This window comes from Eulemur rufifrons, chromosome 7, assembly GCF_041146395.1.
Source record: "Eulemur rufifrons isolate Redbay chromosome 7, OSU_ERuf_1, whole genome shotgun sequence".
Lineage (NCBI taxonomy): Eukaryota > Metazoa > Chordata > Mammalia > Primates > Lemuridae > Eulemur > Eulemur rufifrons.
In genome coordinates, this window is record NC_090989.1 from 17,780,269 (window position 1) to 18,356,984 (window position 576,716).

At 38.4% G+C, this 576,716-nt stretch overlaps 5 protein-coding genes and 1 non-coding gene across 22 annotated transcripts; 4 read left to right on the plus strand and 2 right to left on the minus strand.

Annotated features, from left to right (window-relative positions):
* The first annotated feature begins 20,663 nt into the window (after positions 1-20,663).
* On the plus strand, positions 20,664-265,415 carry APP (amyloid beta precursor protein). 9 transcript variants are annotated; one of them, XM_069475007.1, is made up of 18 exons: positions 20,664-20,880; positions 74,503-74,670; positions 93,911-94,040; positions 120,504-120,616; positions 122,783-122,976; positions 151,393-151,592; positions 168,726-168,893; positions 171,181-171,237; positions 183,742-183,875; positions 189,869-189,943; positions 190,670-190,828; positions 206,458-206,586; positions 207,429-207,528; positions 238,527-238,748; positions 245,131-245,184; positions 251,570-251,670; positions 255,455-255,601; positions 264,198-265,415. In XM_069475007.1, the coding sequence occupies exons 1-18, from the start codon at positions 20,824-20,826 to the stop codon at positions 264,297-264,299; spliced, it is 2,310 nt and encodes a 769-aa protein (XP_069331108.1). In that variant the 5' UTR covers positions 20,664-20,823; the 3' UTR covers positions 264,300-265,415. The 9 variants fall into 9 exon arrangements, with proteins under 9 accessions (XP_069331108.1, XP_069331109.1, XP_069331110.1 ...); XM_069475008.1 differs by lacking the exon at positions 245,131-245,184; XM_069475009.1 differs by lacking the exon at positions 171,181-171,237.
* Positions 217,460-217,561, plus strand: LOC138388871 (U6 spliceosomal RNA). Its single transcript, XR_011234345.1, has one exon. It is a non-coding gene; the product is annotated as a U6 spliceosomal RNA (small nuclear RNA).
* Positions 265,416-350,649: 85,234 nt separating the features above from the next.
* On the minus strand, positions 350,650-385,287 carry GABPA (GA binding protein transcription factor subunit alpha). 2 transcript variants are annotated; one of them, XM_069472416.1, is made up of 10 exons: positions 385,248-385,287; positions 378,662-378,764; positions 375,207-375,351; positions 371,280-371,364; positions 368,806-369,051; positions 361,133-361,327; positions 357,027-357,080; positions 355,135-355,275; positions 354,712-354,904; positions 350,650-351,467 (listed from the first exon to the last, which is right to left on the minus strand). In XM_069472416.1, exons 2-10 carry the CDS (start codon positions 378,736-378,738, stop codon positions 351,239-351,241), a joined length of 1,365 nt encoding a protein of 454 aa, XP_069328517.1. In that variant the 5' UTR covers positions 378,739-378,764; positions 385,248-385,287; the 3' UTR covers positions 350,650-351,238. The 2 variants fall into 2 exon arrangements, with proteins under 2 accessions (XP_069328517.1, XP_069328516.1); XM_069472415.1 differs by lacking the exon at positions 385,248-385,287 and adding an exon at positions 384,707-384,756.
* On the plus strand, positions 384,622-394,501 carry ATP5PF (ATP synthase peripheral stalk subunit F6). 8 transcript variants are annotated; one of them, XM_069472423.1, is made up of 4 exons: positions 384,622-384,798; positions 389,283-389,453; positions 393,643-393,767; positions 394,324-394,501. In XM_069472423.1, exons 2-4 carry the CDS (start codon positions 389,290-389,292, stop codon positions 394,359-394,361), a joined length of 327 nt encoding a protein of 108 aa, XP_069328524.1. In that variant the 5' UTR covers positions 384,622-384,798; positions 389,283-389,289; the 3' UTR covers positions 394,362-394,501. The 8 variants fall into 8 exon arrangements, with proteins under 8 accessions (XP_069328524.1, XP_069328522.1, XP_069328518.1 ...); XM_069472421.1 differs by having other exon boundaries at positions 384,625-384,798; positions 389,275-389,453; positions 394,324-394,500; XM_069472417.1 differs by lacking the exon at positions 384,622-384,798 and adding an exon at positions 385,207-385,343.
* An 8,070-nt stretch (positions 394,502-402,571) lies between these two features.
* Positions 402,572-468,075, minus strand: JAM2 (junctional adhesion molecule 2). Its single transcript, XM_069472426.1, has 10 exons — positions 467,831-468,075; positions 425,057-425,119; positions 419,528-419,635; positions 417,518-417,670; positions 414,475-414,677; positions 411,706-411,805; positions 409,599-409,706; positions 407,483-407,498; positions 405,092-405,134; positions 402,572-402,653 (listed from the first exon to the last, which is right to left on the minus strand). The coding sequence occupies exons 1-10, from the start codon at positions 467,895-467,897 to the stop codon at positions 402,621-402,623; spliced, it is 894 nt and encodes a 297-aa protein (XP_069328527.1). The 5' UTR covers positions 467,898-468,075; the 3' UTR covers positions 402,572-402,620.
* A 23,791-nt stretch (positions 468,076-491,866) lies between these two features.
* MRPL39 (mitochondrial ribosomal protein L39) lies at positions 491,867-512,517 on the plus strand. The gene is made up of 10 exons (XM_069472427.1): positions 491,867-491,945; positions 492,778-492,984; positions 495,334-495,473; positions 497,468-497,567; positions 498,876-498,943; positions 500,825-500,937; positions 503,733-503,798; positions 504,716-504,869; positions 509,380-509,427; positions 512,415-512,517. Exons 1-10 carry the CDS (start codon positions 491,873-491,875, stop codon positions 512,460-512,462), a joined length of 1,017 nt encoding a protein of 338 aa, XP_069328528.1. The 5' UTR covers positions 491,867-491,872; the 3' UTR covers positions 512,463-512,517.
* Positions 512,518-576,716: the final 64,199 nt, after the last annotated feature.

Genomic DNA, 576,716 nt, shown 5'->3' on the forward strand with positions numbered 1-576,716 from the left:
CACAGGTCCACTTATATGTGAACTTTTTTTTCAATAAAAGTTACACTGAATGTACCTGCCTCTCCTGCCTCCCTTTTCACCTTCTCCTTCTCTTCAGCCTCTGCCACCCTGAGGCAGTAAGACCTACCTTAGCCTACTCAATGTGAAGACGACAAGGATGATGACCTTTATGATGATCCACTTCCACTTAATGAATAGTAAATATATTTTCTCTTCCTTAAGATTTTCTTAAAAACATTTTCTTTTCTCTAGATTACTTTATTTCAAGACTATAATATATAATACATATAACATACAAAATATGTGTTAATCTACTGTTGTGTTATCCATAAGGCTTCTGCTCAACGATAGGCTATTAGTAGTTAAGTTTTGGGGAGTCAATAGTTATATGAGAATATTCAACTGCATGGGGACTTGACACCCCTAACACCTGCATTGTTCAAGGGTCAAGTGTATTTATTGGTGCTCATAATAAAAACTTAAATTCCAAACACAGTCTTATCCTATGAATTCAATTCTGGAAATTACATTCCAACAATGATGGCCACTGTGCAAATTTCAGTAGCTATTGTAAGTTTCAAATTTTTATGTCACAAATGTTAGTAATTTAGGCAACTTCTTTATCACTTAAAGCAACAGCAGAGTTACCAGCAAAGGTGGAAGTTTAACTCTCACCAGGGTAAGGTGTCCCTTCACTAATGGCCGTGGGCCAGCTTTAGCAATGTCCCTTCTCAAGGAGCATTGTAATGGAGAATGCACTACAACTATATGATCTTAGAGCAACTTGGGAACATAGATTTTTGGTTACTTAATTTAAACTTCTTCTCCAATATTATAGTGTGCCTCCATTTTTATTTTCTATTCCATTCTATGTATATTCTATTACATTTAGTGTCCTCTTAGTGTCTTATAGGTTCTACCGTGTCTTCTTTCCTGCATATTTTACAGGCCATGGATTTTTTTTTTTTTTTTTTTTTGCTCTTTCACGGGGATGATTATTAGAGAAGCAAGACAACCTTACAGGTGGATCAAGTGGATGGAAGAATCAGAAACAACCCTGTCTCTTTCCTTCCCACACTTGTGTACATTTATGACTGAGCCCATCACTTAGGGACAGTTATGCACGAGCATCAAGGCAACCTCCTAGTCTTCCTTGTTGCTTTATCAATATGGGGTCGTGGATGAGAGCAAACATTCTGGAGGCTGGAGTATGCCCAACTTAAAGGGTTACTGTGGTACCTGGAGTATCATGCTCCTTGGTTTGCTTCTGTATGGCTGCCACGAGCTAGGCGCAGTAAATGTAGATCAAAGTTAAAGATGTATAGCTTTCAAAATGGAAGAAAGGAACTTGTGGCTACTGCTGGCATACATCTAAGAATAAAATGTGACGTAGCCCCTGATGGAGCTTTCTCTATGATCTTAAAGACCTGGAAATATCCAAATTTTATCAGAGTACACAGCAACCACATTATCTGTGAAGAAATGGGGACTACTGGCTAGCTGCATGGGCTCGGAACATTATGCACCATCTGCAATCTTCAGAGATACACCGAATGTTCCAAAACAACTATGTTGAGAGGATTTAAGTTTAGATAGAAGGTGTGCCCGTTTCATGAGTCATGGAGGGTGGAGTTGGGGAAGGATAAGTGCGGACTTGAACTTGGGGTTTGGAAATTTTCTTCTCTAGGTTGTGGCATGAGTGGGATAGCATCACAGAGGCACCAGTCTCCAGCCAGTTTGAAATTCCTCTGCTTCCTTTTTTTTTTTTTTCCCCAGAATTCTTTTTTTTTTTTTGAGACAGAGTCTCGCTCTGTTGCCCGGGCTAGAGTGAGTGCCGTGGCGTCAGCCTAGCTCACAGGAACCTCAAACTCCTGGGCTCAAGCGATCCTACTGCCTCAGTCTCTCGAGTAGCTGGGACTACAGGCATGCACCACCATGCCTGGCTAATTTTTTCTATATATATATTTTAGTTGGCCAGATAATTTCTTTCTATTTTTAGTATAGATGGGGTCTCGCTCTTGCTCAGGCTGGTCTGGAACTCCTGACCTTGAGCCATCCACCCGCCTTGGCCTCCCAGAGTGCTAGGATTATAGGTGTGAGCCACCGCCCGGCCTTTCCCAGAATTCTTTACTTCAATCTATTTAATCTGGAATCTAATCTATGACATACCTCCTTTACGTAGTTTTATCTGCACAAGCTTTGGCTATATTGGGGACAATATTATAAAGTTCTTTAGGGCTTAAATTTTTTTTAGCAATTCATGTTCACTTTAGAAAAGAGATATTCATGACGTTTAATTCCCACAGAACATTGGATGACAAATGAGTCACAGAGAGGTTAATGGCTTGCCTGATGTCACACAGCTATCTAGTAGGCAGTTATAAATCATTGCATAATCTTTCTTCACGTATTCATTAGTTCCAAGTGGTGGGCTGTATATTAAGCAATTATATTTCCCCTTTAAAGATTCTTTATCCCAGAAGCCTTCATGATCCAGCAACACTAAATTACTTGTACCACATATTTCTTATAAAAGCTCTGTCTTTGTTTACACTTCTCCCTGTGCCTGGAAAGCCTCCCAGCCCCACCCCAAACCCTCTACATCTCCACTTGCTACTCATTTCTACCTTTCAGGTAGCCTTGCTCAGTGTCTCCAAGATGGGTTGGGAACATCTCAGCAATACTGTATTGTATTATAACAACCAAGTCGTATCATAATACAACAAAGCTGTTGTAATACAACAAACAGGTAGCCTACGTTTTATCCTTAGATGCATGCCAGCAGTGGCCACGAGTTCCTGTCTTCCTTTTTGGAAGCTATACGTCTTTATCTTTGATCTGTATTTACCGCCACTAGCTCTTGGCAGCCACACACAAGCAAAGAGAAAGAGCACGATACTCCCAGTACCACAGCAACAGTTTAATTTGGGCATACCAGATGTTTCCATAAAGTAGCCCATAATTATGTCTGCTGCAAATAAAAGTAATTACCTTGCCATTAGGCTCCATCTAGACTTGGAGAGACTGGAACCCCTCGTGCCCACCCACACTGCCCAGTGCCTAGAACAGCACCTGATATGCTGTCAGTGCTCAGGGATTTTTCACTGAGTGACAATTCTCACAGGGAAGTGCTTGGGGGAGGAAAGGGTAGAATCACTGACTCTTGACCTTCCCAGTGATAGGAGAATCAAGAGAAAGCTGAAAGCATTCATTCTAAGGCATGTGCTCTAGAGAAATTTTTTTTTTTTTAAATAGTCACACAAAAACTTGTGCACAATGTTCCCAGCAGCATTATTCGTAACAGCCAAAAGGTGGAAACAACCCAGATGTCCATCTGTGATGAGTGGACAAATGAAATAGGGTATCCCATGCAGTGGAATTGCATTTGGGCATAGAAAGGAATGAAGTACTGACGCATCGACAGCATGGATGAACCTTGCTCATAATGTCATGCTAAGTGAAGGAAGCCAGTCACAAAGACACATAATGCGTAATTCTATTCATATGAAACGTCCAAAACAGGGAAATCTATAGAGATAGAAAGTAAATTAAGTGGTTACTTAGGGCTGGGGAGAGGGAGAGGCAGGGGGATTTCTTCTCGAGGTGAGGAAATGTTCTAAAATTGACTGTGGTAATGACTGTGCGTATCTGTGAATATAGTAAAAACCATTGAACTGTACACTTTAAATGACTGATTTGTATGGTATGTGAATTATCCCAATACAGCTGTTAGAGAAAGAGAAAGAGGGAGAGAGGACAGAGAGAGAGAAGAGGGTGGGGAGAGAAGGCTGAATCGTCTCAGACTAAAGGCCACCGGTCAGAATCCTCCCAGCACCTTAACAAGAATCACGTCAGGCATTTGCTGAAGATGTTCCAGCCTGAGCCCTCATTTCTCCCTTGCCTATTTCTAAGGCCTGGAGCAGAGTTCAGTTCAGACTCAGACTGTTTTGGGCAATTATCTCATTGTGATCTCTTCTTTTTTGTTGTGTATAATAACCAGCTGAACAAAATGAAAAGCTGTCCGAGCCAAGTCCATAGTTTCCATACCAAACTAGCATTTATTGAATGTCCATTATGTGCCAAGCACTTTGCAGATGTCACCTCTGAGCCCCATAACAACCCCAGGGAATATGTTTCGTTATCCTCATTTTGCAGAGGAAGAGAGAGACCAAGCTTAGCTCGTCAGCATGGTGGTCACCATGTGGGACCTGGATAGACACAGACTTAACATGTATGTGTTTGATTCACAGAATCTGTTCTTTATTCACAAATTATGTACCCAAAGTCTAGCATGATAGCCAGAAATGCATAAAATCAATACAAGAGAGGAAATCAAGAGAATTTGGAATGTTTGATAAAGACAAATAACCTGATTTAGTGTTCTAACACAGAATGGTGATATGAGAATCCTGTTTCAAAATCTTTCCCTAATGCTTTGTACAATTACGAAGAGTTCTCCTGGGTCTGGGGCTACTGAAGACGTCTGTTTGAAGAGGGAGCTTTTAAATCTTGTTTCAGCTGAGCAAGCAACAGCATATTCCCAGCTCAGTTTCTTTTCAAAAAGACCTACACTTTGGTTCCTTAATTCTAGTTGTCAGTCCTATTCCACCAACACTTGGTGTCATCTATGAACTGATATCTACTTCCTTGTGTTAAAATATCGGATTGCTTATTTCCTACTCCGTGAGCACTGGTACATAGACATTGGAGACATCCACACAAGCTTATTCCCCAGTCTGCGTCCTGTTATTTTTCTGCGAGGATGTCTGAGAGTACTCTTTTCTCTGTTGCTTCTCTCTTCGTCACACCCTTTCCTTCATCTTCCTTGGTGCCCTTTTATCTAGACATTGTCCTCCACTCTCCCCCACTGACCTTGACAATTTAAGTTCAAGTCATTTTGATAGCAGATTGGCCAATTTCTTGTCATGTGACCTTCCACAAAATGCAAGCTCCTTCTTGCTTATAATATTCTGGAACCCTAATTTCAGGCCCAATAAATCAAATCCAGTTTTGCCACCACTTACATGGTAAGTGGGTGTTCACTTTCCCATCTTCCTTTCTCCTCCAAAGTCAGTAACGTCAACTGTCAGAAAATAAGAAAAGATCACTTCCACACAAATGAGAGTAAGCATGCAGATGAGACTATTAAAAGCCTGGCATGAGAACACATAGAAAAAAGAAACAGGAACCTCTGGAAGCTGACGCCGGCACAGATTCACCAGGAAATGCGTGCCAGAACAACCTCTATTAGATAAATGTTGCCGATGTGGCATTTTTGGACTTCAGCAGAGCATATGACTAAGAATCTCGTGATACTTTTCTGGACAAGCTATATTGGATTGAATAAGAAGATAATTATATACAATCATACCTGGCTGATTTAAGATTGAATGAGTTATAGTATGTTTGTATTCTGAATGGAATGTTCCATAGAAATCAGCCAACATGTATGGCCTCATCACCACCACCTACCTGCACTATCCACTGCATATGTGGCTACTGAGCACTTGAAATGTGTCTGCTCTGAAATGAGATGTGCTTTAATTGTAAAATGTGCACCAAACTTGGAAGACTAAGCATCAAAAAAAGGATGTCAAATATCTCAAGAACTTTCATGCTGATTACATGTGGAAATAATATTTCACATATGTTGGGTAACCAAATATATTATTAAATTAAGTTTATTTGTTTCTTTTCTTTTTTAACGAGATTATTTAAAAGTTTAAAATTATCTATGTGATTTTCATTACATTTCTGTCGACTGTGCTGATTTTAGACCAGCATGACCAATCTCAATGTCCCCTTTGCCTGGTATGTAATTGTCACCCAAGAAGCCCTAGATTCCCAGCTCATCCCTCATCACCCATCAGCCTTGAACACTTCCCAGTTGGATCCCATCCCCTGTCTCTCCACAATTCCTGAATCCCTTTCTTTGTCCCCGGTGGAACCCAGTGGCACAGTTCCTCTACCCCTCGCCTCTTCCTTGCACACTCCCTTTACATTCTTGTTCTAACTCAGTGGTTCTCAAACATATATCTGTGTTAGAATCACTTTGGGAGCTCTAAATAGATCAACATTCAGGCCCCTTTTCAGAATGTTCAATCAGAACCTGTGGGGATAGGCTTCTGACTTTTTTTAACAGCTCGCTCAGGTGATTCTAACGCGCAGCCAGTATTGAGAACCACCCCAGCTCTCTGTCTACGCCAACACTACATCCTTGCTAGTGAACACAGCTGGAGAAAAGCACACAGCATCCTGACTGGTTTCCCAAAATTAGAGACCACTAACCTAAAGCGGATCTTTAAAGTTATCTAGCAATCCCACCATGTTCCCCTTGTCTGCTTACCATCTCTATCTTCTAGAGAAATATTCTTTTTTTTTTTTTTTTTTTGAGACAGAGTCTCACTCTGTTGCCCGGGCTAGAGTGAGTGCCGTGGCGTCAGCCTAGCTCACAGCAACCTCAAACTCCTGGGCTCAAGCGATCCTCCTGTCTCAGCCTCCCGAGTAGCTGGGACTACAGGCATGCACCACCATGCCCGGCTAATTTTTTCTATATATATTTTTAGCTGTCCATATAATTCTTTCTATTTTTAGTAGAGATGGGGTCTCGCTCTTGCTCAGGCTGGTCTCGAACTCCTGAGCTCAAACGATCCGCCCACCTCGGCCTCCCAGAGAGCTAGGATTACAGGCGTGAGCCACCGCGCCCGGCCGAGAAATATTCTGCACCTTTTCCTGAAAGCTCCAACTCCTCCATCCTCACTCTCAGCCCATGCCCTTGCTTCCTATTTAAGTGAGAAAATAGAAGAAATCAGGAAAGACCTTCCACAAGCTTCCACCTCCACATCTGCCCACCTGTCTGCACATGAGTTCATATATATGTCTGCCTTCTCTCATGACTGAGCTCAGCCCTGCCCAATGGAACTTTCTGCGATGATCAAAATATTCTTTGTTGGTGCTGTCTAGCACTGTAGTTACTAGCCACATGTGGCTATTAAACACTTGAAATAGGGCTAGTGCAACTGAGGAGTTGAATGTTAAATTGTCTCCCTTTTTAATCAAACTTAAATAGCCATATGTCGCTAACGTACAAGACAACATATCTATAGAAGTTGGTTCCTATCTTAGACCAACTCCTCCACTTGTATTCTGTGTGCCCTTCCTTCTTATACTCTAGAACATTGTTCCAACAGTTGTCCCCTCTCCTGCTTTGTCAAGTTTCCCTTGTTACAGAATCATTCCCCTCTGCATACAAATATACTGCAATATCTCCTGTTTAAAAATAACTCTCTCTTGGTATTCCCCTTTAGCCAACATACATTTTTTTTTTGCCCCCTTTACAGCAAAAGTCCTCCAAAAGAATATTTTTATAATTGCTGACTCAAATTCCTCTCCCCGACTCTCTCTTGAACCCACTCCATTCATACCTCTGTTCCTGCCACTCCCTGAACTGGCTCTTGTCAATGTCACCGGTGAGCGCTCTATCACTAGATCCCCTGGATCCAGTGGGGTCCTTATCTTATTTGATGTACAGTGTCTGAAGCATTTACTCCAGGAATCATTCTGTCCTCAGGAAACACATTCTTGATTTGGCTTCTTGGAAACCACTCTCTCATTCTCTTCCTACTTCACTTGCTGCTTCTTTGCTTGCTTTGCTAGTTCCTGCTCATCTTAACCTCAAAATTTCCGAGTACACTAGGCAATCCCAAGTCATCTCTTTTTGTCCTCATTACACGCTAAGTTACCTCATCCAGTACGATCTCTATGTTTACCTGACTGCTCCTCTGAATTCATACATCCAACAGCCTAGTCAGCATTTCAAACTCTAGATGAGTAGGCATCTTAATCTTAATGTGTCCAGACTAAACTCCTGATCCTCCCCATGAAAACCTGCTGCTCCTGCAGTCTTTCCCATCATGGTGAGTGTTAACTCCATTCTTCCAGTTGCTATGGCCAAAAGCCTTGGGTCATCCTTCAGTCCTTTCTTTCTCTCACATCACACTTCTAATTCATCAGAAAATCCTTTTGGCTCTACCTCCAAAATATATTCCCAAGCCTCCCTCTTCTCACCATCCTCCCACCCTCTTAAGAGTTTCTGCAATAGCCTCCTCCTGGTTTTCCCTCCTATGTCCTTGCCTCCCTCCAGACTACTTTCAATATGGAAGCTGGTGTGATCTCTTTAAATTATAAGTCAAATCATGACCTTAGTCTGCTCAAACCCCTCACTGGCTCCCATTCTGCTCAAAGTACTTAAAATGGCTTTCAAGGAACTACACTACCCAGCCCTTTTCACCTCTGTGTTAGTTTGCTACGGCTACCATAACAAAGTACCACAGACTGGGTGGCTTAAACAACAGAAATATATTTTCCCACCATTTGGGAGGCAAGATATCTCAGATTCAGGTGTCAGCAGGGTTGTTTCTTTTGGGTCCTCTCTCCGTGGCTTGCTGATGGCCATCTTCTCCCTGTGTCTTCACGTGGTCTTCACTCTGTGCCTGACTGTGTCCTAATTTCCTCTTCCTTTGAGGACACCAGTCATATCGGATCAGGGCCCACCCTAATGACCTCATTTTAACTTCATTACCTCTTTAAAGACCCTACCTCCAAACAAGTGACATTCTAAGGTACTGGGGGTTACAGCGACAGTGTATGACTTCTGGGGTAACACAATGCAGCCCATACAACCTCCTTGACCTCGTCTCCTACCACTACCCCCCTCATTCCCTCCACTGGAGCCTCCAGGGTCGTATCACTGTTCTTTAAGCATGTCAGACTTATTCCCGCCTCAGGAGCTATCCTCTATGCCCAAATCATCTGTTCCCAAACAGTTTTAACTCCTCCTACTTCATTTCCTGTACATGTTTGCTTGAAGGTCACTTCATAGGTGAGGCCTTTTCTGATCACTGTGAGCCTAACAGCAAGCCTCCTAACCATACACAAAATTTCTGTCAACTTCCTAGGTGTTTATTAAAATATTTGTTGAATGAGTGGATAAATAGAATATAGTCAATTGCAGACAGGAGAACATCCAAAGTTCAGCACCATGAGGGGTCCAGCAACTATATCCTTCTTTAAGGCACAGTTTGGAAAAGTCAGATGTTTAGCTCTGAGAAAAGAGACCTGAGGGGATGTTGGATAACCATTTTGACTCTTCTGACAGAGTGTCCTGTGGATGAAAGCAGAGACAATCTTTGCATTTGGCATGACTCCACGGGACAGCATGGGGACCCAAGGATAGAAGTGAAGGGAAGGTAAATTTTAGGTCAGTTTAACAACACAAAAATTCTAGTGCAATATTTTGTTTCCTGAAGCTGGCTCCCAATAATAGAAAATAAGGAGGCAGAAGCCAGATGATTGTGTCAAGAAACTTGCAGGAGAGACATATGCCTTTGTGGGAGGATCAAACAGGTGATTTCTGAGTTGGTTTCCAACTCTTAGATTCTAGAAAGATAACCCGACTTTAGATAAGAAAAAAATGTCACCACTTCGTACAGTATGGCTGGTTTTAGTGCTCCACTGTGTTCATGACTCAGGTCTGGTGAGATTGCCAGATCCAGAAAGCGCCACAAGATGAAATGAGATCGGGAAGTCAGGGGAACTAGGGCCAAGCTTTGCCAATAAATATTCCTATGACCGTATACGAACTACTCCACTCCTCTGGGTCTCCAGTAAGTCCTCATCAGATTAAAGTCTTGGCCTTAATGAGCACTCCATTGCCTTTAGTTCTAAACATTGTAATTCTAGATTATTTTTTACTCACAGGAACTGGAAGAGAGTTGTTAAAGAATGGGTTCAGGCCGGGCGCGGTGGCTCACGCCTGTAATCCTAGCACTCTGGGAGGCCGAGGTGGGCGGATCGTTTGAGCTCAGGAGTTCGAGACCAGCCTGAGCAAGAGCGAGACCCCATCTCTACTAAAAATAGAAAGAAATTATATGGACAGCTAAAAAATATATATATATAGAAAAAATTAGCCGGGCATGGTGGTGCATGCCTGTAGTCCCAGCTACTCGGTAGGCTGAGACAGGAGGATCGCTTGAGCTCAGGAGTTTGAGGTTGCTGTGAGCTAGGCTGACGCCACGGCACTCACTCTAGCCTGGGCAACAGAGTGAGACTCTGTCTCAAAAAAAAAAAAAAAAAAAAAAAAAAGAATGGGTTCAGATAGCTACAGTGTGTGTATGGGGTGGAAAAGGAGGTGAATTGGCACGTTCAGATTGGAGGAGAATCATGTTGAAGCACATGCTTCCTTATCAGAGAAGTGCGGATATGAGAGGGAAAAGTTCTCTGGGCCCGTTGTCCAATGTGTTGTCTTCAAGTATGTGAAAGATCAGAGAGCTCTGAGCTTGGAAAATCAGAATGAAACTGCTTATTCAGAGACACATTACAGCAACTGCCTCTCACTCTCAAGGGACCAGTAAAGCTCTAAGTTGTGCTGTGCTTTGGTTCATGGAGACTAAATCTTATACTAAATGATTATCACTGAAGACCAATTCCAAAAACAAGCAGGTCTATAAGGGAACACACATCACAGTGCTTGACTGAGCTTCTTTGTTTTGATAAAATATCTTTCATGGATGTTTCCTAGATGTTGAATTAATGAGACTAATAAGACAGCATTAAAGACTTGAGTTATTTTAGCTTGGTTTCTAATATCACCGTGTGCCTTTTCCTAGGCTTTTGGGGTGGTTTAGAGATTTTGGTGGAAAAGCACCAATCTTGGCAGAATCTGATTTAAAAACAAAATTCCCAGTAGCTCCCAAGTAGTTGAGGCAGAAATGGTACAAATTGGCTTTAAGAAAATTTTCATTCATGTAGGTCAAAAATTAGTATAAATTTGATATTTTTCAGGATTTAAGCCAGGGTAGATGCTAGAGCTCTGGGATTATCTGAAAACCAAGATTTGTGTTTTCACTATTGTTCCTGTTTATTCCCATCTCATTTTACTCTTCCTCTGAGAAAGGAAATGGGCCTGTTAGTCATTGTCTCGTACCAGGCTTGCAAACTCACCAGAACAAGGTGATTATTTGGACCCTTGGCTCTGCGAGATTTCAATAACAAATCTGTTTTCACTGATAATAGGGAAACAGAAATGACAACATTCCTTTTTATATTTGGCTTCCTAAACCTTTTCCTTATTTTTCTTTTTGGTACAATAATGAGGGCTGGCAGGTCTGCTTGACACCATTAGTGGTAAATGAATTTTTCAGTAAGAACTAACAGAGAAAAACTATGGAAATTCTGATTTATTTTTTGACCCAGAGAGTGCTCTATCTCCTTATGTCCTTGCTCTCCATGTATACTTTATGAGACGTTTCAGCAAAGGCATCTCTCAAAATTAATCCAGTCGTTGTCTCCTTCAATTCTCCTCCCTGGAACTCTTCACCCATCTTCATAGGGGTCCTGGCCATTTCTTGAGTGCTGGATGATTAAAGGCAATACAGTGAACTCAGGTGTTATCCTGAGGCTTATCTTTGTAAACCTAGCGAGACTTCTTCCTTTTCATATATGAAAATTTAAAGAGAAGTAGTCTAAAATATGAATTGAATTCTGTCCCATTTCTCCCCACAACTGGGAAGAAGCTGGTCATATACTTGCACATTTGTATAATAAATATTCAAAGATTCTAATCCGGTATCTCCCATACAACACACATTTTAACTCCTACTTTAAACTTTCAAAATGCTTTTTAATGGCATCTTATGCCCTACTTTAAAATGTCTGTCAGCCTAGTATTTCTACTTTTTTCTTCTATTAATTTATTTTCAAGGGCATTCGTGGAAACATCCTTCAGTGGAAAGAATCCCATCTGCTTTGACAAAAATGTACACTCTAAACCTTCATTTCTACAAGGGGCTAAAAAATTCCAAGAGTCCAGTTAGAAAGCTTCCAAAGCAGAGTTCCCTAAAGCTTGTGTAACACTAGTTTCAGAAGTTGATGCAGTAAATAAAAACAGAAAACAGGGAGAAGGTGGGATGCTACTGATTAGAGCTACCTTTTTTAAAATTCAAAATGCACATTAGCATCTTAAAGAGTTGTAGGCATTCAAAAGTAAAGATATTTGTTTAATTTTATTTAACCCCTTATTTCTCAAACTTATTTGATTATAGAATTTTTTAGGGATGCATGCAACACATAATAACATATTGCTGAGCTAGGGTTCCAGGCACACAGTTTGGAAACTGTGCTAGAAAATGTTATTCTTTGTTTCTCAAAAATTATTATCCTAATGCATCTACATATTGGGAAATAACCTTGATATGGAAATGGAACTCAGTTCTTTCTCACATGGTTTTTATAGAGTGTGATGGTTAGTTTTACACATCAGGTTGAGTGGGTTAAAGATTGCCCAGTTAGCTAGTAAAACATTTCTGCGTGAGTCTGTGAGGGTGTTTCTGGAAGAGATTAGTATTTGAATCAGTAGACTTGAATAAAGATCCACCCTCATTAATGAGGGCAGGTGTCATTCAAGCCATCGAGAGAGGAAATGAACAAAAAGTCCGAGGAAGCGCAAATCTGCTGTCTGTTCTGGAGCTGGGACATCCATCGCTCCTGCCCTTAGACTTCAGAGCTCTTCTAGGTTCGCAAGTCTTCAATATCAGCAGCTGCTCGGTTCTCAAGCCTTCGGCCTCAGACTCAGCATTATACCAGCTTTCCTGGTTTTCCAGCTTGCATATGGCAGATCTTGGGATTTATTGGCCTCCATAATCTTGGGAGCCAGCTCCCATAAGACGTGCCCTCATGTACCTGTATATATCTTATTGGCTCTGTTTTCCTGGAGAACCCTAATACATAGGAGTAGTTATAGTTCATCTTCCAAATACTAACTAAATATCCAAGTCACTACTGGGCTCTTATAAGTAAACACAAAACACAGCTGCTTATTTGTAATATCACATTGTTAACTTCATCTAAACAGTTTTTGGCATATCTGTTGGGGACAAATCATCAATTATGATGGACAACGCCCATGGTTACATCTCCAACCTGCATCTGTCACCTTCCCTTCAAACTTTATTCATCATATTCAAGTTACTTCCTATCGTAACTTGAATCCCTACTTCTGATCCCTACATGGAAACAAATTGAAAATTGAATTTATTATTTCCCTTATTTAACAAAAAGTTTTCAAATCACTGTTTCTTCTTTGCAGTTCAGCATCATAATTAAAGGTGTCCAGGTGAGAAACAATCAGGTACAAATCCTCCCTCCTCTCCCCCTTATTCTCGCACATCATCATGGGTGACATGAACGTTAGCCCAACATAACTCATGAGTATTCAGTGAGATCCTGCCCGGAAGTCCTCAGCTTGACTCACAGTAATCCTCTGGCATCATACATAATAAGGTATGCTTCTATCATTTTTTCGCAAACTTTCCACAGATTCCCATCTGAGGTCAGACCTGGAATCTCTGGCACATTCTTCTTCCTATTCTTCCCAATCCCAATTTTTTCATCCTCCAAATCTTCCTATACCTTCCCCACTGACAAACTTTTCTCTAGAAATGATGCAACATGTCTGATTGCAGTTGGAAGACCTGTAGAGACCAGGTACCTACTGCCGCCTTTTCCAACTGACCTAAATTCCTCAGCTCCCCTAACACTAAGACCTCTTCCATAGCTAACATCCATGTACCATCCCCATCATGAACGCTCTTGATGTGTTACGTGGGTAATACATCAGAACACCCCCGTTTTCTTCTTTCTTTACGGTTCCTATCACATCCTCTGCAAAATAAACCTCCTCCAGATGACCCTCATTCACCCTTCCCAATGCTACAGGTTAGTAACTCCAATTTTCTTCTGATTAATTTACATATACATGCACAAATGCAATGCTTTACACTAACTTGTACTCACTAATGTACTTTTTAACTATGCCTTTTTAAAATTTTAATTATTTTTATTTTTTTAGAGATTAAGTCTGTTATGTTGCCCAGGCTGGACTTGAACTCCTGGGCTCAGGCGGTCCTCCCACTTCAGCCTCCAGAGTAGCTGGGACTACTGGTGCATGCCACCATGCCCAGCTCTGCTTTTTTTTTTTTTTTTTTTTTGTCCCCAGATATTTTTTCTCACATAAACTTAAGCTCTTCAAGGGGACACAATACAGCAGGTTGTTTTTTTTTCATCCCACGCACAGTGGAAGTATACAAAATTCTGATGGATCCACCAATGCTAAAAGCACTTTCATTTCTAAAGTTATATTTACTTTAACCAGAATAAATTACACATGGGACAGAAAATGTTAATTGAGGGATATATTAAAGTTGGGTGTTTGCTCAGGTACAAATGATTATGGTGCTTTTGTTTAATTGTTGGTTGGTTGGTTGGTTTTGTCATTCAGATATGTCCTGAATGCTCAAGGCTTCTCTGCCTGTAACCTTCCCATTCATTCATTTTAGGTTTGTGTTAACATTTCTCTGGATACAGCCTTCACTTAAATTTTGAAAGTTGAGTTACTCATCAAAGTCTCCAGGTATGCTGTCTCCTTAAAGAGAACATGAAAGACAATCGCCAGGTATGGTTTGTCTAGTGATAAAGAGATCTAGTTACCTTGGAGCATAATATCCCCTCAGCATCAATGTCCAGTCACCAGTGTTGAGCGTTGGCAGTGGCCCCAGGCCACAGCAATTCCTGGCTAGAGCTGTGGCTTCCTGCAGCTGCTCTGGGGAGTGACTGTCCTTGACCACGTGATGTGGTCCTTCATTATGCAGGACCAGCTCCATTATCTCAGCACCTCTGGCAAGCAGCCTCTCCAAGCACCGTGCCATCTGCAAACAGGATGCATAGCTTTCCCGCACCTGGCACACACCCTGGAGAGTGGTGGGGGTTTTGCCTAATTCTCAGCAGATGAGCTACAGCTCCATTCCTTTCTCTCCCGCTCAAGAGAGCATAGTGGGATACAAGGTGAAAGTAGCCTCCTGGGAGGGTAACTTTGAGTCTGCTCTCGTTTATATTAAAATAAAAAGGGTAAATCACTTACAAATTTGGAAATTTTATTAGCAAAACATTACTTAGAGACCCACCTAAATAACACTGGGTTAAGAGCCACGGTGCTAACTGGAAGCCCCTGGCAAAAGCTGATGTAATGTCACAACAAGGACCATGCTGGTCACTTGAGTGACAGTTATCATGAACTGCTGTTCTCTCAAGAAGAGAGAACTGATTTCCAGGGTAAACCAGGCACTGGGCTGGGTGCTTTCTCCATTCATCACTGCACCACCTGAGGAGGGGAGCATTTTTCAGAAACTGAGGCTCTGGTAGGTTCCATAGCTAATAGGTAGTGGTCAGGCTTTCTCAAAGACCGAGTTCTTTCCCACCACAGCACATAGCTCCACTATTATCCAAAGTTCTCTAAGGAAGAGAAATGTAGGGCCCACCTGGCTCCATTAATCTTCCTGGTACCTGATTGATTTTCTTACTTCTTACCTCTGGGATTGGCATGTACTGTCTATTTTTTTTTTTAATCTTCTCTTGTTCTTCCTTTTTATTCCATAAAATATAGGAATATTCTCTTACATTAGTCCTTGCAGCAACCTTGGAATTACCATCATTCCTCAAACAAGTTACATAAGCCAGCTGCCAATAGTGGTCCCTGGTTAAACATTTAATTTTGTTGTTCCATAGAGTCACTACTGAAATACCTAAGCCCATTTGTAAAATATCGTCTAGTTGATCTGAAGGCTGTCTCCAAAGCAGTTTTGTGTAGCAATTGCAGAGAAGGACTAATTTAAAGAGTATTGTATTATTTGAAAATATATGAACACTTCATAGAGGCACCAGTGAAGTAAAGACCTGTAAATACAGTAGTAACTTCAAAAAAGGGCAAGTAAAATGTCACATTCTTTGTCTACATGCAGGCCTGTTATATACGTGTAGTTAAACATAGGTATGTTAATTGCTAATTATTAATGTAAGCATTTCTTTAGGTCTGCTCATTGAAAAGAAAGAAAAAAATCTTACTGTGCAAAAAACTGCCTATCATTGGGAGAAGGGATTTATTATTAAAAACTTCAGTGTTATTTACATCTTAGACTTCTGTAGATACTGAAAGCTACAGTCAAGATAAAGAAATTGTTATTTATTTTTTAATATTTTTGAGACAAGATGTCATTCCGATCATACTGCCTCAGCCTTCCACAAAGCTGGGACTACAGATGTGCACCACCATGCCTGCTTAATTTTTTTATTTTTATTTTTTGTAGAGATAGGATCTCACTATGTTGCTCAGGCTGGTCTCGAATTCCTGGCCTCAAGAAATCATCCCACCTCAGCCTCCCAAAGTGCTCAGATTACAGGCATGAGCCACTGTGCCTGGTGTAGATAACGGAATTAATAATGCCCTTCTATCTTAAAGAAGGTAGAAAGAGATGAGAGACGATCAACTTGGATCTACTTCTGGTCTTCAAAGAGGAATCTGCATAAGGTTCTGGAAGGAAAGACAGGTTAAAAAGTGTCTGAAACTCGCATACGTCACTGTGCCTGCCATCACAGACAATGCCCAGCAATATAGAGTTTTCATTGAAAATATGGTAATTCCCAATACTATCATAAGTCTGGAGTGGCCAAGTAATCCAAATATTCAACCAGAAAGCAGCTAAAGAAACTGCCCTGGTAATCTACAACACATACTGATTTCAAAAGGACACTAATAAAAAGTGGAAAGAATCCACTTCTAGGGAAGGATATGAAGGTCACTTAAAACGTAGGAATAATCTTAGGGTTTCTGTTATGGACTGCATTGTGTTCCCTCAAAATTCATATGTTGAAGCTCTAGCCCCAGTACCTCAGAATGTGACTGTATTTGGATAGGCCTTTAAAAAGATAAAATGAGGCCATTAGGGTGGGCCCTAATCTAATCTGACAGGCATCTTCATAAAAAGAGGAGATTGGGACATACAGAAAGAGACACCACGGGTGTGTGCACAGAAGAAAGAGCCTGTGAGGACACAGCAACGGGGCAGCCCAGGAGACAGGCCTCGGAGGAATCCAACCCTGCCTACACCTTGGTGTTAGACTTTCCTGGAACTGTGAGAAAATAAGTTTCTGTTGTTTAAGCCACCCAGTCTGCGCTATTTTGTTACGGCAGCTCTAGCAAACTAATACAGATTTTAGATTTCAATAAATGTCAGTGTTTAAGCTTTGATAAAACTTCCTAAGGAAAAGTGTAAAAGGCCATTTTGTTTATTTTCAGAGTGTGACGAGCATGGGAGGGGTAAGCCAGCTGCTCGGGATCATGTGACAGAGAGAAAGTACAGCTCTTCAGTCCCTATCTTTTTCTGTTGAGTTGAATGATCTTCAAACTGAAAAGGGCAGCAGAATGATTGGTCACTTGTAATAAAGGTCAACAACTAGTGACAGGATTACAGAACAAGTCCTAGCTGTTCTAAATTGAGGGCCTGGTATGTCCTCCCACTCCCAAATTCATAAATTGAAGTCCTAACCCACCAGTACCTCAGAATGTGACTGTATTTGGAGATAGCATCAAAGAGGTAATCAAGATTAAATAAGGTCATCAGGGTGGATCCTAATCCAATATGACCAATGTCCTTATGAGAAGAGGAGGGGGAGACGACGTGAGGACACACAGAAGATGGACATCTGTAAGCCGAGGAATGATGCCTCTGAAGAGGCTGAGCCTGCTGACACCTTGATCTCAGACTTCTAGCCTCCCAAAATGTGAGGAAATAAATTTCCGATGTTTAATCCACCTAGTCTGTGGTATTTTGTGATGGCAGCCACAGGAGACTAATGCAGGGCTCATCTTCTGGCTCAGACTTACAGCTGCTTTTGGTGATATTTATGGGGCACGCAGAACAACCTAAACACAAGATGACAGTAATGTGACTCAATAGCACTATGCATTAAGTAGAATTGGGAGATTTGGTAGTGAGCATGACTAAGCTGAGACCACAGCGGGATGTAGTTATTAAATTAAAAAAGTCAAATGCAATGTCAGACTGCAGACTGAGATAGGCAACAGGCTATTACACACTGCAATGGTCAGCACACTCTTGGAGTATGGTAAAAAGACACAGACAAACCAGAATACATCTAGAGGAGACTGGCCAAGGGTGTGGAAGGAAACAGAAACCATGCCATTTACACAGCTACTGAAGGAGGTGCCTGTTTTACCTTGTGAAGAGAAGACTCTGGAGGCAGAAGCAGCATGACAACTGCTGGGAAATACGTAGAGATTTGCAGTGTGGAAAAGAATTGCTCTGCTTGGTCACTGGGGATACAACAAGGGTATCTGAGTGGCAGTTTAAAGGCAAGGGATGTGGGCCTTAAATGGGGTAAGAACTTTCCAGTAACCAGAGCAGCCCAGAGATAGAGTGCGCTGCCTAAAGAGCTAGTGGACATGTCACAAATGGAGGCATTTAAGCCCAGAATGAGGATTTACTGTAGGATTCCAGCAGACAGGTGATTTGTTCCTTCCCCAACTTTGTAGGCTTCTAACTAGGAATGTTCTTGTGTTTCCTGCTCAGGGGATCTGGAAGATACCCCAGGGCAGGAAATGGCATTAAATGCAGAACAAAGGTAGTGGCTGAGAAGTAAAAAGCCATCAGGATCTCTGAGTAATGAAGGAACAGGAGATCTTGGAGGAAATGTCCATGATTCTGACACAATCAGCAGCTAATCATCTTCCCCCTGGAAAATCTTGACCAGGGAACATTGAGTGTGGTGAATTTCAAGAGTGGAAAGAGAAATTGCTAAGTCTAAGAACTTTTATTTTTATAGATTATAACCTCATCTCTATATTTTTGAATTTCGTGCTCAGTAAAAATCTCTTACTCTTAAAAAAACCAAAAAAGCAAAAAAAAAAAAAAAAAAAAAAAAAAAAATACTGTTTCCTCCTTCCCAGGACTGGCTTCATGGGCATACAGCCTACGCAGCCTCATAGGCCCTGTGCTCGTTTAATGTTCTGCCATTGCCATCTTAAAATTCTTAATTTTGGAACAAAGGGTCCCGTATTTTCATTTTGCACTGGACCCTGCAAAATTTGTAGCTGGTCCTGCTCCCTCTCCATCTTTTGAGTCACCCTCCTCTTTGCATTCAGTGCCTTCTTTTTTGCTTTCTTTGCTCATACAGACCTGGGACAAATAGGGAATTGTGGTGGTGGAAAAATATGTTTGTGAAGCAGTATGGAGCGGAAGGTTGCCAACTGGGTTTTTCCTTTCCCCTTAGGCTTTTCCCTGCAGTCCCAACTTCCTGTCACTTGCTTGCTGTCAGACTTGGGAGAAGTTCCTTAGCTTCAGTTTCCTGACTTATCAATGGAAATAAAAATAGTAATGGCCTCTTCGGCTTTTGTAGGAAGTTAAATGACATAAAGCATGTAAGCAACTATTGCATGCTAACAAATATTTGTCACTGTTTGTTGAGGACATTCAGGGGAAAAAAATAATCCAAAGGTCAGGACAGAATGCCTAGAGCAGGGAAAGAGAGATGACAACATTTAGGGGAGCTGGTACAGAAATGCTGACTTCTCAGGAAGGAAGTCGGCATGCCCCTGGCTGAGTCATCACTCCACAGCCTGGGCATCCTTGGTCGGTGCAGTGAGCAGGGGAGAGAAAAGGCAGGCTGCACTGCAGCCCTAGGAAGGGTCAGAGCCCTCCCACTGGCCCCATGTGGGCTACGGCAGGTGACAGATGCTACTTCGGGTCAAGAGCAGTGCATACATCTGGGCAGTTCTAGATCGTTCTAGACTAACAGGACAGGGGCCATTGAACAGTTTGTGTTTAATCTAGGAGAACGTGCCTTCGCAGAAGGTTTATGTCTGTAATTCAGGACAGACACAATGAAGAACAAGGACAGAGTTTGAGGTCAGAAATCCTTAGTGATGGGGGTTGAATAAGAATCATTTCTCAAGATCTCTTCCCTCCTTTTACTCCATCCCCATCTCAGATGGATGCTACACCCGTCTGATCAAAAAAAATTCCCTCTTTCTCTAAAAAGTGAGAACAAAACAGTATATTAAAAAAAAAAAAAAAAACGCAACCAAAATCACCCCCAAAACAAAAGCCTTCCTTTCAAAAATAAGTAAATGGATCGCCCGCTTCTTTGCCAGGTCCCACTCCTTTCTCCTTTTGCTCGTTCTAAAGATAGAAATTCCAGGTTGCTCGTGGCTGCTTCTGACGGAAAGAAATGAGGCTTTTGCCCTCTCAACAAGCAGAGAAACCCTTTTTCCTTTAAGCCTCGCTCGCCCCCATTCTCTTCCAGAACCGCCTGCCCCACCTCTCCAAGCCCAGACAAAAACCGAGCTGCGGATAAAAACGCACCCCAGCAGCAGCCCTTTATATGACATCCCCGAGAGGCCTGCGGGGTCGGATGATTCAAGCTCACGGGGACGAGCGGCGAGCGCTCACGACTTTTCTAGAGCCCCAACGTCCTACGACTCACCTTTCCCTGATCCTGCACCGTCCCTCTCCCAGCCCCAGACTCTCCCTCCTGCTGTTCCCGCAGCCCAGCTGGGCCGCCGGCCGCGGGGCGCGCGGGGCGCAGGCGGCGCCGAGGGCGCTGCACCTGTGGGCGCGGGGCGAGCGGGCCCCTCCCGGCGCGCGCGGGCGCAGCTCCCCGGCGGCGCCGCTAGGGGTCGCTCTCGGGTGCGGAGCGGGGTGGGCCAGATCAGCTGACTCGCCGGGCTCCGAGCCCCGCCGCCGCGCTCCAGCTCCGTCAGTTTCCTCGGCAGCTGTAGGCGAGAGCACCGGGAGCAGCGCGAGCGCGGGGCCCCCGGAGACGGCGGCGGCGGCGGCGGCGGCGGCGCGGGCAGAGCAAGGGCGCGGCGGATCCTACTCGCACAGCAGCGCACTCGGTGCCCCGCGCAGGGTCGCGATGCTGCCGGGTTTGGCACTGCTCCTGCTGGCCGCCTGGACGGCTCGGGCGCTGGAGGTGGGTGCCGTGACTGTGAAGGCGGGGGGAGGCGGGCATGATGCGGACCCGATCCCCCTCCTTAATCCAGAGAAGCAGGGGGCTGTCAAGGGGACCCTTCGCCCCTCCGCCCCCGCTTGCGGGCGCCCTGCGCATCCCCGCCGCCGGCCCAGCCCTGCCCCGGGGACGCGCGCCCCGGCCCGCGATGAGAGAGCGGGCGAGGCGCTGGGCTCTCCGGGTCCGCGCCAGCCTGGGGCAAGAAGGGGAGGGGGCGACCGAGAGCTCAGACCCTGACTCAGTCCCTGCCTCGGGAGTGGGGGCCAGGGAGCCAAGAGACATCCAGAGGGGGAAATGGGGAGGGAGCACGTGGAGAAAACCGAAAATGCAGCGACCCTGGCTCTTAAATCGCCCTTTCCTTTCTCTGGGGCCCTGGGGAGGAGGACTCGGGACAGCTCGGGAAGCCGGGATCCCCTCGCTTCTCTTTTCCTTCTCCGTCCCGTTTCACCCCCCTTCTCACCCCCACCCCCCTTCCTCACCCGAACCTCCTCTCCTTTCCCGTTCCCAGCTGCTGCCAGCGGCAGCCTGGGTGCGACCCCAGCCGGCACCGGGGTCGCCTACCGCCTTCCGCAGGCAAACTTTGTGCAATTCCGTGTTTCCCTTTTGTGTAAGTTGCAAGAGATGGGAGGGGTCGGAAACCCACAGCCACCCCGTACCTTCCCCGAGCCTGGTTGTCCCGGGCGTTCTCTGGCACCTTCACTTTCTCCCAGAGAGGGAGAAGGTCCCCGGGAACAAAAGCCGCGACACCCCGCCCTCGCCGGCCCGGGGCGCGGTGGATGAGCCCCGGTAGAGTCTGTGCGCCGCCGAGGCTCCCGCCCGACTCCTTCCCGGCGCTGCGCGTCTGTCCCGGAGGGGGCTGGGACCCTGCTGGGGCCTCTGGTGGAGCCTCGGGGCTCCTCTGCTTCCCACCCCCGGATCACCCTCGGAGGCTTATTAATTCTGAGCTGGGCTCTAAAGTCCTTGGGGGAAAATACGCGGAGAGTGGGGTGTGCGTCTGCAAAGGGCAGTGGCGGGTGGAGGGAAGGCACGCGCTCTCCCCTCCTGCGCATCCAAGCAGGCGTTTGTCTGATTAAGGCGCGGCCTCTTCCCTGGCAGCTCTGGGGACTCTAGTTTAGTCCCCCTGGGGGCGCAGGATGCAGGGGAGGGTCCGCAGGGTCTTTTTTGGGGAGTGCGGATAAAAGGATTGAATTGAGTGAAGATTAAGACGGAGAAGATGGCGCCTCTGCAGTGCAGCAAAGAAAAGCTCTGTGGAGGCTGCAGCCTGGTGAAATCCACCCACCACTAGGTGTATAACAAGTCTTCCCCATTCATCCAACTCTGGAACATTCAGCTAACGCCTGTGTGCAATGACTATTTTTCTTTTTATCTAAAGATGCTTAGAAGTTGTTTGCGTGACAGTTGGGGCAGAGGAGGTTGTATTTCGCTTCGATTGGGTTCCGGTTTGGTATCTTAACCACATCCAACCTTCCCTCCCCATTTTTCCCCCTCCTTTTCCCCCTACCTCATAGTAATTTTCCAAAAAAGCAATTTCCGTAATTCTACTGAGGTTGTACAATCGCACCATTACGGTTTTTTAGTCCCGAATTCGCAAGGTCATTGAACTTTTTCCCTTCTGATTTTTACCCACAAGTGGCTCAGGGATGACCTTAGGGCTAGTTAAGACAGGTTGTTTTAAGAGTCCAAGAATTTGCTTTTCCTTGTTTGTTTAAAAATGCACTTAATTAAAGGAATTCTGATTTCTTCGATAATTATTTCAGTTTTCTTGAATGGTCTTAATATAAATTAAAAATACAAATTAAGTAATTAAAGACATATCATAACCTTCATTTTTGAAGCTTTTGTCAAAACTTAAATATTTAAGTTTCTTGAGCAATATTTTTTTCTGTATAAAAAGAGGTAGCATGTAGGCAGATAGGATTTGGACTTATTTTTTGGCCTGTTTAATTGCATTTCTTTGCTCTTTCTGCCATCTTTTTGGACATTTTCATCAGCTATAGTTACCTCCTTTAAAGGGTGGAGGTGAGAATCACATTAGTCCATTTTGCAAAGTGTTGATAGAAGGGTAGGTAAATTCACTCTAATGAGGTTTGAGGGGGATTTATCCAGCTCTGTCTGTGTCCACTGAAAAGATGTAATTACATGTTGACTGTCTTATAGGGCTTAGAAAATAGGTCTGCTGCAGGTGGCTCTAAAAAAGAAATGAATAAGGGCAATAATAATGGGGCCTTGGCTTGCAAGAAAGCATCCTTATTTGGTGGTGTTGATGATTTTGCCTGGTGTAGTGATAGAGGTATGAGTTTAACAACTCTGACATTTATTTATTTATTTCAACTTGCTTCCTCTTAATTTTATTTTCATGTATTGAGGGCTTAATCTAATGACAATTATCTTGCCTTGGTGGTGGTGCTAATTCACAGATTATAGAAACCTACTGCTAGTGACTAGTACTGCCATAACACTCCGGATGGTGAAGCTCAGATTTGATGGTGATCTGTGAATATAAGGAGGCACTGTTTTCTTGCTAGTCAGTGGGAAACCGTGATAACAGGCAGGCTGCAAAAGCTTCTCTCTTGTCACCATAACCAGCAGAGGTTCCTGAATGGCACTTGCAAGGCTATTAGTACTGCAGAGAAGTTACTAGATGGAATAATAATTCCTGTTCCTGACTGAGGAAAGGAAAAGGAACATGCAAGATCACAAGATTATATTAGGAATGACAATTTAAAAAAATTAAAAAGTGAATAATGTGATCAATTGAATTGTGTATTAATTTACAGGAAAAGGGAGAGGTTATCTGTATGGTTAAGGCTTTCTCCTGTTGCCAGAGGATCTCTATGTTGCTGTGAATGATATGCTAGAGACTTCTATGCAATTACTTGTATGAGTGTTGTCAGTCATTCTAGAAATCAGCATAGCTATTATTTGCCTTTCATGTGACCACTGAACTATTACTGAAGAAGTAGATTAAATTCAATGGAAATGTATATTCTGTTTCTGCAAATTTTATTACCTTAAGAGATTTACAAAGCATCTTTCATAAATACATTTCTTTTAAAATCTCTACCTTATTATATCAATTGCAAAGGTAAAGATAAATTTATGCAAATGTACTTTAAATGTAAAGCTTCTAGTATGTAAGGTTTAGTTTGACTGCATACCTCAGTACATCCCTTCCCTCCTCCCCTGACTCGAGGAAGTTTAAAGGGTAAATAAAATGTGCACATGATTATAAAAGAAAGTAGAATGTGCTAAGTACTGAAAGGAGCAAACAGATTAGATGGTATATACTGAGTAAAAATGTTACAGAGTCAACTTCCTGTGTTTAAAAAGCAAAGGAACAATGGGATGACATAATCCTGGAGCATTTCCTAGTAGTAAATTTCCAGCCAGGTTTGTATCCTAGGTCTGGGGATGGAGGCGAAAAGTGTTTGCATGTACAGTGTTTGTTTACATGCCTCTTTCCACCTCTCCCCTCCCAGGGGTATGCGCATGCTCCATCCATTCCCCCCCCACCCCCACTCCAACACACACACACACACACACACACACACACTCTCAAGAGCCCAAGTGTGTGGGTAGGGAGTTTGTCTTCACCTTTCTATTCCAAGTGCCTGGTTTAGAGCCAGGCGCAGGTGAGGTTCTTAATGAAAGATTAAGCAAGTGTGGGATTTGATTAATCTTTCTGTGTATTCATTAGGGAAATTTTTATTGATTCTCTTTTTGGGCCAAGCCCTGTCCCTCATCTCTGAACATAGTGAACATCATAGTGAGCAAAACAAGTCTTTTCTTATTCTTTTTTTTTTTTTTTTTTTTTTGCTGCCGGTAGGAAAGAGGCAAAAACAAGTCTTTTCTTTCATGAAGGTTCCAGTCTTGTGGGGAAGACAGACAATAAACAAATCTTTATAAATATAGGCTTATGAACTGTGGCAGATGCTAGTGCAGGGTACTCTCTGGAGAGGAGTAGGGAATTAGAAATAAGGAGTTGAAGGCATCTGAGAGCTCAGCTCTATCTTCAGTAGCATCATGATGGAGGGGAGTGTATGATGAAAAAAGTGGTTTGCTGGGCAGCAAGAAGGGTGGGAAAAATTGAATTTTTTTGTTTTTGTTTTTGGTGGTGGTTTTCTGTCTCACTATGCTTGATTATGAAATTCTTTCCCTTTTTTTTTTTTTTTAAACTTTACGGATCTCAATTGGCTTTGTTTGATTCTAGATTCGGGCAACAATTTATTCCACAAAACAGAATAAGTTTTCCAATGAGTCGAGCAGAGGAGTTTGGCTTTATAGACAGAAAAGGACTCAAGAAAGCAGGAAAAAAAATCTTTTGCTTTTCATAGTGGGATCCCAGCTACAAATATATGAAGTGGGGTTTGATGCTAAATGCCATCTTCTGCATATTCTTGGGAATGCTGTCACCCTGAGAGTCTCACAGCCAGTATGGAGATACAGCCCCCTGAGTGGGTGGGGGAATCTAAGGGAAAGGAATGAGCTCACTCTTGAATGAATAGCAAGTTTAAGCAATAAAATGTATATTTCTTAGTTTTTTGTTGTTATAAAAAGAACAGGAGACAGTACCCAAACCCTTAGACTGATTTTGCAAATGAAAACCTTAGTGAAGAGGAACATGTTATGTAACTGTTTCTTCAGTTTAATGGAGATAGCTTAAGAAATAACCGTTTCTATGAGGACACTAGTATTTTTCTTACAAAAAAAGGTCTGATAAATTTTCCTCTTCAGATTGATCTTAGTTAATAGATACACTTTACTAGTACCTCCTTAGAAGTAGAAATCCATGAAAAACTGTATTAGAATGATTGGTCTAGGAATAAAGTCATTTATTAAAAGACAAAAGTCTGAACATGTTTATCAGTTAGCAGTTTTATGAAAAAATAATGCTTACTAGATTAGCTAGTTCAGAGAAGGCTACAGAAGACTCAGGTTCGCATGAATTAAATCTTAGCTGCAGTAGGGAGCTAAGAGGCCATTTTATTTAGATTTATTTTATGTGGCTACATTTTGCAGTACAGATTTAGCTTGAATGTTTCTAGGGTTATAATTTAGGAAAGAAGATAGTTGAAACGGGGAAGATGAAAGATTTTTAGAACCCTAGCTCTATGGAAAGAACTGGAATTGTTCTTGCGTTTATAATGTTGATTTCCATGCCAGGCATGAAGTTAGACGAGTAACACTGAGTCATTCTCAGGTGTGTCAAGAAGACAGCATTGTTCACTAATCAAGAGGTGGACCAGGGCAAGAAGATGCATGGACCTAAATCCTGGCACCGTCCCTTTTGAGCTGTTGAGCATGGGCAAGCTTCTGTGCCTCACTTTTTTTCTTTGGAAAATGAAGTATAGTCTTTCTAGTTATTGAGGATTGAATTAATATATATGTAAAATCTTGAAACAGTATATGAATTAATATATGTGTACCCTGATGGCACAGTATAGGCACTATGCAAGCCTTGGTTACTACTACTAGATATGAAGATGATGATGATGTGAAATGGACATATTTAAGTCTCACACATAGTAGAAAGTTAAAAAAAACCTATCTAATGTTTCACTTACTGACAAGTGAGTTTACTTATTGGTCAGTTAAGACTATTGCAGGAAATAGGCAGTTTGTTCTTCATGACAATGAATGAATTTGATTTAAATTTGAAAAGCACATATCTCAGATAAAATTTTCAGAATACATGTTGTAAAATTTCATCTATTAAATATGTATATTTCATATTTCAGTGGCTTTTTGAAAAATATTAAAATAATTCATGATCATTTAAAAATTTAAAACAGTACAGAAGTGTACAAAAGCATAAGCAGTTTTTACACAGTGGGAAAGACCTCTTTTTAAGGTTGCGCACGCTGGCATCGTGCCACACGTCTTATATTGAGCAAGTTTATACACTGGCTTGATTATTAACGCAACTATTAGTTGGCTATCAGCTGTGTGCAGGGAGCTGTGAACAAGCTTGGTTTAGTTTTCAGCAAGACCTTTTCCAGAAAAATGAATAAACAGTCTTTGCCAATCTGGGCAGAAATGGAAGATTTCAAATGCCAGCAAAAGAATTTTGGTCCTAGAATGTGAAGCTTGAAGTGATGTTCACCCAAGGACAAGTAAATCAAAAAGCAGACTGCTTGAGAATGCAACATTTCTCTAAGAAGTCAGTTTCAAAATAAAATGGATTTATATAACCAGCCATATTGTGGCTATCACATCTTTAAGACTTTATAGTGATGTACTGCTTAATTAAACCATACATTTTTAAAAAATCAGCATATTTTGCTCATAAAAGGTTTTCAGTCTCAATTTCAAAATTAAGCTTAAGGGTATTTGAAAGCTTTGAGTACATGAAACTGAGGATACTGGGATTAAATTATGATTAACTCATTGAAGGATCAAGAAGCAAAGTCTCAAGGAATCTGCTGATTTTTGTTAACCAGCTCATGTATTTATGATTGTCCTAATCAACCAAAAGAAAACAAAAAGGGGGTTTAGGTAGGAAGATGTAACTACAGAAGCCATATTTGTAATAAACTTCCTGCTCAGAGCTTGTACAGTGAGGAGTGAATGAGATGGTCCCAGAACCACGTGTGGAGGGTCTGTGAGCAGGGATAGGGAATAAATAAGATAAACATTTCCGCAAAGGGAAAAGAACGAGCCTGTTTTGTAAGTGAACAGATCCTGATGAACAAAGTGCAGTGATTTCTTAAGGTCATGTTAGTGATGGACCCAAAACAATGTTTGAATCTCCTAATTTCCGGGTGATCCCTCTCTTTTTCCCCCCCAAGTTCAGAAGATTTTCAGGTGAGAAATTTGATTCAACAAGAAAAATTGTTACTTGTTTTGGTTTTTTGGTGATTTGGTTGATAGGAATTGTTCTTTGCCTGACTCTTTCTCTAGGAGAATCTAATAATTTGTTCTGGGCTCTCAATTAGCTTCCAGAGAAAGCCACATACTATTTTCATTGAAAAACATAAGGCATCCTAGGTGATAGACACTGAAATGTTACTTTTCAGCCTTAAAGTATATGTATGAGAATAAGAGACCTGTTGGTGAAGAAATGCATTAGTACTCTTATTGCTTCGATAAATTTCAAAACTTCTATGACTGTAATATATTTTGACCCCATGGACACATTTCGCAGGAAGAAAAACAAGAGATTTAATCCTACTGTTGAGATACATTTGGGTGTTTTAGACATGCACTCTCACCCCCAGTTACCACAAAATCGTTTGTTCAGTTTTTCCTTGCCTGTGCATGTTTGGTTGTTATTTTACAGAAAAATTAGTGAGGCAACACATTTTTTTTTAATAGAAAATAAAGAAAATGGTATTATCCATTAAGGTTCGATTAACCAAAAAAAAGATTTTTTATGTCTTGCTACTATTGGATGAATTTTCAAAAGCTTACTTGCATTGTTTTTATAAATATTACTCAGTTATTTTGTTTGTAATTGAATTGAGAGGCACACATGATAGAGACAGCACTATTTCTTAACCATATTTATTGATTTTTTTTCCATCTTTCAAAAAAAATCCTTATCTACTTTGAAGGTTGAACGTTTAAAACTGTTGCAAAGTTTTTGAAATCTTAGCTTCAGTCTTCAGAGACTAACATTAAAACCCATCCATCACGTGAAAAGTTCTGTTTGATTGCAAATACTCCCCATCTTGGTGCACTTAATTGCTTATTATAGTTCGTTTAAAACAAATACAGTTTTGTCATTGCAGTCTGTTAGTTTGAGGATCTAAGAGTTCCTAAGAAACTCCCATAGAAATGTGAAAATATGCACACTACGTTCTAAGAATAATTTATTCACAGATACATATTAATTAGCAATTTAAAATTAAAATCAAATTTCTGTGGAAAAGTTACTAGCTTATTTTCATACACTGTGAAACCTAGATTCTTATAGGCACACCCAGATAAAGAAAATTCACTCTTTCATTTCACAAATATTTTTGAGGTTCTTGCCCCTGGTGGGTAGACAAATAAATACAAGATAGTAGGTGAACTTGGAAAAAATTAAGTTGGGTAAGGGATGTAGACGAACACCATTTGGAAGGCAGTATATTGTGGGTGTGATAGTTTATGTAGTGTTATCAAAGAAGGTCTCTCATCTGTTCACTACCCAAAGGTAAACTTAGATATCTGGGGGAAAGAACTATATTATATATTTGATGTTAAAGAATAATTGGGCCGGGCGTGGTGGCTCACGCCTGTAATCCTAGCACTCTGGGAGGCTGAGGTGGGCGGATCGTTTGAGCTCAGGAGTTCGAGACCAGCCTGAGCAAAAGCGAGACCCCATCTCTACTAAAAAAATAGAAAGAAATTATATGGACAGCTAAAAATATATATAGAAAAAATTAGCCGGGCATGGTGGTGCATGCCTGTAGTCCCAGCTACTCGGGAGGCTGAGACAGGAGGATCCCTTGAGCTCAGGAGTTTGAGGTTGCTGTGAGCTAGGCTGACGCCATGGCACTCACTTTAGCCTGGGCAACAGAGTGAGACTCTGTCTCAAAAAAAAAAAAAAAAAAGAATAATTGGAGACAGAGGATCTGCTTTGGGTAGTTAAATATTAAAAACAAGTGGTAAGGGAGAGAAGTTAATATTGTTTATGAGTCAGTAATTTAATAATGTTCAGTCATTTGCAACTCTATTTTAGAAATTCAGATGGCTGAGCAAAAATGCCTCATCCTTCAAATGTTTCATGCCATGATTGATTGGGATATTTTCAATTGAGGGTGCTTAGAAATGATTTTGTGTGAATAAGACAGAGGAGTTTTAAAAGGAAATATCTATTGGAATTAAATTGAGTGGCCATCAATATGAAAATTTCATTGTCATTGTTTTTTTTTCTGTTTGCTGCTTGCTTGTTTTGCCATTTTACAGCTAATATTTACTCTTTGTTTTACTGTGAAGAGGATAAAAATTGACCCTTTTAAAAAATATCGAATTCTGTTACCTCCGTTCTCTAAAAGAATTGTACTTTTCAAGTTCAAGTGCTTGAAGCCATCGCCACTATATACCATTAACTTGACAGGCATTGAAAATCTAATTGATGTCATTACTATTAGCCTTGCTAGTGTTTTCTCAGTCTTGTTTTTAATGTTTTATGTCAAGTGTTAAATCTTCTTACACCACAGACTCTAGGAAATTTAAACCCAATAAAAGTAAACCAAAATTTAAAATCCTGTAGTTGTAGTTGTTTTGTTCGGGGAGTGGGGGTGGGGGGTAGGGGTGGTACTTGGCTAACCCACAAGATGTTTGCATGTGAAGGCAGTTTACAGCTTACGTGTTGGTGCTCCTTGAGGAATTGTGAAGGGTTCTCCTTTTAAGAGTACATTTGTGACAAAATTGCAATTTTGGAATCTCTATCTGCTTGTTCAGTGAAACAGGAGAGAAGGAAATCCCTGAAGGATGCTGGAAGATTTCCAGGTGATGACAGGGTGGCCATGTGACTGTTTGGCTGAAACTGAGTGGAAGCCAAGGCTGTTGGGTAGAGATGGCCTTAAGACTATGTAATTTATCAACATGGCCATTAGAGCTGTCCAGGAGGAAGATAATGAACATTGTGGTGGCAGAGAGGGTATACTTAAGTAAACAAGATAGGAGACAGACCTACCTTGTTTCTAGGCAGTTCCTTTCTTTGTCTTTATTTACTATTTGAATATTTCACTTCACTTATGAGAGCTGGTTTCAAAGGTTAAATTTATGTCATTATGAATTTTCTGCATCATGGTGTAAGGCATAGACGGGAAGTGTTCAGTTTGTTGGGAGTGCTTCTTATATGCATGTGTTTTTAGTTTTATTATTTTAATAAATAGCCCATGAGGAGATGAGAAAAAAATTAATAGAATTAATACATAAAATATAATATTAATATTAAAATAATTAATAGCAATTGTTTAGACTTATGAAAAAATCTGACATGTTGACTTCATTGCTCATTTACTCATTCATATCAGAGGTTGAACACATGAAAGCCAAACCCAAGCCCAAACCTATGCTGCTTCTGTTAGCAGACCAGGGGAAGTTTTAATGCAGGATATTTAATTGGATATTTGGATTATGCATTCATCTGTTCTGTCTCCACTCCAAATTTTCTCAGGGCTTTTGTGATTGTCTTCTGTGATGTTGACACTGATTTGGAGTTATGATTTTTTAGTTACTATTACTTTACTATCTCACTATTTCTGTCTCTCATCTTGAATTTTTAAAATCATCATTCATTTTATGGACATCCTTGATGGGTTATGTTGCAATTATGACAGGAGCCCTAGACCCTGGGTGGGACTCTGAGTAAACAGGTAACTCAGTCTGTGCCTTGAGGAGTTTCACAGCCTAATGTAATGGGGGGAAAAAGAGATGCAGAAATAATTGGATGTAGGATACTTGTGTAGAGGCTGTAGTCTTTATAGAGAGAAGGCAGGCAGCACTTGAACTGAGTTTCAAGGATGAGTAGAGGTGAACTGGGGCATGGAAGGGCTTTTCAGACAAAGAACAGCAAGGGTGTAGAGGTTCAAAAGAAGAAACCATGGGTTTGTGGGTGAAAGAGATGGTAGGAGATTACAGGTTTTGGATGCCCTCGATGAATTTGAACTTGATTTTATTAGCAATGGGATGCTTTCAAATGTTCCTAAAATGGAGGTTGCCATTGATGACTATGGTTCTGTTAGGTTTAGGGGCTTTTGCAGAAGTCCTTGTCAATGTCGTGCTTAATCTCATTGGCCAGATGGTGACACCTAGCTGCAAGGGAGGCTGGTAAATGTGCTCTATTAGCTGGGAGCCATTGCCACCAGGAATACATTCCAGGTTCTCTTCTTAAAGGAGTGGCAGGATATTGGGTGACAACTGGCCTTCTGGGATGTAGAGGAAAATGGGTAGACTAACATTTTGAACCAAAGCAAACATTTTTTTGTGAGCCATTAGAGTAGGTTTTTGGGATTTGCCCACTTTTCCTTATCTGTTAGCTATAGGAAGTAAATCCTTGTGGAGTGATAGAGGAGGAGGTAGGAAATGTTTTTTCATTTTTATGATAGGAACACTGAAGGGCTGAGCCTCCACTCTGGCTGATAGAACCTAAGATGGTTTAGATTTGCTTTCCTGGGAAATCCTTCCAGCCATAATGATGGAACAAAGTGATAATTCCAGTGGCTGTGTGGATAGTAATGGTAGTGTCAGTTTACTCTCCCTGTTGGTAAACTATCTTTCATTTGATCTAGAGACTTCCCCAAAGCAATTTTGTTATTGAGCTTGTTCTTTGAAAGGAATAGCAGACAAAACAAGCATTGAGGTTTTTAGAAAAGAGCATGATACTGAGAACCTCTTTTGAGCTAGATCTGCCTGTCATGTTGAACCTCTTTTCTGTTGCTACACAGCTTTTCAGATCTATTTATGTTTACCAGTATTACTGAAACAGAATGAGAAGATCTATGGAAAAGAGAAAAATTAACCTTAATGTATTTACATCATTAAAAATGGGACTTTCATTTAAAAATTTATTTAAATTACTTATTTTCTTACTCATTTCAGTTATTCTAGAAGTGACCAAATGAAGAAGATATATACCAGAAAATACGTGGGGAAATACAGACATGGGAAAAACTATACTTCTTAGCAGCCTTGGTGTAATCATCATTGTGAGGAAGTATTTGGAGGTTTTGTAGTAGGCATTTTATCTGCACTTAAAAGACTTATTTGAAATATGTCTCAATAGTTTGACATATTACAGGATTCTATCTTAAGGTAATGTCCAGAATATCAACATTCCTCAAAAGCTGCTCTTGTTTTTATTTTATAACTTTTTTTTTTTTTTAACCCTTGGTTACCTTTAAGAGTAATCAAAAGGGTAAGTCAAGCTTGATAGTTTTAAATTTTGGCATTTCTTTTTTTAAAATTTTGAGATATCTATCAAGAAAACGTTTTATCTTAGCACTTCTACATACTGCCTTCGGAAAAAACACATGACAACTTGTGCAGGTCTTAAATAGTGTTGATTGATGAAAATCAGAAAGACTAGTTATAATATATGTTTGAATATATGTTCTCTCATGCCAGTCATATTTTAAAATTATACTTTTTCTCCCATAAAGAGAGAGTGGGTGGTAATTTACATTATGTGGGTTTGAAAATTTGTTTTAAATATATTAGAATTTGAAAATTTAAGAAATCTTTAATTCCCATGTATGTTTCTGATGGTTACACAGTTTATGCAATTAGAGAAGCTTTATTTAAAAAAATTTTCTCCATAAGAACATATATTTTATTCTCAGTTCTGTTTCTGCTTTTGTATATCAGAAAATATTTAAGCCATCAAAACTGGTCATGCTTCAAGCCCAATCTGAAATGAGTGGCCTTTGTTGACTCTGGATTGCAGAGTTAGATTTTTGCTTGCTTTATGTGACTTTACATAATCAGTAGTTGATTTTGCAGGCAGTTAGATGTATGCCTTTGTTTAACATCATCAAAATGAAAAAATTGGTAGTCCAAGAGTATGTTCTGAGACAAATACTTGGGTACTCACTCTCGATTCACCTGAATCTTACTAGTATTTTATTGACTTTGTTCATAGTCTATTGTATTTCTAAGTAAACAAACTCTCTAGGAGCTATCTCTGCTTCTATGATTATTTAAAACACATTAAAGTGATACAGATTACAAAAATTACTTGAAAAGTTCCTAGCTAGATATCAATGAAATAAAAATAAAAATGCAATCCATCCATACAAGTTCATTTTAGTTGTTTCTACTAAATTAAAATGTGAGTTTTTAAAAATAGAATATTTTAATTATCTTTTGAAGGAAACTAAATTATTACTTTAAATATATATTCAATTCAAAGGAAACTGAAAACAGGCTATAGGTGCCTGCATGAAAGCTCATCCATTTAGGATTATCCTTAAGACCTGCAGTTGATAATTAAGTTTCAGCTCTAGAGTAAATGAAATGAAATTGATTATTTTTAGGCCAGTGGTATTTGCTATTGATTTATTGTTGGTGTGCAAAATAAGAAAACAAAAGCATGGCTTTAAAACAGCTGTTTATATGTGTAGTATGGAAATGGTAAGCTCCAAGTCCTAAAGATAAAGAGCTGGAGAATGGCAGTGTTCCATTCAGATGCTCTCCTGAGCTACCCAGTAGAAGTATAATAATGGGACCATTAGATCTAATTTGAAATTTTCAAGTAGCCACATAAAAAAGTAAAATAAACAGATGAAATTAATTCTAATGTGAATAAGTCCAAAATATTATGTCAACATGTGATCAATATAAAAGCTATTCATGAAATATATTACATTCTTTGTTTCCTATTATGTCTTCAATATCTTTATGCAGAGCATATTTTAATTCAGACCAGCCACATGTCAAGTACTCAGTAGTCACATGTGGCTAGTGGCTACCATCTTGGACAGTGTAGCTCCGTAAGGGTCAACTCAACCTACTGCTGTCTAGGAAGAGAGTCAGGTTTTGGAGCAGGTATTATAGAACCCGTAAGACCTCAATTCTAAGATCCTTCATTTGTCAGATGAAGAAAGTAGGATCTGGAGATGTTGAGTTGCTCAAAATCACACAAATATTAAGGTTCAAAAGCCGAATCCTTGTCCTCGGACTTCTAGTCTCTTTATCACTTTGATTCATCCTTTTTTTGTTCCATGTTGCTGTGTTTGGTTTAATGTGTACTAATGCTAGGTTGATACTATTAGGCAATACTGAGCCAAGAGCCTTAAGAAAAATCTGGCCCACTTGAGGAAGGCATAGCCTTATTTGACAAAACTCTGTTTTGGGGCAGGGTAAGTAGAATTACCAGGCACCATCTATAATCTCTCTGTGGAATGGTAATATGAGATGATAGAGGGTCCAGTGATCAATTTGTCTTTTTGTGTTGAGCACTGTTGTAATAGGAATTGGGGGACCCTTTGGAACCCAAGGTATGTGACTCTGAACATTGTGTGAAGTGTCAGCTGCCCACTAAAAGGAAGGGAGGTAGACATGCCATTGCCATACGTATTTTATTGTGCATATGGGTATGTAGGCATGTACATTTTATAAGGAATTGTACTTTGTTTCTGGGTTGCTGGAAATGCTGGGGTTAAGCTTTCATTTTTTACCCCTTGTTTTGGAAGGCTGCTGGTGTGTATGCTCATACTTCTTACCCAGTTACACTTGAAGTATGATATTTTTTGACAACTTAAGCCCAGTGCACTCCTGGCACGTAAAGTAGTTATTTTCAGAATGTAAGCAAATGTGGAAAGCTTATGGTCTGGCATGGTGGGTTGTAGAAGGGGGGATTGGTATGTTTCTGTTGTGAACTCATTTTTGTAAGGTATTTGTTTTACCGTATGAAAACTTGCATGATGGATGAACTTTTAGTATGGGAAGTTGTTTTTCATTTCATTCCTAAAACATTTATCAGCATGGATGTAGATGTCTAAGACTGCTTTGAACAGAGGTTAAGTTTATTCATATGACTTAGGTTTAATGATATTAGATTAAGTGTTAAACTAAAATTTTCCTGTTTGACCTTAAGACTGCTCATCTGTGGCTAGGCTTTACCCAAAAAGGAAATATTGACCCTTAAGTTATGCATGTCCTGTATTTTCTTTATATTCTGATGAAAATTATTGGATTTTGCCAATGCTGATGTATGGGACAATACTTAGAGAATTCACAGGTTGTAGGAGTGAGTTAAAAGTACAGGGATATCTGTATTTTCTTTGGCAGTTGTCCGTAAACCTTATTAAAGCTTTTTAAAGCTTAAAAATCTAAAGCTTAAAAAAATTCACCATTTTAAAAAGTTTCCTCTGTATTTTTTGTCATAAATATAACCAATAGGAACAGAGTTTAGGGCTTTAAACGGGCTTTAAAGTTTGGAGGAGTCATTTTTAAAATTATGTTTAAGTTAGATTTTGAATTGGGGAAGAATTACAAATTCATTATAGGAGACTTAGAAAATATATAAAAACATGCATAATCCTACCACCCACAAATGTCTGTTTTATGATGTCATTTTTAAAAGCATTTTTGAGGTTATACTGTAGATTACATTTTATAGCCTGCATTTTATTCCTTAATGTTAAATCTCATGCCATTGTAAGTTCTTTGTACATGTAATGTTTAATGGATGTATAAATCTGTTTAAGGCAACTGGAGCTATGTAATTGTGGATGTATGCTTTTTTATTTGGCATTTCCAGCCGTAATTTAGGCTGGAAGTAGTGATGTATAGAGAAGGATTGTGTGTCAGATATCTGATAATATTTTAATTATTTGTGGAATTATCTAAATTGCTACCCTTAAGTAGTGTTCAACATGGTTGTCTTTCAACTATATAGTACTTAAAGAAAATGAAATTAAGAGACACCATAGAGCTTAACAAAAATAAATAAGGAAAACCTGACCTAGAAATTCAGATACTCATTCCTCTTATTTAATGGTTCTTTGGTCGCTTGTATAGGCAGAAGTTTAACTGCAAGAAGTTGTTACGTTTCACAGGCAAATATAGCTGGGGCTAGAACATAGACAGACATCAGTGAAATCATGATTTCAGTTTACTGGAGCCATTCATTGGGAGCATTAGTTTGGTTGTGTGATTGGACAGATATAAATAAAGCATCCTCCTTCCAAATTCCCTACTGTTAAAGTTTCTTCTGCTCTTATGTGGTTAAAAAACAAGTCAAAGACATTAATTCTATAAAGTTTCCAAAGATAAGACTCATTGGCCATAAAAGAGACCATATTGGTCTTTAAATTTCACGTGTTATGAAATGCTGCCTCCGTGGAACCTTATGTAGGGTTGTGGAGCTCATTCAGCTAGACCCATGTAATTTTTGAGTATTAATTTCTGTTTGCACGGTCAGTTAGCCAGTTTAATATTGCTATATTTCATACTGTGGTTTTTAGAACAAGTAACTGTGTTATTTATTGTTTACTTTTGAAATAAATATAATACTATAACTATATAGTGAATAAATGCTGGTACTATTAAAAAATAGCAGCTAATAAAAACAAATGTTTATACCATCAACATCACAGGAATTCTGGTTGTAAGAATACATTGATGTAACATGGAAACTCATTCATTTATCAGGACATTTATTGGGCACCGACTCTATGCCAAGCACTGAGATATAATCATGAAAAAGGACGACTCCCTGACCTCACAGAGCTTACACTCTGCTGGGCAGAGAGCAAATCAATATGGATAACAATCAGTATATTCTGTGTCAGTTGGTAGTCAGTGCTATGAAGAAAAATTAAGCAACTGAGGGCTGGAGAGAGAGGCAAAGTCTGTAAGGGCATGAAGGGGTTTAGAATATGCCACCCCAAAATATGACATTTTCTTGTAAGTATTATTTTGAGCTGAAGGCAATTGAGAAATAGACTCAAGAGAAGCTTTCTACCTACTCCCTTTCTGCCTAAATACAGGGTATAAATTTCTCTCTGTGAGGGTATCCTTCCTCCCCTCTCCCGTACCAGGAGTCATCACTGGAGAGACCACTAGAGACCACCACTGACATCTGCATAAACAAACCTTACTGAGATTACCTTGACTTTCTATTAGTTTCCCCCGTATATTTACCTTTCCATAATTTACTGCCCCTAGAAGCCCAAACCCCCTTTCCTTTGTCTTGTGACATGTCCACAATTTATTGTTCTTTGTTGAAATAGTATATAAGCTCTCAGGCCTAATTGCATCTTTGGGGTTTTCGCTTTCTGTGGAGTTCCCTTCCCTGCCATGTAAATTATTAACATTAAATAAAATTTGTCTTTTTCCTATTAATCTTTCTTTTGTCAGTTTAATTAATATGCAGGGCCCCAGGTACTGAACCTAAGAGGATAGAGGGAAAATTTTTTTCCCACCACTAAAAGTATTGAAGATAAAGTGTTCAAGATAAAAGGGAACAGTAAATTCAAAGACTGAGGTGGGAGCCATGCCGGGGAGTCTGAGGAAACACATGAATTGTTACAAACATCTCCCCTATTGCGTGTACATAATTTTTCAGTGATGATTCACATTGATGAATCATTTATAAAAACCAGGGGTAAGGGTCTTTTTTACTGAATTACTCAGTTCTTGGAGAAGAGTGTACATTCAAATCAAGAGGATTTCATGAAATTCTGTAGTCTAAACATTTTTTTTAGGGTACATAACAATTCATCTTTGCCTCTTATTTTAAAAGTTAAGACAGGGAGAGATACAGTTTTATAGTTCAGGTTTGATCGTTTTGTTTTGTTTTTTGGTTCCAATGGAAAGAACCTGCGTTAGAAACTTGGCAGCCAATCGTGTAATATTGTTTGTGATTTATTAGTTGTGGAATAAACACCTGTATTTCTGGCATACGTAAAAATAGTTTGCTGAGAGGAGGCTTCCTTAGCCATGGCAATAAAAATAATAATTAGCAGGTACTGCATATAGCTCATTCTGTGAGCCAGGCACTGTTGGAAAGTGCTTCTCCTGTCGTCCTTAACAGCATCTGTGAGGTAGTCCCTGTTGTCCCCAGCTGGGAGGGAGAGGGCCGGTGGCCCAGGTTCAAACTCTGTTATCATGTCTGTACTGTTGACCACTTATCTCATCTGCCTCCGGCAAAATAGACCAATGGGTGGAGCTCAGTCAATATTTCCTCTTGGACTAGGCAGTTAGCTCCTTGAGGAAGCAACAAAAGAAATCTGTTAGGCCTTAAATTCCTGGCTGCTGTCCTCTCTTTCACCCTCAGCTGCAGGAAGTTCTAAGGGCTGCTGTCTCTACTCGGTGTCTTCTCGTCCCCTTCTATTAATACAACAACTCCCTTCATCCCAGTCCCATTCCTTCCCTTTTTCTCAACCCCAAGTAAGGGAGTCCTGAGTATAGATGTTGGAGTCATTTACACTTTGGATATGAGTCAGCAACTCTTTCAATTTACTAGAAATATGACTGCAGGAAAATGACTTAACTTCCCTAAACCTAAATCTCCACATCTACAAAGTATCTGTAAATAGGTTGAGCAGGAGAAAAATTGAGTTAAGAAGAAGGTACAAGGCACAGAACCTGGCCAGTTGCAGGCAGGAGATGAATGAGAAAAAAATGGCTCTGCTTTTGATTTTTAAGACTCTGTAACATTTCTTGGACCCTTCAGAGCAGTCCTTGATGTTCAAGTCAGCCACCCTTTGTCCCTCTGGAAACGCTGAGGGCAGGGAAGAGGCCAGTTGCCTGCGGCACTGTGTAGTTTCACATTTCAGTGCTATCAGATACACAGACACACGGAGGGCTTTAGCTTCTCAACTTTCATTGATAACAACTTTGATGCCTGAAAACAGAATAACTTATTTGTAATTATGCATAGAGTTAGTGTGTGGCCAAGTTGTTAGTTTGAAATGAGCCCCATTTTTTTGATTTTTGTCCCTCCCCACCTGACCTGCCTCTTCTCAGTGAACCCAGAAGAAAAACCACTTGCAAAGGAATCTAAAGAATGCAGGTCCAGGGTGCCACTCTCCTCTCCGTCCACTCTCCCTCTTGGTGTTCTCTGCAGTGACCCAGAGCGTGCCAGGGACAGCTCTGGCTGCCTGGACCAGCTGGAGACAGCCACGAAGTGCCCGGCTGCTGTCTTTTAAAGATCTCTGCTAATCCCTTTGAAAACAAAGGATAGTTCGCCACATATCAAAGGGGACTGGGATGGGGGTCACTGAGAGATCTTTCTGAAGGGACTTGTGCCTTCTGGCACCTGCAGAGCCTTCTGGAAATAGCGGGTAATGCTCATGCCTAAGGTAGAATCTGCCTGTCTCTCCTGGAACCTGCTCACAGGTCGCTTTGACTAAGTATTAGAAATGTGCGTTTTTCTTCATATTTCATCAGTGTATTTCTTTACTCATGTCATTCAGACATTAGATTCAGGAGAAAATCACCATGTACCTTTAAATTTCATTAATTCACAAAATCTGAATTGAATGGAGCAGTCTGTTTTTGTTTGGGGAGTTTTTTTTGTTTTTTGTTTTTTTCTTTTTTCTTTCTTTTTCTTTTCTTTTCTTTTTTCTTTTTTTTTTTTTTTGTAGGGTGGGGAGTTAACCTGGGTTGGGGAGGGATTACATTTTTCAAGACAAATCCGAGAGACTGCAGGAGTTTTTGATGTTTTGCTTCCAGAAGGATTGTTCTGACAGGACATGTGGAAGGCCCTATCAGGTGTTAGTCTGTGTGATCCTATTACACTCACATCCTGTAGCTGCATCCAAGTGCTTTGAGGCCGACTTAACAGGATTAATTTAACAGTTGCTCTGTTAAAACAGATGCTTTTCACTGCTTATTTCTAATAAATTGATCAAGCCATTTATAAGATTTTTTTTTTCTTTTAAGAAGTCACATCTTCCTGTGAGGCTGTAGAGCAGAAAAGCAAAACTAAAATACTTAATGCCTAAATTTAGTGTCTTATATTTAAAACACTTGGCCTCAGACTGATTAAATCATGCTCCTTTACTGACTTTCTAGTCAGATGCTTATTCATAAAAATAAAGCATATATAAATGGCCGTGTTCAAATGTTACACCAGTTAGTTTTGGCAGTTTGACCTTTCACAGCAGCTAAATAAATATTTTTCACACTAAGAAAGGAATTATTTAACCCTGTTGCGCTATCGGTATGTCAAATGAATTCAGAGTCTGAATACAACAGAAACATGAAAACATACCAATGTGAAAGAAAAAAATCAAGCTATCTGTCCTTGGGAAGCAGTTCTGCAGGGAGGGGTGTTTATAAATATGGTAGACACTTATGAGAATTAATTCAATTATTTTAAAAGTTAGCCTGGAAAATCATTAGGTAAGAGTAGCATAAAAAAACTGACAAAAAATGTGAAGATATAGAAATGAAAGCTTCATGGCACATGCATAGATAAATCAATGGGACAAAATGGAAGTCTAGAAATAAACTTATACATATATTGGAAACTGGTGCAGAATAACGGTGTCTTTTCACATCAGAGGGAGAAAGATGGATTATCCAGTAAATGGTGTTGGGATAGCTGACTGTCCGTAGATAGAAGCTGGGTAATAGTTTACCCAGTAACAATGCTGGGTCACCCAGTACAGTTTGCCTGGAACAAAAGGCCAACTTCTTTATCCCACCAAGTGTTCTTACAAGTCAATAAGAAATACTAAACCTGAGTATCTTAAGAGAAAAAGAAACATTTTTGAAAACTTATGAAAAAAATTAAAACATATACAAGAAAGAATGGTGTGTTAAATTCTTAAGTATGTATTATCCAGTCCTCAGCAATGATCAACTCTTACTCAGTCTTGTTTTATCTGTACCTCCCTTCTCCTACCTGACAATTCTCCTTATCCCTGCTGGGTTATTTTGAAATAATTTCAGTCATATAATGTTATCCATAAATATTTCAGTATGAATATCTAATAGAATCTCAAAGAAATGGACCTTAGGCAAAGAATTTTATAGTCTGCAGAAAAAAATACACATAGCTAATAGACCTATGAAGATATGCTCCATCTCATTACTAATCAGGGAAATGCGAATTAAAACAGTGAGATAACATTATTATTTTTTTAACCGTCTGATTGACAAAGACTAAAAAACCTTGTCAGAGATGGCATTTTCCTCTGCTGTCAATTGGTACAAAAACTTTCAAGAGCAGTCATTCAAAACATTATGTACATACCCTTTGGCTTAGCAATTCTAGGAATTAATTAGTACCATAGTATATTGCATAAGTACACACAGATGAGGATTATATTAGAGGATTATTAATATCAATTAAACAATGATTTTTTTAAAACTATGTTGTACCACACAGTGCAATATTATTCTATGGCACATTAAAAGTAGGCATAACCATACTGATGTAGAGAAATAGTTAAAATACACTTTGAGATGAAAAAAGGAATTTGCAGAAAGCAGGCATAATCGCTTATGTTAAGGAATAATTTATATATATATATAATGTAGAAAATTTATGTGCATAGAACTGCTGTGAAAGATTTAAGTGAATCTGACAAAATTGGTTCTGGATGGTGAGATGTTGGAGTGAAAGGGAAAGTCATACATATTTACTTTATATATTATCACCTTCTGTATTATTTGAATCTTTAACTGTAAGCAGACACTTGAGAAGTTGCTCCCTCATGGAACATCTTGGATGTAGGACTCCCTGGTTCTGTCATTCCTGGTAGGGGTCAACCAGCTGCTAACAGTTGTTCCCAGAAACTTCTTCCCACAGGCAAGCCATCCCATTCCGTTTAAAACATCTCTGATGTTAGGAAGGCATATATTTTGATGTGATACTAGAACTCTCCCAGTTGTTCTTCGAAGAAACATTACCTTTTATAAAGTTGAAAATAGCAAGTTTTATTGTATGATAAAACTAGGTTATTTCAGGGATTTCATCTGTTTATTTTCATGGATAACTGATTCTTATATCAAAACTTGCTTTGGAAAGTATTAGAAGCATAAATTATTACTTCAGGCCCATTTGCCCTACTTCGTTCAGCACATTGAACACCAAGAAGTAACTCCCTCAATCTAAAATTTCTAGTGTTGGTGCTTGTAATGTTGTATCTCAAGTTGACACTGATGCTAACTGTGGAATTCTCATGTTAAATCAGAATAAAACGGTTTAATGGAGCTATTCTCTCTCCCACTGAATTTTATACAGAGATTTGCTATATTTTCTGCTTTTTAACTCAGAAAGCTATTGAAAAGAATTGACCATGCATGATAAGACATTTATCTGTAGATTACTTTATATTTTCTTTACAAATGGAAATTGCAACTGACTTTTAAATTTAAGGTTGTGTGTAGCCTCTCCTAGACGAGTAACTAATGTTTTGATAACTATTTGGATATGGGAGATTATAATAAAATGCACACTGATTAAGATAGAAAATATTTGTGCAGTAACATGATGAATTAAAACAATAAATTGAAATTGTAAGAGGAATAATATAAACCAAATGTAAAATAAGGAGAGCAATTTTTCCAATTTATAAAGATGTGTGTAGTATAAAGATCTAGGTATTCACTTGATATTCCTCATAGGTTTGTAAGAAAGAGCAAATACTATCTCAGAGTGAAATATGAACAAAATTAGGCTCAGTGAGGCTACATAATTTGCCCAAGTATGAGTAAACAATAGGGCTGAGGTTGGAATCCAGGTTCCTGATACTTATGGCCTTAAGCTAAGTGAAATAAACCAGACACAGAATGACAGATACTGCATGATCTCACTTACATGTGGAATCTAAAAAAGTCAGACTCAGAAACAGAGTAGAAGGGTGGTTACCAGGGGTTGGGGGTTGGGGAAAACAGAGAGATGTTGGTCAAAGGGTACAAATTTGCAGTTATGAGTTGAATAAGTTCTGGATACGTAACATACAGCATCAGTGACTGTTGTTAATAATAGTGTATTGTATAGTTGAAATTTGCTGGGAGAGTAGATTTTAAATATTTCTAACATATACACCAAAAAAGATAACTGTGTAAGGTGATGGATATGTTAATTAGCTTGATTATAGTAATCATTTCACAATGTACACATATATCAAAACATCACGGTGTATACCTTGAATATACAATTTTTATTTGTCAATAAAATAAATAATAATACATAAATGGATAAAATTCCCTCAGTTAAGCTAGGGAAAAATAAAAGAAGTAACTTAACCAGAACACCTCTGTGTAGCTCTATGGTAAAGCCAAAAAGGATAGTAACTTTTGAGTTTAAAAACTTCATTATTTTTGAAGGCATCTTCAATATTTACATTTCTCTATTTGGTTTAAATAGTTAATATTAAATGTTTAAGCATTTTTATAACCTTAGAATTGATTTTCCCACTCATTTTATGGATCAAAATTATTATCAGAATCCATTCCCTTTCTACCGCATTGGTTATAAAAATTGGAGGTTATGGAAAGTAAAGTAATATTGAATTTTTCTAAAGCTGTCTTTGACCTTGAATAAAGATTATAAAATTTCTTACAACTCGAATGTTTTTTTAAAAAACTTGACCTCTATTTATAAATATCTAATTTTGACTCTTTTAACGTAAATCTTGCCTATCCCTGAAGTATAGGCAGACTTACTTTTTATTACTTTTCTTAAGTGATGCCAAGTGACACAATCTTAATTTTGAACAGGGGAGCATCTAACAGTATTGAAATAGTCCAGCAGAGCAGTGGACGTGAGGCTTGGTGAAAATAAGTACAAGATACATCATCTTAGAGCAGTGTTAGTTCCTACAATAAATCAGCAGCAACATTCTTAGCAGAGCCCGTAGAGAGATCAGGCTAGGGCTGTGTGCTGGTGCAGCCTTTTAACTTTCTCTGATTCCTCAACATGCTCAGCTTGGTGGCTTTAATATTTTGCCTGTCCAGGATGGGTTGTGCCAGGTTTAGGGAAGTCCCAGTTGATATTTACCAAGTCTCCTATAATCTCCAACATGTCACCATGAGACACCAGCATAATCACCTTAAATGGTTGCAAAAACTCCCATCACTGGGACCTGACACATGGATTCTGGATACCATTTCTTTCTTTCTTTATTTTTTTAAATTATTATTCTTTCTTTTAAAGATGAGGTCTCACTATGTTGCCCAGGCTGGACTTGAACTCCTGGGCTCAAGCAATCCTCCTGCCTCAGCCTCCCGAGTAGCTAGGACTACAGGTGCAAGCCAGTGTGCCCAGCATGGGTACCATTTTTATCCTTCCTTCTTGCTGCATTGTCACACATGTCCTGGTTCCATGCAGTCATACAGAGGTGACCTAACTGGGCATAATTGGTTATCTACAAATAGTTGGCTCCTTGGCCAAATTGAGAACCTTCCACAGGTCCAGCAAAACAATTCATTGCCTTTCTGAATTCTGAATGGTTCATTTATGAAACTCTTCTTGTAATGATGGTTTATCTTGTTTCATTTTGAAAGCTCACCTTCCTCTTACTTTCCTTATCTGTAAGGTGGCACTAATAGAAAAGTACCTCACTTCTAGGGCTGTTGTAAAGATTGAAAGAAATAATATAGCCTGTAGAACATATAGTATATGCTTAATAATTATTATTATTATTATTACTATAAGCCAGCATTGGTGATTGGCTCATAGCATCTTTTCCAGAGGTTTCAGCCATCTCTGTTCATGTTCATACCTGTGTTTGTAAGTGACAGAATACAACTTTCTTAATCCTTTGTCTTTCCTTTCAGCATCAGCTCTTGTCTCCAAAGCAGAACTCAAAAATCATCTACAACCCTGTCTTGCAGATCTGTTTTTCAAAATCGGACATAGAAAATTAAATAATCTAAGGAAAGTCTTTCCTTTGGTTTTGTTACTTTCTTTCCTCTTGGAATGTGGCTTTACCCAAAATGTAGAGGAAAGTCAAGAAATTGTAAAATGTATTGTCAGGTTATTCATACTAAATGGAAAACATTAAGTAATATTTGAATTAATTTGCAGCTTGTGTAAGCTGCAGAAACTGACATGGAATTTCTGAAAGTTTTAATGAGACTCTGTGTTGTTGGTATTTGCAACTTCACATTTACCTGTCATCATTAGCATCCCTACTTTTTGAGTGTTTACTGTGTGCCAGGCATAGGCTTGTGCAATTCACATGCTTTTTTAATTCTCACACTGACCCCGTGAGATAAGTATCCCATTTTACAGTTGAGGACCCCAAATCATAACCTTTTCCCCAGAATGACAGTTAGTGTTACAATGTAAGCCTACACAGTCTGATTCCAAATCCTATCTTTACTCCTTCAAAGTGCTATATTAAATGAATTGTTTCTTAGAATTAGACAGTGTTAAAGTTGGAAAGGAACTTGAGAACTTTTATGCCAACCACCCCACGATTGGCAGTACTTGTTGACATCCTTTCAATAGATACTATGATTTGTTTGAGTTTAATGGAAAAATCTATGAATTGACACCAGCACCAAAACCCCCATGAGACGGTGATGTAGACAACTCTTTTTTTAAACCAGAATTTTTAAAGCTATCTTCTGCCTAACAGGTTTCCTGTATTGATGACTTAAATAGTTCTAATCCTGGTGCAGATATGACAGACTTTGAATTTGGTTGAAAATCCAAATTGTCCTCTTGATTCCAGCTGTTTCATCAGAGGCCTGATGTGGGGGAAGGGCTTGGTGGGGATTAAATCACTGGTCAACCTCAGGTAGTTCCTCCTCCCACCCGGACACTGGGCTTTGTTTAAGAAAATCCTACAAAAGGAAGTTGTGTGTTGATAGTAAATCAACACCGGGGACAGAGTTCCTGAGGCTTGGTTGTCCATTGTTGTCTCAGAAGTTGGCGCAGGGTGCGTGTGATCTATGCCTAAATAGCACGGCCTTGCTGTGCCTGGTGGAAGTGGGGTGAGTTTTGACACGCTGTTGACTCACCCTCCCAAGGATGGAAGTTCTGGCCTGGGTCAAGTTGTGGTCACAGCCAGTAACAGTTTGTTGATGTCAGTGAGCATTCCACAGCTGCTGATGTAATTGAAAATGACTGGAGCCAACTCTTCCCCCAGATTCAAACGGACCAATGAGAGGACTTGTTGGTATTCAGTTTATCAACTGTATAAGTGAGTAGTGTGAAGTAGGCATTGTTTTAAGTCTGTGTTTGGGTAAGGTGAAACTCTGTTCTCAGACATTAGTATCTTTTTGTAAGGCACAACATTATTTATAACGACCAATGTAGGGATGAGGTGTACAAATTATTTGGTGTACCTATTTAATCTGGTAATCCATGCAACGCAATTCTCTAACCAGGGAGATAGTTCTCTTTGTAAGACAATTTGGTCTGCCTGGAAATTCTTCTTAATAAGATATTTCTCATAAGATGTGTACTGAGTTTTTAAAAATCACAACTGCTTTCAAAATCAGATAATTTGCAAGAATTGACTATTGCATAAACACATAGTTTTCAAGCTGTGGTCTGGGAGTGGGCCCAGCGATCTATTTGAACAAGCCTCCAGTTGAATCTGGTTCAGGCTAAAGTTTTGAGAACCACTAATGTAAACTTACATATAAAGTCACAAAATGTTACCACACTTTGAGTTTCTGGGAGAGACAACCCTTTCTGTCCTTCACAAAGTAAAGGGTGGCTTTATGCACAATTATTTGATAGTGAGCTTATATTTGAGATTAAGCTATCCCCACATGATAAAGTGCATTCTTCTTCAAGTTCAAAGGGATGCATCTTTGACTCTTCTGTCCTTTTATTTGGTGCATTAACAAGCCTTTTTTCCCTTACTTATTTCTAATTCCTTACTTACCATTGCATCATCGTTTCTTGTAGCCCCTGCAGTTCAAGGTATTAATCAGCCTTTTCTAATGCATTGAAATATACTGACTCCATCTAAAATAAATCAGAGTAATATGATATATACAGATGTGTAAGAGTGTCATATTTTTTCCCCAATCTACATTAAACTGCAAACACTTTATTGCTTGCCAAGAAAGTAGGCAATAATGTTGAAAAAAGCCCTCTTTTTAAACTTTTCTTTGCCCAACATTGGAGCAGTTCCAGACATATATTGTTTGCTTTGAGTTCCTTAGACTTCCATTTTGTATTCGCAGTTGATAAATACTGAGTAACAGATACTGTATTGTATCCATTGAAAACTATCCACCAACAGAGTATTTGTGAGAGAATGATGTTCTACAAATACTTTTAATCCTTAGATTTAATCCTCTGTTTTGATCCTCTAACACGTACAATATTTGTGTGTAGTTTATATAACCTGCTAACTTTCCAAACAGATTTTTGAAAACTTTTTATTATGTTAAATTTCAAACATGGGCTTCATTCAGCTTCAGCAGTTGAGTACATTTTGCTGTTCTTGTTTCAGCACAGCGCGCCCCCCCCACGCATTGTTTTGTTTTCAGAAGTATTTTAAAGTCAATGTCAGGCATTATATATCATTTTGGTTATAAATACTTCTGTCCATAGGTTTCCAAAAGGACTTGATGCAGAATGTTATAATTAGACCAGTACAGACAGGGAAACGGCCACTGGATATTAGTACAGGTTTGGGTATTAATTTAGCCAATCCTTGCAGAGAATGTTAAAGCCCTTACAGTTTTCTAAATATTAAAACCACAAAAGATACTATCAGGACTGCAGTGGAAGATGAGTTTCCTAGGGCAGCCCTTTGTTTATAGAACAAATAGTATTTTGTTTCATCAGTAAAATCATTGGGACAGCCATGACTCAGATCCACTAAATGAAGGAACAGAAATAGGATCCCCCTTGGTTTTTTTTTTTTTTTTTTTTAATAATTTCTGGGATGGGTGACCAGAATAATTTTATGTTGTTGCTAAATTGGGGTTTTTTTTTTTTTTTAACTCTTACATTATTTGAATTTTAGAACTGTATTACCTTTTTTTTTTTTTTCTTCTTTTTAATTCTTTCCGGAGTTTCTAAATCAGAGGTTGTAGCTCCTAAATCCTTTCTTGGTTTTAGTGTCTTGGTTTCTGGGCTTGCCTTCTGGCTGTGGTCTGTGATAACTCCCAGCAGGGAAGGATCCCTGCTGTTCTGGTTTTTTTTGTTATGAGGAACAAACCCACCCTTCCTCTACACACTTCTCACTTATTCATACTTAAAACAATTTGAGATTACAACATTTTTAGTCAAAGTATAGGGCATGGATTTTCACTTAGATTAAAAAAACAGATAACATATCCCATTTTTTTAAAAGCAAAATATAGATTGGCTAGAACTTCCATCTATAAAATAAAATTTAAAACCCCATTTGCTTTCATTGAAATTTTAGCCTATTCCCTTATTTGGCCTCCCCTCAAATACTGGGGCACCGCTAAGGAAACTTGGCTTTGAAAATTAGTAGTCTGCGGAGCCTAGTTTGTGGTTTCTCGGTGGAGAAGGCCAGTCTCTTTCTTTCTTTTTTTTTTTTTTTTTTGAGCCAGGGTCTCCCTCTGTTGCCCAGGCTGGAGGTGCAGTGGCACAGTCACTGCTACCGCCCACTCTGGGGCTCATGCCATCCTCCCACATCAGCCTCCCAAAGTGCTGGGATTACAGGCATGAGCCACTCTCAGAACATTCTACTCTCTTTACAGATCTGGCAGCTGAACTAGAGGGATAAACTGGCTTGCCTTGGAGTCAGTCAGGGCCAAGATGTAAACTTAGCTTAAAAGCCAGCTTAATTTTTTCAGAAAACACCCACCCTGTATTTTAGATCTAATATCTGCCTTATAAGTGGCTCAAAGCTCAGATACAAGGAAGTAATCAGCACACATTTTTATGATTGCATTCTTGGAAAAAATATAGATTAGGTGGACTAAGGTAAACAAACTGCTCTTTAAAAATCCATATTTTGAAATTATTTAGAAATCAAATTGGTGCAGATGCCCAAGAGCAATTTGTAGAGGTCAGACTCCCGTCTTTTACTTCAAATTTCAATTTTTCTGAGGGGCAAAACATTGCAGTAACCTTACTGAGAGCCTAACCAAGGCTGTACAAATTTAGAAAATGACACTCACTAGAGCCTGATGTCTCCAGGAGGGAAGAGAATCATCAGATCATATGTTTATTTTTTAAAGATTTATATGATTGCTCAGTGGTTGCATGTTACCCTGTGTGTGTGTGTGTGTGTGTGTGTGTGTGTAGTGTGCTTTCAGAGAGGCACTGGGGAACAGGATGAGAGGATCACGGATGTGTATGTGACAAAACTGTTTCTCAAAGACAAGTCTAGATATTCCTGCTAAGAGGTCTCTGGTAGGGTATGTCCTTTTGAGTAATATGCAAAACACTCCTGAGTGGTAAAGAGGGGGGAGATGGAAGTCTGGGATAAGCAAGAGAGAACTAGGTAGATAGGGGGTGGCTCACACCTGTAATCCTAGCACTCTGGGAGGCAGAGGAGGGAGGATCCCTTCAGGTCAGGAGTTTGAGACCAGCCTGAGCAAGAGCCAGACCCTGTCTCTACTAAAAAATAGAAAAATTAGCCAGGTGTGGTGGCGCGCACCTGTAATCCCAGCTACTTGGGACGCTGAGGCAGGAGGATCACTTGAGCCCAGGAATTTGAGGTTGCTGTGAGTGAGGCTGATGCCATGACACTGTAGCCCAGGCAACAGAGCGAGACTCTGTCTCAAAAAAAAAAAAAAAAAGAACTAGGCAGGTAGGGCTCATGCACTTCTGGTAACTTCCAGCTAAGGCTTACATTTAACCTCTGATGAAGGACTCACCATCGAGGCAAATGAACATATATACTTACTTAGGAATGAGTTTAAAATAATAAGGTTAAATGTGTTGCCTTCTCTAAATGGTTTGTATTTGTCCTCATATATGACTAAGGAAATTGCAAATGAAAATTTGAGTGGTTAAAATGAAAGAGGACTATAAAAAGTAATTGGATTGATTTTTGTATTGAGTTACAGAGAAAAGTCGTCTGTATTTTTGCATGTTTTGTTATGGTTCTGTGGTTACTAGTTAGGAAGTAGTATAAAATTAAATGATTTGTGTTTAATATGAACTTCAATGTCTTTAAATTACAGAAGCCATGCATGTAATGTGGCTGTTTTCAACTCCTGTAAGCTTTCTGATAGGTTGGGGAGGCCTTGAATTTCTGAGTGAGAAGATCTGGGGCTGCTATGTAAGTAATCACATTAGCCAGCTTTACCTAATTGATAAGCTCTAAGTTTAAGAAAGTAGTTCTAATCCTGGCTTTATCTTTGGCTTGCTGTCTGATTATGCACAGAGCATAATTGTAAGAAGGGATAATATATCTTGCTGTCTGTTCACAAGGAATAGTGTATAGAGAAATTTGATGAAATGTTAAAATACTGGATTATTTTGAATGTGAATTTTGCTGAAAGTAGAGTGATGAAAATTTTAGTTTTTACATTGCTTGGGTACTTAGACATTTGGAAACATTCAAGTTTTAAGGAATATCAACTATCTTGACTCCAAGAAAACGTTCATGTGTTATTATGGAATATATATTTGGTTTTCCTGATACACACACACACACACACACACACACACATATATTTATATTTTTTTGGACATAGCTCCTAAAATCCATGGAATTTCTGGAGTGATAATAATGTCTTATATGCTAATGAGATGACTGGTGGCCAGGTAAACAACCCTTTGATTAGAGGCTCCAAACTTGGGATGATAAAATAATGACCAGTGATGCCTATATAATGAAGCTTCCATAAAAATCCCAAAGGATTGAGTTCTGGGGACTTCCGGATAACTGAACCTGTGGAGATTTCCAGAATGTGGCGTGCCAGGAGAGGGCATGGACACTCCTCTCCTTACCCTACACCTTGCCCTATGCATTTCTTCCATCTGGCTGTTTATCTGTGTCATTTGGAATATCTTTTATAATAAATGAGTAAATGTAAGCAAGTGTTTTCCTGAGTTCTATGAGGCGATCTAGCAAATTAATCAAACCTAAGGAGGGAGTTGTGGGAACCCTGATTTATAGCTGGTGGGTCAGAAGCGTGGGCCACAACGTGGGGCTTGGGATTGGCATCTGAGGTGGAGGGCAGTCTTGTGGGACTGAGCCCTCAACCTGTGGGGTTTCACACTGTCTCCATGTATAGTGTCACAACTGAATTGAGTTAGAGGACACCCACAGCCGGTGTCTGCTGGAGAATTATCTGCAGAATTGCCTGGTGTGTGGGGGAAAAACTCCCACATATCTGGGGTTATATATAGGAGACACTGAATTTATTTCTTCCTATACCCTTACAGTCAACAGTGGTTTGGGGGGAACTTTTTGGGAATCTTGGGTCATAAATATAAGTCTGATTCTGAATTTTGACTTGTTTGGAATGGATTTTACGTGGTTATGGAAAGTTATTGTTTTCACTGTTCTGGGGTGAGAGAGAGGGGACTAAAGGGAAGGAATGGGTGATTCTGCACTTTCCCAAGAATCGTGCATAGAAGATCTGTGAAAAGCAGATTGTTTTAAGTAAGAAAATCATTCACACTTTGTGTTAACTAACAGGGGCTGAAAATTCCCATAGAAACAATTGCAGGAGTGGATGAAAAATTTTTAAAAATTCTGCTTCAGAAAATGGCATTTACCTTATTTACCTATTTAAAATATGTTATTGGATTAAATTATGTGTGCTTTTAAGCTGACTTTTTAATTGATTTGCAGCCAAGGCTATTTTATTGCAGATATTAATAATAGTGGTGGTTTCATATTTATTATTGTCCGTTTTCTTTAAGAGTGTATGTTAGGTTGATGCTTCTTAGAGTGGGTAAAATATGTGCTAGAAATTGAAGCAAATACATAAATAATCATACACAGGCAAATGTTGCCTCCCCTCTAAGTGCTATACTTCTTCAACGTCTTTGGAAATTCCCACAAAGGAATTCCAACATCAGAGAAATCAATGGGTTATACAAGATTGAATGCCATTTTGTAAATGTCTGAAAACAAAGTCATAACCAAGGTAAGTTCCAGATGAGGGCCAGGAAGAGAAATTTATTACCTAGTCAACCTTACCAAATCTCGAATTGCTATTTTGATGGAGGAAAATTTTCTTATATTGGTTCTGATTGGTTTGATGTGGAAAGGGGAAAGTTTTTCCTTATTCTAATTGTTAATCAGTTAACATAGCCAAAAGATGTGGAACAAGATTGTACACCTAATTCATGGTTCAGTAATTTGTTTCCCTAGTAATTGTAATGAATAATTAAGACGTTCAAAATTAATCTAGATGTAGAATCGCACAAACATTAAGCCAGTCCTAAAATCAAGATATTGGCAAGTGTGTTAATAAGAATTGCCTATGCAATATTAATAGGTTCCTTCCTTAGGCTGCTGATTACTCAGGAACTATGAGATTTTTAATCTTATCTTTGACATTGAGTTTTAGCAATGAAGTACAGATAGTGAACTTTTAGTGTAGAATACAATGAACCAGGAAGACCACTTATCTATCCATATATTCACATTCTTATATCTAATAAAGCCAATTCTTAATTCATTTTGACCCTTGGGTCTTTGCGCCAACACTTAGAATTTAAAGTAGGAACTAAAGGAGGGCGCTGTTGTGATTGTTTTCCTTAGAAACGATTTAAAACTCAAAATACTATATTCTATAACAATTTACTGTTTTTATATTTTCTAACTAAGTTGAAACAATCAAATATTTATGTGTTCTTTGGTCAAGGCACTATGTCAAAGGATTGAGGACTTACGGAGCTAAATATATATTGTGAGCATAAGCAAATATCTAGATAATAAAGCAGAAATTATATCCTGCACAATGGAAATATAAAATTCCTATGGTAGTTTAGGAGTAGGAGAGAGAGTTTCTTAAAATGTAGGGGAGAACTATAATTAATTTCTTAAAGAGTGACAATTTTATTCAGTGCATTGAGACACTGTTCTTTTTTTACATTTTGGCTTGAATGAGCTATGAGCTTCAGTTAGCTGAAATGTCTAATGAGGGCAAGGTACAGATTTAATTATAAGGCTGAGCTAAAATCAGAATGCAAGCATATGGCATATATAATATCAGTTTAATCTTTTCTCCTTAAATTGAGTCATTTCTGATGAGCCTCAAACACCATATTTGGGGCATAACTTCTTCTTTTAAAAATTTTTTTATTTTTAGTTTTTAGAGACAGCATCTAGCTCGGTTGCCCAGGCTGGAGTACAGTGGTGCCATCATAGCTTACTGCAGCCTGAACTCCTCAAGTGATCCCCACCGCCTCAGCCCTTTGAGTAGCTAGAACTACTTCTTATATGCCAAAGCAACTTTTTCTTGAGTTGTTTTTGTTTTTGTTTCTTTAACCATCCCTATTTACAAGATTAGTCCTTCAACTAATGATAGACCTAGATTGTATCACATTTGTCATCTAAAGATTAGATGAGCAATGTGTTTATTTTCAGCTGTTTAATAAGGTAAGGAGTTTGTTGTTTGTTTTTTCCTTGTTAAAGAAAACAAGATCTGCGTGGGGCAGGGGGAGGACCTTAATTAACTGTCACTGTTCCAGTACGAAGTACACAGACGCCCGTCGGTATACATTGGGTGTCAAATCTGAGTTTCATGTCTTATCAGTCTGAAGATTTGAGAGTCCAGATTTGGCTATGTTTTAGTCATATCATAACAGAGATAACGTAACATCTTTCACTGATGAGAGCAAGCAGTTGGAACTCTCAGGTGAATTGAATTAGGTACTGGTTCAAGTTGCTTGTCAATAAATTCTCAGTTCAGAAAAGCTTGTTATGATTGGGTATTTTTCTCACCTATTACTGTGTTGCCTATTTTGGCTATAAGATATTGTCCTTCAATGCCTGAATTTCACGTAGTGTAATAGACATTTTCTTACTTCCCTGACTGTTTAAGCATGCCTTCATTACACCATCCATGTCTAGAACAAGAGTTTGATGATATTTGTTTTGGGCTTAGTAGAAAGAGCCAACAAATATTTTGAGTGACTAAGTGTGTTCAGCTCTGCACTCAATTGTCTTTAAGGAAAAAAGTTTATAGAATCACTGTGAACTATAAAATGGTTACATTTTACTAGAAAATCTTGGTACTCCTTGAGTAAATAACTTTTATTTTATGGGCCTTTTCACTACTTCATTGATAACATAAATTTATATTACCCAGGAATAGGTATATTCAAAGGTAAATAATGGAATTTATTCTTAGTAGTGAGCCCTCTGGCTCCTAAGGCAAAAATTTTTTTGCTGCTTTGTTCTTTTCTGGGGTAGGGAGGAAGGAAGGAAAGAAAGACTATTACTAAAAATATGAATTGCTAAATAGAAGTCTCTGGATGTTGAAGCTCACATATTTGTGCTGTCCAGACCTGACACATTTAGAAACAGGAATTTGCCTTTAGCATAATCTTAGCCAAACAGTTGAGTCATTTCTAAGTATTTTAATGTTATAGAATGCCTTATGAAATATTATGAATATCTAAAACAGGTTTTCTTGAGAATTTCATTAGTTTTATAAAACAGAGAGAGGAACTTGAATCTTAGAGCTGGTCCCTAAAATTCAAAGACATTAGTTGTGTGTGTGCTTTAAGCAGTGTTGTCATGGTTAAGTGTGTCTCCTTATGGAGAGAAATCTTGTTCTTTTCTGCAGAACTTTTCTTGTCCTTTGAAAGTCTATGCAATGCTACCTGCAGAGAAGCACTAAGAATCTTGGTAATCTTCAAACAAGAACTTAAAATGAAGTTTTCCTACACAGATGTTTTAAAACTTTTGGCTAAATAAAATGTATGCATAGCTGTGAGAACCTAATTATAGCAATTTTTTTTTTAAATAACAGTACACTTTCTACTGTGTCTTAAACATGGCAGAATGGTGGTGTGTGTCCAGTGTTTGTAAATTCCTTTCTACTTGGAAAGTTAACCAGTCTGCTCTTGTGTGCTGTTCAATGCTTTATATAGTAACAATTCATATAACATTTCAGTGTAATAATTGATGAAAACATTATTTAAGACATACTGAGGTTGTCTGGGTATTATATTATTTTTTACTTACCTGTGATTTTTTATTTATCACCATAGATGAGTGAGCTACTTAATACTACAAGGCATGTATAATACTACTCTTTTTTTAAGAGGCCTTCCTTTTATAGAAAGGAAAATTTAATTCTGCAGTTGGGCTCACCTCTCTCACCGGTGTGAAAATGGGAAAAGTCAGAAGTAATTTGTATTCTCTGTTGTGAAATCAGTAGTAACCTGTGCTCTGTATTGTGGAAAAAAAGCCCTAATTTTTTCCTCTCCTCAGGTATATACTTCAGATCAGATTATGATATCCATGTCTGCTGCCTTTTCTGTTCATAGTTCTTATTCACCCATCGTCTTTATTGAGTATCACTTTATTGAATGTTACAAATGTGATTTAGGAATCCAGGGATGTGATTTAAGTATGTACACCTACTTCTTGTCAGCCATCTCAATTTATCTCACTAAATGAAAATCTAACTATTCTTTTAAAAAACGATGCAATGATGCCACTGTACTCTGTCTCAAAAAAAAAAAAAAAACCCACAAAATCAGAAAAACCAAAAACACTCCCCACCTTGATTCAGTTTACATGTGTAGTTTAAAGGGCAAAATACCCTGAAATTTGCACCTTATGTATTGCACTTTTTGTATTAGGGCCTTATGAAAGTTCTTGAGTTTGACTTTTCTGCATGTTCTGAATGCTCATGATTTGCTTCTGAAATATTTTGGGCCTTTGGAAACATGCCTTCATTCTAATCATCTCTTTTCTTGCTCTGCATTCTGCATGTCATATAACTATTTTGCTTGGAGCCAAATCTGATGCTTTATTATACTTGGTGACACTCCCTGCTCTTGTTCCCTTTAAGGCTTCTTTTGGTTTTGTTTATTTTGTTTTACTCAAAGTGGTCTGGTTAAGTTTTGCTTGATCATCCATTTAAATCTCTTAGAACATTTTCCAAATTCTGTTTTAAATATGCTTAATGTGCCACAATGGAAGAGTCCTATAGCTAAATACATTTGGGAAAAATTTGTCTAAAAAAAGTTAAACTAATTTCATTATTAAGGGATATTTTTCAAAGCCTCCAATATCTACCTTGAAGGATCCATTTCCTATATGTGTTTTACAACAGAATTCTGCACCCTCCCAGGCAGTAATTGTTAACATCTATTGAAAACTATTTTCCAGAACACTGATGTAGCTATTAAGTGAGGCATTTATTCTTACTTTGAAAACAGTATCTTAAACATCACTGGGCCATTTTCAGTATATGTTACCTAGTGATACGTTTAATAACTTAGTGGTATGAGCTTGTAATAAAAGTTTTATTACATAAGAGAAGCTCCACAGGAAAACAAATTTGATACTGTGAGCGTACCAAAAAATTCTTAACATCTTGAAATTTGCTCCTTAACCCTGTTTAGACATTTCGAAAAAAGCTAAAATTACCATTATACTGCATGAATTAAAATATCTCAGATGGTTTAAAAATACCACGTAGACTTGGCGAGTCAGATCTGCCACATGGAGCTTGTAGCTGGAAATGACGACACGAGGGTTGCAGTGTCATTACTAGTTTGTCTCTTGGAGACAACTTGGCAGGCAGACGTCTTGTAGATAAACGAGGAAAGATTGTCTATTTCAAGTGGCATTTCTTTCAACCAATGTGTCGTATCTGGTTATACAGTCAGCGTTTTCTTTAGAGCAGAAAATCCTCTGTTAGGATTCTTGAATAAACAGCAGACACCTTTTTAGGGATAGCTTGCAGATTTCAAGTGCTCTGTATTCATTAGTTCGGTCTCCCCACATGTCTCAGGAAGTTTCTCATATTGGTGTTTTTTTCTTTTCCCTCTTCCTGCTAGATACAAGTTGAGTCAATGTGGTTAATTGTTAAAATAGAGTGCTTACTATGCATTTTATGTATATTTTAAATTTTAATCCTTATAATAACCTGTGAGGTAGGGTAGGGTGTTATTATATCCATTTTAGAGGTAAAGGAGGTCAAGAGTTAAAGTTAAGAGGCTTCTCTCAAACAGCTGGCAAATGCTAGATATGGAATTTGACCTTTTCCATTTGATTCCGAAGATAATATTGATACCTTCACATGTGGGTTCCCTCAGCCAGTTCCTACAGGGCCCCTGAACCAGCTATCAGTACCCTGAGATCTCTGAAGATGCAGACAGTAATGGATCAGACGCCATTCATAGTTGCAGATACCAGACAGAGAAGTTTTTGGAAATAAGTTTTTAGTCAAATATTTTCATAGAGCTTTTGATTCATGCAACCTATTAGCATACACTTGTTATTCCAGTAGAGTTAATATATTATGCAAAGGGATTCCAGTAGTTTAGGCCTCTTTCCATTTGTCTGAGTTGTTCATTACAAAATGATTGGCTAGAATTAGAAAGTTTTTCCTACAGATAAAAGATTCTGACTGGCTTCCTTGGTTTTGGAACCCTAGTTATGAGTGTGTGATCCTCCTTTCTTGTGAACTCTGAAGAGTTCTGTTAGCTCAGAAGCATTTACTACCCCATTTTTTTTTTTAATGTAGGTTGGATAATCAACCCTCAAGACTTCTTAATAGATTACTGTTATAGATTGACCCACAGGGAGTTGGTACAATAAAAGTATTTTTGATCATTGTATACATTATGGGCCAATCTTGTGTGATCTTGAGTTGAAGGGGGTTATCTTGTTTGATGTTAATAAATTCTGATATCCCAGCTACCTTTCAAAAATTAACATAGGTTTTTTTTTTTTTTTTTTTTGCATCTGTGGCAGCAAGCTATATTTTATAGGATTTACATAGTTATTATTTTACATTTTATCAGTTGGATTAATTCAATATGTTCTGGGAGGAAAATCTTATTTGGTTCAGCCAGTGTTTGAGTGCCAGTTTTGTTATGAGTATTATCCTAGTGACTCTTTTCCCCCTAAGGAAAAAACTTAGGTCAAAGTTTTCAACCTAGACACTGTTGACATTTTGGGCCAAATAATTCTCTTTATGTGTGAGGGAGGTTGTCTGTGCATTTTAGGATGTTTAGTAGCATCCCTGGCTTGTTACCTACCAGATGCCAGTAGCACCACTCAAATGGTGACAATCAGCTTTGCCAAGAACTTTGAGACACCACCTAGAAGCAATTCATGGGGCTCAAAAGGCAAGGTGGCTTAGCAGGCTTTCCCTGGTTGAGAACCACTGCATAGCTAAACGACGTGGTCCAGACTAGTCCCACAGCAAAGCAACTCTTGACTGAAGATTGACCGTGCATATAAAAGAAAGCAAGTACATGTGGATATTTGAGAATTTACTTTCATTAGGCCAGGATTAGTTAGTGTTAGGTGTACACCCATGCCATTCCCTCTTTATTATAGAAACAGCCATGCATGTTAAAACATCTTTTAGCAAATCTGAAAAGGTGCCTCTTTTCTAATTACTTACAATTCTTATTAGAATTATGAATTACTGCTATGAGTAACAGTAAAGCAGGAAGTCAGAATTCACATGCAGGTGTTTTTGTTTGTTTTTTGTGATCATAGCCATGACTTCTCTTGGTTTATTTAAATACATTTGTTAAAAAATATTTGCTTATGTAAACGCTCTCAGGTTAGATTTCTTGGTAGAATTTAAATCTTTCCAACACAGTGTTACACCCTCTTACCCAAGGGCAGGCTATAGATTGTGCTGCATGTTATTTCTCTATTTTAAGACTTATTCCTCAGTAAACATGTCAGAAAGACATCCCTGGGGATCAGGAATGTGTTAGTGTGATTCAGGATGATAATCTGCCTGGTGAGAGTCCAGATAATTTTTACCCCAGGTCAGATAGACAGCCCTGTACAGGTCTGTTAACCATCTGCTGGTTCTGAAAATCAAAATAATTTCCCATCACTCAAGGCTATGAAATGCAGATGGGTACCAGCTTGACTGCAAGAACTCCTGACGTGATGTGGGGCCCACATCGGTAGAGGCCAGAATAGGATGTTTGCTAATAAATCAGGGAAGTGGTAACTGTTTTCTTTCCTTCTCTCTTCTACCCGCATGGGACATAAATCACATTCTCTAGCTTGGTGCACTCTGATGCCTGTTGACCTTAGCCGTGAAGGCTACAGACTCATTCCCTACCCCGTGTTCTCATCCTCGAAATTTACAAGCGTCAGAATCGTCTCCACCTCTGTTCTCATGTTCTGCTCTCACTGCCGCAGCTCTCCTGGTGCTAAAGCTCCTGCTATAGCCTTGGCTGTGCTCATCCTCCCTTTCCCGGGCACTGTAGGGCTGACTTCTCGGTTATGCACTATTCCCACAATACCTTTAGGGGTCCACAAAAATGTTTTCATTTTAACTTCTTTTAAAACCAGAAGTTAAAATAGTGAATATAATAATAATCATGAATACACACTAATGAATCCAGCCTGAATTAGAGCTGTCTTTATACCAACACAGCCCTAATATAAGTTTTTAATGTTTTTTTTTTTTTTTTTAAACCAAGGAAGGGGTTCATGAAAGTCATCCTGTGGCCCCTGCATCCTCCTCATGCTCCAATGGGATGTTGCTCCTGCTTTCTGTGGAATGTGCCAGCAGCTCCCTGTGGCTTCAGATATTTATTACAAATTCAAGGTCGTTCCTGTGCTAGCCCTGTGCTAGCTTTCATGCCTCCTCCCTCCACACTTAGCCTGTGGCCTCCCTAGCACTCCTTCCTGAGAGCTCTTTGACACACCATTGCCACACCTCTGCTGTATCATGCCATGCCAGCACCTTTTGTTAGCCAGTTTGGCCTCATTTGTGTGGCCACCGTTAGATTGTATGTCCATTGAGGTCAAGAATGTTCAGGTCACTCCCACTGTCCCCAGCCTCAAATATGCTCAGTGCCTGGGAAATGTTTACCTGAATATAAGGCATGAAGCCAGAGCTTTCCTGAAACTTAAGCTAAGACTCAAACAACTCTGAAAGCTCGTCTGTTTGAAGAGGGAAGGACAAGTGTTTGATAACCATCAGCCTATGCTCTTTTGCTTAGCTGTCAACAGTTTCTATGCTTTCAGGTGTATTTTTGTATAAAGGCTTTCATTTTAAGTATTAGGTTACACTAAAATCTCTGAGAATCAGTTCTGTGCTGCTGAAGGCTTTTAGCTGCAGGAGTTTATTTTTTTCAAATAGTTGATTGCATGCTCGAAGTCTTGCTGCCTACGCTGTTTGTGCAACTCTTGGAGTCTAGTGAGATAATCTGATTTTTTAATGCTGTCTGAATTGCAAAATGATGCTCCTCTCAGGAATGTGTTATCAAAGAATCAGGAAATTACCACTGTAGCTTATTGAGTAATACAGCTCATAAGCCACCTTGCTTGTCGAGCACTGTTTTCTAGGAGGAGTCTGAGGTCCGTGGACAAGCTGAGCTGTAACTGGTATTTAAGAATTGGTAAAGACAGAGGTGTGGGTGCTGTATTTTCTTTTCTCTACATTAGGAAATTACTCTCCCGGTGCCACAATAAAAAAGTCTCACGTGTAACTAAGTTGGAATTTATTTTAAATTGTTCTTTGCCTTTATCAATAATTACATTTTCTACATTCTAGTTTATTACTGTTATTATTTTTCATGCCAGGCATTCCTTAATTCCTTCCATAAATATTTATTGCGTGCATGTATGTGGGAGTGAGAAGGGAAGGCAAGTGGTAAGATCTCATAGACAGTGAAGTAACTTTTATTTTATCTTGTTTGCATTAACAAAAAAAAATAAGACTAGGAATCCTTGTACTCTACACTTGAAATGTTTAGATGTTATCTTCTATTCTAACAGATAAAACTTAGATAAATTCTTATAGGCCCTATGATCAACTGCATCCTCATAATAATGGCATCCACATAATTTTACCCTTGTCCCTGTCAAGTTGCCTTCATGAAGATCATAGCTGGGCCCCCAAACAGGCGTCTGTGTTCTGTCCTCACTTACAGATAAAGAAGCTGAGACTCAGAGGTTGTGTCACTGGAACTGACATTAAAATTAAGTCTTAAGAGTAAGACTTCAGTCTGATTTTTGGTTCCTGGTCTTCTATTTTCTCCAACATTTTTTTTTTTTTTAATGTAGCCTAGAAAATAGAAATAGGCTTCACTGTTACCTCCCCTTCAGAATTATTTTCTCCTTGCATTGTAGTTGCTGATAGTATTTATTCTGATAGGAACAGCAATTTGAAAAATTCTTGCTGAGAGTCTGAGGGCTCTAGAAAGGGAGAGCTTCTTTGGTAATGCCATTGTGTAAGTTATTTAAGACGGATAATCTACCCGTGCTTATCAAGCAAATGGCTTGAAATTTGAACCTTGAGTATTCTTCAGTGTTATGACCCTGGAGAAGAAATAATCTTGGCTTACACTAAAAGTGATAAATTAACAGAATACAATTTGAACAATGAACAAGAATGCTGTTTTGAAAGTTACCCTGGTTTTTTTTTACATCCACTTACTATTCTCACTGAATTTCTATTATGTTTGCACAGCAGTTTTCTTCTGCACCAAAAATCCTAGTAATAAAAACACAATAGTATGAGAGTTATGAGCAGACAGTAAAGGCAGATAAATAAATATTAGGGAACTTTGAAAGGAGATAAGCCAAAGGATATAATGTAAATATCCATTCTGCCTATGAAAAATAAATTACTTCATGTTCCGTTCCTGAAATATTTCTGTAACTGTGCTAAAAATAGAAAGGTAAAGTTCTGAGACCATAAATTCTTTGATATCCTTCCCTTAAAGACATGTGGACTCTTATCCCATATGATATACTTGTTTATAATCTCTCTTGTTCTGACTGCAGGTGGCCTTTTATTATCTTTACATAAGTAGGAATGTACGTGCTGCTGTGTGTATGCGCAAAGATATAAGAACAAAAGTAAATGATAAATATCTGAATTCCTGTGTCTTGGTGGAGCACATTCTTTCATTTTCTTTTTCCCTTCCCACTTGCCTTCTGACGTGACTTTCTTAAGACCTTTTAGAAACCATTTAATAAAATTTGTTTTCATTTCTCCATTTATGATCTTCCTCATATTATTAATTGAAAACAATCTACTAAACGGTGAGGACCGGTAAGTACGATTTTATGAAATCACAAGCTCATGGGCTCATGCTAAAACATCCAAGTGCCTTATGTTTGGCATTGATGATGGCATGCCACCTGACTTGACAAACGTTCTGAACTGTTGTGCCTCATGCTAGTGGGAAACTAGGTGGAAATGACTTCCTAGGCAGTTTAGCCAGGCTCTGAGCTTAATGTGTCTTCACTCTCCTTATCCCTTGAGAGCTGCTCTGAGATTTTAATGCGCACTGAAGGACAATATGATAATGTACCTGGAAAATTAGCATTTTTGTGAGAGTCTTCACCCTCATTAGTATTTTCATACCGTTTTGGTACTAGAATTTGTAAAGATATTAAAGGACATGGCCAATGTGGAATGTATATGGCAGGCCCAGATATGTAGGCTGGCTCCCTCGCTGCAGCCCAGACTAGGAATTCCACTAATTACCTCTCAGCATCCCAGCCCTAATTGCCTCTCCACCTACATTTGTTTCACAATGGCCTGAAACCTGGTAGAAGTTGTAAAGGAAAACCAGGTCTGAGATGAATACCTGGGCTGACAAAGAATAGAGAAATATGCCTCCTTTTTTCCCCTTGTCCAGATAGTATGGGCAACTCTAACACATAGTTGTGTGGACATGTTCTAATTAGATGATAATTACCTCTGCCTCTTCTGGAAGATTTTTTTCCCATTATTTTCCTACCTGTAGCTTTTTGAAGACTTCTTGTTCTCTAATGATCTCTTGGTGCTCTGTTTTGTCTATGCTCTACATTATGAGTAGGTCAACATTGCAGTGAGTAAATGAGAAGAAAATAAGAACCGAAAAACTTTTAAGTTTGCACTTATTTGTACGTTAAGCATATTGGTGTAAGCTTTAAGCTCTAGAAAATTCCTTGCAGTGCTGAGGGACTATTGTTAAAGTAAAAGTCCATTTTAGTACTGTCATTACACAGTGATGATTATGTTGAATAAAAAATGAGGATCAGTGCATCTGTGAGGTGATGAGTGAGATATCACAAATACCATGGCACCATCCTAAGGGTCCAGGGATGAGAAAGGACCCCAGAAATAGTCATAGCAATGTAACTTGCAAAGTGTGTGGGGATAGTCTATTCCAAGGCAATAAAATAAGTTATATCTAGGGCTTTATAACTCTTACACATTACCTGGCTTAGGTCTAGGCACTAAACCCCAGGTGATATTGAGGTTTTTAACTTTGCGATTTGTTTGGTGCTAAGTCTGCCACAATCAGAAATCTGGTGCAAGTATCATGATTGGTCTGGTTGGCCTAGCATTCCAGAAATCCATTTCTCACGCCACCCTCCTCTCTGCACACATACCTACTACCTCCCATTGACGGCTGGGCCGGAGCTGTGTGTGGCAAGAAAACCTGACTGCTTGTGTTACACAGATTTCAACACATACGGCTTGATAGACTGTGATCACAGTAGCATGAGTGTTTCTTGATGAAATTTGCATGTCTTTTGCGGGAGAAGTGTAATTAGGATAAGATTTTAAATTCACACAGCCACAAGTAAAATGTGAGCAGGAACATGGTCTATTTAATAGCATTAGGTTGTTTTCAGATTTGAAATATATCCTATTAGAAATATATTGAGTGTAAACAGAATACATTTAACTAAAAAAATTGTGCATTTGAACAAATTTTTCATCATTTACAGAGGTCTAAAAAAAAATAAATTAGCAGAAAAGCAAAGAAGCCACAAAATCAATCAAGGATTGCAACAATTGATTGCCATCTTCTCAAAAGCTTCAGTGCCTGTGTTTGGAGTATCATTCTGTTAATATTTGCCCCAACTCAGAGTCTCTGTTTCCAGTTCTAGTAGCAAGAATCAAGAGACTATGGCTCATATGCCATGGCTCTCCTACCTCATATAATACATGAAATATTAAATATTCATGAAGTTTCTGGCTAGAAATGTGCTGGTCTATGCCAGCTGAAGGACTTGAAATCCTCACTTTCCAAGAGCTTATAAAAAAGGCTGAGAGGAGACGGCATGTACTCAGTAAGATTAATAAGGACAAATGTATAATATATTGTCATGAACATAATTTATTATTGTGTTGTATATTTTGTACTGGTTTATTTCTGGCATGTTTAGGGCAGCACTATTTCATAGAAATGTAATGCAAGCTACTTACAGGATTTTAAAGTTTTTATTGGTCACATTTAAAAAGCAGTTGGTATTAATTTTAGGAATATATTTTATTTAACTCAAGTATGACCATTTTAAATCCAGTCAATATAAAAATATTAATGAGATCTTTTATATTATAGTTTCTATACTAAGTGTTTGAAATCCTGTGTATATTTTACACTTAAAACACATCTTGGCTGGGTGTGGTTGGCCCATGCCTGTAATCTTAGCATTTTATGAAGATCGATAGAGACCAACCTGGGCAACATGGCGAGAGCCCATCGTTACAAAAAAAATAAACAAATTAACCAGGTGTGGTAGTGTGTACCTGTAGTCCCAGCTACTTAGGAGGCTGAGGCAGGAGGACTGCTTGAGCCCAGGAGTTTGAGGTTGCAGTGAGCTGCGATGATGTCACTGCACTCTAGCATGGGCAACAGAGTAAGACATGGTCTCAAAAAAGGAAAAAAAAAACAAACAAAACTGACATCTGCATTAGAACACTAAACTTACATCAGGAAAACTTATTTGGGTTCTTAAAATTTACAATCAAAAAAGGTAGATTCACTTGCCCAAATTCTAAACATACTTAAACATTTTTCAGTAATGGGATAAAGTAACAGTTTTTAAGTTTAAGTTTACATGGATTATAATTAAATAACATGAACAACCAGTTCCTCAGTCTTCCTAGAAGCAATCGAAGTGCTCAAAAACCACATGCAGCTAGTGCTTTTACCCTATTAGACAGTACATGTTTAGGGTATTCAACCAGTCTACAGTTGACCCTTGAACAATGCAGGGGTTAGGGGTGCTGATCCCCCTCCCACATTGCAGCTGACAATCCATGTATAACCTTTTTTTTTTTTTTTTTTTTTTTTGAGACAGTCTCTCACTTTGTCTCCCCGGCTAGAGTGCCGTGACATCATCACAGCTCACTGCAACCTCGAACTCCTGGGCTCTGGTGATCCTCCTGCCACAGCCTCCCAAGTAGCTGGAACTACAGGAGAGCCACGATGCCTGGCTAATTTTCTTAATAGAGCTGGGGTCTGGCTCTTGCTCAGGCTGGTCTCGAACTCCTGATCTCAAAGGATCCTCCCGCTTAGGCCTCTCAGAGTGCCAGGATTACAGGCATGAGCCACTGTGCCCAGCCACACAGATTTTATTTAAGCACAAGATTCTACTGTTTAAAAACTTAGGAAAACTGCCAATCTCTAACTTTCGCCCCAATGCAAAAATCTCTTCTGAAATGCTGATGGATGGTTGTCCATCTGTTTAAGTGGATCACTGGTAAGGTGCTTATCGTCTCAGGAAATTCCTTCCCAACCCACAATCTTTCTTCCTCACTGTTGTTCATATCAGTTGGTGCTTCCTGTGATTTTCCTTCAGATGTTGTCTTCCACCCTCCTTTTTTCAGATGAGCTGGGTCTACTTCCTTTTAAAATTTTCTTTCCCTCCAAGGTGTATTTCTTTAATTTTTTAGTGTTTTTCTGAAAACGTGAATACATCCTTCTAGATGTGATTTGATGCAGCAAGATTTCTCATGGCTGTCTGGTCCTGTCTATTGCTGAAGCTTAAGAGTGCATGAGCTGTTTTTTTTTTCATCTTCATCTCTGAAAATTATGCCTTTCCTGCTGTCCTCTACTGCTTTAAAGAATTATTTGAATTAAAATATAGGATCTTGTATATACTTAAAAAAAAAATTTGAGAATGTTTTTACCTTCTGAAATAATATTGAGCCCTGATTCAAGCACTTAGTATTTTAGTTACTTATGCGTGTATTAGTTTCTCTTGCCCCAGTGATGCTGCAAAGCCACAATCCAGCCCCAAATTTAATGGCTTAAAACAATAACCATTTATTATAGCCCACAACCTTGATCTTGGCTGAACTTGGCCTGATTTGATAGAAAACAGTAAAACTTTAGAAATTGAACATGTATAGAATATCTCTTGTACCTAAAATGAAGGGGAGTAATAGATTTTTATTTTTCTATATTGCGTTATGTGCCGAATGCTAATCTGTCCTAGTTGTCAGAATCCGTGGAAATCATGCTGGGAATTCCTTCATTTATTACTATCATATTTCTTTACAGTGAATGCCATTCAAACCAGTATCTTTGAGGAGCCAAATTTTTAAGTCTTCTAGCTTGTTAGCAACATGGATTTAAATGTGATAAGTCTACAATGAAATTGATCTCTAATTATAACTAGAGATTAGTGTGTGTGTGTGTGTATGTGTGTATGTGGTATATTTTCTACTACTGCCACTACATACTATACCGATAGTGATACAGTAGGTATATATACAGATATATACATAAGTGGGTATATGCCAACTGGTGAAACAGATAACACACATTAAGTAAGGTAAGGGTTGATAAACATGCATTAACAATTGGGATGTTCCGGGATTTGAACTCCTAGTTTGCAGTCAATTGGCTGCGTTTGATTTAAGGAAAGAACTAATTTAGGAACAAGTTACATGATTGCATACCAGGAATGCCAACTGGCTTATAAAAGCAAGCATGGGCTTTGGAATAACAGTCTTGATATTAGACTCCCAGGCAGGTTTTGAGCCTTTCTCATTATCTAACTAGATGTGGAAGTGATTTAAATTGGTTTTTCTGAGAGTCAAATGAAGGTTTGGTTTTTGCTCCTAACCCTTTTCCTATCTCCATGTTCACAAGGTCAAGGCTGATGAGATTTAGCAATATTGAGAAAGTCAGAATAGGATAAAGATCTCAGTACTGTATCTTTTTGTTTGGTGACTCTATGAAATATGTCAGTAAAACTTTAAAGACAAAATTAAATAGATAAACTATTTTTACATCAAAATGACCTTGAAAAGAGTTTAACTCTTACCAAGGTAAGAGCACATTAGACCCAAGTATACATGACATAGTATGTGTATGGTTTTATATGTTGTATGTATGCAGTGAAAATAAAACATTCACCTTTTAGGGCTAAATGGGCATTAATTGTATTATAAACTATTTTTGAGGCTAATCATTTGGTTGCCATGCATAAAGCTCTCTTTTTTAAATCTATCTGTTTATATCGGTTCTAGCAGTGGACACCACTCTTTCTTGGCCTGCCTAAAATGCATGCTGTAAATGTTGGTTATTAATTTCACGTGTGTGGAATAACAAAGGTTTCTGTTGAGAGACCTCTCGATTTCCTACTGGGCACCAGCAGCAAGCATGATTTACCAGCCTTGTTATGAGATGGTAGGAGTTTTGGGTCAACTTGAGAACATCCATCCTTTGAATGGAAAGAAAAGCTTGGTATCACCAGAGGTCACGAATAGCATCAGGGAATGAAAGCTGGTCATGTGAAGCCAGATCAACAGTGCCCCCCAAAGAATGTCAAGTTTCCAGGAGTGAAATATGTAGATTAGTTCTTTGAAAAGGATTTTTTTTTCTCTCTCGACTCTCTTTTGTGGCCAGTCATTTTTAGGCTGAAACTCAAGCTCTGAAATAATCGCGCAGCAAATAGTTGATGTGAATAGATGTGGCCACTCTCCATGTGGGTAAACTGAAACCGTGTGGAGTTTCAGTAATCACATTTTCCTGTATGCCTTGACTAGCTTCTCTATTCTTCCTTACCACAAATACACAACACACACACAGGGGCAAAGCCTTGGAAAATTGCAATTTTCCGTTTTAATTAGAGAGTCAGCCTGGTCATGTCAACAGAACCCTTCACGGAGTGGGTCCACCTCCCTTCTCTGCCTCTATAACTGTGGCCTGTGACAAATCCTTACCGAGGCCTCTTCCTCTTCCTTAGAGTCCACTTCTCTGATTCTAATTTTAACTTCAGTTTCCCTCTGTTAGTGATGCAGTGAGCAATTGCAGATGTTCTGCTTCCACTGAAAATACATTTTTTAACATTTAAAGGAAAACCTTACACATAAGTTACCCCCTTCAAATGGGTTCACTCTCAAATTTTCTAGATTGTGATTCTAGAGAATAGTTATTTACATTTGAAAATGGAAAATTTAAATGTTTTAACATTACACTTTAAAGAATTTTTGTGGAGTATAGTTGAATTATGCCAGGTTAAGGGAACACTTGTATTTATGGGAGGAAACTGCAAATGTGATAGAAATAATATCACTATCCTGTGCTTTGAAAAACAAGATATTAAACAAGAATACAACTCGAAGAAGTTGTGAACTGATTAAAAAGTACCAAATATTTCATTATATGAGGCCAGCTATTCAAACCAGTGAGAAGCCGGTTCAAATGCAGAAAACAGACGGTTTTCATTAGCCAGAAACCTTAAAATTACATAAGTCCACGAATGCAACTAAGCTATGGATCTGCGCCCTCCCTTGCCAAGCAGGACTTTTCAGCCAGCAAAACAGAGAGCTCCTTGTTCCTTTTCCCTCCTTGTTGGAACTCTGTGGGGAGGAATGCTGCCAAGCCTGCTGTATAAGGAATTTTGATCTCCTTGATGATGATAAAGAGAAACTTTCTGGAGAAAGGGAACACCCAGTATGAAAGACAGCTGGGTAACTTGTTCATGAAGCCGACTTTGCATTTAATTGTAAATTGCAGCGATTGTAGGTGTAGGTTTCTGAGTTCACCTTTGCAGATTGGTCCAGATTAGGTATATATGTTTATATTTGTTTACGTTAACTTCCCCTTAAGGCATTTTAAAGCCATTTTCTAGCCAAATTCTTTGGAAAGTCCATTTCACTTCAGTACTCTATATATTGTGGCTCGAAAATACTTTTTTCTGTTAGCAAAGGACTGTTCTTAAAAGACTTGCAGCATTTTTAAGGGTAATATTTTACAGCTCTGTAGTTTCGAGCATCCCCTAAACAGCCTCTTGCTTTTGAGGCAATGTGAACGCTCCATTGTTTTAGCCAGTTATTTTGTTCATTGTCAGGAACACTGTTTTCCCATGGGAAAGCATCTCCAGTTTTATGATGTCAGTGGAAAGTCATTCCGTTTACAAGAATTGCCTTCATATTCAGTCTCTCAGAAATGCATAGACCACTACCAGGGTTCTAATCTTTCAGATACTGTCTTAAAATTTCTGCAAAGTAACCGTAAGTTTTCTTAGTGTTAAGACGTAAACAGAATTTAAATGTAGTAGTGATTTAAGCAGTTATATTTCCCATCTACTCAGTTATTGATTTTTCTATTAAAGAAGAGAAATGTTAAAACAGGAATAACTATATTTAGGATTACTTTGAAAGAGCATGCATTTTTACTGGCAGCAAATAACTTACTCGAGAACCTCAAGATTTCAATTTTAAGAATGTCCATGTTAGCAACTCCAGAATAGGACCCTGTGTATGACTTATTAAGCTATTTCCTTAGTTTTCATTCAGGAAAAGTGTTTTCAGTAAACCTCTTGGGCCCTTGGGCTGCAAAGTGTTATCCTGTGTGTGGCCACTTTGCCTGGTGAGGGTGCTTTCTTTCTGGCTGAATGCCAGGAAATGGCTGCTCCTAGCAACCAGGCTTTGTTTTTTAAATGGATTATTTGGTGCAGGTGAGGATGCTGTGGGTTGTTTGCCTTGTCTTAATTAACTGGGACAGGGATATGTACTTAAAACCTGGAATTCTTAGCAGGTGGGCTTCAGTAAGAATAGAAAGGCTTCTGGTTCAATTCAGTATCTCCAAGCTAATTGCTCTGATTTTCATGTGCACACCTGGTGTTGGTTTGTGTAAGAATTTTGCCTGAGAAACATGGCTTTGTGATTTAAGTGTTTGTTTGTGAAGGGTCTCTTGTAATATCACATGTAACAAGATGTATACATACAACCAATTTTACAATATCTAGTTTAATAATTTCTCCTAATTATTGAGGAATCAAAGTTTCAGTTATTAAACTGTCTCCATTTTAAGAAAATAGGGCATGTTAACTATGATTCTCCATACATTTATTTTTACAGTTAATATTAAATCTCAGCTGGTTGCAGTGGCTCATGCCTTTACTCCCAGTACTTTGGTGGGAGGATTGCTTGAGACCAGAAGTTCAAGACCAGCCTGGGCAACATAGCAAGACCCCAGCTCTACAAAAACAAACAAGCAAGCAAATAAATAAATAAAGTTAATATTAAATCTCATTTGGTGGAAAACGCGAAAGGAACTGAAGCATATATTTTCTAGTCTAAGCACTCATCGTTGAAGTGAAGAGATCATAAAATCATTACAGGGCCATAGTCAATTTATTTGAAGAGCTATAAAAAGATTAACACCACTGGGTAGTCAGCATATACACATATGCAAGCAGGTGGCATTAAAATAACTGTAAAGTCAGGCAGAGGGAAAGATAACAAAGTGAAGAATGGAAGAAATAAAAGGAAATTAAGAAGTCAAGGTGGGAAAAAAAGGAAAAAGCATTTATTTGTTAGGTGTGTCAAATAGGGTGACCCGTTGTCCCATTTTGCCAAGGACTTTCCTGGTTTTAGCATGGAAAATCTCATGTGCCGAAAACCCCTCAGTCCTGGGCGGACTGGGGTGGTTGATCATCCTGTTGTCAGGGCAAGGACTTTGCCTCAAAACTGCCTCAGCGCCTAGCGTTGTTCTGTTGGCATTGCCTCTCTGCAGTTAGGATCGGAAAGAGGAAGATCACCAAGACTTTTTAAAGTAGGTGAAAGAGAAGCAAGGCCCAATCTTTAGGAGTTTCTTATGCTGTGGAATTGGAAGACTGTGAGTCAGTAAAGGGAGAGTAGAAGGGCTAGGATAATTCATTGCCATAGAAGCCAAGGCAAAAGGCTTCAGAGGGAGAATTCGTGTGGGCACAGGTGAAAGGTGGCATCTATTAGGGGAAAAGTCCTTTTGCTTCCTTACATAACAGGTCATATGTAACTTTGGAGAAAGCAGTCTGAGCTGAGTGGTGAGAATGTAAACCAGATTACAGGGGGTTTAAGAAGCAGGTGGGAACGTCCTGACAGTGAATGTTGAAATCATCAGGTGATTTAAAATTTGTGGTCAGTGAAAGACATGGCAGAAGATGTTTGCTCTAGAGCAGGAATCTGCAAACTGGCCCACTGGCTAAATCTGGCCCATTGTCTTTTTTGTAAATAAAGTTTTATTGAACAACAGCCATATCCATTTGTTTTCACAGTGTCTAAGGCTGCTTTTGTGCTACACAATGCAAGTTGTGTAGTCACAAAAGATACTGTATGGGCCAGAAAACCTTTTATCTGGCTTCTTACAGAAAAAGTTTGCTGACCTGCTGCTCTTGAGGGTAATAGAGTAGAGGAAAATGTTTTGGGTTTATAGTTTGTCTTTTTCAATAGGAGGAGATCAGAGGCTATTTGTGGATGTGATAAGGAGCTAGAGAATAGGGTGAGTGTATTATTAGGTATCTATTTTTCTCTAATAGGTTACCCCTAAACTTAGTGGTTTAAGATGACAGTCATTCTCTCACAGTGTCCGTGGGTCAGGAATTTGGGAGTATCTCCTGAGGAGTTCTGGCCCCGAGTCTCTCTTGAGGTTGCAGTCATGGTGTCCGCCAGAACTGCAATCACATAAAGGTTTCACTGAGGCTGTAGGTTGTTTTCAAGCTCACTTACATAGCCATGGACAGGAGATCTTAGTTCTTCACCACCTGGGCCTCTCCTCACTGCTTGGGTGTCCTCACAACATGGCGGCTGACCTCCCTCCCAGTGAGTGATCCCAGAGAGCAATGAAGAACCATGATGCCCTTTGTGACCTTGTTTTGGAAGTCACACATCATCGTTTCTGCTGTATTCTGTTGCACAAACCCCTGATACCTTGTAGGAGGGGACTGCCTTCGGTCACGAATATCAGGAGGATCATGGGTGGCCTTCTTGGGGGCTGGCTACCATGGGGGGAGAAATTGTCAATTCCATGCTCCTTGAGGGGATGACATGGCATCAAGGGCATCTGTGCTGACAAGGAGGTAGAACACTTTCCTTAGACACTGTAGTGAAGAGATGGTGGAGAAACAGAGGTACAGAGAAATACTGAGGTTGAGAGGACGACATTCATTCAGCAAAATATTTATCGACTATGGTAAAAGGCTCATTAGTCTCTCTCTTCAGTTAGGGATCATGTTCCAAGATAGGATTTTGGGGCAGGAATGAGTTTTTTTTTTTTGAAGGGTAAGCAGAATAAAATACCATGGGGAATACAAAGGTGATTCCATTAGTGGACTGTAAATTCCTTAAGGACAAGGGCCCTCCATAGCATCTAACGTAAGGCTTTATCTACAGGTATGTGATTATTATTTGACTTTCTTTAACTTTCTTGCAATGTTATTGTCTGTACTACTGATTTCAATAAGAATAGCAACATTTGTATTCTGATTTTTAGGATCAAGGCATTGAATTTTCTCTTAATCCCTCAGGAAAGCTGTGGAATTTGAATTTATAGAGCATTCTACTCAAGCTGCTTAGAGTATCTGTTGGAAAATGAGACTCTCATTGAAATATTAGAGGTGGCAAGGGGCTCAGGTGGAAGAGGTGAGGGATCCCAGCTATTTCTGCTGACGATCTAGACATACTGGCTTCAGTTGCTGTTACTTAAACATCTGGTAATGTAGAGGCAGAATTTTGTTATTTATAGAAAAATTACCTAAAAATATGGTTTTAGGGATTTTGCCAGCAGCTTTTACACTCATGATGGGCTTCAGTGTAATACCTGTTTTTTTTTGTTTTTTTTTTTTAAAGGACATTAATCCTCTGTTACGGTTGGATAAAATATATGTAAAGATAACTAGGGGCAGATGTATCCTATTTTACATTTCTGTGGGAAGAAATGTTTGGAAACTATTTCATTTCTTAAACTGAAATCTCTTAGTGCAATTTTAGCATTGTTCGGTTTTCTTCTCCTGTGAACAATTTTTAGGAATGATCACAAGTTATTATGGAATTGCCCCATTCTTGACTGCACGAATGAATGGCTTCTGTTGGAAGTTAATTCTCCTGGCGTGCATGTCTCAGATTTCCTCAGCAGGTGGATTTAACAAGGGAGGAATTATCACGATTAATGTGTCTTTTGATTCCTTGGTTTCAAAAAACACTTTTACTTCTGTGGGTTTATTTTTCATCTCTTGCTGAATTTTTTTTTTCTTTTTGAGATACCAGAACCTATTAATTGAGACAGTATAGGTATTTCAGGACTTACATTTTCCCTTTTTAAAATACTTATATGAAGGTAATACCTGTACACCGAAGGGTTTGAAAATACAGAAGGCATCCTTTTCAAAGTTATTTTCATAAAGTGGTGGATTGCCTGCAATGGTAATAGCTGAGATCTGTTACCTACTACACACACAGCAGGTGCAGTGTGGTCGGGGACATAGGACACCAGTACCCTTCACATAATTTAAAGAGCTGAGAGATTAGTAACCACAGAATGTTTTGGGGAAAGCCAGGAGGAATGGCCAACATATTCAGTTACATTTGTAGATGGTGAATTCGACTGTAAATTTTTCTGTTGCAAATCATAATGCAGCCACGCGCTAACTAATAATGCGCACTAATACTGTCATGCTCAGTGCCGGATGGTGGCACACAGCGTTACTTTCAGGCCCTTTCGTCAGGCAGGGACTGGCATTGTGCTCTGTGTGAGTCAGTTGGAAGTTATTATGAGAATGTGGTTTCCTCAACAGTGATTGTATTTATTTTAGAGAAAACATCTTTTTATCGTCAGAACCTTTTAGCAGGTTACTGCAAAATCTCCTATGGGGAAATATATACATTTTTCAATGCATAAATTCCTTTCACTATTGTTAATTTCTTTCTTTATCTCGGTGTGAAAGAAAGCACTGTTTTATAGGTGGTTGGAAATGTCTGTAGCATATATAATACTTAACCCGAAGGAGGGCTGAAGGCAGGGTTGATTCATAATTGAAAATTAGCAAGAATAGAATTGTTTTTGATATTGTCGTTCAGTTCCCGTTCCTCTCCACAGCCTGTACCTCGGAGCTATGGATTCGATAACTAACTGAAACTTGTTTTTTTCAGGTGCCCACTGACGGCAATGCCGGCCTGCTGGCTGAACCCCAGATCGCCATGTTCTGTGGCAAACTGAACATGCACATGAACGTGCAGAATGGGAAGTGGGAGTCGGATCCATCGGGGACCAAAACCTGCATTGGTACCAAGGAGGGCATCCTGCAGTATTGCCAAGAAGTAAGCCCCGTCTGGCCGCCAACTTGCATGCATTTTTATAAAAATTTAACTTTATACATTGTGTTTTTTTATATTTTATCTTTTTTTCTTACAGTAAAAATATTGGTTTCTAATGATTCACCATATCACTAATATATTTTTGTGTGTTACCCTACAATATACATAAATATTTTTTAAAATTATGATGTCATTTTATGATCATCAATAAACTGAGTAGTTTAAGATTCCTTAGCACTTCTTTTTATCCTTAGAATATATCCCACTATGGCTGTACAGTCAAGGTATTGTGGCTAAAAGTGCTGGAATTAATTTTTTTCTGTTACCAACTTGATATATTTGAATTCAGCTTGTATTCAATTTTAGCTTTTTCCTCCCACTTTTACTTTTTGATCACACAGTTCACTCTATGAAAAAAAAGTTATACTCAGAAAACTCACTTGCCCCACCCATTCTGTATTGATAAACATTTTCCTTGTTCCTGATTTGTTCTTCTTGCAAAAGAGAATGTCTATTTTTCCCTTTTTTTTCTTATACAAAAGAAATACAAAATGTACTGTTCTGCGCTTTGCTTTTTTACTTAATTTTATGTCCTGGAAATCACACCCTCTCAATTTATAGAGATCTTCATTCTTTGTGTAATTCTTCCTACTCTCTTCAGTGTTGTTATTGTACAGGGTACTCCCTCCTTATTAATTCAATTTCAAATAGCTGGAGTCCCAGGCATTTTAACTCACAATTCTTAAACAACTATCCTTCTAGGACATGTGGTTTATATTAAATTTTAAGAACATTTATAGGAATTAATCTTAAGCCTCTTGGCAAAGCAAAATTCTTTACACTCAGTATAAACAGCAGATAGCCTGGCAACATTTTCCTTGTTATAAACTTTTATGTACTAGGAATTTTCCTTTAACATTCTTGGATTCAAAAGGAAACATTATTGTTATTAAAATATTTTTCTTTTTATTTATAACCATTAAAATTGTTATTCAGATGTTTAATTTTTTTGGAAAGCAGTCTGTTTCATAAAGGACAGCCTCTAATTCTTAACTTATGTTTTAAGACGCAAAAAAAGCACCATATTATCACAATATGTTCCATATTAGGTAATTTTTATCTTGAAAAGAATATGAACCATGATGTGAAAAGAGAATTCTTCATGTTTAAGTGGGAATCACTAGTACTTAAGTACTTTATATATATATATATATACACACACACACACAAACACACATATAAATATTTTAAAAATTCTACCTGCTTATTAAGTAGGGGTTATTAAATTAACTTTTGCCCAAATGTGATTTTTATGAAGTATCCATTTTAGAAATACTATTCATATTCTGCTGATTTGTTCTGAGTTCCTCTAGTACAATTTTGTAGATAAATTATGAATTTGGTAAATTAGAACTCTGTGCATGCTTATGTGTTTTTGATACCATTTCACTTTTTTGTATATAACATACAGATTATCTATTGGGTGTCAAATAGAATTTTTTTTTTAAAGCATAGAATTCATATTTAGTTAATGATATTGACCAAATTGTCCTTTTCTAGTAAGTGACTATTTTGATGTGTGTGTTATAGCTTGCATCCAAGTTTTTTGTTCTCTTAGTTTTACTTAGGAATAACCAGATGTTTTTACATTTGTATGGTGGCCGTACAGAAATTACTTTTGTTGACTCTGGGAACACCCCTTGTTTCCCACGAATGTCTAGGAAGCTTTACTTTCTGTTTTACTCTGTTGTTTGTCCCAGGGCTAATCCACAAGAGTGGTTCTTCCCAGTTTCAGACTTTGCTAGGTTGTTGGTGGCCACAGGGTGGAAGGGAAGAGAATAAGTCCCTTGGCTGCCTGCTTCCTCTTGTAATTCTGGTATTACCTGTCCTTCTCTGCTCACTGTCTACCCATGGAGGTCTTGTAGGATGATACATGGCAGCCAGATTCTTAGACAAACACTAGGCTGGATAAGTTAGAAAGGGCCAAGACAGCAGGCTTTGCTACCCATTTTAGTGAATTTGCTCTGTATTCTATAGCAAGGGAAGTCATTAAAGGCATTTATTTTTTTTTAAAGAAGGGGAGTGACTGTAGATTTGCATTTTAAAAAGTCACCCTCTTGCTATGTCACTATGACCCATTCTCAGTTCCCTCAGAGCCTGCCCCGAGGAGCCTCTGGCCACACATGGCTGTCGAGCCCTTGAAGTGTGGCTAGTCCAAACTGATGTGTGTTGTAAGGGTAAAATAAATACCATATTTCAAAGATTTATTATGAAAAAGCATGTCAAATCATATTAATAATTTAAAATCATTTCATATTGAACTGATTATAAGATATATTGTTAAATACAACATAAATATTATTAAATACCTATAGCTATGATTCAAACTGATTTTTACCTGTTTCTTTTTACCCTTCCATGTGGCTACTAGGAAATTTGAAATTACATGGGCAGTTTGCATTCTATTTCTGTTGAACAGTGCTGCTCTCCCCATGGTCCCATGCCACCAGTGACCTGGGCTACAAAGGTCTGAGGATCTCATGATCTGGCAAGTGAGAGAGGGTAGAATTGGGGGTCCCCCCAGACCTTCCAACAGAACTTTACTGGTGGTTTGTAGTAAGGGAGGAAGGCTTGTTTTGAGTCCTTTTAAATATAGCTTTCATTAAAGATATTTTAATGTGAGATGATTATATGACTACTATAAGATTCATATATACATATATTCATATATATACACACATAATATTTTCTTCCTCCTTCAGATGTATAACTCTGGGTGCTAAGGGTACAATGATGAATAGAACATAGGACCTGTTCTTTAAAGGGGAAGAAAGGCTTGTAAAGTCATGATTTTAGCAATCTAAAAACTGACATGTGACAATGATGAGGATGCTAGTACTATCTAACCTTTATTGAGCATTAACAAAGTGCCAGCTACAGTGACAAGTCCTTGCATTCATTTTACCCACTTGATGTTGATGACACCTCTGGAAAACAACCCAGGAATGAACCTTGGGGAATTGCGACATTCAAGGGGAACAAAGAGAAACAATGCTATCATTGGAGGATGAGCAATGTCCGGAGGGATAGATAAGAAGTAGGAAGTGTTACCTGCTAGAAGTCAACCTGGGTTAATTTCTAAATGGGAAATGATGAGAGCGCAAGTATGATGCAAACTGAAAGTGGTTGAAGTGTAATTTTTGACAAGGTAGAATCATGTTTCTCATGCAAAATGAACACATGTCAAAGATTTTATTCAATTAATGAGGTAAACTGTAAGGTGCTAAAACTAGTCCATTTTGACTTAGAAAGATTTAAATTCTTTTCCCAGCATACTTCATTTTTATGGCTATGAACAGGAATGATCTGGAATTATCTGGAATATCATGGAATTATTTCCACGGGACAGAGAATACTTGCACTCCTATCATTTCTCTATAGTGTCTACCCGTGCAGAGTTATAAAACAGCCTCCTCTGTAGCAAGTCAACCCGAGGAATACACCCTGTAGAATCAGATAATCCTTTTCCCTACCACCCTCAAGGTTCGGAAGACAACACCCACATTCCACTATTAAGATACCCAGGAATCTCTTTTGCTCATATCTGTGTCTTGGACACCTTTTTTGGTGACAAAACATTGTTATCACTTGGCAAATAAAAGGTCATTGTTGACCCCCAGGGGATAGTAATTTCTGTGGAATGGGGTGGGGTGAGGTCTAATGGATGTAGTTGCAGGAAGAATACTTAAGTGGTGAGGTCTGCCTGGACTCTGAGGAAAGACCTAAAGGTGAACAGCTTAAGGGCGATTCAAGGCAAAGAAAAGGCTTTGTTCTTTGTGGTGTGTTCTGTTTTTTAAATGGAAGGGACTTAGGCTAGAGGAAGCTGACTGTGGGAAAGACACACTAGGCTCAGGTATCTCTGAGATCTAAGTTCTGTCACAACTAGGGAGAAAGGGAGACTGATTGGCTGAGTCTTGGACAGGAAAGGGAACATCTTTTTTGAGACAGGGAAATGAGGAAATAATAAGGGTGGGTTACTTAGGTCTTTTGTCACCCTTCTCTTACCAGGTGACAAAAACCCACTAAACAATTTGTTGGTCTGGAGGATATTTCTGTCATTGATGGGAAGGATCCTGATGGGGTGGGGGTAGCTTACGCCTGTGGTCCCCAACCCTCGGGCCAGGACGGGTACTGGTCTGTGGCCTGTTTGGAACTGAGCAGCACAGCAGGAGGTGAGCCACCTGGGAAAGTGAAGGAAGCTCCATCTGTATTTACAGCCACTCCCCTTTGCTCAATTCACTGCTTGAGCTCCGCCTCCTGTCAGATCAGTACTGGGGAGCAGCTGCAAATGTGGTAACTGTAATGTGCTTGAATCATCCCTAAACCATCCCCCCATTGTCCGTCCGTGGAAAAATTGTCTTTCATAGAACTGGTCCCTGGTGACAAAAAGGTTGGGGACCGCTGGCTTACACAATTTAAAAAAAATGCACAGAAACAGGGTCCTGAGACTCAGTGCTGCCTAGAATTTCTCCATTAGGGTTTCCCTTGTGTTCTGCTTACCGTTCTTTTTTTATGTTCACCCATTTTCTCCTGGTAAGATGGACTTACTGTAGTGGACAGGGAAGATGGCAGCCAGTAGCTCTGAGAGTGTATAGTCCCAGCTTAGTGTCCCAGTGTTCTGCCTATGTGTATTGTAATTCCAGGGAGGGTTTCTGTTTCGCCCTTCTTTTGGTCACACACCCACCCTTGGACCAGACACTGTATCTATTTGTACCCGTTACCTGGAATAGCCCACCTTGGGCGTGGCCATGTGTTGTGGGGAGAGGAGCTGTTACCAGAGAAGGAATGGAGAATGGCTTGGGCGGATTAGAATAACAACCACAGTGTTGCATCACGGTGGGTATGGATGGGAAAAGTTTCATGGGTTGGAGAGAGGAAGCTGAGGGAACTGATCTTGCATCATGACTTTAACTAGCTTTTAGCGGGGAGTATTGGGAGGCAGTGTGGAGAGATGTTCTCTCGGAACTTTTAAACAATGCTTGACATTTTCTATCAAATTGTGCATCTTGAACTATGTAGAATATTCTTTATTGATATTTTAGGGTCTTCCTGTCACTTTCCACATTGTGGCTATTCTGGTATTTTTCTTTTATAATTAGAAATAATGAATAGTTTTCGTTGGTAGGTTAGAATTTTTTTGTGTGTTGCTGGAAAATGTTTATTTTGCCTTACTCTTTTTTTAACTTCATGTTTTTATTTTAGACGGTATTGATTGATTCATTGCTAGGAATGACAAGGGAAATAATACACTTACAATTTTTTCTACCTCTCCTTCTCACAGGTTTTGTAAGTTATGCTATTTTTCTATTTTCTTTTTTTTCCTTCAGAAAGACATATCTCTTGATATTTTTTTGTATTTTCCAAGTTACAATCTTACCATCTCTTTTAGTACCGTAATTCTCACCATCATAGGTTCTGCCTTTAACTGGATTCATTGTTTACAGACAGTCCTTGTACCAAAGTGTCTCAATCCCTGTATTATTTACTTTGATTCCTTCTTTTGTTGGATGACTTTCATTTTAGTTATTTCCAGAAGTTGTTACAGAATAATTACTGAACAATAGCTTAATGAGGTGTAGAATTCCAGGTTGTTGGGTATTTTGTTCAGCACCATGAAGATACTTAATCTACTGGATTCTGGCATCTGTCCTTGGGCAATTCCTTTTTTTTTTTTTTTTAATACACAGAAACCATTACTATTAGTTACCATTAAAAGGATTATTCATTTTATGATTTTTTGCCCCTCCCAATAGGGAGTGATTTTTTTTTCTTAATGTGCTCACTTGATTTCTCATGACCAAAACCCAGATGTAAAGACAGCTGGCTGAGTCAGAGAGGCAGCTGTTAGCAGTCTGTGGTCCTAGAACACAAGGAAACCAACTGAACTCATGACTATGACCTCGTTTTGACCTTTTGCTAACCATTTTAACTCACTTGTTAAATTTGTTTTTCCAAAGGATTGCTTTGCATTATAGATACTGGTGCTTAGCTTCATATGATGTGTTAAATAATAATATGCACTTCGATGATGAATTACGTAGTCTGTGACTAGTCTCATGTTCCTCTGAATTTGTATTCGCTGCTATTGGGTTGTTTTGCTGTTATTACTAATAGTGTCATTTTTATCCCTGATTTCTTTGGTCCTGTTCTTGGTCAAGGGCAAAATTTGGAATAAAAAGTAAAAATTGAGTCTTTTATCTTTGCTCCTGATTATAAGCCCTTATAAAGTTTGATTGAGAAGATAGGTTGAAATTTATGGTTTAAGTTGAGAATTTGTTTAATCTATGCATTTTATCCTAAATCCTCCAAATTCCTGGTGCCTTTATATTCCTTCCTCTTCCCTAATCATAATAGTTTTGCTTCTGCCCAGTCATCTTTCAAGCACTGGCCTTTTTTTGCATTAAAAAAAATTTTTTTATTAGCACCATTTAAGATTTTTCTTTCTTTTATTCATCAAGTATTTATTGAGGACTGTTAGACACTGAATGTTTGTGTCCTCTCAACCCTCAAAATTCACATGTTGAGACTCTAACCCCCAGTGTGATGGTATTTGGCCTTGCGATGTTGGGAGCTGATTAGTGTTAGCTGAGGTCACGAGGGTGGGGCCCTCATGATGGGATTAGTGCCCTTATAAGAAAAGACACCAAAGAGCTTGCTCTCTTTCTCCCTGCTCACACAAAGAATAGGTCGTGTGAGAACACAGTGAGAAGGTGGCTGTGTCTACCAACCAGGAGGAGAGCCCTCACCAGAACCCAGCCATGCTGGCACCTTGATCTCAGACTTCCAGCTTCACTGTTGTTTAAGTTACCCAGAGTATGGTAATTTACGATAGCATCCCAAGCTAAGACAGGACCTGCTGTGGCTCTATTACCAAAAACTCGGCACCTGTCCACAAGGCTGCAGAAGAATAATGACAAGCAGTTTGAGGAAGAAGGAAAGAGAATTTACTTTGCCAGCAGCGGAGGAAAAATGGTAGACCTTCACGTCTCAAAATCCCAAATTTCCTGAATATTCACAGAAATACAGAGCTTTTAAAGGATGGGTTCTCAGCTTCAGGCAATTACAGTTGATAATTCTGATCATCCCATCTCCGTTGAAGACAATCTCGTGTCCTTTGCCCAGAATCTCCCTTTACCAGGTCAGGCTGGGCCATCTCCTGTTGCACAAATAAGCAAAAGACTTACCCTGCCCCTTCCAACCACTGGCCTGAAGCAGGGATGCAGGTTTTAGAGACAGAAAGTATTTTTTGCCATTTTTTCCAGCTCCTATAGGTAAAACAGACCCCAAGTGTTGCTGAGAATTAACATTTCTAGAGATCATGTCTCACAAAGCATTTTATCCAACACTTAGTTCTGACCCAGAGCATCCTATTCATCATCTAGTAAGTGCATGTGGATTCCTGTTGTTGACATGTGGGTTGGAGCCATAGGAGCAGGTGCTCTTTGTCCGAGACAGCCTCCCCTAAAGTGGAACCAGTGCTTTCCTTTTGCAGAGACCATTTCTTTCCATTGATAAGAATTCTAAAGAGATTTTTAGGCAAGAGTTGGGGAACTGTTGGCCCATAGTCCAGATTTGCCCTCAGTTTATTTTCACCCAGTTAAGATGCAAGTGCCAAGATATACATTCAGTGGTAGAGTGGTAAGTCCCGAGTATGACTTTAAATACTTAGTTGTAATATCCCAAATGATCACTAAGTATGCTTCCTAAAAACATTAAGCAAGCCAAATCCCTTGATTGTTCTGTTTCTTGTTTACGTTTGTTGTTTGAAGTTTTAGGGTAGTTTGTATGTATAATAACAGATGACCACAATAGAGCCTCAGTTATTTTCCTCTGTGGTTCCTTGATAGAAGAAAGAGCCTTTCCTCTTTTCTATACTACTTGAAAAAATTCATATTGTTTCCAATTTAATTTTACCTCTAGTATAGCATCATGGAAACAACTTGAGTATAACTATATAAATTATTGATCATTTAACAGCATAAAGTGGCCACTTGCCTTAATGAACTGTTACAGTACCCAAACTTTGGCCTGAGGAGTTGATAAATATAAATAGAACAAAACTAGGATCATATTCCTCTTGAAAATATACCAAACCCTGGAAACAAAAATTAGAATTGTTAGATTTTATTGTCCTCTTTCTTTGGGATGAAAAGAGATTTTTAAAAAAACATTCTTTTATTTAAACTGAAGGCTTTGGGATTCGAGAATAATAAAGGAAGTGTACTTCAATTTTACATCTCAAGAATCTATTTCTTTTCTCTTTTTTTTTGGAGATGGTCTTGTTCTGTTGCCAGAGCTAGAGTGCCGTGGTGTCATCTTAGCTCACTGCAATCTCAAACTCCTGGGCTCAAGTGATCCTCCTGCCTCAGCCTCCCAAGTAGCTGACAGGCGGAAGCCACCGCACCCGGCTAATTCTTCTGTTTTTAGTAGAGAGGGGGTCTCGCTCTTGCTAAGGCTGATCTTGAACTCCTGACCTTAAGCGATCCTCCTGCCTTGACCTGCCACAATGCTAGGATTACATGCGTGAGCCACCAAGCCCAGCCTTCAAGAATCTGTTTGTTCTCAAGTTTAATACAGGCAGATGTAGTCAGTATTTACTGGGGGCTGTGGAGGATTTTGTGTCAGGTGCTGTTGAGTGGCAGGATACCCTTCTCGACTCATAAGGAAGAGAATTTAGAAAAATCAAAAGGGTGGAATGAAGCTGTAAAGGGTCTTAGCTGTAAATCTGGGGATTTGGGATCTAATTCTGGAGATAAGCGGGAGCTATGGGAGAATCTTAGCATGAGTATTTGCTAGTCAAGATGTTTTTAGAAAAATTAGCTTGTTTCCAAGGGTAGGTTAGGTTGGGGAGAGAAGGGGCTTAAAATCACAAAATATTGCACAGAGGGATGTGGAAGATCATCCTGCCTGTCCCCCTCATTTTGTAGATGAGCCCATGACACCCCATAGTGCCATGGTAAGGGCATCATTGCTCTTTGACACCTGAGCAGTCCAGGAAGGCTGCTTATTCAGTCTTAGGCCATGTCCTCGCTTTATGGTAGGAACAGACAGGCATGTGTTGTAAAAGGTAAATATTGTCAGTTAAATAAGAAATTGTGTAAGTCCCAGCACTGTACTTCTTTTAAGGAAAGAACTTGAAACACAGGTCCTGCCGCCCCATATTGCTAATATGCAGAGCACCTCCCACAAGGTTGAGCCTTCCGGAAGGTGTGGCCGGCTCTGGTAACTTCCACAGGGAGCAGGTGCGTGGAGGGAGCTTTGAGCAGAGTAAGCCTCAGGCACAAAGATTTCCAGCTGGGAAAGTTAGACAGGTGAATTTGGCTTTGTTTGTAATCTCTTTTACTAGCTTATGGGTGTAAGCTCTTTTATTTCCTAAGTGTTTTCTTTTCCACAGTTAACAGTATCTGTTCTGTTTCTTTAACCTTCTGGCTCTAAATGAACAGTTGTTTTGTCTATAGCTTAACTGGATCAGCGAACAAACCACACCAGTACCTGAACAAAACAAAAACTGCCTGTTCGATGAGTTGAACAAAACTATTTCCTTTGCCCAACTTTCTACTTTACAATATATAACTGAACATGGGATTCCCAGACAAGAATTGTTTCTCAACCTTTCTGTTTGCATTCTACCGTAATATGAAATTAAAATTAAAAGCAAACAACAGATACGATCTTTTCCACGTAACCAACTCTGAGGGCACACTGTGTACGCTGTGTTAGAAGCCATGGGACATTCTTGGCCGTCATTACTTCCCATGTGTACCCTCCACCTTTGTAGGCTTAAAATGGACTGAGAAATCATAGGCACATGTACATTGTGGGTTTGGTATTTGAAAGAGCCAAAAATTTATGTTAAGTTAAACAATTTTTGAATAGAGGTATTGGGTAACCCAAATGTGAGTATGTATATGATTTATACATTAATGGTCTGTAGTCTGTATAAATACAAGGATTGCTTGCCCTCACCCCTCCACCCCACACGCCCAATTGGGTTTTTACATCTAGCGCTTTGGAATTAGAATGACTTATTAATCGAACAAGGTTCATTGACAGTATTTTCCAACTCTGGGTATGAATGTGTGGATATAACAATGTATTTATATATACTGTCAGTAGCAGAATTGGGCCAGATTACTGGGGAATATGCTAGCACCCTGCAGCATTTTACCACTTTTGCTTTTACATAAGGCCATCGTCGTGAAAAGCAGCGCTGCTTATACTTGCCATTATTGCAGTAGTGTTTCATCAGCTGCGTATTGTGTCTCAGCACCTCATTAAGATGCACTCGAGGAAGGTTTTCAGTTTCCGGTTCTCTTTCTCAATTAAACTACATATTCTGTTTTCAGTATCCCCCATTATTAACAGAATTTATGTTGAGAACAGTTTAAGATGTGACTTTTCTTTGTATTCCAGAAAACTTACAGTATGTCATTTAAATATAGAAACAGAAATACACTGTCTAGCACATACTTGGTTTATACACTCAAATTTAAGTAGTTTAAAACTTAGAATTAATTAGTGTACTCTTTGCTTGGAAATGACACCTATTTTAGTTCTAGTTTCGTCTTCTGTAAAATGGAGCAATTACTAACTCATAGAGGATTCTGTGACATGCTACAGATAAACCATTTTGCCGTGATGTCTGGCACTTAGTAAACCCTCGTTTATTATATATGTTTCTTGTTCTTCTCTTGGATATGTTCTTTGAAAAAGGAATTGGTATATAAAAGCTTTCAGAAGGTAAAAATATCCATGATTAGGTTACTCCTGAAACATATTTTATAGAGCTTTTTATTCTTTGTTTTATGCATTTATTCATATATACCAGCTGCAATCAAGCAGATACAATTTGTATCTTGGGTTTTGCTTTTTTACACGCAATGTAAATTTAGAAAACTGTCTGTCTCCTCTGGACTAGATTTTTTTTTTTAACTTTTTATTCCTTTAAATACAAAATTTCAGGCAAATAAAAATCTGAAAGAACAGTAAAATAACCCCCCATGTACCTATCACTCACCTTCAGAAATTATCAAACCTAATCACTCCTGCTCCTGGGTAAGTCTGGAATACAAGTTTTTTATCTTAACTATTCAGGGTCTCTGTCAATTCTGGCAAGACACTGTACAGATTTGTTGTTCATTCCTTTTACTGACCTATAAATTAAGGAGTGCTAAAGCATCACATGTTACTCATTGATTTTTGACTCACGTATTTAAAACATCATCATTTTACTGGTATCACGTAATTCCTAGCATTTTTCAAAAATAAATGTCTTTAAATATAGTTAGATAGAATGAATAATATCTATAACACAACAAAGTGACTATAATCAACAATAAGTCAGGATATACTTTAAAATAACTAAAACAGTGGAACCTGGAATGTTCCCAACAAAGAAATGTTAAATGCCTGTGATGGATGCCCCAATTACCCTGATTTGATTAATTTCACATTGTATACCTGTATCCAAACATCACATGTATCCTATAAATATATGCAACTATTATGTATCCATAATAATTAAAAATTAAAAAATAAAAGGAAAGAAATGTCTTTGAGAATTTGGTTAAAGATGATGTTAAAAATTGGATGACTAAAAAGAAAAGTAGGCAAATTATTTTCAGAATTAGTAGCAGTTTCTAATTTCCATTTACTATGTCCATTAACGTTGTTTTAGCCTTTTATTAGCCACATTTGATTGTATATTCTTGAAATACTCTTGGACATTGGGAATTAACTGTATATAAATAGGACTTTTGGTATTAATCACTTGTCCTAGATGGCCGGTTTGCAAAAGGGACTTCTAAGTTCCCTTATTTGCCCTAATGTTGGGCATAGAAAAGAGTTTCTGTAGGACTCTGACAACATGTGTCTTAAAGAAACATTTTTATATTTCTGTGCATATATAACTACATGTTTTTGGCTTTCTTAAATATCATCAATGTCTTTTCTTACATTGCTTATTTAGCAACTTACATGCCATCTTGTCCAAGATCAGTGTATTTCCAACTTGGAGAGACAGAGAGAGAAAAGAAAGATTATAGTTTTTTAAATTTAGAACAAAATTGTTCTAGTGGTGACCAAGTTTTAAGGTATTTCTGCAGTGGACAAAACCACTTAGGCTACCAATGATAACTTTTTAATATGGATCTAAGATTGTTTCTACTCTACCTCTTTCCTGGCTGTTACTATTTGAAATTTCTTCACCTCTCCTGCAAAAAACGTATTTTGTGTACTGACACATTAGCCTTTAGAGATAAAACATGGTTCTTTGGCCAGATAGGTAGGCTGCTGTCCAGGTCTCTGCACCAGCTCAATGGCCCCTTTAAGCCTAAGTGAGAGCCTGGCTTTTAATTTCTTCCTGAGCGTTTTCCTCAGCTGTGTGTTTATTCGTATTAATCTACTGCTTCTTATAAAAGATGCTGTATTATTTGTATGAGTTGCCACGTGTACTTGGAAGAACAATATTGAAAGTCATTGAGAAGCTCATTTTCCTCAAAAACTCATAATCTAATAACTATTTGTAATATCTTATTTAAAAGATACACTTAAAATATCCAATGGAAGCTTAATGTATACTGAATTTCCCTAAATGAGTGGATTCTGACCTGAGCCAGAAATACTCGTTAACTATTAATCAGACATTTACTGTGCAATCACAGGGTTGGCGACTGTAATAATTATATAATTCAGTATAAAATGAATTCTATTGCCCTTGCCTTCAGGGAGCGTGTACTCTCATAGGGCAAGATGGCTCATAGACGGAATGGTGGTAGGAAGTGCTCAGCGATCAGATAAAGTGATGAGAGGAAGTGGAAGAGGAACTGAAAGGGCGTTGTCTGGGCACAGACAGAGATCGAGGGGCTCATGCAAGGGGTGTCAGTGAACCAGCATTTGAGCCGGGCCTTTTACTTGGGTTTTGTTCAGTTGGAAGGAACATAAAGCCACTAAAGTAGCTTGTGTTTAGAAATGGGGCTTCCTGAAGAGGACAGAATCCAAATGCACAAGCTGTGACTCACAGGAGCTAAAGGTCACCAGGCAGCCCCTGTTGGATCCTGCCTCATCAGTCTGTCTCTCATCTTTGCTTCTCTCTCTGCACGTTTCCCTACTTTCCTCCCCAGACCGGATGCTTCTTCGGGCACTTAGTTCACGTTGGCCAGCAGGTTCTGACGTGCTCCACCTCTGGCTCTGACTTATCCTCACTTCCAGTCAAGCATCCTCATCTAGCAGGAGCCTGTGTGTGTTCTCTTGAGGGAGAGAGTGCGATTGACAGTTTGCTTTCCACTGGCTGGCTGTCATCAGCTATAGGGATGGAGCTACGGGGTTGAGATACGGTCACTAACGAGTCCTCCTTCACAGGGCTGAGGCTTGGAACACCACAAAGACGGGTGGGGGGCTGGCAGCCTCCTGATAGCCTTAAAACCCAAGATAATGCATGTGGGGCACCATAGGGAGGCTACAGAGAGCCAAATTGCATTTCCTGGCCTTCAGGAAAGGGCCTTTTCACTGGGCAGGCAGTGCAGATATGTACTTAACGCAAATGTGAGGCACACTGTGATAAATACCATAAAGCATTCCCTAAGAAGGCTTGGCATTATATTACACTGAGCGGGGGAGGTCTGTCCACGCGGGGGGACCCTAGGGGGCTTGGGCATTTGAAGTATGGTGTAAGGGATCTTAGGTAGAGAGTGTTTGGAACACAGAGTGCATTTATACAGCAAGTGCTCTTCGTAGCTGCAATTTAGGAAGATATGTAGGAATTGAGGACACATTATTTTTCTAGTAGCTGACACAGGCTGGTAATTGCTTCTGCTTTATTTTAAGCATATATTAATATAGCTTTATCTCAAGTCCTTTTTTTAATAATCAAGAAAATACTCATAATTGAGTTTCACATAAGAATTATTTTAGAAAAGAAGGAGGGCATGAGAGTTGGGATTTGCTAATGTTTGTTGTGTTAGCAAATTATTAGCACTGCTTGTTGTGTTAGCAATACACATATGTGTTAGAAAATGCATGCAAATTAAATAGCTTAAGGAGCTCACATCTTTATATTATATGTTAAGATTTGAGTTGCTGCAAAGAAAATATTAAACATTGAGCTGATGCTTGTAATTGCAGTAATTCCCACTTATTCGCAGCGGATATGTTGTAAGACCCTACACTAGGGTGTAGCGGTCCCCAACCTTTTTGTACCAGGGACTGGTTTCATGGAAAACAGTTTTTCCATGGGGGGTGAGGGGGAAGGGGAGGATGGTTTCGGGATGATTCAAGCCTATTTATTGTGCAGTCAAACCTCTCTGCTAATGATAATCTGTATTTGCAGCCGCTCCCCAGTGCTAGCACCACTGCCTCAGCTCCATCTCAGATCATTAGGCATTAGATTCTACTAAGGAGCACGTAACCTAGATCCTTTGCATGCACACTTTACAGTAGGATTTGCGCCCCTATGAGGATCTAATGCTGCAACTGATCTGACAGGAGGCAGAGCTTATGTGGTGATGTGAGGAGTGACTGTAAATACAGATGAAGTTTAACTGGCTCCCCCCCCAACCCCCGCATGCTGTGCAGCCTGATTCCTAACAGGCCACCTTAGTACCTGCCACTGGCCCGGAGGTTGGGGACTGCAGCCCTAGTGGATGCCTGAAACCACAGATAGTATCGAACCTTATATATACTATGTTTTTTCCTATACTTCCATACCTATGATAAATTTATGAATTAGGCACAGCAAAGGATTAACAACAATAACTATTAATAAGATAGAGCAATTATAACAATATGTCATCATTACTATTATTGTGTCTTGGAGCCATTATTAAGTGAAATAAAGGTGACTTTTGAACATAAGCACCACGATACAAGTCTACCTGATAACCGAGACTAAGTAACTAACAGGCAGGTATACAGTGTGGATAAAGGATAATTCATGTCCTGGGTGAAATGGAGCCAGTATGGCATGAGATTTCATCACGCTACTCAGAATGGCACATGATTTAAAACTTATGAATTGTTTACTTTTGGAGCTTTCCATATAATATTTTTAGACCACAGTTGTCTGCAGGTAACTGAAACTGTGGAAAGCAAAACTGTGGGTTAGGGGAGACTGCTATAATTGTGGTGAAAAGTCAGGAACTTATCTAGCTACAGTGACACTTGTGTGTCTAATTATTTTAATTTTAATTTTTTAATTATTTTTAAGTAATTAAAAATTATTTAATTTTTATGAACTGAACTCTTTTTTTCAACCTAAAAATGCTTATGTGCATATATACTGGAGTTATTTAATAAAAATCTAGGCATAACATTGGGAATTTTTGTCAGAATTTTAATGTTTGTTTCGTTTTACTTTGGTGCTTGCTTTCTGAGTTGGGAGTGAGTTGTGCATGTGGCCAAAGGGCCTTGCAGTGCTTCAGAAGAAATTGTATTACCTTGATTGTTGCTATTCCTTTCCCTTTAAATACACCTCCTGATTTTAGAACAGCAAAATTATATTATCTTGGGCAAATCCAAATGTATAACTCCTTATCTCTGAGTAAAAGTAACTGAATCAGGTTGAAGTGACTGCTTCCATTTTAATGGGGCAGTAGGCAAAATATGCATAGACTTTTAAGTGGTTCAGATTTTATAATCTCCACATCCATCTGCATATTAACACCTGTCATTGTCAGTGTTATTGAGGGTGAAAATGAAGCATAGGAAATAACACGTAAAGTATGCCCTAGATTTCATGGTGGGAACTGGAAGTAAATTCTGTGTTTGACTGATCACTATATGAAGCTCTAGTAATCATTAGAGAGGAGCCCCATCTTCATGGATTTTAACACGTCAATTTGCAATTCTACCTGCTTGAAAATTGTGAAGGTAATAAGTCACTGCTCTGTTGCGCCAGGTATTACCATAGGAATCTGAAGAAGGTGTGCAACCAACAGGCAAGAGTTCCTTTTCTCCTACTAATCAGTTTGTATCCTGCAAACAATGTGTTGGTTTCAAATTGAAAAGAAGGAACCGTGATGTGAATGTGTCTCCTTACAGGGTTTATAGAAAACTGACAACTCCTGAGGAAATTCTCAGCAGGGTAATATTTCTGAGAAGTGGCAGCTAGAACCCCTTTACAAAAATGCAGTAACTCACACTTTACTGCACATAAAGTCATGTCCCTTGGAGCAAACTCTCTAGTGTCATAGAGTTTATGATTCATGAGTGCTGTACTTTCGTGATATAATAAACAAGTGAAGGTGGTGGGAAAATTATATTCTAGTACAAAAAGCCACTTCACTTTTCATTATATAGAAAAAAAGCTGTGGGAATAATAAATTTTTAGTGGCATTTTTAAGTAGAGCATTTTCTGTGACCCGAAATGCATGTATTGAGGTGTTAAGATACTGTTAAAAACAAAATGAAATAAAGGCAGAGTAGCTATCTCCCTTTGGAGCTTGGTTACTGACAGTGTTTTCAAGAATAACTTTCTCCACACTCACCCCAGGATTCTGATTTAGAGACCGTTTTTTGTGTGTGTTCTCCTAGCGTATACCTCCACCATCAGATTTATGCCACACTGCTATGCTGATTGATGCCTTATTTTTTTTTTTTATTTTTATTTTTAAATAGACTTTATATTTTAGAGCAGTTTTAGGTACACAGAGAAAGTGAGAGGAAGGGTACAGAGATTTCCCATATACTCCTCCCCAACCCCATTGTCCACATCCCCCACTGGAGTGGCACATTTATTACAATTGATGAACCTACATTGACACATAATAATCACCCAAAGTCCACAGTTTACATTAGGGTTCGCTCTTGGTGTTACACATTCTTTGGGTTTGGACAAATGTATGACACGTATCCACCACAGTAATTATCACACAGAATAGTTACGCTGCCCCCCAAATCCTCTGTGCTCAGCCCATTCATCACTACCCCCCACCCCTGGCACCCCACTGATCTTTGTACTGGCTCTATAGATTTGCCTTTTCCAGAATGTCCTATGGTGGGAATCATACAGTATGGAGCCTTTTCGGATTGGCTTCTTTTACTTAGCAATGTCCATTTAAGTTCCTCCATGTCTTTTCATGGCTTAATAGCCCATGTCTTTTTAGCATTGAATCCATTGTCTGGATGTACCCCATATTTATCTCTTCTCGGTGCCTTACTTTTTAACTGATTTTTCTTGGGGCCAGGACTAAGGTGAGGTGAGTGAGGCACTCAGGAATCGAGATAAAAAGTACTTTAGTGCAATATTTTAGAAAATCAAAATAAATGTAAAAACATCCATGATAAAAATATCAACATTGTAAGTAAAGACAGGATCACACGGAGCTTTCTCAGTGCCACTGACAATCATAATCAAAACCCCCTATATCCTGTAACACTGTGCATACTTTCTTCTTGCTCAGAAACCTGATTCTCCCCCAAAGGAAGGCACTGCGTCCCCTGTAGCCTTCTCAGGTGGAAGTGCTTTTCTCTCAGTCCTCATAGTGTTGTGCCTCGAGGTGGGGATGGCCTCCTCCTTCCTCATTTTCACTTCCAAAACACTCTTCCCCTCTCCTCCCTAAAATACCCCTCCCAGCGCCAGCTTTCACACTGGATCACCACCCTCCTCTGCCCGTTGGTGTCGTCTCTAGACCTCTTTCCCCCTCAGTGACAGTCATCCCCAAGCTTTGAAGATTTCAGCTCCTGGCTTCCTGTCGTCCAATACAACTGCTCCCTTCCTGATTCTTCAGTGATTTTACTGTCTGCCTCAGTGATCTTCCCAGTATTACAGTTTCTCAGTCGGTTCCCAGATTCTCCTCCCTCCCGTGACTGTGCCTTCCTCATTCTGTGTCACCTGTTCCCTCCAGTGGTCATGTGATACTCCTGGCAACGACCAATAACCGCAACTCCTCCAAAATCTTAATTTTAATTCTCTGATTGTCCACGTGCTACTTCTTACCACCTTGCTTTCTCTGGGGCCTTTATGCCAAAAACACTCCAGCCCACACCGGGATTCACACTCCATTGATCCACCCACTTTAACTGTGTGCAACTCCCTCATGTTCTCATTTGCGCCACTGTAGATTTTATGGCCCGTTATAGCCATTCCCTTGCTTGTGCCCCCAGCTCTCTCTTTTCATTGTTATTTTTCTGGCAAAACAGCAACTCTATTAATAAAATGCAAGATTTATGTAAGGGAATGCCATTTTAGAAATAGATTTTTGTATTTCTAGTTTTCTTTTAAATCTCTACTCATAAATAGAAGTGCCTAGACCGGGCAACAGAGTGAGACTCTGTCTCCAAAAAAAATAAAATAAAATAAAATAAATAAATAGAAGTGGTTTGATATTTCACAAATATATTTTGATTGATCAAGTTTCACATTTCAAGTGCTCAGTAAACACCATGATTTATTCAGAACAGTGATAAAAGCAAAGGGCTGTAGTTAGTTATAGAGGGAGGAGAGTTCCTGAATACAGTTCTTTATGTAGATGACACCCTTAAGCCAGCTGTGGTGGTGGGACCTGTAGCCCCAGCTGCTAGGGAGGCTAAGGCAGGAGGATTGCTTGAGTCCAGGAGTTTGAGGCTGTAGAGCGTTATGATCATGCCTGTGACTGGCCATGGCACTCCAGCCTGGGCGATGTACTTAGACTCCATCTCTAAAAAAACAAAAAATAAAATATAAATAAAAAATGAAAGAAATTAGTAAATGACACCCTTGATAATTTTTCGATAAATTATTTTCATATAAATTACTTGGAATAAAGAGAAGGATTTTTATATAGAAAGCTTTCTGTGTTTCATATCCTGGATGTAAAATGTTTGTCTAATCAGTGAGATGTAGGGGGGAGGTTGAATTTAAGTAAAGATAATATTCCGAGGCATATCTACTATAACATTTATTTACGACATCATCATCCCCACACAGGTTTATTTTGCTTTGAAAACAACCCCATGCTTGTTAGACCTCTCTTTCCCCCTCTTGTTTCCATTTTGTATCCCCTTGAAAAGTGGTATTTTAAGTCTGAATGCATGCAATAAAATAAATGTCACAGTGCTTGATGTTTTCAATGGAATGACTAGGTACTTGTCACTTTTATCTTTTTAGGGAATAGTAATTCCTTGTAATAATGGTGGAGGCTTATCAGGTGCTTGTGCATTCCCACCCCTGCCTCAAGTAACAATTTACTTTTTTTGTGTGCTCTTCCAGGTCTACCCTGAACTGCAGATCACCAATGTGGTAGAAGCCAACCAACCAGTGACCATCCAGAACTGGTGCAAGCGGGGCCGCAAGCAGTGCAAGACCCATGCCCACATCGTCATTCCCTACCGCTGCTTAGGTGAGCCAGCAGCTGGGGAGCCAGCGTTGATTGGTGGCCTAGTCTTTGGGGATGAAAAAGAGGATGCTCTTACTAGGTCCCAGGCACAGACTTGTCCAGCAGCATGTTGCCACTCCGTGTTGTACTATGCGTTTTGGACTCCTACAGTAATGTTCTGTGCTCTGACAGTACAGGAGCAGTATTTTTGAGTTCCTTGCTTCAGATTGAATTTACCCAGGGTGTTTATTGAAAGTACAAATTCCTGGGTTAGTCCCAGGACTGCTGAATGAAACATGCCTGGTGGTGAAGCCCAGGAATCCTTATTTTCCCAAATTCCATAGATGATTCTCATGTATACTAATTGTCTAGACTTGTAGAATCAGAGCCTGTGTGTTTCTTCACGTAGACTTCATAGGAGAAAGAATCTGTATGAGACTTCAGCATTTTGCTGATTTCTTAAAAAACTCTCCTACAGCACCCAACTAAGTATTCTTCCTGTTTGGTGGTATTTGGTGAAGGGGAGTTGAGAATTTTTTTTTTTTTTTCCTGTTTACATCAAACTAGAGGAAACAGTTTGATCCCTAAGGTTTAATGTGTGTTTCTCTCTCCAACCTCAAATTTACTTTAACTTTTTGTCTTTAAAATTGAATAGTTTTGTGTGATATCATACTTTTTTCGTCTGGAAGCACTGTCATACTTTATCTTTAATCTGACTTGGTTGTTAGCCTGTTCCTAGTTGATATTTTTATGTGACCAGGCATTGCAGAAATCAACAGTCTTTGAACTGATAGCTTGCATCTAGATGTTTTTCTCAAGTTTATTCCTCAGTAGGAAGATGGTAAACAAGGATACAGAGATCTGTAGATGGAAACAGTGGACACCTACTGATACACATTCCAGTGACTTCTTGTAAAGGTTAAAAGGACTTTTTAAAAGAAAGTCCCAAGAGCAAACTTAGAAAATAAGGATAATTACTGAAGATTTGGAGATCTGTATAATATTTGTTAAAAAATGAATGTCATAAGAGCATACTGATTACTGTTCATTCATGTGCATAATTTGAGATACAAATAGAAAACACTGGGCATTATTAGAATGGAGATTTCATCTGGTGGATTTACTACTCACAATGTAATTGATGAAGAAGGTGTGGAAAACCAGATTCTTAAACATTTGATAATTCAGGAGTTTCCTCATTCCTCTTTATTCCTTGTTCCTAGTGCTTTACCAAGACCTCTAGCCCTTTTCTGTCTGACTGGTCAAGAAGTGAAGCTTTAATAAGATGAAAATAAGTATTAATAGCACTGAAATACTAGATACAGAACTCCTACCTCAAGAAAATGTGTAGAGGTCATTTGTCTCTAGGAACTGTCTATTTCAAATTAACTTGGTATACCAAGAAAAAAGCACAGAGATCATGCAGTTTAATGTAAGTTAGGAAGTAGATCATGAATCAGTTAATTAGGTGGGCCAGACCTTGTTAGTGATTTGTTTCTTTTGGTTCTCAGGTGCCTGTTCTATGAAATACATTTTCACTAGAACGTAAGCTCACTGAGAACAGGTAGTAGGTGTTTAGATGAGCATTACTGCGTATTATGCCTGATATGACACTCAAAACTGCGTCATCTTTCAGGAGGGAACTTACGTTTGAATTATCATTTTACGTAGATCTTTCTGCTATATAACTCTATTTAGAATTGTTTGTATTAGAATGGAGTAAAAGATGAAATCCACATTAAGACTGTAATTTACTACCTACTGCCAGTAGTTGTGGTGGATATCCTTTGACCCAAAATTGATTGTATCTTCTGCCAACCACTTCCTCTGCCCCTGTTCTCTGAACCTCCTCATCTCTAAAAAGCTCTCCTCTTACGCAAGAGTGAATTGAAACTCCGAGTGAACAAACACTGCAGCAAGGCATAAAAAGATGTAAAAAAGGTTCTTAGATCTAAATACAAATTAAAAAGATTTCATGATAATATGATTACATAGATACTGTTAATAATAATTTTATTGTGATCTAACTGCATTATTCCCTATTCAGGGAACTACAGCCTAAGTAATGTGATTTATAATAATTAATCTCATCTAGCAAACACTTGTTTGATAGTAAAGTTAAAAACCTATCCTCGCCTTGTATTTTTAACCACTAAGGAAAGAGAACCACTTCAAAATGTATCATTCCACTGACAAATACTTGCAGACCCCTGATGCACAGGGTGGGGAGGGTTTCAAAAGGAGGAATGGAGAGAAGCCCATAAAGTACTTCTTTCTCTGGGGAGGAGTTGGTTCCTCCCAGGGCTCTGCCATCAGCAAGCCCCAGCTTTCTTTTTCATCTTGGCAACAGATTCTGGGCTCCTTTGATGTGAACGTATATAAATCAAGAAGACAGGTAGTTTGTGACATGTTAAGCACATTTCCTAGTTCTGGTTTAGTATCTGATATGAAATGAGCATGTTGACACTAACTCTTCTTGACTGCTAATGGGATTAGATAATTATTAGATATTTCCAATAGGTATTGGCCTGTTTGAATCATTTATCATACTTTCTCATTGTATGAATCCCTGCTTTTTTCCCCAATGGTCCTGAAATTAGACCATAATATGACAAGTGGAGTATACATTGTCTCCTACTTTGCTATTGGGCTTAGATTAGAATTAAAGTAATGTGGGAACTGCCTGATTCTTAGGTAGTGGCAAATTTTCTGAAAGTCTCAAACCAGAAACGTTATACAAAGTGTATAAAATAGCCTCAGTGGATACGCATAGTGTGTCTTGTATTTCAGGAAATGGAATTAAAAAACATGGATGTATTAAATATAACTCATGTACATGTTGTTTGCACTAATACAGCCTGGTCCCAGTAATTTTAACATTGATTGTCCTACTTTCTGACTTTCCTTTTCCCTTTCCTTTTTGTTTCTTCCTTCTTTCCTCCATTCTTTGTCTTTCTTTTCCCCTTGATTTCTTAATCTCTTACCCAGAGTGATATTAAGCACTTAGTAATTGCATAGGGCATGCATTGAAATACTTCCTCTGTGAGGGGGACAGTGTTGGTTCTATTAGTCTCACTTCATAGGCTCTCTCTCTATATATATATGTATCATAGAGAGAAAGCGAGAGAGCGAAGGAGAGAATCAGAGAGGTTAGATCTCTTGTAGTAACTCACCCAGCTAATAAGTGGTAGAGTAAGCACCAGAGCTTAAGATCTTTTGCTTCTTTTTGAGACTGAATGTTTCTCTGTCACCTGGTCTAGAGTACAGTGGCGTCATCATAGATCATTGCAACCTCAAGCTCCTGGGCTTAAGCAATCCTCCTGCCCCAGCCTTCCAAGCAGCTGAGACCATAGGCACGTACTACCAACCCAGTTAATTTTTCTATTTTTTGTAGAGACGGGGTCTCACTCTTGCTCAGGCTGGTCTCAAACTCCTGGACTCAAGTGATCTTCCTGCCTTGGCCTCCCAGAGTGCTAGGATTATAGGTGTGAGCCACTGTGCCTGGCAACAGTACATTTCTAATGACATCAGTGAAATGAAACCTAACTTTCTCATACATGGCACTGTATGAGACTTCACTCCAGGTCTTTTGATTCTTAGTCCAGTGTTCCTTAGAGTCTGTTACAAAATTTGTATTAGAGCAAATACTCACCTGATTTCAAAATTGAACCATAGAGGAAAGGCTGTGAATTAGAGGCAATAAATAATACTTTTTAAAATACTCACAACGTATGTTGTGCTGATAAAGGAGACCACCATGACCCCTGGCACAGGATAAATCTCGACATGATAATATTTTCTACCTTACAGAGGTAATAGGTTACATTCTTTCACATTACTTATTGCTTGAACAAAGGATTACCGTTCAGTATTAACATAAGTACTCTCTGAAATCTCTGAACTGCATCCAAATATATCTTTTAGACGAAAGAGATTATTTTTACTGACCTAGAAAACAAAATAAGGTTGTCCTAAACATTAAGCATATTAAAATTCAAAGCAAAACTTGAAGAGAGAAAAATGCCCATTATGTCTGGCATGCAACCTTCCTAACCTCTCTATCAGATGAAGGATTACACTGGGTTATTTTCTCTAAATGGTGTGTTTGCCTTGGACATAGTTGCTCTAGAGTATCTTGCATTTCTTGTCTGGATGGGGAATGTGTATGAGGTTGCTTTTGCCACTTTCTTCCCATGGAGTGGAAGATTTCCCTTGAGAGAGAGTTGGCTTTCTCATTTCACCCTTTGCTTTTGTTAGTACCTGTGGGACCAGAGTGTAAGATCTGTCTTAATCATACGAACATTTTATTAATTATCTCATGTAGGATTCAAGGACATCATTATTATTGCTTAAGGAGAATATTTTCTTTGCAAAGCTTTCAATTCCTTTCCGTTTGAATGACTACTCTTCATGTTGTAATAGAGCCACTGTTGACATTGCACGTTTCTGCTCACCTCTGGCCGGCAAAGGCAAGATAAATTACTGTCGAATTATGAGGGCAAAGTCAAGTTAATAGCTTAATCCAAAAGAAGAATGAGAAGTTAGAGAAGTCCTTCCTTAAATGCTGTTCTATTTCATTTTGTAATCAAGACTTTCCAAACAGGTAAGTAGTAATCTAGGAATCTATTCCTAGATTCCTATAGACCAGGAATCTATTCAGGTATGGTCAGATGAGAAATTAAAGATGTTCAGTTCTTCTTAATTTTGTTTTAATGTTTTAGTAAGGACAAGTATGCCTTGTGTTCTAGGTTTCTTGGCTGCCTTTGTGTGAATCACCTACGCCTATCTTAATCTTCTTTAATGTGAAAAGGACGTGTTTGGGTACTCTGACAGTGTACAAGGGTAGTTCTTTGGATCTGTGATAAACAGCAATTCTCTTGAGACATATCACACAACACAATACTCAAGAATGTTTCATGAGACTTTGCCAAACTTTAAGAATGGGGGTGGGGATGGAAGAACATCTTTATTGTAGACTCTCAGCATCTTGTAAACACCCAGATGTCCCAGCGTAGTAATGCGGTGTGATAGGGAGTCCGTGCCCGTGGCTCTTCTAGTCCGTACTGGGCTGCACTGTGTAGATCCTTCCAGTTACGATGTCCTGCCAGGTGCATGTGCTGAGGCTGTACATACAGTACGATGAGAGTGGTACTTAATGAGCATTAACAGGCATTTCCTCATCAGGAGAGGCTAATCAGCCATCCTTGGAGAGACATCAGACTCCTTTCTATGTGGTCTTCCACATAAAAAGAAGACCTTTGAATGCTCCAAGTTTATCATGCTTCAGAACCGGTATATAAAGTCTGATTCTCAACTAAATAAAAGAAAATATACACAGAAAAGAAATCTTACCAGTGTTTATCGCCAAACAGTAGTATTACAGGTGATTTTGATTTTAGTGAAGCCTTTTTCTATTAATTTTTGTAATAAATCAATAGCTTTATTATCAGCAAAAGATTAATGAAATCAGTACATAAAATTTTGTATCTACCACCAAAGGTAATGGTGGAAAAAAGTCAAAGGACTTGAAAGAACATGCAGAATGGTCATTAATTTGTTTTACCTATTGGTAGTGGAGCTTTACACAGTATTAACTTCTTATGGGAAAATATACTGTATTTTTAAAAATACCATGCTGCCAAAGTAAAAGAAAATGCCTCCGTTCTTATCTTCAACCAAATTTAAGCAGCATTAATTGTCACTAATTCCTTGGGCAGATCTTTGATCTTGTTTAATTTTTTTCTTCCCAATAATTGCATGTGAGAGCTGATGAATGGGAAGAACTTACATTATCTGGTAAATTCAACTGGGTCAGGAAGGACTTGGGGCCCCTCCCATTTGATTAAGCAGCAAAACCTATAAAAATAGTTTTCTTCAAGGCTGGTTTTTATACTTCCTTTCTCCTGTCTCAGCTTCCAGTTAGCCCCAAGTATTTTGGCTCTAGCTTGATTTCTTTTCTAAAGCTTGTGATGGGGATTAGTTGAGAACATTGACTTTTTTTTTAAATCAAATTTTGAAAAGAAAAAAAGCATAGTTATTTTTGTTGGCTCCATTTCCAGTTTAGTTTCTTCTCATTTTAATTATCGTACCTGCTATTAAGTCTTCTTTCTGGGACTTTTAACAACTCATGTTTTTGTCTGATAAGAGCTCTTACAGCATGGGTGATTTACTTAGTTTTAAATCTTTAATTTTTGTCCTTTACTGGAGTTATATTCAGGTGTCATAAAGTAACAGGAGTCATTAAAAAGAAAAACAACTTTGGAAAATTTGTTGTAATGCCCCATGAGTGTATTTTGTTGGTGTTTTCTTAAAACGTAGAATTCATCTATCTGTGAAGGTCCTAGGTGATAACATGAAAAAAAGAAACCCGAATTTATTTGATATGGTACCATTCCAAGGCTTCTTAGTAATTGCTTTGAAAAGTGAACAGTGAGGTTAATGGACATCCCATTTGTAATGCATGCTAAGAATTGCAAATGTGTACTTGGAATACATTTCTCTGATTACAAAAGTGATACGTGTTTATTGTATAGAGGTTTAGAAAACCACCGTCTAGAAATAATCAAAACCATTTGGTTTCCTTTCAGTCTACATTTTTTTATATATATTTTGTTTTTGTTGATTTTAACAGTTGTATAAATATTCCCTGTTGTGTGACCTGCTTTTTTCACCTAACATTTTTATACTACTTTATGAAATTAAATATTCTTGAAGAGCACATTTTTTAATGTAGCACCATGCCAGGCACTATGATGTGTTTACCCTTCATTTGTGATCATTTAGGTGGTTTTCTTTATTTTTTTGTGGTGATTGTTATAAATGATGCTCTGATAAACATCCTGGTAGATACATTTGTGTTCAGTTGATTTTTATAAAGTTATTGGCTGAATGCCTTACAAATCTTATTGTTGCTTTAATAAGATACATGTGCTATTTAACTGTTTATGAAAATATGGAGGAAAATTTTAATACTGATTTATGATCCTGAGTTTAAAATAAGTATAGGTACACCTACATTTAGCTATGAGTTTTTAATTGACAATGAGTAAAAAGCGCCATTAATTTCTGTTTAAAGCCATTTAAAATTTTTTTTTTTTTTTTTTTTTTTTTTGAGACAGAGTGTCGCTTTGTTGCCCAGGCTAGAGTGAGTGCCGTGGCATCAGCTTAGCTCACAGCAACCTCAGACTCCTCGGCTTAAGCGATCCTACTGCCTCAGCCTCCCTAGTAGCTGGGACTACAGGCATGCGCCACTATGCCCGGCTAATTTTTCTATATATATTTTTAGTTGTCCGTATAATTTCTTTCTATTTTTAGTAGAGACGGGGGTCTCGCTCTTGCTCAGGCTGGTCTCGAACTCCTGACCTTGAGCGATCCACCCGCCTCGGCCTCCCAGAGTGCTAGGATTACAGGCGTGAGCCACCGCGCCCGGCCAAAATTTTTAGTTACTTAAATCTATTAAGCCATTTTAACTTTTTCTCCAAATTTCCAATTAGAAAACATTTAATTGACTATTCACAGAGAAATAAGTCCTACAAAAGTGACTAATATAGTCATTGTATAAATATTTGTTGATTGCCTACAATGTATGAGCCCTGGAGATGGTGAAATGTGGTTCCTCCTCCTGCAGAGTTTATGGTGTTTGCATGGATGTAGGGGATTCTAGCTGAGAAATTTAAGGAACACTTGGCAGGAAGTAGCATTTGAGCCAAGACTGTAAGGATGGAGGAAAGGTAGATTTTACGTATTTAGACAAAGGGTAGGCAAAGTTCTCAAGGTAGGAACTGAAAGGATATATGGAGAAGAACATGGTTCACTGTTTTCAGGAGGAAGTAGTAACTGGTCATGATAAGGGTAGTACTTTTTAAAAAGTATTATTGTTTCATTTATTTATAGTAGATAGTATTTTAATATTTAATTTAAATTTATATCCAAATTATTTTTAAGCTGATATTGAATATATACCTCGTTTATGTGTATGCATTGTACTTTTTGCTTTTTGGCAAGTAAGTTTAGAATTTCTAAGGGTAGGAAACTTTTTTAAAGCTTTAATTCAGTCATTTAAGAAAATGAGCAAAACATTAGATATCACCTGCTGCTTCAACTATTCATGTTTGCCACTTTTATGTGAAATACCAGTGCTATTAAGTTGGACCACTAATTGTATACGTGTATTGTAGGTTTCTCCAAGGGATACTGTAATAGGAAAATCAAAAATTTGAGATGATTATAGGTTATCTATACAAGTGAGTTGTAGCCCTGTAGTTTACAGTTTGCTTTAATATAATGAACAGTAAAGCACATTTTGTGTTTGATTTCTTTTAGATACTGCTTTTAGATTGTTTCCATATGTGGTATATATAAGGAAAAAGAGAGACAGACACTGGCATCCACAGAAGTAAAGTCATGCATAACTTAAATTTCAAATGCTCCTGGTTATATTTTCAGTTGTTTTCACCTACTTTATATTGAAAAGAAAAATACCCTAGGTTCAATAATATCAACTGAACACAGTGGATTTCTGTTGAGTTCTTTTGTTTCTCTCTGTATTAGGGATTGGCATGGTCATACCATGTCTCGTGGTCTGAAACACCAACTTTCCTGGGCCAACCAGTGAACAGCTGCTTTACATCTGCATAATTCAGTCTTGGAAACCATTAGATAATTCCCACAACATTTCAGCTTGCTGTTTTAACATCAATTTAATATGGAAACCAATGTTTCCAGCTAACCTCAAGCTGCATCTTTTGCCTTGGAATTTTCTCTTTTATCCTGAGGTAAACCATCACAAATGATTATAGTGGGGAATCAAGGAAGAAAATGGACTTTCATCAATGTTCTCTTTTTACTCTGGCAACTTCTGAGCACCTTTCTCTGGTGGTTTGTGGCTTCTCTTCCCTAACTAGCCCCAACAGAGAAAGAAAGCATTTTCCCTTTTGTCTTTAGAACCCACTCCTCATCATGTTATTTCCCAAAACAAATAACAAACTCAAGATCCTGTCTTGATTTAAAATTTTTTTGACGAGTCAAACCAGTAAATAACTTTCGAAATGGTGTAGTAGAAAATACAATTTGTGTATGACAAAACCAACGCAAGATTGTGGGATTTAGGGCTCCATGTTTTGTGTCATGTGAATAATTATAACTCGATGAAGAGGATGAAATGTAAGGAAACGTTTCGAGTGGTACAGGCAGCTATTATTATGATTTCTGGGGTAGGAAAGTGGCTTAAATCCAACATAAAAAAATGGCATTAACTGAATTAATTTGGGCTCTTGCCGTGAAACTCAAGTTTCCATTATGTTTTAAATAATAAACTACGCTAAAATTAATTGTATAAATAATATATAAAACATGTTAGACACAGACTTATTACTATAACAAATTTTAGGGAACTTACGATGTATTTCTTCTCTGGGAAAAGAACTAAGAAATGCTTTTTTGTGGACTTAAAATTTTTTAGTTTTAATATTGTGATTTAGGTACAGCATATCTTTATAATAATTCCAAATAGTATCCATTAAACCATAACTGTTTATTTACTTACTATGAAAGAAAGAGTTAATTATGTCGAGAATACTGAGATGAAATTAGGGAAAATATTTTTTAAGTATTTTCAAGTATTTTAATACATTTTGAAAACGTTATTTGATATTTGTACTTAGATAAGAATCGACTATAAAGCATTGAGGAAAAAAGTATGATTTTTTTGCAGTTACACACAGAAAGCATCCTGAATGTAAGAAATGACATAAAGATGAATCTTAAGCCTGATTCAAGATGTACTTTAATTTCAATATCAAAGGTTGTTAGGAAACGTTCAAATTTTAGTACTTGACAAAGAAAGCTCTCAATATTTATTTTACTATACAGCCTAGAGATAAATTCTGTTATCTTTGTTTTTTTTTTTTTTTCACGGTAGTCACTTAGTGGCTTCATTAAACTTTCTCTGTCTATATCCCTTGATAAATTTCAGCCCTTGCTGGCAATGCATCCCAGGAGTGTCTGTCTAGTTTTTTGTCTCTTGTCAGTGAGTCTCAGGCTTTGGCTTTGGTTTTGAAACCCTCTGGTGATGGGAAGTGTCAGGGCAACAACTGTGCTGAAGTCTGGAGAGCAGCTAGTCTATCTAGATTGGAGGAGAAGAATGGGGCGGGTGCCAGGAGGGAGGCCTGCAGGAAGAAATGATGCATTACCTGCCTTATAGGGCTCACCTGTACTTAGCGTGGTTTCAGGGTTGTGTGGGAGAGTTTGGGAAAGATGTAGGACTGATGGGTGCATAAAAAAATGAAGCAAATTTTAAAATGGGGCAAATATTAACTTTAGACAAAGAAAAATCAAAAGTTAAAAAAACCCAAGAAGTTGTAAGATATAAAGATAAAAATACAGCATTGTCCAGAAATGAGTAATTTTGGAATAGTTGTAAAACAAATGGCATATACATGATAGACGAAATGGTGGGAAGGGAATGGAATGGGCCCAAGGGTGAAACTTTATATTCCCTGGTGAGAAGACCTACAGTGGAAAAATCAAGAAAATAGCTATTTAAGCACAGAGTTTAGAAATATGGGGTAGCAGAAGAGACCACTAAATGATATGGCAGAGAATGATTCTTATGACTTCCCTTAGCTATGGGTAATTGATCAAGTAGGCCTATATTGGATGGTAAGAAGAAGTTGAGTTTAAGACTTCCAGGAATTTTTTTTTTTTTAATCTAGAAAGTTTGTTTTTTTCCCCAGTAAAATATATTGAGTTTATTATTTATTTTACATATTTGCATATGAAGGGTACAATCTTCTGTTCAAGAGGATGAATTTTTATTCATTTAACCCATTTCCCTCTTTCTAACATATATGTTATTGTTATTATTTCCATAGATATGGAGGGTACAAGTGTTTTTTGTTATATGGATGAATTATATATAGGGATGATGTTGGGGCTTCTCTTGTACCCACCACGAGGATAGTGCACATTGTGCCCAATAGGTAACGTTTGATTAGAAAATTTCTTTTAAGATTAAAAGTTAAAAGATGTCCTAAATTAGTTATCTAACTTTGGGCTGGATAAAGCTAAACTGTGATTTAGTAGAGCTGAGTTTTTCCATACTATATATCAACTTTATAAGATGTTTGCTTTTCCTTGGGTATAACTTATATCTATATAAAATTACCTTTATGCCCATTTGGTAGGATTTAGTGCAGAATTTCCCTATTTAAGATGTTGTAGAGGTTTGTAATTGTAATCGTTTTTACTCTGAAAACATGTTGATCTCTACTAACTTAGCAACAGGTGTTTGTTCAGAGACTTCAGACTCAACATGATCAAAACTAGATTCATCTTCCCCCAAATGTTCTCCCCTGACCAAAAATCTCTTCAAACTCCCAATCCTAATTACTAGTCCACTTTACGACCAGATGCTGTGAATTTTTTTAGGTACATAAGATGGGGGCTTGCTATAAGAACAGGAGGAAGGAGGAGATGGTAGTATGAGCTGGAGGGTATGACAAAAGATTCTTGATATGGATCCTGAGGGCTATGTAGAGAAAAGGAAGACATGTGAGTTAAAAACAGGTGTGGTGAGTTTCCAAGGGCAATAATTTTTGTTGGTAGTATTGGAAAATAATGGTGGAAAATTACAATAGAACTAAGATAGTTGATTATTTATATTTGGAACAGAAATTACATATTTAATTTGGAAAGACATTTATTCTTTTGATTATTTCTTTTATCTGATGTCCAAAAAAATATCTGAACATTGAATATGATTTCATTTATATTGTACATGTCATTAATGTGCTAAAATCACCTCTAACATACCCTCTTTCTTAGTCCTTGTTACCATGTATTCAGGATGAATCTTTTTTATTATGTCAATTCTTTTAATAGATGGTGCAACTGGATTTGAGAAAAAACTGATCATCCTCTAGAGCAATATTTTCGTATCCTGTAGTATCCTGCAATATAGCTCCTCCTCATCTTTGAATTTTAATAGCAAACTTATGAGAGGGTAATAGGTTGGGAGAAAGTATTAGAATCAGTGGATTTGAGGACTTGATGGGGAGAAAGAATAATCGTAGATCTAAATTGGGAATAAGTGGTGCTGAAGATTAAGAATGCTTTCCTACATTGCTCATAAATTTGGAAATAATTGTTTTTTGTTCAAAATGTACGCTCTTCAATAATTGGGACTTTTGTTCATTCACTGAAATATCCCCAGAGCTTCAAAGTTGTCTTGGTACATAGTACACATTTAGTAAGTATATAGCAAATGAATGGAGGATTTAGCTGAATATTGAGAAAGGGAAGGAAAGAGGGAAAAAAGGGGGTAACCCATACATTAGGAAGGCAGCAATTTCACATGCCTGGAAGAATTTCTAAGATTATGATAAATGTCATTTACTTCACTTATGCCAGTGCTGACCAACAGAGAAAGGACAGATTTTATTTAACAACCAAGAATTAACAGGCATCTCAGATTAGGAATAAATCTCATGTCTTGGGATCTTGATAAAAGAACCTTGAACTCTAGGAAATAGGGTCAAACCTGTCCGACACATGAAAAGTCATTGTATACCAGAGTCATCTGTGTGTAGAGATAAAACATATTGTTAGATTAGTTTATGATAGTTTCATTGTCCCTAACTTTTAAATCTAACGATAAAGGATAGTTTTAACAGAAATCCACTTCTAATTATTGTTCACAATAGTATTGCATTCTTGAAGCTTCGGATTCTTATGTTTAACTTTAAGGGTTGGATACTATTTATGGATGTTAAACATTAACTCGTATCATCATATTTACATGCCTTTATTAAATGATTAGATGAATGTGATGTTTTAGTAGGTGTTCCATGTAGATATAGATATCTCCCTTCTAGAGGTTTAAATCTTTTCATGCCATTAAAAATTTGGGATATTTTGTTGATTTATTGATAAGGTACATGTATTTTCAAGAATATTGCCCAGCTTGAGTTCTCCTAAATCTTTCCCTTAATGTTTACTAGTCTCCCAGAATATGGTATAACCTTATTAAATTCATTTTTTAAAGGTTTGGATGTTATCCTCTTTATTTGTTGGATGGCATCTTTACCAGCTAGGAAGATAATTAGTTTCTCAGGGTTGCTGTATTCCTATGAATAGGTCCTGTAACTCTTGTTTTATTGAAAGCTTAGAACCCATCATGAGTCAGGGACTCATGCTATTCTCTAAGCATATTTAATATTAATAGTCTCATGTTCAGTGTGCCAAGAAGTTATCCTCTGTTTTACCACTTAAATAATTTGAGCTTAGTTTTCTTTTTCCACCTTTGTCCCAAATTCTTGGTTGAATCTAAATTCACAGGTACCAACGCACATAGTTTCTTTAGTAGTTTCTTTACCTCATTGTATCTGATCTTTGACTTCATAAAGACCTTTGGCTTGCTGACCCTTTATGTAATTTCACATATCAGTAGTGTTTAGCCTTCTCATATTCTCCTCTTCAGAGCTCCCTTGGCTCTTACTCCCGTCTTGACTCCATATGTTCCTTTAAGTTCTACCCTTGCCCTGTCTGTTCACAGCCATGCTTCTTGATATGGTAACCAGAAGGTCCTTGTGATCTTCCTGATCTCCACCTCTCTCCTCTACTGGCTGTTATCAGGCATCAGCTCCTTGCTGTCACTCACATTGTCAGACCTGTCTGGTGGGTGCTGTTCTGTCCTCTGCCACCTCTTGGTGGTAACTGACCCTGTTGCCCTCTTTCCAGACCATTGTCATGCTGTTCCTTCTGTTTTTCTCTCTGCTGTCCCCCATTCTCCTTTTGGGCTCATTTTTTTTGCAGCCCACTTGAGAAATTCTAACTATCAGTGTTTTAAAGGGTCCTTCTGGGTTGTTCATTTTCTCATAATACGTGAACTTGCTAGGAGATCTCATCAGTGCTTTCCCAGAGGCCAGCGTTGATGATTCCCGCGTCACCATGTCTAGGCCGAGCCTCAGACATAGTATTTACTGGTCCTCTTCCTGTGGATACTCCACCACTCCACCAAGAATTCAGGCCCCATGCGACCCCCAGAGTATTGGCTCTTAGTTTACTTGCACATTTTATCTCAGATGTGTGCCAGTTCCTTATCAATAAATGGCAAATTCAGTTCAGGCTTCTTAGGTTAAACAGAGAATACATGAGCATGGGATATGCTTGTTATTCCATTTTTCTCTGTCGGTTTATTGTTGAGTATCATTTGGGATAAAAATCTGTTTTAACCAAAGGATAAGATTGTTTTCAGCTTTTATTAAAGTCTCTTGGACCCTTAATTTCATGCATAGAATTAATTAAATTTGAATTAGCTTAATACAGAAACCGTACTATTGATGCAGAAATAGACCCCATACTGGGCTATTACCAGAATCTAGTATTTTTGTTGTTGTTGCTTTTGTTTTGTGTTTTGGTTTTGCTTTCTCTGCTGGTTAATGATAATTAGTATGCAAGAATAAAATGAATCAAGCTAAATCCCTAGGGAACATTTATGTATTCTTTTAAAACATTTTTTAAAGAAGTGAAGATATGTAATAAAGCATAATCCTTTCAAAAATTTGCCTTTAAAAAGCATTTTAGATAGTTATTAAATATAAGATTTCTCACAGAATATCTCGTTTTACACAGATGTGGTCTTATAGTTGGAATTATCCTCTTATGCTGTTAGGAGACCTTACACTTGTACTAAAATTTGTAAGTGGGAAGAAGAGATTAAATTATCTGGAAGCAAACGTGGGAACCCCGAAAACTGTCCTAATGTAGGAATGCCAGTTAAACAGCTGCCTAAATGAATATAGAATGATAATATGGTCTTCTCAGGTGTATAGAATCCAGAAAAACACAAAAATTACCTATTATTTATTGTTGTAGTTGATGAATGTTCACCTGCACATAAGAACTGTTATCAAAGATGTCTTTTATACTTCCTTTGTGTAACAGTTGGCTTTTCAATCTATCCAGCTCTGTTTTCTGAAAGAGATGGCCTAACTTATACACATCGTCCAAGGATTTATATATAGCTAACTCCCTGTCATAGAAACTTAAAAGCTAAGGCTTTGAACTATCCAGACAGTTTGAACATAAACAAAAAATGAAGTGAACATCTAGAATTACCATGTGATGGCATGAGTGGGAATGAGTCAGGCCAACAGAGGGAACCAATTTTTTGCATCTTTTTTCTTCCTTGCGGGTGACCTTGAGTACACACTTCATTTAACCATGAAATGGGTCACCTTAAGTTTAGATAATGAAGATCCTACCGCCTGTTAACTTGATTGGTGTTAGAAAGTCTGCCTTTAGTCCCCAAATGATAAATCCACTTACACTTTTCTTAGACGGTTCTGCTATCCAGATATTCTTCCCTAAATCAAAGTCTTTCCTCAGCATCTTTCCAAAACCACAACACTAGGTTAAAACAACTCAGGTCTTAACTATAATTTTCCTTTAATGTATGTTTTAGTCATCTTTATATTTTTTAAATGAGACAGGACCTTTATTGTTTGTAATGAGGGACACCGTCTCTGATTATAAGCCTTAATCACACACAGTTCCCTCAATACTAAATGCTAAATATAAAATGGGAGATTTGCCTTCTTCAGACACTCTGTGTGTGCCTTCAATGTGCGACAGGGCCTTACTTGGAAAGACTATTTAAGGCTTAATTTGATGTAAAGGCTGAGTTTCTGCCTGCTAGAATGCTTGCTCTTCAAAATATTTGCTCCCTGGAGAGGTAAATTGAAGATGGAGTTTTCATGTGACTTTGGATTGTTGACCTGGAAGATGTTTGGGGCAAAGGGTTGGGTTGGGCACAGTTCCACTGCTTTCTGGTTGAGTAGGGCCGGGAAAGGAAGGTGGGCCTTGCTGTGTGCAGACGGCAAGACACAGTCTCAAGATATTTGAAGCCTGAATGCACCTTCATTTGACGCCCTGCTTTATTGCTTACGAGAATTTTAGAGTGCTGCATCCGTAAATGTGCTGCAGCCTGTATTGACGCTTATCTAAATGATTTTGCATCTAAACAAATGCATTCACTCTTTGCCTGGTGTGTAAAATTTGAATGACACTTGTGCTCCGTCTGAAAGGAACAGACGTTTTCATTATAAAATTCAGTCAAGCAGAAAAGTAGCAAAGGAAGCAGAAATTTCCATTTACATCGATGATTGAAGTTGTAGTGATAAAAGAAAATGACTAGGTTGAAGGATAGCTTTGTTCTCATTCTGCTATATGCCATGGGATTTTGTCAGTTTGGCATTAGTTTTTACACCTATGTTATTGAGGAAGTCTCTGATCAAAAGCCTCAAATTATATGTATCCTTCAACTTTAGATTTTTCTAGATGTTTATTTTTTTCTGTCTTTTAGTTATCTATAAACAGATTCCAGTATCCCTTTTTCTCTTAAAATCCATTATTTATTAGTTATGAAGACCTAAGTGTTAGCTTTATGCTCTGTTATCACTAGAGATTCATAGTACTTCTTAGCTTTTACTTGTGGGTATCAGCAGGTATAGACAGGTAACTCAGTTGCCACTGATAACATCCAGTTGCCACTGGATTAGAAACATGGATCAGAATTCTCCAGGGGCATTTTCTGCTTGAGTAGTTGGCGGTCTACCTTTTGGAAGCCTTCAGTTAGTTAAACCCTCTTCCTTAGAAGTCCAGAAATTCAATTATTTCAACTCTCTGAGGAGCGATAAGGCTTGGCAAATTGATTTACAGTAATGAAACTAAGCCTTGTTTACGTATCTGAGTGGCAATTTCTAAGTCCACAGTGGAGTGGTAGCAGAAAGAGAGATGCTAATTTATCTGGGGATCTACCCACATTGAAAAGATTGTATAATTTTTAAAACATGACTCAAAAGGGATATGGGTAATTTCTAAAGTATATTTTTATTGAAGAGATTGCTGAATCATGTATACTTATGTATTGGTTATTCTGTTAGATATTGTCTTCCTCATCCCTAGATATTGTTGCCAGTACAATGACAGCATTCTAATCCTTCTATTTCTCTCTGCTTTAACAGAGGTTTGGAAACTTACAGCAATGTTCTGATACCTGGTAAAAGGTGTTGCCAGTTTCAAGTACTGTATCCTCATTACTTCCTGGCTAGCTCTTTTATTAAATGCAGTGACCTCATCTTTTCTTTTTCATTCTCTTCTTTACTTTATCTACTTATTTTTGCCTTAAGTAGTTCTGCATCTTTTAGGATATAAATTTTGTTTTCTGGGAGATTTTGAGTTGGAAAACCCTTGAAATACAGAGCAACATTTCTCTGATCGTTAAATCACATTGTCTCCAACAGGTTTTGAGCCTAGGCTATGCCCAGGAGAATCTAGAAGGGGCAGTTAATAGGCACAGTGGGGTGGTTGGGTAGTAGGAGTCTCACACTTAGGCGAGAGGTAGGCTGGACAGAATGTGGTTATGACATGAGCATGGGGAGGTAGTTGGCGACAAGAACCATGATGAATGTACATGCTGAGGGGCCTAGGTCAGACTGGCAGGGAAATGAAATGAAGGTAGTGAAACCTCCTCTGATAACCAGAGAGAGTTTTGAAGTGTCCAAGAACCATTGTAGTAGATGAAAGAGAGAGGGAAAGTACTAGAAGGATGCGTTTCTGGTTAGAAAGTGCTTTGCTATAGTGCAGTATATGATTGTGACTTGATCTGACATCCAGCTTTGGGAGTACGGATAGTTTGAGTGGAGCAGAGGTTCAGTCCCGTCGCCTTCTGATTCATGGGGCATTCATCAGTGGTAAATGTCTGTTAGAGAGTAGAAGCATAGCATTGAGGGAAATGGGTCCAGGGTTCTACAACCAAATAGAATTTGTTCAGCAGAAGCCAATGTTTTGGGCTTCCCAAAATGTTCAGTGTTGGTTCTCTTCCCTTCTCTTGCTTCCACATAAGAAGGATTTTGACCGAATAAGGAACTCATTGTTCTTTGGGTACAATTCTGGGATTTGATAGTCAGTTGGGCCTTTGGTTCTAGTACACTTGCTAAGAGCAGAACCTTCCGAGTGGAGGTGTGCAGCAAGCGGATAAAAATGTCAAGTGGAAGGTCAGAACTGAAAGATTAAAGGAGGTTGTTGAATCCTTAGGTGTGGGTGATGTGTCTGAGTGAGAAAGTAAGAAGAGCAGAGAGTAGAAGACAGTCTTACTTTTTTATGAAGGAGATGATTAAAAGATGAGTCAGTGAGAGGGAAAGGACGATTAGCTGGAGACAGGAGATGGAGAACGAGTGCTTCTGGATTGGAGAAAGCCGGAGAAGAAGATTGAATTTAAGGAAGAAAGTAAGGTGGTAGAGTGGTCAGGGAACTTGAGGGCTGAGAAGAGACGAATGCCTTGTTGCTGTTGACCTTGAAAGATGAGTTGCAGATTGCACACTGTTGGAGCAAGGCCAGGTCATAGGTTGGAAAAAGAAGCCAGGGGCGTGAGAGTGAGAGTCCATAGCTCCGCTGAGAAGTTATCTGCGAAAGTACCTCTTGTCTTGGTCATAGCCTACCTCACACATGGCTTTCCGAGGACGGTGTATGGAAAAAACATGCTGTGTATTTTTACCTCTCCGTATGATTTAAGGTTTTGGTAATGACTGGTGGTTCTCTTTTCTCATCATACATCAGCTTAGTTGGTATTTTGTGAGTAATTATGTGGCCTTTTAAAAGCCTCATCTATAAGCCTAATTAATTGCATCTCTCAACTCTATCAGGCTTTTAGATTTTTGGTAAGGCAGAAAGAAAGGAAAATGTTAGGAGAAAGCAGCCACAGAAGGGAAACTTATATTTTCAAGAAACAAAGCAGAGAATTTAGGAGGATATCCCATCTCTACAGGGTCTGCTTTTTCAGCTCATCTGTCGGGTTGTAGAGGACTGAACTAAGCTAAAGTAGGTTCAAGTCTAAAAGAAACCTTACTTCCATTTCCACATCCAAATTGATCACATACTTACTCATAAAGACGAATTATAATATGAGAACGGCAAAAAGAGAAATGAGGGAAGATGGGCAGTTTGCTGGTAAATGGGGTTAATGGTAGTAACAAATGGCATTCAGTGGTATAGCTCTCAATGACTAAAATGTGTGTGGTATTAGGATAGAATACAGAAGAAAACTGTGCATACGATCTCTGCATATTCAATTTGTGGTTTCTCTGCCTGGGTCTATCTATATCTTTCTTTGCCTTCAGATTTTCTCCCATAACCTCAGCCTGTCCACAGTCAACTCCCCACCGCTTGAAAGATATTTCTGATCTCTAAAATCTGACGCTAAGTCTGTACTGCCCAATGGTGGCCACATGTGCCTATTGAGAGCTTGAAATGTGGCTCATCCAAACAGTGCTGTAAGTGTAAAATGCACACATGATAGATAGTCTGGGTGAAAAAAAATATATAGAATGTCTTAGTAATAATTATTTACATTGATTACATGTTGAAATGATGAAATTTAGGATATGCAGCATTAAATAAATTATATTACTAAAATTAATTTTGCCAGTTTCTTTTTATTTTTTTCGCATGGCTATTAGAAGTTTAAAGTTACATACGTGGCCTGCAGTCTGTTTTTGTTGGACAAAGCTGCTCTAAGCGCTTTTGGTGCAGGATTATGTCAGTGCTTTCATATTCTGTATGGAACTGAGTGCAGAGTGGTAATACTCAGTGGTAGCAGAGATAATCTCTTAAAAAAATTAATCCAAATTGTGTTAGGTTTAATTTTTATTCTTGTCCCTCATCCTATTTGAACCTTTCTGGCATTTATAACATCACTTTTTAATAGATGTAAATCACTACATCCGCCTGAGTCATTGTGTTGGTTTCAAATCTGGAACTCTTTCTACCATATTTTGTAACTTCTATAATAATAGAAAAGGCAAACGAGGAGCAACGTGGCTCTTAGGGATGTGTAAAAAAGGCACTCAGTCCTTAAGATGGTGCCAAAGAGACAAATCTATGGGACAGGACACAGGCTTAGGAACAGAAAGCATGAAAGATTTTTTATTTTTACTTTTTAAAAGGACAAACCAAGCCAGTCAACTAAAAGTCAGTCAACTAAAAGTCAACAAAAAGACAACTACTACATGATTTCACTTATGAGTGGGGAAATCAATGTGGTGGGCCTTGACCAACTTTTTATTCAAATAGAATAAAATAAAATAGAAAATATAATATCAGAGTTTATCATATGTAATAAGAATATTGTATTGGTCCCTCGAGACAGAAAGCAAATTGGTGGTTGCCAGGGGCTGGAAGGAATGGGGAGTGACTACTTAATGTGTATGGGGTTTCCTTTTAGGGTAATGAAATTTGCAAGAACTAAATAGAGGTGGTGGTTGCACAACCTTGTGAATGTACTGAATGCCACTGAATTGCACACTTTGAAATGGCTAAATTTGTGTTATGTGAATTTCAGCTCCATAAAAAAAGTATTTAGTGGTAGGAAAAAAAATAACAAATATGATTTCACTTATGTGATACCTACAATAGTCAAATTCAAAAATACAGAAAACAGAATAATGATTACCAGGGGCTGGAGGGATGGGGGATAGAGAGGAGTTGTTTAATGGTGTTCAGAGTTTCAGTTTTGCGAGATGAAGCATTCTGGAGATGCAAGGTGGTGATGGTTGTACAACAGTGTCAACGTACTTCGCTCTACTGAACTGTACAATTAGAGGTCGTTAAGTAAAAGGTATCTTATAATGCAATAACCTGTAACCTAAAAATAAAAACCTTAATGAGGTTAGTTATAATGGATAATCTTAAGTAGACCCTTGCTACCTGAAGGAGCAGCTGAATCTCATCACTTGGGAGCTTGTTAGACAAGCAGATCGTTCCCACCCTAGACGTCTCCAGTCAGAACCTGCATTTTAACAAGATCCCCAGGTGATTTGTATGCACAGGAAAGGTCGAGAAGCCCTGCTCTAAACATCGTGTCTCAAAGTGTGGTCCAGGAGCCACCTGAATCAGACACACTCTGGGGAGGTCTGTTTTCAGGCCCATCCCAGAACACGTAATCAGATCCAGGCTGTGGGGCTGGGAGAGGATGAACTCCAGTCTGACCCAGGTCCCTGGTCATTCTGAAGCACATTAGAGTTTGAGAACCCCTGATCTCGAAAGATTTAACAACCATTATGTTCACAATTCCATCTTTTAACAGACGTTGGAATTATTACAAAAATGAGTACCCAAAAAGGCCCATTATTGATAAAATCAAGAATATGTATAATAATTAACGCAGTCAAAAAGAGGCAACAGAAAAAGCAGGTATAACTTATCTTGGATTGGTTGGTGAGGAAGCTATTTTTCAGGGTTAGTAAAATATTTTAACACTCTGTGAACACTGGAGTGAGAGTCAGGGTTCAGAGTAAGCCTGCTTTTATTATTGGCTTTGCTGAAACCTGTCAGGACTGAGATTCCTCATTTGTAAAAGGGGAATTGAATTCTATGAGCAGTTAGTTTACATTCCTAAGACAAGGTTAAGTTCGGAAAGCAAAGAGTTCCCTTTGCTGTTGATACATAGGTTATTATTCTGAAATTCTTGAACTATGTAAAATAATTTTGATGCCACATGTTACTGGCTCATTATTTTTGCTAAGAAAATCTCAAACCAAGCTCTGACTAGTTGTTAATAGATGCTATGGATGAGAAGCCTGAGTTAGTAAGATCTTTTTAACTCTAGTTTTTTCAACTACAGTAATTTCATAGACATTCTTTTGAAGGCTAGAATGTTGATACGGAACCCAATAGGTATGTCTCTATTATATGAAATTTTATATTAATTATAAAATTTTGTTTTAAATAGACTTTATATTTTATGACAGTTTACAGATTTACAGAAAAATTGAGAGGATTGTGTGGAGAGTTCCCATATACTTGGCACCTAGTTTTCCCTGTTATTAACATCTTATATTAATAGGGTACATTTGTTAAAATTTACAAACCAATTTTGATATATTAGCATTAACTAAAATCCATATTTTATTCAGATTTCCTTAGTTTTTATCTAATGTCCTTCATTCCAGGACCTTACCCAGGAAAGCTCGTCACATTTAGTTGTCAGGTCTCCTTACCCTCCTCTTGGCTGTGACAGTTTTTTATACTTTCCTTATTTTTATTTTATTTAATTTATTTATTTTTTTCAGCTCATTATGGGGGTACAAAAGTTCAGGTTATATATATTGCCCATGCCCCCCCCATCCCCCCGAGTCTGAGCTTCAAGTGTGTCCATTCCCCAGACAGTGCACATCGCACTCATCAAGTACACCCATCCCTTCCACCCAGCCCCCACCTCTGTCTCATACTTCCCTTATTTTTAATGACCTTGACAGATTTGAGACGTACTGATCAGGCATTTTGTAGGATTCCTCTGTACTGGAGTTTTCTTATGCTTTGGCTGGGGTTATTGGTTTTAAAAAGGAAGATCACAGAGGTAAAGTGCCCACTTCTTCACGTCATGTCCAGGGTACGTGTTATCAACATGATATATCACTGTAGTGTTTGTCAAGTGTCTCCACTTTAAAGTTACTCTTTTTCCCCACTTTGTGTACTTTACTCTTTGGAAGGAGGTCACTTTGCACAGCTCACGACTAAGGAGTGGAGAGTTACGCTTCACCCTCTCAAAGACAGAGTATCTACGTAAATTATTTGGAATTCTTCTGCATAAATTTGTCTCTTTTCTCCCATTTATTTATTCATTCATTCATTCATTCAATCATTTGGACTCATGGAGATTTATATTGTACTTTGATTTAAAATCCAGGACTCCTTTATATTTATTGTTGCTCAAATTATTCCTGCTTTTAGCTATTGGGAGATTTTTTCAGATGGCTCCTGTGATCATTTGATGTAGCCTCTTCCCCCTACTCCCCCTTACAAGATGCTCCAGGCTTATCTTGTATATTTTCTACCCAGCGAGCCCTTGTTCCTTTTATTGGAGAACAGTATTAAAACCTGAATGTAGGCTTGTTGCTACTAGAGTGTCTTTGCTTTTAAGACTGCTCAGCTGACAGAGAAAGGCAGTATATTTGTCTCTATTTGCTTTTATATTATGCATATCTGTAAATATTTCTATAGCTAACTATATTAAACTATAATATTCATTTCTATATTAAGCTAAATACAAGTTCATTCTGATGTCTCCAACTCTGATATATCACCACATGACATTCTACTTTTCCCCTTGCTTACCTGTAAATTCTCACTCCATCCATCGTCCGTTTACTTAATTGTTCAATTTCAGTATACATGCATAGCAGTGTCAGAATTGTTAACCCGTATCTATGTGAGGATTTTGAAAAGCTCAAAATTGCTAACAAATTTTTGTTTTGTTCCCATCTTTTAAAAAATATATGTCCTTTGAACTATTTTCATTATTTTAAGACCAGTGTTTATTCAGAGCCCGGGTCAAACACCATTTCCATCGCACACTCACCCTGCCATTTATGTATGTACGTGGTTAGGTATAGGAGGCTGGAGTCCATTCACCTGAGTAAATAGGAGAGAGGATTTAGGTGAAACTTTTAGTGTTCATTTCTTTTGCCTTTAGCTAATCTTGATCCATTTAGTTTCTGCCATCTGGCAAATAGTTCTCATCTGAAGAATCCCATCTGTCAGTTCTCACCATTATCCGGTAATAGTTACAGTGAAATGTTGGTGACGGCAACAGTCACTTTTTAAAAGGATGTGTAATTCACCCTCATGTCCTCTTTAAGAATCCAGTAACTGCCCACACTCTGAAGCAAAACCCATAATGGTTTTATCCCATGGAAAGTTTGTTGAGAAGTATTTTGGCTGCTTCTGTTTTCTTCCCATCTCTTGAGTATAAATGCTTCCCAGAAAAATTTTCCCGGCCTATTTGTTAAAACGTGAAAGTTAAAAATGTCAGTACATGATGAGCAAATTAAAAAAAAAATGTTTGTGGCCTAAGAGTCTGAAATGGTAAAATCAAAAATCCCTTGGGGAGACATTTGTCCACAGTTATTTTGATACACACATATCGAAGTGTGCAGTAGTATAGGTGGTAAGTACATTAAGTATGGAGTGTTCTGCTTCTCTGCACGTGCATGAGGAAAAATGAAGAAAGTCTGGTCCAATCTTTTCTGTCATCTTCAGTGTAAAATATCTCCCAGTTACTGGAATCGGAACAAGCCAGGTCCTTGACTTTTCTCTGTTTGGTTCTTTAAATTTGATGTTTAACTGACATCCAGAATCTTAGGACTACTCCCTGTTTCTCCTGCTCTCGTCCTGGTCCAAGCCATTGCCATCTCCCACAGGGATTATTACAGCAACCCCCTATCTTGTTACTTCTAATCTTGACTCTGAGGGTAAGAATAATGAGTGAAAATCACAATAGATACTTCTCATATTACTCAAGAGTACTGGCCAGTGTGTTGACAGTGTTGAAGGCCTCACTCGCCTACCTCCCACTTACTCACTCATCAGTGTCCTCTCCATCGGTCCCTCTGATAGCTCTGGTCTCCTGGCTCTTCTGGGAGCTCACCAGGCTTGCATCTGCCTCAGGACCTTTGCACTTGTTGCTTCCTCTGGCTTGAATATTCTTTCCTCTGATTTCAGATAGTTCGTTCCCTCACTTCCTCAAGTCTTCGCTGAAATGTCATATTTTCAAGTTGACTATCCTTCACTACCCTATTTAAAATCCACCCCCTGGAAAAAAATCCCTATGCCCTTTCTCTGCTTTATCTCTGTAAGATTTATTAGGATCTAACAGATACTCTATTTTATCAGTTCTCTTTATTGTTTGCCACTGGAATCTTAGTTCCACCTCTTGTGTTCACAGCTGTATACTCTGCACTAAGGAAAAATAGAAAGTCCGAAGTGAAGAGTTAAGGACGAAGGTCCGTGGCTGCCGGAGGGGATTCAGGAAACCCCTGCTCACAGCCAGGACGGACTCCCCGTGCGGAAGTCCAGAGGGTCGATCTCTCTGATTCTCCACTTCTGCAATCGTAGGGACTCCGTGCCGCCGTGTTGACAGCTGTTATTCATCATCATATCATAAGCAGTACTCAGATGTAAAACACCACCATTTCATCTGTGGGGCCACAACTGGGTCGTGATAATGTAATGAAAACAAAACCCCGTTGCCATCAGCAAGGGCAAGATAGATGATTAGTAAATGATGAAGAATAGCTGTTGCTCTTTTTATTACTGTGATTATTATTCATATGATAAACAGTGGTGGTTGATGAAATACTGAGGAAAAGTATAATTTATTGAGCACCTCTGTTCTGGGTGCCTTATGGATATTAACTCATTTAATTCTCCCAGCTGTGCCATTTACTACACGTGTGACCTGGGCTGTTATATGGCCTCTCCGTCTCACCTTCTTCTCTTATCAAGTGAGATAATTGTAGCTGCCTTAGAGGATGGTTCTGAGGAAGATGGGAGAAGGTGCACATGGAGTATTAATATTTAGGGCAGTGTCAGACACATAATTTAGAGTTACTGAAAGTACCTACATTTTACTTTCACAAGCTGGATCTGGGCCCATAGCACAAGGAAATGGAGGATTTGCCATTTTCAGTAATTTTATCACTGGAACATTCCACCCTCCTTCTCCCCACCCCCACCCTTTTCCTGAATCATTTTTACGTCTTGAGAAACAAGGAAGGGAGGATACAACTTGGGCATAAATCCAAAGGCTTCAGACATTTTTGGCCCTTTTATTCCCATGATTCTCAAAGACCATGGACCCTTAAATCAATCTTTTCAGTCCCACTGTGACTCTCAAAACTTGAGCAGTCTCAGTATTTTTTTTTTTTTAATTTTTAAAGAGATGGGGTCTTGCTATATTGCCCAGGCTGGCGTCAAACTCCTGGGCTCAAGTAATCCTCCTGCCTTGACCTCCCATAGTGCTGCGATCATAGGCCACCACTCCTGGCCAAGTCTGTCTTTTGAAAAGGCAACATAATTTGCATGATATGCATTTTCTTTAAAAGTACAACAAAGGTCTGTGGAGCAGTTTTCATAATTTAATTGACTTAAGCTCTCTCTTGTGTGTGTATTCTCTAAATATATATATGTATATAATGCACATGTGCATATATAGTTTTTTTTTTTGCTTAGGAAATAGAAAAATGCTACAATTTTTATTAGTTTACAAGCAGATTAAAATGTCTAAGAAAGAGGAGTAGAAGATGATTTGTATTGTCTACTCAAATGATTACCTAGACAATGTCAATCTTTGTGTTTTACCTCCCTGTTGTAATTGAATGGTAATTGATTCTCTATTTAACCAGCTTATATAGGATTAACTTTGAAGCAAGAAATTCAGATAAATCAAAGAAAGATTTCACTTAAAATATGTAGGAAATATTTTAACCATTAAGGTCAATGTGACAAGGAACTGGGTAGCTAAGAGGTTGGATCCAACATTCTGAAGGTTCTAGAGTCTTGATTGGATGGCTCAGGCATCAAAGAGCTGTGTGACTTCTCTGAAATCCACTTAAGAGACAGAATGACAAGAATGGTTTTCCTTTCTTTCAGTTGGTGAGTTTGTAAGCGATGCCCTTCTCGTTCCTGACAAGTGCAAATTCTTACACCAGGAGAGGATGGATGTTTGCGAAACCCACCTTCACTGGCACACCGTCGCCAAAGAGGTAACCAGCCCATAAATCCCTTGTTGTACAGTGAAGATTTCCTTGGGCCACACCTAATGACATTTTAGAGGGTATTTTGAAATAACAACTATCTCGATAAATATGTTCTTTAAAAACATCACTACTGCAAAATGCAGTAGTTTCCCCTTATCATTCCAAGACCCCCGTGGGGTGCCTGAAACTGCAAAAGTATTGAATCCTACATATACTGTATTTTTTCCTATGCATACCTGGGATAACGTTTAATTTATAAATTAGGCACAATAAAACATTAACAATAACTGATAGAACAATTATAATACACTGTAATAAAAGTTATGGGAATGTGAAAAAAATAAAAATAAAAAAATCACCACTACTCATAACCTTTTTTTTAGTAGATTTTATTTTTTAGAGCAATTTTATGTTCACAACGAAATTGAACAGAATGTACAGAGCATTTCCATACACCCCATGTCCCCACACAGGCACAGCCTCCCCTATTCGTGAATACTTTTAAATAGTCAAAAACAGGGCCAGTTTAATTAGATTCATTATGTGTCTATGCCATGTTTTATAACTTAAAATAAAACTGTAATCTTTAATAGCTAAGACTTTAAGATTTGCCTTTCAAATGAGTTTTTATTCACCTATCGTTTTTATTTGTCATATACAAACTTTTTATAATTTAACCTTTTCCCTTCCTGCCTCTTGCTGAATACAGTGCTAGACCAGGGTAGTAAGCACATGAAAGCTCCTGCAAAAATTCTGTTTCTCAGTTAAGCCAATTTTGTATTCACCAGCCCATGCTACCACGTTTATTTTCCCACAGTGGGTAAATCTGTACCTCGCCCTTTGCCAACATCTGCTTTTTCCTAACTCAGTAGAAGACATAAGACAACTAGCATGAAAATGTCACTTTGTGGTATGACTGCCTTCAAAACTGCTTTGTCCTTTTGATGTATTACGCTTTTCTAATACATTTATGTAGGTTGTTTGTGGTGAGATCAGTCTACTAGAATTAGATGCCTTTATCTAGTCAGTAGTTCCCCACTGGGGTCAATTTTGCTCCTCTATTCCTCCCCAGGAACATGTCTGGAGACATTTTTGGTCCTCACAGCTAGAGGGGTTGGTGTTAGGCCAAGGATTCTGCTGAACATGTGACAGTAAACAGGATAACACCCCCTTTCCCCCCCAGCAAGAATTACCAGTCCAAAACGTCAGCAGTGCTGAAGTTGAGAACTGTGAGCTGGCTCAACTTAACCATTCTCTCATAGCCTTAAAGCTGTTAGGCAGAAGATGCCATTAGTTTTGTCTTTTATAAAATAATGTGTTCTGATTCACTGTCAAGTAAAAATTTCTTTATGTAAAAATATGTTTTAGAAGTTTAAGAGCTTGCTGAGCTTAAGAAAACAAACCAAATACTTTGGAGCCCAGCTACCCATCGCATAACCTCATTTTTCATTTCTTCTGAGTTTTCAGAAGAAATAATCTTTGTTGTTACTAAGAAACAAAGTGACTCCTGTAAGGTCAAAATACATTTTGTAATAGTTTCATTGTTTACCTATATGTGTTGAATTATTCATCTTTCCTTTGTCTCCAGTGGATGCTTTCAGAATTTAATGTTCATCTAGATTTGTGCAAATTTAGCAAATCCCAGGAAAGCAAAACGATGTTGAAGGAGAAATCTCTAATGACTACACGTTCTGATTCATAGTGGCTGCCCAGAGGGTAATTTCTTCTCCTCCCTGGAAGTCAACCAAGAGAGTTAGAATTTCTAGAATAAGGCAGGTCCAAGGGAGAAAAACTTCCATCTGTGATGAAGGTGGGAGTGAGTCAGGATGTACCCAGAACCCTCGTAATTTCCTGATATGCTAATAAAGCCAGAAAGCAGTGGTTCTCTGGTATCTATTCCCCAGTGCGGGCTCCTTCTACGTCCCATTGGTTTCTATTCCCATTGTTTTTATAAACCTCTATTGTATAATATTGTGTTCTTATTAACTAAATAATAAAATTAAAAAAAAATAAGTACCAAAGTAACCTGTGCTAAAGAAACCCCATTGTAAATCCACCCAAAAAAACAAATGGTCGTTTCGTCTATAAAATTAGTTCCTAATGTATTGCGTCGGTGTGTTGATTGTTATATTTGGGATACCACCCTCTCTGTTTTCTCCTTACCCTTTTTAGACATGCAGTGAGAAGAGTACCAACTTGCACGACTATGGCATGTTGCTGCCCTGCGGAATCGACAAGTTCCGAGGCGTAGAGTTTGTGTGTTGCCCGCTGGCCGAGGAAAGTGACAATATCGATTCTGCTGATGCAGAGGAGGATGACTCCGATGTCTGGTGGGGCGGAGCAGACACAGACTATGCAGATGGGAGGTAAGGTGGCTTTTGTGTTGGGTCTCATAGATGCCGAAACATCTTGCATATAGTTTCTATATTCTTCTATAAATTTATCTTTCTATTGATCTCTGCCTACTTGGATCAGAGTTTGCTGTTATGGAAAAACATCTAACCCTAAAGTCTTGTTATGATTATGACATACTGTTTAATTAATATAATTGATCAACCATCACCGAGTTAAAATTTTAACTATTTTATTTTAATCTTAAGAGTTGGGATCAAAATCCCACTGATAATTACAGTAGGTTATTGGTAGTTCTAACAGGGAGTTGAAATCTGTAGTGCATGATGTGGCATTCTGTTTTAATCTTAAATGTAGAATTAAAAAATTTTTTTTTTGTTTATAGATTTAGAGGGTACAAGTGCAGTTTCGTTACATGGATATATGGCATAGTGGCGAAGTCTGGGGCTTTTAGTGTAACTGTCACCTGATTAGTGTACATTGTACCCACTGAGGAATTTCTCATCCCTCATCCTTCCCCCACCCTTCCAGGTCCCCAGTGTCTGTTATTCCACCCTCTGTGTCCATGTGTACACACTATGTAGCTCCCAGTTAGAAGTGAGAAATATTCTTAAACACTATCTTAGATTATCAATCATTAGCTCAATGTGAATTTTTGTTAAGAAAGGTTTGGCTTTGGGTTTTTGTTTTGTGTGTGTAGGTGGTTTTGTTTGTTTGTTTGTTTGTTTGCCTTTTATCATCTTCTTTTCCTTCAAGACTGAAGTCAGAGATATTCATAAATGGTTGTTTTTTTTTTTTTTCAGGATCTTAATCCCATAACTTATCTGATTCCCATTCTTAATTGAAAACAAACATCTAGATATCTTTAGGTTAGAAATGCCATCTGGCTCAGTCATCAATTTCATGCTGTATCATCCCCCAGAAGGTGATGATTGTATCATTTCTCTCCTTCCTTCAGTAGTCTCTCAGATGTTCCCAAGTGTTACAGATTTCCAATTAGAACATTAAATAGGAATTTCAAGACTCGTTAATATAAAGTTTCCTAACTTTGGGGGATGGATTTTCTGCATGAGTCTGTAATACGTTTTGTAAAAATTTAAAAATAATTTTACAAATCTATAAGAATTTATGTGCACTCAATTATGTGCATAGCTGCCTTATCAGTTAAGAAAACTAGCCTTTTTTTTAGTGACTATGATCTAATTTTATCAGGGCTCTCCTTTTATTAGCTGTGCTCCTTTGTGTTCTGCCTTAACCAGGTTTAAAAAAAAATTGTATGCAGTGTAGCTGGACATAAAGCTTAACAAACAAACTAATTTCAAAGGATGAGAAAGAGAAATAAGCAAAAAGGGAACTGCGTGCTTGCTATTATTTGTATATGCTTGTAAAAGTTGAGAGTTAAATGGTATACACCCTCCCAGGGCAGGAAGCATCAGGGATGCAGGATTTGCTGATAGGAAAGCTTTTGAGCTTTTTTCCATGGAATTAATTAGTGGGGTTCTGAGCTGTGGCTGGTTCCCACACCTGTACTCCATGTGGCAGATGGAACACGGAACTCCCTCGATTTGGGTTTAATTGCTGCTTTGTCTAAAAGTGGAATTGCCTAGTTTTCTTTGTTTTTTTTTTTTTTTTTTTTGTGTGTGTGTGTGTGTGTGTGTGTGTGTCGGGGGTCTTCTTTATATTCTTCCTCAGTCATTTCTAGGTTTGAAAATTTCAGAATGACTTTCTGAAAAAAATTCTTGGCACCGGGACTCTGACCGCATGTTGCCAATCTAGTACTAAAAAGGGCGATTTCAAGTTGGACAGCCATTTTCTGTGTTAGGTACTTGATTTGATAACTTCTCATTGCTGAGTTGACTGTGTACTTAGTAAACAGTGCACATGATGGCCGGTAAACCAAGACAGCTCCAGGGCTGGTGTTAAAAAACTGAGGAGCTAGATGTGTACTCGTAGTCTTGTATCAATGTTGGTGACCTTCCATTCATATACAAGGGACTTTTGGAATTAAAAATGGGTATTTTTGCTTTATTCTGAGAGTGCAGGCCTTTGCAAGGACCCCAATTAACACATTTTATGTGTCTTGTAATAGCTCCATTTTATTGTGAATACATTACAATGTGTCTTGATAGTTTTCTCTTACACTCCTTCCAATTTAGTTGAAAGCATTACCAACATTGTGTCCTAGGGCATCCCGTTCATCATGGCCCTTTCTTTTCCTACATCCCTTCTCTGGTGCCAGCCTTGAGCGCCTTGTTTATTTATTACTGATTTTCAGTACCTTCTTTGACACTCATCTCTCTGATTATACCACTCCTCTCTGTCCTTATTGTTATAATCACCAAACTGCAGGATGCTGGATTTTTTTTTTTTTTCTTTTAACTTATGTATTACCTTATACTAGGGCAAACATACAACTTATTATCCAAACTGGAGAACACTAGGACCACAGTCATAGACTGAAGGACCCAGGCAAACTGGGTCATGTGACCACCCTATCCATTACCGTCTTCAGTGATAACACCATCCAAGCTGGTATCCACTTGAAATGCTAGCCAGCTCCTTCCTAGTTATCTTCATCTATATCCCATTTCAGCTACCTGCAACAGAGCCATCTCTTAGACTCTTTTTGTCCCTTAGAAATATCGCACCCATAGGGTTTGTAGCTTTGACATTCCTCTCTGATCATGACCTTCCCTCATAAATCCCTCCCCAGCTCAGGCTTTTAGTTCATAATCCTTCCCCCAACCCCCAGTCTTTCTAACCAGGATGGAATCAATGGATAACCATGCTTACCTATTCCATTAGACATCCTGGACTTGCTAGTACTCTTCACATTTTCTTAACATTTTGTCAATTCTCCATATTTAGGAAAAATTAAATTCTTCCTTTAGTTGCTTCTGGGGATTTCTAAGGTATCAAGTCATATAACCTTACCAGTTAATTCCATTTCTTATTCATGCTGTAACATCAGCTGGGATCTTAATGTTACTAGATGCTCCTAATTATCCCTGTTAGACGACCTATCATCTTCCACATAGCAGTTGATCCAAGCCGACTCCATTCCCCTTGGTTCCCAGCGTAACCCTCCCTCCTGCTCTGCAGATGACCCCTGCACAGTCATCCATTGTGAATTTCTGCAACATGGTACCTGGCATTTGGTGGGGGCTCAGTACGTGTTTGTTGAATAAGTTAATGAATTTTACCCTCTTCCTCAACATCTCTCGTGCCTTCTTCCATCCCTTGTTCTTGCCTTCCCTTTTATGATTATGTTACGATTACCTGGACTCTTCAGCACCTCCTCTCCCTTTCTTGCATTTTCAATCTTCCTTATCCTTGGCTCCACCTCTGCCTGCAAACCTGCCATTTCCTGAATTCAGGTCATCGTTTATCTCCTCCTAGACTACCTTCTTTGATTACCCCTTGCTACATCAATGCCTCCCTTTCTTCTGTTATCCTTGTACTTTTTTGTGTTCTTATGATGATATTCATTCATACCTTGACTTTTATTCTCATTACTTGGAATTAATGCTAGTCCTGCCTTCTTCCCCCAGCCTTCATCCACTCTCTTCCCAGATAATTCTTTTCCATGCCTTAGTAGTCTTCCTACTATGCGTTTCCAATCGTGTTGACACTTGATAGGAAATATTTGGTGATTTCTTCTATCTGTAGAAAAGTCCAAATTCTCCAACAGGGCATTCATAACTCTTCATTGCTTGGGCTGAGCCTGCATTTTCATCTTTACCACATGTACGTTACTCTATCTACTGACATTTTCTATTGAAAAAGGAAATTTTTTTTCCTTTTTCACCAAATGGGGTAAATGTACAACAAATATATTTGTCACCTCTAAAGTGCTATGTGTTATCATGACCTGTCAAAATCCTATATATTTTTTAATGTTCACCTGAAAAGATGCCTCCTTTACAGGTCTTTACAAATGCCTTGCTCTCCTATGCTTTTATTGCTTTGCCTCTGTATTCTTTTAAGACTCATTAATACCGTAACTTATCTTCCAATTACTTGTAGTCATATCTCTTTTTATCTGCTAGAATCCAGACTACAGTTTATATGCCTGATACGTGTTGCACATAGGTCCTCAGTAAACACTAGCCAAGTTGAATTGTGTATTTTTAAATTTTTTTTTTTGCAGCTTTTGGTAAGGACTTTGTGATCCATAATTTGATATTAAAGAATCTCCTGTGAGCTGTCGAATGGAAATATACTATGAGCCACATAGAGCCTTTTTCATTTTCTAATAGTCTCTTTTAAAATAGTAAAAAGAGACAGGTGAATTTAGTTTTAACAACATATTTTATTTCATCCAGTATATTCCAAATACTGATTCAACATGTGACCAACATGAAAAAGTTAATAAGATAGTTCACTTTGTTTTTTTGTTTATTTGTTTCATACTAAATCTTCAAGATCCAGCACATATCTTAACACAGCATATTTCAATTGTAACTAGCCACATTTCAAGTACTCGCCACAGTCACATGTGCTAGAGGCTACTGTATTTGGACAGTGTAGTTCTAGATGACTTGAAATTTCTTATCACTTTTTATTTCCCGTGAAGACATATGGTTTATATAACCCAGTAATATAGTTTAAGGTTAAGCCACTGAATTTTTTTCAACTGTGTTTTTAAGATTAAAAAAAAATTGGTTTGGAATTAATGTAATTAGGACATCAGGTCACTTGCATCCTTTCATTTTCAAAAGCGTTTTTCTGCAGCCCTGTAGGCAGGTGTGGCTTCTTCCTCACCCGGCAAAGGCAGTAGGTAAAGCAAGAGGGGTGTTTGCGTCACTGACCCACACAGGAGCTGGCCTCCTACCAGCTGGCAGCCTCCTGCTTCCAGGAACCACCCCTCCTTTTGACACTTGAAATGTGAAATCATCGTAGGAATTAACACACCTGACTTAAAACACCTTCAGGGGACTCTATATGACAATTCTTGAAGAGGGAGAAAAGACAAGGGACTCCCATCTTCCTGAAACAAAATTTGATCCACACTTTATAATATTTTGTTGGTTTTGGGTGATGAGACTTGTTTTGGTAGAAGACAAGTGTTTTTCTATTGCCAATAAGGCATTTAGAGAAACAACTTGGTGGGATTAGCCCTATTTTATGACCTCATTGCAAAACAGATATTGTTTCAAAAATTTATTTGTAAATAACTCAGTGTACTATTTCTCTAGCGTGGTAATAATTAAGTTCTCAGACCACATCAAAATATCTATTTATGAATCGGTAACATAGCATATGTAATAGTACACAGATTGCAGCCATCATGGGTAAGAATGTTTTCCATGGGAAAATTCATTTGGAGAACTAACCTGTGACTTGGCCACATAGCCAGTCTGGCCTGGGAGTGAGGATCTGGAGGCTGAGCTTCCCTTCTCCGGGAATTGTGGAATCCAGGTGGACCCATGTGGTCCAGGCCCTCTAATTTTTTATATAAGCAGTTTTCCTCTTGGGGAGTAAGTCCTCACATTTTTTAAAAAACAGAATCTTGAATGATATATTTATTGTCTTATTTTCAGGGTTGCAGACATTAGTGAGAATGTGCTAAGAAGTAACCTGATATGTCTTCCTGGATAATTAGAAAATATTTTTTCCATTTCCTTTTATTTTTTTCTAGGAATCTTGTGACATAGACTCCATTTGCTTTTAAAATTAAAAAAGACTGCTTAAGATAGATCTGGATGAGTGATTATTTCTGACTGAATGTCATCATTCCCCTCTTTGTGGCTGTATGTTGTATGTAGCTCAGGATAGTCTTTAGTTCTTCTCTGTGTGTGTGGGGGGGTGTATATATGTGTGCATGTACTGGAATGCACAATACCTTACCGCACCCAGTTAACTGAATCAATTCGGGGGATTGCTGGAGGGTCAGCTATGGCAAAGGTCACCTTGCCCTTCACTATACTAGGAAACCAGATCAGCACCACTGACTATCCAGATATGGTGGGCCCTGTATATTATCATTATTATTACTACTATTATTATTTATATTTTAAAATTATTTTACAGTTTACAAAACTGAGAATAATGGGACAGTGAAAAATAACTTTATTAGAAATGTTAATAAAAACACATTGCCAGGTGCAGTGGCTCACGCCTGTAATCCTAGCACTCTGGGAGGCCAAGGAGGAAGAATTGTTCCAGTCCAGGAGTTTGAGACCAGCCTGAGCAAGAGCAAGACCCTGCCTCTACAAAAAATAGAAAAAATCAGCCAGATGTGGTGGCTCAGGCCTGTGGTCCCTGCTACTTGGGAGGCTGAGGCAGGGTCACTTGAGCCCAGGAGTTGGAGGTTGTAGTGAGCTGTGATGATACTACTGTACTCTAGCTGGGGCGACAGAGTGAGACCCTGTCTTAAAAAAAAAAAAAGAATAACATAGTAAATATTTTTTTAAATTTTAATGAGAGTTTAAATATGGTAAACCCAGATTTTTATTCCAAATTTTCCTGGTTTTGAAGGTATGGATTTCTGAAATGGGCAGTGTTCTTTAGAATGCAGCTAGCTGCTGATCACCTTCCATGCGTGAACCTGGAGTGCACCCATTTTACAAATACTGATTCCAGATTTCAGTTATATCTCTATGAGGTTGTTGCTTATCATATTTCTTTGTCTTTGTCTTGCACTTAAGATTTCACTTAATTATTGTAAAAATTGGATACATTTAAAACTTAGACAGCTCATAATTTTATTGAAGAGAATACAGCTGTCTTCTCTTTATAATTTATGAATGTTTGGATTTATAAACACCTATTAAAATGATCAGTACAGTCTTTTTTTTTCTTTTTTATTCCTACATTATCTGTTTCCTTCTATTAATAATTACCTTTATAGAAATTCCTTGTGCATTTATCCACTTCCAAACTGTATCAAATAAATTTTGTTGCACAAACCCCATCATAATATTTGTTGCATAAGTATTAGAGGAAAGAATACAGTCACATCGTTTTAGTAATGGTGATTCAGGTTTTTGTTGCAAAATATTAAGTGGTAATATCCTTCCTATTGAATGACTAAGTGGATGAAAATACCATATTTTCCTTTTTGTTCTTAGAAATACATGCTTATTTGTCACCTCTTGAAAATGAGAAAATTCATCTAGGGTATTATCATCTGAAGACTCATGGTCTAAGGTTTCACTTACATGATCAATTTCATTTATCTTCTGATTTGTCTAACAATTGGCAAAATGTCCCCTTCTGTCAATTTTTTCCTATTTGCCAAGATGTGGAAAATGGCATATTCTGATCTTCAACTGTATTCAATGAAGTCATCAGACTTCTTTTATACCTTCTTGAAAGGGGATGCAGTACTTCAGGAGCACAGTAATAAAAATATGATAATTTCCCTATTATTGCATCATCATCCTAAATCTAAGCAATTCCATCAGACTTTCATTTTCATATTATTTGGTATTCTTTAGCACAGTTGAAAAATAGTTGATGACTACTGATAATAATATATTCTTGGGATTTTGAAAATGTTGTGAAATATAGGAAAAATAAGACCAAGATTCATAATGTATCTTAGATTTAAAAAAGTTCTGGTGGACTCATATGGTAATGACAAGCTATTAATAGAATGAGTTTTATTCAAATAAAAATTTTTTTTTTCCTCTAAGAAAAGATAAAAGTCAGAAATATCAATCCTTACAAGTAGTTAGAACTTCTCAGAAAGAAACACAAAATATAAAATTGTGCCCAGTGGACCCTGGTGGTATTTTAGGGGTTAATAGCCCATCTGACTCAGCAGGAGTTTATATTTATTATGAGGCCCATGTGACTTGGTACACAAAAACACTTGGCATAATTCTCTACAAGTTAGGTTCTCAACAAATATTTGAGTTAAATTACATTGGCATTCATATCAAATACATGCACAGACATAATCATGGTAACTCAAGGTTAACATATGTAATCAAAACTAATTGGTCTTAAGAAAAAAAAACCTAACGAATATCATTCCAAACATGCAATAACTCAGTGAAATTGCATCAGGAGTCTTTAAAGCTAGAAATATTGAAAAAGATGTTGGAGCCACAGGAAAATTTATAAAGCTTCTTAGCACCTTTGCTGTAGCTAACTACTTGAATATTTTTTCATTGCTTCAAAAAATGAAATAGAATAAAATAAAATGAAATCAGAGTTACAAATGAAGGTAGGATTCATCTCTGTTTGGGCTTTTGGATGAAAGTCCATTCTTATAGTGACTTTCTTATTTGAACCAGCAAGTCTCTTTTGTTCTTTAGTGTCAAGTTGGAGCTCTTTAATAAAAATAGCAGTAGGCAAAAATTTCAGAAAATACAAGTTACGGTCACAAGACAAGGTAACTCCATTAACTGTTGGCAGGCATTCTGTGATTTCATAAATGAATAAAGAAACATCAGTTTAGAGCAGTAGTTCTCAACTGGGAGCAATTTCTGCTCAAGGGACCTTTGGAAATGTCTGCAGACAGTTTTATTTGTTACAACGTGTGAGGTGGCGTGGCGGGGGGCGGCGGTTCTAGTGGCATCTAGTGAGTAAAGAGCAGGCATCCTACAATGCCCAGGGCAGCCCCACAACAATGTTGGTAGTGCTCAGGTCGAGAAACTCTGGTTTACAGATTGCTTCAGCGTTGGAAACCTAGAGAAATTATTTCTTTTTTTTTTTCTTTAATCTTCCATCCAAGCTTTTGCCTTACCCAGATCTCCTGTGGACAGAAAAGAACACTCCAGGAGTATGCCTCTTGAATGCAGCTTTTGTTGAGATGAAAGTATGAGATCAAAACAAACCTTCCTAACTGCATTTATGACCAAAAATGCCATCATCAAAATGTGCTGAAATATAGTGACTGTCTAAAGGCTTCTTATTTGTACCTAATTGCTTTATTTGTGCTAATCATTATGTCAAATATTTTCCCTCCTAGTAGTATCACCACTGTCTATTTTGACTACCATAAATGCCAGTATATTTTCTGGGACAAATTGATCATGTTTTGAAATACTTGGTGCATTTAGAGGTATGGGAGACTATCTTTACTCCACATTGGTTTTTATTATATGTAATTTGAAAAATATATAAATTATGACAGTTTTTCAGAAGGTTTCAGGTCAGAGGAAATCACCTATAATTTGACCTAATTTTAAGTTTTGTTTTTCTATTTGATCCCTTTTTTGTATGTATATATGTTTGTTCCATTGTATAGTTAACATCTAGAATTTTTTTTTTTTATTTTACTGCTATTGTCATGTATTTTCCTTTTTTTTTTTGAGACAGAGTCTCACTCTGTTGTCTGGGCTAGAGTGCCGTGGCATCAGCCTAGCTCACTGCAATCTCAAACTCTTGGGCTCAAGTGATCCTCCTGCCTCAGCCTCTCGAGTAGCTGGGACTACAGGCATGTGCCACAATGCCCGGCTAATTTTTTCCATATGTTTTTAGTTGTCCGGTTAATTTCTTTCTATTTTTAGTAGAGACGGGATCTTGCTCTTGCTCAGGCTGGTCTTGAACTCCTGACCTTGAGTGATCCTCCCGCCTCCACCTCCCAGAGTGCTAGGATTACAGGCGTGAGCCACCGTGCCCGGTCTCATTTCTTCATTTTTATCTCTTTAGTTATATATTGTATGTCTTCGGAGTTAGTTCATTCTTGTCACCATTTTCAGACATTTCACCCGATGCTGTTGCTCGCATAAGGGGTGAAATCTTGATCACAATCATCAATGCAGTTAACGTAAAAGGCTCTTGTAAGGCTCAATTTGTAGGTGGCACAGTGCTGCGTATAGGTGAAAGCCAATTTAATGCGGTGTCTGTATTATAAGAACTTTTCTCAGAAAATAATAACCAGATGGTATTATAGAGGGTGCACTTCACAAATACATTATTTGTAGTTTGTGAAAACTTGTCATTTAGTCACATGGTAAGTTATGCACATCTTGTCATCTAGTTAGCCAGCGATGATGAAACATTGATAGCCTTACCTTACCTGATCAGCTTAGGCTGTCATGAGAATTTATGGCTACTAGTAGGTCAGTACTTTCACTGTCTTTAAAATTGGATGAGAGAGAAACAAAGAGAGGCTCTATTTGACTGTATATCTTCTTCTTTGAATCTCTGGAGTTAAAATTCTTTGAATACATAATCTTTCAGCTGCCTTTCTGCCTTGCATTTTAAGACAGTGGTATTAAATGCTCAAGGAGGAAAAAAACTAACAACTTTGAAGGGTCACAAAGTGAATCATACAAAAGATAAATTAAAGCTTTAAATCTTTGCCAGTGGATGAGTCAAGTAAGAATGGATTTGATGAAACAGCTTATGGCTTTCAGAAGCAACAGTTATAAGGCAGGATTGGCCACCTCTGGCACTGTTCGAAGCTGTCTGACTTTTATACGGAGATAAGGGGACTAATTTGAAAATGATGAATAGGAGAAAAGCAGAAGTTTGCATTTTTCTCTTGAGGGAACTGGCTGCCAGTTCCGAAGTCTTATTAGAAATGCTGAATCTCTCCGTTTAATAAACTTGGACTACATGTATGTCAAGAAGAAAATCAAAACACTTGTATAGCCTTCACCAGATTACAGATGTGTGGGCAAACCAGTGGGGTTTGTTTTGGTTTCCAGGCAGGTGATGGCTGGGGGAAGAGATGCCTTTGCAGTGCAGGGTTTGGGTTGCTGCCACCTGAGCTACATCTGGCCATGAAACTGTGCTGAGACCTAATGCACAGGCTGCCGCAGTAACAGGATATTGCTGAATAAGAAGCACTGAAGCATGATTTCGTTTGTAAGAGTTATTTGGAGGGTTGGATTATTCAGTGCTCAGGATTTTGAGCCATTGATACATTGACTCCCCCCCTTTACTGTCTTTTTTACAAGATAATAGGAAAAGAGGAAGAAAATATAGATTCTTATGATTTTAACTGGTTTCTGGCAATAGTACCCCCAAACATTAATTTCTTGTTGAAACCAACATCTGGATATTTTTATCTTCAATGTAAAACCCCTAGTTTAGAGGGTATTCACCACTGTTACACAGAAAAGCAACCCTAAAATTAAGCTTCAGCATCAAAATTCACGTATTAGCAGATCAAGCCAAAAACTGTTTGCTTTACTTGGGAACCATGTAGCTTAAACTAGTACCAGTGATTTACCACAAGGAACTCAGCAAAATTGTAATAAGCCTATGTTTGTTTTGGAAGGAAGTCAGTCATTAAGATAATAATTTAGAGATATGCAAAGTTACTTCCTTTGACTAGGAGGAAGAGAGTAAACAGAATTTTTCCCAAATAGAAGCTCTTTTTTGTCCTCTGTGTTTGCAAAGTAATCTTTTTAGTTTACAAAGTAATGTTTTCAGTGTTCCCCGTGTTTAACGGTAAAATTGTAGTTTGTGGACTTATCCCACTTAGCTGAAACCATGGCCACTTGAATTTATACATACATATATGTTTTTCCACGTCTTCAAGATCTATTGATGCTTCATTTGTTTTGAAGTGGTCCTGTTTTTCTGTACCTAAGTATCCTTTCCTCCCTTCAAACATAGGCTTAATTATCTTAAAATAGAATTGTTTCCTCATTTAACGTGTAGCAAATTTCCTCTATGGAGTGAGACATTAGGCCAATCATCTCCATTAGTTAAAACTCTGGAATGTATAATATTTTTAAAGAAATATAGTTTATTACTATCAAGTACAGAGTGAGCATTCCTAATCTAAAATCTGAAACTTTTTGAGCACCAACATGATGCTAAAAATGGAAAATTCTATACCTGACCTCATATGTTCTGTGCACAAACTTTGTTTCATGTATAAATTATTAAAAATATTATATAAAATTACTTGAAATTATGTGTATAAGATGTACATGAAACATAAATGAATTTCATGTTTAGACTTGGGTCCCATCCCCAAGATATCTCATTATATATATGCACATGTTTCAAAATTCAAAGGATTGTGAAATCCAAAACACTTCTGGTTTCAAGCATTTTGGATAAGGGCTCCTAACCTGTACATACATATAGTAGTTCAAACTGATTTTGTAAAGTATTCAAGTTAGTAGTATAGTAGTATTTTTATTTGTACTATTATTTTAATATAGGTATGTTTATTTTATATTCTATATGTTTATTTATATGAATAAATTATTGCAATTGAGCAAATGAAAAATTAAATGATGCCTTCAACTCTACATTTTATTATTCTCTATTCACTTGTTATCAATTTAATAAATAAGTAATGGACCCACAGAACATCTGGTTACGTTATCAACAGACTTTCGAAAGTGCAGCTGATGGATGTTCATTGGTGTAATTTATGTTGTGTCATGTAAATTGCTCTTTATAATATTCTATAAATGCTTGTGTATTGACTGCATTGTTTTAGGAAACTATAATGTGAAATTCTGGAAAAGATTTGCTGAATGATATTCAAAAGTATGATTCAATATTTCAAGTGACTTGACGATATGTTCATAGGATGGCACCATTTTCTGTCAGTTGCTTCAGTGCCAGTAGTCATGAGGTTAATGTTGTTGGATACTGAAATGTTAATACATGTTAGCTAACAAACCAGAAAAGAGATGACCATCATGAAGGAAAAGGCAATATTGCATTTATGGTGATTTAATGATGGTAGAACTAATCTGCATAAAAAGACACAAGATGAGGAAACAGAAGTCACTTGCAATAGATATAACCAAATAGGTAAAGAAATAAAAGACTTGTTAGTAAATGGGATGATCTTTTCTTCAAAAATACCTTCAGAGGTTTAAAATATGCTTTACCTTCATATAATATTTTTGAGTCTCTTTACCTCCAACGTGGGAAAAATTGCAATAACCTACATCATAGTATTTGCTTTCAGAACTACTAAATAATAGATGGGGATGAAGTTGAACTGGTAAAATGTACAGAGGACTTGTTCATAATGCATAGGTTGGAATTGTAATTGGGGGCAGCCAGTGTGGGGTGATGTTTTCTAAGTCAAATCACTCTCCTACCCGTTACCTCCCACTGCCAAATAGAAAAGCTCTGCTTAGGGTCCTGGGAGTAATCTCCCACCTCTGGTTTGATAATCATGGCTGTTGTAACATGTTCCCTTTTTAATTAGGTCTTTTAAAAGTATTGTAGGTTTTAGAATTATTATAATCAATAATAACAGATAATGGCTTCTTAAGCACTTTCTGTCCCAGATGAGGTTGAGAAGATTATGAAAATAGGTTTTGGTAGTAATCAAGTAATGATATTCTTATTTTGTGAATTTAAATATGTAGGAGGCTTTTTTTTATTTTAGGGAAAAAAACTACTAGAATATATGATTTCCTGTGATTGGAAAATGGCTATAAAAATGGATATGGAATTGATTTGGGCTCTTCTGGACATTTTAAATAGAAATTCGGTAGCTATTCAAATAGCAGTAAAGTCATTCTACTTTAAAGCTTCTATATATATTTTTTACTACTTTCAATTTTATATTTAAATTATATTTCAGAAATGATTTTCGAAGAATTATTATATCTTAAACTCTAACTACTAATAAGTAAGGGAAGATATATCAAAGTTTTAATCTTTTACTTCCTGGAATACGCTGTTCATTTGTTTCCCATCGTACATCCTTTGAATGTTAATTGGTTAGCCTCAAGTGGTTCTCAAGAGAATTTTATAGCTACTATTATTGGAAAATTGGAGCCAAGGAGTCATACACATATCAAAAGTGGTAATGAAGCACTTTGGTTTTATGAAAATGTATTTACAAGGTAGGCACAGGATGGCAACATTGGTTTCAATGTGATTTAATGATGGCAGAACTAATTGCAGTGGAACAGGATGTTAAGACCACAGTTACAACATCTCTGGGCAACTAGTCCAGTTACAGTCTGATCTCATACACGACTAATATTGGTGCTGAAACATACTTAGCAACACTTAGGCATAGACCATGTTTAAGGACATGGCTTCCTCCTGTCCCTGGTTTGTTTTTTTTTTTTTTTTTTTGAGTCAGTGTCTTCCTCTGTCACCCAGGCTGGAGTGCAGTGGTCCTGTCATAGCTTACCATATCCTTGGACTCCTAGGCTCAAGCAATCCTCCTGCTTCAGCCTCCCCAAGTGCTGGGATTACAGGTCTGAGCCACCACACCCAGCCAAGATAGCTTTCTAAATTTTTTTTTAAGTTGACACATAATAATTTTACATATTTATGGGGCACATAGTGATGTTTGAAAACATACAATGTATGGTGATCAGATCAGGGTAATTAGCATATCCATCATCTCAAACATTTATCATTTGTTTGTGTTGGGAACATCCCATATTCTCCTTCTAGCTATTTGAAACTATACATTATTGTTAACTATAGTCATCTTACAGTGCAATAGAACACTAAAAGTATTCCTCCTATCTAGCTATAATTTTGTATCCTTTAACAAACCTCTCTCTATCCCTTCCTTCCCCCCTAACCTTACCAGCCTGTAGTATCTTCTGTTCTACTTTTTATTTCTATGAGATCAACTTTTTTTTAGTTTCTGCACATAAGTGAGAGTATGTGGTGTTTAACTTTCTGTTCCTGGCTTTTTTCACTTAACATAATGTCCTCCAGTTCCATCCACGTTGCCATGAATGATAGGATTTCATTCCTTTTTATAGCTGAATAATATTCCATTGTGTGTACATACGGCATTTTCTCTACCCATTCATCTGTGTTGGACACTTGGGTTGATTCCGTATCTTGGCTATTGTGAATAGTGCTGCATTAAACATGAGGGTACAGATGTCTCTTCCATTTCCTGATTTCCCTTCCTTTGGATAAGCACCCAGTAGAGGGATTGCTGGATCATATGGTAATTCTATTTGTAGTTTTTTGAGGAACCTCTGTACTGTTTTCCATAGTGGCTATATTAAAAGATAGCTTTTCTAACTTCCTTCCATATGGGAATCTTTTTATTCAACATGCACATTGGTAAATTGGCTTTATGTGTCCCATCTTTCTGTCTCAGATACTATATTTAGGACATCTGTGGTCTTTGGCCATGACTGTGACTCCTAAACTGAATGATGCTTTTGCTTTGTCATCAGTCTTAGTTGACAAGCAAAGTAGTACTTTTCCTCATACCTCCTTTATCTGCCCAATCAGAGTGCCTGTACAAACGGACCTAGACATCTCTGGACGCAGACAGCCAAACATTTACAGGACGGAAATTTCCTATAAAGTGCCTTAAGGTTATTAAGTTCTTGGAATCAATTGTCTTTGCCGTTTCTCAGAAGCCCTTTTTCTTATGTAACTTGTCTGTCATTGTTTCCAACTTATCTTTCCTACACATTCTTTACACAAGACTTTGGGAGTTTTTATTTTTAACTATCAAGTCATTACTGTTTTTGTTTTCTTTTGTTAAATTTTGCCCATTAAATTCCTGACCCTGGTTGTTTCTTTCAATTATTATAGTATTTTCCTTCCTGGCTCTCTCTTCCTGGTTGCTGTAATCCATGCCCTTGACTCTAAATGCCAGTTGTAAGTTGAATAGGCCAAGGTTTATTTCTCCAGCCCAGCCTCTACCTAGTTATTTTGTAGGCATGTGAATCCTAACACGTCCAAAAGAGATTCTTAATTCCCCCACCACGCACTCCCCAACTTGATTCTCTCAAATCTGTCCTGTCTCAGTAATGGTCCCACACCCCCTTCTAGGAATTTTCGCTAAGAACCTGGGACTCATCGTCCCTTCTGCAAATCTCGTCAGTTCTGGATTCATCCACCTCTCTCCATCTTTTCTAAACCTAGTCCTAGTCCTAGTCTAAACCTCTCATTATTTCTTGCTGGAGTTACTGCTGTAATTATCTCCCAGTCATACCCACCCCTTCCACACTCCCTACACTCCAAGCCATTCTCTGTACAGCAGCCAGAATGTAGAGAGTGAATATATATAAAGCTGATCATGGATCTCCCCAGATTAAGATGTGTCAGTGGCTTTCCAGTGCTGTACACTTAAAAACCAAGTGCACAGAGAGAAAACGATGAAGCCTTGCTTTGGGATGCTGAGGATGATAGTAACAGGTAACAATTACTGAGCATGTCGTTTGTACCAGGGTCTTGTTTAACCCACATTCTGTACAGGTGTTAATGAATTTCACCCTCCCTCCCTCTTCAGTGCCACACAAGTCAACATGCCAACCTTTCCCACCACGGCTGACAAGCCTCACTGTCTATAATGTTTTCCCTAGGATCCTGGTGGGTTTATTTCCATCTTCAGCCTCAGGTTTGCTGTCTTGTTCTCAGAATGAGTGCCCCTGATCATTTGTTTCAAAAGAAAATACCCCTTCTCCATTATTCTCAATCTTAGCAGCCTATTTATTTCCATCTGACACGAATCACATTTTAGTATTTTATTTTCTCGTCGTCTTCCTCTCCCCCAGTGGAAATGTAAGCTCCCTGAGGACAGGGAGCTTATCTTTCTCCCTTTCGGACCCTCGGATCTAGCAGGATTCGTGACACATGGTCATATCCACTAGCAGTTGTTGAATGAATGACTTTTCTTATCCTGATTAGGCTCTTTAATTGATACTAGAAAATGTCTTAGGAAATTTCTCACAAAGATCTCTGAATTGGAAAGCAGTTTCAAATTATGCTGGGGAGGGAGAGAAAGGAAGGAGGAATGGTATACTTAGACATCAGAAGGCTAGATTTTGTTTCTTATATATGGTATCATAATGGCACATATTACGATGCAGAAAGTGTGGCCATCTAATCTATTATCTGTGGTGTTTCAGGAGTGATAGCCCTTCCGTTTTACAACAAAAAGGTACAGCAGTGTTTATTTAATGGAAATAAAAAAACATGCCTCCCAGATCTGTGTATTTGTGGCCTACGTTTCTAGTCCTTAATTTCCAGCTGTGTACTGGATGCCTCTCCAACAGTGTCTTAGAGAATCTCAAATCCATCACAATCAAAACTGACCCCCTTAACTTCCGTTTCTAGCTGTCCATTCTTCTGCCTCATCCTCTGTTACCATTAGTAACGTCTCCATCCATCCCTCCATCCTAAAGCACTAGATTCATCTTCTCACCTGCCCCCTTTCTCCAGACTGTCCCCAGTTCTGTGCTGTCATTGTCTCAGCGCTCTCATTATGATTCGCGAGAGCCTTATCCACATCCTGCCTGTCCCTCCTCCACCTGTCTGGGCTCACGCATCTGCCAGCTTGTGCTTGTTGAAATGCAACTGCTAATCTTGCCACTCTTCTGCTTAAAGCTTTCCTACCAGGCTCTGTATGGCTAGTGGATTAAGATCCAGACTTTTCAGCCTATAAACAAAGTCCTTCATAATAGAGCAGAGCCTTGGTCACTTTGTGCTGCTCACTCCCATCCTCTGCCATCCTGAGTGTTGGCAATGCCTGTAGACCCTTCATCCAGTTACAGTGCTGTTCCCTTTTTCTGCAGGGCCCTTTTGCAATATTCTGTGTTGATTTCTATCCAGTCATCATTTCCCAGTTCATCTATTACCTCTTCATCAGAGTAACATTATTCCTCAATTCGTCCCTCCCAGAGCCTGTCAATAAATGTTCTTTGTTCAATCTGTTACCGCTAACATGCACATCACTCACAACACCGTATTATGCTTGTTTAACACCTTTATCTGCAGGACTGTGAGCCTGTGGTTAGCAGTCAGGAATTTACTAGGTACAGTGCCCAATAAAAAATAGGTCATAATAGATTTTTTTCCTTAAATAATAAACCCCAAGGCTAACGTGGTGTATGAAAAACAAATTATACTTTTATCGATACCATTTTCAAAACCTAAGAGCAATAAGAGGGAAAAATATCATAAATATAAATTTAAGCTGTAGTCTAATAGCAGCAAATAGGTACAGTATTTAGCTCTTACCGTGTGTTTTTCTAAGTGTTTTAGTTACATTAACTGTTCACAGCATCCTCTAAGGTAAGTAATGTTACCATCCCATAATAAAAAATGAAGAAACTGAGTCACAGCAGGGTAAGTATCTTGCCCACAGTTGCACCAGAGATTCAAACCCATATAGTCTGGCTCTGGAAAATGAGCCTTTAATCACCACACTAGGACCCCTTTCTAGGATCCAGATAACTAGATAATCTTTCCTTGAGAAGGGGTAAAGAATTCACAAAAGCAGCTGTTGTCAGGGATTTAACCAAAAAAGTAATACATGGCCACGGTTAGTTTCATCGCCCTGTACCTTCTCTGTTTGTTGCATTGTGCAAGGAACGTCCACATTTGAAATTTTGACTCTATAAATTTCTCAGGTGTCATCTACAGACACTTTTAAAAAATATACTTACCGAGATAATGAAATGAGCTTGTTGGGAGAGGAAAGAAGTTGGTTGACTAATGGAAAATGAACTAAAAATTTTACTACTTTAGAACATGCTTTGCCCTAAATATTCTGGCTAACCAAGAGGCGACATTTATCTTTACCTTTACTATATAATTTAAAGTACTTTTCTACTTATTTCAAGCCCTTCAGACAACGAGGCAAGGGAGGCCTTGGTCTGTAGACCCTGCGTTCTGAGCTATGGGGCTTCTTTTCTTTCACAGATAAATGTCACAATGTGCCACCCAAGGCTCAGTGGTGCAGATGTATCATGTATCTATTTCCTCTTAGGAATGGGACCCCACTTAGGAATCTGGGGTAGGACAAGGTATTGCTTGAGTTTTTGTAGTGTTCTAGAAGAAGGAGCAGAGGTGGTGGTGGTTGTTGCTGCTTCCCAAATACAACCACTCATTTCTTCACAGGAGACATGAGAGAAAACCCCACAGAAAAGCAGGCAGCTTCTCTTCTTTGTAAGGAATAAGCCCTTCACAAGGTGTCCCCAAAAGAAAAAGGTTAGGCTGAGCTTCTGCTTTGTGAATTTTCTAGAGGGCTTTGTGGGCATTTTGTACCCAGGCCATCTATAGCTTTATATTAGTTCTCATGTATTATACACACAGTGGGAAGGGCTGCCAGGCACACAGTTTTTGCTGAAATGACACCTTTTTGGGGCATCTTGCTGCCTTCTGTAAAATTTACCACAGTCCTATCAACCAACCACCCCGGCCTGCCCTACCTAGCTTTGCTTCTTTCCTTTTCCCCATAGCACGTGTTACCTTGTAAAACGCTAGCATAACATCTTTGCTTTGTTTTTCTTCTGTCCTTCTTTTCCTATAGAATGTACATGCCAAGAGGGTAGGGAATTTTGTCCATTTTATTTCCTGCAGTATCCCCAGAGTCTGCAGTAGACCCTAGAACCTAGTATGCATTCAAATATTTATTAAATGGCTAAAGATCACATATTCCCAGCTCTCCACCCAAAATACATATGAATTACTCAATACTTATCAGCAGTTAAAAGTTTTCTGGCATAGCATCTGAGTAACCAAAATTTTGTTTCACATATCAAGAATTTAAAATGACTCTGAGACTTTTTATCGCCTTAGGTCCTTCTCCTTAATTCTAGTTGGTTCATAAAGCTGTCAGAACAATAATCTGCTTTTGATTATATATGGCTTTTCTTGCCTCCAAGATAGTCCTTAAAGAAAAAAAAAAGCAATTTAGCCTTTTACTATAATTATATTCCAAATTTAAATGTCTTACCAGAATATCATTTTCCCCCTTTTATCATGCTTTTTATGATTTTAAAGAAAAGTTCAGATAGTAAGTGTATTAAATATGTCAGTGTGTATCTCTAAAATCTAAGAACATTTTTCTACAGAACCCAAGTGATAACATCTCACCCACAAAATTAACAATAATTCTTTAATGCCATCAGATACCAAATCCATAGTCAGATTTTCCTTGAGTCCTGGAAATGTCCTTCACAGTTTTTCCATATCAGATCCTATCCAGCACACATCTTAAGTCTAACTCTTAGGGTTCAGAACAGTGCTTTTTATATCATGACACTGACTTGCTGAAGAAGCTGTACCAGTTGTCCTATAAACCGTCCAATCCTTGGATTTGTTTTATCATGTCCTAGCGGAATTATTCAGATTGTTTCTCTATTGCTGAAATAGTCATCTTACCCTGAGATGGTGGAGAACAGAGAAATTGTGTTTTAAATATTCTACCCATGTGCTGCTATTTTACATAAAAACTCGGCTTGGATACTTCTCTTAATCCTTTGCTTGTTTCACTCCAATTTCTTAGAAGTTCACTAAAATAAATGGGGCAGAGTTTACAAGAGCATGTATTAAGAGAAGTTGATTTTACATTAAACTGTCATTTTTATAATCTTCCTTAAATTTTCTTTCATGCCTAACACCTTTTAGTAAATATAGTTAGTTTTATTCTTGGGATTGGTGAGATCCTTTGTAGTCCAAAACTACATGAATTCAATACTGGATTCTCTAGTATAATATTAATATCACTGTGCCATGTGGTACTAGAATTTTGAAAATATAATCTGCAGCATAACTTTTTTTTAACCTTAAAGATTAATTTTGTATTCTTTCTTAAGCTCTTTCCTAGGACTGTTTAACATATGACTCTTTTATATCTGCTAATAAAGAAGAAATTCAAACTGGATATGTGATTGTCCTAGGGTACATCCATTCTGAGCATTCTGGAGAAATATAGCTTAGTGATGGTTAGTTATGCCACCATTCATCCATTTAACACATGTGTTTTAAGCATCTATTCTGTGCCAGGCACTATTCCAAACACCGTGTCTGTGGCCTTTGCTTTCTCTTACATGGCACCATACCTGCTGTGGGTCAGGTGCTGTCCTAAGTGCTTTCCAAATATTAACCCATTTGTTCCTCCCAGTACCCCTATGAACCTATAAGTGTGCCATTTCACAGATGAGGCTAAGGAGACACAGAAAGGTTAAGTAACTTGCTCAAGGTCACAGAGCCAGGATTCAGATGCAAGTAGGCTGGCCCCAGAGTTCACACTTTTAAGGACTCCGCAGGCTGCAAAATCCCTGCCTCCGTGAAGCCAGCATCCTGCCTGCTCTGAAGGAGGCAAGAAACAGAGATCACTGTTGTTTCTGCAGGAGAATTTTAGAATTTGGACCTTCAAGAGTCCATGAGGACTTTCACTTTGTCTCATTGTATCTCCTTTGTTTGAAATCAGGAAACGGCACAGTCTCACAGTCTTGCAGTGCTCTCCCCACCCCAGCCACGCTCCATGCCAGGAGTCCGCAAACTTTCTGTAAAGGGCCAGGGAGTAAAATATTTTAGGTTTGACAGGACACACATAGTCTCTGTCACATATTTTTCTATTTTTTCCCACAACCCTTTTAAAAATGCAAAGACCTTCCTTAGCTCACAGGATGTGCAAGAACAGGTCACATGCCATAGTCTCCCAACACCTGCTCTGCGCCACTGCACCTTTTGCTCTTCTTCAAGCTGTCTTTGCGTTCTTGTCTGCTGATTGCCTTTAAGGCGCTCAGATTTTCCTGTCTCCTACCACAGAGCCTTTGCACGTGCTCTACCCACTGTCTGCTGGAGAGCTGTCTTCAGCCCCTGGACTTTATTAACTTTGGGCCTTTTTAGGTCACATTTCAGTTATCTTTTCCTCATGGATGCCTCACTGGACACCTGAAATCTGGTCGGAGCTCACTCTTTTGGCTCTCCGAGCCGTACGTAATTGTTATCACGGCAGTAATTTTACAGTTATGTGGGTGATGATGTTGATGTCTATCCCTTTGGTTATTTGCCCTATGAGCTTTCTAGTATATCCCTAGCTCCCAGCACAGTGTCTAGCCTCCCTGCTTCCACTCTTGTCCCCCAAATCCACTTTCCACCCAGCAGCCGGAGACATCATTAAAACTTAAATCTGAATAAGTCATGCCAGTTGCACATAATAAACATGGCCTCACTGGGTGACACTGTGCCTGTCTGTCTCCACCACTGGGTCTTATCTTTCTCCCCTCATTCACTACTCCCTAATCTCACTAGCCCTCTGCTGGTGTTTTCTGTGAACTTACTAAGCTCTTCCTCATGCCGGGGACTTCTTACCCTTGCCTTCGCCATTCACCCCACCCTTGTTTTTTCAGTGTCTGACTTCAGCATTCCTGGCCTCAGTTCATATGACTGTTCCTTGGGGCCCTTCCTGGACCATCCTATTAGAAATGCTACTCCTGTCTCACTCATCAACATATCAGCCCTATTTCCTTTCTCTACAGTACTTTTGAATAATTTCCTTTCTTATTTGCTTATATCGTGCCTCCCCCACTAATATATACATTCAAGGAAAGTGGGGGTTTTCTCTTTTTCAGTTGTGTACCCCCATCCCCACCCCCATGCCTGGAATAGTACTAGACTTGGTAAAAGCACAATAAATGTTGTGGATTGAATGACCAGTAGTTGGCTTAGAGAAGCACTTAATAGAATGCTTCGGTGGATGGATGAAGTTTAATGCATTGCTACTTTTTTGCTCATTATCAATCTGTGCAAACCTCTTTCAACTCTAATATTTACTATCTGTTGACTAAAGAAAAAAGACCTAATACTCAGGTCTCTGCAGTATAGCCTCCTCACTGGTCAGACTTATTTACTTATTATTCCTGATCCTGCATTATATGGATATTCTTGCCTCATCTTTCCACTCACCTTTCGCATTCTACCAGCTCAGACACCAGAATCACTTCTCTTTTGAAATCTGAAGCATTTACTATGTAGCAGGTCTGTTACTATTAATAATACAGCAATTAGGATAGATTGTCTCACCTGGAATGGGCATTCATTAAATGTGTGAGAATGATGACACGGCGGCCTAATTGCAGATTAAGGTTGTGACCTACAATTTGCCTTTAATTGCCTGAGTCATGAATTTTTGGTATCTTAATCTTCTGGCTATCTTCTTAAAACTGGACTCCTTAATATGGGGCCCCAGATGGGCTCGTGAACCCTCTGCAAGAAATGCCTTTAACTGCAAATGACAGAAAACCCTTTGAAACCTTTTTACTGAACTGTAATGTACATAAAGAAAAGTGCCCACAACACAGGTGATACAGGCTCGGTGAGTTGTCAAAACAACACAACCAGGTGGCCAGCACACAAACCGGGGCACAGAGCCTTGCCTGTCCCCAGAATCCCCTCTCTGAGTTCTACCAGCCTGGAGGTTTGCTTGTTTTCTTAGTTTATCTAAGTGGCATCAGATGGCGTGTCTTCCTCTGTTGGGCTTCTGACAGTTCCTTTAGGTGGGAGAGAGACTGGCTGCTTCTTACTTTGCCCCTTTCTCCCTTGAAACAGTTACGTAAATCAAAGAGAACAAGCTTCTTTTCTTTTACATTTTCTTCAGTTTTCTGCAACTTCTGATTTTTCTAATCTAACAGCAGAAATTTCAGAAACTGCTTGCCTTTGGGACAAACTGACTTATCCAGCCATTGTGCCTTCCAGTTTAAAGACTCTGGCAGCACTGAGAACGGAGGTGGGGGGTGGAGGGGCTGGGGGTGGGTGGCGGGGGGCGAGGGGGGACCATCTGCTTATCTTCTTGAAATGCTTATTTTATTTTTTTCTCTATTCTCTACTCTGGGAGACTCTGGGACAGTCTCTCTTTCTTTCTCCAGGTCCACATATGCGGGTCTGAGGCTCTTCCTGTGGGGACTTGCCCCTCTGGCCGTTCCCCTGGTTGGTGGTTGCATTTTGGGCACTGACATTGGTTGTTTTCACTCTTCACTCACGACTGCAGATGTTTAGATCTCGTGATTGTCCACATTCAAATGACCATGAAAATCAGAGCTTTTTCTCTTATCATTTCCTCTCCTTTGTTTGTTCTACAACAGGAGGAAAAAAGTCAGTCTTGACAGAGACTATGAAAGAATAAATATAGCTTTTTAAAAATTTTATTGAATTTTTTAAAAGACTATTGTTTTAGAGCAATTTTAAGTTCGGAGCAAATCTGGCCAGAAGCTACAGAGATTTCCCTTCTATTCCGGCCTCCACACATGCACAGCCTCCCCCATCGTCAACGTCCCCCACCAGAGTGGTACGTGTGTTACACTCAGTGAACCTAATTGACACACGTTGTCGCCCAAGGTCCATTGTTTACATTAGGGCTCACTCTTGGCCTTGTACATCTGTGGGTATGGACAGCTGTATAAATAACGACACATATCCACTGTTTAGTATCAGACAGAGTCCTTTCACTGCCCCCAAAAATCTGCGTTTGAGGATGTTTTTTGGTCTGTTCAACTCTCCCTCCACCTTAACCCCTGGCAGCCACTGATACTTTTACAGTCTGTAATTTTGCCATTTCCAGAATGTCCTATGGCATTTTGAGATAATGTAAATGGTGAGTTGTTTTGCATGTTTCTTTAATTAAAGAAATTAAAAGTGGTGTGTGAGTCCACATCGTTCACTCCCTAACAGGACTGTCAGCCAGCAGCCGCACGTGGCGCGATATCAAGGTCAGCCTTTATTTAGAAATAGGAGGAGAGTCACCTTTGTGGTGTACTCACCAAAGTAAAATCTTGTATGCTGACACATAAAACTTTATCATCAGTGATTTATTTCCTTGTAGTAATGTCTCTTTGACCTTCTTAATAAATTCGGATACTCCTGGGACAGTCAGCATTTTCAGAGTTTCCTCATTCTGTAGAAGTATTTCTCATTGTTAGTGTTTAAAAGCTGTAAAAGCCATCTAGTATAAATGGACAGCCGTTAAAGTTTGTGAGTGTGGTGTGAATCTTCCACCATTTTACCAAGTGATTATTTTATTGTGAGTTCTTATTGGATTGTTTATAAGGAAATTGTGTTCTGATGCTCAGTCTCTTTCCATAAACTGCTCCCTCCTTGCGTTTTTTTACTCTGTGATCAGCTTTTCAAAACTCACGGAACAACTTTTCTGGCATTTGAAGAACTAATTGGAAAAGTAATTTTTTTTTTCCTTTCAATGTTTCTCCTGCTATTCCTGAAAACCACAGTTAGAAAGAAGTTGTAATGCTGGCGTGTTTGGCATTCTTTGGGAAGAGCCAACATCATTGGTATACAACTGTGTGCTACTGTTTTAAATAGTGTCCAAAAGGATAATTGAATTCATGGGCATCTAAATTTAATTTCAGAAATCTAAGCTATGGTAATAAGAACTTGGACCCAAGTTCTCTTAGGCCAAGTAATTTAATTCCTTAGCCAGTTGAATTATTATATGTCTCTGTTCCTTGTTATTATGCCAGTAAATTGCTCAGGCAGATGCAATGATGGATGGTGGCCATATAATTCACTCCTTTTCATGGCTAGACACATACCAGAATGCAGATCACATTAAACAGCTGTTTTCATAAGCATGTTTTCAGTTAGGAGCTTTAAGAGCAGCATTCCATTAATAACAGAGAAGGCTGGAGGAGGCACCAGGTGTGCCCAGGCTTGTGTTTTCATCATCCCACCTGGAACTACGGTACTGTCTTAACCCTGGATCATACGCTTGGACATTGTCACTCCAGTTGTGGTTCAAGGTTATGTGTACATTTCATGGTTTAAGGAGAATACTGCTTTGATATGATTTTTCTCCCTGGCTTTCCCTGAATTTTCCACTTAAATTGGAGAACAGAATTGATGCCTGTGATTTGAGTGAATAAAGAAGTGATCTCAAACATACTAAATTAACTGTTGATATGTATCAGGTCATCTTTGTTTCTTCACTAGTGGTACAACATTGAGAGCCTATAGAAAAATGCAGGGAGTATACCTGATCAAGTTTAAGGCAGCTGAGCAACTGTTAAGTTTAGGATTGTTTTGGAATATTGTTTCAAGTAATGGACTTTTGTGGAGAGATTCAGGCATCAAAAAATCAATTATTCCACCTCATTTATCTCTAAGCAGAGGAAGACTTGTACTATCTGATTATCAGTACCGATGTTTTCACTTTGTCTTTTCCCCTGTTTATTTCTTCATGGTCTTGTGGATATGTTAAAGGAACTGATCAGGGGCTTCTCTGTATGAGCACATCATTTATTAACACGTGAATAAGTTATTATTAATCAGTTATTCTGCTTAATATGTTTCTCTTTATTCTTTAGCCACATGCTTCCAACTTCTTTGGACATGTTCGTTTATTATCCCCTTGTCATATTTAATCAGAGTTAGATGTTCCACTAGAGAATCATACACATTTTTGTAGAACTTTCATAAAAGTCCTTTATGCTGTTCTTGCATCATACGTGATCACAGGTGTTCCCTGGGGGCCATACACATGTTGATAGGACTTGTATAAAACGTCCTTTAAATTCTGAGTCAATCGGAGAATTCCCGCTAGTGCTGTATTCATCTATCTTTCCCTTTCACTATCAGCAAAGTTATTTGTGGCTGTCTTGTCAGACTTTGAATTTTGAATGCCTTTCAGTTTCCTTGAGCCATCTTCCTTGCTGTTGTCCTAGATCGTAGAATCATACTGTTCTCTTTCTCTAACATGTTTGAAATCAGATTTCCTACATACTGATGTACTCACACTCCCATTCCAAGGCTTCATGTTGTGGCTGACACAGATGCCCCAGGTTCCTGTGACTTTTCCCAACAATGAGCTCCTTGTTGGCCGAAGTCAGCTCGGGAGCAAGAATTCCCCTCTGCTTTCCCTTTTTTTCTGGGGACATTTCAGTGTCAACATAGCAGCTCTTAAACCTTTGACTGTGATGCTGCTTCTTAGATAGACACGTCTAGATCTTTTTCCCATATTGGTTTTGTGATCGGATCAAGGACATCTATTTCTCCTGTCCAGTCGGGTGGTATGTGATAGACTTTTCCTACTTGACACTTACATTCTCATTTATCTTTTTCAAATGCTCTCAGCAGTGCCTGCATTGGCAAGTACCTGATTTCGGATTTCCTAATAGGTCTTCTAAATTTTGTTCTATACGTGTCCTCCTTTTGCCATCCAAATGTGCAGATTTATTAGTTACCATTGTGCATCAGCATGTAGATATTTAATGCCGTAAATATTATTTCTGACCCTCTTCCCAATTGTACTGGAGGTCAGTACAATCGTCTGTTGCCACTGTTCTCAGCATTGCATATTTCAGTGGATATTGTCCGCTGACCACCAGTATCAATGTCACCTGGGAACTTGTTAGAAATGCAAATTCTCAGGGCCCATTCCAGACATACTGATTCAGAAACTCTGGGGCTATATTAGAAACACTACAGGTGGTACCTGGCGATCTGTGTTTTAATAAGCCTGCTAAGTGATTGTGATCCTCACTGAAATTTGAGAACTGCCGAAATATTTGATATTCTACAAAACAGAAGCAATTAGCAAAAGTACGGAGCTCAACTAAATAGCTTCAGGAGGCATCCCTGACCACAGCGTATTACAGATTTATTTAAGCCAGTTAGTTCTTTCTTTCCTCTCTGTGTCCAGTTTAAACTTTCATTACCGGTTTTTAAACCAGTTTCCACCTACACTTGAATATCTGCCACTGTGCAGGTGGCTGTGTGGTTTTTGCATATTCATTATAAGAAGGAATCCTCATAACACAGTAAACTCAGTTTTCGTCTCTCCCACTCCCTTTTAAATAGACTTTATATTTTGGAGCATCTTCAGGTTTACAGAGGATTTGAATGGAAAGTACAGAGTTCCCCTCTCCCCGTCTAAGCTCCCCTTCCTTCCCCCACAGTTTCCCCTACGATTAACATTTTGCTGTAGTATGATACAATTAAACCAGTATTGATACATCATCATTTACCAATGTTCCTATTTTACATTAGAATTCACTTTTTGTGTTGTACATTCTTTGGGTTTTGACACCTGTGTAATGCCATGTATCCACTATTACAGCATCACACAGAGTGGTGTGACTACCCTAAAAATCATCTGTGGCCGGGCGCAGTGGCTCACGCCTGTAATCCCAGCACTCTGGGAGGCCGAGGTGGGCGGATCCTTTGAGCTCAGGAGTTCGTGACTAGCCTGAGCAAGAGCGAGACCCCATCTCTACTAAAAATAGAAAGAAATTATATGGACAGCTAAAAATATATATAGGAAAAAAAAAAAATTAGCCGGGCATGGTGGCACATGCCTGTAGTCCCAGCTACTCGGGAGGCTGAGGCAGTAGGATCGCTTAAGCCCAGGAGTTTGAGGTTGCTGTGAGCTAGGCTGACTCCACGGCAGTCACTCTAGCCCGGGCAACAAAGCAAGACTCTGTCTCAAAAAAAAAAAAAAAAAAAAAATCATCTGTGCTCCATCTGTCCATCCCTTCCTCCCTCCCTCTGAATCCCTTGGTAGGCACTGGTCTTTTCTGTCTTCATAATTTTGCTTTTTCCTGAATGTCATTTATTGGAATCATGTCATATACTTATAGCAACTGTGTAAACTAAGAAGAGCTGTGGCCAAGGATGAGGAGTTTCGCAGACCTGCCGAGCTGGGATTCATCTTAGACCTGCTAGCTTTAAGCTTTGTGTGTGTTTTTTCTTCCGTGTCACATTCCCTCTCAAATTACCAAAATTCCTTCTTGATGATTTTCCTTTCCTTTCCTGCAGTTTGTGTAATTGACTATGACTGTTACTTCTGTTTTCTGGTACAGTGAAGACAAAGTTGTAGAAGTAGCAGAAGAGGAAGAAGTGGCTGAGGTTGAGGAAGAAGCTGAAGATGACGAGGATGATGAGGATGGTGACGAGGCAGAGGAAGAGGCCGAGGAACCCTATGAAGAGGCTACAGAGAGAACCACCAGCATCGCCGCCACCACCACCACCACCACGGAGTCTGTGGAAGAGGTGGTTCGAGGTAATCCACTATTTGCTTGGGTCTTTCCCCGTCCCCCAAGGAAAAGACAGCATAATTCCAGAGTTTGGCATTTCTATCCGCCCTACCACCATTGTCTTCCCCAACTCCCCCCAAAATTTTTATGTTCCAAATACAAGGCTTCTTATGCTTCTTAAAACCTTTTTGGTTTAACAAGCAATCTAACAGCTAATTTCAAATACTGTGAAATCCTAATCGTACAGTTTGTCTTGTACCTTGTGTAGGTATGGTACTTGGCAAATCCCAAATTGTTCTAGGAGACTCCGCCTAACCAGGAGTCATCTCATTTGGCAGACACTGAGTGAGGTGACTCCTTGGTGTTCCCCTGGCAGTGAGTGTTTGGTACTGGGTTTTGTCTGCTGCCTCTTTGGCCACTCACACCGTGAGCCCCGTGAGAGTAAGGACTGGATTTTACTCAGTGTCATTCAGAGTTGCCTGGCTCATAGACAGTTTCCGGTAAATCTTAGTTGAGTGAGTAGTTGCGGTTAGATTGCATTAAAGAAGGAGATTTGGTAAGTACCACATTATTTTGTGCTACAAAATTTAACTTAGATGATTTGTGTTACATTTAAATTATTTTACTGGGGAGTATGACAATGCCTGCTGCAAGAAGATGATGTATTGCTGATATCTTAGGCTTTCTTTTTCTGTTGAATTAATGTTGCTGTTGAGAATGTTGTGAACTGAATGAACTAAAAGACTTTTTTGTCTCCATGAAATAAAAGCAAGCATTCAGTTTCTATTAGGCAGCCAAATGTTACAACAACTAGTAACTAGCTGGATCAAGTTTCTTAAAGGGTATGTATTTGTTTTGCAGATAGTAAAAGATGCTTCTAGAACTAGATTGAGTGAATATAGACTTAACCGAATTTTAATGTATTGCAAGTACTTTTAAAGCTCATCCACCAATGGTACAATATTGTAAGGTTTCCACTCACTTTTTATTATGGTATAATGATTTCAGTTCTATTATTGTATTGGAACTTAAAATAGGCTGCTTTTTCTGCCTGGGATACATTCCTAATTATCATTGTAATATATCCTTCCCTTTGTTGCATGTTTTTACAACTTTTAATTTACATCAGATTCACTGATTTTTTAAGTATATAACTCAGTGGCTTTAATAAATTTACCGGATTGTGCAACCATCGCCATAATCTAATCATCACCCTAATAAAATCCTTCATACCTATTCACAGTTGATCCATGTACTTACCTCTAGCCCCAAGCAACAATTAATCTACCTTCTGTCTCTGTAGAGAACAGGAAATTAGGTTGGGACCAAAATAGGGAGACCTTCAATTTCAGGCTGGCAGATAGGGGCATTAACTGTGGGTGATTAATTCAACAAATATTAATTCAGGACCTACTAATTACTGCAGATTTTTCCAGTAGACAATGAAGAGATTTTGCTTTGACGTTGTTGTTGAGGTGACAGGCAAACAAGGAGTGACAAAATTTATGCAGTACGAGAGGATACCACATAAAGTTATGCCCATACTCCAGACTGAGACAGGATTCTCTTGTTACCTTCTGCATTAGTCCAGTTCTTTTAGCTTAATTTTACATGTAGTATTATTAAATATTAAGATGGAACATAGAGGGACATACATGTTATAGTATTGCCTATAGAAAGGCAAAGGCAGTTATAAGATTCTTTTTTTTAAATCTCCAGGCTAGAGGTAAAAAAGAAACTAACCTTAAAAAATAACAAATTAATAATTTTGATGGCAAGAAGAGCAATAAAAGTAACTTTCTAAAAGCAAATACCTGGTTAGTTAGAGGTACCAACTGTTAATGCCAGAAATAGAAGAACCTTTAATGGGAATCCATCTATTCCATCTCAAACTCCCGAAGTGGATGAAAGCTGTAACAGAGACAAGTCTTGATGGGAATGGGGACCTACCAGAAACATGTTATGGTATATTGTGTCCTTGTAAGTTAGTTTTTTGTATTCCTAAAGAAGTAGAAGTTTTAGATACTAATATTCAAGAGATCAGCTACAAAGAACTCTTTCTTTTTCCATCGTTGGTGTAGAAGGTGAGTTGTGTTTCTCCCCCAGTTGAGAGACAATGACAATGCCATAGGTGGTTGCTCACTTCATAAAACTCTCATTACAAGTAGCTTGCTTCTGTGCTGAAAATAAAAATTAGAAGTGACTTGCTAAGAAGAGATAGTGAAGGGAGGCTTACCATCTCATTTTCAGTGTTAATGTTTCAGCACCCGAAAGAAAATGTCATTTACAACCATACTTAGAAAGAAAATTGTTTCATCATTCCCAACATATTGCTGCTGATACCAGTCCTTAATGTGCTTTGTAAAAAACTCAATACTTTTGTAACCCGTCAAAATTTGAAAGAAATAGACAGGGGGAAGAAAATAGAAGACAATTTGAGCATGGTCATGAAATTTTCTGCCGTGTTGTGTTAGAATCGATGATACCAAAGTGAGAGATATCTGTTCTCTGTTACTGATTCCAGAGGAAAAAGGTATTGGTTCAAAGTGAGCACACTATTGCAAAATCTGCCTGGTTTGGGGGTTTATTGTTGTCTCTGGTAGTTAAGAAAAACTTAGATATTGATGTAGTGGAATAAATTGTTATCAATTTGAGTAAAATTATAGTATATTTAGACACTTGCTTCTAGTTTTCAGTTCTTCAAGAAGGGATTACACTTCATAAACTCAAGATGTCAGGGTAATTTCTGATTGAGCCATGAATTGTTTTTTTGTTTTTTTTTTTTTTTTTTTGAGACAGAGTCTTGCTTTGTTGCCCAGCCTAGAGTGAGTGCCGTGGCGTCAGCCTAGCTCACAGCAACCTCAAACTCCTGGGCTTAAGCGATCCTCCTGCCTCAGCCTCCCAAGTAGCTGGGACTACAGGCATGCGCCACTATGCCCGGCTAATTTTTTTCTATATATATTTTAGTTGTCCATATAATTTCTTTCTATTTTTAGTAGAGACGGGGTCTCGCTCTTGCTCAGGCTGGTCTCGAACTCCTGACCTTGAGCGATCCACCCGCCTCGGCCTCCCAGAGTGCTAGGATTACAGGCGTGAGCCACCGCGCCCGGCCGAGCCATGAATTGTAAACTCTGATTAAACATATGCATTGAATAAATGACATAATCTTTGATTTAATCTAGCCAGTTTTGCCTGTCCAAGATAACTGGTTTTTTCCCTTATGTTCATTTATTGAGCAAATATTCATTTTGCCCCTGCTCGTTGCCAGGTACTTTGCTACCGTAGAAGGTGTCACAGGGGCAGAGCAGACATGGTTTCCCCTGATAGAAGATTGTGGCAGGTCCCAGATGAAATCCTTTGTTACAGGTATAGGTTTTCAGGATCACCACTTCCTTTGCCCTTTGAGGCAGGGATTCTGTCTTTTAGTCCTTGTAAATATGAGGTGGGAATTTTACTTCCCCATGTAAAGCTAAGAGAACAAAGGCCTAGAGAAATTTTTTTTTAAATTGCTCATGGTCATAACTGGTATGTGGTAAAGCCAGCATTTGGACCCAGATTTGCCAGGATATTTCTGCTATACTCATGTCAGAATTATACTTTTACTTTTCTTTATAAATCCAAACTAATTCTTTTAACCTGTGTTCCCTTGTAAATTTATAATCCTTTGCTATAGGTAGGTATCCATTTCACTATTATTTTACACTGTGCATTTCTGAAATTTTAAAATTCTTATTTATGAGTTTTTTGTTGTTTTTGGTTTTTTTGTTGTTTGTTTGTTTGTTTTTTGAGACAGGGTCTTGCTCTGTCACCCCAGGCCAGAGTGCAGTGGCGTCATCATAGCTCATTGCAAACTCCAGCTCCTGGGCTCAAGTGATCCTCCTGCCTCGGCCTCCTAAGTAGCTGAGACTACAGGCACATGCTACCATGCCTGTCTAATTTTTTTCTATTTTTTGTAGGAACAGGATCTGGCTCTTGCTCAGGTTAGCATTATTATTTAAATCAAAGTAGTGGTCAGGCGTCTGCAAATAATAGTAATGATCTGTGGTCAACAAACTATGGGCCAAAAATGGCCTGTTGTCTGTTTTCTCAACAAAAGGTTTTATTAGGGTACATCCAATCCTATTTGTTTACATACTGTCTGTGGCTGCTTTCCTGCTGCAGAAGCAGAGTTAAGCAATTGCAAAAGGGACCGTGTGGCCTATAAAGCTGAAAATGCTTACTATCTGGTCTTTATAGAAAAGTTTGCTGACCCCTGATAGTGACTATAGGGACATGACTATGAAGTTCTTTATATTTCAGATAAGACCATATCATGGCCGGGCGCGGTGGCTCACGCCTGTAATCCTAGCACTCTGGGAGGCCGAGGTGGGCGGATCGTTTGAGCTCAGGAGTTCGAGACCAGCCTGAGCAAGAGCGAGACCCCATCTCTACTAAAAAAATAGAAAGAAATTATATGGACAGCTAAAAATATATATAGAAAAAATTAGCCGGGCATGGTGGTGCATGCCTGTAGTCCCAGCTACTCGGGAGGCTGAGACAGGAGGATCCTTTGAGCTCAGGAGTTTGAGGTTGCTGTGAGCTAGGCTGACGCCACGGCACTCACTCTAGCCTGGGCAACAGAGTGAGACGCTGTCTCAAAAAAAAAAAAAAAAAAGACCATATCATGTTAATTTCTTCAAGGTAGTTTTCTTACAGTTAGAGCAGACTAGTATAGTGTTTAAGAGAGAATTTTTAATAATTTTATGGCCTTGAAACAGTTAAGTAACCTATTTTTCATGTGTGCAGTGTAGGTGATAATGTTACCTTGCATGCTTATGGAGAGAATGACTTTAAATAATCAGTGTTAAGCACTTACCATAATTCCTGGTAAGCATTCAATTTTCAAATTGGTTTACAAGCACAGGCTGCCCAGATTGGAATTTTTTCTCCACGGCCTACTGACAGTGTAAATTTGTGCAAATTAAATAACCTTTAATTTTCATTGCTTCCTTTTATAAAATGGGGATTAATAATACCCACCTAATATTTATTCTGTGAGAATTAGATTAAGGAAGTCATAGGAAACACTTAGCATAGTTTTTGGTATACAGTAAGTGCTCACTTAACTGTAGCTCGTCTCTTGCTTGTGGTTATAATCATCATTCCTATCCTCCATTGTATTCTGAACATTAGAGAACTAATGTTTACTGCTAATCAAGAATGCCAAAGGTGAGCCCGCACATTGACTTTTAATTATAAAAAACATAAATGTGACCAATCTATATCTACCAGTATAATAGAGCTCATTTTTTTGAATTTTTAATTATTATGGGTATATAATAGTTGTATATCTTTATAGGGTACACATGATGTTTTGATACAGGCATACAGTGTGAATTAATCAAATCAGAGTAATTGGGGTATCCATCACCCCAGGCATTTATCATTTCTTTGTATTAGGAACATTCCAGTTTCACTCATTTAGTTATTTTTAATAGGGCTGATATTTATAGACATTATATTATGATAAAAAACAGCTTAAACTCTCTTTCTTGCTTAAAATGTTTTTGTGAGTATATATTGTATATTAAAGTATCTGCAGTTAAATTTTATGTCCAGCTAAAAAGTTGAACAAGATCGTATTAAATGCCTCTTCATTTCAAGATAAGAGTTTCATTTCTCGTGGGTATTTTAAACCTCTTGGAAGTTCTTCTATTGAATAGACAGAGGTACTGATACAGGTGGCTCTTATACCACCTCATAGGATGATGAAAGCTAAAAAATGTAATCTGAATGTTGCTTGCCTTGGGTTAAATGACTGACCTTGGCAGAATTAAATTATTATTGCTCTCCTTCTGGTGACCGTTAATCTGGGAGAAGCACCATTTGATGTACTGATGTACATTTTACCAACATCAACAAGGCATTTCAAGGTACTGGCCATTGCATTGGTTGTTGGGGGCACAAGGATATGAATAAGGTGGCTTGCTCAGGATGCTGCTAGCCTTACCTGCGCAGTCCTTGAGAGGGCTGAGTCTCTCGGAGCTGGCTGAGAAGGAACTTTGGCAGCATGGAGGAAAAAGGAAGTGCCCAGCCTGGAGACAGAAGTTTTCACCTAAGGCATCATGGAGAAGGTGGCATTTGGGTGATTATAAAGGAAGAACAGGGATTTACCAGGTGATAGAACACCAAATAGAATGAATCTAATAAGTATTTCAAATAAATCAGAATAGCTTGTATTGATCTCAAGGGTAGAAGAAACACACCTTAGCTTGAATTCTCATGTCTCCGTTGTTACTTGTTTGTAGTGAACATGACACAGATTCGCCTGTAATTCACCAACAGGATTCTTGCATATCATTCATATTTAACTTTTCATAAAATTTGGGGTAAACTGTGAGTTTGACTGGCTGTAAACATGAAGATGAGCTCACTTGAGACTTCAGTAGTAGTAAGCTACCCAAAAATGAAAATAAAGCTGCAGGGAGTTTGGGAACAGGTCAGAGGGACAGTGGCTCCTCCTTTTAGAGCAAGCCTTAGGCCTTTTCCTCTGTATTTTTATTTGCTTGTTTGATTATTTATTTATTATTATTATTAGTTTAGAGAAAAGGACTTGCTCTGTTGCCCAAGCTGGAGTGCAGTGGTGCGATCATAGCTCTCTATAACCTTGAACATCTGGGCTCAAGCAATCCTCCTGCCTCAGCCACCAAGTAGTTGGGACTATACAGGTGTGCACCACCACGCCCAGGTAATTTTTAAAAAATTTTTTTGAGAGATGGGATCTTGCTATGTTGCCCAGGCTGATCTCAAACTCCTGGCTTCAAGCAGTCCTCCCTTCTTGGCCTCCCATAGTGCTGGGATTACAGGCATGAGCCACTCCACCCAGTCCTCCATATTTTGAGTAAAGTGGATAGGATTTAATCCTACCCCTGGCCCAGGTTGTAGCATACCTTCTGATGACATTGAGAGAACTGGTGTCAGCACTAACCATAGATGTGACAGGCGGCAGCCTGCTATCGAGTGCCCCATAGCATGGCAGCCATTGATCTCAAGATGTTTGATGCACGTCTTTATAGAGGCAGAATGAAGCAAGGCATTGATATGTGTCTTTCCATATAGTTTAATGGTCTCAACGTAGAAAGCCCACTCTGATCATTAGGTTGCTTAAAACGTGAGGCTAAGGAGGAGAGCCATATAGATGTGTGTGTGTGCACACACATGTACATCATTTTTTATTTTTTAGTATCAAGTTTATTGAGATATAATTTGCATACCATAAAGTATGGAATCCAATGGTTTAATATATTCACAAAAATCTGTATTGCCATTTGGAAAATTACGTTTTGAACTTGGTTTTGCTTGCAGCTTTACATGGCTACGAGTGCTTAGTTATTTTTCACCTTCCATTTCTACACTGTTTTACTCATGTCAAGTTTCTGTAATTTACGTTAGAATAACCGAAGTAATCAGCTAATGATACAATTATATCTAAATTTTTAAAAAATAAAAAACATTTTCTATCCAATTGAATTAAAAGCCAAAAACCAGATTTTTAAAGAATACTTGTCTTTCTCATGTTTTTCTCCAAATCAATTGCTTTTAAAAAAAAATTACTATGCAAATGCCTCAGGCACAACAATTGTACATCTACTCAACTCGAGTTTGCAATTAAGAAAAAAATTAAATCTAAAAAAAGAAAATCTAGCCAATTAGGGAACAGTTCATTTAAATCTGCATACATTTTCATGGGCGCACCTTGTTAGCCAAGATCAAGTAGCTGCAATTAAGTAGAGGCTTAGATTCCTTGGACAGGTAGCAAAGCTGTGGGTTTTAATGGAAACCTTTAATTCCCTTGTAGAAAATAAGTTGTTTCTGGAGTTTTTAAAAGCAGAGTAGATTAAAGCCTAAACATCTGCTTCTCTCTGTCTTGGACCCTTTTGCCCTTTTGAAAATTCATCTTTGGTTTCCAGCCACCTCTTCCAATGTGTCTGACCTTTGTGATTCTGCTAGAAGAGTGAAAAGTCAAGGGCAGGCATGACTGAATGAATCTCCTATAAAAATGATGTTTGGAAAAACTCCTCAGTCTTCAAGGCAGCAGCCTACATTTTAAAAATAAAGGGATTCTCCTAAGGTAAAAAAGGAGTTTAGGGCAGAAGAAAAGTTAAAGGTGTGCGCTGTGTTTAGATTATAATGGTAAGACTGTTCAGGTGTTTTAATTCTGAGTTAGGGTTATCTCTGTCTTGAATTTATGTATGTTCTTATTTGGTATAATTTCTGAGACAGACTATGAAAATATCACAACTTGGGTGGAAATTTCATGTTGCTTCCATGTAGCTTTTACGGTCTTGATGTCTCATGGTAGACGCAAAGAAAAGGTCTTGCTCGCCAATTCTCATGATTCTGTCTATTTTGAAAATGTACTAGCTTTTGTTACCCAGGAGTTCTGAGGTGTTGGTGACTGCTACACAGTAGCCTTGGTGGGCAGAATTACTAAACTGCAACACGAATCCTTCCGGGTTTGCTTGGGCTATGGCAGTGTTTCTCAACTGCAGTTCTATTTATGTTTTGGGCCAGATAATTCTTTGCCGTTGGGGACTGTTCTGTCCATTGCAGGATGCTTAACAGCATCCCAGACCTCTACCCACTAGATGCCAGTAGTTTTGATGACCAGAAAGGTCCCTGGGAGGGGCTAGGAGTTGTAAAACACTGAGTCTGGTGTTGAGATCTACAGTGATGACCAGCTTTAAATACATGAGCAGACTAATACCTGTACAATACTCTGTCTCATCTTAATGTCAGTTGGAACTCCTAACTCAGTGCTTTGCACATTGCAGGTAGCCAGTGAACATTTTTTATTGGACAAAAATAAGTAAAATAAACAAAAATATGCTAAAACAAGGTAAGTACACATTTAATAAGGTAAAAGCAGGTATTTGATAAGATTGTGTTATGTAGCCTAGTAGCTTTATTTAGGGACAGAAAATGTTGACTTAAAATATTGCATACGCATATTTGCCACATAGACAGTGAGCTATGGAGGTAAGCCGCCTTCCTAGTTTTGTTTTTTATTTTTCCAAAAGAAATTCACTCTCCTCTGGTACATCGTTATAAAGTAGCAAATAGTGTTTAGCATCCATATTGTGACCAGGGACACTGCTGTTCTCAGCTGGAGTCTGCCTGTTCTTTCCTGCTGGGGATTGTGACAGGAAGCCAGTTAACATGGAGAGGTGGACACGCTCAGTCACCCCCAGAAGAGGACATGGAACAGCAAGACCATCCTTCCAACCTCTGACTTAAATCTAGAAGCATCCTTTTTTTGCAAGAACAGAAATGCCATCAAATCCTTTATTTACAGAAAAATAGTACAAAAAAGTACATTCTAAGCCCTTGATTTTATCTCAGCTTTTCTTCATTATTTTTTCCAAATAAAAATAAAAGCTTTGGTATTTCTAATGTTCTGGCATGTTGTAGGAATGATATCACTTGAATTCAGACTTCTGAGAAGTCTGATGTTTTCATAGACTTAATATGAGTAAGAGAATTATTATCCTGGTATTGAATTTAAGGCAGAAGTGATAAAGCTGTTTTAATGTTGTTTAAGACAGGACGGAACTTCAAATTAAAATAAATCAGTCTAGATAATCTGTTCACATTAACTTTTTAGATGTATAATTTAGTCTGTAGACTTTACTAGTTTATGTTGTATCTCTCTTTTCTCAAATATATGTGGACTTCTTTTAATAAGCCAAAACCAGTGCAACTTTTACTAATTCTTACCCTCTGGTCCTTTTGGAAAGTGATTGAATCTTGTGTCTCTAGTTTTGACATTTCAACTGCATTTAAAAGATATGGTTGATCATGTTGCTTCTCAATGTGATCCATTCAAGTCACCCAACGCTCTTGCTAAACATAAATCCTGAGTCCATAGGTGTAGAGTGGGGCTTGAGTCCTGGGTGATGCTGACCCTGCTGGTCCAGGGGCTGTACTTTGAGGAGTAGACTTTAGCAGCATCTCCTGCCCTCCGTATGGTATAGATTTGGGGCATTGAGACAAGGAATAAGAAACTGAAAAGGAAAACCATCCTTATATATGGTGTGATTGTTCTTAGTATATCAGCAAATGTCACCAAGCATGAGAGAATCCTGAAATGTCTACCCACTGATCCTTTTTTTTTTTTAATAAAAACCCCAAGACCAAGGAAATTAAAAAACTCTCACAATCTCCCTACATATATAATTGCTACTAGTTTCACTTGTCTCCCTGTTTCTCTCATTGGCATGGTGGTGTAGCCAACTCCTACTAGCCTGTAAAAGCTAAGTATTACAGTATTGAGGAATTTTATGAGCCACAACCACTGGTAGTTTGCAACACCAGTGCTGGGAGTATTTACACCATGGGAATTGGCATGCACTGTAGCTCTGAATGTTCTGTTTTTTGTTTTTCTGGAGAAAGCTAATTTCCCAGGATACTCCTGCCTCTTAGCCAATAAGAAAAATCACTTTTACTTATTTTCCTGTACAGGACATATCTTATTCAGAGTTTTGAGCTTCTGGTTAATACTCTGTTGCACTTCACACTAAACACGCAGCTCAGTGAAGAGCAAGTTTATTCCCATAACAAGCAGGAAACAAAGGCTGAGGAAAAATCAGTGATACCGTTCTGTGAATGCTCACTAACAGCACCAACGTGGGAGTACTGATTAGTCTAAATACTTTACAAGTAAATCTCCTTCAGGTGGCATTTTATAAATAATCTTTCATCATGGAAGAGACGTGAGAATTGGGTCAGGTATAATTAGAATGACAGATGTATTGGCTAGCCTTAGAGAATTAACACAATTCAGTAAAAAGGCTAGGCAATTGCAGATATCTTCTAGAGACTTCCGTGACAAATTACCACCCATCATCTCGTTTCATTACCATGCACAGCTGTTTGCATCATTTGTTTGTATTTCAATCCGTATTTGGAGCTTAAGTGAGATTTGTCATAAGACTTCAGTTCAAGCTCGCTTGCCTAATTTTACATGCTTCTGTTTAGTAAAATATGATTACTAGGTCATAAATATTTCATCATTTATTGCCCTGATCAGAGTTTTCTAAACATGTTTTTTGATGACTACTTGCTAATATGTGCAAGCACGTGATAAATGCTCTTTTCTATTAAAAGTACATAATTCTAGCATCGGGAAAAACTCATTCTTAAAAAATAACCAGTTTTTTTAGTATGTCAACTGTTAAGTTTTTTCATCTATAAGAATAAAACACAAATTTGTCTGCTTATTTCTTCAACAAGTTTGGTTCTAATGACTTAGGTTCATAAAAGTGTCACCATATAGTAACATTTAGAATTGCAGCAATAACTTTATCAAGCATAAAAATGAATTTGTTTTAAGTATAGTGAGTTCAGCCTTTTTCATTATTAGCAGATTGAATGACTAGACAGATAAATCAAAATTTATTAGAAATATTGAAGATAAGTATACTTAGTGGATTTCAATACTTATGTCCTTATTTTCACTTTATTTCAGTGTTATATTAAGCAGGTAATTTATTACAAAGACAAACAATATTTGTCATATTACATTTGCCCTCTTACTCTACTTTAAAATTGGAGGAAAAGAGTACAAGATATATAATTTTTAACTCAAGGAAAGGAGAAATATTCATTATATGTATGAAGTTTAATTGAGTATATATTCTTTTAGAATACGGAGAAAATCATGCCACATAATGTTCTGGGGTTTTTTACAGCTTCAGAATATATAATTTCTAGCTTTCTTAATATAAATATAGTTTAGTTATTTAGTTTGATTATTCAAGTGGTTGTTTTCTCAAAATTTCTAAATTCAAACTTACCGATTACATGCAATACAACTTTATTTCACATAAGCTGAGAATAATTGAAACTCAATTATTAAAAGTGAGATCATAATAAAAAGCTTAACATTCTAAAATTCATCTTTAGTGCTTTATTTAAAGCTAATTATTCTACATGATGAGTGCATTGCATACCATCTGGGGAATGGTCACGCTTGAAGTTCTGACTCGGGGGGTTGGGGGTGACATGGGCAGTGTATGTGGCCTAAACTTTTGTACCCTCATGATGATAAGGTGAAATTAAAAAAAATAAATAAATAAAGGTAATTATTTGCTAACCTATTAACTTTGCTTTGTAAGAAGGCATTAGAATTACCATACATATCAAAGTGGAGATTTTCTCCCCATCCTAGTTGCTGTATTCATGCCAAATTTGTTACAAAGTGTAAAATTAGCTTTCAAACTTTGGTCATCCACAAAAAATTTTGCTCCAATTTGAAATTCCTATTCAGAGTTAATTTTTTGTGGTTGAGCATTATTTTTTTGAACAGCAAGTTTATATAATGCAGGAAGCTCTGGCTTCGCTTCTGTATTGTATTTTGTATTATATTGATTTTTAGAAAATGGACTGTAGTGTTGAAACCAGCACAGATCTCAGCAAGGTTTCCCTAACAAAGATTCAAAATGCATGGAGTTTGGTCACCAGCACATAAGTTTGCTTTCTGTTTTGTGTACACCAGCATTTCAATTTATAAAATGGTATTTTTGGCTTGGAGAGTGAATATAGTTGTTGTATAAGAAAAGATAATCCTTCCTTGCCAGCAGAATTCGGCTACGAGAATATTAGAAAACATATTTGTGATCTTAAAAGTTTAAGAAGTTAAACATGAATAAGCAAAGATTGTCATTCCCTAGATGTTCATATAAGTTTGTGTAACAAATGTTTCTGTATAACCTTTCTCTTTGAGAAATACTACTGCTTCTATTTTTCTGGGCAAATTTTCTCCATTGTTATCTGTAATAGTTACTTTGAATGGAAATGAAGAATTCACAAAATGTTTAACAGATGATTTTAAAATCTTACTGTTTTCATTTATTAATTTTAGATTTTAAGAAGAAAATAAAGATGAGAAAAGGAAGACAAAGTTTTTTGTTTTTTCTTAAATTTATTTTTTTCAATTTTATTTTTAATTGACAAATAATTGTATGTATTATATATCTGGAAGATGCGGTTTTAATTTTCAGATGGGGGTTAGTTATATAATCTCTAATGAGGCATGCTCTATATTTAGTAGATGACATCGTAAATAATTTTCTACTGAGTGATAATATATGAAACAGGATTTTTACTGAATTTTTTTTAGCAGTTTCTATAATTAGGAAAGAAAAAATTACCCTATTGAGAAAAATTATTCCCATTGAGAAAAATAGAAAATCATGTGAACACAAGCATTTGAAATCTCTCTTGATTTTTTTTTTCCTCTGAATCTAGTCATGCAGCTTATAAATGATATATTTCAGGTCTCATTGCTTTAAATCTCTTCTACTTGGTTAGAATCTTGAATCGTTAGATTCCCTGGTTATTTCCCATTGCTAGAAAGGAGTTTAAAAGAAATTTTCTCAAACTGAGAATTGTAGTCCTTTGGGGGACTTAATTTTAAGTGATAAGAGAATCAAGGAAGGAGACAAGATTAAAATTCTAAGGCAAACTGAGCTACCAATGTTCCTCTTCCTTTTTTTTTTTTTATGTGAGTTTTCTTTCTTTTTTTTTTACTTTTTTCATATAATTGTAGATTCATGCAGTTAAAAAAATTAATATAAAGACACCTTGCATGTTCTTCACCCAGTACAACATCACAGCTACAGAGTTGATATTAATCCCTTAACTCTTCTTTAACTCAAGTATGTGCTCCTTCATCTACATGTTCTCTTCGGAGTCTCTCTGACCATTTCTTACATGCTTATTAATACTTTGTGTAAAAGCATTAGCATCATACTTCCCTAGGGCAGACCCTAGCTGTACCGCAGCTTCTTTCAGACCAAGGAGCAGTTCTCTTTTCTACTATATGGACAATTGTTCTTGAAAGATAAAGGGTTAGAGACAAGGTCAGAAAGACCACACAGTTGAGTGCCCTACAGTAGAGTAGGAATATAATGATGAGTGAGGGAGGATAAGTAATCCATTTCTCTGAGTCCTCTCTGAAATCAGCTTCTCTCCTCTAAAAAGTTGATGTTCTAGTCACAGCCTTGAGGGAAAGTGATGGGAAGTGCCAGATGGTTAATCAGTGATGCTGGTAATGGAGGGGATTAGAATGAGAAACTCTCTTTCACCAGGACAGGGGTTGCATGTTAGAGAGGCCCGTCTGGGCCCTGTCTAGTACTGGTGGGCTGTGCTCCTCCGTGGCAGCAGCTGAGAGCCAGGTGGATGAGGTGGCTGTCTTTTAGAGATTGAAAAATGACAAATAGACACCCTTAGTCCTGTTCTTCCAGGCTCACATACATTGAATCCTCCTCAGTACGTTATGTAGTTGGCGTTAGATTAATGCAGTGTTATACCCACCCAGGGCCACATTTTCTCAGCTGTCCTTTGGTATGTGAGTACTTGTAGGAGTGCACGCTATTGCCCACCATGCCCACCCAGACTCCACCAAGGTCGTGACACTCTTTGGGACCATTCAAAGTCAAGAATGCCAACAGCCCTAACGAGGTCAGGAGAGCCAACCCAACACTCCCCAAATGGAGATGATCTCACTCTTTTCTTGGCCTTTTCAGAAAGAGGGAATCAAGATTTTTCTTACAGCTGGAGACTACAGTAAGAGTTGTGTGTTCATCGTGTAGTTTATTCTGTTTACTTAGTTGACAATAAATGGATTGGCCTGGTTTCTACAAATTAGCTGTAATAAAAGGTTTCAGAGCTATTTCAGAATGAGGCAGAAGTAAAATAAAAGTGAATGTGTCATTGTGTTTCACTAGCGGTAGAGGAAAATGATAACACATTATAATGCCATTTGGGTTCTGGACTGGGAGATTTTGCCTTTATTAGATGTAAGAAATTGTTACCAGGTCACATGCATGGGCAAATATCTATTATCTCCTTTGAGCATCATTTTTTTTATTTCATTACTTAACTTGCACCACCCAAGATTCTACCACTTTTCTTTAACACATAAAAAAGCTCATAAAGATGTGTTTCCTACACCTGTCGAGATGTGATGTCCACGATGGGGCCTGTGGCAGAGAAAGATCAGAAGACACATACTTGGTGCCAAGTATGAGGATTGGCATCAATTGTTAAGGCATGGTCAATGGTGTTGCCAACACTTCTATGAATATGGGACAGAGGGATTCCCTTCCTCCACTGGTAGCAGTGGCCACAGTGCTTGCCGTCCCAGTGCCAATTCCAACCACAGCGCAGGCTCAGCAACCACTGTGGCCTTGTAGTCTTATTGGAATTAGCACTGCCTCAGGAAGAGATTAAATAATGAGTATTACCATGTCTTAGAAACATGAAAGAGCATATGACATGAACACGTACAGATGAGTGAAGGAGATACAGAGGAGGGAAAAGCCAACCTGCAAATGTTGTTTACAGCTGAGGGAGAAGATACGGTCCAGGAGCAGAGACTGCTGATGGCTGTGGTTGGCAGGGCTCCCACATCTGGAGCATGGCTTTTAGTTCTGCAGTCCAGAAACTGCTCTGTCAGTAACATAGAGGGAATACGGCTCCCAAAACCAATTCACCCTTTATAAGTTAGGATGCCAGTCTTTTAATTTTGGAGGATAAATAAAATTGCCAAGTGGATAGGATACTTGTATCATCAGGCTTGCTGATTTTCATCCTCAGGAGAATTCTATCCAGAAAGCCAGTTCAAAAGATGGGTTTGCAGAATGGGGACTTTCAAAGCATCAGTACTGAATGGGATGGCCTTAACGATGGATGATCGTGAGCTTGATGCTCCAGAAGCCAGATGTTTCCATTTGGAAACCATCCCAGGAGAGCCAGATCACCTTAGATATCTGTTACATGAGACATTTCTCCCGCAGAGTATTTGACACTCACCTTCTGGGCTCAGTGCTGACTACTCCTCCTCTGTTGACAACATTGTGATGGTGGTGACTTCTGGTTGCCATCTTCTATAAACAAGAGCAATGTGTGTAGGGAGGTAGCATGTTAGCCCCATTTATTTGACACTGTGAGTCTTTGTCTTTGATGGGTTGATTAGAATCAATCTGTTGAATATTACTAACTTGGAAGCTCTGGATCATGTATGGCTTTTACCTTTTAGAAAGGTGTTTTTCCCTTGGCATGATAGTAAAACGAAGAGTAAACAAGACATCAGTGTGTTCTAAGGTGTCAGCCTAGCAAGGGCAGGACACAAACCCAGAGGGAGAATTGGAGCTGTTGTTTCGCTTCCAACAAAAGTGGGATGTACATGGGAGGTAGAGTTCTAATTCTACTCGTGATTAACTTTATGAATGGAATTGGATGGGTTACTACACTTTGAGTCAATCAGGGATTATGAAACTGGTCTTGGGGAGGGTGGCAAGATGTGTTTGCAGGTAAGATGTGTTTTAATGTAAAACAGTGCATGGTGTGTATTAACAAATTAGAGTTGGTGGACTATGTTTTATTGTCTGGAATGTGACTGTCCAAGGTTCACATAAATATGTAAAATATACAAATAATACATATTTTACTATATCTGTAGTATATATGTATTAAAACATAAGAATGTTATATTTAAAACATATTTTAATGTACAAATAAAATGGTCTTAGAGTTAATGTCATCTACTGTAAGTCTTATTTACAAATATTACAGGTTTTCAGATACATAGTCAGTAGACAGGCTGTCTCTCCCCAAAACTGGAGAACACTAAAAATATGTGTAATTAATTTTATAGTCAAATGAAGGCAATTATTAAGGAAAACAATCTGTTGCATGTGAGAACTTAAACTTTTGCATCATAACCAAAACAGTCCCACAGAGTTGACTTTTTAAGAGAGAAGTTTCTTTTTTATAATGGAGAATTGTTTTGATGTGCAAACACCTTCCGTCATTTAATATTCATCCATCTAAAAGCAGCCAAATGATCTTTTCACTTCCAGCCAAAATCTTTTTATTACTACTGAGCACCACGCTCATAAAACCAGTTGAGAATGCCCTGCTTTGTTTCAGAGGTACCTCTCAAGCCCTGGTGGGTAATGAAATTTCTCAGTCAATGTTGGGTAGTTGCTGCCTAATAAACCCAGTCCAAGTTACCACTGAGGGGATTAGTAGGTAGGACAAGAAACGTGTGTACGTGAACAGCGAGACAGTGCCTTTTCATGCTAAATGTGGTTCCCCACATCTCCTCTGATTAGAGGTGTGCTCTGAACAAGCCGAGACGGGGCCATGCCGAGCAATGATCTCCCGCTGGTACTTTGATGTGACTGAAGGGAAGTGTGCCCCGTTCTTTTACGGCGGATGTGGCGGCAACCGGAACAACTTTGACACAGAAGAGTACTGCATGGCCGTGTGTGGCAGCGTCAGTAAGTGGACCCTTCTTCGAGCCTGGCCACCTTTCGTCTTTCTTGCCACTGACTCTGCTCTTTGTAACAGATTGATTTTCCTGGTTCTTGGGAATGAGCCTGTTGCTACCACTAACCACATTTCTATCGACTTCTCTAATTGCCCAAAGTCTCCGCAGTATGTTCAATCGTGAGCACACCTCTCCATCTTTCTCTAATAAAGCATGGCCATGGATGTGTTCCTCTACTAGCCGTGGTAGATACGTCTTGCAATCTGTAGGGACTTTGGAGTGCTTCTCTTTAAAACAAAGCTGGAGTGGCTGTTTCTGTCATCTGCAGCCGTGTCTGCAAATGCATACTTAATGTGTTTGTCTGTGTACATACGTGTTCGTGTTTGTGCATGTGCACTACTTGTGCAAATACGGTCTACCACTGGAAGCCTGGCTGGCGAAGCTTCGGTTGCACTGACAAAGGTGTATGGCTGTGATGAATATCTTTCGGTTTTTTTATAACGTGTGTCTTTTAATGTGATGATGAGGGAATGGGATTGAATTGAGCTCAAGACCTCACGTGCCAGAGAGTAGAAATGCCCACGGATGCCCTTGAGCTCAGCACACAGACATGTGCAATGTCAAGTTTCCATGTCCTCTTTTGACAGTAGAAGAGAACTCTTAACATTAGAAACTTTCCATGACTTAAGGCTCCGGGAATATAATTTTCAAACTCTTTTTCTTGGATGTTAAACTTTTCATAATTCTGGGGGATAAATATATGACGTCATGGAGACTTAAATGCAAGGTGAAACCTTCCCCTGAACAGGTAAATTCTCAGGAGGTAACATACCCAATATATGAGACTTCTGCTATTGTTAGCAGCCTTCCACAGTTAAATCCCCAATTTTATTTATTTATTTATTTATTTATTTTTATTCGTGAATAGGAAGTTTGGATTACTCAAGAAGTAATTGCTCAACTCGATTAACTAAAGATGAAACTCGGTAGTTGTGCATTTCTTCTTTGAGAGACTCCTGCCTTTTCTGTCTTGTGTTGCAAAGGTGGCAGCTACCATTTCCTGCCTGGCATTCTGGGGATTATATAAATTGTTTTCCAGCTGGATCATAGGATTAAGCAAAACAACAGAAGGACCTGCACCATTAAGACCTTCCATTGTGAAGGAGCCCAATATCTAAGTGGAATCTAATGGAAAAGTTCCTGTTGGTCTCCCGCCATCACCTGTGAATGAGATGACTCTACTCCAGTCCTGTGTGTGAACAGGTGTAGGAACTGGTAACCCCAAGGTCTTTTTTTTTTTTTTTTTTTTCCTGGCTGTGATTGGATGATTGCAGCTTCTAGCTCAAATGACTCCCTTCTTCAGTTTCAAACAAAGAAGTCAATTAGGTCAGGTAATGTGAACACAATGGGGGGATTCTGTGGACGACAGCCCTGAGAACAAAGGGCTCTTATTACAGTGATTCTAGCTGGTTTAGTGGCTCAGGGCGATTTCCTGGCAGATTGCCAACATTTTTCTCCCTTTCTCAGAGTGGATTTGTTTTCTAGACTATCACATATTTTGGTAATAAGAAGGAGGTTTGTTTGCTTTTAATTATGAGCAGTGATGAACTTGCCTCAAGAGTTAGAAGCTATTATCCCCTTACTTCATCCCAGCACCGCCCTCCTCCTCCCTTTCCCCGTCTCTTTTTGATCAGTTTGAGCTGGGAGCAAGCAGCGGGCAGCACAGGTCTGGTGGACATGCACATGCTTTGCTGAAAGATTTGCAAAAGGTAGATGCTTCCAACAGGGATGCATTAGATAAGGCTGTTCAGTTTTAGAGGGGGTAGGTTACAGAATAATAGATCAAGAAAGTGAAGGCAAGAGGCTGAAGGTCAGTTAGGTGGGTGGAAAAGTATGAGAGATGCCTCCACAAATAGCCTGAGACCAGATCCAGAAGCTGCACCATGAATGGGTGAGCTCTGAGGGAATAGAAGGGAACTGGTGGTGTTTGACACAACAGAGAGAGAATAGGAGCAAGAATCCTCTTAACAGGTTACTTGGATGTACCATCAGAGACAAAATATCTCGCATTCTAAGATGTTAACCTCTTGTGAAAATAGATCTTGTGTTTATATATTTACTTTGGTTCTATGGAGGGACCAAAGCTCAAGATATTTTAGTTTGTTTTTTTTTTTTAATTCAATGATTTTTTTGTTTGTTTTTATTTGGTTTTTGGTTAGTGGAATTGTGTGAATTTCAGCCATCCTTCCCATGTTTCTGTTTTCGTTTTTAGTTATGTTCTCTTATTTTCTCCATAGTGTCCCAAAGTTTACTCAAGACCACCCAGGAACCTCTTCCCCAAGATCCTGTTAAACGTATGTTGTCATTCACCTGGGGGAAGGGAGGAAGGGAGGAGGATGTCGCACGGCTGGGTTATAACTCCAGCGTCATCACCTGCTTTGCATGGTTTTGTGTTTCTTGAACACCTGTCTGTTAATAAAATGTTTCTTCCCATTGCCTTGATTGTAATTATATCTAATTTTGCCAGACAACTTGAGATGTCAGGCTAAGACCAGTGACTGAGAATCTTCTATTTTTGATCAATTTCTTTTTTAGTTAGTATATTTATTAAATATTGTGTATACAACATTATTATCTTTTATATGGCATCATTGTTTTATTTCCTCAAGGCCACCAAGGTGCCATGATTTAACAAGAGACTTTATACATAAGCAACTTGTTTCCTTAGAAAAATATATAATATTCATGCATTTTAGTAAACAGACTAATTCCTGTGCACAGGTTGCAGATACGTGTGTCGTAAGACCAATGTTTCAACTTTAAAAGTGGAAGATCACTTTTAGACTTTAGGACCACCTCTTCCTCTTTTCTCAGAATGCACAAGAGTGGGTGACAGGTGCCCAACTTCTGATTTTATTAAGGAGGAGAGAGTGAGCTTCCTATAAAAAAATATATCAACCAACTACTGCAGGTCTTACAGTGTCTTATGTTTTGTGATATTATTTCAGTTGTCATATCAGACTAGCTTGGTTTAAAAATGTGGTTTCAATACTCATATTTGGCTTTGGATTATGTCCAGAAATAGGTTTAATAGGTTTAGGTTAAGGGTGATATATACTCCTGATGCCTGTGATTGCTAAAGGAAGAGATACAATTTTATTTGTAGCTTAGATATTTTATAATTAAAATTAGCATTTATATACACTATCCTGAAAAACTGGTCTCAAAATTGATGAAACCAGTTATCTTTTTTAAAAAATAATAAATTGCAGATGGAGAATTATGTACTTTACAAAAGATTTCATCCTAAACCATTAGAGTTTTTAATGGCCTCCGTAAAGTGTTCAGATTAATTCAAATTATGTGTAACTTTTGAAGGATGTGGTTTTTACTGCCACAATAAACACATTTTCTGCTATTGTGAAAAAGCATTTTTCTCCAGAAACCTTGAAAGTATGGCAAGAGGGTAAACACAGAAGGACTAGAGAAAAGCAGATACCACACTGTGGTATTGATGATACATTAATGTGCATGGCGTGTTGCATTGTTCTAAGCTTTTTCACTGATCGTTTATTTTTCTGTAGAATACTTTCTGGACACTTTCTTCATTCCTTTTGTATATATGAGAAAACAAGGCTTCAAGAGCTTAGTGACTTGTACCAAGCCATGGAACATGGCAGGACCAGGTTTGAAACCCAAATGACATTTTGGCTATGCTCCGCACCAAATGGCTAAGCATTTGGTTCTTACGTTGTTTTCTGTGTTAGCAAAATTACATTTGAGGTTCAGAAGCACATTTTAAGAATACAGAAAGTAATGGAAAAAGGATGAACAATATTAACATTTTTCCCTAAATGTCATGAGTATAGCACATCAATAAATTAAATGTCTTCCCACCTTTTTACAAAATGATGATTGTTTTTTCTTTAAGTTTAATTTTACATCATTTTAGCATATCAAAGAATTATATTTTTTCATTTTTTATTAATTGATGGAAAGAAACATCGTTTGATAAATTTATGCTCATGACATACACATAACTACTTTTGGCATCATCTACTTTTCCAAACAGATATTGAAAGTCGTTTTGTAATTTTCTCTTTCTCAGTAATTTTTTCCATCTACTTGCAGTGTGTTTGGGATCCTGATACCTTTCCACTAGGAGGATGAAGTGATTTGGGCAGCTATATTTTCTTGTCTACCTACAGAGACTATTCAATCACAGCAAGTGAAGGGTTTTGCAGTGCTAGTACAAACAGACAGAGAAAGCATATAATTTCTTGTTATTTATAGCCTGTGTAGCTATGCAATCTTATTTATAGCAAAGCTGCACATTTGAATTGAAAAAGTCATGGTCATCTGGAGGTCAAATGCAGATAGCAGACTTGATTCAGAGAAAATGAGCCAAACTAGAAGGCAAACAAGCCTGTTTGATTGGACAACTTGGGCTTACTCTTTACTCCCTCACCAACCTAGAGCTAATTGGATGATATCTCTTTGCACAAAGGTGGTTGGTTTTATAAACAGCTTGCTCATTCAGAGCCTCTTCTAGTCAAACAATGAATGTGAAATGAGATAGAAAAAGCTCTTCAGCTGAACTGATACAGGATTACACTTATGAAGAAAATATATAATGGTCTGCATTATAAATACAATGATTTTCCTGTCAAGACTTATTATTAAAATCAAGCATTTCTAGGTTTCAAATTTTTGTCGTAAAAATCAGTTTTGAACATTGCAGGTTTAGGGACACAGATTTTGTTGTTGTTCTTACTGTTATCATAAATAAGAATCTAAGCCACAGATGAGGGATAGAGACATGAGGCTGAGAGCTTTCATTTTATTCATAAAGAGTAAATTCAAAGGATTTGAATCCTTTAAAAAAATTCTTTCCTGTTTGGGATAAAGTATATTATGAGATTAGTTGTATCTGACATTAATTTTGCATCTGCATGTTTGGGTTTAGGACAATGCAAAAGTTTGACATTCAGTCTGCACAGTGCAGTATTTGTAAACAGTAAAATTATTATATAAATATTTGTTGATCAGTTTATATTTCAAAAGTATGATCTTTTTTTCTAGTGTTGTCCCCGTCAAAGGGGACATTGCATGTCAAAAGGCAGATAGTTGAACTCCTTGATGGCATTTAATCTCACAAAGAGTATCATGCCAATTTTTAGTTAGCAGATTGCACCATGGGATCTGGCCAAAGAGTGACCCATCTCTGGCTCCTTCCCTTGCACAGTGTTGTGCAATCTGTGCAAAGACCAGCTAGACCAAGGGTTCTCCACCTCGACACTGCTGACATTTTGGTCTGGATAATTAATTGTTGTGGGCATCTTCCCTATGCCTAGGGTATTTAGCAGCATCCCCGGCCCCTGCCCACTAAATGCCATTGGCACAACTCCAGCTGTGATAACTAAAAAGGTCTCCAGACTTTGCTAAGTGTGCCCTGGAGGGCAAAATCACCCCTGGTTGAGAACCACTGTTCTGAACTAGTAATTTCCCCACGTCTGACTGAGAGATATAACTAGGCTGGTGTAAACAGTTATACTTTCCACTAACTTGAAGGCAAGTTGAAGTGTTAGAATGTCAGTAGCCTCCAGTGCTCAACAGATGTTTACGAAATTGATGTTTACTGTGCTAGCTCTCAATATTTGTGAGATAAGATAGAAGTTGCTGTTGCTGTTCTGACTATAGTATTAGAGGTCTCAGTTTTTCTACTCTAATGTAAGCTACTATGGAAGCAGTGAATAAGAGTAAACTCCTGGATTGGAAGCATGTGGTTCACACATGCGCCACCCCTTCCTCTTCTGTTTCATCTTAGTTTCCTAGAATCCCTAGAGAACAACCATCTGTAGAGATGCCCTATAGCCTTGCTACACAGGTTACTTGTACCTTGGGATTATGTTTATGGATTTAGGGTCTGTGCAGTGTTATAGGTCTGGCCCCAATGCAGGATTGAAGGAGCGAAAAAGATTGATTTATAGGCACATCCAAATGGCCCAGATATCATGAATAGACTAGTACACCTCCAGAGAATATAAAAAGAATTGGAACCTATCAAATCAGGCCAAATCACCACCCCCGAATTCTAAGTTTGTTGCCTCAGAAGCTCACAATTTGCAAACTGTAGGTAACTCACCATACAGCCTTTAAGCAGAAAGTGCCACCTTAACCCCAGGGTGGTCACAAGGACAGGAGTCATAAAACAGAAGTCTTAGTGTCCAGGCCATTTAGTCTTTGGCCAAATTTGAACTGTTGTTCTTAATCACACTATTCTTTTTCTTCCAATTATTAAATAGCAAATATTGGTTCCCATTAGCACATTCTGTGATACTACTGGAACTATGATATTTTTATAAAACTGCCCAAGCATCATGAAAAATAAGTAAAAGCCTAAAAGATGTGATGGTGAATTAAATTACATGTCACATCAGTGCCAGTAAAATCCACCAGATTGACAAGTATGAAAAGCCAAATCTTTGGTATCCAGAAATACTTAGAGAAGAAGAATGGCTTTCTCCTCAAAGCTGTTAAGAGTGACTCTGACTGAAAAGAATTCAATTACTTAGCAAACCAGCCATTTTTAAAAGGGGGACCATTAACTCTGAATGCAGGTTGAAATGCTTGAGTCCAGAAGTGTTTCAGATTTTGGATTTTTTCAGATTTTAGAGTATTTGCATATTCATGATCAGCTATCTTGAAGGTGGGACCCAAGTTTAAACATGCAATTCAAATTCATTTGTGTTTCATATTCACCTTATGCAAAAGCCTGAGAGTAATTTGATATAGTATTTTTAATAATTCTGTGCATGAAACAAAGGTTGTGTACATGGAATCATCAGACAGCAAAGTGTCATTATCTCAGCCACCATGTGGTATCATGTCAGCACACAAAAAGTTTAGGATTTTAGAGCATTTCAGATTTTCAGATTAGAGACGTTTAACCTGTAGTAAGAGAATGCTCATTATATATGTGCTTTATTTAGCTACTTGCCAAAGAAGAGTAAGTGGATCGTTTGATAAAGGGGTCAGCAAATATTTTCCAGTAAAGGCCAGATCATAAATATTTTAGGCCTTGTAAGTCATACAGTCTCTGTCATAACTACTCAACTCAGAAGTTGTAGCATGAAAGCAGCCATACACAGTTAAGTAAACAAAGAGACATGGCTATGTTCCAATTAAACATTAATTTTAAAAAAGTAGCCAGAAGGCCAACCTCTGGTTTAATACAGCAATTACTTTGGAGGCCAGGATGTGCTAGGCTGTGTATTTTGAGGGACACCAGCAAAGTAATAGGATTACCTTGCTTTCAATAACTTGATAGGTTTATTGATGAAATGAGGCTGAAGTGTGTCCTAGACTTGAATGACAGTATAAAGGAAAATATGCAAGTGTAGGAAGAGATTGTGTAGGAAGGAAGAGGCCAGGGTAAAATGATACTGGCTTTATTCTTAAGACTTCCATAGAGGTTAACAGTTCCATCTGCGTTTACTGCCACAATTTCTATGAAAATGGACAGTATTGAAGATTTTGACTTTTTGAACTCATCTATCGAGTGTTGAGCAGCTATGATGGGTCATCTCTTTATGAGTCTCCATTAATGACGTCAAGAACAGCTTTTGACACATTGACAAAAACAATAACCTAAGGTTAACACATTCTAGATGCCAGTTATTATTACTGCAGTTGCTGCACGTAAGTTTCTCAGATTCAGCCTTGAGGTTGCTTTTAAATTTTGGTGCGTTGTGCTAAATAGAGAATATAGATTTTAATAAAAATAATGCCAACATTCATTCTTTCACATCCATTTCACATATATGGCAACATTCCCACGTCAGTATGTGTCCATGGACATAAAAAAGAAATGTAGCTTGAGTGAAGTAGAGCAAACACAACATAGATTACATTTTTATTACCTTATGTCCACACGATGCATTGGTAGGGTTCTCAGCCAACTGTGATTGCACTGACTATAAAATAAGCGTGATATAGGGGCCTATGGGGGGAAGTGCCTTTGTTCTTTTTTTAGAGAATCTAGTATTACATTGAAAGATCATCAACTTCATCCTCTATCTTGGACTTGGTGGGGATGATAAATGTTTGAATTTAGAATGTGTTAGTTTTAGCTATTTTGGAATCAGAGAAATGGAGAGACTTAAAAAAAAATTTTTTTTAAGTTGGACTGGCAGTCTGAAAGTTCTGCCATGTTTCGAGATTAAATTTTCACATAAAATCTTTTTAAAGGTTTATATTTCACCTATATATATATATATATATATATATATCTCCTCATTGCCATCTCATAAATTATAGCCATTTCAAGTGACAACATTGCTAGTTGTGTATCAAATAGCGTTTTCACTGATAAGGCAATGACTTATAGAGATCTTAATTTACTTTCATCTTCTGTTGTCAGTGCTATAGAGATAAATTGCTTTTCTGCAGACGAAAGGAGATGAACCAAATTTTCTTGTTATAATTTAATGTTAGTATTTTGACTAAATGCCATTCATGGGCCTCTGTTTAGGGAAATACTTGGCCTTGTGGCCTATTGTAAGTGGTTGTGGTCATTACCATTTGAAGGTGGAGTTATTTCTCCTTTTTGCGTCCTGAGCCCATTATGACTATAAAATTATGTGTCACCCTAGAGATTAAGGAAACAAATGAATATCAAAATAATAGAGGCAATTTTTCATAGTGTCTTTAATTTGGACCCCACGTTCTTTTAGTATGAATATGAAACAGTGTTATGCAGTGATTATAAAATCAGAACTGAGATAAAGGAAATTGGTGCATGGACACAGTTGGGTTTGATGGGTTATCTCCTGTGGAGTTCTCCAGATGGGCAAAAGGAGTGATTTCTACTGCATCCTGAAGATTTTAGCAGCTTTCACCTTGTTTTGAAATCACTTCCCTTCAAATGCTACAGTTTTCTTGGGGGAACCACAGGTGCGGAATTGTCTCACTGGCGTCTTGGCCCCAGTGATGGAGGTGTATTTTATAACACGAACATTGGGTGCAGCATCAGGGTTCATTAATAAATTGAAAGCAAACCTGTTCCCCTCCCCCCGCCCCAGAAAATAGAGCTCTGGCAGGTATTGTGAGCAGAGTACAGTGTGAAGTGGAAGTGTTGTGACAAGCATCCGTGTATCATTATTAAAATTGAAATGAGCCCTCACACACACGTAAAAGCAGTTTCTCCCGTAGTATTCAGTTGTGTGGTAACAGCATCTTGGCGTGAGAGAAAGAAGCGAGTCTGATCCTTCCCATGTAGGGAGGGGGGCTGAGGGGGGACCCTCCCTTGAGAGCCACCCCAGTGCAAGCCACCCTCATCTTTGTCTTCTACTCCTAAAGAACCTTTCACCTGCAGTTGTCCCATAGCAGCCAGAGTGATCCTTTTACAACAGGTCACGTCACATAGTCCTCACTGTGGCTTCAAGGCCCTACGTATCTGTCCCCCACGTCCTCTCTGCCCCTCCCGCTACTTTCTCTCTTGCTGCTTCTGCTCTGGCCACCCGCTCTCTTCACTCGCCCTGGAATTTTCCGGGCACCCTCACCTCGCAGGGCCTCATGCTCACTTCATCTGCCTGCCATGTTCTTTGCAGCTCACTGGGAAGCATCTGAATGTCACCTTCTTAGTGAAGACCCTGCCTGGCCTGGCCGCCTACTTACTGCTGCGATCAAACTCCCCTCCCTCCCCGACTCTCCCAGTCCTTCTTAACTCTGCTCTGTTTTTCTTTTTTTGCTCCATAATAGAAATCACATGCTAACAATATGATTTCTTGTCTTTTTTTTTTTAATTTTATGTCTGTGGTGATTGTTTCTCTCACTAGAATGTAAAGCCACCAGGACCAGGGTCTTTGTCTGTTCTGCTCACTGGTTGCTCTCAGCCTCGAGTATAACAGGGGCGCTGACATTGTCGGGCTGCAGGAAGCAAGGAAAGAACGGGCGCACTCAAGGCAGCACGGTCTGTCTACATCACAGCTGCTGCCTCAGCTTCTCAGACACCTCTGAGCCCCCAGGGTTGCAGAGAACAAGGACGAGGCCTGCGTAGCAGGTGTTAGTCATCCGGAATGCCACTGCACACTTAGAAGCAGAACGTTCACCTTGAAGCAGTAATGCGCTGTGAATTGGAACTGCTTTCCTGTTGGATTTTTTCATTTGTCATGAGTATTTTGATACACATTCTTGCTATTGTAAAGAAAGGGAGCTAACACCCTGTACATCTTACCGTGAGCTACAAGGCTGTTAGGGGAGTAAAATAAGAAAATAAATAGGAAGGTCATTTAAAAAGTTTAAAGCCTGTGGGTGGGAGTAAAATAAGAAAATAAATAGGAAGGTCATTTAAAAAGTTCAAAGCCCGTGCGTGTGACATGGGCAGTGCTGCTAACGATTAGGCACCTAGAGGTCAGAGTCCAGAGCTAAAGATGTTTACCCATGAGTCTTATCTAGTTTTTTGTGGAAAGTGAACATATCCATCCAGCTTGCCTGCGGAAGGCATAAGGGAGCCCGTCTGAGGAGGGCCCACGGCTAAAAAGTCATTCGGATTCTGGCTCTGTGGGATCTTTCCCATGCCCTCTGTTTTATAACCTGCTTCTGTTGGAGGTCATTTACCAGAATAGCATTCAGGCCAGGAACGTCTGTTTGACTGAAAATAGGCCAACAGATATCATAACAAACCATATTTTTTTTGCCAGGTTATAGTGTTCATTAACAAAATAAAACAACAAAAACCCTTTCTAGTGCCCCGACATGTGGATGGATTAGCCCTTTATTGCTCTAAAAATTAGCTTTATGCGATTTTTATAGCTCACCTAGTCCTAAATTCAGACTTTGTGTGTGTTTGGGGATGTGAAGGAGTATGTTAAATGATAGTGTTTCCCCTCTACGCAATAAAATAGGGTAGTTTGGGTTTTTTTTCTTCCCACATTTTAAATGAGAACACGTGGTTCCTAGCACAGTAGATGCTAATGAAAAGAGGCTATTATGATTTGGTCAGCATAGAAATCTGAACCCTTTTCATAGCTTCTAAGGAACCTCAGAGGTCTCTGAAGAGGGTAAACTGCTTTGTGGTAGTTTAAAAACCAAAACAAAAATAAACCCTCCTAACGCCAGTTTGTCCCCACTTCGGTGACCTGTGTTTTAAGTGACCTGCTAATAAACAACTTCCTTTTCCTTGGGACCCTGGGACATCCCCTGACATGCCCTGAACCCCACTCCCTTCTTGAAAGGAAGCGCCTTGAAAGGGTAGGGCTAGGGCACCGGTTTAGTTGCCGGTGCTCTCTACCTGTGTCGTCGCGTCTCTGGCCGGCCATGGATTTTATCACAAAGTGGTGGCCAGTCCTGGTAACATAATCCCTGTAGGATGTAAGGATATGAGAGAAGTAGAAGCTGAGCTCTCTGCACATACTCCTCCTTAAAAACTGCTCTCCCCTTCCTCCTGACCAGCAGCAGGGTGGTGATAATAAAATACCAAATTCATGTTAAAATACCAATATATGCTTCTCTCCTTGACTAGACAGTGATCTGGTCTGCTAGTTGGTATGAATACAGCATAATTTCACTCACGTCAACTAATTGAGATGGAGGGTTTGTGTGAATGGCTAAAAAAGTTTGACTTAAAAATGAAAAGAGAGACAGCTTTCTCTTAAAGTAACTGGGACCGTGGACAAAGATTTACTTGAAGAGAATTGTACTACTCAGGGTTCTGCAGAGAAACAAAAGCAGTGAAAATATTTATTATGAGGAATTGACTCACAGGGTGATTATGGAAGCTAATAAATCCCACAGTCTGTCTTCTGCAGGTGGAGACCCGGGAACGCTGCTGGTATAATTTAGTCTGAGTCCAAAGGCCTGGGAACCAGGGGAGCTGAGTGAATGGTGTAATTCCCATTCAAGATTAGGAGAAGACTGCATCCCAGCTCAGGCAGGCGGGAAAGAAAATGGCAAATTTCTTCTTTCTCCTCCCTTTTATTTTCAGGCCCCCAACAGACGGAATGGTGCCCACTCTCAGAGGGGAGGGCAGCCCAGGTTACTGCGTCCACTGGGTCAATTCTAATCTCATCCAGAAACACCCCACAGGCACACCCAGAAATAATGTTTAATCTGGGCACCTTGTGGCCCAGTCAAGTTGGCACCTAAAATTAACCATCACAGAAATATTTCTTGATTAAATGGAATAAATGGGTAATTACAGTGTTTGTATTTATTTCCATATACCTAAAAGGAAGGTTGAATACTTAAAATATTCTTAATCCTGCTAAATGTACCTCATGCTTATTTTTTGAGTATATTTTATTCTTGTATTACAAAGCTACATTTCAGTTCAGGCCAGTTCAATTATATGATTCAGATTATAGTGTTTTATCTCCTTTCCATTTTACAGTAGACAATATTTGCACACGTAAGAGCTGGGAAAACTTCCTACTTATATAGTAAGCTTTATGATTCCAGTTTTCCAAAAGGGTGCTTATGCTGTGGTTATGATAGATACAGCCAGATGGCTATCTTCATCAGTAATATAACCCCACTCACTTATACATTCTCATTTAAACACGGTTTGCCTAATCATGTCATTCTGCCAGATTATACTATGCCAAAAGAGTATTACTGTTATTTTCTGTTTTTACTTTAACTTGTTCTCATTTGAGCTCTAGCACTTGAGATGGATGAGAAAATGATTAAAACCAGGGGAAACAAATTTAAAATGCTAAATACCACATCCATTTCAAGTTGGGAAAATGATTAAGTTAAAAATACTTGCATATTTGATTTGCTTGAGGTTATGCTAAAAGAAACATTTACCTTTGATTCAATTTTTTTGACAAAAGGATGTAATATCAAAAATTATTTTTTTGATCTTACAGATCAAGACTTTACTTATTTGCAATACTTTCAGCCTTTTTTTGTGGGTTATACCTAAGATTTTTTTTTTTTAGAAAAATACGTCATACTTTTCTTATAGATGACACGTCACAGTCCTGTGTGTAATTCATTTTCAGTGGATTAGAAATAAAAGTGCTGATTTTTCCCATGGTTAACATAAGCTCTAAGATCTGAATAAAACATAATACACAGAGGTGGAGGAAGGCAGCTTACACGTATGAAGTACCCTGTGTGCCACGCCCTCTCCCCAGGTGACTTACACATGGTGTGGAGTCTCATTTTCCCAGCATTCCTGTTATGTCCTCCGGCATGTTATCACCACTTGATAAAGAAATTGGACTGTGGAGCGCCGGAGTTTCTTGCTCGAGTTCCCAGCTGACCTGACTCACATTCAGATGTGCCTACTTGCAAAGCCCCCACTTTTTCCTTCCTTCTCCCCTTTGCTGCTGCTGTAAGAAAGAATACCACTCCCTCATTTGCTATGCAGAACATAGGGACAGCTGCATACAGGTTCCGGGAACATGCCCTTCCTCCTTCCTTCTGCTTTGAAGCAACATCTGCATAGATAATGTCAGAAGTTTCTATTTGTTAAAAAAATAATTATCAATCAAGGCTGAAGTAGAGGGGAAAAAAATCAGAATGGATGTTTCTCTTTAAAGTGAAAGATATTATTTATTTAACAAAAAAAGCCTTTTGATTTTAGTTAAAATCTTGAAGCCTTTGGATTGTCAAGACTCCAGACATTTTCTTGAAGCATGTATAAAACACATTTAACTTAGAGTTTAGTTTCAAAATGACGTAGCCATAAATTCTTCTTGTTCAAGTCCACTTTGGGATATTATATCCCAAATGTAATACTCAAGTAATTAGATAAGAATACATGCATCCTTGATGATATTTGAATAATCTTTTGAATAAAACACTTAAGTTGATTTGACCTGAAAACACAGTGAAAATACCTCTTTTCCTTTTTTAGGTTGAACGTACTTTCTTCGTTAAGTGAAAATCTCTTTTTCTTTTCCTTTTTTTCTTAAGCTCATAAATAATCTGAATTCTCACTAGTCATTACAAATCTTTCCGAAAACTGCTTGTGTAAGTGTTATAAATCACTTGGCTTATGAGTTAGGACATTTTTGTTTTATAGTTACTCTTCAATTTTATGGGTATTTATGTTTCCACATAATATAGCAGTATATATTGCAACTCACCATTGCTTAGCAGTATTAGTTGAATTTAAAATAGAAATTACTTTCTTTTTGACAACTAGTGTAATGAATTCATTGACTATTGCCAAATTTGTGAAGGCAGAAAGGTCCTTCTGTTATTTAAAAAATGCATTTATTGATACTTACATTTATTTTTATAGTGTTTCAAATACTGTCCCATGACAGATGTCTTTGTAATTAAGCTATCTAAAATACATCGTAGAGCTTACCTTTTCTCTGAGGTATAGTTATTCTGCAACAGGCTAATTTTCTGGTTTCTTTGGTTTCTGCAGGCATCTTAACATGTGATATTGATACTGCCATCATTTACTTTCAAGATTGCAAAAAATTAATCTAGCAAAGTATGGGGATTTGGGAAAACATTTCTGTAGTAAGCACCGTTTTTGCTCTGTGCACGCTTATTTTGTAAAGGACTCTACATACAATACTATAATCACAAAATGGACTATTTTAAAGATTTTCCTTCACCATATACTTGAAAGTATTGAAACACATCCTTACTGTGCTGCGAAGTGTCCCACGGTGTTCTCTTAAGCAGCATTAACATCTTGTACGTGCTTCCTTACTAAATTCTCTGTTCTGGGAAATAACTGAAAATACAGCTTTCTTTTAAGTGATTGGATATTCTGTTTTTCTTCTCAAACTTGCTTTTTTTTTTTTATTTCAGCTTATTATGGGGGTACAAAAGTTTAGGTTATGTATATTGCCCATGCTCAAACTTGCTTGTCTTCTGCTTTATAGTTCCTACAACCGCAGCCAGCACCCCTGACGCCGTTGACAAGTATCTTGAGACACCTGGAGACGAGAATGAACACGCCCATTTCCAGAAAGCGAAAGAGAGGCTTGAGGCTAAACACCGAGAAAGAATGTCCCAGGTAAATCTGCCTCTTCCATCCTTGGGCCCTACAATCGCAGGAAATCTGAGCTTGCCTCTGCCTCCGTCTCCACAGGGACCCGGTGACTTTATTCAGATCTTTAAAGATGTAAAGTTCTCATTTTAAATGTTTGCTATGAGGGCAGCTGTTGTGGGTTTTTTGCATTCTCCTTGAACATGCTATCTAGAAAAACTCCAGGTGTGGTAGGTATAGCAGGATTTTGTAAGCACAAATTAAATCATGTCAACAACATTCTCTCTGGCGAAGAAAGGTACTTGTTTGGTTTTATTACCGTGTGTATATGTAGTACCTGTAACTACCATGTTGTAAATTAACATCTATTACAGTGTTCTTTTATTTAGTAAAGGTGAATGCTTTTATGTTAAGTACCAAATTATTACAACTTTGAATTTACCATTTCTTACAAAGTTAATTCTTACAAAGTTAATTCATACGACCATAGAAATTTAAAACTAAATTGAACCCTAATGATCATTTCACCTAGTCTCCTAAGTGATAGGTAAGGGAATAAGGGTTTAAGAGAGTGACTTCCCATTTTAACACAAAGCAATATAAGTGGCCCAGGGAAACATAAGTGAATGGATAAAGATTTTGGGTTAAAGTCAACTATTCATTTTTTTGGTGTTAGTATTCTGTGATACATACCAGATTTGACTAATTTTTGTCATACTTAACACAAATACTTAAAAGGTCTCTTGATAAACATTAAACACAATTCATGAATTATGCTGTCATATATTTTCTAAGCTCATAAGACATCATTAGTAGACGATTAATCTCGATTTTGTTCTCTGTATTTTCTGATCTGGGGCCTCACCTCCCCTGCGGGAGCTCCCTGTCCCAGGGCTAACCAGTCCCTGGAGATAGCAAATGAGTGGCCTGTGAGCATGTTTTCTCATGCAAGCCAAGCAATCCAAAGCCGTAACCCCCAACTGCCTTCTTTCTCTGGCTCTTACACTCTGGGCCACTGTCCATCTGTTCTAATCACCCCAGGGCCATGTCCTAAACAACTAGGGATGACCCTCATTCCCCAGAGCCTCTGGAAATTATTCAAGCTAATCAGTCCTAAACCTGTTTAGCCTGCCTCCCCCATTTCTTTCCACGAAGACCACAAGGAAAGCTCTTGTCCATGTTTGCCCCTCACTCCCTGTATCTCCCGACTGATGCTGGTGCCTCCCAGGTGGCCCTACATGTTATGACGTGCACCCTCCTCTTGGGACTGTGAGTAACAAACTGTCTTTTCAGTGCTAGTTGTCCCTGATCTGTTGTCCTCACCGTGCCCGAATAATAATAAAACCTACATTTTAAAACATAGAACTAAAAACGCATCTAGAAAGGCATAACACAGTTACCTTTTATTTTCCCTAAGATAATTAACCACAATATACGGATCTACTTTGGTATAATAACACAAACAGGAAAAAAACCTTATTATTATCACAATGCTTTTGGTTCTGGAATATAATGAACAGTTCTAATGGTTGCCTGTGTTCATATGAAAACCTAAAAATGAGTTGAACTAGAGAGTTAGCTACAGTGGAATAGTGAGGTTTCACGTGAAGCTAATTCTTTGAAAAAGTAGGATTTTTCATTAGGAAAGACACAGACAGATAGTCATTGTAAAGAAAGCATAGGAGGACTATGAGTCATAGCTATTATCAGTGACACGTTCTCCTTTAAACTTAAATCTCGTATCTTGTTTCTTTTTCCTGAAGCTTTCAGAGGCTTCCTGCTAACCTCAGAAATCCAATTCTGGGGATATGAAGTCTAAAAAAAGGAGAACAATAATAAAAATAAACACTGAATGCTCCGCTTGTCATTTCCAGCACCAACCATTGCACCCTGACTCTAGTCTTCCTGCCACCTCTTCGTCTCAGCTGCTACCCTCATCTCCCCTGCTGTGTTAAACTGCTGTCTGGTTAGGCCGCCCTGCCCAGCACTGGCTCACCTCATTCATCGTGGGCTTCCCTGTGCTCTCAGCAGTGACTTCTGGAAATGCCCTCAAACTCTTCTTTGACAAATCTCACTCATTCCTTATGCCCCATGTGATACCCAAAATGGGGACAGGTAATCATTGCTCTACCTTTCATTTAATTCTCAGTATTTACTCTTCCATTTTTTTAGTGATTTTTGCATATATATGTCTTACCTCTCCAGTTGGATTAATACTCCTTTTAGTACCCAGAAGTTTATATAAGCCTTACTAACCCTGCATTTTGTTCTTGAACCCACTTAGTCATTATTGGAAAAAAAAAAAACAAACTTTTTTTTAAATCTCATATTTTTCCTCATAGTATATCTTGGTCATTTTGATCTTGTTAAGAAAACTGACTTCAAATACTCTGTTAGCTTCAAATATGATAATCTCTGCTAGAATAATAATCCGGCTTTCTTTTAGCACATCTGTTTAACCTACGACATAGTTCATTTAAATTTTGATAGATATTCTTCATTTTTTGTCATCTGATATATCTGAGATAAAGTAAGAGATGTTCTTCTAGAGCAGAGAATTCTGTCTAGTAGATTCCAGTGGTCACAAGAAAGTGAGACACCTGAGACATTTATCTTCATAATCTATGATGCTAAATTCTAGCGACTTTCTGACTTTGAACTTGCCTGCCTCTTAAATCTCTGCTGAGTAGTAGTCATTTTCTCCACATGGAACAGCCAAGTCTTTGAAGATCCATAAATCCGGATGAAATTGATACCTTTGTGCATGCAATGGAAAATTGCTTTATAAGAATATGTAGAACAACCACAAGGTTCAGATCTTGAGAATTTTAAATTTAAAAAATTGTGAGGTTTTAATTGATTTTTATTATATTTTTTGTTATATGTTTTCTTACAAACACAGAGGATTTTGGACCTTTTGGTATTTTGCTTTGTTGTTGGGGATAACTCTAAATCTGTAGATTTTTGTTGCTATATGTTATGACCAGCATTTACCAAGTATAAATAAGCATCTGAACATAGTATGAGGGCTTTTATTACTTAGGAACTTAGCAGTTTTAGTATGTCCTTAAAATGAAATCCTTCCAAATGAAAGTTGACCAGAGTCAAGGTTTTTTTGTTTGTTTGTTTTAAAGACAAGCAGCAACATCTCAGAAGGAGCCCTTTCTCCTGTCACTAAGTATAAATAAACTTAGCTCACCTGGTGGATTTTGCATTTTCTAATAGCAAATTGGGCTACAGGGTACAAAGGCATGGTCTTTAGAGCCACAGAGATCTTGGCTGATATGCTTCCTTCTTTATTTGTTACCTGCATACCCTTGAGCAGGTACCTGGCCCATAAGGTGGAGATGGCCATGCCTGATCTCACAGGCTATTGTTAGGAATCAGTTAAATGAGACAGACTGTAAAGCACATAGACAGGGCCAGCAGTAATGTTATCTGTCATCACTGGGGGGATGTCCAGCCTACAGTGTGTATTCATTTGCAGTAAGTAGTCTTGAGGGGACGGTATAGGTGATTTGTTTAATTGTGGGGGTGTAGGATATTGTTAAATTGCTCTAAAAATCAGAATTTGAGTTCATTTCTATAGTAATGCTTATTTTCAACTCATTTGCTATGTATATCTCTTTAGTTATTCCACAAATCTTCCAGCTAAAAGTTCAGGTTCTGATGGTACAAGGTGAAATGGTAAAAATGTAAATGTAATGGGGAAATTCAGTTTTTCACATTCCAATAAAACATCGGCCTCTATCTCAAACTAATTTTGAGATGCCTTGCCTGAAGAATTCTTGGTAGAGTACCGCCACTGTGAACATTCTCGAAGCAGGAAATTGAAATATTTTTATTGCAAGGCTTATCTCATCTATGAAGTGAAGATAGTCCTCAATATCCCCTTGCCCACAGGTGCCCTTTATTAACTTCACAGAGGCACCAAAGCAACTGGGACAGTATGTTTCTTTTCTCCTGTGTTCTTTTATTGTTCATCACAGCAGGGTGTTTGTCCCAATTTTGCTGCGAACCTTGAGGTTATTTTTGATATGTTCTTCAAGTGTAATGGAATATGTATTCCATTCTGTTTTCTCCATAATTTCATTAAAACAAAGGGAAGCTAGTCTTGTATCTTGTACAAAGAATGAATGCTAATGGACAATAAAATAGCTAATTAGAAACCCACATGGTGATGTTTCATGCAATTTTTAATTATTATTTTTTTAGACAGGGTCTCACTCTTTTCCCCAGGTTGGAGTGCAGTGGCGCAATCATAGTTCACTGCAGACTTGAATTCCTGGGCTCAAGCGATCCTCCCACCTCAGCCCTCTAAGTAGCTGGGACTACAGGTGCAAGCCACCATGCTAAGCTAATTTTTAAAAATTTTTTTAGAGAAATAGGGTCTCGCTATGTTGCCCAGGCTGGTCTTGAACTCCTGGCATCAAGCAGTCCTCCCTCCTCAGCCTTCTGAGTTGCTAGGATTCCAGGCATGAGCCACCACGCTCAGCCCCTACATGGTGATTTGATGTCACATCGAAGTTTTCTATCGATAGTTGTTTATTCCAAGCCTTTCTTCCTTGCCATCTTGAAAGACGTCAGAAAAATTAATTCCTTAGGGATAAATACTTATAAATAACAGGCTCTTATAGTGCAGTAATCAAGTTTTGTCACGCCTCAGAAGTACACAATGTATGCAAATACACATCTGGCAGCAGGCCAGTATTTTGCTTCCTTAATCCTTCTTTCTTCATTTTACCTAGTTCAGGTTTGAGTTGCACTTAAACAAACTCTACTTGACAGCAGGTTGTGTACTTGAAAAGGAAAAGGTAACCATAGGTGGTAAGAAGTTAATAGCATTTTCATTCAACAACGTACACAGGTGCAGACTTTTACTTTTTGCATTCAGATCAATGAGTGGACTTTTCTCAGGGAAATCCAGGTGAACATTATTGCTGAAAGCAGGGAGCATCATTTTCCAACAAAACAGATACACCTGGTGTCTTAGTTCGTTTTGTGTTGCTGTAACAGACTACCACAGGCTGGGTAATTTATAAAGAAAAACAGTTACTTGACTTGCAGTTCTTGAGTCTGGGAAGTCCAAGAGCATGGCGCCAATGTCTGGTGAAGGCCTTGGTGCTGTGCCATCCAGGGAGGAAGTCAGAAGGGAAAGAGAGGGCCAAAATCTCTTTTATTATATAACAACCCACTCTTCACAATAATGAACACATTTTCTCAATAATGATATTAATCCATCAGCTCTTAAAGTCCTTACTTCTCAACAGTGTTGCATGGGGGATTAAGTTTCCAAAACATGCATTTTAGAGGACATATTCAAACCATAGCACCTAGTTACTAAATGTTACTTGTCAAAAATATTTTTTTGCTACATTCAGAATATTATAATGTGTATTTTTCTCAGAAATTCTGGAGGGATTCTTGCTATTCATGACTCAGAAGGCCCTGATTCCCATTGATTCTTTAAGGGGCTAGTTTAGGATCCGTGACAACAGAAGCCTTCTTTCCCTCCCCCCATTATGTACTCTTTTTGGCATTATATTCATCATACATACACGTAAAATGTCATATCTGCCTTTTGCCCTATAGTTAAAATAAACAGTTTAAATGTTTTAACTTGCTTTCATAAGAGATTAAAATTTACTCTGTGTTCAGTTTAATAGTGGAAGGACCTTGTTCAGTTAGCATGTGTCTTTTATGGATAGTTGGTATTTGTTCACATAAAATAAAATGACTTTCACCCACTTCTTGGGAGGTGGGGGGAGGAGACCAGCCTTGTTTCTAAAGATGATATTCCTGCAATAAATGTGAACATTTATGTTTAATATGCTGCTACGATAAATTATTTATGTCCTCGTAGGAGGTCGAATATTATTCACATAGGAATGAGTATGTGATACATTTTCTAACGTGTAAAATGACAAAAATAGAAGAAAAATACAGTAATTCACTCAGTTAAATCTGTATGTAAAGGAAAAGCTGAAGATTTTGAATTCAAATGTGTTTTTATTTTATAGGTGATGAGAGAATGGGAAGAGGCAGAACGTCAGGCAAAGAACTTGCCAAAAGCTGATAAGAAGGCAGTTATCCAGGTAAAACCTGTGCCTGCTCCCTCCCGAGCAGGACACACAGCAGCTGTTTATCAAGTGACTGCAGGTCTGCTGCTACCTCCTGCGTGATTGTTCATATTCCCATGAACGTGGACTATTCCTAATTACTGCCTAGTCATTGAGTCGTTTCAGCCCTGCCTTTTGTTTGCTCGCAGTTATTTCCAGTTGTGATGCATTGCCATAAAACTCATATTGCTACTTAAGTCCACTTTCTATTAATAATGTATCTCTTTCATTGCCATAAACTTCTGCTACTTCTCTCCCTGGCAAAAAAAATGATACGTGAATTTGAATTTTTGACTGCAATCAGTCTCAAAATTACCTTAATTAAACAGAGAGGTTATCACGGTCAATTACTTTCAAAGTTCTTTCAGTAAGAGAGGAATTTTTAAAAGTATATATAATATGAGCATTTCAAGAGTACATAAATTTATCTAACATTATCATTGGTCAACTCAGTCTTCACGGACCCTCCAAAATACTGATTTCCAATGAGAAATTAGGTCTATTAGGGAGTGGAGCGGGCAGGAAAGGGAAGTTAACTATAAAACGTGCAGAGTTAGTCAAGATGTTGGGATGACTATGCACCCTTTAGAAGAGTTTTTATCACTTGAAAAAATGGAAAATGATGTTCCTTCCAAAGGACTTTAACTTGCTGTTCCATCCTACTGGTACAGTCCTGATAGACGTGTGTGTTTCTGATGGCAGCATTTCCAGGAGAAAGTGGAATCTCTGGAACAGGAAGCAGCCAACGAGAGACAGCAGCTGGTGGAGACACACATGGCCCGAGTGGAAGCCATGCTCAATGACCGCCGCCGCCTGGCCCTGGAGAACTACATCACTGCCCTGCAGGCCGTTCCTCCTCGGGTAGGTCTCGCCTCGCTTCAGGGCACAGCACAGGCAGTAGGGCTGGGGGCCCAGGGAGTGGAAGCCATGCAAAAGAAATTAGGAGAAATGCCAGGAGCCCCGTTATTCCCAGGTTCAACCTCTTGTCCATTTCATCTTGAAGGTCAAGGGGTCACAGGGCATCTGCCTCCACAGGGCCATCTCAGTACGATAGACGCTGGCTCTTCTCCACAGAGCAGTTAGTCAGGCTTCCCGGGGACTCACACTGCAAGACCCGACTTAATATTCCTGAGGGAGTAGCACTGATGCTATAATTGAAATGCAAAGCACAAAAGCTGGAAGGATGTCTTAGTCCCTTCAGGCTATATCACAGAATACCATGGAGAGGGTGGCTTGTGAGCAAAAGAAATTTATTCCCAATGTTCCGGAGGCTGAAAAGTCCAAGATCAAGGCACTGGCAGGTTTGGTGTCTGGTGAGGGCCTGTTGCCTGGTTCACAGGCCCTTTTTACAGTCTTTTACTGTGTTCTCCTCTGGTGGACAGAGCAAGGCAGCTCTCTGGGGCCTCTTTATAAGGATACTAATCCCATTCGTGAGAGTTCTGCCTTCTTGATGTAATCACTTCCCAAAGGCTCCACCTCTAATACCATCATGTGGTGGGTTAAGTTTCAACATAGGAATTGGCGGGGAGGGGACGCAAACATTCAGTCCACAGCAAAGGATCTTAGAAGTAACCCAGCTCAGTCCCCTCATCCCATTAAGTTACGTAAAAGAGGTCAAGGAAAGTTGAGCCTTGGCTGAGTTTGAGTTGTAAGAACTTCTGGTGGACTGGTAAGAACTGGAACTCAAATTTCTGGCTCAGAACAGTTGCCATATTCTCGGTGGGATGCTGGTTCATCATGACATCAGCCGTGACAAGGCTTATTGGTGGCTTTCAGTGATCATTGCCCAAAAAGCCTTATCAAGTGGTGCAGACATAGGTTTCTTCACTGACACTCAATGGGAGAGTTTACTTTGAAGATAAGGAATGTTCTGAGCATACGTGTGCTTTATGTCTACTTGTTCTATCCATCACTGAGCAAGGGATATTGAAACCTCTGACTGTAATTGTGAACTGATGTATTTCTCCTAGCAATGCTATCAGTTTTCCTTTGTGTCTTTTGAGGCTTTGTTTTTAGGTGTGTAAATGTTCAGGGTTGTTATGCCCTCTTTGAGCCCCTTCTCATGAAATGACCTGTTTGTCCCTAATAATATGTTTTGCTATGAAATCTACTTTGTCTAATATTAGTAAATCTACTCCACCTTTCTTTTGATTAATGTTAGAATAGTGTATTTTTCCATCCCTTTACTTTTATTTAAACTGTCTTTATATTTGAAGTGCATTTCTTATAGAGAGCATATAGTTGGGTCTTGTCTTTTAATTGGAAGACCATGCACATTAAATGAGGTCATTAATACGGTTATATCTCAATCTATCATCTTGCTATTTGTTTTCTATTTGTCCAATCTGTTCTTGGTTTCTTTTCCTTTTCTGGGGGCAGGGGAATTAATTGAATTTTTTTCATGATTTCTCTTTTGTCTCCTTTGTTGGCTTGTAAATTCTATTTGTTATTTTAGTCATAGAATTTAGGTTTATAGAAAACATTTTTAATTTATCACAATGATACTATACCAGTTCAAATAATATTTTACTACTTCATAGGTAGCATAAGAGCGTTACAATAAAGTACTTCCATTTTTCCTCTCTTACTCTTTGAGCTGTTGTCATACTTTTTCTATACTATACTGTTGTTGTTTTTCTTTAAATAGTCACCTTTGAAGAGTTTTTAAATAATAAGAAAAAAATAACACATACGTTTACCTATGCAGTTACCATTTCTGGTACTATTAATCCTTTGTGCAGATCTAACTGGTATTTTTATTCTGCCTGAAAGATGTGCTTTGAAATGTCTTGGATTGTGTGTAGGTTGGTGGTGAATTCTTTTGCTTGGCTAGGTCTGAAAATGTCTTTATTTCACCTTTGGTTTTGAGAGTTTTGTTGTTTTGTTTTTCTGTTTGTTTTTTTGTTTGTTTGTTTGTTTGTTTTTGCTGAGTATAGAATTCTAGATTGAAGATTTTTCTTCTACTACTTTAAAAATGATGCTCCATTGTCTGCTTATTTGCATTGTATACAACAGGAAATCTGCTGTCTTTATCTTTATGTTTCTATAAATAATGTCTTATTTTCAATCTGACTGCTTTTGCAGTTTTGCCTTTATCACTAGTTTTGAGCGATTTAATTATGATGGCCACGGTGTAGTTCAGTCTCCCCTTAATTCTGCCAGGCCATATTTCATCTCATCATCTCACATACTATCGTTTTCTAGAATATCTAGGAATTCACTGTTTCCCTTTTTTCCCCTCCCTAATATCTTCCATGTTAATTTTTAAACCTGTGGAGTATAGTTATAAAAACTGTTTAAATATCCACTTTTGCTAATTATAACATGTCAGTCAACTTGGAGCCAATTTTGACTGGTTTATTGCATCATTTCATGCCTCATAATTTTGTATTAGATGTTAGACACTGATTTTTACTTTGCTGAGTGCTGGGTGTTTTTGTAATATTCTTGAGCTTTGTTCTGGAGTGTAGTTAAGTTAGTTGGAAATAGTTTGATCATTTTGGATTTTGCTCTTTTTAGATTTGTTAGGTGGGATTGGAGCAGTTACCTGCCTATAGCTAAGTATTCCCCATGAGTGAGGCAGGACCCTTCTGAGTAATCTACCGTGAATGTTAGGTTTTCCCATCTGTGTGGTAGAAACAAGTACTGTTTCATTTCTCTGTGAACTTCTGGCACTGTTGTTACCTCTGATACTTTTGGCTGATTTTTTCCCCTGGTCTCTGTTTCTTTCACATGCGTGCGCTGATCATCACTTGGCCCCATTCTCAAGGATCACCCTTAATAAATCTCTAGATTGTCCTTCAGAGCAAGTCCCTCCTCACCCATACTCTGTCCTGTGAATTTTAGCCACCTTGCTCTCTCCTGGCTCTGACGTCATGTCCGTGACCCTGGGAGTCCTCCTGGCTCTGCCTGGCTTCCCCGTTCTTGAGCCGTGGCCTGGAGACGCAGGGCAGTAGGTTCGGCAGCTGCAGGACCTCATGTGTTCCCCTTTCCCAGAGATCACCGTCCTTCACCTGGTGTCTGATACCTTGCCGAGACATTGTTCCATATGTTTTGTCCATTCGTTGGTTGTTTCAGACGGGAGGATAAATCCCGTTCCTTTTTCTCAATCTTGGCTGGAAATAGAACTCTTTGTGTATTTTTTTAATTAAACCAAAATGCCATTTGCACTGGTTTTCTTCACCATTTTAATTTTGCTTTCTGTGTGTAAAGTTATAGTGCCCTGAAAGCCATGAGGAGCCCTGGCAGAGCTCCTGGCATTGTTCCAGGTGTAAGATAGTGTGGACCCTGTTCTGTCCATGCCCTCACTCCAGTCTCCGGAGATGGAGATGGAGTGGCTGGTTCAGGGTGACACCACTGGTAAGGTGCAGGGTAGAGCCATGAATCACCACCGCCCACTGCAGTGCCTTCTCGCAAAACCAGACTTCCTCTCTGAACAAAGAGCTTTTGAAAAAGAACATTCACATTAGCGTTTTCATTTTCTGTTGGCAAAATAATCTCTGGCCTAGCAAGGCACGACTCGGTAAAATTCTGTTTATGTCTCTCTGCAGATCAGAAATTCCTTGGTTCCTCTCTTTTTTGGAGGAACTCCCTTTCAGGGGAGGAGGTGTGGGGACCATTCGCCAGAGCAGGGCAGGGGCTGGGTGTTGAGACCAGAGCCTTAATAGCACACACGATGTGAAGTGGCCCAGCGGAAAGTCCAGATCTCTGAAGTCAGATCTTTGCTAAATGGTCACTGATAGGGCTAAAAATAAAGACTGAGTGGAGTCCTTAACAAACGCACATTTAAACTTTTTCAGTTTAGTCTCATCAGCCGTCCCAGGAAAGGCACTGGCAAGAAGAATGTTTGTCAGAGGTTCAGATTTTATCAACGGGGACAGTTGTACTATTTTTTGTTTGTTTAGCCACTCCAGCATTCTTCTGAGGGGATAATTTTAGATTAATTTTAATAGTTCTTGTTGTGAGCCTGATGTTCACCTCATACGAAATTAGATAGCATGTTTATTTGACATAAAAAACTGGATTAGGAAAAACTATTTTACTGTTTAAAAAAAAATCAGATTGCTATTGATTGATCCAAGGATTCCTGTTAAATTCGTACCTCAGAAATGCACAAATCTCTTCTTCATAATAAAAAGTGGGGCTGGGTAGTCACAGGCCTGAAATCTTGGGGCATTACCTGCCATTTTTGTTAAGTTACCATCTTTGAGTGTTCATTTAAATTTTAATGTATGGTTTGACACGGCACTTACTTCTGCACCTTGGAAAGCTGAAAAAAATTTTAAATTCCTTCTTGAGGACTTTTATACATTGCTCTTGAAAGTATACATCAAGACCTTGCCAGTGATTGTCTGAGGAAGGCCACATCTTTGGAGCCATACATAAATATTTCTAAGATTTCCCTCATCCTTAACACAGTGGCTAAAAAATACAAAATACTGTATTCAGTACATGTCATTTCAATGTAAGTAAATAAATTAGTGAAAATGTTTTCCCGTAGATTCTATAGATGTTATCCCTTTTAGAATTATTATCTCTTTAACTCTTACCAAACTCTATCATGTATTCCCAGACTTGCAAATATGGGGTTTTCAAACAACATGGATTATTTTCAATCTTTTTGAAGCTCAGGTTTAATTGATACTTTTATTCATATTTTTAAATCTAAACTTGGAACTACTATGAAATGATGTTCTTGTGCAGCTAGAATTCCTGTTCTATGAATTTCATTTTGTAAGTTCCCATGTCTATGTATACTTTATGTTCCAATTTCCTGTTTAATTAATTATGTACCTATACACTGATACACTGAATAACCAACCTAAAAATGCACTATTTGCTTCATTTTTAGAATCATATATATTATATTTAAAATAAATACTTCAAATATTAAAATAATTAAAAGTTTCTTTTTTCTTTCTTTTTTTTTTTTCTGAGACAGGGTCTCACTCTGTTGCCCAGGCTAGAGTCCCAGTAGCTGGGACTATAGGCATGCACCACCATGCTCAGCTAATTTTTCTATTTTTTGTAGAGACAGGGTCTCACTGTTACCTATGTTGCCCAAGCTAGTCTTGAACTCCTGGCCTCAAGCAATCCTCCTGCCTCAGCCTCCCAAAGTGCTAGAATTACGGGTGTGAGCCACTGTGCCTGGCCTAAAACAGTTTCATTTTTTCCAGACCAAAAAAAAAAAAAAAAAAATAGAACAAAGCTGTGTCTTTGCATTCAGGATAACGCAAAGGCTTTTGAGGCCTAGTGACTCTTCTAAGGACTTGGAACCCCTGGGAACCCTCAACCCCTTGGAAAATCAAGGACTTACACTTTATTTCCCCCTAGAAAAGTTACATTCCTCTCCAAAGTTGCATCGCACATGTTTAACTTCCATTCCCTTTGGTGGAGGCCTCTGAGCTACCAAACTTAAGTACTGCTTAAAGCCAAACTCATCATTCATTAACCAGCTAGCTCTACAGTCCTGTGCTTCCTGCTTCTTGCTTTCTTGGGGCTCATACTCAGGCTACTCATAGCTTCACGAAATAGGAGCTAAATCCTGTCTGAGCCTTCTCTCTTACAACTGTTAGGGTACTGCTTCTTCACAGATGTGAAGAAGATGATGCTGTTTCCTGACTGTTGAACATTCTCTGTAATCTGAAGAGAAATTAGACTTGCTATGGGCACCTGTACAGTTAAACCAAAGGCTGGATAGGGCTTTTCTTTTTATTGTTTGTTTTTTTTTTTTTTTTTTTTCTGAGACAGAGTCTCACTCTGTTGCCTAGGCTAGAGTGCCATAGCATCAGCGTAGCTCACAGCAACCTCAAACTCCTGGGCTCAAGCGATTCTCCTGCCTCAGCCTCCCGAGTAGCTGGGACTACAGGCATGCACCACCATGCCCGGCTAATTTTTTCTATATATATTTTTAGTTGTCCACATAATTTCTTTCTATTTTTTTAGTAGAGACGAGGTCTCACTCTTGCTCAGGCTGGTCTCGAACTCCTGAGCTCAAACGATCCACCCGCCTCGGCCTCCCAGAGTGCTAGGATTACAGGCGTGAGCCACCACACCCTACCATATTTTTTTTTTTTTAAATAAACTTTCTATTGTAAGCCTAGGTCTGGGAAAACCAAGCAGCCTCTAATTAGTAAGAATTAAACTGTTTAAAAGATAAATAACCAAACCTTTCTTTGTAATTCCGAGATTTTTGATGTTTTTACTTTTAAGCATTTTCTAAGTGGAAGTGAGAGTTAGGAAACGTTTTCATGTACATCAGTCTATTTGTGCCAGTTGTGTTGTTTTGGTTTTTCCGGTGTCTCTCAAGTGCAGCCATCTTATCCATACTAAATTTTATTTCATGCTTATGTTCACTGCTTCACACTCAGACTCTCTATTTGAGTAAAAATTTTTTGGCAGTTTCTATAACACCAGCATCCTTTCTTTTCTCGTTTCTGAGTATTTGAGCCAAACGTTACATTTTCTTGAGATCCCTAAAAACTTCTTTATACAATCCTGTGGTAGAATATGAATATTGTGAGACTCTTCATTAAAGAGCAGGGTTTTGTCGCTAAATGGAGATTTTGCTTAATGCTTTTTGGTGAATTCTAGTGACAGGGCAATAAATGTTCAATGAGAAGCAGCAATCATTGGTGACAAAAAGGACAGGAATTCATGGCTGCTTTGTAGCAGGTGATGCCATGGGGAGGTTCCAGCTAATCAATATTTAGTCACAATGGGATGCTGATTCCAATTAAGTCAGTCTTTGGCCAATATGAGAGTTGGTGTAACTATAAGTTTTCTAAAGCAAAAAATAAATTGCAGTGCCGTTAGTTTTTACTAATCATCCTTCTCCCTACAACCTGTCATTTTCTACCCATTCCTTTTGGTCGCAAAGCAAATATCACGCATTTTATAAAATGTATGTATATAGCATACATCTACAAGGTAAACATGGGACATTGATACCTCAATGTAATAGATGATAAATGAGTTAATAATCATTGGTAAGTTCTTAATGTGTGGAGAAATGAATACTTCCATGTTTAAGGCATTCTACCAGCAAGTTTTGAATGTAGTCAAAATTTTGAAAAGCATATCAGAATGTGCTTAAACGTTACAAGACTGGTAGGTTAAAAATCATCTTTTAGAAAGTCAATAATTAACCCTTATACCATTTCTTATTTACTCAATCGCCATTCATTTATTTTTAGTAGAGATTTGTATAAATCGGTAAGCCCAAGGGGGCTGGTTAACTTGAGACAAGCTTTTCATTGCAAACTCAGTAACAAACAGTGGGTGGTAAGAAAAATGAGAGAATTAGCATTTATTGAACCAAATCCTATAAACTATGCTGAGTGGTGTGCATGCTATTTCAGTAAAGCCTCTCAGTATTAACTCCTTCCCTTTGAATGTTTACCAAGCTCAATAGACAGATCTTGCTGCAGACCAACGGGACGTATGTAACCAGAGACACTAGTGTTTTCTGGTTTTAATTAAGTTAAATAGAAAATTAAGAAGTATGTTGGAAAGGCATTAGCTTGAAAGCTATCCTGTGCCTCTGAGACTGTATTCTTCACCCAGATTCCCTCAACAGCAGAGCCTCACTCAGTCACTGCCTTGGAAATGCAAATAGATTTTCATCAGATGCTGTTAAAAACTATAGCACCAAGACGCTATGCTTTCTTCCTGTAAACATACATATTTATATGTGAATACCTATTTGCATTTCATCCTTGAAAATGAAAACCTATTATGAAAATAGAAATATTTAGTTTTGTAGACAAGTACACGGCCCATTATTTAAAGATCTATTAATTATTTACCTGCCTGGCATTAATGATATTTGCCCTGAAGAACAGATGGGCAGCAAGGGGTCCTCACCCTAGAAACATGTGACACCCAAGCACACATACACGATTTCACATGTATTTCAAGGGGTTCATTCATTCTGTGAAGCTTAATCATGGATCCCAGTTTAAAGATACAAGGCGATATGGATCTTCAGAAGCTTTATCTTCAATTTTCTTATATAAATGTTTCTAAATCAACAAAAACCCATGGAATTTCTGGTAGGTCAAAACACTAGCTAGGTGTGAAAGGAGGAGAGGGTAAAATTAAAAGAAATACAAATGCACTTATCTTTGAACATTTTACCCAGTTAGAGGATCTATGAAGTAAGAATGCCAAAGTTTAAGTATGAATATGCAAAATTAAAGCAGATTGCTATAAATCTCAAAAAGTCAAGAATTTGTCACAGTTGGCATTTGTTGGATGATCAGACCATTTGACAATCTTCAAGGGTCTGTGTTCGTTTAAAACATCTTTTGTTTACAATTTCTCTGCAACTCTCTGAGATTTGCCTTCTGGGTTGCATTAATAATCTGTTCATCGTTAAGAGCTTCAGCATGTCTTACTGCTTAACAAGACTTGAATACGTACAAGTTCAAACAATTTCTAGCCCTTTTGTGCTCACAGGTCAGAAGATCTTAGCTCTATATCCATTGTATGCTAAAGTGTGTCTAAAAGCATAAATCACAGGGTTGGTCTGGTGCTAAATTTCAGTTCTATATGCTGTTTTCACTGATTTATAGCTGTGGTGGTCTATGTAACCAAAATAAATCATTCCTGAGAACTAGCAAAATATCTTGGAAAAAAATTATGATTTTTTTTTCTTGTCAAATACGAGATTTGACAAAAGGTCACCGATTTGTGAGAAGACAGGATTAAAACCGCTCTTATTTTCTACCTTTTGTATTTCATATTATAAATACCTATCTTTAATTCCCAAGTCTGCCATCTGTATAACCTATAACTAGGAAAAAGTAACTAAAAAAAAGCTTCTTCCTACTTCATCTGCAAATTGAGGTTAATTTTTCTACTGTTTTTGCAATTAACTTTGTTCTAGCTTTCGTTAGCCATAATTTGAAAAGCAAAAGGATTAACTGAAGGTTGAGACAAGATTGTGAAATAGGAAAATGCGGCACCCCCCCCCCCCAAAAAGGAGAATGATTGTTAGGGGAAGACACATGAAGGCTTTGGTGGCAGGTCCCAATTAGGAAGTGATCTGCTTTCATGTGAAGGAGGGGACAGATGGGAGATGACTTTCTGGACGCTGCTGTGTCCTGTTATAGCACAAAAATCAGAGCCAAAGCAGTAAACTGGATATCTGAGAGGGCATGTTGGGTGTAACTTCTTAGCCATGTGCAGAGGTTTCACTCTGGCAACGTAAACTAAGTGGATTAATAAAAGTTAGTTATCCAGTATCTTTTCATCTAAGGTGTCCATATTATTGAAACTTGAGAAACACCAAATGGGGAAGGGTGTTAGAATCTACTGCCATTTTCTCTGCTGCTTCATGAAGACTTCTGTCCTCAGCTTGGCATGGAATTGTCATTTGCCCTCTTATTCTTATTTTAAACTACAGAAATTGTTTGTGTGCTTTTATGGAAAAAAAAAGGAAGGTGGATAAATTTTGCAGTGGACTTTAAAAATTTAACTCAACTCTTAGCTTTAAAGACAAAAAAGATTGTGATCCAGAGGTTCCCACGGCAGCTCCCCAAATATTATTACTATTATTTTCAGATTTTTCTTGCAACGGTGAGAGTGCTTTTGACATTTTGAGGGCAAAAGTGGAAAAATAAACTCAACAAAGACCATGTCAAGCACAGAGAAGTTTAACTTTCTTAAGTGTGATTTTAAACCTGCACACAGATTTTGTACATTTTATATTATATGCTCAAGATCTCTTGAAATCTAAGGTATAAAACTGTGAAAATAATGGCCCTGAACCTATTTGTGAAAGCAAGAGAGAATTGCTTTGTTCTTGTTAGGTGATTAACTTCTCCAGTCACAGTTTGGAAACCACCAGGGTGCAATTTAATGCTCCAGGAGAGGGTTTTCTGAATAAGTCCCTTGTGACCTGGAAAGGTTAGGGTGCATCTCATAGAGTGAGTCATTTACTTCCTTCTTGGCAGGATTACGCCTAGGGCTTTTAAAAGCTCTTGACAGTTCACTCCCTTCCATCAGGAAATGGTACAAGGCACAAGTGTCTATTGTGATAAGATGCCAGATTTCTAGATCAAGCATAAAGCTACAGAGTGGGACAACAGAGCTGAATAATCATGTTTTAATATACCTCCCCTGTGAACTGTCCAATAATAAGCTACGTATTCAGATGTGATTGGCATTGAGTTGTCCTGGCTGTCATCAGGCAAACATATATGATTGATCCCAACTCCCAGCAATGCCAGCTATGAGGGACTGTATAAAAGAACCAAGTGAAAAAGACAATAGGTCTGAGAAGTGGGGAAGTTAATACAAAACATCAAAATATGAGAAGACAATATATGAGATCTTTCGAAATTAAAGAAATGAATCTTCTGGTTGAGACTAGTTTGTATTAATATATGTTGTGGGGTCCATTAAGTATTTTCTGGGAAGAGTTCCCAGTTAAAAACAACTTATTAAAGGACGCCAGCACACTGGTTAGATAGAAAAAATGGGTTTGTAATAGTATATCAGCATTTCCATGAAAATTGGAAATGCTACTCAGAGAGATGCTTATTTGCCACTTGGATACCAGGAAAGATATTCTATACTTCTGGATCTACTTCTGAAATTATATTTACCTCTAGGTTATTCATTAATTTAATTAACAAACATTTATTAGCAGCCAAATTGTGCCAGGAGCCATGCTAGCAGGTAGAATTATGTAATGCTTTTGTTTTGTTCCTAGAGGTGAAAATGATTAATGCCTCAAAATGTAAATTTTCTGTTTCTCTTTCTTCTCATTGTAGGTCATGGGTAATCTATTTTATTAATAGTAATGTCTATTCTTAATCTTTTAAGAATTTCTTTTTAAATGATTTTTTAAAAAGCAGTGTGATTATGAAGTAAATTTGGTACAAATTGAAACGTGCCACATCAGTTACAGATACCATGTAACTATGGGCTAAACATTTTCAAAAACAGTAGTGACAATAAAAAGGATTGGATATAATTAGTCTCCCTGGGACAGATCTTTTCCATATATTTTCTCTATTCTTTGCTGTAAATTTTAATAAGATTAGCCATCCAATGCCAATATAACCAGATTGTAGTATTAATGTAGAGTATTTCTTAACTCTGAGATAGGAGGAATTTACTAGAAAAATTATTTACTAATTACAGAAGATTTAAAATCTTGTGACTAAAATTATATCCATGCAGGTTAAAAGTTTCTTAAACTCTACCAATTAATATCTTCGTCATAAGCCACTGAATTCTTATGTTTTTATAATTATATGAATAACCCACTTTAAATGTGAATATTGTAACAATTATATTAGCAGTTACTTTAGGAGAATATGTTTCTATAGAGATAACAGGTATTTTTTTTCTACCATTTCTGTAAGAATGTTTCTGTGTTTTTAATTAAAATTTTAAGAAATTCATCTTTGCCCTAGCATAATAAAATAAACATCCCTAGACAATCAAGACACCTTGTTATTCTGAGATACATGATATAGCTCTACAAATAGCTGATGTTAAGCCTTGAAGATTTATATTTTGGCTAAAAGTTGTAAGTGTAATTATTTCTTTATTTGAATGAAACATGTATGAATCATATTCTAAAAGGAGGGCTCTTTTTTTTTTTTTAACCCAAAGTAAATAGAAATGTGAAAATACAGAGAGAAATCTTATCTGTTTTTCTTTCTTAACTAAAAATAGTGTTTGTTTCTGGGGTGCACAGACAACAACCATTTTATCTGGTATGATTTATCTACCTACTCTCCAACGTAGGAGCTAATCTGATTGTTTTTTCATTTGTGAGCATGATTCCTAGAAATGTGTTTACATGGCCAGATCAGCCAAGCAGAACCCTGTAATTCATTTATTGAGGGATATTCTGAATTATCTTGATGTCCTCGGGTTTTGCTTGTCAAATAGGCCTTAGGAAGGAACGAGGATTGTGTTTATATAGGTGCACACACGGTGTGTATCTGGCTCACATAAACAATGATGAGGTCAGAGCTTACTGTGGGCTCCTAGGGTTCATCGTCTCTGGAGGAGCTAAAGCCTGGGGAATCCTGAGAGCCTGGTGTGCTGCTGTGTCGCTATCAAGCTCTAGGGATTTTCAGGGTAACTTAGGAATATATTTCTGAATATATTTTGAAGCCGTATGGCGGTATTAAATGAGATCAGCAATTGAAAACATGTGAACACATTCACCATTTCATTATCCACTTTAATAGAAGATAAGGATGAATTTAGCACTAGAATCCATGAATGTCACAAAAGCCTAACTTTTGACTAATACCTTGAATCATTTTCCAGTAGTCCTAAGCCTCTGTCCACATGGACAGAGGACGTTCCTATCTTGCTATTTCCCCTCCTTCCACATTAGTTTAATAATTGGCTAAATAATTCTATGAGTTACCTAAAGAATGATGGAATGCCAAAAACCTCGGCTAGTAATTGAGAGACTGAACAAGTTAAATTGGAATCTTCAGCACAATGAAAAGAGCTGATATTAACATGCTCCAAAAGAATATGACCTGAGCTTATGGGAACTAGAAATTCAGGCAAGGATTCCTGGAACATACTCTGTTTTCTAACTATTCAGTTATTTCTTTGTTTTCAACTCTGTAAGTCACTTTGTATGTAGAACTGGTCTTTAGTGTGGTCCATTTTAGATCCTCCTGGAAAGGCAGGATCACTTAGTAATTGGGAGAAGGGGCTCTGGAGCCTGGCAGCTGGGCTAGACTGCTCTTGCTTAACCCTGGCTAGCTCTGTGACCCTCGGCCGGCAGTGTAGCCTGTGTAACCTCAACCTTTATGCCTCCTGCCTCATCTGTAAGATGGAGAGAGCCCCTGTACCTGTGTCCTGTGTCAGAGATGAAGATGTGTTAAGTTACCGTGCATAAAGATTTAAAACACTGTCTCATTCACTGAGATTCAAAGATTTAAAACACTGTCCCATGTAAGCAGTCAGCACATGTTGAACTCTTACTGCTTAGAGGAAAGAAAGGGGTGGCGGAGTTGGAGGTGAGGACTAGGTAGAAGAAATACATGTGTGCCGAGTACCTGCAATGGACTACGCATTGTGCTGGGTAACTAACACAGGACATTCTTAACCCTCAAACACTCCAAAAGATACTGCTCTCTAAATTGCACAGATGGGAAATTTGTGGCTTTCGTATTTCTTTACAAATGGATGTTAGCGTTAATAATTAGCAAGCGGGAACGCATGCTGTTTGTGGCCACAGTGGAAGGAAAGGGGGAGACCCAGATGTTAGTTATCAGAAATGACTTCTGCATTCTCTAAACTGAAATTTCGCTGACAACAGTAATGCCGAGGCCAGCGTAGAGCACAGCATCCTAGCGCACGCGCTTGTTGGTGACAATCCTTTGAGGACAAAATGCCTTAAAGGAACATTCATAGGTGACTGACTGAAAAAGCGAAAAATGTTACAATGAAAATGGATTCTTAAGTTTTTAATTGAAGTGTTTTTTTCTTATTTGAACCCTTTAACGGAAAAAAAAAAATTCCATTTCCTTCAAAACAATAAATCCTTTTCAAGAGAGAAAAATGAAATAGAGCAAGTAGGAAAGTACATAAAGCCAGTCAGCTGCGTCAGTGCGGGGCCGGCATGAACGTTGTGGATAAATGCACTTAGCTGAAACCTTTTCTGTCTGCATCCTTGGAGGTATAATGGTAATTAGAACTAGAGGGATTTCTTAGGCCTTGGTGCTTAATAACGAGCAAGCGTCAAGGGTGTGCAATATCCTGATCTCACAGTCCTGCATATATAATATCCTTCACAATCAACGATAGCCTTCACTCTCTGGTGTTTTAAAATGTTCTTTTTATTTTTTTTAAACTAGCGTGTATAAACCTATCATCTTTTAAATATGAATAGATATAGCTTATCAATTATTATCTCTCTTACTACTTTCCTTCTTGTAAAATTTAAAAGGTCATTCTCTGATTCGTAGATTCAACCAGATTTCACAGTACAAATGAGAGTTTTAATGACAGGTTGCAAAAAGCTGTGTTTCAAGCTGTGGTGTCTGCCTTTCTTGGAATTATGGGGAAGTACATTTCTTCTAGGAAAAAAAAATGAAGAAGGCAGATGAGGGCAGGTTTATTTTATTTTTATTGTGTGTACTTGTTTTCTTGAGTATAGGAACATGGCCTCTGGCGGGATTCATTAAGCAAGCACAGAGCACCCTCTTAGGGCCAGGCACTGTGTGACTGGGGTCCCCAGTAAAGAGAAAGAGTAAGAGCAGATATGGTCTTACAGATCTCACATTAAAGAGGGAAGTCGGAAACATAGAAAATTTAATAAGTTGTGTTACGTAAATTAACGGGGACTTGCACAGCTTTTCACGGGAGCACAGAAAATGGGCACCAGATTCCGCCTGGGATGGCAGGTTGATGGCACCTCGGCTAACTAAGCAAAAGGGGAAAGAGAGGCACCTCCCACAGAACATGGGTAACACAAGAAAAGCGTTGTAACTCTCTGTCACGCCAGCGCTACCACCACACACCCCGTCTCTGGGAATGAATTTCATATTTCCAACCTGTTTTCAAGGTGCCCCTCTCACATAGATTAATAATAACTAGGTTTGCCCACATGGCCAAAATTGTATTCCTGACATGAATTTTATAGCTAGATTTTTTGTTTTAGTGAAGAAGATAATGTATATCTTTGGAAATCATTTTCCAAAATCACATAGTAGAATGCATACAGCAATGGAATTGCTGAAGACAAAGAAGCCTTTGTTCTTTTTTTAAAAAATTAGGATGGATTTTTTCATGTAAAACTGGAATAAAAATGAAATGGAACCAATTACAAAAAAATAGAAGCACTTAAGAAGAAACATAATTGTTGCTGAAAGAGAATCCAATGGCTCAGAAAGGACTTAATTAAATTTCAAATAAAATAAATACAGTTTAGCAATGGCCTTTCTCCTAGAAAAATAAAATGTCTCTTAGAGCTTATCACTCATTTCTTGGCCTACAAATTAATAGTGGTTAAATTGCCTATTATTTCTCTCATTTCAATTCTTGTACTATCATATATTACTGATGATGGGATATTTGTGCAATATTACTTCTGGTTTTCAGACTGTATATATAGAAATGTAGTCTCATATATGCTCCTGTATATTTGGGTGGGAGAAGAGAAGGACCTAACTTAAATCTGACAGATCCAAAATCTGTTTTTCTTCCGTAGCAGATGCTCCTGTTTAAAAGGAAAATGTTAGTTAAGGTGAACATTCATCATATATGTTGAAAATGCACAGTGCTCTTGTAGAAATGAAGAGTGCCCCATCTCAATAATTACTCATGAAGAAAGAAGTGGGAGAAATGTTTAGAAAGGAGAATGGCAAAAAGATGACTCGTGTTGCTTTCACATCACAGGATGAGTGAGTGGGACCTCTGGATGCAACGCCAATAGAATAAGCAATATTTTGCACAAACCTGAAAACTTTTTTTTTTTTTCATTTTCTCTCCTACAGCCTCGTCATGTGTTCAACATGCTAAAGAAGTATGTCCGTGCAGAACAGAAAGACAGACAGCACACCCTAAAGCATTTTGAACACGTGCGCATGGTGGATCCCAAGAAAGCAGCCCAGATCCGGTCCCAGGTAAGCGCTGAATGTCGTACCCATCTGCAGCTTTCACAAGCCAGTGTTCTTGCTCCTTGGGCTGGTGACAGGATTCCAGGCATTTCAAGAGCACCTCTAGGTGTTGTGTGCTCAGTGGCGAGAGCTCCTAATTCCCTGGTAAATTCTAAAGGTTGCTGTGCAAACTGTGTGTGCTTTGGCATTTTCTGAGCGTCTACTGCTATTGATTCTTAAGGAACCATTTAAAACTCTTGACAACAAAAATGAAGAAAAGGAAAGTTATGTGAACTAAAACCTTGAAAATCGATTCAACTAAATTATGGCAGGCAGTCATAAACTTCATTGCTACCACAACGTTTAGATTTAATGTGAGCCTAAATGAAGCCCTGTATTAGTATGTGTTATACTCCCCTGTTCCCAAAGGTTGAAAACCGGGACCTACTACAGGAAATTGAAAATTTTATATTTCCTTGAATGGAAGAATTTTTTTAAATAATATATTTAGCGTGAAATAGCCAGTCAAATTGAAATATGTCCTTTTCCGTTCAAAAATTTGCAAAGAAGTATATGTAGTACATCAGGACTATTCAGGGAGCCTTAGTGTTAGGAAAGTTGGCAGAGGTGGTCTTTCTAATTGGCTGCTATAAGCGTACACAGTAGAGTGGTCGGTTTAAAGATAAGTCTTGAAGCCGAGCTCAGAAGGTAAAAAACAAAAAAATAGGAGAACAAGAAAAATAAGGTTGCCCTATGAGATAAACATTCCAGCAGTGTTTGTCATTTATACTGGAAGTGGTGCGTGGTAAGAAAAATAACTGTTGCTACCCCGGGCATTGTTTACCTGGAGTTGTCATCCTTTGGTGCAGGTTATGACACATCTCCGTGTGATTTATGAGCGCATGAATCAGTCTCTCTCCCTGCTGTACAACGTGCCTGCAGTGGCCGAGGAGATTCAGGATGAAGTTGGTAAGCAAGCTGTTCTTTGATGTCGTGCATTTCAATATATCCCCCACCCCGCCCCTGAGGAAAATCGGGGAAGTGAGTTATCAGTATCAGGAATGTGGAAGTTAAAAGAGCAGATTACGCTTTGCAGTGAAACTCTTGGAGAATGGCACTAGCTCTCTTGCCTTAGCAATTGCATCAGGTTCTTATCTCTTCATACTTACAAGACTGGAGGAATGTAACCTGACTGATGGTATATTTGTGTGATAATGAATGAGCCCCTTGTTACTGAATTATACTTGGTAGCAATTTTTTTCTAATTTGTCCAGTCTTCAGGGTCTTGCTTTATGCTGCTTTGGTACTTAATTAAGGGGGAAGAAACTCTGTTTTCATCTCGTAAGTCACACGACAGCACCATTTTACAAATGAAAAAGCTCAAACTTAGAATTTAAGTGACTCGCTTGCCCATGTCACATGCATCCTAAGTAGCACAACCAAAACACACAGCTGTGACTTCTGACTTTGAGGTGATTGTTACATTAAGACACTACTCTCTTTGATGGAAAATGGTTCTCTGAACCACATTGTTGTTTAAACTTAAAAGGTAGGTTGCTATTATTAATCATTGAAATACTCTCACAAGAACTTGAAAAAATCATACAGAGAGGTCCTATGCATCCGTCACCCAGTTTCCTCAATGGGAGACATCTGACATATCTACAGTACATTATCAAGACCAGGAAATTGACACTTCATGTCCACTGTCCTTTATGTCCCTAGTTTTCTTAGCAACATATTTAATATTTCACATGAGTTAAGTTCTCCCATTTCTGTTTTTCTTACAAAAGGGAGTAAAGTATTACATAATATGATTCTACGTAAATCTCCAAAATGCCCGCATTTGTCTAACTTTACCTTGCAGTGGTACGTAGATGACGATTATGATGGTGCATATTTCAGCATACAGCAAATGTGTGTACACTGGAGATTCAGCGCATATCAGCAAATAAGCTGTATGTGTCTGGCATATTCTTCTCCATGAAGAACCCTGGCGTTTGTTAATTGCATTGGAACCAGATACAAATTATCATCTGAAATCCGAGCACCCAGGATGTTGTAGGTGGATGCACCCATTACAGTAGCTCCCACTTTGAAGTGCCTGAAATACCGCTCAAGAGAGCAGATGACTTGCTTTTTGCATTTCATGCCAATGCTATTCTGCTTTCTTTTCTGACTTAATACTGCCTTGTAAATGTTTATATTACTATCAAGTATTTGGCATGTGTCAGGTGATGGTGGTCTGTTTGGTGCTACGTATTAATGGATAGAATCAACTGTACTTCCAGCTACTTGCAAAAGAAACTTCATAATGTGTCGTCCAAGCTTTTGTTCAGAAGAGGGGACTCAATGTTGAGCAAGAGCTTATGAAGATAGTGGAATTTCAGTCTACTCCAGGGATTGAAAACATACACTTCCAATTAATTTTTCACTCTATTAAGTTTCTTTAGGAAATGAATATACTTTTTTGATGTATTTGGAGGATAGAAATCAGTAAGAAACTTCTCAAATACTGTTATTAAATAAGTATAAGAAAGTTCTCCAAATAGTTGTAGGAGGGGCAAAACCAAATAATTTATCACATTCGTAATGAACTGAAGCTAAAATCTTCTAGGTCATATAGTTTTGCCTCTTAGCTATCTTAAGCCTGTTTTCATATGTGACTTTAATGGCGTAGGCAATACCACACTCTGGGGAAATAAGCCATGACAAAGGTCTACAAAGTTTATGACCAATATTCCACTCTCACCCCGTAATTATGGTTGACTCTTTCTAATTAAATTATTAGAACTTTTTATTCAGCAATATGCTACTGAAAACAGCCACTAATGAGTCACACTTCCACAGAACAGATGGTGATTCAGATATCGTGAGTGTTGCAAAATGCCCAAGAATAGGGTAACACGGTAAACTTCAAATCTCAGTGACATGGAGGATATTTAGATAATTAGAATTATGGAATTTTTTTTCTTTAAAAAAAAATGAGAAAACCTCTCAGCCATTAGGTTGGATTAAGAACATGTTATTCTAAAAATATATATTTTTTTCATTCTAAACATGTTACATACCAAATTCTGAAAGATAATCTTTTTAAAAACCTTTCATTTGGAATCCTAGGTGTTTCCATTTTTAAATGGCTGTTTCCTATAGAAAGACAAACTTGTAGTAATAAACTTCAGTTAACTAGACCTGTGCACCATTTGCACTCCTAATACCAAAGCAACAGAAAGGGCTTGCTGGGAAAAATGTCAAATTTTCTGGGTTGAGATTAGTTGTCTTCTATAATCCTTTTCTGTTTAAAGGAACACTTTAGAATAACTCACTTTCCAGTAGGAATATAGATGAAACAAGATTGGCTGTGGGTGCCAATTGCTTAAGCTGCATGGTATTGAGGGTTCCTTATATTATTCTCTTTATTTTTGTACGTGTTTGGGATTTTCTATAATAAAAATTGTTGTTTTTAGCTTACTTTCTAAATAGGATCTTCACAGATTTCTCCCAGTCTATGTCTTGTTCTCTGTTAGTCTCTGGTTAACTGCTTTGTCATTTGTCTGATACGCATTTATCTGCCACTTCTGTATACAATCAAACTTTAGATTTGGAGTCAGTTCTGTGCCAGTACGGACGATACAAAAATTCCAAGCTGCTGGCAAAATGACAAGATGTGAAAGTACCTACAAATGCATGCCTTTTGTATAAAAGTGTACGCTTATAAATGCAGGCAATTAGGATATGTTTAATGCAGTCAGATATCTGGGGAGAGATACAATAGTTTAATTAGTAATGATAGCAAGTGCTTTCTGGAAAGTATCTTTAGTGACAGGTATGTTCGCTTCCATGAATTACGCTCCAATTAGAATTCACTATTACGGGTGAAAATGAGGAAGAAGGAGCCCAGCTAGAAAGAAGGAATGCCACGGGTGAAGGTGGAAATTGGTATCAGATTTGTAAGAACAGCAAATTGTGCCTAGGGACTAGAGTTCATAGTGACAGTGAGTTCTGGCTGTGGTCCTGTTTTTTTTTCTTTTGTGCTTCTCTGACACATCCCGTCTGTTTATGCTACTTTCTTACTAACTCCAGTGAACCCCAAATCCATAGGTCTGGCAGCAGCCCATTAACCGAATCCCTGTGCCATATTCCAGACTATTGGAGCCTCCAATCACTGTGTGTAAAAGAGAACTTGTTGTGTCCCTCTGGAAGTTTACTTGTTTTATACTCTTAATTACGGGTTCTCTTGGTCGGCCTAAGCTTATCCGTGACACCTTCCTCTCCCTCACCCATGATTTCTTATCAATTTCAAGTTCTGTTTATTCTTCCTCCTACATCCATGAGGAATACCTATTCTGCATAGCTACTACCTTAGCTCAGATCCTGTCCTCTCACCAGTTTTGCTAGACTCCCAGCTACTCACCCTACCTCATGTCTCACAGTGGTCCCCTCCTTCCCAAATCCCTCCTCTTCAGGTTCCCTGCTAAAATACGAACAACAGCTGCATGTGGTTCTTCCTTGCTTGAAAAGTTGCATCCTTCAACATTCAACTGAAATATCCATGCCCCTATGCACCCTTACTAATTTACATAGAGAGCAAGAGAGAAGAGCTAGCATGTGAGTGACAGCCACATACCCAGCTAATGTGGCTGTCACTCAGTGATAATGTCAAGGGCCCAAGTTCTTCATCAAAGTTCACCCTTGAGGCACAGGACCACCGGCAGATGGTTTAGGGTAAGAGTGGGGACTAGCATTTATTCTACATCCCATTCATTCATGGAGCCGAGCCCTCTGGCATTGGGTGTGTGCGCTAGAAATGAGGCTTTCTTGTATTTCACACAGATGCAACATATGAGCTAGTTACGACACTGGAGAATTCAGTGATAGCATTCCCAGTTTACAACTGAAGAAACAACTTTAGAGAGGTCACTAACTCGCCCAGCCCAGATAGCAAGGTGGTGAAAGTGGGAGAATGAAGCCAAGGTCCACCAAAAGTCCAAAATCCATGTTCTGTCTGCTACCTGTCCTCCTCTCTCAGGTAGAATGTTCCTCTCCTTAACCTCAGTGTCTAAAGCACTGGGTATCCACCTCTAATACCACACTCCAATTCGTATTAAATTATTTGGTTTTATCTCCACCAGCCCCCCATCCTGGGAGCTCTTCCAGACAATATCTTGGTCATCTTTTCCTCCTCAGGATCCAGCAGGGGGCCTGGTACTTTGTAGGTATAGACATAAAGTTGAAGCAAATCCCTAGGATACAAGGTAGATGCTTCTTGACTTAGACTGATCAGGTAGGCTCCTCCATAACCCTAAAGACCCACCACCCTAAGCTCCTTCCTTGCTTGGTACCTAGCACAAGTGTTGCACAGAACAAATTTCTTTCCTAGGCCACAGTCTTCTCTAAAGCTGTAGTTGATCAAGCCAACCAAATGGATGCAGTTGACAAAGGTATCAAAGGACTGTTCTTAATAAAATTTTATAACATGGTCTTATTAATATATTGGACCATGACCCTCTATTTGGTAATCTGCCCAATTCTCATACCTTGACACTTGATTTAATTATGTTGTGCTGTTTGACTGTATCTGTCAACCATAGTCTGAGGCTGTTGATTTCACCAATAAGTATGAATTTTCAAAAATACCTGATTAGTTGTTTTATAAAAGGCTTACCTTTTCTTATTTTATACTAATTTTTTCAGTTCAGTTTGAATTATTCTGAGCAAGTTCCCTGGGAACAGACATTCATTACTTAGTATTTTTCTTTTTTAAAAAAAAAAAAGTTATTTCCATGCAAATTATGAAACTTTCTTGCAAAGAATGATTTAAGGCATTGTTTGTAGAAGTAAAAAAAAAATCCTTTAATCTATTTTAAATAGCTATGTAGGACTTTATTTTTTTTCCTTCAACAAATGGTAGAATCATTATTTTAATGAAAATATGGCTCCTTGTTAATGTCCACATTCTACTTTAATCATTGTTTAAGCAAAACATTCAAAAAGGCAGAATTCCTTCATCCCTTCAACCTTTGCTTTATCAAATCATTATTTTAAAATGATTGGGTTTTTTTGCCCTTTGTAATCTTCTTTAAATCTGTGCTAAAAGGATTCTTTTCCACTCTTTGCCTTGGCACTGAGGTTATTTATCAAAGTGCTTCATTTTGCAGCTACCTCAAGGTTAAAAATGTTGTAGCTCTCAGTTCAGAGATGGCTGTTTTACGAAATGCTATAATGACCAATTTATGAGAAAGGCAATAGGAAGGAAGAGGGGAAGGAAGACATAATTGTTTCATACCCTGCTTTTTTTTTTCTTCTAGCATTCAAAATTAATAAAAACATGAATTATTATAAACCAGATGTGGGAAAGATCTCTGGCTGAATAAATCCATAGTGAATTGGGATTGGATGGAAAGATACTGCAGGGGATCAAGATTCTTCCGATAATGAAAGAATACTTAATTTTTATTACAATTTTATTTTTTATTATAATTTTACTGTGGCCTCTTGATAAAATTCTCTACTCTTCAGGAAAAATGCAGCATACTTATTTCAAAGACAATGTTTCCATTCTTTGTTTCTAATAAACCTATTGATTGGGGGGTTTAATGAGTCCAAAGTAGACTAGGTTTAAAATAGAATATTTACAGCACTTCCCAGTCCAACAAAATAGAACATTTAATACTATCCAGAATTTTAAGTATTCTTATGTGTAATTGTTAGTCAAAGAAGAGCATAAAGGAGAAGAAAATCAACAAATTCAATAAAGTAAGATAGAGTTGTCAGCTTAGTCTGTTCATATTATTTGTTTTTCATAAGAAGTGACTTTTAAATGTATGTAGATTTTATGTTTTACAGCTGACTTAAGTATTTGGAAATAAGAACATTTATTCATTTCATAAACAACCAAAGACATATCCCCCCATTCGTTTTATAATAGTCTCAGAACATCTTGGTCATATTTTCCCTAGTCTCGTTAACTGAGTAACAGGCAAAACCCGTATTTAGCTGCCTATGTCTAAATGTATATCCTTGAACCCCCTGAGCAAGGCAATTACTCCTCCAAAATAGAAGCAATAATTTATAAATGAAAAAATGAAAATGCATTGTCAAATGAATGCACCTACATATAAAGCATGTTTTAAACTTCAAGATGGGAAAATACAGTATGCTATTACAATAGCATCCCAGTTTTCTGACAGTTGGACTGCAATGTTGAAAGGGGTCTAAACAGCAAGATACAGATGTGTGACTGCCAGTGCAGTTCATACCTCAGGTCCCCAACTGGTCTCTTAGGAGTTTACCGGCATAAAGTGTTGAACTCCTCCATGGTGGCTAGTGAAGTGCTTCATATTCATTTAGCTCTCTTGTCTTTTTTGCATGTGATACTATGTAAGTTCTCTTTTTCTTGCTTTAGAGTTTAATTATGGAATCTAAAAAGATAGTATATGTATCACCTAGTTGATCCGCAGAAGTGATTGATAAAGACCTTTAAAGTAATACATCAGTTTTCCTGAATAATTTTTATAGTTTACCTTTTCGCTCTTCTTTTATGTGTTTTTATTCCATAATTTTAGAGGGAAAGCCAATCCTTTTAGCTACATTAAAAAGACTATACTTTCCAGGAAGAATGAAGGTCAAAAACTTTTTCTTTAAAAAAAAAGGCACTACTTCTACCATTCTGACAAATTGTTGACATTAATATGTATAATTCAGTGCAGTTTATTGATCTTGTTTATTGTGCTCTAGATGGACGCTTGGGCAGTCATTAGATGAATTAAACATAAACCACAGGGTCCTCTTCATGCCATTGCAGTAGCTCACTATGGGCAATTTGTTCAGTCCAAATAAACAAATAAGTGATATCTGTTCAAATTTTTTGCTCATTTTTTAATTGAATTGTTTGCCTTTTTATTGTTGAGTTGTAAGAGTTCTTTATATATTTGAGATACCAGATTCTTATGAAATGCATGATTTGCAGATATTTTACCCATTTTGTGGGTTATCTTTTCACTTTCTTGAAAGTATCCTTTTGATATGCAAATGTTTTTAATTTTGAAGTCCAATTTGTCAGTTTTTTGTTTTGTTGCAGTTGCTTTGGTATTATATCTAAGAAACCATTACCCAGTCCAAGGTCACAATGATTTATACCTATGTTTCCTTCTAAGAGTTTTATAGTTTTAGCTCTTACAGATTCATTTTGAGTTTTATAGTTTTAGCTCTTATAGATGTTTGATTCATTTTGAGTGAATTTTTATATATGATGTGAGGTAAGGGTTCAACTTCATTCTTTTTCGTGTGAATATCCAGTATCTCAGCACCATTTGTTGAAAAAGAGTATTCTTCCCCCCATTGAATGGTATCGGTACCCTTGTCCAAAACCAGTTGTCTATAGATAATATGGGTTTACTTCTTGACTCTCAACTCCATTCCTTTGATTTATATGCCTCTTACTGCAGTACCACACTATTTTGATACTGTAGATTTGTAGTAAGTTTTGAAATCAGCAAGTGTTGAGTTCTCCACCTTTGTTCTTTTTCGAGATTGCCTTGACTATTCAAGGTCCTTTGCATTACCATATGAATTTTAAGGTCTTTTTTCTCCCATTTCTGCAAAAAGAAAAAAAAATGGTAGGGATTGCATTGGATCTGTAGATCAATTTTGGGAGTATTGCTATTATAATTTTTGAAATGAGGTTCAAACAACACTATAACTACTGGCACAGACACCCCGATGAGATGATTGTACCTTGAGCCCCATTAAGGAAAGTTAATATTTAGAAGTAGCACGAGAATTGATTTGGCACACTGTCATCTTTTGCTCTAAATTTTGGTGAGATTCCACAGAATTTACTTGTGAGCTTTTCCTTAAAGCTGTGATGACTGTGACATGCCAATAGTTTTTGTCTGTTTATATGTCATTCTCTTATTTTTATGTGTTTATGGGCACCTCCACCAAGTGGATAAAGCCTGAGGCAGGGTCACCCACACCAAGCTCTGCTGATTCCCATGATGATCCAGTGCAGTCGTATAGTTATTTTCTCAACTCTCCAGCTCATATGTATGGCCCTGTTATTTGAAACAAAATCTAAAAAGAAATCCCCACTAAGATGACTGGGGAGTGAAGTCAGACCACAGTGGTGGCTGCAGGACTGCTTCCTGGCATGGAACACTGGAGCAGATGTGTCCTCGTTTTTTGTAGAGTCTTGGGAACAACCAATGGTTTCAGGCTGAAACAAGGGCTGGTTATTCTGTTTTTCACAGGCAGCTGCCTTCAAGGTTCATTTTTCTTTAAAAAAGGAGAAAAAAGTCAATGATGTTTGCCACCCTGAATATGGAGATGAATCCAAATTGAGATTAATTTTGAAATATGTTTCCACAAACACTAACTGGGAATGAGATGAATTTGTTTGCATGTGAGACTGAGCTTGGAAGGAATGTTAATTTGCCTCTTGCCGTTCAAATCAGAAACACATTTTGCAGTGTATTCTCTGTTCCATTATTCTTTGTTAACAGTCCCCCTGTGCTACACACTATGGGCTGCTTTAGAAAGTAAATCATAAAAGGTGAAATACAATATCTCATCAAAAAGGGTGGATCCATCTATTAACCTCTCCTAAATTACGAGACATGTGTCCAAAGGAATGTTGACTTGGTATGCATCAAAACACTATTCATCAAGAGTATTTTAGACTTGGAGCATGAAACAGGTGGTCAGAGGGCCAAGGCCACGGTGTTACTTAATTTTACCTCCTGTGGACAGATTTCATTGACCTCAGACAGTAGATTTAAAATCACCTGTCTAATGTGTTTATCTTTTTATAATTATTATTCATTTATATGTGTTCATAAAAGCATGAGATAAATCTTATTTCTTTGAAACAGCACCTGGCAGCTACTTGTATTGTCTTGTACATGTCTCTGTATCTTTGCTTTTGGTTTGGGTGGCTGAGTCTACACATATCCAGGTGTGGATCTATGTCTTCAGCATCTTCTATGGCATTGAACTTGATGTAGCTGCTCGTTAAACCAGTGGAGACCAGAGACACGCTCATCTTAGAGAAGGAAAGAGGTGCAGCTGCAGGTTTCAAGCTTCTCAGGCAGTGGCCTGAGACAGCCTGGCCTTGGCAAACTGCTCATTTCTTCTCTTTCAGAGGCTGTAACAGTGAAATGACATGCCGAGGCTATGGCAAGTTCCTTCTGAAGTTTTGCCAAGTTATGAAGGAACTTCCTGGGGCATAAGCAATGGAGACCTGGGAAGTGGAAAAGGGAGCATAGCATATTAATATGGTGATTCTTATTTTCGTTGCATATTCTTCATTTAGGAAACTCTGGAAGCAGACCACGTTTCACATTCTAAGGAATGTGGGGTTATTTTTGAGAGACAGATTATTGTTTGAAATTTTAAATTAATGGTTCTTTTCCAAAAACCTACCTTTATTTTATTGATGACTACTGAGCCCTGAAAGAATTAAAATAGGTTTATTCTCAAATGATAGTTAATATATGTGATAGAAAAAAGTTGCTACACATGTCCTTTCTGATGTGGTGTGCACTCTGAAAGAAGTTCTAGTTATTCTTGAATGCATTAATCACTCATAATGTGACCTTTCTACAGTAAATCTTTTTTCTTACCTAATGACAATAACCAAATAACATGTGTTTCTTGCTATTTATAAGTTTGCAATGATGCCAGTAAACAGTTATCTAAAATTTTTATATGTGAGACTTTAATTGTTAATACAGATAATTTATGAGTATAGTTTTCAAATATCAAAGAGCTTTTTTCAAATAAAAAGAAAACTAACTTTATCATTGCCACTGAGATATCACTAGGTATACAACTTCATTCTCAGTCATCACTCTAATTTATATGGGAGTCCTAGAGGGTTTCCAGCGTGTGTATATGGTACTTGCTGCAGCAGCATGTACACTAAAATTGGAATGATAAAGAGAAGACTAGCATGTCCCCATGCAAGGATGACATGCAAATTGATAAAGTGTTCTATACCTTTGGTTCCACTTACAGGAAGTAACTAGAATAGTAAATTCATAGAGGCTGAAAGTAGAATACTGGGGGCTGGGGGCTGGGGGCAGGAGGGAATGTGGAGTTCCTGTTTGATGGGTACAGAGTTTGAGTTTGGGAAGATGAGAAAGTTCAGTTGGCAGGATAGATGGTGGTGATGGTTGCACAACAGTGTGAACGTACTTAATGCCACTGAACTTTACGCTTAAAATGGTTAAAATAGTAAGGTTTATGTTATGTCTATTTTACCACCATAAAAAATGTATGTGTATGTATATTTATATTATTTGCCATTTTGAAGAGCAAGGAGATTTAAGAATTAATCAAGGGCATAGGATCTTCAGTAAATATTTATTAAATGCCTCCCATGTTCCAGATTCTTTGCTTGGCGCCAGATATGCCACGGGGATAGGGCACAATCTTTGCAACTCAAATAACAGAATAGTTTAGAATTCGCTGGGGGAGACTTTGGATAAACAGTTGAGGAGGCTGCTCTCGCCAGGGATGATGCTGACGGCCGTGTCTCATAGCATTAGCTAGCCTCGTTTCACAGCCATTCTTACTCCTACCAGCACTCACTGAAGGTCATCCGTGAAGGAAGGAACCTTGATTGTCAACTGGTTCAGTCACATCATTTTGTAGGCTCAAAGGAACTATGTTATATGCCCAAGGTCAGACATGTGGTGAATAAGACTAAAGACTGAATCTACTGCAGTGCTTCTATATCCAGTGGTATTTACTTACTGTTGCTGCCAAGGTAAACAAAATTGGGTTTATGGAGGTATTTATCCAGCTTCAGCATCTTTTCATTGAAAGTGTTATAGGTGGAAAAATATCCCTATTTTAGCATTTATGACTCAAGGTCTTTCCTAAGCCCAAAGACTCAACATCCTTGAATATGTAAGTCAGTGTCAAGGTATTTAAGAGGACATAAATACCAGCTGCATTGTGCATTTTGCAGGATTTTTATGTTATACTGGTATTCTCTATTTGCTTAGAAATCATATGCTAGTACGTGAAACACGCCAGCAAATATACCTTCTCCATGTGATTATTGCAGTTAGATTTTTTCTGTGCAGGGCAAGCAAAAGTTCCTCTGAGATCATAAGGTTATGCTCTGCAGGCAGGTCTGAAGGGATCTTTGCAAGGGATCAGGCAATACAGGGTTTGGCTCTGTGAATGTTAATGACTGGGGCGCCCGTTAGCAGAGGGCATGTTCATGACGTGTTGCTGCCAGCTGCTAAGTCCTGCTCATCATGAGGTCATCTCCCAAACCAGAAGATTTTGTGTCTGTTTTTTCTGAGTTTATATTGTTACTCTGTTTTCTTCTTGATCACAGACTTTGCTTTTTTCCCCCATAAATTTTACTTGATCCTCAAAAGAACCCAGGACAGACAAAGCAGATAGTTTTTCTCTGTATTCTCCTTCATGAATTGACTGGGAATCTGACTTCCCGGGAAGTCTAATCTTATATCCACAACCCTAGATGCATTTTTTTATGTTTCCACCTGCCTGCAATGCCTGTCCCCAATGTTGGCCTATTGAGATTCTGTTCATCTTTCAAAACCCCAATTCTTATGTTACCTTCCCCGTTAAATCTTTGATGAACACAAACTATCTTTCCTCTGTTCCTGTAGTTCGTGTATTACGTGTCCAGTATTGCTTTGATGTGTGCACGTCACTAATTATAAGTAAGCTTTTTGAGAGTATGTATCAAATCTCACGTGCATTTGTGTCTCAAAACAAATTTTTAGGTTTAGGGTAAGTTTTGCAAATACCTATGCCCAAGGAATATTTCAGAGCAATGTTCTCAAAGTGTGGTCCTTGACCAGCAGCCTCAGCACCTCCTGGGAACTTGTTAGACATAGAAATGCACACCCTCTGGTCCCATCCTGAATCAGCAGAGCTAGGGGTGGGGCTCAGCAGTCTGTGTCTTAACAAGCTGACCAGGTGACTCTTACATATGCTAAACTTTGAGAATTACTGATTTAGAAAATAATCAACTTACGAAAGAGTTAATAAATAGGTGGGATTCATTCTAGCACCCAAGTAAGCCAATTGGATTTACCCATGCTATTATCTTCTAAATTCCATATGATACCAGGTATATGCCACTAAAAGGTTTAAGGTGAAAACCCAAATGAATTGATATATTCGACTAATGCATAAAATGCAGCAGCTCCAATTCACAAGAATAAAGTATACATATATATGGTGAATAGTCATAGATAAAAAGATGCACAGCTTCTCATTAAATAATACATATCAAAACAATTTTTTTAAATTATCAAATTGGTAATTTTTTAGAATATGTCATACCTTGTCATAGATGAAAAGGAAGTTTCACAAACTATTGGTCAGTAAATGAATGGAACATATTAGACTATTTGGCTCTACCTAATAAAATGTGTAGTCTTTTCTAAGTTAGCACCATATTACTGTGGATACACGCTGGCACACCTGTGGACAGCGGCACTTCTGCTTGTCACTTGCTATCCCAGTTTTTTGTTTGTTTTTTTTTTTTTTTTGAGACACAGTCTCACTCTGTTGTCCAGGCTAGAGTGCAGTGGTGTTATTGTTAATATCCTGAAAACAATTAAATTTGGTTAGCTTGCTCCAAGCATTCTCAGTATTGAAAAAAAAAAAAAAAATTTACTGAAGAATTTCTAAAACTTGTTTTGACTGACATCACTCAGTTGCTCACTGCAAACTCAAATTCCTGGGCTCAAGTGATCCTCCTGTCTCGGCCTCCAGTGTAGCCGAGACTACAGGTGCGCACTGCCACACTCAGCTAATTTTTTTATTTTTGGCAGAGATGAGGTCTCACTCTTCTTGCTTAGGCTTGTTCTCGAACTTCTGGCCTCAAGCAATCCTCCCACCTCCGCCTCCCAAAATGCTAGGATTACAAGTGTGAGCCACCATGCCCAGCCTGTATTTTTTTTAAGAAGCATTATTACCTTTAAAATAACTATAAAGAGAGGACAAGTGGTATGAAGCAGACTCAGTTTCCCCATTTCCCCTTTAGTTTCACTCTCTCTCCCTCCCTTCCTCCCCCTTCCTCCCCTCCTCCCTCCACTTGGGGGTTCAACATCCTTAAGATTATGAAGAAATTGCAAAATATAATGTTGGCTGAAAATGCTAAATTTCAAGGAACTTGGGTAGAAATGGTTGAAGCCATTAACCTAAATGATCAATGAAAGTATTAGTCTCTGTTTTCTTCTTCCAAAATTTTATACTCTCCTGTAGCCTTAGAGCTAACAATTTACATATAGTTCTGATAAAAAGAAAGGAGATGCTTCCTAATACACTATTGCTGTGCTCTCCTCCTATTTATTAGGGTAATTAATGTTAGTCAAAACAAGTTTTGAAAATTCTTCAGCAATTTTTTTTTAAATGCTGAGAATGCTTGGAGCAAGGTAAACAGATTTAAGTGTTTTGAGGATGTTAACAATAACAATAGCCCCTCAATTTTCTGCTAAGAATCAACCCAAAGAATTTCCAAACTGCTGCCACCAATGTTCGTTATCATGAGAAAAACTGAAGAAAATAAGGTGTTTCAAGAAAGGAGGAAGAGGTGGTGGCTGGGGGAAGGATCTTTGTAATCCAGTAGATGGGCCCTGCCAGAATGTATTTAGAGTTGACAGGCTAAGTCTCTGCTTCATTTTTCTTACCTTCCTTTTGGCAGAAAACCAGTATTTTGATACTTGAGTGCCTTCTTTCCATCTTAAGGGAGAAGCCTTTTTATACTTGAAGTATGGGGTAGCTCCTTTAGGTATAGGATGAAAAATAAAGGGGAGACCATCTGTGGATTACTAAATCACAGTCTTTAAGGGGGAAAAGGTTCTAATCAGCCTCTCTCTTGATTAACATGGCACCCATATGTAAGTCACATATTGTCTGCAGATGTAACAGAGGTCGTGCTCTCTAGATCTCTTTGATAGAAGATGAAGAGCTGGCTTCCTGCCCACGCTCAGTGTGGACATGCCTGCATTCTGCTGCCAACAGCTTGTCACGAGAACATGGAAATGGAATTATACCCTCTCAGTTTTCAGATTTCAGGATCCTAGGTGATTAAGTGGCTTGACCAAAATCAAAAACTGTGAATGTGCTAAAAATTGTCAGGACCCAAAGGGGTTCCTCGTGTCTTGCCAAAAAGCCCTTCAGAAATCGAAGCAGGTCTTTAAATTCCTGGGGTGTGGAGAAAAAATGCTTTTTCTTTAAAGAAAAATAGGCACATTCGAGCAGAATTGGAGCCCTGTGTGGAAGTCTTGATTGAGTCTGGGTGTTCACTGTAATATAAGGCCTCGACACCCTCTCCTGGGGAAGGCTAGTGTCGAGTTTGAGCTTTCTTCACTGCCCTGCATGATTTCTGTGCTTTTGGGCCATCACCTAGTGGAGAAGAGTATCTGGCATTTGTTGGTGTCATTGCTTTGGTCGCTGTAAATTCTTGGATGTGAAAGATTCAATTTGTTATCCTGGAAGTCAATGTTTCTTGATGTGTACTTGGGGCCCAGTGAGGCACGTGGGCGCCACCTCAGACCTACGGAGGTCTGCATTTTTCTTATCTCCCCAGGTGATTCTTAAACATGGAGAGGTATTAAAACATATGCTTATACACAGTAACAAAAATGTAAGGATTGTTAGAAACTTAGATTATTTTTATATTTGTCTTGAACATAAAAGAATGGCAGATATTGTAATTGAAAGTTAACGTATCCTGGTAAATTGGCATGCGACTTTCTAGCAGTGTTCGTTTCCAAAGTGGTCATTGTATAAAATGTTACAATGACGCAATATTAACCTCAAGAAGTTCAAATGCATGAAGAGTTTGTTTAGGTGAGACAGCACTGATGGCTGTTTTATTTATGCAAGTTAAGGCTTCTTACTATGAAAAGGGATTGGCATAAACGGCTTATTAACTTCGATTAACTGTATCTAAAGGGAAGCACAGGGCCAGCTTCAGTGACAAAATGCCACCGTTCATAATTTCTCCCCATTTGCTGTTTGACTTGCTCTGTCAAAAATGGTGAACCTACTTCTCTACGTACAGAACCTTTATGTCCCTGTTTAGATTCTTTACTTTTTATCACAGATACTGTCATTTGACTTAAAGAAATTACCCATTTCAGCTCTCTTCAAATCAAGAGTGACATTATTTTAATAAGGGCTGAAAGAGAAAATTGAAATATATGCCTGGAGTTGTCAGCATTGTAAATGACAGATGAGTAAAAGTTTTATCTTGGAGGATTGTCAGAGAGCCTAATCTCAGCTCAAGGAATATGTACCTTTTTAGAGAATTGGCCCCAAAAGAAAAAAAATTATAAAGAAAAGATGTGCTGAGTACCAATTCCGGGTGCCAATCCTGAGAGGCAACTCACTCTGTTACACAATAGTGTATACATTTTGCGGGTTATACAAGATAGCAGATTAAACTCCTTTACTTCTTAAAGTATCTCCTTTAGTGACTTGTGGCAGAAATCATATGCCTTCTCCTCTTTTGTTCCTCCCAAAATGAATAGACCATATAGTTTACCTAATTGGAAATGTCCCAGCATATGGGGAAGTCGATGTTTGGATTTTTCCCTTGGTCTGTTGTGACACAAGATAGCAAGGAAAGCACTGGAGGACTTTCTTGCCAAATGGTCATAAAAAGTAAAGAAAAAGAAAAGTCCCAAAGGTCAAATACGCTTGCAAGTCCTGAACTAAGTCAAATCTGAAGTAGATCACTCCTTGTCATTTCTGTGAAAGGGGCAGTACAAGAAATTCCTTGCACATCCCTGGTGAACCATTGTAACATACATGGTTCGTCTCATCTTTAGCTATCACCTTTTCAAAAAAAAGAGAGAGAGAAGAAAAAGAAATAAAATATAATGCCCTAAAGAAAGCTGTTCTGACCTTTGCTCTTTTTTGTCTGGTATGACTAGGCGAGTGCATTAGTCTGGTAGGCCTGCCATAACAAAATACCAAAAGTACTATAGACTGAATGGCTTAAGCAACAAAAATTTATTTTCCCCAGTTCTGGAGGCTGGAAGTCCAAGATCAAGGTGCCAGCAGGTCAAGGTGTCTTCTGGGGAGACCTCTCTCCTTGGTTTACAAATGGGCACCTATTCACTGTGTCTTCACATGGCCTTTCTCAGGGAAAGAGAGATCTCAGTTGTCTCTTCCTCTTCGTACTAGGACACCTGTCCTGTTGGATTAGGGCCCCACCCTTATGACCTCATTTAATCTTATACCTCCTTAAAGACCCTATCTCCAAATACATTGAGGGTTAGGGCTTCAACATATGAATTTTGAGGGAGACAATTCAGTCCTTAACAGTTAATAACTAAATCATGCATTTGGATAGATGCAAGGTACCCCCTCTTCATCATTCCGCAACCACTATCTAGTGCACGTGGCTTCTTTATCCTAAAACAAGTCATAGGAGATATAAACAATGTTTTTCTTGCTGTTGCACCCTAAGGTATTGAAACCAGGCTTTGCTTTGGCCACCTTCACTCTGCCTTTATGAACTTCAAATCCAAGACCTCCTTGATTACGTAAAGAGCCTGTATTTGGCATAGAGAGATTTGACTCTTGTCTCTTAGTGACTAAAGCCAGGCATTCACAGTGTTAAAACAGGAGGACATGCTAAATAGTATAACAAAAGTATAACGTGCCATTCCATAACCGAGTATTGTTAGCCATGTTTTCTCATTCTGGAGCCAAAGGGTCACAAATAACCTAGATATTGTTACTAAACACTCATTCCATAAAATATTCCATTTTTATGTCATTATGTCATTCAGATTTCATACAAGAATAAAAGAAAAACTTTTAGACTACTGGCGAATTTTTTGTGTTAAGACCCAATTTGTCAAAGACACCTGTACCTGAATGTTTATAGCAGCACAATTCACAATTGCAAAGATGTGGAAACAACCCAAATGCCCATCAATTCATGAGTGGATTAGTAAATTGTGGTATATATATACCATGGAGTATTACTCGGCTATAAGAAATAACGGTGATATGGCATCTCTTTGGTTCTCCTGGAGAGAGTTGGAACCCCACTCTATTAAGTGAAGTATCCCAAGAATGGAAAAACAAGCACCACATGTACTCACCAGCAAATTGGTTTCCCTGATCACCTAAATGCACATTTGGGAATGACACCAATTGGGTATCAGACTGAGGTGGGGGTGGGGGGAGGGGATGGGTGTATGCCTACATGATGAGTGTGTTGCGCACTGTCTGGGGAATGGACACGCTTGAATGTGCTGACTCGGGGACATGGGGGTGGGGGGAGGGGATGGGAGTATAACTACATGATGAGTGCAATGCTCACTGTCTGAAGCTCTGACTCAGGGGGATGGGCGGTACATGGGCAATATATATAACCTGAACTTTTATACCCCCATAATAAGCTGAAATTTAAAAAAAAAGCCCCAATTTGTCGAATATGGACCCTAAGTTAAAATAGATGTGCTAAATTTTATAGATTACCCCAGCTGTCCCGACTTCGCTAAATTTAGTTGCCACTCATAGGTAGGACAGCAGACTTCGTTCTGGCATTAGAGATGGTGATGTTTTCATCACCCTGGGGTTTGCAAAACCTGAAACCCGCCAGGCATTTGCCATGCATTTTGCTGCCAGGGACAGCTCAGCTTCTGGCTTCTCAGAGAGGAAATGACATAACCCCTGTGTTTATAAGGTGTTTGAAACTGAAGCCCTTCCACTTCCTTGCTGAGTTTGAGGATTAACCTGGCATCTAAAATTATTCCTGTGGTTTTATCAGGATAAGATGGGCAGCCATTAATGGTCAAAAAGGGAAGTGGATATCTCTCCACGGAGGGGCGTTGGAGGAGAGGAATGGAGCTAAAACGCTCTCAGGTGTTTGGAGGGAAAACATCTCTGCACTAACAGGGTTAGAGCATTAGATCATAGAGCTCCTTATTCTTCTCCTTAATCTACCTCATCCCCGCCTTGAATAAAGGACTCACTACAAACCCACATTTCACTCCAGCGATTCTATTATCGCCAGAAATGCTTGTCTTATCAGCACACAGTCATTATAATAGTCATTTACATGGGCAGTATGTTAGTTTCCTAGGGCTGCTGGAACCAATTATCACAAACCATGTGGCCTAAACCAACACAAATATATTCTCTCGTTATTCTGGAGGCTGGAAGTCTAAAGGTGCTGGCAGGGCCACACTCCCTCTGAATGCTCACGGGGAGATTCTCTTCCACGCCCTTCATCTGCTTCTGGTGCTGCTGACAATCCTTGGCCATACTGGGTTTATAGATGCACCCTTCCAACCTCCACCTCCGTCTTCACAGGGTAATACTTTCCCATGTCTCTGTTTCTGTGTATGTCTTCTCTGTTGTGATTAAGGACCATCCTACTCCTGTTGGATTAAGGGTCCATCCTACTCCAGTATGACCTCATCTTAACTTGATGACATTGACAAAGACCCTATTTCCAAGTTAGGTCATATTCTCAGGTCTCTAGGGTTAGGACTTCAGTATATTTTGGGGGGGACAGTTCAACCCATAACAGGCGGTTTTATTTTTTTTCTTACCCTTGACTTCTAAAATCTGAAATATTATCTAAGATTCTTTCTCAAACACTATCAAGTTTAAATCTAAGAACTACATGACTTAAATTTATGACCTCTTCATTAAAAAAATTAATTAACATATTTAATTGGTACCAAATTGTGGAAGGTTTTAAATGCTTTGCATTTGCTTGAAGCTGATTAATGAGTAAATTTGTAAACCATGGCTGTTTTAATTAGCCAGGGTTAATTAATGTTTACCACACTTGGAAGATGAAAAGACATGTATAAATGCACTATAATGTGAATCATTTTTTAATTTGTTGTTGAAGCTTATAGTGTATTCAAATAAGGATTGCTTACATCACACTTTAAAAAGAGGTTAATTGATGGGTACAAATACACAGTTTGATAGAAGAAATAAGACCTAGATCAGATCAGTAGGGTGACTATAGTTTACAATAATCTAGTGTAAATTTCAAAATAGCTAGAAGAGAATAATTCAAATGTTTCTAGTATAAAGGAAAGACAAACATTTAAGCGATGGATATCCCAATTACACTGATTTGATCTTTGCAAGTTATATGAATTATTAAATTATCACCTGTAACCTGAAAATATGTACATCTATTATGTATCAATAAAAAATTAAATTTTAAAAAAGGATGTTGGAGCACTATGGTAAGCACTCTAAATTTTGAGATGCATTAATTACATGTTATGAAGATTTTAATACTGTACATTTAGAAGAAACCTTTTTAAATCTGAGTGTGTAAGAAGGAAAGAGTAGAAATCTCTGAGACCAACGTCAGTAACTATTTAGTGTATCATAATTTGAAATGAAATTCTTTTATTTATTTTTTTTTTGTTTCAAGTTGAAACTTTTTTCAGAGCAGGGTGAAGGTGAGGAAAAGCTAACTGTGCTGAGATTAAAATAACATTTTTAAAAGAAAAATTACTAGAATTTTATGTAAATTTTCAACAAAGCCTCAGGAACATGGAGGAAGTCTTGTGCTAGGACTGGGAAGTGTGGAGACGAGAAGCAGTTTGAGGGACTGGAGTGAGATCTCCCCTGTGGGGGCCATAGCTGTGCATCTCTGGAAAGCAGCTGCCCCAGGCAGCAGAACTTGTATCCATTCTTGGTGAAGGAGTGGCCAGCTGGGTAATTTTCCATCACGTTGACTGGATTTCTGCTTCTCCAGGTTATTAAGGCAGAGCTGGCCTCCCTGATCCCACCTTCGCTTCATTATTGTCTGCGTGGAGGGTGTAACTAAAACAAAATTAGCAAAAAGGTTGGATCTACTTTACTTTTCATCTCCTACACAATTTTCTCCTTTGTTCTTTGCAGAAAAAAAAAAAATGAAGTTTTGAAGTTGCTTTTTATTATCTTATGGATGCTAATATTCAAATGATTTAATTTAAAAAATCACTTTTTATTTGGATAAAACGTACTTTGTTCTCTACAGTTCTTAACAATAACCGCCAACCTGATTTTATTGTGTTAAGCACTGCAGGTAGACATGATAAAGAATTTTCAGCGAGGATATGGCATTTCGTTGTGGGTGGAACTGTTCACTGTCTAGCAGAATTCAATATAAGATAAATAAATCCCTTTTGAGGAATCTAATATGGAATTTTTTTCCAAGACACCTGCTAGTATCAGGAAAGCTCCCATTTTCATTCTCATGCTGCCCTGTGGGCTGTTTAAGCACAGACAGGAACTCTCTGGACCTATTTCCAATGGCCAAGAATTCGAGTTTTGCCCACCTCCCTGATAGCATCTCTGCCCTATCCCAGTCCCAACCTTCCCCCACTGCCACCACCAAAATACCCTGCTTTGTGCTTATGCCACTTCCTGAAGTACCTGTCTGGCTTCATCACTCTCACGTGCATCCTCACCTGCTATGCTCTTGGCCGTTCTTTAATGTTGACATGTCTGTTAAGTCTCTTATCGTCTCCAGGCTTCCCCTTCATCCCTTTCTTTTCTCTACAGTTTGCCTGCTAAGGAAGCAAAGGTCATTTGACTGTAGAATTCCCATAGTCTGGGACTTTCCTAATTGTATCCTCTTGGTACAGGTCACTAGATTTCTCCCACAGACTGGAAGCCCCAGCCGTGTCTGAGCTGCTTCCCTTTTCACTTCACTTCTACCCCAGCAGCCAGAAGGGTCGCAGCTCCTGGGCAGCCGGTCCTCTGTGCCTTGGCACATGCACCTGAATCCGTTAGGACAGAGGTCTCTTCCCTGGGGCCCTGCTGTAACTTCACTACCCCTAGCCTCAAAACCCAAGCTTGTTTCTTTCTCACCCTGTCCGTATCCCTACAGTAGCACTTGTGTGGGAATTATTTGCATCCTCATCTTTTTCTCTGAACCATGATGAGCCCTTTGAGTGAAAAGAAATTGGCGTAGTTTATTTCGGGCACTGGCCAGAAAGATGACAGGATTGTGGAACGGATGAAGGGACGAATGCATGTGTGCATGAATGAGTGAACTGACTCGTTAATGATAAAGTGGCCTGATTTTTCTTGGTTCCAGATTATTTTCTTTCAAGCGAGCCCTTCCAGCTTCTCTCAGTCCCGTGCATTGTGAATGCTTTCCTGAAGACGACACTTCGTATTCACTCCCCAGCCCCAACTGCCAAGCACCTTCCGTTGCTGGGCTTGGTTTCCCTATACATTGTTAAAGGAGCACGTGACGCTGGAAGGCAAATTTTCGGTTAAAGAAAACATAAATAGGCTACTCTGCAGAAGTACACAGAGAGTTTGTGTGCTTTTTAAAAATCTGCATAAATAAACTTCCAAATGAGCTATTATGCATACAAGGATGATGTGCTGTCTTTAGGAACAGGCGCCCATCCTCCGCTGTGATGATATGTATATATTTATGCTAATCTTACATACTTGCCTGTTCCCCTTATAATTATCTGCATAACTCTTTCAGGCTCTTTGAATGAAATTAACTATGTATGGCTGTTGAAAATTTTCCTTCCTACCATGAGCTCACCAGACTTGCTATCCAATTCTTTACATCCTTCTAAGTATAAAATTCCATCATTTCAGCACTCATCAACATGAATCAATTAGAATGCGCTTTCTTCGCAGCATAGCAGAGTTTTTGCTAGCTGATGGGAGGGGTGCTGGTTCTCATTTCATTCATTTGCTTTGGTTCGCCCCAGGATCTCTCTTACGCTGGTCAGACAGGACAGGGAGCCGTTGGAGTACCACTCACCAAGACTGCCAAAGAGACTTGTGCCCACAGCCTGCAAGCTGTCAACCGCGGTGCTGTGAGCGTGTCTAGCTTAGGCCTGGTCCCCTTCCCTTGCCTTGTGCAGCTGAAGGTACAAGTTAGAGTTAAAATCTGGTCCACACGCAGCTAGACAAGACATGAGCCCTGGATGCAACTCACTCCCCAAAGAAAGCACGTGGCCCTCATCAGAAGTAAAGGTGATGTTTTAATCTCTGCCTGCTCTCTCCTACTGGTTCAGAGCTCAGGTAGAGAAAAGGGAACACTGTGGACTGATTCCCAGAAAACCTCAACACCAGCAATGAAGGCCCCAGGAGACTATGAACTCAGATTATATATAGTCACCAGAATGACTCTGCCTTTATAAAAATGTATGCAAGAGCATGAAAACTATCATTTGAGGACATTTTTGTCCTCACTCTACTTTCTTGTCCTCACTGAAAGCATTAGCAGTTTTAAAAAATGAAATGTCCTGATATAGCAAACCTCATGTTTCATTTTCCCAATTTACTCCGTATCTAAGAACTTACTTCAAAGTAAAAACAAACAAACAGAAAAAGACTGTACCAATTTATATAGAACAACCTCCCAGAAAATTGAAAAATAAGTACTGGAGAATGAAACTAGGGAAGGATCCTTCCTCAGGATTCTTCTGTGTCCTCAAACCTAATAATCCTAATTTCAAGCACTGTCCATGTGCCTCAGTAACCTCGAAAAATTTATTCTCATTGGCCATAGTCATAAAAATTATATAATAAAGTGATGTGGAAAAAATGAAGTAATCAGTACTGTAAAGAATAAAACTTAAAAATAAAACGTTACTCTTGGTTATCTCTGGTGGTGGTATTGCAAATGAATTATTCCTTTTGTCTGCATTTTTGGCACTGAATTTGTATTACTCTTAAAATTAATACCAACTGATTACATTTTTTTCCATAAAGGAAGAATCACAGTGAAGTCATAGCTTATGCTGCGGGGGTTAGGCCCTTAAAGACTGGTTTCAAAACAGAATTCCACATGATTACCTTGAAAATCCTTTAGCTCAGCCGTAAAAACATAGATCTCTCAGTTAGCCTAAGACAGCCAGTTTTTCCTCTAGCAATGTGAATAGACAGCTGTTTCTTGAGTTGAAGACCATATGCAAAAATTGACTCATGTTTAGAAGATGTGCGGCATCAAAATCACATTCATTTTTATTTTTGTTTGCAGAGAATGTGTAGTTTGTATCTGCTTTGTATCGGTCATATGATGTAATTTCACTATAAATGGATCAGAGGAAGACATCTGGATATGTGTAGATTAAAGCTGACAATGCCTACAGTACTACACTTTTTGTTTCAATATAATTTAAGACTTGGAGAAAAGTCCCAAGAATATATTACATAAAATTTCATTTTTTGAAAGTAAGTTGTAGACGTAATGGCCCTTTACACCTAAATTCTTCTTTGTGGGTTTACTGGAAACAAGGACATGTATTTTTACATATACGAATTATTGCCTCAACATAGCATACTTTTAGAGATTATTTCTACAGTGTCTAAACTTGTTTTTTAGTCAATACGTTAGGTTTCTAACAACCCAGGCAAGACCAAGACCCCCTAATGTTGTTGGAAATAAGATCAGGACATTGGCGCAAGTTCCACAAGTAAATGTGAAAAAGGAGCCCTTTAATCTGCTTTTAGATGCCTAGGAGTCTGACTGGCTTTTATCTTGATTTCTGACTGATGCCACTGGTAGGTCTAAGTTGTTTGATCTATTGAAAGGAAAAGGAAATGTGTCGTAAATGAAAAGGGACTTCTATACCCTCAGTCTAAGCCGGACAAGTAATATTTCAGGAAAATGTCACTTGCAATAAGGAATATTTTCACAAGTGATGTGTAGCCTTGTTTGTGTCTCCTCCAGGGAAAGTTTGTTACCATAAGTGGCCAAAGCATGCCTCATTTAAAAGTCTATGGCCAGGAAACTACTAAACAAAAATAAACCCAGATTTAGACATGGAGTATGGAGTCTGAATTTTCACTCTGGGAGATTTTCAAGATTGATAGTGTAGCTAATAATTAACCGGCTGACCTCATTTTCTGGAGGTCAAGATAAAAACTAGATTTGTGGGACAACATTTATTTTGTGATAATATGGCTATAAATTTTTCCCCAAGTTGGAAAATGTGGCCATGTCATACAGGGATGTATCACTCTCAGCCACTGAGTGTCCTAGTCACTGCATTACATCGTGGAGGCAAAAAGATATTTGGGTTGACCGAGTCTACAGAATCAATCCACTGTTCAACACTTGGAACAGCTCAAAACCAAAAGGAGTCTAAATTATTTTAGATTTGACTCAGAGTTGGTGAAGTCTTCTGACTGCTCATGTAACTATCCTGTTCATCCTGAGAAAGGGAAATCTAAGGAAGTGGGGGGAGGGGATGTGCAAAGGGGAACACGCTCTTGAGGATGGGCTGTCAAAATGAAAGTCCTCACTTGGCTTGAGAAGGGAGCGTTTCCCCTCTGCTCCACCGTCTAGAAGCTCTATGATCTTGGACCTCTTTTACTTTGGTTTCTTCATAAGAAAAAAAAAAAAATAGCATTGAATTCCTTCCTTTCCCAATCTATCAAAAATATCAAATGTATGAAAAACAGGGTGCTTGTGATGATAGATGGATTTACGCTTCTTTAATGTTAGTTCCCAATCGAAGTTTAAATAGCCATGTCCTCTATAAAATGGAATTTGTTGTGGAATAGTAAGAAGGTTGCACTAGGAATTGGAATACTTAGGTTCGGATCCCAGTTCTGCCACTTGCTAGGTTTAAATATACTTATCAGGATGGGTGTCAGTTTGTTCAGCCATCAATGGGGAGATAGTGATCCCACTGTAAAGATTGTTGTGGGTATCAAATGAAAAGGCCACCGAGATAGAAGGTGTCATGAGTGCAGTTGATCTCATGCTATTAAGGTATCATAGCCTGGCTCAGTCCCATCACGTTACGGCTCTGGAATCACAGGTGTCTGTAGTATGTAACTAATCAGAACATCCCAGTCATGCACCATAATCACTTGAAGACCACATAGGTTCTCCCCCATGTCAGCATTGCAAACAGCTGCTCCACTGACCCTACAGAGAAGTCCATGCTTAGAAGTAGACTGACACACCAGCTAGGGTTGGTCTTGCTAAAAGCATCTTCAGTAGAAAAGAGCTGTTCTTTTCTAGGAAGCCCAACAATGAAGTGTGCCCCTTGGCGCTCTCTATGCTTTGAAGTACATTCTTTTCTTCAAAGTCTGCATAACACTGACCTGTTTCCTGAACACTTCCCTGTTCTTGCTGGTGTGTGACTTCCTGCCTAAAAAATGGGCCAGTGAAGAAGGAAATCCATGACCAGTCTTTCCTTTCCTGTGGCTGGTTCAGAAATGTGAACATGAGTGATCACTTCAAGGCCACAGAGTGTGTTGGGTTCTGAGAACGTGACTTTCAGGTGTTTTGGAGTAAAGTTTCCTCTGGCAATTTGGTTTCTTGGCCATACTCATCTTTCATACCTTGTTCTGTTTTTGTGCTTTGTTTTGAGGCTTTTCTTTCATGAAGGGATAACTGAGGATGTTGTGTAATGGTGCCTTTGTGCAGCTCCCGGCTGTGGTCAGCATGGTAAAGAGTGGGTCCTCTCAGACTGTAACATGCATGAGGGTCACCTGAGCATCATGTTAATGTGCAGATGCTTCTTCCCTAGCTCGGGGTGGGACCTGAGATTCTGCATTTCTAAGGAGTTCCCAGAGGACACCCATGTAGTGAGAGTACAAGTAAAAGGATTGGAAGTAAAGAAACTGCAAACACCATCCAACCAACCTCTTGTGATTTTAGGGATGAAAAACACAAGCCTTAAGGAGTTTGAGAGGCCATGGAGAGATTAAGTATAATAAACAGCATCACAGTTATGTGCTGAGCCAAGAATCAGACATGCACAGAACTGTGATTAGAAAATTAAATCTGATCTCACAGTCCTGGTGTGGGCAGAATGCCTAGATTGGATGACAGCTGATTTATAGTGGAGCTTCCTGATAGGGAAAAATTAGTACATCCCATTTACAGATACTTCCAGTGCAGCTGTGTCAGGGCAAGGAGAAAGGGGGTCATTGTGTAGCTGTAGGGGTGTGATCCTCAGGCCCTCAGGCAGATAGATGCAGAAGTAAATATTTATTTAAAAGATAAAAGTTGGCTATATGTTAGAGGAGATTGAAAAGAAATTTCCTTTTGGGGAAGAAGCTACAGATAAATATTTTTCTACCAGGAACCAGAAGCATCAGAAAATAGGAAAAATAATAATGGCAATGGTGATTCTGTCCTAGACAAAAGGAAAAACATCAAACCGAGGGACTTCGTGTTCTCACCAGTGCCCAAATCAGACCTTGGACAGCCACGTTTTACAGGCTGAGACGGTACCTCCATTATGTGAAGAAAATGTGCCTGTCCACCCAACAAGTGTGCAGTGTGTAGAAGAGGGCATTCGGTAATTGTAACTGCAGCTTGTAAAAGAGAATCGATTGGTTTGACATCTCTAAACTTTATTTTCTTGAAACCTAAGGTATGGCCATTAAATTTTTAGGAGGAGTTTGGCTAGTGGATTAATAACTAAAAGAAGAATATTAGATGAATTCCTGTTTTCCATTCAATGGTCCTTTTATTTTTGAGGCCATTTCTCTCAAAATGAACAATCATGGTCTATTGCTTCTACAAAAGCTAAATATTTTAGCCATTCAAAGATAAAATTACTATTGTCTCTTGATGTTGCTTTCTTTAAAATAATTTCAATGATAGCTAAGTGCTAGAGGTGGGTTTTTTGTTTGTTTTTGTTTTGTTTTTAACTGTTTACTTACTCCTTAGTAGCCTTTATATACATATCCTCCAAGCATTTTTTAAAAAGCCAGGTTACAGGGTTCATTGTGTGTTTACTGTTTGAAATTAAATACCTCTTATCGCTTAAGCCATAGGTTAAATATTATCATCATTGAACTCAGTTAAATATTTCCACTTTTAACTGCAAGGCTCAAGTGCCTCGGTATTATAAAAGATGTTTGACTCCAGAGGTAACTGCTGCAGTTTGGGGCAATAGCAAATAGTTTTGAGGGGGAAAAATATCTTAGGGGGAAAATAAGCATAGTCTCTTAGTTTAACACAGCAGTTGGCAATTGTAGATGCTTAAAAGCTTTGAAAATCCCTAATGTAGGCCATCAAAGCATTGTAATAAAATATTAAGTTAATTCGGGTAAAAGGATTCTCCATCAGGGCCACGAATGTAGTAGAAGTGTGGTTTCCATATGAGTAGTCTCGCCACAGAAGTCAAAGAGAAGGTCCCACTCAGAATGAACAATGAAATAATCATATTTGACTCTGGATATTTTGTCATAGGCACAGTTGCCCGGTGTCAGTGTGTTAAGACATTGGCAACACCCTGGGCCTTTCATAACGTCTTGAGCTAGCTGGCTGCCTTGGACGTTTTATGATCATGAAATTGAATCCTCCTTTTGGCGATGGCAATTCATCACGTCCACCTCTTTTTTTCCCCTTAAAACCACACTGACTTCATTGTTCCAAATAACACAGCTAGGGGAGGTTATTTCTAAATGTCCTACGTGAAATTAAGATAGTAACATGGATTTCTCCTATTTTGAACAACAAAAAAGCTAAGTGCTTATCACGCTGCCAAAAACATAATTTTTCTTGAATCTTTCATTCCTTCACTCATTTTCTGAAAATGAATATAATAAATAAGCCACTGTGGGGCTTAACATTCTGGTGGCCATTTGGAGGAAATTTACTGCCGACAGTGTAAGAGATAAAAGAGGAAAAGGGGTGCCCCAATCTATCTCAACCGGAAATGCCCTGGACATTCTATGAAGTACGAATGTAATATTTTCCACTGTGACAATCTCCTACTCTACCTTTTTACTGCTAAGGGCTAAGATGCATACAGGACCCACTCCAGCTGCCCATACCTGGGAAATGCCTATTTGGGGGACAAAAGCAATAACTGTGCCATAGTGCTGGTGGTGATTAAGTCACTTTACAATCCCATAAGAGTGGAAGATATTACTGAAGACACTGGACCGGTGTTATGCTTATAATGCCTGATTTCTACATTTACTCTGTAAATGAGCAGTCCACTAATGGGACTGGGAGTGAGCCCCTTTTCTGACACTGTGAGAGGCTAAAATAGATGAGGACAAATGCAGGGAGGTTAGTGTTATGCAACCCAACACTTGGATTTCTGCACTGGTGCTTACTGGCCATTGGATCTCCCATCCAACTACTAACCAGGCCCAACCCTGCTTAGGTTCCGAGATCATACGAGATCGGGCCTGTTCAGGGTGATATGGCCATAGACAGGATCTTGAAAAGATTACTTCATCTCTCCCAGCCTCAGTTTCCGATCCCATCAGGATAACAATGCCTGCCCTGAAAGGAGAGTCATAGGGGAGGGGGGCATTTTATCTGAGCATTTTAAAGAATTCATATAATTTAGATAAGCAGAGATAGGCTTCTCAGGTAGCAGGAACAGAGAACAAAGGTGTCATAGTAGGAATACATGATCCCTTGTGGGGATAACCCAAGCTGTTTAGCCCGAGAGAGGTGTGGTGTAGACAGCAAGGAGCTGTGAGCTTCACGGCCTTCAGCATCTGGCAAAGGAGTTAAGATTAATTCAGTGGAAGATGAGGACCCACTGAAATGCGAGGGGCCAGGGGTAGCCATTCCTTAGTATCAGGAAAAGATCTAGGAAACAGAGAAGAATAAAAATCAGTAAGGAGACCAATGTCTTAGTCAGTTTGTGCTGCTATCACAATACCCAAGACTGGGTAATGTATAAACAATAGCCTTGCTCACAGTTCTGGAGGCTGGGAAGTCCAGGATCAAGGCACCAGCAGGTTTGGTGTGTGTTGAAGGGCTGGTCTCTCTGCTTCCAAAATGGCACCTTGTTGCTGCATCCCCCAGAGAGAGCAAACCTTGTGTCTTCACATGGCAAAAGAGCAAAAAGGGCCTGAGCTAGTGCGCTCTAGCCCTTTTCTAAGGCACTAATCCATTCCTGAGTGTGGATCCCTCATGACTTACTCCTCAAAAAGCCCCACCACAATGAAGATGAAGTTTCAATACATGAAATTGGGGGACCCTATTCAGACCATAGCAAGCAATGAAGAGACCATCCAAAGAATCCAGGCAGAGAGTAATGACGTTCCAAGGGGCATGCAAAAGTGAGTGAGAAATGGATGAGAAAATTCACAGATGCAACTTAAATGGATTTGTCAGTAGTGTAAGAAATACAGAGTCATGGATGGTTCTGAAGGCGTCAAGCCTGTGACTAGGAGAATGTTTCTGCCAAGATTAGAAAACAGGAAAGCAGGAAGGAGCACCAAGGGGCCCTGAGTATAGTTTGTGCCTACTAAGTTCACAGGATCAGGAGGGAGCTCTAAGTTCATATCTCCACCAAACTGTTGGAAAGATATAAATTTGAGCGGGAAGGAGAAGTCAAAGCTGGGGAAATACACTTCAAATTCATCCAAAGGTAGGAGATCTTTAGTGTTTCAAGAGTGGGTAGGATTCCCAAAGGGGAGAATTGTAGAAAGAGATGGAAAGAGATATAAGAAGAAAATAAGAGGGAAAAGGAAGCAAGAACATTATTCAGAGATGTCGTGGGGAAGAAGCTCAGTACTGTGTACGCAAAACAGGAAACATTTCCAGATGTAGAAGGAGGGTAAGTGATAGTAAACCCCACAAAACATCAAGAACAGCATGGCCCCAGGAGAGGCCGAGAGCTCTCTCATTGGGGAAGGTTCTTCCCTCTCAAGAGAAATGTGTAAGCACCAATCATCATTCCAGAATATCCTCTCTTTAGTATAGGAAGTGCTTAACAGTCATAAGCACAAGATTTATATAAAAGAAATGTCCATTTAATTTATTAAATCAGACATTGGCTACATTATTAGCCTCTACCTAGGACTCTGTAAGACATGAAAAAGTTACAAGAAATCTAACGGGGGCCTTTTATCTGTAAGGGAAAGGTCATTGCAAGCATCAAATATTGAATTTTAGAATGGTGCCACAGCTAATAGCGATATATTATGACTCCAATTAGACTTCAAAAGGACTGATTTGCTTGGGATTCCATCATTTACAATCTCTCGCAATAAAACTGACTTCATGGAAAGTTATTAATCGCGTGTATTAATGCTATTCCATCAGATTGTTTTAATAGGTATATTTGAACAGAATGTAAATTTTTCAGAAAATTTTTTTGCCAATTTAAGAGAGAATTTGACGGATGGTAGTAAAATGTTATAAATCAAATTTAAATCTTGATTTTATTTTCTTCATTTTCTCCAGCAATAATACTAACCAGTGACGTGTCTGAAATGTTATACAGTATAATAAACTCTTGACAGGGGTATGATTTGAAAATGAGATATTCTGGTTGATCCAATATTGTCATTAATAGCACAAATGCTCTCTATGGATCGCTAATTTAAAACAATATATAACACAGAGAAAAACCTGGTAAATCCTGGGTAACATTATAAGAGATTCACAAATTTTGAGACCTTGGGTCAATTTTTAAAACAGTAATTGCACTTGATACAAGGTTATGTTCTAATAATCTCTTTTTTCCCAGTAAAAATGCATTTCAGGGCTGGGCGTGGTGGCTCACGCCTGTAATCCTAGCACTCTGGTATTCTGAGGTCGGCAGATCCTTTGACCTCAGGAGTTCAAGACGAGACTGAGCAAGAGCGAGACCCTGTCTCTACTAAAAAAATAGAAAGAGATTAGCTGGACAACTAAAAATTTATAGAAAAAAATTAGCCAGGCATGGTGGCACATGCCTGTAGTCCCAGCTACTCGGGAGGCTGAGGCAGGAGGACTGCTTGAGCCCAGGAGTTTGAGGTTGCTATGAGCTAGGCTGACACCATGGCACTCTAGCCCAGGCAATAGAGTGAGACTCTGTCTCAAAAAAAAAAAAAAAAAAAATGCATTTCGGTAATCCAATGTGTGATTTGAGGATTTTCACTAGACTACCAGAACTTTGGATAGGTCAACGATGCAAGATCATGCATGTAAAAGCAGTTGAAGTTACCCGATTGTCAGTAAATGGTAGCTGCTGCTGCTGTGATCGCTGTTACTAAGGAGACGGTTTGGTTTTGTTTAGATGAGCTGCTTCAGAAAGAGCAAAACTACTCGGACGATGTCTTGGCCAACATGATCAGTGAACCAAGAATCAGCTATGGGAACGACGCCCTCATGCCATCTTTGACCGAGACGAAAACCACCGTGGAGCTTCTTCCCGTCAATGGCGAGTTCAGCCTGGACGAGCTCCAGCCGTGGCATTCTTTTGGGGCCGACTCTGTGCCAGCCAACACAGAAAACGAAGGTAAGAGTCCCCTGAGGGAGCAAGATTGTTCTGGTAGCTACACATGTACGTGTGTCAGAGAGAGGGAAAGAGAGATCTTTTCTTTTTGTTCTCGTGTGATTTTTTTTTCTCTGATTGTAGTAATAAAATATTTCATTTCAGTTTCACTTCAAGAAGGAAGTATGAGCAGTTACTATGTAGCCATTAAAATACTATTATATCCGTGTGAATTAGTCTTTACCTTTTTTCATGCTACAAAGCAAGTAAACTGAAATTTTTTGGAAAAGATAACAGCCCCATTGTATAGGTGGTAAAATCACGATGGTATTGATTACCCAGAACACTTTCAAGTAAAAGGCCTCTCCTCTCCCAAAGATCCAAGTTGGCATTTGGGGCAACGTCACCTTTTGGAGTTCCCAGTCCCATACAGAGGTGGTGACCCACAGTATATTATTCCAGAGGCAATTCTGCACATGAAAAATGTGTGGCAATAACATTTTTCTAATTTTTATTTTCCCTTTCTTTCCGTAATATAAAATGATATAATAATAAAAGCAGATACATAAAGAGCACGTACTGTATGCCATGTATTATTTTTATGACTATTTTTCAAATGAGAAAATGGAGGCACCAGGAGACTAATTTCTTTAGTAGTGATTTTTGGTAGGAATTTTTTTTTTAAATGGTTTCTCACTGAGAGGTATATTGTTGCTTCTGGAATGAAAGCACAAACTTCAACTGATGTTTACGAGATAGAGGCCTAGAATGCCAGCTTCAGAGAAAACAGATATAGGTAATGAAATCAAGGAAATTACAGCTCACCAGCAGAGAGAAAAGATTCTATAGGGTCTGCATAAGTGGACATTTGACAGGTACCAAAATAGTCTTCATTGGCTACTCATTTGTACATGAAATTTCAGGTTCCATTAAATGTTAAAGGCAAAGATAGAGTACAATGTATAAATAAATTTAATTTTGCTTGAGATTTAAAGTTTTTTGTTTAGAAAGTTAAATTTAAGGCAGCTGTCAAAACTAAGGAGCACATTGCTGTACATGTTTTTTCCTATGACAGTTCAGAGAAGTAAGATTTTTCTATGTAAACAAATTTGTGCAATAAATGATGTACTTTTTCCCAGGGATTTCTTAGCACAAATATCTGTTTAGCAGAGAGCATCTTTTAGTATGTTTTATCATTTTTACAGGTTCAGAAGTATAAAATTACAAATGCATAAACACCTTGATGTCTAGATACTAATAACATGTTTTTCAAGAATACAACAGGATTTTACCTGTGATTTTCTTTCTTAAAGTAGCAAATTTTAATGGTTGTTTATATTTGTCATACACCTCATAAAGTGCAGTCAGTGTACTTTTCAGACTAAATCTAAAGTTCAATATTAGACCTTATTTGCATTGGACAAGTCTCTTTTTAAGAGAACCATTGCAGAAAATCATTATATAGACTATTTTCACAATGGGAGTAATCACCCCAAATTGTTTCCTTAATTTGAAAAAGAGCACCTTATAGTAATATCAGCAGATACAAACAGCAATGTTATTGATGATGTAATAATAATTAAAACTTTACCATTTATGAAAATAATTATTCACATAGAGAAAAAAACATGTTAAGGACATTTAGTTATCAAAGACCTAAGTAACATCCTTATTAAATTGTATTATAACTAGAGTGCTGATTGTGTCACTTTTTTATGGTTAGATTTATTTTGGCCATTTAAAATCTTCCTTTAGCCTCTAATGAGAATTTTTTGGGGAAAATGTCCAATCTTATTTTGCAAATTGAATGCATACTAGATTTGCTCTTTTCCTAACAGCACACATTGTAGCATTAGCTGTGAGAAACAGTCTGTACATACACACACACATACACACACACACACACACACACACACACACAGGGTATGGCCAAGATGCCCAGTTAGCCAAAGGCCTTGAGTTTGTATCACTGGATCCTTGGTGAAGATGCAGTAATTACATTGCCTAGCCTTCATCAAAAGAGCTGATATTCTTGTTAAAAAAAGCTTTTGTTTAAATAAGCAAAATCTTATATAACAAAATTGGAAGGCAATGGTGCTTAAGATCTCAGAGTCTTGAGTAATGTTTCTCATCATTATCAGACCCAATATTCTTTTTGTAACTATTTTAAAAAGCCTCCTCAATGACCAATTTGTAAAAAAAATTGGCAACGTTTGGGGGGAAATCAATATAATGGAGATAATTGATAAAATATGTTCCAACATGTAAGTGCTCAGGCCAACGACTACTGAAAACAGTGTCATAGTCAGGTGCCTGGGCCCACAGGGATGTGGCAGAGTCAGGCAGGCTGATACAGGGGGCTGTTTCGATTTAGGTTTTACAAGCAGCATAAGCATTAGTGATGTCATTTTCCAAATTAAAAACTACAGAAATGCTTTGCGTTTATATATAAAATTTGATTAGGTTCTGGGTTCACATTGTCATAAACACCTGTGTATCCAGTGAGAAATTAGAAAACCATGTAGAGTGCAGGGCAATTTTTATTTGTTGGGGTTGCCCTGTGCACAGCATCTGACATCTCTGGTACCCCTCCACTAAAAGCCTTTAGGATCCTCCCTCCCACTCCATTCCCCCTAGTGACAACCAAAACCACTTCCACATTCCCCACCATCTTGTAGGGTATGAAGTACTGCCCACACTCCTAAATGATACGGATCTGAATTTAAATTCCAGCTCTGCCTTGTGCTTATGAGCAAATTACTTAGCTTCTCTGGCTATCTGATGATCTATAAAGTAAGGTTGATAATAATTCCTAACTCAGAGATATGGTATGAGCATTAAATAAGAAGGCATGAAAAAGCTCTTAGCAAAGTGCCTGGAACACGGTAAATGGTCAGTGGTAGCTTTTTTTTATTTTAATGGAACCAGGATCATCTTAGAGAGATTTTATCAGCCTGTCTCAAGATGAATCGCCATATGGCCTAAACAATGTATCTTTAAAATAATGAATATAACAAGCCGTATAATGAGATACAGTCCTACAGTGATCCCTCGTCTCTCCTCTCCATAAACTTGTTCCTTCTTAGTCCTTCTTTGTACAGACATTTGCACATACATAGAGCTATTAAAAAATATCTAAAATTCTCAAAGGATTTCCTTTCATTGTTCATGCTGTCCTTATCATCATAGCTTCAAATGCTTACCAAAAAATTTGTTGATCTTCTCAATAATAATTAGTCAAGTCCAGAGGAAGGTCTGATGCCCAGGCATTCTTTTAATTTACATTGAAAAAAATAAGCATATCACGGTTTGCCAATATTATAGGCTGTGGAATAGCTACAATTTGCCTTAAGGAATGTTTGGTCTTTGGTTTCCAGATCCATAAAATCTAAAGGAATGGGAAAACTCAAATGAAACTGTTGTTATAGAACTGTTCTCACGGATCACAAAGTGAAAGAGTATGTATATTTTGCAGAGTGAAGCCGCCCTCTGGTATATTTTTAATTGGCCATAAAGAAGCAATGAGGAAGCCAATTTAAATGGTGAAATCAAGGTTAAATAATGTCTTTCATTAAACCTACAACCAGTCCTTTTTAGGCCTCTCTTATCTATATATAAAACTGGTTTCCTGCTGGTTTCTTATTACCTAAGGCCTGGTGAAAACATTGTACAAGGCAGTACTAGCTTGGGTCTATTACAAGGAACATCAGAACTAACGAAGTCAAAAATCCCAGAGTCCCTATCATTCTGTTCCTCCTCTTACAAGGAAGGATTTGATTCAAAGCTGCTGAGAGCAAGAGAATAACAATTTGTGCCTAAATTTTATCTTAACTCTTTAAGATAATCTATTTCTTATTTTTAACTTACTAAAAAGCCAGTGTAAAATGTTTTGAATGCTCTATATTGATGAAGTCACTTTCTGGTTCAGTAAGTAAAGATCCATTTGAAAAATTAGAAAGTATTTGCAATGGATTGGGAAATAATGCACTACTTTGTCTTTTCGATGTGTGTTCTTTTGTTGCAATAATGTCATAATTGCCTTTAAAAGAAAAAAACCTTTTTTGATATATGCTCCCCGAACTCAAGAGCTACTTATTTTTTGAGCATTAACGCATGCTAAATCAGCTTCGAACTGTTAAAGCAGATGACTGTTTAAATCACTGAAACTATTACTGTTTGATCTTCCTAAAATATAGAAAAGGTCTCATTACTGTTCTCAAGTATTACGTACCCAGTAAAAAAAAAAAAAAAAAGGAAGAGAAATTTATAGGAATAATCTCCTCACTCAGAGATAACTAACGTACCATTTTGTGGTAATGACTTTTAGACTTTCTTCTATGCACATTTGATGCTTTTCAATATTCCCTCAGTAATTGTAGTATAGTGCTTTATTATTGGTAAGTTTCTCTCACATAAGTATGTACCAGCGAACCCTGGAAAAACCCTGTTTACATGTGATAAAACTGAGGTTCAGAAACAACGTCATTTCCCCTAAATCACAGAGAAAATAATAGTAGCATTAGCAGTGGACCCTGGGACTACCAGCTCTTCAGCCTGCATTTAAACCACAGGTACAACTGCTTCCCCTGAGTCAAAGATACATTTTCTAATGACTTCACTGTAGATATATGTGATCAGCACCACTTCTGGGTGCTTGTTGGCCCTCCTGCATGTGGTTTGGTGTGTTCTTACCTGCAACTAAAGCACCATTTGGGGCCCTCGTCACTGGGAACTTCTGAAAAAGTACAATAATCCTTCGACTCACTCCATTTTATGAAGAGTAATAAAGTTATTTACTACAGGTTGTTGCAGATGGGAAAAAGATGAAATACAGAGAAACTGAACTTCATTGTCGAAATGTATTTGTGAGTTGCAGAAGGAAGTGTGCCTTCTTCCAATGCACTAAAGTGTCCTAGAGGGTAGTCATCCTCGCAGCACTAGTCATTATAGAATAATAATGGGAGACTTACTAAGTGCAGTTTTATAGTATTTCGGAGTTTCTGAAACAAGCTTAAAAAGTTATTTGTTCTCACTACACTTAAAAGATAAAGATGTTATTATTTCTGTTTTCCATATGGAGAAACAGCCTCAGAACTGGCCACTTGCCCAAGGTCATGGACACTGTAAACGCTGGGCCTGGGTTTAGGTGCCTCTGCTCTCCTTTCTAGTCCACCACGCCACCAGTCTATGTGAGAAAGGACCGAACCACTTTTCTCTTTTATGTCGCCTAAGTGGCTTCCCAGAAATATTTTCTTATATTTTTGAATACTTGGCTTATTGCCACTTTTTCCAGGCCGCCCCCCCCCCACCCCGTCCCTGTCAACATGTGGCATCCAAAATCCATTTGGACCTAAATCTCACCTTCCAGTGCCCGGCCTGTGTGCATCAGTACACTGGGTGGTTCCACTGAAGTTGCCAAAAGCCGCCCCATCCAGCACACCTGGTCTCCATCCACACCTGTGCTCGCTTCTTGTCCCCTTACTTTTACATGTGCCTGGCCTTTCCCGAGGGGCTTTTTCTCCTCCCTCAGCTTCATTTGCTCCTTCACCATTTATTAATCTTCAAAGTCGTGCTTCTTTCTCTCTGCCTGGTTCCTTCAAAGACAGACATAAGTGCAAGGAAATACCTTCTGAGCGTCAGAAGCACTTTGGAAATGCGGGGGTGGTGAGCAGCGGTGAAGGATCCCGAGCCGCCCACGGCTTGCCTTGGGCCGGACCCAGAACGCATACAAAGGGAAAATCGTGAATGCTGACAAATCTAAAACGAAACAGCCTCATTTCACACATTTCAGCTGTATGTCAGCTATCAAATGGAAACCAGCTTTCTGACAAAAAAGAGAAAGACTGCGGTTTATCTCTAATATCCTCAAACTAAGGACAAATTAGATTCGCTAAATGGCAGATTAGGTGGTGAAACTTTGCTCTCCCGGTAAATTCATATTTGCATTTCTCCCGGAAATTTCACAAAGTCCTTTTGTAGTTAATTAACTGTAAAATAAGATAAGATTGAACAGTCGTAAAAGGAGGTATCTTGAAGGTTTTCCGCTGGGCAGGGTATAATATATTTTACTTCTAATCAAAAGCCAAGAAACTATCTCTCAACTAGTTCAGGGGAAAATCCAGCCTCCGCGTCCACTCTTCTTTGATGTCGCTGCGTACCCTGGTGAGTGCTTTTATTAGAAAACCAAGGCGCGGGGTTGGCACGTCAATCACGATAAGCCTTTTGAGGAGGTGCCCCTCCCGTTCCGTGATGCTTGGGACTAACTCAGCGGTTCTTTTCCAGCTGCTCCTTTTTTATAACTTGTTTATCGCACATGCTTTTTTCCCTGCTCTGTGTTCAGGAGCCACAACTTACCGTCTTGATTTGTCTCATTTGCTTTTCCGTGTCTCTCGCTTCCTGTGCCCAGTTGAGCCCGTTGACGCCCGCCCCGCCGCCGACCGAGGACTGACCACGCGACCAGGTACCCGGCCCGCCTGGCCGCGCCGCTCCTTGCGCTTGCGCTTGCGCTTGCGCAGACGTCGTCTCCTCGCTCCACTCTGAGCGTCTCGCGGCAGAGTAGAATTCCAAGTGACCGTAGAAACCAAACTTTTTTAAATTCTTCCTTTCTTTTCCTTACACTTCATCTCCCAAGTTGCTAATGAAGTGACCTGTTTTTTGTTTCTGAGCTTTCCCAGGAAACCTAAAAGAGAGCCTTTTGTGGGTTTTTTTCTTTTTTTTATTTTTTTTAAGGGGAGAAGATTATATAGAGCCTGTCCTCAAAAACAGAAGCCCAGACAGATGCAGACTATCTGGCGGTGACCTGGTTACTGCTGGGAACATCTCTCCTTTCCTTTCCTGTTTGGTGTCCAGATGGGGCCTTTTCTAACCAAACTGGGCTCCAACTTCAATCAGTTACTGAAGTAGACATGATTTCCTGAAAATACCAGATTTGGTGTATCTCCAGAGCCAGAAATACTTACTTTTTCTGTTTTGTGGGTTGTATATACTTATTCTCAATGAGTGGCTAAAGTAACACAACAGATGTATGTGCATAATTTTGCACATACGCCCTTTATTTTTTATATTACTTACAAATCCCATTAACACTGAAGTAGACGCTTCCTTTTTACAGTTTCCCAAGCCTTAAGAAGAAACACATTTTCACCCTTTGTTCTGTATTTAGCCTGTTCAACTTAGTCTTGTGAATATTGTTGCGGCACAACAGAAGCGCGTCCACACCTGGTCTCTACTCCCTGCACAGCCTCACGCAACTGGTAGTAGCCAATGTGTTCAGCGAATCAGGAACAAGAGGGAAGTTATGGAGTTGACAAATCTATATATTCTAGGAAGATCTTCTTCCTAAATAGCACATACCTTCCCATATTTCTTTTCTTCTTTATTCTCATAATGTCCCCATGCAATAGTCAAGGAACAGGAAATTAATGTTCTTTGAAGATATTAATAACACACAGAGGTCAGCCTTTGCTCCCTGATTCAGATACAGTCGGCAGCGGGGCCAGAAGGAGACCTTGTCCCTCTCTCTCTCGCTGCCAACGCAGGCTCCAGCCATGTCTGCCTCCTGCCACAGTCACTGATAAAGACTCAGAGTCCACCTTGTGGCATCTTCGTGACCTAGTGCTGTGATGAACAGTGGCAGCAGAGACAGGAGAGTGACACGTCTTGACAGCTGATTCTGTTAGTTTTATGCATCTCTGTCTGTAGGGCTTTTCTGGGGAACTTAAATTACAGTGAGTCAGAGACAGTTTCCATTCTCCTAATGTCCTCCTTATTGTCAGTGTCATGTAAGTGAATTTCAAGGAGCCAGCGGTTGACATTCCTATTCTGCTCAGCCAACTGGTGCGGCCTTAGATCAGTTCAGATCTAATTGCAACCAAAACCGGCTCAGGTTGGTCATTTGCCTTGGGACTTTTTTTTCAAGATGCTTCCCACTTATTTTTAAAAGAAGACTTGCTTTTCATCTCCAAGTATCTAATGTGATTTAGAAGCCCTCAAAGTTCCTACATTGGCAAGCTGGGTCTATGTGTTCCTTCTGAAATATCCAGAAAGGGGTAACACCACCAGTTGATTTGCTTTTTCCTTTTTCTCTTTTTCCTAATCTAATGTGAAAAGCACATTTCCATACATTGTCAAACAAAAATAATCTATTTTGAAGGAAGAACTAGAGAATAGTTAGTAGTAGTATACAGGTGGAAGGGAGAAAGTCATCCAAAATCTTTCTTGTAACCATAACGACGTTATCTCATTTTGATATTTCACAAAGATCGAAGCACTAAATTCTGTGGAGGGGCAAAAGAAATTAAATGGGAAGCTCCCTGCCCTCCAGATCTTGAAGTAAAATAGAAGGAACACCTTGCATATTTGGAAAGATAGATGGAATTTGGAAGGCAAGAAAACACAAAGCAACCTAAGTGCCGACAAGAATGTTCTGTGATGTGAGCAAATGGAGCACAACCAGGGGACTTGCTGGAGATGGGCTTCCAGAGAGGCTGTGAAAGATTTGAGGCACCTGGATTGACAGAAAACAAGGGAACAGCCTATATAGACAAGAGGGCAGCCTAGGCCAAGCTTCCTTTCTTACACTACGAAAGGTTTGGGTTGCACAGTGTGATAGCCACAGATGAGAAAGAATACTCAGGAAGTGAGGAAGATTCTAGTTAAGGCATGAACAGTTGTGAGTAGCAATATTTGCTGGATATATATTAAGACATGCATGTGCTCTATATTTTTGTGCTTGCAGTGAGTCTATAAAGCACTTGGACTAATTTCCCCCCCATATTTTATAGCACAGTTTTGGTTCTTTATCATCACATTTTTGAGACCACGCACTTGAGTCTAATGTGCCAAATTATATCTTTTGACTTTTACAAACTTAGAAAACCCTCCTGAGTTGTCATACGTCAATTCAAGTAGTGGCATTGTTTTTGAATAATCACCGTTGTCACTCAGAAACAAGTCGAGAAAGGGTTTTGGTTTTTGTTTTCGCCCACCCAGTGCTATATAATCATGACTGAGGTAAATGACCTCTCCTTGACTTCCCATATTTGAAAAAACCAGGAGACTTTAACTTCTAGAAGGTAATGTTAAGTAGGGACTACAGTAGTAACAGTGGTCATTTCTGGGCATAACAGCCATTATACCTATTCCTCCTGGCTTATTTCCAAAGAAAAATAGGCTCTGAAGGAATAATTATACAATCAGCAGAATAAAAAAGAAAGATACATTAGTAGGCTCTTCACATGGAGTGGAAAGCTACCCTTCCCATTATAATGTATTACTGCCCTTCTCTAGTTCAGGTAAAGGAAAACCAGGTCTTTGACCCCAAGCCAAGTAAGAGGTGTCATGAAGAACATACCTCCCTTAGCCCCCAGATGCACGACAGTGTCCCCCACTCTTCAGGACTTAGAGGAAGAGAAAGAGAGAGCTGGAGTCACCAGGGCTTAGGATGGAGTCACACAACTCGGGCCTCTTGTAAGCCGATAAACCAAGGCCCCTGCCATTTATTTAAAACTACTTATACCCATCACGTTTCATTACATGCAATACTAACTTATTATTAGTGACATTTCCCTATGTATGGGCTTATTAATTTTTTTCTCTTCTAGTGAGATTTGATTAATGTATGAAAAGTCTTTACTAAATGACTATCCGTGCTAAATAGAAATGAACTAGCAGGAGCTCTTTCTGCTAAGAGCCTCTCAAACTATTAAGCTATAAGCATTCATTATTTGTTGTTATGCAGACTTATTACATGAATTTGAATTTTTTTTTTTGAAGACAAGGTCTCACTCCATTGCCCAAGCTAGAGTACAGTGGCATCATCATAACTCACTGTGTCCTCAATTTCCTGGGCTCAAGCAATCCTCCTGCCTCAGCCTCCTGCAACTACAGGCACATACCACCACACCCAGCTAATTGTTCTACTTTTTGTAGAGACAGGGTCTCACTCTTGCTCAGGCTGGTCTTGAACTCCTGACCTCAAGCAATTCTCCCACCTTGGCCTCCCAAAATGCTAGGATTACAGGCATGAGCCACCACGCCTGGCCTGATTTTTTTGTTTGTTTGTTTGTTTTTGGGTTTTTTTCTTAACTACCAAAAGTATTGTCAGTATCCTTTCAGAAATAGTGTGGGCTTACAAAATTCTGAGTAGAGAGCTCATTCTTTATTTATTTTTTAGTGTAATTATTTCTCCCCCCCTCCAAATCTAAAAGGGAAGACTATTTAAGACAGTTTTCTTAAAAATCTCAGAAATACAGTTTCAACTGTCAGATTGCTAGATCTCGATGACAGAAAAAGAGTGTGCTATAAAGAAATGGGTTTATATAAGGATCTCAGATTTTAAAGAGCTTATAGAAAGATAAAAATATGCAACCACTGAGAATTAAAAGAATGTTAGCATCACTGCCCTATAAAAATAAGGGTCAGGAAGGTTAGAGGACAGAATGAGTTGAAACTTATGAAAAATGTTAATAATTTTAAAGTAAGAAAATACATAAGAACAGAGAGCTTTGCAGGTCTCACAGTGGGAAAGGGGCCAGCGGATGGGCATTAGGTCAGTGAGAGGCCCAGAGTTAAAGAGATCAGAAAGAAAGGGAAACTGTCCACTTTGATAGTGTCTTTTTTTATCTATATTTGAACTTGTGATAAAAGGAAATTAAAGCCCAAGATAGATCAAGATGAAAAAAGAAAGTACTGCCTCTTATGTTAGTTATCTATTGCTGTGTAACAAATAACCCCAGAAATTAGCAGCTTAAAACAGCAAGCATTAGTTTCTTACAGTGTTTATAGGTCAGGATTTGGGGTATGGTTTAGCTGAGTGGTTCTGATGCAGGGTCTTATGTGAGGCTGCAATCAAGAGATTGCGCGAGCTGTAGTCATCTGAAGGCTCGACTGAGGCGGGTGAGTCTGTTTCCAGCTCACACGGCTATTCGCAGGATACCTCTGCACCTTACCGTGCAACTCTCTGTAAGTCTGCTTGTGTAGCCCCACTACACGGCAGCTGGCTTCTCCCACACCAGGTGGTCCAAGAGAGAGAACAAGACGGAAGCTTCGGTGCCTTGTATAACTTAGTCTCAGAAGTCATACACCATCAACTCTGCCATCTTCTGTTCATTAGAAGCAAGTCACTACTTCCAGGCCATACCCAAGGGAAGGGAATTAAGTTCTACCTCCTGAAGGGAGGAGCATCAACAAGTTTGTGAATATGTTTTAAAACCACCACATCTCTACCCCAGTCCAAGTCCTTATGACTCAGACAAATAGCAAGCTAAGAGAACTGGAACGTGAAACAGAGCCACTGTCCATAGTTTTTGTGGAACTCTGGAGAAAAGGAGAAGAGCTGGGAAGGTAAGGGTAGGAAAATGTAGTTCTGAAAAGCAGAAGGGAGGGATGACAACTTCACAATGTTCAAGCCAGGTGTACATTGACATTGACCATGAGTCTGTTTTCGGATAGATAATTAAACGGAAGCTTTTCCAACAGTTGGACAAGGAAACTGAGCTATGTCACAAGCAGTGTGGATTCCCTAAGTGTTGTCAGATTTTCCTCACCTTCTTTTTGTGCAGACTCTGCCATTAGACTGGCACATCATGTGCTGTGGACATTGTGCATTTCAGTGTCAGCAAGTTACATGGCAGGTTTCACAGCATCTTGTAGACAAGATTGAAAGAATGATTAGACCAAGAGCAAGAAATTAGTTCCCATGGGAGCTGGAGGAACTGGGAATGTGTAGCCCAAGTAAGACAAGAATCGACAGGAACATGTTTCCTCTCTTTTGGTGTCTAATACCTGTTGAAGGTTATAATGAGAAAGGGAAGGTGAGGTTTGCTCCGAGTTTAACCAGGATCAAATGCAGGAAGTTATAGGAACACTGATGTTGGCTTAATAGAAAAAAGGCCGTTCTAGTAGGCAAATCTCCCTGAAAATGGAGGCAATCTGATATACTCCCCTGTGTTCAAGCAGGAGCTGAGAATCTGCCCCTGGGTGGGAACACTGTACACGAGATGATTGGAAAAGCCCTTCTCATCCTAAAATTCTGATTTTTGACCATTAAATGCTACATCGTGGAAACTGATATTTGTACTTTTTACTTTCATTTTTGTGTTTAAAATGACTTTGCATTTTGTTTTTAAGCTTCAGATTATTTGGTTAATGAAATTCATTGTAACAATTAATGTGAAGAATCAAATAGCAATTCATAGAGAAGGAAGAGTTAGTAGGTTATAAATTCTGTTAGTCTCAAAGAAGCATTTTAAATATTATGTGCTGCAGCTCTTTATTCAGCAGATGAACCAATTATAATCTGTATCTATAACTGGAACACTTAGCTAAATAAATTACATAATTTTTAGAATGCTTCACTGCATAGATACATGAACATAATTTATTTGTAATTGGAGCCAAGCCCCAAAGTAGCAGTTTTGTTCTACCAGGTAATTAATGCTCATTTTTAAAGACTTTTATTATTTTTTCTGAAGTAATGAATGCACATGGAAAAAGACTCATAATAGGCTAAACAATAGCCCCATATTCTAGGAACAAATCTTTGCCAGCCTCCCAACCAGCATTTAACTTCTGCTTTTCCCCTTTTCAAAAATTATACCTTGTATTTAAAGGCAGTAGAAGCCTTAAGTTTAGATTTCTTTAATCTTTAATTTCTTTTTGTTTGAAAATAGGCAGTGGTTTAGGATTTAAATACAGGGTGCCATTTTTCTTAAAGAGAGTCATTCATCAATTTTCCTCACACTTCAGGCCTAGAAAGAATTTTTTGGTAGCCTTTGTCTCATGTTATTACTATTCATAGGTAAAACTGATTGGTTGTCCCATATTTTGATTATCGTATAATGCAGGTTCTGGGTTGACAAACATCAAGACGGAGGAGATCTCTGAAGTGAAGATGGACGCAGAGTTCCGGCATGATTCGGGGTATGAAGTTCATCATCAAAAATTGGTACGTAAAAATAATTTACCTCTTCCTGCTACTCGGTTTGTCTTGTCAGATGACCTATTAACTAACTCTTGGTTCAGCCTGTGCCAGAAATCAAACTATGGAAAAGGTGAAAACAAAAATAAAATGCTTGCCTATAGGCTTACCACAAAAACATGAAGAAAATGAAAAAAGCCTCTGTATATAGTTCTTTCTGACTACAAGTCAGCTACGCCAGGCAGGATTTAAAGTGGAATTCATTTCAATACAGCAGCCACTTTAACTTCCACTCTATTTTCTAGGGAAATAGGTTTATAATAGGTTTATTTGAAGGAGCAGAGTCTCCAATAAACACCTGCAAACACGACTTGGTTTTACAGAACACTTTTTATAGCCGTTAGCCCAAGTTCACGTCTGTAACTGTCTACCTTTGTGTGTTCGTCTCCCTCTCACCCTTCCTTCTCCTTCCCTCCCATGATTAATTTCCCTTGCACGGATAAGATCATGGGGTGAGCAGGACCCCGTGATATTCCCAGTAGTATTATGCATCAAAAAGTTTGAGCAAGGAAGACAGCAGTTTACTTTTTAGATAAAATCACTTTTTTTCTGCCCAATGTCAGAATTGGAATAAGTCAAAAAGTAACCATCTCCTTTGCAGGCAGCTCCAGTAGTTATATAAAATCCTTTACCAAAAGCTTAGAAATTCACATAAAGCAAATCCCAGATTATGATAGGGTTCCTTCCACCTTATCAGTAAGCGCAGTCAGGAGGTTAAATTAATAAAAAAGACAGTTTTATCACACATTCGTCAGTGAGCAAAAAATGGTAATAAAATTCTCACAGGAATAATATTTGAAAAGTATTCTCACTTCTTTTTTTGTGTGTGTGTGTATATGTGTGTATGTGTTTCAAGCAGAAAATATCTTTCCAATGTTCATACATAAAGTCAATAAATCCTAGTATTAATATCCAAAAGAAAATGCCTTAAAAGTAATATTTATGCCTCCCTTCACTCTAAATAATTGAAGCATATTAAAAACTGACTTGGGATTTGGATTTGCATTTTTAACTCCTGTAATTTTTTTGTAAAAAGACATTTAGCTTTTTGAAGCATAGTTTTCACTGGCAGGATAATCCAGTATCAATTATTGTAAAATCAGGAGCACTCTTGATTGGGTTAGTACTGAAGAGTTTAAAAAAAAAAACGGAGGAACTGCTGAAGAGTTGGGAATTGCTGGGGCAGAAAGCTGGAGATTAATGTGCAGATTTGCATTTTCTGGTGCCTGTGTCATATAAGCCCATCTCCACAATCCGCACTAACTCCTGTAACGCGACAGTGACTAATGGCAGCAGCAGCAATTAGGAGAATTAGCTCCCTCTACTGAACTAGTTGATAAGATAATGTACTATAATTAGTGCAATGAATATTACGAAATTACAGTATTTTCTTAAAGACACAGGAATATGTCCAGACTTGCATTTATTCCTGATTACCTCACCCTAGTATCATTAGCTAAATAATGATTTGCTTTTTATCAAAATGTTGAGCTAGCATATTTGTTTAGTAAGGGGAATAATTATGGACGGCTTCTGATTTTCTGAGCTATACCATGAATAATACCCCCATTTAGAAATTTGCTTTGTTTGCTATATCTTATATTGCTTTTTCGGATTGCTAGGATGTTAGTTTTAGCTGTGAGAATTGGTCATTTTACTATCTCGAGGCTACAGTGAAAGAATTATTTAGGAAGCTACGGGCACACCTCAGAGATTCCAGGACACCACAATAAAGTGAATATCACAATAAAGCAAGTTACACAAATTTTTTTTATTTCCCAGTGTATATAAAAGTTATATTTATACTACAGTCTATTAAGTGTGCAGTAGCATTATGTCTAAAATAGCAGTGTACATACCTTAATTTAAAAATACTTTATTGCCATAAAAGTTCTAACAATTGCCTGAGCCTTCAGTGAGTCGTGTTCTCTTGGCTGGCGGAGGGTCTTGCCTTGGGGTTGGTGGCTGCTCACTGACTGGGATGGTGACTGCTGAAGGCTGGGGTGACTGCGGCAATTTTTGGAAATAAGACAACAATGAAGTTTGCTGTATTGATCGACTCCTCCTTTCATGAAAGATTTCTCTATGGCATATGAGTATAGTATAGTATCTTTACCAGAAGTAGGTTCCATCTAAAGAAACCACTTTCTTTGCTCATCTGTAGAAGCAGCTCCTCATCCATTCAGATTTTACCATGAGATTGCAACAATTCGGGCCCATCTTTAGGCTCCATATCTAATTTTAGTTCTCTTGCTATTTCCACCGCATCTGCAGCTTTTGATATCAAGTGAGAGGCATGCGACTCTTCCTTTCACTCGAACACTAGAAGCCATTGTAGGGTGATTAATTGGCCCAATTTTAATATTTTTGTGTCTCAGTGAATCGGGAGGAGGGGGAGGGAGACAGGAACAGCTGGTGAGTGGAGCAGTCAGAACTCACACATGTATCGATTAAGTTCACTGTTTTACATGAGTGTGTTTCATGGCACCACAAAACAATTAAAAAGATAACATCAAAGATCAGTGATTACAGATCACCATAACAGATATAATAATAAAGCTTAGGCGAGTGGATCGCTTGAGGTCAGGAGTTTGAGACCAGCCTGAGCAAGAGCGAGACCCCGTCTCTACTAAAAATAGAAAGAAATTATATGGACAACTAAAAATATATATAGAAAAAATTAGGCGGGCATGGTGGTGCATGCCTGTAGTCCCAGCTACTTGGGAGGCTGAGGCAGGAGGATTGCTTGAGCTCAGGAGTTTGAGGTTGCTGTGAGCTAGGCTGACGCCACGGCACTCTAGCCCAGGCAACAGAGCGAGACTCTGTCTCAAAAATAAATAAATAAATAAATAAATAAAGCTTGAAATGTTGTGAGAATTACCAAAATGTGATATAGACTTGAAGTGAACACATACTGTTTTATAAACGGTTAGAAATGTAGTGCCATAAATATAGCATACTGAATACATTTCTTCTTTACAATGTTCTCCAAATTCTTTTTATGTTTAAGTCAAATAAACAGCTAGAATAAAGCAACATTTTAAATTTTGGTTTCTGGGCACAGTAGTAAGAAAGCATGAGTTAAGAATGACTTAAAATTCTAGTTGCCTATACTTCCCTTTGAAATAACATTACACTTTAAAAAGCATTATGCTGCACAAGGTTAATTAGAGTCCTACTGAATTACTAGAATAGATAACAAGATGTCTTTTTCTTTTTGTTTAACTCCTTTGCTTCAGAACATTTATTCCTATGTGTTAAAAATGTCCCTCCATGGAAATTGGGACATCTGCAGGTTTGAAAAGCACCTAAGGCACAGTCACTTAGAGTCATGTATCGGGTCTCCCTGCCATGGCTGGGAAAATGCTGACCTCCTTTCATCATCGTGATCCGTGCCTTTCTAGCTTTTGATAGATCCAGGAGCTACCTTCACACTGCTCACCAAATGTTCCACCTGTCAAAGGGTTTCAGGTTTCTGCAGGCTTCTGTTTTGACATGTGAGGAGAAGGTAGACTTCTTCTAACTGGGGAAGCCACATGTTGTACCTCATTCTATAGACGGTGGTTGTCATTCTTAAGAAGTAGAAAATGTGATTTTTTTTTTTTTTTCAAGTAAGCACCAAATACATGACCAACCAACTCAAATTTACAGCGAAAGATTGTGTTAGGGCAGAGGATATGCTGAAACTTTTCACATACCTCATCCAAATGTCTCCTACAATGACAGTCCTTTTTCTTGATTTGTTTTCAAGGTGTTCTTTGCAGAAGATGTGGGCTCAAACAAAGGTGCAATCATTGGACTCATGGTGGGTGGTGTTGTCATAGCAACCGTGATTGTCATCACCTTGGTGATGCTGAAGAAGAAACAGTACACATCCATCCATCATGGGGTAGTGGAGGTAGGTAAACTTGGCTACATGTTTGCAAGTGGAAATTAAAGGAAGACTAACTATGAGGGATTTATGCTTGGCATAAGGCTGAGAATTATCTAAGTATCTCTCCTTTGGGGAAAAAAAAATGATTCCTCCATGATGTTCAAGTTATAGCTGTTCTTTTCTTGCTTTGGTTTTCATTCATTCTAACTTACTGTGAATATATGATCGAGGCATTGAGATTGTGTGTCATTATCCTAACTTACAATTTGTATTGAAATTATGAAAAGAATATAAATGATAATGCATGGCATAAAAAATTATGATGACCATTATAAACACTTTTTTAAAAAACAATAAAAGCAGTTGTCAGAAGTTAGAAATAAAAAACAGAAGTGGGAGGTTATTTTTTCCCAAAAAAAACTAAATACATTTATTCCTGGATTTCTTTTGTCTTAAATAGTCTGGCCTCTAAGTAAAACCAGGTAGCAGTAAATGATACTGATTTTCAGTATGGATTCAAGCCTCATAGGAAATCACATTGTACCAAACAGCTCACCAAAACATGCGTGATTGTCATTTAATATGTTCTTCAACCTCCTACCCTGCACTTCCACCTGATATATCTTAGTTTCAAGGTGTTGGAAGGAAGGAGATTTACAGATAAGTTCTTTTTATGCCTTTAAAATTCTGTTTTGTGGGGAGAAAATAAAAAATCTCACAGTATGTGTAACTTTTTAGGAAACTGTCTTAGACAAAGTATGAATTGATACATTTTGAGAGTTATAGAATTATTAGAACCAAAAGAGATCTCAGTGATCAAATTGATCTTCTCATTTTGTAGATGGGGAAACTGAGGCCCAAACAGACGTGTTTGCCCAATGTCAAACTAAGTAGGGTCAAGGTCAGAGTTCACATTTCTCTACATAATACCCATTGCCTTTTCATCAGAGAAAAGTCTATATATTTACGGGGCAGAAATAATTCAAATAAATTAAATTTGTGGCAAAGCCAGGAATCGCATTTTATTTAGCACTTAAATGTCCACAGACTACTTGGTTACAGGAGCTGCTGATGGAAATTGGTTATGAGTCTTACTTCCCTTGGCCCTACTGGTGTGTATGTGCTAAAGAGCAGTGAGATAAATGATACCCAGGAAACAACAGGTAGCAGGATGGAAAAGAACTGAGTGGTTCACAAACTAGAGTGTGAGCACATCCAAAAAAATCAATGAGCATATCATCAAGTTTGGGGCATTGCTCTTTTTGTGGTAGTATCTCTAAGCTTATGTCCCTTGAAACAGCGTAAGATGTATTTTCATTAGTGTCAGTTTAATTCCATGTTTGGGCAAATGAAAAGGTTTTCATACTTGAGTAATTTAAAAGCCCCTTTTAATTTCTTTAATATAATTGTATCTTTTAATGGCCTTGAACTGACAAATCTGCCCACGAAGCAGCTGCCTATCTGCAGAATTTCTATCAGTTAAAGTGCCTGTGCTTGATGCCAAAGGCCAAAGAGCCCATCTAGGACTGTCATAACGCAGAACTACAGACTGCGAGGATGAAGCAACAGAAATTTATTCCCTCACAGTTCTGGAGGCGAAAAGTCAGAGATCAGGATGTCAGCAGGATTGGTTTCTTCTGAGGCCGCTCCCTGTGGCTTGCGGAGTGCTGTGTGCACAGGGCCTTCCCTCTGTGTTTTACTGTGTCCTGGTTTCTCCTTACAGGGACGCCAGTCATATCGGATTGGGGTGCCCCCTGATGACCTTATTTAACCTTAATTACCTCTTTGACTCTATCTCCAAACACAGCCACATTCTGGGGTACTGGCAGGTTAGGGCTTCAATGTCGGAATTTGAGGGGGACACGATTCCGCCTGTAACAGAGCCCAGTGATGAGACTGAAAAGCAAGGCCTCTACCAGGGGACCCCCTGGCTGTGTGTGAGACTTACCAGGTACTTTTCTAAAAGCGCACATCCCCAGGTCCTGCCCCAGACCTAAGGAAACAGAAGTCCCAAATAGGAAGCTGGGAATCTGAGTGTTAAAAATTTCTGCAGCTAACTGAGACGTCCACTCCGGTTGGAGAGTGACGGACACGAAGTATTAATCCTCCTTGTTTTAGTTCTCTGAGCAAACCTCAGGGAGTAGAAAGTGGTATCTCTTGTCTTCCAGATAACTAGTTGCCTTTTAAGTGCTCTTCCAGTTGCCTGAGTTAAATGTTTCTTTTTGGTCAGTTGCCAAGAAATGTCTCCTTGGACTTAGAATGTCAGAGGAGAAGAAAGTGATGCTTTGACCCAGATTCTGGAAAAAAAAATAATAATAATAATTTTTAAGCCAGGAGTTATCCTTGCAGGAGCAAAATTTGGGAAAGGACAGTGGTTCAGCTCTGTTTATAGACACTCATTTTACTGTCTACTTGAGAGCAACTAGAAACCTTTGTAGATTGAGCACCCCACCTAGTTTTGTGTTTCATTTTGTTTATTTCCTCTCACCTCCTTCTTTCTTAAAGAAGGATGTTGTCAAGAGCCTGGAAACCGTCCCCTTTCCTTTGTGTCTGTCCATTCTGTAAGCCTCGCTTTGTTCAGCTCCATGTTGAACCTGCACAGCAGTGTTCGAATGGAATTTCGTGTAAGGTGCTGTTCCTCCTTCCTGTCCTCAAAAAGGTGCAGTCTAGCTGGGGTGGTAGAATTTGGACACCAAGAGCTGTGCCCCAGCCCCAGCATGTTCTGTGGCGGGAGAGAGCGCGGTGGTGTCTGAGAGCACCGTTTCTCAAACCGTGTTGGCATCTACACTGAATGGAAGGGACCCTTCTGCAAATATCCTCTGCCTACCCTAAAAGGCCCTCTCATACTCAAGTGCATGGAGATACCTTTATCTCCAGCTCTGGTTAACCTTCTTCATGAATGAGTAACCCCACTTTACTAAGAACAAAAATGAGTAAATGAGTATTTCCAGTTGGACTGGCCTCAGGACAGAATCCCATCCGTGTGTGAAGATGTCATGATGGAAGCATTAGTCTCTGAGAAATCTTTCATTTTTAGAGCGAACGATTCCTGCAGAAGATCACAGAGATAGGAACCCTAGGGGGAAAAAATGTAGAAATGAAAATGAGCTTAGTACAGCCATGTATCACTCACTGACGGAGATGCATTCTGAGAAATGCATCAGTGGGCAGTTTTATCACCTAATATTCAAACATCATAGAGTGTCCTCACACAAACCTAGATTGTGTAGCCTACAACACACCTCAAAGGAATAGACCTGGGCTACATGGTATCACCTAGTGCTCCTAGGCTACAAATCTGTACAGCATGTTTCTGTACTAAATACTGTAGGCAGTGTAACACAATGGTAAGGATTTGTGACTCTAAACATAGACAAGGTACAGTCAAAATAGGGTATACAAGATAAAAAATGGTACACCTGTATAGGGCACTTGCCATAAATGGAGTTTGTAGGACTGGACATGGCTATGGGTCAGTCAGTGTGTGAGTGGTGAGTGAATGTGGAGGTCAAGGACATTACTGTACAGTCCTGTAGACTTTATAACACTGTGTACTTAGGCTACATTAAATTTATTTTTAAAATATTTTTCTTTCTTCAATAACAAATTAACCTTGGCTTAGTATAGCATTTTTCCTTCATAAACTTATTTTTTGACTTTTGTAATAACACTTAGCCTAAAACACTATCATATTGTACAGCTGTACAATACATGCTTATTCTGTAAGCTTTATTCTATTTAAAAAAAAATAACTTTTTCCTTTTACAAAACTTCAACATTTTTGTTAAAAAGTAAGACACAGACACACACATTAGCCTAGTCCTGCTTAGGGCCAGGATCACCAAGACATCCTAGATAATGGGAATTTTTTAGCTCCCTTATAACCTGTGGGACCACCGTTGTAGATGGGGTCTTTCACTGGATGACTGAAACATCGCTATGCAGCGCATGACTGTATTTTTAGTGGTAGAGTTGTTAGCCATTTGGAAATGAACAGTTGCTCCTTTTTGTTTTTAAAAAATAAGCAATAAATATCGATTTAATGATTTGCTTAGCCGTAAGGCCAGAGATGCATTCTGTAAGCCATTAGCCACGCTTTCTCGAGGAGATGAGAGTGCTCTGTTTGTGCGTCAAGCAGTGAAGCAGTAGCCCTTTGTTATGCGCTTCCCAAATGTGCCCCCACGTCAGAGTATCCCTGTGGTGGCTGAAAATCTTAGTGCCAGCTGAATTATCCACCACTGCTCCTGATTCAGTGTGGTCCTGCAAAGCCCACGGCTCCCTGGTTCTGTTTAGTAGGAGATGATGCTTTTTGTACATGGACACCGGATATTTAAAAATATATATAGTACCTCTTTCCACTACTCCTCCCAGATGGAGACATCACCTTTTATAAGAAGATGGGAGCACAAATTCTCCGTATTGTAGGGTGTGAGCAAGTTTTCCTTTCACAGATCTGATAACTGGAACAGCAGAAGTCTCCCCACCTCCAGCCCCGGTCATCTCAGTGGTGACCTAAATAAGAAGAGAGTTGCTTATTTAGCTTTTATGGAGTTAGGGCATATGACTTTTCCTGAAGAATACGCTGTCGTTCTGGTGACTTGATAAAGCCCTTAGAGGTCCTTTCTTCTTTCAAGAAGTTGACCCACCAGAAGAGAGGCCCCTGGCAGCCACTGGCGTGGGTGTTGGGGGGCAGTTGGAGAGACTGGTCAGGTTGAATGGGAAGCAAAGGTAAGGAAAAGTTGAGGGTGCGGGGCAGATCCACAGGTGGTTTACAGTGAACAGCAGGAGAAATGGGAAGCTCTAAGGAAAGTATTAAGAATGATTACAAAGGGCCAGAAAAGGAGTTCCTGAGCCTGCCTGAAGAATTGCTTGATGTTGGCAATAAACAGAATTAACTACTCTACAGTTATATAAATATAAAGAGATGGCATCATAATTAAGAAAATGAATGTATATACAGTTAAGCAGAAAACCAATACTGACAAGTTACTAGGTGGGGATTTTAAATCACTAGCTTGAAAAGTTCCTTGCTGTTTGCTTTGCTTTTCTTTTCCTTCCCACATTCCTGGCTCCTTTAATGTTGTGAGGCTCTGTTGCGATGATGTGTGCTTTAGTTATCTGATCTGTCTTTGCTTATCTGGTCCACCTCGATGACTCAAAATGGAGCATCTTGGGGTCCAGGATCCTGTGGTTTGGCCTAACTCAGTGCTCTTAAAAAGGGACATCTGTCAGTACACGTCCTGCTGGTTACTAGACATAAACATTTAAATGTGGTGTTTGCTGCTCCTCCAAGTAAATACCCCAGAGGTTATATGATGGGGAGACCTAGAAACTAAGGGCACCCAAATCGAATTTTATCTCCGCGATCTGATAGTTGAGCTATAAATTCCTCTGGACACAATAAAGAACTAAATGGTGCCAAAAAATCAAGTTCAGGGAGAAAGGAGTAGGCAGGGAGGGGCGGGGATGCATAAGGCTAAGAGCATTCAGAAGTTCTACTCAAAGGTACTTAGGACAAGGCGGATCTGTCTGTCTGGGCTCAGCTCTTTCCAGGGTGTCGGCTGCAGACGCCAGGGGAAGTGCAGCCGGACGGCAGCTTTATTTAGCTGCACCGAAAGCTAAATAAAGACCTCAGGTCAGTCACTGCTGCCGTCTTATCCGGGCAATCAGGGAGAGGATGTTTAGAGGTAGTATGCGTGTGTGTGTGTTTCCATCTCAGCAAATGACAGACGTTCCTGCCTGGTGGGAGGATGGAGATTCAGTGTCTGACTTTGTCGTTTTATCATTTCCTTCCAGAACAAGCACCACTGGCTGCAGCCTCCCCCAGCTCTGCCTTACAGGAAATGGTATCTCGGTGCTCATGCAGAGGCCGGGTCTACGTGGGGTCATATGGGGCTGGCCTTCATTCGCATGGTGGCGAACGTGTACTGCTGTAGCCTAGCTGTGAGGAGGGCGTGGATGAGCCTGCTGGAGAGGAAGGTTGCCATTCCCTGGTGCTCTGCCTTTAGTGAAAGGTTTATCCATGGACAGGAGTATTCAGTTTTTCACTTCTAGCTTTCAGGGGGTTGGAGATTAAAAGACCCAATCCAAACTCCTTGGGTGCCATTTTGTAAAGATAATCCCTTCTAAAGCTCCTGAGCCCTGGGGTCTGAGGCCGCACTGCCCCATGGCAGGAATGGCACAATGTAGCTGCCCCCTCAACAGCAAAGGGTACCGAGGATTTGCAAGTAGAACAGAGGCTAAGAAAAGACAGGAGAGTTAGAGGCCTGGAGTGCACACCAGCCTCTGAGCTTCGCATCTCTGGCAGGGCTCCCTTAAGTGTTGGGCTTTGGAGTTTGAAGAGGAGAAAAAAACTATCAAATTGCCAGGTGTTCCCCTGCCCTTAATGAATGCAGATGATTGTTGACAGCCTGTATGAAGGTTGATGTGCCTCCCGGAGGAGATAAAAGTATAATATTCCAACTATCCAGCAGCACTATGGTTTTTTCTACACTCAGAAACACTCAGTTTATGCTTGATCTCCTAAACGAGATAATTTTTTTTTTTTTTAACCCCAGCGTTCTTTGAAATCTCGCTTACGAATTTGTGCAGAGCAAAAAAGATGCCCAGGTTCAAATGGCAGACTGCTACAGACAGGCCCGTTTCCTGGCAAGCGGATGTGGAGAGTGAATGAAATCTCTCATTATTGCTGCTAATCTTTAGTGATGGGGTTTTAACTCCCAGGCCTGTGGCTAATGACACAACTGCCGATTAAAGCCAGGTGACCTCATTTGTTGACAACTGTGCAGATCAAAGGAAAGAGGAAAGGATGGGGAAAACATCTGTGAATTACTCCCACAAGGACGGTGATGCTGACCCTCTGTTTGCGCAGTGCCCTCTGAGTACTGGCCTTGGTTAGAGCTTGTTGGTGGCATTGTTCTAAGGGGAGATGCTGAGGCCTGTCTTAGAAATAGCCTGAGGAGGTGGCTGCAGGAGAACTCAGGCAGACCGCACAGGGTGGCAGACAGACAGGATTCACAGCGGCAGGCCGTCTTGTCCACGAATGGGAACTTAAGACTCAGGGCACGTGATGGAGGGAACACTCTGTCCCAGGGGATGAGGGGGCTGCACATCCCTATTCCAGCTGCCTTGAAATCAGCCAGGGTCGTAATTGTACCTCATGCCCAAGCCAAAAAGTGTCAACCTGTCCATGAAGTGGGGTCATACAAAGTGACCGTGGGGAAACCTGGTTATTTAATACATTGACAGATCTTTTAGTCTGATTACTCATTAGCCAGTGTGGTCTATTCATGACATACCCACCTCCGTCCCCAGACCTGGTGTCAGCGCTGACACCAAGTGCTCTCTGGTGTTTTTCCTCCATCGGGTTCAGGGGTCGACGCTGTGTGGGGTCAGAACCATTCCAGACTGGCTGTGTCAGGGGAAAAAGCTGCAGAAGGGGCTGAATGTCACTTGGCAACACTCAGCGATGGAGAATAGGCCTGCAGTGTTCTCCTAGAACTGATGTGGCAGCCCAGTTCGATTGTACGCAGAATAGGAAATATCCCTTTGGGGGAAAATCTTCTGTACGGTACAGCCTGACTTTTTTTCTGCAAAACATGCTGCTTCATTCTGATTACATTTGTGTTTATTCTCTTCATCTTCCCGTGGTTTTGCAGAAGAGAAATTTGAAAAGACAAACAAAAACTAAGTTTTATTTGTTCAGTAAAGTACCTCCTCTCTTCTGTGCACCGGGACAGGTATAGCAAATACATTAGAAACAAAACAGCCACTGACCCACACGTCAGGGGTAAGTAAAGTACCCTGCCCCATAGCAGAGAGTAAATGCCCCACACAGCTCTGTGTAACCGTGACGTGGGGAGGGAGAAGTTTATAATCACTGGCCTGACCTCAGAGGTAAACCACCATATTGACAGAGAGGATCTTTTAAACCTTTCCCTGAACATATTCTATAGTATATTAGTGCTCGGTTTAAAAAAAAAAAACTATAATCTAGATTTTTTCTTTTTTCCTATGCCAAATAGCCCCTTTGGTATACATAACAACATTATTTTAACTAAATGATTCTCAGACCTCTGTTTAACATTTTAACACACATAAAATCTGATGAAAACGGGGACAGTTAAAATGAGCATGGGAAGAAACTCAGCAGTCCAGGAAGTTGCATATTTTTCTGCATAGATCGAGTCACCCAAGATACAGTCTACTTTGCTGAATCTCTCTCTCCACGATACCCTTACCACCATTTCCAAGTAAAACAGGCTTCCTTCGAGGCTGTTTGTCCTTTATTAAGCCAACAGGGAAGAAAAAAGTACGTAACCGCGCTAGATTTACCCAGTCTCTGTTGGTTGGGGAATAAAAGCCACCAATGAGCTCTTGGCAAGCCTGAGCCGGCGCGGCACGGTTTTCAGCGCCACCTGGTGGCCGGATGGAGCATCTGCGCACCTGGTGGGCAAAGGCGTTCTGCTCCCAGACGTCGAAGTGAGAAAGAGGAGACAATCCTGTGTGCTCCACAATCGTGGCAAAGAAGAGTACTGTGCTCTTCACCTTTTTACTGCATCCACATGCGCACTCTTAAAGGATTTTTTTTAACTCAGTCCTCCTCTGCCTTGCTTTTCAGGTGGACGCCGCCGTGACCCCAGAGGAGCGCCACCTATCCAAGATGCAGCAGAACGGCTACGAAAATCCAACCTACAAGTTCTTCGAGCAGATGCAGAACTAGACCCCCGCCACAGCAGCCTCTGAAGTTGGACAGCAAAACCATTGCTTCACTACCCATCGGTGTTCATTTCTAGAATAACGTGGAAAGAAACAAACCCCTGTTTTATTATTTACTCATTACCGCCTTTTGACAGCTGTGCTGTAACACAAGTAGATGCCTGAACTTGAATTAATACACAAATCAGTAATGTATTCTCTCTCTTTACATTTTGGTCTCTACACTACATTATTAATGGGTTTTGTGTACTGTAAAGAATTTAGCTGTATCAAACTCTAGTGCATGAATAGATTCTCTCCTGATTATTTATCACATAGCCCCTTAGCCAGTTGTATATTATTCTTGTGGTTTGTGACCCAATTAAGTCCTACTTGAAATATGCTTTAAGAATCGATGGGGGATGCTTCCTGTGAACGTGGGAGTTTAGCTGCTTCTCTTGCCTAAGTATTCTGTTCCTGATCACTATGCATTTGAAAGTTAAACATTTTTAAGTATTCCAAATGCTTTAGAGGATTTTTTTTTTGTCCATGATTGCATTTTACTGTACAGATTGCTGCTTCTGCTATATTTGTGATATAGGAATTAAGAGGATACACATTTGTTTCTTTGTGCCTGTTTTATGTGCACACATTAGGCATTGAGAATTTGAACTTTTTTTGTCCACATATCTTTGGATCTTTGATAAAGAATCCCTGTTCATTGTAAGCACTTTTACGGGTGGGAGGGGGGAACGCTCGGCTGGTCTTAACTTACCAAGAAATTCTCCCAAAAAATTTTCTGCAGAATGATTGTACAGAATCATTGCTTATGACATGATAGCTTTCTACACTGTATTACATAAATAAATTAAATAAAATAACCCTGGGTGAGACTTTTCTTTGAAGGATAAACTATGAACATTAAGTAGTCTTAAGTAATTTGGGGTGTGGGGAAAAAGAGGCAGATTCGATTTCCTTTAACCAGTCTCCAACTTTATTTATGATATCCAAAGAAGATGAAAATGGAAGGGACAAATAAGGGAATGGGGAAGGCATGTCCGGACAAACACTTCTTTAAGATTTGTCTTCAATTTGTATAAAATGGTGTTTTCATGTAAATAAATACATTCTTAGAGGAGCACCAATGTGCCGATGTGAATGATTCCATGGTCACAATCTTGGGTATTTAGTGATCTAAAGACTAGTAAGAAATCCTATGTTGAGTATCCACACCTATTGTGGATGAACTTGAATTGGTGCCTGAACTTGGATTAATTCTTAGTTGCAAGTCTGAGAAGGAAATTGGGGCTTTTATTTACCAGCATCTCCCAGTGCTGGTAAAATAGTTCACGGACCTAATTAACAGTTTCGACCTGGACTAAAATATTGTGCTGCCGTATCTTGGTCCTCAAGTTTGTCCCAAGTGAAAGACAAAAGAAAAAAGTTGCAGGGAAATGAAAATTAAGACCAGCTGATAAACAATTATCTTTAAAGCAGGGTTTCTTAAGCTGGGCACTATTAACATTTTGTAGGGAATAATTCCTTGTTGTAGGATGCTGTCCTGAGTGCTGTCAGCTGTTTACTCAGCAGCATCTGCCCACCAGCAATCAAAAGTGTCTCCAGACATTGCCAAATGTCCCTTGGGGCGGGGGGGAAGTCACCCCCATTCGAAAACCACTGCTCTATAGTTTAAAATGTTGTTGTGGGTACATAATTTTTAATTAGGAAAGCTTATCTATTTTGTGTATAGTTCAGGCTGCTGTAACAGAATACCATAGACTGGGTGGCTTAAACAACAAACATTGATTTCTCGCAGTTCCGGAGGCTGGAAGTACAGGAGCAGGTCCTCTTCCTGGTTCACAGATGGCTGCCTCCTTGCTGTGTCCTCACAGGACGGAGAGAAAAAGCTCCGTTCCCCTCATGTGTCCTCATGACCTAAGCTAACCCTGATTTCCTCCTGAAGTTCCCACGTCCGCATCCTATCACTGGGGATTAGGGTTTCAACATAGGAATTGGGGGAGGGGGGACACAAACATTCAGTTCACAGCAATATCTGCTCTTTCAAACGTCCGAGAACACATTGACCCTGTTTTTGTTGTATTGGTCTCAGGTGAACACGAGAGTCAACCCAGTGCATTTTTGTTTTAGATTGCAACCCTTAAAACTAAAACACTACACTAGAAAATTAATCAAAATCATTTCATCCTGTCACTCTGCAGTATGAACAAACTCATTTAAAACTCATCTAAGTGTATCCTATTTTCGTGAGAATAAAACGGTCATATCACTTGCCCTGTTACGGACAATTAGACTTAATTGCTATAAGACGATAGTACAGGCCGGGGCGGGCTCACGCCTGTAATCCTAGCACTCTGGGAGGCCGAGGTGGGTGGATCGCTCAAGGTCAGGAGTTCGAGACCAGCCTGAGCAAGAGCGAGACCCCCCCCCCCCATCTCTACTAAAAATAGAAAGAAATTATCTGGCCAACTAAAAATATATATAGAAAACATTAGCCGGGCCTCGTGGCGCATGCCTGTAGTCCCAGCTACTCGGGGGGCTGAGGCAGGAGGATTGCTTGAGCCCAGGAGTTTGAAGTTGCTGTGAGCTAGACTGACGCCACGGCACTCACTCTAGCCTGGGCAACAAAGCAAAACTCTGTCTCAAAAAAAAAAAAAGAAGATAGTACATATGACAGTTTATATGTATAAGCTACAGTTCCATTTTGCCTGACCCAAAGAGAAGTAGCTAGCTAGTTTGGGGTGGGGGTAGAGGGGATAAACCCTAATATAACAAGTATTTTTTTTTGAGACAGAGTCTCACTGTTGCCCTGGGTAGAGTACAGTGGCATCATCATAGCTCACTGTAACCTCAAACTCCTGGGCTCCAGTGATCCTCCTGCCTCAACCTCACGAGTAGCTACAACTACCTGCGCACACTACCAAGCCCAGCTAATTTTTCTGTATTTAGAAGAGATGGTCTAGAACTCTTGCCCTTGCTCAGGCTGGTCTTGAACTCCTGAACTAAAGCAGTTCTCTTGCCTTGGCCTCCCAGAGTGCTAGGATTACAGGCCTGAGCTGCCGTGTTCAACAACAGTACATTTCTAATGACATCAGTGAAATGAAGCGTAACTTTCTCATGCATGGCACCGTATGAGACTTCACTCCCAGGACAACCTTCAATCGCAGTAATCACAAGCTTCAGCTAATGAAAAAAGCTTGGAAGCCAAATAAATATATATGTGTAAATAAACATAGATACATAGTAGATGTATATACACATCTTAGAATTAGGAAAAGATTATGCTGTATAATCTTGGCTTTTAAATTGAGGTACATTAATAGGATTCTCCAGGTGGTTTGAGGCTTAATCAAAAGGTAATTCAGACAAAACTGAATGCTGCCACGTAGGATTATAGTAGTAGTTTCCCAGGCCAAACATCAATGAGATCCGGAGGGCTTGTGTGTGGCTAATCTGATGGGTAAGGAATGGCATCGCAGCCATTTGTATTTATCTTAGTAATGTTGGATATTCTTTCATATGCTCAAGGGCCATGTTGCAGCTCTAAATTTTCTGTTTATGTTTTTCGTTTTGGGCCTGAAGTCTACTTTGGCATCAGGATTGCAACGCCTGCTGTCTTACTGTTTCCATTTGCCTGGTAAATCTTCATTTGCCCCTTTTACTTTTAGCTTTTTCAAAAATGGCCACATCGTAAGTGTGTCCCTTGTGTACAGCACACGGTTGGGTTTTTGCTCTATGAGCCAATCTGAAAATCTTTTAATAGGCAAGTTAGGCCCATCCAGTTTTATTGATATAACTGCTAAGTTTGCTCTCAATCCTGTCATATCTTACATTGTAATTGCTGAATGTATTATATTTTCTGTCTTTCTATGGCAGAGAGGTCCTCATGGCTTAAAGCAAGCTTTGTATTTTTACTCCAGTGGTTCCTTTTATACTAATACTTTTTGTAGTGGTCATAGTCCCATTTTTTTCTTTCTCAACCTGATCCTATCTGTCTTTCCTAACTGATCCTGAGTCTCACGTATTGCCTGTACAACAATCGCACTCTACTTTCCTCCTTTTCTCCCTTCTCCCATCTTTTCAGTTGCACTTGATCTACTTTGTCAATATATAATGTTTACATCTTTTATCAACCCATGATCCAACCTTTATTTTAGTCTTAGCTCTATAATTAAATATGTGAAATGCTTTCTGTCAGTCCTTTTGTTCCCAAAATCTTTTGGCTAGGTGAAACTGACCCTCCAATACATTCCTCAGCAAGCGCACGTGTCCAGTATTCCCGAAATTCCGGCACATTCAAAACTGATTTTCTATGACCTTGAAACTTGAAGGGCAGCTTGTTTTTCCTTAGCTTTCTTTAAAATGGTTCTACTGTTTCCTCGCTTTGCATGTTATTTTTAAGGCCAATCTAATTCTCTCTCCTTTGTAAATTATAATTATTTTTTTGCCTGGAGACTCTGAGGATTTTTTATTTTTTAAATCTTTAAAGTCTAATAATTTTACAAGCCGTGTTTCAGAGCTGATAATTTGTGGTCAATTTTCCTAGGTACCCCCTGGGCCCTTTCAATGTGTAGATTCAGTTCTTTTATCTCTGGAACTTTTTCTTGGATTAGAGTTTTAAATATTCTGTTCCATTATTTTGTTTTTTCTTCTCAGTTACACCAATAATTGTAGTATTTGGCCTGTTTTGCCATTTCCATTTCAACCTCCTTCTCTCTGATCCTTTCTGTTATCTTTGTCTCATTTTCTTTCTCTTGGTTGTTTTCCTTCTTGTACTCAGTATCCTTCATTAAGTTTTTATTTGAACCCATTCTCTTTCGGGCGCCTTATAACCTGTTCTTTATTACTGATAGGCTTTTCTTCTGTCTTCCTGAGTTTCATTAGCTCTCGTTTCATTGCTTCCTGGTTTTTGCTGGTTTCTCTGCCTAGTTTTTGTATTCCTGATTCAGCATATTTTCCATATCCCCAGATGCATGTCAGACAATATTGAATTAACATTGAGTGTTGTGTTAGAGTTTTTGTCAATGCCATGGTTGTTGTATAGAGAAGACCACAGCTATCTGTGGCCATACCACCCTGAGTGTGCCCGATCTCATCTCAGAAGCTAAGCAGGGTTGGGCCTGGTTAGTACTTGGATGGGAGAAGACCACAGCAGAGAAACTTTGAATGATAACTTCTGACTTTCAGCAGTCTTTCATTTGGAAGTGGCCTACTTTTTCCTGTTCGTTCCATGGGCAGGTGCCTCGTTGAGAGCAGATTCTTCTGTCACTTCGGCTCTTTTCTGTGCGGTTTCTATCATGCATGATGTTGGAGGGGCAGGGCAAAGAGAGAAAGAGTCCTTATGTCTCGCTCCTGTTTTCTGCAAGATCCTTGATTTTGTTATTTTATTTCCTCTTTCCCTGCACTGCCTGTCTCCCAGGAGTACCCCCTCCTCTCCACGTACCTGAGCTTCCCAGGAGCTCAGCTTCTCCACGTCTGCCCACTGCTCTGCACACTCGCAGGCCCGAACCTGGAGCCAGGGCTGTGGGCCGCTGAGTCCCCATCAGTGTTCATTCGGGTTATAAATAATGCTTCACTTTCTCTTTGGAGGTGGCCTTGACTTTTTTTCTAAGTCCTCTGCTCCCCTCCACCCTTTTCCCCAATCTTTTGGAACTCTTCTCCCCTGATTCTGCACCCACTGGTTTGTGCCGGCTGCTGCAGGCCTGTGGTGGGCACTCTGTTGGAATTTTTGTTTTCCCTCTATGTATACTTAATTGGAAAATTGCAGTTCCTCTCTCTCTTAGTAATGCTGAAGTTGGAGATTTACCACCATTATGAGGATATCTTGAAAGCCCCCCAGGTGATTCTAACATGCAGCCAGGGTGGAGAACTTCTTGTTACACCACAATATGCTTTTAATATGTCTTACGTATATTTTCTCAAAGGACCCTTGTCTTCCCGGCCGTGACTATGTTGTTTCTCTCCTACCTGAGTCCTGTTATATTACAGGGCACTGTTCTTCAGATCTGTGTCTCAAAGGGCTCTCTCATTCACCTGCATCAGAATCACCTGTGAGCCTCGCCAAAAAAAAAAAAAATTAATTCCCAGATCCCATCCTGGGCCCACAGAGATAATCTCTGGAGATCTAGGACTCTGCATTTTGAATAATTGGGCATGTGTGGGCACGCACGCATACACACACACACACACACATACTCCCACACGTGCCTGTGATTGATTAATTCACAAAGGGTTATAAGAATTATTGGATGCTGGTGGACCCTGAGTTTCTGCTCTCACTCTTCTACACACTGTCTAATCTCAGCCACATGGAAAGTATTTGTTATAACTTATATATGCAAAGCAATAGCTTAAACCTAGACCTTTTCCCTGAGTTATGAGACCCTGATTCCTGTTTTTGTTTTAACAACATGCTTTGTGATTATAAATGCAATACATGTTAATTGTAGAAAATACACAGTGTAGGAAGGAAAAGGATTTACTCATAATCCTACCACCCAGAGATAAGTATTGTTAATACTTTTGCATGTATACCGTCTTAATTTGTTCAGGCGACTATAACAAAATACTATAAGCGGGTGGCTTAAAAGCAACAGAAATTTATTTCTCACAGTTCTGGAAGCTGGAAAATCCGAGATCAAGATGCCAACAGCTTTGGTGTCTGGTGAGAGCCTGTTTTCTGGTTCATAGATGGCAACTTCTCGCATGTTCTCACAGGATAGCAGGGCGAAGGGTCTCTCTCGACTCTCATTTATAAGGGCACTGATCGCCTTCACGAGGGCTCCACCCCCATGACCTAATCCCTTCCCAGATGGAAGTGGGCCCCCTAATACCATCACCTGGGGAGTTAGGATTTCACCATATGAATTTGAGGGGGACACAAGCATCCAGACCACAGCATATACTGTTCAATATTTTTAAATCATGCATTTACCTCATTTGCCATTTTTTTTCTTATCTTGTATCCCATGTCCTGCTTTTCTACTTGCTTTAACCATTTTCAATATAACCTTTTTTTTTTTTTTTTTTTTTGAGACTGAGTCTTGCTCTGTTGCCCGGGGTAGCATACAGTGGAGTCATCATAACTCACTGCAACCTCCAACTCCTGGGCTGAAGTGATCCTCCTGCCTCAGTCTCCCAGGTAGCTGGAACTACAGGCACATGCCACAACACCCAGCTATTTTTAGTAAAGACAGAGTATCACTCTTGCTCAGGCTGGTCTCAAACTCCTGAGCTCAAGCAATCCTCCTGCCTCAGCCTCCCAGAGTGCTAGGATTACAGGCGTGAGCCACCGCACCCAGCCAATAACCATTTTTTAAAATAACCATTTTTAAATAACCATTTATAATGATGGAAGAAGGATATTTATCTTCTTTTGGAAATTTTTCATTATTATAAATAACATTTGAACCAATGTCTTTGACTACAGATCATTATTTTGTTTTGTTTTTGATTTTAATGAAAGGCAGCTTAGCATTGCTTCAACAATGCAGAATTTTGATCCATGCTCTGCCTCAGTTGGGTCTGGGTTTCCTCATTTGCATAATAAAATAATAGTACTTCATAAGATGGTCATGAAGATTAAATTTATTAATGTATATAGGTTTAGAACAGTGCCTGATATGGAATAAATGATGTTTATGTGTTAGCTACTCAAGAGAGTGTCCAAGAAGTAGAGAGGTATTTTTAATTTTTATCTCTTTATTCATAATACCAACTTGATTTCCAAAAAAGGAAGTTCCACTCACATCAGTAGTGAATATGAGCGCCCCCGCAAAGTATCACCAGGACTAAGAGGGACTTGGGTAATGTCGTGTATCACCAAGTTGAAATGAAAAAAAAGAGACAAATTTTGGCCTGACTATGCACACCATTTTCCTATTAGGCTGATCACTCAGGGATGATTCTCTTCTAGAGGATTCTTGAAATGTCCCTGAGTCTGTTCACTTTTATTCCCCCTCCCCTACCCACAAATATCTTCAGGGCCTACAGTGATAAGATTTTCTGCATATAGGAAAAATTGGTGTGCAAATCATTTATATAATCTTCTTGCTTTCATTATATATTTACTTTGCTGAATACATTCACAGATCAAACCAGAATATGAAGCACTGCTGTGGCTACTAAACCAACAAAAGCTATCCTCCAGCAACGAACCAACTCTGAGGCTAACGAGCAGAGACCGCATCTTATTTCTAACATTGCTCTATTTCGAAAGGTTTTAGAATAATCTCCAAATTAAATCACTTTCATTGCCCCTAATACTTCTTGGATAACCAAGTTTTCTTGGACAACCTGTTTTAACATGTTCAAAGCATACGATTTTTAACTATCCTGAACTGAGTTCTCCCTAAGCTGAAGATATATTCCCCCAAACTAAGAACCTTTCTTAGTGCTCCCAAACTTCTCTTCTTCAGTTTTTAAGATGGTCACAACTGCTTCATCTTGGTTTATTCATTTTAGGCAGCGATTGAGTGCCTACTGTATGCCCTCAGACAATGCAAGGTACTGGGAATACAATGGTTTAAAAAGGAAAAAAAAAGACACTCCTACTCTCAAGATCTTACAAGTTAAGTCTCCAGATTATCCTTACCACCTCAAACAGTGGTTTATACAGGGAAAATGTTACTTTGCCACCAACTTGTGATTTGGGTAGGGCTCGGTGGGCAACGCTCATGTCTGCTCCACGCAGCATCAACAGATGCATCTCAAGTGAAGGATGGGAGATCTGTTTCCAAGATGGCGCACCATTTGGCTGGCAAGTTGGTGTGGGTTGTCAACACGGGAGTCTGGCTGGGGGGTTCAGTTTCCCTCCTCATGGGGCATGTGCCTCGTCATGTGGCCTGGACTTCCTCCTAGCATAGTGGCTGGGTTCCAAGGTTGACCACCCCAAAGAGAGAGGCAGAAATTTATATTGCCTTTTATGGCCTAGCCTCAGCAGTTCCATAACATCACCTCTGTGACACCCCTTTGATTAAAGTAGCCACAGAGCCCTGCCCCAGGCCAAGGGGAGGGGACATAGACTCCATCTTCCGATGGGAAGAATGGCAAAGAACTTGTGGACACGTTCTGAAACCACCACATTAGGGCACATTTACATATTCTACTAGGGATAAGTAAGGATAATGCCCATTTCCCTCTCTTGATCTGCTCAGCTTAATTAACTAGTAATGAAAGACTGGGGCATACAGGATGTGGATTAATTCTCTTGGGGAGTGAAATTTCTTTTTATATTTTCCATTCTGAACTCCAGATTCCCAGTTGCCTTCTAACATCGCCACTGGAATATTTAACAGGCATCTCATGCTTAACACATCTAACATCAGACGCCGGATGTCTTGTTCCTCCCTTAGCCTTTTTCTTCTCAATAAATGACAACTCCATTCTTCCAGTCATTTAGGCCAAAAATCACAGTCTGCTGGTTATCCGTTTGCCTTATTCCCTTGGCTCCTTACGTCTTTGATCAACTGTCATCATTCTGATGATGCTTTTCCTGACCATGCTTGTTAAAACTAAACTCTCTCCCTGCACCCAGCATTTTCTATACCTCTTCCCTCCATTGTTTTTCTCCTGGGCACCATTTGGCATGTATTTTACTCTTCTGTTGGCTTATTGCCCTCCTCTCACTACGATGTAAACTTCATAAAAGCAAGATTTTTTGTCTGTCTTGTTCACATGTGAATCCTTAGTGCTTAGACTAGTGCCTTGTAGGTAATGATTGCTCAGTGAGTATTTGTTGAATAAATGAATGCATTCAAGTTGGCACACTTTGGCAACGAGCATCAGGGAAGTAGAGAAATGAGAGGAAGGGGAATGATTTACTCAAATATTAAATAGAAACTAAAAAGAACCAACATGGTTGTATGTATTGTTTTGCTTTCTCAAGATCCATTCAATGGCTAAATATTAATAGTTTTAAATAATTCTTGATAGTATGTCGACTGGGCCTATATAAAATGTCTATGCTAATGGCAGTTTCCTGGGGTAGTTTCCTCCCAGTAGGCACGGAGGAAATGGACTGGGAGGTCCGGGCAAAGAAAATAGGCTTCTGATCAACTGCCTCTGTCATTTTTACTCATCTTTGCAAACCAAAGGGTTTTAGCTGTGGACAGCTTCCCTTTCGCATTAAGCAATTGAGTCCCAACAATAAAAAAAAGAAAGCAATCGTTTGATGAAAATTACACCTATTACTGAAGAATCTTACTTCAGCTTGGAAATTATGATAAAAGCTTTGGTGAATTGCACAGAACCCTGAAATAGAGATGCTTAAAAGGAGAGAGAAAAATTATAAACTCAGAGACATAGAAACAACTCAGGAGTATCCAGCCAAAGATACATACAGTACAGAATGTTTAATAAGTTTCAAGAATTAAGAAAACAAAACTCTCTACAAGGAGAAGGACCTAAGAGAGAAGAGTTCCTGCAGACTCCACCTTGCCAATGTCAATGTGTATTTATAATCATGTGTCTGATCCCTCCTGGTTCATTTTAAACTTTGGCTCCTCCACAGAGCTCTGCATGCATGGAAAAGGCAGATTCTTCTACAAACAGAAAGATAATCCAAAAAACACTTGACTCCCAGGAGACAGCCTCAGCACTGCCCTCCCAGAGCACTCCCTGGCAGAGTTCAATGGGTACACAGGGCCTGGCCCAGTGACTCCTCCAACAAGAGTCTCTGACAATGCTAAAAGTGAAAGGATACTAGACACCAGTTAGACGGATCGCTTTATTTTACTGAGTAGAAAACTAAGGCCCAGGCCGGGCACGGTGGCTCAAGCCTGTAATCCTGGCACTCTTGGAGACCGAGGCAGGCAGATCGTTTGAGCTCAGGAGTTCAAAACCAGCCTGAGCAAGAGCGAGACCCCATCTCTACTAAAAACAATAGAAAGAAATTGTCTGGCCAACTAAAAATATATAGAAAAAATTAGCCAGGCATGGTGGTGCATGCCTGTAGTCGCAGCTACTCGGGAGGCTGAGGCAGGAGGATTGCTTGAGCCCAGGAGTTTGAGGTCGCTGTGAGCTAGGCTGATGCCACAGCACTCTAGCCCGGGCAACAGAGTGAGACTGTGTCTCAAAAAAGAAAAGAAAAAACTAAGGCCCAGCCATGGGAGGTAACAGAACTACAGCTCACGGTGGATGTGAACAGCATTGATCGGTTCCTCACCCCTCTCATCACCAGTTGTCATTGACACCGACTTCTTTCCCTTTTACAGCTTCACATTAGAGTGTACAACACCTTCCCTTAAAACAAAGTCTTGGCTCCACTGAAACTCTTCTGTGTCTCCTCCATGCGGGTCCCAGCTCCTGCCTCCCAGCCTCGCCCAGGGCTTCCCTGTGGAACGACCCTCAGTGGGATTAGGGAACGTTGCCAATAGCTTTTAGTGTAGGAGAGCAGGACACATATGGGAAAAGGAGCTAAAAAGTATCATTTGCTTTTCCTCCCAGACACCACGTGGGATAAGGCACTTGCTCCTTTCAGCAATGGTACAAGTTGGACTGCCAAGGCCAAATTCATCTTCAACGCCGCAAAGTGGGTAAATTCATTATATATTGCTTTCAAACTATGTCCGAGAAAGACTAAATTCAAGGTGCTAATAAGGTAAAATAGAAAGGGACCTCTCAATAGGTCACACAGAAGGGAACTAAGATAATCATCCCACATCTCCATCCCCAGTGGAGTTAACCAAGTAAATGTGATTTCTCTGGGCCAAGAGGATGAGCTTATGTTTCCAGTCTTCACTGTGATGTGTAGCAAAGCATGAATATTGAGAGGGCCAAGGAGGTGAGCTTGGGACTGAGAATTTTTAATTTACTAGAAGGAATAATACTAACAATAAATTCTGTGATTTTAATGATTTTATTGTCTAAAGGGTAAAAATTCAGGAACAAAGAAGGAAGGAAGGGAAAATGCATATATTATGGTAGTGTTCTCCCATGCTTCTTTCCAGAAGAAAGTTAAAGGGAGAATTTTAGTTGTCTCGGTTAAAATAAAGCTGCAGGTGCACCATGGGTCTCAGCTGTGGTGGCCAGAATAATGCCTTGGTCACCCTTTCCCTGCTGAGAGAGGTGCTTACAGTCTTCGTTTTGCCTTTTGAGTGTCAAGAGTAGAGGGAACCTTTCTCAGCAGTCACCTAGAAGGGTGGAGGCAAAAGCTCAGCATATACCTCCTACCGCTTCTGTTCAACGATCATTTTCATGGAAGCATGTGCTTTTTGTAAGAGAAGTAATTCGAATTCTCTCATTCCCTCAAAAGAATTTTTTTTCTTTTTCCTGTCCTAAACAGTAGACAAAATTCCAAATTCTAACATCAGAAAACTTTGGGAAAAACAAAAAAAAAAAAAACCAGAAAAAAAGTAACAGGACACAGATGTTTTCTTTTAAAATAGCCATGTAGGAAATAAAACCAGAATTAAAGTCCAAGACAGTTCAGTCTATTATGATGCAAACCGCTCTGAAACGGACATCCTCATTATATTTGCATTTTACCAAAGCAATTTCAATGCTATCACTGTGTAGTCTGACCACTCATTTTTTACTGTTTATGCTAATGGCTTTTGTGGGTGGTGGATTAGTTGCATTTTAATGCCTAGAGGCAAAAAGATGAAAATATTCAGATGACAGTAATGGATGAAAAAGCACTTTGCTGCTGGCAGTTTCAGAGACAGAATTACATGACTCTTTTTTCAAATGTATGTTGCCTTCACTGGTTGAACCATTTTGACAATAACAGCCTCTCAATTCCACAGTGGCTTTCCCCACACAATCCAATGTTTCCTGCGTAATATTTTCCTCTATACCATCCTCTAAATCATTCCTAAAATTACAGATACTTCTGACAAATGTATATGGTTCACGACACATAAATTTATTTAATTTCCATATATAGGACTGGATTTATTTAAGAGAAAGAAAATGGCATGACAGTAATTAAAAAATAATTCTTGGTTAAAGGTGGCGAAAGGTTCAAGAATAAAGGAAAAGATTCCAGGCTTACAGACCAGCCAAGACTTGGAGAATTTTCACTCTGGACTGCCCAGTGGGTGAGCTTCTCTGTCTTAGCATGATAAAATACTGGATCTTACCCACAACCAAGGCAATGTTTACTGTCATGGAAAGAAAAGAAAACTTGGCAGGCATGAATGTCCTTGTTAGATCTTGTCTTTTCTCTCTCTGTAGCAGAAAGCAACATAAATGCCACAGACACTCCAAAAGTTAATGAAGTAATTATCTGTTTTCAACGACTGGTATGGAGCCATTTTAGATTAAAGTCGGGTGGGCCAGAAGCTACACTGCCCTGTTGATACACAGCCCAGTGATTTCTAATCATTTCAAGGGCAGTGGAGCTTAGATAGATGTTTCAACAGCCTTAAGAACACACCAAAATGGGTTTCTCTCTGTTTTTTGGACAGGGGAGGGAATGGTAGGGTATGGTAGAAAGATCTTTCAGATGCCACAGTGATTCTTGTAAATTACTCTTCTCTAATCTGAATAGCAAACTCAAACTCATCCTTGGAATTTTTCACAATGTTTGCCTTTTTCCTTCATTTCTCTAATCAAGACAACCAAGGCACTTCCTGCTAACAAACTTCTGTAAAGCAAGCAAGGTCAACATGAAACTTCTAATGGATTTTTCTTGTACTTCCCAAAGAACATCCCAGGAGGGATTTTTCTAGTGTTGTAGAGAACATGAAGCCACTCTTCTGTCTGTCATTGATCCGCATGACAGCGGAGACGGCAGTGACCCCAAACCAACAGCTCCCGATAAGATGCCGGACGGTTCCCAAAACGACGCACGCACACCCCTCACGCGAGAAGACTGGAGAAGTACACTGACAAGAAAGCATGAGCTAAAAATGTGACCTTTCAAATGAATCTTCTTTTTTTTTTTTTTTAATTTTTATAAAGAAAAATCAGGGGTTGGGAGACACAGGAGGAGGAAATCTTGAGATGTCGGTGAAAGGATACAAAGTAACAGATAAAAAGGATGAACAAGCCTACGGATCTACCACACAACATGAGGACTATAATTAATAAAATCATATTGTATTAGGGGAAAAAATTACGCCATTTGCCACGTTGCATTGTCATTATCTGCTTACTTGTTTGTCAGCCTCACTGGACTGTGAACACACACGGGGCAGAGCCTGGGTCTTAGAAATCTCTGCAGTGCCAGACACATGGAAGCCAAAGAATTAAACTTTCTTCTTATGATAGCAATTAAAAAAAGAAAAAAAATTTTTTAATTTTTATTAAGAAATACTTATATTCTTCCTTGCCTTCAGTTTGAAATGGTTACCATATCTAAGCATTACGAAAATCACTAAAGGGTTTGGAAATACCCAGAAATAAATGTTCAAGCTGAACATTTTAATTCTTTGAATGTATATATACGTATATGGCTTTTATTGTGAAGGAATGGCATTAGCCCAAAGGAGGGAAAGCCCCTTATTAAGTAGACAGTATGTTCTAGCATGAGATGGAGATTGAGGTTATTAATATGAGCCCTGGCAAGAAGGGTCTCAGAGGTCTTAATACAGGAATAACAAGCCAGTGTTCTGAGCCCCAGGTGAAAATGATGGCATTGGCATCACAGTGAAATGAAGCTCAATGCTGTTGAAAAAGGACAACGCAGCTTTAAGAACATGAGGGTAGAAAAATCACTCCATTTTCTAGGTCTGCCTGTTACGAGTGAATCTTTCTCTAGGATTCAATTTCACCCTTTCTGAAGTGGAAAAGCAACCAAGATTTAAAGAGATGGGAAAGAAAAGTATAGCAAGAACACCACCAGCTAGAGCACACTATTTGCACTTTGAAACAGTACATTATTCCTGGTTTTGATAATTGTGCTATGGTTACGTAGGGGAAGATGGATGAAGGGTATATGCAGTACTCTGTTCTATTTTTGCACCTTTTTTAAAGTCTAAAATTACTTCAAAATAAAAGATTAAAAACAGTATTGTATAGTACAAAACTTTAAAAAGGAACTAACAGAGATGTATAGACAGGGTCTGTGTGAAATAATCTCTCTTTTCAAGGTAATCCTTGTGGCCACTGTCATTATGTATAAATAGTTAAATACATTAGTTTCTCCTTATTCACAGTTTCACCTTCCCCAGTTTCAGTTCCCCATGTTCAACCATGGTCCAAAAATATTAAATGGAAAATTCCAGAAATAAACAATTCTTAAGTTTTAAATTGAATGCTGCTGAGTAGCATGATGAAATCTTGTGATGTCCTGCCCAGGACTGATATCATCCCTTGGTCCAGCAGACCCACACTGTGGACACTCCCTACCGGTTAGTTATCAACATCGTCCACTCCTGACATCCAACCGTCAACATTGTTAACCTAAAAAAAAGATACTAGAGAAAATTATCTCCAAATATTTACTTGAGAATGAGAAATAAGGATTGTAATCTGGACTGCATGGAATGGCAAGCCACCAGTGCATCCAGTGGGGGAAGGGTAAAGGAAACCTTTTATTAGCAAAAAGGGAGAAGTGGTCCTAAGTTGCTTAGAAACAGAGTTCATTGGTTCCAGAGGCTCAAAGCCAGAATCGTCATCAGTTCATTGGTGGAGATGCCATCACTGAACAAGTATTCCCAGAGCATCTTACCTGAATCACTGCAGTTCTGAAGAATGACTAGTGATAAACCTTGTCAAAGCAGAGATGTATGAAAGGGCATGAAAGAATTTCTTGTATGGTTTTTAGAAAGTCCTTGGAAACAATTCTTATCTCAGACATGTAAGCATGAGCCTCCTCTCCTTTGTGCCTTCTTGGCCCTATTTTGTCTGGGTCTGACAAAAGTGATTTTGTTGTGGTATCTTCACCTTTCACAACACTGTCATGGCTCAATGACCCAGAATCACCTGAAGAAGATGATCCTCCTCCATATTGTCAGAAGGTCAGTAGTATCCTCACACTTTGTCATAATGCCTGCACCATTCACCTCACTTTATCTCATTGCGTAGGCATTTTACTGTCTCACATTATCACAAGAAGGGTCAGTACAATACAATAAGATATATTTAGAAAGAAAGAGACCACATTCACATAACTTTTGTTAAAGCTTGCTGTTATAATTGTTCTATTTTATTATTATTCATTGGTATTAATCTTACTGTACCTAATTTATAAATTAAACTTTATCATATTATCAACCTAAATAACAGAGAGAGGCTCTCTAAAAGAAAAGATGTTTATTTGGGAATAGAACATTTCAATAGGAACATGCATGCTATAGTACACTGTGTGTATTCAGGAAGGTAAAATAAGACAAAGATTTTTAAAGGAAAAATGAGGAGGGTTACATAATTGTTTTGAAATAGTTATCTTTGGCTATAAAGATCAATAATAAATGTGAAGCCAGTTCAAGATTGGACAGGCAGTCGCTGGGCAGACTCTCTTTCAGAAGTATTTTTGGGGTAAGGTTTTGATGGCCTTTGTGCAAGGTTGTGGTTTTTGTAAAGTCTTTTCCATAACCAGACATACAAGCATGAGAACCCTCTCTTCACGGCCTTTCCCAACTCTATTTGTCAGGGTTTTCTTAACATTGGTGACTCCATTTTGAGTCTGACAACTTTCAAAATAGGTATGTAGAGGAAAAAACATAGCATCTATGGGGTTTGGTACTATTTGAGGTTTCAGGCCACCACTGGGCATCTTGGAACGTGTCCCCCTCAGATAAGGGGGAACTACTGTACCCTTATAAGACTGAGGAAGGGGCCGGGCGCGGTGGCTCACGCCTGTAATCCTAGCACTCTGGGAGGCCGAGGCGGGTGGATCGCTCGAGGTCAGGAGTTCGAGACCAGCCTGAGCAAGAGCGAGACCCCGTCTCTACTAAAAATAGAAAGACATTATATGAACAACTAAAAATCTATATAGAAAAAATTAGCCGGGCATAGTGGCGCATGCCTGTAGTCCCAGCTACTCGGGAGGCTGAGGCAGTAGGATCGCTTAAGCCGAGGAGTCTGAGGTTGCTGTGAGCTAAGCTGACGCCACGGCACTCACCCTAGCCTGGGCAACAAAGTGAGACTCTGTCTCAACAAAAAAAAAAAAAAAAAAAAAAAAAAAAAAAAAAAAAAAAAAAAAAAAAAAAGACTGAGGAAGAAAAGTTAAATTGACTGTAAGCATGCATTTTATTAACAGTCTTTTAGGGGGTAATCAATTTGGCCAAAAATGGAAGGAATTTGATATCTTTGGGTCCCATGCAATTTTCATGGTCTTTGTAATTGGTTTTCTGGCCAGTTTGCTTACTTTTAACCATCCCCGTTGTCCCCTTCATGCACTGATTTTGAACTTTCATTAATGTTTACCAGCTCTGTAACATGCAATATTGTTAAATAATTTGCACAGAGTACTTTAACATATAATTTTTAATCTTCTATACTATTAAATTATCAACCCCCCAAATCATTTGATTTGTGTTAAGAAAACAAAGACACTCTATTCTAAATACTCTTACACAGATATACCATGTAGTAGTTCCTCAGCATTCTTAATTTTCTAATTATTAAAAGTTTATCCCCAATGCTAAATGCATGTTCTGTTGCCCCAAAGTGTGGCACCCCATGTCACCTGGGAACAGGACTAGAAGTCAGTATGGAGGCTGGAGAACAAAACCCAAAATTTTCTTTTATAACATTTTCCAAACCCTTGAACAACAGAAGTATCATTACATTACTGTTGAAACATATGCTGGCAATAAATAAATGGATGGAGGAAGGAAATTCAAAAGACTTGCTGGGGTTACAGTGCCTACTGTTTGCCACAAGGGGTACTCTGAGGGTAACAGGAAGAGGAAGGACTGAGCTAATTAGTCTCCTCCACACTTGCAGAAAATTGACAAATGAGCAGATAAATCAAAGAAGATAGCGCAAGAACCACAAGTCTCGTTAAGCAGCATGAGCCAATAGATGAAATTAAAAGTAGAGAAACTGCCAATCTGTGAAATAGTTGCAAAATTAGGATTCTCAGTTGTAATAGGCTGAAATGTTATGACCCCTCCCAAAATTCATATATTAAAGTTCTAACCCCAAAGGTGGTAGTATTGGAGGTGGTGCCTTTCGGAGGTGGCGTCTTTTGGGAGGCCCACCCTTATGAATGGAATTAGGGGCCAAGAGGCTCCCTTCTGCTGCAGGAGGACACAGTGAGAAGACAGCCATCTGTGAACCAAGAAACAGGCCCTCACTAGACACTGAATTTGCTGGTGCCTTGATCTTGGACTTCCCAGCCTCCAGAACTATGAGAAACAAGTTTTTGTTGTTATAAGTTACTCAGTTTATGGTATTTTGTTATAGCAGCCAGAATGGACTAAGATATTAGTTTATTTGAATATTCTGCCTAACAACCTTAAATCACATTTGGATCACCAGTTTTCAAAAAAGAAAAATAGAAACCAAGACTATTTAATTTTTATTGAATAAAATTTGAACTGTTTAGCTATTTAATAGAATACTGAGATCTTATAATACATTTATGTGACTTTCCCTTCATTCAACAAATATTTATGGAGTATCTACTGTGTTCCAGGTACTGGAGATAGAGCAGTGAACAAACAGACAAAATTTACTGGTGGAATTTACATTCTAGTGTTATTATGGTAAATATCAGTTATCGTGCAGATTTTCAGAGGTAGTTCTTAATTTCTTTTAGTATTGGATCAGTTAATATGTTGAAAACTGTGGGTCTTATCCTTTTTGGAAAAACAAATAAATAAATATAAAGAAAAATTTATAAACATATACATACAATTTGTTATATCTCAATATCAGCTGTGACTGTTGTTGCCATGCTCTCTGACATTTCAGAGCTTTTGCTCTGCTTTGGGAGCCCTGAACCTATAATTTGTAGATTTATTGGAACAAGATGTGCACAGATAAAAAATTGGGCCACATGTGCTAATTCCAGATTATTTCAAAGAACCACTGAGCTGTTTCCTGGAATACTAACATTTATGTATAATATATAATGAGAGTAACCACTGGTATTTTTAAAAATTTGAGTCTTATGTTGAATCATTGGTTATGTTCCATTGATTGCACCTTCGCATACTAGACTTTGTTAAATCTTATTCTAATACACACAGTCATGCTTTTTAACAGAAAGCAAATTATTAATTGTGTCAAAAAAACACTGACTTTAGCCAAAAAAATGCATCATTAAGTTATTTAGCTTTTAAAAGAGCCATGTTTAGAAGGTATGTCTTTGGGTTACTAAACGGTGTCACTTTTAGTATAAGAAGTTAGGCCAGGCAGCATTCAGATGAAAGGATAATTAAGAAGTATACTTGACTGCTGAGTTGTTTTAGGCACTCAGATTTCCATAACCCAGGGGGAAAAAATTATTTACTACTAAATCAAATTTATTCACCATTAAAAAGTTATTACATTTTAAAGTGATATAAAGAAAAACTGGCATCTTTCCATAGACTGTGTAATCTAATCCTGAGTCATGTTCCCCAGATGAGAATACAAGTCTTAACCTCAGAAATAACAAGCACAGGTAAGGGCAAAGGGGCAGGTGAAGATCACGAAGGACTAAGATACGGAATTTTAAACTAGTCTGAAAAACACCTTTTACTGTGGTGATGGGTAAAACCATTTGCAAGCAAGTATTTTGTCATGCCTAGCACAAAATGGCACCCCTCAATGGTTAACCACCTCGCTCTCCGTTTCTCAGTGGGGCCACTAACATAAAAGCTACCTGCTACCTGGGTCAAGTTTTGCACAGAGTAAGACCGGCCTTGGGAAATGTGACTACTCTAAATATGTCTTTGACGCCAAATATTGTCTGAACTGAGTCGGTCAAAATAATAAAGGGAAAAAAAGAAAGGAAGACAAGAAAGGAAGACAAGAAAGGAAGAAAGGAGGTAGTGAGGTATGCAGTAGGGGAGGAAGGATACTTTCTGATCTACATATACTGTAAATTATTGCTTTTTCCTTCCTGAATAAGAAAAGGAAGTGGATGGCCTGGATTATTAGCCTAGTAAAATTTTCTGAGTTGGCAATTCCATTACATTTATAAAAGTTGTCACCTTAATTTATGATCCCTATAACTAAAACCAAGCCTTTCATATCATTTTTTAGAAACTTTCTAGCGGTTGATCTATTACATTCCTCATTAGACTTCTTGACCCTTATTTTTGCAGACCAGTTTCTTTGTCTTGGATGGATGATTGGACTCTTAGGATGTTCCTAACAGTTGCAATGCCAAACCCTTTCCTTAATCAAATTGTGATGAGTTAATGACTTCACAAAAATTTATTCTGATCCAAATCTTCCTGGGTACACAGATTTTTTAAACAAATAATGTTTTCATATTCAAAGAGGAATAACAACAGCAAGGCTTAAGATATTACATTTCCTTCCTTGTCATCCTAGCTGAAAACTCTCTTTCATTCTCCATGAGGTTTTCAAGGAAATAAGCAAGTATAAATCACCTGCCTGGCTAAACTTAACCTTTGCACATTTAGTGGACTACAGATGATGGTCTTTTCTGATTTATATTGTACATTTCCCCTGAAGGGACTGGTGAATAATGAGCACAGAGAGGAGAGGCAGAAAGCCCGTGTGAAGCCCTGCTGGTGACCTTGACTAAGCCTTCACCTTGTGGGTCGGGTTCTCTGTCTCTGAAGCGTGGATACTAAACTCCCAGGACTGTTCTGAGAGAGGCGAGAGGTGAAGGGGCAGATGCATGGAATGCCTGCCGAGGCCATTAGAGGCAAGAAGTTGAAGATCAAAAGAGGTTTCCTGCTCATAAGCTGGAGTCAGGCAGAACTACTGGGAAACAGAAATATTCGCTCTTTCCCAGCATCTAATGTGATAAAAAGTGAAAGACTGTTAGGAGGGAAAAGAACGTTCTGTAGTCAAGACAAATGTAAAATGCCAATTATGGCTTATTGCTGATGTGAAATGTAAGCTATAAACTCAGCAATTACAGCGTTGTTTTTCCAAATAGTTGTCCATCTTGATTACAAATCGGGGAAAAAATGAGTTGTTATGGTTATGTTGGTTAAAAACAGGGTTTCTCAAACTCAGCACTACTAACATTTGGAGCCAGATAATTCTTTCCTGGGATACTGTCCTGTGCACTGTAGGACGCTTAGCAGCATCTCTGGCCTCTACCCACTAGATACGAATAGCACCCCCTCCCTAGTCCTGACATGTGACAGTGAAAAATGTCTCTGCACATTGGCAAATGTCCCCTGGGGGCAAAATCACCCCTGGTTGAAACCACTGGTTTAAAATAGGTTGGGGGCAGAGCAGGAAGTAGCTGCTTATGATACTTTAAAAGCACCTTTGGTTTTTGCATCAAACTCCCAGGTACAAATATCTGAGGCTTTGGCCTCGCTCATTGAGAACATTTAAAGCTTCTCATTTGAGGGACTATCACTTTTAGAAAACCTTCCAAATATCCAGAAATATGTTCATTGCACTAGGCTTGAGTGTTTGAAGTGGCAAGGCTATTCCTGGGGACAGTGATTATGCATTTCCTATTTATACTGCACACCAGCTCCTAGCATGGTGTGGGCACAGAGAATGCTCTCAGTAAGTGAGCAAATGAATGAGAAGGTAAAATAGGAAACAAATCGACCGAGGGTGATAAGGATTTTCTTCCCTTTGGTTATCTCTAGGACTGAGTCTCCCTTTACCTACACTTGGGTACTGCAAGGAGCATCCTAGTGATCAAGAAGAGTTCACGTGTCTGGCTCTAAAAGAAAACCCCACTGAGCTTCTAAAACGGTACTTAAAGGACCAGGAATTCAATGTGGTACTTTGGGTTTTTCATCCATTTTTCTGTGATAAATAATCCCACTAGGTTGAGAATGAAACCAACCTTGGCCCTAGTCTGGGGATGTGAAGCTCACCAGGAGGCACATAAATACACCAAGATGTGAGTGTCTCTAGTACGACCTGTGTCACCCTGTTCCTTCTCTACAGTTTGGGGACAAGGAACTTAAAGTGGGTCAGCAGTCAGTGTTATAAAGATGCGAGCTTCTCAGAAAAAGCTCTCGGCTCAGATTGCACTCAAGGTTCAGGGCTGCCTGAGGTCTACAAACGCAAATCCTTTTTCCAGAGCAGTAATTTAATATGCCATCTTCTATTGTGGTTGGCAAGGTTTGCCTAAATTACCCCTTCTGTGACATTGAAACGTGACCTCGTAGATTTGTTTTTGGAAAATTCTTTTCCTAGTCTGCAATCAGCTGGCTTCCAGTTTGAAAATATCTTCTTCATGCTATATAAATAAACAAACTTCTGACAAAATACCCCCAGTCTCAGTAGGCCCTGACTTTTCTAAAAGAACACAGTTGGGGCTGGTGGGAGGCTAGGGATGGGCAGTTCCTACTGTTTTGATTTGGGGGGCCATGTTTGGATTGCTATGGAAATAAGCAGGGTACCTCCACTGGTTCCCATCACCATGGCCCCTTCATCAAAGGGTCCTATCAGAACTTCAGCTCTTCTGTGAGGAAAATGGCTTGTTCACAAAGCCATTCACAGCAGGGCTATTTAACTCCTACTGACCAACAACCCACAGGGACCTTCTGCTCCCTGGAAATCATTGTCTTTCTAACCCAAGGGAGAGATTGCTCTGGACCGTTTTAAACACCACCCTGTGCTCAGCAGGCTTAGCAAAGAAGAGGAGTTAATCATTCCTTTCAAGGAGCACAACTGAGCACTGAGGCAGAGATGGCAAAAAAGGAAGCAAGCTTTGGGAGCACTGGGAATGTGAAGAATACCAACTTAAACATCTCATGGCATTGCTTCCCACCAATGTGCAGAAGCCCAGCATTTGGTAACCCAGCTGTGTCCCCAGTTCTCTCTGCTCATGCTGCCCCAAAGCTGTGGACCTCACCAAACAGGAAATGTTCATGAGAAAGACCAGAAGGAGATCAGTCCTTGATCCTCAAAGATTTAAAACCCAGATGGGAGGTGGCAGAAAAATAAGAAATGTGCAAAGATAACAACAAAAACAAGGCAGATTATGATGGTATGAATCCCAAGACAGCTCTAAGATCCCATGAAATTAACGTAGGGATAAGGCAGAAAAGGAAGTGCAGCCATTTTGACTGACATCAGACCCTAACCACCCTGAACAAGGAGATCACCAGCAAGTCGCTGGCCAGGGACCACCGAAGCATGGGTGAATCACTGAGCCGGATGCCTTACAAACTGTTAGAGCTCACCTTTCTGGGAAAGTGGTTTATGATTAACCTTTATGGCCTGACCTCAAAACAATGCTGGTCACCTAGTGCTGTTTCCTAATGGGGTTTTTGAAGGTTTAAAAACGTTACCATTGCCCCATAGGGGTTCCCCCCACCCCGCCCCCACACCATTGCTTGGGAGAGGGCCCCTACTCTGTGTGTGGAGTAGGCTCTGTTGTCTGTCTCTGTCTCAATAATACTTTCCTGTAGCTGTTAATAGTTGGCTCGCTCACTCTTGAATTCATTCCCGCATGAAGCCAAGAACCCACTTGGGGAGTTCAGAGGGCTTTCCTCCCCTCCTTGGGACATTCCCTACATCAAAATGAGGAAACATATTCATTTTGTGCAGGATGAGGAATGATTTCGTGACATATGAAACGGATTTTGAAGAATGGATTGAATTTGAGTAGGAAGAGATGAAGGCATGTGCCAGAAAGGGGGGCCGGTATTTCAGGAGCTATAGAAAATGAGCGAAGTATAAATGCGGGGAAGCACTCAGGAGAGGGAAATGGAACAGGAATACGTCAGCTTTGGACTGGGAGGTTGTATCGTTCAGGATCCATTGACGAGTAAGAAATCACATCAGTTATTTTAACGGAGAGGAGTTAATATAAAGATTAACTACCTACAGATAAAATTGTGAACTAGATAAGTGAAAATACAGTGTGGTTCTAAGCCCTAGGGAGCCTGAGGCAAAAGGAAAAATCGTGGGCCTCAATATACATGATTTTATATATTTTTTTAAGATGATTTTTTTCCAGAACATCCACATAGTTGGAAAATATTGAAAAATTGACAAGTTGGTGTATTAAAATTCACAGTGTTATTTTAGGTTTAAATATTTTACTGATACCAAAAGCTAATTTATTATTGCTTTACATCGGCTTAAGCTAAGTAAAAATTATTCAAGCTCATCCCTTGGACAGAAGAAATTGTCAAATGTAGCAATTCTCTCAACTGAAAATGAAATTAACAACAAAGTAGATTTTGAATATATTATTGATGTGTTTGCTTCTATTATATTAAAGCCTCGGGCTCTAGTGTGGCTCAGCTGGCACTGGTCTCTATGTAAAATTTTGATATTTTGCTCATCATGGGATTTTTTTTTTTTTGCATTTAATTTTGATTTTAAAAAATATTTATTGGAATAGACAGTAATGTATCTTGATTCCTTTGTACTTTGGTGTTCCCTTAAATTTTGTGCCTGAGACAGACAGCTGCCTCCCTGACTTCATCCTCATCCCTGACCCGTGCCCTATGAAAAGATAAAAAAAAAAAAAAACCCAGACTCACAGCCTAAATAGAAACAGACAGCAGGTGAGAAACATGCAGGAAACAAACGGGAAGAGCAGGTCCCCTCTTCCTCCCTTAGCCCTGCTGTTCTCCTCTACTGCCCCCAGGAGGTGGAGTCTAAGAGTCTAACAGGGAGCCTGCAGGCAAAGCAGAAATGTAGGTTACAGAGCTCTGGCCCTGCATCAAAAAACCAACTCTAGAAGGAAAAGTTTGAAGCCAAAAAGTAATAGCCTCATAACTGGCACACAAGTGATTTTTCCTGGTGGAATCTTGAAGGATAAGTAGGAGAGTAATAATCATTTCTTGAGCACTCTTTGCAATGTTGTGCCGTTAATTCATGAAAGTGTCTGGATCCAAACCTAGTTTAATCTCACCCGAAGCCCATGCTCTCAACCACTGTGCCACAGGTTAAGCAGAGCAAAGACATTTTAGGGAAAGGAAAACAGAAGAGAGCAAGACAAAGAATTTAACGAAAACAAGCACTCCAATGTTACTATATCTAACGTTTTAGAATATCTATTACATGCCAGACACCTTATTAAATGTTCTGCTATGGTTTGAATATGCCCCCCAAAGTTCATGTGTTGGATACTGAGTCCCCAATGCAATAGTGTTGGGAAGTGGGACCTAACGGGAGGTGTTTAGGTCATGAGGGCTGCACCCTCATGAATGGATTCATGTTGTTATTGCAGGTGTGGGTTCATTATGCTGGGGTGGTGTCCTTATAAAGGATGAGTTCATCCCCCTTCCCTTTGTCTTGTGCTCACGCCCTCTCACTCTGCGATGCCTTTCACCATGTTGTGATGCAGTAAGAGGCCCTCCCCAGACGCAGGCCCTCAATCTCGGACTTCCCAGCCTTCAGAACCAAGAGCCAGATAAACTCCAATTGTTTGTTAATTACCCAGCCGGTGGTATTCTGTGACAGCAACACAAAATAGACTAAGGCAGGCTTTATAAAAATTTGTTTTTAAAGGTGCTCTTTTTATTACATAAACATGAGGCTAAAGGGATATGGAAGGGCCAATTGATGGAGTCCACCCTAAGTTCATGGACTTTATTCTCTGTAGGAAGGCCAGCAGCTAACACACTTTTTGGGTGGATCACTCTGATCTCAGCCCAGTTTGGAGGATAGATTTTAAATATACAAACAGGAATTAGAGAAACAACTTGGAAAGGATTGCGATGATGCAAATGAACGAGTAGAGTTCTGATAGTGAGAGTGGAGAATAGGAAACATATTTGAGAAACTAGCAATATTTAAGGCACTAATGACTGGAAGTGGATGATGAAGAACAAGGAAGAACAATGAGATCCCAGGCTTTATTCTGGATGATCAGTAGATTAGAGTACTATCCACTGATAGAAATTGCAGAAAAGCAACAGCCTAGGGAAGTAGATTAGTTACTTTTAACATCCGAGTTTTCTGGAGCTTTGGGCCTATGGAGGGTCAGGTAGGCCCAATCCCTACTATCTTGGTTATGCCAGCGGAGGACTTTTAACTCAATTTTGTTGGAAATGCAGCTCTCAAAAACATTTTGATTAATAAATGCTATGACCATAATTGTACTCTTTCAGATCTTTCAACCCCAAATTTGGTCCTCCCTTGGTAGAAACTCAAGTAATGTCTCAGGCTTCTAAAAATGTCTAAAATGCTCCTTAAAAGAAATGTACCTTGAGACCAATTTTAAATATATTCCAACACACATATCTATTGAACAAATGATCATCAATCTACTACTAAGAACCTGACTAGAACTATGAAGTGTCTGATATTTTACTCTACTTTCAAGCCAGCAAGTTGTCTTGTCACAATTTCATAGATCCAGGCAGAAGACACAGGACTCCTGAGTCATACACAAAGGACTTTTATTACTCACAGCATTAGCAATAGCCAGAGTGTCAGCATTTGCAGCAATTCTCCAAGCCCCAATTCCCACAGGGAAATGTAAGGAGAGACAGATGATACCCATGTAAGCAATGCACAGTGTTCAATGAGTACAGGGAACCCATGTATTTTATAATGAGCAATCAGCAAGCTTTGTTCTTTGCTCCTGAGGAAGATATTCTCTTTATCTTCCTGGGCTAAGCAAATCTTCCTTTGGCTCTGGAGGGAGACAGTACCTCTGTTTTCCAAGACTGTGCGCTACGCAAACATCCTTGCAAAGATCGCTTGAAACAAAGGCAGGTCAGCTCACAAAATATGCAGAAATGTGTGAGACCCATGGAGATTTGTCTCTCAACAACTAAATGTTTTTATAACTTTCAAGTGACTTTATAGAACTCTTGACTTTGGCTTGACAAATGCATGACACAAAAGTCTCGAAGGCATGAAACATGAGAAAGAATTAAGAAGCTCAACAAATAGAGTGCACGGTAATATCTAAAAGAAACAAATGAGGTAAATCAAACTTACTTGGAAATAGAAAGGCAATCACAAATGCAGATTCTAACAAATCAGCCTGCAGTGCCTGGGGGAGTGAGGGACAGGGGGCCCAGAACAGACCACAAAAGAGACCACTCATCTCCAAAGAAAGAACAAAACAATTCCGGGGCTGGTTCAGTTGCTTGTTGGGGCTGACATTTCCAGTTCTGTCTGCAGCAGAAGAATATACCAATAATTGGAGACCAGTGATTCATATCCTGGCTGCAAAGATACTGCGGCGCTAAAGAATCAGGGACTAGAATGGGTTTTAATGAGTGGTAATAATCCCATCTTGTATTCACACTTGACTGTGTGAAAGAGTTTTTACATATATCATCTCATATGCTTTCAATCAGCCAGAGATCAACATAATGAGAGAATACAAGGGGCTTACAGGAAGCTGAGAGAGAAAGCAAGTCCTCCACCCCCCACCCCCTTCCCTCTGCTTAGAAAGCCACAAACTTGTGCTGGGAATGATGTTGCTAGGCAACCGCTAACTTCTATAGGCTTTGGGACTAGATGTTCTTGCTCTCTAGTAGAGAGAAATAGCAGATTGAAGGCACAGGACCAAAAGGACCGATTTCTTGCTGGTCGTGGTGAACTTGCCTACACCATCATGGGTCGTTGGTCACCAGGCTGGGTCCAAGGAAAGTCAGGGGTCCAAGGCAGGCCTCACACATACCACATTTTGGTGATGTTTTTTTTTTTTTCCAACCTTGTCTAGACAGCTGTAAAATTTATTGTGCCTTTCAGGAATTATCTGTCAATCAAACATAATTACAGCACAGCCTCTGGAGAAATGTGTGTGGTAATATTGATGAGATACAGCCTGACAAAAGAACTGAGCTCCCTCTCAGGTTACCCAAGTTTTTTTTTTTTTTTTTTTTTTTTTTTAATTACAATAGGGAAGAACAGAGAGAGAGAGAGAGAGAGAGAGAGAAACAAAAGTTTAGGGCCCTCTGGGCCATGAATTATTTAAGAAAATAAGAAGCGTGAATATTAAAACAACTCAAAACCCCATCCACAAATATTAAATTTAGCACATTAGAAAATTACAGTGGGAAGAATTGGAAACGATTAGACTACAAGACAATAGACATTGTATATAAATGTAAACATTAACTTGTTTAATTTTTATGTATGTCCATCTGCCTCTAGAACAAGCAAATTTCTTTCTTTATATAAATACATGAAACCATTCAACAATAAGTTCCCCTGGAGCAAATTATTCCATCCAAAATAAGGGTGAAAAATTCATTCATTGATTCAACAATAATAACTGTTAGTTTAGAGTCTAGCAGGAGCAAAGTGATGAACAGGCAAAGAAATAGGTAAATCATTACAAAGTGTGAAATTCTGTGAAGGAAACAAACGGGACATCGGGATGAGTAGAGGACAGGTAACATAGACTTGGTAGAACTAATCCCTGGACTCTCAGATACAACGGTGAGAACTTGAGCCGAGTGGTGAGGTATTTAAAGAGTAAAGCAGTGGCTTGGTGCTGAAGATGGTTTAGTCCATGGGGGATGCAGGCAGCTGTGAGGAGGGTGGCCTGTGGAGGGTGCTTTTGGAAACCTGTGTGAGAAGCAGATACTAACTGGCTACAAAGGTCCTGTCCAGCTACAGTGGAACTAGCCCCATAGGTGGGGGTAGAAAAAGCTCCTCTGCTGTGTGAGGTGACAAGTGGGGTCCAGACAGGGTCATGTGCGTGGCCCACGTCACTGGTCCAGGGAGCCCAGAGCGGTGGGGGCAGGATATGTAGCTGCGAGGCCATAGGAACCACACTGCATGGTGGAGATGTGAAGCCTCTGGCCCAGTGGAATATAGCTGGGCCCAAAGGAGGAAGAGGTCTCTCTTCTATGTTTTGGAGATCGGGGTCCATGACCCAAGTGATAACAGAGTTTAGAAGCTAACGGCAGGACAAAGGCACCAACTACTCTCATAGAAGCTTGATGTGCAAAATACAGGCTTGAAGAATTTAAGGATAAAGTATGTTACATAAGTGAGATTTTTATCTAGAGAAAGATTGAGAAGCAGGCCTATAGACCTGCCCAGGGCTTCAGGCTATAAAGGACACTAAAACATGATCGGAGACACAAAAACCTCACCAGACATGAACTGGGAGAGAAATGGGCATTCTGTGCACGTATGGAGGGTGCGCTATGTGATGGGGAAGAACACTTGGAGAAGCTGCTGGGGTGAGGGATGAGACAGGGCCCAGAAACTGCCTTCCAAGATGGATGGATTATACAAGTTGGGGGCCAAAGCTGAGATTTTGGGGGCAATAGCAAAGAAACTGAGCTCGGCCCCTGTGTCCTCCTTCTTTTTTCTTCTCCAACATAGCACTCGGTCTCTCCTCTTTACTCATGTTGGAAAATACTTAAAGAACTTCTGTTTGAAAGGGTGCCAGGTTTGTTATTCTTCCTGCAGTATCTGCACCTCCATCTGGCCCTGACTTGGGTGGCTGATTTTCTCAGCCAAATGGCATTCTTTAAGCCCCTGAGGGGCCACTCCAAACCCTAAACCAGTTCATCTCTGGAGAATTTATTTCTTTCCAAGCCCTTTTACAGTCTGAAGCCGAGACCATCAATGCATCATATTCCTAGGAGATATAAAGTGACTCTTTGGAGGAAGTAACACACAACGGATTGGGGGACCAACCATCACACAGACACAGGCCACGGACAACTTTTCACATTGCATCTGTCTCACCTGCGAACAGATTCTGACAGTGAACAGTACAGTGTTCTCCAAAATTGAGTCACACAGGGAACAAGTAAATAATCCCTGATCCACTTACAAAGCGACATTCAGCTGGTTGTTCTAAATCACAGTTCTGTTATGACTAATCCCATCAGACAGATCCTAGGCTGATCTGAAGAAAGGAGATAGAAGGACAGTGAAGAAAAATAATTCTCTAGGAGAACTGAGACCGATTAGCTCATTAGGTCTGGTTTCATTGCCTGTCATCCTCTATATCTAAATAAAGATGCCTACAATCCAGAGCAAAAGTTTGAGATGATAGTATTATGAGGATATTTCTAAGTAGCATACAATGATCAGGTTATGCAAATAGATAAATGCAAATAAAGACCTGTTTAGTCTCTGGAAGGCTGAGGCAGGAGGATTGTTTGAGTTCAGGAGTTTGAGACCAGCCTGAGCAAGAGCGAGACCCCAGCTCTACTAAAAATAGAAAGAAATCAGCTGGACAACTAAAAATATATAGAAAAAATTAGCTGACCATGGTGGTGCAAGCCTGTAGTCCCAGCTACTCTGGAGACTGAGGCAGAAGGATTGCTTGAGTCCAGGAGTTTGAGGTTGCTGTGAGCTAGGCCGACGCCACGGCACTCTAGCCTGGGCAACAGAGCGCGACTCTGTCTCAAAAAAAAAAAAAAAAAAAAAGACTTATTTAGTAATACCAAGTTGACCACCACGAGGAGTTTCAGCTGCCCACGTATAGCATCTACACAGCAGGTGACAAAACAAATGTTGAGAAATAAAACATATGGGAAGATTCAGCTGTAATTTTCCCCTTAGTTTTGGCATTTGTATAAATCCACACATATCTATAGATCTTTTATTGGTGTTTTTCTTCATCATTAGCTTAGAAAAACAGAATGCCATGTGTGCTAGATTCTGAGGATATAAGGAAGAATAAATAAAAGATGGTCTTTGCCTTCAAGGAACACAGGACAGTAGTGGGGAGAGATTCATAAACAAATAATTGCAATATCAAAGCTTTATTGGTATGCTGGCTGCAGTGGCTCACACCTGTAATCCTAGCACTTTGGGAGGCTGACACAGGAGGATTGCTTGAGGCCAGGAGTTCAAAACCAGCCTGAGCCTGAGCTAGACCCTGTCTCAACAAAAAAATAGAAAAATTAGCTGGGTGTGGTGGCATGCACCTATAGTCCCAGCTACTCAGGAGACTGAAACAGGAGAATTGCTGCAGTCCTGGAGTGTGAGGTTACAGTGATCTATGAGGACATCACTGCACTCTAACCTGGGAGTGAGATCCTCTCTCAAAAAAAAAAAAAAAAAAAAAAAAAAAGAAGCTTTATTGCTATGATAGAGGGAAGTAGGTGCTAGGGGCAGGGAAAACCTGAAGGAGTTAGGACAGTTTCCTAGAGAGGAAGGCGTTTGAAATGGGGTCTGATGGATAAACTGAATTGTGATGCATGAACATGCACAGAATCTCCAAGCAAGTCCTTTCCAAAGAAGTGAAATGGGGACCTGAAATCATAACTCTTGATAAACATGGCATTTGTGACATGATTGTAAATTGTAAACTGCAGGAGAAAATAATCTCAGCACTTAGAGGTTAAATAAGGAGTGATTCCTTCAGCAAAGCTAGACCTTGATTGTCAGGTAAAAACATAAAGATTAAAGCCGGAGAATCATCTCAGAGATTTCCTTCTGTTTGGTCCACCGTTCAACGAACACACCTGTTTATGATCTGTTTCCTCCATTAGAATGCAAGGTCTCTGCGGGCAGGGATCTCGGCAGCGTCCTCCAAAATTAAACTAATGTCTAGCATTTAAGAGGTGCTCCATAAATATTTCTTGAATGAGTGAGTAAACATATGAGTGAATAAGATATGAAGCCTATTTTTAATGCTTTTGTCTGTAAGATACCACACAGAGAGGTTTGGAGAATATATTGACAAGACTCATATTGAGACTCCTTGTCCTTTTTGGCACTGTGACTACTGCATAGAAATCACTCAGTAATAGCAATTATTTTTGTGGGTACGACAATCATCTATGCTCTCTTTCACAAAGAGCCAGGCACTGGATTAAATCCTTTGCACTCATTATATCTTATCCTACCCATAATCCTTTTGACGACCCTGGGAAAAGTAAGTAGGCCATATTATTTTTATTTTACAGATCAGAAACAGATTCACAGCATTGAAGAATTTGCTCAGGGTCATGAAGACAGTCAAAGAACCAGGATTCCAACCATTTCCCCACCGTCCACTGTCCTATCCACTGTACCGTGTAGACTCCCAGGGTCCACCTGACTGCTATTAAAGCAACTATCACATTGTTTGAGCAGGAGTTGTGTGTTCAGCACCTAATATTTTCCCCACTCAACTGTAAGCTCCCCAAGGGGCAGGGCTGTGTCATCTGTTCATCTTGATCACAACTCAGAGTGGATTTCCGACTGAACCCTGCCAGCCCAAGAGGCCCTGCGAATCAGCCTGACAGACCCTCCCGCAGAGAAAGAGAGCCGTGGTGAGCTCTGAGCACCCTTTTCCCACCTCAGTTATTGTTTTCCTTCTTGGGTTTTCATATCTATTATAGAATCTATCAATTCCTGAGCATTCAGTACTGTTAAATAAAGACTAGTTAGAAGCACAAGGACAGCCTCTTGGTGTGAGGGGTATGGGAGGAACAAGTCATCACCACACACTGGTGACAATGAATGACATTGGTGATTTCTGTATTGTTTCCATAAATCTAAAATTTGAATGTTTTCTTTCCACACAAAAGGCAACAGAAAACATGCAGTATGAATGCACGAGAGCAGTTAAGTTCATGGTCTTCTATTTCAAACACTGATTCGAGGCCACCCATTATCCCGGGCAGCAAAAGGGGAACATAAAATCTGTTAAAAATAAAAAAGCACACATAAGCTTATATAATTGAGATACACTGTGTCTAAAAAGGGAGTGCCAATGCGGTATCACCCTTGGATTTCAGACTAGGAACATGCCCAAATATTAATATAATAGGGCAATGAGAAAACCCATTTTTCTCCATAGCAACGACCCAAAATCTCAGCTCCATTCTCATTACCAGAAAACATTTGACAGAAAATCCTTGAGAGGTAGTTTTTCCCCAGAGATTTATCAGGCAGCAGAAAGGGAGTGTGGGAGAAAAACTGAAGGAGAACGAGTGCCAGGAGACAGAGTTACCAAGGTGTAGGAGGCGCTAAACAGGAGAGCAGCAGAGAGGAGCCCACAAGACATTTCAAAAATTCAAAAACATTGATGCCATGTAGAATAGTTGATTAACCAAGTGCTGAATCACTCGCCCCCCAAATGCAAACCCCTCTGCACCACAGAGGAAAGCTGAACAGCAAATTATTCAGTCTTGACAAGGAGACAACAGTCTGCCCCTCAAAAGGGACAGGGATGTCAGACTAATGTCTCCGCTGTATAGGCCACACATTGATTCCTACAGATGGGCCCTCGCCCAAGAGCATCCAACCCACAGGCTACTTCAGGGACTGGTCAGAGATGCATTAACTTTTAACTTTCCAGCACAAGAAGAAATTCCTCTGGAGGAAGGACACCAAAATGCCCAGATGGTCACTTTTTATGCCATTCTGAGCAACTCAAGCAAAGCTGGGGCTACAACTCATTCATTTATTCAATTCACTTAGGAAGCATTGAGCGATAGGCACTGAGCTGCATAGTATGGATACAAAGATGACACGTGGTGTAGGTGCTCAAGGACCCCATTGGGGGTGTTTGGTGGGTGCCTGATGTAGGGTTGAACAGGGGGTGGGCGCTAGGTCCCTGCAGTTCTATGTCTGCTACTTCTTAACTGTGTGCACAGTGCTTTGATCTCCCCACACCTCAGGGGAGAGAACAATCATTCCTCCTTTTCCAGACTGTTTTTAGGACTTTCGTGCCAGTGTATGGAAAGCTCTCAGCACTGACCAAGACACATTTTAATTGCTAAAGAGAGAGAGAGAGAGAGATTTTATTCTTTACTATTACATACAATGTATTGAGAACACAGAAAATGGTCACATAACTCACTTCTCTCTCTACCTTCAGAGATTCTGTTCTTAAGTCTGTAGTTAGCAGCTGTCAAGATACACATAGTTAAAAGCATTGAACTACCTCCATGGATTTGAACAGCAAATACACAGTGGCCTTTGCTAGCAATGGTGCCACAGCATAAAAGAACACACCACCCAGGGTAATGCCGGAATAATTGGCCAACACATGCTGCGTGCATTTCTTCCAACAAGTCTTGGATGTGTGTTAACATGTGTTTTGCCACATTGTCCAATCGTATCCTAACTCTAGGGCTTAAGGAGCCTACAATTGAATTCAGCTTAAATTAAAGCTGTTCGTTTTCTTTGTCACTTCAAAGTGTAAAGGCAACTTCCTGGAGGGAAAGTTTCAAAAATACCCTCATTGCAAATCACTCCAGTCAAAGGCAAGAGAGGGTCTCAATAAGCAACTGTAGTGAACAGCAGCCTCTGGACATACTGTCAAAAATGTCATCTGATGACTCCTACCCCGGTTCACTTTCAGTTCATTATTTCTCAGTCTCCAATGGAGACAGAATTGAATTTCAAGGGATCTCTGAACAAGTAGTGTGGTCAGGGAATAAGTAATGAGATCCCAAGGCATTGGCTTTCTCAGGAGGTGCTAGCCCCACTCCAAAGAGAGTGAAGAGACCACGGGACTGAGAGTGAAAGAAGCAGGCTCTGTTTGAGCCGGCCACGCTCTGCTGCATGTCTTGGGCAAGTCCCCCTTGGCTTTCTGCCTCAGTGGTGCCACTTACAAAATGGGGAACCACTTCCAACTGGCTCTCCCCTTCTCACAGGGGATATCGTGTCTGCTGGTTGTTTGTTTCCGACACACTAGTTTCAGCTAAAAGGGGCCTGTTGTTGGTAATACTCATGGGTAGCAAATTTGGGCTTCATAAGAGAAAACAACCTGGAACTGGAAAGGGAGGAGCTCACAGGATTTCTCTCCACCTCTCTGGGTCTCTCAGCTCTGCCTCTGTCTTCAGGTTTACACCCTTCTGTCCTCTCTCTGAGCACCTGGTTTCTTTGCGTCAGCGTGCACCAGCCAAGGTAGATTTGGCATGAAGTTAATGAAGCTCAAATGTCAGGATCCTTCACTTGCAGAACCTCTTCCAAATAAGTATTCTATTTACTTCATTCTGCATTTATTCTTTTCCTGAAGAGGACCCTTCTTTGTGTATGCCCACGAGGATGTGCTGCCAGAGCTTACATGATTCATGCTTCTTGTACTTTTCCTTTATGCTGCACAGCCCCAAATGTAAATGGCTCCCACATCTGGACCCTAAAAGAAACTGGGTAGATTGCATTTTTTTGTTTTTTAAATGAACAGCTTTTATTTTTTTAGAGCAGTTTTAGGTTTACAGAGAAATTGAGCAGAAAGTACAGCAAGTTCCCAGATACCCCCCCCCCCCTGCACACAGGTGCGCACAGGTGTGGTGCTATCTGCTATGGTCTGCATGTGTGCGTCCCCCACAAATTCGTATGTTGAAATCCTAACCCCAAAGTGATGGTATTAGGAGGTGGGGCCTTTGGGAGGTGATTAGGTCATGGGGTGGAGCCCTCATGAATGGGATTGGTGCCCTTATAAAAGAGGTGAGAGACACCCCTCACCTTTCTATCATGTGAGAACACAGTGAGAAGGCGTCACCTATGAACCAGTAAAGCGAGCCCTCACCAGACACAAACTTTGCTGGCACGTTGATCTTGGACTTCTCAGCCTTCAGAACTGCGAGGAATACATTTCTGTTGTTTATAAGCTACCCAATTTATGGTATTTTGTTATAGCAACACAGACAGACTGAGACAATTTCTTATAATTGATGAATCAGTATTAATAAAACTGAAGTCCCTAGGGTTTACTCTCTTTGTTGTATAGACAGAGTTTTTATGTCTCAATTCCAAGTACACAGAAGAGAAAATATAATGGGCTTCATTGAGTGGGTGTTTATCGCAGCCAGAGGGTGAGACCACAGGGTCTGTTGCTCACTCAGAGGGACTGAGAACAAATTCTGCACAGCAGGAGTTCAGGCTGTGGCTGTGTAAGGGATGGGCAAGGTGTGCGCTGGGCAGGTGTTTCTAAGGGGGATCCATCCACTACAGAAAAATGGACCCAATTATACACAAGAAAATGATTGGCAATCTCTCTGTAAGAACATTAACATATAGAGAGGGTGCTATTATCACACTACATTCTATTTCAATGCATTCAAAAGACCTTTTCTGTCCATTACTGTCTGAATGGGTCAAAATTATTTCTAAGAGTTAATCAGATTTCCACTTGATGCCCTTCTTAATATCTTTAGATTTGCCATTTAAAATCAAAGGTTGCCTAGTTAACAGAAAAGACAACTACAACTACATGCTCAGATTTAGGGGGTAATGGAGGAGTTAATAAGAGAAACTAGGCATGATTTGAGATTTGAGTTTTCTCTCACTCCATCCAGTGCTAGAATGACTCAGAAATATGTATTTACCAAGCAGGACAGTTTAGGACAAAGCCTCCTACCTTTCTGATCAGATGAGGACACACAGCTGACCCCTGGGATATATTTGCTCCTAATGGTAGGCAGAAGGAGGGCCCCCCAAAGATACCCACATTGTAATCCCCAGTACCCGTGAATATGTTAGGCTATGTGGGAAGGAAGAATTAAGGTTGCCAGTCACCTGGCCTTAAAATAAGATCATCCTGGATCATCTAGGCTGTCCCTATAGTCATGAGGGTCCTTGAACATGGAAGAGGGAGGCAGAAGTCAGTGTCAGCATGTTGCAGTGACTTGACTGACCATTGCTGGCCTTGAAGTTGGAAACAGGCCATGAGTCAAGTAATGTGGCTGCCTCTGGAAGCTGGAAAAGTCAAGAGAACATATTCTCCTGTAGAGCCTTTCAGAAGGAATCCAGCCATGTCAATACCTTGACTTTGGCCCAGTGAGGCTACATTAGACTCCCCATCTCCAGAAGTATAAGATAATAAATTTGTATTGTTTTAAGCCACTAAATTTGTGGTGCTTTGTTGTAGCAGCAAAAAGAAACTAACACACACTCCCCCGCATTTTGTTGTTCCTACAATTGGTTTATTCTTGGGAGTTGAAGAGTTGAGGTGATAAGATCCCTGTGGACAGGGACACTGCTGGGACCTTCTGTCAGTCCCACAGTCTCCGGTGCTCTGCACACACAAGGTCTTCAAGACTTAGGGACTGAGCCCTGACTTCCATCTAAATACAGATTAGTGAGAATTGGAATGTGGAAAACACTAATTCCATTACTTCCCAATTTTGTCACTTCCCAAAATGTAGAATTTCTGAACACCGATACAAAGGGGAAAAGGTTGATATTGAATATTCTCCTTTCAAGGGACTGCTCACCCATTCTGCAATGTATTAGAATTTAGCAGGCTGAATTATTTGTGACAGCTGATATGATGAAAATTATTAGTTCCAGCCAGCTCCAAAACATGCAGGTCCCTAGTGATAGAAATTCAGACCAAAAAAGAGATTGGGCATGGGGGTTCATACCTGTAATCTCAGCATTTTGGGAGGCTGAGATGGGAGGATCACTTGAGGTCAGGAGTTTGAGACCAGCCTGAGCAACACAGTGAGACCCTGTCTGGATTGTCTGAGACCGAGAGTTTGAGGTTATAGTGAGCTATAATCGAGCCACTGAACTCCAGCCTGGGTGACAGAGCAAAACCCTGTCCCCCCACCAAAAAAAAAAAAGTCCTGTCTGTTGTGACATCTTTGGGCCCAAGGAAAATAATAGCACAGATGCATAATAATATAGCATAAATTCTTAAAATTATAAAACAAAATAAGCCCAAGGGAAACCTAACGTGATGCATAACTCTGAGAGAAGAATTAGAGATATTCTAATTGTAAAGAAAGAAGAAATATTTGGTTTATTTTGAAAGATCTTGATATTCAACATACTATTCATCATGTAAGTGACACAAATTCAAAAGGGCAAAGTCTGGCAAATTTTCTAAAATAAGCTATGCAGATTCTGAGGAGTTCCAGGTACCATGGAGTCCATCAGGAAATACCCATAAAAGGACAGTCTGGGAGTTGGATGTTATGATTAAGGAAATGCTCCTCTTCCGAGGTATGTTATATTGAAAGTGACTATAATTCTGAGCAATTTTAAGTGGTTTGTGGAATTTGAAGAATGGTTTCAACTGGGATTTCCAGTTTCTAGGCCAGACTTGCACAACTTAAAGAGAGGAGAAGTGCTATCTGTAGGTGCTAGACAGAGCGGGGTTGCCTGTTTTCCACTACCAAAAATTTCAGGATATATCAAAATCTGTGGAATTTTTTAATCTTCCCAGGGTGACCAAACCTTGAATACACACACAAAAGTTACGATTTGCTACTCAGCAAGTTCACTCCTTACGTGCTAAGTGTGGACGCCAGCTGAGCTCCTCTAAATACTTATTTCTCAATAGCCTTCTCTCGTTGGTTAAGTCGTGCCCCTTAAAAAGATATGTTGAAGTCCCAACACCTGGTTCAAATGGATGTGAATTGATTTGGAAATAGGGTCTTTGCAGATGTCATCAAGTTAAGACGAGGTCAGACTGGATTAGGGTGGGCCCTAATGGCTGGGATCATGCGAAGGCCCTGTGAAGACACAGGGACCCAGAGACATACAGGGAGAATGCCATGTGATGGTGTTGGCAGAGACTGGGGAGACCGAGCACAAGCCAAAGAGCACCAGGAATTGCTGGCAACCACCAGAAGCTGGGACAGAGTCATGGAACAGATTCTCCCTCAGAGCCCCCAGAACAACCCAACTTTGCCAACACTTTGACTTTGGCTTTCTGGCCTCTATAACTGTGAGAGAATACATTTCTGTTGTGTTTAGCCACACAGTTTGGGGTCATTTGTTATGGCAGCCCTAGGAAACTAATATACCTTCTGCTAGGGATTGCTTTAAAATGAGATCACTGTTTTTTGCTTGAAGTTGGTTTTCATCTCCAGCAAAATTCTCAAAAGAAATTATTATTGTTATTACTCTTAGCGAAAGTGGAGCTCTCTTATGTCATTGCCGACAAACCAGGAAGGTCATGGATGCACACTTTATTCTTATGCCAAAACACACATAGGGTGTGTTGCTAGAGGGTGCGGTTGCTAGAGCTCCCCCCAAAAAAGTGTTAGCCAACTACAAAGACTGATTTTTACCACACTCCCAAGTCTTCCTGTCTCAGACCACCAGTACAGAATGCATTATAAAGCCTCATTTTCCACCACCGAAGATTTGTGAGATTATTATATACTCATGGTACACTATGTATCAAGGAATTATCATCGATATTCATAAAATAGGATTAAGATCATCACTAAGGCTCAAATTTTTCATTAGAGTATCTGATATTTAAAAATGAAACAAAGTTTACTCCTTTCAAATTTTTTATTTATTCCCATTCTGGTGTTGTTAGAACATGGCTTGCATATTTTTCTTGGGGAACCCTGGGCTATACCAATCTGTCTGTTCCAAGGATCTTATTGGAAGATGTGGCCTGCAGTCTGTAGGAAAGACAAAGAGGGATGTATGAGGTTTTGCAAGCTCTTTAGATACCAAATCTGCAAAATTATAGAGCAGAGCCCTCTCCACCCAGCAACCAGGGAGTCAGGGGCCAGCCTTGCCTTGGAGCACTGCTGGAGGGAACGTTGATTATGTGATATTTGAATTCATGTCTCAAAAGAGAACTTCCTCAAAAGGGTTTGCTAACCTCACTGGTGCCAAAGACTGAGCAAAGTCACCTCTGTGGACCCAGGTTTGTGCAACAGTGAGTCTGGAGACGGTGCCCAGGTAGAGCGCAGAGGCCTCCCAAGTTAGCCTTGACCTCTGTCCTCAGCAGCTGATGCACATTTCCAGTGCTCTGTGACACCTTCCAATATCTCTCATCTTAAAAACAACAACAACTATGATTCTCTTTTGGCTTAACTTTCCTTTAGTTAGGAAATCTCTTTCCTCTTTTCAAAGAGATTCTTCTTTAAAGATAAGCCCACACTCCCTTACCTCTTGTTTACTCCTCAATCCATGGCAATCTGGCTTCCTAAAGAACTCTCATTCCATCATTCCACAAAAGCCCTCACCAGCACTGACAAAGCTGCCCTGATTGCCAAACCAAAAGGGCAGCTGTAGTCCTGATCTCACTTGTCCTCTCTGGGGCATTTAATCACTTTCCCCTGGACAATTTCTCCTCATGTGGCTTTTGAGGTATCACTCCCCTCCACTGTGATGGTCATTCACAACATCCTTTTAAAGTCCCACTGGTCACTGTTGTCTCTCTTTGATATTGTGTCTTTCTATATTTTTTAATTTTTTTTTTTTTTTGAGACAGAGTCTTGCTCTGTCACCCTGGCTAGAGTGCCGTGGCGTCAGCCTAGCTCACAGCAACCTCAAACTCCTGAGCTTAAGCAATCCTTCTGCCTCAGCCTCCCAAGTAGCTGGGACTACAGACATGCGCCACCATGCCCAGCTAATGTTTTCTATATATATTTTTAGTTGTCCAGATAATTTCTTTCTATTTTTAGTAGAGATGGGGTCTCGCTCTTGCTCAGGCTGGTCTCGAACTCCTGACCTCGAGTGATCCACCTGCCTCGGCCTCCCAGAGGAGGCTAGGATTACAGGCGTGCTAGGATTACAGGCGTGAGCCACCGCGCCCAGCCTAATATTGTGTCTTACACAATTTTATTCTGACTCTCCTCTCTAGAAACTCTTCCTGGATGTTCTCATCTAAACCTATGGCCTTTACCAAATCTAATTCAACTAACTACATCTCTCCCATTAGCTCTAGACTTAGGTGTCTCTGGCTGTCAGCTGGGCACATCCACAGGAATAGCCAATGTGCAACTTGCTAATCATCATGCTCAAAACTGCCGTCCTCTCTCTCCAGTTCCCACCTGATCCTTTTCCTGTGAGTCTTATCTCAGGAACTGTTCCAGGTATGGGAATAAGGCAAGGAATGAAATTGCCACAACTCCTACCCTTATGGAGTTTTATTCTAGTTGGCAGGGGCAGGAGGGGGATGGATACTATATAAATAAACTATTAAACATAAAACTTCAGGTGGGGAAACTGCTGGGGAAAAACAAGGAGGGTGAACACATTGGGAGTGATAGAGAGGTATTTTTTTTTTTTTTTTTTTTTTTTTTAGACTAGTCAAGTAGTGAGAAGGGGGAAAGTAGTGAGAGGTATGTTTTACATGGGTGGTGAGGGGAGTCTGCTGACGAGGGGAATATTTGAGCAGAGAGCAGAAGCAAGTGAGAGATGGAGCCAGGTGAGGATCTGGGAGGATTGTTCCATGCAGAGGTTGACACACCTGCAGAGTCCCTGAGGTGAGAGCATGTCAGGTTGGTTTGACCTGGAAAAGCAAGGAGCTCTGGGTGGTTGGGACAGAGTAGGCAAGGGGACAGGTAGGAGGAGAAGTCAGAGAAGTAGCACAAAGACACATGAGGCAGCACCTCCTCAGCTGTAGCAGGGACTTCCGATTTCATTCTCATTGACACCAGAAGCCACTGCAGATATGATCTGACTTATGCTTTAAAACTATTATTCTGCCTGCCATGTGGAGAAGAGGCTGCCAGGGGTATGTCAGTCAGGCTCCAGGCAGGAAACAGAAGCCACCCAAGGTATTTCAGGGGACCCCAGTTTGTAGTAAAAAAGGAAAACAGGAGTCTTCTCCTTCCTCCTACTTTCCAGTCACTTTCTAGTGTCCCATTGTCAGAGCTAGCAGGAAGCTGCGGGGGTGGATGCGGGGGCGGATGAGGGGGGGCTGGGCGGGGCAAAGGAGAAATGCAGTTTGTGCCCAGCAGGATCCAGAGAGCAGTTTGGCATCATTTAGGATGAAATGAATGCGAGTCAAAGAAAAATCCACTAACAGTGGCAGTAGAAACAAATGTGGAGACAGGTAACTGTTAGCATTGATTCAACTATTTGCTGGTGTCAAGGCATGGGTCTTTGACGTTTTCTGGGCTGCTACAGCTCCAGGTGTCATGTTCAAAGCACCTAGAAGGAAGAAGGTCAGCACCAGCTCCCAGAAACCCTTAGTCACAATTCTGCTGACCCCTCATTGACTACAACATTGTCAAATGGCCACCTCCGGCTGCTAAGAAGACTAGGGAGGCAAGCACTAGTTTTTCCTGCTTCTCTAGTAAGTGTTGGCAAGGGAGAAAGGGGTGGCACGTTGGTGTTGAGCTAGACAGGATTGGCCGGTATACAATCAATTTTGAATCTATCTGGATAAGAGTAGAGGATGTTGCAAAGGACTCAATGAGCAAAGTTATTAAAAGATGCTCCTTAAGTTCAAAGAAGCTTCTACTAGGCTCTACCCAATGCAGTGGATGGTAGCAGTCACATATGGCTACCAAGAAATTGAAACAAGGTGAAATTGAACCAAGGTGTGCTATGTGTATGAAGTATACACCAGATGCCAAACTCATATTGTGAAGAAAAAGCACTTAAAGTATCTAGCCAGTAATTTTGTGATGTTGATAATATGTTGAAATGATGATATTTTGGATATATGTTACAAATTTATTTCAGCTGTTTCTTTTTACTTTGTTTAATGTGGGGCTAAAGAATTTAAAATTATATATGGGGCTCGTATTATATTTCTAACAGATTGTGTTGCACTAGATTATTGGATGACCCTTCTTTCTCTAAAGAGAGGCCCTGTGTCCTGCCTTTCAGCCAACTTTCCCTTTCTTGAGGATGCTAGATGTCATGGTTTTCTAAGTCTGGGCAGATCTTACCAGAAGGGCATCTCCTGTGGTCTGATAGCTCAAAAAGGTATCTTCAAATGATGGGTTGAAAAAACAACCCAAATTCTTCTCCCAAGAAGACTTCCATGACCATTATGTATGAATATATTTCAACCTGAGGTAGATAAGAACAAGTATAAAAATGATTAAGTCAAGGAAGAGATTCAAGCTAGGTACTAAATTATTCAACATCAGTGGCACCCTAAGGCGATCAAATGAAACAATTTGAATAATTGGCTGGAGTGGAAACCCAATTTAAATTAATCCTTTACTTAATCCTTAACCTTTTTATCATTGGAGGTAAGGAATCATAAAATTCTAATTTTGCCGCAGCCTTCTTCACAACTTTACGTTAAAAATTTCTTCAGTGGCTCTGGTGAAAAAAATGAATGAGTTGGAACATGAATTCTATAGCCAATCTGTGGCAGGCAGAATAATGCCCCCACCCCCAAAGATGTGTGTGCCCTAATCCCCAAAATCTGTTAATATGTTACCTGAATATGGCAAAGTGACTTTATAGATGTGATTATGTTAATAGCCTTGAGATGGGGAAATTACCCTGGATTTTGCAGGAAGGCCCACATGGGTGCTTAAAGCACAGAACATTTCCTAACTGGAGTTGGAAGATCAAATGATGCGACCTTAATGGCTTTGAGGATGGGGGAAGTGACCTTGAGCCAAGGAATGTGGGTGGCCTCTGGAATCTGGAAAACCGTGAGAAAACAGACCCTCCCCTAGAGTCTCCAGAAAGGAACACAGACCTGCTGACACCTTGATTTTAGCCCAGTGTGACTCATGTCACACTTCTATAATATTGTAAAATAATAGAGCTGTACTGTTTTAGGCCACTACGCTTGTGGTAATTTATTCCAGCAGCAAGAGAAAGGTAATACACAACCCAAAGAGATAAACATTAAAGCAAGAACGAAATCATTGATTTTTAAGAATGTTGTTAACCATAAAACTTTCTACCATTGCAAAATCCTTGCCAGCCTCAACGACAACCATCAGAAACTAGAAGGAATATAGCTACTAGCTTAGGAGAAATGAGTCTAATGCGATGCTTTCCTTTGTCCATTGTCCCTTCCCCACACAAACACAAAGAAATACACAAAAGTGCCCCCACCCCAGAAGATTAAAAACAAATTTCTTTCTTGCATTGTTCACTCTTTTAAAACAATATAGAGCACTAAGCCTAGAGGAAGAATGATCTGTTTTTATTTTTATGTTTTTATCCTATTTTTATTAGCTTGTAGTTTGGGTTCTTTTGCCTTAAAATTTTGCTTAGTTTCTTACTCAGACTGCAGCAGTCATTCCATCCAACCTCCTCAACTGCAGTGTGCTTAAACTGCCATGGCTTGCTCAACATCTTTTGTCTGTGTAAAGAAATATGTTCATGCAAGAGAATTTTGCTGTCAGCCATAGGAAAAAAAATACAACTTCTATCCACTTTGTGTTTAGACTAGATGAAGTTGAACCAAGTCATAAATAATGAAATACTGCCAGCTTTATAAGCAAGAGTTTATTTGAAAATTCAGCACTGTGCTGACAATACAAATCACAGAGAACTAGAAGAACATAATCAGGGGAAAAGTGGTAAGAGAGATACCCATTTGTTACCGATGTTTCCTTCAAGATTCATCTTTCATATCCGCAGGAAGACTGGAGAATCCTTAGGGTATGTCTTGCTGATGTAACCAAAGTCCTTAAGTCTTCCTGCCATTAATGTGGGTCCAGATCAAAGAACTCAAAACTCCATGCACATAAACGTGGGGATTCCAGAACACTCACCTATAGTTCTGAGGAGTCCCAGACCAAATTACTGCTCCAATCCTCTCTTGCATCATTTCGGGCCCTCGAACTCTACCTCCTGGGGCTGCTTCAGGTCTCTCCAATCTGCTTCATTCCTGTACTTCACAACGTGACCCACTGACACGAGGCTATTGTGTATGAAGGGCTAGTATAAAATTGAATAATTTCCAACAGACAGAATCAGACAGCACTGCTGCTAAAGTTGATCCACCATTCTCTGCCCCAGGGAGCCTCTCTCTGGCCATCTCTTCTCTAGCGTCTCATTCTTTCATCCTGCCACTTCAGTCTGTTCCTGCCCCGTCTTCTCTAAGCTGCAGGAATCTTAAACCTACTCCTTCTGGAGCCTGGTCAAAGAAAACCCACATAGCACTTTCCATCTTAAATCATTCTCTCCATCCCCAGGGAGAGAGGACACCATTTTAGTTCATTGTGAAGAACAGTTTAGGTCCCTTTGTTCTTCCCTCTCTAATCCAGACTGTGTCCAGGCCTTTTAGTTTTATAACCAAAGGGCTCAGTAAGTAGTTTTTCTAAGGGAAAACATAACATTTTCCATGAGGTGAATTCTGCTATCCCTACAAGATAAAAATGTGGCTAGCTAGTTGAGGTTTTTCTTTAATGATAATATTTTGTTTCCCAGTATACATTTCTTCATCTTTTTTTTTTTTTTTTTTTGGTTGTTGTTGCATAAACCCACAAATAGTTGCATTAACATGGGATGTTGATTTTAACAAAGTGCTATTGCAGCATATTGGAAAGTGGCTCTGCCCATCCAGGATGTGTATGAAAGTCCTTTTAAGAGTCCAAAGTGTTGGGTTAGATACTAATTATACGTTATGGCCCAGGGTGATGCCAAAAGGCAACTTACAATGAAATTTTCCTCCACTCCAGCATCACATGAATAGAAATGGCAACTTCTAAGTGATAGCAAGAATTTCTAAATTTCCTTTTACCATTTAGGTCAATTTTCTCAAAGTGTATGTAGTCGAGAGATCACTGTATTAGAATAACCTGTGCTTGTTAGAAAAGTAGATTCCTGTCCAGGGGACTCTCTTGCCCAAACAAATCAGAATCTTTGGAGGGACCCAGGAATGTGCATTTTTATAGCTCCACTGTGACTTTTATGGTCAGGAAGGCTTAAAAAAAAAATATCCAGAACAAAGTAGCTTTACTATATAGATGAAACCGTTGAGCATTCCAGTAAACATATGGTATCTCTTATGTTCATAACTCTCCAGAGTAAAAAACAGGAGTGAAAATAAAGAAAAACTTTACAGTGAAAAAACCTGACATTTCTTCAGCCAGGTAATCAAGGTTAACATCAACAGTAATAAATTATGTTAATAGTGTGTACCTTGACATGACATGATAAAAATGGCACTTAGCCTCTGTTGTCTTCCCTACTCTAACCATGAGGAAAACATCAGACAAATCCCAGTTGAGGACCATTCTGCAAAGCATCTGACCAGCGCTTCTCAAAACTGTCAGGGTCATCAAAAATAAGGAAAATCTGGAAACTGTCACAGACAAGAGGAGCCTAAGGGGACATGATGACTGAATGCAATGTGGTTTCCCAGATGGGACCCTGGAACAGGAAAAAAAAAAAAAAGGTAAAAACTAAATAAATCTAAAGAAAGTATGAAATTTAGTCAATAATAATATGTTAACATGAGTTCATTAATTGTGGCAAATATACCATATTAATGTAAAATGCCACTAACAGGGAAGGGGGGTATGAAGTATGCGGAAACTCTCTGGACCACCTTCATGACTAGTCTGTGAATCTAAACCTATTCTAAAATACAAAATTTATTTTAAAAGTTATTTAAAATGCAAGTCAAGACAGAATAAGCCTGATCTATGCTGATGTTGTTGGCATTCCCTCTAAAAGCCAACTGCCTAGTCCATCGGTCAAAACTCCATTCCACACGAGTTAATATCATTAAAGTGAGAAAACTGATCAAACGCTTGACATCAAGGTCTATGTGATCAATAGGCTTAATTCTTCTATACCTTTTACACACAAGGCTCCCACGTTGTATGATTCCAGAGGGTTCTATTCACACAAAGCTTGCTAGAACAAGCTCTCATTGGCTTGCTTGAAAGAACCTATTGTTAAATTTACCAGAACTTTTAAAGTTGGCTGTTATATGGTTTGGACATTTATCCTTTCCAAATCTCATGTTGAAATTAGATCCCCAGTTTTGGTGGTGACAGGTGTTTGGGTCATGGGGCTGAAGCCCTGATGAATGGCTTGGTGCTGCCTTTGCGGTACTGAGTGAGTTCTCACTCTATTACTTCCTGCAAGATCTGATCATTAAGAACAGCCTGGCACCTCCCTCCTGTCTCTCTTGCTTCCTTCCTCACCTACAGCCTGCAGAACCATGAGCCAGATAAACCTCTTTTCTTTATAAATTACCCAGCCTCTGGTATTCCTTTATAGCAATGCAAACGGACTAAGACAGTTGTCAAACGATCAGTAGCTTTAAATCAGCAAGGTGGGAGTATTTAGACCTCAAAAACTGGCAAGCACTACAAATCAGGGCATTTTGTTCCCCCAGAGAGCCAGTTCACCAGCACACCACCATGCCTGATTTCATGAATGTTATTACAGATCTCAGACCCTGCTCTCCTTCTCTGTTCCTGTAAAGGCCTGTGGGGTTTTCCTCTAAAATGTAGAAGATTGGGTTTTATGATCTTTAAAGACTGAGCTCCATTGTCTTGGTCAAGGTTTCTTGGTTTCAAGAAACTGAGTCCTAGGCATGGAAGTTCAAAAAGATAAAAGCTGGGATAGTAGCTGAAAAGATGCAGAGAATCTCAGATAAACCAAGGCAGGAAGGACACAGTCTAATGTTAGGGCACACTGGAAACCCAACAAATTTCTACCACTCAGAGCCACTTGACTGGCTGGTGTGTGTTACGGTCAGCCACAGGCTGGGGGAATCGCTGGGTAAGGGGACCCCTCCCTTTACGGGGGGCCAAGGTTCACAAAAGCTGGCACAATGAAACACGGCCAGCACAGCTGCCTATCAGATACACGGCCTGTTGTCTTTCCCTACAGGGTCTGGGTGGAAATAGATGCCCTATTTTTATTTTGCTTTTTGCAACGAAATTCACAAGATAAGTCAAAAAAGCTGAGTTCTTTCTTGAGTGACAGGAGAGGTGGAGAAGAAACCATCAAATTAGATAATTCTCCTGAACAGGTTAGGAAGGGTTAGAAACCAGAGGGATTTCATTTCAATTATTATATAGCCCCTAATATGTGACGGGCATTAGGGTTAGAAAATGATGATAAAGGGTATATTGAGGATCAATCTAGGAACTTGCTTAATAAAAATCATGCTCTAATTGGAAGCAAAGATTAATAATAGCCGAGTTCAGAGCATGCCACAGATCAAGTGCTGGGGGCTCAAAAAAGCCAGACTAAGTCCACAGGATACCCTGCAGATGGTTCTTGTTGTCCCATTCTTGTCCTTTGTCTGTCCAGAGGAGACATCTCCTGCTTAGGTGAAGACTGGAAGCGTCATCTTTTTCAAAGACACCAAGTGGAGGGTGGAGAGAAGTGTAGTCCCTAATTTCACTTTTAAGACAGATGCATTTCTGACTCCCTAAATTGAGAGTCTAAAAACATCTCCTACAAAGATTGTTACAAATGGTGGCTGGATTTTCTAGTGGTATTCCTACCCAATTACCCTGCATGGATAGTAAGATTAATTGAATTCTGTGGTCTGGTTATGGACACTAACGCCTAACATCGTCTCTCCGGGAAAATACACCTCAAGTTAAACCACCAGATTGCAGTTGGGCTTTTTGAAACCCAGTTGGCAGAACTACGCCTGTTGAGCACGGTGCGAGCCCAACCTCTGATCTGTCCCTGCTCACCTGGAAAATATTAATACGTCCGCAATTCGAGAGAATCAGAAAGTTAATTCTGAGAAGGAGATCGTAAGTTATTGTAGCAAGTTAATTGAATTATTGACTGGATATGAATCCATGAATATAGTCCTGTTTTTATTTTCATTCTTCAGTTGAAGGAATAAAGGAAATTTTGGAGAGCATCGCTGTGAAAATTATGGATTTATAGTCCAGCGTTTCAGCATCTAACGCTCTAAAAATAATGTTCTAAGCAACTTTCATTGATGAAAACAGCTAATGTGGAAATTAACTTTCACTGCCTAAGCTGTAGTGGTTACAAGGCATTGCTGCTGTCCCTCTCAGACCCGCTGAGCTCTTTCTGTGTTTGCATTATGAACATAAGCAGCCAGCTGCTCCTAATCCCTGAATTACAGAGTTTAAGGAAATGAAAAATAAACAGGGCAAGAGGGCAAGGCGAAATCAGATCCTCTACCATTTATTCAATTGCCATTAAGTCACTCACAAATCTTCACTGAGCATCCACTATTTTTCCAAGCATTAATAGCTTGGCGTGGGAGATACACTGGTACACAAAAAAGATATGTTCCCTGTTAAAAGCCTAAAGAAGAAGTAATAGCTAACATTTACATAGTGTTACCAGTTTAAAGGCTATTCTGAGCATGTTCTTATATTAAACTCACGTAATTAGCTCTATCAAGCAGGTACTGTTATTATTCCCATTTTAGAGATGGGAAAACTGAGGTATAGTGTAAAATGATACTCATGATCTCACTAAGTGAACATATAATTCTTCTATACAGCTCATCTATAAGGAACTCATAGAGAGCTCCTTAAGAACAGTGCTGTGGCAAAGGGCAGAGCCAAAAGATGAATTAATATGCACGTGGCTTTAGTCCTCAAAAAAGAGTGGCCAGTTAAAGATAGAGGGATAGTGCCCCCAGGCATATACAGTGTTAAAACTGCATTCTGCAGCTCATTCTGCCATTGCCCAGTGATGAAATAGAATAAGTCTTGGTCTCCCATCTTCCTGCCTTTTGGAAAACCATTTCGTACGAGATGCATGTCTGAATACAGTTTCAGCCATTTTCAGAGATATCGTTATAAATCATGTTCTCTGAGGAAAATGAAGTTCATATCGTTAGAGACACCAACCAAAATATTTGAGTTTTATCCTTTAACAATAATGGATGGGTACATCTCCACCTGGTAATCCAATGGCATGCAAATGTTAAGTGAAGCAAGAATTCTAGTCTGGGCTGGGAATGGTGGCTCAGGCCTATAGTCCTAGCATTTTGGGAGGCTGAGGTGGGAGGATTGCTTGAGGCCAGGAGTTCTAGACTAGCCTGAGCAAGAGCAAGACACCATCTCTACAAAAATTAGAAAAATTAGCTGGGTGTGGTGGTGTGCACCTGTAGTCCCAGCTACTCAGGAAGCTGAGGCAGGAGAATAGTTTGAGCCCAGGAGTTCAAGGATGTAGTGAGCTGGGATGATGCCACTGTATTCTAGCCAGGGTAACAGAATGAGATGCTGTCGAAAAAAAAAAAAAAAAAATTAATTCTGGCCATGGAGGACAAAGTTTTTTTTTCCCATTAGAGTTAATTGGTACTTTGTTCTCAACAGCACTGTGCTCTCACCAACCAAGTGCACTGGACCAGCTCACATGCTAATGGTTTCAATGGCAGAGTCGACCTCACTGAAGAAAAGTACGTATCATTAGTTCATAACTAACAAACATTTTGCTGTGGTTTTTATGGTTTCAAAAAATGAAAGCAACAGAAGTGTTCAAAATAGGAAAAGGTCTAATTAAATTAGGACCCAAGTATCTTGGAAGATTCATTTGTCAGATAATTAAAGTATTTAAAAAGGTCATCAAATATTTAAACTGAAGTTTAAATTGTTTAAAGGGATTTGTTTGTAAATGAAACCAAGAATAAAGGCCTCTTATATTCGTTTCTAAGGCTGCCATAAGAAATTAACACAAACTTAAAACAACAGAAATTTCTCTTTTTTCTACTTCTGGAGGCCAGAGTCTGAAATAAAAGGTGTCAGCATGGCCAATGCTCCCTCTGGCGATTCTTGAGAAAAATGCTTCCTGGACTCCTTCAGCATCTGGTGGCTCCTGGCATTCCTTGACTTGTGGCAGCATTAACTCTAACCTCTGCCTGTCTTCACAGGGCTCTGCTCTGTGTCTCTCTCTTGTTTTCCGAATTTAATCAAAGCACTCTCATGGGAGTTAGAGCCGCCCTAACCCAGTACGATCTCATCTTGATATTTACCTGAATTACATCAGCAATGACCCTATTTCCACATGAGGTCTTACTCTGAGGTTCTGGGTAGACATGAATTTTGGGGGAACACTGTTCAACCTACTACACTTCCTTAAGAGTGTCTGTTAAAATTTGCTAGATTTATAAGTAGAATAAGATTTGTAATCTAAAGATAAGTAAGAAGTAGGGCTTTGAACGTTTGTTTTTCTTTTTAACAAACCACTTACTAATTTGAAAGCCAAGGTAACCTCTGAATAATCTATTCTGCATGCAAGTCACTCTCAAGGTCACCAAACTACTCATACTGACGGAAAAGAGTCCCTTTATTAAAAATGCTCAAGGCCGGGCGCGGTGGCTCACGCCTGTAATCCTAGCACTCTGGGAGGCCGAGGAGGGTGGATCGCTTAAGCCCAGGAGTTTGAGGTTGCTGTGAGCTAGGCTGAGCCACCGCACTCACTCTAGCCAGGGCAACAAAGTAACACTCTGTCTCAAAAAAAAAAAAATGATGCTCAGGCAAGGAGGCTTTCCTTATTCTTATTCTGCTGTAACATTTCTTTTTGAAGAGAGAAGAATTTCTGCCTGACATTCACCTAAACTGACTAAGAAGTTCTGAGCAAAATGAACATCTGTCATGATAAAGCAGCTTAAGAATAGGATTCTGTATCAAAGGCCAGAAAAATACCCAAAACGCTGAGATGAAACAGCCCCAAAGAACACAGCTGCAAAGATACAGTCTCATGTAGAGCCAAAAATATTCTTTAGCCTATTAAAGGAAAGTGGACCACAACAAAAGCATCATTTGTCAGTATTTGCTATTTTTAGAGCCTCCAGGAAGCATAATTATGAGACAGAAATGATTTTCAGATAAAAACATCTTGGCTAACCCCAATGTTATCTCCCAAAAGTCAAATGATTCCACCTAGAGATGGACTCCTCCAGGCTTCTTGGATAATGTCTTTTCCTACATTGCCAGCCGGCTGAGGAGGTTCCAGGCAGGGGGCTGCGGGTCTGAAGGCTGCCCACTGAGAACATTCCAGATTGTCATTCCTTCCTAGAGACAACCTGCAGCAAGACTCTGCGGGAAATAGTGTGCAATGTCTGCCTCCAGGCGCTGGGCTGCAATAGGGCCAGCAAGGTAAAGAGGAAGCTTCTGGCGAGAGGGAGGTTAGACCCTACAGTTTCACATTTGTGAATAGCTTCAGTGAGAGTTCTTCAAGCACCTTGCCGAAAATGTCAGAGAACAAATCAATATTCTTGCAGAAAGCCAAGCATTTAGAAGAAGAAAATAGAGGAAAATTTCATACTAAGTGTCTCTTGCTGCCTTTATTAGAATCTAGAAAACTGGCTTTCATTTGCTTGACCGAGAAAGAGAATCCTCCAATGCTAAATGTGGATATGGCCCCCAACACAGTTAAGATACAGAACACTTCCACCACCTCAGTCTTCTCGTGTCCCTGGGCAGTCAATTTTCTGTTCCCTCCCCTTGGCCTGATTGGTTTCCCAACTTTATAGATTAGTTTGGTCTGTTCTAGAATTTCATATAAATGGAATCATATAGTAAGTACTTTTTTGTTCTGGCTCCTTTCATTCAGCATGATGTTTTAACAATTCATCCATGTTGTGTATATCAATAGTTCATTCTGTTCTCCAAGCTTTGGATTGTTAAAAAAATAATAGTAGTTCATTCCAGCTGGGTGCAGTGGCTCACACCTATAATCCCAGTACTTTGGGAGGCTGAGGCAAGAGGATCACTTGAGACCAGGAGTCCGAGACCAGCCTGGGCAACATAGTGAGACTTTGTTTCTACAAAAAACAAAAACATTAGCTGGGTGCAGTGGTGCGCACCTGTAGTCCCAGCTACTTGGGAGGCTGAGACGGGAGGATCACTTGTGCTCAGGAGTTTGAGGTTGCAGTGAGTTGCAATTATGCTACCGCACTCCAACCTGGGTGACAGAGTGAGACCTTGTCTCTAAAAAAAAAAAAAAAGAAGTTCATTCCGTTTTATTGTTAAAACATATTTCGTTGTAGAAAAGCCACAATTTGTTTATCCATTTTACTTGGTGGGCCTTTTTCAGTTTGGGGGTGTGAGTTAAGCTGATTTGAGACTCGTATTTGACACCATTTAATACCTGTCAGGGGAGGCTTTGAAGCCTTATCTCTTGAGGTTTCTCTCGCAAGAGACAAAATAGCTCCATTTGAGAGAGTTTGTATCAGTGAGGGTTCTCCCAAGAAACAGAACCAATAGTGTATAAATAGATATATAAGAAGGGATTTGTTATAGGAATTGGGCACAATTATAGAGGTGTTAGGTAAATAGTAAGGGACTTCCAGCTCTCCTGGTGACAAACGCAGGCACCCTGCCTTGGTGCTGCCTTGAGCAATTGCCACATCTGGGGAAGAAGGACAAGGGTGGGCGCCCTGCCTTGGTGCTGCCCCACCTTGATCCTGGCCCAAGCAATTGCCATACACATGGGGAAAGGAGGGACACCCTGCCAATCTGCAAAAGAATGCAGGGAATTTCCCAGCCCAGGGCTAGACAGCCCAGGCACAATAGGGTCTGGACAATGACCTAGAGTAACCTAAGGCTAATTATCGTGGCATTAACTGTCCATCAGAGTGGTTCAATGGTGACATTTGAACCATGAGGCGGGCCCAATCCAGACAATATAAAACAGAATCCCAGACCATAATCAAGGCCTCTTGTTATGACAGGGGGCCCGTTCCTTGGCTGTGGCAAATGTATCTTGCTCTTGCTCTATAAACCTATCTTGCTGTTCCTTAATAAACTTCGTCCTATGCTTATCTTGCTTTCAGTATACCTTGTCATTCTTCAGCCAAGAGCACAACAAGAGCTGAGAACAAACTGCCCACCCAACAGAGGCAGAGAAGCCCCACAGTCTACCATGAGCAAGCGGGAGACCCAGGAAAGCTGGTGGTGTGATTCAGTCTGAGTCTAAAGGTCTGAGGACCAGGGCCCTGCCCGTGTAAGTCCTGGAGTCCTAAGGCCTGAGAACCAGAGGTTCCAATGTCTGGGGCAGGAGAAGATGGATGTCCCAGCTCAAGAAGAGAGAGCAAATTCACCACTCTTCCTCCACCTTTTTGTTCCTTCCTTGCCCTGAAAAGATTAGGTGGTGCCCACCCACATTGGTGAGGGCTGATCCTCTTTACCCAGTCTACTGATTCAAATGCTAATCACTTCCAAAGACACATACAGACACACCCAGAAATAGTGTTTTGCAGCATCCCTTAACCCAGTCAAGTTGGCACCTAAAATTAACCACAGGATTGAAGAGAGAAGAGTGTTCACAGGGAGAGCCACATTTTAAGTGAATTCAGGAAGTGAAAGAGATACTTGCCAAAGACACTGAATGTATGAGGATCTACTGATTGTAGCCCTGAAGGGCACCATGAAAAATATGGGTATGGGCAGTGGCGAGGGGTGTAGAGGATCAAGTTAGATTCATGGGGGAGTGTTCTGAACAGTGTGGGTCATGATTAGGATGACAAAATGTCTCCAGTTTTCCCAAGACTGTCCTCGGTGAAGTCTATCATCCTGACATACAGTTCAGTCAGTGTATGTCCAGGTTCAGACAACAGATGATGTGGTCTCGCTAGACATAAACGTTGAGGGAAGAAGTTTGTTCTCCTGGCAGTGACTGAGCAAGCAAGGATCTGATGTGGGGGCATTAGTCCTAAGACCCTATCTGTTTTAAGTCTATGTGGTCAGGGTCACTTCTCCCCTGCAGTGCTGGGAGCTGGTGCCTGGGATGGTGTTTTCTCAACCAGTGAGTACATTGGGGGTAAAGAATGCTCAACTTTCGACCCAGAAATTCCACAGTCAAGAATTTCTCCCTAAGAAGATCATCAATACTGTAGACAAATATTATTTATGAAAAAGTTATTGTTCCAATATTGTTTACAACAAGCCAGACTCCCCAGGATAAATCAGAAATAATTAACCATTGTTAACTGAAAAATCTCTACTTCTCTCCGGGGGAAAAAAGAACAAACTGCACAGAATTATCCATGAATAAAATGGCTGCATCTCAAATAACCTGCCTGCAACCCTCAGCATCTGCCATTATGACCTTTGACTTGAGACTCATATTTGACACCATTTAATACCTGTCAGGGAGGCTTGGATAATATCAGTGAATTTAAAAGGGGTAAAACTGTTTTGAGTTTTTCTATTTTTCTTGAGCTAATTTGGTTAGTAACGTTTTTCTAGATAATTACAAATGTTGAATAATTTTTCAAATTAATTGGTATAAAATTGCTTAAAATACTCATGATTTCTAAATTTCCTATATTTTTGTTTTCTCTCTCTTTTACTTAATCCAGCTCTAGTTTTTGACCTTTTTACTTCTTATTTTAGATCTCATTCATTTCTATTCCTCTCTTTATTTCTGTCCTTTATACTTACCTTAAGTGCATTTATTTATCTAGCTCTTGAGAAAACATCTTAATTCATTTCTTTTCCATCTTTCTTTTTTTTTTAAATGAGTGCATTTAAGGTTATAAATTTACTTCTAAATGTGGATATTTGAAGCCTATAAATTTTGATACACCATACTTTCATTGTCATTCACTTCTAAGTATTTTATGAAAATACTTGAGTAAATTTTTAGGCTTACAGCCATATGGGTATTTTAAAAACTGATTTTATCATTGATTTCTCATTTAATTGAATTATGATGAAAGCACACTGTACCATATTCGCTATTTGACATTTGCTGAAACTTCCTTAGAGATACAGTGCATGTTTAATTTTTGAAACGTCCTGTATACTTTTTGTAAATGTACTCTAAAAATGTATAATGTCTATTTGTTAGAGGCAGAGTTCTACATATGTATTAGTAATAAAGCTAGTTTACATTGTAAATCTTCTGATCCTTACTAATTTTTGGTCTAATTTATGGGGTAGAGATCTATTAGAATCTTACCACTACGAAGTTCTGCCCATCTATTGCGGTAATTTTATCAGAGTTTGCTTTATACAGTTCTGGGTTTTGTTATGGGTATATTTAGATTCATAATTGTATTTTTTTCAGTGGATTGGTCCATCAATTAATATGGATTGATCTTTTTTAATCTCTATTAATTCTTTTTTGTCTTATATTTGATTGTACATGGTGTTGATATTATTATACTTCTTTTTGGTGGATATTTGAATGGTATATCTTTTCTCCACCCACCCCTTCTTTATAACTCTTTATTTAGAAATAACAATGTATTCACAGAAACTTGAACAAAAAATGTAGAGTGGTTCTGTGCACCCTTCTCCCGTGTTCCCTCAATATTCATACCTTGTGTAAATATACATCCTTTTAATTTAAAATTTCTAACATAAGCCTCTTGTAAACAAAATACAGCTAGTTTTATTTTGTTAATTAATCTGAGGATTTCAGTCTTTTTGAAAGAAGAATTTAATCTGTTTTATCTTTAGACTGGCTATTTATATAGCTGGAATTATTTCTATTTTCTTTCTTTTTTTAAATTTCAATAGATTTAGGGAGTACAAGTGGTTTTTTTGTTACATGGATGAATTGTGTAGTGGTGATGTCAGGGCTTTTAGTGTACCCGTCACCCAAATATTATCTTATTTTCTTTCTTTGCTGTTTTTCCCTTTCACCATACTTTTTATTTGCTTCCTTAATTCTTTCTTCATGCCTTTTCATTTTCTTTTTGCTTAGAACTATAATTTTATTTTTATGAACCATATTATTCTCACCAATAATTATTTGCCCTTAGGACATTTAAGGTGCTATTCCACTCTTTCTGTGCATCTATCTTTGCTGATAATAACTCTTCTGTCATTAAGGTGGTAATCTGTCTTCTTAGTAACTTTTACATTTTCTTGAGAGAGTTTTACAATAATATATATTGTTTTGGTTTATTTTTATTCATCTTCCTTGGTACTTGGACAACCCTTCTTATTTAAAAACTTATGTTTGAATTCAATTCTGGGAAAACCTTAGCTAATCTCTCTTTAAATATCGTTTCTCCACTATTCCCTCTATTTTCTTTCTCTAGACCTTCTCTTTGGTACTGAAGGGAAGCCCTTCAACCTAACCACTATTTCTGGGTGAATATTTTCATCCACTAATTTTTTTCCTTCTATTATGTCTGAGATAATTTATTCCATTTCTTAAGATATATTCCTGACTATTTTTTCATTTCTAATATTTCTCATTAGTTATTTTTTATGTTCACCCATTCTTGATTCATTTATGCCTAGTTTGACTTATAATTTTTTCTTTCCCTTTTATTTATTTTTTTTTTGAGAGGATGTTTTGCTTAATTTTCTCATCAAGTACCTTAAAATATCTATGTTAAAATCTTCTTTCAGACTGCCCTATTATTTGTATTTGAGCCACATTTACTTGATGACGATGTTGCCAGTTTTCTTTCTTGGCATTATATTTCATCAAGCATTCTGAATATTTTTGTAGGCTCTTTGGAGGTTGTTCCTTGGTTTTGTGTTTGCTCCCCCACTGCAGTTCTGCCATGAGCCACCAGGAGGCTTGCTGCATGCAGGTCCTGTTTATGAGTCTGTGTCTTCCCTGTTCTTTAGATCCACAATGTCACAGAAACCCTAGTGTGAAGCAGCAATCAGCCGCAGAAATTCTGAATTGTGTTTCAGGAGCAGAGGAACCGCACCAGCCTTTGGTTCAGTGATGAGCTAACTCTGGCCCCTGTCTTTTGTGGAGGAATTTGTCCCACCACAGCCAAACTCCCCGCTTCCCACAGCCCTAGTCTCTTCAGCTCACTTGCCTCTCTCTGTTCAGTTGCTGGTTCCTAGTCTACATAGATCCATATTTTGGGTTTGAGTATCACTGTGTCTTTTTGTTTCCTCATTTTATATTTTGTCTACTACTGCTGTATGTTTGGAAAAGAAGAAATGTCCCAAAGAATGGAGTTAGCATCCGCCTGAATGAAGATTCTGTATTAATTCTGGACCAAAGAATTTAAGAGGGAAAATATGGCTTTATTGCTTGGAAGTTTTTAAAAAATGTTGATATATGGAAGACATAGTAACTATGTCCTCTGATAAATAAGTTTGTAACAACTCTGTGTTCAGTGGCTAATAGGTGGTATTTTAGAAGACTCTATAGTCCACTAAGCATTTTATTAAGTGTCTTGTGATGTTTTCGTTTGTGAAAACTGGAAATTTATGTCCAAATTTATGTCCAGACTTAATTCTTTGCACTTTCTCAAGTATGGCAACAGCTGGGAAAAGTTAAAACCTCAAAAGGCAAATATTTTTCCAAACTAGTAATAGCAGGCACCAGAAAAATAGAATATCAGAAGTCAAAGGGTGGTTTTTATCTTTATTTTATTCAGTGCCATTCCCTACTGGATGGATGATCTTATTCCTTGGGGGTTGCTGACAGAATAGACTGGAATCTTATTTCCTTATATGGGGAGGAAAAAAAATCTATACCACAGGGAGCAATTTTTTTTTCTGAAAACATATTTTTGGTTTTAGCTTCATGCTGTTTTTAAATCTCTCTAGGTATGATGCCCCTGACATTTTCTTCAACAAAATTCATGCCTAAGTGGAAGCTTTTCTTTTTCTTTTTATTTATTTTTTATTTTTTTTATTCTTATTTCAGCATATTGTGGGGATAGCTTTTCTTGAAGTTTGAATTTCTTACATTAAACTTAATGCAATGTTAAAACTTTAAATTTTAAAACAATACAATAGAAATGCCTTGTGTGCAACTCAAGGCCTTGCATTTGAGGAATTTCAGACTGGAGTTCATTATATTGATTTCTAGTTGATTAGCATTATCAGCAATGCTGATGGTGTGTGAGTTTAGTCTTGCTCTATTCGACAAGTGCTATTCAAATAACAGGAGAGTGGAATGGTGAATAAAATCACCAACAGCATGGGGGCCACTGGTTCCCATTTTCAAAAGGTTGGTATTACCTTAAACTCTCACTTTCCTATAGTTGGGTTTAAGCGTTTTACTTCTTTTACAAGCAATAAGCTGTATGTTTCTACATGTTGCTAATTAGAAAGAACTTTGGTACTTTTATCAAAGGGGTTTTTGTGGGTGTTGTGTGCATATGTGTGAGTCTAAATATAGACACACAAACACATGCATACATAACACAAACATTGGCTGAGAGAGCTCTGTAAATGAACATCCTAAGCCCCATTCCCACAGGACAGCTTTATAGATTTTTTTTAACATCCCTGTTTTTAGCTATAGAATTGCTAATTGTGCAACAAATGCTGCAGAGCTGCTTGCTTGGCATAAAAAAGGAGCAGTGAAATCTATAAGCCTTTTATACTGAAAACCAAAACAAAGGAACACTTTGGGAAGGAAGTATGCATGTTGTGAGGGGCAGAGCACTGGCTGTGCAGCCAGGTGGATCTAGACTGGACCCTGTTATTGCCACTGATTCACAGTGTAAACCTGGAGATTTTGCAAATTTCTTTCCTCCTGCATTTTCCCCACCTGTAAAGTGAAGACTTTTCCCTGGAGACTTGTATGATGCCAGGGATCTCTGACCAATGACACATCCAGAAACCAGGATAGGGATGCTATTAGAATCAGAAAATATGTAAAATACGAGGCTAGGAAAATAATGTTTCAAAGCAAGTCGCATGCAGTGTAAACTAGATATCTGAAGACACATGGGCTGTTATCTTCCGCCCAACAAAAGCAGTCTTGTCTCATGTAACTTAGCTTTAGTTGATGGATACGGGCCATGAATTTTTGTTTCAATGAACAATGAACTCTTCCATTGTTTCCCACTTCTCAGGACCTCCTAGCTGTAACCTACTAAGGCTTCTACAAATTATTAATTCTCTATTCGAATGCTCTCTGACTTGGTACCAGGGGAGAGGCACTTATCCCAATGTTCATTAGAAGATTAAGAAACATAGGCAGTATGTCAACAAATTGTTAGCGTGTTAGGAGCCCCTTAATAAATTCAACAAGACTTCCTTTTAGGAGTTTTGAAAACAGACTTTAAATTTAAAGTGGCATCTGGGGAGCAGCTCCTAATGCAGCCACTCCAAAACTTTGCATTACAAATCTCTGCAAACACTAACAATGGTAAAAATTCATAATACACCTAAGACCAAGACTAATATGCTACCTGAATCTCAAAGATGTGCTACAAACCATGAGAAAGATGAAGCTGAAACAGAAATATTACTTTATGGTCTGCCCTCTGTGCTAGCCCAGGAGGCATTTCTGATACTTTCCAGACTTCACCTCTCAAACTCTTTTGCTCTCAGCCCTTAACCAGTATTCCAGAACACAGAACAGGGGTATAAAGTCAGTACCCCTGAGAGGTAAGTTCTGTCCACCGTCATGAAACTTACTTTGGTCCCTCTCATTTATGCCCAACTCATTCCCTACTCAAAGTCTCAGTAATAGTATTAATGATGATGTACTATTGTCATTTGTTTTACAGATGAGGAAACTAAGCCCTGGTCAATCTGCCTCCAAATTCAAAATGAGAGAGAACCAGCTTTCTATTTTGTTTAAGCTCCTGTTATTTGGGGTGTTCCTGTTCCCACAAGCTGAAACTAGGTGATACAGCAATATAATACCCTATCTTTTCTAAAGTTGACCTTAGGCAGTCCATGTACCTTTTATCTTTCTTTCAAAATTAGTTAAAAAAAAAAAAAAAAAGCTAGCTCTTGTCAACCTAAGCAGTTTTTACAAGTCTTGGGTCATGCTGAACTTTTACTTTTTAAAATGCTATTTTTGGAGGTACCCTTCTGTCTTTTCTGCATGTCCTTATTTTGTATCCCTGTTACACATGATCTTTTAAAAAGCTATAAACTTATTTATATCCTGCCCCATTTGGAAATGGATGAGAGTTGACTGCTTAAAGATCTTAGATAATTTCATACTCAAGGAACCCAAAATATGCCTTGCCTGAATCATGGCCATCTCTGATCTGAGCCATCCCTAAAATATGCGTGTTAGTGTTATTCTCAAAGCTTTTTTGTTAAAAGGCAGGTACTGCCAGCTTGCTTAGTAATGAGTTCACTCTCTCAAACCAGATATTTAAATTTTTTTTAAAAAAACTTTATTCTTATAACAGTTTTGGATTTACAGAAAAATTGCAGAGATGATACAAAGAGCTCAGAGAGTTCCATACCCTGTTTCTCCTACTATTAATATCTTAAATTAGTGTGGTACATTTGTCACAATTATTGAACCAGTAGTGATACAATATTATTAAACATTAACTGAAGTCTAGCTTTTGATTTTGTTCATTTTCTCTATTAACTTCCTGTTTTCAATTTAAGTGATTTCTGCTCTAATTTTTATTATTTTTCCCACTCCTTGCTTCAGCCTTAAATTGTTCTTTCTCTAGTTTCCTAAGGCGAAAGCTTAGATTATTGATTTTAGATGTTTCTTTTTTTCTAAGATATGCATTTAATGCCACAAATTTCCCTGTAAGCACTGCTTTCACTGCCTCCCTCAGATTTTGATAAGTGATATTTTTATTTTCATTTAGTTCAAAATACATATATTTAGTATCTCTTAAGACTTCATCTTTAACCCATGAGTTGTCTACGAGTGTGTTAATTTCTAAATATTTTGGGATTTTTCAGCTATCTTTGTGCTGTTTAATTCTAGTTTAATTCCATTGTAAACTGAGAACATACTTTGTATGATCGCTATTTTCTTAAATGTTTTCAGGTGTGTTCCATGGTTGATCTTGGTGTGTGTTTCATGTAAGCTTGACATATGTTCCATGTAAGAAGAATGCATATTCTCCTGTTTTGGTTGAACTATTCTATAGCTGTCAGTTAGATTCAGCTAGCTGATGGTGCTGTTCAAGTCAACTATAGCCTTACTGATTTTCTGCCTACTTGAACTATCAGTTGTTCAGAGAGTAGTGATGAAGTTTACATTTATAGTAATAGTGGGTTCGTCTATTTCTCCTTATAGTTCTATCAGTTTTTGCCAAATGTATTTAGACACTTCATTATTATACACATAAATATTAAAGATTGTTTTGTTTTCTTGGAGAATTGAACACTTCATCATCATGCAATGGCTCTCTTTGTTGTTCCTTGCTCTGATGTCTGCTTTGTCTGAAATTAATAAAGCTATTCCAGATTTTTTAAAATTAATGTTAGCATAGTATCTTTCACCATCCCTTTACTTTTATTATTAGTCTACATTTAAAATAGGTTTCTTGTAGACAACATACAATTGAGTCTTTCTAATCCACTTTGACAAGCTTTGTATTTTTAGTTGGTATATTTAGACCATTCCCATTTAAAGTGATTATTGATATTCTTGGATTAATTCTAACTATGTTTTTAACTTTTATTTTATTTTTCTATAGACAGGGTCTTGCTCTGTCATTCAGGCTGGACTGCAGTGGTGCCATCATAGTCCACTGTAACCTTGAATCCCTGGGTTCAAGGGATCCGCCCCTTTGAGGAGGATCCTCCCACCTCAGCCTCCTGAGTACCTAGGACTACAGATGCATGCCACCACATCTGGCTAATTTTTTAGTTTTTTTTATGGGGGTGGGGATGTCTCACTATGTTCCCCAGACTGGTCTCAAACTCCTGACCTCAAGTGATCCTCCTGCCTCAGTCTCCCAAAGCTCTGAGATTATAGACATGAGCCACTGTGCCTAGCCTCTGTAACTGTTTTTTTATTTGTTGCATTTGTTCTTTCTTTTCACCCTCTTTTTTCACCTCCTTTGGTTTTAACTGGATATTTTATATGATTCTATTTTACCTCCTTTCTTAGCATATAATCTATATTTCTAATTTTTTAGTAAAATGCAATATACATTTTAAACTTATCTAAGTCCACCTTCAGATAACACTATACCACTTCATATGTAGTAAGATACCTTATAGTAAAGTATTACCAATTCCTCCCTCTCATCTTTTATGACATTTGTCATTTATTTCACTTATCTATATAATTGCTCGATACATTGTTATTATTACTTAAATGATTTCTTTTAGCTTAAAAATAAGAAAAATAAAAGATTTTATTTTAGCTTTATTTATTCTTTCTTCAACATTCTTCCCTCTTCATGTAGATCTGAGATTCTGAACTATACCATTTTCCTTCTCTCTGAAGAACTTTTTTAAACCTTTCTCACAGGGCCAGTCTAATGACAACAAATCCCCTCCATTTTTGCGTGTCTAAGAAGGTCTTTATTTCTCCTTCATTTTTGAAGGATAATTTTGTGGGATATATAATTCTAGGTTGGTGGGAGTTTTCCTCTCATTAAATCAAATATTTCACTCAGAAATCCAGTGTAATCTTATCTTTGTTTTTCTATAGGTAAGGATTCTTTCTTCCAAAATCAAGTTTCTTGCAAGATTTTCTGTCTTTGGTTTTCTGCAGTTTCAGTGTGATATGCCAATGTGTAGATTTTTTGGTATTTATCCAGCTGGTGTTCTCTGAGCTTCCTGGATCTTGGTTTAGTGTCTAACATTAATTTTGGAAAATTCTCAGCTTTAATTATTTCAAATATTTCTCCTGCTTCATTCTCTGTCTTTTCTTTTTGGTATTCCAATTATGTGTACATTATACTTTTTGAAATTGCTCCACAGAGTTGGATAGTCTGTCCCATCTTATCCATTCTTTTTACTCTGTGTGTTTCAGTTTGGGAACTTTCTATTCTACTAACAGATCTTTAAGCTCACTGATTCTTTCCTTGGCCATGTCCAGTACACTGATAAGTTCGTCAAAAGCATTCTGCATTTCTGTTACAATTTTTTGATTTCTAACATTTACTTTTGATCCTTTTTTAGAATTTCCATCTCTGTTATTCCATTACCCACCTGTTACTGCATGTTGTCTACTTTTTCCCTTAGAGCCTTTAACATAGTCATCATAGTTATTATAACTTCCCTGTCTGATTATTCCAAAATCTGTATCATATCTGAGTCTAGTTCTAATGCTTGCTTCATCTTTCAACCTTTGCTTTTTCCTGTTTTTCAATTTTGTTCTTTCTTTCTCTTTTCTTCTTCTCCTTCTCCTTCTTCTTCTTCCTCATCGTCGTCGTCGTCTTTTTTTTTTTTAACATGTCTGGAAATTTTTTGTTGAAAGCCAGACATGATGATGTATTAGGTCATAAGAGATAAGGTAAAAGGGCATTAGGGTGATTTTTTTGTGTTAATCTGACTAGAAATTGGGTTGTATTTAATATTTGCTGTTACTCTAGGTGCCAAAGTATTCAAATTCCTCTACTGTCCTTATTTTTGTCTCACCTATTGACTCTGGGCTTCCTTAAGAATTGCTCCTCAGATAAATTCGCAGCTTGTAGCTCTTTATTTTCTAAGAACAAATTCAAAAGAAATGCTAGGAATCACAAACATTGTAGCAGCCATCCATTATTGTATATATTGAAGCCCCGTCAGGATGGTGGTAAGCTGTGGAGGAAGTGAGGCATTCTATCATCTTCTGGTTTCACCCCAGTATGTTAGTGGTCTGGTGTCCCTGGACTATGACCTTCACAAGTGTTTCTTAACTTCCCCCTTCTTGAGTGAGAAGACTAAAGGGGCTAAAGTGGGAGATACATCCTTCCCCAGTTGAGATAAGACTCTGGTAAAGTCTTTTCCACTGGAAAACTCACTCTTGTTATGGGGAAAGCTTTGGGCATGTTTCACAATGGTTATTCTTTCCTTCCCTCTTCCAGAGCCAGGAAGGGATCTTTTTTGATTCTTTATCATGATAATCACATGGGATTCTTGGAGGTAAAACCTATGAAAGTATGGGAATCCTCTTCAGACTGGGCCCCAGGAGTTTTTAACTCAAGCTAGTTCACAAGCAGCCTTCAGCCATTCATCAAAATCACCAGTTAAGTGTTATAGTAGGTCTATGATTCTACCAGCTTCTGTTCATGGCAAGCAGATATTGTCTGTGACTCTCTGATTCACATTCCTCACCAGGATTTGGGTGGCAGTTTACTCTGTGACCTCAATTATCTGATGAGTCCAAAATCATCAATTTTCAGTTTTCCAGTTTTTCTTGTTAAAAGGACAGAAGTGACAACTTCTGAACTCTTTGCATGTTGGAATTGTAATCAGAAGGCTCCTGGATATTTAATTTGAATTCTTGTACTCTTCCAAGCTCAAGAAGAACATGCTGCAAATGTGATACTATATTTCCACAGTAATGATTTATCACAAGTGTGGGTAGAAATATTTTCAGCTTGCCCTGATACTGTATCCAAAAATAAATATTAATACATCATATCAGAATGTACAATTTTAGGGCAAGAATTTCATGCTGCCAGTGATTTGTTGATGTGATTGTCACATTTAGACTGCTGTCCCCAACCCCAAAAGCTATAGTTATTCCTTTTCCCTTCTCTTCCTTCTTCTATACCCAATGTTGAATATCATTTACTGAGAAAGTTTTTATATATTTGCTGACAGCTTTTAGAGTCATGAAATACTTTTATGTTTTTTGTTGAACTTATTCCTACTATGATATAAAACCATATCGTTATCTCCCTTATTTCATTCTCTGTGAACTTGGAAACTCAAAACTCTTTGTCTCATTGTAAAACAGACCATGAAATTTTAGAGTTGAAATAATCAGGGCGTAAAAGTTACAGGGGCACCAAAAAAACCCAGTGATTGAGATAAATAATATTTTAATGCAATATTTTTAATTAATGCAAAAAATCCATAATGGACAAAATGTAAAGGTTTTTCAATAATATCAAGACTAGTATATTATCTTGTCTAAAGATTGCAAATTCTTTCCACATGTGCCAAGCATGGACCTCCCCCCCCCCCCACATGCTTTTATTGCTCACAGTACAGCTGAGACAGGTTTTAGCCTCTAATAAGATTTTACTCAAGGTTCAGGGGTTACAGAAAGTAATTTCAATGCAATACACAAGCAGTTTTATTTCAGCTGTCAATGGATATTGCTGCTCTTAGAGCTCTTCAGACAAGAGCCATCTTTACCAAGTGCCTTGGCCCAATGTGCCTGAGGACAGAGGGTAGGTAGCTAACCTTCCACCCAGAGTACACTTGAGCTTGTCTCTTGACACTTGTGTCTCAGGCTACCAGCAAAGGTCTAAACAGCAGAAACAGGCTCCATCTCCTTCCCCCACTCAGCCAATCTAAGGACTGAGTTGATTATCAGTCTTAGTTTCCTCCTTTAGAATGCACCTCTTCTTGGGATAATTGATGGTGAGAATAGTCCCTCGGATCAACAAAAATCTTGCCTAAAGGGGTTTGTCATAGGGCCTCAGGAGGAAATCACATCAGAGCACATTAGTATAACAACCTTTCTTCAAGTATGGATGATTCTGTTTTAATAGCCTCACAAGCAGGAGATCCACAGTATAGTCCAAGCCAAATTCCACTTAGGCAGTTGAGTTCTCTTGTCATGTGAGATGAATATTGGCTTCACGTAGTTTCTATCAGTGTCTAAGTCTCAGCTCTTGATCACTTGTGAACAATTTCTCAAACAATAGAAGCACCAATAAGAACAAGACACATACACACAAACACACACCCCTCTCTGTAAGAAAGAGTAGCAGATCACAGGCATAGTGTAGCTTAAATCCAAACAGAGAAATATGATAATTCTTTATGCAAAAGCCCCTCTCTCTCTGTCTCTCTCTCTATCATTATTACACAGAAACTTCTACCTTTTTAGAAACTCCTCTTCTGGTTTAAAGCATCTGCTTAATTTGGGCATAAGCCAAATAATCCCTTCTGGTGGATCTCCCAACACACACACAAAAAGCTCAGGACCAGATGGATTCACGGCCTAATTTTACCAAACATACAAAGAAAAACTAATACCAGTCTTCCTGAAACTGTTCTTAAAAATCGAGGAGAGAATTCTTCCCAACTCATTCTACAAAGCCAGTATCACCCTGATACCCAAACACAGACAAGAACACAACAACAACAAAAATTACAGAGCGATATCCCTGATGAACATAGCTATAAAAATCCTCAACAAAATACTAGCAAATTGAATCCAATAGCACATTAAAAAGATAATACGCCATGATCAGGTGGGTTTTATACCAGAGATGCAAATCAATAAATCTGATACATCACATAAACAGAATTAAGGACAAAAACCTGTGATCATCTCAGTAGACACAAAGGAAACATTCAATAAAATTCCATATCCCTTCATGATAAAAATCCTCAATAAACTAGGCATTGAAGAAACATACCTCAAAATAGTAAAGGCCATATATAATCATCCCACAGCCAATATCATGCAGAATGAGGAAAGTTGGAAGGATTCCCCCTAAGAACAGGACAAGAATGGATAGCCATTTTAACCACTCTTATTAAGCATTGTACTAGAAGTTCTCACCAGAGAAATCAAGCAAAAGGAAAAAATAAAAGGCATCCAAATTGGAAAAGAGGAAGTCAAGGTGTTCACTGATGATATGCTCTTATATCTAGAAAACCCTGAAGACTCCACCAAAAAAATCTTAGATTTGATAGATGAATTCAGTAAAGTTTCAGGATTCAAAATCTATGTGTAGAAGTCAGTAGGATTTCTATACAGCAATAATAACCAAGCTGAGAACCAAATCAAGAGGAAAATCCCATTTAAAATAGCTGCCAAAACAAAACAAAACAAAAAACCCTAGGAATATATTTAACCAAGAAAGTGAAAATTCTTTATAAGGACAACTATAAAACACTGATAAAAGAAATTATAGATGACACAAACAAATGGGAAAACACTCCACACTCATGGACTGGAAGAATTAATATTATTAAAGTGACCATACTGCCTAAAGCAATTCACAGATTCAATGCAATCCCTAACAAAATGCCAATGTCATTTTTCATAGAACTAGAAAAAACAACTTTAAAGCTTAAATGAAACCAAAAAAGAGCCCAAATAGCCAAAGTAATGTTGAGCACAAAACAGGAGGCATCACATTGTCTGACTTCAAATTATACTACAAGGCCATAGTAAGCAAAACAACATGGTACTGGTATAAAAATAGACACTTAAGATCAATGGAATGGAATAGAGAACCTAGAAGTAAAGCCACATATTTAGAGCCAACTGATCTTAAAGTCAACAAGAACATACACTGGGGAAAGGACACCCTATTCAACAAATGTTTCTGGGAAAATTGGATTGACATATGCTGAAGAATGAAACTGGACCCTTATCTTTCACCATATACGAAAATCAACTCAAGATGGATTAAAGACTTGAATGTAAGACCTGAACATACAAAAATTCTAGAAGAAAACCTAGGGAAAATTTTTCTGTACATTGCTCTAGGCAAAAAATTCATGACTAAGTCCTCAAAAGCACAGGCAACAAAAACAAAAACAAACAATGAGACTTAATTAAACTACAAAGCTTCTGCACAGCAAAAGAAACAACGGTGAACAGCCAACCTACAGAATGGGAGAAGATATTTGCAAACTATGCATCCAATAGGGGACTAATTTCCAGAATTTACAAGGAACACAACTCAACAACAACTAAAAACAATGAACCCCATTGAAAAGTAGGCTAAAGACATGAATAGACATTTTTCAAAAGAAGACAAACACATGGCTGACAAGCATATGAAAAAAATTTCAATATCACTAATTATCAGAGAAATGCAAATTAAAACCACAATGAGATATCATCTTACACTGATCAGAACAGCTATTATTAAAAGGACAGATAATAACAGATGTTGGTGAGGATGTGGAGAAAAGGAAACTCTTATACACTGTTGGTGGGAATGTAAATTAGTGTAACCTCTATGGAAAACAGTATGGGAATTTCACAAAGAGCTAAAAATAGAACTACCATATGATCCAACAATCCTACTTCTGGGCATCTATCCAAAGGAAAAGGAATCAATATATCCAAAAGATACCTGCACTAATATGTTTACTGTAACACTATTCACAATTCCAAAGATATGGAATAAACCTAAGTGTCCATCAGTGGAGGATTGGATAAATAAAAAGTAGCATATATACACAATGGAATACTAGTCAACTGTAAAAAAAAGATGAAACCATGTCTTTTGCAGTAACGTGGATGGAACTGGAGGCCATTACCTACCTAAGTGAAATAGCTCAGACACAGAAAGACAAATTACTGCATGTTCTCACTTATAAGTGGGAGCTAAATAATATGTACACATGAAAGCAGAGTGTGGAATGATGGACAACAGGGACTAGGAGGTGTGGAGGCGGGGAGTGGGGTGGATGATGGCAGGTTGCTTGGTGGGTACAGTGCGTGCTGCTCCGGTGACGGATGCACTGAATGCTCTGACTTTACAACTAATGCGATATAGCAATGTAGTAATATTGCACTTGTACCCCATGAATATACACAAATTTTAAAAATGGGGGGAAAATCCTGCCTCAGACTTCTTCCTGGGCTCTCTGAGCCTCAATAACATAGTTCTTTCGCATCCAAAGCTGTTGATGGTGATGAAGGGCTGAGCATTCCTGCTTCTCTCAGGCAGAATTCCAAATAAATGTTGTCCCATGCTGGTTATTATTGGTTCATAGGTATAAAACAGACACAAATATTCTGAGTTGACGTGTTTTATACCAGCTTTAATAATGAGGATATCTCACAGTTTTGCTTCGAACTTGCCTTCAACTTTGCAAAAACCTTTTCTTCACTGGGATATCCAATATCTTGACATGGAAAATTGAATTTTAAATGTGTAAAGTTCCCTACTTTTAGACAGAAAAAAAAAAAAAAGAATAACCATTGTTTAAAACAAGGTTAAAATGCAAATGATTATCTTAATTAGAAAAATCACCTTTCACATAAAGTGTGATAACACAAAAAATGGTTTCCAATGAGATCCTCCTTGAAAACCATCATCCCATGGAGGCAGGTTTCATAACAGAAAACATTTGTGTAACCTCAGCTCAAGCATTTTCTGCTTGTGAATATCACAATATGCTCTACGGGGAGTGTTAATGAACACATCTGTTGCCTCCTTGCACAGCTGAATAATATCTGAAAACAGATCTGTTTTCCCATTTCAGAAAAATATCCAGTAAGTTCTTGCTGATGAACAGTGTTTAGTTACGTAAGTTTCTTTACCTTGCCTCTTAAACTAACACTGAGAGATATAGGAGTCCTTAAACAGCTGCTAAAACTCAAGGACATATTATTTACTTTGGAGCAATAAAGTGCTCAGGTAGACATTTTTATCCTAACTTCTGTTAATTTTCAGACATTCTGAATCATTACCATTCCTTTTAATAAACAGCATTGTCCTTGCTTTGGACTTCCTCTGTTATCTGTCCTGACTTCCTGCAGGGAGAAAGATGGTTTGACAGCCCATTACCAGAAATTTAGCCTGAAGAGGTCCATTTACTACTTTCTTTAGAGCAGAGAAAGAAGATGAAAGGCTGTAATCGCTGCTCCTTCAATGCATTGCTTCATTTCAGAGCGTGGGAAGATTTACCTACTCTGTCATTGGCAAGAGCAGCCGTTTCAGCAGCTTCCAAAATCATTATGGCTTTGTTTGTGTTTGTTTCGCTCTTGTAAGATCAGGTAAATGTGTTCTCAATTACCTTAGAATTCTAAGAACTGAATTCCAATGTTCTGCCCTTTCTTATTCCCATTTCAGCCTCATCCTCCTCACCCCACCGAATACATTTCCTCTTGATTCAGCCACATTATTAAATTTGTGTCCTCCTCCCCCTACTGCTTGGTGCCTCATGTTTGAGATACCTTTGCCATAGTGACATCAGCTGGAAAGAGGTGGAACTGGAATCTCTAAGTATCACAGAAACTCCCAAATTCATATTTTCTCTACATTACTTAGAAGTACCACTCAAATAATGGCTGTATAAGTACCATGAAAATAATCCCAGCTGGATTTTAAAAAGGACTTTGCAAATTCCTATATAAATAATAAACATAATTTTAGAAGTGTACACTAATGGCCAAGAGAACTGACTATTTCGTATATTTTGGCTCATACTTTGGAAAATGTACTTGCAGTAGTGATAGGAGAGTGATTCTTAAGCTGGCTTTCACATTTGTAAAAAGTAGATTTCTAAATAAATTAATCATACAAATCAGTAGCTAGGTAATATTTTTGGATTAAACTCTATTGGAATAGTCATTCATTTATTAGGCAAATATATATTTTGAAATCAGATTTATGTAAGGCACAAAACTGCAAGATGGTTAAGATATTGAAACAAATGTGCATAAATCTTGGGTGTTCCCTGTCTTCTGGGAATTTATAACACAGCTAGATAAAACCCATTTATAATACAATTGGATAAGACCCCTGAAATATAGACTGTTAATTGGAATAAATGAAAGCTATAAGAATTCAGAGAAAGGAAATCAGTTAGTATTTGTGTTGGAATTAGAAGACTGGGTAAGATTTTTTAAAATTGATAATTGTATATATTTTGGGCACACATGTGATATTTTGATACATGCATATGATGTGTAATGAGTAAGATTTTTAATAATGAAAATAAGCAATATTGTATTATTTTTTATTTCTATAAGTCATCTTAAGTTTTCTTCTGGGACTAGGTTTGATTTTTCAGCTTTGTTAGGTGGGATCAGGGCAGCTTTTAGTCTCTAGCATTATGAATACTCAATGTCTCAGGAATTACAAGGTTTTCCTCTCTGGCTAGTGGAAGCACAATTATTCCCGGTCCTGTGTGTGCTCTAAGGATTGTTCCCTGTGCTCCTGTTGGGTGGCTCTTTCCCCAGTAGTGTCATCCCGTTATATGTATTGATCAGTTTTCAGGGGAAGATCCCAGGGGAACCCTTTGCAGACCTCCCACATCTAGTCTCTCTGGAGCTTTCTCCTCTCTGCTCTGCAAACTCTAGCTGTCTTGGCCTCCCAGTGCTCTCTACCCTCTCCCCATGCTGCATCCTGGGATCTCGTTTTAACCTGATAAATACATGAGGCTTACCTCACTTATTTTTCCACTCTTAGAATCCCTATCCCATGCTGCCTGATATCCAATGTCTGAAAAATGTTTTAATTTTGATTTCTGGCTTTATGGTTGTTTAAGGAGGGAGGGTAAATCTAGTCCCTGTTATACCATCTTAACCGTAAATGTGACTACAGTGATATATCTTTACTGTAGAAAATTTGGAATAAACAAGTTCTAAAAAAAATTGTATTTCAACCACCTAGAGATAGCAAATGTGTATATGTTAGTGAATTTTCCTCCAATTCTTTGAAAGTTATATACAGATACGCTCAAATATACACACACAAACACAGATGTCTATGGGGAGGCTTCCCATTTCTTAAGATTTAGTTAAATTTTCTAAATCTAAAACTGGGTAGAGTTTTGGTTAATTGCCTCCAAACCCACCTGTTCAATGCATTTGTATGTGAGGCAGAGATTGTGCAGGTGCAGGTGGGGGCACAGAGGGATATAATATGCTGTAGTCGGAGTGGTTTTGTCCCCCCACAAATTCATATGTTGAAACCTAGTCACCGAGGGGATGCGGTTAGGAGGCGGGGCATTCGGGAGGTGATCATGTCATGAGGGCAGAGCCTTCCTGAATGGGATTAGTGGCCTTATCAAAGGAGTCCCAGGAGCTGCCTTGCCCCTTTTAAGACACCGAGAAGCTGCTATCTATGAACCAGGAAGTGGACCCTCACCAGACACTGCATCTGCTGGTGCCTTGCTTTGGACTTCCAGCCTCCAGAACTGTGAGAAATAAATTTCTGTTGTTTATAAGCCACCCAGTTTATGATATTTCATTATAACAGCCCGAACAGACTAAGACATATACTACTCTGTAGTATACTACGGCATATATACTACGGCATATACTACTGCTATGCCATATACTACGGCAATGCCAACATCTTAACATTCCACACTGGATATTACTCTTGCTGAAAGATTTTCCAACTCAGGCTTCACACTTTGCCTAGCTCTCCTCTTTTTTCCCTCATTTTATGGGTGAACAATAACAACAAAGAAGACAGCAAAATCTTATTTTATTGTGCAGAATGACTCAAGTCTCCTCAACCCTATCTTTAAATTTAGTTCTAGGCTTTCCTTCACACACCTAAAGCCATGAAGTTCTTGATGAGAATAAAAAGACCTGTTAGGGAACAGCATTCACATCTCCTCAAAGTTAGGAGTGGTCTAAATTCCACATATATATAAATACATGCAATTTACATATAATAGATATAGATGTATATCTCCAATTGAAATATTTTAATACTATATCATAACTTGTTTTCCCCTTAATAAAATGTTGTCTCTATGTTCTGTCATTTAATATGCCACATCATTTTTGATGGGCTGAATTTTTATAGTAGCATAATCACCAGTACCCGCTTATAAGAAATTTGAGATATTTATAACTTTTCACATTTATAAAAGCACTATGATAAATATATTTTGAAATAATCCAAAGGTGTAAACTAGAAAATAATAAAGGAACTTAGAATATATTTCAACTGAATTATAATAAAAATACAACATTCTAAAATGTGCAGTATGCACCTGAAGCTATGTTTAGGAGAAATATGCAGCATTAGATGTTTATAGTAAAAGGGAATAAATGTGTGAAATCAAGGACGGGCATGGTGGCTTACACCTGTAATCCCAGCACTTTGGGAGGTCGAGGCAGGAAGATAGCTTGAGGTCAGGAGTTTGAGACCAGACTGGGCAACATCGCAAGACCCTTGTCTCTAAAAAAATTTTTTTAATTAGCTGGGCATAGTGGCATGAACCTGTAGTCCCAGCTACTCTGGAGGCTGAGACAGGAGGACTGCTTGAACCCAGGAGTTTGAGGTCACAGTGAGCTATGATTGTTCCACTACACTCCAGTCTGGGTAACAGAGCAAGACCCTGTCTCTAAAAAAAATAAATAAATAAAAATAAGTGTGTAATATCAATGACATAAGTTTCCATCTTAAGAAGCCAGAAAAATATGATTATATTAAGTCCAAATAAGAAGGAAAGCAATAAAGATAAAAGTATAAATCAATAAAAAAGGAAACATGTAATAAATTAACAAAGCCAAAAATTTATTCTTTAAAAGATTAATAAAATTGATACAGCCCTAGAGAGACCAATCAAGAAAAAAGAGACAAACTCAAATTTCAATAGCAAAAATGAAAGCAAGATACAATATTCTTATAGACAAAGAATAATGGCAACTTTATGCCAACAAATTGGATGAAGTGGAAAATGAATCAACTTATCCAAACCGACTGAAGATGAAATAGAAAATCTTAGTTTTCTTATGTTCACTTAAGAAATATAATTTGTAGCGGGGCATGCTGGCTCACATTTGTAATCCTAGCACTCTGGGAGGCCGAGGCGGGAGGATCGTTTGAGGTCAGGAGTTCGAGACCAGCCTGAGCAAGAATGAGACCCAGTCTCTACTAAAAATAGAAAAAAAATTAGCTGAGCATGATGGTCTGTGCCTGCAGTCCCAGCTACTTGGGAGGCTGAGGCAGAAGGATTGCTTGAGCCTAGGAGTTTGAGGTTGCTGAGAGCTAGGCTGACGCCATGGCACCCTAGCCTGGGTGACAGAGTGAGACTCTATCTGGAAAAAAAAAAAAAAAAAAAGGAATATAATTTGTTATACAAAAAGAAGTCTTCTCACAAAGAAAATTTCAGGGCTAGATGGTTTCACTGGCAAATTCTATCAAATTTTTGAAGAAAAAATAATACCAATAATTATCCATAAATTTTCAGAAATTAGACAAAAAGGAAACACTTTCACCTTAGTTACAGGATCAGCATAAACCCAATACTAAAAGCTGACAAGAAAAGAAAAGAAAAGAAAATTACAGGCCAATATCCCTTATGTACATAGATGAGAAAATCTCCAACAAAATACTAGTAAACCAAATGTAGCAACATACTAAAGCAGTAGTAATACATCAGAACCAAGAAGGGTTCATTCTGGGAAGACAAGATTGGTTTGACATCCAAAAGTCAATCAACATAATTCACTATACTTAAAGAGCCTTTTCCAGAAATCCAGCTGAGCACTTTTGGCTTGGACAAGGAGGTTAGTAGGAGATGGAGAAGAGGGGGTGGATTTGTGATAGGTATATGTGATAGAATATTTACTGATAGAATGTAAGGGTGAAGAAAATAGAGGAATAAAGGAAAAATTTCAGTTCTTTCTTTTGAGCAATTGAGTGGATGGAGATGCTGTTTATCACGAAGGGAAAACTGAGAAGAGCTCAGATGAGATGAAAAATAAAAAGTCCTGTTTCTGCTATATTTCTATTGAAACGTCCTATTATACATCCCTGTAAACAGTTGGAGATATCCGTGTATTCCAGGGGAGGTCAAAGCTGGATATTAAGATTTGTGAATCACGCAGATGGTTTGTAAAGTTACAGTCACCGAATGGGAGGTGGGAGGAATGCATGGAGCCTAAAACTGAACCGAAAAGTAGGGGCCAGTGGGGCTGAACAGTGAGGTGAGTGTAGCTTCGAATCAAGTGTGTTCTAGGAGGGTTTGGTCAATGCCAGGCAATAAAAGATGATGAGAGTTTTGACAGGTGGAGAAGTGGGAGGAAAAGGAAGGATAAAGAGAGAAAATGTTTCAATCAGAGGGAACAGAATGAAAAAATATAGTCCTTATTCATGCTCCTCCCCAGAAGAGACACTAAACTGACCTTCCGTCTATCAACTTTTGGGGAATGGAGAAAATATAGAAAGATTTATTTCAGGACACATTATTTCTCAACAGGATCTCTTTCAGATCTCCAGGATACTAGTTAGTAAACTAAGATTGACCTTCAGAAAGAGTTTGTCCAGTTTCCACAGTCTAATTTACTCCCAGTAGGTCCTACAGGGTGATACAAGTTCAGCTATTCCTCAACCGAAAGATCAGTCTGTTTCAAAGATACTACCAATGACTCGAAAACCAAATGGCCACGGGAAATTCTGGCATCCTCATAGATGGAGTGAAGATGTAGAACACAATCTTATTTTCATGTTTCTTTTCAAAGATATGTGGCATTATTTATTTCTCAACAGGGATGAGGTAAGTTAGTTTTTTACACAAGAAATAGTTGAGAAAAACTTTAGAACTCTAAATAAATATGAGAGAATGTTTTGCAGTGGCATAAAAGTGTTTTTGAATACATATTATGGAATATTTCATATTATGACATATTATGGAATGTTTCAGCCCTAAATGCACCCAGGTGAATGTTTTTTACCTCTGAAAGCTTTCTGACTTCCTGTTTGCTAAATTCTTCCGAAGCTTACTGCTCTCAAATATTTCATTGATTTGCTTCATTATGGAGTTTGACAAGAACTTGTCATAAGAATTCTGCTTGGCAGCTGCTTTTTTTCAACTTACGAAACAAGAAATGTTAGTATGAATTTTGAGTCCCTGAGAAATATTTTAGCTGGCAGGCAATCCTGCCATTTCTAGAACTCTGCACCAAAAATCTTGACTTAAAAAATAAAAGACCACAGATAGTTTGGTCTCCCTTACTTTTTCAAACCAACACTGAAGCTATCAGTCAACATATATATTTGGGGCATTAGTTCTCAAAATGCATGGCGATGGATCTTACAGACATATTTATAGCTTTCATAATGAGATTTGGGATCCATCAAGGCAACAACCTAGCGAATTAAGGAATACAAAGTCCTATTTAGAAGAAAATACTTGGACACAAAATGGTTTCTGCAAAGTCACTTCTCAGTTTGATTTTAAAAGTCATATAAAAATCAAATATATTATGGCAAAGGATTCAGCATTGAAGTAGTAAAAAGCTATTTTTCCTTTTGTGATGCTTGTTACCAAATATGAATCATTGCACACAGCATATTCTATACTACCAAAGCATGCTTCTACCAAGAAAATTGTCAGAAAGGTAAAATATCTTAATATAAGTGTATTTTGTAAACTGATAAATAGATGTGATTTCCCTATCAAGTGGCTAAATACATGTGATTAATAAGATTTCTGATGTCTTTAATTGATTTTGTTTTATCCATTTCCCTATCCTATATTGATGTTGCCAATGATGTGTTTCAGTAGACCCAAGTTCCGATGGCACTTATTTATATCCTAAATAACCATAAAAAAGAGCAGTTCTCTAGTACAAAAACTTTCTTTTGTCTGTAAATTAACTAACATAAGATACCATCACCATGTATTTCAGGACCAATGCCCACAACGCAGTGCTGTATTCACTGTATCTGCTAAGGTTTTAAAATGTAGTAGTAAACACGAGAAAATCGGGCTCTGAATTGATGGCTTCCAATCCAATGGAGCAGAGAGCGAAGTGACCAAAGTTATAATGCACAAACCTGAACCCTGGGCTGATGATGTTTGATGATCAACACTTCCAGAAGGAAGACATTATAGAAATTGAAACCTGGGTAAAGATAGAAGCCAGCTCTATCCTGTCACACCATGCTAAGGAGATTCGGACTTTTTTCTGAGGGCAGTAAAAGCCATGAAATAGTTTTAGGAGCTGGTTTGATGGGATCCAGTTTCCATGTTAGTAACATGTGTTACCTCCTCGTAATTTGTGTCTATTGTTTCTTGTGATATAGTTGCAGGTCCTGAGTTCCTACATGTATTCATTATAGTTGCAGAATTTCCACTTACTAAATGTTTTTCAGGAACACGTCTCCTCTGTAATTTAATGTTTAAGTATAAACCTCTTTTCTTCTCTGGTGTTTAAGAATTATGACTGCTCTTTTTTAAAGCAAACAGCATATAAAATACTGCTCACATTTCTAATATTTTATTTCTGTGCAACTTTTTCAGAAACACATCCATTACAGAAAGGGAGTGCCTCCCATTTGATGTAGAGAAATTAATATTCTCCACCTAGTGACATAGTTTTTGAAACCCGATGTAATTTTGTAGATGACATTGCTAAATCTGAGATATTTGTTTTGGTTAAGCATCTTTATGATAGTGTTCTTTTTAAAAATCTTAATTTTATAGAAAATTTCACACATAATAGAGAAAATAGTGTAATAAACCCCCATGTATCCATCATTCAGTTTCAAAAGTTTTTTTAACACATTTCCTTTATTTTTCTTTTTAATCTATAGTCCACCCACTGAAGTATTTTGAAGCAAATATTAGACATCTTATTATTTTATCTCTACTTCAGTATACATTTCTGAAGATAAAAGTCCCTTCCCTCCCTCCTTCCTTTTCTCTCTGTAACCATAACGCTATTATCACACCTATAAAGACAAACAACAATTCCTTAATATTTTAAAATATCTCATGTTCAAATTTCCTCGATTTCCTCAATTTCTTTTATAGTTTATTTATTTATTGTAACCAGGATCCAAACAAGACCACACACTGCATTTGGCCGATTAAAAATAACTCTTAAATCTCTTTTAATCTATACATTCCCCTTTCTCTTTTTTTCCTTGTAATCGATATTTTTCTCATAATTTTTTTGTACTTGTGTTATTTTCATTTGTATTTTTGTTGATTATATCCGTGTAAATGCCAGTTTGTCTTTCCCCTATATTTCCTATAAACTGGTACTTATATCTGGGAGATTTATCAGATTCAGGTTTAGTTTCTTTTTTGGCAAGAGTGGCCCCAATGCATCGTATCAGGGGGCACATGTTATCTGGTTGTTTCTCTTTTTGTGATATTAAGTTCGATCAGTGCATTTAGGTTCTGTCAGACTAATCCGTCCTTTATAAAGTGTCTCACCAACTTTTCACTTAATGGTTTTAGCAGCTATTGGTGATAGTTGCCTAGAGCCATTGTTTCACTAAGTGTTGGTAATACTTTATATGATATATGATATATGTTGGTAATACTATATATAATAATACTTTATAAAACTTCATTTACTTATTAGAGGTAGATGGGCCTTAAAGTAAAATTTAGTGTAAACTTCTCACTTTAGATAAAACAAACAAAAGCAGGAGAAATGAGAAATGTACCCAATGTTTGCAATTCTTATTTGTTAGACGTGTTCAACACATCTCCCTTTCGGTGACTGTAGGCGTCACAGCAATCTCCGATTGAAATAGACTTACTCTTGAATGAAAAGCACCAGTCCTGGCTTCAAGTCTAGCTCGGCTTTATACAAGTGACCTTGACCAAGTTGTCTAATCTCTCTATGACTCAATTTCTCCATTTGTAAAATGGATAGTACTCTTATCTATTTCAAAGAGTTAAGAGAAATCAATGAGACAGCAAATAAAGTGTGCTTCCTACATTGTAAGAGATCAGAACTAGCCATTATTCATTTAGTCACTCATTCAGCCATTCAAAACAGGTTTTGCAATATTTTATCATTCTGTCATTAAATGAGATGAGCATCAATTTTAACTATAGAAAACTGAATTCTTTGGAGGGTAGTTTTTCTTTTCCAAGACCCTGGTGCTTATTTAGTGATACATAGTGGCTGTAGGATGCTTTCACACCCATGAGCTCATTTAATCCTCTCAATAGCTCTGCACTGTAGGCAAATGTGTCTCCGATCCTAGCTTAGAAAAGAGAAAATGGAAGAGGAAACTTGCTATTTCACATCTAGTTAGTGGCAAAGCTGTGACTGTAATCTGTTTCTTCTGGCTCTTTCCTTGACATACTGCTTTACATTTCCTCTACAATAGAAGGCTCATATTAGGTATTCTTTATTTGATTAACCAATTGGTTAATATATTTCAGGCCAACAGGGCAGATTTTAGCACTTAATTTTATTTAAAATAAAATATCCTCTAGTTTTATAATCTAAGAGCTGGAGACAAGAATCCTATCATGGGGTTCTTAATGTACAACTTTTCCTTTCAACCATTAAGTCAAGCGAAAATTCTGGTTCGACTACTCAATGTTAAATTTATCAATGTACTAATGTGTATTATACCATCTCATCCATAAAGGAAAACCAATATTAGAGCTAGGAAGGTTTACTTTCCCTTTTAGTACGGAGAGTATTAGAGCGTATCTTTTGCATAAATAGATTTCTAAGCAAGTGAATTAAAGAGTTGCTTGCAGTCATGATAAGTAACTTATCCTTCAATATTCTATTCCATTCATATCTAGTTACTGTGATGTTACCTATAAAAATAGCATAGGTGTTATTTGTATCAAGTAATAAAGATTCCAAAATCAACTACCTCGTTAGCAGACATGCTTTTCTCAGATTACAGAGAAATTTTCAAATACTGTTGACATTGCTATAATAATTCAGTTAAAACTAATGCTCATTTAATATCAAATATTCTAAAGCAGTATGGGCAGTCTGTGAATTATTTATTATCAGTGCACAGGGAGATAAGTACAAGTATGGAAACAATTATAGCAATTTGACCAAGTAATCTTATGCCTGTGGAACCTAGTAATTTTTAAATAGTGGTTATGTATTTTTATCTTTTTCATTTCATTTTTCTAATAATTCAATCTTTAACTTTATTAAGGTATAATTTACATAATCTTATGTGCCCATTTAAAGTGTACATTTATAAATAGATGGCGTGTGGCAAATTTGTCCATCCATGTAACCATCAACAATGGTCATGCTCATCCTCCACCCAAATTTCGCTATGCCCAATCTAGAAAATCACCCCCTTCCCCCAGCCCTAGGCGACCACTGATCTGCTTTCTATCCTTACAGACTAGAAATGCCTCTTCTGGAGTTGTTGACATGGCAATTGCTCACTCTTTTTAATTGCTGAGTAATATTTCTATTGCATGGGTATTCATGATTTATTTAGTCATCCGTTGATAGACATTTGGGTTGTTTACAGTTTGGGCCATTGTGAATAAAGCTCTCATAAACATTAGTGTACAAGTCTTTCAGTGGACATGTTTTATTTCTCTTAGGTAAATGCCTAGGATTAGAATTGTTGTATTGTGACAAAAGTGTTTAATTTTTCCAAAGTAGAGTGACATTTTATATTTTCACCAGCAATGCGTGTGATTTCCATTTGGTCCATGTCCTTGCCAACACTTGGTATTATCTTTTAACTTTTAGCAGTTGTAGTGGGTTTTTAGTTGTATTGTGATTTTGTGTTTTCTCATGGCTAATAATGCCAGATTTTCATATGCTTATTGGCCATTCATATATCTTATTAGGTGTCTCTTCAAATTCTTTGGCCATCTGTTATTGGATTGTCTTAGTGACTTCAGAGAATTCCTTATATATTTTTGATATTTAAATATCTTACCTTTGTAAGATATGTATATTGCAAATTTTTCTCCCAATCTGTGCCTTGCCTTTTCATTTTAATAGTATCTTTCAAAGAACAGACGTTTTAAAAAAATTGGACTTAGTCTAATTTTTAATTGGTTTTTTTGTGTGACATTTTTTTTTTTTTTTTGAGACAGAGTCTCACTCTGTTGCCCAGGCTAGAGTGAGTGTCGTGGCGTCAGCCTAGCTCACAGCAACCTCAAACTCCTGAGCTCAAGGGATTCTCCTGTCTCAGTCTCCCAAGTAGGCTGACTACAGGCATGCACCACCATGCCCGGCTATTTTTTTCTATATATATTTTTAGCTGTCCATATCATTTCTTTCTATTTTTAGTAGAGATGGGGTCTCGCTCTTGCTCAGGATGGTCTCTAACTCCTGAGCTCAAACGATCCGCCCACCTCGGCCTCCCAGAGTGCTAGGATTACAGGCGTGAGCCACCGCGCCCGGCCTAGTTTTTTTGTGTGACACTTTTTTAATATCTAAGAAATCATTGTCTACTCAAAGATTATGAAAATTTTCTCCTGTTTTATAAGTTTTAGAGCTTTAGCTTTTATGTTTATATCTATGATCCATTTTAAGTTAATTTTTGTGTGTGGTGGGAGGTAAGGGTTGAGGTCCATTTTTCTCCATAAGTAGATCCAATTGTTTGAATATTTGTTGAAACAACTATCCTTTCCCTATTGAAATACCTAGGCACCTTTGTCAAAAATCAGTAAGTCATATGTATGTGGGTTTATTTCTGCATTCTATTCTGTTCATTGATCTATGTCTACCCTTAACATAATACCACATCATCTTGCTTACTGTAGCTTTATATAGCAAAGCTTTATGCAGATTGTACAAGTTCTTTAATTTTTCCTTTTTCAAAGTGTTTTAGCTATTCTGGGTCATTTGCTTTTACATACAAATTTGATAACTTGTTTACAAAAAAAGACTGCTAGAATATTTATTGGAATTGATTTATAGATCAACTTAGGAATAACATTTATAAAATTCATTTTGTAACAAAATTTACATATACAAAATTGAGTCTTCCAATCCACAATTTTCTCTCTCACCACCTTAGATTTTCTTTCAGTTCTTAGCAAGTTCTGATTTTCATTGGATAGGTCTTGTACAAATTGCTATATTTCATGTTAATACTTGCAAATGACAGTTTTTAAATTTTAATCTCCAATTATTAGTTTTTAGCCCTAGAAATAAAATTGGGTTTTGTATGTTGACTTTATACTTTACTTTGCTAAACTTATTTTCATAGCTTTTTCATGGATTCTTTAGGATTTCACATGTATGATTATGTCTTCTGCAAAGAGCTTTATTTCTTACAATATGTATGTTTTTTCTTTTTCTTGCCTTACTTCACAGGCTAGGATTTTCAGTACAATGCTGAATAAAAATGTTGAAAGCAAATATCTCTTTGCCTTTCTAATTCTACTTTGCTGAGTTTTAATCGGGGACGGATGTTAAACTTAATTGTATACTTTTTTTGCATCTATTGAGCTCATAATGTTCCACCCTACTGTATTAATTTGGTAAATTAAACTGATTTTTAAAATTCTAGTTCTTTTAAAATATATTCAATTGTGGTAAATTAATACACATAATATAAAATTTACCATCTTAACCATTTTTAAGTTCAGTTCAGTATTGAGTATATCAATTGTTGTGCAATCTCCAGAAATTTTTCATCTTGCAAAACTTTATATCCATTAAACAGTAACTCTCCATTTTCTCCCTCCCTGCTAATTCATTTTTTATTTTACAAATGTTTGTCTGTGACAAATTGAAAATAAAGTGGCCCTTCACTACAGAAAGTTTTCAAAGCAGTCAGTTTATTAGTAAAATGCATTTTTATTTACTTTTTACAGACAGGGTCTTGCTCTATCTCCCGGGTTAGAGTACAGTGGCATCTCATCAAAGCTCACTGCAACCTCAAATTCCTGGGCTCGAGTGATCTTCCTGCCTTAGCCTCCAAAGTAGCTCAAATTACAGGCATGTGCCACCATGCCTGGCTAATTTTTCTTATTTTTTGTAGAGATGAGATCTCACTGTGTTATCCAGGCTGGTCTCAAACTCCTGGTCTCATGCAATCTTCCTGCCTTGGCTTCCCAAAGTGTTAGGTTGCTAGGATTACAGGTGTGAGCCACTTTGCCCTGGCAAAAAGCCACCATGTTAAACATATGTTTGGTTTGCAAATTAAACTTAAAGCCATATACAGAAAAAAAAAAAAAAGTCTTGGGAGAACAAATATACCTAACTAGTGTTCTGACTGATGATTTTTATCACTTCAAACTAGATAAAATTAGATTCTGTAATTTTAAAGTAATTTATTTCACTCAAACCACAGTATCTTATTTAAGCATGTCAAAGTTTGATCATTACTTGACCATAAACAAAGGCATAAGTCACATTTTTTCCTGACCTGTTCCATTCCTCTGTACTCTATTCCAGGCTGAAGCATCCTGCTCAGCCAACATGGACAGGTGATTTTTTTAGTTTTTCAAAAAAAGAGTTTTACTAAGGATTTATAGCTTAACAATCATCAGCTTGCCTTCTGACAAGTACTCAGTGTTACCAATTCATCTGTTACTATTCTAAGACAGTTTTGCTTTTCATATAGAATTTCATTTATTTTCTTGAAGAGATTAACCTCTAATAATTTTAGTTCCATAGAATCTGTTCTTCCCAAATTGATAGCTTTTAATTAATTAAAGAAATATATAGGAGTCATACATACATCATAAATGGACTGTCAGAAATATGTTGGGAATTTGAAACTTAGTTTTCAGGAAAAAAACTTTAAGCAACACAGAAACATATTGTATAATAGTTTTATTTTTCTCATTTTACTATTTTTACATTTTATGCACAAATATTTTTTATCTGGGTAAAAATAGAAAATAACCTTTATGTAAAATTACAAAAAAAAAATAAAAACCACAAAGAAATACATAATTGTTATTATGACAGTATAAGTGTCTTTATTTAAAGAGTAAAAATGTATGCAAAAATCCTCCTCCCTTTTACAAAAGATTGAGAAATTTTTTTCCTGGCAGCAAGTGAAATATTGAAGTATCAATATTTTTATTTTTTAGATCTGAAGACATTAAGTTAGTCACAGGTTTGTTTTGCAATTATAAATTTTAAAACATTTCTGTGCTATTTTAAAGATATACTAGTTTTTTTTAAAGGCAGTAGCATAAAATAATGAATATGGAAAACAGCAGACCTTACCAAAAATACTTGGTGGTATAACTCTTTAAAGAAATATTATACTTGAATATCACCATTAATCATGGGAAGAACTAAGTAATTTTTCCTAATTAAATGACATAGGTTGAAAGAAAATGAATGGGATCAGTTGATTCACATGAAGATCAACCACACATAGCAATTTTGCCCAATTTGCTTGACTTTCCGATACCAACACACATCTTAAGATTTTAGGCTAGCAAGGTATATATGAAAGTTGGCTCAACAAAAACATCACATGGAAAACAAGTTTTAAAATAAAAGTGAACATTTCATTATTTTTGTCCTTATATGGTATAAAAGATGACCAATAATCTTATCTTCCTTCTTTTGAATATATGGTAAATTCTCCCATGAAAAATTTATTCATAAACACAGAGCAAAGAATGAATAGCATGAATTATATTTTCTTTCACATTTTTTTTTTTTTTTTTTTGAGACAGGGTCTCTCTCTGTTATCTGGGCTAGAGTGCAAGGGCATCATCACAGCTCACTTCAGCCTCCAACTCCTGGGCTCAAGCGATCCTCCTGTCTCAGCCTCCCAAGTAGCTGAGACTACAGGCTCGTGCCACCATGCCTGGTTATATTTTTGAAATTTTCTGTAGAGACGAGATCTTGCTACGTTCCCCAGGCTGGTCTCAAACTCCTGGCCTCAAGTGATCTTCCCACCTCTGCTTCCCAAAGTGCTAGGATTATGGGTGTGAGCCACCACTCCTGGCCGCAAGTTATATTTTACTATAAGAAAAAACTACCTGGCTTTCTGATTAACTGTAACCTTAATAAGGGCAACAGAAATATTTCATATATAACTTGAGACAAAGCAATGAACATTTCTTGAATCAACTGGAGAAATTAGTTACATTATTTTACCTATGTTATGGTGTACAGAATCATGGTAAGAGAGAGGTAAAGAAGAAAAAAAAGCATCTGATCATGTATGAGAACTGTGTCTGTTCAAAGGAAAAAAATGAATAAAATGTGGTTATCAAAAAAAGCATCTGGGAAATGCTTTAAGGAGAAAAACAATAGTTTGATTTTAAGGGTCTAAAAGAAATGTGTTCTTGCCTTAAAAACACACATATATATAATTGAAACATAAATAAGTCTGTCATCTTGGTTAGAACTTTAACATATGTCTTCCCCAAAGCATTTTATGTCTAAGTCAAGATTCTTAAGCTCTTGATAATATACCAGAAGAGTAGGCTATATTATTTTTTAAAATTGTAAGTGAATTGTTAAGTCCTTAGGCCATAAAAGGATTGTGCAAAACTTTCTGTTTAGCTGTTACCGGAAGCTAGAGCTTCCATATATTATTTCACATTTTTATTCTACTCAGACATCCTTGCAATCACAGTACCCAACTTGTACTAATAATTTGTTCGTATAAACAAGTAAAAATGGAAGTACAAATGATACTCTTCTTATATACCTACTGGAGAATCTCAAAGGGACCTGATATAGTAATAGAAATGAACTGCGAGTACATTTTGTAGTCTTACAGCACAGCTTTTAAAGTTTCGACATAAAGTTACCAGAAAAGGAGATCAGAGATCCCTTTCTCTTCTCTTCCTTGTTCCTAAGATCCCTGCCTCCTATGATTCCTTTCAAACCACCATTTAGTACTGGTAGCAGCGATTGCTAACAATGCCACCTTGCCTGTATTACCATGGCCCTTTTCTCCAGTTAGTCAAAAGCATTAGCCGAGCTCTTATAAAGCTGTTTTGGGGGATGGGATTAAAAGAAATGACAGAGAAGATGCATAAAGTAATATCTAAGATTCGACCTTCTGTCATAAGAGGATTAAAAGTTATTTGCCAGTCTCTCATATCATGATTTGTGCTTAACACCTTAAAACAAATAACAAAAAAACAAAAAAAAAAAAAGAAGGAAAAAAAGACAGCCATTTCTGTTTTGTGTTAGCTCGTGTAAAGAATTCCATATATAAGAATTATTAAATTTGAATTTTTCAAATAAGTTATTTAATAATTTTCATTCTGAATATCTTCATGCCTTCATATATGTGTGTATATAGGTATAAAATGATCAATTGGACATATGTATAGATATTTGTATACACACATGTAATATCCAAAAGGAAAAAATGGGAAGTTTTATTTTAAAGAGAAGACTGCCTATAGTAGAGATCAAATTTTCCTTTTAAAACTATTTGCAAGTAATCTATTAATGTCATGAAAGGTAAACTACTGCTGACTGATTTAAAGTCTTCATTTTATCAGAAACACAGGAATATATAAGCTGCTTTGCATAATAAACCGGCACTATAGGTTAATTAAAAAAAAAAAAAAAAAGGAAGCCATACCAAACCAAACCAAACTTTTATTTTCTGGCTGAGGTATACCTTTTCAGTTTTTTAAATCTCTGACAGGAAAAACAGAGATCATTTTAAAATTTTTGTAATAGCTGGTTTATTAGAATTAAATGCCTCTCTCAAAATAATTTAAATTCTTGGTCTGACATTATGGATAATCTATACAGAAAATCCTTAAAATTGGCTTGCGTTAAGCCAGATTTAAACCTGGATCTCCTTCTTCAGCACTGCTCTTTTGCCAGTCAACTTATCATTCTTCGCTTGCAAATACATAAATTACTTTAATAACCTGATACTCTTAGTTTAGTAATTAATATTATTATAATTTTATTAGATATGAACATTTTAGCTCTGCTTGATTAGATGAAACAGGCACACATGCTTTAGCTGAGAAATTCCATTTTCTGGTTCTATGTAAAGCAACATCTAAAGCAGCAGAGAGGGGAAACAGTTATATTTTCAAAAATAGTTATGCCAGACTGTTTCCTGGAGATACTTCATTTTTCATTTTCAGATGCTACTGGCTATTTTTGGTAGGGCTAGACATTAATACTGACCAGTTTAGCTTTCCTGACTGTTAAACTATTCCACAATGAACCTGCCTTCACGCTGCAGACATTGCGGTGATCCTTTAACGTACACATATTCTAAAATATATGCTCAAAGTAAAAAGATCCAAATTCACAAGAGTATGAAATATTTATAAAAAAACCATGCATCAGATTGTACAGTCTAGAAATAAAAGAAAATTTAAATTCAATAATAAAGGTAAGAGCCATACTTGCTCTAAATGTTTAAGAAAGACCTTGGAGTCCCAGAAGGTCCTGGGGTCAATTATCCTTTTCTGTTTGCAGAGCAGCAGTAGCTAGAGCTACTGCTGTGACTGGTTGGGCAATTCCATGGAGCTGCATCTTTGCAAGTTTCTTCTGTTCACATTCTGTGACCAAACGGTTCAACTCTGCTGCACTGTATCCAATAAGAGTCTTCAAGTCACAGACAAACTTGTATACAAATCTCTTGCCTTGAACTTTACAAATCATGTCCCCATCATAGTAATACCTTTAAAAAGAGAAAAACGCATTAGGACTGTATAAAAAATAAAGAATTCAGACTTCTTACAATATTTCACAGACTACTCCGTAAGCAGAAGCCTAGCAGAGTACTGCATCCTCAAGAATAGCAATTAACGTTGAAGTTACATAGAACATTTAATGTTACTATACCAGGAAATGCCAAAACAGTATTTAAGAAAATTTCAGTGCCCTGTACTCCAAAACCCTATACACTAAACTTTCAAAGCATATTTTCAACAATTATAATAAAACAATGATTTTAAAACGAACGTCATTATTTCAAAAAAATGTAAAACTTGGGGAGCAGCGGTAGAACCTACTAAGAGTAAGAGCCTTGGAATCAGAAAGCCAAGATTCAAAACCTAGCATCTTTGAGACCACAGGAAAGTCACATTTTCTCAAAGCTTTTATTCCTCATCTATAAAGTGAAGTTAAACACAATGCTTATCCTCATAGAACTGTTGAGGATTAAAAGTATAATCTTTGTAGAGTGCTCAGCACACAATGACTAGCACACAGTCCTCTATAAAATATAAGCTATGTTATTAAGAATCCATGTAAGAGGAAAAAATTTTTAATACACATTCTATGGAATGTCCACTTCTTTTCTGTCTTATATGAAATCTTGTATGATATAGTCACGCCTCCATCTTTAGTATTTCACCATGTAAAGGCTTTCCAAATTTCAGAGAAACTACCCAAGTCCAATAAGGAGCTTCAAAGGTGTAAGTAAAGGACTAGAAGGACACAGAGGGTAGGGAAAAACAGAAAGGGGTATTACAAAGAAACAATGTCTCTAAGCCTATATAAGCAAACTTGTGGAAATCACTCTAGAAGTCTAGTTTAGTGCTGCATTCTATAGAGACGGAAATAAATAGAGGTAGATTTATATTTCCTTTGGAAAACAGACTTTTTTTTTTTTTTTTATCACTATGCACTGCTAATTCCAACAACAAGAAAAAAAGAGGAAGTCAAGCTCCTTTCCGGGCTGGCAGATTGCAAAGTCCTTATTTTAAAATTGCACTGCCCATTGACAAGAATGGCACTGCCCATTTACATATTCCAGACATGAGTCTTATGTCAGTCCCAATATCCTATGTAAAGAACTCTTACAAATCAATAGGCAAAAAATTTTAAAAATAGGTGAGAGATTTGAATAGACATTTTCCTTTTTTCCCCATGTGTAAAGGTGTGGTTCACCTTTTACTTTCTTAATGACTTTTAATGAACAAAAGTTCTTAATTTAAAAGTAGCCCAATTTATCACTCTTTTTCTTTAGGATGACTCCTATTGATTCAGCTTAAATGTCTTTCCCCACCACCCAAAGTCTTGAAGGTATCTCTAGATGTTTTGCTATTTTACTTTTTTACATTAAAGCTACAAGCTACATGAAACTGATTTTTGGTATGGTATGAGCAAGGGGTCAAATTTTACTTTTCCCCCTGATTGATAGTCAATTATTCCAGCATTGCTGATTGAAAAGTAGATCTTTTCCTCATAATATTGTCTCCTTCATTTGGTTTCTTTAAATCAATTGCTTATTTATTCTTGGAGTGGTTTTTGGCTCCCTATTCCATGGTATGGAATCTACTTATCCTTGAGCAAATAGCATACTGTTTTCTTATTGTAGCTTTAGAGTCAGTCTCAATATCCTATGGAGCAAGCGTTTCCAATTTGCTAATCTTCAGGTGTCCTATCATGGTACTTTATATTCCCAAATAAATTTTACAATTACCTTGTCAAGTTCTATGAAAAAACTTACTCAGATTTTTATGGCTGCTGCATTGAAACTTAGATCAACCTGGGGAGAATTAACATTTTAATTATTAATTCTAACAATTTACCTGTAATGTTGAGGGGAATTAAATATATACAATCTGTATCAACACCCAAAAATGGCAGTTGTAATTGATTATATATGAAGAATCTCTACGTAGTTGGCAATGTGTTTGAGACTAAGTGATAAGCATACTGAAAATTAAAACATTTTAGTCAATTATGAACTCTAAGGAAAACAAAAGATCATTCAGGAAAAGAAAAATAATCATGGTAAACTATGTGACAGTACTTAAATGACCATAATACTGTAATCATGAATACTCACCTAACCAAATTGCCATATAATTATATTGGGACAAGGGGATGGAAAGAGAGAGAGAGAGAGAGTGTGTGTGGTGGTGAGAACTAAATCATAATGGCTCAGTGAAACTCATAGACAATAGCCAAATGAAACAAGAAGCAGTAAAAGCATGTTATTTAGAAATACAGAGGTAAACAGCTGAACTACTGTACTATATTTAATCTCCAAAGAAGTCAGACATAATTCCAATATATTCTTCTTCTCAGATACTTAAATGCACCTACTGAATTTCCATCACTGTAGAAAGCATAATTTTTAATTTCTGGCAAAAAAAATTCATATTACTTATGGGAAATTACAAATTTTTTTTTTAAGACAGGGTTTCACTCTACTGCCCAGGCTGGAGTGCAGTGGTATCATCATAGCTCACTGCAATCTCAAACTCCTGGGCTCAAGCAATCCTCCTCCCTCAGCCTCCTGAGTAGCTGGGACTACAAGCATGCGCCACCATGTCTGGCTAATTTTTAAATGTTTTGTAGAGACAAGGTCTTGCTATGTTGCTCAGGCTGGTCTTTATACACTTCTGGCCACAGGTGATCCTCCTGCCTCGGCCTCCCAAAGTGTTAGGATTACAGGTGTGAGCCACTGCACCCAGCCAGATAATTTTATTTTATTCCAATTTTATCAATGTAAAGGTTGAATATTCAGATTTAGGAAGGTTGTAAATGGAGAAAAAAATAGGAAAATGGGTCAATATTTTGCATCTACTTGTAAAAACAAAAGGTAGTATCTGCTTATTTATTAAAAACTTATACTCAATTCGCCCATGCAGATGACAACCTCTTTATTTGTTATACAAATGATAAAAACCTCAAAGATTAAACAGGTTGGTTTTGAATAGAGTATTATAACCTTTCAAATCAGATTAAAAAAATCAAATAATCTTAATATTTAAGAAAACTGTATGTACCTCAAAATTATTAAGATCTTTTTTAAAAGGTCTTTAACATCACAGATATGAAAATTTTAGTTTTTTATATATATGGAAAAAACCTTTATTAATATCATTACATAACAATGTTTACACCTAGAATAAGACGTTAGTTTTAGAAAGACTTGATATTAGAAAAAAAAAGTAATAAATACTTACCTTAATGCACGACTGAGTTTCTCATAGTTCATTGTAGGTTTATTTTTACGTTGTCCCCATTTTTGTGCAACCAGTTCAGGCTGATTTAGCTTAAACTCGCCTTCATCACCAACCCAAGAAATACAGTCTCGAGCATCCTTGTCGGTAAGAAGTTCTAGCAAAAATTGCCATAGTTGGATTTGGCCATTATTTCCTAAATTGACAGGAGGAATAAGCATTGGCTGTAGTGTTCCAGATTATCACAGGGCAGAGACAACACACAGGTCCCCTGGTTTAAATCTCACCCATGGGAAAAAACCAAATTTTTTCTTATTGTCTAATACTTTCAGAGGAGTAGCCTGTATTTACATTTTCATATAGTGAAATAAAACAATATATACCTAAGTCGACAAATTTTATAAATACAAGATAATGCAAAAATACCTGTCCTGTTCCCAGGTGAGCTTCTATCTTCTCCTGAGATCCTTGGAGCTCTCTGTACTTTAGCTGCCTTTGTACTACTATTTATAACTTTAATAGTACTTGGTGTAGCAGACTGAACTGATGCTGGAATAATCTGCACAGCTGTAAACACAGACAAGGGGAAAATTTTTTTTTTCTTCCAATACAAACAGTGAAAAAAAATTACTAAAAGACATTAAATGCAATCGGTTTAACTAATGCCCCTCCAATAACTCCAAGAAAAGATCTCATTAGGCCAGGTGTGGTGGCTCACACCCGTAACCCTAATACTTTGGGAGGCCGAAGGCAGGAGGATTGCTTGAGGCCAGGAGTTCAAGAAAAGACCTTATTACAAAAAAAGCCTTAATCCACAACAGTTTCGAACAAAATCACAAAAAAGTTCAGAGGATAAAGTATGATGTTTGCCTTATGGTTTGTGAATCCTAACTTAGTGAATTAGAGCTGGTATTCTTGTTTTGAAATAACTCAGTGGTGCATATACATTAGACAAAGTGAGTATTAAACAATTTGTTTTTAAAACATTTGCTCCTAAAAATGGTTTATCAAATATTGGAGAAAATGTGGACAAATGAGAACACACGTTCCACTACTGATGAGAGTACAAACTCATAACATCACTTTGAGAAAAACTTTGGCAATACCTAAAGGATAGAAATCCTATGATACTAAAACCAGAGAATCTTACCCCGTTCTTATAAACACTTAATAATATTCACAGCATTTTAAAAATACTAAACAGTGATAAAAATGAATGAAAGTGAGCTGCAATATCAACATGGGTAAGTCTCATAAGTGCTAAACAAAAAATTATAAATGGATATGTACACTATATTGCCATTTTATCCAAAATGTTTAAACATGTACAAAACAATGCTATAAAGTATTTATGGTTACTTAGTTGGTAAAAATATAAAATATGCAGGGAGTAATAAACATCAAATTCAGGATAATCATTTCTCTGATTCCCTCTGAGAGAGGAAAATGGGATCTGCAACAGGTAAACTTTATTTTTTTGAGACAGAGCCTTGCTCTGTTGTCTGGGTCAGAGTGCCGTGGCGTCAGCCTAGCTCACTGCAACCTCAAACTCCTGGGCTCAAGCAATCCTCCTGCCTCAGCCTCCCAAGTAGCTGGGACTACAGGTGCGCACCACCGCACTTGGCTAATTGTTTTCTATTTTTAGTAGATAGAGATGGGTCTCCCTCTTGCTGATGCAGGTCTCAAACTCCTGACCTCAAGCAATCCTCCCACCTTGGCCTCCCAGAGTGCTAGAATTACAGGCGTTAGCCACCATGTCCTGCCATTAAGCCTATTATATAAAGTTTTATTTCTTATGGTGTACATAGGTGTTAGTTATACTTTTTTTGTATATCTCAAATTCTTCATAAAATTTTTTTTTAAATTGTTTTCCTTGGCTGGGCAAGGTGGCTCATGCCTGTAATCCTAGCACTGTGGGAGGCCGAGGTGGGAGGATAGCTCAAGGTCAGGAGTTCGAGACCAGTCTGAGCAAGAGTGAGATCCCATCTCTACTAAAAAATAGAAATTATCTGGACAACTAAAAATATATAGAAAAAATTAGCTGGGCATGGTGGCACATGCCTGTAGTCCCAGCAACTCAGGAGGCTGAGTCAGAAGGATTGCTTGAGCCCAGGAGTTTGAGGTTGCTGTGAGCTAGGCTGATGCCACGGCACTCTAGCCAGGGCAAAAGAGCGAGACTCTGTCTCAAAAAAAAAAAAAAAAAAAAAAGAAAAGAAAAAAGTTTTTCTTTTTACTACTTTGCAGTATCAAGTTATCAAGTAGTAACTACTTTACTACTTATTGATAAATGGGCAAATGTTGTTGGCATGAATACTCACGTTGATCAATTGTAACTATTTCATTCATCTGTTGTTCTTGGCTTGCCAGTACATCTGAAAAACACACAAAAAATTTTTGTTTTCATTTAAAACCAGAAATACAAAGCCTAACCTAGTAAAACTAAACTTAATAAATCTGATCCTTTCAAAGGGAACTCCACAATTAAAACCAAACAAACAAAAAAGCAAGACATTAATTGAAACTTACTGGCATAAAAATACTTGATACTGACTTTATTTATAAGGAAAAGATATCTTTAAGAGAAGTATCACAGGGAAAGCTCCAATCTCTTTTAGTGTTCAGAAAAGTTATTCAGAGAACCATGGTCTTCTAAATTTCTATATCTAAATCAATTATCTATATAAAACCATGTAAAAAAATAAAAATCTTCAAGATCAGATTACAGAAATATACACCAAACAAATTATTTAGATGAACATTCTCTGCCAAAAAGGCCTCCCTGCCACGATCTCTTATAACATCCACTTTTGAATAAAACAGCTTTAACTTTATAACACTTCTACTTAAAGATAGCTAAATTTTCAATAAAATCGTACTGGTTCCAAATGTTACAATTAAACTAAATAATTTAACATGTCTACAAATGCAGCTCTCAACATAAAGATTATATTATAAAAGGTCCTAACATAAGCCTTTACAGAATCATTCATTACTCATCTATTGTTTTTCCCTGCTTAAATGTTACTCTTTACCTCTCAAACAAGACTTGCACAACCCAATCTCTATTACTTCAGCCTATTTTGTGTCCCTCAAAAATTGCATACTTCTCTCTTGAAATTGAAATTGTACCCTCCATCAGTCATTCTGGGTACTGAGTGAGTCCTGGAGCCTCTACTAAGAGTGCCTGGTCAGGATCCAGTTCCAGACACACAGAGATGGAAAAGGCTGGGGAAGTAAAAAGAGGTCCCAATCCTATCTATAAGATGGGAGCTTTCTTTGGGGGTCCTGAGTTTGGGGGCTTACTTATATGGGATTAGCTTCAGATAGATCTGGGTTCAAGTCTTAGCTCTATGGATTATTCAACCTCTCTGAGCATTAATTTCCTCATGTTTAAATGAGATACTTACACCTACCACTTCATGAGATTGTTGTGAATACTAAAGAAAAATGTTTTTAAGCAGCACAGTGCCTAAACAGTTAATTTTTCAGTAAACTAAAGATGTTATAGTTTTATCCAGACTCCTGATTCTGAGCATTCTCCCTCGAACTACTGTCTCTCTGGAAAAAAAAAAAAATACCCATAACTTATGATTATGGTAGATTCTCCTTAGAATTTCATAAAAGTTACTCAAAGAGGCAAAGTGCTATTGAAATGGAAATTGTTCCATTTGTGACTAAATGAATGGAGGTACCCTAGCTTCAAAAGAGACAAAAGAGGCTGGGGGAGGTAGCTCACACCTGTAATCTTAGCACTCTGGGAGGCTGAGGGGGGAGGATAATTTGAGCTCAGGAGCTCCAGAGCAGCCTCAGCTAAGAGTGAGACCCCGCCTCTACTAAAAATAGAAAAATTAGCCAGGCATGGTGGCGCATGGCTCATGTCCCAGCTACTCGGGAGGCTGAAGCAGCAGGATTGCTTGAGCCCAGGAGTTTGAGGTTGCTGTGAGCTAGGCTCATGCCATGGCACTCTACTCAGGGCCACAGAGTGAGACTCTGTCTCAAAAAAAAAAAAAAAAAAAAACCCACAAAAGAGAGCATCACCATCACACAGCACAGGCACAACCAACTTATAAAATTGGCTTCTACACCCTAATTCTCAGACTAGAGTTTGATCTGTTTCTTGGGAACTCTAACGAACACAGAAAGAGAGGATATTTTGAAAGCTTGGTCCTAAGACCATACAGGCACTCTGAATATCATAATCCTGAAGCCCCCCAAATCCTTGCCATGCACGAAGGAAGCAGAGTTCTAAGAGGCAAAGCCTTGGGGGGATATGGAGTCATTTTATGAAGAAACATCAGACACTAAAGGTATAAAGCAATTCCTTTTCCTAAAGAAAACCCTCAGCAAACTGAGACCTTTCTTTGACTTTGGTGACAGAAGACATATTCAAAGCAAGAAGTACAGTGTAGAACTGGTAGTACTGGAACATTTCCTAATCATCCTCCTCATGTATAGTAAGATACACAGTTGGTTAAGTTTCAAGATCAGGGGAACTGCAGACAGGCAGTGGCTTGGATGGATAAACCCAACACAAATATCTGAAGGAGCTCCACCTCTTCAGAACTGCTTCTCCTTGAGAGATCACTGAGGATGAACAGATAACAGATGCTAGGTTAATAACAGTTCTGTCCCAGGAATCAGTGCCTTTCAGAGACAGCTGCAAACTTCTCTCTAAAGGAGGAACCAGAGAGCTGGACTGTGCTCAAAGGACCCTGTTCTGGGAAGTGACACTTGTGAATTATAGAAAGTCTGCCAGAAATACCCTTACACATCAACCTGCCAGTCTCCACATTCAGAACTGAGCATTAGATTCCCAAATCAGACGGGATTTCCCAGCCAGAGCAGAGAGAGAATCATGGCTGGACAAGCAAGGAATTCCAAGAGACACTCATCTAGGCTGTGAGGCTTGTTGCTTTTGAAAACAAAGCAAAGTTCCAGAGCAGAGCTTTTCTGAGGATGACCCATTTTACTGCACAGAAATGGAAAGATATGCAAGACTCCTTTGATTTCTGTACTAGGAAAAGCCTATGAATGAACTTTAAAGTTTGAGAAGCACTTAGAGAACCAAAAGAGACAACCACACAAAGAGCTGACCTGGAGAGACTGGAAGAATCATGAATTTGGGAAAAATGAAACTATAGTCAAAGCACTATCCTTGCTGTACTGAGAATTCCCACAAAAAAAAGTTTCAATAAACATGACTCATATGTTAAGAACCTGAAACAATTCAAAATTTACCTTATTCATCTGAAAAACTCTGTAGAGAAGAAACCGAAGACAAACCTTCAACCAGGACATCAATTTATCTAATGAGAACTGAAACTGGAAATAAATCCTATAAATGCAATGAATGTATTATAGTATATCTTCTAGTGTCATAGATACTTTAAAAAATATATATCCAAGAGAATCCATACAAGAGTAAAACTATAGACATAAACAATGAAAAGCCTCTCTCCAGAGCTCATTTCTTATTCAACAGTACAGAAGTCATCTTGGATAAAAACTCTAAGCATTAAATGACTGTGGAAAATCCCTCCACCAGAGTTCTCCCTTTGTTGGGCACATAGTATAACAAAATGCTACTGCTTACATTTTCATCCACAACTGTTACAAAAGCAAAGTCAGAGTTTGTCCTAGTCACACATTCTGAAAAATGTATGGGTCTGGCTAGCATTTCTGATACACAAAACTGTGAGGGAATGGGTTGCCGCTATGATGTTTTAACAGATGCCTTAATAGTCACTGAAATAATTTGCATTTATTTGAGCTCTTTCTTCTTAGATAGGCAAGCAGTTCCTAATTTCCTTATATAGTTACTTAATTATAATAATAATATCTATGGAGCCTTACGAGTTATAAATGGAAACACTTCTAACCAGTGGCTTCCAATTCGAGATGGTAGTTGCACACTTACACTTCTTGCTTTCTTAAGATCTTATTCAATTGATAGTAAAGAAATTTTAAAAGATTTAAGCCATTAATAATGAAGATGATGGGAGAGAAGTCACCTGTGAACAAATGATCTTAAATTTCTAGAAGGTAAGCAGTAAATGGAAGAACTGACTGATGAAACAGAAGGCAACGATTAGAATATATAAGGAGGGCTAAGTGTAGAACACAATATCTGATTTAAGAACTGGGTTGGATACCAGCTCTGCCACTCCCAAGCTCTGTAACCTTGTGGGTCTTTCAAAGCCTTACTTTCCCATCTAAAAAATAAGCAAAGCAATGATTTATGGCATTACTATAGGAATTAAAAGAGCTAATACATATAGAGCTCTCAGCACAGCCTTACACTGTTAATGTTAATTATTGCTTAATAATTATTTGCTTATTAGTAATGAATTAAGATGAAAACAAAGTTACAAAGAAAATTAAGCTTAAGTTACAATGTAAATAAATAATAATTCCAATTTTATACATTTTCGAAGAAGCTCCAGATGACTCCAGAGAATTTCTCCTCGAGGGACCCGCTGAAAAAAATCTTCTTGGTTGAGACTACATAATTCTCTTCCAGAAATGTTGAGTGTGGTGAGGTCTATGTCAGTCATGCTGAATTCCTTCATTACCCAAACCACCCAATGCAGGACTTGGTCTGTGGACCACTGTATGGGATCTAGAAAGAAAAATATTATCTTTAGCTTATATGAATTTATAGTTAACTTGTCAATACAAACACATACACACAGACTTGTTTCCCCCAAGTAAGTGAAGTAAACTCATTATACGAAGGAAAAAGATTTTTATGCTGTATTTTCTCCTCAGTTCCTTTTTAATTTCTCAATCTACATTTCTGAGGGAGTTACTTAGTTCTACCTCAGTTAGTCTAGAGTTTTATCAAGAAAAACAAAATGCAAAATTGCTCTCCAGTGGACCAAATGAAAGAATAAAATATGTGATTATTTTTTGGAGAGAATGAAGTAAACCATCCAACTTTTAAAAAATTATTTTGAGGTTACATTGAAAAAATTATAAAGGGATTCTAGGGAGCTAGCGTTTTCCTCCCTTTTCCTTCCTTCCTGTAAAAAGCTGGTTGCTCTTACATTTATCCCTATGGGGGTACTTCCAATAAATAAATAAACATGCTAATTGCCTGTGTACTCAGCTGTCCCCCCTCACAAGACAGTAAGGTCTTCAATACAAGAACTGTGTCTTATAAACCATTCTATCTTCAGAACCTACCACAGTGCCTTGCACATACATCTGCTGAATCTACAAAAAGTATATCCGAATAATTTCCTTTTTCCTATCACTTTTTACTATCTAATTGAATTCACAAATGACAAAGATAGCCAACATGTATAAATATTACACATCACTGTAACACTGGCAGCTAATAGAACATTCTACCTGTGTAAGTTAATAAATGGCTAAATTAATTTTGGTAATGGTATTCTTACTTTAAGGAGATGATCTATTCAAATAGTATTGGTTACATACTCAATAAATGAATGCTACTTAATACGAACATTAAGTAAAAAAATAACATTTAGGTACTTATCAAGGGCCAATTTATAGTGAAATGAATCAAACATAAGCATATAGGATTGGCAGCCACAGAATTTTTAAAAAATTTTTCTACAAAGAAGGGAAGAAGATTCTAGGAAGACGGTGGCAAAGTTTTTAAATTTCTCTGAACAGACACATAAAAACAGAAAAAGCAACTACAAAGCAAAACCAAAAAGTCATGGAAGTTTACAATAAAACCAAGTGACAAGATACCTTCATGGACCCCAAATATACATGGGCAAAAACAAAGCAGTAACAGCCACAAGACATCCATGGTTTTAGCATCTGTGCAGGAAAAAGCAAAGGGAAGGAACGGAACATCTGACCTATTCTGAGCACAGGAAAATCTGAATAAAGCCAAGAAGCACGCACTGAAAGCCCAAAAGACCAAGGTGAAAGTAACAGCTAAAAAGTAGTTTTGCCCAATCCAACAGCAGCTGAGTGCAAGGGTCCATGGTAAGGCTTAAAGGGCTGGAACAGTGTAGCACAGTACCTGGGAGTTTTTCAAATTGCGCCAAGGACCACTCCTGGCAGACAGTGGCCCACTAAAAGGAGAAATTGGCAGAAGTAGAATCAAAAGTAAGTAGCACAGGGACACCAGGGAAAAGGAAAGAGAAGGCCCAGATAAAAGTCAGGTAAGGGCACAGATAGGAACTGAGAAAGTAAGCCACCCTATTTTTGAATACTACTTGAAAACAACAGAAGAGGGGGTTCTGTTAAGTTAGAAAAGCTATCCTGAACCACAACTCCTTTTGAAAGTCCCAGAAAGCTCACTTTACATAAAAATGAACAAAGAAGTATCAAGATCAAGAAAGTCAGGGAAAAATATAATTAGCTTGATTTGTCTTCTCAAATAATTAGGACTTCTGGTTTAACATAACATAATAGGCCATGCATGTTCTGCCTCTTTCCTCTAAGACTCTAGTAAAATGATAGTAAAGAAATTTTTAAAAGATGTAAAATCATAAGAACATGAGTAAAAAGTGACAGACATAGATGGGAGATTTCAACTAATTTTTTGAAGACAATAAGCAGGGTGGTAATCAATTTATCAGAGTAGGGGAAACTATGATCTAAAATGTCTGCCGAGGAGGATACCAATAAGTGAGAGAATTCCTGCCTGCAGAACTCCCTTTATTTGCTCAGGTCATAATGATTTCAGGTAGTAGGACAGGTTTAAAGCTGAAAATGAGGGGGCTGATTTAAAGTATATGGTGTGGTTAGAACGTCCAGGACGTCTTCATCATTGGGGGCCAGTTAAATGGGAGCATCCCACCCAAGTGGACACCAGGAGCTTTAAATGGGGAGAGACATGAAGCAAATACTGGGAGAACAATTCCCAGTAATAAAAGTCTACAAATTAAAAAGTGAGACCCTCTCCACCTCCTCCCCGCCCTGACTCCCTATCCATTTCCAGAATACAGCATTCACATATACATTAATCCCAAAAGCTCACTCCAATCTTCTACTCATGTTTGGCCAATTCTCCAGAGGAGTTGAAATAACCCAACAAAAAGATCTACACACAGTGACACATTTGAATATTTCTTAATGAAATGGCCAATACCTCATTTTACCAGTGGATAGTAAACAAATCCTTCAGAACTTCATACTAATTAAAGTTATTCACTCTTAAATGTGAACAGATGGGCAAGAATAACCAGATATTTGAGAGACTAAAAACAAACCATTGAACAAACCAACCCAGAAAAACAGAATACAGAAGCAGCAGAAATAATGCAATAACAAATTTTTAAAAGCTAAAAAAACACCCCACTATAATCAACATACTCAAGAAGTAAGAGAAACACAATATATATAATGGAAAATCAGAATGCTGTGGAAAGGACTCAAAGGAAAGGAAGTCGTTATAGCAAAGAGACACCTGCAACTGTATGTTTTTTGCAGCACAATTCACAATTGCAAAGATATGGAATTAACCTAAGTGTCCCAACAACTGAGGAGTGGATAAAGAAAGTGTATATATACACCATGGTATATTATTCAGTCGCAAAAATGAATGAAATAATGTCTTTTGCAGCAACTTGGATGGAACTGGAGGCCATTATCCTAAGTGAAGTAATACAGGAATGGAATACCATGTGTTCTCATGTGTAAGTAGGAGCTAAACAATGGGTGTGCAGGGGCATACTGAGTGGTACCATGGACACTGGAGACTCAGAAGGGGTGAGGGTGGGAGGCGTGAGGGAAGAAAACTACCCATAGGGTGTAATGTACACTGTTCAGGTGATGGCCACACTAAAAACCCAGACTTTGCCACTATACAATTCATCTATGCAACCAAAACCCACTTGTACCCCTAAATCTATCAAAAGAAAAAAGAAAAAACGGAAAAATCTTTCAGTATAAGAGTAACTAAAAGAGACAAGCATTACCAATACTAAAATAGTTATAATAAATAAAAGGCTATGTTTCTGGGATAAGAACGAACAGAACCATGGGAACAAATACAGAGGTTAAAAACGTGCTCATGTATATTGATGACCTATAGTGAGATACTAGCATTAACAGTATTGAAAATACACTGTAGGAGTCATCTTCATCCACGGGAAAAGGGTTGGTGACATGGAACAGGATAAATGTAGTTCCTCACATAACACGCCTGAATTAATTCCATACCGATTATATATCAAGAAACACTAATGGAATTTTGCATAAATAAAAAAAAAAGAATGTTATGGAAGGGAACAAACAAAAATAAAGAGCCCTTGCAAATTAAAAATAAAAATCAGGTAGGTTACACTATAAAGACAAGAAAATCTGGCAAAAAGTAGTACAAACAGACAAGGTGATGAAAAATCGGAAAGAAAAAAGATATAGAAGATCAACGTAGGAGATTCCACAGGAATTCCAGAAAAAAGAACACAGAAACAGAAGACAATCATCAAATTTAGGAAAAATGTCCTTACTGAAGACTACAATTGTCTAAATCAGCACTGTCCAACAGAAATATAACGCAGACCATTATGTAATTTTAAATTTTCTAGTAGCTACATTAAAATAGTAGGTGAAATTCATCTTAATATTTCATTTAACTTAATACATCCAAATGTTATTTCAACATGTAACATAAAAAATTAAAAATGTTTTACATTCTTTTTTAAAATATGGGATATTTTATACTTATAACACATCTCAATTCTGACCAGGCACATTTCAAGTGCTCACATGTGAACAGTGGCTACCATACTGGACAGACAGTGCAGGGGCAGACGGAAATTCTGCACTATAAACCATAAATCTACAATGAATGAAAAAGATCTACACTGTCACTAAACCAAGATAAATTCCAGAACAGAAGATCACAAAAGCTTCCAGAAAGAAAAAAAAAAACAAACCCAAAACCAGGATATACAAAGGAACTAGAATCAGAATGCCCCTGAACATCTCACGCTATAACATAATGGAACAAGGACATCAAAATTTTGAGGAAAAATAATTTCTCAACTTAACATTCTATACTTGAATTATCAACCAAAGAGAGAGCATGATAAAAACATTTTCAGATATGTAAAGATCAAAAAAAGAAAAAAAATTTACTTAGGTACCCTTTCTAGAGAACCTACACACGAGAATGAGAGAATATTGAGTAAAGAAGAGAATTAAAAACACAAGAAAAAGGAAAATATGAGATCCAGGAAAAGCAGGGATTCAGCACTAGAGATAAGTAAAAAATAAGGCAGTGCTATAGTAGATCTAGAAAAGACCCGATCCAGATCTACTTGAGCATCTTGGGAAAAACTGAATGACGGCACAAAACAGATTAATGGAAATGGGACAAAGCATATACTATACACTAAAATATAAGTCAATACTGAACCTTAGGAAAATTAAAAATTGTATAAATGCAATCATGGTCATACAATCATAAATACATACATACTCATAAGGTGCAAAATGCCTAACGATTTAAATAAAAGTTATACAACAGTATTAACAAAATGGGAAAAGGAAAGGTTTTATTTTATTCTATAGTAGAGAGAAGCATAAAGTAGCTATGACCAGTTAACCATGTTTAAATTTTGCACAGAATTAAGAAATTAGCAAAAGAACTACCCATAGGTACAGAAATAGAAACTTGAAACAACAGCTTCCTAAGAAAATATTAAACGTTTTTAAAACTTTCTATTAATAGTAGGTAACAATTTCATAGTAAAAAAGTCATCAATGATTTTTAAAGTCATCCTATACCTAAATAAATCTCAAGTGTTTCAAAAGAGCTTTATTTTAAGCAAATAACAGTCCTGGTAAGAACTCTGAGTCAGAGTTTATAATCTTGCTATCTATAATTCATTTATAAACTGCTTTTCACAGAAGATTCTGCTGAAGAGTTCTTGTTGAAAGTATAGCAAACTACGTAAAATATTGTTTCAAACTTTCTATGCTCTCCTCTTTCCTTCTCAGCATTTCTCCTCTCAAGAGATGACTGCCAACTAAGACAAAGGTCAAGTATGCCATCCTCACCAGCTTCCACATGTCAAAAATAAATAACTTAATCCTTTCAACCATCTTGTCTTTTTTCCTCTTGTATTTCTGAGGGATGGCTGTATCTCATCCTTCCAAGTGGGTTCTTTTATCTATTGTTAGGCTTCAGTTAACAACTCAACAAAGCCAAGACCATTTCATCTACAAATACACTCAGGTCACAACCAACTCTTGAACCATCAATATTATTTACGTTACCCCAGCACTCTTCCTCATCTGCTCCCCAAAAGTTTATATTCAATTTTCTCCATTTCTAAAATGTCTGTATCTTACAATTCTGCTTTGTCTCACCATTCTAGTTACTTTTGTCTAAATTTACCAAAGATCTTCTTATCACCAAATTTAACAGATACTACTCAGCATTATTTTGACTTTCTCAGCAGTGTCTTGACCATCCAAACTCTCCCCTCAATTTCAGTGATGCTATATACCGTTCTTATTTTCCTTTTATCTCTTCGGCTATTTCTTGTCTCCTTTCCTTTTCTCCAATCCTGAATGTTTACAAGGCCTAGAAATAGTGTTCTCTTCCATTTCTCACTCTCCATCAGAGACTAGATAGACTTTTAATGGCTTCAAATACAAAATCAGTGTGAATGAGTCTCATACAACATCTTTATCTCCAGCCCAAACCTGTATATCTGAAATCACTTTCTGGCTACCTCTAGTTGAACATATACTTTCACTTCAAAATCAAGTGTTATTAACACTTTCCCTTGAAAAACTTTCTCCTTGAAAACGCTTTCCCCTACCAGACTTCCCTACTATCCCAACTCGGCTTTCAAAGGCCGAGTTGCACCATGTGCACCACGATAAGCCCAGCATTTAACACAGTGCCTGGCATACGGTAGTGTTCATTAAACATGTAACGAAGATGCAACCAATTTTTATCAAGATTGTTGTTGCCTGAGTCACCAAGATCAAGCTTGAGAAGTCAGAACAATACTTGAATCTTCCCTCCTACCCTCATACAATCTGTCAATCTGCTCAGTCCCATTACTGTTTTTTTTTTTTTTTTAATATTTTTTTTTTTTTGAGACAGAGTGTCACTTTGTTGCCCTGGCTAGAGTGAGTGCCGTGGCGTCAGCCTAGCTCACAGCAACCTCAAACTCCTAGGCTTAAGCGATCCTACTGCCTCAGCCTCCCGAGTAGCTGGGACTACAGGCATGCGCCACCATGCCCGGCTAATTTTTTCTATATGTATTTTAGTTGTCCATATAATTTCTTTCTATTTTTTAGTAGAGACGGGGTCTCACTCTTGCTCAGGCTGGTCTCGAACTCCTGACCTTGAGCGATCCACCCGCCTCGGCCTCCCAGAGTGCTAGGATTACAGGCGTGAGCCACCGCGCCCGGCCCCATTACTGTTTTTATCCATTTCTTCCTTATTACTCCTAAAGAAATCACCTGGTCTAGGCTAATCTAGATATTTATCTAGTCACAACTACACGACTACAATAAATGCTCCTATGTTCCCTTCACCCAGTCTCTACCTGTTCCAACTTATGCCATATACCACTGCCACATTCATTTTTTCAATTATTACTTTCATCAATCAAAAACAGTTCTATAATGCTACAAAGTAACTCCTCATCCACTAAATCTTCTATTTATATGTACCCCCCCATCTAAGCTTTGCATATAACAATTCCTAACTGGAATATCCTTCTCTGCAACAGTTTCTTATCTATAATAAACTCTTCCCCAATTTCCCCCCAGGCCATTATAATCCCTTTGAGATTCCAATAGCATGCTGCTTCTATATGAGTTATTGACGGCTTAAAAACATGTTATCTTTTATGGCAATTATCTTCACTTTCTTCAATTATATTGGAACACCCTAAGAACAGACTTTTTTTTTTTTTTTTTAAATATTTCTTTGTATTTTCAGCAACCAGGACAGTATTTGTCCATCATATGGGGTTAAATGTGTGTTACAATTGGAGAGACTAGGGGAGGATACAGAAAAATAACATTCTTCCTAAAAATTCTATATTCAAAATAGAATATAACTTACCCTAGTGTCTTCTATGTCAAGCTTAATTCGCATTATTCTACCTAACATATAATTACGTATTTTATTACCATAGGGTATCCCAAGGCGTTCTTGTTCTTTCCTATAACCTTCCAGTGCAGCAGCCCATCTTGTCACTTGTTCTGAGGTTTCATCTGAAATGGTTGTGATGTGCTTTGTGCCATCAAGAGTTATGACTTGAGTTTCCTCAACAAGATGTGCTTCTGATTCAGCATGGTGGGCATCTGGATCAATAACTACTTCAACGGTGTCCGCAGGTTTAACAATTTCAAGGATGTTAAGCTTTGGCTCAATTCCTTAACGGTGGAAAAAAAAAATTATAAATCTAAATGAAAACACAAAAGTCACCACCCCCAAAAAATTTAGTTTATATGTTCCGAAATAGTAGAGAAAAACTACCTCTTAAAATATTTTTAGCACTATGTACAGAGACTTTAACAGATCTCTGTTAAGAATAAATACACTTCAACGGAACTTTTGTAGTAACAGATTTGTGTCAATGTTAATTTCCTGATTTTAGTAATTGTACTGTGATTGGATAAAGAATCCTCATTTTTAGGGAAATATGTACACTGATATATTTAGGGATAGAAGGCGATCATGTCTGCAACTTATCCTTAAGCAGTTCAAAAAATAATGTATGTGTAGGGCTAGAATAAAGCAAATGTAATAAAAATTAACATTTGGGGAACCTGGGTGTGAAGAACAGCCAGAAATTATTCTACTAGCAACTTTTCTAGAAGTCTAAAATAATTTTTTAAAAAAATAACACACCCACAACAAACCCTACCTACAAACATCACTAGAAAAAAAAGTACCAGGTCTTACCCCAATAAAATTTTAAAAACAAATAAAAATTACCAATATGGAACAGAAAATAAAAACTAGACTAGGGAAGAGTATAAATGTGTAGCTACCCATAATCAGGATTTTAAAAATCCTTCTAGATAAATTAAAATTATTTACTGACTGAGCTTTTCTTTTTAAAGGACTAAGTACATGTGTTAAAAATGATGCCAAGTTTGTTAAATTAATGATATCATTAAATTCTGATTTTCACTTTCAACTGAATGAGAAAAAACTCAGATCCTAAAGATATTGAAATCACAGTATAAAGGTGTTAAGAACTATAATTCCTACCGACAAAATAAAAATAAAGATGAGGTAAATGATTTACCTCAATGTCTCTTCATTCAAAATTAAAACATTTGAACCAGGGAGTCAGAAATTGTCATTAAGCTAAGAAATTATGCCATAAAAGCAGTTATTTTATTTAGTAATGTCTACACAACTCTCTATGATATACTATTATTTATCTATTCCAAATAGAATAAACTAGCCCTTCATGAAATAATCTCATATACTAATGTTAAAATGACAGCTCTAAGAAACTATTGTTATAAAATATTTACTGTTGCTTACTAGATCTGTTACAATCTATATCAAAATTTAAAGCACATTTGAAAGAAAAAGTAAAGCTCAATTTCAATCTTCTGTGAAAACCAGTATTATTAGAAATTGTACTATCATTCATTAGGTGATATAATCACTTTTTCAAATATACATAAAAATAATCAGAATTTTAAAAAAATATTTTCTTAAGATCTATTCCCTAATCCTTCATACAAATTTCCTACTTTTATGGTTTCAAGTAAACTCTTTTTAAACACACTTGTACCAAGAGGTCACTAGGCTTTTAAAGATAAAAACAACAAATTTCTTTCCTATTCTCAACAATCAATCTTGGAGAATTAGGGATCAGAAATGGATAACCACCATTTTCAGCATCTGAACAAAACTTTGGTTTGTGAAACATAATTGTGAGTAATATAATATGTTCAGAGACTAAATCATTCTAAAACTCTTGTTACAAATCACAAGCCACATTTAAAAAAACTAAAGTTCAATCTATTCAAAATAGTTTTTCCTATTAGTAAAATATTGTGATTGATACGGCTGAGTAGGTGATTCCACATCTGTTGCACATTCCTCCCTGTGCTACACTGTAGAGACTGGATTTCCTTGCAGCTAGGATTCCAGATGTGATTTAGGCTCTCAGAATCACTGGCATAAGCCTTCTATTTGAAAATGAGTTAAGAGGGGCCAAGCAGACAGGACATCCATTTTTTGACTAGTGCATATCACTGTAAAGGCAGCATCGGTTCCAAGCTGACAGCTACAGTGGTAGCTTCCAGCTGTGGTTATTTTCCAGATCGTGGCAGGGCAGCAGCTTCCATTGCAGTCCAGTTCTGCAGTGTAGCTGAGGCATTCTTAGGAAGCCTGCTAGAATCTGTTATTCTAGCCCTCTCTGTGATTCTGCTGTGTACTACTGTATATTATCTATTATATATAATACTGTATAATATATCCCTTTATGATTAAACTGGGTGAGATATGTTATACTCTCTGCTTCACCCTGTCAGAAACACCAACTAAACCAAAAGAACAAGTATTTGGCTACACAATCACATTAAGTAATTTAGACAACCATCTAATACACCAAAAACTTATAAAAGTTCCTTACCTTGGTAGGAAATTACCTGTACACTAAGCTGTACAGTTCCATCTGTCTTTACTCCTTGGTCAAATAAACTTCTTTCTGGATCCAGCTAAATGAACATGGAGAAAATGAATATAATTATTTTAGCTCAATCATTAAAGTCCTTGTCCCTGGCTTAGCACAAATGGATGTACCAAACAGGACTTAATTACTGAGCATACTAATTAAATTATAAGAACAAATTACCCAAATTGTCATATCATTTAATTTTTTGCCAAAATTTAAAATATTTTAATCACTGAGGTAGTAATCAAGGACAGCATAAACCACCAAATTTATTTTAAGTGCAGTCTTCTCTAGCTCTGGAGTCTAGTTTGTGATCTTAAATAATGCCAAAGCCAATTATTTATTCGGTAAATGAATTTAAAGTGAAGATAATGCTACGTCTGTCATGAATAAGCAAGAGTGTTTAACTACTGGTGACAATTTATCTAAATATGTTAATATATTATCATATCACCCTTGTAACCAATGTTATATATTGAAGATCAGGGTTTACTCTAAATCTGATCACAATGTTAATAAAATTAAAGGAGTTATGATCTTACTTCTTGACCTAGTTATGAATATCTTTAATCATAATTCTAGCTCATATTTCAGTATTAGTGCTTTTTTCCTTCAAATATCCTTACAATGAATGCATTTCAAACAATAGCAAATTGATAATAAAAATTAATTCTGACTTTGAGACACTTTCTGTCACCAGCTTAAAAACAGGTTCCATTATAATTATCTTGAATAATATATATCTGTGTCTGCATATCCTATAGCTTCAGGTGCAAAACTCGTCCCACTCTGATTCCCAAGAATTCAACTGATAACTGTAGTCATGGTACGAACACATGGCTTAAGTGACTATGTGTCTAACTTGAACAGGAATAAGACAAACTGTGTGACTCTGTAGACAGATTGTTTAAACATGGCAGTTTCAGTTCTTAATGTAACAATCTTTGCTTGACATTTTGTTAAAAATTCTCCTAACATCAAGTTTTTTCTCCTTGTCTAGTAGACACTGGTATTACCCACTAGAAGCTATGGCAGGTGTACTGTGGAAGTAAGCTCTCAGGTACTGAATACAATAGCTAGTTTACTAAGAACTGACATAGGACAAAACTCAGCCACAGTATTTGACCTTGTGGCATATGCTTCAAAAAAGTGCAATTTAGCCGTTGTTCTATCAGCTTTTGCATCAGCATACTTCTGAAAATACAAAAGCATTACCACAGCAGCAAGCATTTTGCACTAACTGACGTGGAGAACAGAAGTTGTCATCCTCATATCCTTTTTGAGAAGAAAAGGGATAGGGAATAATGCAATAATGCCCTTAGATCCAAAGCTAGCTCTGAATTCTGTGACACTATGAATTACACACATTTTCATTTATCCAACTAATATTTATTGAGAACCTATGACAGGCTGGGTACTTTGTAGGCCATACTTTCATTTTGGATAAGTCAGGTATTATAAAGGGAAGTAACAAATGTTAGAGCTTGCTGGAATGTGAAGTCCATACGCAGGTGAGAAAGATTTCTCAAAGCTTAGAATAGAAAGAAGCACAGAGTTTATTTTACTCCTTTTTTTGAAGAAAAGGAGGGCACAGCACCGGAAATAAGAGAGGTGCTGGTGAGAACTGAAGTGGGTAGCTCGCACCCCTACTGTCTGCTCAGAGCTCTTTTAGGCTGAGAAAATGAAACTCTTAGAGATAACAAGTTAGACCACAGGTGTTTAATTAAACAAAGGGCAATTGTGTTATAAGTTTCCTCTTCAAAGGGGCAATTATGTTCTGTGAGTTTATTTCTCTTTGTGTTAGATATTAATAGTTTATTAGTAAGACCACCTTTCAGAGCTGAAAGACGACTAAGAGATCAAGTCAAGATTCCCCTTTAGGCCGGGCGCGGTGGCTCACGCCTGTAATCCTAGCACTCTGGGAGGCCGAGGCGGGTGGATTGCTCAAGGTCAGGAGCTCGAGACCAGCCTGAGCGAGACCCCGTCTCTACTAAAAATAGAAAGACATTATATGGACAACTAAAAATCTATATAGAAAAAAAATTAGCCGGGCATAGTGGCGCATGCCTGTAGTCCCAGCTACTCGGGAGGCTGAGGCAGTAGGATCGCTTAAGCCGAGGAGTCTGAGGTTGCTGTGAGCTAAGCTGACGCCACGGCACTCACTCTAGCCTGGGCAACAAAGTGAGACTCTGTCTCAACAAAAAAAAAAAAAAAAAAGATTCCCCTTTATTTTACATATGAGTAAAATCAGGTAAAGTCCAGTGACACTGAGTTATTCACAATAAACCTTTAAAAAGTTGGCCTCAAACAAGTGAAAAGAGTTCTAGAGTCACATAAGCCTGGTCAAATTCCAGTGCACCCTTTTGTAAGATACACATTGGGCAAATTATTGTTAAATAATTACTCTTTAATCTTAGTTTTCACACCTGCAGAATGTGATTAAGAATATGTTGATTTCAAAGACTGATGTGAGGATTAAGTGACATAACTTAGAAGTGTTTTACAAGTATTTTTTTTTACTCAATGTATCCTGCCCACATAGCTCCAGTCCACCAATTTTTAATGGCTATCCTGAATTTCAATCTATGAAATTTATTTATTGAATCCTGTTTTTAGAATATTTGAGTTGTTTTTAGTTTTTGCAAAACCATGAATGAACATCCTCATGCATACAACTTTGCCCACCCAGGTGAGGATATCTATAGAACAATTCACTGAGGTGGAAATGTTAGGTATTTTACATTTAACATTAACAAATACTAAACATCAAACTACCTTCCAAAAAGATTATGCTAATTCATCCTCTCACTTAACAGTGAGAGGATGAATTTAAGGATCTTAAACCCTAAAATTACATTACTATACCTACCTCCATTCCCTAGTTTTAGGAGAGCTCTATCTCCTCACCACTAATAATTACTAGATTTATTTTGAAAGGAAAACATTAAAGTATGGTTAAATGGCAACTAAAATATTAAAAATGAAAATATTTCAACTTACTGTACAACAAAATCTTATTAAAATAGTAGCAGCATATGATGATTTGAATTTTCAAAAATCTAAGGCAAAAGTTCTATGATATCAGAAACAGCCATATCATAAAGGCGGGGGGGGAGGTGTAAAGAATAAAACAAATAAAACAATCCCAAAGATGAAACAATATATAATACATTAGTATAAGTTAGTATAAAAAATATAAAACTTCAGTACTTACTCATACTTCAGTACTTACTCATGTTTAAGGAAGGTCATGGGAAACTATTTGACCAATCCTATTTAGGATACTACCTTTTATACATAAAAATACTACCTTTCTTGAAAGAGTACCATAAAACATGAATGTGAATATTTTTCCAAACATATAATACTGCCATGGGTAAAAATTCTATTGCAATAAATTCCAAGAAATATCAGTTGATATTTAAATTCTTATCCAAAATTTACTGCCAGAGAAAATAAATATAAAAGGGCAATATAAAAATCATTAGTCAAATGATCTCTTTTTAAAGATAAGGAAACTGACGCACAGAAGTTAAAAGCTAGCTAGAATTATACTTCTTCAGCTTCCAAAGTTAATGTGTTTCCCACTACTCTACATTTAAGCTCATATTCCAATTTATTTAAACTTCTCATTTTCTATTTGTAAAAGCAAAAACCAAATGTTTGATTTAGTATTCAATCTTTTAAATATAATTTTAAATGGAGGAAATTTTGCTGAAAAAATTTTTTATTTATAAATGCTTAAATTTTACAGTAATACAGGTCAAATCAACTTACAGAAGAGATAAAGGCTATAGCTAAAGGAATAAAATACTAACAAAATATAGTAACATTCCTATTCAGAATGAAATAATGAAATACAAATTTAAAAAAAAAAAAAGTTACCTGGATATCTTGCAGGCAAATTTCATGAGCATCCAGGGAACAGTGTAGTCTTGGTTCTAATAGTTTCTTTAAATTGCCTATTGGTTCATTGATGTCTATGGCCTGGCTTACACATTCAGCTGGGGCATAGGTTTGTTCTACAATGCTAAATGTTGAAGGACATAAGGGTTATCAATTACATTTTTACCCTGGATATTAAAATAACAATATGCTCAAAATAAAATACAATATCAAAACACATTTTTGGTCTTTGAAAATTCATTTCTACAGATAACTGTGGTAGGCTCATGACCAAATAGTGTTGCTAAATTGAACACTGAATTTTACAGAGAAATGCTAGCTTGAAATTTAAAGCATCCTTGAAAATATATGCTTCATTATGTACAAACATATGTATGTGGGTATGTGTACACACATAAATATTGCATATACATTATGTAAGGGGAAATGTTTGCATTTATATTATATTTTCAAGTTATTTTGAAGAATTTTTGCCCAAAAAGAATACATTATCTCCTCAAAGTTTGTGCACTATCTCTACTAGTCAATTTCCCTTCCCAACATAAACACAATTTAATTTAATAAACGTAAAACAATAACATATGAAAATACAAATAAAATAAAATACTTTGGATTTAATCTCAACACAACTGGTTATAATCAGCACAGCTCCACATTTAGAAACAAAATATTTAGTTAGGCACGATGGAGCACACCTGTAATCCCAGTGACTTGGGAGGCTGAGACAGGAGGACAGTTTGAGGCCAAAGAGCTCAAGGTCCCAATGAGCTATGATTGTACCACTGCACTCTAGCCTGGGTGACAGAGCAAGACCCAGTCTCTTTTAAAAAAACAAAACAAAATGATTTGTATTCTTCTTCAAAACTCTCTTAGGGCTCCTTTGTATTGTTATTTCACACTTTGAATTCAAAAGAGTTAAAATCTTTGGTAAGTAATTCTATATATCTCTTGTGAATCCTTCTATAGGGCCAAACAGAGGATAGACACTAAGTAATATTTGCTGAATTGGGGAAATACAATTAAGTTTCTAACATGTTTAATTTAAATATGATTTCAATTTCATTTGCAATTATTGAAAACAGTGTGTATTAAAAATTTGTCAAGTTCCATTTTCATATAAATTCCACGTATAGTGAGATATATACATGATAGTCAATGAATGTATATAGCTCTAATTTTTTCTAAAACATTTAAAATTTATAAAACAGATCACACATGATTAAAAACAAGCTTATTTTAAAATAATGGTATATTACTGCTATTTGTTAAGGTGAAGAAACTGGGTATTTCAACTATGCATTTATACCAAATTCTTCACCTATAGCAGAGTAGGCTTACTTTATTTTTTTTTCTTGTAACAATGATTCTTAAGATTCAGATGTTGCTTTAAGACAGATTTTTAAAGACCTATTTTGTATCTGCTAAACAAATTTTTAAAAATTTTTTGATGCTATCATTTAAAACTTGGAAGACAATGTGAATTACCAGTTTCTCTTGAAAAAAATGTGGATGATTTCACATCACTGGGCCTAAATTCCTGCACAGCAACAATCTGCTATGGGTGTGTAGCAGCTATTGCCAGCTTCACATATGTCAATACGTAACTGCTGACCTGTTATCAAGATTATCTGCAAAAGGCCAGACAGTAGGCTTTGTGGGCCACATTTATTTGTGTGTGCACGCGCGCACGCGTGTGTGTGTGTGTGCGCGCGCGTGTGTGTGTGTGTGTGTGTGTGTGTATATAAAAAAATAAATATATACATGCGAGGCAGGCTCCAGGAAGGCTCCCAGTGATTCTCCCAATATTCATACCTTTTTATACAGTTCCGTCCCACATTGTGTGGACTGTGTGACCATAAGACTAAGATAAACAAGATATATCACTTCTAAGATTATATTATTTTAAAAGACACTGTTGGTTTCCATACTGGCAGTCTACGTCTCTCAGACCATTTGTTTTCGGGGAAGCCAGCTACCATGCCATGAACAGCCCCAGAGAGAGCCCCATGTGATGAAGAACTGAGACACCCTGCCAATAGTCTCAAAGTGATCGTGAAGGCAGATATGCTAGCCCCAGTCATGTCTTCAGACAACTGTAGCCCAGGCTGACAACTTCACTGCAAGCTTATGAAATACCCTGAGCCAGAACCACCCAGCTAAGCTGATCCCAGGTTCTCGACTATGACAATAATAGATGTTGGGTGTTTTAATCTGCTAAGTTTTGGGGTAATTTGTTATACAAAATATATATATTTGTGTGTATACATATATTTGTGTGTATACATACATGAATAAATCAAGAGAAACATGCATTCTCTCTATTCTTTCTTCTACTGGAAAAAGTAGGATAATCAAACAAGTTAAAAAACTCTGCTAGAAACTTAAGGTTTTAAATCTCAACTGCAGTGTCAACACTCAGTATCCAATTTAACCTTAGTTATCTTATCCAGTCCCACTGTAGTTGTTCTAAACTTTGTGGCTTCATAGAGATTATCTATTACTTTCTTTTTATCCAGTTCTTTTTATTTTCAGTGTATTATCTTATCTCCTGCTTTACAGAGTAAAATAAGGACGATTAGCTATTACTTTTCTCAACCTTCTTATTGACCCCCAAATCTCCATTTCTACCCATATTCTCTCCTTGGATTCTGAATTCACTACTACGGCTCTCCTTTCAAATAAGAAAGATCCTATTATTATTCTAAGAATTAACACCTTTTACTACACTTTATGCTTAGTACTGTGCAAATAATTACTCAAATGTATGTCTCCTCAAATACAATGTGGCCTCTATAAGGGCAGATGAGTGTCTCATTTATTCATATATTCCTGTCAGTTACTAGTTTGTAGCAGTTACTTATAAATATTTATTATACTAGTTCAGGTTGAAGTAAACTCTTTCTGAAATAAAAGTAATGAGCACTGAGGAAAGGAAAAAAAGAATCAAATAGTGCCCCCTAAGGGAAAAACTATTGCAATCGATTGCTTGACCATTATTACTTACACTTATTACTACCTTTAGTTTAAAACTGTCTTTCCCTCTCAGCTATAAACTCATTAAATCAGAGGCAAAAAAGCAATTCATTATCTCCTAAAATGCTGAGATGAATTTAAGAAAAAAGCCCAAAAGAACTATGGCTTGATTCCTGATTTTAATTAGGTATATTGACAATATTTAAAAACCGACTAGCCTAAGCAAAATAGCAAAACTCTGTCTCTACAAAGAATACAAAAACTAACCAGGCACAGTGATATGTGCCTGTAGTCTCAGCTACTCAGGAGCCTGAGAAAGGAGGATCACTTGAGCCCAGAAGTCTGAGGTTATGTTGAGCTATGATGATACCACTGTACTTTAGCTCGGGTACAGCTAGAGTAACAGAGACATCCTGTCTCAGAAAAAAAAAAAAAAAAAAAAAAATTCAGAAAACACCAACCTTTCTTCTGTGCACTCTGGTTTCTCTGTTCCATCAATCTCAATTTCTATCAGCTCCTCTGCTTCTCTTTTAGTCATGGTTGAAGTATTTCAAAAGACCAGTCCTGCAAGAGTTAAATTTTAAGAGATTTTGAAATTATCTGCATAAACAAAAATGATATACAAATAGACTCCCAATTCAAATAAAATCATAGGGCAAGCAGAAGAGGGAGAAGTAATCTTCACATGTAAAAGAAAATCCACCATGACATTTATAAACATTTTAACTGGTGCTTATTAGCCTGACATGACAACTTCATCATTCTATTGGATTTGTTGGACTATTTTTTGCCCAACCTCAGTCAATAAATTAATTCAAGTTACTTCAAAATCAAGTGAAAACTATACTAAAGCAACTCATAATCTCAGTAACAGATTTAAACCTGAAGCTTAACATGGAGATGAACTATAACTGCTCAGCTGAAAGTTATGTCTTATTAGCAGAATTTACTGCAAAGCATTGCACTGATAGTCATATAAATATATTAATTAAGGCCAGGATCTGTGTTATAAATTACATCTCTTATAAATGCAATTGCAATATTATAAAACAGCAAAATAAAGTAACAAATAATAGATATGCACATTATTGCCCTGATTACACAAACTAAAATTTTTTAATGATTTATTTTTTCAGATGTGGTTTTATTTTAAACAAACTACTACTTCAGTTTTTAATTATCTCATGTAAAATTATTACCTACTGCTTTAAATGACCATTGATAAAAAAGCATTATAATTTTTAAAATGCTAAGTAATGTATATATTGCATATATTGGTATTTCTTTGTGGCCATTTCCAAAGTGTTAATTCTGTAAGTTCCAGGTTCTGTTACTAACTACCTTATCGCAGGTCAACGAATTTATCTTTGTCCACGGCACCTTCAGAATAGTTTTCTAAGTTTACTACCACATGTAAAAATGGCATATCTTGGACTTACCAGGAATATTCCACTAAATTTGGTATTCCAACATTTGCAAAGGACTCTGCCTTCTCACTTGTAAGATTTGACAAGATGAAGAATTCAAATATTCATTCCTATTAATAGCTATTATTTACTGAGCATCAGGCACTGCAATCAAATGCTTCACATAGAGTAATCCTGTTTTGAGCCCACCCTCATATGAACACTATCCAGAGGTCAGTGAGGCTAAACCACCTGTGGCTCCATAATGTCACACATTAGGTGTATGGACCTAAGTACACATTATTACAGGTGGGACCAAACCAAGGTTTGTTCTAAGACAGGCTCTGTATTGCATACACTAGTACAAGAGCCGCCAACTTCTCTTACCTGGAGTATTGCAACAGTTTCCCAACAGGATTCCCTGTGCCTGCCCTTGCCCCTCTGCAGTCTATTCTCAGTCAATACAACAGCCTCTTTAAAACTGAAGCTAGATCACTTCTTTGATATGCCAGTCACAGTAAAAGCCAAAGACTTTACAAAGGCCTTACATGATCTCCCCCCATCCCTACCTCATTATCACTCCCTTTCCCACACTAGCCTCCTTGCTTGTCCTTGTATCGTCCTGCCCTATGGGCTTTGCTCTCACTGTTTAGTCTGCCTGGATCCTACTTTCCCAAAATGCTCTCTTGGCTAAATCCCTTACCTCTCTGAAGTCTCATCTTCTCAATGAGATTTACTCTGACCACCCCCATTGAGTTCTGTAATATCTCTTCTTTTTCTTTTCATAGCACTTGCCCCTTAGCAAGCTATATCATTAATTTATGATATTTACTGTCTTTCTTCCCCTTTTGGATCTTTATCAAAGTGCAAAATTGTCCAAACTGATCAAAGGAACTTAAATTGGCTTGTCTGGACTAGGGACTTCCCCTACCTCTTGAAGAGGGAGGGACCTCAACTTCCCAAGGAATGGAGGTCTCTGTGGTAGGCAGAATAATGACCTAGAACTTGTAAATAAGTTGCATGGCAAAGGGGAATTAAAGTTGCAAATGGAATTAAGGTTACTAATCAACTGACCTTAAAATATAGAGATTATCCTGGATTATCAGGTAGGCCAAATGACAGCACAAAGGTCCTTAAAAGTGGAAGAGGGAACTAGAAGAGAGAGCCAGTGATTCAATGTGAGGACTTGACCGGTCTGCTGTGACTTGACTGGCTCTGAAGATGGAGGAAAGCCACCATAAGCTAAGGAACACACGTAGCTTCTAACAGCTAGACAAAGAACAGATTCTCCCTTAGAGGCTCTAGAAGAAATGCAGCCCTACCAACATCTAATTTTAGACCACAGAGACCCATTTCAGAGTTCTGACTGCCATAAATGCAAGATAATAAGCTGGTGTTTTTAAGCCACTAAATTTGCAGTAGCACTAGGAAACTAATAGTCTCCCTTCCCACTTCAGAAAAGGCTATAACTCTCTTCAGGTCCCAACATCTCTAACTACTGCGTAGCTGGTTTTCTGAAAACTTAGTCTGTAAATAGCTGGCACCGACATCTAGACTGCCTGGTACAAAAGTGATCTGATTTTTCCAACATTATTAAGGATGCTCTCACACTTGTCCTGTAAGGACAAACAATAAGAGGGTAAGGTTATCCACCTGAATAGACCATGCAAGTCTAGCAGATTGCCTAGGCTCCAGCAGGTTTCTTTTTGCGACGATGAAAGGATGAAGAACCTTTGTTTTCTTTTCTTGCAGATGCTGGCCTAAGAGGTCTTCTCTTTCTTCAAATAAAGCTTACTCCTTAACAGGTGCTATGTGTAAAATTGTGGAATTCATCCTGAGTGCTAATTAAAAGTGCAAAACAAATGGTGGCCCAATAGAGCCCTATGTTGCAGAATAACATAAGCTACACAAGAGCAGGGATATTTATTCACAAATATATACAAATATATACTTTCAAGAGTGCCTACCCTCAGTAGGCACTCCATTAATATATGCTGAATAAATGAATGTTATAAGGACTATTTCACACTACATAAAATGGACTATAAATACCACAAAGGCTTAAACATAAAAGGTAAAACTATAAAGCTAATAGAAGGAAATAGTGGGGACTTCTTTGTGATCTAAGGGTAGAAAAGGATTTCTTAAATAATATTCCAAAACCAGAAACCATAAGGAGAAAAACTGAGGGATTTAATTACACAAAAATTAAGATTTATGTTCAATGGACAGGCTACAGAATGGGAAAGTATTTCTAATACCCCAAAATGACAATGGACTACTAAATGGAACAGACAACAATCTCCTGAAGTTGATAACCAAAAAACCAGTCAGGACAAATTAGAGTAGTAGGCAAAGCATAGGAAAAGGAAATTCACATAAAGGGAAACTAGAGTGGCTCAAGATATGAAGAAATGCTCAAATTCAAATCATTCAAAAATGCAATTTAAAACAAGGAACTTGTGTATGTATGGCAAATGTCAGAAAATTAAATGACAAAAGTAGAGACTTGGGGACATAAGACAGCTCTAGATATTCTGCAAAAAAATCTAGCAGCTCTTACAAATCAAGCAAGCTTATACCTATGACCCAGCTATTTTGCCCCTAGATAAGCACTCCAGAGAAATTCACAAATTGTTTGACAGTAGCTTTTTTGGCCACAGATGGAAAGTGAACCTAATCCCAATACCTATGGTGAGAAAGTATCCATAAAATAAAATGTGGAAAAAGCACATACTATGGAATTTTAGTACCAGTTTGAAACAAAGAAATAATGTTCACACAAAATTAATAAATTATAAAAACTGCTCTGTGTAGAAAAAAGTGAGGACAATAGGTTTATAGCACAATAGCACTTCAAAGATCTTTTATTTTCAGGACTTATAAGGAGGTCCCTTTCCATCTCCATACCCAATTTTTTAAAAAAGATTAGAAAACATATATATGTTCTGGGAACTTTGGCAAAACAGAAAAGCATATGAAGGAAGCATAATTGCTACATGCTGAGAAATGGCCCTAATAGTTTATCAGCACGGACACGTAGGGCTCCCCTGATATGAGCACTAAAATAGGAAGTTGTTAAAAAGGAATTTATCTTATGATATTCCAAAGTCATAGACCCGTCCCTAAAAAGTGCCAAACAGAGAAAAAAAAAAATACAGCCCATATCGTTTCAGAGAAAAATCATGTTACTCCATCTCTTAATTGATCTTTCTCTCTCTCTCTCTCTCTCTTCCAGTTCTCTAAACTTAGCCTAGAGAAGCAATGGAGAGATTTGGGAAATAGTCCAAATCTTTTATATCGGTTCTTGAGAGAGTCTTAGTTCTTTTTCTGGAATCAATCCCTCAGGATTCTATGTCAATACTTAAGAAAATGGAGATGAGACAATTGCTTGGAGTCTCTCCATCTAAGGGCTGCTCCTCTCATTAACTACATAGAACAACTTCACATCCTTTCATTAACACTTTGGTTTTCCTAAATGAAACCTAATCTGGGGTTCAGAACCTTTGACAAGATGGATACAAACTAAACTTGAATTTAACTAAAAATTCTAGGAAATGTTAGTGTCTTTTAAAACAGGTATGTTTAACGTTCTCTTTTGGAACTATGAATAAATTTGAAGATTGTTGTTCTTCATTGCAATGCATTATTAATTTACAGAGCTTAGGACAATTATTCCCAATATCTAATATAAATATTAGTGCAGTCTGGGGGGTACCTGCATGTTCAACTGCACATTTTCCCAAGCTAACAAATGCTTTCAAGTATGTTAGGAAATAAAGTCAACACTAAAGCTCATAAACCTCTCTGTGCATGTACACACACACACACACACACACACACACAAAGAGAGAAAGAAAATATGGTAAAAGCTTAACAGTTGGTGACCCTCAGGTAAAGGGTATAAGGGTGTTTATGGTTTTTTTTTTTCAATTTCCTGTAGGTTTGAAGTTTTATAAATAAAGAGCTAAAGAAAGACTAAAGTTAACAGTTTTAATTTAGTACTTGGTCTCATGACTTGCTTCAATTGAACATGTAGGTCATTATTTATTTTGTTATTTCGTGACCATATACCCCTCATGACATATTCCTGCATATACAATCCAGGTAAAATGGACTTAAGTCCACCCTATTCCAGGATATGTCTAAAAATAAGTGAGCTTGGAAAGCCTGCATCAAACCTGGGGAGAAAGGCTACTCTCTTAAAATAGTTGCTGAAGAGTTGATCAATGTCTTCTCAAGTTAAAGATTACACAGTGCCTAAAAATGTTATCACTGCCTCATTCTACACTTCCCTCAAGTGAAGCTTTCTAAATCTTTGCTGCTCCCATGAGTCAGATCTACTGCTATTATTAGTGGAACCCACTCATAAAGTGACTTTTATTTCTAAATTACTACTTGTCATCTTGCAATACAGTATTAGGCACTGTTCTCTCTGCCATCAACCTAATCAAATCGGGATCCCTAAATCCAAAGATGCACACATACATACATGGCTTATCTCCTAGTACACAAAAAACTTTAAAAGTTGGCAAGCTACACTAATCCACTGTTATCTCCTTGGTTTACTTCGTCACTTAAAAAAAAAGAAAGATGGATATCATATACGTTAATAAATTGTTTTGGTGCAATTGTGAGACAATCCTAGAAAGACAAATGGATTTTAAGTGAGGGGACAACTGAATTGGGCGTTGAGACTGATTTTGCGTCTTCCTCTGAAATCCCGGGGGCATCAGGATCATATCCCGACTGCGAAGACGGAGGACGGCCACGAACTTCAGACAGGCGAGGAAGGGACAGGGACCGGAGGGAGTGGCGAAAGGTGACAGGTAAGGCCCAGGACCCGGGGGCGCGCGGTCCCCCGGGCTCCACGCCGCTCGCCCCCCGCCCCTCCCCTTCGCTCCCCGCACAGCCTCTCCTGCCCCTCCCCACCCGGCTCCCTCAAGTCTCCACGAACGGAAATGGGAGTCACAGCGCCGGGGACCAGCGGAAACAAAACACAGAGGCGGCCGCGGGGGGGCCGCTGTGGGGGAAAAGGCCCCGGAACGAGGCCGGCCCGCGCGGGCCCGCGCTCCCCTCCTCCTCCGCGGCCGCACTCACCCGCTCCGGAATCGGCCCTGTTGCCCCCGCCCGCGCTCCAGAGCCGGCTGAGAACGGCAGCGGCGCGGGCTCCACGTGCAGCGTCTCTCCGGGTAAGACCTGCAGCTCCCACGGCTCGAAGTGTGAGGCCCGCGGGCCCTTCCCGCGGAATCGGCGCTGAGAAACCCCAACCCCCCTCCCGCCTCCCAGGCACCCCCGGGTCCAGGACTACAACTCCCAGCAGGGTGCGCGAAACAAACGCCCACGGCAACTGAGTCTCACGAGACACAGAGGAGCACAACGCCCCAATCCGCTTTGTTTTACAGTCTCACTTTCCCTGCACAGTCGTACATCTCAACAGCCCTAAGCAAGAGGACACTGACTTGGAGGGGAGCTTGAACTAGGGGAAAAGGCCATCAGCGTGCGCATGCGTATTAAGCAAGGTTTCCAAGAGGAAAAAAGAGCGGGTCAAATTAGGCGGAGGAAAGATGGCGGAGGCTTCGCCAGGGGACCCGGAAGCACTTGCCCTCCACTTCCTCCTTCTCTTTGGCTTCTGTCTCACCTAGAGCCGTCCGGTCGCAGACTGTCTCCGAGACGCTTCCTGTCCGGTGAGCGTCGACCGACTGAAACGGCGGCCCATAATGCATAGCGATGGCGGGTAGGCGTGGGAGGGGCGGAGCCAGGGCCGGAAGTAGAACGGTGGCGGCGGTGGTGGCTTTGGCAGCTCGGGACTGAGTGCAAGGTGACTGGGAGGGTAGCTAGTCCAGCGTGGCCTCTTGGGATTCCAGTTCTGGGTGTCCTCACGAGGGCCGGGCTGCCTGTTACCTCTGCTCTACTAGAAAGAGAGGTAGCCCTATCTCTCGAGCACCTTCATGTCCCTGGTCTGAGGTCACAGCTGACCTCGGCGCTTTTAGGCCTTGAAGTTAGTTTGCCATAGACTCAATAAATAAGACTGATAATACCCTCCCTGAGGACAAACCGGGGAGGCGCGGAAGGCAGGGAGGCCGGGGGATGGGGGATCGGGGTGGCGGGGAGGGGGGCGAGTCCCAGGCTGGCAGCCTGGCTGGGGCAGTCCAAGGTCAGAGGAGCGGGACAGGTGTGTGGCCAGGCCTGGCCAGCCCTGCCCACCCCAGACACGCGGGAGGGTCTTCTAAAGTATTTACGCAGGACATGCACCATAAGAGGTAAAAGAGTAGTAATAATCTTGAAAGTTTGCTACCCACCTAAAAACTGTGGTGGTTTTTAGGCATACGCAGTGAAGAGGCGGCGAACGGACTAACCGGACTAACCGTAGGTTGGGCAGTCATTATAAATGGGAGAACCATGCTTCCTCCCACGACAAGGCCTCTGCAACGACTGTACCCTTTTCTTGCTGTTGCCTTCCCCAATCTTTTTGTTAATGTCAAATATGATCATGGCTCCTGGCACCCGATAGTACTCGAATAGAGAATTTATCGCAGATGGTGTTTTACACTTGTTTGTGTAATGACATGTATTTTCTGCGTGACTGGACAATCCACACTCACTACTTAGTGAAAAAATGAAAAAAAAAAAAGTAAAGGAGAAGGAACAAGTTTTGATATGAGAGTATGTGTTTATTTTTGGACAAGTTCGTAGGACTTATAAGAGGGATGAGAGTTGTTGAATACAGTATATAGGTTTGGGGTTCAAGGAAAGACCAAAATGACAGATGTGATTTAGGAATCATTAGCACTTAGATGATAGGTAATTGAAAATATGCAAATGGATTTCACCTATGTTGCAATAGGTAACATCTTTTCATTCAGTTAGACTTAGAGCAAATTAACTGTGGGATTATGGGCAGTAACCTTTCTTAGACATAGTTTTACCATCTGTAAAGCAGGGATAAGAACACCTTTTCCTAACTCTTTAAGGGTATTGCTGTAAGTGTACAAGGGGAAAAAATATACAGAAGTACTTTGCAAAATATCTAGGGCTGAACAAATGTCAAGTGAACTTATTGTTGAATGTTAAGCGTGTCCTTAGGTTGCCAGAAGGGAAAATAAACTGAGTTGTACACTATTTTTTTGTGTATTTGTGTTGAGTTAGATTCAACTGTGTAACTTCAGGTAAATTAATCTCTAAGCATCAGTTTCTGTATGTGTAAAAATGGGAATGATAATAAGTGGCACCTTATACTGTCATCTGTTGTTTGCTTATAGTCTTTTCTCAAGTGTTTTTCTCTAATGGGGTAGAGAGTGATATACTTTCTTGAAATAATTTGCTTTCATCCTGTCAGGTGAAGTATATCTTGTTGATTGTAGGATTTCTTTTGATAGTTTTTAAATGCTGTTGGAGGGTTTGTCAACCTTGGCATTATTGACATTTTAGACCAGATAATTCTTGGTGGTGGTGGTGGTGGTGGCGGCGGCACTCTGTTATTATCATTATAGGATATTTGGCAGCATCCCTGGCCTCTTAACCATTAGAAGTCAGTAGCACTCATCTTAGTCAGGACAACCAAAAATGTTTTTAGACATTGCTGAATGTCTTCTGAGGGATAAAATCTCCCTTTTCTCCCCCTACCCCCACCCTATTTGAGAACAAATCGTCTAGCTAGTGCTTCTCAAACTCTCAGTGGTAAAGGGCCATCTCCCTGGCCCCCCATCTCTTGTGGATACTTTTGAAGAATACAGCAAAAAATGAGTAACCAGGCTGGGCATGATGGCTCACACCCCTGTAATCCCTGCATTTGGGGAGGTCAAGGTGGGAGGATCACTTGAGGCCAGGAGTTCAAGACCAGCCTGGGCAACACAGCAAGATCCCATCTCCACAAAAAAATTTAAAATTAAAAAATAATAAATATTTTTAAAAAATGAATTACCAAAAAACTGAGATGAAAAAATGAAGTCACACAATATGCAAGCTCTAATTTTTTATTTTTAAATTCAACAGGCATAAATTACTTGAATTATTATAAAGGTTTCTGAATGCTTAGTCCCAATTTCTATATTTAGACCAGTAACACAAGTTGGTATCCTTCCACTAATCCTGTTATAACTTAATAGAAGTCCAGTGTCAGTGTGGTGATGATGACTTATTACTAGGTAATTTTAAGGAGGGCATGGGGAGCATGTTAGCATATCAAGATTTCACTTAAAGATTCAGAAATTTTACCAAGTTGTGTTGAGGTGTGAAATTTTGTTGCCATTCCAACACAGAGTTTGGTAAATCCTTTGTTTATAAACTCAGTCTTAATTTGAGGGAAATTTTCTTTTAATTATTTATGGCCATCTTATCTATTCCTTTTCTTCTTGAGTTCCTGTTTGCATATATTTATTATAATTTGGAATATGTTTTGCATTTAATCTTTAAATCACTAAATCAAATCTCAATAGGGATTGTCCTCTCCTTTAATTTATCTACTTAAATTTCCCAGAAAATAATGTATTTTAGCTTCAGGAAGTCTAAGGAGTTGGAATTCTTTAAGTCCTTATTTTTAAAATTCAGACTTTCATCTTCTTCACAAATTCTGTTTCACTGATAAGGTTGTACTACCTGATCTTCCCCTCTGTCGTTGCTTGGCTCACTTGGGCTGGTCAGTATTTTTCCTTGCTGGTTCTTTTGGACTTTGATTTAATTGTTATAGAGTCCTGCAGTCATTAACAGGCAGAGCAGTTTCTCCTCCATTGGGCCTTCTAAGTACAAATTTTCAGGTTATCATTTCTGGCTGCGGCAACTGTCTCCAGTTTCCCTGTCCGGCTCTCTTGACTTTTTGTAGGCATCAAGGAAACCTGGTACATGAGTTTGAGACCAGTGTTCTTTTCATCATGGGGGTAGGCAGTATTCTAACAGCCTACCTCTGTTTCCTCTACAGTCTAGTCTGAGACTAAATTCATGGGAGAAGAAACACCCCATGCCAGATTTTGTGCTTTCTTTCTGCTCTAATCCTGGTAGAACCTCAGGCATGAGTTGTACCTAACTGCTCCTAGATTCCAGGGCTTTTTTGTTAGGAACCAAAAAACTTGGAGTGGAGAATAAAGAAGAGAAAGGAACTGTGGTCAGATATAGGCTGAGTTCTGGTATTATTTAGTTCTATAATTAGAATGAGATTCCTACTGTATCTGCGGTCACCATCCCCTGGCCAAGGACTGGTACCAGTCTGTGGCCTGTTAGGAACCAGGTCACACAGCAGGAGGTGAGCGGCTGGCCAGTGAGTGAAGCTTCATCTGTAGTTACAGCCGCTCCCCAACACTTGCATCACTGCATAAGCTCCGCCACCTGTCAGATCAGGGGTGGCATTAGATTCTCAAAGGATCTTGAACCTTCCTGGAAACTGCGCATTCGAGGGATCTGGATTGCAAGCTCCTTATGAGCTGAGGCGGTGATGCTAGTGCTGGGGGTGGCTGCAAATACAGGTTATCATTAGCAGAGAGGTTTGACTGCACAATAAATGTAATGTACTTGAATCATCCCAAAACCATCCCTGCCCCCCACCCCCGTCTGTGTATAAATTGTTCTCCATGAAACTTATCCCTGGTGCCAAAAATGTTGGGGACCTCTGCACTATATGATATTTAGAGGTGATCTACAATAAGTATATTAACATTTCTGATGCTTGTTTTCAGTAACATAGAATCACCATGATTCTTCAGAGGCTCTTCAGGTTCTCCTCTGTTATTCGATCGGCAGTCTCAGTCCATTTGCGGAGGAACATCGGTGTTACAGCAGTGGCATTTAATAAGGAACTTGATCCTGTACAGAAACTCTTCGTAGACAAGATTAGAGAATACAGATCTAAGCGACAGTAAGTGGGTAGATAATCAACCACAGCGTAAATATAAATATTCAAAGTATGTAAGTTTAAAGATGGTAATAAAAACACTTGGTGTTTGAAAGTGTCAGACTTTCACTCAGCTGATCCCTGACATAGACGTCCATTAGGTGCCCTCAAAAAGGAAGATAAGGATCTTGAATTTTTTTAAAGTCTCAAACTCTGTCTTCTTTATACGGGTTCCAAGAAAGAACCTTATTAAATCTACTGTCATTTAAAATATATTCTTACTATAATGTCATTTATTTAAACTAAGCCAATTCATAGAAGTACATAAGATCTTGGAAATAATTTAGCAGCTAAATTTGAAAAAAGTAAGTCCCTTGGACGTTGATAAGCCTAAGACTAAAACTAATTGGGAAAGAATGTGTCATCAAAGTATTCTAACTCTCAATTTAGTGCCCTGTGATGACATAATTTGGGGGAAATATATAAACATAGCATTTTTTAAGGATATTTTTATAGGTCTATATCTCTGGGACTATCAAAGGACAAAAGAGACTGAAATGGCATAAAGTAAGTCTATAAAAACAAGATTACAGAACCACAAACTTTTGGAAATGAGTGACCACCTTAGCTATCATCAGATTCAACCCTCAAATCTTAGGGAAAGTTGTATACATCAATCCATAGTTTTCATCTTCTTTCATTTAGTTGTCTGTTGTGTGCAAAGCACCGGGCTACTAACTGTGGTGGGCCACACTGCATTTCCGCAATAGTTTTAAAATCTGAAAAGGGTAGAAAGCTTGTAAGCAAGTAAATACAGTATAAGGTAAAATGGGTTAGGTGCTAAGATAGTGACACATTCAGTGTTTGGGGAGTTCATAGGAAGTATAATATTACTCCTTTCTAGTTGGAGGCATTGTAGAAGACTTCTCGAAAGAGTTAATGTTTTATCTTGGTGTTGAAGGCAGTGTTTGGGATCATTCATCTCTCTTGAGAATCTCATGGAGGGATCAATGATCCTCTGTGGATCGTCTTCCCAATTTAAAAAGAAAAAAGTGAAGAATTTACTCACATAATTTTGCTTATAGCTTGAAAGAGTTCTCTTGGCTGGGCATGGTGGCTCACCACGCCTGTAATGCTAGCACTCTGGGAGGCCAGGGTGGGAGGATTGCTTGAGGTCAGGAGTTTGAGACCAGCCTGAGCAAGAGTGAGACCCCGTCTCTACTAAAAATAGAAAAATTAGCCAGGTGTCGTGGTGCACACCTATAGTCTCAGCTACTCAGGGCAACAGAGCAAGACTGTGTCTCAAAAAAAAAAAAAAAAAGAGTTCTCAAACCTACAGAAGACCGTCAGTACACACCTACACCCAGGGGTCTCCTCTGGGTTAAGACCAATTGCTATGAAGGTTGGATAGATAAAGAGGGTTAGGAGGAGGATATCTTTCAGGAGGAAGAATGGTGTGAGCTAAGGCATGAAAACGAAAGCACAAGGTGTATTTGGGGAATTGTGTAATTCTGTTTCCCTGGAGTACAGGTCGTATTAGGAGTATAGTGAGCAATAAGGATGTCATGGGGTTAGAATGAGGGATTATGAAACGCCTTGATTGTGGACTGGGCAATTTAGATACCATGTGGTAAACATTTGTGAGAAATTAAAGGTTTTTGAACAGGATGGTTAGGGTGGAACAAGATTATTTTGAATTAGGAACATAATTTTAATCAGTTTATCGGAAGATTGGGATGAGAAGACAGCAAAGACAGACATGTTAGGAAAATGTAATGATTCAAGCATTAGTTGGTGAGAACCTTCATAGCAGTGGGACTATAAAAGTGACAGAGTCAAGACACTGAGAACTGGTCTTGGTGAGCTGGTAGAGGGGTAGAGGAGAGGAAGCAATCAAAACAGATAGACTTTTGAGACAGGGTAACTAACAAAAAGGTGTTGCCATAACCAAAACTAAGGAGGAGAGAGAGTGAAGAGATTAAAATATAATAAGGTACCATGTGCTTTATAGACATGGTTATGAAAGTCTGACAACCCTATGGATTTTATCCCAAATTTATATATGAGAAAATCAAGAGTGAAAGTTAGAATTTGCCAAAAATCACAGTATTCAGTAAGCAAGTATGCTGGACTGGTCAGGGAATTTTGAGTGTCTTCTGTCCAAAGGTGGTGGTACATCTTAGTATTGGTACTATTTGCATTTTAACTGTCCTTGAAAACCTGTCCACTAAGAAGTCAGTGCTTAGATATACCTTGAATCTAAGGAATGTTTTGGGGATCGTTCATTCATTAGTGCAAACAGCATGGAGAGGTGTTTTAAGCATGGACCCTGGGCTAGAATCCAGCACTACTACTTATTAGCTCTGTTTAACCTCTGTACCACAGTTTCCCCATATGTAAAATGGGGATGGTAATAACAGTACTTCACCATCTCATAGGATATTATAAAGTGTAGATGATTCAATAAATTAGTGTGCCTAGTATTTGCTAAATGCAATAAACAAGTATCTCCTGAGTGTCTACTTTGTCCCGGTCACCATGCTGGAGCCTAGGATATAGTAATAAACAAGATGGGCAGTGAGACTTATATTCAGTTGAAGAGGCAGATGGTTTCTGGCCCGTTTTTATCATCACAGAGCATATTAAATTTATAATAACCATCATCCATTAGTAATCAGTATTAGAGTATCTGGTTGAAGGCTCTATGTAGAACTGTATTGTCCATTTCTGTAGCCATTATCCACATGCACTATTCAATAATTTTATAATTAATTATAGTTAAGTATAAATAAAAATTCAGTACCTTATCACATTAGCCATATTTCTAGTGGCTGCCATATTGGATAGCACAGATACAGATTTCTAATATCACAAAAATTCTGTTAGTGCTGATCTAAAGGAAAATTGGGCACTTAACAAGAAACATCATGAATAAGTTCTTAAATTGGACCTGTTTGTGTATTTTTTGTGGAAATTGTTTAACATAAATAAGACTCCATGCTTTGATCATAGGCATGTGTCAAAATATTACTCTTGAAGGAATTTTCACTTGTACATTTTTAAAGTTTATAATATCGTCCATTGATAGGCAGTAACGTTTATGACAGAAACAGAACAATTTGTTCAAAGGATTAATTAGACCTAATTGGCCCTGCTTTTGTTCCATGATGCTACGTTTATCTTCCGAAAACATAATTCTAATTTTATCATTTTATTTCTTGGCAAATAAAATACAAGTTCCCAGTCTTAACATGCTAGGCCTCTCATGATCTGGGTTCTGCTGGTTTTTCTATCTAGACTGCTTAGTATTTCCTGCATATGGCAATGCTTCACCACCTCCAAGCCTTTGCTTTTTCAGTCTTAGAAGGTCTCAAAATAAAATCTAGCCTCAGATGCCTGATTTACCTCAAATGCCACCTTTTTTAAATGAACATTTCCCTGATGAGCTCAGCAAAAATGATCTCTCCTCAACTTGAATAGCTTTTTGTTAAACCAAGTCTTTGAAGCTCATTGTGTAATTCCCTTACAAAATAAATGTTTGTGAGCATGTAATCTTTTTTCTTCTAAATTGCACAATCTCAGAAGGTAGGAAATAATTTGTTTCTTTGATAGACCCCTATTATGAAGCCTTAAAGTTACTAAAATCTTTTAAAAACCATCTAGCAATGGCTGATTTACAGCAGTTGATAGTAGATATGTATTGAGTGCTCAATATGCCAGTCACTATGCCAAGTGATACGTGTACCTTATCTCTTTAACTCTCTTAACACCCGCATTTGGTAGGACCTTCATTTTTAGATGTGGAAACTAAAATTTAAAGTGCTTTGTGCCTCCCTCTGGTTTGTACAGTTACTGAATGGTAGAACTGATGTTCAGATGGAACCAGTCTTTGACTCGGAGCTCACAGACTTAACCATTACACCTTATTGCAACTTAGACCCTAAGAGATTCCAACTTAATAGGTATCCTTCACACTGACAAACCTGGAATGTTAGAGAGAGATTTGTTTGAAATTACCTCATTTATGTTGAAATCTCATCATATTAAACTAGTTAAATCGAAATTCAAGCGGAAATACTTGTTTTCTTTCTGCAAAGTCTTTTTCCCTACATGAATACCTTTAAAAGGTCTATTGAAACTTGATGGTGAAAGGTAATTTGTTTTTGTAAACTAGTGCATAAAATTAGTTTTTATTTGCTCATTTATACAACAGGACATCTGGAGGACCTGTTGATGCTGGCCCAGAGTATCAGCAAGAACTAGAGAAGGAGGTTTTTAAGCTTAAGCAAATGTATGGTAAAGCAGATATGAATACGTTCCCTAACTTCAAATTTGAAGGTAAGTTTCTTTAATTACAGATTTGTTCTTGTGGGGGATTAAGTGGAGAATATTTATAATTATTTGGATTATTTAGAGGATTAAATGAAAATTACATCTGAATTTATTAGAACCATGACACATGTATGCAAAGCTCTGGATGAATGTTTGCCGTTAGTATAGGAGATCATATGACATAGAGATTAACTGGTGAGCATCTGAAATCAAACTGCCTGATCTTGAATGCTGACAATATCACTTACTAGCTCTGTGAACTTGAATAATTAAACTGGTGCCTGTTTCCTCATCTGACATTTGGGGAGAATTATACTATCTTCCTCATGATAGTTATAGTTAAATGACATAATATATGCAAAGTCAATTAATAGATAGCCTGGCGCGTAGGAAGTAATATATAAATGTTTAGCTATTGTTATATTTCTATGTAGATATTTAAAAACAGTAGATATTCACTAAAAAAATTCAGAAGATTGATGAGTTAAATCTTGAAGCATTCTAGATAATGCATATTATTGCAATATGGCTAAGCGTGAACCTTTTTTTTCCTTCTCCTTAGATCCTAAATTTGAAGTCATCGAAAAACCCCAGTCCTGAAAAAATGAAGTAAAATTAATCTGGTAATTTGTCATAGATTAGTTATACAACTAATTAGAAGTTTCAGAATAAACATACATTTCACAACTGTCAAATGTTCTTTTACTTCTGATTCCAAATAAATTATTTGGTGATGTTGAGTGTATTCCTGAGTGTATTGAATTCTGTGTTTTAGGCTTGTTTTTAAATCCTTTCATTTGATTGTAATGAAGCAGTTGGAAACTATGGATAAATTAGCCACAACTTGCCCATAACCCTGCCAGACTCTTCTCACTGTGCAGGAGTATACTTTTAAAAACGGAGACTTATTGCCTGAGGTGAGCCACCTTTATCTAACCGAATGTTTATTCCAGTGGAGGGATGTTATACCCTCTCCTAGCATATTAACAAATAAATAAATATAAATCCTTTGATAGAGCATCCTCAGGAAATTCAGTTATAATTTTTAATATATATAGAAACATCTGTTCTGTTTTGATTTCCATCTCTTCACATGTTAAATGCTTTTATTCCAGTAATCCAGATCCTTTGTCTTTGCTTGCAGATCACAGTCTATTATAGTTCTGTACAGATTGAGGAGGGAAAGGTGGGAACAAAGTGGAAGGAGAGTTCTACAAAGGCCCTTACTTTAAAAGATTAAACTATATGGTGGTGTTTTGTCCAAGTAACAAAAGATCCAGCAGATATGTCCTGTATAAGTGGCATATCAGACACCGTGAAAATTTCAGTAACTATAGACAGTTCTCAAGGAAAGTATTTTCTAAAAAGGAAAACAACCAGGCGTTTTTATATCTGACAATATCTCTGATGTTTCAATAAATACAGGTCTGAATAAACCTTTAAAGATTTTCTTTAAAAATATGAAGTAAATAGCCGCCTTTATGAGATTTAGCTCACTTCAAAGGAAATATATTTATATTGTGGCATGACATAGCTGAAGTCAAACCTAGTGAGGAATACCTTTTTGAAAGATCCACAAATATTTTCTAGTGGTATAGGTGTGATTAAATAAGATATGTAGGGAAGGAATGGGGGAAGGTAAAGTAATAAAAGAAGCAGCCCAGTTTGCAAATGCAGCTAAGCAATGACAGATTAGTTGAACTACTTTTATTTAAATAATTGTAGGCATTGAAATAGTATCTGATGTTTAATTATGGCAGTATTTACAGGTAACTGAGGAAGTCTAGTTGCTCAGGGACTTTCTCTAACCTCCTGTGACCTGCCAGTCAGTAGAGAACAAACTGACCTTTTCCCTCCCTCTGCACTTAAAATTTAGTTGAATTTTACCTTTTATAGTCTTACACCTGTTTATCTCATATGCATTTTTTTATCTGTCTCACAACTATGTGGGGTTTCCATATCACAGTCTCTTCATTGATTATTGAAATGGGATTCTGTTTGTGATTAACTGTAAGAATTGCCCCACTCCCATGCCCTATATTATAGGGCTATGCATGTATATCCAAATTTTGGTCAGGCAAGTGCTTCCTGTTGTCCAGCTGAGCCCCTAGTGATGCTGTGCATCATGGATCTTCACCAAAGCCTCTTCTTCCTCAGAGCCCCCTCTTTTTGGCAAGACTGCCCCACTCTGCAAACTCCAGGCTTTGTCTGATGCTTCTACCTACCAGTACGCTCCTCATCCTGTGCTTACCTTTCAGGACCATCTTATTTATATGTTTATGACAGAAGATCTCTGCCTGCTCCCAGACTTCTGGGTATTTAAAATGTTGGGGGTTTTTGTTGTTGTTTTCCCACTTGTGTTAGGGGCTGAATTGTGTTTCCATAAAATTCATATGTTGAAGCCTAACCCACAAACACCTAACAATGTGACTATTTGGAGATAAGAGTTTTAAAGGTGTTTAAAATGATACCCTTAGGGTGGGCCCTAATCCAATCTGACCGGTGTCCTCATAAAAAGAGGGAAATACGAGTTGAGAGGTAGGGAGAACTAGAAAGGGACGTGTGTCTTGCTTATCTAGTACTGCCTTTAGTAATAACCAAAGAGGGCTTCTGTTCTAGGCAATTTTTACTTAATCCATTTAGTGTAGGGGTTTTTGGTGTTTTTGTTTTTGTTTGGTTGGTTTTGGCTGTTACTGTTTCTCTTTTGGTGCCTCTGGTGTAGCAGCCTTCCAAAGGCTAGCTCTCTGATAAAGTGCATGTATGAGGAGAGGGGGGCTGTGGGGTAGTTGGTTTCCTCAACTGTATAGATTACCTTAAATGAGAGGTCCTTTCCATCTTTTCCAAACTCCCCTCAGCTCCCACTGGAATACTATATGTCCACAGTCTTTTATTTCAGATGTTTCTCTTGAAATGCTGGCAAGAATTCTCAAAGCCAACTACTTTCAGTGTTGCCCACTGGACCCACTGGAAACTCACACGTCCTTGACCTACAAAATCTTGGAAAACAGGTGCTTCACCATATTCCCCTGCCTCCCCTTCTTCTTGATATTTCTTTCCAACTCTTTCATCCTGCTCAAATAGCTGCTATTTCCTTGGCAGGTGCCTTCAGTTTTTACAAGTGATTCTCTTTACTTGCCTTGGGGGTGACTTGGGGAATAGTACTCCTCATAACTTTGACAAAACTGTTCACTGTCACACAATTTGGACAGTTCATTGTCTTGGTCTCTCTGCCTCTCTTCCCCTTTCCCCTTATTCCTTCCCACCCCTAATCCATCCATACACATTTGAGCTTATGTGTGGATGGTGTGGTGGGGTGAAGGGGAGTGATGGACTGGAGTAATTATTTCAGGGTAGCACTGTCTCTTTGTGAACAGCCAAGGGGTATTTATACCCAATGTATTTGGCATTTTCTCTACGAAGTGGGACACTTGTCTTCAGCCTTTGGGCAACAGAAAAAGTCCCAATTAACACACTGTTACATGAATATATCATATCTTTGTGTATGAAACTTTTTGGTTTATACCAATTCTCTTTGGTTTATATTGTCCTAAAATTTAGAAAAATAATGGCTGCATACAATGTATCTGAAAAAAGTTTTTAAAAAATTTAGAAAAGTAAGTTTTTTGACCTACTGTAACTTCAGTATAATTCAATGGTAGTTAAATATTTGGAAGGAAAGTGAGCTTATGAATGAAAAGTTAAGAAGCATGTGTAACTTTAGGAATCCAACTATCTTAGAAAATCTTAATTTTTACACTCTTTTTAAGAAGACTTAAAAATAGCATATTTAAATTTGAAAATAAATAGATCATAAAATGAAGCTTTGGAACAGTCTGCCTTCAATCTCAAAGAAGTTAAACAGGTCCTTTGTTGGTACACACTATTCACTTGTTTTTAGAGCACTTTTTTAGTAGAAAGAACAAAGACATTTTACACTCTCATATGTCTTTTATTTATTTATTTATTTTTTTTTTTTTTGAGACAGAGTCTCACTTTGTTGCCCAGGCTAGAGTGAGTGCCATGGCGTCAGCCTAGCTCACAGCAACCTCAAACTCCTGAGTTCAAGGGATCCTGCTGTCTCAGCCTCCCGAGTAGCTGGGACTACAGGCATGCACCACCATGCCCGGCTAATTTTTTTCTATATATATTTTTTTAGCTGTCCATATAATTTCTTTCTATTTTTAGTAGAGATGGGGTCTTGCTCTTGCTCAGGCTGGTCTCGAACTCCTGAGCTCAAATGATCCGCCCACCTCGGCCTTCCAGAGTGCTAGGATTACAGGCGTGAGCCACCGAGCCCGGCCCTCATATGTCTTAAACATCATTTTCAGAAACTTAGTCAAGTAAAAATGTGGCATATATTAAAAAGTAACAGATATTAGAAAGTACCAACAAATAGTTTATAGTTTACCTTGAATTTCCCAATGAGTTATTACTACTAAAAGTGTTTCAAAAACTTACAGAACAAGAAAGAAGGAATATTACATTTTAATATTTGAAAGCTGTAAAAATATTTTGAGCTTTTCAAGAAGTGCATGAAAATGGACACCTAATTGTTAAAAGAAAGAGTAGGATAAGAGAAAAATAATTTCTGTCCAGCTTTCATTCATGGAGCAATAATTTGTGTAACTTTGTATAATATAAATGAACTGGGTTATAATACAGAACACAATAGTTCATTAATATTCTAATTAAATCTCTGGAAGAATGTTATTAAAGTCTTTAAATTTGCTCTTTCACAAATGTTCCTTTGATTTTTAAACATTCATTCATCATTTATTAGATACAATTACATGTTAGATACTGTTAAATACTTTGGGGCTTACAAAGATGGTTCTTTTCTCAAAGTGCTTTCAGATTGGTAGGGGTGTCAGCCATGTAAATATCTAACTGTATTGTAAGACAGAAACCAATAGGTGCCATAAGAGGATCAATCAAATGCTACGAAAATTCAGAGAATAAGGAAATTTCTTCCAGCAGGGGAACTAGGCTGTCAGAGAGAGAGTGGACATTGACCTGTCTCTTAAAAAGAGTAGACAGAATTTACACACATCTTGTGATTAGAATATTTAGCATTCCAGGTAGAGGCAGTATTATAAGTAAATGTATAGAGGAGGAGGAAAATGGGTCATTAAGATAAAAATCACCATACTTCAGCTCAATGGGTGCATAAGGCAACCAAAAAGGATAGTGGAACATGTAGCTGAACAGGTAGGTTGTGACAATGTGATGGGATATGTGTGTGTGTGTGTGTGTGTGTGTGTGTGTCTGTGGAGGCGGGGAGGGCTTGAATTTCAGGCTAAGGAATGTGGACCTTGGTGATAGATTAGGTAAAGGAAGAATGAAAGCTTTTTAGCCAGGAGTAGAAGGGAGTTGACGTTGCTCAAGAGAGTAATCAGGCATACTGACAGATGGGGTGTGGGGAAGGAGGAACTTGAGGGCAAAGGAGCCTTTGGAATGGGAGAGATTGAAACTGTGACTAAGATAGAGGTACCCTCTTGGGGGAGGAAAGTCGCAGAAGATGAAAGGTAAGATAGTAACAAAAGCCTGAGATAACAGGATTAAAGCAGTTTATCAAAGAATCAAATAAGCCAAACGATGGAGTCAATGAATAAACGGGAAGTTAAAGATGGAGAGATTTAGAGATAGGAAGGGGGGATGGTGATGATAGAATTTGAGATTTAGGCATTAGTGGAGAGTGGATGAGAATGAAATGGCTCAATACGGTATTTAGATGGGGAGGAGGAGGAAGGAGGCAGAAAAGTATTATGTGTAGGCTATAAAACAAGGGAGGCCATGGATGGGCCAGAGATTACTGAACACTAAGGGAAAGTGTGAGAGCACAAGAAAGGACTTATTGGGGGGTAGAGAAAAGAACATGGTGTGTGAAACATCCTGGATCAGATGGACCCAAGTCCACACAGACCCTGACTCCTCACTCATGAGCTCTTGGCAAATCACTAACTCTCTGTTTCCTCATCTGCAAAATGATGACATTGCCCACTTTATAGCATCGCTGAGATGAGATTTTATACACCCTCACCACCACCCACCCACCCCCACCTCTAACATATATAAAGTGTTCAATAAATAGTTTTTGCTTTTTATTTTCAGAGCATTTTTCTCAGCATTGGAGAACTTGGCAGTCATCCCAAACAGAGATGATGAGATTCTAATCTTAAGCAGTTGAAGAGCTAGCCATGTAGCTACAGATGGTAAGAGGGTGTAGTTTCCTGGGTTTTACTGCACAACAATAGCTGGATGACTCTTCCCCTGCACTGTTAAATGGGGCTAAAACGTTTAGCAAGTTCAGCTATTTTTATTAATGTAGAATTTAATCAAACAAAACCACCTGTGTGATGAGGGAAGTTCTTTGCAATGTTGTATTAAAAAACAATCATTCCAGATTTAGTGAGGTTAAACCTCCAACTAAAAATAAATTAATTCTAGTTACACAGCAACAGTAATAATTAAAACAAAACTTGCTATTAAAAATTCTAGAGCTCTAATCTTTGTACAACACAATTCACTGCAAGAAAATAAAATGCTCTCAGAATTACAGAGGGATTTTACCAGCTGTTTAGTGTTCAAGTCCCTGAAATAAAAGCAAATGGAGACACAAGTAGACACCAGTGACCCACAGGTATACTTTTAATAATTAGAAAATTAGTGCCCAATATTGTGTCCTTTGTATGGGAGAAAGCATTCTTTATACAATGATTTTTACTTAGCTGTATACAATATTTTAAGATAATGTGTAATACATGACACAAAGAGTGTTAGATGCATAAAATGAATTTGCTAGCCTTTGATGTCTGAAAAATAAGCTTTTCGTCTATTAGCGAAGCTAAGGCACTACATATTACCCCGCCACACACACCAATATGGATTTGTGTGGTTTAAGTTAAAGAAGTTGATCTTGTGTGATGATAGGTATGTCTGAAGAGGCATCTTCGAGAATCACATAGGCATTTGCCAATGCAAAAGGAAAGCATTCCTCAAACCAAAGCAAATCTTCCAATCAAAGCATAGGCAATATTTAGCTTGATTTCTTACGAAAGCTTGTAGACAGGTATTTTTTTCCATCCTTCACCACCATGAGTTGGGAAACTATGCCTGTGAGCCAAATCCTGTCTGCACCTGCTGTTTTTGTAAATAAAGTTTCATTGGAACACAGACATGCCCATTTGCTTATTTTCTATGGCTGCTTTTGTGCTACAATGGCAGAGTCCAGTAGTTGCAACAGGAATCATATGGCTTAAAATATCTACTATCTGGCCCTTTACAAAGATATTTGCTGACTAATGTGGTGATAATTTGGCCTTTGGGGCACAGCCATGTTACGGACCTGATCTTCAGGATGGGATCTAGTGAGAAGCAACGAATGCCACAGACAAGTCAAAGGGGGAGCAGGCACCTTCCCGGTGACCTGGTGTCCAGGCACATGCTAGGCGTGTGTGCTTACTCCATTGTTTGTTCAGTGAATGCTGGAGATTTGCTTTGCCCGTTGGGTAGGAAGAGCAGACTCCTTCGAAAGCAGCTTCACCATGTTTGGAGTTGTCAAAGGTAGTGAGTGACCTTTTCCTCCAGTTTTGTCCAGAAGAACAGGATGTACCCTAGCCATATTTTGTTTTGATTATGAATTAAATAATCAAAATAAGTTAAAAATGACAATACTTTTTAAACATAGCCTAATCAGTCTTACTATTAAATGTATCATTGGAACTTTCACATTGTATCACTAGCTGGAGGCTTTTTGTGGTTAATCAGCTGGGAAATCAGATGATCAGACTTACTTTTCATTTCAGCCATTTCTTGTTTGCCGTCTATGTCTCGAGAGGGGTGCCAGATGCAGGGATTCACAGTGAGCTTTTTCATCTCATTTTCCTCGTAGACAACTACTTCTTTCCTCCATATCCCTGCTTTCCCTAAAGCAGGATTGGCAACCCCCACCCCCAAAGGACTTGGCCCTGCCCAGAATTTCACTGCACAGTTTTTAGAGACAAAAAGATGTGAAGTCACCACTCATGCAGGTAAAGGTATCTGCAAGGTTGTGTAGGATCCAGCGGTGAGTTCCGATGTCAAGGTCACTGATCCTCTTCAAAGAAGTCTTAGGGGAAGGAAACAGCAGCAAGCAGCTCTGAGGGTGAAATGAGCCACTGGGATTTGTGTTTGACCATCAAAATTACATTTAATGAAGAAAGCAGCAACACACAGCAGGTGAATCCTATGGTGCACACCTGTGAGCTCCAGCCGTTAGGTATTTCTTTTCATGTTGCTGTTGGTTCTCAGAAATGAAAGTAAACACAAAGTACCAAAAATCCTTGGGCATGAGACTTACCCCCACTTCCTCCCTTCTGTGGATATATTAGTGATAAATGAGCAGCGGAATAAGGATTGTATTAGGAGAGAAAAGAGGATTCTGGTAGAAATGAGATCAGAGTTTCCTTTTGCATCTGTCAGAGTATTTTCTGAATCCCCTAAGTCAGACTCTTGCACAGAGGTGTGTGCAGTTTACATTTTCATGATCTATGGGTTAACTTCACAATCACTATATTTTAGTAACCTTCTCTAGAAGTTAGGACATTGTTAACATTTCACAAAACCCAGACTATTACAAAATATTTTGATTTTTTTAACTCAGTCCAGACATGGAAGCCAGACTATATTTTAGATGTTGACAGAATTATTTGTTTAAAATAACAAATTCAGGTGAGTTAGCAGTCATACAAATTATAATGAAATACCAATTTCATTTCCTCATGTACCTTCTTTTCAAATGTAAGACAAAGCAGAGTTTTATAATAGTTTAATAACTTCCATAACAACTGTGGTTTTGGTGTATCTCAAAAGTGGAATCTTTTAAATTATAAATGATTTTGTGTGCTTGAAATCCTAGGAAAAGAAAGAAAAAACAAGTTTAGATATAATGTACTAATTCATATTTAAAGAAATATAAATCTTATGAATATCAAGCTACATCTACTGTAAGAAACTTACAGGTACAAACCAACATATATTTAATTAAATCTATTTTATGGAAAATTAAATAACTGCATCCTAGCAGGTAAGGTACTTTGAAATTTCGCCCAGAGAGTGAAGTAGGACTGGAATTTCGAATGAGAGAAATCCTGTTTGTTGGGGGGATGCTACTGGTATCTAGTGGGTGGAGGCCAGGGCTATTGCTAACCATCCTACAATGAGCAAGACAGCCCATCAAAACAAAGAATTATGTGGCCCAAAATGCCAATAGTGCTGAGGATGAGAAACCCTCCTATAGACCAAAATAGAATTGAAGAAGACTTTAGCCCTTGGTTGATGAGAGCAACTGAGAGGAAAGCATAGAAAAAGTAAAAGGCTTTTGCTCTTTCCATTCAACCACAAAGTGCTATTTACTGTAGAGAGGGATGAGATTATTTAGTTCCACACTCAAGATGTACTTTCCATAAACTGTAAAAACAAATACGGAGTTACATACTGCTTGCCCGCTAATTAAAGAATAGTACAGTTTCAGTATAGTAGACTACAAAATAAGGTGACTTCTGTGATAGACAGTTTCTGGAGTAATTTTTAAGAACCAAATTTTAACAGAAAAAAACCTCTATGGAGCAGTAAGTAGGTGTTAAACACTAGTGTCCATTGGAATCACTCAAGTGTTTAAAATACTGATGTTCATACCCCACTCCAAGCTCTACTGAAAGGAAATCTCAGAGAAGCCCCACAACAGATTATCAAGGGTTTCTGAGAAACCACACTCCATTTCTCAAGACAAGACTTAGGCCTCTAAAAACACTGGACATTCCCTTTCCCCTGCTACATTCCTAAAAAATAATCCAAAAGTTTGAATATCCATCCAAAAAGCCACAAAGTCTGAGCAATGATGGTATTTACAGATTTACTGTAGTGTTTACAAATATAAAAGTGCACAAGGATCCAAATGTCTAAATTATGTTCTATAAACCATCTGAGTTAGGTAATTACTGTATCTTTTCAAATATTTCTGAAATATTCCTTTCAATAATAGCAGAGGATAGTCTATGCTCTTGTCTAAATGTTTGTGTCCCCCCAAAATTTATATGTTGAAACCTAAAATCCCCAGTGCAGTAATATTAAGAGGTGGGGCCTTTAGGAGGTGATTAGGTCATGAGGGCAAAGACTTCATGAAAGGAATTAGTGCCCTTATAAAAGAGGCTGGAGAGAGCTTGTTTGCCCAGCCACTATGTGAGGACATAGCAAGAAGGCACCATCTATGAGGAATGGGCCTTCACTGAATCTATTGGCACCTTGATCTTTAACTTTCCAGTCTCCAGACCTGTGAGAATAAATTTTTATTGTTTATAAGTTATCCAGTTTATGGTATTTTTGTTATAGTACTCCCAAAAGACCAAGATGTTGCATAGCCCTAAAATTTTCCAAGTGTGTCAAATAACCAAACGTGAGTCCTGGAACCACAGATCTGTTGGAAACAATCTGCTTGGTCAAGTTGCCAGGAAGCAAAAGGTCCCAGCTCCGCAGCTGTTATTCTGTGTGAATTTGTGTCTTAATTTTCCTCATCTATCAAATAGAGCTGATAATGTCAGGCCTAGTGATACTAAGAGGGCACACTAATTATAGAAAACACCATGAGAAAAAAATAATGATATGGTGAAGTTCACTCTCTGTAATTGCCTTACAAATGCCAGGCTTCTTTATCATGCCATTCCAGACAGGGAAAGGAAACAAACATTTACTTAACTCCTTCTAAATACCAGTGATAGACACAAAGTATACTAATCATGTCTGTAATCGCAGTACTTTGGGAGGTAGAGGAGGGAGGATCACTTGAGACCAGCAGTTCAAGACCAGCCTGGGTAACACAGAGAGACACCATCTCTACAAAATGTATTTTAAAATATTAGCGGGGCAGGGTGTCATGTGCCTATAGCCCTAGCTGCTTGGGAGGCTGAGGCAGGAGGATTGCTTGAGTCTAGGAGTTCAAGGCTGCAGTGAGCTATGACATCGCCACTGCACACCTGCCTTAGCAACAGAGCAAGACCCTGTCACTTAAAAAAAAAGTGTGTTAGAAGTGAAAATGAGAGGTACAAAAATAGAGATAGGAGGAATAAGTTCTACTATTCCATAGTACAGTATGGAAACTATAGTTAACAATAATTTATTATATATTGTTAAATAGCTAGAAGAGAATTATAATGTTCCGAACATGAAGAAAAGATAAATGTTTGGCATGAGGGGGGAACAAAAGTGAAAATTCACAACTTCCATACAATTCCTTCATTTCCCTGCCCTATTCCCTAAAAACATCCATTCTATAAATATGCTTTAAAAATACTCACGTTTTCACTCATTGTAGTGGCTTTAGATGCAGAACTACTCTTCCTGTTTGTAGAATATAAAAGACAATATTTAGTACATTATCACTTCCAATCCTGAAACACATACCTTCTTTCTATTAATCTTATCCCATACATTTTCTCAGCAAGAATATGAATGTGTATCTTAGGTAGGAAAAAAGCCAATAATCCTAAGTGAATTTCTTATGTATCTAGACAATATTCACAGAGAAAGGCAGGCAACAAAATATCACTGTGTGTGAAGCCCTGTGCATCTAAATGTAGCCTAGAGCTGGTATACAAAAGATTTTTGTGGCATTTACAAGCCAGAGGCTTATTAACTTTTAACTTAACATATTAACATTTAAAATTTTGCAAGTTTGAATATTATAATCTCAAAATTCACTTTTGTTCTCAAGGAAAGAAAGTTTTACATGGTGACTGGGATTTTAGTCATCCCTTTCATCGTTCAACACATATTGAAGGCTACAGATTCAGTAAATGGGAGGAAATATGTCTAGGAATAAAGATACTCCTTCCCAGTTTACTACCTGGTTTGATTGAGATATTGATAGAAGGAAGAATAACCTCCTTCACCGCAGCACTGCCAACCCTTCTGCTTATGAGAGGTGATCTCTCTCCTATGCTCAAAACCCTCCAATTACTTTCCACGTTACTCAATAAAAGCGGAAATCCTCACAATCACCTAGAAGCTGGGAGTTGGGGAAGGTGGCAACACATTTAGGCTACCTTGCCGTACAGGACTCACCCTCTTTGTTGATAACTTGGACTCCAACCTGGACTTGTACTGAGATATTAAGAGAGTGAGAGACCAAGGTTGAGCCAGAGGTCTGGGAACAGGAAATCAATGGGAGCTAAGTCTTCAAAGGACTTAGGAGATGACAAGCTATCTGAAGCCATGGCAGCTGGAGTGGAAGGGAATGCCCATAGACCCAAAGTTGGGTCTGCCATGTCCTTATGTATAAGGACAGTCACAAAATACGTGCCCACAAACTGGGGGCTTTGGTGATCTCATCCAGATCTCGTGCACCAATGACTCCTACATTTCCATTTCCAGTTATTCCCCCAAGCTCCAAGTTTGTATATTTACTGATTATCTCCATCTGGAATCTAATAAGCACATCAAATATTAAAAACCAAATACTCCAGACTTCTCTACCTACCCCCACCACTGCTCCCAAACTCTCTCTCCTCCTAAAATTTTCTACACTTCCATAAACAGTAACTCCATCCTTCTCATAACCTTGAGGCCATCTTTGATTTCTCTCTCTCTCTCTCTCTCTCTCTCTCGGCCCACATCCAGTAGATTATCAAGTTGTTAAAAAAGTACATCCAGGATCCTATCACTGACACTTTGGTACCAGCCACCATTTTCTCTTGCCCCGGTTACTGCAGTAGTTTCCTAACCGATCTCTTTGCTTCTACCCTTTATCGCCTTGTAGTTTATTCTTAACAGAGTAGCCAGTGTGAGCTTTGAAGAACTAAGTAAGATGATGCTACTCCTCTGCTCAAAGCCCTCCAGTGACTTCCTATCTTACTCGTAACTAAAGCCAGGCTCCTCACGACTGCCTGGAAGGGACTCTGTACGATGTGGCCCCTGCGACTTCTGTGCACTCGCCTGCTCTCTCGGTTTCCCCTGGATGTCCCTCAGACCCTCCAGACATGCCCAGCTTCGAGCTTTTTCCATTTGTTCTCTCTCTTCTGCCTGAACACTCTTCTCATGGGTATCCGCACAATTTGCTTCCCCACCATCGGATCTTCCTCAAACTTCCCCTCAACAGCGAGACCCTCCCTGACCACCCTGTTTAAAATGACAATTTCCATTCTTGCCCTCTGTATTCTCTGTTCTCTTACCTGCTCTATTTTTTCCTACAATACTTATCGCCATCTAACAGGCTACATAGTATCTATCTTTGTTTACTCTCTGCCTTTCTCTGCTAGAATGTAAGCCCCACAAGACAGGGTTTGGTTGGTTTTTTGACCTGTTCTGTTCACTGCTGTATCTCCAGTTCTTAAAACAGTGTTGGGCACAAAAGCAGTATTAAATTAATGTTAAAAAGGACTGTTGAGTAAAATTTTACTTGAAAATTTTCCATTTAGCAAAATATAGTAAGTATGGTTTTTAAAAGTAGTACTATGGAAATGCCTATGAAGTCAAAATAGTGAGCATATTTCTTACCCAGATAATCATTTACAAATGGATATGAGGAATGAGGTAGGAGGTGGGATTTCTTGATGAACTTGAGTAGCTTTCTATAGGATTAAAGCTACACAAATAACCCAACTTTCCACTTTTGACTTTAAACAGATGATTAATAGAAAATTAGTTGATAGAGGGGAAAAGACATACATTGTAAAAAAAAGTATACTTACTGGAAGGAGGTTTCTTCTACAAAAGAATAAGTATATGTCATTAATACAAGAGTTAACATGGTATGATACAGATTCACATAAAAGTGATGTTTGGCTCAATTTCTTTTTATTAATCTTGACCTTTAGTTTCTGAGATCTGTACCTTCTAAGTCAAGAGGTAATGAACTTTTTCTGTAAATGGCCAGACAGCAAATGTTTTAGGCTTTGTGGACTGAGAGGCAAAATCAAGGATACTATGTATCCTTATATAACAAGAGAGAACACAAATTTCTAAAAATTTTTATTGATGAAATTCAAAATATGATAATAATAATCAAAGTTTTATAAGTCTACTGGTTAGAGTAATGGAATTCTTTTGGGGGGAATAATATTTCTCTTAATTGAGATTCAAAGTTAGTGTTCTCTATCATCAAATAGATTGTAAATTTTCATCTGTAAAAGCCATTTTAGTTCATGGACCATAGAAAAACAGGTGGTGGTGAGGAATTTGGACCACAGGTCACATTAAATAGTTTGCTGACCCTTGTTCTAAATGCAAATTCAAGAATATAGTTCTCTTGCATAGACTTTTTTTTTTTTTCCTGTGGAGACAGAGTCTCGCTCTGTTGCCCGGGCTAGAGTGAGTGCCGTGGCGTCAGCCTAGCTCACAGCAACCTCAAACTCCTGGACTTCAGCAATCCTTCTGCCTCAGCCTCCCAAGTAGCTGGGACTACAGGCATGCACCACCATGCCCGGCTAATTTTTTCTATATATTTTTAGTTGTCCAGAAAATTTCTTTCTATTTTTTAGTAGAGATGGGGTCTCGCTCTTGCTCAGGCTGGTCTCGAACTCCTGACCTCGAGCGATCCTCCCGCCTCAGCCTCCCAGAGTGCCAGGATTACAGGCGTGAGCCACCGCACCCGGCCTTGCATAGACTTTCTGCCTGATGACGATGGGAATAACATTCTTAGCTAGCAAACTCCTAATACCCAAATAGACTAATTAATTTAGAAATTTGCCAGCTCCTCATTAAAAATACTCAGACAGATATTCTTTGCAAGCATAGATAAAGATGACAAGAATTGAATGATCTTATTTGTCTGTACTTTCACTGGTGACCAGCAGAGGGACACAGTTGGATTCCATTCATAAAATTATGTTACAATGGAGTAAATTGAAGCACTATACACAAGTATTAATTGACAGAGCATATTCTTAATTATAGAGAATCTCCTTGAATCTATGTTCGTGGAAACATTTTATGATACATAATAACTATTTATAGGTAACTCCTTTTAAATTTAAGTTTTATTTTGGTATAAAATATTTTTAACCTAGTTTCTAAAATTAGAGTTCATTATAAAGCAACAGGTCTAAAACTTGTTCATGCTATAAATTTATTTATTGTTCCACTAAAAAATTCTACTTTGTACATTATTGCCAGTGGACCTTATGGAGTTCTGCAGCTTTTTAGCTTTCAGATAATTTGAAAGACTGGGAGTGAAGAAATGCATTAAGAGAATAAAACATTAATTTTTAATCACACCCATTTACATCGAACACATTACATCATCAAATGGGGGATTGAAGTTATAAGAGGTTGAAACTTGAAGAACTAAAAACCTTGTACAGAAGCCACTCTAATAAATACAAAAGATTTCTAGTTTTAACTGAACAATTCTCTTCTAAATAAAGTTGTGCTAAATTTGACATTCAATATTCTACCCTGATAAAACATTTCACTTATTTATTTCAATGAAATTTCTTACACAGCTAGAAGTCAATTTATGTCTTGAGATATATAATTCCTAATTTAAAGGGATCTTTAATACATGTAAATATACTATAAATATCCATCTACATCAAATATCTCTGTCTCATTGCACTGTGCAACTCCAAGGATGCCTCTCACATGTTCCGTGGTGTTCCCTAGAATTTTGCAATGAGGCAGTTCTGCCTTTTCTCCCTAGGTTTGCTAAGGTGCTTCATAACCCATCTTGGAAATTTTCTACAGCAGAAAAATCAATGAAAAATATTCTCCAGAGTTTGCTAGACCTTCTTGGGAGAAATAGTGTTTCATAAGAAAACTGTGTATCCATAGGAAGTTGTCTATCAAAGAAGGGTAAAACTTACTTACTTGAAAAATAGCCTTTTCTCTGAGCATAGCACACACCAAGGCCACAAACGGTAATCACTAAGACCACAACTACTACAGCTGCTATGATGCCACTTATGTTGAGATCATCTGGAGTGTGAAATAAACCACACATAAATTCATTTAAATAGAGGAACAGATGCAATAATTAAATCAAAAAGTTTCAAAAAAGCTCCCCTTTGTACTATACCATGAAGCATAGTTTCATGCTTTTGAAGCCTGTTCAACTAACTCACTTCCAGGACCTGGCTCAAAATTTATTAAAAATATTAACAGAATTTAAGCTTTGCAAGAGTATTAAATTTTAAAAATGTCCATGATCCAGATACAAAATGTATGGTATTCTCTTCCATTCATTTAGAGATGTATAATAATTCACAGTGTTAGATATCAGGCTGGAAACAATCTTTGAAATTCAATGAGTTCAAGTATTCCTCTGCCACCCCCACCCCAAATGTTACTTAAAAGTCTTCTACATCATTATCTGCATCAATTTTACAAATACTGAAAAACAGAGCCTCAAAGAAAACATGTGCCAGTTATTCTGTAAAACTAAGTGTCAGAAACACCTTCCTTGTTGAATTTACATGGGGGGGGTGTCTATGTGTGTGTTCATGTACACACATACATATATGCCACTAAACTGCCATCCCACTAAATTTTAAATGAATTAAACTCTCTGAGGCTTTTTCCTGTTGCTATTAAGTCATCTGTCCTCTAACCTAATACAACTGGATTTTTTGGATTCAGGTTTGGAATGACTACTATGTTACCAACTTTTTGGGGGGTTGATTCTGTTGCCCAATAATTAGATTATTAACCTTCTATGTGTAACATTTCTGCAAATTGAGAACTGTATTAAAAATACTTTCATTCGAGTCATTAATAAAATGATGAGCATGACTTTGTTTAGGAAAGAACTATGTAACAGGCTGGTGGACACCATAATTCATACAACACAATTTATTGCATGCTCTGAATATGGGATTCAACTACATGTGGTTCCATCTCAACATTATTTAGATCACATTTCTCCGTCTCGTCCACAAGGATTTCATGAGTCACAGTCTTCTGTTATTTAGATACTTCCTTTGTATTTATTAAAGGAGCAATTCTTCAAAGAGTTCCCATTTTTAAAAGCAAGTATTCATTAGCATATGATTAAATAACGTGGAGAAAATAGTAGGCAGTATTTTTCACAACAATAATTTTAAATATTTTAAAGCAGTGTACATTTTGGGAAAGATCTTTTTAGAAATACTGTTTAAGTGAGTGTGTTTATCATAATTCTCAAAATTCTTTCCTAATGCCCAGTGTGTTATTTTTTTCAGATACCTCTGAAATATTAACTAATTTTTTATAAAGGAAACATGATACATATTTCTTAAGATGAGGCTACAGTAGGTATTTAAACAGTTTTAAAATGCAGATTATCAGTGTGTAAGGTATTTAAATTAAACAGGACCACTTAAATGGAAGGAAAAATAAATAGAAATAGGACAAGTGGTACAAAGTTATGGTAAAAACCATAGGCTAGGATGTGAATGAATGAAGTTAGAAAACACTTGATTAATGCATTAATTTTTAAACATGTTCTGATGAACTTTTTAAATAACTCCAAAACAGCATTGAGAAGGATACTTGGCGATAATTTAAACAACCGCTATGTTTGACTATAAATGCCAACACTTGAATGAGTTTGGTGAATAATATCAATGATATGCATCCCTGAATTAAAAAAATACCAGAAATTCAAACTCCTGGACCCTTAGCAATTTACAGACAAAACACTTAACTTTGTTTGAAAGAAAGATTATTCAGAAGAACATATTTTAAAAATGATTATTTAAAAAACCAAAAAATTTGTTAAATATAATTTAAGTATTTTTGGGCTTGTTTGGGAAATGGATTAAAAACAGCATCTTTGCTCCTCTGCAACATATTATATCAAGTGAATTTTAAACATTCTCTCCTGCTTTTCCTTAAAGTCACTCAGACTTTTTCCTACCCTTGCTCCTTTTATCCCCAAATACAGTACTCTCATGCCCTAATTGCAAACCATTTGTTCCTCCCAATATTCCATGCTTACCTACTTGCATTCGTTTCCCAGGACATCTGCGATATCCAACAGGATTACGGGCTTCACAGGAATATTCTCCAGTGTCCAGTTTGGAAACAGTGTTAAATTGCTATTTGTAGAAGGAAAAATATATATTTTTAATCCATAAACCTATAAATAGATTTCTAAGAAAACTCGGTCCCTTGAATTTTAGCATTAAGTTGGTCTTTCCTTTATAATGTCTCGGGACTCTATATCCTTACTGTGAATTTAAAAATCTGCCATGACTTCAAGGAGTAAATAGCTAGACCTCCTGTTTAATTTGACAAAGAAAGACTTAAATATATATGGGAAAGTTTCATTTTTCTTTTTTCTCGTGAGACCAAGAAAGGAGTATGGTTAGGAAGGCAGTGGGCAGTTTTTAAAGTTTATAGCACATGGTAGTATTAAGTAGTTTAGGTATTTCTAATTCCTGTGAAACACTATTTATAACTGAAGATCTCTCTGGTAAAAGGGTGAATGAACTTTCTTAAGTCCCAGGACAGTATACAGCAGGAGCAAACGATGAACATGTCCGCTAGAGAGCCAGTTACTGCCAGAGTAGCGTAGGGCCTTGGAAAATCTTAATTGCTGTAGTTTATAGGATTATAAATTCTATTAGTTCTAGAACTTTTAAAAATTTTGAAAAGATAAAGTCTAACCCTTGCTTTTATGACTCCCTACCAAAGCAACGGAAAGCTAAGACTTTGATATGACAGACTTCATAAATTTTCTTTTTAGAGTTAGGGTCCCACTCTGTCACCCAGGCTGCAGTGCAGTGGCACAATCATAGTTCACTGCAGCCTCAGACTCCTGGGGTCAAGCCTTCTCCCCGCTTCAGCCTCCCTAGTAGCTGGGACTACAGATGTGTGCCACCACATCAGGCTAAGTTTTTAATTTTTTGTAGAAACAAGGTCTCTCTATGTTGCCCAGGCTGGTTTTGCACTTCTGGCCTCAAACCATCCATCCTCCCCACTCTGGAGGATTTTTATCAGTAGTTTTATCCCCTTAGAGAGTATCTGGAAGGAATGAAGGCAGACAGAAAGGGAGGAAAGGAGGAAGGAGGGAAACGAGTGAGGAAGGGAGAGAGGGAGGCAAAGACGGGAATGAAATCCTGGACACCCCAAAGGATCCTGCCAGGACCAGTACAGAGGAGAGAGGGGTGCTCAGAATCATTCTTTCAGCACCCGCCTGTCACATCCTCAGTGCTGCAATAGTCGCTGCTGACTTCATCCACGAGGACCTCCTCACTGTCTTCACTCCTCCTGCGTGCTGGAATAGGAAGCTTTTCCCGACTTGTTTTCGCTCCATGGAATCTCTCACTCCCCCAAAAGCCACAGAATGCTTTTGGAATACTCACCATGAACTCAGGGCCAAGGTTACATACAAATAATAAGTTAGACTAAAACCCAAAATGATCTTCCAGCACATTATAATTGGTAATTAAAAGGAAGTCATTGGCATTCATACACTGGAGCCTGTGTCTCTTGTTCATTTCTCACAAAAGAACTCATCCTAAATTCAATCCAGGCGCATTTCTTTGACATTACAAGATAATTCAAGGGTTGAGATTAAGTGAGGAAAGTGAATCTATATCATTTCAGACTTGCTCTGGGGCTTTTATCACCTGCTCTGAGAAAAAATAAATTTGAAAAGTAAATATAGCAAAGTGTGATGGCAGGTTTTCTGCCCCGTTGCTCGGTGTAAAATCGCTGGGACCTGCTGACTGAGCCTGCTGACTGCTGAGAAGGCCAAAGCCTGGCCATCCTCACGGAGGAGCCGCACCACTGGTACGCTTTATCGTAAAGGTGCTTTATCAATTGGATTTATTATTTATCAGAAAATCTGGTTTTTAGTTTTTATTGTGCACTTGTAGGTTGAAGGAACAAAAGGAAACACTCACTGTACCCTCCTTTCAAAATTCCTTGAAATTGTTATTACTATTACCATGCCTGCAAGATTTTTTGATAATGGCTGCAGTAGTGATTCTGTATTGCTGGCAGGCAGACATTCAAAACTGATGTGTGATATTACATCGATTGGAAAAAAAAAAAAGCTTCAAGCTTAATGACCTTTTTTTTTTTTAAACTTCCATTCCACCTCTATCCTGAAAAGTCACAGATGAAAAAGCAAAAATAGTTTTTATTTTAAGATGTCATTAACTTTAAAGAGCATATTTATAGATTTCCATCAGTATTCCTACAAGGGCTTTCAAATAGAATATTTTAAAGGAAGAAACAATCAGAACATGTGGGCTAAATCTAAAGCAACAGACACTTGAGTCACAGAATAAACTGCTGTTGATCTAGAGCCATGGAAAAGTTTAAAGACACAGACATCCTACCATGACTGACTATAGTCACCATTTGCACGTGGTTAGCGTTGGGGTCAGGGTATTCCCAAGCTAGTTTTTGTACATTTCCCTGGTGTTGTAAATTGAGACTTAGTAATTTTCCAGGCCAGGAAGGTGGCTACAGTAAACTGCCTGGTCCGTCACTATGAATCAGGTGTAGCCTGCTTCAGGTCACTGGTACAGACCCTTCTGTGCTGAGCTCCCTGGTCTCTGTCTTGTCTTCCTATCTCCTGTGGCAGCTCTTTTCATCACTTCTTGGAGCAGGTACCACCATCTTTGCTGCTACCCCTTCTTCTCTCTACTTAGCATGCAAGGGTATCAGTCCTCTACTCTACATCATCTTAAGTTCTAATGATTTTTTATCCAAACACAAGACAGGTATTAGCCAATACTTGGAATGAACTTACCAGAGTTCCAGATTTTGCATTCACTGTGTAGGAGCTGTTGGTGCTTTGGGAGCCAAGTTTTGGATTCTCTAGCAAACGGACGCCATCCTTAAACCACGTGTACTCAGGAGCTGGGTTCCCTTCTTTGTCTTGACATCGTAATTCTACCACTGTTCCACTCAGAGCAGACGTGGGTACTTCGCAGGAGGGAACTGCTGGAGCCACTGAACAATGGAAGTCAAAAGGGATTGGTTATTTATAAGCTAATCAAGGGTTTCAATAGCCAGGGAAAGATGTACTCACTAGACCCCTGTGATAGAGACTGGTTTCTTGTTCAACAGACCCATTTCCTTTCTTCATGGGCCCATAGCAGATCACATTTGCTAGCCCCCTTGCTGTGAGATGGGGTCATGTGCTTGAACAATGGAATGTGGAGAAAAGTTGTATATGCCATTTCCAGGCCTAACTCATAAAAACTTCCTGCATGACTCTCTGTTCATCCACTCCCTTTGTTCCCTCCCACCACCAAGTAGGTGTCAACACCCTCAATGACCTTGGAAAGTCAGGTATTGAAGATGTCAGACATACATTAGGCTGAGTCTCTAACAATTTCAAGAAATGGAGCAATACAGCTCCATCACCAGCCCTGCTCCAACTATTTAGGCTTTACTTACATGAAAAAGAAACTTGTATTACGTTAAGCCACTCATGGAGAGTTCAGGGCTTACCCGTTATAATAGCAAGCATTACCTTAGCTAATGTAACAGCTATCCTTTTTTAGATAAACAATCTTTACTGTTTTTTTTTTTTCTAACGGTTTTAATGTGTTGGTTTAAAAATTTTTTTTAAATTTTATTTTAAAGATAGGGGTCTCACTATGTTAACGAGGTTGACTCAAACTCCTGGGCTCAAGCAATCCTCCCACCTCAGCCTCCTGAGTAGCTGGGACAACAGGTGTGAGCCACCATGCCCAACTGGTTTTAATGTTTATTACCAACTATATTCAAAAGAAGTCAAAACAAACCTAAGTATAGTTTTCAGCCTCAGTATTCAACCAAAATCCCATTGTGTCTGGAACTAGCCAAGTTAGAAAATACCTGTTCCAGGAATTAGGGTTAATTCTGGTCTCAGGAATTTGGAAAGTAAAGCAGACTTTATTAGGTGGCCTAATATCCAGGAAAACCCAGAACTGGATGAGGTAGGCAGAATTCTAAGATGGTCCTCCAAGACTGCCATCCTTGGTGTATATACCTTCTCTCAGTTATTCAATTAAAGACTAATCTAGGTACTACTGTGAAGGGATTTTGGAAATGTAATTAAGGTCTCAAATCCATTGTCTATAAGATAGAGAGATTTCATAGATGGGTTTGACCTAATCACATGAACCTTTAAAAACAGAGAGTTTTCTCTGAACAGGGACCTACAACCACAGGTATCTTCCAGCACCAAGAATTATCTTGGAAATGGACTTTCCCCAGAGCCTCCAGACTGGAACTCAGCCCAGCCAATACCTTGATTTCATCTTTATGATACCCCGGGCAGAGAACCCCATCTTCTTGTTGCTGGACTTCTGCTCCACAGAAATATGAGCCAATGAATGGGTGTTCTTTGAAGCTGTTAAATTTGTGATAATTTGTAAAGCAACAGTAAAAAAATGAATAAACCAACTGAATCTGCTGCAAAGTTTTCTGAATTAAATTTCTTTTATACTAGCACATCACTAGTATTTTAGAAAGAACCTGGACAACATAAAAAAGGAAGAGGAGGCACTTTATTCTCTTTACTTGGTAACTTATACTAACACCAATGAAGTGTAAGAGATCATGTTCCTCTACTAACTGCAGTCATGAGCTGTTAATATGTTAATATCTAGCAGTGATTCTCTTTTTTTTTTTTTTTGAGACAGAGTCTCACTTTGTTGCCCAGGCTAGAGTGCCATGGTGTCAGCCTAGCTCACAGCAACCTCAAACTCCTGGGCTCAAGCAATCCTACAGCCTCAGCCTCCCAAGTATCTGGGACTACAGGCATGCGCCACCATGCCCAGCTGATTTTTTCTATATATTTTAAGTTGTCCAGCTAATTTCTTTCTATCTTGTTTTTTTTTTTTTCTTTTTAGTAGAGACAGGGTCTCACTCTTGCTCAGGCTGGTCTTGAACTCCTGAGCTCAAATGATCCACCCACCTTGGCCTCACAGAGTGCTAGGATTACAGGTGTGAGCCACTGTGCCCAGCCTGTCAGTGATTCTTACAGTAACTAAATACACTGGCTTTGGAGTTAACCCCATCTGGATCCAAATCTTGGTCCAGACACTTTCTAGCTGTGTAGCCTTGGAAAAATAATTTAACTCCTGTTTCCTCATCTGTTAAAATCAAGTTTTCAATGAAGATTAAGTAAAATTACATATGTGATTACATATTGGCTAACACAGTAAATGCTAATTTCCTTTCTTTACCAAATAAGTTCTACATTTACCAAATGTAGTCCTTCCTTGGGACTACATTTTTAATTTTATTGCTCTTCTATTGTCTCATGTGATACCTTTTTATATGGTAGAAGAAACAGTACATATGTCGACAGCTATTGAAAAATACACTCTTGGGAAAGATGCTTCTATGTACAGTGTAGAATCATTACGAGGCTGTTGCAGGAGGATCACCTGAGCCCAGGAGTTCAAGTCCAACCTTGGCAACACAGCAAAACCCCATCTGAAATCAAGGTGTTGGCTGCACTGAGTTCTCATCTGGAGTCTCTGGGGAAAATCTATTTCTAAGTTCATTCTGAGTGTTGGCAGATTTTAGTTTTTATGATTGTAGGACTAAGGTCCCTGTTCCATGCTGGCTATCAGCTGGGAGCCACACTCAGTTCCTAGAGGCCACCACATTCCTTGTTACTTGGTCCCCTCCATCTTCAATGCAACAAAGCATGTCGAATTACCTCCATTTTAAACAAAGAGATATTTTGTGATAAAGAATTAGCCCTCAGGGCCAGGGATTGGGACGGGGCTGAGGACAGAAGCCACACACACACACACACACACACACACACACACACACACGCACGTCACCTAACACTTCTAGAGTGACTGTATCCTCCTCCAGGTTTTGGCCTTGCTCAGACGGGGCACTAACTTCACAACGATATTTTCCGGCATCATTCCTTGTAACATTTCTGATCCGTATGTTGAAACCTATCATCTCAGCTCGATTTTTAAAATCACCTTTTAGAAAAAGAAGACACTGATGTTAGTAACCACGCAGGTAACTTTCTGTGTAATACTTTTCTCAAGTCACTTCATTTAGTAACCAAAGCATTTATTTCCCTATTTAAAAACTCAATTTTAAAAACCTAAAAGTATATATGGATGCTGTTATTTTAAATTTCTTTTTGTAGAAGAACATTTTTTAGAATATTCAAAAAAGAACATTCAGCTTTATGTTTTCATATTTTATTTTAAAGAATTCAACTCAAATGCCTGCCTCATCCCCTTTCTATTACCCTTGTAAAAATATTCATGTCTTCAAAAAACAGTGGAGAGCCTGGTTTAATCGGCTGGAATGGTAACCGTATGTGTGGTGGCCCATACGGCCACAGAAGGAAAGTTTAGGGGCAGGCGAGTTCTTTTTTTTTTTTTTTTTTTTTTTTTTTTTTGAGACAGAGTCTCACTCTGTTGCCCAGGCTAGAGTGAGTGCCGTGGCGTCAGCCTAGCTCACAGCAACCTCAAACTCCTGGGCTCAAGCGATCCTCCTGTCTCAGCCTCCCAAGTAGCTGGGACTACAGGCATGCACCACCATGCCCGGCTAATTTTTTTATATATATTTTTAGCTGTCCATATCATTTCTTTCTATTTTTAGTAGAGATGGGGTCTCGCTCTTGCTCAGGCTGGTCTCGAACTCCTGAGCTCAAACGATCCGCCCACCTCGGCCTCCCAGAGTGCTAGGATTACAGGCGTGAGCCACCGCGCCCGGCCCAGGCGAGTTCTTAAAAGATCCTTTTGGTTAGTTTTTGACGGTAATGTATATAGAATTAAAACATTAAAATAGTTTTTTGTGTAATGTGTAGGTGCCAGACTGGCAACTGTATTAAATTTAAGAGAAGATAATTGTGCTATTAGCACCTTGCAGCTTATAGTCTTAATCTCGACAGAGAAGAGCCAAAGGGGGTATTTTAAATTTTCTATAAACTTTAAACATTTTTTTGCTTAGTTCTTTAAAATTAAAGTAATAAATATCTTAAAATGTATGAAATGTTTTAAAATAATAACATGTTTATTATACTTGTAAAATTATATTTCCAACTTTAAAAATATTTATAATGGAAAAATTCAAGAAATACAAAAGCTTAGAGAGTAAAATGAACCTCAACTTACCATCACCCAGCTATGACAGCATTCAGTGCATGGTCTATCCTACTTCATCTGTACCCCTAACCACTGGATTATTTTGAGGCAAATGGACAGCATAACATTTTATCCATCATTATCAACATTTTAAATTAAAAGTTCATCACATTCAACAAGAAGACAAGAGTATGGAGTGGAAAGAAATGTATAAAAAGTAAAAAGCAAAAAAAAAAAAAAAGAAAAGAAAAAAAGAAAAGAAAAGAAAGAAAAAAGGAAAGCAAAGAAAACATTTGATAATGGTCCTTGTAATTACTTGTCTATAAATCTTAACTCCCTAAACTTGTCAGTTGTGGTCTAGCTTTCAAGAAGGGCTTAAAGAAATATGGTGAGGGTATTACTACTGAGCGGCAACCCTTCATCTTAGCCCACACTATTTTTTCTTCTCTTCTCTCAAGAATTTAATCTACTGAGCTAGCAAGAGCAATTCATATCCTCTATTACTGAACTAAGAAAGGAAAGGAACAGGGACTCAGTGGGGTTCACCTACTTCTGTTCTCTGTCCTCTGTTTTTGTGGCTGTCCTGTTTTAGGTCTCAGACACTGTTGGTTTCATCTCACACTCACAAAAACACATTTTCAGTAATTAGTCATGTCCTGTTCTCATTTGTAAATTAAAGAATCCTGGCTGTACTTGGCATTCTCTAGCTCTTGTCTCATCAAGCCTACAGCTTCTTACCTTGAAGAGCTTGTTGATAGTAGACAAAGGAGACACTCCGCCCCAGTTTCTTCCACTCTAATCTGGAGGAAATGGTCTTCTTAGGGGTTTTACAGGCTAAAATAATCTCTAGGAATAACAACAAAGAATGCTTGTTTCATAATTGTCCCTATGAATTTATATTTTACTTAATTTGGTAACAAATTTGTAAACATCCTTAAATTACTCCTTTATAGTTCTTCATTCATTCATTCATTCATAAATTACATCGTCAGATACCATGTTGGTTCAATGCAAAGATGAACTGGAAGCACTGTAGCTCTTTCACGTAATAATTGTATGACAGACACTATGCTGCTTTCTCTAGTTAGTGAGTGTGAATTTCCATCTGTAAAATGGGCTGGTACCTCATAGAGTCATTGTGATTCTTCAAATGCAATTATATTTCCTCCCATCATCAGTGGGAAGAAAAAAAATGCAATAATATATGCAAAGCACACAGGTCTGGACGTAGTACAGACTTAACAAATGGCGGCTATGATTATTTATCTTATTATTAGCACCCTCAGTCTTTAAGGAGTCTACAGTCTGGTAGAGGAGGCAACTAAGAAAGATAATGTCATTTCAGCCCAGTGTTGATGAGTACCAGGAGGAGGTATGCGGAGGGGGCGCCACAGAATGCCAAGAAAGGCACTTAATCCAGCCCAGGCCATGCGGGGAAACCCAGGGAAGTTCCCCCAACTGCTACATTCTCACTCAGATCCCTTCTTTGTTTATCTACAAATGCATTAATACAAACCCAATATGCTCTTCTAATAAATTGTTGATTTCTACCCCAAAACAACTGCTGATAACCTCACCTTAACCAGATAAATTATTAAAGATTTAATCTTGGCATCAAGTTTAACTGTCTCACTGTAGCTAAATTCCTTTATTACAGGAAATTTACTGTAATGGTGTCATTAAAGAATTCCTGGAACCTCCCAAGGAACCCCCCTCTTTTCACTCTCCAAACAAAATGACTAACGGGAAGAAAAACCAGTGTCAGTCTGGGAATTGCTTTAAGTTGCAAATTAAGTGGCAACCTACAGTTATAAATATTTTTAAGGTATTTTTGAACCGGGTTCTCTAGAATGTCAATATCATATTTCTGAGACATTTCCCCCCTCCCACAAAGCATATGGTTTGACCTTAAAAAAGTACAGTTTCTTTGACCAGAAATTATGTTAAAATCCTTTCCATACCTCAGATTTTGATGGTAAGCAAATGAGTGTTAAAAAAGAATGCAGGATAGTGCATGATACAGCAGATTGGAGAGCAATATTTACAATACTATTTCAGGTATAATTAAAAATATACACATAGACATGAACAAAAAGCTTGTAGAAATATGTATGAAAAGTATGACCCAGTGGTAATTTCTGTGTGATAGAATTATGACTTTTGTTTTCTTTTTGTGAGATGTAGTATTTTTAAATTTCACACATATTGCTGGAAATACAGGAATGGAATAAAAGATAATTGAAAACAGAAAGCAGGGCAGACAAAAGAAAGGCAAAGAAGAAAAGAACCAAAAGTTGTTTTCAAGGATGCCTAAAGTTTCCAAAGCAGGTTTTCCGTTACAAAGATACACCATTTTACAGATGTGTTTACAACTATGCTATAAGGACAAATGTGTGTGCTAAAGGACCTGACTGAGGAAACACAGCTCTGTTCTGTTGATTAAGGAGAATGGGTGGTGACCTTCCGGAGTCTTGAGTTGTAGATAGGTTTCCTTCCCGTATTTTGTGAGTTTCCAACAATTGAACACACACCCACACTCATTTTTAGCCCATTTTCCATGTCTTACTCCTACGTCTCAGGAATAATTTTACACTCAACCATATTATTTCGCAAATATATTTAACTAGACACACACACACACACACACACACCACCCTCAGTGAATTCTTCCTAATTTCTGTCCTCACTGTGCTATGGAAAAACCTCAGTGGAAATTATTTTAGGAAATATAACCAATGATTTTCCTAAGTCCAGTGACCTCACTCCAGCCTCTCTCTCACTGACTATGGAGAATGTAGAGAATTGGTCTGTCCAATTTGTCCAAAATATGTTGAGTACTAACTGTGTGCCTGGCATTGTTCTTGAGTTGTATCAGTGAACAACACAAAGATCCTTGCCCTTTGGGAAAGGTAACCGGGCAGGGAAGTCAGGCAAACTAGAAATACCATGAAGTGAATTACATAGTACATCAGGGTTACGGAGACAGAAGAAGCACAGGGAATTTGGGAGAGCTGGGGATGGTGCTACAATTTTGAAAAACAGGGTAGTCATAGTTTACTTATTTATAAATTGAAATTTGACCAAGATTTAAAAGAGGGAGGGAATTTGCCATGTGGTTCTTTGAGAAAGAGGGTCCCAAGCAAGGTAAGAGCCAGCACCTAGGCCCTAGGGTACCAACACCTTGATCTCGAACTTCTAGCCTTCAGAACCACGAGAGATCAAATTTATGTTGCTTTAAAGCACCTAGTTTACAGTATTTTGTTATGGCAGCCCTCAGAAACAAATCCAGAGAGTAAACATACTGGAATCACGAGGTCAACATCTAAGGATAAAGAATCAAGTGAACTTACAAGCTAACTCCCAAGGACTCTCCTCTCTCTCTTCAGCCAAAATTCAACACTCGTGGCCAGCATAATTTTCTGTATCAGGCTCCAGGGTGTGTCATAATACAGTAGTTTATAGCACAGGCATTGGAGTTAGACCTCTGCCATATACTAGGAATTTGATTTGGGGAAACTTATGCAACTTTAAAAAAATTACACCCCATCTCTAAAATGGTAAAAATAACAGCACTCATCTCACAGAGTTGTTGTAAAGATTAAATGAGATAATGTCTTTATACACATGGTGCACATGGTACCTTGAATACAGTACCTGCTCCATGAAATGGTCATTATCATTATTTTTACCCCTGAAGAACTTCTCCTTAGTTGTAGTTGTAAGCATGCCTTGACATAATAAAAATCCATGTACCTCACAAATTTACTTATAAATTACTCAAATTTGAAATAAATGTTACCTCTGTAGGGGATAGCAAAAAAATATAGATATAAATCATATTTTCTCAATATAAGACATATTAAAACAGAAAAATGTGCCAAGTTTTTCTGTTTAATGTGATTATCTCATTGCCAAAATATGTTTCATTTGGATTAAGAAAAGATCATTTTTTTTTGCTTAGAAAAAGCATTAGCAATAAGATGTGGCAAAATAATCACGTTTAGGGATTGTATAAATAGAATGATTATGAATTTTAATTTTCCTAGGATTCTATACTGTGGACTATCTTTTGATTTTATTCTCTGTGCTCAAGTTAAAAATAATCAAAATCTTACATAACACAGAAAGAGAATTGATACTACAAAGTAGTTCTGAATTGGCAGAAATTACTTCTGTGGAAAAACACACGTTATTAAACTCTGATTTATAGCTTTCAGGGTTGGACTCTCTCTGCAGAAGACTGCTCTTGTAATTTACAAGCCTGGCAGAGCTGCCCTGATTTCAGTCTCATTCCGTTCTTGGCACCATAATGGGAAGTGATGTAGAATAGCAGCACTGAAAAGAAGGAATGAAATCGTAATTTCTTGATATCAGAGAAATGAGAGATAATGAATGAATGAATTGGTTGAACACACGTATGTGCATATACAAATCATAAAATATTATAGACCTTAAGTAAAATTAAGTTACTGCATGAAATATCCTAAAACTAAAATGTGGAAGAGACAGAAATAAATTTACACATTATGAAGAGCCAAGTTGGATTGACTGGGGCATGTATAAAATAAGATTAAAATGTGATTCTTAATTAAAAGTAGTAGAGATGAAACAAGAAAATAGAAAACCTATTTTAGAGTGAGATTAACATTTGATTGCAATAAATCATGGAAGGAATTTCTACACTAAAAAGAAAACATGCATTAGAAAGTAACATAAATGGGTACAGCATTTTGGAGTAGTGGCAATGTTTTAGAACTAGCTTAGAGGTGGTAGTTGAGCAACATGTGAATATCATAAATGCCACTTAAAAATGATGGATTTTATGTTATGTGAATTTCACCTCAATGCCTTTTTTAAAAGTAATGTAAGCTTAAAGCATATAATTTTGATGTCCTAATTCAGATATCATGGTATCCAGCTGAGCCCAACAGTAAGAACCTCCAGGAAAGTGAAAAGAAAGAATTGAACTTCACTTCCTTTATCCTTCAGGGACATCCTGGTCCATTTTTCCTTCTCCCACTGTGCTCACTCTTGTGACCTTTCCAGCCTCCTTTCTGGCATCTCACCCAGCCCTGTTTATCCTCCCTGTAAACACTCCCTGGTCCTAAATCACTCCTATTCATTAATTTCCTCTCCACCTCTCTCCATTAAAACTCACAACAAAGAGTGTTTTATTAGCTTAATTGTATAAAATATTAGGATGTAAGAGAACTTAACCTCAATAATTAAAGTGATTTGTTATTAAGTGATTCATTATTTTTTAATGATGGATGGATTCTTATTATAGAGTATTTTTACTTAAGCATATACAATATTTACCATGTGCTTGGCACTGTTGAAAGCACTATGTTAATAGTAACCCATTTAATTCTTCCCACTCCAGTTCTTTTCTTTAATCTTTATCTCTTTCTTTTAAACCTATCTCTCTCCAACTCCAGGAACCCAAGACATACCTGAAGATGAGGGATCAGACATTTAGGACCTGTTTCTTAAATGTTTACAATCTCTGATCAAACAAGCATTACAATTAAAAAATGGTAGTTCTTGCTGGTTGCCTAGTATTATTAATTATCTTTTAGGTAAAAGATCCTTTTTTACCTAAAAGTAATAGGTGGTCAATATTTGAAATAAACTCATGAAAACCTCTAATTTTTTTTGTTCTTTTTTCTTTTTAAAATGTTTTAACCATGGCAAAATACACATAACATAAAATTTACCATCTTAACCATTTTAACTGTACAGCTCAGTAATGTTAAGCATATTGTGGTGCACATAACATCCTGGAGATCTCCAGAACTCTTTCATCTTGCAAATCTGAAACTTGACACCCATTAATCAACTCTCCCTTATAAATATTTTTAAGAAGCTAAGATAAATTTTAACATGGCACCCCAAAATAGGATACATTAATGTCATCTTAAATGCATAGAGTGGAATTTAAAGTGTTAATTTCCATTTACCACATCTAGCTGGCTAGAAACTTTGCAAGATTTCCATCTCCCAGTTTTGCAAACTGAGTTTGCTTTGTTGCAGATAATTTACGCAATAAGTGACCTTCATTGTACATCCAGTCTTGTGCTGAATGTCCAAAATTTCCACTGAGGAGGTAAAGAAAGAGGTGGAAACAGCCTGAAGCAGCATTTCAGGCAAAGGAATTCATGTAAGGTGGGGCAGAAGATCTGGACAAGTAGACAGATAATCTCACACGTATCACCTTTATGAGTTATTTAAACAATACAGCCTTTGAAAATCAGCAAGGTACTGTACCTTGATACTCTGTTGCTTTGACTACTTTGTCTTTCGGGGCAGAGAATCCATAGGCCTTATGATCTGAAAGATTAAAACAGACAGGATAATTAAAATAGTATAAAAGTCCATTTTTAAATGTTTGAATGGGATGCCATATTCAAGAAAACTGGCCTAAAGTTGGTGACAGTTTTATACCATTTGTAACATATAAGTTTTAAAGTATCAAAGTAGGAAAAATCAAACCAAACCATACATGTCTCTTTCATTTTCTGCATTGTGGTTTTGGCTTTTAAGCATTTCCCAAAGCAGAACCCACGAATCTAATAACGTACTCTCACTAGCCCAGTCATTAAACAAGACTTTGCATCCTTAATCCAGCTTAATGCGCAACCTAGTGTCCATACGGTATTGTCCCCAAGTACAAGCTAATTGTTTTTAGAGCCTTATTCAAGAATATAAACAGCTTTATGAATTTATCCTTGACTATATTGATGTCATATAGAAATGAGTCATTTTACATACTTTTGATGATGAAATGTATATATAATATGTAATGTATATAATCTGCATATAAAATTATGATGAAAAATGTCAGGAGAATGTCTTTATTTTTTTCCCCAAAAAATATTTAAATGATTTTCTAGGGTTGTTCTATAGATTGAAACAAATGACAGACCCTGGTGGCTATTGTGATCTAATAGTTATATGCTGCTGCTGCTGCTGCTATTGCTAATATCATTATCACTCCTGTAAACTAATACAGAAATTTTTGTTTTAAAAAATGCCTTCACATACTTGTTTTTATTTGATAAAATTCAATATTCAAAATGACCTGGTGTGGTGGGCATGAATAGGAGTTAAACAAGAAAGTAGCAGAACTAGGAATTAAACACTTTCTAATTCAATCTTTGATATGTGTCATTTTGTGTGTGATTTCACTTTATGGATGTCATTCTATAGTCCAGTTTAAGGACCGTGTTTAAAAATAATTTAGGCCGGGCGCGGTGGCTCACGCCTGTAATCCTAGCACTCTGGGAGGCCGAGGCGGGTGGATCGCTCAAGGTCAGGAGTTCGAGACTAGCCTGAGCAAGAGTGAGACCCCGTCTCTACTAAAAATAGAAAGAAATTATATGGACAACTAAAAAATATATATATATATATATATATACAAAAAAAATTAGCCGGGCATGGTGGCGTATGCCTGTAGTCCCAGCTACTCGGGAGGCTGAGGCGGTAGGATCGCTTAAGCCCAGGAGTTTGAGGTTGCTGTGAGCTAGACTGACGCCATGGCACTCACTCTAGCCTGGGCAACAAAGCGAGACTCTGTCTAAAAAAAAAAAAAATAATAATAATAATTTAAATAATTTCCTGTAAGTATATATCTGAAAAATACAAATACTACAAGGGCAAGACTGTTGTCTGTTTTATTTTCCAATATAGCTCAAACACCCAGAACAGTGCCTGGCATAAAGCAAGACACGATAAATATTTTTTGAATAAATGAGCCCATTCCTTATTGTAGGTTAATGAGAGAAGTCCAGTAAATGGGGTCAGATCAAAGTGATGCTAATGAAGAGTTCCTGAAGGCAAGCGATTCTTTTGGGAAGGTGTTGTAATTATACAATATTGGATTGACATTGTTTCAAAATCAGAATAATACAAAGCATTATTGTTGGTCATCTTAAGAAAACAATTTAAGCAAAACAAGCCAACTGCTGTCCTTCAGTATTCATCCAAAAAAATCATACATGAAACAATCTAAGACTAAATTAAGTCTATTTTGAAATTCTAAAGAAGGTTATTTCTTAAATACATATTTGTACAATTAACTAGAAATGCCTTTTCTCTGATCATCTACCATCTGTCCTGTCTTCCTATGGTCTACTGACTCTGTTTTCACCAAGACAGAAATGACCTGTCTGTGTCCAGATCCAATGGTCACTTTCCAGTCTTTATCTTACCTGACTTCTCTATGACATGTGACTCTGTTGACTCCCTTGTATTCTATGACTTGATTCTCTCCTAGTCTTCATCCTTCTTTTCTGATCCTGGTGCTTCATTCTGTCTCCTTTGTGGGTTCTTGTTCTGCCCATCCATCTATCCATCCATCCGGAAACTATTTTTCTGACTCAAACTCCTTTTTATATAGTTGTTTACACTCTCATTGACTCAACTACCATTTATTTGCCCAAAATTCCTAAATCCACATCTCCAGCTTTAATCTCTCTCTTGAGATTAAATCCATACACCTCTCTTTCTGGAGGATAGCTATATTTCCATTTCCTACAAGTACCACAAACTCATGGGCAAAAGTGAACTCATTTGTCCCCAAACTTTACCTTATTTCCATAAATCCCATCACTGTGAAAGGCAGCACAATCCACATGGTCACTTGTGCTGGAACCTTAGGCATTGCCTGTGATACATCCACCCTCTCATTTATTCACCTGTCAGTTCCCATTGATGGACTAAGAATTGTGTCATCCACAACAATGTTTTGAAATATTTGTTCTTTGCTCTCTTTCCCATCTCATACCTTCATGCAGCAAAGTGTTCTTTGTCTCAAGAAGGGGATAGGGATAACCAAACCAGAGAGAGGAAAACAGAGTACTTCCTGCCTTTCTACATTTAAAAACCCTGACCATTAGAACAATGAAAAAAAATTCACAGCTTAGGCAAACATTTAAAAGAAACCATCATGAATAAAATCTACCTGCTCCCCAGATTTGGAAGAAAGAGAAGGAAGTGAGTTAGAGAACATTACCTTGGTGGGCTCTTGAGAAAGAACAATAATAACTAACATTTATTAAGCACTTAGGTTTCAGGCAACATGCTTAGTGCTTTATAAGTATTAACTCATTTAGCTCACAACAATTCTCTGTAGTAGGGTACCATTTTTACTCACCTTTTCTTTAGATGGGAAAGCTGAAGCACAGAAAGAGAAGCTTGGCCAAGGTTTACAAGTAGTAAGGGATGGAACTGGGATTTGAACTCAGACAGTCTGTACCCAAAGCCCACATGGTTAATTACTGTACTGTATTGGGCCCCACACCATGTTCCCCTCAAGCAAGGATTATCAGTGTAGATGCCAGGTGGAAAGGTTCAGTGGTCTAATGAAGACAGGTTGAGAAATTGGTGTTAGAATGAAGGCAAATGACTGGCTCTGAAGCACAACAGGCATGTGGAAGCTAAGAGGTTGTGACTAGGGAAGCAGACACCAAGATAATCACAGAAGGAGGCTCTAATGAAGGTTTCTCAATCTTGACACTATTGATATTTGGGGCCAGATCATTCTTTGTTATGGAAGGCTGTCCTGTGCATTGTAGGATATTTACAGTGCCCCTGGCTTCTACACACTAGACGCCAGCAGCATCAAGCCTCCAAGTCATGACAACTCTCTAGACATTGGCAAATGTCCCCTGAGAGGAGGTGGGTAAAGAAATCATTCCTGGTTGAGAACCAGTGCTCTAGACTTACAGTTGGACTTGTTTGAAGAACTAGGAATAGAAATAAACCAATAGCCTAAAGGAGGGCAAAGAACCATGAGTTTGAGGATTTACAAAGTTCATATAAAATCAGAATTTCATTAACTATGAAAGATGATAATTTATTATACTTCTGGGAAGGAGAGAAAAATCTTTCATATGACATGGCATCTTTTCTTTGACTTAGTCATCTATCTGTCTATATATATCAGCATGTAAACTGGTCTTTCACTGTGCTAGACTTTATCACTCCTGAGAAACACATGCCATTCTGGAAAAAGTTTTGTTTTCCTTTCCTTCTCCCTTAGAATGCTGGACAGCAAATCTAATTGAGAAATTAAAAATTTGCAAAAGTCTAGAGGACTCAAATGTCTAGCCCCCCTGTCTAAGTAGTCAGGTTCTATGTCTCTAAGTTCCAAACTTCTTCATTAAGGAAACTGACAAACCTGGTGCCTATGTAAACAATGGAGAACTGAACTGATCCTTTTGACCGACAGCTGGGACTCACGTGGCTCAGTCTTGGAGAGGTGTCAGGGCCACCAAAGAATAATTTCAAAATAACACTTTTGCTTGTACATTTCGAGAACCATCAAAGGGGTCCAAGCAATCTTTTTTTCCCTTTTCCAAACACTTCTATCCCATATCAGCTGTTCTTTCTTTTCTATCCTATATTCCGCTGAAATCCTCTATCTCCCACCTCCGCATCCCTTTCTTTCCCAGTGTCTCCTTTCCTCCCCCATTTTATTTTGGGGAGTCCAAAGGTAGAGTCTGGATCTCCGGAGAGCAGAGGAAGGGACAAGACTAAAGAGACCAAGTCAGAATCCTCTTTGGGGATCTGGGGAAAAGACAGGAGCTCATATACTCTTGTCGCTTTTCTCCTACATTTAATGACAGAATTTCTGAACACTTTTGCCAGTGGTTCTAAATCCAAGTTATTATTCTGTGAAACTTTGAAAGTATACTTTCAAAAAGTCTCTTTTCTCCTTTAGCAATGTGTGAATTAGCGTCCTCAGAGAAGCTCTAATTATGACTGACAATTCTTGGTGATTTTTGAAGTATTTTAGTACACTTTTTAGACAAAACAATGGAAACTCAAATTCCCTGGAAACCAGTTGAGGAAAAAATCTGGGCAAAATAGGAAAAAATAAGCTTTGTTCCCTCCATATCATCATATCTTTGAACTCTTCAAACACCACTCTGCCCACTGAGAATGTTTATTTTCTTCAGTAGGCTCCGGCTTGCTTTCATTTGAGGCAAACTTTAATACAATCTGAGATTAGAAGATTTAGGAACTAGCTTTCAGGAATTGTGGAGAAAGGAAATCATCTTTCCTCTTTCTCAATTCCAGTTTTCTACTTGCTAAAGCTTCCTTTGAGAAATATTTCTTTTCAAGAATCACTTTAAAAGTTCTGTGGAAAATAACAGCTGTTAACTTCAGGAATTTTATTCATTCCCTCATAAATTTTATGCGTATATATTTCAAATGTGTCCCAGGTACTAAAAAAGAGGATTAGTTGAATTGTCAAAATTATGAAGGCAAAAAATTATGAAGGGGATTAGTTTTAGTAAATTAATAATAGGTAGTATTTCTTGGTAGCTGAATATTTATTTCTATGATTTTAAGTGTCGTCTTCTAGCTACCTTACTTCCTCTAATTATTTACTTCAAGGTTCCCATGTAAATTAAGTAAAAATATTTAAAATTTATGGTCACTTATGTTGAACTTATTTGAACAGAAAGTTCTGAATCTTAAAATAAAAACCATTTATTTATTATAAAATTTCTACCTTGTTTTAGCCTTTTTTAGTCTTGAAATTCACTTTTTATAAACTTGTACCTAATAACTCTTTTTATGAAAACAAAATGTTGGATTTCATATCAACATGTCACTAACAGATGTTAGTGCTGTTGGCTGCTTTCTTCAATTGATTTTTATTTTTTCTTCACTTTTCCAAAAGAAATTAAAGAGGAAAATAAACAAAAAAGTGTCATGTAGGCCTGCTGGTTGAGGTCAACAATTGTTTCAAAGTTAGCTACAAAACATCTTTAATAGCTATAGATGTGTTCCAAAAGCACTGGCAGAAGTTCATAAAATAAGGTTAAGAAATGATTATTTCCATAACTGCTAACAACTCCAAGTCAAATAATTCCTAGTCAAAAGAAACCTTTTGTGTTTCTTTTCTCCCCAACTTTAAGCATTAAATTTCTTGTGATCTCTATTATTCATCTAAGATAATCTTGTTTGACTAAAAATAAATACTTACTTTATACTCCTCCAATTTTAAAATTACTATAAAAGTGTTATTTATATGTACACTTTTAATTAAAAATATGATTAGGGAAAACTGAAGTTTTATAGAAGTTTTTTGTTTGTTTTAAAAGTACAGTGCAGATAGTATCATGTATAAAAGCAAGTTATCAAAACTACAAATATAAATTATTTCATAAGTTTTAAAAAATAAAAATTAATGTCCATGTGGTTTTGATAATCACTGATAGACAATTATTATACTAACGAATATAAAAAGTTATACAGGGTTAGCAGTGAGGAATAAAATAATACCACCCATAATATTTATTATGGATAGAAAATAACCCAATGAGGTAGGAATTAGGAGTTTGATAATATAATCAACCTTCTCACTATCACTAGATCTGGGGGTAGGGGAAAAAGAAAAAGAGATAGAAATGATAGAGACATATCTTGCTCAAGGCCACAGTACTTTAGAAAGCAGTGAAGCTAAGGTGAGCATCTACTTAGTCTGCCTCCATAGTCCTCTCTCTCTCTTTCATCCTCTCTCTCCCTCAAAGCAGTGGAAGGTGTCATGAGAAAGTAGTATAAAACACGATAAGGACAGACACTTTGAGAACAGCTTCATATCCATTTCAAACAGGTTGAAAAGATATTATTCAGAGAGTATATTACAAATTGCCATTTTAGCAGAGGCAGTATTAATGGACAAATGTTTATGGTGAATGAAGTAATTTGAATAAACTGTGTATATTTATTTTATACTACGCAAAAGTTTTATGCCTTCCCCCTTTTCTAGTTCTTTAACAACTTGAGTACAAGGGGGAATACTGGGGCTTCATAATTCAGTATAAAGTTATTTTCACATAAATTATAGGCTTTAGCAAATTTAGGAAAACCTTCAGGGCATTCCGTTGCCCCATTGAATGATTAAAATTTTTAAGATGATGTTGGAAAGAGGTAAAGTAAATGAAATTAACTTCTCAAAGTAAAATAAATTCTCAGAAAATCCAAAGAAATGTTCTTCAGTACATATTCAAATGTTTAATGGTAGCCAGCAGCCTATGAAAGCCATCAGTGGCTGAACCTCTCACCAGGTGCTCCCTATCAGCACATGAAAGAAGCCATTTCAGGATTCTACAATCTCTCTTTGATATTCCCGGAGTGACAATCTTAGCCAAACACAATGTGTTCACCTGTGACATCAACTATAGATTTTAGATAGATGGCAATAGTCAACTCAAATCCAGTAGACTCTCAAGACAAGATGAAGAACTTTCATCTTCCATAACTGATGCTAATAAGAATCACATATTCAATGGAAGCCCTAGTTGTTGACCATTCTATGTTCTATATTGGTTCTCCTTAAGATTAAGGTGCCAGGAAGCAATGGCCTTAGAACTTCATTAGTGTAAAGTAGAAAATTATTAAAGATGTCAGATATCAAAATAGATATATGGTGTGGTGGCAAAGAGGTGAAGAATAACAAGCCTGAGGATCCCCCTCATGAGGACACATGTGGTCTGGGTTGTGCCATAGGCATATCCCTACAGTAGAGAGGGTGCATGAGGCTTTGAAAGCTATATTAATTTAGGATCATTCATTGCCATTTAACCGGAAACTGTAGTTCCCTAACTCTTAGACATAGGCACAGCTTTTAAAGATTACAAGTTCAGAACTACTGCCAGCATTTGGTGGTTATATTTCTCAGTAGAAATGAATTTACTAGTATAATTCTCAAACAACTCATTTTTGAGATCAGGTATTATAAATCATTTCTCCAGAGTCTGTTTAGCTCTGGGCAAATGGTTAAAACCGAGTTTCTGAACCTAGGTTCTAAATTCTGGTTCTGAATTATCAATTCTGATTTTGAAATTCTGTGAGAATCTGGGTATCTCTGCACAAAACATCCTAATTCTGCTAATACGGTGGTCCCCAAACCCCAGGCTGAGAAATGTTAGGGACCAGGCTGCAGAGCTCCACCATCCCAGCTAGTCCCCCGAACCCCCGTGGAAAAATGTCTTCCATGAAACTTAGGAAAGGGGTGGGGGGCGATGCACAGCAAGAGGTAGGTGAGTGGTGGGCAAGCTAGTGAAGCTTCATCTGTATTTACAGCCGCTCCCCGTTGCTGGCATCACTGCCTGAGCTCCGCCTCCAACCACCCCCATCCCCCGCTTCCCACCCACCCTCTGTGGAAAAATTATCTTCTATGAAACCTGTCCCTGGTGCCAAAAAGGCTGGGGACCACTGAAATGCATACACAGATTATTCAAGTACTGTTTCTGTTTGAGTCAGGGGATGGAGAAATGATTATTCCACAGTTATTTTTATATTTATAAAACCACTTAAACAACATATGGAAGAAGATAACACTGTACTATCTACTAAACTCTCTCCACCCCACCCGACATGGTTGCTTTGTATTGTTCTAAACTTTGTATCTTTGAAGTTTTACTTCTCTGCCTTACTGGGTGAATTCTGGGAATCACTAACAACAGTTTAATGTTTCAAATGGATTTATCTTTTGAAAGCACTTATGAATATGAATTGTGTTTTGCAGGGATTAGCATAAAAATGTCAAGAGGATTCTGTAATGTCACCAATCTGTTAAATTTATAATCTGCAAATGAGGTTACTATAGCATTTTTCAAAGAAAGATAACACTGCTAATGTTTTCAATTTTTTCTGAAATAGAATATTTACAAAATATAAGGAACAGGCACACAAAGGGAGACAGACTGTGAATTTGCTGAGGCTTAAGCTTTGGGGTGCCCTCCCTTAAATGGGCACCTCCCAAGGCCCAGGGAGGTGGGGAAGGGAGTGCCTACCAGTGTATGCACATTTTATAAAATTTGCAAGAATAAGATTTTTTGTTATTACTTTCCTTACAATGGGTACTACTAATCCGCCTCTGCACACAATTATGGGCTTCCCCTTATTAATGAGTTTACTTGACTTTCTAGATTTGACTACCCACAAAGTCTGGATAAAGAAATTGTTCTCCAGGGACTATCATTTGATAGTTCAACCTTCAAAATATTAAGGATTTCATATGACCCATGACTTAGTATGCACACACTCTCTCTATCAAACTTCAATTCTTAAAGTATGAGAGTTGTGTGAACTTTATTTTTCAACTTTCCTGCTGGATGATGACTCATAAAATCTTAGCCCTTACATTTCATACATGTGTTATTAATTAAATTCTATTGCCACAAATGCTTACAGAAGAAATCTGAAAACTAAGGAAAACCTCCCAGCTTATTGTTGCTTCATGTTTCCTTTGATTAGTCTTCAGGAAGTCAAAGGAACACGAACCACTTATTTTGAAATGCAGAACATGGAAACAATGGTTTGGCATTGCTTAACTGTCACATCTGCAATTGTCAGGCAAGATTGCTCAGAATTAGCTAACCCAATTTCCCAAGTACTCTAAATCCAGGGACCATAATTTCCCTGTTTGTTTAGTAAAGACAGTTCTCTCGTTCACTCTTTTATTTCCAAACTGGTCCTATACATCCAACTGCAAGCTAAAACCAAAACACCTTTTATAGGTTCAGTTAGCTAGACCGATAAAAGAAATGATTGAATGAATATCTCTGTACACATTCAAATCAGTGGGACCTTTGGAACTGTCTCCCAGAATGGTCAGGAAAGGAGTTTGTGCTGTTGGATAAAGGTCAAATTTTTGTAACTCATTCACATCAAGTATTAAAAAGCGGGAAAAAGGTATTTGTGTCCAGATATGGCATGCAAACGTCTAATTGTCATAATATAATGCAGGTGAAATGCTTGTTTGATATCCTCTATAGCTGCAGTCCCCAACCCCTTGGCTGTGGCCTGTTAGGAACCAGCCTCACATCACCACACTTGAGCTCTACCTGCCCCCTACCTCCTGGCCTTGGAAAAATTATCTTCCATGAGACTTAGGAACAACTTGTTGCACAGCAGGAGGTGAGTGGCAGGCAAGCGAAGCTTCATCTGTATTTACAGCCACTCCTCAATGCTTGCATCACCTTCTGAGCTCTACCGATCTCCCCTGCTGTCTATGGAAAAATTGTCTTCCATGAAACAGGTCCCTGGTGCCAAAAAGGTTGGGGACTGCTGCCCCATAGCATGAGAGAGACTGGATTTATGACAGAATCAACCAGAGATTTTGAAATTGTGTAGAGTCAACCTTAGCACTTCAGGTTTTGATAAGATGGTATCACAACTGACTTTACCCCCACTGGGATACAGGACTAAGTAATATTCCACCACCACCATTTTCAACAGCTTGGCTTTTAACTAAATATCATCTGAAAATAAGCAAAAGGCAACATTAAGTCCAGCTGGGTGAGGAAAGTGTAGTCTATAAAATAAATACAGCCTATGTCTTTATTATAGCTGGAAACAGGATCATTCTTTGTCTTCAGAAAGCCATAGCCCCGTGTTTGAAACCCAGTGTTAGGAATTACTAGCCACATTGCCTTGGACAAGCTATAGCCTCAGTTTCCCGTTTGGTAAAATGAAGCTAGTAATGCCTTCCTTAGCTGGTTGTAAAGATGAAATGAAATAAAGTACATAACTGCTTAGCCTAGTTCCTGGCACACAGTAGGGTCTCTATAAAAACTTGTTTCTTGTCCCCCTCCCATCTCTTCACATTGCTTTTTATCCAATGTGGTGATGTAAATATAGAGCTTTGTAAATGATTCCAAAATAATCATGTATTAGGATGGAATATAAAAATAGAGAACGGATTCTCAAGGTTATACTTTTTCCTCCCTTTTTATTTTTTTTCCTCCCTTTTTAAATGATTAGGATGACTTCTTCACTGCAGTGGCTGCTTGGAGTGGGACGCCCTGGGTTTATACTCTACCTCCTCTTTCATCCTTGCTATGACATGTGTGGATAGTTACAGCCTCTTTGGCCGTGTTTCACTCTCTGTAAAACATAATTTATGATGATGATGCCTTTTATAACTTAATTGACACAATTCATCACACCCTTCTTTTTGACATTTTCTGCACTTAGTATCCAAGACAACACACTTTCCTAGTTTTCCATCGCATGGCTCATAACCTAGGTCATCTCCGCTTCTCTCTGTATATTTCCTTCCTTAATGACATGATGCAGACACCTCACACTAAGCACTGCCAGATGCTAACAACTCCCAAATGTTTATCTCCATTCTAGACATCTTTGCTGAACTTCAGATCCAAATACCTATTCAACCTCACCACCTGATGGTTTAAGAGACATTTCATACTCTATGTCAGCAGTCCCCAACATATTTGGCACCAGGGACCATTTTCATGGAAGACAATTTTTCCACAGACTGGGGGCTGGGGAGCTGGATGATTTTGGGATGATTCCAGCACATTATATTTATTGTGTATTTTTTCCTATTATTATTACATTGTAATATATAAAGAAATAATTATATAACTCAACATAGGTTGGGGACCCCTGCTCTACATCCAAACCTCACCTTTCTTTCTAAACCTTCTCCACCTTAGATGATAGCAACTCAATTATTCCAGTGGCTCTGGCTGAAAATCTGGCAGTTATCCTGGGTGATTCCATTTATGACAGCCCATATCCACTTCAGCAGGAAACCCTATCGGCTTTACCTTCAAAATGTGTCCAGAATTTGACCACGTCTCATTCCTCTCACTGCCACCACTCTGGCCTGACCACTAACATCTCTTGTCTGGATTGCAGCAATAGCCTCCTGGCTGGCCACCTGCTTCTGTCCTGCTTTCTAGAATCTAATCTCAACACATCTGCTAGAGTGACCCTTTAAAATGCTAAGGCAGATCATGGCACTCTTTTGTTCAAAACCTTGGACTAGTTCTCAGTCTCCCCAGAGCAAGTGGTAAAAGTCCTTTTATTGGCCTGGAAAGTCCCACACAATCTGGCCCATTGCCTTTGAAGCTCCTGTTATCTACAATCCCCACCCTCTGCTCAGATGTCTATGAACTCTTTCAGTCCTTCAAGTCTTTGCTCAAAGGACACCTCCTTAATGAGACCGACTCTGGCCACCCTACTTAATATTTCAACCCACCTTCACCCCACCTTTTCCCCTCCACATTCTTGATTCCCTTGATTCTGCTTTGCTTTTTCTTTTTTCCATAGCACCTATTATCTTCTAACATATTACATAATGTACTTATATATTAAAGGCAGGGGCCTGGCCAGGCACAGTGGCTCATACCACTGTGAGGCAGGAGGATCATTTGAGCTCAGGAGTTCGAGAATAGCCTGAGCCCTGAGCAAGGGCCATACCCCCTCTCTATTAAAACTAGAGAAAATTAGCCAAGCATGGTGGTAACATGCACCTGTATTCCCAGCTACTTGAGAGGCTAAGGTAGGAGGATTGCTTGAGCCCAGGAGTTTGAGATTGCTGTGAGCTAGGTTGACTCCATGGCACTCTAACCCACAAGACAGAGGGTGATTCTGTCTCAAAAAAAAAAAAAAAAAAGTCAGGTGCCTTTATTTTCTTTACCAATAATCCCAAGGGCAAAGAACAATGCTTGCTGTACAGTAGATACTCAGTAAATACTTACCGAATGAATAAAAATGAAGTTAATTACGTAGAAGATAAAATGGAACACAGTAGTCTCCCCTAATCTGTAGGGGATACATTCCAAGACCCCCCAGAAGATGCTTGAAACCACGATAGTACCAAACTCTACATATACTACTTTTTTCCTATATATACGTACCTATAATAAAGTTTAATTTATAAATCAGGCACAGTAAGAGATTAACAACAATAACTAATAACAAAATGGAACAGTTATAACAATAAATTGTAATAAAAGTTATGTGAATACGGTCTTTCAAAATATCTTATTGTACTGTACTTGCTTTTCTTGTGATGATGTGAGATGACAAAATGCCTACGCGATGAGATGAAGTGAGGTGAATGACACAGGCATTGTGACTTGGCGTTAGGCTACGACTGGCTTTCTGAAAATTCATCAGAAGGAAGATCGTCTGCCTCAGGTGACCCTGGATCATCGAGCCACAAGGATGTCGGGAGCAGATCATGTCAATGACTAATGGGTGGGCAGCATCTGTAGCATAGACACGCTGGACAACGGGATGATTCTTATCCCAGGGGGGTCGTTTATTTCTGGAATTTTTCATTTAATATTTTTGGACTGAAGTTTGCCACAGGGAACTGAAACTGCAAAAAGTGAAACTGAGGATAAGAGGGTCTACTGTATAAGGAATTTGTAGCTTTAATTTTTTAAATGAAGGGATGAGCTGCACAAGATTAAACAATGAAAGGTTTTGAAGCAGCCAACTTTGAAACTGAAAACATTTAGTTTATTACATCACAGTGCAGAATCAATTTTCATATTGTGTTGCAACAAAAAATTAAACATATGAATATATTTGATGCTGAAAACAATCAGCTTGGTCAACTCCTAAAATATCTTTCTTGGTAGTAACCTAAAATGTGATTTTAAAAGCCACAACTCACTGTTATTTTTTAAAAGTATCCTCATCATTATAAAATCAAAAATAAGCTTAATAAAATATTCCAAATTTAGTAATACAAGATGAGAAGTTTTTTTAAATAAAATTATTTCATTTTTAAAGTTGCAATTTAACACAATTGAAAATGGCATCGTGATGGTTTATTTTATGTGTCAACTTGGCTGGGCCATGGGATACAGATATATGGTCAAACATTATTCCTGATGACTCTGTGAGGGTGTTTTTGAATGAGATTAACATTTAAATCAGTAAAATAGGTTAACCTCCCCAGTGGAGGTGGGTCTCATTCAATTAATTGAAGACCTAAATAGAACAAAAGACTGACTTCCTCAAGCGAGAGGGCGTTCAGCCAGCAGATGGTCTTTGGACTTGAACGGCAGCATTGGCAATTCTGGGTCTGTGCAGCCTGCTGGTCCGCCCTCCAGAAGTGGGACTTGCCTGTCTCCATAATCACAGAAACCAATTCCTTAAAATAAATCTCTTTACATACACAGACACACACACACACACACAGACACATATCATGTTGGTTCTATTTCTCTGGAAAATGCTGATTATTATGAATTACAGTGATAAATTAATTTTGGAGTGTCTACTTTAATGCAAGTGTGCTTTCTATCTCGGTAGTTCCTTTGGAGGTCCAGCAACCCGGTCATTTAAAAAAAGTTCCATAGTCAGCTTTGTTCTGAGAATGCTAATCTAGAACAACCTTACATAATCAGTAACTCCCCTGTAAACCTTAACAAACACTCTCCTCAGAGCCATGTCTATATCCTCAAGGACAAAGGACATGATGATTTATCTTCCTTATCCTTTTCACCCTCTTCAGTAGGAGGCGAGCTGCGGCCAGAGCTGGGAGGGCTGTCTCCTCTTCGTTATTATAAAATTCTCTGCAACCCTCAAGGCCCCTTTTAAGTCTCATCACCTCTACGAAGTTTTGCTATGAACGCTCTAGGTAACATTCCAGACTATTCACAGAACTTTGGTCTCCAATCTTTGTTGATAAAATTAAATAGCATTTTATGATTTATCATATTTGGTGGCTTTTGTGACACTATTCTCTTTTCTGATGCTCTTTCCTGCGTCCTCTCCCTCGGATTGGCCATTAACTTTTAGCATGTTATAGAAGGATTAGGATTCCATGGTGATAAAGGTTTGAGGAACGTTTGGTTAACAAGTTAAACAAAGTTCCCTGTTGTAAGGACTTACTAGTAGAGCCTTTAGCATGCTAAGGAGCATTTGGACTGTCCAGAGAGGAATATATTAGAGCATGAAACACTGCAGTAGAATAAGAGAGAAAAAGTCCAAAGGGAAACCATGGAGGCGATTGAGAAGAGACGATCAGAGGAGTAAGAGAAACAAGGACTGAAAAGTGTCATGGAAATCAAGGATGAGCCGACTTTCAAGGAGGGAGTGTCAATAGTGTTTGATGTTCCAGAGAGATCAAACAAGGTTTTGACTGAAAGTAAGCTGTGGATTTAGGAACCAGTAAATTACTGGTGATACAGTGATAGCCATTTCAATGGCATAGGAATGGGGCAGTTTGCAGTGGGCTGAACGGTCAGTAAGAAAATGGAGATAATAAACACAGATCACTGTTTCAGGAGGTTTGGCTGGTGGGTTTTTTTCCCCACATAAAATGTAGAGACTTGAACATGTTTAGAGCCAATAATGGAGATAAGTGGAAGTTACGTAAGAGAGGGGATCATGGCTGAAGCAAAGGACCCAAGGAGACTGAAGAGTAGGATCATGAGCACAGCTGAGAAATGAGCGTCGGATAGGAGGCACTCCTTGAGTGAGTCTGTTTCCTGTTGCTTATAACAGAATACCTGGAATGGGGTCATTTACTTAAAAAAAGGGATTTGTTTCTTACAGATATGCATGCTGAGAAGTCCAAGGTTGAGGGCCGCATCTGGCGAGGGCCTTCTTGCTGGTGGGAACTCTCTGCAGAGTCCTGAGCAGCACAGGGCGTCACCTCGCAAGGGGGCTAGCTCAGACCTCTCTTCCTATTCTTACAAGCCACCAGTTTTCCTCCCATAACACATTAATCTATTAATCCATGAACGGATTAATCCACTAATGAGGGCAGAGCCCTCCTGACCCAATCACTTCTTAAAGGCCCCACCTCTCAACACTGCCACATCAGGGTTTACATTTCAACATGAGTTTTGGAGGGGTCAAATATTCAAACCATAACAATCCCCTTCCTCTGCTTCAGCAGGGGAATTGCTAAGGATGAATATAGAGGTGGACAAGTTTGCAATATCTCCTCCTCACTCTTATGTGAGTTGGAGTCGTAAAATACAATCTGATCGTATTTCGATTCCTTCAGAGACTTCCCCTTGCCTTCAGGATGAATTACAAAGTCCTTCAAATGGCCTTTCAGAACTAGCCCCTGACTTTCCAGCCTCCCCTTTGATCACTGCCCCCTACAAACCCTGTGTTGAAGGCAATCACCGTGGGGCTCCCAGTCACTCAAGCTCTTTGCATTCTCCATTCTCTCGGCCCGGAATCCCTTCCCTCCTACACTCCCCTGCCAAATGGTTAACTTCTATGTGTCATTCTGCACCCCACTCAAATGTCAAGAAAGGTAAAGTCTTCTCCGGCCCCTTCCATCCTCCTACACATAGTCATCCTTCCTCTCCCTAAGGTAGTACATTTTATAAGCCTTTTTTTTTTTAACTACAGCAATCTTTTATATGTATAATCCTTCCATTGGATAGTGTTAGGAACATCATGATGTTAGGAACTCCTCGATACAAGTTTGTACCTACATCATGCTTAACCCACAATAGGAGATAATTATATTTTTAATCTATTGCAACAACTGGCCTACCAAACCCCACAAATAATACTAGTTGAATTAAAATTAAGTTTTATCTATAATTTAGTGTTTCTTCAATAATGTTAAAGGTTTATAGCCTCTTTGCACAAAAAATCTATAAGTAATTTTGACACTGAATAATTCAAAACTATCTTCACCGTAACTACATATAAAAGGTAAAAATACTTAAAACATATTTTAGTGAAACACACTGACACCCACATATACCCACAGCTATTCTCCAATGTGTTCTACAGAGGAATTATTTTTAACATTTTTCTCATTTAATTTTTTTCTCTTGTGTCAGCTAAAAATGAACCTTGGAAAGGGAAAAATTGGTTCCCTAAAAATAGAGTACACTATAAATTTTCTGTCTTTAATTGCCACAAACCTAATAATTTAGTACAGTGATGAAATATATGTAACTTACATTCATTTATTTCAATTAATTGGTTCTTAACATTGTCAGAATCTCTTTTTATAACAAATTTTGATGTCTCCTTTATTATCCTGAAACAAAATTTATAGATAATATAACATTACATACACATACATATAACATATATATGTATATAACATTTATATATACATAAAATCTTGAAAATTTTTTTTTAATGTTAAAGAGAAATAAAAGGCACCCACTGTGGGGCTCCCAGTCAACAAACATTGTTTGTTTAAAACAAAAGAAAATAATATATATTTATATATAAATTTTTAGGTTATATACATTTATTATTCCAACCTTTATTGAATACTAATGTACATATAGAGAGAAAAAGACAATTATTACTTACAGTTAAAGTAGGAGATATGAACACAAACAACAATTAAAAGCAAGAGTGGAATAATAAAAGAATTATAGTTTAAGTTTGTTTTTTTTCCTAAAATATTAAGGGGGTACAAATGTTTCTGCTACATGGATACCTTTTATAATGCTTAAAGTCGGGGCTTTTAGTGTGCCCATCCCCCAAATAGTGTTCATTGTACCCGACAGGTAGGTTTTTACCCCTCCCCTTCTCCCCTCCCTGCTTTCTTGATTTCCTATGTCCCTTACATCTCTTTGTACCTATGCCTGTCCATAGATTAGCTCCCGATTATTAGAGAGTACATGTGGTGTTTGTTTTTCCTTTCCTGAGATACTTAGGATAATGGTCTCCAATTCCATCCAAGTTGTTGCAAAAGATATCATTTCATTCCTTTTTATGGCTGAGTAGTACTCCATGGTATATATACACCACATTTTGTTAATCCACTTAAGGCTTGATGGGCACAATTGAGAATTGTGCTGTAATAAACATTTGAGTGCAGGTGTTTATTTACATTTATAAATGCTTATGTAAGATTACACCAGAGGACTCAATAAAGAAGTCAGATATTAGCCTACAATTATAATGTTAGACTGGATTTAAGCAAGATCTGAAACCATTCCAAAAAGTATGAGAATATAAAGGACAGGGTTACTGTGAATAGAAATTTGTATATTTAGCTATATGAGAAGACTGTGCAAAAAATATTTGTGTTTAGAAGTAAAATAGCACAAGTTACAGTATAGGTTCTGATAATTATAAAGTTTTCACTTTGGAGAGTCATAAAGGATGAAGGGGCAGGGACCCAGGAAAAATCCTTATTTTGTAAAATTGGCACCTTTCAAGCTATTTAACAGTCCTGGTCCCTGCCTAGTAAATGTACAGCAACCACATCATTGTGACAATCGAATAGGTCCCAAAATATTCCACCACACCCCGCTGAAGCAGTAACCCCTTGTTGATAGCTCCTGATTTAATTCCCTGAACACACTTTCAGATAATAGAAACTTGAAATTTTTGTTTTATAAACTGAGAGTTTATCCTACTTACACCGCTAATGTAACATGACCATAAAGTTACTTTTTTAAAAAGTAACTAATTTTGATGCATTTAACTGGGATAATTTTGTTTCAAATCTTCTTTTCTGTCAAGAATTGTATGTCTAAAAATATTTAATGTTCTTTTTTCAGGCATATACTAACACATTTTTAAAAGATCTTAAAGCTTTTTGATCCAAATCTTTAATAAAAATCTTTGAAAAGGCAAACATACCATGAAATCATAACCCAGTTTTCCCCACTTTAAAAGATAAAACAGAGAGATTCATATTAATTAAACTGTAAGTGCTTAAACACTAATTAGAAATCCTGGACTCTTTCAACATTTTGAAAGAGTCCCAAAAGTTTTCTGATTGATCCTGTTCCCATAGAAACTAAAGTTGGAAAGTAGTAAAAGACAAAAGAAATTACAAAATGGCACCAAAGAAATGAACTAAAAATATTATTCTTTATTTTAAAAGAAAGGAAAGGCTGGGCGCGGTGGTTCACGCCTGTAATCCTAGCACTCTGGGAGGCCGAGGCGGGTGGATCGCTCGAGGTCAGGAGTTCGAGATCAGCCTGAGCAAGAGCGAGACCTCCTCTCTACTAAAAATAGAAAGAAATTATCCGGCCAAGTAAAATTTATATAGAAAAAAATTAGCCGGGCATGGTGGCGCATGCCTGTAGTCCCAGCTACTCGGGAGGCTGAGGCAGTAGGATCGCTTAAGCCGAGGAGTCTGAGGTTGCTGTGAGCTAGGCTGACGCCATGGCACTCACTCTAGCCTGGGCAACAAAGCAAGGGAGAATTGGTTAGCCACTTGTAGAAGACTGAAACAGGACCCACAGCTTTCACCTCTCACAAAAATCAAATCACAGTGGATAACAGACTTAAACCTTAGGCGTGATACAATCACAATTCTAGAAGAAAATGTAGGAAAGACTCTTACAGACATTGGCCTAGGCAAAGAATTTATGAAGAAGACCCCCAAGGCAATCACAGCAGCAACAAAAATTAATGAATGGGACATGATTAAATTAAAAAGCTTCTGCACAGCCAAAGAAACAGTCCAGAGAATAAACAGACCACCTACAGAATGGGAAAAAATTTTTGCATACTACACATCAGATAAAGGACTGATAACAAGAATCTATTTAGAACTCAGGAAAATCAGCAAGAAAAAATCAAGTAACCCTATCAAAAAGTGGGCAAATGACATGAATAGAAACTTCTCGAAAGAAGATATAAGAATGGCTAACAAACATATGAAAAAATGCTCAACATCCCTAATCATCAGAGAAATGCAAATCAAAACCACAATGAGATATCACTTAACCCCAGTGAGAATGGCCTTTATCAAAAAAACCCAAAACAACACATGTTGGCGTGGGTGTGGAGAGACAGGAACACTAACACACTGCTGGTGGGACTGCAAACTAGTGCAACCCCTGTGGAAAGCATTATGGAGGTATCTTAAACAGATTCAAGTAGACCTGCCATTTGACCCAGCAATCCCATTACTGGGCATATACCCAAAGGAAAAAAGGTCATTCTGTAACAAAGACACATGTACCCGAATGTTTATAGCAGCACAATTCACAATAGCAAAGATGTGGAAGCAACCCAAATGCCCATCAATACATGATTGGATTAGTAAGCTGTGGTATATGTATACCATGGAATATTACTCAGCTATAAGGAATGATGAAGATACGACATCTCTATGGTTCTCCTGGAGAGAATTGGAACCCATTATATTAAGTGAAGTATCCCAAGAATGGAAAAACAAGCATCACATGTACTCACCAGAAAATTGGTTCCCCTGATCATCACCTAAATACACATCTGGGAACAACACCAATTGGATGTCAGACTGAGGTGGGGGGCGGGGGAGGGGATGGGGGTATGCCTACACAATGAGTGCATTGTGCACCGTTTGGGGAGTGGTAACACTTGAAGGTGCTGACTCGGGAAGGGGGGGTGGGGAAGGGAGGGATATATACCTACATGATGGGTGCAATGCGCACGACCTGGGGAACAGACACGTCTGGAGCTCTGGCTTGGGGGGAAAGGCGGAACAGGAGCAACGTATGTAACCTGCAATTCTGTATCCCCCATAACAAGATGAAATAAAAAAAAAAAAGAGTGGTAAGAATGGAAGCTTGTCTGCAGAATCGATAAGGGAAAGGGAGATGAGGAAGGAAGTGGGTGAAGATCATGTGCGAAATCATCTGATTAGCAAGACTCTCAGAGCATGGCCCTGAGCTGCGGCACTCCTGGCAGGCAGAATCTGAGGTGGGGGCACAGTAGCCTGTCTCGGCATCGCACAGTGTTAAAGAACAGGAGCTTCTGGGCCAGCTTCTCAGGTTTGATGCTACTCAAACATTTAAAAGTTGTATGACCTTAAGACAATTCTGTGCCTCAGTTTCTTCATCTGAAACAAGAAAAACCATAGCCTTCATCTTAAAGGGTCACTTTGAGGATTAAATGGAAAAAATTGCACATGTAACATTATAAATACATTTTAACTTTTTAATTATTATTATTATAGTTCACCTAGATTTTATCTGGAATTGGAAGTTCTCAAAGTATCTCAATTCTTTTATTTTCTCTTCTCCTATCATGTGTTTTCAAAAGCCCTCTCTCGTTACATCTCAATCCCTGTTCCTACCCATACCTTCTCTATATAGAATGTTATTCCATGTAATTGATACTTTTTCATAATTTTTACTTTTCATTATAAATTTAAATATTTTTAATTTTTAAATGTACTAGTCTAAAACTGATCTTTTAAAAATAAATGCATTTGAAATATATAAAAAAAAATAATAATGGCTGAAATAAAAAAAAAAAAAAAGAAAGGAAAAACACAAACTTGTGTCCTGTCATCAGATAGCACACAGCAATTTAAAAATAACACATTTACAAAATTTAGAAAATACATGATATTTAATAATATTTACCTTTGCTTAAGACAACATTAATATTTTTCTTTTAATATTAACTTTTACAAAAAAAAGGGCCAGAAAATTATAGAGACTTTTTTGTATTTTCTTTTAAATGATCTGTGATGCTGTTAGCGGAACTGAATTGGATAATAAATCCCTCACAATACTGGACGTGGCTCAAGTTTAGATATTTTTCTCATTTTGTTAAATAATATTTTCAGATCATGAAATATTTATTACAGGTTTATTTCAGGTTAATATTGCTTTAAATTCAATTTGAGTTGTGAATGTAGAAGGCATTTATATGTTAAGACACAGCCACATCGCAATTACACTAAATGTCAAAATGTATTTTAATGACACATTAAGATACATAAACCATTAACCACACTCTAAACAGAGCACTCAAATTATTTTCTTATTATGACAGAAAAAAATTAGTTATCCTTGCAGTGCCCCTGTGGACTAAACATGCTGATTCTAAATCTAGAAGTAAAAAGACTGAAACTCCCTCTCTCCTCTCCTCGTGTCTTTATATTGCCAAAGTGAAGGAGCCAGAAAACAACACTTAAGTTTCTCCTAAAATCTCCTCATCCTTCTACCTTTGCTTAGACTTTCAAGTGGATTCTTAGTATCCTTGTTTCCCAGATAGAAAAGAATGTGGGATTTGGAGTCAGCAGCTGTACTTAAAGTCCTGCTTTAGTACAGTCCTAAAAATATTCTACGCCTCTGTGTTCCTCATTTATGAAACTGTGATAAAAATACTTGCGTGTACCTCACAGGGATGTTAACATGAGAATTAGGTAAAATAATCCCGGTGCAAGTATTTTGTTGACTATAAACATCCATTCAAATGCAATTTTGTGTTTTCTTTACTTTATAATCCTTCAGGTTACCCATGCTTCACTCTGATCTTTTCCTTTCAATCTTCTGACCTCTAGATAACAACTGACTTTGCAAAATTCCTCCTGAGCTGCCATGATACTGGTTCTGTCGTTTGTCTATTATTTCTCTGGGCACTTTTTCCGTCATTGTCTCTACTTTTTTGCATTCTTTAAGCAAGCACATTCTCCAGGGTTCAGTCTTTTGGCCTCTACTAATCTTCTCCGTGCTCTCTCTCAGAGTGTTTCTACATTTCTGTTTTCATTTACCACTTGAATACAGGGGAAAGCAATGGATAATCTACACTTGTCATCCACTCTCCAATGGCCTATCGAGACATTTTTAGCTAGATGTTTTGGTGCTTCCTGAAATATAAAAAATAACCATTCCTTCTCTATTAAATATCATGATTTCTCTGGTTCTACAAGTTTTACAACTTTGGAATTATTGTTTTGATTTCTTTATTGTCCCCCATATTTAATCAATCACTAAATCTTACTAATTTCTATTTTCAATGTCTTCTGGATTTAACTTTTTCTGAAAAATTCTGACAGCTGCCACTTTAATCCTGGATCCCATTACCGAATACTGACCCACAGTTACCTTTTTCCTCCCAAGTCTATCCTGTATGTAAGAGTCAAAATGATTATTTACCCCCATTACTATTTTTTGATATATTGCTTCATTCTTTCAAACCTCCAACAACTTCCTGTTGCCTTTGAATCAAATAGAAACTTTATAGCATAACATACAATCAAGTCCCAGAATACCAAGCCATTTTTGGAGCCCATTTCTTGCTTCCTTCCAAAACAGACTCTGGCAGTTTAGAATTTTAAAACATTATCTCAACCACATATAAAATTTTTTCATCATAGGCTAACACATGGTACATTTTTCCCATACAAAAACATTAAAAAATTATAAGAAACACTAATCATCATTACATTAAACTCTCTCATTTTACAAATAAGGAAAAGAACACCCAAATAAAATTAAGTAGCTTTTCTAAAGTCATATGATTACTAAGGGCAGAGTTGACTCAATCTAGTTCTTTGGAACACTAGCTTCATTTTATTTATATGGTACTTTTTGCTTCTTTGTGAACAAATTTGACATTTGTGGCCAAGGTATAAGGGGTCCTTTGAACATCCAATAGAGACATTTCACATGGGCATTTAACTTATGAATTCAACATAGTACCACTGGCAGATATATATTAGAAATATAATTTATAAAATTAATCAGTTTAAAAAGTGAAGGTGATTCTGCCCATCATCCTTGTCAATATGAATCTGCCCTTGACTTACCGTGTCATAGAAGATGTGATTAATGTTCTTTCAGGTAGAAGATCAGAGTATATTGTCCTCTGAAAAGAAACATTTGTATTCAACATATACATTGGTGAGATGACTGTCTCTACAAAAGAAGTGTTTGAATAGTCCACTTTCAAAATTTTTTGTCTTTTTATTTTCTAACAATTAGAAATACATTTCCTCAAACATTCTAGCCCATGTAATGAAAAAGGCTGATTTTGACTGGTCTCATTGCTACTCAGCAGATTTTGGTATCTCATGGCTAAATTGTCGAACATACATATAAAATAGTACAAGCAAGAGAGATATGACTGTTGAAATCATTAGGGCTCTGAATTTATATCCTATTAGAGGGCTGTCATGCAATCTTGCTTCCACCCTACACCCAAGAAGCAATGGAATGGGAGGTGAAGTGAAACTTCTTCCTCTGTTAACATCTACATTCCCTTGCTCATGAATTCATTGTGTATTTGGGGAAAGTGTTATTCAGCACGTAAATAGCTTCTGACACAAATGACTACAATGACAGTGTGCATATGCTGCAGGACACAGGCTCTAGGCTGCTTCTAACTTGGCAGCTAAATGCCTCTACTTCTTCCATTCTTTTCCCATAATCAGCATCTTCTCTTGAGAATCCTTAGATAGGCTTCAGGTTAAAGGAACTATGAGAAATTAAAGCTCATAAAGAACCCATAGGAAACTTGATTATCAAGTTATTAATGACAAGGATTTGAAAATTAAATGTATATTTTAGAAAGTATGAGCAATGGTGAAATGGGCTTGAGTTGATATATCAAACGCCGCAGGGATTCTCTTTTGTTGTTTAGAAGAGCCAGAGAGTTGACAAGAAGGGCCTGATGGAACCAGTCTCCATTAAACAAATGCAAGGGGAAAATTTTTAATTTTTAGGAATTTAATCAACTCTCTTTTTTATGTTCACCTTGTTTTGCGATCAGTCTATGAACGTGACATGCACTCATCTGATAAGTATTTTTACTTTTTAGAGAATAAAATATTAAAATCCCTTTACATGCACTGAAAAGTCCATGCTACATCATGAAAAAAACAAATGTAGCTGTTAATACAGTGGATTTAGCTGTATAACTCAGGACCTTGGAGTTCTAATTAATGACAGGGTTGCGTTTCTTTTTTTTTTTTTTTTTCCTAAAAGCATTTTATTTTTTACCTGTTTGTGTGAAATAGGCTAAACAGATTTTAAAAGGGGCTATTCAAACAGAATTTTGGTTTCTTATGCTGTCCACCCCAGTTAAGGTGCAGAGTTTAGGAGAGCCAATGTTTCAGATATTTCAAGTATACTCACTTTGGTCTATTTATTAATATTTTCTCTTTAAACCAGTAGACTCAAAGGTAGAGTGCCCAAGAAAGCCCAGAGGAATGCAGAAAAGAAATATTAGAATCTTAGTATATTTATCACATTCTTCTCTTTTTTTGTTTCATGGGCTTAAATAATTTTCTATTGAGAAAATTTTTAATATACACAAAAATAGAACAAACAATAAACCTCATATATTCATCATCCAGATTTGACAGTTATAAAGATTTTTATCACATTTACTTTATGCTTATAGCTGGTGAGGAATTTAAAATTTTTTTAGTAAAAAAATTTAATCATTTTAATAAAAAAATAAAAAAAATTATACATAAAATAATTTTCTCTTTATTACATTAGTTGGCAACACTAAAGATTAAGACATATAGCTATGACACCTTTAGAACAATTAACAAAATTAATAATAATTCCTTGGTATAATCTAAGATCCAGCATAGTCAAATTTCCCTGATGTCTCATTTTAATCATGTCTCTACCTTACACTTGCTTCTTAGGCCTTTTGTCTTTTTTTTAATCTAGCACTAACCTGCCCTTTCCTCCCTCCACTCTTTATTTTCACCTTTCATGCCACTGACTTGTTACAGAAACCTGGTCAATTATTCTGTAGAATAACCCACTTTCTGAGTTTGTCTTTGTGCTCCTTTGTCGTGTCATTTAATCTGTGCATCTACACTCCTATTAAATGGAAGTTAGCTTTCCCAGAAGCTTGACTCAAGTGAAGGTCATTTCCTTTCCTTTTTTCTTTTTTGGAGGGATAAGCAAGAACAATACATAGGGAGTGTGATGTGCTTCCTATTGTATCACACAGTGTTTGGTTGTCCAACTTTCAATGAACCTAAGATAAATCAGTGTTTCAAGTGATAACGGATTGATCCTTCCATTGTAAAATTCCCATCAACATTTTGTCTAGTGTTTTACCCATTAATAATCATATATTGAATTAATTACATGTTGCAAGATGATCATTAGGTTCTATTATTTTTTCTATTATCTTTGCACACTTATTAGCTTGCATTCTATTAAGAAGAATGTTTCCTTATTAATTAAGGCTATGTGGTTACACATACACTCATAAAAGAAAGCAGGATAAGAACTTAATTCTTTATTTTGATTGCTAAATATCAGAGTTAGGGGTCACTGACCTAGTTAATTCTAATGGTGACCAAAGAGTGGTGATTGGTTTTTATTTTATTGATTTTTCTTTTTAGTATCTTTATAATTAGTGCCTTTAAAAAATACACTCAGCATCTTTTTTTTTTTTTTTTAAGAGATAAGGTCTCCTTCTGTCACCCAGGTTGGAGTGCAGTGGTGTCATCATAGCTCACCACAACTTCAAATTCCTGGGCTCGAGAATTTGAAGTGTTCCTCCTGTCTCAGCCTCCCAAATAGTTGGGACTACAGGTACATGCCACCATTCTAAGCCAATTTTTGTTTTATTATTATTTTTGTAGAGACAGGGGTCTCACTGTGTTGCCCAGGCTGGTCTTGAACTCCTGACCTCAAGCAATCCTCCCACCTCAGCCTCCCAAAGTGCTAGGATTACAGGAGTGAGCCACTGCAACTGGCCATGTTCACTACCCTTAAATCAATTGCATTCAGTATATTTTTTAACTTTTGATTCTTAAGTTGCCTCCAGTTTGGCCAAAGGGAGACTTTTTATATTGATTCCTGTGTCCTTTGGACACATTCTCATTAGTTTTTGGCAGCAAACTTGCTTCCTGGGGCAACAAAATGTCCCAGGCTCATCTTATACATGCCCAACCCTAAAAGTAGAGTCAGATGTTCCTCCAAAGACCCCAGTTACTGTCAGTGTGGAATGGTATCTAGGCATCACATTCTGTATGCTAGGTATGCTCATTTTTATGGGGTTGTAGTATAGATTATATCATTATTCCTAAATCCCTTCTCACCATTATTGTATTATCGCTAAGGCCTCTTGGCAGGCAGAATATACTTCTCCACCCCACTGTCAGGTTTCGTTGTGTGATATGCTTCGACCAATGGACATACATCATGTTAAGTGGAAGATTTAAGAGCCATTGCATGGGTCAGCTCTGTCCTTTGCTTTTCCCTAGGTCACAAGGACTGTCTGTCCCAAATAAGGCTACATGAGTTCATACCAATATTTCTAAGTCAAATATAATGTTATAGGACTTTTACTTGATTTTTAAAAACTTTATACATATATCTTTTTTCCTATACTAACAATCTTGATTTCTATGTATATTAGTATAATTACGGATCTGCATTATCCTGTAATATAGTTTCAAAATAACAAAACCACTATTTTAAATTACTGAAGTTTAAAATATATTTGCAGCTATATTTGTCCTGAAAATATATTCTGCTATTCAGTGGAATATTATGTTTTAAGTTCAGATTGAAATAATTCTTTCATCTCTGTGGTTATATCACTGATTTTATATACAGTAAGTTCATTTCTATCAACCTGTTTTCAATTTTTAGAGATGGCTATTTTGGTGGATTTTATATTTTAGAATAAAACATTTAAGTTTTCAAAATCAAATCTATGTAATAAGTTTAGTAAGAGGCATCTGTTCCATTCCAGTCCTTTCTGCTCATTGTTAGTAGCTTTCATTTAACCTCCCAGTGTTTCTTTCTTACACAAAATGTAGCATGTTACATTATACTCCTCTGTACCTTGCTTTTTACACTATTATATCTTAGAGATATTGGTACATAGAGATTATCTGCATTCCTTTATATGACTACGCTGCATACCATTTTGCTATTTATTCAGCCAATCCTCTATTGTTTTCAAACTTTTTAGAATAAATAACTCTGAAATAAATAATACCATGCATAAATCATGTCCTATTTTGCAACTACAGCTTTAGACTAGGCTCTCAATAGTGGGGTTGATGGGGCAACAAGCAGATTTGTAATTTTTCTACTTATTGCTGGTTCCCCTCCATAGAGCTGTATCATTACACAGACGCATCTGCAGTGTGTAAGAACACCTGTTTCCGCACAGCTTCAATAACATAGTATGTGGATGGGATGAGTCATGCGGTTTTGCCAAGGGAAGTAATGCTGTCTTTGGGACAGTTTAATTTGCATTTGAAGTTACATTGAGCAAAGTTTCATATCCGTAGAGTCATTTAAATTTTTCTTCTGTGAATTCTCTGCATTTTTTTTGTCTTTTATTTTGATGTTTATATTTTCTTTTCTTTTAATGAGTTGGTTCTAAATGAAGTTGGTCTAATTTCTGGACTTTATATTTTCTTCCATTGGTCTGTCTACTCATGGACCCCACAGTGTTTTAATTATAGAGGCTTTACAAAATGCTGTAATATAGGGCTACCACCACCTCATTTTTGCCCTCCCTAGTATATTATTGTTTATTTCTCCATTATCTCATTCATTTGATATTTATGCTATATATTTTTATAATTAATGTAATATATTGACACAGAAATGTATGTATATGATTTATAACCAAAAATTTATGTTGGGCTCTATATTCCTTTAAAAAGTAGTAGCATATGTAATCAAAAAAGTTTGAAGATCACTACTCCACACAGGGTTTTTCGAATATTCCAACATCTTTAGACAGCTTTTCTGGGAGAGCAGTACAACAGAGCTGAGATTCTTAGGATGTATCTCATTTTGGCATCTGCCTAATGCTAAACTGGGAGATGATACACTTGGATGGAAATGATGGGTCACCTGGAATCCAGGGGAAATTTTTTCAGGGCTAATTGAGCAGGTGTCAAGATCCCACAAAAAGATGTTATAAATACTGGACAAGAACACCAAGGAAAAATATCCTTGGTTTGAACATCAAGATCACTTTATCAGGCTCTGCTATGGTTTGAGTATGTCTCCCAAAATTCATGTGCTGGAAATGTGATTCCCAATATAATGGTGTTGAGAGGCAGTAGGACCTTTAAGAAGTGTTTAAGAGATTAATGCCTCTCTCGTGGGACTGGGTTAATTCTCACAGGAGTGCATGAGTCCTTGCTTTCGAAGGACTGGATTAGTTACTGAGAGAAAGCATGTCGCTATAAAGCGAGGCTAAGCTGCATGTTTTGTCTCCTTTGCATGGACCTACCTGCTGCTCCCCCAGGCGCTCCTGCGTATGATGCCATCTGCTATGCTATGAGGGCCTCGCCAGATGCAGCCGCCTGATCTTGAACGTCCCATTCTCCAGACACGTGAGCTAAATAAACTTCTTTTCTTTATAAATTATCCAGTCTCAGGTATTCTGTCATTGCAATAGAAACAGACTAAAATAGGCTCTATCTTCTCATCTCTCTTAATGAACTTTTGCCCATGGTGAGATATGGATTGCAATGCTATCAATAGAGTGGCAAAGAAATTAGACCATGATGGGAAAGTTTGGAGTCCTCTGCTCCAGGGAGTACTTTTACAACTAATATCCCCTGTTCCGTTTTTATCTCAGGCAACCTTTGAAAGGCATATATTGTTTGATTCATCTGCATTTTTAATCAATGCTTACTAATTCAAGATAAGCTTACATGCTTTTAGGATATCGAGAGGCATCAGGAAATCAGCAAAATTTCTGAAAATTCTATAAGGCAGACCAATCTCTATATTTCCTTGTAACTCTAGGAAGGTCAAAGTTAAAAAGAGGAGAAAGTTCTAAGAGCAGAAACATTATGCATTCATTTAGAACTATTAATTTTACATGTGTCCTAGGGGTTTTATTACTAAAAAGTTATGTAATTTTTTGAAGCTACAAAATAAATAAATAAACACTAAACTCCAGGTTACTTAATTCTATTTAACTAATTGTTAAATTAACCCCTGTGTGCCAGGCAATACTCTTGGCACTAGGGATACAAAGATGTATTGTCTCTTCCTTCAACAAACTCACAATCCAAAGAGATGTACCTGGAAAAATTATAACAGTATAGCCAAGTGAGTGACATAAGAGAACCAGGACTATACCAAAAGCACCGGAGTATAATACAGTAGACTTCAGCTTTGAGGAATGGATGAGTTGGAAAGGCGTAAGACAAGATGTAAGGAATTTTGGAATTAGACCTTGAGGGAGAAATTGTATTTGGCCACATGGAAAACATTACAACAATAGCAACAACAATGGAGAAGAATGGAGGTTGGGAAGAACTATTGTATTTAGGTAAAATGGCATAGATGTTGACACACACACACACACACACACACACACACGAGTACAAAAGAGCCTAGCTCATTCTAGGACCAAAAGCATCATATGGGCTAAGCACAATGATCTCATGGCTCTAATATGCTTATATAAAATTTTAATATTTTTATGACATAGATAATTATGTGTTTATTTTATTGGACAAATAGACACTTGAGTTATTGTTTATTCCATTGTGTCAGTTCTGCCTCTGATTAGAATACATTCTTATTTGAAAGTGCCTCTAGAGCATTTTTTAAAACAAACACCATTCTCCTTTTTCAAATTTAGCCCTTTCCCATTAGTTCCACATGTTCCCTTTTTATTTGTGGTCATTGCTTTTCTTTGGTCTCCTTTAAAAATAGCACCCATTTGCACTTGTCTGAATCTTAGCTATTGCTGGAGTCTCTGTCCTCTCAGGGTTTGGCACATATGTTCTTCTCCTTCAGACTTTTTAATTGGATCTGGCTTGGAACTTTTCCCATTCCAGATTTGTTCACTGGTTTGAAAGTTTATTTCCATTTTGTTAATCACTTTGTTTCACTGTTTTTGGTGATTCTAGTTAGAAGGTAGCTCCCACTGCATTTTGGCACAACAGTTTTAAATGCTTCTATAAGATGTTATCATGAGTCCTGCTGTGAGATCTAGCTCTGGGTTATGGCTTAATTACTAATAAAAATATACTGATTTTTTGTAGGAAGCCACAGAACAGCGTATATAATATGATCTGCTGGAAGGTACAGAATAGTAAGCATAATAAATTTTGATTTTTACTTTTAAAGAAACTATACAGGTATGCTCATATATACTGGAACTATTTCTGTGCCAATTTTCTGGAACTATATGCAAGAAACTTAAGAATGGGTTACCTGTGAGGCACAGGAGTTAAGAGGGCTGGAAAGGAGACTTACTTTGCATTTTATAGGCTTTCTGCACTATTTGAATTTACCCTATGCATATATTATTTTCAACTGTATAGTAAATGTGTTTAATAATTATTTATTTTTATCTTTGGTTTTTTTTTTTTTTTAATTTTTTTTTTTTTTTTTTTGAGACAGAGTCTCACTCTGTTGTCCAGGCTAGAGTGAGTGCCGTGGCGTCAGCCTAGCTCACAGCAACCTCAAACTCCTAAGCTCAAGCGATCCTCCTGTCTCAGCCTCCCGAGTAGCTGGGACTACAGGCATGCGCCACCATGCCCGGCTAATTTTTTCTATATATATTTTTAGCTGTCCATATAATTTCTTTCTATTTTTAGTAGAGATGGGGTCTCGCTCTTGCTCAGGCTGGTCTCGAACTCCTGAGCTCAAACCATCCGCCCACCTCGGCCTCCCAGAGTGCTAGGATTACAGGCGTGAGCCACCGCGCCCGGCCCTATCTTTGGTTTTGTCCATAGTAAAGTATTTAGCAAGTTTCACAGTGTGCAGAAAGCTAAGACTAAAAACAGCAGGGGACTGCTTTGACAAAATGAGAGCAAGCAAACTGGAAAAACTGAGCATAAAGGAACAGACAGGGTTATCTTCTTTCTACAAAGATAAAGACAAATCTGTTCCAAGTTGTCCCTGTGGAAAATTTTGACAATCAAAACAAAACCGAAAATCCAACAAAACAAATAAAAACTTGATGCTAATGACATAAGAGAGAGAAAAGCAAGACTCTCTAGTAAAGAATCAAAATTCCTGTTTGTTAAACTCACAAGGATGCTTGCTTAGGACTTTTTGAGCCAAGACAGTAGACAGTTAAGAGTGTAGCCCTTGAAATACTTTCATAGGACTAGGTCCAGTACGGTTCTTGGCGTTTCTGTTCATAAAATGTAGGAAGAATTCAAACTGGAGAACATTTTCTGCCCACTCACTCGCCTGAAGATTCAAAGAGTAGGGTTTTGTGGTCCTGCCAGCACACATTCATTTAAGCACACACATTCACATTCTCTCTCTCTCTCTCTCTCTCTCATGCATGCATGCACTCGCACACTTAGGAACATAGAAGGCCACTCTCGTGCCCATCAAATCAAATCAAGTAACCCTCCTAAGGGTGGCAACTTGGGGAAACTCTGGAAACACTTAAAACAATACTGAATCTTTCCCAAAGGTGGGAAAGAGAGAAATACTGATAGAAGATAAATAGTAACCCAAAGAGCTATTGTTTCATGTTTATATATTGGGAGCTGAAGAGAAAATTGAAAACGTGGCACACATGGTTAAAAAAAAGTCCTCCAAAACCAAAGAGCTCTGATTAGATTTAATTAACTGCATTTCAAGACAGTCATGCACCACATAATGACATTCTAGTCAATGACAGACGGCATATACGATGGTGGTCCCATAAGATAATGGAGCTGAAAAATTCCTATTGCCTAGTGATGTCATAGCACAATTATTAATACCTTTTTTAAAAAAATAATCTAGTACAGCCTAAGTGTACAGTGTTTATAAAGTCTATAGGATTGTACAGTAATGTCCTAGGACTTCACATTCACTCACCACTTACTGACTCACCCAGAGCAACTTCCAAGCTGGCAATCTCTATTCATGGTAAGTGCCTTATACAAGGGTATCATTTTTTAAACTTTTATGCTATATTGTTACTGTATCTTTTCAAAGTTTGGATATGTTTAGGTATACAAATTCTTACCATTGTGTTACAATTGCCTACAGCATTCAGCACAGTTACATGCTGTACAGGTTTGTAGCCCAGGTACAACAGGCTACACCATATAGCCTAGGTGTATAGCAGGCTGTACCTACTAGGTTTGTGTAAGTATAATTTATGATGGCACAACAATGAAATCGCCTAATGACACATTTCTCAAAATGCATGCCCATTGTTCATTAAGTGACACACAACTATATAAGACAATTCTTTGTGGTGATATGTATATATATATATAATTATGTGTGTGTATGTTTCAATAAACTATATAAAAGAAAACTAAATAAAAGAAATCATATAAAAGAAATAAACTATATAATTGCCTGGACCATTCCAATAGCACCTAACTGGTCTCCCCACTTCAACTCTCCAGCACCCTAACTCTTCCGTTCTCCATATCCAACCAATGTGTTCTCTTGAAATGCAAATCTGACTGATAGTCTGTGATAAAACCCTTCCATGGCTTCTCCAGTTTTCTAAGTGTGCTATACATGTCAACACATTTAATTCTTCCCAAAACTCTATGGGGTAAGCACTGTTATGGGAATTATCACCATTACAGATGAGTAAAGTGACATACACAGAATTAAGTAACTTGTACAAGGTCACACAGCCAGTAATAGCACAGAGTTCAGCATCAGAGTACATGTTCTTTACCACTACACTATGCAATTTGAAATACAACTCATAAAAAATACAGCTTTATATTACTATAAATTATATATATTATATATATATGAATTATAATTTAAAGGTAAAAGTTATCATTGCTCCATAGGATCTAGAATATTCTTGGCCAAAACAAGGATTATACTGCTGTTGTGCATACCCTAATTTTGGTTGGCATAGTAGGCAGAATAATGGTCCCCCCAAAGATGTCCACATCCTACTCCCCAGAACCTATAAATATGTTACTTTACGTGGTAAATGAGAATTAAAGTTGTAGATGGAATTAAAGTTGCTAACCAGCTGACCTTGAAATGGGTAGAGTACCCTGAATTACTCAGGTGGGCCCAATGTAATTACAAGGGTCCTGATAGGCAGAAGGAGGAGGCAGAAGAGAGAGAACTAGAGAGACGAGAGCCTGGCATCACTGGCTTAGGAGCTGGGGGCATGGAGCCATGAGTGGGCGGCCTCTGGAAGCTGGAAAAGGCAGGGAAACAGATTCTCACTTAGAACCTCCAGAAGGAACGCTCAGCTGATATCCTGATTTTAACCCAGTGAGACCTATTTCACACTTCTGACCTCTAGAACTTTAAGATAATAAATTTGTGTTGAATTGTTTGTTTCTGCAGCAATAGGAAACTAATACAGTTGGGTTGTTTTTCTGAGTTCTAGCTTTGTTAACAGTAACACCATCCAAGAAAACAGTGTCCAGTTTTAAGTTTTCTCCTTCTGCTTTTGCTAAAGAAAGTAGTTGACTCAGGTTCTGATTCCCCTTTTCCAACCTCACCCTCATCTTCTCAGAACATTAATCTGGCAAGAGAGGTTTACTGGAGTATTGAATCAGCAGTACTATCGCTATATTTCTATGGGATGGGAAAAAATGTTATTGTAAATAATGGCCTTTATAGCTTTCTGGTGGTCTGACTTCAACACACACAGCAGCTCTTGCTTCCCTCACTCTAATATGTCTCCACCAAACAGGCCCATAGGAGGAAACCAACGCAATGGAAACCATGGTGGTGAACATCTGTAAGCTCCCATGGGCTCTTCTCATTGAACTGCTCGCGTGGAAGGATAAATGAGTGTCATAGGGAATTCACTGTGCTCATTAGGCTGAAATTTCTGTGTTTGACTTCATCCTGTTTTAATGTCACTTCTGTCACAGTCTTGAAATAGTTATCAAGTGCCCCCACCACCCCAATTTGACCTTTCTGTCCATCAGATAATTGAGACCGTGCCAGGATGAAAGTTCTCTCCAGCAAATTGACTATGATGCTTGGTTCTTAACAATGATTACAGAAGCAAGAATTTTCCTAGCATTGGTTCTCTGGAGAGCTGTTCTGGGTCAGTTCTGCCATAGAAGCAGAATCTTATGATTTTACAAAAGATACCAACTGCTCTCTCCCACCACAGTCCTTACCAGTTGGTGAGAGATTACAGACCCAGGCTAAGTGCCTGACTTGGGTTCCAGTCCAGATCTGATGATCAGCTGCAAACAGCCAGGCAGTGTCAGGAACTGCTCTCATTCATATGCAACTCCTTGGCTCTGAGAGATCCAAAAAAACATGCAATGCCTACCCTACCCCAACACTGAGCACTTATTCCTGTTATTTTTTTTTTTTTTTTTTTGAGAAATCAGCTTAAGTATCACCACAGAGCAATCTATGGTGATATTTAATCCCACATAGTTAACATGCAGTTAGGACTTCATGATTTATATTGCAACCATTCATTCTATCAATACATTTTTTTTTTTTTTACCTACTCTACTCATCCGTATCCCATCTGCTATGGTCTGAATGTTTGTGTCTCCCCCAAATTTATAGCTGAAACTGAATCACCAACGTGATGTATTAGGAGACAGGGATGTTGAGAAGTGATGAGCAGAGTCCTCATGCATGGGATTAGTTCCCTGACAAAGAGACCCCAGAGCCTGCCTTGCCTCTTCCACTATGTGAGGATGTAGTGAGAAGACACGATCTATGAACCAGAAAGTGGGCTCCCCCCTCCAGACATAGAAGTTTGGACTTCCCAGCCTTCAGAACGTGAGAAATAAATTTCTGTTGTTTAAACTACCCCGTTTATGGTATTTTGTTATAGCAGCCTGAATGGACTAAGACACCACCAAATCAACAAGTATATATTTATATCTACCTTATATTTATACCTGCCTTAACCAGGCACTTTGTCCAGCACTGGACATATAGTGGTGAGCTAACATCAAGAGATTCCTTCCCTGATGGAGTGGGAAAGAAAAATATACTTGAACTAAACAGAAAAATGTCCATCCATCAATAGAGACACTGAAATCCTAGTTTAAATAATAGGAACAACAACAAACAGCACCATATGACCCAGCAATTCCACTGCTGGGTGTATATTCAAAGGTGGGGAATTTTGTATATTATAAAGATATCTGGACTCTTATGTTTATTGCAGCACTATTCACAATAGCCAAGATTTGGAATCAACCTAAGTGTCCATCAACAGATGAATGAAGAAATTTGTGGTACATATACACAATGCAATATTATATAGCCATAAAAAGAATGAAATCCTATCATTTGCAACAACATGGATGGAACTGGAGAACATTATGTTAAGTGAAATAACCCAAGCACAGAAAGTCAAATCTCACAGGTTTACACTCATATGTGGGAGCTAAACATTAAAAACGATTGATCTCATGGAGACAGAGAGTAGAATGATGGTTACCAGAGGTTGGGAAGGGTATCCAGGAGAGGGAGATAAAATGGGGACAGTTAATAGATGCAAAAATATAGTTATCTAGAATGAATAATATTTGATAGCACAACAAAGTGACTATAGTCAACAATATGTTAGAGTATATTTTAAAATAACTAAAAGAGTGGACTTGGAATGTTCCTAACACAAAGAAATGATAAATGCCTGAGTTGATGGATATCCCAATTACCCTGAATTGATTAATTCACATTGTATGCCTGTATCAAAAGAACACATGTACCCTACACAGATATACAACTATTATGTACCCATGATAATAAAAAATTTTTAAAAAGCAATTCTCCAGACTACTAAGATATAAAAATGTTGATAAGTAGCAAAAATAAAAGGAAAAATGAAATAAGCATGATATTTTACATGATAGGATTAGTACAAAAGAGAGGTAAAATTATATTTGGGAGGAATATTGAAAAGATGAATATGAGGCTGGGTACGGTAGCTCACACCTGTAATCCTAACACTTCGGGGAGCCAAGGCAGGAGGACTGCTTGAGGCCAGGAGTTCAAGAACAGCCTGAGCAACATGGTGAGAGCCTGTCTCTACAAAAAACCAGAAAAATTAGCGGGGTGTGGTGGCACGAGCCTGTAGTCCCAGTTACTTAGGAGGCTGAGGCAGGAGGATTGCCTTCTGGGCTCAGGAATTTGAAGTCGCAGTGAGCTATAACACCACTGTACTCTAGCCCAGGGCAACAGAGTGAAACCTCGTCTCAAAAACAAACAAACAAATAGAAAGATGAGTACGTAATAACAGCATAAGAAATCCTCTAAGCCTTTAATAAATAAAACAGTATTGGATTGTAACCCAAAGTACAAAACAAATCTTTCTGAGCCCATACTGATAAAACAATAAATGAGAAAATAGATAAATAAATGAATGGGTGGGGGAGAGACCCATCTCTCATGCAGATGAATAATTTATAAAGATACTTTACCCTCAAGGAGATGGAACATAACTGTCCTTTAAGGGTAGGTTATACATAGTGACTTCTTTCCAAAAAATATAGAATAGAAAAAAAAAAAAAGAGAATAGTTAACCTGTGGAGAAACCTGACATATGCTACACTATCTCAGCCAGGTGATCAAGATTAACATCAACAGATAAGTCAAGTTTATAGTATGTTCCCTGGATATGTTGTGATGAAAATGACACTTTACCTCTATGATCTTCCTTCAAAAAAACCAGAACACCAGTATAGTCATGAAAAAAAAAAATCTGAGAAGTAAAAATTGAGGGACATTCTACCAAGTACTTGACGAGTACTCCTCAAACCTGTCCAAGTATAAGAAAACAAGGTAAGTCTGAGAAACTGCCACAGCCAAGAAGAGCCTAGAGAGATATGACAGCTAATGTAAGGGGACATTCTGGACGGGACGGAAAAAAGACACTAGAGGAGAATGAAGAAAATCTGCATAAAGTGTACCATACTAACATAAGACATTAACAATAGGGGAAAATGGGTGGGAGGTATATGAGAATTCTCTATACTAACTTTGCGGTTTTTCTTTAAATCTAAACTGTTTTAAAATTTTAAAAGTTTATTTAAAAAAAAAGACAAAGAAAATACTCTTGCAATGCCAGATCTTTTGGCATTCCAGGAACAATATAGACAAGGTCCCCAACACTTCCAAATTAATTACCTATAGCTGTGGTCCCCAACTCCCAGGCTGCTGACTGGTACGGTCAGTGGCCTCTCAGGAACTGAGTCGCACAGCAGGAGGTGAGCAGTGGTAGAGCAAGCAAAGTTTCCTCTGTATTTACAGCCGCTCCCCATCGCTCACATCACAGCCTGAGCTCCGTCTCCTGTCAGATCAGTGGTGGCATCAGATTCTCATAGGAGCTCGAACCCTACTGTAAACTGAGCATGCGAGGGATCTAGGTTGCGCAATCCTTATGAGAATCGAATGCCTGACTGATGATCTGAGGTGGAGCTGAGGCGGTGATGCTAGCGCTGGGGAGTGGCTACAAATACAGATTATCATTAGCAGCAAGGTTTGACTGCACAGAGACCATAATAAATCAATTGCTGCAGACTCATATCAAAACCCCATCAGTGAGTGTCAAATGACAATTAAGCCGCATCTGGTGGAGGGCGTTATAGTGGCAAGTGAGCATCTTACTTCAATTGTACAGCTGCATCAGGTGGCAGGCTTGAAATCACAATTTGACACTTATTTTAGTCTGTGTGTGGCCTGCCCATTATTTTATTTACCACTTTCATCTGCGCCTCTTTCCCATACCATGCACTTGTCTGAGTCATGGTTTTAATAAGCCCACAATCTAACCTTAGCAAAAATCAGTAAAAAACAAATGTTGCTGGAGAGCTTCTTTGAAAAGGGGGAATGACCCAGTGATGAGACAGCAGAAGACTCTAAGACTGCCAAAAAAATGAAAGCTGCATTTAAAAGAAAGTACCAAGAGTCCTACTTAAATTGGGTTCATTGCAACAGAGGTGATTCACATTCTCCAAGCCCACTTTGTATAATATGTGGTGACCAGCTATCCACTGCTTTGCCACACGGAGACCAAGCACCCTGCATTGAAAGACAAGGCTTTGAAGTTCAAAAGAAAAAAAAATGTGAACACAAAGAACAGAAGCATTTATTCAAGGCCACCACTTCATCAAATGTTTCTGCATTGAGAACATCCTTCTTAGTGGCTAACCACATTGCTAAAGCTAAGAAGCCCTTTACTATTGGTGAAGAGTTGATCCTGCCTGTTGCGAAGGGCATTTGCTGTGAACTTTCAGGAGAGGCTGCAGTTCAAAAGGTGGCACATGTTTCCTCTTTTGGCTAGCACCATAACTAGACAAATTGATGAAACAGCAGAGGATAGGGAGGCACAATTGTTAGGATTAATGAGTCACTCTGGTACACAATCCAGGTTGCAAAGTCTACCGATGTTGACAACAAGGCAACAATGCGTATTTCTGTGGGATATATTCTTCAGGAGGATGTGCATGAGGATATGTTATGTGCACTTTTGTTGCCAATCAACACCACACCTGCAGAACTATTCAAGTCTCTGAATGATTACATGTCAGGAAAAATGAATTTATCATTTTGTGTTGGTATACGCACGGACGGAGCAGCTGCCATGACTGGACAGCTTTCTGGTTTCACTACTTGGGTCAAAGGGTTCGATTCTTAATGTGAGTCTATGTACTGTGTCATCTATAGGGAAATGCTGGCTAGCCAAAAAATGTCACCTAAACAACATTTTGCAGGATGTGATTAAAATTATCAACCACATAAAAGTATTAGGTTATTAAGTATGAAATGTCCAATTTCCTTAAGTACTAAATTAGACAGTTACTATCTCTGGCATTTCATTGTGACATTTCTTGTTTTATTTTTACTGTGAAGGTACATCCTCATTCTTTCAGACACACATTTTGGCTTGTGATTATCTTTCAAATTTTCTTTTAGAGCAATTTTTGTGAAACCATGGGTAAGTAAAAAATTCATGTTATTTTTTATTATGAGTTCTGTCGTGGAACCAATGCAGAGCAGACAGCTCAAAATATCAACCAAGTATTTGGGAAGGATGTGGCTAATGAACGCACAGTGCGTCGATGGTTTGAGAAGTTCCATTCTGGTGATTTTAATCTTGAAAATGAGCCACGTGGGTAACCTGACACCAGGGTGGATAATAGTGAGCCGAAAGCTGTAGTGGAAGCAAATCCACCTTAACCTACACATGAATTAGCAGCAAGGTTTGACTTTACTATTCCGACAACATTGGACCATTTGAAACACATCAGCAAAGTAAAGAAGCTGTATAGATGGGTACTGCATGAATTAAAAGAGCGTCAAAAGAGATATCATCTCGAAGTTTGCCTTTCTTTGCTGTCACGACATAAAGATGAACCATTTCTACACTGTATTAAGTGTGATGAAAAATGGATTCTTGTTAACAGTCAAAAGCATTTGGCATGATGGTGAGATAAAGATGAAGTGCTAAAACACAGTCCAAAACCGAATATTCATGAAAAAAAGCTAACGGTGTCTGTTTGGTGGTCCAGAGCTGGTATTACCCACTAGAGCTTCATGAAACCTGGTCAGTCTATTACAATGGATGCCTACTGCAACCAACTGGATGAAATATTGAGGGTGCTTGTGGTTAAGCGACCAAGATTGGTCAATAGAGACAGGCCAATTCTCTTCCAAGACAACTGTCAACCACATGTCGCACAAACGACGCTGCTCAAACTACAGAGGCTGGACTTAGAAACTTTCTGTCATCCACCATATTCACCAGACCTTGCACCAGCTGACTACCTCTTCTTCCAGGCTTTGGACCACTTCTTGCAATGACAAATATTCAAGTTATCAACAAGCTGTGGAAAATGCCTTTTGAGATTTTATGGCCACTCACTCTCCAGGCTTCTTTGCTGCTGGCATAAACAAGCTATCCCTGAGATGGCAAAACTGTGTTGATAGGTTATGTGCATACTTTGATTAATTGTGCTGCTTCTTGTTTGAGTTATAACAAAATAAACTTTTGATTCAAAATCAGACATTTCACATTTAATGACCTACTGCCTGCCCTTAACTCACATGTGTTCACACAGCTCTGTGAGGAGATGGACGCAGAGCATATATGACTTCCCTTATACATAGAGGTGAGATGGCTTTCTAAACGTAGATCACCAGCCAGAATTTTTGAGTTACAAGAGCTGCTCCAGAGATTTCTTTTAGAAAAACAGTCACCACTGGCAGCACATTTCGGTGACACAGAAGGGGTCATAAAACTTGCTTACTTGTATGACATATTCAACCTGCTCAGTGAACTCAATCTGTCACTTCAGGGGAGAACAACTGTGTTCAAGTCGGCAAATAAAGTGGCTGCATTCAAAGCCAAACTGGAATTATGGGGGCAATGAGTGAATATTGTGATTTTTGACATGTTTCAAACATTAGCAGAGATTTTGAAAGAGACTGAGCCAGGGCCTTCTTTCTCCCAGCTGGTGTAGGATCACCTGTCTCAGCTTTCAAAAGAGTTTGAGCATTACTTCCCAACCACAAAGATCCGGAACTGGGAAGGAATGGATCTGAGACCCATTTGTGACTAAGCCAGGTGAATCGACTTTGTCCATGCTAGAAGATGATCAAATGCTTGAGATTGCAAATGACGATGGCCTTAAAAGTATGTTTGAGACAACTTCAAATATCCATACATTGTGGATTACAGTCACGGTGGAATATCCTGCAATTGCCACGAAAGCACTGAAAAGCCTGCTTCCATTTCCCACATCCTATCTTTGTGAAGCAGGGTTTTCTGCAGTGACAGCAACCAAAAGGAGATGACAGAGCAGACTGGACATAAGCAACACATTTCAGGTGTCACTGTCTCCCATCACCCCTAGATGGGACGGTCTAGTTGCAGGAAAAGAAGCTCAGGGCTCCCACTGATTCTGCATTATGGTGAATTGTACAATTATTTAATTATATATTACAGTATAATAACAAGAAAAATAAAGTACACAATAAATGTAATGCACTGGAATCATCCTGAAACCATCCTTCCCACCCCACCTCTAAGGTCCGTGGAAAAATTGTCTTACATGAAACTGGTCACTGGTGCCAAAAAGGTTGGGGACTGCTGCCCTGTAGGAATCAGGGTTAGCAGAGCCAATGTGTTATATTAACACAATGTTTGAAGAAGAGGTTATTTGGCTTATTCATCTAAGCCTTTGTCTCTTAGGTATTTCTCTGCTACAATTTCAAACTAAGAATGTATTGTTTCTATTTTGATGTCTGAATAGCAGAGGAAAATAATTTTCTCTGTTTTTAATTAGTGACCATTCTACACTAAAAGTCACAGTCTTTTTTATTTAAAATTTAGGATTTCAGTGAAATACATAACTTTCTCAGCAATTTTGTTACAATTCCTTCAACCTGCCTCTTTGTTGCTTTTCAGCACTGTTCATTTTTTCTCTGTGTGTTCACTACGCTACGAATTGTTATTTCGAAATTGCATAAGGGTTTTATTGTGAAACTTTGCCTTCCTAGTTTGATCTTCCATAATATAGGTCAGCACACGTCTCTCCCCTGAGACAATTTGCACCTTACTCCCCCACAAAGGGACATAGCTCGCATCACTTGGGCAGGGAGAGCGTGAGAAAGTATCACTGTAGCGCAGTACTAGACACTCATCCGGCAGGTTACCTTAAGTATTATAAGTATTATATTACCAGAACTTGAATAGCAACAATAATAACTCATTTTACACCAAAGGGGGAAAAAAAGGAAAGAAGAGAAAAAAGAGAGAACTAAAGAAAAAACGGGAAAAGAAGGGAGGGGAACGGAAAGAAAAAGCAAAAGCAGGACTTCATTGTTGAAGGTCTATTATATTTTCCCCCATTTTCCTAAAAAGTTAACGCGAAGAAGAGAAAAGAAAAGGCAACGTTCCCAGGATTTTAAATCCCATGAGCCCAGAAGCTGTGAAAATCCTGTTTAAAATCATCCCGGGAAATTGGCTTTGGGACGACGTCTCCCAGCTACTGGATCAATGGGCTCCCGCTTCTTTCTAACAATCGTCCCGTTGGACGTCCCCTGAGGACACAGCAGCTGGCTAGAGTCGCCAGACCAGACTTCTCTAACTGAATGTAGATTAGATGTGCAGGTGGAGGGGATAAGAGTAATTCTGGCTCAGCAGCCACGAACTCCCCCCACCCCCGCCGGGCAGGTGCTCCGCATGCCACCCGCACAGCTGGGACGCTAAGAGGCCGCGACCACGCAGACAGGGCCCCCTCCTCCCGTACCTAACGCGTGGCCGGCCCCTGCCTCCGGGCGACGCCGCCTTTCCTGGGATCTTAGCATCTCCTGAGTAGTTAGTTCTGCATTCTAATCACGCCCCTGTGTCTTTGAAAACTTACCCCAACTTTGCAAGAAGATGAGAACCGGCTAGTGGGGAACTCTAAATTTTCACCAAGTAAAACTGACAAAATCAGACGCTATTGGCAAGAAACCCAGGACCTCCGGCTCCCCGCCCCGCACCCGCCCGCACCCCCCGTTCCCGGCTCGCTGGGTGCAAAGTCGGCTGCCCGCCCAGACCCTCAGCCCACGGCCGCCGAGACGCGGTCGGCGAGCGCCACGTCGGGGGGCTGCGGGTTTGGGGGAGGCTGGTCCGAGCAGGAGCGGGCGGCGGGGTAGAGGTACCCGAGCAACTTACAGCCCAGGGCGACCACCAGGTACCGCAGCAGCAGCAGGAGGAGGCGGTGGCGGCTCCTCCTCGCCATCTTCCCCGGGCCCGAGCCGGCTGCTCCGCCGAGGTCGAGGGTCCCAGCCGCGGGAGCGCGGGAGGCCGGTGGGGGCCCTTGAACTTCTGGGGCGGGGGCGGAGGAGAGAGGCCAGGAGGGGAGGGGCGGGTCTTGGTGGGATGTCAGTTTCCCTCTTCCCGGGGCGCCTTCCCCGCCGGGTTGCCGAGAGCAGGTCCTCCTGCCCTGGGCTGGGGGGCTCTGGGCTGCTCCTTTAGGGCGGCTGGGGTGAGAAGGGGAGGGCGTGAAAGCCGGACAAGGTGTCCGCGGGGTCCTAGTGAGGGGACAGCAGGAGGCGAGCAGCAGAAGGGACCGCCCTGGCGGGTCGTCCCCCGCCCCCGCGCCGCTGGGATTGATCGGCTTTGTGTCTGGTCTCGCGCGGGGCTGCCAGCTGTCCCCAGGGCGAGGAGCCCGGGGGCGGGGAGCGCGGGCGGGCAGAGGGTTAGGGGGGATGGTGGTGGGTATGGGTGGGGAAACTCCTCCTGCTTTGCCCCAACTCCTTTCTTCTCCTCCTTGGCTCAAAAGTTCTTTTGGCTTTTCAGCCTAAGGGTGGAGACTTTTGGAAAATTTCTGCCCAAGGGGCGAAGCTGAAGGGGAGGCCCCACGAGGAGATGGGGTTCGCGGGCTCCGCCTCGGACTCGAGAGGAAAAAAAAAAAAGTATATTAAAAAAAGCAACCAAGACTCGTGCTGGAAGTCAGGTTTCAGATTTTAGCGACAGCCTTGGTCTCTTCTCCATTTAAGCTTTTTGCTCCTTGGAGATTTAAGGTGTGTTTTGCGTTCTTTGCTTTTTCAAGTCTCAGAGTTGGAAGTTCATCTAACGGTGTGAAATATTTATCATGTTTCTTTCCAGTTACATAACTGCCTGTGGAGTTTTCCACATGTTACAACTCTACAGCTGCCCTTTGTCAGGTTTATTTTTGGTCTACTGTGCTTTTAAAAGGGAAATCCATTATGAATGCTCTGTTGTGTACTTTAAAATTGACCCGCATTTATATTGGACAGACTTACAAAGGCTAAACTGGCAATTTTTATATTTGCTCCTAGGGACCAAAAGTGTCTGGTGTATTCAAGAGTATTGATGGGTCTGGAAAAAGGATGTTCCCAGAAGAAATTGTTATACATCTGTTTTTTTTTTTTGTTTTGTTTTAGTTTTAAGGTAGAAAAATGGGCAAAGTTCTGTATACAAGATAGTTGATTTAGTGGTGTACATATAAAGAATTCAGCTAGCTCAGTGGACAAAGGCGACTAGAGTTTAGCTATGCAGAGCTGAAAGGAAGGAGGCATCCCTGCTGTTGCCTTGGTGACAGTGATGAAAGCTTAGTACCCATGGGGGGAGGGGCAGAGGACCCAGGGGGCCCAGAAAGGAAAGTCAAAATAACAAAATGTTAGAGCTCATACTCCAGTCAAGCAAGAAGAAGGAGAACAGATTTAACAACAGGCTTATTCCAGTTTTTCTGGGCAGCAGTAAGAAGGATTTGATGCTTAAAAAGAAAAGTTGATGGCATCCTCTTTTTTCTCATTCTTGCTACAATTATATGTCTTTTTTACTTCTCCCTAAAGATACACAAAAAAGGCATAGTTGAATTAAAAAATTCTGTGACATCCTATGTGAGTAATTGACTCACTCAGTTGTTTGCCACCCAGCCAAGGCATTTGTCAAATGACTACCATGTGCCAGATGCTGGAGGACAACAGTGAACAGGAATTGAGGCTTTGCTGTTAACAAGCTCACAGTCTTAAGGAGAGACTCTCATCGGGAAAGACCTCTAATGCCACCTAATAAATGTTACAGGAGGACAGAAAATAACAACTATTTTTATTGCACGCTTTCTCAGTGGGAGAGGCTGACTAATGCAGTATCTAATGTCCCAACAGTTCTGTAAAAGAGGAAATGTGATCATTCCCACTTTACAGATGAGAAAACTAGGCTGAGACATGCTAAATGGCTTGTCCAAGGTCAATAAGGGGATGTTCCTTCTATTGGGGGTAGGGAAAGGGCTTTCTTCATTAGACCTTGAAAAATGGGTTAAATTTTGAAAGGAAGGAATTAAAGGAAGGGCGTTCTAGATAGAGAAAAGAGCAGTATCAAAAGCTGAGACATCTAAAACTATGGCTTGTTTAGTAAAAGCAAGGTTCTGCAGCATTAGAATTGGGTTGGGGGTGGTGGTTGTGGTAGAAACGGAAAAGGAGGTTGGATTATGGTCATTCAATGTCGTATTACTGACTCTAGACCTTATTCGACAGGTAATGAGCTTTCTGAAAGCAATGCGATAGGAATATATATAGAGGCCCACATTTTAGAACCATGCGGTTCAATATGGTAGCCTCTAGATTCAAGTGGCTCTATCAATTTGAATTCAATTATATTTAAAATTCATTTCTCCACTCACACTGACCACATTTGAAGTTCTCAATAGCCACATAGAGATAGGGGCTACCACACTGGACAATGCAGATATAGAGCATTTCCATCATTTCAGAAAGTTCTACAAGATAGTGCTGCCCTAGAACGATGATTCCTATGGAAATGTAGTGGATGGGTTAGAGATAAGAGAATTGGAATATTAGAAAAGTCTAAAAACTATTACAGTATTTTGAGAGAGAGACAAAGATGTGAAGTAAATGGTCATACTGCAATAAGTGAAAAACCAGGTATACTAAGAGGATATTTCACAAACCTGTTCAGCTGGAGTATGTCATCCATTAGATGTAGAGGTGAGAAAGGAGAAAAATTATAGGTAACAGATTTCTTGCCTGGGTGTCTGTATGTGCTGAGTACAAATAGTGTCATTAACTGAATAAGAAACATAGGGACCATACATAGTTCCAGCACGTTTGGGATGAGTTGACAGAGGACTATCTAGCTGGGTGACCAGAAATCTGTTAGAATGAGAGGTCTAGAGCTCAGGAAACCCTCAGGATTTACTAAAGAGATAAATGTAAGTAGTGGCAGCATCTCCTAGAACACCACTCACCAGACTACCTTCTCCCTTGGAGATCCTTAAATGTGATTTTCTCCTTAAAATTATGTTAAAATCCTGAATTCCAGAAGTTTCAATCCCAGTGACCACTGGGAAGCTGTATTTTTAACAAGTACCCTGAGGCTCTGATGCAATTAGTCCATGGACTGGTGTTTGAGGACTTTTCTAGAAGGCAGGAGCAGCCATAAGAGTGAATGAGATCAATCAGATAGAAAAAGTGAATACCTACATACAGATAAATCTAAGTAAATAAATACAGTAAGAGGTAGGAAGAAGACCCAAAGAAAAAACACAAGAAAGAACACTCAACAAATACGAGAACTGGCTGAGTGTGGTTGCTTTTGCTTATAATCCTTGCACTCTGGGAGGCCAAGGTGGGAAGATTGCTTTGAGGTCAGGAGCCTGACCAAGAGTGTGACATCAGCGGGCGCAACACGCTCTCCCCCCCCCACCTCCCCGCCCCGGCCCGTCACTACTAAAAATAGAAAAAATTAGCCGAGTGTGGTGGTGCATGCCTGTAGTCTCAGCTACTTGGGAGGCTGAGGCAGAAGGATTGCTCGAGGCCAGGAGTTTGAGGCTTCGGTGAGCTATGATGATGCCACTGCACTCCACCAAGGGCAACAGAGCAAGACCCTGTCTCAAAAAAAAAAAAAAAAAAACCAAAAAAAACCCCCACAAAAAAACAGAGAGCAAACTGGGAGAGAATTGGGAACCAATGCTGGAGGTGTTTATAGTGTCACATGCTAAAAAGAGAATTGGGAATTGCCTCTCATATTTAGTAATTATGAAGTCATTGCCCACTTGGATAATAGAGAAAGCAAACCTCCAAAAAACTTGTAGAATGAATATGCAGACGTGTGCTTTATACGTAGTAAACCAACTAATGCATAAGATATATTTAAAAATTTATTCATGACACTTGTTAAAGATGGAAGACAGAGTTTATTCAAAGGGGGAAGCCATAGTGATAGATATTAGCAGGAACCACTGCAATAGGGTCGTGCAGTGTAGAAGAGAGAGACTGGACTCTCCAACTCCAACAAGGACAAGTGGGGACTTAGTATATAACTAAGGAACAGGGTGGTAGGCAGCAGACGGAAAATTACTAAGAGGAGACATCAGGGATAAGGGGTTTCTGGCTTAACTGACTTGACAGGATTCTTGCTGAAGGCAGGCCAGGGTGACAAGATATCCAGCGTGGTCAGATACCAAAGGTGGGGGATTTCGATAAACTGACTTAGCAGGATTCTTGCTCAAACTGGATTCTACGAGGACAGAGAGGGAAGCCCAAGGTTGGGCCTAGTCAAGAAGAGGACTCAGAGGAAAATGACTGAAGTTTTGGTCACAGGAAAGTGTTCGTTAGATAAAAACAAATAATGAAATTTAAAGTTAAACGTTAGCAACAGGATGGTGAAAGGAATAGCAATAGTTAATACTGTCAGATTTCTCTCTGAAACGTCCGTTTCTTGACGTGCTCATGGCCGAAGAATCACCAGACGCAGCAAAGTAAGACAAGCATAAAAATGAGGTTTATTGAGGAGAGAAAAATAGGATTATAGGGCAGGAGCAAGATATAGGTTTACAGAGCGTGATACATATGCCACAGATGACGACTGGACCCACTGTCGCAGCAAAGGGAGAGCAAAAGGAAGGTGAAAAAGGGTAAGTTATGGTGTGCATCTTGTTTCATAATGCCCGGATTGGAACCTCCCTAGTGGCTCAGACGTCACCATAGAACCACTTTGCTTGAACAGTTGGGAGTTGCATTTCTATGCATGCAGGTCGTTCTAGTTCAATTTCCAAACTCTATGATACTTACGCTTGGCCCGTGGGCTAGGGAGTCCTCTGCATTCTTTTGCAGCTGGCGAGCTGTTACGATTGGCTGATTCATATGGTGTTCCCTCCTCCCGCAGAAATGGCAGTAGCTCAGGGCAGGATCAAGGTGGGGCAGGAGCAAGATGGGGGCCTGAGGCCCAACTTTGACCTTCTTCCCAGGTGGAGCAATTATACCAAGGCAATAGCACCCACTTTCGTTCCTAGGAGACCTGGAATCCCTTGCTAACTACCTAACAATACTGCTTCCTTAATGAGCAGTTGGGAGCTGGTTTCATATTCGTTCTGCTTCTAAGGATCCCTGCACCAGGGAGCATGGGACACTTGTAGGGAGGAAGAGGAGGAAGGGGGATGAAATTCTATGGAAATCCCTCTAAACTCTGTTCTCTTCTCCATGATCATATGACCCCCTTCTTTCTGCACTACCTGTCATAATCACTTTGACTCTGTAAGTTTTGTCAGGCAAACATGAATGTGGACCTGGTGTTTTAGGGCATCTTCCCATTCTTTTATTGTTTCCACCCATTCTAATTCTCAATTCAAAGTCATGTTGAGGAGGTGTCGAGGCACACCTAAAACAAGCAATGAAGGAAAGGGCTGGGTTTAAATGGAGATACTTCTCACCACATCTCAGACTTGATATTTCTGTGTTGGTTGGGTTATTTTTCCTCATGGGTGTGGAGAAGGTGCTGGAAAGTGTGCCCACACTCTGAAATGTAGAGAAAAGAGAGAGAGAGGAAAAAAAATGTCTCCTATTTCCAGAACCATGTAAATTCCCAAGTGTCTCTCATAAATTTTAAACTCCTATGGATAAAATTAAAAGTCTTTAATTAACAGGATCCCCATGACCTAACTCCTTTTATCCCTCACTATTATCTCCTCAGATAATTTTCTGATCTAGAAGCCTGGTTTCAGCCCTCCATCCTGATGTGCCCACAAGCACACTCATGCTGTGCCCCTCCCACCCTCCTATCCAGCCAAGTGAACCTATTCAGAGAAGCTCATGTTGTCTCCAGCTAACACATTACTGTTCCAAAGTGACGTCCTTCTTTAGGGGTGTTCTAACGATACAGTACTCAAAACTTACTTCCAAGGAAAATGAACATCTCACTAGCCCCATCTGGTTCTAATTACTATAGGCAGGAACATTCTTTCAGTTCTCTACTTCTAAATTACTTAACATCACTAAGTTAGTTTCACCTGCCATTTAAATGAAGGTCACCAGCAATCAGTAAATTAGTTTATTAGTGCTTGCTTTCTTTTTTTAAAAAGCATATTTATTATCAACTCCATAGTTGATTTCTTCATTGAATAATAATTAGCAATTGAATAATAAATTAGGAAAACGTGAACTTTTTTTTTTTTTTTTTTTTTTTTTTTTTTTTTTAGGCAGGGCAGTGGTGTCATCATAGCTCACTGCAACCTTGAACTCCTGGGCTCATGCAATCCTCCTGTCTCAGCCTCCCAAGTAGCTGGGACTACAGGCACATGCCACCACACCCAGCTAATTTTTTAATTTTTTGTAGTGAAGATGTTTTTTTTTTTCAATTGAATTTTCATAAGGGAGGAAATAACATTTAACAAACATTTCCCAGGATCAAACAAAGGATGGACAGGCCTCAATTAGTCTAGAGCCATGAAATCATAACAGTGAAAACTTGGGGAAAATTTAGAGATAATTTCCAACTCCCCGCCCCCCATTCCTACGTTCCTCATTTTACAGTTAAGAAAAATGAGGACCAAAGTGGTGAAAGGGCTTATTCAAGCTCTTATAGCAAGATAACCAGAAAGCCATGTCTGGACTGAACACTAGTTATGTCTTTTCTGTGCAGTTCTTAAAGCAGCATAGATCCTTCTACATGTGCTGGGAAAGGATTTACCTTTTTGCATATAACTTGACTCAAGTTATACTTTATTTTCCCCCAAAGAGTTCTTGCCTAGGACAGCTATACTTAATATACGTCCATAATTAAATAGTGAGTAGGGAGGGTAGAAACTCTCCATTATGTTGCAGAGAGCTATGCAATCTAACTTAACATCTTGTATCTTGGGTGATATAATCCAGATGAGAAAATGCTGAAAGGATTTGGGATAGAGCCAGTGATTCTTCCATTTGGTCTCTGCTCTCTAGAGCACTCTTAAAGATAATGATGATGATGTTAATTGTTAACATTTATTAAGTGCTATATGCTTGGCATTATGCAAAACATTTTATAGGCATTATCAAATAAACACCTTTGTGAGGAGGTACTGTTATATTTCCATTTTACTGATGAGGAAACAAAGGCTTAGAGAAGTTAAAAGTTAAAAGTTCCTGACCTGGGACTAGGAAATAATTGAGCCATATTTAAACCCACGTTCGTCTCACTTCAAGACCCATGTTCTTAACCGCTGCTATAGTCTGAATGTTTGTGTTCCCTCAAAATTCATATGTTGAAGTCTACCTCCCAAGGTAATGGTATTAAGAAGTAGAACATTTGGGAGGTGAGTAGTTCATAAAGGTACTGCCCTAATGAATGAGATTAGTGTGCTTATGAAAGAAGCTTGACAAAGCTTATTTGCCCCTTCCGTCATGTGAATATGTAACAAGAAGGTACCATTTTTGAAAAAAAGAGCAAGCCCTCACCAGACATCAAATCGGCTGGCACCTTGATCTTGGACTTCCCAGCCTCTAGGACTGTGAACAATAAATTTTCGTAGTTTATAAGTTACCCAGTCTAAGATGTATTGTTAAAGCAGTCTGAAAGGACTAAGACAACCACTGAGGTGTCTGAAAAGGACTCCAAAGTGACGCATCTCTTTCTTCTAGGAAGAAGAAAAAGCCATCCTTAATGTTGTCACTTTGTAATGACAATGTCATCTTCACGTGCTTGACACTTGATATTTTGAAAGTTCTTCTACATGCATTTTCTCTTTGGAGCTCTGCAACAATCCAATGAGAGAGCTGGGAGAGGTATAATTATGCATATTTTAATAGTCCTATCTATAACTGATAGATAGCAGTAAGTACCAAATAAGCTCCAGTTGCCAAACCAATAGAATTGACTCATTTCTGGGTGATCAATATTTAGGATGCTCTAAGTGACCAGCCTGGACATGAGGTAGTTTGGGGACATGAGAAGCATGCTATTGGGAGGCTGGCTGGCTGGGATTCGGTCCTATCTCTGTGGGGTTCTCTCTTAGGAAATTTAGAGACTTAGCAACCTATCCATATTCATAGTTAGTAACCCCAAACCTTCTGTCTCCAAAGACCCTGATATTCCACACTCACTGGCTTCAGTAATCTCCCATGTTCTAATAACTCCTTTGTTTACATCTTTCTAGCTCAGATCTTTCTCTTGAGCTCCATATCAGTTTCCCCTGTTTTTAGAACATCTCTACCTGGATGTGCCACTGAAAATCAATGTCTAAAATTGAGCTGACCTCATTCTCTCTCACCCCACCTCATTTTTCTCCACTTTTTTTCTTTCCCTCTTTCTCTTTCATTCTATCTTCCATTACCTAATGTGAAATAAGCACCTACTATAGGCCAACCACTATGATAATGGGTGAGGACACAATTATATGCAAGAACAGACAATGTCTCATCTTGAGGAGATGTAGGTAGGGGAGATGGACATGAATCAGGTACAGTAAGCATTGGGGGAGCCAAAAAAAAGGGGGGACAGGGAAGCCCCCCTGTCAGGGAGGTCAGGGAAGCCTTAGTAGCACTTAGGATGAAATCTGGAGGAAGCAGGAGAGGACAGGTAGAAAGTCTAGTCTATAAAAAGGGGACATCATGTGCAAAGACCTTGTAACAAGTACTAGAGAAAGAGAGTTGGCAGGTGGCACAAAGGTTGAGAAGAGGATGATGGAAACCATGGAGAGCTCCTGCTTAAAATCCTCAATGGCTTCCAGTGGCCTTTAGAATAAAAGCAGAACACACAGCAGGGCTTCATCTTTTTCTCCTCATCAAGCTCCTACAGAACTTTTGCATGTGCTGCTCCCTCTTTGCAGTTGAGTGGATTCTTATTTTTTTTCTTTAGTATTATCTAGCATTTATTAAATATTTGCTATGTGCTAGGCACTATGCTAAGATTTTTTTTTATATTATCTAATTTAATCTTATGACAATCTTATGACATATTACCTAATTTAATCTTATGACAATCATATTAAATAAGGAAAACTATTATTTCCATTGTGTAGGTGAGGTAATTGGGATGGAGAGGTTGAATAACAGATGCAGAGTTACAACAGCTCGTGGGTGGTTGTTACAGATCGAATGTTTGTGTCCCTCCAAAATTCCTGTGTTGAAATACTAACCATTCATGTGATGATATTAGATGGTGGGGCCTTTGGGAGGTAACTAGGTCATGAGAGAGGAGCACTCATGAATGGGATCAAGGCCCTCATAAGAGGAGACACAGAGCTTGCTTCCTCTCTCTGCTCTCTCCACCACATGAGGACACAAGGAGAGAATGACCATCTATGAACCAGAAAGCAGGCTCTCCTCAGGCACCAAATCTGCCAGTGCCTTCATCTTGGACTTTCCAGCCTCCACAACTGTGAGAAATATATGCTTATTGTTTAAGTCACCCAATCTATGGTGTTCTGTTACAGAAGCCTGAACTGACTGAGACAGTAGTGGAACAAGGTTTGGAACCACACCTGGCTGACTCCAGGCTCAGTGTGATTAACGGTTTTGTCCACTGCTCCTCATTTATATTCAGCCCATCCGATCAAGGCCTATTCATCCTTCTGCCTCCACTCAACTGCCATTTTCTTGGGAAACTTCCTTGCCCTTCCCAATTGGATCAAACCCCACTATTGCTAGCTCTCAGAACTCCCTTCCTCATTTGCATCATAGCTGGGATTTTACACTTAATGGATCACAATCAGTCATAAGCAGGACTCCATGAAGGTCTCCATGAAGGCAGGGTCTGTGTAATTTTTGCCTCATTATTATATTCTCTTTGCCTAACAAAGTGCTTGTCAGTTGGTAAAAGCTCAACAAATATTTGGATACAGGATGAATATACAGATCCATGTATCTTTTGACAAGACTGTGACTGCATTATAAGTGGTTTTTTTTAACTTAATGATATCTTTTTATAAGCCAATGGTACTTTTAGGCTGCAATGTCTCTATATGCCAATCTTATTGCTAAGTGTTGTATTTTCATTATTGCCTTTAATTCTCCACATGAGGGAACTGAAGGTTGGAGTGAGATCCAGTAAATTGCCCAGGTCACCCAGATGGCCAGCGGCAGAACAAGGGCATGATTCTAGGTTTATTTGTATCTGAAGGCTTTACTCTACAACTCTGCCATGTTAATTCCGTTCTTATAATCGTCTTTCCAAGTCAACCAATCTACAACCTCAGTCCTGATGGCACTACTGTGTTGACTATAAGGATATAATAACTTATTTAACAGATCCTTTTTATTTACTTTTAGGTGTTTTGATTTTTTAACATTATAAAGAATGTAAATTCATATGTATTTGTACCCTTGTCTAATTATTCCCTCAGGGGACTTAGTGAGTAAAAATTTAGGTGTTTTTAAAGTTTTTGATTTATGTGGCCCAATTGGCAACAGTCATACTTGAGTTTTTAGTAGTTGATTCTATTACCCTGCCTGTCTGCCAAGGGAATATTTCTGCCATTGTGCCCACAAAGAAAAACACAACTTTGAAATAATCCTTTGCATTTTTGTTAATTTGTCTTGGAGTACAGAAAATTAAAAAAAAGGAGACCGATTCCTCTGTAACCCTTTTTCTTTGGAACTAGCCTTCAAGGCATTATTTTGAAATACAGAGTTTAGTGTGTCCTCCAACATAAGACAGATAAGTAGGAGTAGCTGCAGCAAAAACAGGTTGCTTATGATTTATTTGGTGTTTACTATGTATTCTGAACACATTTTTCTCTAGTGTATCTATATAAATATTTATATCTTTTTGCATAATCAAATTCTTAATGATAGTGGAATTCTATTCCTCAAATAACTTTGCTTACCAGCATTTCTCAAGTGCACTCTTTTATCTTTAGAAATCTTTGGGAAGGGGTCAGAGAACATGGATAAACTTGATTTACCTTGCTACAACGGAAATTGGATGCTGTGGACAAGGAACAGAATGATGCCTTTTCACTCCCAAAGATTTAGGAATTACGCTGTGTTCTTGGATCTGTCCCCTTTAAACCAGGTGGATGGTTTTAAAATGGATGTTCAGGCTGGCTTTATGCCTTATAGATGTGACTGCTCCTAGGAGTGGGACCAGTTTTCAAAAATATTTTTTTTCCTGGAAGCATAACATTATAAAGAAGGCCAGGCTGCTAATTCCTTGAAGTGCTACAAATCATCACGGAGACAGAAGTTCAAATGCTTGTCTGTTGGCTTGGAGCCAGTGCACACAATGGCAGGGAACAATGGAAGCTTTGAAAATGCACCTTAGGGTGGATGATGTTTAACAAGCAGGATGCAGGGCTAGAGCCTGTGGCGGAAGTGCTATCCTTGTCATTCCTTCCTAGGATGAGGACTCCACATCCTGGAGTACTGAAAATCAAAGGTGGAGATATACTGGCCATTCCAGAAGCAATGAGTTTTTTTCTAGACATGGTCTCAAGTAAGCCACCTAATATCTCTGGAACTTTACTTCCTCATTTATAGAAAATGAGACTGAGATACATGATTTTAAAGGCATTTTCAGCTATAAAACTAGACTGCTCTTATGTATGAGTCTTCAAATTCAGGGGAAAAAAAAAGATTAAGCAATTCTTCTAATAACAAAAACATATATTACTGTTGGAAAGTTGTTAATATAGTAAGAGACCTGTACTTAACTACTATAGATCTTTTCTCTCTCCTGCCCCTAGCCACTGAATCAATCTCTTTCTCTCTCTCTCTCAGTTTAAAAGTATACTTAATTTTATCTCAGTGAGTCAAGAATGTTAGAATGGAAAGGGATATAGGGAGACAAAAGAAATTCCTTGATTGTGGCATACGAATTGGGGTTTATCAGACTATCTCTTTCTTTTATTCTCTCTTCTGAGCCTTCTCTTATCATCACTTTTATCTTTTCTATACTTCCTTTCCTCTTTCTGCATTCAAAAGCTCCAACATATCTACTGTGATTCTTAATTAAGAAAAAGCTACTGATATTTAGCCAAATCTTTTCACAGAATTTTTTAGTGAGGAGTATTAAATCTTTTGATCCATGAAAATAGTATGTCTTTCCATTCATCAAAGTGTTTCAATAATGTTTTGTAGTTTTCAGTGTACAAGTCTTGTACTTATTTTGCTAAATTTATAGCTAAGTAATTTATTCTTTTTGATGTTATTGTAAATGGAATAATTTTCTTAATTTTATTTTCAGATTTTTCATTGATCATCTATAGAAATACAACTGATTTTTTTGTATATTGATTTTGCATCCTGCAACCTCCTTTATTCCAGTAATGGATTCCTTAGGATTCTCTATATACAAGATCATGTCATCTGCAAGTAGAGATAACCTTACTTTTTCCTTTCCAATCTAGATGGACTTGCCTAATTTTTCTGGATACAACTTCTACTAAAATGTTAAGTATAAATGAGAAGAGTGAACATCTTTTTCTTTCTTGTTCCTGATTTAGGGGAAAATATTCAGGCTTTCACCATTACGTAATGTCAGCTATGGGTTTTTCATATATGCCCTTTATCAGGTTGAGGAATTTCCCTTTTTTTCCTAGTTTGTTGAGTGTTTTTATCATCAAAGGGGTTGATTGTCTGCCAGCAAGATGTTAAGAAAAAAAAAAAAGTAAAGAAAGAGTACTGGATTTTATCAAAAATTTTTTCTGTACTTATTGAGGTAATCATGTAGTTTCTATCCTTTATTATACAGTGTATGTTGACATCCATACGTTAAACCACCCTTACAGTCTTGGAATAACTCATATTTGGTCATGGTATATGATCTTTTTGTATTCTGCTGGATTCAGTTTGCTAGTATTTGTTGAGGAATTTTTGCATCTATATAACCTAAGAGATACAGTCTATAGTTTTGTTTTTTTCTTGTGATGTCTTTTTCTTGTTTTGGTAATGCCAGGGTAATTCTGACATCATAAAATGAGTTAGAAAGTGCTCCCTTCTCTTCTTTCTTTTGGAAGAGTTTATAAATAATTGGTATTAATTCTCCTTTGGATGTTTGGCAGACTTCACAAGTAAAGCCATCTGGACCTGGTCTTTTGTGGGAAATTTAAAAATTACTAATTTGAGCTCTTTACTTGTTATAGATCTATTTAGATTTTCTGTTTCTTCTTGAGTCAGTTTTGGTAGTTGTGTCTTTCTAGGAATTTACCCATTTTATCTAAGTTATCTAATTTGATGACATAGTTGTTCATAGTCTTCCTTATAATCCTTTTTATTTCTATAAGATTAGTGGTAATGTGCCCTCTTTCATTCCTCATTTTAGAAATTTGTATTTTCTCTTTTCTTTGTCAGTCTAGCTAAAGGTTTGCCAATTTTGTTTATATTTCCAAAGAATCAACTTTTAGTTTTATTGATTTTCTGTATCATTTCTCTAATCACTATTTCATTGGATTTTGCTTGAATTTTTATCATTTCCTGCCTTTTACTAGCTTTGGGTTTAGTTTACTCTTGTTATTTTAGTTCCTTAAGGTGTAGTGTTAGATATTGATTTGAAATCTTTTTAAATGTAGGCATTTATAGCTATAAATTTAGGAAGAAGTAGGGATTATTATTTTTTCCTGAAGAAGATTTAATAGTCTGATAGAAACCCACTAGTAAGACTGAATTACATATAATTTTACTTGGATGCTTTTCTTACCTTCAGATTCTATGGAAGAGAAGCATCCAAAATATACAAGTTAAATATGTAAACTCCAGTAGAGCTTTTGCTTTGGTAGTGACAGTTATTCAAAGTGTTCATATAATTTTTAATTTTGAAGGATAAATTATTTGATGACAATTGTGAAACATTCTCAAACCTGTCATATGTAGCAATTCTGCAGTCTGAGAAATTGCTACTGGCATTTGCAAGCATGGCAGAAATTTAATAAACTGTCGCCAAACCATTTGCTTGTTTGACTGCCAAGGTTTCCTTCCCCACATCACATGCAGTGTCCTGCTGCCAACAGTTATCAAAATACTCCCACAGTTGTCACAGAGAAAATTGTTCAGGGAGTTGATATTTCTTTAGTCTTGTTGTTCTTATATCTCATTGCCTTGCTACTTCTACTTGGGGATTTATTTGAATAACCCAAATAACATCTGTGTGGAGCTGTTAGATATTAAATAATGGACTGAAAAAATAATATTTGAGATACAGGTATAGACATATAGATAGAGAGTACTGCAAGATTGAGAAAGAAGGATTTCATGTTTACTCTTTATATGTTCCTAATGTTTGAATTTTTATAGGGAGAATATGTTTGTGTAATGTAAAAAAAAAAACAGTAAAAGATGTAAAAATAGTTGAGAAAGAGGGAAATTAAGAGGAAACTACTAAGAAAAGTCCAGCTAGATCTACTCATTCTGATCAAAGGTATGTAACTGTGTGGCACAAAAAGTGATGATGGGATTTAAGATAAAACCAAACCCTTTGGACCAGAGATTGACATGAAATTGAAATTACTGGCTCTGGGTTTGCATTTTCTGTGATGACCCCTATAGGTAAGTGCCAGGCAAGGTTTGAAAAACTCTTGCATATGAAACAGGAAAGGTGAAGATTGAAAGGTGTGACCTTAGACCTCAGTGACAAATTCAAAGATGCATGAAAGTGTAGCCTTTTACCACTAGGATAATATTCACAACTATCATCTGAAGTAAACATATTTCTGCTGTGTCTTGTATGCTAATGTCTTTAACAGACACTTTGGCAGTCTTTATCAAAATCTCAAATGTGTATACTCTTGACAAGCATTTCCACTGCTAGGACCTCTTCTGAAGAAATACACCAGTGCACAGAAACTAGATAGATAGCTGCTCACCACAGCAAAATAGTTTAAATATCCTAAGTGTACATTAGAGAGAGAGTATGGTTAAGTAAATTACAGTCCAACTTGCCTGAGGTCATAGGGCTGAGAAGTGGAGAGCTGGGACCTAACGTAGGCTTTATCCTTCACTGTACTACATTTTATGAGTTAGTGGGTGTAGGTGGCTCTTGGGTGATCAGGACCCAACTGTGTGTTATTCCCAGGGTAAGACAAGATTGGATGGTCGGGAGACGAGGGAGGGCAGGCATGTGTCATAGCTAAGGGCCTAGGAATAAGGCAGGACTGGTCTGGAATTTAAAGCAACAATAAAAAATAGAAAAAAGTTATGTATAATTAAGGGAAAGAGGTTCCAGAAGAAAGTATCTTGTTTTACCAAATGATCCTTACCTTAACCAATTCTCACCCTACAACCCAGTAGCCATGGGTTGTTTAGGACCCCATCCTAAAAGACTCTAAATGAGCATGTAGTTAGAATAGGCTTACTTGCTCTGAAATAGGGTGGGGGACTGAAAGAAGAGCTTACTTCTGGAGAATGTATTTGTCCCTTTTCATCAAAGAAAATCCATGTTAACATATGTTTGAGGGATTAGTACATCTTTGAATTTCTAAGCAAATGGGAGGAGAATTCTTGCAGTGTTCCCTAAACTATGAAATGAAGGATTTGGTGTGGCTGCTGTGGGTGGGATGATTCAAAGGATTTTAAGTACCACATGCCAATTTCAGGAGTCCTGGCATTTTCTGCATGCCCTGGTGTTTCCAGTGATCCCAGATGCTACACTAGCATTCTGTATGACCTTGAACCAAGTACTATCCTTTCTGTGATTCATCTTCTCTATCTTCTAAGTGAGGGGAGTGGACTAAGTGGTCTGCGCTATCCCTTCAACTTGTGATTTAATTTGTTGTATTTTCAACACTTGCTGGATCATCAGAATTTTAAATAAACATTATTTGGTATTTATTAATGAGGGCTAGAAGCAAAAAATTACTTTCTTAACACAATTCACATATACACATATATTATTATAGTATTTTTTGTAAAATGAAATAAAAAATGTTATTTATGAGAAATTCTATACCTTGGTGATCTATATCCTTGGTTCTCTCTTTGCTATTAAGAAAGAACTGATAAGATTTTCTTACAGTGTAAGGAAGAAAAAGGGGTGGTCTAAGGAGGAATGATAGCTGAGGAAGTGGACTATGTGCATATCTTTATTTTCATCGGCCACCCTGCAGCCTTAAGGTGATGTGTGGCCTTTTAGGTCCTTAAGTGTGGCCTTTTGACCGAATCCAAATTTGACAGAACAAATCCTCTTATTAAAAGGGGTGGAAGCAGAGAAAGATAAAGCTTTTCTTGTCTCCTTTTGTGCTTAGAAAAGAACAATCTTGAAATCAGAAGGCCGCAGGTTCCCCACAACTTCACAGCAGTTAGAGCATGTTCTCAGGTGGAAGTGGAGGGCATTGAGCCCTGATATGAGATAATTGATAGAAATGTGTGTGACTGTTTATTATGTAGGACATGTAAAATGCATACCAAATGCTTCAATAATTTTTTGATTCCTGAAATACAGCTTATTGTATGCGCTTCATAGACCTACAAATACAGGAAGCTTAACTGACCCGGGGCCCCAGCTGCCAAGATGTGAATGTCACTGTGTTTGCTCTGAGGCAGTCACGCTTTCTGTTTCCCAAGGGGTGCTCCCATTCAATGATTGAGCATGGTGGGGACACTGAGGCACACTCACTTCGGCTTTGAGGATTTCCCTGATGGCCTTGATGAACATTCTTTACGTTGTAGTCAAGAATGTTTTCATTCAACTCTTACTCAAAGTCATGGAAGCTAAATAACTTTCTCCTGAATAATTATTCTATAAAGGAAGAAATCAAGATGGAAATCAAAAGTTTCTTTGAATTAAATGACAATGGAGATACAACTTATCAAAATCTATGGGATGCAGCTAAAGCAGTCCTGAGAGGGAAATTCATATCCATAAATGCCTATATCAAAAAGACAGAAAACCTGCAAATAGACAACCTAATGAATAGACTCAAAGAGTTGGAGAAAGAAGAACAGAATGACCCCAAACCCAGCAGAAGGCGAGAAATTACTAAGATCAAATCAGAATTAAATGAAAAGGACAACAAAGAAACTATAAGGGAAATTAATAAAACAAAAAGTTGGTTCTTTGAAAAGATAAACAAAATAGACACACCCCTGGCTAGACTAACCAAGAGCACAAAACTAAAATCTCTAATAACCTCCATTAGGAACATGAAAGGAGAAATCACAATCGATGCTACAGAGATACAAGATATCATCTATGAATTCTACAAAAATCTTTATGCACACAAACTGGAGAATGTGGAGGAAATGGACAAATTTTTAGAAACACATAGTCTTCCCAGGCTTAACCAGGAAGAAACAGAGTACCTAAACAGACCAATATCAAGAACTGAAATCGAAACAGCAATAAAAAACCTTCCCCAAAAGAAAAGCCCTGGTCCAGATGGGTTTACACCTGAATTTTACCATACATACAAAGAAGAACTGGTGCCCATCCTACATAAACTATTCTCCAATATTGAGAAGGATGGAATTCTCCCCAACACGTTCTACCAAGCCAATATAACATTGATACCAAAACCAGGAAAGGACGCAACAAAAATAGAGAACTACAGACCAATTTCTCTCATGAATATAGATGCAAAAATTTTCAATAAAATACTAGCAAATCGAATCCAAGTACTTATCAAAAAAATAATCCACCACGACCAAGTGGGCTTCATCCCAGAGATGCAGGGGTGGTTCAACATATGTAAATCTATAAATGTAATTCACCACATAAATAGAAGCAAAAACAAAAACCATATGATACTCTCATTAGATGCAGAAAAAGCATTTGACAAAATTCAATACCCTTTTATGATAAAAACGTTTAACAAAATAGGCGTAGATGGAACCTACCTAAAAATGATACGAGCCATATATGACAAACCCACAGCCAACATCATTCTGAACGGGGAAAAATTGAAAGCACTCCCACTTAGATCTGGAACCAGACAGGGCTGCCCACTGTCCTCATTACTTTTCAACATAGTACTAGAAGTCCTTGCGAGAGCTATCAGGCAAGAGAGTAAAATCAAGGGAGTCCAAATAGGGAAGGGAGAGATCAAACTCTCACTTTTTGCTGATGATATGATGCTATATCTGGAAAATCCCCAGGATTCAACCATGAGACTCCTGGAATTGATTAACGAATATAGCAAAGTCTCAGGCTACAAAATTAATATACACAAATCAGAGGCATTTATATATGCCAATAACAGTCAATCGGAAAACCAAATTAAAGACTCAATACCCTTCAAAATAGCAACAAAGAAAATAAAATATCTAGGTATATACCTAACTAAAGAGGTAAAGGACCTCTATAAGGAAAACTATGAAACACTGAGAAAAGAAATAGCAGAACTTGCAAATAGATGGAAAAATATACCATGCTCGTGGATCGGAAGAATCAACATTGTTAAAATGTCTATACTACCCAAAGTGATCTACAGATTCAATGCAATCCCTATTAAATTACCAACATCATTCTTCACAGACGTAGAGAAAATAATTATACACTTTGTATGGAACCAGAGAAGACTCCGTATAGCAAAAGCAATTTTAAGCAACAAAAACAAAATGGGAGGTATTAATTTGCCAGACCTCAAACTATACTACAAGGCCGTGGTTCTTAAAACAGCCTGGTACTGGCACAAGTACAGGGACACAGACCAGTGGAACACAACAGAAAATCCAAATATAGAACCATCCTCATATAGTCACCTAATTTTTGACAAAGCGGGAAAGAATATACTCTGGAGACAAGAATCCCTATTCAATAAATGGTGCTGGGAGAATTGGTTAGCCACTTGTAGAAGACTGAAACAAGACCCACAGCTTTCACCTCTCACAAAAATCAAATCACGGTGGATAACAGACTTAAACCTTAGGCGTGATACAATCAGAATTCTAGAAGAAAATGTAGGAAAGACTCTTACAGACATTGGCCTCGGCAAAGAATTTATGAAGAAGACCCCCAAGGCAATCACAGCAGCAACAAAACTTAATGAATGGGACATGATTAAATTAAAAAGCTTCTGCACAGCCAAAGAAACAGTCAAGAGAATAAACAGACCACCTACAGAATGGGAAAAAATTTTTGCATACTACACATCAGATAAAGGACTGATAACAAGAATCTATTTAGAACTCAGGACAATCAGCAAGAAAAATTCAAGCAACCCTATCAAAAAGTGGGCAAATGACATGAATAGAAACTTCTCGAAAGAAGATATAAGAATGGCTAACAAACATATGAAAAAATGCTCAACATCCCTAATCATCAGAGAAATGCAAATCAAAACCACAATGAGATATCACTTAACTCCAATGAGAATGGCCTTTATCAAAAAAACCCAAAACAACACATGTTGGCGTGGGTGTGGAGAGACAGGAACACTCATACACTGCTGGTGGGACTGCAAACTAGTGCAACCCCTGTGGAAAGCATTATGGAGGTATCTCAAACAGATTCAAGTAGACCTGCCATTTGACCCAGCAATCCCATTACTGGGCATATACCCAAAGGAAAAAAGGTCATTCTGTAACAAAGACACATGTACCCGAATGTTTATAGCAGCACAGTTCACAATAGCAAAGATGTGGAAACAACCCAAATGCCCATCAATACATGATTGGATTAGTAAGCTGTGGTATATGTATACCATGGAATATTACTCAGCTATAAGAAATAATGAAGATACGACATCTCTATGGTTCTCCTGGAGAGAGTTGGAACCCATTCTATTAAGTGAAGTATCCCAAGAATGGAAAAATAAGCATCACATGTACTCACCAGAAAATTGGTTTCCCTGATCATCACCTAAATACACATCTGGGAACGACACCAATTGGACATCAGACTGAGGTGGGGGGTGGGGGAGGGGATGGGGGTATGCCTACACAATGAGTGCATTGTGCACCGTTTGGGGAGTGGTAACGCTTGAAGGTGCTGACTCGGGAAGGGGGGGTGAGGAAGGGAGGGATATATACCTACATGATGGGTGCAACGCACACTATCTGGGGAACAGACATGCCTGGAGCTCTGACTTGGGGGGGAAGGCGGTACAGGAGCAACGTATGTAACCTGCAATTCTGTATCCCCCATAACAATAAGATGAAATAAAAAAAAAACCGAAAAAAAAAAAACCCAAAACATTAAGAACACTCCAAATTTAATTTAATAAAACAAATCAAACAGAAAAAAAAAAAAGAATGTTTTCATTCAATCTTCCTACCTTCTCTACTTCACGTGGGGTCAGCCTAACCTGGTCGCCTTTCCCTTTTCCCTCACAGGCATTTCCCCTAATAAAATATTAAATTGTGTATTAAATTCTATTTTGGCTCTGTTCCCCAGAGGACCTGAACTAACACAAACTGATCAAAAGCACAGCTTTGCAAGGCACAGAACCATGTATTTGATATGTTGCATTCTGGATCAAAAAGGAAGAATATTAGAATATATATTGGGATTAGCTGATAGAGAAATCGAGAACTCTCGAGGATACTGAAGAAATTAATAACAGTGCTACCCTGTGAGGAGTTTTGGCAAAAACTTGTGAACAGGGAAAAGAGCTAGGAGGGAAACTTTTCACTGTGCACTTTTTAATTATATTTATATATTTTTGATTTTTCAACAAGTAAATGCATAATTTTTTGAAAATGTAAAATCAAACGTTTGGATTTAAAAAGCATATGAATTTGAGAAAAAAGAAAGCTTAGGCTTTGGAGATAGCTGGTCTGAGATTGAGCCCCAGCTCATCTTTGTGATCTTGAGATTACTGTTATTGGATTCTTGATTCCAATGATTTGCTTGCCTTCTTGAAGGAGAAATCTATAACCTCATCCACTGGCTCCCTGCAGGAGGCATACACCTCCCTGACAGACATTGCTCTTGGCCATGGAACTCGCTCGGGCCAGGGGATTGCGAGTGGCTGAGACCTAGATAAGTCTGAGTGGAGCTTTTAAGAGCCGGTGCCCAGGATGATCACCGCACTCCTTTCTCTCCACAATCCTAGGTAGAGCCTGCTTCTAGAGCCTGGATTCTGGAATAAATGTGCAGAGCCACAGTTAGCTGGCAGCTGCTACCATTGACAGGCAAGGTGAGCAAAACAAATTGTCATGGTGAAAACCACTGTGCTTATTCCCTAAACTTTTTATTTTGAAAAATTTCAGAATAATGTTGAAGGAGTAGTCTAATTAACAACCTTACTTAGATTTACCAATTGTTAACATTTTGCCACATTTGCTAGATTCTTCTTCCTTCTTCTTTCAATGTGGAGCCCCTATTTTTGCTGAACCTTTTAAGAGTTAGTCATAGGCATAATGATACTTTTAGCCCTAAATATCTTAGGATATATATCCTAAGAACAAGAATTCTCTCCTATATGACCATGATACTATTATTATATCAAGAAATATAACATTGATACAATATTATTTATATTTATATTCAAATTTCTCTGTCACAATGATATCCTTTGTAAATTTTTTTTCTTTCTGATCCAAGATCCAAGTGAGGATCATGCAGTGCGATTAGCTTATGTCTCTTTAGTCTCTAATTCAGAACAGTGGCCTGACCTTGTTAGGCCCACCTTTCATGAAACTTATATTTTTGAAGAGTTCAGGTCAGTTGTTTTATAAAATGTATCACTTTCTGGAAATGTCTGATTTCCTCATAATTCTTTAGATTCTGGTTAAATATTTATGTTAGGACTACTACATAGACGATATTGTTTATATCACAAATAGGAAGCACACATAATGTCAGATTGTCCCATTTTGAGTGAGGATCAGTTTGACACTTTGTTAAGGTGATATCCATCAGATTTCTCCATTGAAAAAAAAGTTTTACTTATTTATTCCTTTGTGTAGATGGTAATATGTGAGATGATACTTAGAGACTATATAAACATCTTGATCCCCGATAAACTTTCTCCAATGATTTTAGCATCCACTGATAATCCCTTCCTGTACCAATTATTACATTGGTGGTTATAGAATGGTAATTTTCACCATTCCATTATTCCTACTACATTTATTACCAGGCATTCCTCTATAAAGAAAACTTTTCATCCACTCTCTGCCCCCATTTATTTTTGAGTATCACTATGGATTCATGGATTTTTAAAATATATGTTATAATCTTTCATCATCATTCTATTGTTCAAACTGTCCTAAATTTGAACAATGGAAGCCCCTTCATGCTGGATCCTGTGTTCTTTTAACATGTTTCTGTCTGTGAGCACTTCGTTACCTTCTGGCACAATAACATTCCAGGCTTTTCTTAGATATTTACTGTCACTGACCTGATTCTTTTTATTTGGCAGAGAGATTGACAGAGTCAGACTAAGATTTGGGGAGATGATTGATAAAGAAGGCAATAGAGGGGTTTTAGAATAAGGAAATATTTTGCAGGAGGCGGGGGGTGGAGGGGTGGAAGAGCCTAAAGATTACCTTGGTTATGTCTTAAGCTCTCCAAACCTGAATTTCCTTTCCTGGAAAATAGAGATTATTATGCCTATTGCTCAGGTAGACTGTGAAAATTAATAAACCCAGCTCTGTGATTAGCAAATATTCAATATTTGTTGGCCATTATCACTAGTGACAACCTTCCAAGCAGGTTAATTTCTGTGATACTGGTGAGTTCCAATTACGTGCCTCCAACGCGTTTACAATTAAAACTTGCTTAAGTTTATTATGTTCAGAAGCTTTGCTTAATGTTGCTGTAAAATGTTCTAAGGACAACTGTACTGTTTCTAGCTGGGGTTAAATGGGTACAGTCTCTAAAAGGCTAGTGAAACAAAAAGCTTTTAAGACAATCACTGTATGCGAATTTAAAAAATGAAGCAAAAGACACTCCCCCCATATAAGTATACATGTATATTTCGTGGTTTGAAATAGGGCCTTGAATGAGAGGTGGCCTGGTAAAATGTAGACTGGGTTTAAATCCAAGCTTATACCTACATTTGTCATTTTAAAAAGTGGAGATACACTTTCCCTGCGCAGTTATCGTGAAGGTAAAATCTGGGCTGAGGAGATGGTGTATCTATTGTGGCAGGAGGCGCATCATAGCATTTGTACCTGAGGCAGCACTTCCACCTGGTGGCGATGTATCCAATTGCAAGTCAAAGCACAGAGTTGGGGGGAAAGGCAGTGGGGCTGAATTTGTAACTTACACAGCACTGAACAACTTTGAATAAAAACATTTCCATACTTTACCTATGGAATGCTTACTTCAAATAACAATAATGGTAGGACAAAGGGATTAAACGTTGCGCTGGAGGTTTTTTTTTTTTTTTTTTTTGCAAGGGCATTCATTCAGTCAACAAACATCTATCGAGCTCTGTGTGCTGTGTGCCAGGCACTGTTCTGGGCACTTGGGAGACATCAGTGGACAAGAGACAAAAATTCCGCCCCAGGATGCCTTTTACTATACTCTCTATAGAGGCTTTATGAACTAAACTATATCATTTGTAAAGAGCTCTACGGATTATAAAGTTCCTTCCAGTGTCAACTGGACGTGTTTCAAGGCCTATATTAACATGGCCAATTAAATGGAGAACCCAGGCGCAGACCCATTGCAGCCCACCCAAGAACCCACCCTGCAAAACTGAGAATTTAGCCCCGAGTGAGAAGATTTCATCAGCTGACCATGAAAGCAAGGGTAAGTAGAATCCATCTTTCCCCAGTGTTTCGCCCAGAAATACGTATATTCTTTCTGGGAAGCAAGGGTTTTGCCAAGGGTGGAGGGCGATGGCGTCTGTGAGACTCTGTTCCCCCAAAGGAGACACTTATTTCGCTGCAGAGCCCACGAGGTGGCTGGCCAGCCGCCCTGGGGGCCCAGGATCTCCGGGCCGCTGCCGCGCCGGGGACCGTGCCCCTGCTGGGGGACGCCGGACCTCAGCCAATTAATCCTCAGCGAGGCGCGAACGCGCCCCCCAGTGGCGGCGCGCAGCCCGAGCGCCGGGTCCGGAACGGAATTGTCCTACGGAACCCCGGGTGCGCGCTCGGTTTCTGGGGGAGGAGGGCAGAGAAGGACCTGTGCGTCCCGGTCTCCACGGCTGCGATGGAGGCGATGGCCATGGGGCTGCGCGGACTGCGGCTCTGGCGGGTTGCTCCTGGTGGCGGGGCTGGCTGGAGTGAGTTTTAGAGGCCGTGGAGACGGGGAGCGAGGCCTAGAGGGTGGTGTCTGTCCACATTGAGCTTGAAGCGGGTCCTGGGAGGTTCTGCGGACAGAAGAAGGAGGAGGGTTTCACCCTCCTCCCTCCCGCCCCCGGGGCAGTTGCCTCCTTTCAACCTGGAAGGACAAATCTAGGGGAGCCAGGGGTTGCGGGAGGGCAGGGGCAGCGGCTGGGCCGCGGTAGGAACTTAGAGTACTTCTGGGAAGGAACCCACGTCGCGTGCAAATACCTCCTTGTCTTCTCATAGGAATACTCGTACTTTTCAAGTCTCCTGATTTTGGGGTTTGGAAAACTAAGCCCAGCATTTCTTGCCCTGGATATTGATAGTTTTGGCGTGGGAACTTTAGTATGCTGGTTTCCTTGTCCTCCTTCAGACCTTTTCAAACCGACCACTTGCTCACCCTCCTAGAGACTTTGGTTTAGTTTTGACTGACTTCGCTTCCTGGTTACTTTTTGCCCCTGTTGTAAAGCACAGATTGGAATACCGCAGAGGAAATTGGTGGGAAATAGAGATCTGATATGAAAGAGCAAATTTAAAGTACAGGTGCAGATCTGGGCCAGCTGTGTGCGCGCCAGTTGCGTTTCTTCTGTTGATGTTTTAATTGTTGATATTAGAAAGCGATTTAAGTTGACCTATGAGTGCATTTTTGGCGAACGAAGTTTAAAATTCTGTTGCCTCTTATCTTTCCTTGTTACAGGAGGATAGTGATGTGGCAGTGGAGCTGGTTGGGTACAGGCAGTATGTTACTCATTTTTTTCTATTTTCATACTTATTGTAACTTCTCCACAGGATTTATAGCAACATCACCAGCTTCTCAGCTGTCACCAACAGAATTGACAGAAATGCGGAATGATCTCTTTAATAAAGAGAAAAACAGGCAGTTATCATTAACTCCCCGAACTGAGAAGATAGAAGTTAAACATGTTGGAAAAACTGATCCTGGCACTATCTTCGTGATGAATAAAAATATTTCAACTCCTTATAGTTGTGCCATTCGTAAGTATCGGAATCAGGTTACGATTTTGGCCATTTTATTTGAGCTGTGCAGAAGAGCCGGTGCAGGAGACAAGATGTTGTTACTGCTGCCTGAACTTCCCAGAAGTTCTCCTTTATTTGACACCTTATTGTCTGTTCACTGCCTCCTTAGCTCTGATGAGTACTATGGGTATTGCTAGGTTGGCACTGTAGTGCACAGGTTGTCCAGGGGCTTGCTTGAATCTGGCTATGTGTAGAGTACTAAAATTTTTTTCTGGCAGAATGCTGCCAGATCTGAATGTGTTGTTGCTGGTGTGCTTGCGCCTTTTAGATAGAACTCTGATGTAGTGGGAGCAGTCACTGTGCAGGTCTCATTAAAGGATTTTGGGATAACGGGATTGCTGTGGTCTTTGATGACCAGCTTTTTGCCACCTTTTTCTTTCTCCCTCTTCACTGTATAGCCTAACTTACATCTTTTATCTGCTTGCCACTTGGCTCTGCTGTGTGTTGTGTTTTTGTTTACATTGATATGTACATGTGGTAAATGTGTGAATGAAGATGTGCATGGGGTGAATGTGATTGGGGTGAAAATATTTGTTTTGTTCATATCTTAAGGGAGATAGTTGTGCCGCACGTGTGATTTGGTGTGGAAATGAAGGGAACAGCGCCTCTATTAGTTTTGATCAAAATATTTGGATAGTAGCTTTGATAGAACTATAATATTTAAATTAAGAAAGCCCCCAAAATATACAGACCCACTCAGGCATGACTAGCTGCATTGTTTAACTTTTGGAAAACTCAGTAATGATTCCACTTAAGAAATTAACAACTTTAGTTATCAGCTTAAGCTGGCCTAAAGAATGTACACCCTCACTATTTCTTTACTCTGGCACTTGAATTAGTACTTACAATAATTATTTACTCATTTGGTTTTTCAAGTATTTCTTGAACCTCTGCTATATGATCAGCATTAGGATTACAGAGGAGGATAAGACAAAGCTCAGGTCCTTAAAGAGCTTTATACACGTCACATGTAGAGATGAAGCTTCTGAACCATCCTCAACATGACCCCTACCCTGAGACTTTCTTGCCATTCGTATCTTCAGTCATTTGGCAAACTTGTTGAGCACATGCTATATTCCAGGCCTGGTGCTAGGCTCTGCATATGCTTGAGTGAGCAAAAATAGACATGATCCCTGACTTTATGGAATTTATATAGTGGCTGATAATTTAGACCCTGTAGTTTGACCACTTGTGTGAGTAGCTGCGTACTTGCAAAACATCTAATCAAGTTTAGAGTTGCATTCTGGGGTTATGGGACAGACTGCAACTGATTGCCTTATATGTGTATTCATATTAATAATTAAAAAATGATAATTACACTATTTAACTTGAAGAGTTTATGTCATGAAAGTAAGAGGTGGTTTGAGAGCAAGATCAAAATCCAATCTAGAATAGATTTATGTGGGCGTATATTGATACATTTTCCCTTTTCTTCTAAGTTGTATGTGTATCTATCCAAGTATATCCATGATAATGTTCTCTAAATGTTTAGCTCTTAGAAAAATGTTTTATTAATAATTGACAAATTATGAGAGATTTCAAAGTTTTTATAATTAACTATCTCACACTACTTCTAATTAGTTGTATTAATGTCCAAAAGTAACTGATTTTCTTGGGCCTTCGAACTTGTTTGACATAATATGAGTTTTTCCTTAGTGCCAATAAAGCTGGATTACTAAAGAAAAAAAAAACTGACAAATTAATTTCAAATTAGATTTAACCCTAATGATTTTTGTAAATGATTTGGGTAATTTTGTTAATAACAATACCTTGAATGTATTGGATATTATTTTTTTTATTGAGTAGATGTAATATTTAATACTTTTATACTTTTCTTTCCCAAAAGAGATAATCTGCAGAATCTTGCCTTTCCATTGTTTTGCTCCTTATTGAAGCATTTTTCTTTTTTTTTTTGAGACAGAGTCTTGCTCTGTTGCTCAGGCTAGAGTGCCATGGCGTCAGCCTAGCTCACGGCAACTCGAACTCCTGGGCTCAAGCAATCCTACTGCCTCAGCCTCCCGAGTAGCTAGGACTACAGGCATGTGCCACCATGCCCGGCTAATTTTTTCTATATATATATTTAGTTGTCCAGCTAATTTCTTTCTATTTTTAGTAGAGATGGGGTCTCGCTCTTGCTCAGGCTGGTCTCGAACTCCTGACCTTGAGCTATCCTCCCACCTCGGCCTCCCAGAGTGCTAGGATTACAGGTGTGAGCCACCGTGTGTAGCCCTTAATGAAGCATTAACATGTAACTTTTCACTTTGGATTTTGTTAGCTTTAGATTATCAATTTATTTTTAATTTTTAGATTTAAGTGAGTGGTACTGCAGGAAGTCCATTCTGGCTCTGGTGGACGGACAGCCCTGGGACATGTATAAGCCTTTGACCAAGTCCTGTGAAATTAAATTTCTTACTTTCAAAGATGATGATCCAAGAGAAGTGAATAAGGTATTTCTGTCTCTGCATTCCTTTTTTCCTATCCCAGTTTTTCCTTCACCTTTTTATTAAAACTTATATTCTGTGGAGTATAAAATGTAAAAATATGGCCAAGTTCAAATGTTGTACTGTACTAGATAGTGTTTTACTTGTTAGATCAGGCACTTTCATAGTTGAGAAAATACCAGTGGTATCCATTCTCTGTCTTTTGGATTGAGAAAACTATATGACATGTCTTTAACGCTCATATCTTTGTTCAACTTATGTTTATTAATCATCTTCCATATTATGGTTGATTCCATTTCCACTACTGCTGCTTGAATTCAGCCTTTGACCATATTCTTTGGAGGGTTTCAATAACTTTTTAATTCTGGCCACCCCCTACCCCCTTTTTTAGTACTTAAAGTCTTTCTTCACAGTGGTATGACTAAGGATCATGTTACTTACCCCTAAAAAACACATCTACCTGATAACATTCACATGACTTTCCAGGTTTTTTATAATCCACCCCCGGCCTGCCTTTCCAGCTTTGCCTCCCACTGTATCTTTCCACTTCCTCTTTGCTCCAGCACCTCAGAATGCTTGGTCACTAATGGTTTGTACTGTGTTATCCTCCTTGCTTTTGCTGATGCTCTTCAACACTGAACATTGTCTTTCCTCCTTGTTGAAATCCTGTTTGTCTTTTATAATTCAATTATAATGGCATCTGCTCTGTGGAGCCTTCTAGGTTTCTGCTTTTCAGAGTTAATTCTTTTCTCTAGGGTTTCACAACAGTTGGCTATTCTCTAGATAATGATGTTTTACTTTTGTCTTGTAACATACACTGTCGAATGCATTAGAATCTTGGCTCTGTGAAGACAGGGACCATTTCCCTTGTTTGACCTAGTCCTTGACTTTCATACAGTAGGTGTTTAATAAATATTTGTTGAAATGAAATACTTAAGAAAATGATAGAAATGATAATAGTAATATATGTTATGTATGAGGTACTGTTCTGGGAGATTTACAGATAATAACTTGTTTAATTTTCCTACAAACTCTACAAAGTAGGTGCTATTCTTCCCATTTTCCTAATGAGTAAACTGTGACAAGGAGAGAAAGGTTCAGCGTCTTGACCAATGTTACTGGTTTAGGAAGTGGTGGAGCCCAGGTTTGAACCTAGGCATCCTGACTGGAGTTCAACAGACATTTAAAAACATTGAAGTAGGATAGAAGAAGTACGTTTTGCTACTTGCCTTCAAGGCCTGGCTTTGTACTTATTTTTAGTGTAATGTGGTTGCATAGAATGCACGGTGGAGCAGTCTCCGCCACACACAACCAAGTGACCTCACTCCTGTAGTCCTCAGATGTGGAGAAGGGCTTATGAAAATCAGTTGCTCAGAGTAATATCTGTAAGGGGACTAACACGGGCAGGTGTGGTGCAGGGTACATGTTTCTCCTTGTGAATTCGATAAGGTCATTGTGTGGGTATCTATATCAGGCATGTCCATGAATCAAAATGTGCTAATAAAATGAAAGCCCAGTTAGTGGTGAGGCTGCTCTGTTATAAATATGATAACTTGACTAATGTGTTATGATGTTAGGTATAGTATAGGAGTCATGAGTAATTCTTAAAGGTCGAGTTTTTCTCTCTGTATTTATAAATGGTATAAACAGTTATATGTTAACATATTTATTTTATTTTAGCACTACTTTAACAAGTTTACTTTATCCTAGGTTGAAAATAAATACTATTGGATAATAAAACTATTGGTTGGTAGCCCTCATACTTTCTCATATCTTACACAGAAACATTGTTAACAGAGTGAAGCTGGTGTTTCATTCTTTCCTGGTTTTTACTTGGTAGAGGTAATGTCATGGCTTGATGGTAACTACTGTTGCATGCCGAGAACAGACCGATATATGAGAAATATTTCCTAAGTCAAAGGTTAACTTTTTAATATTGTAGAAACTTTAGTGAATCTTACTGTATGTCGTGTTTGTGTGTATTTTTCTTTTCCCCCTAGGCTTACTGGCGTTCCTGTGCCATGATGATGGGCTGTGTAATAGAGAGGGCATTCAAAGATGAATATGTGGTCAGTTTGGTTAGAGCTCCAGAAGTTCCTGGTAATGTACACATATAAATATATATAATTTTTTTTTTTTTTTTTTTTTGAGACAGTCTTGCTCTGTTGCCCGGGCTAGAGTGCCGTGGCGTCAGCCTAGCTCACAGCAACCTCAAACCCCTGGGCTCAAGCAATCCTACTGCCTCAGCCCCCTGGGAGTACAGGCATGTGCCACCATGCCTGGCTAATTTTTTGTCTATGTATGTTTAGTTGTCCAGGTAATTTCTTTGTATATTTTTTTTAGTAGAGGTGGGGTCTTGCTCTTGCATAGGCTGGTCTCGAACTCCTGAGCTCAAACGATCCTCCCACCTCGGCCTCCCAAAGTGTTAGAATTACAGGCGTGAGCTACCATGCCTGGCCAAAATATATATAATTTTTGTAATTCTTGAATATTTGGTACCTATTTTTGATGATTTATAGAATTTATTTTTAATTTTATCTAATATAAATTACCACTTTACGTGTGTTTCATTTATTGTGGGTAACAAAATCCATCCTATTATGATTAAATATGAAGTAATCTTTGGGGGTCAATAATTAACATGATAGAATTAGTGGAAAGTATTTCTCTTGAATATGAATTTCATGGAATTACATTGCTTCAGTGTTTATTTCTTACCACTTTAAGCCTTTATTTCCCAATTATATGTGTGGAGGAGGAGGAAGTGAGAATGTAAGTAGACTGCTAGAAAGAGCTGTCCTTAGGTGACACTGTTTCACCAGAAATGACCATGAGTCTGGAGAGGGACATCACTGTGGTGAGGTGGAATTGTGCAGCTTCTTTGTAATTTTGCTAGAACTAGGATTTTGCAACAGCATGTATAGTGGGATCACATGTATAATTTTTTTTTAAAAAAAGAAGTATGTACACCAAAAATATTTAAAAGAAGCTCAAGAAATGATTCTAAGATGAGCAAAAACAACAAAAATGGAGATATTTAGGAGATATAATAGATATTCAATATTTCATGTCCATTTAGTCATTCATCTACTTACTATCTTGTTCTTCTGGAATTTTTATGTCTACTAACTATTTGAAATCTCTATAGTACTAGTATTCCTAAAGGAAACTTGAATGCTTAAAATATTGGTGATTTTGTGTTAACAAAAGGTGAGTTAATTTTTTGGGTGGGGGAAATTCGATATAGCTCTCGCAGACAGCTGGGATAATAGCAACAGTTTTATAATTCATAGAGTTGGGATAGATTGCTAACCCTTTCTTTTATGGTCTAAATGTTCAGTTGTTGCAAATTTTAACTTTCTGTTAGGGCAGATTTGACTTTGTGTTTCATTTTGATTGTATTTACAGTAATTGCTGGCGCCTTCTGCTATGATGTAGTTTTGGATAAGAGACTTGATGAGTGGATGCCAACAAAAGTAAGTATGTTCTTTGGAGTATTAATTTTAGAGTCTGTGCCTTTCTGTGTTAGAATGATTTCCTGTGTTAGTGTTGTTCAATGGTACTGCACATTGAGGACATTTAAAAGAATCTATCTATCCTTGTTGCTTTTTGCAGTGTGTTTAAGACAGAGGCATATGGATGAGAATATTCACAATAGCATGGTTAGTTGTCCTGAAGCTTTATGTCCTGCTTGACCTTTTCTTGAAATGCCTTCTACTCCTTAAGATAGTGGTTTTCAAGATACACAGAATATAAAATATAGAAACTTAACTATCTTGGTTTATATGGTAGTAGGGGGTGGTAGTAGGGGGTCTGGGAGCATGGTTTGAAAAACACTGCCCTAAACCATTTTAGCTTGTTGTATACAGGTGAGATCCTTGTATACACAGGGTCACATTAACAACTGGGATAAATTAAAGAATCAGACTTTGACAAAACTAACCCAAACAGCAACAAACTAAACTCTTTGTGAATTTTCTACCTTTGTAATGAGGGTGGTCCTTGTTGGTCTGTGACTTGAGTAGCAACAGGGCCTAAGAAGGATGATCTAGATCAGGTGCTCTGTAGGTAAAGGATGCTGATGGTTTCCAACGGTCAAGCCTGGAGACTTAATTATGATGGGGCCGAATAGGCAAATGCCTAATCCTTAATTAAGCAACACATTATGTCCTACATATTGGGAGTCTGGAGATCAGAAAAGAGAAGGCAGTGTAGCATACCATTTTATCAATTCCACTGTGTACATTCTTTTTACATTTCAGTATCTCTGAAAGTAGGCCTTATGGCATCTTATAATTGGTAGTATTTCTTGCTTAGTGATAAGTCTTAGATTTAGTGAAATAGTATAGTTCTTTTTTTTTTTTTTTTTTGAGACAGTCTCGCCACAGTGCCTGGTCGAAATATTATAGTTCTTTAAAAAAAGGATTTTGGAGTCAGGGCAGATACATCTTTAAATTTGGTCTTGGGGGCTGGGTGTGGTGGCTCTTGCTTATAATCCTAGCACTCTGGGAGGCCTAGGTGGGAGGATTGCTTGAGGTCAGGAGTTTGAGGTCAGCAATGAGCTATGGTGATGCCACTGTACTCTAGCCCTGTGAGACCCTGTCTCCAAAAAGAAGAAGAAGAAGAATGGAAAAGAGTCATTTCATGTAATAAAAACTCTAATAGGATTTTTATGGAAAGAATTTTATTACAAAAATTATTTGCGTAATGGTGCTTGACCTTTTGTATGTTTGTAATGATTTATATAGTATGGAAAACTCAATTAGAGTTTTTATTAAAAATCTCATAAATATTGTTAATGTGTATTAATCATTTTGTGTAAAATTTTCATTAAACAGAAATTTATGATATTGACCATATGTTATATTTTGTACAGGGCCAGTGATGACATTACATTTCTAGTGAAACTTTCTGAATTATGAAAATAATTTTTCCCCATGTATTTAATAAACTTAATTTTATTCATATGGGAAACATAATTTTATGTCTTGCTGTTTATTAGCATTTTTACTTACTGCTGTATGGTTTTAATAAACATAAATTAGGCTGAATATTTGGATGAAATGTTTATTAAAATTTCTTTGTAGACTTCTCTTTAATGATTATTATTAATATTAATGCAGACTGATATGTTAATTACAGGTAAATAACAAATTTTATAGTTTGTAAAGTTGGGAGAATGTTTATGGTCCAAACATTCAGTTGTTGCAAATTAGTAACTTTTCCTCCTAACAAATTTGATTTTGCTTTTCATTTTGTTGGATTCATAGCACTAAGCACACATTTTATCTTATCTAGCTTGTGGAGAGATGCTTTTAAATAAATTTTTACTAAAGGTTATTACTTTTATTTTGAAGGAGAACCTACGTTCCTTCACAAAAGATGCTCAGGCTTTAATTTATAAAGATCTTCCATTTGAAACTCTGGATGTTGAAGCAAAAGTGGCATTAGAAATATTTCAACACAACAAGTAAGTGTTGGCTTCCTTTAAAACAAGGTTAAACCTCTCAGAATTAGATGTAATGAAGAAAATTCAGGTCTTAAGACTTTTATATTTGATGTTCTTATGATACTGCTTTATTTTCCACTTTAAGGTCTCTTTTTCTGCACCAGGCTAATTACTTTTGTTCGTGTCATTATTTATTTCACTGAGAAAAATATTCTCCACCCCCCTTGATAATTTTCTCACTTTCTTTTACTTCTCTGTTTGTTAGGCTAGCCCTTCTCTTTATATCTATGTAGTGGTGTGTTTCTCTTTTTTTTTTTCACTGTGAAGTGATAACATATGTTAAACAACTGTATTATTTTGTACGTTTGGCAGCCTTTCCCTCCCATCCTTCCACTCTTTAAATGAGAAGGATAAGATTGAGAATGTAAGCAGTTTGGAAGGCAGCTAACAGATGAAGAACAATGTTTACACAACCAGGTTTTAGTCTTTTACACGTGAATTATTCATTTGGTGGATTTTCTTTGTCAACATTTTAAATCCTGCCTGGCTTCTCAATTCTCTTTACTTAGAAAATTTCCAGTTCACCTTCTACTATTAGTTATAAGAACGTAAGTTAAATTTTAATATTAATCTACTAGAAAATGAGAACTAATTAGAAAGGGAAATCTGTGCTGCAAAAAAATAACATAGATACTACAGTTTGAAGCCAAAATATGCACCTACAAATTGTTAAAGGTTATGGATTAGAATTTCTTTAGGTATATGGGAATAAAACTATAAATTCTCTTAGGGATAGTTTGTCATAGATATATTCTTAGGTTAGTTGACGATTCTTCTTGACCTATACTCTAGCTTGGCATTTCTCAAAGTGATATGCCTCATAATATTCTTCTATAAGACATTAATTAATATGCTGAAAAACATGTACAGTGTTCAGCTGAATCTGGAGAACAGTGGCATGAAAATTTTACTCACTGCACTCTAGGGTCTCCCCAAGTGTATATAGAAAAGAGTATATTCCAAATATATTGGCCCATGGAACTTTTTCTTAATGTTTTTAGCATATCCTGGAGTCAGTGGTCTTAGAAACCAATTGTAATGTACATTTTAACTGAGCTAGACTATAAATAGTATGGTAGAACCAAATCACCATTTATAGCATTAACTCTATAAGAAAATTCGTTGGGCTATTAAGAATACATCAAGTCACTTTCTGTGCCAAAAGTCTAGGCACATGCTGTCCAAAAGAAATATAATATGAGCCATTTATATGATTTTAATTTTTCAAGTAACATTAAAAAAAGTCAAAAGAAAAGGGGAAGTTAATTTTAATGATTTTATTTAAAAATATATCTAAAATGTTGTTTCAGCATGTGATCAATATTGAAAAATATTAATGATATTTTAATTTTTTCACTCTAAGTCTTCAGAATCTGGTGTGTATTTTACATTTAAGGCACATTTTAATTAGAACTGAATCACATAGCTATGTTACTGAACATTTTACTTTCAACTTCCATTCTGCGTGCATTGAGATTTCCCATTCTCCTACTTAGCTGTCAACATCTGGTTAGGGGCTTTTGGTGCTTTTGTTAACCTAGTTGAGTGTGTGTTAGGAGGAAGGGGATAGTTTGGGGGCAAGTTTGAGAGAACAGAGAATGTTGGATCATTGAAGGTGGGTCAGTGATTGGGCCTTTCTGTTGCAGAAGGAAGGGTGGGAAATTTTTTTGGCTTTGGCCCACAGGGAACAGAAGCAGAAGCATCCCTTAGAGGTGGGTCAAAAGGAATAAGTATTCAAGGGAAGCGGTCCCCTCAGTAATGCATGCCACCCATGCGTTGACTGTGGCAGAAAGGGCATGGCAGTCAGATGTTTTTGCATAAACCACTGCTCCCAAACCTTGACACATCATTGCCTGTGCATGCACGCGTGCACACACATTATTTGTTTAGCACCCTGGTTTAAATAGACAAAGTTCTTAATAGTAAGTGGTAAAGTCATGGTTTGCACCTGAGCTGTGCAGTTCCGTCTGTGTTTTTAGCTGTACTGACAGAATTGGGTAGATTTGAGAGACATTTGGGCAGTAGAATTGACAGAACTTAATACTGAATTGGATGTAGGGGGTATGGTGGGAGAATGAGGAATCAAGGAAATCTTCTGGGTTTTTCACTTGGACATGTAGCTGGTTGATGGTGTCATACTAAGATAGGAAATTTAGGAGGAAGAATAAGTTTGGGCGTGAAAAGAGGTGGTAATTTGTTCAGGTTGGAAATTTGGGGGTTTAAGGTGCTTGTGGAATATCCTAGTGGGTGTCTAGATGTTTCTTAGATATATAGTTTGGTGCTCAGCAGAGGTAGGTAGAATAGAAGCAGAGATAGAGAAGATATAACTGCATAAGTGTTAACTAACGCTTGCAATTCAAGGAGCTAGCCTAGCGAGGATGCTTAGAGTGAAAAGAGGGTATAGGATAGAATCCTTAAAGGGTAGTGAAAGACAAGAGAGACCAGAGAGGCAAAGTAACATGAGTAGGAAATGCCACTGAAACCCGTGGAAAGAGCACTTTAAGAAGTGGAGGTGAGCAGTGGTGTTAAGAAAATGAGTACTGAGAAGTGTCCATTAGGTTGGCACCAAGCAGGTACCTGTGACTTTGCTGAGAACAGTTTAGTGGAGTCATGGTGCCGTCACCAGATTAAAGGCAGGTGAGGCTCCAAGCATAAACCACTCTCAAAAAGTATGGCAGAAGAGGAAGGGAGGTGTCTTTAAACATCTTTTTGTATATTTAGAGTTAAAATTTTTTTTTTTCTTTTCTACTTTTCAGGTACAAAATAGATTTTGTAGAAGAGAAAGCATCTCAGAACCCTGAGAGAATAGTCAAGCTACACAGGTAACTAAAAGTCTACAAATTGGCTGCTATGTTACTTGAGAGTAAGGCTTAGCTTTATTGTTATTTGAAATGAAGTAGAGGAATTTGTCTTTATTTTGTTATTGCCTTATTTTCTATTGCTTTGTTCATTGTTTTGATATGGTGGTAAATGGAAGCTTTAAATTATCTTCAGCAACAGTTGTGGTTTCTGTTTCCCATTTTATTGTTTGCTATTTTTATTTCATTTCAAGAATTGAAAACTGTTTAATATGTAATTTTTAGGAGTTAATTTTGAAATTGGGCAACATAATCATTGTTATGAATTGAACGTGATAGTTTGTGTGTGCACTCAAATATGAATGCTGGCTACTTATTATGTTACATGAAAGTAAGTTAAACCAGAATATGCTTTCTGACGCATGTATGAGAAAGGGCCACTGCTTATGTTGACATTCTTCTATGGGAGGCAAGTCCCAGGGCAACACATTATGTAGAAATGACTTCATGGTCTGGGTCTGTTTTCTCAACCTCAGGTTTTCATGATTTGGATTTAACTTTTTTCCTCTTGAGACTGCTTTTGGTTTCTAAACACAATCTGTCCTATGTATTGAATTCTAAACTCTGTTGGGTGGGTTATTGTAAGGTTGTATGTTATCAGTTTTAGACAATCAGATCTGCTTGATAGCATCATGTGTTCTGTGACTTATAAAAACCTTTAAATTTATGTAAGTGCTAATTAAGAAAAACATTCAGTGATTTAATTTTAAAAGTTTTAGCCTTTTAAGATCATTGGCAGGGGTGGTTAGAGACTGAATTGAGCCATATTGAATATTCTTGATTAGGGATGTAGCAGCAAAGAGAATGAGTATTTTGTTTTCAAACTATTATAAATGATTAGATGTTGAGGTTTTGTTTGTTTATTTTTAAAATCATATCAGAATTGGTGACTTCGTTGATGTGAGTGAGGGCCCTCTCATTCCAAGAACAAGTATTTGTTTCCAGTATGAAGTGTCAGCTGTTCACAATCTTCAACCCACCCTGCCAAGTCTTATACGAAGATTCCAGGGTCTCTCTTTACCCATTCACTTAAGAGTAAGTAAAGCTTAAAGTTCCAGATCTTCCAGTTTGGGTATAGATGTAATTCTGGACTTGATTTTATACCAATCTGAAGGATATAAATTTTAATTTTTCTTAAGTTGTGTGACACTCATATTTTGTAAACTGATTATGATTAAAAAAAGTTTGCTCAGAGTATAAACATATAAAATACAAGAGAAACAGTTGAAAAAATTAAATCAAATTGAGATAGTATTTTTAATTTTTCAAATTAGCATAGGTGAGGGTGCATGGAGGAGGTATTGGAGTGCATGTTGGTGAGACCTTTCTGGAGTGCCTTTTTGGCCTTACGTTTGGCATTCTCATCTAATTCTAATGATCTGTTCATGACCCAAAACCTATCATTTTCTACATGTCTTCCACCCCTTGCTGATCCTTTTTTTTTAATTTAAATTTTTCATTTTGAGATAATTACAGTTATAAAAAATGATACAGAGAGATCCCATGTACCTTTACCCAGTTTCCTCAGTGCTAGTATCTTAGAAAACTAAAATGCAATGTCATAACCAGGTTTGGACATTGACATAATGAAGGTACAAAACAATTCCTTCACTACAGGGAACCCTCATGTTGGCCTTTTATAGCCACACTCATTTACATCCCCTTCCCTCTAATGCCCCCCATGCTCCTGTCTCCTTACCCCTGGCAACTACTACTCTGCTTTCCATTTCTATAATTTGGTCATTTCAGGAATGTTACATGAATGAGATCAAATAGTTTGTAATTTTTTGGGATTAGCATTTTTTACTGAGCATAATTCTTTGGAGATTCATTCAAATTGTTGAGTATATCAATAGTTCATTCTTTTTTATTGTTGAGTAGTATTTCTTGGTATGGTTGTGCCACAGTTTATTCACCATGAAAGGACATCTGGGTTTCCAGTTTTTGGCTGTTATGAATAAAGCTGAAATTTGTGTACAGGTTTCTGTGAATATATATTTTCATTTCTATGGGGTAAATGCCCAGGAGTGCAATTGCTGGGTCATATGGTAAGGTGTGTATTTAATTCTTCAAGAAACTTTAAAACTGTGTACCAAAGTAGCTGTACCATTTTACATTTCCACCAGCAATGTATCAGTGATCAGTTTTTCTTCATGCTCACCAGCGTTTGATGCTGTCACTATTTTTTTTTTTTTTTTTTGAGACAGAGTCTCACTCTGTTGCCTGGGCTAGAGTGAGTGCCGTGGCGTCAGCCTAGCTCACAGCAACCTCAAACTCCTGGGCTCAAGCGATCCTCCTGTCTCAGCCTCCCGAGTAGCTGGGACTACAGGCATGCGCCACCATGCCCGGCTAACTTTTTCTATATATATTTTTAGCTGTCCATATCATTTCTTTCTATTTTTAGTAGAGATGGGGTCTCGCTCTTGCTCAGGCTGGTCTCGAACTCCTGAGCTCAAACGATCCGCCCACCTCGGCCTCCCAGAGAGCTAGGATTACAGGCGTGAGCCACCGCGCCTGGCCGCTGTCACTATTTTTTATTTTAGCCATCCTAATATGTTTATAGTAATTTCTCATTATAGTTTTAATTTGCATTTCCCTATGGGCCAATGGTGTTGAATATCTATTTGTGTGCTTATTTGCTATCTGTATATGTTCATTGGTGAAATGTCTGCTCATGTCTTTTTCTTGTATTCTAATTGGATTGTTTACTATTTTACAATTGAGTTTTGAGAGCTCTTTATATGTTGTAGATATTAGTCCTTTTTTATATATGTAGTTTGCAAATTTCTCTGTTTCTCTGGTCTGTAGCTTGTGTTTCTTTGTGTCTGTAGCTTGTCTTTTCATCCTAACAGCCTTTGCAAGAGCAGAAGTTTTTAATTTTGATGAAGCCAGTTTATTAGTTTTTCTTTTTATGGATCATGTTTTTGGTGTGAATTCTAAGTACTTTTTGCCTAGCCCTAGATCCCAAAGATTTTGTCCTGTTTTTTTTTTTTCCTAAACATTTTATAGTTCTACATGTAAGTCTGTGGTCCAATTTGAGTTAATTTTTCCGTAAGGTGTGAGATTTAAGTTGAGACTCATTTTTTGCCTATAGATGTCAAATTGCTCCCAGCACCATTTGTTGAGAAGCACCTCCATCGAATTACTTTTGCATCTTTGTTAAATGTCAGCTGGGCATATTTGTGTGTGTTATTTTGGATTCTCTATTCTATTCCATTGATCACATGTGTCTATCCCTCCACCAATACCACACAGTCTTGATTATTGTAGCTATGAATACGTTGTGAAATTAGGTAGAATAATTCCTCCCACGTTATTGTTCTTTATCGAAATTGTTTTAACTATCCTAGTTTCTTTGCCTTTCCATTTAGTTTTAGGACAGTCTTTTCTACGTCAACAAAATCTGCAGGGATTCTGGTAGGACTTTCATTAAACCTGTATAGCAATTTGAGGAGAATTGTCAGTTGTTAAATGCTAAACAAAACAGCTGTTCTATAAAGAAGTCAATCTTTAATATGTTGTTTTCTAATCTATAAACTTCCTCTTTTTGTTTATGTAGCTCTTCTTTCATCTCATTCATTTTGTAATTTTTAGCATATATCCTGTATATGTTTGATTTTTCTCCATATACCTGCTTCCTTTACTAGCTTTCCCCATTTCAGTAAATGGCACCGTCATCTACCTAGTTGTTTAAGGCAATCCTTAATTCTCTCTGTCCCTCTTAGCTAAGCCCCCAGCCTATCTATCAGCAAGTTCTTTCAGTTTTTTTTTTTTTTTTTGACAGAGTCTTGCTCTGTTTCCCAGGCTAGAGTGCCGTGGCATCAGCCTAGCTCACAGCAACCTCAAACTCCTGGGTTCAAGCAATCCTTCTGCCTCAGCCTCCCGAGTAGCTGGGATTACAGGCATGTGCCACCATGCCCTGCTAATTTTTTTTTCTCTCTCTATATATTTTTTAGCTGTCCAGATCATTTCTTTCTATTTTTAGTAGAGACGGAGGTCTCACTCTTGCTCAGGCTGGTCTCGAACTCCTGACCTCGAGCGATCCACCCGCCTCGGCCTCCCAGAGTGCTAGGATTGTAGGCATGAGCCACCGCACCCGGCCTTCTTTCAGCTTTTAACTCAAAAACATATTCTGAATCCATCCACTACATAGCATCTCATCTACTATTTCTTCCCTTATCCAAGTCTCTCTTTATCTTCATTTTCTTTCCTTGCTTTCACTCTTGCCCTCTACAATGCATTCTCTACTTAGTAGCCAAAATGATCTTTTTATTGTATTTTTATTTTTATTTTTTTTGAAACAGGGTCTCACTCCGTTGCTCAGGCTAGAGTGCAGTGACATCATCGTAGCTCACTATAACCTCAAACTCCTAGGCTCAAGTGATCCTCCTGCCTCCTGAGTAGCTGGGGACTACAGACACACACCACCGCGCCTGGCTAATTTTTCTGTTTTTAGTAGAGATGGGCTTTCACTCTTGCACAGGGTGATCTTGAACTCCACAGCTAAAGCAATTCTTCTGCCTTGGCCTCCCAAAGTGCTGGGATTACAGGCGTGAGCCACCATGCTCAGCCTAAAATGATCTTTTTAGTACACAATCTGTTATGTAATTTCTCTGTCCCAAACTATCCAACGGCTTCCCTTGAAAAAATCCCAACCTTTTACTCAGTCTCACAAAGCTCTGCATTATCTGGCCCCTTCCTGCCTCTTCTGACTTCATTTCACACCACTCTCTTCACCCACTGTGTTCTAGCTGCACCTTAAGATCTTTGTACCAGCTGTTCATTCTGCCTGAGTCAGTCATGGTTTTCCCATTAAATATGCCATCCTATTCTTTCTCCAGAAGGGTTTGCATGTCGTATTTAGGAATTTTACCTTTTATCATAGATTTTATGAGCTCATTCAGTGTGAAATAGTCACTGGCCCACCCATATGCCTTAGTATTACCTTCAGTTAATAAAATTAATGTGATCATTATGCCCTTTGCACCATTTTCCTTACTGCATTGTGCTGTTACATAAGATTGTTAAGGATTAAGGAAATTGGTTCTGTAATCTTATTATTTTCTTTGCTAGGTTTTACTTGTTATTTAGGGTAATTTGCTAATCCTCTGGTGCCATTTCAGTGTGAAAATGTCACAGTTGGTTCTTAATGACCATCTTCTTGTGATTGCTTATGATTTGAAGAATGACTTCTAGCATGTCGAAATTGGCTATTTAAGGAAAGAACTGCAATGTACAGGAAAGTGGAGCAGATATTTGCTTCCCATTGGAAGGAATGTTTTCTATGATGGAAATGATTAAGAGGGACAAAGAGGAAGAATGGCATATTCAGTACTTAAGTCTTTTTCTCTCAAATGCTAAACAAAGCAGCTGTTCAATATAGTACTTTTCCCTACTCTAATCCACTTTTTTCACCGTTTAGCTACATTAGTACTGCCTAGCTTTTTATTTATTTGTTTAATTTTAAAAGCTATGTAAAGACTCAGTCTCTTTTACTTTAGCTTTACTGCTTTATTTAATTCATAGCAAATATTTTCTTTTCAAGGCACATTTTACAATATGGGATAAGCTATTGGAAAGATCTCGGAAAATGGTAAGTGTTTTTGACAGCTAAGTACTCTTCGATGAAGAAATTTTCATTGAAATTAAGCAACAACAACTAAAGGGGGAAAATAAAAAAGAAAGATAAAGACAAAAAAAGTAATAAAATAAAAAGTTTTTGTTAATGAACATTTAAAGGATTAAAATTTGTCAGATATATTTTAAAGCTGCCTTGGCTGTTGACATTAAATATTCTGAAAAACCAAATTTGAATGTTTGTGTTTCTGTAGTTTATTCTGTGTCATTAGCATTTAGATTTCACAAGTAGGAGTGATTATGTTTCTTGACCACAACTCTCCCTATTCACTATTTCATAGGCACTTAGCTATGTGTTGTTCTTGTACTTAGGTTGTCTGATAGCTGTCCTGTGTAATCTGGTCTCATTAGGCCTTCCTCCTTACCTTGATTTCCCACAACACTACAAACACTCTAGTCAAGCTTGCAGATATGCAAAGCAGCGTACTTCCAACTTACTTTCAAGTTTGTTTGTTTCTTCATGACAGTTCTTCTGTCTGGATTCCATTTCCTCCTGTCTGTTTACATCATACTGATTCTTCAGTACTTTGCGCAGGTCTCACATTCCTCGTGGAACAGTCTCAGAGTAACCTCCTAACAATTAATCATCCATTGATAAAATTTTGTACTTGATTGTATACCTCCTCACATTGTCTTTTGATTGTTTTCTTTGCCAGTACATTTATATTCAGTCTGTTAACCCATTTGGGGTTTGTTATATTTGTGTAAGCCCAAATTTTGAACACAACGTTAACACACGGGAGGGTTACCCAAGAAATATTTATTGACTATTTTTCATAATGATGTATGTGCCTAGTCTTGATTAATGAATTTACATATAAAAACTATTGTTTAGGTACATAGCCATAGTGTTTTTGTGTAAAGGTTGTATATTTTTTTCTCATGAGAAGAAAATATATTTGAATGGATTGAATAATTTTGTCCTTTTGGTTGGTCATGGTGATTGTTTTAGATTAAGAAACTAGAGAAGAAATGAATATCTAAGAAATGGTTTGGGAAACTCAAGAAGCAATAATAGCTGAATACTTTAAAGCTGAGGTGTCCCCAAACCCCAGGCGAGGATGAGGACCGGTCTGTGGTCTGTTAGGAATTGGGCTGCACAGCAGGAGGTGAGGACGAGCAAGCTAGTGAAGCTTCATCTGTATTTTTAGCCACTCCCCATCGCTCGCATCACCGCATAAGCTCTACCTCCTGTCAGATCAGCAGCATCATTAGATTCTCTAGCAGCATGAACCCTACTGTTAACTGTGCATGTGGGGGATCTAGGTTGCGCTCCTCATGAGAATCTAATGCCTGATGATCTGAGATGGAGCTGAGGTGGTGATGCTAGTGCTGAGGAGCAGCTGCAGAAACAGATTATCATTAGCAGAGAGGTTTGACTGCACAATAAATGTAATGTGGTTGAATCATCCTGAAACCATCCCAGCCCCTTCTGGTCTGTGGAAAAATTGTCTTCCATGAAACTGGTGCCAAAAAGGTTGGGGACTGCTGCTTTAAAGGAAGAAAAAATGTAGACAAATGTTAGAGAGAGTAACTTACCTAAAACATCTAGTAAAGTCAGTCAATAGATGTTTTTGAAACATTTATTCTGGCTTAGTTGCTTTGTTACTACTGTCCATTTTGCTTGTCCAAAGGGAATAGATTAAACACATGGTTCACTGATTATACTAATGCAGACTTATTGAGTGGTTATTGTGTGCCAGGTATTGTTATGTTCTAGAGGTACAAAAACGAATAAAATGTACCTGTTGCCACAAGGAAGTTACTTTAATGGAATCATTAGACTTATGAGCAGACAGTTTAGTTGTACGTATGGGGCTCTGGCATAAAGAAGAGAAGGACCCAAACTAAGCTGCGGGATTGGTTAAGGAAAGTTCCCAGAAATTAGAGTCTTTTAAGCTGGCTTTGAAGGATGAGTAAAAGTGGGCCAGGCAGTTAGTTTGTTGGGGGATGGGTTGGGGGTTATCTCAGAGGAAGCCATTTGTCTAGAGGCATGGAGGAATGGAGAACATGCTAAATATAAGATGAATTCGAATGTACAGGTCACATGTTCAGTAGCTGATGAGTTTGTCCATAGAAGTTTGTTGGAAATAGAATATGAGGGGCTTGTCTTCCATGCTGTGGAACCTCCTCCCCTCCCCACCTAAGGTGATAGACAGTAACTGGAGAATTTTGAGTAGGGACGTGACCTGCCAATCAGCTATTTCTCTTTAAAAGTCCATTCTAGGGACAGCATGGAATATAACTGCAACTTAAGCCAAGGATTCTATTAGGGGGATAGAAGAGGATGAGGTCCTAAAGTACAGCCATGGTAGCGAGAATGACTGAGAATTACTTAGGTTGAATTAATAAGACTGTTGATGGAATATGCTGTAGGAAAGGAGTGGATTCTTGAATTCTGGGTTCAGGCAGCTGGGTAGAGCCCTTTACCGAGATAGATAGTATAGGAGGCAAGGCAGATTTTGGGGTATGAAGAATTCAGATTTAGCCCTGTTTGTTTGATGCGTCTGAGTGACACAATAGGGATATATAGATATCTGTTTGGACTAAATCTGTCATATGCCCTATTCTAAATAGAATTATATCTCAGAAGAAAATAAATCGACTTAAAACACCTTGTTGTAGTATTACAGGTATTTTTTTCTTATAGTAATGATTTTGTTTTATAGATGAAAAGTAAAATGACAAACTTGAGAAGCCTAGATATAATGTACCTCAGATTATATTTTTGAGTAGAATTATTGTACTTTATCTGATAATTTATATTGGTAAATTGGCCTTTAAGTCTTTCTCTCTGCTTATTTAATGTTCCGTGATAGTTACTGCTGAAGGAGAAAGACAAAGGATCATTAAAGGAGAAGTACTATGGAATGATTTAAAATGGTGGGGGAAGGGTAAAACTGATTGTTTATTAGGAAAGTAAAGCTATTCATGTTTTTACAGGTAACTGAAGATCATACTAAACCGACGGAAGAAAGTGCATCTACCTAATAACTTTCTAAAATTTAAATATGTATAGTAAATTAAAATAAAAGTTTTAATATAATGTTTATGTGAGTTTATTATATTCTTTTTCTCCCTAAGATTAATAGTGATCTTTTTCCTTTCTCTAAAGGATAAAACACCTTACGCCACTCACAATAAAAACTTCATTCAGAAACAACTCCCTCTCCTCCTACTGCATGGATGCAACACTTTGCCATGTTTTCTCCTTTTTTTCTACATGTGTAAACAGATATGTACAAATACGAATGTAATTTTTATGCAATATAAATAGGATCATACGGTTTGCATTTTTTGCTATTTTAAAAGCCGTACAGTAAACATCCTTGTGCAAAATGGCAGGTGTTTGTTGCTAGATAATGATATTTACTATTTACTGTGTGCTGGGCCTTGTGCTGAGCCCTGCATGTGGAACCTTTTGTTTAATCCTCACAACAACCTGTTAAGAAGGTGTTTCCATTTTTAAAATGAAACAGAGAGAACGTAGAGTTTGAAAATGGCAAAGCTGAAATTTGAACCCAGCCAGTTTCACTCACATGCTCTTATGTATTACTCTACACTGCCTTTTATTTTATTTTATTTTTTTATTTCAGCTCATTATGGGGGTACAAAAGTTCAGGTTATATATATTGCCCATGCCCCCCCATCCCCCTGAGTCTGAGCTTCAAGCCTGTCCATTCCCTAGACAGTGTGCATCGCACTCATCAAGTAGGTATACACCCATCCCTGCCCCCCCAACCCCCACCTGGACTCTGAGTATACTGCCTTTTAACTCATTTTGTAGGAATAGATTTCTGGCAGTGGAATCATTGACAGAAGGTAGCCTGCCAAAGTTTTGCCAAATGATACTCCCAACAACACTGTTTAGGAACCTGCCTCCTCTTACCTTGAGCTGGCCTTGGTTATCAGTCTTTTAAAAATATTTTACTAAAAAGTTTCTTCCTGCTCTAATCTGAATAGGTTTTCTGGGTCTGGTGCACAGGCTTCCTTTGAAGACCTTGTTTTTTTCCTGGGTGGGATCTGTTTTTTCCTAGAGTCTATATCTTCGTTTTTCTTGATTAACTTTCTCATTTTGCTAGAGTTTGTCTTTAAGTTCCTTCCTAAGAAGGAATATGTAAGAGGTGAGTCCTTGCATGTCTAAAATGGCTTAATTTTGCACTTATATTTGATCAACTGTTTGACTAGACAGAGAATTCTAGATTGAAAACTAATTTTCTATTAGAATTTTGAAAGCAGCTGAGTTATCTTTTAGCATCTGATATTGCTAATAAGAAGTCTGATGCCAGTCTGATTCTTGTTCCTTTTTAAAATTGTATAACCTGTTCTCTGTATCCCATTCCCTCACCACACTCTGGACCCTGCACCCTTTAGTACCTTATTCTTGGTGTAAAATTCTTTATCTGTTTCTAGGTCTTCAATCAGTTATTCTGTTTGGTACTTAGGAGGTTCTTTCCATTTTTGATATCTCTTTTCAAGTCTAGGAAATCTCATTTTTTACATTATTTCCTCTTTTTTCTGTTCTTTGTTTCTTTAACACTTTTTAGTTGTATTTGGCTTTTTATTGGTCATCGTGTTTTTTTTCCTCTCTCTGTCATTTTTCCTGCATTTATATTCTCATCTTTATAATTAAACATTGTCAAGCATATTTTAATTTCTGGAAGCTCTCTCTTCTGCTGCTTGTTCATAGAATCCTGTTCATGTTTAACACATGCAGTACATTTTCATGAATCTCTCTGAAGATACTAATAGAATTGTTCATTCATTTATTTTCTATTCCCTGAATTATCTCTTTTCTCTGGTGAGAGATTTTTTTCTTAGTCTTTCACTTTCACGTTTCAGGCTTTTTTCAAATGTCGTGTTTGTTAGCTGTCAGTTTATGGTTAAAAATGTGGCTGGAAGGAGGTTGAGTGGTGGTTGTGTGGTTTGAGCAAGGTTTGGCTTCTTTACAGGCATTGCTAAAGATGAGTAGGTGAAGCAGGCTGTTAGGATGAGAGTTTTCTAAATGGTAGAATGAAGCATCTTTGTCTTGGCTACTGATTTTCATACTGACTCTCCCAGTTATCCCTAGACTGTGCTTTTATGTATTTTATAAAAGATCCCTCTGATAATTTGCCTGGGGGCAGTGCCTGGATTCAGGCCCTACTATATTTGGAGATGGGGTAGAGGCCAACTGGTTTGTATACAGACCTTTAATTAATCCCTTTCCCCCATTAGTTTAGATTTAATTAATCCCGCAACTGTCTTCTACTATCTCTGAGACCCAGCTGGGCAGGTCAGCTGCCTCCTCTGATGCAACTTCCTCCACATACGTATTCTAGGCAGTAACATTCTCTGGTGTTTCATTAGTCACTTCACTTGACATCTTTTAGAAGTGGGTTGAAATCTAGTTTGTTGCTGATTTTTTTTCCCATTCCTTTGTTGTTTGTGGATTTATATTTTAACATTTTTCTTTTAAAAAGTTGTGAGATATTTTGAGCATACAAAATAATACAGGGGATTATTTAACAAACTCCTGTTTGGACATTTGCTTTTTGGGCAGCTGGCACTGTTTGAACACTCAGTTTGGCAACTTGCCACCTATGGATCTTATCAAGTAGAAGAGTGAGGCTTAATTTCCTACCCTTCCTTGCAGCTGGAGCTCAGACAGGTTACCTAGGCTCACCAATTAGACATGACCGTGAAATTTGGAAGTGAGTTCTATGAAGACAGAGTGGTCTGGGATACATTTTATTGAGAGGAGCAGTAGCTTTCAAGGCAGCAGTAGCAGAGGTCCCCTGTAATGGTGCAAGGTGTGGTGTGTTCAGCAGTTTTTCCCCTGCAGTTGCTATAGAGTATAATGGCATTTTAAAGAACCTTCTAATTTAAACAGACCTCCAGGACTGAGACTATCTAGTCGCTTGTTTTTTGCTTAAATTAGTTGATGTAGTAGACCCTCTTGTTTGCAACCAAGAATGCTGAGGGATAGCCACCGTGCAGATGTAACCAGTCAACCTTTTTCCTTATTTCCTTAAGATCCTTTTGTTTTTACATGAAAAGCTACAAATCCATTGAAGGTCTTCTTATGTCATTTCCTTCTTCCCAAGTAGAACCACTATCCTGTTTGTACCTATCCTTACCCTTCATGATTTTATCTTTTTACTATGATGTATAGTATTCTCTGTGTTTTGAACTAAACAGAATTGGTTTTATGATATATATTCTTTTGTAATTTGCTTTTATTGCTCAGCATTATGTTTTCATGTATAGCATGTTGATACATGTAGAGCGTATTCATTTCCACTCATATAGTATTTCATTTTATGATTAATCCTATCATTAATTCATTTTTTTATTGATATTGATGACCATTGGAGATGTTAGGCTTTTGAGTATTACAAACACTATTACAGATAATATCCTTGTGCATATATCTTTGTGTACACATTTGACAATTATATCTCTAAGGCCTGTACAGAAATGGACCATGCGTCTTCAACTTTACTAAATATTATTAATTGGCCATCACAATAGTTGTACCAGTTTACTCTCTAGTAGTACGAAAGTTTGTGTTTTCTCCACTTGCATTAACACTTATCATTTTGAGACATTCTCATATTTTGTTGGTGGGATATGTGTGATCCTATCTCATAATTAATTTGTTTAGTATTGAGCACATAGCACCAATAAGCATCTCTTTAATTCTCTAGTAAGATTTCCTCTTCTATGAGTTAACAGTTTACAACCTTTGCCCATTTTTTAAATTTGTTTTTTGGTCCTCATATTAATAGGAGTTCTTTGTATACACTGCAAGTATCTTCTCTGGTCTGGCTTACCTTTAATTTTCTTCATGCTGTTTTAAATTTTAATGTGGTCAGAATTATTCATCTTTTCCTTTATGATTTATATTTAAAAATGGAAGAAAGCCTTTCCTAACTTGGGGTTAAAGGCTGCCTCTTGTAATTTTTATTTTAAAGTCTTGCATTTTACATTTAATTGCCTAATTTATTTGAAGTTTATTTTTGCAGATCAAGTGGGGAAAGGGATCTAATTTTGAATCACCCTCTGCCCCACATGGATAGTCAGTTATTCTGGACCATTTATTTCCTCTCTACTCTCAGTGGTTGTGCTACTCTGTATATATTAGGCTCCTTTAAATGCCTGGATTGGCTTCATTGGTCCATTTGTTTACCCTGTTCAACTGTCACACAGTTTTAATGACTATAGCTTTATAACGCTTTTATTTCTGGTATGGTGAGTCCTCCTTCCCTATTTTTCAAAATTGTCACAGTTATTGTAGGATAGTTTGTCAGTTTCTGAATTGTTTTAAAATCTGATTTGTCTGATAATGATATTTCTCCATCAGGTTTCCTTAAGTTAGTGGTAGATATTTTTAAATTCCTTTCAGGTTTTCACATCATTATGTTTTAGATTTTCTCTTAAGAAGAGCATACAAGCGTCTTTTTCTTAAATCCATTCTCCTAAAATAATTGTGGATTTGACAATTTCTCCTTGTGGTTAAATCAGTATTTGCTTATTTTGAGATTATTTTGTTAGCACTGTATATTCTGGCTTGGGATTTTTATAACCTGCTGGTAAAGTTGTTTTCTTTTTATCATTAAATAATGATCCTCTCTATCCCATTAATAATGATTTTTTTTCTCCTTAATCTGGTTTTCTTAACCTACTTAAAAAAAATCTGGTTCTATTGTTAACACTAGAACAATAGTTTTTGTTAGTATTTACCTGGTGTAAACTTACTTTCAACCTTTTTATATCATAGGTTTTAAATCTCTCTTTTGTAAACAACATAAAACCGCTATTTTTTAAAAAATCCAGACTTGAAATTACTGTCTTTTAATAGATAAATTTTAATTCTTATATACTTTATTGCAAATATCATTTCTTTGCACTTTTTTCTCCTTTCCTGCCATATATTGTTGATTCAGTTTCCTTATTCTCTCTTCCTTTTTACTGTCTATTTTAGAAGTTAGTATTCCATTTATAAGTGTACCATCATTTAACATATTCCCAATTGATGGTTGATTTTTAATTTTTGCTACTATAATAATGCTTCAGTTAGTAACTTTATACATATATGATTCTACACGTGTGTTAGTAGATCTGTAAAATAAATTCTTATAGGCGATTCCAGGTCAATAAATTCTTATAGGTGTGTTTTAAATTTTGATATAGATAATATTTTTTAAGATAAATTTATGCAATAAGCAGGTTTTGTATTTCATATATGGTTAAATATATTGAAGGAAAGGGAAAATATTTAGTTTTAAGGGGGACTGCTACTGCAGTGCTATTTCTAAGGCATCTCAAAGTGTTATGTCAAGATTACCTGTAGGGATAAAAAATACTGAGGACAAAATTTCAAATATATACTTAATAATGGAATTTTCTTAAAGTAAATATTGATACTGGCTTCCTGATTTGCAGAATTTAGGGAAAACAAAATTGATGCTTGAGCGGTCTGTAATGAATCCATGCAAGTTAATTTCAAAAACAGTTCCTCAGATTGGGAGACACATACTCCAGGTACAGATAGTCTCTAATGTCAGAACAAGTTGAATTTCCAACATCAGAGGAGACGTGGATATAGTTTCCCATTCAATTTAAGCAACTGAGCAAGGTCCTGTGCTGGGCAAAATACAGAAAAGTTAAAAATGATTCTCACATTTCCTACAGGAGCTCAATCTAGAAGAGAGGATGATATGTGCATGAATAACAAACCAAACATGGGGCACAATGTGAAGCACTTTTATAGGAGAGCTACGAACTGTCCTTTGGGAGGGCAGAGCAGAAAGATGACTTCTGGCTGTAACCCTTTTCAGAGTTCTTTTACCATGTGCTTGGCATGGGTTAAGGGGTCAGAAATTGCTGAGCTGCTGGCATTTGGGAAAGGGCTGGACTTTCCTAAGTGGAGACTGATATAATAATTGTCAAAGCCTTGACAGCACAGGTGAGAGGGTGAGATGGGATGGCAGTGATATTTGTGATGTCCCAGTCGTTAACTCACTGCTTGCAAGGCAGGAGCTGGCACCCAATCTTCTCATCATCCTTTCTGCTCTACTACACTAAGCAGCAGCTGATGGCTCGGGGTTCGTCAGTATTATCATTGGTTGGTTGCAGCTGGTGGTAGAACATAGGGCAGGTAGTTTCACTGGGGGACTTTGAAGTCAGGTGGATTTTATTGAGGTGGTTAGGATGGTTTTGGTGGGGAGGAACGATGGGACTTGGAATTTAATTGCTGCTTATCTCAAAGAGGTCAACCACAGGACATCTCTTACCACGCAGCCCATGTTGTAGACTCTCTCATTACACAGAATGAACAGTGTGTAAATAGACATTAGATCTGTTTGTTGTAGGATTTCTGTTGAGCACCATTCCTAGTACCACATTAAGAAGAGCACTGTGTATAAACTAGTGTTTTCAGTGTTCGTTTATGAACCACCTGCATCTGGATCACCTGGTCAGTCTGGTAAAAATGTAGTGTCCTCAGCTCCGTTACAGAATCAGAATCTCTGGGGGTAGGAGCCTGGGAGCCTGCATCTTGCTGAGCTTCCCAGGTGAGAATCACTGCCGTCACTCTTCAGTTAATGTAGAACTTTTCAGCTAATTATTTGCGGTAATGAACTTTTATTTACCAAAGATCACCTCTTTCAGCTTAGGGGTATAGTGAAAAGGAAATGTTCGCTGCATTTAAACTAATTTCTGTTTTTAGAATTGGACTTAGGATAATAATGATGTGATCAAACTAGTAAACATTTGAGAGGGATATGAATATGCAGGTCGTTTGTCACTCAAGGGTATCACTACTGATGCAGTCATTCACTCCTGAAAACAAGTTAGGATACACTGAGTTAAGTGCCAGTGAACTGGGAAATCCCTGAGCATTGCAGAGAAGGGTGGAAGAGCTGTTGAAGATAGAGAAGACACCATTGTGATGACATTTGAGGAATCCACCTCAAAAAACCCAGTAGTTACATGGGTTAGATGGATGAAGACTACTATTGGAACACTTAGATTTGTCAAACTACAAGAGTAACAGAAAAAAAAAAAAACCTTCATGTGAATGTTATTTCCCTTATCCTTATTGCTATGGGAGAATTTGAAACCAAAGTGGAAAGCTGAACTCATGTGAGTTTTGGTTTCACTGTTTTTCAGTTATTATTAGCAGAGAACCACATACTCGGTCAGCTTTTTTTGCATGCTTCCCGTCTATGGACTCTTTTATTATTTTTCTTCAAGCTCCTTTTTCTTTTCACGTTTCCCCACTTGCTTTGAGGCATTGGCTACCTTTTATTTTCAGAAAATTTCTAATATTCTATGTTCTGTATATATTTTGCAATCCCCTGACTTCACTTTTTTTCCTCCTTATTGTTCTATTTTTTCCCCCCTTAATTTTTTAGCTACTGGGTCCACCTAACTGCTGACACTAAATAGGAAAGGCCTGGTCTCTAATTCAGTGTTTTGGGGAAGTAGGGTCAGAGCCTAGACAATCCTCTTTTTTTTTTTTTTTTTTTTTTTTTGAGACAGAGTCTCACTCTGTTGCCCAGGCTAGAGTGAGTGCCGTGGTGTCAGCCTAGCTCACAGCAACCTCAAACTCCTGGGCTCAAGCAATCCTCCTGTCTCAGCCTCCCGAGTAGCTGGGACTACAGGCATGCACCACCATGCCCGGCTAATTTTTTTCTATATATATTTTTAGCTGTCCATATAATTTCTTTCTATTTTTAGTAGAGATGGGGTCTCGCTCTTGCTCAGGCTGGTCTCGAACTCCTGAGCTCAAACGATCCGCCCACCTCGGCCTCCCAGAGTGCTAGGATTACAGGCGTGAGCCACCGCGCCTGGCCGACAATCCTCTTAACATTTTGCAATTTTTAAAAAAGAAGCCATGTCCTGCATAAATTAGTGTTTCATTCACTTCAGTCTTCTGTGTACAAAATTGGGATGCTGTTACCTTCCCCATCCCCCAGAGAACCTCCTTTCGATTAAATCACCCTTAGTCTGTCACTTCAATATACACACATACACACACTTCCTTGTTACTGACCCCTTCCTCCAGCCCAAACATACACCCAGTCTTACTCATGCTCCAAGAATTTTTGGAATGACTGGATATAGTGGTCAGGAGGAATTCATGTATGACCAGGAAGCCTAGGAGGGTGGGTGTCAGAGAAAAACCCAGTGAACCCAGAAGTATCTAGGTTCTTTGGGTTGTCACCATGGGATTATATTAATAGTTAGATTGGAGCTAGAGTGTCCTTGGGGAGATCCAGTAGGTCATTTGATGTAGATGACTGAAATGTACAAGTTTTAAAGTTTGCATTTAATACTTAATGCATAATACTGTGTTTTTTACATGCATTATTTCATGTAAGCCTATATCCTATGAAACATGAAAAATATTCATCATTTTACTGATGAGGAAACTGAGGTATATAGAGAGATATTAAGTAACTCACCTAAGTTTCATGTAGTATAGTCGAGTGCTCTTGAAATATGGCATTTCACAGCACAGCTTTTCTTAAAATGCCTTTGTGATGTCCATAGCTTTTTACTGTAACAGCAGGAAGGTAATGCTAGAATAGTCTATTCTAGTCCTAACATCCTATGACTTTGTGTTCATAGGATGTGTCTGAAGGCAGCAAGCAGGTTTTGAAGGACTGGAACTCAAAACAAGGACTCCTCTTGTAGATAATACAGTGGCAGATCAAATGAGTAGTCCAAAGAAACACCCTCAAATGTGATGTACCTACAGGGGAGCTCCATGGAGCCACAAGTTCATCTCAGAGGTTAAGAGAAAAAATTTATCTTGGCAGCACACACAACTTGAACAGAAAGGGGGCCGAGGCCAACGGGGTGCTCTTACATGAGAATACTGTGGCCTAGCAGGGAAGAACATTCCTCTTAGTATCCTCATAATTTTTTTCTGTTGTCTTTTTTTGTGCAAATATCTTCTGATATTATAATTTGTACTTTACAAAAGAAAAGGGGCCATAAGAGTTATCGTAAAACCACTAAAAACTCATGAGATTTATTTAGTTACAGTGAATAACTCTGACAAAATGTTGAGAAGAGTTGCTAAACAAGTATACATTAAATACACTAATAATTATAATTGGCTACCTATTTGTGATATATTAGTTACGTAGAAAAATTGCATAGAAATTCAAACCTTAAAAATTCTGTAAACCAAATCATCAACTTTTCTGTAAGAAAGCAGGGGGACTAATTATTAGATTAATTTTACTACAATGTTAATGTAGCACTTGATTTATCTTCCAGAATAATCCCCTATCTCATGTAAACCTCACAGCAACCTTAGAAGATATTATCCCCATGCTATAGATGAAGAAATGGGCTTAGAGAGGAACGCTGGAGCCTCTGCTTCCACGACAGTGTGTGGCCAAGTTATTGAACTTGGACCTAGATTTGAGCCTTCAAATATGAAATTTTTTGAGTAGATCTTTGCATCTTGTAGGGAAAAAACATGTCATTTACCATGCTGATTGTTGACAATATTTGATTTTAAAAAACAAATTCAGTGCCTTTCAATTTTCCCTTAAGATTCAAATAAAAGTATTCATTTTAAATTGAAGATGTCTAAATAGAAAATTGTTACACGAAGGAAAATATCAATTTCTAAATCTTTTAAAAAATATTGCCAGACAATCCATGATGTAACTGGAGTATAGCCGTCCTTCTAACTTTTAACTACAAGATATTATAGAGATTTGTTTTAGAATGTGTTTAGCCGTATTTCTTGCAGTTCAATCATCAAAGGTGCTATGAAAAGTTATAATGAACAAACCATAACTTTGAATTAAAAATGACACAAATACATTTTCTATTAACGATAAAAACAAAGATGTGGGCTTGAAGATTAAAACGAAAATGTCTGATACTGCTGATCAATCCTTTAAATAACCTTAATCTTAAAACTTAAAGTGGAACATCCCAGGGATCAGATTTTGATTAACAAATTAAAAAATGATAAAGCCTGAAGTCTAAGTTTATCCAGCAGAGTGACTCATGCTTCTTTGTCATCCTCCCACGGCAGCAATTTGTCCCACGTGAATGCTAGTAACAGGCATCATACCCTGTTAATGCTAACATGTAGGAGTCAGTCGGAGGTAAAAACCCCTATCACGATTAGCATTAACAGCATACAGCCTACAGCAAGCCTCCAGCATTCGGAGGATGAGGCATAAAGAATTTAAACCACAGATTTCCCCTTCCTGGTTTGCGCCACCTGCAAGAGAGAAAGAAATGGTTGTGTATGCACATGCACTTATAAGGTTGGAACGACAATATAAATCTGAAAGCAAAATAGTCTTTATTTTCTTTTGGAAGGAAGGAGCTCATTAAGTCCTAGGAAGTACCTTGTTGAAAAAGGTAGAGAAATTGGCAATTAAAATCTGATATTGTTATCTTTAAACATATTTGAAGACTGTTTAAAAATTATGTTTTAGATTCTATTCCCTCATTCTGAATAATGCACACATATGTATTATCTTCTTTAAAACAAAAACAAAACCACTCTTCAAAGTTTCCAAATGCTAAAATGCAAAGAGGGAAGCTTAAGTTCTGACACACACAGTACTATCTTTTCTGATTTATACCTCACCTGGGAGGTAGACAATTAAGGTAAAAGGCCCATATACTCAAAATAATACTTAAAGATTTATGAAAATTAAAACCCAATTAACCTATTTAAGGTTAGGTTCAAGCTAGATTTTCATTCTGTAAAAATTAGTTGAGGTTTTACCTTTATTTTTTCAGGAACTATGATACAGGCAATGAATGTCTCGTCTACAAACGAATCCATCTAAAATGTCCCCATCTGTTATTTAGAGATTCCTTCGGGGAAAGCACTACCCAGTGGCTTTGGTTTTGATCTACGTAAAGGAAGTGTGACTTAAAGAGTGCTCTGTGTTTCAAACTACTTGTCTTTAGCAAAGAGTTGATTAAAAAAAGGAAAAAGATGAATTTGCTACTTCCTGTTAGAGTCTGATTTTACTCTCTCAGATAAAGTGACATTTCTCCCACAAGTTTCTGGTTTCAGTGTTACTATAGCAGAACCTAGAAGTTAGAGTATCATTCAAGTATGTGGTCGCCTTCAGTACAAGAGGGGAATCACCTTTTCTTTTATTTAATAATGAAACCAGCTAGATGTAAAAATGTGATTAAGTTCAAAAGAAATGTATAAAGCTAAAAATTCCCCAATGAATATATTTTGACAGGGCAGAATACAGTGGTTTGGAAATTTCCAAACCAAGGAAATAAATCATTCTTACTGATAGTATTTTTTTTTTTTTTTCAAACTATGCTGTTTTCTGAGATGAATTAGTTTGATGATGAAAAACTTCAAATTAAATGGTGCCAGTTCAGGATTTTAGTTCATTTTACAGAATTTCAGTTAATAAAGATTGTAAAAACAAGGACTTTTTTCCTCCTTCACAGTGCTTTGAACACAGTAAATGTTCAATATATATGTATTAACATTCCAGTGTTAGTGCCTCTTCAACCAGTATAATTCAACCTTCTCTTAGAGAGATGTGTTTAATTTGTATTTAAGGTGAATTGCTTGTGTACTATTCTACCCATAAACTTTATTGCTGTTCTTTAAAGGCAACATATGAGCACAGGTATTAAAATAAATATATGTAATATAATAATTGGGTTTTTTCTCTTTTCTCTTTTGAAATATACACATCAGTTGCCTGAATAGAGCACTCAGAAAGGTGACAAGTGTTTTTGATAATGTGTTATATATATTAAAAATTCTAATAGCCTTTATTTTTTATTGGTTCAAACTTTAAAGGAATGTTGAAATAAAAATCATTACATAGATTCCCTTTTCTTCTCAGCTCAAACACAAATGTTGTACAAGCATTGTCATACACACCTAATGAATTCCTAAAACTGCAGAGAAGTTTGTCTATACTACACAACCTTAAGTTACATTTAAAACACAATGATAGAGATAAACATTAACTCCAATAAACAGAATAAGGAAAAAAAATAGTTATAAAAAATATATTGAGTAGACTTTTAGCCTTTTGAATGACCACATGGCCATTTATCCTTCAGCATGGAAACTGTGTTTACTTCCAGTGTTTTAGACTGGGCTAAGCAACTAACCACAGAATTGCCATGGGCCTGAGTGGGAATTAGTGATCATAGACAACAAAGGCAGTGTATTAGCCAAGGCATTGGGAAGAGGATGATGCCATGAGGAAATAAGAAAAGAAGCGGCTCTTGCTGGAATCAGTATGGCCACCCAGCTGGTAGCGTGGCAGAGGAAGAATTATACACAATTAAAGACCTGCCAATCAATGGAGGGGTGCTAACCAAGTGATAAGAATGGGACAATCATAATTTGCAATGTATAGCACTCCAAGAGAAATTTATATGAATTATATAACATAAACTAGATTGGGGTCTTGACTAGGTAGTTCTGCAGATATATTTCAAATCCCCTCACTCCACAATACTTTTTAGGCCTACCCCACGAAATATCCATTGTCAATATAAGCTTTACTATATGGAGCCCATTCTTTTCAGTAACTGAGGGAGGACATGTTCCAGATTAAATCTAGTACCTGAAAGAATTACTAGTCACTGAATATCAAACCATTCCTTCTTACCTTGAATAAAAATCTACTGAGATGAAGCACTATATATACCACATAAATAATAACAACAAATATCTTTCATTATAAGGCAGACTACTGTTCCTCTGGTAGTGAGAACCAAACTGAAGGCAGCACATTGGGAAAGTTTTCCTTAAATCACGCTTTTCTGAAGGATGATTTTATTTTTGTGGGGGGACATAGGATTTCAAAATATCTTTTTATTCTTACCTTATTGATTTGCCAGAAAAAGACATCAACTATACATTCAGAGCAGAATATGACCTAAGTTTGTCATTAAGGATCTTTTTATCAAATTTATTGTGGTAAACTACATACAACAAAATTTAACATCTTAAATCATTTTTTACGCCTACAGTTCAGTGGTATTAAATACATTCATAATGTTCTGCAACCATCACCACCACCCATCTCCACAACTCTTTCATCTTGCAAGGATCTCTTTTTATATATGAATCATAAGTTATATCCTTCTACAATTATATACATTTCTGTATTTTCTCATTTTGCCCCTTATTCTTAGTAATGTAGTCATGTTTTTGAAAATTAAAATGATTTAGATAATTTCTTTTAAATAGTTTCCTTTTATTTAATTTTCTTGTGTACCAGTCAAAAACATAGCCTTTAAAATGGAATTCAGCGATTCCTGTTTGGATCCATTGACTAAAATCAATTAGCACATAATTGAATATGTGGAAGGAGTATCTGGTTTTCCCACCAGAATTTATTCTGATTCTCTATATTCTGATGCTATTATTTTGGTTTAGGTCATGGCAGTAAGCAGTGATTACTGCAGATATGTAAAAATCAAGATCTTGAGACATCTTGGACTTGTCATAGTTAATTTTTGGAATAACAACAATGTCTTGGTTACCTGTTGATGTAGGGTCAAAGATGAAGGTGGCTGCAAACATGATGTGCCAAGGACCTGCCCCTCTAAAAATGCTGTTTCTGTCATATGCTTCCATACTCTTTTACTTAGTTTGAATTTCTTACCATTAGAGCCATCTCCTTTGGGTGGGATAACCAAGGTGGCAGGTAAAGTCTCAGGTAGGCTGTTCTTGAAATGCAAGCAAGTTATTTGTGGAAGGAGGAACAGGGTGGGCTTGAAACTGACACATCAGCTTAGACTTGTTTATTAATTAGGTTAGCTAGCTAATCATCTTTGAAAGCAGAGATCAAGGACTGAGGAGAGAGGACCCAGGGTAGGTAGGTTTTAAAGGGGATAAAGAATGCTTTAGAGGAAAGATGAGGATATACCCAAAATAGTTCAAGAGCTCACCCTTTTCATGTCCAGCATAAAACACGTACATGTTAAGTATTTAAGCAGTACCATCTAAATTTTAGTTCTCTGTATGTCAACCTTCCTATATGCTATAAAACTTCATATAAAGTATTTTAATTTCTCAGTAATTCTTCATAAAGACCTTCAATATTCTCTGACAAAAAGAAAATTCAGATGGCTGGCTTTCTAAAGTGTGTTTATGTAAAGTCTACCACATATTTTTGGTAGAATATTATTTTTCTGTGTTACATCTCAGTAACTGATATTAAGGATCGGTCAGCTTCTCGCTGTTAAGAAATAGGGCAAAGAGTATTATGTTTCCTCTTGAATTCACATGAGTTCCATCATCAGAAAGTGATTAAGGGTGTGATTTGCTACTGATTGAGATGGTATAAGGCAAGTGCATCATAAAAAGTAAAATGGATTGTTCTGTAGGACTAACCTATATCCTGAAGTCTTGGCAAAGGATAAGATTACATTTCATATTATTAACTTTACATTAAAAAAATTTCCTGAATAAGCCATTGCTAAAGGAAAAATTACAAACTCATCACATTTTCTTTCATTTACTTTCATAAAAACCTAATATCCCTTTTCTTGATGTTTCTAATTAAGAGCTCTTTATTGAAAATAGCAGTTTGCACACAAAACAGCATTAATACAACATTCCTTTCTGTTATTTTGAGAATTTCGAAACTAAGTTTGTAAAGATATATGCCAATAATGATATTTAACACATAAAACTAGAAGTGTGACATATTTTTGGAATGTCTCAGAAGAAAACCAATGCGGACATTGCAGGATCTCTATGGAAATGTTATACTGAGTGACCACTGAATTATGAGTGTACAAAAGAGAAAGACTGTCGGCCTTAGAGGATTACTCTGCTTTTCCCAATTTTAAAACCAGGAAGTTTTTACTGAAATGACTTGTGGAACTTACTTAAAAGCTAAGTAACCTTCCCAATAGTTTTAGTATGGACAGAGATTAATAATTTCACTTTTCAGATAAGGATGTGGAAAAAACAGGTTAGGAATTTCCCCTTCCAGAGTCATTCTGTGGCTCAAGCAGAAGTCCAGCTCCCTCCCTGGACCAGTGTGTCCCAGGGAGGGACTTACTTCCTTAATACACTGACCTCACACTGGCTCAGCTGCAGGCCCAAAACTTTGCTAAAATGTTATAAAACAATGTGGATGAAAGTTAGGGGTGGGAAGGGGAGAGCTAGTGGGAGAAATGTACTCGATTGCTTTAAGTGATGGCCATTCTTTCTTACTTCTTATTTACACAAAAGGTTTTCCATGTGCCTAACAAACTATTTCGTATCATACATCTGTAAGAGAATTTTAATAGTTTTTTTTTCATTTATAATATAATTTTGATATCCTTCAACCTCACCGACTGTGAAAAGCAAACAGGATGGTGGCTTTCAGCTGGGTGTTTTGTCGCCCAGCTATGGGCCTCCTCTGTGCACTTGAATTCACTGTTTACTCTCGACACTGAATTTCAATAAAATACCTCCTTTGGAATGTATTACATGCTCCCTGTTTGTTATTTATATCCATATGCCTGCATGGTAAAATTTGCTTTTCTATTTCTATAAGCCATAGTTCATATTGTTCTATTTCCACATACCGTAATGGCCTCAAGCAAGGAAGAGTTTGTGTACTGAGAACGTTAGACAAACTGAGCAAATTTACAAAATGTTTGATTTTTCCTTTTGAAAAATTAGTTGTCTTACGTGCATAGGGTATCCTGGGTTACACAGCAAAGGCCATTTACTTTTTATACCCCCATCATATTTGATCCAATGGCTGAACATACCAAACGGGGGTTATGTTTGATGCTCCACAAGATGTCATCTCGAGGCATAATTTCACATACACTTAGGCACTAGTTATACCTACTTCACATTGCTCAAGTAAGGACTTGTCCAACTTGCCTTCCTTCTCTTGCTGTCTCAGCACACTCCAGGAGGCTGGGTTTTCTTCATCTCCTGGTATGACCCTGCTTCTCTGTCTTCCCCAGGGTAGCTAGTCTGCTCACTCGTCACATTGAATGGTTATTATTTCATATGTCTCTTCTGTGGTGCTGAGGTGTATTCGAGTGCAGAGACTGGGTCTTACCTCAGCGCTGGATACACAGCTGTCAGTAAATAATTTGAATACATGCTTGAGATTCTCCAAAGGCATTTCTATCTGCACAACAGGCTTCAATTAGGCACTGGAGCATTTCACTAGGATTCAACTAATATGCAGGTTCTTGTAGCATTAGTTTTGTAGTAGAAGCTTGTAAATGTGGAAATATATCAATAAGATGTGTTGGCATTCTGGATGAGTAATGGACCCTTTAAGAAGATTCCAGACTTGGATCTCAGTCCACCAAGTACAAGCATCATAGGGTAAAGCTGGAGAATACCAGTAGAAATAATCATCTGGATTTGTGGGTAAAAATGAGCTTTTATCCCTATTTTTAAAAATCACACTTGGATGTTACTACAATCATGTGTTTTCATTGTGTAAAACCATGTGCTTATTCTTAGGAGATACATGCCGAAGCCGTTGAGAGGTTATATGCCAGGTCTGCATATAGATGTAGACAGAGAGAGATAGATGGATAGGGACAGAGAGAGAAATAAAGGAAATGTGGCAAATGTTAACAATTAGTAAATCTAACTGAGAGGTAGGGGTGTTCATTGCTCTGTTGTTTTCTTTCTTTTTTTTTTTTTTTTTGAGACAGCGTCTCACTCTATTGACTGGGCTAGAGGATAGTGGTGTCACCACAGCTCACTGCAACCTCAAACTCCTGGGTTTAAGCAATCCTCCTGATTAGCTCGGATTACAGGTGCACCCCATCACACCTGGATAAGTTTTGCATTTTTGTAGAGATGGGGGTCTTGCTATGTTGCTTAGGCTGGTCTCAACCTCCTGGCCACAAGCGATCCTCCTGCCTCAGCTTCCCCAGGTGCTGGGATTACAGGTGTGAGCTACCATGCATGGCTGGTTGTTCTGTTGTTTTCAGCTTGCCTGGGTTCCATTCCAGATGTCACCAATGTTACTAGCTGTGTGGTATTTGGCAAGTTAAACTCTTTCAGTCTTAGTTGCTTCTCTAAAAATCGAGATAATGATAGAACCTACTTGAAAAGTCCTTGTGAAGATGAAGTGACAATGTACAGTATTTAGTCAGGTGCCAGGCTCATAATCAGGGCTTAATGAATGTTAGCCATGGTACTAATGACATCAGTCATTAATACTTGCTGAGTACCTTGTAAGTACCTGTACACCTATCACATGTTACACTTGCCATTTGAGCAGTACAGGTCCAGATACATTTACCACTGTATAATTGAATCATTATATAAATTAGAGGTTATCTAAAAGCACATACAAGCCAAATCAAAATAATTCTTTGGTTTATCCTAACTTCTAAGTCATAACGTAACTGCTAAAAGGTACACCAAAATGTTTTCTTGGAAATAATTTTCTGAAGTGTTTTATTAGTTTTTCTTTTGGTTAAGGGGAAAAAATGCATTCTGAAACTTAAGAACTCTAAAACCAAACAACTTTTTCACTGTCAAGAATTTTGAGAGACCACATTGTGCATGTATACTTTACCTTCTCAGATTGTACTGGTATCTCACTTTCCAAATTGGTTTCTCAAAATATATAAGATCATCCATTTACACATAATAATAGTGAACACTTCCATCAGGCTCCCTCTGTGCCAGGCACCTGTCTGACTGCTTGATGTATGTACTAACTCACTTCTTCTTTGCCACAACCTCAGGAATGAGTATTAGCACCTTCCCCAAGGCACAGGCAGGTGAAGTAACTTACCCAAGGTTAAACAGTGGGTAAAGACAGGCACTGCTGGGGCACACACCTGGGCAACCTGGCACCTGTGCTCATGCTTGGGCCCACTATGTTAGCTTACCTGACAGTGGGTGAGCATATAAAGAACCACAGCATTTAGTTAAGACAGCCAGGAACCTATACTTTGTATAGAACGTTCATTTCTGGAGAAATGGCACAAACGTCATCATATGTCATTGTTTCACCTTATCCAAACATCGGTTTCACAATTACATTAAATCAGTCATTTCATATTCTTCACTCATCTTTCCTTCTGCCAGTGCCTGAACCCTGTCTACTCACACATAGCTACTGTTTTTTTTGGATGTAACATAGATATTCACATTCTGTGTTAAACTACAGCCACTTGACTGATGGTAAGCCCCATTTTCTGGCGAGTGTGTCATTGTGTGGAAGGCTGGTCATTTTAGGAGTCAAGTGTTCTTTTACATTGCTGAGAGCCTTGGAGTTGTGAGTGAGGATGCTGAACTGCTCAGACATATGAGGTGCTTATTTGAAAGTAAATTCGCTTTTGAGGCTGTTCTGCTGGAGGCCCTAAATATTGTAAGCCCAGAGACACTGACTGATGGACAAAGCCTAAGTGTTTCATGGCAGGTGAGAATTACACAGCAATGATCAAATTAAAAGTGTTTTAATTTGAGTCTGAGCAAAAGGAATATATACAAGAAAGTTGTAGTCAGTGAAAAGGTGAGATAAAAAGAGTCTTTTAAAATTGTAAAATTTTTCCTTGAAAAATAGTGTTTCACAGTTTTTTACTGTAAGTTCAGGAAATGTGTGATAGTTTTGAATCCAGTAAGATCAGTGAAAGACAAAAATACATTCTATAGTGAATTATAGTGATGTTTACTCTGACTTTCTTTAGACATAAATTCATTAAGACCAGCTGTGTTTAGGGGATACATGAAAGTGCGTTTGGTAGTCACATGGGAATATAGAATTTCACCAGTTTAAGGGACTTTAGAAATGATTCAGTCCCAGCCACCCATCTTAGACATGAGGAAAATGAGGCACAGGAATTTGTATACACCTGGGTTTAGAAACATGCCATGGTTCTCAAGCTGGTTCTCGTTCCACAATATTGGGCTTCTGCACACTGGAAGCCTAACATCAAAACAATAAATCGGCCAGGTGCAGTGGCTCGCACTTGTAATCCCAGCACTTTGGGAGGCCAAGGTGGGAGGATCGCTGAGCCCAGGAGTGCGAGACCAGCCTGGGCAATATAGTGAGACCCTGTTTCTACACAAAATTTAAAAAATGAGCCAGGTATGGTGGCACATGCCTGTCATCCCAGCTACTGGGGAGGCTGAGGCAGGAGGATCACCTGAGCCCAGAAATTTGAGGCTTCAGTGAGCTATGGCTGCACCATTGCACTCTAGCCTGGGCAACAGGGTGAGACCCTGTCTCTAAAACAAAAAAACAATAAAGCTATTAAAATCAATAGCTTCAGCTAATCAATAGTCAATGACTCACAAAAATGGAGAAATACCAACTAGTTAAGCACAGAGGTGTTCAGTACAGGTGAAGGCAGAGAGGTTACGTACCAATTTCCTCTATTCAAACTGTTTAGTCCTAGTAGGTTTAGAAAAAGGATTATGAAACTGGACCCTGAAGAGGGTCGTGGCTGAGATCCAAGGAAGCTGCTAGCCTGTTGACGCTAAATGCAAAATTATGAGTGAGCATGTGCATCTAAAAAAACTTCTGAGAAAAGCATATATAACTTCTATTAGATTCCCAAAGAGGTAGGAATAAAGGGTTTTAAAAATCATTACTCTAAAATGAAAAAACTCCTTTAAATTAAATGGTGGATCTTAGTTCTGTTATAAAATAGCTGATAAAAAAAAGAAAAACTTTTCAAAAGTTAAAACCTAGGGCGTTTTGGGGTGGATTTTTTGATTCACAGAAGACTGATTTGATGAGCTATGAAGAAAGATGAAGGTAATGAATTTTCCATGTGTGCACTAATTAGTGCAAGTATTTATGTTACCGTAATTGAAATGATATCGCATTGCATAGCAATGTCCTGTTAGCCTTTCCTCAAACTTTTTAGGTTCAGAGGGTAGTAGGGTTGCACCTGTCTTTGCTTACCTTCGTCTCTCCAGCCTCTAGCATAGTGTCTGACACAAGCAGAATGTGATGACGGCCTTCACAGAAAGAGAACATGGTACATAGGGATTTTTTTATAAAAACTAGTAAGTTACACATAATTGGGTTAAAACAAGAGTAAACATTTGTGCAAACACCACTGTTCTCCCTTGAAGTAGTTGTAGGTTTTAGCCAGTCCTAGTGTTTCTCTTTCTTAATGTATGTGGTTAGGAAGCAGGTCCTGTGGCCAGGCTGAGCTGACCCACTCTGTAAGGGAACTTGCCTAATATAACCCATCAAGGAGTACTCTTTGTGCAGAAGTCATTAAATGTGCTTTGGTCCTCTGACAGAACTCAGGGAGGCTGCAGGAGTCAGCCTAAACCGAGAGTCAAAAGCCTATAGTCTCTGCACCCCACATCCCCTCCCACATCCCACATCCGCGCCTAAAGGCAGGCTTTGCACTGAGGACCTAATGACCTTACCAGAGAAAAACTCAAATTTTCTGAGCCACGAGGTCCTCATGGGCAAAATGGGGATACCACCACCTACCCTGCAATTTCCTATCATTGTCACTATCAAATTAGACAACAGGCAGGAAATTGCTTTGAAAACTTTATAGCTTCTATTACTGTTCACATAGATAAGCAATTAAATGCTTGACACGTATCTTTTTAAAAGATCAGTCCTACAATTATTAAAAGTTTGGCTGCCCTAGTTCATTTAGATTATACATTATGTTAAACCCATATAAAAGAGGTACTGCTTTGGAGAGATGAATGGAGATAATAAGCATTAACTTTGGCTTTGAAATAGCTAGGTAATGTCTGCCTGACCTCATCTGTTTGACACAAAATATAAACTAAATTATGAGCATCATTAGATACCATTGGCCTCTTCAAATCACACAGGGTCCCGGATCTGCTGTGTGATGCTGGAGAAGTAGCTTCACCTCTCTGGGCCTCAGTTCCCTAATTTTTAACATAGTTTGGATTCTTGTATTTTTCTCAGCTGTCAACTTCAGTATTTCCAGGATAAAACTGTATTCCTGATCATCCCAATATGCTTTCGTTAGAGGGTATAAACTTCGAAAGACCTGGTCCACCCTCAAGAGCTGTAAAACGTGGACGACAGACATCCACTGAGGTTTTGTGAGAATTAAGAAAGACAACCAGTGTGTTCGGCAAAAACGCACCTTGGCACACTGGGAGCAAATAAATACAGAAGCTCACTGAACGTTTCTGTCTTCCCTTCCATTAAATAAAGGGGGATATCCAAATGTTACGATTTTAACTTGTAAAATTAAGATAGATTATTAGCGATGTTTCAAAAGGAAATAAGGAAGACATATGTTTTGAAGGCAGCCTCTTTTGATCCACCCTGCCCCTCAAGTGTGTTTTGCACACTTCTCTGGCCACTCCAAAAGCTGGGCTCATCTCAGGTCATTCAGAGGTACCTCCTCCACCATCTACAGAAACTTTGCTAAGAGGCTCAAGCAATAGGTTTTTAACACCCTTCCTTCCCCTGGCCTCTCCCCCCAGGAATGCATCCCGAGCGACCTCTGGCCCCGGGCGCGGCTACGTCCCCAGTCCCGGGCGCCACCCGCAGGCGCGCGCGGGGCCGGGCTGGGCGCCGCCGCCACGTGCGCGCAGCCCCCGCCCTGCACGTCTGGCCGGCGGGGACCGTCGCCCCGCAGCCCCGCTGTGTCCCTGCCACGTTAAAGAGGAGGGCGGGCGGTAGGGCAAGAGCAAAGTCGGCGTACCTGCCGGGCCAGGAGCAGTTTCCTTCCTCTCCCCGCGCGTCGTCTGCTGGGGGCTCGGGGCTCCGCGGGCCGGTCCCTGGCCGAGGCTGGAGGCGGCCCCGAGGTGGCCGGCGGCGCTGCGCCCGGGCTCGGCTGCGCACAGGAAGCCCGCGCCTGCGAACGTGCGACCCTTTTATAACTCTCTTGTGACTCATAACCGACCAGGCGCCTTTTCTGTAAAACCCCCCGCTTCACCCCCCTCCTGCCTGTTCTTGGAACCTACGGCTTGAAAAACTTTTTTTTTTTTTTTCTTTTTAAAGGAAAAGTCGAAAAAGCCCAGCGCCCCGGGGATGGGTGTTTTCCCCCTTTCCCTTTCTCGTGGGTCATTCGGTGTGTGTGTTTTTTCTCTTGACACACGCCGTGTACTTTCCTGCCCCCGCGCTGCGAGGCTCGGGCTCCAACCTTTGTTCGTAAAGAAAAGGAAACGCATTCAAATGACGGCCCAGACGTCGCCCAAGCTTTCAGTCTGCTGGATGGGAAGTTGCGACTTCTTGCAACTGGGTGGCAGGGGTGTCTATACGACTCTCCCTGCAGATGAGAAAGAAGAGGGAGCCGAAGAGAAGCGAGTGGAAGGTTTTCCCTCCCCGACTGAGTCAGCTGGAGGCAAGCGGGTCCCCAAGAGAGGGAGCAGTGGTCTTCAGGTTAGCCCCTGCGTGAGGACGGGCTCCCTCCTTACCCTCCGAGAGCCAGCGTTAGGTGTGGAACACATAAGGGGCTGTGAGAACATTTGTATTATGATACCTTGGCTGTTACCTGCGTTTATACTTGGAGATACTAGGATGTAGGACTTCAATCTTCTTTAATTTTGGTCTCACCAACATTCCCTCCGCGCCCCCCACTCCCAAACTCCCACCCTCAGAAGATCGATTCCTGTACCATACAGGACTTAAGCCGTTTTACATTTTGGTTTTAGTACCCCTCCCTCTCACTTCTCTCCCACCCTACCAAGAGGGGGACATTTTCCTGGAGCAGCTATTTGATATGTTGGATGAAAAGGAACAAACAGATCCAAAGCCTGGCCAGTTGATACTGCAAGCCTAGCTGAGTAACTCATTCATGAACCTCAGTTCAATAAACTTTTAGACCTTGAGGAAGAAGGAGGAAAGAGGACGGGGAGAGGGAGAATATAGACCCAGCCTTACCATCATGTGCCTTTTTGTACGTAATACAGAGCCCACTATTGGATTCCAGCGCAAGTATCCTATGCGTGGACCCTCCATCCCAAGGGCAGAAAACAGCTGAACATAGTTTGTATTAAACTGATGTCAGAAAATTAGTTTCCAGCATCCCCGAATACATGTCAGAGCTGGAAATCACACGGTTCTTAACTTAAAAATGGCTCCGTTTGGTTAAGGAACATGGGAACATTTTAAAACCCTCTGTTCTTAGGACAGATATTTTTCCTTTTCCTTTTGATTAAAAAAAAAATAACCATGCTGATAACTAACATTTATAAAACCCTTACCATGTGCCAAGCTGGGTCCTAAAACTCCTGACATGTATTAAATCTTTCAGTCCTCACTAATGAGGGAGGAGAATTATTACCTCTATTTCCAGATGAGGAAACTGAGGCACACAGAGATTAAACACTTTGCCTTAGGTCATAGTAAGTAGTCAAGCTGACATTTAAACCCAGCTTCAACTCAGGAAGTCTGGCTCTATAGTCCAGTCTCCCTGCTTGCCAGAGTTCGTGTGACATCCAAGAGCTGGGGAAGGGCCACACAGTGGGTAATGTGGTATGAGGCAAGGAAAGACGACCCCCACCCAGGTGGGCCATGCCCCTCTGCTGGTTATAGACACCTGCAAGGCCTTTCTGGATTTCCATGTTCTCATTATAGGTTGAACTCTATGAAATTGCCCATCTTTGACCTTGCATCCCACAAATGACAAGTTTGCATTAATATAATTCAGTGTAATAGAAGCAGGTTTTGTATTTCTCAATCTTCACTTCTCCCAGTGATAGAAGTAATTCCATGTCATGTGCAGACTTCCCTATTTTGAGTCCTAGTTTGGAACACCCAGCATAGTGGACAGAGAAATGGATTTTTGGAGTCAAACCCACTTGCATTCTACACTAATTCTAGGTGTGGAAACTAGGGGTTAAACTCTCAATGCCTCAGTTTCATATAAAATGAGAATAATAATGTGTCCCGTTAGGGATTGCTATGGACTGAATTGTGTCCTCCTAAAATTCATATGCTGAAGCCCTAACCGCAATGTGACTATATTTGGAGATAGGGCCTGTGAGGAAGTCATAAAGGTTAAATGAGGTCATAAGGGTGGGGTCCTAATCCAATAGGGCTAGTGCCCTTATAAAAAGAGGAAGAGACACCAGAGTTCTCTTTCTCATAGGGGTCAGACAAAGAAGAGGTCATCTGAGCACGCAGTGAGATGGTGGTTGCCTATCAGCCAGGAAGAGAGTCCTCACTGGGAATCAAACCCTGCTGGACCTTGATCTTGAACTTTCTAGCATCCAGACCTGTGAGGAAATAAATTTTTGTTATTTCAACCACCCAGTCTATGGTATTTTGTTATGGCAACCCTAGCAGATTAAGAGAGGAATATGATGATTAAATAAAACGATGAATGCAAAGTACCTGCTCCAAATGATAGCTTGAGAAAGTAAGGGCCACCTACTGGGACGAGTGTTATCCCATGCATGTTGTTGTGGGCTGAATTCTGTACCCCTCTTCCCCCCAAATTCATATGTTGAAGTCCTAACACCCAGGACTTCAGAATATGACTTTATTGGAAATAGGGTCTTTGTGGAAGTAATTAGATGAGGTTGTATTAAATAGGGTGGGCTCCTAATTCAGTGTGATTGGTGTCCTTATAAAAAGAACATGGTATGTAGAGAAAGAGACACACATAGAAGGAAGACCAGGTGAAGAGACACAGGGAGAGGATGGCCAAGGAGAGAGGCCTGGAACAGATCCTTCCATGATGGCCCTCAGAAGGAACCAATCCTGCTGACATCTTGATCTTGGACTTTTGGCCTCTAGAACTGTAAGGCAATAAATTCCCATTATTTAAGCCACCCAGTTTGTGGTACTCTTTATGGCAACCCTAGCAAAGGAATATAAAATGTATCTCCATGGCTGATTTGGCTTATCCCTCCCTCTAACTCCTCATACCTACCAGAGGCAGAGGAGTCCACACCAATGATCTCCAAGGTAAGAATCATACTTCTTGATATTACTTATTATTGATAATGATGAATAGATTGTGGCAAATGGCACAACGACATACCAATGAAGAAGTCTTGCTAAAAACATCATAAGTTTATGAAGTTCTGTAGAAACCACAATAATCACAGGGAATGTTTAGGAATTAGCCTCCAATCTCTCTCCTTAAAAAATAAGTCATGGAAAAATAATTTCTAGAGATTTATTACTAAATTCATCTTGAAGTTGAGCCCTTTGGAAGAATGTGAGACAGAGACATTTGTCAGCATGTATAACGCTTTTTAGATGGTGACCGAAGGGATAGACCTACATTTTAGGCTTGACCAGCTTATTTAATGTAGCCCAGTGTTTCAGTTCATTGTTTACTCTGGTGTATAATAAAATGGAGATAATTAATTATATGTGAACTTGTGGATACTCTCTGGCCCTCAAGATGAAGCGGGTTGAATCTGTTTCCTCCGTCAGTGGTGCAACCATAATTAATGCCTGAAGCTAAAAAATGTGGCCTTCATAAGATGTCCAGACTTAATAAAGAGTATTTGTTTTTATTTTTCGTAAACAAAACATCAGAGGGTTTTTTATATCCTAATTTAATTTTTATTCCTTTCACTGTTTATAACATTTTGGAAGCCCAATTCTGGTCTATGTTTTTTTTCACCCACATTTCCTCTGTAAATGGGTTACTGGTTTAGTATTATGTAACACTCTTAAATGCTGGGATGCCTTTCCCTTCAGAGGATAAAGGAGTGGCCTTTTTTTGCTCTCTCTCCATCAAATAGATGAAATTTACAAATTAGGGAGAATTAACTTTTCAACCTTATCTTTTCCATTCCCCTCTCTGCAAAGAACAGTGGCATGAAGTCAGACCTCTGCATGGGAGATGAGACTAGTGTTTTCTGCAATGAGTTACAAACTCTGATTACCTACACCCTAATTGTGTAATTATTTGTACCCATCAAATGACTACTAAGAATCCTTTTGCTGTATATACACTGCTCTGTAGATAACTTTTTCATCTTTTTTTGGTAATGAAGATTTTTTGCTTTTGGCCCATTTCTTCTTTTGTATGTTTTGGGAAGCCAGGTTGTCACAGTCTGTTGGAAAATTTCATATGATGGAGGAAAAGTTAGGCTCAAGGGGACTGGGCCGAGATTCTGAAAACATTTTAGTTTATGAACAATGTTAGCAGAGAACTATTCTGCTTCCATGTCTATCATCATAACATACAGAGAAAATTCCTCTGCCTGCCCCCCATACCACTCACTTCCTGCAGTATCTGACCTCAGCCATGTTCTTATCTCAACTGGCCTGGCCCAGTGTGTTCAGCTTCAGTTGGTGAATTGATGAGTCACTTGTAGTAAATCACTCTCCACTGTCTTTTTTTCCTCCTTCCTCCCTGAAATAACTGGGGAGATTTCTCTGAGCACCAGCGAAGTCAACTGTTGTTCTGTTCTGCCTGAAAACCAAAGTGTATAAGGGTTCCTGGCATCTGGAACCCTCCTGAGAACTCAGTGCTACTCTGATGTTGTTCATTGTATTGGGCTGTCATAACAAAATACCATAGATTGGATGGATTAATAGCAGAAATTTATTTCTCGTAGTTCTGGAGACTGGGAAGTGCAAGATCAAGGTCCTGATTGATTCGGTTCCTGGTGAATGTTCTCTTCCTGGTTTGCAGATATAATTAAAAAGCTTTTGCACCGCCAAGGAAACTATCATGAGAGAAAACAGACAACCTACAGAATGGGAGAAAATATTTGCATGTTACATATCTGATAAAGGGCTGATAACTACCATCTATATGGAACTCAGGAAAATCAGCAAGAAAAAATCAAACAGCCCTATCAAAAAGTGGGCAAAGGACATGAACAGAAACTTTTCAAAAAAAGATAGACTAATGGCCAACAAACATATGAAAAAATCCTCAACATCTCTAATCATCAGGGAAATGCAAATCAAAACCACAATGAGATATCACTTATCCCCAGTGAGAGTGGCTTTTATCAAAAAGTCCCAAAACAATAAATGTTGGCGTGGATGTGGAGAGATAGGAACACTCATACACTGCTGGTGGGACTGCAAACTAATACAACCTCTGTGGAAAGTAATACGGAGATACCTCAAAGAGCTACAAGTAGAACTACCATTTGATCCAGCAATCTCATTACTGGGCATCTACCCAAAAGAACAAAAGACATTCTATAAAATGGAATAGATCTTTATCTGTTGATAATCCGGCCACACTCTGATGTTCTGTTCAGAATGTAGTTTCTCATTTTTTGCAATATGGATAGGCGGAGGATTTTCCAAATCTCCAAGTTCTGGTTCCTTTTTCCTTAACAATTCCTCCTCGATTCTTCTTTCTCCTTGCACAATGTCCTTTAACAGTCAGGAGGAACCACGCCATTCCTCCAACACTTTGCTTGGAAATATTCTCAGCTAAATATCCAATTTCATCTCTCTCAAGTTCTACCTTCCATAAAACACTAGAACACGACTGCAATTCAGCCAAGTTCTTTGCCACTTTATAACAAAGATAGTTTTTCCTCCAATTTCCAATAACATGTTCCTCGTTTCCGTTTGAGACCTCACCAGAATAGCTTTCAGCATACATATTTCTGCCAACATTCTCTTCATGATTATTTATATTTTCACTAAGGAGATCGAAGCTTTCTCTCCAGCTCTCCTTATTTTTATATGAGACCTCACCAGAATCGTCTTTAATGTCTGTTTGAGAGCATATACCTCAAAACTCTTCCAGCCTCTGTGCATTACCCAGTCCAAGCCTCTTCTACATTTTTAGGTATTTGTTTCAGAAGCACCCCATTTCGTGGCACCAAAATCTGTATTCATCTCCTAGGGTTTCCATAACAAAATACCGTAGACTAAGTGATTAAAATGATAGAAATTTATTTCTCACAGTTCTGGAGCCTGGGAAGTCTAAGACTGAGGTGCTGGCCAATATGATGCCTGGTGGGTGCATCTCTTCCTGGCTTGCAGATGGCCACCCTTTCACTATGGCCTCTCACGGCATTTCCTCAGTGTGTGCACATATGGAGAGATCTCTTTCTCTTTCTCTTCTTGGAAGACCACCAATCCTGTTGGATTAGAATACCACCCTCATAACCTCATTTGACTTCAATTACCTCCTAAAAGCCCTGTCTCTGAATACAATCACACTGGGGATTAGGGCTTTAACATAATGAATTTTAGAAGGGAGCAAAATTCAGGCCATAGCACTCACTGACTCTAAAGATGGTGTTTGGTGTCCAAGGGGACATTTTAGTCTCATTATTGGGGAGACAAGCTCCTCCTCACCATAGTGTTATAGTAGGACATTCTTATAACAGAGAGAGAGAACTGGTACATTTTGCATGTCAAGTTTCTTTGTATATTCAGGTGGTTTGAGAGGCAGTCCAATTATAAGAAGCAGGTCTATGGTCTTAAATCTGCTTAAAAGTTTGTTAACTATCTGTGTAAATGTTGAAGAGGAGCAGTGTGCATAATTAAATTGAATTTATTTGAACATAGGCAGTTTTCACATTGATTGTTGAAGTTGCCATATGTGCAAAATATAAGATTTACTAATTAGAAAAAAAAAAAAAAATAAAGATGGTGTTTGGGTCTCTTTTTGTATTTTTTTTTTTTTTTAATATTTTTGAAAGCTTTATTGGGGAAACATATATGGATGGGCTGTCCTTGGAGGCCTCAGGATTCCATTGTCCATGTTGCTGGGCAGTTGCAGTCTCCAGGGTCACCTGCTCAGAAGCATCTCACCAGTCTTTGTGGGGGCCTTGTCTGTGACTCCTGGATGGAACCACCTTTAGTCGTGCTGATTTCTATTCTGCCGTTTTTTGGAATTCTACTTATCTATTCTTCCAAAAAGTCTTCCTGGTTTCATCACAGTCTAAGCTTTTTGTCCAGATTCTTATGGCACTGATGGTTGGTTTTCTCTAGTATTAATTTTTGCATTTAATACAATGCCATTGATTTCATTATTTAGCTGCATTACCGGCTTTTGTCTTACTAACAAAAATGTAACATCTTCAAGAATTGGATTCACATTTTAATTATTAAATTACTATTCCCCATAATACATAGCATAGTACTTAGTGTTAGGCACAAGGTAGTTAATCAGTAAGTTCTGAATTAAATTGAGTTTGCTAGGAAACAGGAGGCCTACAGAAGGATAAAAAGTGTATATATTCAAAGATTACCTAAACAGGGGTACAATATTGGCTCAACAAATTGAGCCAATGAATTGGCTAATTAGCATTCATGAATGCTAATGAATATTTAGTATATACTAACATATTTAGTGTGTTTTGGCATGTATTGATTAATAAAATTGAATTAACTCATGAATGTCCTTTTTTTTATTATTTTATATCATGTTATTGTTATGGGGGATACAGAATTGCAGGTTACATACGTTGCCCATGTACTGCCTTTCCCCCCAGGTCAGAGCTCCAGGCGTGTCTGTTCCCCAGGTAGTGTGCGTTGCACCCATCATGTAGGTATATATCCCTCCCTTCCCCACCCCCCTTCCCGAGTCAGCACCTTCAAGCGTTACCATTCCCCAAACGGTGCGCAATGCACTCATTGTGTAGGCATACCCCATCCCCTCCCCCACCCCCCACCTCAGTCTGATATCCGATTGGTGTCGTTCCCAGATGTGTATTTAGGTGATGATCAGGGAAACCAATTTTCTGGTGAGTATGTGTGATGCTTGTTTTTCCATTCTTGGGATACTTCACTTAATATAATGGGTTCCAACTCTCTCCAGGAGAACCATAGAGATGTCGTATCTTCATTAATGAATGTGCTTAATTGAAGAATAACAGAAATTGATTTTCAGGTTGGCAGAGCTCTTGATTTATGTAGTCAAATTTATTCCTTTCTGATTTTGACCCTTTCAGTTATTGGTGTCACCATCCACTTTACTGCAGAAGCACCCTGCTTTCTTGCTTTCTGTCACCCCACATATCCAATTCATTAAGAATTCTGTAGACTGTACCTCCAAATGGTAGCCTGACCCTGCCTACTTCTGCCCATCTCTGCTGCTACTAGCCTAGTCCAAACCACTGTCCTCTTCTGCTTAGTCAACTGTCTTGCTTCCCTTCTTCCCCCCTCCCTTCCCCCATAATGCAACATAGCCAAGGTGGTCTTTTTAAAAACCCAACTCCAATGTCACATTCTTAACTCAAAATTATGCAATAGCTTGCCTTTGTACTCAGAATAAATTTCAAACTTCCAACCTGCTGTGTGGAAAGTCCTATAGCTTCTGAGTCCTATTACTTCTCAGATCTCACCTTGCATTTCCCATTCTTGCTATTATGTATTTCAGCCACAATGTCGTTAGTTTTAGTCCTGCCTCCATCTTAGGCATGTAGACTCTGATGACCACAGTGCTCCTTCTGACTTCAGTTCTTTAAGCCAGTAAGAGGGAAGTTTCTGAGAAAATCAGCAAACAAAACTGTGGGATGAACGCTTTTGCTAGCCCTCATCTTCTAGGGGAGTAAACTTCCCTGTTCCAGTAAAATGGAACTGCCCCTAGTGGTTAAGCTGGGCGAGAATCCTACATGACTTCTCTAACAAGGTAACATAAGCACTTTAGTGCAGCTTTACAAAAATTTCGCTTCTTTATGAGGACTTGGTGATCCAAAGAAGGTCAAGGATGAGTAATGAGAGAGATATGAAGAATCTAGCTTAACAGAAATTAGAATCTTGTCCTACCACATACAGCTTCTTCCTCAAAGCAGAACAAACAAATAAGTCAGTTGCTAGGGCCCAGGTCACTGCTGTTCCCAGCACTGGTCTCCGCTCTAGGAATTCGCATATATCACACAGTGAGAATATGTCTGAAGCCCCACAGAATCCCTTGATGCTCAGAGGTGTAAATTATCTTTCTGTTAGGATAACCTAGTTTACACGAAGTGACGATTTCCTCAAAGTTTGGTGCCCAAAGTGTTCAGTTTCCTGAGTACCACTCTTGGGTAGTGGTAAGAAGATAGATCTAATGCTAGGCTTCTCTCAGTGTCTACTGAAGGGGCCTGGGTGTAGACCACAGATACTCCTTGTCGCCTCCCAATGTAAACACAGGTTCCTGGGATGGTAATTGGAGAATCTGCCCCCTAAGTGTGTTTGTGCTCACATGGAAGGTTACATGTTATTCTGCAGGGAAGGTCTTCGGTGTTTCCCACATTACACACCAACAACACACTGCTAGATTGTCCTTGGAAGGCAACATCACAAGAAAGCCTGAACGAACGGAGGCAAATCCTCAGCAGGGTGGCTGACTGCATCTCACAAGCTACTTGTCCCTGGGATGTCCCGACGCTGTGGTGATGCCACATCGTGATGACAGTTTTATAGCACCCCCCACTATAAATAATATATATATATATATATTTGGGTATATAAGTAACCTTCGCTTTTTTAATGGAGCTTTATGTACAAACACATAAATAAATAATATTAAGTCTGGGCAAATATATCTCAGGTCCAATTTAAGAAAAAAAGATGTCCCTGCCTGGCCCCCACCTGGTTTGCTGTGAGAAATAGGGAAATAGGCCTGGGTGGGATGGCCTGGTTTTGGCGCTCTGTGGCTTGGGTGCTTCGTCCATTCCGTGGGGGTCTCTGGGAAGCTGCAAGCGCGAAAACATGAGCTCTATTGTTATAAACAAATCCTAAGGTTATGTAGCCATGCTCTAGAGATTTTTTCTTGGAGGAAGGGAATGTTCAGGGCCGTGGGAGGGGGATGAGGGGAGAGGAGACATTGTCAGGTCCCACCCTGCTTCTAGTCCCTTGCTCTGGTGTTTAGTTAAATATTTTATAGCTAAAGTTTATTGCTTTAAAAGTTGTCATTTAACATTTTGCTGTGTGCATGTATGTATATATGTGTATATATATATACACACACATACACACAAAATATTTTATTACATTATTGCATTATTCTTACATTATTAAACAAAATAGTTTAAATATAATAGAAAGGAAAGGATAATAACCAAAAAAAATCTTAGCCTGAATGCATATGAAGACTAAAGAATTATTCTTTGTCTTTTCTATATCCTCCTCAGATAGCAAGTTTCATTTTGCCTCATCTTATGAATTTTTAATTCTCCAGCACCTGTTAACTTTGTGCTGTTATGCCGCTTCTTATCATGGTCCTTTCTTGTTTTACATTAAACAAAAAGAGCTACATCAGGAAGTACTAAAATTCTTAGCAATTATAATTTATTATTGTTTGTTCATTTTAAAATACCGCATTGGCCACTGCAGTTGAGGCAGGAGATTAGGATAGGGCGCAGGTGGCATGAAAGGAACTCAGGTGGCGTGAAACACTGGGAACACAAGTAGGGTTACAGGCCAACGAAAACAAAAGCTGTGGTTGAGCTGCGATTGTACCCACTGTAGATACACCTTGCTTGCTCCAGTTTGGGGAAAGTCCCACAGGAGGCACCTGTGCAAATGGAGGGCGAGGGTGTCCTCAAATGACTCTGACTTCATTATACCATCATTACTATAAATTAACATTACAGCTTCCCCCCACCCCCACCCCCAGTGGGTTTTGGAAGCGATGACACATCCGCGTCTGAACAAATAAAGTAAGAAAACTCCCCTGCTCAACGGATGGGAGGAGATAACTTTCTCATTGGCCAGGGGGACAACAATACAAGAAAGAGGAAAGAAAAGGAGAAGCCCAAGGAGACCGCAGGGCCACTGTCCACTGGGACATGTGCCCGCTCCTGCCCCCCTTCTAGAGTGTACTGTATCGCTTGCTGATCTTTCTTGGCACCCTGCTCCCTGTGTGGAGGTGTACCTGCTTGACAAACTTCTTTCACTTTGCTTTGCCGCTTTGGTGTTCAGTTTCAATTCTTTGTCTCTGAGCACGAGGACTGAAGATGATCACTCACTGGTAACACAATAGCTAATTTTATGTGTCAACTTGACTGGGCCATGGGGTGCCCAGATATTTGATTAAACATCATTTCTGGGCATATTTGTGAGGCTGTTTCTGGATGAGATTAGCATTTGAATTTGTAGACTGGGTAAAGCAGCTTGCCTCTGAGTAGAACAAAGAGGTGGAGGAAGGGAGGATTTGCTCTCGCCTGACTGCTGGATCTGGGACATCCGTCTTCTCCTGCCCTCAGATTGAGACTCACACTGTGGACTTTCCTGGTTCTTCTGGTTCTTTGTGTGCTGAATTTGACAGTCTTAAATCCTAAAGTCCATTGTCTTCTTCTTGTACCTTTAACCATTAAATGAATCGCACTTGCTAAATTTACATGCTGTCTTTACCATCATACTGGAGAATTGAATTCACAAATTATTGAGAAGTGACATAAAAGAATTCAAGAAGTTTTGTCCCCCATTGGGTCAATTTGTAGAAAACTAAAGATCCAAACTCATGTGCAGAAAAGGTGCATATGGATAAGTCTAGAAACAACTTTGGACTCCGAGGAGGAATAAACTGTGTGCAGACACAAATATAATCTTGCAGGGAGTTAAATATCCTGGGATCATGCGTCTACTGGACAACTGTCCAAAGACGAACAAGGGAATCCAGGACAGGTTGCCTATTCTTAAATTTAGAGAATCTGTTGTGCAACAGGCAAATTTGGCTCTAGAAATAGCTACCTGTGCAACTGTTTCTGGGGTATAAGAAGCCCAGGTACTACAAGGGTAATAAGATAATTTTTTGTTTCATCCCAGTGAGTGCTGGTACATGTGCCCCGTTCTTGCTGCCACCTGCTACATATTCAGCTTTACTGCTCTTGTCCCCCTTGGTTGTGTGAGTATGGGTTCTGGATATAGTGTGGGTCTTTTCTGTTGTTGTTTTCTTTGCTATCATTGCATTACTGTCTTTCATAATAAAACTTTTAATTTAATCTGTCCGACTGTTAAGCACCTTCATTTGCCCTCATCAAAGTTATCTAATAGAACAGAGACCAAACATTGTGGTTGACCACGATTTATTGCTACAAGCACTAAGCTACAATTGGTTTCATGGAGCAAATAATAATACCAAATTTACTGGATTAGTGTTCATTGGGCACAAAGGCAGTGGCAGGTGTAAAGTCTTGCTGTTGCTATTCACACTCTGAGACAGGTCACTGCAATCTGACAGGGCAAGATGTTAGTTTATGCGAGAGCAACTTGATCTCTGACTGTGAGGCTTTTAAGCATCATGATTAGGGAAGCATTTGCCATTTTCCTGAAGTGATCTGGGGCCAGAGTCCCAACTTTATGGTTGCAGCCACATGACATGACAAAATAGTGACAGAATTTGCCACATTAGCCTTTATAGGTGAAGATGCATAAACTTCTTTCCTGGCATCTTCTAGGTGGGTGGTTCAGTAGGTAGAATAGTGGCTCCCTCAAAGATGTCCACTTTTTAATAGTTAGAGCCTGGGAATATGTTATGTTATATGGCAAGTGGGATTAAAGCTGTAGATGGGATTAAGTTTGCTGGTCAGCTGACTTTAAAATTAGGAGGTTATTCTGGATTATTTGGGTGAGCCCAGTGTGATCGTTAGGGTCATTAAATGTGGAAGAAGAAAGCAAGAGATTATGTTGGAATAATGTGATGTGAGAAAGACTGGACTGGCCATTGTTGGCTTTGAGGATAGAAGGGGGCCACAAACCAAGGAATGAGGGAGGGCAGCCTCTAGAAGCTAGAAATGGCAAGAAAACAGATTCTCCACCAGAACATCCACAAGGAACACAGCTTTGCCAATCCATTTTAGAATTCTGACTTCCAGAGCTGTAATAGAATACATTTGTGTTGTTTTCAACCATAAAGTTTGCGGCAATTTGTTACAGCAGCAATAGAATATTAATACAGATGGTGTTGCTGCCATCTAGACTGAATGCTTGAGCAGAACTGATTGCATTAAGGGGCTGGATTGTAGCCAGTTTTCATAGAGCTTTGCAGAGGCCAACTCCTTTCTCCTGCAGGTGGCCATACTTGGACAAGTTAATCCTTGTTAACTCTTACCTCTCACGAATATTTCTAACTCAAATTTATTTATTTATGTATGTAAATTTATTTATTTATTAATTAAAGACAGGTCATGCTGTGATGCCCAGGCTGGAGTACAGTGGCTATTCACAGGTCTGATCATAGCTTGCTGTATTCTTGAACTCCTAGGCTCAAGTGATCCTCCCACTTCAGCCCCCCCCCCACCCCCAAAGTAGCAGGGACTACACCGCATCACCATGCCCATAACTCAAATTTAGAACTTCCTGGTATTACTTACTTAATTTTGTTTTTCTTTTTAAAATAAATTTCTTTTTTAATTTAAAAATATTTACTCAATAGATTGTATATATTGAAGGTGTACAATGCGATGATTTGATTTATGTATACATTGTGTAATGATTATTGCAATCAAATTAATTAGCACATCTATTACCACCCTTGCTGTATATAAGATCCCCAGAACTTGTCTATTTTATAACTGATGTCTGTACCCTTTGATCAACATCTCCCCATTCCCCAGTCCCCCAACCCCAGCCCCTAGTAACCTCTGTTCTACTCTCTATTTCTATGAGTTTGACTTTTTAAAATTCTAGATATAAGTGAGATTGTATAGTATTTGATATTACACCTGCATCTCTTCTCTCTTGTGCCAAATATCTTGGCTTTCAACATCATCAACGTAACTACTTATTTAACGACTTGTTTGCTTTATTCAACCGTGGACACGCTCTCTCTCTCTCTCTCTCTCTCTCTATATGTGTATATATATAGTGTGTGTATATATAAAACACATATATGTGTGTGTGTATATATATGAAAACACACACACTCTATATATAATGTGTATGTATATATATAAAACATATATATGTGTGTGTATATATATATATAAACACATTCTCTCTCTCTATATATGTATATATATAAAACACCAATATTATTGCTGGTAATATTGTTGCTGAAAACAGTTTCATACTTTATAATTTTTTTTTCAGTTTTCTTTGTCCTTAGAGTATACTCCACAAAGGATGTATAGCCCAATTACTTTGTTTTGAAGTCACTTGAAATAATTTCTACTTGTTTGCTACTAATTTGATGCACAATTAAGTTTACTTGTTTAGTTTGCTTTCAATTTTTGGGTTTCCTCTTTTATTTTGTTTATTTATTTATTGATTGATTGATACAGGATCTCTCTCTCTGTTGCCCAGGCCAGAGTGTAGTGACATCATCATAGCTCATTGTAACTTATTTTAAGTTATTTTTGTTTTATATTTTTATAACTCATTGTGTTAACTCATTTCAAAGTCAAATTTACAAAACAAGGTATTTTTAGAGAAGTCTATCTTCGCTCCCTGTCTTCCTCTCTCTGTTTCTTCTCTCTTTTCCATAAAATATTTTTTACATTATATCTTTCAATTAAAAAATATATGTGTATGTGTGTTTGTATGTATAAATGTGTCTATATATCTATGTATATATCCATCCTCCTTTTAGATAAATAACAGTGTACTGTCCATACTTCTCCACCTTGTGATTTTATTTTATGATATATCTTGGCTATCACCATAGCAGAAGATACAGTCCTTATTTCTTATTACAGATGCATAGCCTTCATTATAGATCTCATATTGATGGACATTCGGGTGGTTTTCAACTTTTTACGATTACAAATGGTGCTAGAGTGCTATAATAAATACTGTCGTGTATGTCTTTTGTATTTTTACTAATTTTGTCAGTCAGAGTTCCACCCAAGAAGCAGAACCTGTAGACTATTTATGGTAAGGAACTGGCTCGTGTGATAGTTGGAAATGCCTAGGCAGGTCTGCAATCTGCAGGCAGGCTGTCAGGAAGGGCAGGCCGCAACTCCTGGGCACAGGCTGAAGCTGAGTCCACAGGAGGAATTTCTTCTTCTCCAGGGAAATCTCAGCTCTGCTCTTAAGGCTTTTGTTTGAACTGAATAAATCAGGCCCACCCAGATTATCTAGAATAATCTTTCTTACTTAAAGTAAATTGATGATAGACTTTAATCACATCTACAAAATGCCTTCACAGCAACATCTAGATCAGCACTTGATTGAATAACTGACAACTATAAAACTGATGCATAAAACTGACTATCACACTGATGACCGATGTATCTTTTGGGTAGATTTCTAGATGTGGAATGTATGGGTCAAAGGATAAATACATATGTAATTTTTCAAGAAATTGCCAAATGCCTTTTCAAAAGGATTGTATCATTTGGCACTCCAGCTATCAGTGTATGAGAATGACTTTCCCCACTGCCTCGCCAGAAAATATATTTAGGACTTTTCTTAATTGGATAGGTAAGACATGTTACCTCAGTATAGTCTTATTTTGCACATCTCTTATTACATGTGAAGTTGGGCTTTGTTGTCGGTTGGATTATTGTTCTCAATTCATCACTACTTCTTTTTATTCTTTTTGTTTGTTTGTTTGTTTTTTGAAACAGGATCTCACTCTGTTGCCCGGGCTAGAATGTTGTGGCATCAGTCTAGCTCACAGCAACCTCAAACTCCTGGGCTCAATTGATCCTCCTGCCTCAGCCTCCTGAGTGGCTGGGGCTACAGGCGTGAGCCCACTGCGCCCTGCTATTCTTTTTATTTATTTATTTATTTTATCATTACTTCTTACTGACATATGACCATGCAGTACATTAGAGTGGATTTTCCTGTCCCAGTGTCTGCCTTTGAACAATAGAATGTTGGTAGATGGAGGCATGTAAAGCCCTTAAGTGTGCTTGCATGATTTGGTTTGGCCTCTTTTGCTTCTGTGATCCGCCATGAGAAGAGCATGCAAGAGATAATCTCTGGTCCAAGGTTAAGTTGGAGATACATGGAATAGAGCTGAGTCTAGCCTTTAGCCTGGAGCCTGGCTGAAGCTTAGAGCCCAAAGCCTAGAGTCTGGAAGCCAACATAACCCAGCACATTTACAGCCAACTAGAAGACCTACAAGCAAGAAATATAGGTTATTATTTTAAGGCATTGGGACTATTTGTTATATGGCACTATTGCTGCCATGACTGATTAATACAAACATGTTTCCATTTGTTTAAGTCTGCTTTTGAGCCTTCTAGGTGTGTATTACTTTATAAGATTTATAGTACTGTCATATAATGTTTTAAAAATTCTCTATGTATTTGTTTTCATAGCCTTAATTTTCTGAATGTTTGTTCACTCATTTTTTTTAATTTAACAAATATTTATAGAGTACTCACATGTACCAGGCAATTTTCTTTTTTCTTTGAGACAGAGTCTCAGTTTGTTGCCCGGGCTAGAGTGCCGTGGCATCAGCCTAGCTCACAGCAACCTCAAACTCCTGGGCTCAAGCGATCCTTCTGCCTCAGCCTCCCAAGTTGCTGGGACTACAGGCATGCACCACCATGCCCAGCTAATTTTTTCCATATATATTTTTAGCTGTCCATATAATTTCTTTCTATTTTTAGTAGAGACAGGTCCTTGCTCTTGCTCAGGCTGGTCTCGAACACCTGAGCTCAAACGATCCGCCCACCTTGGCCTCCCAGAGTGCTAGGATTACAGGCGTGAACCACTGCGCCTGGCAGGCAATTTTCTTGATGCTGGAAAGGCAGTGGCAAACAAAGCAAAGTCTCTGCTCTCATAGAGCCTAAATTCTAGTGATGTTTTCTTTCATTAGACTTGCTTAAAGTTTGTGTATTTCATTGGTCTTTCCCAAAGAACCAGTTCTTGGATTTATTTTCTAAGATTCATTTTCTCTTCCATATTTTATTACTTTCCTCTTTTAGATTTATGCTTTGTTTCCTTCTGTATTTTGGTTTATTTTATTGTCCTTTTTTCCCTAATTCCTTAAGTTTCTAATTCTTTCTTTTTTCCTTCTTTTCTTTCCTTCCTTCCTTCCTCCCTCCCTCCTTCCCTCCCTTTTCTTTCTTTCTTTCTTCTCACTCTCTCTCCTTCTTTTCTATTTTCTCTCTTCTCCTTCCTTCCTTTCTCCTTTCTTTCTTTCTTTCTGTCTGTCTTCCTTCCTTCCTTCCTTCCTATAAATAAATAAATTAAAACTGCAGTACTTCTTTGAGTGCTACCTTGTCACTATTTCCTTAGTTTTTATGTGTGTTGTCCTGGTTTATTAGTTTCTAATTCATCCATAATTAAAGTTAAATATCTTCTTTTTTAATTTTTTTATTTCAGCATAGTCAAACACTTAATAAAAGAACTTTTAATATTTCTAGATGGTTAGCTTTTTGTGTGTGGTTTGTTTTATAACAGTCTATTCTTGTATTTTTATTTTATTTTATTTTTTTTATTTCAGCTTATTATGGGGGGTACAAAAGTTCAGTTTACATACGTTGCCCATGTACTGCCTATCCCCCCGAGTCAGAGCTCCAGGCATGTCCATTCCCCAGACAGTGTGCATTGCACTCATCATGTAGGTATACACCCATCCCCACCTTGCACCCCACCTCCCTGAGTCAGCACCTTCAAGCGTGACCATTCCCCAGATGGTGCGCAACGCACTCATCATGTAGGCATACACCTATCCCCTCCCCCACCCCCCACCTCAGTCTGATATCCGATTAGTATCATTCCCAGATGTGAATTTAGGTGATGATCAGGGAAACCAATTTTCTGGTGAGTATATGTGATGCTTGTTTTTCCATTCTTGGGATACTTCACTTAATATAATGGGTTCCAACTCTCTCCAGGAGAACCAAAGAGATGTCGTATCACTATTATTTCTTATAGCTGAGTAATACTCCATGGTATACATATACCATAATTTACTAATCCAATCATGAATTGATGGGCATTTGGGTTGTTTCCACATCTTTGTGATTGTGAATTGTGCTGCTATAAACATTCGGGTACAGGTGTCTTTGTCATAGAATGACTTATGTTCCTTTGGATAGATGCCCAATGATGGGATTGCTGGATCAAATGGTAGGTCTATTTGAATCTGTTTATGGTATCTCCATAATGCTTTCCACAGGGGTTGCAATTTTTCCTCAAATCTCTCTGAGGGAAAGAACTTCCAGTTATTGAGCTATGAAGAGGTTGAGCACTAGAAATCAACCAAAGGGAGATAACAAATTGAGAAACATTTATTCTTAAAACACTGCTAGGACTTCAGTAAGAACACAGAGTGTGGCCTCTGTGACTGGAACTGCATCCATCCCCACCTCCCCAAGTTGGTTGGCAAGGATGATAGTTTTATCAACATGTGGATGATCTTGAAAACCAACAGTTTTTCTGCCAGAGGGGGTGAACTAAATTTGTTTGTGGGATGAAAATGCTTTGCTTTTTTGTTTAAAAGGGATGGACATGGTTAGGAACAAATGAGGAAAAGATATAGCTTTGTAAACCTGGCAATGTGATCCTGGCTGGGGTGAATGATGGGCCAGCTAGAAATTTAATAGAGAGATCCTGGAAATGAAAGATCCATAGAAAGGCTGAGACAATCTCTCCATACATTCTCAGCTGACTAGAAAACTATACATGCATAAGGGACCTGAGAGAGCCTGGTGAGATGTGAAAGCCAAGAGACTTGAGAACTTTGAATACATTTCCCAACAACACAAGCCAGCTTTACAGAAATGAGGCATTTGAGTTCAACCTCTGCCCGCATCAGTGTCTTACAACTAAGTTATGCACATAGGGGGAAATCTTTTGGAAAATGGCCTAAAACACAAAAATAAAGATTGAACAATTGAGCAGAGATATTAGTGATTCCACAGTTAAAGTTCAGGTAGGTTTTTAAAAAGAATTATTAAAAATACAATCCTATGAAAAGTAAAACAAACCCCAAAGTTGCTACAAGACATTTTCTAAAAATATGGTTACTAGACATGCAAAGACAGGAAAATATAATTGATACTTAGTAAAAAAAAAAAAAGGCAGTAAGCAGCCAACAATAGAAACTGCTCTGAGTGAACCCAGACGATGTGGGTTATAGACAAAGACTTCAAAGCAGTTATTATAAATATTTCCAAAGACTTAAAGAAAATTATTTTCAAATAATGAAAGGAAAATATGAAGATGATGACTCAACATACAGGAAATGTCAATAGGGAACTACTTAATAGAAAGTATAAAAAGGAACCAAATGTAAATTCTAGAATTGAAAAATACAATAACTGAAATTAAAAATTTACTAGACAGGCCCAACAGACAATTTAAGATGGCAGAGGAAAAAATAAGCAAACTTGAAAAAAGGTCAATAGAAATAATTCAATCTGAAAAATATAGAGAAAAAGATTGAAGGAAAAGGAAACCTTAGGACAACATGAAAGAAACAAGTAACGGGAGTCTCAGAAGGAAAGGAGAGAGAAAGGACAGAAAAAAGCATTTAAAGAAATAATGGCCCCCAAACTTCCCAAGTTTGATGGAAAACATTTCCTACACATCTAAAAATCTCAATAAATTTTAAGTAGTTTAAACATAAAGAACACCACAGTTAGATATATCATAGCCAAAAATAAAGAGAAACCATGAAAGCAGTAGGAGAAAAGCATCTCATCACATACGGAGCATTAACAATATGTAGTAAGTATACAGCTGACTTCTCATCAGAAACAATGTAAATTGAAAGGCAGCGAAATGATACAATCTAAGTGTGGGGGGAAAAGTACCTGCTCACAATGAATTCCACAGTGAATAAAACTATTCTTTAAGCTGGGCGTGGTGGCTCGTGCCTGCAATCCCAGCACTCTGGGAGGCTGAGGCAGGAGGATCGCTTGAGGCCAGAAGTTGGAGACCAGCCTGAGCAAGAGCAAGATCCCATCTCTACAAAAAAAAAAAAAAAAAAAGAATTGATCAAAACTATTCTTTAAAAACAAAGGTGAAATAAAGACATTCCTAAATAAACAAAAGTTGAGAGAATTCATTGCCAACAGCCTTTCGCTATAAGAAATGTGAAAGGAAGCAAGGAAGCCCTACGAAAGAGAGAAAATAACATAAGATGGTAGCTCAGATCCCCCGGAAAGATTGGGAAATGTTAAATATATAGGTACACATAAATGACTGCATATACATTTTCCTCTCTTTTCTTAAGTTCCTTAAAAGACAGCCATTTTAAACAGTTAACTGTTTTCCAGGTGATTTCAATCATATTTATAAATTATATATTTACATCACTGTTTCTTATTTTATCAGATTTAGATATTTTAGGTCACTTGCACCAAGCACTCTCTCTTTTCCCTTTGCTTAATACGGTTCTATAATCACTTTTGATTTCTGTATTGGTTACCATTGTATCACGGTATCATCTGTGACTTTGAAGTCATACCTCACTTTGTAAGAGGAAGATATTACAAAGACAAAGAGAGCTTTCCTTTCAGGTCTCCTCCCCTCTTAGTCTTTTGACTTCTTTTATCTGTATATTTACTTTTACACTCTAATGATTGGTGGCATTTACTTTCTGTTTTACAACTGTGATGAAATCTTTCATGTTTGCTTATAAAATGAGTTGAGTATACAGTCAGTATTTACATTATTAGTGTTCATCATAAGAGATTATTAGAGTTCTCTCCTTAAACAGTAAGAGCCTTTATTGTAGCCTTGATTCTTCCCTGCCCCAAACTCTTCATCACATTGTCTATTCTGACAAACTTTATGTTAATAGAAACCTTGCCTGTATTGTCCCAGTGTGATATGGACCAGGTGCCCCTGCCTCACTGCACAGTTGTCATCCTGTCATCTTTCTATTTTCCTAGAGTAGAGTCATCGTTTGCTTGATCACTTGTCTTTCTTTTCCTTTCCTGTTTTATGGCTTCACTTTGTGTATTCCATTTTCTAACAACTTCCTAAGAGTGCATGATGGATTAACTTATTAGCTCTCAGAAAGAAGTCTGTGAATATAGCTTACCTTCAAGTGTGCATGCACGATGGCTTGGAAGGTTGAAGAAATGTAGGATGAGAATAATTTTCCTTATGAGCAGGGGTCAGCAAACTTCTGTAGAGAGCCAGATAATGTTTTAGGCTTTGCATGCCATGTAGCCTCTTTTGCAACTATTTAACTCTGCCTTTGTAGCATAAAAGAAGCCACAGATAATAGGTAAGTTAGTGAGTGTGCTGTGTTCCAGTAAACCTCCATTTTCAAAAGAGGACATAGGCTAGATTTGGTCCAGGGGCTGCAGTTTGCCAATTCCTGCTTTAGAACTTTGAAGACATGTGTTATTGCATTCTAGTGTCTGGTGTGGCTCAGGAGAATCCTGATGCTAGACTGATCCTTGTTCCATTGCATCTGACCTTTTTGTTTAGAATCTTCTCTTTGATGCTTGCATTCTAAAATTTCACAATAATATGTACAGGTGTGGGTCTTTACTCATCATTTTTTTTTTGGCATATGAAGGGATATTTTGTTTGAGAATTTGAGTCCTGCTACTGCTCAGGGAATCTTTTTTATATCTTCAAGAAATTCCTCATCATTTTTGTCCAAGCCTTCCTGGATTTTCCGTATTGCTGTATTCATGTTTGTATGTTCTGTAATTTCAAAGGGATTTGTGGGGGGAAGAAAAGGAAATGTGTATGCTTAGTCAACCATCTTCAACCAGGAGCTAGAATTTTCAAATTCTTAAATGATATAATTCAATGGCCTTTTCTCTTTCAATAAAAGTCTCATAACCAATAAATCAGAAAGCTTTCAGATAAAAACATTCCACAAAATATAATTATGCACACACTTATAGAAGCTTCTAATTAACTTCTCTTTAGGAAAATTTGATCCTGAAGGCATAATATAAAGCTTCTTATCAATTACATTCTCTTTTTGACTTATTTTCTTCTCAGATGTTCTTATCTGTCCCTTCCCCTTTTTGTTGGTTATTTAACTCCTTGATAACTATATGATTTAAAATCTTTCCCTTTCTTTAAAATTTTACTATACTTTGAATTTTTTTCATATATGACTCTTCTGCCAAAGATCATTGATGTTGTAGGAGAACCATCATCTATTGGGAATGATACTTGTCTGTTTATTCTGCTATTTAAATTTAAAGGAAAATACGGTGTTTTGTTGAGCATACATTCATGAATTAGTATAATAAGAAATTTTCCGAATGCATACAATGTCACAAGGATATTTTTAGGCAGTATGGATACATTAGTGACCAAGGCAGACAAAAGCACCTGTCGTAATGAAATTTACATTCCAGTGGGAGATAGACAATAAACAAGATAAATAGATAAAAGATATGTGGGCTAGGATTCTTGGGAGAAATAAAACCAATAGGATATACATATATATTTGCATATATATATATAATTTATTATAAGGAATTAGCTCATATGATTATGGAGGCTGAGAAGACCTCAGATCTGCAGTGTGAGGTGGCATGTTAGAGATCCAGGAGGGCCAATAGTTTAGTTCCAGTCCAAGTCCAAAGGCCTGAGAATCAGGAGAGCCAGAGATGTAGTTCTAGTCTAGAGATCGACAGACTTAAGACCCAGGAAGAGTCTATGTTTCAGTTTGAGTGCCAAAGCAGGAAAAAGTCAATGTCCCAGTTTAAAGGCTATGAGGCAGGAAGAATTCTCTTTTACTCAGGGGAGGGCCAGCCTTTTGTTCTAGTCAGGCCTTCACCTGATTGGAAGAGGCCCATTTACATCAGGGAGGGCAATCTGCCTTACTCAATCTACTGATTCAAATGTTAGTCTCACCCCAAAACACCCTCAAAGATGCACCATTAAAATGTTTGATCAAATGTCTGGGCACCCCATGGCCCAGACAAGTTGACACATAAAATTAATCATGACAGTATGGTATATTAGATAATGTGATATTTGTATATTTTGATCACAAGGCACTGGCAATGTTAGAGGAACAGCAAGGACGCTGGTGAGACTGGAGTGGAGTGAACATGGGAGAGAAGGAGCAGATGAGGCTGGAGAGGTAACTGGGAGCAAGAAATGCTCAACCTTGGTGGGCCATTTGGCTGTTATTCAGGGTGGGAGCTAATAGAAAGTTTTGAACGGAGAAGTGACTGGATCTGATTTAAATTTTAAAAGGTTTCCTCTAGCTACAGTACTGAGAATTGATTGAAGGCGACAACTTACGGTGAAAGTAGGGAGTTTAGTTAGGATACCTGTAGTGGGTTGAATGGTGTCCCCCAAAAGATATGCCCACATCCCTAGAACCTTAAGACCATTGTCTTAATTTGGAAAAGGAGTCTTTGTAGATAAAATTAAGGATTTTGAGATCCTGGGTTATCTGGATAGGTCTAAAATACAATGAAAAGTGTTCTTCTAAGAGAAAGAGGGAGATTTGATACAGAGGAGGAGGCCACGTAACCATGCAAGCAGGGATTGGAGTGACGTGGCCATAAGTGAAGGAAAGATTATAGCTTCCAGAAGCTGGGAGAGGCAAGGAAGAATCTTCCCCTAGAGCCTCCAGAGGGTTTACAGCCCCACCGACACCTTGATTTCAGATTCCTCCAGAACTGTAAGGAAATAAATTTCTGTTGTTCTAAGCCACTCAGTTGGTGTTGATTTGTCACAGCAGCCACAGGTAACTAATACAAGACCCTGTGATAATCCTTGTTTAAAAGTACTCCAGCCCAGCTCTTTTCCATGAAATCTAGATCCTGACTGCCTGACAGCTGTCAACAGCATTGCTCACAGGCAGCTCAGTCTCAACTGGTTCAAATAGAAAATGCTATCCCTTCCTTCCTCAGAATGTAACAGAGGGAATGGCCTAGAAAATAAAAAAAAGGGCAAACATAATTTCTGTTTCTTTAAAATGTCCCCCAGTCTTTTTGGGAACTGTGGCTTGGTCTGCATCCCTGTCTTGGGCAGGGAGAATGTCTTTTGTTCTGGGTGGAGGTCACATGCTTTGTCTTCAGCAGAGATGGGACTATTAGAATCATTAATGACAGTAGCCTAGAACTGACAGCCTTCCCTTTAAAAGCTCTGTATTTCTGCTTTATGTTTAGGAATTTGGATTTTGAGACAAGAAAGTCTACCATTTTCCTCCTTTGCCAGCAAAGTTATAAACTTCTTTTGCCTTCTCCTCAGACCACTTGTTCTTGTTCTTCTGATGTGGCCTAGAGGACAAAAGCCGAGATTTCAGTAACAGCTATACCTCATTGTTCCTGGAGTTGATTCCACTAGAAGTATATTGTCAAGCAGAATTAAGCACAATTTTTTATTTTCCCATAGGACTTTGCCTATAGATCTTTAATAACATTTATTACATTTATTTACATGTTTATCTCTTCCATTATACTTTTATACTCTGGAGGGCAGGGACCATCTTTTATTTATTTATCTAGGTGTCTCAGCCTCTGGCATATTGCCTGTTCAGAACATATGCATAATGTGGTTTGATGGTTTACAAAATAAATAATCCATCTTCCTAGTCACTCAAGCCAGAAGTCTTGGAGCTGCTTTTGATTTTCAATGCCTCCTTAACACTATATCTAATTAGCTATTTAGTGGTATTCACTTTCCTTTCAAAATATCTTTTATATCTACCTCCCACTCTTCCTCCTCACTATTACTGCCTTGGTTTTCATAATTGTTCACTCATATTATCTCAAAGCCTCTTGCTTTCTCCAGTTTTATCCTTCCATGGTCTACTCACCACATGTCCATGAGGATGAGCTTCTAAACATGTACATTTAATTATATCATTTTCTGTTAAAATCTTTTGATGACTTTCAAAATCCTTATTTGACATACAAGGCTTTTCATGATTTGGCAATTTCCTTGTATGTCCTTATAATACGGCTGTGTCCTGAATACATCTATGCTGAACTATTTCCTCTTTATTCATTTAGATTATATTTTTATATCTTGATTACAAGGCACTGGCAATAGGTTCTCAGGACAAAAAGACATGATTGCTGCCCTCATTGAATTCCTACTTGAATATTAGAGACAGTAATTTTATTTTCTTTTATTTTTTAAATTTTTTTATTTCAGCATATTATGGGGGTACAAATGTTTAGGTTATGTATATTGCCTTTGCCTGTCCCGAGTCAGAGCTTCAAGTGCATCCATCCCCCAGGTGGTGCACACTGCACCCATTTGGTGTAGAGACAGAAATTTTAAATGTTATAAGTGTTACAATAATATTGTTTATAAGTGATATAAACACCTGAAAAAAAATGTAACCGAGGTTGAAATGTGGTATTGTCAGACACGCCTTCCAGTGGAGAGGACAAGGGATAGCATATGAGATATCTGAAAGCATAAGTAGGAATTGTTCAGGTAGTTTTCTTCAGTTATAGGGAATAATATATACAAAGGGAGAGAATTTCTTGTTAGAAAAAATGGTTGTGTGTGGCTGAAATGATGGGTATGAGCTGGGTAGTGATAAGACTGAAACTCATGGGAGGAGCTAGATTAAGAACTATCTTGTATACCAGGGTAAGGGATTTGAGTTTTATGTTCAAGGTGGTGAAGAGTTATTTAAAGATATAAGCATATGAGTGGCATAATCCTATTTGTGGTTTAGGGAAATAATTCTATGAGAAACTTAATGGATTGAGCAGAGCAAGAATGAGGACAATGAAGACCTTGACAATGATCCAATTGGTTAATTATGAGACCCTGACTAAAGTCAGTGTCAGGGAGTCAGAGAAGAAGGTATGAATTTGAAAGAAATAGTAGTAAGTGACATTTGGTCATATGGGTCAGGGAGAAGGATCAATCAAGAATGATTCATAGGTTTCCGGTTTGGGAGAAGAGAAAATTGCAGAGAATATATGGAAGAAGTATTGGGAGAAAATGATGCCTTTTGTTTTGATCACATTGAATTTAAGATGTTTATTGAACATCTATGTGGAGATATGAGACCCCAGCTGGATTAAATGATCTGGAGCTCACAGCATTGACTTTGGTTTCAGGTATATATTTTGGAATTCACTGGCATGTAGTTATTAGTTGATGCCATGGAGATTATGTAATATCGCTTTAGTGTGAAAAGAGAAGGGAAGTCTGTGCAAAAGTTGGAAAACCCCAATATTTAAGAGATGTTGGAAGGAAGAGGAACAAGTAGAGCAGCAAGAAAATTAGGAGGAAAATCATGAGGGGGTCATGTCTTAAAAGGCAACTGAGGAGGAATTTTGTGACATATGGAGCTGTTCTGCAGAGCAAAGTGTGGCAGGGAAGTTAAGTAACAGAAACCCCTTAAAATTTTTTCTTTGAATTTGGCAACAAGAAGGCCTATGATGATCTTGGTGAAAGTAGTGTCAGGAGAGTGTGGAGATAGAAACTGGCTGACATCAGTGGTTTGAAGAGCAGATGGGTGTTTAGAAATTGGAGACATAAGAGTGTGGACAACTTTTGCAATAGGAAGTAATTTGGCATTGAAGAGAATGATGGAGGATAGTAGCTACAAGAAATAAGAGGGTCAAAGTATAAGATTTTTCCAACAGAAAAAGTGGTAAGAATATTTATATGTTGAAGAAAAAAAGATGAAGAGAGAGGGAGAGATAGACAGACAATCAAGAAGGGATAATTAACTCAGCAATATCCCTAAAGACATGGGGAGAGAATTAGATTCAGAGCTCAGGAAAAAAAATTTAATTAACATTTTTTTCAGGGACAAAAACCCCTAAAGAATAGGAAGATAATGGCATAAGAGGCCTGGATAGGAGCACTGAAACTAGTTGAAATGAAGAGATATCTGACTCATTTTGTTCATATCTGAGGAAAAAAAGTCAAATTTTTCTGTTGATATTGAAACTATAGCATCCAAAAATGTTGAACAAATTATTTAGATAGCAAATATCTAAATAAAAAACATAGGATAAAATTAATAACAACTGAGAAGTAGTGATGGTAGCAGAGAGGATTAAACATGTTCTAGATTAAATAAAGTAGCTTAAATCTGGATCTCGGTGTAGATATTACTTCTTTTATAAAATTTTCTCTGAACATTCTAGTTGAGGTGGACTCTCCCTTATGTGCTCCACTTGTATCTTTCATGTTCCTGTAATTGCTCCTATAATATTGAGTTGTATGTGCATGTTTACTTGCTTATATTTCAGCTATGTTTTAAGCTACATATGGACAATGATATGGTTTGGATATGGTTGGTTTGTCCCCACCAGAACTCAAGTTGAAATTTGATCCCTAGTGTGGCAGTGTTGGGAAGTGGGGCCTAGTGGGAAGTGTTGGGTCATGGGGCAGATCCCTCATGAATGGCTTGATGCTATTCTCACAGTAGTCAGTGAGTTCTCACTCTGGTGAGACTGGATTAATTTTTGAGAGAGTGGGTTGTTATAAAGCTAGGATGCCCTCAGGTTTTGTCTCTTCACATGTGTCTGCTTCCCTTTTGACCTTCTGCCATGTTGTGACATAGCACAGAAGCTCTCACTGGAAGCTGAGCAGATGCTGGTGCCATGCTTCTTGTATTTCTCAGCCCACAGAACCATGAACTAAATAAACCTCTTTTATTTATGAATTACCCAGCCTCAGGTATTTTGTTATAATAACACTAAATGAGCTAAGACAGGAACTAGATTTATCTTTTTTCACCATTTAATTTTCAAATCTCATTGCAATGATTAAAATAAAGTCAGAGCTCAAAATGTACTTGTTGACTGAATATATGAGTTTCACTCCTGATTCTGAAATTTGGAGATTATAGATTAGAGACTTGTTTAAAAACATAAAAGTAACTATGAATAGAATTTTTTTAAATGGACATTTCCCTCATATCTTAGAGACTAGCATAGATAGGGGAAATGTATTACAAAGAACAAATAAGAAATGATTAAAAACATTAAAATATAGAAGTAATATTAAATATGTCAATTACAACAATATTTGTAAATGAGTTAAACTTCTCTTTTAAAAGAATAACACTTTCATGGATATTTCTAAAAAATCAACAAGATAATCTTGAAAAAAAGATACTATTCAAACAAAATCATCTAAAAAGTTAAAAGTGAAATAATAAGTAAAGACTGAAAGCTAGGCCTCTTGTTACAGTTAGCCAAGTTGTGAATATAAAGGAAAATTTTTTGGAGGAAATTTAAAGTGCTACTCTAGTGAACACATGAATGATAAGAAAGCAAAACAGCCTTATGGATGATATGGAGAAAGTTTTAGTGCTCTGGATAGAAGATCAAACCAGCTACAACATTCCTTTAAGTCAAAGCCTAATTCAGAGCAAGGACTTAATTCTCTTCAATTCTGTAAAAGCTAAGAGAGAGGAGGAAGCTGCAGAAGAAAAGTCGGAAACTAGCAGAGTGTTAGGTAGGGATAAGAAGGGAGAGGAACAGATGGCACTAGGAGATGCTTTGTCTACAATACAAGGAACAAATTGACCAGAGGGGGCTTCCAAGAAGGAAGAGATGACATGTCAAGTGGGTTTCCAAGGACTGAACAGATGTTTGACCTATGATAGGGGGTCTCCAAGGACTGACCAACCAAAAAAAGGTAGAAAGACCAAAAAGTGGAGATATGACCAAGGCCTCAAAAGAGGGTCTTTGGAGCATGAGTACAAGCAAGTTGACAGTATCCTCAAGTGGCCTACCCTCATTAACATAGTAAAAATCACACCATTATCACCATGACAGTTTACAAGTATCATAGCAACCCCTGGAAATTGCCTTACAAGGATAGAAAAGGGGAGGGTTCCCAGTTCTGGGAATTCTCTACCCGTTTCCAAGAAAAGTCATGAATATTGCACCTCCACTTAACGTAAAATTAGGGAATAAGCATAAGAGGGAAAATCTTGTTAAATTCAGGTCTGCTCCACTTGTGGGGGCTGACCCATTACTTTTCCAGAATATACTATGCTTGCTTAATAAACTTTGGCACTTTGCCTTCTTACATCTGCTTGGTATGCTCATTTGCTCCATCAACTCAGTATCAGTAATTATTCTTTGGTACTGGGAACCAAGAACCAGGGAACACGGACCTGACATGTGGTCGCCACACCTGACCAGAGGATGGTTCATAAATTTAAGGAAAGAAGCATAACATAAGCATCTCCATAACAGAAATGCAAGGCAAAGCAGAACATGCTGATGTAGAACCTGCAGCAAGTTATCCAGAAGACCTAGCTAAGATCATTGATGAAGGTGGCTACACTAAACAATAGACTTTCAGTGTAGAAGAAACAATCTTTTATTGGAAGAAGATGTCATCTAGGACCTTCATAGCTAGAGAGAAGAGGTCAATGCTTGGCTTAAAACTTTGAAAGACAGGTTGACTCTTTTGTTAGGGGCTAATGCATCTAGTGACTTTAAGTTGAAGCCAATGCTCCTTTACCATTCCAAAAATCCTAGGGCTCTGAAGAATTATGTACAATCTACTCTGTGCTTTGTAAATGGAATAGCAAATCCTGGATGATAGCACATTTGTTTACAGAGTGGTTTACTAAATATTTGAAGCCCACTGTTGATATCTACTGCTCAGAAGAATAATTCCTTTCAAAATATGACTGTACATTGACAATGCACCTGGTCACCCAAGAGCTCTAATGGAGATGTACAAGGAGATTAATGCTTCTTTTGTGTCTGCTAACACAACCTGTATTCTTCAGCTCATGGAGCAGGGAATAATTTCAACTTTCAAGACTTATTATTTAAGAAATACATTTGGAATGGCTATACCTGCCATAGATAGTAACTTCTCTGATGGATCTGAGCAAAGTAAATTGAAAACTTTCTGGAAAAGATGTATCCTTCTTGAAGTCATCAGAAATATTCATGATTCATGGAAGGAGGTAAAAATATCAACATTAACAGGAGTTTGGTAGAAGTTGATTTTAACTTTCATGGATGACTTTGAGGGGTTCAAGACTTCAGTGGAGGAAGTTACCGTAGATGTGGTGGAAATAGCAAGAGAACTAGAATAAAGTGAAACCTGAGGATGTGACTAAATTACAGAAATCTTATGATGAAACTTAAATGAATGAGGAGTTGCTTCCTAAGGATAAACAAAGAAAGTGGTATCTTGAGATGAAATCTACTCCTGATGAAGATGTTGTTAACACTGTTGAAATGACAACAAAGGATTTAGAATATTCCATAAACTTAGTTGATAAAGCAGTGGCAGGGTTTGAGAGGATTGACTCCAATTTTGAAAGAAGTTTTACTATGGCTAAAATGCTATCAAACAACTTTGTATAATACAGAGAAACCTATAGGCCATCTGTATGTCTTCTTTTGAAAAATATCTGTTTCATTGGGGTTATTTGTTTTTTTCTTGAGTTGCTTGACTTCTTTGTAGATTCTGGATATTAGTCCTTTTATGGATGCATGGTTTGTGAATATTTTCTTGATTTATCTTGGTTGTCTATTTACCCTTTTGATTGTTTTTTTCGTTGTGTGGAAGTTTTTTAGTTTAATTAAGTCCCATTTGTCTATTTTTGTTTCCTGTTGCATTTGCTTTTGAGGTCTTAGTCATAATTTTTTTGCCTATGCCAATGTCCAGAAGAGTTTTTTTCTAGTTTTCTTCTAGAACTTTTATAGTTTCTAGTCTTACATTTAAGTCTTCAACCCATTTGAGGTAATTTTTTGTATGTGGTGAGAGATATGGGTCTAGTTTTATTCTTCAACATATGGCTACTCAATTTTCCCAGTGCCATTTATTGAATAGAGTGTCCTTTCTCCAGTGTATGTTTCTATCTACCTCATCGAAGATCAGTTGGTTTTAGGCATGTGGCTTTATTTCTGGGTTCTTTATTGTGTTCCGTTGATCTATGTGTCTATTTTTATATCAGTACCATGTTGTTGGTTACTGTAACCTTGGTAATACAATTTGAAGTCAGGTAATGTGATGTCTCCAGTTTTATTTATTTATTTTTTTGCTTAAGATTGCTTTGGTTATTTGGGCCCTTTTTGGTTCCATATGAATCTTATGACCTTTTTCCCCAATTCTGTGAAAAATGATGTTGGTAGTTTATTGGGAATTGCACTGAATCTGTACATTGCTTTGGGTAATATGGTCATTTTAATGATACTTTCTTGCAGTCCAAGAACATAGGATTTTTTTTTCCATTTTTTTTTTTTTTGTGTGTGTGTGTCATCTATGATTTCTTTCATCAGTGTTTTGTAGTTTTCCTTGTAGAGATATTTTCCTCCCTGGTTGAATGTATTCCTAGGTAACTTTTTTTTCCAGCTGTTGTAAATGGGATTGAGTTCTTGATTTGGTCTCAGCTTGGTTGTTATTGATATATAGAAATACTATTTATTTTACTACACTGATTTTGTATCCTGGGATTTTACTGAATTCATTTATAAAATCTAGGAGTCCTTTAGAGGTTTCTTTAGGGTTTTCTAGGTATAAGACCATATCATCATTATTTTTTTAGACATAATGCTATTGTATAATTAATATACTACAGTATAATGTAAATATAACTTTTATATGCACTGAGAAATGAAAAAATTTGTGTGACTCACTTTATTGCAATATTTGCTTTATTGTGATGATCTGGAACCAAATCCATAATATTTCTGAGGTATGGTTATACTCTTTTACTTAGCATATTAAAGTTCTTTATTTTAGAAAATTGTTCTATAGTATATCCTTGAATATTTTTAATAAAAAGTATTTTATTAGATTTAAGAGGACCAGTGAATATCAACATTTCTGTCCCTGACAAATTATAAAGCAAGAAGGAAATAAACTTCAAGAGGCAGATTAATGGAGCTGAAAATGTCTTCTTTCTTATTGTAAAGCTAGAAAATATGGCTTTAGAGCTGAGACCAAGTGGATTTATGAGATTCCTCCTGAATTAAACAGATTTACTCATTGCATCGCATGCCCCTCAGCCTGCTTCTCTTGTTCTGAGATGGAGGGCAGGCTGTACCTCTCTATAAGCCAGCAGGTCAAAACCTAGGGCCAAGCAGCACTGATCTACCCATTTCCAGTCCTTTTTTTACAAATTCCTTCATCAGATAAATCACTCTGTCCTAGAGAAAACTCAGCAAAAGGACTAGGTAAAGCTGAAGTTGTTGCTTTATATTTTTTCCTCTTAGAGTATCGAGTCAAGCTTCCTTCCTGTCAATAGAAAGACAAGGCAAGGGGAATGGGGATTACTCCAACATATTTTAGGAAGTTTCCTGCTTCAGACTTTAATTATGTTTGGCTATCTTTACCTAGATTCTACCATGTTTAGTTTCTTTCTGCTTGCTTTAATCTTTGTCTTTTTCATCTGCATTTACAATGACTATCTTTATCTTTTTTCCATGTCAGTAATTCAGTCTGTAGCCATGTATATTATGTTTTCTGTTTTTCTTTTTTCTTCTTAAATTCATCCATTACATCTTTGATAATATTGTTTAGGTACTCAAATTGTTCTGTTAAACCTGCAATCTTCTCATGGTATTCTTTTAAAAAAAATTTATATTTGAACATTTTTGTTAATGTTTTAAATAATTTGAAGCACTTGGGGGGAATTTTTTTCCTTGGGGAACATATTTTTTCTTGTTTTCTACATGATAGTTTTTTCTCTCCCTCTCTCCTTCCTTTCTTGCTTTCTTCCTTCTGCCTTTTTGTAGCTTGTATGCTTGCCATCTCATTCCTTCTTCCATCTTACTCATGCTTAGGTGGCTCTGCCTAGAAATTTTATCTGCTTTGATAGAATCTAGGAGAATTCTTACTTCTATTTCCACCATATCTTCGACATGTTTACTTCCTCTACTGTTCCATAGTCTGGATGATGGATATTTTATGACCCATCTACTTTTTCATAGCACCAAAGGATAGTGGTAGCCAGGAGGGACAGCTCAGATAAGAGTGTTTGCTATTATTGGAACATTTGAGCTCTGCTGTCACTTCTGATATTGTGTAAACCAGCGAAGCCACTCCAAAATCCACTCTACCTGGTTAGAAATTGTATTCCATTCCTGGGGGAGAATTTCTTTGCATCTTAGGTGAGGTCCTCAAGTTTGTGTGTGTAGCTCTGGATTTCGTCCCTTGGCAATTTTTTTTTTTTTTTTTTTCTGAGACAGAGTCTCACTCTGTTGCCCAGGCTAGAGTGCTGTGGTGTTAGCCTAGCTCATAGCAACCTCAGACTCCTGGGCTCAAGCAATCCTTCTGCCTCAGCCTCCCAAGTTGCTGGGACTACAGGCATGCACCACCATGCCTGGCTAATTTTTTCTATATATATTTTTAGCTGTCCATATAATTTCTTTCTATTTTTAGTAGAGACAGGTCCTCGCTCTTGCTCAGGCTGGTCTCGAACTCCTGAGTTCAAACGATCCGCCCACCTCGGCCTCCCACAGTGCTAGGATTACAGGCGTGAGCCACCGTACCCAGCCATCCCTTGGCAATTTTTTACCAATTTCTCTCTAGAAATCCTGTGTGGTATTTCTGAATCATAAGAGGGGAAAGACAATATTGCCACCCTCTTGCATTTATTTCCTTTTAGATGTGGGATGCGGTGAGCAGAATGTTCTGTCCCTACACCCCTCCTTCAAAGATGTCTATGCCCTAATCCCTGGAACCTGTGAGTGAATATGTTACGTTACATGGCAAACGAGACTTTTCAGATGTAATTAAAGTTACTGACCATAAAATAGGGAGATTATCCTGGATTGTTTAAGTGGGCCCAATCTAATTATGCACTCGCAAATACAGAGCGCTTTCTTCAGGTGGAGGCAGAAGAGAAGTTAGAGAAATTTAAAGCATGAGAAGGATTCAATGGGAAATTACTGGTTTGAAGATGGAGGGAGCAACATGACGTGAAATTCAGGCAGCCTTAAGGGACTGAGAGAGGCTCCTGGCTGACAACTAGGAAGGAAACAGCATCCTGAGCCCTTTAGCCAAAAACCCGAGTGAGTTCTCCCTCAGATCTTCCAGAGAAGAGTCCGGTTTGCCAACGACTTGACTTCAGCCTGTGAAACCTGGACCAGAGGAACCAGCTGAGTGCACCAGATTTCTCACCTACAGAGCCATGAGAAAATAAACGAGTGTTGTTTTAAGCTGCTAAATTTGTGGTAATTTGTTATGGCAACAATAGATAACTAGCACATGGAGGTATTAGAGACGTCATGATTTTGATGACTGGTCTGTGATTTGAATATGAAGAGTTACTGTGTTACCTTGCCGAATTCTGCTTCAGATTCTTCTTCCCCTTCTTGGCTATCTTTATTGGGGAAATAAATATATTTAGACTCTGCTCTTTTTGGGAGTACTAGTGGTGAACTTATTTTATTTTTGAAGTATATGTGCTTTCCTTCGGGGGGTATTGGAAGGCAGAGAATCAGTAGTATAGTTTCTTTCAGCCATCTGAGTGCAGACATCTTTTGCTTATTGAATCTTTAGAAAAGAGAGTGAAAGCATTCTATGAATCCAGACTGAAAACACATTAGTACAAATAAAGTCCACTTAAAAATAAAATAAATTATATAGATTATATATATATATGTGTATGTGATGGTTATTTTTATATGTCAGCTTGACTAGACCATGGAGTGCCCAGATACTTGGCTAAACATTATTTCTGGTGTGTCTTATGAGGGTGTTTCTGGAAGAGATTAGCATTATGAATTGGTGGACTGAGTAAAGAAGATTGTTCTCCCCAATATGGGTGGGCTCATACTGAGGGCCTGAATAGGACAAAAAGTGGATGCAGGGAGGACTGGTCCCCTTCCTGCCTACCTATCTGAGCTGAGGCATCAGTCTTTGTCTGCCTTTGGACTGGGACTTAACACCGTTGGTGCTCCCGGCTCAGGGCCTTCAGACTTGAACTAGAACTACACCACTGGCTTTCCTGGGTCTCTAGCTTGCAGATGGCAAATCAAAGGACTTTTCAGCCTCCATAATTGTGTGAGACAATTCCTAATATTTTATCTCTGTCTCTCTCTCTTTCTCTCTTTTTGTCAGTCCTACTGGTTTTGTTTCTCTGGAGAACCCTGGTTAATATTGTGTGTGTATATTAACTTATTGAATGTCCTGTTTGTTCTTTTCCATATGCACATACACATATGGCATGATACACTTTCAGTTTATCCATATATTAAAGCTGAAGACATAGGGTAAAAAGTTTTGCTGGGAAAGAAAAGTTTAAGAGCTAGTATCATTTTAACTTTTGAGAAGAATGTAAGTAGTAGCCCTAAACACTCATCTTTGTGACAGGGATGAAAACTGGAACATAAGAATGAATTGCTTAAAAAGATCTAGATTTTATTGTTTTGGTCTTTCAATTTTTTCATTTCAGAAAAGTTTGCAGGACACTCATCTTGTGTCAGACAGAGTACCAGATGTTAAGGAGCATTTGTGACAGCCCAGGAGAGCAGGTTTGGTCCAATTAACCAGAGAGCATAGATTTGTATCAATATGAATACAGAATGGCTCTGATGTGCTTCTGAACTGCTGGGCTGTACTAGCATTCCCACTTTAGGGTATACTGGCAAGTACCCATCGCTAAACAAATGTCATAAAGTAGAGCATTCCAGCATCTATGGGAATGTGAAATAGGAGACTGAACTCAATCAGAGGCCAAATGAAGGTTTCTCTGAGGAACCCTGTAAAATAAATTGTGATAAGGAGCTAATCAGGAGAAGAGGCTTGAAGACCCAGGAGATATAAAGAGCATAGTATGGGGGAGTGACAGGTAGATGTTTTGTATGGTGGGAGGAATAAAGTAGAGTGAGGTTGGGTTAATTGCTGGACAAAAGGTCAACAGCTATAAGATAATAACAATTTGTTGTTCTTGATCAGCTGCCACAGTAACTTGGTGCATTGGAAGATAAGCCTGATTTTTATTTATTATTTTAAAATTAATTTATTAAATATTAAAAATAATTTTTTTCATATTATTTAACACTTATGCTTCACACTGGACGTGGCTTGTCGACACTCGATAGAGTGGGAAAGTCCATGGCAGATGGCTGCTAAGATGAGTCTCTAGATCACTTGTTATCACCGTGTTGCATGGCTGACGAAGACGCTCTCACCTTCGGTGAGGTCCAGAATGTGGTTGCTAACTGCCTTGTGGTCCTTTGTTTGCTCATTTTCCCATTCTTTCCACAAACACTTATTGAATGCCCTGTTTGTTCTTTTCCATTTGTTCTCAATTCTTGGGCACTGATCTGTGTTAGTATTCTATTGCTGCTGACTCCAATTGCCACACACTTAGTGGCTTAAAACAACACAAATGTATTATCTTACAGTTCCGTAGGTGAGAAGGTGATCCAGGTATCACTGGGCTGAAATCAGAATGTGGGCAGGGTTGCATTTTTTTCTTGAGGTTCTAGGAGATAAGAGCTTTCATTGACTTTTCCAGCTTCTACAGGCTGCCCACATTCCTCAGCTCATGGGCCCCTTCCTTCAGCTTCAAAGCCAACAATATTGAATCTCTCTGACCCTGGTCCTTTGTCACTTTTCTTTCTCTGACTACCTTCTTCTGTTTCTTTTTTCTGCTTTTAAGAACTCTTGTGATGACATTTGGCCCACCCAGTTAATCCAGGAAATCTCCCTATTTTAAGGCCAGCTGAATAGCAACTGTAATTCCCTCTGCCGTGTAATGGAACATATTGACAGGTTTTAGGGAGTAGAACATGGACATCTTTAGCAGGGCCATTATTCTGCTTACCACATGATCCCTTTGAATCTGCTTCTTATTTTTTCTTATTGGGTGACATAAAACTCTGATTTCTTGCTTTTTTTTTCTTTTCTTCTAGGCAGTCATCTCTCTAGAGGAGCTGAGCTTTTGCCTGTGGCCTCCCAGCCCCCATCTCTGCTGCACCTCATGCACTCCCATACTTCTCTGCCTAGCTGACTTCCAGGCCTGATATTTTCTGGTCTGCCTTCCCCATGGACTATTATGAACTGCAGTTTTGAATTCAAGGCTCATCTCATCCTTTGTCCCTGGGAAAATCAACATATTAACTTCCTCCTAATGGGTTGAGAGTTATGTGGTTAAATTGAAGAGAGTTAATCATAGTGAGTGGTTATATTAAGTCTTTCTATGGTTTCCAGCAGTGGGAAGGGATGGATATTGCTCTTTTGCTTGGTGTTATGTAATAAAAGCCACTGTTCTTACAATTTCAATGCTAGCCCATTCATTGCTTTATTTCCCAATTAACTTTACTACAGTCAGAACAATGTTAGAGATGGATGACGAGGAGTTATAGAGCCAGGGAGTGTGAGAAGCTGTGCTCATTATCACTTTAAATTCTACAAAGTGTGTAAAGTACGTAGAATAAAGAAGGTTATTTCTATTTGCACTTGGATGAAAGTTTAGAAAAGAAAACAATTTCTTTTAAGAGAAAATGCCAAATAAGCCATTAATCATGTGAAAACAGCAAAGAAACCTTTAGCTTACACTTATATGCATAAAAAGTTAGATGAAAATTTCACAAAAGATAACAAAAACCTATTGAGTTCATAGCTGAAGGAGTTATGTGGTATAGGAATATTTTGTTATAAAATTTAAGTATTTAGGCCGGGGGCAGTGGCGCATGCCTGTAGTCCCAGCTACTCGGGAGGCTGAGGCAGAAGGATTGCTTAAGCCCAGGAGTTTGAGGTTGCTGTGAGCTAGGCTGACGCCACGGCACTCTAGCCAGGGCAAAAGAGCAAGACTCTGTCTCCAAAAAATAAATAAATAAATAAAAAAAATAAAATTTAAGTATTTTATTTAATTCTATTAGAAATCTTGGATTTACTATAACTGGGAAAAATGCTCCAAGGGTACACTCACTGATGATACCAACTTTCTGGAAGGGCAAAATGAACTATTTAGTTCTATTCTATAATACCCATTTTCCTTTGCTTTTTAATTCAACTTTTCACTTTCAGTTAAAACAATGTTTACTAGCATAAGTTAAGTTTTTATACTTTAAATTTGTTGTGGATACAAATTAAACACTTAGAAATGTTTAATTCTCATATACTATGATAAACCAACTTCAAGGTTCTCACATATAAAATACCTTGATGAAAAGTAATAAATGAGCAAAAATGATAAAATAATATGTGCTTTCATGGTTTTTGAAAATTTTCCATTTTTTAAAACATGTCATGGTATTAGTAGGAGCAATGTACCTACTATAACAAGTGTTAGTTGAAAAAAGTAAACTGGTTTGTTTCATTGGTTACTCTCAGGTTGAATTATCTACCACTAAGACTACAAGGCCAGGTTTCATGGTCAGGAGGTGGGAAGGCATAAAGATATAATGGACTATCAGTTCATTTTGCCAGCAAACAGCAATTCAGAAAAGAGTCAAATTAAACCTTGAAAATAAAAATAAATGTCGAAACACGAGCTCTCAGAGACCTACCCACTTGTCCTTGTCCCTCCAATAAACACATTCTGTTTGGTGGTGGTGGGGTGGTGTTTGATGTTAGTGAAAATTTGAAATCCTGAAATTTAGAGACCAGGGAATAGTTGAAACAATCTGTATTAATTTTGGTTTTTCTCCTAAGGATCAAAACTGAACTATAGATTTATGATGAGCTCTCTTAGGCATTCTGCTGAGTCTGTTTTTGCTTGACTGGTTCAGGTCAGCGGATGGAAATGCACCGTGATAACACAACGCAGTTTGAGAACATTTGAATAAAGAAATCACTTCAGCAATTCTTAGTGCTCCTAAAGTTCCAAACCAGCCATTTGTATAGTAATTTGTTTATACCATTGACAACAAATTTAATTCGAAAATATTTACTTATCTAACAGATTTGTTTCTTTACAAGTGTAATATGTTAGAACAAGAAAGACTTTTATTTGGAAACTTATCTACAGAATTTGAAACATGCTCAGAAGATGAACCCAGGTGATAACATTCAGAGGCTGCCAATACTTAGAATAGCCACTGAAAGTATCACCTGGATTCGTCTTAGATCCTAGAGTTATCAGAAATCTGGGAGCAGAGAACAAACAAGATGATGTGAAATATGAAGAAATGTGAACAGAAAAGGCAGTCTATTATTTCTTAAAATATTGACAGGATCTATTTAAAGAGCTGATATTAAAGAAGGAAGAAGAGGGGATTTTTTTGTTGGTGGGCTATGTTGCAGTAACGAGAAGAATCTAAATCACTTTCCTGTAATGTTTCAAGATTCATTGTCATATATTTGATTTAAAAAGAAACCAACATGTATTCTATGGTAGGGAATGGAAGGGTTGGTTGGGACTTTAAGACATGCTTCAGAGAACAATGTGGGTGGGGAGTTTTTAAAATGAAGTATCTAACTTGCAACGTATTCAGAAAATTTTTATCAAGACAGTCCCTTGATTTTAGTAACACATGGGATTTTACACTTTCTCTGAGCAATTCAGGTTTCTTTCTCAGAATCTTTTAACTGTTTAGCCTGAATTGTATCATGTCATAAACTGAAAAATTAATGTGCTCAAATATAAAATGATTCTTAAAAATACAGTAGAAAAATTATTTTAGTAATGAAAATTTTTAGTAAGATTTGAAAATTCTTATTCAATGTAGGACTCAAGACAAAGACTTCTTAGGTAAGCAAAACAGATTCCATTGTGTAATGTTTTACTCTTCCCTCTATACTTGTATTAAAGCTCTTATTTAGCAGAAGATAGATAATCAGAGATTGAATTTTAAAATTAAATAATCAAAATGCTTCTCTTTATGAATTAAAAATTCAAGTATACAAATTTCATTTATTTTAGTAGGTATTTAGAGAAAACATAGGGTACACAAGTAATCATTGGTTAAGAAAGAATTGTTTACTCTTAACACAAAAATTAAAATTATAAAACTTAATGGATTTTACTCTGGGAAACTGATCATAGACTATCAAATTAAATAAAAGTATTATGTATAAATTCTCTTCTAATTAACATTTTAAAATGTACTTAGTACAAACTAGAGCTTTGTTAGATAAAAATCTATGTTAGTTGACAAAATTTAGAGTTTAAGTGAGATAATTGGACATTTGGATAATTTTGTTTCCACATACCTTTCTTCCCAAAATTCCACTGAAAGGAAAATGCTTTTGTGAGTAGTAGGTAAATACATTCTTAACTTAAATGTTAACTTTAGAAAAGTTTATTTGAATTTTACTCATAAATGGAGTTTTGAAAGTACATGATCTTACAACCTTTGGGCATGAGTCAACATGGAATTTTGACAAATAAATAAATCCCGTTAAATGAATTGACTTTTTAAAAAACGGAAATAATCATGGTCATAAATATACTCCCCTCCTCGCTTCAAAAAAAAAAAAAAAAAATCCTGTCTAGACAGAGTTGCTTATATAGTTACTATTTGATTTTATAATTCCTGGAATATAATAATAATGACACCTACTATTTCCTGGGCAACTACTTTATGCCAAACACTTTTTCAGGAACTTTCCATGGTTTCTAATTTATTTTTTCAAAACAGTAATTGGGTAATTATGCAGATAGAGAAAGTGAGGTCTCTGAGAGGTTAGGTGGCTCGTCCTACATCATATTGTAAGTGGCAGAGGCAGAATTGGGATATATATCTGCCTTTTTCTGAGGCCTCTGTTCTTTGCCTCAACCCCCAGCTGCCTTGCCCATGGCCAAGACAACACTGGCTATAGGTAGGGTGACCAACGGTTTCAGTTTTCCCAGGAAGGAGGGCTTTCTGGAATGTGGGACTTCTAGTGCTAAGCCTGAGAAAGTCTTGGGAAAACCCACTGAGTTGGTCACTTTATCTGTAGATGGGATCTCTCAGCTACTGCATAGTCAGCAAGGTTGTGTTGCTCTTTCAGAAGCCCCCTATTCCTGTGACATTATCTGCACAGGTGGGGCCACTGCCCCAACCAGTAAGGTGTAACTCAGAGAGCTACCTCCTGAGCTGTGCTGGCTGGCTCTCTGCTCTCCACATTTATTAATCAATGTCATTTATTAATCAATCCCAATCTTTTGCATAACTTCAGAACTCTTGATAAAATGTTCAAAACATTTTATCATGGTCCAAGACTTCTATCAATTAAAGAGAATACTAAGAAAAGATGTATTTGCATCCTCCAACACAAGCAGAATCAGCCTGTTCTCTGATTAAAATGCTCTCCTTATTAATATAGTGTGTCACTTAGCATTTCTTTACTTTTCTGTTCAATCTAACCCATTATCTTGTGAGTATTCTCACATCTTTTTCATTGGAAATATTTTTTTTTTCAGTAGCAGTTAAATTTCTTGACGGTGGAGTATGTGCATTAAGGTCAGCCTAATAGGTAAGACCACAGACGGGGGACATACTACTAATTTCCATTAATAGCTGTTGACCCTGATCAAAGTTACTTAACTTCCCTTTACTTGATTTCCTCGTCTATAAAATAGGAATAAGTAATATTTCTTACCACATGGGGTTATTTGTGAGGATTAAGTGAATTAATTTATGTAAAGCACTTGTAATAATTCCTGGCACAAAGGGAGTGCTATATAAATGCTAGCTATATTATCATGTTTACTTTTACTGATTTTATATGACACTATGCTGTTATTTGCACCGGGGGCACTCAATGTTGCAGTTGGTGACTTGGCCTTAGTTGGGGAGTATTTGGTATGTAGCATGTTTTCTGAAGGTTTTATAGCTACTTTTTCTTTTTTTTTTCAATGTCAATGGAGTTTATTGTTTGTGGTACAAAAAAAAAATGTATCTTTAGTCTTTTGTCCTTTAAATTATTTTTTATTTCAGCATATTATGGGGGTACAAAAGTTTAGGTTATGTATATTGCCCTTGCCCCTCCCCCACATCAGAGCTTCAAGTGTGTCCATCCCCTAGATAGTGCGCATTGCACTCATTATGTATGTATACACCCATCCCCTCCCCCCCGCCCACATCTGCCCGACACCCGACTAATGTTATTACTAAATGTGCTCTTAGGTGATGATCAGTGAAACCAATTTGATGGTGAGTACATGTGGTGCTTATTTTTCCATTCTTGGGATACTTCACTTAGTAGAATGGGTTCCAGCTCTATTCAGGGAAATACAAGAGGTGCTATATCACCATTGTTTCTTATTATAGCTACTTTTTCTAAGAAATAGGAATTTGTTAGCATTCTATTTTCACTGTACTAATCAATCTGATGGCAGGAGCATGAATATAGTGATTCCTACTGGAATTCAGAGAGGTAGTAACCTTGAATTTGAGGCTAGAATGTACTTCCCTGTGTATAAACTGAGGAAATGCTCCCTGGTAATATTTATTGCTCACATTTTTTCCCCACTGTAATGTACAAATGATTTATCAATGTTGAAACTAGTTTTGTTAAGGAGAAAATGCTTCCTGAGCATTTAAAATATATGCTTAACATTTACGTGCACCACTTTAGTGGACTAGGGTCTCTAGAGCAGTATGAAATTGCAAAGCAATGAGCCTTGGCAGTGGCCTAAAAAGATTTACCTACTATTACATGAAAGTACTTCCATTAAAATGTAAATTTCAAGTGAGAGAAACTATACCTTTGTAATTTTGCTGTCCAGAGACTAACATATAGTTTAGGATACATACGTGCCTTTTAACTACCACATGATTTTTAAATATAT

What these genes read in the sequence shown, in the direction of transcription:
- ATP5PF (XM_069472417.1), top strand. An exon ending in GAATACAGATCTAAGCGACA is followed by an intron (nt 389,454 to 393,642) that starts GTAAGTGGGTAG and finishes TTTATACAACAG; the next exon opens with GACATCTGGAGGACCTGTTG. An exon ending in CCCTAACTTCAAATTTGAAG is followed by an intron (nt 393,768 to 394,323) that starts GTAAGTTTCTTT and finishes CCTTCTCCTTAG; the next exon opens with ATCCTAAATTTGAAGTCATC.
- APP (XM_069475007.1), top strand. Translation starts at nt 20,824, where the DNA reads ATGCTGCCGGGTTTGGCACTGCTCCTGCTGGCCGCCTGGACGGCTCGG. An exon ending in GGACGGCTCGGGCGCTGGAG is followed by an intron (nt 20,881 to 74,502) that starts GTGGGTGCCGTG and finishes TGTTTTTTTCAG; the next exon opens with GTGCCCACTGACGGCAATGC. An exon ending in TGTGGAAGAGGTGGTTCGAG is followed by an intron (nt 151,593 to 168,725) that starts GTAATCCACTAT and finishes TCCTCTGATTAG; the next exon opens with AGGTGTGCTCTGAACAAGCC.
- JAM2 (XM_069472426.1), bottom strand. Translation starts at nt 467,897, where the DNA reads ATGGCGAGGAGGAGCCGCCACCGCCTCCTCCTGCTGCTGCTGCGGTAC. An exon ending in ATGCAAAATCTGGAACTCTG is followed by an intron (nt 411,806 to 414,474) that starts GTAAGTTCATTC and finishes TTCTACAAATAG; the next exon opens with CAATTTAACACTGTTTCCAA. An exon ending in CCACTACAATGAGTGAAAAC is followed by an intron (nt 402,654 to 405,091) that starts GTGAGTATTTTT and finishes TTCTTTTCCTAG; the next exon opens with GATTTCAAGCACACAAAATC.
- GABPA (XM_069472416.1), bottom strand. Translation starts at nt 378,738, where the DNA reads ATGACTAAAAGAGAAGCAGAGGAGCTGATAGAAATTGAGATTGATGGA. An exon ending in TCTGGAGCTTCTTCGAAAAT is followed by an intron (nt 357,081 to 361,132) that starts GTATAAAATTGG and finishes TGTGTTTTTCAG; the next exon opens with ATGTACTGGCAAGCCAAGAA. An exon ending in AAACTCAGTCGTGCATTAAG is followed by an intron (nt 351,468 to 354,711) that starts GTAAGTATTTAT and finishes CTCTTTTTAAAG; the next exon opens with GTATTACTATGATGGGGACA.
- MRPL39 (XM_069472427.1), top strand. Translation starts at nt 491,873, where the DNA reads ATGGAGGCGATGGCCATGGGGCTGCGCGGACTGCGGCTCTGGCGGGTT. An exon ending in TGGTGGCGGGGCTGGCTGGA is followed by an intron (nt 491,946 to 492,777) that starts GTGAGTTTTAGA and finishes ACTTCTCCACAG; the next exon opens with GATTTATAGCAACATCACCA. An exon ending in TCCTTATAGTTGTGCCATTC is followed by an intron (nt 492,985 to 495,333) that starts GTAAGTATCGGA and finishes TTTAATTTTTAG; the next exon opens with ATTTAAGTGAGTGGTACTGC.